Source organism: Homo sapiens, chromosome 4 (genome assembly GCF_000001405.40).
Source record: "Homo sapiens chromosome 4, GRCh38.p14 Primary Assembly".
NCBI classification, from domain to species: Eukaryota; Metazoa; Chordata; class Mammalia; order Primates; family Hominidae; genus Homo; species Homo sapiens.
In genome coordinates this window covers 105,498,595-105,972,325 of record NC_000004.12, presented here as the reverse complement: position 1 = coordinate 105,972,325, position 473,731 = coordinate 105,498,595, and the positions used below count along the sequence as shown (strand labels likewise).

The following is a 473,731-nucleotide window of genomic DNA, read 5'->3' as shown; positions in this document are numbered from 1 at the left end:
AATCTGCCTTTCCATAATAGAATTGAAAGCAGCTGGGCACAGTAGCGCACACCTGTAATCCCAAGCACTTTGGGAAGGTGAGGTGGGAGGATAGCTTGAAGCTAGGAGTTGAAGACCAGCCTGAGCAACATAACAAGACCCTGTCTCTACAAAAAAAAAATTTAAATATAAAAAATTAGCCAGGTCTAGTAGTGGCATGTGCCTGTAGTCCCAGCTACTTGGGAGGCTGAGACCAGAGGATTGCTTGAGCCCAGGAGTTTGAGGCTGCAGTGAGCTATGATTGCACCACTGCACTGCAACATGCGAGACAGAGAGAGACCTTGTCTCAAAAAAAAGAACAACAAAAAAAAAAGAATTTAAAGCAAATGTTTACAATGAAATGATAATAAAACATAACTAAAGCAATTTACTAAGGCATGGCATGGGTTATAGTGATCTTCTGATCTCTTTCCCTGTTCATGCTGATAAAAAAAATAAAGTGTCTCATGTTTTATAACCTAGAAAGTATAATACTGCAGGCAACATCTTTGTTCCCACCATCCAAACAGTAAAAGGGATTCTACTATGACTTTTGTGAAACATCATTTAACTACCTCAATGCTTTTTTCCAAGTCAAAAAAAAACAAAACTCAAAAAACAAGAATAGACAACTGGTATTACTAACAGTGTTTTTATTTACAAATAATTGTTTTTATTAGGCCATTTGGAAAACCACTAACATTTTTTATTTTAGAAAACATTAAATAATAAACAAGATGTTATACAGTACTTTGGATAACTTCTTCCATCAGTTTAGTGCAATGTATCATTGGCATCGAAAAGTAAAATTTTCATTTATTTTCCCCTTTCATCTTCAGCTGTGCAGTTATATGACCATAAAGGAAATGAACCATTAAAAATGGATCTACAGCCATATATTCTGCCGTTACTCAAAGGCTTAATGATTTATTTTCCCCCTCCAGCCCTGCCTTTACCAGGTTAAATGACAGAAGACCTTCTATTGTACCTATTGTTCAAAAAATATTACTGTTCTGTGGAACCTGGGAGAGTCCAATTGATAAGAGAAACTGAATCATACTGATGAGGTGAAGGAAAGGTCTGCCGGTGTGGGGCAGGGCACTCTTTCTCAGCAGCCAAGATAACTTGTCACACACGAAGCAGAGAGAATGCACCCGATGAAAATCTCTCTGAACTGTGTTCCTTGAAGGATCTCTTAAAAAAAAAAAAATCTGAAACATCATCCATTGAACAAATGAAAGGCTTATACCTTTAACATGAAGAAACATTGAAAACCACCGCCACACTAGGACATTACTGAGATACTAAAATATCTGTCCATCATACTCTCATTTGGAATAAATAGTTTCCTTTTTTCTTTAATACTGCTAGGATTGCCATAAGGGAGAGATATTTCAGTGAGCTCAGCATTTGGTGGGCTCTTCCCCTTTCAATCCCTCTCCATTAGGAGGTCAAGAGGGAAATGCCTAAATTAAGCCTTGTCCAAATTATTTAGTTCTAAAGATTTTCACTGCATACTACTAGTAGGATCAAAACATCTTTTGGGAAATTCTATAATTTGTTACTTTTCCTTGGGTAAGAACATCTTTAACCATCTTAAATAGACAAATTTTTATCTAATTTTTTAGAAAGAGAGAGAGATACTGAGATTTTCACACTTCTTTTTTTATGAAGTATTCTAACAATGGCCCCTGCCAAGAAATGCTCCCTTATACTCTAGTCTAAGCCAGTTTCCTCTTGTTCTATTCTTAGTGCATATGGAGAACAGCTGGTCGCCACCCTCTCTGTGCCAACCCTTCATATACTTGAAAACCATCAATGGTTTGCCCCTCAGTCTTCTCTTCTCCAGGCTCAATAATCCCAGTTCCTTTAATTTTCCATCATAGATCTTTTTTTCCAACCCTTTAATCATCTTTGTGATTCCTGGCAAAAATAGCAGAAAATATTCTGATTACTTAATCAGAAATTAAGACAAACCTCAGGAATGATGCCTTTTAAAAGTTACATTGTTTTTTAATATATTGGTAAAATATGCAGGGAGGAAATACAGTTGGGGGTTCATGGATCTTAGAATTCCAACTTGCCCTGCTCCTCCAGTGTGTGTAAATCCCGTTCCAACACATCCCATGCCTCTAAGCATGGGACTTGCTTCCTATCCCATCCTGACACAGCACAACATGAGCAACATAAGTTATGAACTACAACTGCCTAAACTTATATCAATTTAAAACGTTGTGTGAAAATCTGTTCCAATGGAGTTTCCCCCTATGCTTCCTCTCACTCTGCAACAGGATCCTTTTTCTGAATCAACCAAAACTTTTATAAAGCTTCCTACATATTACCAGAGCCATGTTATGATGGTAAAAGCTGTGGTTTTAAAGTGTAACTTGAAACAGTGACAGTTCTAAATTAACTGCAGTTTCTTGTCTTCCTAAAGGTTTCCTATCCTTTGCAGAGATCAAACTCAAGGCCATTAAAAAAAAATTCATCACTCCGTTACCACAACCCAACACTTCTGCCAATTTCCTACTGCTGCCAATATAAGGTCATGGAACTGGATGACATTTCACCATGTATTTTTTTGAGATCACAAGCTGCCCTTTACCTTGCAACTAGAGTCTGTAAATATTTGGAACATGTAAATACTTAATATCAATAGCACATTTACACAAAACACAATACTACTAAGGAGGGATTACGTGCCCACTCTACATAATTGTCTTTAACAGGAAAAAAAAAACAGATAAAAATAAATGTATCTTGATATGTTACACACCCTTATTTTATAAAGTGAATGGCAGTAAAAGTCAGAGTTCAGGTCAGGCCAGAACTAACTTAAGTGAAGAGGGTAAGTCAATTTCACAAGCACATTGTACATCATATCTCAAGGGAAGTCAATACTACTCATGGTACAACACCGAACACATAACATCATAGCCATCTGCAAAGATTTCTTTTAAAAACTGCTCCCGTAACTCACTCTCATAATTTGCTACAAGGAGCACCTTGTAATCAGGATGGAGGATGGTATGGCTCACGCATGCTGAATGCCTTCCTGAAAGAGACACAGGATGGAAGGCAACACCCACAGATGGCTTTGATGTGTCTGCGATGCCCCTGTATTTCAAGGAGGGTATCACTGTTCATTGGGATTGCACAAAAGCAGGCCAGAAAAACCTGGGTCACCAAATAGACTTCCTTCTGACCCACTGACCCACTCTTCTCCTAGGCCTGATAAAAGGGAGAAGAGGAGAGAAGATGAGAATTGGAAAAAGAGGATAGAGCAACATAGGAGTTCATTGTTAGTTCTGGAGTTGTTAGCGTTCTTCAGAGCAGTGGCCTTTTTTCAAGCTCACATCATCTAATCCAATCTCCCCAGTGTGACCACGCCTTTTTTCACCTTTGAAGACGACCTAGGGAGAGAATGCACACACCAGTCAAGCCTCCTCTGCCCCTTTCTAATGCCTCCTTATTAAGCAAAAATAAAGGCAAACCTTCCCCCAAACCAATTTTAAACTTATTTTGCAGGAGGAAAAAAACAGAATATAGTTGCCAGTATCACTGAAGCTTCTCTTTCAGTAGAAACTGAAGTCATCAAACTGTTCATCAGACCACATTACTCAGAATCAATTATTCTTTAAAAAGCCATTCTAAGCTATAGACCAATTCGATTTAGGATTGTTTATAAAGTGCACACTTTTGTCAAGGATTACCAAAGTTAGAAGAGTGTGATAGAATATAAAGGAACAGATATTAGGAGCCAAAGATCTGAAAGATCATAATCACACAGCCTATCTTAAATGTTTCTTAGTTCCTTTGTGGTTAACATCGCTTTCTTGCTGAAAATGGAATAGAATCAAACACCATAATCCAATCACACTGTTGCTTTACCTATGTAAAAACCAAAAACTTTTATTATTCTTACATTATATTTTCTATAGAGCATCCTTGCTCCTTATAAAACAAGAGAAAACCTAAGTGCTATGATTTAAAATGATTATCTTGTTTTATTTCTCTAAACAATAAAAATACTGAGAAAAGTTTTAAGAAAAAATATGTAAGAATTAAACAAAATCCAAGTACTCTGATAAAAACTGTATTAATGGAATCTATCTTTTCTTTCTAAAATGGTTTCTTATAAACTATACCTACATACAGGCATAGGTATCTCCCAACAGCAAGTTTCATAAGCACCAGCAAAATGATGACATTTTCCCAAATGCATTCATAATTTTGTTGGGATGCCCTAGACCATTTTTTTGCTACCTATGTCTTGATTACTTAAGATCAAATTTATATATTCCATCAAAGCACTTCCCACATCCTGTCCTGAATAGAATAGTGCTTTCCAATTGTAGTTCTGAGTTCCCACCCTACGCTGCTTAACTGTGATCTCTGAAACAAAGAAAAAAATTTGAACTTGAAAGAAACATTTCAAAAAAGAAAAAAGAACCATCTCCTGGGTAATTTATGGTAGTAAAAGTTTGAAATCTAAGGAATTAAAAGGAAAGGGAAAGCAGGAACAATTAAGCTCACCACCCCACCCTTGGAAGTTTCTGTTGATCAACTTTAAAAAAAACCAAAAAAACTTTTCTATTCCTAGATTTTTTTTTCCATTAAAAAAAAATGGATCTTTACCAGGGTTAGGGAGAGGTGGTGATCACAGGTTGCAATGAAGAAGGATGAAGAAGCAGAAAGTGGTTTCAGAAAGAGACACTGAATGGAGTCATCAGGCCCAGAAAAAAACCCAAACCTTTATCTGAGCCTGAATTCACACAGCAAGGCTTCTTCAAATTCAGATCCCAGAGTTCTCCTATGAAAGGAAAACGTCCCAGGTCCTGCCTCCTTTGTGGATCTACTTACGCTCTTGATGTCAGCCCCTCGCAAGGTGATCTGTGTTTGCCTCCAGCCATGGCCACCATTTCTTCCCCACAGGGCTGCTCCGTGGGCACCGTGTTTTCTCACAAACACCTGGAGTGTGCCAGAGTGCAGCCCCGTCACCTTGTGCCTGAATGACAGGCACAGGTCCCCTGAATGCATGAGGCGGCCGAGAGGTAGCACCAAGCGTGCAGCTTTTCCCCCTGGGGCTTTGGCTGCCGACACTGTCAGATATTGTCCACCTGGAATGGGAAAAGCAGGGCTGTGTGTATGTGCCAATATCCCTTTCTAGAACAAGCAGCATGGACAGGAGTTTTAGTTTTTTTTTTTTTTTCTTTTCTTTGTAAAGAATTCCAGATTTTTGAAGAAGAAAAATATGACTTATTTGTATGCCTGTCTTAAGTTCTATGGTATGTGTTTACAGAAAACATTCACTTACTTTGCTCATGGAAAGTACAAGTAATGCCAGAGACACACAATAATTAGTAACCAAACACTATGAATATTTCCAGTGGAATATGATCAGACATATAGGCATACAACAACATATACACATTCACCACCTTGTGACCCTCACCAGTTTATGATAACGTTGTCCAACACCCCTGGCGATCTGGCTTGGTGGTTTGGTAAAACTGACCCTAAATTTCTAGGGAGAATTTTCTGGTGGATAATTAACCTCTGAACAGTAAAGCAGATGGTGATTTAAAGGGCCCTATATCTGCTTATTCTCTCCTCCCCCAACTTAAAAAAAAAAAATCTCTAAACGTAAAGGTTCTTTAAAAAAAAAATCAGAGTTGGCAGAGCTTCTCACACTGGTGTAAATCTAACACCAGGAAGATACAGAGGTATTCAGGAAACCCTCCCCGTCTTCCTGGAGCTTCAATTTTATTTGGAGGTAAGCCATTTAAAACATTTTTATAGTAAAACAAATCTATATCATATCTATTCTATAAATATGTCCTATTATATATACATGAACACAAATATTAATAAAAACTTTCACTTTAGATAGACCACTTTGATGATGTTCTCAGATCCCTAGGGCTACAGAGTTTTCTTCCCTCTGTTGTTAAGGAAACTGCATTAGAAAAAAAATGGTTAAGCAGCAGTGAAGTGGGGGGTGCTGCTTCTCAAGAGAGAGAAAGTTGCAAGTAGTATTTTGAAACTTGATCCATGTACAAATGACATTCCCTCAGGCTATTTTATCTCAGTCAACTGAAAACACACTGTATGTTTCAACACTGGTTTTTCCATAGAAAAATGGTTGGAATGTTGAACATGTGTATCTATTTTGGTAGTAATCCCATTTAGTTTTCAGTTAACAGATATAAACTATCATCTCTTTCTTATGCTTAATTTATACAGGACATGATAAAATTTGGTATTAACTTTTTATTCCAGTGTCTTCTCTAACAAGTCCCGTCGGAGCTCTATAGGTCACAGGTGATTTCTGTGCACTTACTGTGTGCCAGCCTCTGTGCTAAGGGCTCCCCAGCAGGTTGTGAACAACTTAAAAGTCTGAACCAAAGTTTCCCCCAAACCTCTGTGTTACCCTGCTAGCAGGCAGCAGGTGTTTAAGGATGTTTGAATCAACGAATGATGTTCCAAGGATACAGCAAAAAACTGCAGGGAAATAGATCCTTGATTCACGTACTTGAATCACTAAAAATACATAATGTCTTAAGAATCTTTCTCCCACTTCCCTTGTCCCCTTCCTCCACAAACTAATCCAAACAATATTTTGGGCCAAAATATTTACATGTCTCACTATAAGTCAGCTTTTGAATCATCACAGGTACTCTGGTTAAGACTAAGATATAAGGTTATTACAGTTAACCTGCAAGTTTCGAGAAAACAAGGATTAAGTCCCTGTGGAATGTACACTGATACCATTCTGCCAGACGCTACCTGCAAACAAGACAACCTAACACACCAAGGTATTCTTTGCATATGCATTTAAAACTCTAAAATTTACAACATGATAAATGAGGTTATGATTGTTCTTCCTCTGTAGAGCTACTCTGTGCGCACCAGGTTTTGCTTTTGCCGTTTTTTTTTTTTTTTTTGGCCATGAAGAATTCGTTCCCTTTGTAATAAAGGAAATGATACAAGTTGGAACATTAACTAAGGGAAAAATTGATTCAGTGTCAAGCAAGTTACCTATTAAAATTTTCACTTCTGATTTCATAATTCTGGTGATAAATGTACAATTATATTAAACATTCATTCAGTTTACAGTATCACAATATCTCAAGAATTTTGGGGAGGGAGGGTAAATAATAGATGCTGCAAAACTTGACCAGAAAGTTGGGTTATAAAATGTTAGTTTATTTATTTTTAATTCTGTAGTGGTTGGTGCCTTTAAATTTTCAATTCACAAAATCTAGAGGTATTTGTGAAGGTTTTGACTTCTGAACTTTTCTTATGTAATACATTCACATAAATGCACATGAATATGAACTTTTTTTAAAAAAAGGAATACTATATTTGCAGTGTTGTAAGTTGCTTCTTGTATAACCATTTTTCTATGGTAGCAAATACACTTTGCATTGCTGCAAGTATGCCAATAACCATTTAGCCAATTTCTTACTGAAGAACATTTAAGTTTCCAAATTTGCATGTTAAGATAAAAATACCATAAAATAGACAAACAAAAATGTTTTTAAATATTTGCAACAAATTAAAAAAGGATAATTTTTCTTTTTGTATAGAAAACTTCCATAAATCAATAAAAATACTAAAGAAAAATAAAGAACATCAGAGAAAAAATGACAAATATATGAAAATGTGATCAACTTTTCACAATAAAAGAAATGCAAAGTAAAATTAAAAGAGATTCCTTTTAACCTATAAGATTGGCAAAGATTTTGAAAATACTTTTATAATATATTGGGAATGGTTTTCAAATATTGTAGGAAGAAGTGTAAATTGCTACAACCTTTATAAAGGGCAATTTAATAAAATCTATCAAAATTCAAAATACAAATTCTCTTTTGACATAGCAATTCCACATTTAGGAATTTATTCTATGGATATAGTCTAACATATATTAAATAATGAATGTATAGGGTTATTCACTGCACTACTGTCTGAACTACCTAAAGTCTTGAAACAACTTATGTTCCTCTGTGGAGGGCTGGCTAAATACATTGTGGTACATCTGATGAGTAATGGAATAGCAGCCAGCCATAAATAAGAATGAGGGTGTTCTGTATGTACTGACAGGGGACATGCTTCAGCCACAATGGCTAATACTATTTTAGTGGTAACTCTGGGCGAGGCACTGCTTGAAATGCCTTACATATGTTTAGTGGATAGTACTTATTATCCCCATTTAAGTAACTTGCTCAAGGTCAAAGCTAGTATGTGGTGGTGCTGGGTTCCAGACCAGGTATTCTGGCTTCAAAGTCCATGTTCTTCCTGTTAACTCTTAAGGTAGTATCGATAAGTGACAAAGGCAAGGCACAGAAGAGAATGCCATTGTATCCAAAAATATCTCTCTGAGAACATAATCAAGAAACTGGCTGCATCTTGCTGGGTGGTGAATGGGAGTCAGGGATGGTAGAAAGCTTTCACTTATATTGTTGATTTATTTTACATTTATGTGTATTTTAAAATAATGTTTTAATGCTGAAATAGACATACTTGTATGTACATGCTGGCATACTTGATACATATGTAAGCAAATTCCTTGTAGCTATCAGTGGCAGACAGAGTGCTGAGTCAGTTGCCCTTAATCCTTGTTCTCCAGAGATCAAGGTTCCAGGAAAAGGGCCTTAGTTCTAGCTTTGACACACACAGGAGAAGGGTGTGTCCCCAGGGCCACAGCTACATACCTGCAGCGCATCACCATGTCTGTCAGCAGCACAATTTTCCATTTCTTAGAGGCATTGTTAATTTCACATCTCACTGTGACTGAATGTGATAAAACCTAATAGCACCATGAAAGGCAGCTAGCAAATGCACTTATTTTGCAGCTATTTCTTAAGGTTTTGAGTTTTGAGAGTTTTCTTAGAAATATTAGCATATAAGAATATTTACAAATCTGGATCTTGGATTAGAACTGCACATCATTAAAATCATCCATAATTGGATATCCAAACACATATTCTTTTATAAGTGGTATAATCTAGATAGAAATAGGTAAATAATTAGCTTGGTAATTAGAATAATACACAGAAATTATTATTTATTATTTTTTTTTGACGGAGTCTTGCTTTGTCACCTAGGCTGGAGTACAGTGGCGTGATCTCGGCTCACTGCAAGCTCTGCCTCCCAGGCTCAAGCGATTCTCCTGCCTCAGCCTACTGAGTAGCTGGGACTACAGGTGCCTGCCACCACGCCTGGCTAATTTTTGTATTTTTAGTAAAGACGGGGTTTCACTATGTTGGCCAGGCTGGTCTTGAACTCCTGACCTCAGGTGATCCACCCACCTCAGCCTCCCAAAGTGCTGGGATTACAGGGGTGAGCCACTGTGTCTAGCCGATTTTTTATATTCTTCTCTGGCCTTCACATGTGATACACACACACATACACATACATACACACACACACATACACACACACACACACACATACACTCCATCCACCTGAATTTCCTAGAATAAAAAACCATGAAAAGGTAAGCTTTATTAGTATTTTCCCATCAGTGCTGGGTTATAATTCTCTCAACATATTCTAAAAATATATTCTGCAATTCCATCCTCACATATCCTGCCTTCCAACTCTCTGCCATCTTTTGGTCTTCCCATCCTTCTTTCCAAGCTAGAATCCTGCTCACTGAATTTCTTGGGACTATTTCCACATTCCATTCTGAATCAGGCTCTCAGAGCTGGTTTAGAGGTTTTCTAATCCAACTTTCATCTGATGCTCAAAACCTTTTAACAGTATCTTGCCATATGTCACCCAGTCAAATGCTTCCACCAAGATAACTCACTCTTTCCATGTCAGCCTGTTCTCTTTTTAGATGACAGTGAGCCAAAATGAATCTCCCTGTATTTTTTACCCATCAATCCTATTCTCATCCCCTTTCGGTCACAGAGAACAACTCTAACCCTAGTCAATTATTTGAAAAGGAACCCTGATGCATCATTTCTTCTCCAGGCTAAACGTTATGGTTCCTTTGCCTGTTTTTCACAAGCTTGGAGATACCTTTCCATGCAGGTCATCCTCTTCTAAGTGACCAACTCTATTCTTCTCATATTAGAAAAAAAGAATTCTCAAAAGTGGATTCACCACTTAACCAAAGTGGATTTTCATTCTTGAAACATAGCATATTTCTATAGAGATGGTCCATATTTCTGGCAGCAACATCACAAGGTTCGCTTAGATTGATTTCATTACACACTAAAACTCTAAAGTCTTCTACCCTTAGTGATATGTCAGGTCTTCCCCCTCACTCAGATGTGTGACTGGTTTCTCGACTATGAGCCATAACTTCGACTCAACCCCATTACATTTCACCTTCTTAATTGTGACCCATTAATCTAATTTTTCGAATGCTGGTTGTATCAGCACACATAGTCACTTTCCTCTCCAGATTTGAGTCAACCGTAGTTTGGTCAGTTTATCTTCAATATTAAGTTCAATGTCCTATTTATCTAAGTTCTTGGTAAAAACTTGGACCAATTCTAGAAAAGCATCCTCCAGGGACCGTAGCCAATCATCACGAGTTATCCAATCACTCAAGCAGGCATCTCTTCCTTTCAATTTGCTCTGTACTAACACGGTCCAATAACGATTTCAAATTTCTTTGTCTACCATTCTAATTTCTAACCCTCTTCTCATTTTTCCATCAGAGAGAAAGGGAGATTTGGGTCACAACAAATTTAAACATTTACAAATATAATGAATAATAAAAAAATGTTGAAAAGGACTAAATTGGTTCTAAAATACAGTATTTAAATTCTAAAACTCAAGTATTTTACATAGATTGTTTACATAGAAGTGCAGTGAATTCTCCTGAGTTTAGCATGAATTACTCTCCCCAGTGTAACTTACTTGAAGGAATCATTCATTATGACCATAAATATTATTCACCATTCTGTCATACATGACTGCCAAAGATCCCTCCTTCTGTAGCAAACTACTCCAGGTCAGTGGTCAGTCAGTCTAATCTACAGGTCTGTGATCTGCTAATCAGATCATGCACACTACCACATGCACACCTACTGAGGCCAGCCTGTGGTACAGTCAAAAACACAATAATGCTGCAGATGTTCTGAGTATTGGACTGTCTAGGAGCCTGCATGAGTAGTACAGAGTGGTTTGGACTTAATTCCACCACTCTCTAGCTCTGTGGCCTTAGGAAACAGGTAACTTCTCTGGGTGTCAATATTTCCTTTGTGAAATAAAGACAATATTATTTGCTCCTCGAGTGAATGATAAAACATGATCAACTTTTCACAATAGAAGAAATGCAAAGTAAAATTAAAAGAGATTCCTTTTCACCTATAAGATTGGTAGAGATTTAAAAAAATACTTTTATAATATCTGTTGGGGATGGTTTTCAAATACTGTTGGTAGGAGTGTAAATTGCTACAACTCTGTAGCAATGAAATAAATTTATTTTAATTGCTACAATTAAATAAAATTGATGAGATTTTAAATAAGCTAGGACTGTCATAGGTATTTTATATTGTATACACACACACACACACACACACGTAGATATGTTGGTTTCTCTCTTATTCACAGAATCTGTGACATTAATGATAATGCTGTCCTGCTCAGAGTTAACTTTAAATGAGTAAGACAGTAATGCAAGAATGACTGAGAGTACTGTGTGTGAGGCACTAAATGATATTGTCTTTTACAATGAAAAGAAATGTATGAACCAATTTGAATTTATTGAATATTCCTATTTTAAGGAATTTAATTCACATTTTAATTTTTAAGTAAATCTCTATTTCAACCTTAGGGGATGTAATGAATATATTTTTGGACTAATTTTTTAATACCTTGTTACTCAAAATGTGCGTTGAGGACCACCATAGAGATCTTCAGGGAGCCTGCTAGAAATGCATGAAAATCTGTATTTTAATGAGGCCCTCAGCTGCTCTGCAATCACAGTGAAGTTTGAGAAGAGCTGGTTTAAGATATCATGAGCTCTCTCAAGTTAACTTTTCTGTGTTTGGTGCTCTTATCCAGTATGGTATTCAAGAACTAGGCTTTTAAAATAAATGAAATAACAAGCTTTTCCTTCACATTCTGTATCTTCTTAAAATCTAGAATCAGGAGTATAAAAAGGAAAAAAAATGAAACCAAACTCCTCACCCTTCCATTAAGTAGGCCTTATCCATAAAAGATTTAACTTCTGGCTGGGCGCGGTGGCTCACGCCTGTAATCCCAGCACTTTGGGAGGCCAAGGCGGGCAGATCACGAGGTCAGGAGATCGAGACCATCCTGGCTAACAGGGTGAAACCTAGTCTCTACTAAAAATTACAAAAAATTAGCCGGGCATGGTGGCACATGCCTGTAGTCCCAGCTACTTGGGAGGCTGAGGCAGGAGAATTCATTGAACCCAGGAGGCAGAGGTTGCAGTGAGCCGAGATCGCGCCACTGCACTCTAGCCTGGGCAACAGAGCAAGACTCCATCTCAAAAAAAAAAAAAAAAAAGATTTAACTACTGAGGGGAGAAAAGCTATCTTGAATCTAGAAGAAAAGATGTCTTATGAGTACTAAAACTTTAGATTAATAGGAATTGTGCAATTTAAAACTCCTTTGAGTTCCAAGGAACTATGTCTAAATCTACCTTTTGTTATAAAATGAGTGGTGGTGATTCGTAACCATTTCCTTCAGCACCCAAGTTAGAGTGAAATTTTTTCAGAGGATAATCACAACTTTATAGAAATTTCCACTGTGTTCTTCTACTACCACTCAAATCTTAAAAAAAAAAAAAAAAGAAAAGAAAAACAAAGAAAAAACAACTGGGGAATGCCTATTACCATGGCTGATATACCACTATATTACTTCTTTTATTCCTGGGAATGGGTGCTACAAATAACTTAAGAATTATTTGCAAGAATTAATCTAAATATTTTATTTATCAAGCTTTTTGAGAGAAATTAGTTGACCTTTTAATTAACTACTTGTCTCCCATAATATAGTGCTAGTTGATAGCTAACAAATTTAACTCTTTCAAAGAAATGAAATATAAATGCTAGGCATGGTCCTTTTTGACCATCTTTATCAAGTAAACACAGAGATGTGTTACAGTAGACTTGATTAGCAGCAGTGGAGTCTTCAGATAGTATCACATTGAAATGTGTACCAGAAAAAGTTAAATGAAATGGTTTTACCTGCTGGGTCCCTGATTGGTTCCCAGTGCAAGTCATTGTCTTTCTCCCTGATCCATCCACAAAGTCCATGGTCAAAATTACAACTGTGTACCAGAACACCTACAAGGAAATAATCAGAAAGATGAGTGGATCAGAAAATCAACAAAAAACAACAAATGAATCTATGAACTAGGGGTATCTAGACAACAAGTGTTCTCTCCTATCCATATAACCAGAGCTTCTTTCCATAAGACCAAAGGGAAATTACATTAATCTTTTCTCAGCACAATAGTGCATCATCTGTAAAAATAGAACACACAAGTGTTGCCAAATTATAACAATGTTACATCATCACTTATAAAATATGATTTCCTTTTTACAGTTTAAGTACTACTTTAAAATTTTTTTAAAAAAGAAAATGATTCATAATTATTTTTGCTCAACTGATTTAACTACAAAGAAAATCTGAGTTGTTAAAGAAAACAGGTGTAATTTTCCCAAATGGTCCAAACGATCTACATTTAAAAGTTATTTTCATGGAGAGAAACAATAAAATGTCATTATGATGGCACTAAGAGTGTAAGTGTCACCTGGATCATCCTTTGCTTCATCGTCTGCACTGACTCCTCTTTCTATTTCAAATATTTCAAACAAGTCATTTGAAGGTTGCCGTGGAACTGCAAGAGAAAGGTTTTGAGTTTTTGTGTGTGTGTGTGTGTGAAGTATTGATAAAGAGGCATTACCTTTAACAAGGGCAGGAGGAAAAGGCCTAGTCATTTTATTCATCTGGATGAATCCAAAATATTTAATTATATATCACATGAAGATTCACGAATTTTGTTCTGCAGTGATTTATACTGCAACCTTGATCTGGGTACATTTTTTAAAAATGATTTTCAAAAGTTTCTAAAATTCAACAAAAATAACTTAAAAAGTCTTTATCTGGAAAATACATTTTAATAGAGCAACCAATTTCTAGCCAACTATTCATCTCTATGAAATTCTAAAGTTCATCTCTACGAAAGATACATTATTATGATCTTTAAATCAAGGTTGTTTTAACTGAAAATACCTATGATGGAAGCGAATGGTTTGGTTTCTAATCACAGCATGTACTCCCCACCCCCAGTGAACTCCGCACATTGTTGCACTCTAATATACATTTCCTACCATGGCCTCCCTTGCTTAAACAGTTTCCCTGGCTCCTTTAAGATCAAACTCAAACTTCTTGGGCCAGAGTTTACAATCTACCCCACCAAAATACACAATGCTGTCCAAACATGCCATTCATTTTCACGTCTCAGACCCAATGCTCTCTTTCCTGCTAATTAACCTGCCAAAAATCTCTTCTTCCTTCAAGGCCCAGCATAAATATCACGGCCTCTGTGGAGTGATTCTGCCCCAGGCAGAATCAAATTCTTCCCTCTTGTACCTCAAGAGTTCATGCTTATAAGCCCCTATTACACACTTTCATAAAGAATTGCAGCTATTTACACACATGTGTCTGTCCCTCTGCTAGTCTCTGAGGTCCTGGAGGGCATCAATCATGTCTTATTTGGGTGGCATTTCCAGGGCTTGACCTGGTGACAGGCACTCAATAAGTGTTTACTAAGTGAATGCAAAGATCCTGTTAGAACCCCAGGTAGTATTTCACACTTTTCCTCAAAGGACACAAGTGGGACAAAGCATAAGAATCTACTTTAAAAAAATAATTGATTTCTTTAAATCATTGATTTATTTATTCAATCAGTGTATATTTGATGGCCAAGCAGATGCCGACCACTGTGGCGGGCACTAAGGAGACAGGGTGAACGGGGTAGACAAGACTGAGGGTCTGGATCTTACATGGCTTGAATTCTAATGGGAGAAGCAGACTTTAAATATGGAGATAAACGAGTGCTGTAATTTGAGATTTTGGTAAGAGTTAGGAAGGAAGACATCATGGAGAGTAACTGGTGGGGAAATGCGTGGGAATGTTCATGGTGGTGAGGGGAATTCTTGGTCAAAGGCCAAGGAATACTCCCTTCTCTTTGCCAGAACTTCAATTAATTAGCTTTATTTTTATAAGGCAGGGAGTAGGAGATGTAGAACACTATGAAACAGTCATCACTCAAAGGGGTTCTTTTTTCAACGATGTTCCTATTGTTTTTAGCAAAAATTCTTAAAATTAAGTAATAATCCCAGAACGTTTGCACAAGTTGTTTTTAGCTTACTACTTCTGAGTTTTTTCCTTTTTGTTTCAAACGTTAAAACAGTGAAGTCCCTTCCCCTCTTATAATCCATACTTGCAATATACCCAGCTGGGCAGCAATGAAAGAAAAGAAGCTCTAGGGACACAGCTGACTGTGGATACCCAGGGGATGAGGCAACCCCACTCTCTCTTTTATAGCCCAGCTGACTGACAGCAATGACATCCAATTACACTTTCCTTATTTGGTGCTCTGAGACGGGGAGTGCCTCTTTTATTTACTAGAAATATTACAAAATTGTAGACAAGCGTGCTTTCTTGTGACAGAAAGTTATAAAAACTCCATAGAACAATCATGTTTTTGTCCCCTTCTTTTGTTGTAACTTATATAAATCATCTCCAAAATGGAATAGGCTCAACTCTTAAAAGTACCATATTCCAGGGACATTATGACAGTTTTTCAAGCTCCCCTCCGTCTTTTTTTTTCCTCCCAGATGAAGGACTATCAAATGGCAAATCGAGTGTTGATGTAAAGGTTTCCTGGCACCGGGAGCCTGTTTTATAAAAAGGGAGATCAAGAGGTCCTCTCTGAGGAAGCACAGTTTAAACTGAAAGGGGAAGAATGAAACTTTCCAAGCAAAAAGCATAGCATTGGGGTTGGGGAAGAGGGAGGGTTTCAGGCAGCAAGCACAAAGAAAGTGCTTGGAAAATTTAAAGAAAGGAGTTCACAATGGCTGGAGGATGTTGAGAAATGAAGAAAGCGGCATGGGATGAGGTTGAAGAGAAAGGAAGAGATTAGATCATACAGTTAGAAGATGGCAACACAAAGAATTAGTCAAGTAACAACTTGTAAAATGTCAGATGGTTTATTAATATAAATTATTAATATTAAATTAAATGGTTCTTGGTTTCTAAGAACCATTTAATTTAGCAGCAGATGATCATGTATACCTTCATTACAATCCACTGGGAAACATTCCAAGGAATTTAGAGACCAGAAGTGCTCAGAAGCTATTGGTTCTTACAATTTTGTGTGCTCTACTCTATAACCATACCAAATTATTTAACTAATTTTCCTTCCTCACACATACCAGTATGGGATTACTAAGAGCATCCCACTGAAGTTTCAAGAGAAAAAAAACTACCCACCCCCGATACACTTTAGAGTTTATGTGAAAATATTAAGTGAAATAAGTAGCAGAACAAATCATTCAAGCAGTATTATGTTATTATCACAATCATGTACAAGAAAAACAAACCAAAAAAAAAGGACTAAAGAGGGATAAATACACCAATATGCCAATATGCTAATACTGGTAATCTAAGTATTAGAAATGAAATTTTTTTTTTCATTTGTATTGGTTCACTTTTTTTGTAATTCTATGTTTTTAGGATTGTAAAAAGAAAAAATATAAATATGAATAAAAAACTTACCTAAGACATCTAAATAAAAGAGGGTTCTGTTAGATCACATATAAATAGCAATTATATGTCTGTTATTTGTATTTTGGTTACTCAAAGAGAACTTAGAATAGGCTTGATACTTGTTGAACGCAAGGCTATGAAATTGAAATATGTTTGTGAAATTCAAACACTTTTCTTTGATTTCAAGGGAGCTATTTTGATCAATGCAGAAAATGTTAATTAAAATGAATGACTAGCCTTGCCCAAAAATGAACTATAACCAGGATAGACATTGGTACATGATTTTTCTAATTGTTCTTTCCCTGCTTGATACTTTGGCTAATATTCAACTTAAATACACAATATATATATTTCATAAAAACAAATGCATACCTGCTATTCTCTGCAGTTGAACCATTAATTCTTAGAATTAGAATGGTATAAATTTAGAAACTAAAAAAGAATCAGAGAAGTGCTAGCAATACAATTCCTCCACCATCTGTCCATGCATCCTGCCTCCTTCTACTCCATCCACTCATTTATGCAGTCAGTCAAGAAACTGAGCATCAGCTATACAAAGCATGGGCTAAGAGCTTGTTATAAAGCATTGGGCATACTCTTGCCTTCATGGGATCTACATTCTAGAAGTGAAGGCAGATTTTTAACAATTTCCCCAGGTAATGTGTGCTTTAAAGAAGCAGAGGATGCTAGTGAGTACGGGAGTGGGGAGTGAGGGACTGGCTAAGCTAGGCTGGGGAGGATACACGTCATAAAAATCTCTGAGAAGTGATGCTTTCTCTATGACATAAGAAGAAGTACTATGAGCTATGGCTCTGGAGAATGAAAAGAGAGGGGACTGAAACATCAGAATTGCTGTAGACCTTACAGGGGGAGGGAGGCAGCAAGAAGGTGCAGGAGGAAGGGCATCAAATGGAATTGGAGATAGAGGCAGAGTGTGCAGGAGCTTTTAAAGCCTTGTAAATATTTTGGACGTTATCCTGGTGGAAACTGGCGGCCTCTGAAGGATTAACAGAGGATTGCCAAGATCAGGTTTGCATGCTGAAATGACCATTCTGGTAGTAGCTTGGAGAATGAACAGGAAGAAGGTGAGAGTGGGTGTCATAGGGGAATTATGACTAAAATTAACATCAACCATGAATGTTCATATATTTTTAGAAAATGTCCCCAGAATCTTTATACCATTGGTCCATGTTTTACCCACCAAAAGATATGTCTTGCCTGTTGCTTCTTACAGCCTTCTGCATAAACTAAAAGAAAGGGAATGTACAGGTACTGAAGCAAGTGACAGCTGGATAAAGGCATGGTTGGACTGGGCTGAGGAGCACAGTACTTTCTAATGGCTACTGGGCCCTGGAGTCAGGGGTAAAATCAGCCACAAAAAGGAGCAGGAAAGTTCTTGTAAGAAATGCTGGCCAGGCACTTTCTACTAAATATGTATTTTCCCCAGGGATGTGATCATATATAACCTGTGTTCACAAATGAAGTTTCCCAAATAGTCAATTGCATATTTTTACCCAGAAAACATTAACAGTAAGCACAGAGAAGTAAATGTAAATATTATCATATACACCTCCCACTGCTCAACTTCTTGCCAAGAGTAACTATAGCAAAATGTAAGCATTATTTAGTAAAGGTAGGTTTGCAAATTCTCTTCCTGTTTCATAGGAAACAAGGTGGTTCCTATGGCATTACCCAGGCCAGTTCTGGCATTTGTTGTTGGACTAAATGATTAAAAATAACACTGTCTTAAATTACTTCTATGCTTAGGAGTTTAGTTCATTGAAGAGAATGGTACATATGTAATTATTCCAATATTCTGAAGGCTGTTTCTGGTGGCAAAACCTAGAGGCTTTTAGAGACACAGATTGGAGCGTAGGGATGAATGACAAGAGTTTTATGAGATGGTCTCTCCTCCTCTCCCTGTCTCTCTCTCCCCCTATTCTCTCTACAGATGCAGGACATATGCATCACAATTTTAAGTGATCAGAGAGAAAAGCAAATAAAAGGGCTGGAAATTAGTTTCTGAAATTTCTTTAACCATGTTAGAGAAAAGTTTTAGCCATCTATTCATTATAAGCCAAAAGAAAAGGGTTGTTGGACTCACAGAAATAAGACCTTGTTTGTCAAAGCTTTCATCCCATAGGAAGAATCTACAAAGTTCCACAGACACCTTTGGGCTGACAGTAAAGAGCAAAATTGGCAAAAAAGTTAAATCTCTGGTGAAAGGTGGAGCATAGACATTGCTAATCAACAATGAGCCCAATTTTTGTGACATACCTATTTCTCCTTTATGTATTGTAGGAACTTTTAATAAAGTTTTAGAAAGACTCAGAGACACTGCCCGGAGACAGGATAATTTTTTTTCTTTTGAGACAGAGTCTTGCTGTGTCACCCAGGCTGGAGTGCAGAGGCACGATCTTGGCTCACTACAATCTCTGCCTCCCGGGTTCAAGCAATTCTCCTGTCTCAGCCTCTCGAGTAGCTGGGATTCCAGGTGTGCACCACCACCCCTGGCTAATTTTTATATTTTTAGTAGAGACAGGGTTTCACCATGTTGGCCAGGCTGGTCTTGAACTCCTGACCTAGTGATCCACCTGCCTCGGCCTCCCCTTCTCCTCTCTTCTAAGCCAATGGTTCCCATGAAGGTTAGGCTCTGCCAGGAATGAGTCCTTCGCACCAGAATGCAAGTGGTAAGAAGACTCTCTGATAAGGGCTGCTTGGACTGAGTGCAGCATGAACACCGTCTAGGGTGAGCAGAAGCCCACCAGCTGTTGGGGACAGGTGTAAATGCACTCAAGCCAAAAGAATCTATTTAAAGAAAGAATGGAAGTTTTTATCCCATAGGAAGTCTGAATTAAAATAGGGTCTGAACTAAAATAACATAGAATGTTTATTTATGATGTAGATTTCTAAATCCTTTTGGTACATTTACTAAATCAGATTTTCTGGGGAAACTACTTGTCAGATTATTTTGTTTATTTTATTTTATTTTGGAGATAGAGTCTCGCTCTGCTGCCCAGGCTGGATGCACTCATCAGATCAATCATGTAAATTTCCCATCTAGACAGATTCATCTCTGAAAAGACTATTGTCATTATTTTCACAGTAAAGAAGTTGAGATGATGTGGTCTCTATTTTAAAATCACAACTGTCTAATGAGACTATAAACACCTAAATAAAACACAGTATTCTAAATATTTGGTAACAAGCCTAGAATAAAATCGCAAGTTTCTATTTTCATTTTTCTCTGTGCACCTAACAGCTCACACTTGCAAACCAATTTGTTTCAAAAGGATCTAGTTAGTTAAAAATAACATTAAAATTGTAATGAACCATAATAAAAAGCATGAGAAACATATAAACTCAGAACAAGAAAACAGCATAGGCTGTCTTTTTATGAATTAAGTAGGAAATGTTATCATTACTATATAAATGAATTCAACATCAATAGTAGCAGTAATAGCTAATATGTATTAAGTTATTACTACATGCCAAGCACTACAGTAAAAGTTTTATAGGTACCTCTGCACCTAATTCTCACAACAGCCCAATGAGGTAGATACTATTACTATCCCTGACTTACAGATAAGAAAACAAAGGCACAGGAAAATTTAATGATACGCCCCAAATTACAGACTGGCAATGAGGACAATACTTGTAAATTATAACTCTATTGACAAATGTGCATGTAACTTCAAAAAAAAATCTGACTTCTGACTTTGGTCACAATCACCAAGGGCCCATTTATACGTTTTGGAGAGAATGATATTTTCTTTACTAGCTACCATAGGATCTAATTAAAATATAAATCAAAAATCTTGAAAACTTTCAGAATTCACAGCAGCAGATCCTAACCTGTGAGAAGTGACAATTCGCTCCTTCAAAACACTAGCAGAAATTTAATTTTCAAGGAGATATCAGGCATCTTCTCAGGGTCTCTGCAGGTCTTACTGTTTACAAGAAAGCAAACTACTTTGAAGACCTTTTCACCCCTCAGCAGAAACAATCTTTTTACTTATCACTACACAGAATCAGAAAGACCATAATATTTCCATGACTAAGAACAATGTGACTGAACTAGCCACAGACTCTGTAAAATCTGTAGAAGAGAGATGAGGGGAAAAACCTCAGGACAACACGCAGCAATCAGTAAAAGAAAACAATTTTCTTCTTACTGCTTGGTACTTGGAATTGCAGCACAGTCTCATGTTGCGTAATAACAGCAACAATGAGGCTGGTTCTCTGATATGGCCACTCATAAGAGCACCTGATACATATTAATAACATTATGTTCTATAATCTGGCTTCTATTAACGCCTTTTCTTTTTATTTTACATGAGTCAGGTGGACACATGCCTAGGCACAATTGCTATATTTTAAATAGCCTACATTTGGCTAGTTCTGACTCCATCCAGAATATGGTTCTGCTGGGTTGGAGCTGCCATTATGCTTTAGAAAGAGCCCTGCTATCCAAAGTGGGGACTGCAGATCAGAAACATTACCTGTGTTTGTTAGAAATGCAGAGTCTCTGGTCCTACTCCAGACACACTCAGTCAGTCTTCAATTTAACGAGATCCCCTTGTAATTTGTGTACACATTAAAGACTGAGAACAGCCAGGCACAGTGCCTCACGCCTGTAATCGCAGCACTTTCGGTGGCTGAGGCAGGCAGATCGCTTGAGGCCAGAAATTCAAGACCAGCCTGGGCAACATGGTGAAACCCTGTCTCTATTAAAATAACCATGTGTTGCAGGGGAGCAGGAAAGGAGGGGGCTCTTCCTGACAGGTGCAGGTTGTCAGGCATTGGAACCCTACTGGGTCTGTCATGTTCACATCCAGCTCACCGCTGGTTGAATAAAAGGTTGAGTGTTGGGGACTAAGTGTGCCTACTCAGATGTGAATCCCTGTCTCTATTAAAATTACAAAAAAAATTAGCTGGGTGTGGTGGTGCACGCCTGTAATCCCAGCTACTCAGGAGACTGAGGCACAATAATCACTTAGGTTGCAGTGAGCCAAGATTGTGCCACTGCACTCCAGTCTGGGTAAAAGAGTGAGCCTGTGTCTCAAAAAATAAATAAATAAATAATAAATAAATAAAGATAAAGACTGAGAGATACTTTCCCTAGTAAGTCTGATTTAGTAAATGTGTCATAAGGATTAGGAATCTACATCTTAAGATAAGCATAAAATAACTATGTTATTTTAGTTAATAAACATCCTATGTTATTTTAGTTAAAATGGGCTTCTGACAACACTGGGGAAAAAAAATCTGTTTCCTGGTCCAAGTGATGTTATATTCCCTCTCGTAATACAAATTTCCTAGCTAAAATTGGACATAGCTATCACATTCAATTGTAAAGGAAAATCTGAAAGGTTAAAAATAGAAGTTAATAAAACCTTCAATGAATTTTTAAAACTCAGTATGTCCAAAATAAAATAAACATGATTAAGAATCAGAATCCTCACTTTCCTGCTGAGAAGAGTGGGGTTCTGTTACTCTGCCCCCTCTCTGAAGGAATTAATGATATAATGAATTACTGTTATCAACGATAGTACAGTTGAACAGTTTAAAAATTACTGGATAAAGACAACAAAAAGACAATGAAAATCGCCCAAAATATCATAAACAGGATATACTCATGGTTACTATTTTGGTCTTTTTTCTTTCAGACTTTTACACACATCCAGACATATGCAGACATGTATTTTATATCTAATTGGAGTCAAATGGCAGGTACAGCTTTGTACTTTTCAGGTAACATTTTTGTAACATGGGTATTTTCCAAAATTATTAAATATTTTCCATAAAACATGTTTAATAGTTATATAAGATTTCATTATATATTGCTAGAACAGAAAGCATGTCCCCCTAACTTCCTTTACTTTGGGTTCTGCAGAAAGTTTTTCTGAGTTTCTTTGCCCTGGGATTGCTCCTACCCCTGTGACACCAGAGTTTTGTCTTTGAAAAGTGGCTTTTTAACAATCCCCTGCAGCAAACCTATGGTGTCCATACAGGCATACCACCACTTATAGCTGCTTTTCTGGCTAAGTTTGTGCAGCACCTTTCTGCCCTCCCCAACCCTCATTCCTAAATCCAAGATCAACCCATTAGTCTCAAAAACCAGGCAACGAGAGCTAACTAGTGAGGGATACTGGGTTTTGTGGAGTATGGTCTCCATACTTCCTAGTTTAGCCCAGCCTGACCTAAAGTTGATTCCAGTAAACTCTAATCCCAAGATTCAAATAATCCCATGGTTAAAACAACTTGGGAAAAGATACATTACATGCCTCTCTTAGAGATTTGCAATATTGTTAGCACATTGGAGTATTGAGAAGTCCTACAGTTAAGAAACCTATTTAACTTAGCTAAACCTAGGAGTTCTTAAATGTATTTGACCTAAGAACTTTTTAACACATACAACTGTGTAATATTTCAGAGAAATAATGCTCTATAAAACACACTTTGAGAAGCACAAGTCTGTCTCATTAATGAAACAACAAGAATTTTACGCTACATCAGATAACTTTAGTGTTGCTCAAATCATGCCCACCGGATTAGCCCTGTAAATACATCTTATTATATTTCTAGTCATATAACCTAAAAAAACCTAGGGTCCCTCAAGCTAAAATTGTTTTTAGGCTGGGTGCAGTGGTTCATGCCTAGAATCCCAGCACTTGGGGAGGCCAAGGTGGGAGGATTCCTTGAGCTCAGGAGTTGGAGACCAGCCTGGGCAACACAGTAAGAATTTGTATCCACAAAAAATAAAAATAAATAGCCACCCAGCTACTTGGGAGGCTGAGGCAGGAGGATTGCTTGAGCCTGAGAGATTGAAGCTGCAGCAGCCTGGGTGACAGAGTGAGACTCTGTCTCAAAAAAATTATTTTAAAAATAAGTTTAATATTTCACATCACACATAAAAAGTTGCAACCTTAAATCACATAAGTTCTCCCCATCAAGGTTATTTACAGTGATAAACAAAACACATTAATCTTTTACATTTCATAGTAACTCAGAATTCACAAACACTAGATCCCTTATCTCTGATCTTTGAAGCTACTCAGTGAGAAAGGATAGCTGGGAATATTCCCTCAATTTTACAGATGAAAAAATTGAGGTGGAAAGCACAGTAACTCTTCCAAAGTGATGTACCTCATAAATACTCATACTAGTCCAAAGTCATGTACCTCATAAATAGAGGTAGAAATCAAGACTAGGTTTTCTGGTTCAGTATATTCTATCTTTAGTAGTGGTTAAAACCCCTTAATTCCAAATGTTTCAATGCTATTTTCATATTCCTTTTCTATGCTTTTCACTATTTTTCAGTGTCATGCTTAAAATTTAGAAGTATATTAGACTTAGAATTTTCTAGAGAATATTTTCAATGGCTATATTAAGCTGTATCAGGATAAGAAAAAAAACCATAATCTGAATTAACTTTGATTATTTGGGGAAGGAATATCAGAACCAACAAGTAAAATTTAGCTAGTTAAGCATATGAAGGATTACTTAGAATGAAAAAAATTAAATCCAATATAAAATTCCATTTCATTCCATTCAACAAATATTTTTGACTGCCCACTATGTGGCCATTTGAGGAAAAAACATCTGGAGATTAAATAGCTGCCCATAAATCTCTACTTTGCAACAAAGAGAAATGATTTAGATTACAAAACATGTTAAAAGAAACCCCCCCGTGATCAGTATTGGGTCAGATTTGACTATTATATATCTTTGACTCGATCATTTGTGACAGATTTGGAAAATAAAGAATGTTCAAAGGACCAGTCAACAAGATTGCTAAGTGGGTTGAAAAAAAGCATTTCTAAGAAAAGATTAATAAAATATAAATTATTGGGCCCAGCGAAGAGTGAGTCATCTCCTGAAAGTGTCTTTGAGTACATGGAGTATGGGATCTGGAGACAATGAACAACTGTGTCCATTAACCCTGAGTATCTGACAATATTAAAAATGCATAAACTGTAGTTTCATAAATTTAGGTTAAATATAAGGAAAAATGCTCCAGTGGTGGGATGAGTGTTGTGGGAAGTCAGGGACCCCGAATGGAGGGACCAGCTGGAGCTGCAGCAGAGGAACATAAATTGTGAAGATTTCATGGACATTTATCAGTTCCCAAATAATACTCTTATAATTTCTTATACCAGTCTTACTTTAATCTCTTAATCGTATTATCTTCTTAAACTGAGGATGTATGTCACCTCAGGACCACTATAATTGTGTTAACTGTACAAATTGGTTGTAAAACGTGTGTTTGAACAATATGAAATCAGTACACCTTGAAAAAGAACACAATAACAGCGATTTTAGGGAACAAGGGAAGACAACCATAAGGTCTGACTGCCTGCGGGATCAGGCAAAATACAGCCATATTTTTCTTCTTGCAAAGAGCCTATAAACAGATGTGCAAGTAGGATAATATTGCTAAATTCTTTTCCTAGCAAGGAATAATAATAATTAATACCCTGGGAAAGGAATGCATTCCTGGTGGAGGTCTATAAACAGCTGCTCTGGGAGTGTCTGTCTCATGCGGTTGAGATAATGACTGAAATATGCCCTGGTCTCTTGCAGTACCCTCAGGCTTACTAGGATTGGGAAACTCCACCTTGGTAGGTTTGAGGTCAGACCAGTTCTCTGCTCTCGAACCTGTTTTCTGTTGTTTAAGATGTTTATCAAGACAATACGTGCACCACTAAACATAGACCCTTATCAGTAATTCTGCTTTTGCCCTTTGCCTTGTGATCTTTGCTGGACCCTTATCAGGAGTTTGTGATTTTGCCCTTGTCCTGTTTCCTCAGAAGCATGTGATCTTTGTTCTCCTTTTTGCCCTTTGAAGCATGTGATCTTGCGACCCACTCCCTGTTCTTGTACCCCCTACCCTTTTGAAATCCTTAATAAAACTTGCTGGTTTTGCAGGTCAGGTAGGCATCACGGTCCTACTGATATGTGATGTCATCCCCGTAGACCCAGCTGTAAAATTCCTCTCTTCGTACTCTTTCTCTTTATTTCTCAGCCAGCGGACACTTATGGAAAATAGAAAGAACCTATGTTAAAATATTGGGGGCGGGTTCCCCTGATAGATGAGTTATTAGAAGGGACTTCAGTCACCTTTGGAGATGCTGGATATAATTGGGAGGACTTAACAAAGACCTCCTAAGGATATCACACTTAGATAATTAATGTTGGTTTAGATGAAAATTTTTAAGCCCCATATTAAAATACCAAAGCTCATTATAACTACCATATCTAACCAACTGCTTAAAGTTTAAATAACTTTTCTGTTTTGTACCCCTTTCTTTTGGAAGTAGCAAATGGACAAAAACTGCAGTGTCAATGGTACTTTGTTTATACTTACAGGAAACATTGTTTTAAGGCATAGGAAGATATAATAATATGCCCCAGATCACAGACTGGCTATGAGCACAATACTTTTAATTATAACTCTATAGACAAATGTACACGTAACTTTAAAAAAATCTGATTTCTGGTTTTGCTCACATTTGCCAAGAGCTCAATTTATACTTTCTAGAGATAACTACTTTTTTCTTTAATAATCATCATAGGATCCAATTAAAATATAAGTAAAAAATTTGCCTTAAATCTTGCTAACATTAAAAAATTTGTGCAAGCTAGTAAATATATGCTGTGAGACATCATCTCTGAGTTAATATCATTTTCCTTTCCTTAACATTGATATGTTCACAGTAAAAGCACTAGAGGAAAATCAGTATGTTTCACTACTTCAGTGTGTACTATATAGTATGTGTACCTTACTGATTTTCTAAAATCTAAAAAATGCTATATTCCATAAGTTATTTGGATAAAGGATTTTGGGCCTGTATTCCAGGGGAGAGATGGCTTGGGCCAGGGTGGTAGCACTGGAGTTGGTGAGAAAAGGTCACACTTAAATATAATTTGAAGGTACAGCTAACAGGATTTCCTTACATATTGACTGTATGTATGAAGAGTAATTAAGGATGAATCCACATTATTAGACCTTAGCAACAGGTGATAGAGGTCCCATTACCTGGGATAAGAAAGGCTGAGAGTAGAGGATGTTTAAGGGAAGAAAAGGAACAATTCTATACATGTTGAGTTTGAGACGTCTATTTTCATCCAACTGGATAGGTTAAGCAGTCAGCTGACATCCAGGTCTAGAGTTTGGGGGAGAGGTCTGGGCTGAAGATGTGTTCTTGTTATAATATTTTTCTTCCTTGATTTTCTTTTAGAATATCTTTACAGTCTTTTCTCAGGGCAACAACGCACATACATTATAAGGAAAAGCTCTCTTTCACAACCTCTTCCATTAAAAGAAATCTTTCATACCCCATAAATATATTGTTATTATCTGTCAATTAAAAATCAATTTAAAAATATCTTTCAATGTAAAGAAAAACACAAAGTGGAGGGCTATTTGAAGGAGACTGCCAAATAGTGGCCATAATTAACATCACCTAAAAATTTATGAAATGAGGTGAGCTAAATTCTATTCTCAGACCTGTCTCGGAGAATAAGGATGATTTAAGAAGTTATGCCAGAAGTGAAGAAAATATTCAGTAAAGAAATGGTGTTGAACTGAAATAGTGCTAAGGTTCCTTAATGTTTTCACAGTGAATAGACACTGGTTATTTGTCCTGAATTAAAAACTTAGAGCCTTTGCCTTATTTAGAATATATGCTATAACCACAAGACAGCAAGTCAAAAAGCATCTAAAGCATTCTCACACATGCTAGACTTAATAAGCAGCTATCGCTGAAGATGAAATGAGAGTGGAATTTAATTTTTGGCAGGAGTTTCTAAAGGCAGCAATGCTATCTGTGGCATGCAACAGCCTTGGCATTTGATCAAGGCAATGCTTTCCCAGAGCATGTCTTTAAGATCACACTCTCTTATAATGAATGCTCCCAAACATCATTGGAACTCTGTATTTCCCCAATTTTATTGCACTAAATTTTATTGGTGAACTTCAATGTCATTTTTAATTCATATATGTATTGGCATAGAGAGGAATACTGGAAATAAAGAGAAACATTTTAAAAAGAGAAAGGATTTTTTAAAATTCTCAGAAAGATGTATTCTTTCATCATAATGAAAAAAATATTTAGCGTATCATCTTACATTAAATAGCCAAATTTCCCTGTTATCCTAAGGCAGCAAAATAATGTAAATACCATAATTACTTAAGCACTCATAAATTAAAAATCCCATTGTATGATCACAATGATGAGAATTTAAAAAGGAGAGTAATAGGGAGAAAAAGACAGTATCTGAGATGGAGAGAGGGGGTGAGGAGAAAATTACAAAAACATAAATTTCAGAAAATAGTTATGCACATATAAAATGTATATTTTGAGAGCTACCATCTAATTCCCCTAAAAATTATATTGATTATCCAAAACATACATGACTATATCAGAATTAGAGAATTTCCATCTTTCTTTAAATGGACAATTACCCAGAGGAGAAAATTTAATTGAGAGTCACATACAAGCAAAATGCGGCTCTGATATCCCCTTTATTAGTTTATTTATTTATTCATTTTTTTGAGATGGTGTCCCACCCTGTCACCCAGGCTGCAGTGCAGTGGCACAGTCACAGCTTACTGCAGCCTCAACCTCCTAGGCTCAAGCGATCGGTCTGCCTCAGCCTCCCAATTTTCCCCTTTAAAGAATAATAAATGTCAGTATTTTTTTCACCTGATAAAAAGTTATAAAGGTATTCAATATAAAAGGCACAAACTTTAGCTTCATCATAGAGGAATGAGAAAAGGAACAAAACAAACTGGTAATGTATAAAGGAGGAGACAGGAAGAGTGAATGCAAAGGTAATTAAGAATAAGCGAAGTGACACAGGACAAGCAGATAAATATGAGGAACAGATGAAAGTTATAACATGCAAATTTTGGTCTGGTAATAAATTAACAACCTTTTCCTCCTTCAGAACTTGCTTCTCTTCCTGAATCCTCTATCTCCATTGGTGGTGCTACCCTTTACCTAGTCACCTGCTAAGAATCTGGGAGTCTTTGATCTAATCCAGCCCCAGTGTAGGTCTAACTATCAGTTTACAGCAATCCAAGGGGTAGCTGTCCAGCTTCTCTCATCTGTCCCTGACATGACCCTCCAATTTACTGGCAGTCTACTGCCTATTACACTGCTTCCTACTTCTTTGCATTTGTTGGGCTGTCCCTGTTAACTATAATATCTTCCTTTCCTCATCCACTTTGCTCCGTTTCACTCGGGAAGCCCTCCCTGAATATTCCCTACCCAAAGACTGACGAGGTATCCCTTCATTCTCCTCTCATAGTGTCCTACACAGATCTCTTTCACTAACATACTACCACTGGTATCTTCTGAGTAACCATCTTTCCCACCAGACTGTGACCTTTTCTGTTTTATCTTTACATGAACCCAATAACTAATACAAGGCCTTCTTGACACTCTAAAGACATTCAAAAATGTTCACTGACTGAATGAATGAAGGGTTAGATTAAAAGTAACATAGCATGGAATACAGTTAAGTTCCCACCTCTGAGAGTTTTCAAGTAAATCCAACTATGTCAGAATTCCCATACTGGCTAAGAGCTGTCATCTACCATATGACTTTGTGAATATTCCTTCCATTGCTACATACATTCTTTCTTACTTGCCCAATTAGACTGACTCTTTATGTAGCTCTTTATAATATTTGTCAATAGGGACATACGACTTTACATAGCTAGTTCTTCTTACGAGTTTCATTCTTATTCAAGGCATGGCCTGTGGTTGAAAAGTCATTATAAAGAGCCTATTGAAAATGTGCTAACATTTATTAGACTTACTGAACACATCTCCTCTGGGTTTCTGAGGGTCTGTCTGTACCCTGTTGTCAACTGTAATCCCTCCTGGAGGTGTACTGGCAGCTGGTGCTATAGTTGTCAGTCCGGTGGTTGGCCTTTCTGGGGTTGTAGGTGGTAGAGGTGTTCTGAGCTCTGTTGGCAGGGGTGGTGGTGGTGGTGGAGTAGGAATTGGTGTTGGCTTTGGTGTAGGTCTTGTTGTTGGCTTAGAAGTAGGCCTGTTGGTAATGATAGGAGGAATATATGGTGTCTTCGGAGGCCACCAAGTACTTCCAACATCAGGAATCCAATTATTATTTCCTGTGTCACCCTTTAAAATGGTACCATTTCCCTTTGGTACATGAATTGGACCTGAAGGTTCAATCATAACTTTTGGGATATCTGAAAGAGTCAAAGACTTAAATCAGTATGTAACCATTCCTCCCTAAAAAGTGAAGCATTACACTGACAGACATAAAAACATCTAATGACAACTGGTATCATTTTTCACATTTAGAATATTACCTACTGTAAGTCATACTATTTTCCAAATAACAAATATATATGTGTGTATATATATATATATATATATACACACACACAGACACACACATATATATTCATATATTCATCCTTTGGATGTATGTAACAAATATATTGGTGTGTTTAAATAATTTATATGTATTATTTGCAACATAAAAACATTTTAAATATTTGTGCAGTGCAAACAGACAACAACCAATGAGAATTTTTAAAATGCAGAGACATTCTAAGTTTTTTTAATATAAGAAATGCATAGTTAGAATCTACGTTGTATCCCTATGCTACGTGTATATTATAAAATTGTGTTCAGAATTGTCTAAAGACAAATACTTTTCTTATCCACACTTTATATAAATTCAATTTGCATAAATACAGCTTGAGTAAATGTTCTACATATTGTTTTATGGTCGGTTTTTATTTCCCTTTACTGATAGATACAACTGCTTTTAAATAGACATTTTCAGAGGTTGCAAAGATCATCTGTGAAATCTTTTTCCTTGATAATCTTCATCAAAAAGAATCAATATTTAATCTGCCTGAATGATACATTCCAGACTGGGAATGACTACATGACTCTTTAAAAACCCTTTAATCCTCATGATTTTATGCACCATGGTTTTCAGTAAATATTTTACGGAGGAAATTTAAAAAATTATCTTCTGTTACATGAAATGTATGTTAAATTATGACTTTTGGGTTTTTTTCATGTTTATCTATTACATAACCACTACTCCAAATAAAACTTATAAAAATTTTAAAAGCAAAACAGTTCTGAATGTAGAGGAAATAAATATGGGAATGGCTTTTTTTTTCTTTTGAGACAGGTCTCGCTCTCTTGCCCAAGCTGGAGTGCAGTGGCATGGTCAGAGCTCACTGGGCTCATGGCAGTCTTAAGATCCCAGGCTCAAGTGATCCTAGCACCTCATCCTCCTGAGTAGCTGGGACTACAGGTATGCGCACTGCAGCTGGCTAATTTCTAAATTTTTTTTTGTAGAGACAGGGTCTCATTATGTTGCCCAGGCTGCTCTTGAACTCCTACCCTCAAACAATCCTGCTGCTATGGCCTCCGAAAGTGCTAGGATTACAGGCATGAGCCACTGTGCCTGGCCGGGAATGATTTTTTAATAGCAGAGTTAGGAGCAATAAAACAGAGGGAAAAAAATGTAGAATATATCCAGATTATCCCACCATCAAAATCTAACGCTAATGGCAAACATGATTTCTAATTTTAACAAAAGCAAATTCTCAGGGAGGACTCAATAATTTCTTTTTAGCTAAAAAGAAAATATTGAGAGATTTCAGTGAAGAGATTAAAATACTCTTAAGATTATAGTGTATTACTGAGTCCTTAGTTTTTACAAGTACCTGAGCAAGTGATTTTATTGTTTGTGGAAATCAAAGACAAATATAACCAATTATGACAATTATACTTCTTTGATAATCTTATTCCTTATTTTCCCTAGCAATGGCCTTTGTGTAATCCTGTATTTCCTGCTAGAATTTAAAGCTGAGAGACAAGTGCTACTCACACACACAAGTCAGTCCATCACCCTGGTATCCTTCTTTACATTTGCACTTGTAGGACCCACGTATGTTATAACATCGAGCAAAGCTGCTGCACTGATACTGACCAAGTGAGCATTCGTCTATGTCTGCATCAGAAAGTAGGAAAAGAAGAGACTTATTTAGGAGATAAATATGATGACATAAAAAATATATACAGTTTCAAAAATGATTTTTTTTGGCAATGTGATGATCTACATAATATTGGCAGATAAACAGAAGAAATAAACTACATGTAGACTGAGAACTACCAGTGGTTAAACTGGATGTCTGTTGGTTTAACTTAACGCCAGTACTCTCCCCTGCCCCTGACATTCCAGCCATCACCACAATTACGAGACCTTTCAGTGCTCTAGGAAGAAACAACACAAAGCAATGGTTGGGTTTCATTACCATGACATTGATATTTGCCTCCAATATACATGAGATCGAAGCCTTTATGACACTTGCAGATGTAGCTCCCAAAAGTGTTGACACATTGCCTAAATCTAGGGCAGGAGGCTCTTCCTGTAGCACATTCATCAACATCTAGAAACATAAGTCAATAGCATTTTAGGAAGAGCAAGGGTATGTTAAGACAGAGTGGGTTTCAAAATAAATAACTGACTACAAATGGTTGCCTAGCATATAGTGGCTCATCATAAACGGTATCTAGCTGGTTGTCCCTACAGGCAACATAAATTCCACATATCCAAATTTCAACCCAGCCTTCTAAGCCAAGTTATTATTTTCTTGCACTCTATATATTAGCACATACTGCACCTGTATCTACCAAGTTGCTTAAACTAGAAACATGAGTCATTCTTGAATTAGAAACAACCCTCTTTCCTTTAACTCCCATATCATCAAGTCCAGTTAATTCTACCTCTAAAAAAAAGTATTTGAATCTGTCTACTTTTCTCTTAATCCACCACCACTACCCTATTTGAAGCCACCATCTCTTGGGTTAGACTGTTACAAAAGCCTCAAAACAGTTCCTTTTGCTGTTACTTACCCCCTCCAAAGCATATCCAACCCAACTGTCAAAATGATTCCATTAAAACATACAATCAAATCATTACTGTGCTCAAAATCTTTTAACTATTTCTACTTGCACTTTGAATTAAATCCACATTCCTCCCCTGTGTCCTTGAAGGCCCTGCAACAAATCACCCTCACCTACTTCACCCATTATATCTCCAGCCACCACCCCTCATACTCACACCCTGTACTTGAGCTACATGGACCTTCTTCCTTGAAAAACCTCACACAGGCCAACCTCTCTCTCACCGCAGTGCCCTGCAATGTCTTCAGCTGCTTGGCTGTTTCTTCACATGGCTAATGATACAGGTCTTACCTTAAGGCTAATAGACACATTCTGTTTTTCTCTCAGTACCTCATGTTAACACTTGGCATTGTCTGTAATTTTATGGGGTATTTGTTTCTTTTCTGTCTCCCCCATTAGCATGTCAGCTTTGTGGGGATCAAAATCTTGTGTGCTTAGGCCACTGCTATATATCCTAGCACTCAGCACAGTGTCTGGAGTATAGAAATTACTCAGTAAATAACTCTAATCACCAAACACTTCCATTCATTCAAGGCTTATTACATGCTAGGTATTGTGCTAAGCTCTTTGCATCCATGATCTCATTCAATCTTCCTACCAGTTCTATGTGGTATTATTTCCATTTTAAAGATAAGAAGACCCAAGCTCAAAGCAACAAAGTCTCTTGCCTAAGGTTACATATCTAGTACATGGAAGAGCCAGGTTTAAAACCAAAGTCCAGACTCTCAATCCTACACTGCCTTCCTAATTTACCAGAAAAAAATCTGAGGCCTGAAGAACAACACATACAATCTAGCTATTCAGCTTCATCACTCATTGCTCACCCTTGCCGCTTACATTCTAGGAATACTGAGCTCTTCTCGTTTCCCTAAACATTGTGCTCCTCTGAACTGCAGTGTCTTTGCACATAGGGTTCCCTCTGCCTGAGGCCTCCTCCTATTTCTCATTTTTTAAAAAACAACGCTCCCATTATCCATTCACAGAGATGTCCTCTTCTGAGACATCTGATATCTTCTGAACGATAGCTAATTATCTGATGTAAGTAATTGCCTTTTTTTTCCTTATTCCCATCACCTTTCACTTTCTCCCTTTATCCTACAGAGGCTGCTGACAGAGATGCTTGATTTTACAACTCACCTACACAGGTCCTCCCATCAGGAGCCAGCTGCAGGCCAGGGGATGGGCACTGGCACCGTATTTGTCCTTTAACAACATCACAGCCATACTGACAGTTTGCCATGGAGCAGGTCAGGGCACCTGGAAAGAGAGTGACTGGCTGACTCAGACAGGTAGAAAACAAAATCTGTAATGGAAATAGCTATGTTTTTTCACTTGTCCTGAAATCAGTGACACTGAACAACAATGAAGACAAAGAGGCCTTAACTATCAAACATCTAAAGAAAATAAAAGGGGGAAGGAAAGAAAGCATTAAAAGACAAATATAAAACTATCATATATAGATTATCTGGAAATTTTTCCAGTGGCCAAGGAAAGTGAAGAATTGAGGTATTTTTCCAGATTACTCAAGCTAAACGCTATTCTTAACTAATCATCCAAGTAACTGTCTCAAATGCCCATGAAATTTCTCTAGGGGAACAGCAGATTTCCCATTGAGTTGCACAATGTTAAACATGTATTCACCTAATTCCAAAAAGTTCCATGCTATACTTATGCAATGTTAAATAAAATTAGCTAACTTTATTTTATGCAACTCAGTTAAATGATAATTCAGTAAAAATAAAAATCAAGTCATTAATTGTCAGATATCATATGAATACCACAATTCAGGAGTCAGCCTATAGAGAATTTTAGGGCATAGTCCATTTTTTACATCCAAATGATGGTGAAAACATGCATTTCTTCCTTATAAACATGAATCCTACTTTTCTGGTATCATATTCATTTATTTTTTATTTGAAATTGTTTTTTAGAAGTCTTAGACTATTATTAGAGTCTAAAATTCTATAAAAGCCTAAAGGCTTTTATAATGAAATATAAAAATGAAGAAAATATTTATGAATGATTTAAAATTACAAAACAGACCTGATGGATTCTGTCTGAGCAGTCCCTAAATAGTCAGTAGTGTTCTTTTTTTTTTTTTTTTAGCCTGGAATCATTCTTCTATGCCCAGATAGAAGACATGGGTAAACATGTTTAAAAAAAAAATTAGAAAACATACTTAGTTTTGTAATTCTTATTCTAAACACCATTTCCTAATCAATTTAATATTGGCACCCGTGATAGAAGAGTATTATACATCGAAAATGGTGCCTCTTATTTTGATTTTCAATTCCTCAGGCAAAAGTATAAACACACGCACACATCTTGTTTAGGAGAACCCCGGAGGCCATTTTCACAAAAGCAAGCTCTCAGAGCACAACAGAAACAAGCCCAAAGCACTTATAAAACAGTTAAGATTCTTGACATACTTGAGCAGGAACCATCCGGCATGAGCATATATCCGTTGAGACAGTAGCACTTGTAGCTGCCGTAAGTGTTCATGCACCTGTGCTTACAGGGCCGGGGCTTCAGGCCACACTCATTTAGATCTGAAAACAATGTGGGTTGAAGCAGAAAAATTACAAAACCTCAGCACTAATGTAAGCCATCTAAAATTCTTTTCTATATTAAAAAATGAAAGAGAAAAATAGGTCAAGCTACAGTAACTGTCATTTACATAAGAGATAGATCCTGTTCATGCAATATTAATTTGAAGGTACGTTACACTAGGGGCAACCAGGAGTCGCCATGACCTTTATGGATCTCTGTTTATAAAGGCCAGTTAGGAAAATTCTCAACAACAGGTGCCTACCTTATCAACCCTAGAAACAGCAGCATACTAACGTCCTCATGGGCAGAGATGCTCTATCAGCTAACAACTGTTTGCCAATATTCTCAAAATATTTGGGTTCTATTGCTAGATCCAATCCTGACAATGTAACCCTATTCGTTCAATGTCTTCCTTTCTCTGTTTAAAGAACATATTACATGAGAATATTTTACTTTAAATGGATAAGGCATTGGCCTCCTTAAGGCTTGGACTTTGAGAATATTTTACTTTACAGGAAGTATACAGATTTTAAAACATTTGACTGCTTTGACCTTCCCAAAGGAAGGCTACATAGGCTATATTTTCAGAGGATAAGAACGAAATAAATTAAGAGTGATCAATATTGTAGTTTTTCTTGTTCAATCTGGTAGATTTTATATGATTTCAGATTAAAGAAGAAACTTCAGTTTCCTACTTTAGTAATGCATTCAAGTCACAAAATGAACTTTAAAAAACCTACCAACATATTTTCATTTATTCCGCAGTTAAAAAAGGCATATGGAAACACTAATGGACAAAATGTAATAGACTGTCATGTATTTCAGGTTTATTGGTTTAAGTATCAATATGAAATGAATCAACAAATTTTACATTATGAAAAGGTTTTAACCTAAATTAAACACTGCCTCAAGTGAACATAAAACTCATAATGACAAATAAACATTGAAATAGTAATGCCCAAAATATATGCTTCATTAAAAAGAAATGTGACCACATGTTTGTCTGGAACCACCAGCATAAGTACCCATTTAGCATAATTTAATTATCTATTAATCCATGTCATTGAATAAAAAATATAGATAATATGTCTAGTGACAAAATTGTTTTCAAATCTAATCTATTTCAATCTGATCTGCTCATTTATTAGAAATCTGTATATTTCATTTAACTAAATCACCAAGTTCCATTATGTTTTAAAACCACCAAATAATTATTACATCTAAAAAAATTTTCATATCTTACTGATTTTCCAAGTAGGTCTTTTATCTGCCCTGAATGCAACTGTAAGCAGACCCCGAGCTGGGCAAATCCCGGAAAGGTTAAATAAATAAACCAAATACTTTTGTCATCTCCTATGCGTTCTTCAATTTTCTACTTTATTGTCTCTTGACTAGTTAAGGGTTTTTAAAACAAAATCACATTTTAAATATTTCAAAAAAAATTTCCTCACAGAAAGCGCCATGCAGATTACAGTATCAAAAATGTTTTCTCCCTCTGTTAATTGAAGCAAAAATCAAGGAAGAATGACTGAGAAATTTTCTACCCTTCCCATATTCTTCTACTTTGTATTTCAGAATTTACTAAAAATGAGAGGGAAACTTTTCTCATCTTCTAAGAGGAGTTAATGACTGTTCCTAATATGGTCCTGCAGAGTCACACCTGTCTTTGATAAATCTTCTTGATATTATAGCAAATAGCATTTAAAACCAAATATGGTGTTAGAGAAAGGCTTTGTGTTTTAAGTATTTTTCTGCACTAAACAAAAACAGAACAAAACCACAACATAACACAGTAAAATCAAAACCTATATCTCGAGAAAAGGATACTGATGGATTTTTCTTTACATGTCAGTTAAGTATCCCTAGGTTTATTTTCAAAGCATAACAGAAACTTTTGTGAGTTCCTGATGGGAATGGATTCGGTGTTTACAGTTTCAGGCAGCTCATAAACAAGGAGTATTTATGCTGATGGAAATTTCTTCAGACACTATGTCCCTGAACTAAACCTGAAGCCCAGTTGGGGCAGCTCTTCTACAATTTGGCTCCAGTCTGGGCCAATAAAGGGCCCCTTAGGATTGCTATGGTAGTATTCATAATCTGGACTGGAGCTGCTGGTGGTTTTAGAGAATGGCTTCGACCGAAATTTATCCTTCCGTTCCCATGGCAAAAGCACTTTGGGGTTAAGAATCATGAAACTGAAAGGAAAGAAAAGCCAATGTGCTGTCATGAGTCCAAAAAAAAATCTGGACTGTATGAATATGTGAAAGGAAGAAAACATGCAACATTCAATGGGTAAATGTGGAAATGATGTACTGGCTATTTTACCTGTTATTAACGGGCATATAAGTATCCAAAACATGGAAAGCAATTGAGAAAGCTGTACTCTACCAGCTGCTGATGGTCTGGATGATATTCCCTGACAGCTGACTGGTGTTAATATCCCTAGTGACTGCCATCATTGTCCCATCTGCCACAGGCAGGTGTCTCCTAAAAACTTCACAATGACCCTTATGAAAGCCACTTCAGATACTATAAAATAGGATTCCATAGTCATCCATGTTTATCAAAATTTGCCAAATATCAGACTTTTCCTAAAGTACAGAGCTTCAAAAGATTAAATGCATCTGGCATCCTGGTGAGAAGCCTTTTTGTCCTCAGTTTTCTTAAGAGTTTCTTGTCTTCAATTATGTTACCTTCTTTTCTCATTGACCTAGTGCCATATTAAGTAAGTTAATATGTGCTGCTTTCTATAAATGCTGTGTTCATTATCACAATCTATTGGAGATCATTCAATTAAGCAATAAATTCAAAAATAAATTACTTCCAAATTATAGTAAATACTCCTACAATAATAAGCAGAACAAAATGAAGTCATTGATCATACTGTCTCAAATAAATCTTAAAAGTTGATAAAAGAACCTAGAAATAAAACTTTGGTGTTTTTATTTTAAATTTACTTATCTTCCTTTTTCTCTGGAGGTTTATAATATATATAAGGAAAATCTATAAAATAGGAAAATAAAAAATTTAATGAATTATTTCATGTGCTTATCTTATACTAAAGGATAGAACTTTACAATAAACCACTTACATTCAAATGCTTCAGTTATTATGTATACAAGTCTTAAAGTGCATCTACTATTGTCAGGAATACATTTCAGTAGGTTGGTGGATTCAGGAGCTTGGATGGGAGAAGGAGAGGGAGAAGGGAACTGGTCCAGAATGGAAATGCAAGCTGCACAGCATTATTATTAAACTTCAGGAAAAAAATCAGAAATTTTATTAGCATGCAGACACTGAAAAGTAGCTTGAAAAATCGGGAGATAACTAACTTACTGGATTTTTTAAAAATAAACTTTCATTTGTTTTAACACATTTAGACTTTCTCCCCGCTTTGGTGCTTAAATCGGGCAATGTCATAGGCAAACAGATGTCAATATGTCAACTACCAAAATTTTAATTTTTTAATTATTAAGGACCGAAATTAATTCTTTTGCCCTAATTCCTTGTGTAGAAAATATACAAATGCATCAAATTTCTTCTCAGCAGAGACAATGATTAATAATTTCAACTATTTTAATTCAGTTATTCTAAGTTCTTAAACCTATGAATGGGTTAGAGATAAAATGACCTAAAAGAGGAACTGTAAAATTATGCTACCACATTATTTTCCTACAAAGCTTTCCAGCATGACGAAGACATTAATATTTTTGGTGTTTCTATTCTCACGCCAACCCCACAGGCAAATAGGGCAGGAATTACTGTCTCCCTGTTACTGATTGGTTAATGACTTGCTTATAATCAAATAGCAACTAAGTGCTCTCTTGGAACCAGAACTTAGGCTATCTGATGTTACACAATGTATACCAAAAGAAGGTCACTAATGTATGCTTTGATTTTCAGATAACCTAAAACTCTATACCTCAAGAGTGGGGAAGAGGACTTGATTTCTAAAATCTCCTTGGCAAAAGGCATCAAACCCCCAATTTCAGTTGCTTTGGAACTCCTGAATTTGCCTACATATGAAAAAAGTTGTTTTGCTATCTGTTTTTAGAACATATTTCAAAATTCAGAAAAGAGAAAGAAAAGCAATGATACTCGATGCATTAAAAGGACAGTAGGGCTCCATGCTTTTCAGAGCACAGAGAATCAGCACCAGGTGGCAATTCCTGCTGCTTGCTCATGCTCAGGGCTGAAGGCTGGACACTCCTGGGCTAGTCTTCAGAACATTTGCAAGAAGTGACATAACTGCAGGAAGCCATGCAGGTGGGAAGAGCAGACCACCTGGGACAATGCACGCTCACCCCTTGAAGGCAAACTTGTGGCTTGGTGATCCAGGGGTTGGAAAAGAGGCTGTTCACTGCCTTGGTCAAGAGGAGCTGGGATGTGCTCGTCTTCACACCAGGAAGAAGGTAATAAGAGTCAACTTTGAACTGATGTCAATTTTAGCCCTAAAAATCTTTGCAAGTATATATTAAACAATTACATACAGTTGGTAGAGTTTAAAAAGAATGCATTAGATACTTTATAAACAATAGTTTCTGGTTCTTCTGGTTTCTCTTTTCCTTTAATTTTCTTAAAAATGTATCACTGTCATCTTGTTTCCCAAGGACAACACACACATTATAAATGAACAATCCATCGTCATACAATTTTTTAAAAAATTCCAAACAAGAGATCATCATTTTTAAAAGTATTATTTAGTCATACACAGAAGGAAGAAAACAAAAAACAAATTATACAAATATTGATTATAATCCACCTGCTCTATTTAAGGACACTGAAGTTGTAAACGACCAACTTAAGATTTTTTTCCCTACACTATCACGTTGTACAATAGTAGTTTAAAATACTCCAAAATTATGCACAAATGTATGATTTACATAAAGATTTTATTTAAATAACAGCATAATAGATCGTCAATATTATCATTTAAATGTAAGAAATTATGCTTCTGGAACATACATGAGAAGCTTTATGCAAAAAAATGTTAACTGTTGCCATTATTAGCTTACCAAAATATAAGATGGGTGAGACTCAAAGAAGAGAGTTGAGACTTAACAATCACGTTCTGTTTCAACACCATTATGTTATTAATAGCCAGTTAAATGTCCAAATCAAATGAACATTGGTTTTGGGAGTTGAAAGCATACAACTTCCTTTTTTTTTAGATGGAGTCTTGCTCTGTTGCCCAGGCTGGAGTGCAGCCGCTCGATCTTGGCTCACTGCAAGCTCCGCCTCCCACGTTCACACCATTCTCCTGCCACAGCCTCCCGAGTAGCTGGAACTACAGGCACCTGCCACCATGCCTGGCTAATTTTTTTTTTTTTTTTTTTTTTGTATTTTTAGTAGAGATGGGGTTTCACCGTGTTAGCCAGGATGGTCTCGATATCCTGACCTCGTGATCCGCCCGCCTCGGCCTTCCAAAGTGCTGGGATTACAGGGTAGAGCCACGGCGCCCGGCTGGAACCATACATCTTTCAAAACCTACGGCTGTAGGTAACCACCTTAATATTAGAGTTAAAGCCCTTAGATTTTTGTGCTTAGCAAAGCAGTCAACTTTCAGATGTAACTAGTCCACAAAATTAGTATCTGGTTCTGACCTAAAAGACTCCAATTCTTTCCTTATGATAAAGAATTCAACATATGAAACATAAACCATGCTAAAACATTAGGAATTGACATTTATAAATATTTTCTTCTGAAATTATTATAAAGTACACTGTAAATTCCTAAGAATGTCTTTCATTTCTGAGAATATGCAGTGATATATTTACATACTAAAAATCATTCCCCAATGGAAAAGTTATAAAAAGATTATTATCTATAATAATATTTTTTTTCTGGCTGGGGGAAAAAGAGGTTTGTGTTGGTACAGAAACTCAAGGAGGAGGGAAATATGCATAAATAAAAGTAAAAGTAAAGGAAGCAAATGATCAAAGAATCTTGCCAGAATTCAGGTTAGAATTTCATCTGCTTTGAAAGGTAACGTGTGCCTTGTAGAGTACAGTATGTTAATGATCAGCCCAAGCCTGTAATTTCCTAACAGTTCTAGGTGTAACAAATCCAGAAAATGACTTAGTGGGGAAGATCAAGCCACCAAAAGCAGATCACACTAAGCCTGTGGCAAGGCTACTAAATTAAACCAGTTCCAAAATGCAGCTTGCCCTGGTATTCTGGCTGTTTCCCAGGCAGCTCTAAAGGCACTGGTTAAGCACTTGTTTATTCAAGCTGTTTACACCATGATGCAAGTTTCTGGGGGTTATTTCTTAAAGTATATAACTCGCTACAAAATTCTCAGTGAATACTTGTCATATACCAAAAGCTACTTTTAATCAAAAGCTAATTTCCAGTTCTGTAAAGTTATTTCAAATTTAATTCTTTTTGACATTTCTCTCCTCCAGAAAAAAGGAGCCTGTTTGATTTCCCTTATCTGTGAAGCATATTTTCTACTTTATTAAAATGTGTGGGCCTGAATGAAAACAGTTTAAGTTAATCTGCTATGTAGGCACTATCAACAATTTTCTCTAACAACTTTTATGGAAGTCTCTAGGCAGCTCTCACACTCAACCAGGCCACACATGGCAGCTTCCCTGATCCTGACAGGGCCCTCAAGTCTATGGATGCAGAGACTCTCTAAGATGCTGTACCAAGAACTGGTGGAACCCTTTCAAGCTTCCACAGTGTTCAGGACTAAGAACCATTAGATGAAACTGTCATTTATTTAACATATTTAGTGTGCATTTACCATGTGCAAGTCACTTTAATAATAGTTTTCAGGAACTTAGAAATCAGAGAGACAACAAAAAGGATTTCTGCTCTCAAGGAGCATAAACCTTGCCATCAGGAACCTGCCACACTGCTTTTTTGTGAGGAGGGCAAAATAAGAGATGATTAAAACACCTAAGTTTATTTTAAGCTGTAGTTTTATTTTCAAAACTGGACTTGAAATTACATTTTCAGTGTCAGCACTATTTTTGCAGGTGTAAAATCCCATTTTGCTACTAATCAAATCCTCTTCTCTTTAAGGAATATGGTTTTGGGGAGCAAGATCTTAACTTGATACATTCGATTTTTTCTTTAGAGAAATAGGTATGTGTTACAGGAAAAAAAAGTACATGTTAAACTGGTTTTCTGAAAATAGGAGCTACCCAGTGATGAACTTTTGTTTCAATAATACTTTTAGCATGTCTTTAAAGCATGTTAAAGTTGATGCAGCTTCTGCAAAGAAATTTAAATGAATTTCTCTGCAATCTCAAAAGTGACTTATTTTAATCGTCTTCTTTATATTTTATATCCTCACATTTGGACAACAATATTTTACCGTGCTGATATATTAATGAAACCTCTGAGGGCTTATGTTCACCACTTTAAAAAAAGTATACTGAGATTCTAAGATGAACATTGGCATCCAATAACCAGAACACTGCTACCTGCAAACTTATGCTGGGGAAGAAAAATCAAGTGGAGTTTTTTAAGGAGCAAACTGAGATAATAAGAGCATCACTTATTTAAAAAGATTATGCAGGTATGTTTGGTAAATTTCAAGTTAAAAAGAGTATTAGAGAGAAAACAAGCATTGGGAAAATCAGTTCTAAATCAAATAGCAGATAATACAAGAACACACTTTAGAATAGCAGCTTCTACCATTGGGACATGTCATTTTTGCTAGTGTGGATTTCATCTGATGGTTCATGAATAATTTCATCTGATGGTTCATGAACCACCATTTTGAGTATGTTTTCAAAAATCAATGTTCTGGATGATTGTAAAAACGGTGTCTTAACACAGGAACAGAAAACTAAACACTGCATGTTTTCATTCATAAGTGGGAGTTGAACAATGAGAACACACGGACACAGGGAGGGGAACTGTTGGGGGTTAGGGGTAAGGGGAGGGAGAGCATTAGGACAAATACCTAATGCATGCAGGGCTTGAAACCTAGATGATGGTTTGATAGGTGCAGCAAATCACCAAGGCACATGTATACCTTTGTAACAAAGCTTCATGTTTTCCACATGTATCCCAGAACTTAAAGTAAAATTAAAAAAATAAAAATAAATAGTGAAAAAAAACTGTGTCTATAAATCATTAGTTTACATGACATACCTCAAGGAGTATCTTGGAATAAGTATCAGACACTGAAGAACAGTAGTATTTCAGCAATATCATTTCTATATCAGATGAGGTCAAGTAAGTATGTAAGGGATAGTTAGACACCATATGATTATTTCACCTGACATTTAAGATGATAGGGAGTATAATTTAAAAAATAAGTAAAAATTGACTTATCTTTTTTATTTTTGACACTTATCTATTTAGTGAAATCTAACCCTAATCTTTCTTTAGTTTAATTCCTAATAATGATTTTTTTTTCTTTTTTTTTTTTTTTTTGAGACAGAGTTTCGCTCTTGTTGCCTAGGCTGGAGTGCAATGGTGCAATCTTGGCTCACCGCAACATCCGCCTCCTGGGTTCAAGTGATTCTCCTGCCTCAGCTTCTTGAGTAGCTGGGATTACAAGCATGAGCCACCACACGCAGCTAATTTCGTATTTTTAGTAGAGATGGGGTTTCTCCATGTTGGTCAGGCTGGTCTTGAACTCCCAACCTCAGGTGATCCACTCGCCTCAGCTTCCCAAAGTGCTGGGATTACAGGTGTGAGCCACCACGCCAGGCCAATAATGGAAATTTTTAACTGAATTTAATTAACAAGACAAGCCTTGTCTGACTTTGTAGCATGAGTTCGAGGATCACATTTCCAAATATATTTTTTTATCCAAAACTAGTATAGTAGAAAAAATATGGATTATATATGCCATAGCTCTAAGTTGACATGCTAGCTCTTTTACTAACTCTGTGAACCTGAGCAAGACACTTAATATTCCTATGCCTCTGTCTCTCCAAATAAAAAATGGACTAATAATTAATAGATTATACCTTAATTATAATAAATAATGCTCTACTTCCTAATGTTGTTGTAAAGATAAAAATGGATTATATATATAAAATACCTGGGGCACTATGAGTGTTGAATAAATATTTGCTTTAAACAACTGATGCTGATTTTTTTAAAAAGTGCTTGCTAAATTAATCATTTTTATTTATCATGGAAACATTCCAAACTGGTCAGTAGTTGAAGGGAGATTTAATCACGAATCGAAGGGCTCAGAGTTAGGAGGAAACTCCAAATTTCAAATCAAATCCCCTACTTGACTTTGGCATTAAAGGGAAGCAGTACCTGGGGTCTGAGGTGGTTAATTATTTGGCCAAGGATTTCCAACTAGTTAGTGGAAAAACAAGGAGTACCAGAAGGCTTCTAAATTACTGATGCAGGGATTCTTTTCTTCAAAATACATTTTAATTAGTATCAGAGAATAAGAGGATACAATTTGTTTAATTGTCCTTTGATAAAAGAAATTTTACAATATTTATCATTAATATATTTTTATTTATCAGCAAAATGGCAGCTCACATATTTTGGAAAAATAGCCATGGAAAGTAGTTTGAGATAAGAATATTTTTAATTTGGGAGTGATAGAGGTGTCTTCGATTGTGTATTTATGTCAGACTGTTTTCCTACCTTGATTACAGGTTTTTCCAGCATAACCAGGATGACACTTGCACTTGTTTGGCCCGATACATTCACCATGTTTGCATCGTGGTTGGCACACAGCTGTGAAAAGAAGATGGCATGCATTATTTCTAGGTCAACGAAACACCAATCATATAGCATTGATGTCGTGCACTAGTTTAATAATAAAAGAAAAAAAACTAGAACTTACAACAAAGTAGCCAAAGTATACAAAATCAGTTTCCTATAAACACTCTGTAAGCTACACACACACACATGTGTTATGTATGTATATGTGTGTGTATCAGTTGGGGCTGAAAAAAATTTTAAATTCAAGGACAATACTCAAATAGACAAATAAAACTAGGTAAAACTATGCATAAGCATAACTGATATTTATTCATAGTTACAACTTTATAATGTCCTGCACCCAAAATTTCAAACTCATTCCCTCAAATATACTTCAAATAGCAGTTCTTAGTCCAAAAGTACTAAGTATGTATGAAATACAGATAAATTTCTAACTAAACATAAAATATTTATTTTACTAGAAATGGTATTCCTAAGTATGAAAGGATTCAAAATGAAACAAAAACCAAAACAACATTGTTTTGGAACTTCAATTCAAGGATATTTCTGTATCTTGATCTTTCTTAACCCTAAGATTCATTACAACTGCTTTTCAATCTATAATGGCCTTTCTATGCCCTAACATAGCAAATAGGACGTTCTCAGTTTGACATTCACTCTTTTCCATCAACTGAGTTCCACTTTCTCAAGACTTTAAAATTCTGTAAATCATCACTCAAATATTTTCACTGTTTAATTGGAATTTATTCCGTTTATTCTCTATCAGTGATTCTCAACTGGGGGGCACTTTTTACCCCTGTGGAAATTTGGAAATGTCTGGAGACATTTTTGGTTGTCACACTAGGGAGAGGATACTACTGGTATCTAGTGGATAGGCGCCAAGGATGCTGCTAAACATCCTAAAATGTTCAGACAACCCGCCACAACAAATTATCCAGCCCAAAATGTCATCGTGCCAGACTCGGAAACCTTGTTCTGTACCAAATATGTGCATGTCCCTATGCCAGACACTATAATAGATGAAAAATAATTGTATAGCATGGTACTGGTCTCAAGGAGTCTACAATTGAGATAAAAATACAAAACCACGTTTCTTATTCAAAACAATATTTATTTATCAGCAATATGAAATCTGTGAAGAAATCATTACACAAGCAAATCCATATACATACGTGCAGAAAGCCTCATAGAGGAGGCTTATGTTGAATCTTGAAGCATGAGTAGACAGAGAAGGGAGCAGACTACCCAAGAGAAGAATATTTCACAGGCAAGTAAGCCGCTGTTTAGTTGGGAGATACACAGGGGACTCATTAAGCTAAAGAGATGGGTAAATGGTGGAGGAAGAGTGAGAAACAATCAGGTGAGTGGTATCAGATGATTATGTTCCCTACATTTCAGAATGAGAAACATGCACTTTAGCTCTAGGAAATGGGAAGTTTCCATACATTTATCATCATAACTGCCTGATAAAAATCAAAGCTCTGGGAATCTTATCAAAGCTCTGGTGATGGTATGTAGGATGGACTGGAAAGAGTTTAGAGGCAGAGAGAACAGTTGCAAGGCCAGCGAAATAGTTTAGGTCTGACGTGAAGAAGGTATGATTTGTGTTGGTGACAGGAAGAAATGAGCTTCAATAATCATTGAGTGAAGAGCAGACAGTCCTTGAAGACCAAGGGGAATGGACTCAACAATGATCCCGAATTTTGAAGCTCCTGACACCTGTTCCTACCCATTTTAACCCATGCTGTTCTCCATTCTGGGATATGCTCTATGCTCCCAGTTTCCTCTCTGATAATTATCAAACATTGTTTCCTTTAAGACTCTAATACTCCTGCGAAACTGATGTGCATGTTATTTTTTTTTCTACCTTTCCTCCCCCAACTGTCACTAACCCTTCCCTCACCTTCCATTCCACAGGGCCTCTTTGCTAATTTTACTTCCAGGCCTTCCTTGCCTGTTTGTCATCCCAACTGGACCCTGTACCACCACAAATCCTTAGGCAGTGCTCTGTAGGAGGTATTTAATGTAAAAGACTACAGAAAGAAAACACAAGCAGAGTGTAAATGATAGGGAAATGCCCTTGGAAAATTCTTAAAATCTGATTTTAAACATGGCATTAAATTCAAAGGGAAACAATTGTGTTCATATCCATGAAATGAAATAAACTGTCCAGGAGGGCCTTCTAATATTACTCTTTAGCCAACTGTACACTAGGCGGATGGTTTATATGCAGTTTAAAATAAGTTCCAGAAGTAAGCCACTCTACATAATTTCTAGGCCCTATCACCAAGAAATACCAGCTTAAAAAAATTCTTTTTAATCTAAAAAGATGACCTTCCATAAATCTTAACATTTATATATGCATGCAACCTGGATAACCATGTATCACTGAGGCACACAGAATGCCATATTGAAAAAAATGTAAACATCTCAAAATCGTTAAGTGCAAGTCCAGGAAATAACCCCTTAAAATAATTGGAATTTGGAAAACTCTCTCAAAGCATGAAAAAGTAGTTTTAAAAATACCACTTAAAAACATAAAAAATTTATTTAGGACACTTTATAAAACAATTAAACTTGAGGCCCCCAGGCTGTAGCCTTTGGACCCCCTGACCAGCTTGAGAACCATCAATTTATAGTACTTTCAGGTGCTTTATAGGACCAAAGTTTTTATTGTTTCCTCTCCCTTTTTTGTTATTTGTTCTCAAGCAGAGTGCCCTAATCTTGAGCACATCAAATGCACACATTCCAACAGGCCAACACTGTTAATGTTTCTTCCATGTTTAGGGAGTCCTATTTCAAAACAAACTGTTGTTTGCACTCCCATCTGATAGGCTATTCAGTGAAGTAACCAGGAACCCTTAGATTAGCCAATGGCTATTAAATGCGGTAGGATACTCATAAAGTTGATACAATCAATTTCTTTCTTCTTAGAAAAAGAAAACCCTTTGGAAACTGTTGCACAAAAAGATATTCTCCTATATAGCACAAAGTTATCTTGCTGGCATTAGTTCTGGAATGGAATTCAATAAATACGTATCAAACATTTGTTATATATATAATGTATTATAGTAGGCAAGTGTGGCAGGGGATTAGAGAGTCATAGAGGGTATGAAAATTTAGCTGTGGAACTAAAATATATTGGCTAAACCACAACAAGGGCTGTGATAGAGAGATGAAAGAACCAAGGAGGGTGTGTAATAACTACAACTGCAGGTTGGTGTGTTAGAGGCAGTGTGTTAGAGGTAAGAGCAGTGGAATAGGAAACAAAAGACTTTCAGAATATAAGCAAAGTGGTGGGGGGGGGGCGCAGCAAAGGGGACTGCTTCTTAGTGAGTGCAAAGTGTTCTCGTGGGGCTACAGTGTAAAGTGCTTAAAACAGCAGATGAGATCAAAAGAAAGGCTGACACAGATCACAAAAGGCCAGCTGGATTCTTACCAATATCTCTTTCCCTTCTGCTTTAATATAGAATGGCTTTTAAAATTTTTATTTTTTTGAGTGGGGGATGGGTTAGTAATGGAAAACTATGTTCCCTATTCTCCTTAGCAGATATGGGCAGCCAAATGACTAAGTTCTGGCTAAATGGGATGAAAGCAGAAGTGATGGGGTGGGGCTTTGGAATGCTGTGTAAGAAGGGGGCTGAAGAGCACGGCTTGTTCTGTGTTCTCGCCTAGAACGTGCATGTCATGACTCAACCACAGTGGCCTCTTTATGACCATGAGGCGATCTTGAGAATGGAAAGAGGGTAGAGCAAGAAGTCATAATATTAACCCTAAATCACCATCCTAGCAATTTAGGGCACTGTTCTTTGTGTCACGTTACTTGTAGCTAAATACAATTCCTGAATTTCCTTGATCACTAGACTGTGGAATCTGGACTTAGTCTGTGTTTATTATCAAGACAGCAAAGGTTTCCTTTTGATACAAATTTAGGATAGAAGAGTTATGAGTAGATCCTAGTACAGAAATAAAACTCATCAAATTTATTTTATACCTACAATACCATATACTCAGGGGAATGTAAAAAAAAAACTTTATTTCTACATCTAAATAACTAGATTAGAAAGTGCATAACCATTTCAAAACTAGAGAAAAATAATTCCCAACCTCTGTATAAACTGGCTCACCTTCCAATAACACACTCCACTGTAATGTGAGCTCTCAGAGGTCAGCAAAAACCAACCTTTTCAGCAAACTGCATTACTCTGTGAATAGTAGGTCATCCCTTCCTTATCAAAAAAATAAAAAAGTATAAATGATCCATTTTCAGTGGTCTTCAAAAATATTAAAATTCTTGTTTGGAGTAAACAACGTGCCTGCTGGTGCTACTGGCTATCAGAAAAGGCAGCATTGCTTCTCTGACCTTCGTGTGGATCAGAACAAGAAGTTTGGGCCGTATTTGATGGTCTGCTATCACTAGCATCCAAATATGGTTTAGCAACTTAATAAAGCTTAAGTAAAGTCCAGGTAAAAATCACAGATAATCAACGAATGATAGACATTTTACCCCAAAATCAGTTGCCAGAATTAAGTCCAAATGGGCAATCACTCTCAAAATTTGCTCTCTAGCATTCCTGTAGCATAATCTTCAAAGTGCCCTCAAAATAACCTCTAAATCATTGTTTTAACTAGAAAAAGAAACAAGTTTCAACTGGCAAAACAAACATAGCTCTTTAATGTCACATGTCCAAGCCTCTTCTGTTTGATTGCAATCTAAAATTTTAGTCTTAAAAATCCATCCTAGGAGTTTGTGACCAGCCTGGCCAACATGGTAAAACCCTATCTCTACAAAAAAACTAGCCAGGTGTGGTGGTGGGCACCTGTAATCCCAGCTACTTGGGAGGCTGAGGCAGAATCATTTCAACCTGGGAGGCAGAGGTTGCAGTGAGCTGAGACTGCGCCACTGCACTCCAGCTTGGGCGACAGAGTGAGACTTGATCTCAAAAAAAAAAAAAAAATATCCATCTTAAGTGATGTAACTGGGTCTCTGAGAGTTGGACAATAGTTTCTAACTCTAACATAAGCAGTGAATTATCAAATAAGTTATGAGAAAAGTAAACTCCCACATCAGTCCTATAATGTTTCTTATGTAAGGTAATCATGCTGGGAGTAAAGTGCCAACATTTGAAAACTAAGGATATGTTGAGATACCCAAGCAGATGGAGGCTCTGAAAAGTAATAAGGCAAAAGCCAATCCAATCTCAATGGTAGTTAGTAACTTGAGAAGGATTTTCTCAATAGAAATAAGATTATCTTTAGAATTCCAAGAATCATTTGTAATTTTTTCAATCTACATCATGTTATTATGCAGACATGGCACCACTAAAAGCAGAACAAAAAACCTTGTCCTCCAGGTTATGCTCACAGAAGAAAAGGGGACAGAGAAACATGCAAGGGTAGGGCAGAAGAACAAATAGATATGAAACTGGAAGACTTTGAAAAGCTGTTTTTACACCCAACAAGCTTCACAGAATTCAGATATGGACAAATTCATTTGAGCAGAACAAGAAAATATGACAGGGAATGACTTTTTCAAATGGTAATTGGCCTTGGAAAAGGGAAAGTCACTGAAGGCAATATGAAACAACTCACTACTATATTAATAGGACCTGGGTGGAATGGAGGGAGATTGTACAGTGGTCCTCTGAAAAGTGCCCTGAGCCATTGCATATCATGAGCAGAACAAAACCTAGAAGAATCCTACTGTCCAAGATCTCCAGGGGAAAGCATCTTTCCAGCTTTCCTAATACCCTGTACTATAGTGTCAATTATCTGATGGTCAAATCTAAACTCCTGCTGCAGTAAAAACTGAATAATAATGCCTCTGATTGTTATCACTATAAGACACATTAAATGCCCTCATGAATACAGAACTCAAAACCATTTCATATGACTGACTGAATTTATCCTCATGATATCCATATAAGGCAGGAGAGAGGCAGACACTATCTTCATTTTACAAGTAAACAAGTAAAAATGCAAAAGATTAAGTGACTTGACCAATTTCAGGAAAAATGTCTTATCCCAGTTCCATGCTCAATCCACTACTTCTTCTGGTGGTCAGAAAAAGACCAGAAAGTCCAGCATTTTTGAGTGCATTTGGAAGTGGGGAGAGTGAGATTATAACAAAATACTAAGCAGGAAAGGATGAGAGGGGTAGAGAATGTTAATAATGATTAAAAACATAAAAGTATTTAAGTAACATTTAAATAACTTAAATACTTCTTAAAAGGAGCGAAAAGTTGCAGTTAAGACCACAATCTATAACTTAAGAAAACTAAAGTAGCTCTGCCAGAATATTTGAAAAGAAAATAATTTCATTACCCTGTTGCTTGTTTTATGTAGATGCTGGATTCTGAACCATTGATGCAGCATATTATTATTACCTCTGTTGAAGTATTGCTATAATTTTTGTTGTTGTTTGCTTTGGGCTTCACATTTTATTTAACATTATTGCAATTAAGAACTTAACCACAAACCATAGTCAAATACGAATGTCAATTACTCAATGGTAATTTAGAACATAGAGTTAAAATAAATAACGTGTCTAGTCTTTATAATGTTGTCTCCCAAGAGCTGTCAATAACTCATTTTATTTTTGTGTCTGGGAACATCCAATTCAGACACATTTACCAAGTATCTATTTGATCTCTCGCTATTTAAATTTTAATTCCTGAAGTGTCCCCCGCCAAAATAAGTGGCTGCATCTGTATATGTGCATCTCAAGTTAGCTTTTATTTGTCATAATTAAGCACTATCCCTTTTCACTTAAAAAAAAATCCTCTGAGCACTATTGTTGTTTTCAGTTTACTTGAAATTTTAACTTTCTCTTTCTGTTTTCATTGTGCTAGAGGGGAATTTAGATTAATGCCAAATAAAACGTTAAGAACACATTAAAAAGTGTTACTATTTATTTGGAAATGTGAAGTTTTTTTTTTTTTTTTTTTTTTTTAGTAGAGTAACAGTAGCAATGCCCACAGCTAGCACCTGGATCTTTGTTTCTAAATATTTCATTCCCTAATTTGTTTTCTAAAGAAAATAAATAATAAAAGGAATGAGGGCTAGGGGAGGGAGGCTAGAATAAGTTTTCTGTTGCAAAAAGCAATTAAGCACTCAAAGAATGGTAGAGACATGTGAAAAGAATAGAAGCTGGCTTGGAGGAGTTCCACTGACTAGATTTGGGATTGTTTGAGCATCAAGAAGAATAACGGTAGTTATTGATAACAATTGAATAAAAAAAGAATCTATGGTTACGAAGTGATTCTAAATAGGAAGAAGACTGAGCTCCTCTTTAAAGAACAATGCCTACTAACATGTAGAAGGAACGGCGAAATTTGAAAAACAGAACTTTACAATCATCATTGAAATAATTAATTTGAGGAAAGATTATCCATAGATGTTAAAACTTTCACCAAGTGAAAGTTTGTTGGGGAACAGGGTATCAAAACAGTGTGAATGTATTACCCCACAGGTTACTTACTAATTACAAAGAAAAAAAGGTGCCTTTCAGTAGAGAAATCTGATGGATACCACTTCATCAAGTGATCAAACTTAATATCACCAATAGTAGGACAAACCAACATATGTGCACAAGGAATATCATAACAGATGATCATCTATATATAATATTCTTACAAATAAATTTAGTTCTAATCTAATGATGCAGAAACAACAGACAAATTTAAACTGTGGTAGATTCTACCAAGCAATTGATATGGACTCTTCAAAAATATCATTGTCGAGAAGCAAATAAACAAACAAAAGTGGTAGAATTGTTTTAAAGCAATTAAATTAAAGAGGAATGTCAACTAAATGCAGTGTTTGATTCTTAATTGGATCTGGATCAAAAAGAAAAAATCCATAAAAACCATTATTGGGACAATTAGGGAAATCTAAATATGGATTGTTTATTACATAGCATTATTATATCAATACTAAATTTTTTAAGTGTGAAATGATACTGTGGTTTGTAAGTAAATGTCCTTGCTCTCTGGAGATGAATGCTGAAGTGTTTAGGCACGAAGTGTCATTAGGTCTGTAAGTTACTTAAAAATGGTTGAGGGAGAAAGAGAGAAGGGTGAGGCGGGAAGGAAGAGAGAAAAAAAAATGTGTAAAACGTTAACAATAAGGATATATGGGTATTTACTGTTCCTATTGCTTCAACTCTTCTGTGGATTTAAAATTTTTTTAATACAAAACATGGAAGAAATATATAAAAAGGAGTACAATAACATGAATACACAGACAACTATTATTTAACTTGTGAGTAGTTGTTAACTTTTCAATGTAATTTAGAGAAAGGTTTACAAGCATAGATGCTGCAGTTAGACTGCTGGGATCCCAGCTCTACCACTCGGGAAATGTGCAACCTATACAGATTACCTAGCTTCTCTCTGCTCTCATTGCCATTTTTTATTTAAAAACCAGTAAACTCACAAGATTCATTAGAGATCTTACTCATAGGTTTATTGGAGGACTAAATGAGAAAACCCAAATAAAGTACTTAGAACAGTACCCATCTCATTAATAAGAGCTCAATAAAATGCTAATTATGATGAGGATTATAAGTATGACAAGGAGGAAACGCCCCAGTGTCTAAGACACTATATTAAAAATTGGGGATATAAAAATGAATAGGAGAGCAAGTTCTCATCCTCCAGCAGGTAAGTCTAGTAAGGAGAAACAGAAGTAAGCAGAGATGTCCTGATAACAGATGCATGTTAAGGACACAGAACAGGCAGTGATTAATTACACAGGCTTAGGAAAGTCAAAAAGGTTTGGAAAAGATGTAGTGCTAGAAAAAATTCTTTCAAAAAGGAAATATAATAGATATCTGAAACATAAAAGATATCTTTCATAATGTAAGAATTCATAGAATATGATGAAATACATTACAGTATTTCTTTCAGTTGAAAATTATCATTTTTTAAAACATCTGATACTGTAATTTTGAGCAGGTTTGCTAAAGAATCATCACAAAAGGCCAGAAAATTTTAATGTAACCATCATCACCTTTTTTAGCAACCAAAATCTCTATGTTTAAAAGAGTCACTGATACATGAGTTGAAGTATACATTAATTATTTTTAAAATTAAATCAATTTTGTTACTGGGCCTCGACTAATATGATGTCAGAGATTTGTCATTTTGACCTTCAGGTGTTTTTAGTTTGCTTATTTGTTTTCTAAAGAAAATGATAATTATTCCAAATTTATCTGTTGAAGAACCTTAAACAGAAATTTGAAAACAACTTAAATGTCCATCAATAAGAGATTGGTCATGTAAGTGATGGCACAACAGTCTTTCTGTGTCCAACATCATGGACTTCAATCCAGGCCTGAACTATTGTTAGAGGGACCTCCCTAACCCATGATTTCAGCATGCCATTCTGCTCCTTATACTCATTCACTGGCTCCTCATCATGTTCATGTAGATCATTATACTATTTCAAACACTCAGCATGGCATTCAGTACCATATTTCATGATATGACCCTTGCCTATCCCATTGGCCTCATTTCCAATCACATTCACAAATATAGCAGTTAATTGCAGTTCTTAGAAATACACTCTCGAGTACCTCCACACTTTCACATGGAATGCCATTCCCCCTCTTGTCTGCTACACTAATATCTAGACAGGCTTCACCTGTCAGTTTGACCATTATATCACCCCCAAGATTTTCACGCCTCATGCTGAGTTCATACCCTCTTCAGTGCTTTCATAAGCCTCTGTGCATACTTCTATCATAAATTATATGTATATACAGGTTTACTTTTAAATATATATATCTTATACCATATTTTCAGAGTTGTTTTTCTTATCTAGCTCCTTCACTAGACTTTGAGCTCTTTAAATACACAGTACTTGCTCTGTAGTGTACAGTCTCCTGACAAAGATAGACATGACAGGTGTACAAGGTGTTAAAAGAATACAGAAGAAGGCATTTCTCTGCAGGGAGGCAGGAATAGGAAAGATACCAGGAAAAACTTTCAAGAGGAAATGTGAGCTGAATTTTAAAGGATAAGTAGAAATTCACCATGGGAATGGGTGAAGGGCCTTTGACTCAGACTGAGCAGCATAAGAAAAGCCAACAGGCATGAAGCAGCAGAAGTCTGGAAACCCAAGGGCCGTCCACTGCGACTGGGCCTACAACAAGAAACAGTCCTCCACTGATAAGGCAATGTCAGCCTGAAAAGGCTTCTACTCAAATAATCAAGATTCTACCCATAATTGTGAACAGCCAATGGACTGTAAGCAGTAGATGACACAATCAGATTACCTTTATGTGATTTCAAGCACATAAATTGATTTCTGTTTAGAATCTAAAGCAAGAGTGAAGATCTATGATATGTAATAAGGTCATAAGGTAGGGAGACAAATATATTCATTTTCTCATTAAACTGTTTCCTGAAAACCACAATATGTTTATTAAGATTACATCTTGTCCATCTTTTTTTTAAATCCCTTTTATTAATAAATAGAAATGACTAGCTCTTACACCTTCAAAAGTGTACTGAACTGAACTGGACGAGGCATTGCAGAAGCTGTTATACTGGCGTAAAGATGTATAAGACACTGCCTCCACCTTCATGAAACTAATAGTCTAGCAGAACAAATAATATAGATCCATAAATAACCACAATGTAGGGCAATGTGAGATATGCTTCATGCAAGTGTTATATGTAGAGGAAGTACAGAAGACTTCCTGCTGTGAAAATCAGGAAAGCAGACTGGAGAAAGTGGCATTTAGGCTAGGACTTGAGGCAGGGCTCATTTTTAATACATTGTATTAGGACAGAATATAAACTTAAAAAATAAATGTGCTTGGCTGGGTACAGTGGCCCAGGCCTGTAATCTCAGTACTTTGGAAGGCCAAGGTGCGTGGATTGCTTGAGCTCAGGAGTTCAAGACCAGCCTGGGCAATATGGCAAACCCGTCTCTACTGAAAAAAAAAAAAAAAATTATATGGGCATGGTGGTGTATGCCTATAATCCCAGCCACTTGGGTGGCTGAGGCAGGAGAGTCCATTGAACCTGGCAGGCAGAGGCTGCAGTGAGCAGAGCTCGCACCATTGCACTCCAGCCTAGGTGACAGAATGAGACTATGTCTCATAGAAAAAAAAAAAAGTACGAATTCACTACTAACAATGATTCACTTTTAGTCAAATATTTTCTTAGAGTTAGGAGTGGTGGTGATGTAAAACAAAAAAAGGCAACCAAAAGAGGGAAAAAAAGAAAATATGTTTGTAGAGGATGACTTTTTTTCAGCCCTTGATATAAACAAATGTTGAATTATTAGTTGCTTACAATGCTTTGCCAAAACGGTAAACTGGAAAGATTTTTTTTCAAGAACTTACAACTATTAGATAACATTTAGCAGATGTGGAACACAGATTTTTACCTATCCCACATTCTTTTTCTACTGTTTAAAGCTGTTCCTCCGTGGAGATAGTTGTGGCAATAATCAATGTTGACTGAAGTTGACGAAGGAAAAGGAAGGAAGGTTTGAGTAGAATAGTGGAAAGAAATGAAATCATAGCCTGTGTTCTGTTCAGATCTCACCCTGCAATCCAAGCACATATCAAGTTTCTCTACTTCAAAGTCTCACAAGCGCTTCAAACTGAACATATCCAAAATTGAAATCATTATCTGCACCTTCTCCTGTGTTCTCTAGCTCACCAAATGATGTCCTAGAGACTTGGGAGTAATCTTGATTACATCTTCTTCACCTTTCACAACCAGCATTACAAATACTGCAGCCACCATGTTACTGAATGTGAATATAAGCCAGTTGCTGAGTCAAACGCTTTGGGTTTCCTCATTTGATCCTCATAAAAAGTCCTACTAGATAGGACTGTTATCTACATTTTATCAAAAAAGAAGCTGTAGCTCAGACTGTTTAGGTAAGTTTCTCAAAAACACAATTTGTAGTTGCAGCAAGTCTGTCTGCCAAGCCCATGTGCCCCCCCGCCACTGCCCTAACACTGTGTGCCTCTCCATCCTTTCTTTTCAGTATCTTTCAATCCCTCTCCTTCTCTTTGTTCCCACCACCACTACTTAAAATGAAGCCTAATTTCTCACCAGGTTGACTTCCTACAGGTCCCAGGCATTTGCACTAAAGGAAGTGAGCTCCACAGGGAAATGAGGCACATACTTCTTCCAAATGGGCCAGCTACTTAAGAGGCCCCAGCTGATAGACTCCTCGCAGCAATGCAGACCTACCGATTTTTGAACCAACCCTTATATCCGTGTCTCCTGTGAGACACTGACAACTACAAACACTCCAAGCAAAACTAAATTCACCTGAGTGCTAGATCTGATCCATTACCACCAGCTATCCTCTAAAATATTAATTTCTCTGCTTAAAATCTTTACAGTGTTCCTCTACAACTTTGTGATTAAGGCAAATGTATTTAATATGATATCAAAAGCCTTCCAGGAGTCCTTTCCCACTTCTCCCACTGCGTCTCTCATCAGATGCCCTTCAAACATATACCCCACATATGCTGGGTTGAGATTCTTAACAGTTCTCGGAATGTGCTCCTCCCTCTGGCTACTGAGCTTTAAATGCATTTTTCTGTGTGCCCAGGATACTCTTCACTTGACTGATTTATCCCTCGGGATTCAGCTGGGCCATCACCACTCCATCACTGCTGGTCTGGGCTACTGCCCCTTAAGATATGCTCTCACAGAATCCTATACTAAAACATGCCTCTTACCCAGTATTGCCTTCCTCTGTGGGCTTTCAATACTGATAGTGAGTGACGTGAATGCCTAGAGCTTCATTTTACTAGAATGATATCTGCAGTAGTTGGTCCTGGATCATGCAGGTAATAGCTGGCTCTCTCTCTCCATTATCTCTCTCTCTATATATATAATATATTATATATTATATTATGTATATGTAATATTTATATAATATATATATTATAATATATAATATATATTATATTATTTTTATATATTATATATATAGAGAGAGAGAGAGAGAGAGAATGGAGAGAGAGAGCCAGCTATTACCTGCATGATCCAGGACCAACTACTGCAGATATCATCCCAGTAAAATGAAGCTCTAGGCATTCATGTCACTCACTATCAGTATATACTGATACTATATACTAGATATACTGATAATATATATATATATAGTATCAACTGAATACCATTGAGTTCATGAAGTCTTCCTTGATCCTCTTCAGCAGGAAATGATTCTTTCCCTGAACTCCCTCAAATCTTTATCCCTAACTTTTTCCTATTTAAGAATCATAGAAGGAATAAGAGCCAATCATCTTACAAATTGAGTTGCTTGAAAGTAAGGGTCCCTGTTTTATTCACCTTTGTATCTTCCCAGCACCTAACTTAGCTCTTTACCTCTAGTAAGCTCTCAAATAATTATACGGATAAATTACAGGAACTCTAAATGCTCACATTCAACAATTCAATTCCATCTCCCTTCAATTCATTTCCCAAGCACAAACACTGTTAGACAACCAAAACTGTTCCACTCGGAGGTTTATGGATGGATATTATTAGAGAAATGGGAAAAACGGTTCAGAAGCACAGAAAACTATCCCATGAAAGTTTTGATTTTAGAAATGAATAACTGAAGAATTGTTCTACTTCCAATTGATTATTTCCAAAAGATGATTATGGTAAACAAAACCATTTGAAAATGTGCTGTACCATCTGTCCTAGGATGGATCCTAGTAAAACTCGGCTCAGAGTTCTCCATTTGTATTGTATATATTGAGAACACACTAATAATAGCAAACATCTGTCAAGAACTGTGGAAGCCACCTCCTTATAACCAGTAAGAATCTTGCAAAGTTAGATTTAAAGATTACAACATTGCAGCTCAGAAAAGTTAAAATGTCTAGTTTCTTACAGGTGGTAAGTCATAGGAACAGTTCCTGAACCCAGATGTTGGTGGCCAACCACACATTCTATTCTTTCCTTGGCATTGCCTCCCTAATGTAAGCCATAGCTCTACTAGTCAATCCTATAACTGCTAGTAACTTTAAAATACATATGCTTTAAGTCTCCCTGAACAAAGAAATTTCTGAACTTCTATTTCTAGTACTATCAATTTTGTTCCCAAATATTTTTTTTATTAAAATTCTGCCTTAAAAACATTTTTCATGACATGTGATAGTTTCTTCAATCAGTTTAAAGAACATTCTCAGGCCGGGTGCAGTAGCTCACACCTGTAATCCCAGCACTTTGGGAGGCCGAGGCCGGCAGATCACCTGAGGTCAGGAGTTCAAGACCAGCCTGGCCAACATGGCAAAACCCCATCTCTACTAAAAATAAAAAATTAGCCGGGCATTGTGGTGGGCGCCTGTAATCCCAGCTACTCAGGAGCCTGAGGCTGGAGAATCACTTGAACCTAAGAGGCGGAGTTTGCAGTAAGCCAAGATCACACCAGCGCACTCCACCTTGGGCAACAGAGCAAGGCTCTGTTTCAAACAAACAAACAAAAAGAACATTGTCTTCTTAGAATCAATTCCATTAAACATTACAATTCCACATATTTCACCAACGTTTTCCACTAAAGTGTCATAGGGTGATAAGTGACATTATTTACTGCCAAAAATATCTTAAACAAGGAACCCTTTATGTACCTAAAACAAGAGCATAAATGCCCGTAAGTGCTATTATAACTGATAACATATTTCATACAATAAAAATATTTCTTACCTGAATTGTTCCATGGAGAATTAATGAATATGAAATACAACTCCCTCAGGTTAATGATAGGCTGGTGTTAGTAATTTCATTTGGTGGACTTTGTTTTTATATTTGCTTCCTTAAGTATTAAAAACATAAACTGTCCTTTAGCTTAGAATGGAGGTCAATTTATTAGATTCATAAAACAGAAGAAAGGAATAATCAACTGAAACGGAAAAGTTTAATGTAATAATGGAATTAAAATTAACTTACTATAATTATGTATAGAATAAGCACATCTCTAAGAAATATAGTTTTCCTAAAAAGAAGCAATTCAAAAACACAACTAATGTTTTGTTTACAGCTTTGTAAAATTATTTAGAAGGTATGCCTTTCAAGACATAGATTAGCCAAAATTATTTCAAGAAATATGTTCATCTAACCTTTGAGCTGGCACCTTATCCTGGCTATTCTCTGCCTTAAGACGTAGAAAGCTGCAAAACAAATGTCCAAAAAAAGAAATTCCAGATCTTTTCTCTGTAAGGAGGCTGGACTTGGGTATTTATCAACTTGTTACATTCCCGGAGACTTACACATATTCAACTTTCAGTGCTTTTCTGAAACAAAAAAAAATCTAGGACATGTTTAAAATAGTAATATTTTAGTCACCATTTTGTTATAAAAAAACATTTCATAACAAAAATATTAACCAATAATTGAAGTTATGCTATTCTTCTATAGTCCAAATTCTAAATTTAAATATTTCAGACCTTTTGTGATGCTGTATTTTCAAATCCAATTTTTCATTTCCAGAATATTAATTTCTGATTCCTAGAGACAGTATCCTTTTATTTAAATTGGAGTTGGAAAACACATCTGAAAAAATTTAAACTTTTGATCAATTAGTAAGAAAGGCTAATAGTTTTAAAATTGATATATTTTTACTTACCTGTTTCTTACATACTGTATGTTCCCTTCTCTCTCCAACTTTGGGGAGGAAATATAATTTTTTTCTTCCCTTCCACAGCATTTTCTTCTTGCATGGCTGCTTTGGTTGTCAATAGCAACAAGAATTACCATGAAAGCACAGCCATTTCACTTGAACATACATAAATAACCCAGTTTGATGAAAGTAAAGGGAAGAAACTTGAAATGGTACTAATAATGGTCAGTGTTTGATCAACCTAGAGATTTTAGAGGTAAGAAAAGGGATAATTTTATTCTTCTCTGCTAAATTAATGCCTTTAAAGGATTAAATATCCACTGTAATTTACAATTGTATATTTATTTGTATAATTTGTATAATTTAAAATTAGGTGAATGGGGCCTTCCTTTGGGTAATATAAGAAGAAAAAAATTCTAAGTCCAATTTGATTTAATTGAAGCAATAATTTAACTATTGATCCAGAATGATTGCTATGTATTTTTAAAGACACAAATTACATTTGCTTGCTAGACTTTTTTTTTTCATATTGGTCAGGTTTCTACTGTTATTTTGAAAAGAACTCACCATATCTTGATGTTGACACATTCCTTAAATAGAATAATAAAATACATCAGGTACAATCTAAGCAAACAGCTGAAATCAAAGTGTAAATAGCAAATTACATTCTGGATCACACAAGTTATGACTATGGTTATATATGAGACAGAAAAAATATAAAAGGATACCGTTTCTTTAATATTCTTTAATTGCCAATTTTGAGTCATCAAATTTATCAGGAAAAATACTTTAAATTATTGTAAGCAAAGGTAAAACAACTTAATAAAGAATAGCAAACATCATTATGTTCTAACTAGTTGTATTAGTACCAAATAGCCAAACAGTTTTGTATAGTCTATTTTATCCTTGTAATATCTTAAGGTTGGGTCATATTTTTCCTACTTGGCATAAATTAGCCTTGAAATACATAGATCTAGTAAGTTTTATGGTATCAATATATACCCGACTTCAAGATAAAATTTTAGCCAATGTCCTATATTTTTTAATTTGCATTTTAAAACTACACAAAACTGCATTTTATGTCAAAGCAATGTTAAATCTGGAATAGATTACTTCTAGGAAGTTTCTGGGAACTATCCTCTATTGAAGGATAAGGAAATTTTTATATGCAACCATCACAACAATTTTTATGAAAGTTGCCAGAAATAAATGCCTTACATACAATTTTTTTTTTTTGCGGTATAAACCCCATTAAAACATTCACTAAAATAGGATTCATTCATAGCACATAATACAGAAAAATCTGTCTCATTTTCTCTTGATAATCTGTTGCTCTATGGCCATCATAAAATGGCCACAGTAGCAAATACAAGCAACATTTCAGCAAAGCTACTCAGGTAGTTTAGAATTCTAGAACTCTCTCCGGCAACTTGCCTAAGAACCCTTGCTTCAGTTCATCTGAAGGTTCTTTACTATACGTGGTTGGAATTAATAAGCACTCTGATGATTTTATGAAATTGTGACTCATAAACCAGAGAAACTAAACTATCTGGGGATTATGTTTCTTGCTTGCTAAACACAGGTTTATGGGTTTGGAGCCAGTCCTGAACTTTGGACCGTGTTAGGAAAATCAAGGATAAGAAACTTTAAAGAACTGAGCCTTTTTTTTTTTTAATCCAAAGGTATGCCCATCTTCTCATGTATAGTTTCATTTACTGTAAAGAATTATAAAATGTCTAAGTATTAGGCCAAGTGTAAACTTTGAAAAGAAATAATAAAATGCTACAGGCTAAGACTGCTGATGCAGTTACCATGTGACTCAGACTGGAGGCATACAGCCCCTTAAGCAAGCAGCACAGCATGACACACACACTTTGTTAAAGGTGATAAATGCCAGGTGCATGCATAAAAGGGAAAGGTCCTCCCTGACACAATGTACTTCTGCCTCTCAACCTTAATCATCAGCTAGAAAAAGCAATAGCTCTAGAAAGTTCTCCATACCCCAACCTTAATTTTCATGCTATATTTTTCATTGTCAAAAACAGTGATATTAGCCTGCAAACTCTTCACAGAAAACTACCTAACTCTGTACATTTATAACACCAACATCCAGGACAACAGACCCTATGGACAACAAGTTAAGTAGCAACATGGATGATCCTAACTTTCAGTACACTACTTTAGAACTATTAAAGATATAAAAAAATTCATCAGACCTCAACACAAGATTTAAGAACACAACATTTAGCAAACCTACACATTATTTCTTCATAATTTTATACTTTTATCCTAAAAAGTAATTGTTTCAAAAAACATTTTTGCCTTAGTTAGAAAATGAAACTGTACATCAGAATGTCTTAATTCTTGGCCATACATAGACACCAAGACACAATCTTTTAATTCTTCAATGATGTAAAAACTCAACCCAAGAGACAAGGGACCCTGAAACCACCATTATCTATGTCAAACTTCATAAAATACTTCTATAATCATGTGAACTTGAAATAATCTATCCAGTAGAAACTATTACCACAGTTAGTATATGCAATATAAAATCAACTCTAAACACTGAAATACACTAAAAAATACAACTAAACATAAGCTATGATTTTGTTTTTCTATTAATTATCAATGGCTTTGCTATTTGTTGGTATGTAAATATTCTGCTGATAATTACCAAGTACCTACAAAATCTTAACACTAAAATAAAATAGGAGGCACTAAACACTTTGGAACAATATTTTGGTGGGAAGTTTATGTCTGGAAAGTCCATCCATGGAGTTTGTTTCTGAAATTCAGCAACACACACCTTTGACCACTTAGGGGCTTTCCTTAGAAACTGAATTTAGGAACTTTGATTTACGAAAATAAGGTTAGTCCAGGCACGGTGGCTCACACCTGTAATGCCAGTACTTTGGAAGGCTGAGGCGGGCAGATCACGAGGTCAGGAGATCGAGACCATCCTGCCTAACATGGTAAAACCCTGTCTCTGCTAAAAATACAAAAAATTAGTTGGTGTGGTGGGCGGGTGCCTATAGTCCTAGCTACTCGGGAGGCTGAGGCAGGAGAATCGCTTGAACCCAGGAGGCAGAGGTTGCAGTGAGCCGAGATTGCACCACTACACTCCAGCCTGGGTGACAGAGGAAGACTCCGTCTCAAAAAAAAAAAAGGCTAAAGGTTTTTGAAAATCAACATGGTTTTTGGCAAAGTAAGCATAAATCCAAAATTCCTAGTTGTGTTTTCCTTTTGTATATATTACTACAAATTTAAACTGTGATGACATATTTCCTAACATTTCAGAGTAAGTGAATAACATCTACAAAAGGCAACCCTAATCTTGTGATCTGATGATGTTATAGCAAAGTAATGTCAGCTCTGGAGAATTTATATTATTAATCTACAGAATGGTTAAAAAGATATTGATCAAATGAAGTGTTTGGTTTTAAAATTTAGTTAAATCTTGACTCTCAACATGCAAATAACCCATGCCAAATCCTTATTCTCAAATTTGCACTCCCCTGGCATCTAGTATCTACCAAAGCTAATGTATGGCAGAAAATGAAGTCTCCTAATAAAAAATAATTGGAATAAAACGGTTTGTTCTCCAAAGCAACAACTATATTCTAAAGCTAAGAAATCATTTTTATTATTCATATCTGTTTCCTCCCATCAGAGTTAAGAATAACAGGTTGATTTAACAGTATTTCAGCAGGCTGTTTAAACTGAAATTCTCCAGAAAATTTATAAAATAATACAGAATGAAAAAATAGATGTCACTATTTTACCACACATCATAATGCTTTATCATGTCTGGCCTGTAATATACTCCTTCATTCTGGCTTTATTAGAAATTTTATTAGGAATTCTATTATGGCCATAATTCTTTAATTATGTATCAGTAGTAATTAAGTAATAAAATCAGAAAACTTAAAAAGAAGTTTTAGTGAATCAAAATAAAAAGTTTATTTGTATTTGATATTACTTAATGAATTCTTTACCTTATAACATACCAATTTTTAAATAACTGGTGTATTTTGCACCCCAATTTGCCCTGGCATGTTCCCAGGGATGCACCATCAATATGCTACTAGTATTTTTCTATGGTTGTAGCTGGTTATTGACATCACTTTGAATTTTTTTCAAGCCAAATTATCTTGGCTACATTTTACTATCTTTGAGGACTGATCATTTGTTTGTTACCGTGAAGACAGAAAACCTCGGCCCTGGCAATGCTAACTTTCTCAGCTCGCTGCCACGTTGATATACGGTGACAATTCAGACAGGGAGATTCTTGGTTCACGCTAGTCTCTGCAGAAAAGGCGTTTGAAGACCTTCTCTTTGTTCCTCCCAAGGAGATGTGACACTTACTGGATTGCTGCACTCTCAGAATATGCATTGAGTCATAATTTTTAAAATCACTATTTGCTTTTTTTTGAGAGAGAAATTATCCTAGGGTATATGTGCATCAGGATTTCAGGTTCTATTGCCTAGGGCTTCAAGAGTACATGAGAATCAGCCCTTCCGCACACCCCAGTGAAAAGATGACTTAGGTTTGGGTACGGGATGTTGATATGCAGAGTATTTCCTACAGACTCTGCTTTGAGTCTGTTCAGGTCTAAGCAACTTATATAAATCAACCCTTATAAATCCAGGTGAATTAAGAAAACAGTTGAGGTTACTTTGACTCCCCGGAACACCTATAGCAATCAGGAACTTTGGGGAAATAAGCACTGGTCAGGGATTCTGTTGTTCCTGGGCTCACTGGCCCATATCCATGTATCAGCATCAGTAGGGTAAATGATGCCTGGGAACAATGTTCATGCCTTTCCTCCTTATTCCAAGCCATAACTGGCATGGAAATGAATATGTATATAGCAAAATGGTGGTGAATTTATATATTGCTATCCAATGGATACAAAATTGATATTAAAAAATCTCCCACTAATTTCTTTGCAGATCCTCCTTTTACTGGAGCCTAGGCGGGGCCCTATCCCTGCTCTATTCACAATGTCTCTGGATATCAACTCCATTAGTTGATTACTGATCTTCAAAATATATCGACTTAAAAAAGAAAGACAAAATGAACTGGCCTTTAATCTGTTAAATAATACAGCAAACTTCAGAACATTGTTAGTGATTCTAACCTGAAACTATCTTGTCTAATCCAGAGCTGTCCATCCAAAACCCTATACAGTTCATCCATCACAGCTAGATATTCTGGGCTGTATCTAGCTGAACGTCAGAAAGCTATGCACATAATGCTTCTTAAACTATGTATAGAACAGCTTTCCGTGAACTGTACTTTTAGAGTAAGGGCCTCATCTTATGTTGACGGATCTTCTATGAAACAGCTTTTCAAAAACCACCACTGGCTTCATGATAGGAATGTTGCTGTGGCCCCTTCCATCCCATCATTCACTCCCACTCCGTAAAGGGCCACGTGAAAGTCTTCGTTCAGAACTACATGCAGTAAAACCATAATTCCTCCCACATAACTTGTTTGCTTTTTCCCTGACAAACAACACAAATTAAATCAGCAATAACATCTTTTACCTTTGGCTACCAGAAGCTAGTAGCCAAATTGTAGGACATATGTAGGATCCTATGGCTTACATATCTGCATTTGAAAAACCCTCCTCCTAATATTTTTATTTTACCCCCATTTTCCTCCATGTAGCCCCTATTTCCTTATTTTAATTGTGTGAATTCCTGGAAGCCACTTTATATACTTTCCCAAACAAGATAGGGCATAAACAAATAGAAATAAAGAAATCAATTTAATTTATCTTTTAAGGTATCTTCTAAGGAATCAAAAATAGAAGATGACTGAACAGAAGGTTTCTACTCTGTAATATTAGCCATGATTTACTCTCCTTTACATTACAGATTAAACATAAGAAAATTTGTAGCAATAAAATGAAACCTCTTCAATTACTATACTAATACAGAAATCAAATGTCTTTAGATATGTCCTCCATATCTAAAGGTATACAACAGTGATGATGATATATGCAAATATTGATTGCAGCATGTTATGTAAAAACAAAATATTGAAAACCACTCAAAGGTACATAAATAGGGGATTTTTAAATTAATTATAGTACATTCATTCATGTAATGGCATACTGTATAGCCATTTAAAAGAATGAGTCAGGTTTAAATAAACTAATGAGGACTGCTTTCCAAAACGTAGTGTTACATGAAAAAAAAATCAAGATACAGAACCGTTTGTACTTCATGCCATCATTTATGAAAAAGGGAAATTTTGAAAATGTTAAGAAATCTCTACAAGGATCAATAGGAAACAGTGGTAGCCTGTGGGAAGGTGGAACTAGGTGTCAGGAAAACAGGAAAGTTAGAAATACTTACCTTCACTGCTGTCTTGCTCTTAGTATGTGTCTTTTAATTTTTCACCTAATCATGCATTTCTTACTTTTCTAAAAGGAGACAATTTAAGTATATAATTGGAATAAGGATTAGAATAACTATTAGAAAATATATGCCCCTATGGTTTTAAGGACACTACAAAAAGTATTTTGGTACAAAAATGTCTTAATATTTCCTGAAAATCTTTTTATCATAAACGGTGTCCCCAAAATGGTATTCAGATCTCAGAATTCTACATATTCCTCCTTAATAGGTTATAAGTCTAGAAAAAAAAAAAGCCCATACTATACACAAAGGTATAAAAATTATGGCTAATGGCCGGGCGCGGTGTCTCATGCCTGTAATCCCAGCACTTTGGGAGACCAAGGTGGGTGGATTACCTGAAGTCAGGAGTTCAAGACCAGCCAGACCAACACGATGAAACTCTGTCTCTACTAAAAATCAAGATACAGAATCTCTGTATCTTGTCTCTGGATATCAACTCCATCAGTTGATTACAAAAATTAGCTAGGTGTGGTGGTGTACACCTGTAATCCCAACTACTCGAGAGAGAGTGAGGCAGAATTGCTTGAACCCAGGAGGCGGAGGTTGCAGTGAGCCGAGATCCTGCCACAGCACTCCAGCCTGGGCAACAGAGTGAGACCCCGTCTCAAAGAAAAAAAAAATTATGGCTAAACTACAAAGATAATAAAAGATCAATGAATTAAGCAATTCCTAAAGGAATGCGTGGCTCTTTCTTACAAGTAAATGATAGGCAGGAAGCCACTGGGAGACCCTGGCAAATGGACACATCTCACTCCATTCTCCTAGCTTCAGCCCATTGCCTCTGGTCTGATGGGAAACAGATGATGGGAGCAGATGGACATTCACTGAGTTGTCAGAGGGATTTCTTGGGAAAGAAAAGGGATCAAAGAATCCTAAAATCAAGGAAAGATCAGACTCTGGATATGGGATTGTTGGAGCCTTTGGGTCAGCATCGCCATTCAGTCTTTCCCCTTAAACTATCTTCTCTACTGAGTAAGAAGTCATTGGGCAATTGATAAAAATTACAAATGTATCTGCCATTTGACCACATATAAAAATTTATTTTGCAGAAACACTAAGAACATGCAAAACAACATCTTTAACATATGTTCAAAGTTTTTTTAGAATTGCTTGTGTTAGCAAAAAATTAGAATCAACATAAATGTTCATCAGTAAGAGACTTGCTAATAAATTACAGTATAGCCATACAATGGAATGCTGAGTGCATAAAAAAGTAAGGAGGCAGCTGGGCAAGATGGCTCACGCTTATAATCCCAGCACTTTGGGAGGCTGAGGTGGGCAGATCAGTTGAGCTCAGAGCTGGAGACCAGCCTGAGCAACATGGCAAAACCCAGTCACTACAAAAAATACAAAAATTATCCAGGTGTGGTCGCTCACACCTGTGGTCCCAACTACTCAGGAGGCTGAGGTGGGAGGATGGCTTGAGCCCAGGAGGTAAGGGTTCTAGTGAGCCAAGATTATGCCACTGCACTCCAACCTGGGCGACAGAGCAAGACCCTATCTCAAAAAAAAAAAAAAAAAAAGTAAGAAGGTCTATAAATAAAACCTTTCAACATGTACAGTTAAGAAAAAGCAGCAGCATACAAAGCAGTGTATATAGTATGCTTTCATTTGTACAAAACAAGTGGGTGATAGGGGAGAGATCTATTGCAATTTACCCATAAGTAGGTAAAATATTTTTTAAAGTATACCAAAAACTAATCATGCTTGTTGCTCTGAGGAGGGATATTTAAGGAAATGAATACATTTTCTCCTACAAAATAAATTAATATTTTCCAAAGATTGGTGGAAAAATTTAAAATATTGCACAAAATCAATGGGAAAGCGGCAAGAGTGTCTGCATGTGGCAGTGGGGGGCAATAATGAGGGTTAGGCCATCAGAATCCCTCTCCCTTGCCCTTCCATCTCCCCTGTGATGAAGGCCCACCCCTGTGATGAATATCTTCCCTTACCCACTGAAAGACACTGCATAGAATCATTGAGCTTCACTAATTATCATCTGGAAAGCATACAGTGGATTCAACTAACTCAAAATGCAAAGAACATGAATTCTGTAGATAAAAAGCAACAAAAAGAAATGCTGGAAGTTACACACAGGAGGTGAGGGAGAAGACACCTACATTTTTTAAAGCATATCAAAAATTTCCACAAAGCAAACACAGTGTTGTTTCTGGCACCAGAAGTGCCTTCTTGGTCCCAGTGTGTACATGCGTGGGCAACTTCAAGCAGCATATCCCTGTGGCAGGTATTTGAGGACAGATCTAGTTGCTGAACTGGCAGAGAGGAGAGTGCTTCCCTTTAGTTGGCCTGGCCTTCTAGCTTAAGAAGTACTAAAATTTCTAATCCATAAAGGTTAAGACCTGGCCAGATTAAGCTTATGAAGGGATTTCAGGAAATTAGTAGATCTTAATAGTATTACATAAAGATCAGTTCTGATTGGGGAAAAGAATAAAAGAGCAAAGCAATTTCTCTGAAACTTAACTTTGAAGACTACACATACTAACAAATTACCTGTTTGAAAAGGTCAAGATTCTTCAACGCTGATCTTACTTTGGAATCTGCATTCCAAGACCACTTGAAGTTACCCAAAGGTACATGATGTTCTTAAACAACCTTTCAAGGAAAGTGGCAGTTAAATAATCTTAATCAAAAACTTCACTTCCTAAGGATTTGTGGATTCAAGTTTAATGTTGCAAGTAATCAAAATTATTCCTTGCCTTGCTTTTATTCCTACCTAAAAGCAAACAAACAAAAAACAGATTCTGCATTCTCACCTCAAAATTAGAGGAGGAAGCTACTACACTAAGGACAATGAAGTGTACTCCGCTCCACCAAGCTGGCCCCAGAATTCTGCTAGCAATCTTCAATATACATGTAAACAGTACAATCCCCACCCCTTTTGAGAGCCCCTGTTACTTTTTGGGTGCATACAGGTATAAAAATTGCTTTACGTTTAAAATACTAACTCATGTTCAATGGAAGTTGTCATAGTTGTTGACCTCAAATAGAAAGGCATTTACTAGTATAACCTCTCTGTGGAGGGAACACTATGTGTGGCCTTCAAAACAAATTCTAACATTCTAACAGCTCTAATTTTCTCTTGATTATTTTAAAGAGAGTATTCAAAATCCAAATAATCAAAGAAATATATAATCTATATAGTTTTGTGATTATGGACAGGAAGTTAATAACCAGTTTAGGGAGCAAAAATAAATCATGTTCCATTTATAAGACTGAGTATCTGAACCCAGATAGGAGAAAGAAATGAAACATGAAATTTAAATATTTTGTTTACTAAATCAAAATTCTCTGCTCAAACTAATAGCCTTTTCATTTGAAATGCAGAAAGAAATAATTCAATAATTTTTTCATCACTTCCAATATCCACAATCATTAGCCAGTAATATATATTATCCAACTAAAATTATTTGACCACTCCAAAACAGCTTCAGAATGAATTACTATATCTCAGTCCCTATGTTTCACTAACCTGTAAGTTTATCTGAAGCCGATAAGAATCCAAAATTTTCACTTTACGTGGAAGAGGCAGCAGGAGGTTCAGAGCTAACTAAGCAAGGTCAATCTGTAGGTGTAGGTTTCACATCTTTCCAAAATCTCCAGCAGAAACATAAGAAAACATCTCAATTTTCCCTGTTCTTAAGGATAAATGATACAAAACCATCCTAATTCACATAATTTCCTTCAGAAACCACAAGTTGCTCAATGACAGCCAAAGAACTCAGAAACGGAATAGTTTTGTTAAACCTTGGAACTGGTTGTATTTTTAGTTTTTCTTCACACTTCTATAAAATGCTTTTAACAAAAATGCTATTGTCATAAGCCACATATACAGTCAAATCTCCGAGTAAACAGAAGGACAACCATACAAAAATACAATATTTAGATCCTATATAGTTTTTCTACATTAAGGAAGTTTTCAGTTGCAGTTTAGAGCTTCAACATACCTTGGAAATATGCTTGTGTAATAAGAAAACTGTAGCTGAGAAATGTTAGACACCTATTCAGGTACAAAAGTCAGAACTTGAACTCAGTTATCCTAAATTATCTAGTGCTTTTGGTTAACAATTGTTTCCACAGTGTACACAGCTTTTAAAGATGAAATATGCAACCCTGAAAAATCTTTGTTACAGAGGTCTCCACTTGGTAGAAGGAGAGAAATAAAAGCATAATTAAAATATGCCATCAAAATGACAAAAAAATTACAGAGCAAGAAACACACATTTTGTGACAAACCTCTGAGTGGTTTAAGATGCTGTGTGCTGCAAATATGCAATCATCAGTGTGTGAACATATTAAAAAATTTTCACCTGACAATAAACAGCCACATCAATAGTCAATAAAAGTAAAGCCCATGACAGTTAGAAAATCAAATGTTGAATTTTCAATATGCTAGAGATCTGTTTAAGAGTCAAGAACACAAAACAAAGAATCAAAAAAAAAAAAAAAAAAAACAACCAAGGGTATGACCTACAAAAGAACTATGAAAACACAACCTGCCTATTTCTGGAACGGGTCATGCTTTCCCTAGCAGGCAGGAATGTTGGGATAGAATGTTGGGTGGTACAGGCAGGAAGCAGCAGGACAGGTTCTATGCCCATTTGAGTAGCATCTCTGATCCTTCCTTCCTGAGTCCTAGAGGGAAGGATATAAAGTTTCCCAGCTATATCTGGCTCTGCTTAGACATAGTGAGCCAGAAGGAGAGGTCTACCAGCTTTAGCATCCTGCAACATTAGTCGGTTTCTCCAAACAAGACCATGGATAGGAAGATAGCAAGTGAAAATGAAGGGCAGCATGTTTTGTACAGATACGTACATTTGACTCACATGAATATTAAGTCAAACATCTCACAAATGCTCAACCAAACGGAATAAACACTCACCAAAGGGTCACTGCACTAAGGCATAAGGTCTGTTAAATAATATAATGAGGGTACCACCACCTTTCCCTACCTACAAACACACCTTCTATGGGATAAGTTGGGAAGATCTATGCAGTAATGGGAATAGTTTCTTTTTGTTTTGCTATGCTGTTTTGAAGGAAAATTCCAAAGTGAATCATTCAGAAAAGAAGAGAACCAGAGCACCTCTGATGAGGAAGGGAGAATAGCCCTTCCTTATGGGAAAGAACTACATGATTATCTAAAGGTCGAAAAGGCAAAAACATTTCTCACATTAAATTCGCTAGAAGTTCTTTGGAATCTTTATAAGGAATCATATTAGATTGAATTGTTATACAATAGCAAGGCATTTTCTTGAACAAACGTAGTGACAAAACTTTTAATTTCATAAAGACTTTCTTTAAAATAATCAAGAGTTTTCAGAGATATTTCATTCAATCTGATCAGCCTCTTTTTGGTTTGTTCTGCCCCTTCAAGCTTACTTCTCAGCCCCACATTCCTCTACCTGCTTATATCAAAACAAAGACAGGCAGAACTCTGAACTGACAAGAGACATTTGCGCCATCTAAGATGCTGGAAAAATAAAATACACAGAAGGAAACATTCACCTTTGAGCTAATTTTTACAACCTCACCAACTTCAATGTTAATAGTAAAGAACCATTTGTGCCTTTTTAATTGAAAGGGATTTTATTTCACTGTAACATAGAAAACCTTGGAACTACTTTGATTTTGGAAGTATAAACATAAAAGGTGAAGCAAACGAATGTTTGCCTAACTGCTATGTGCGAGCTGCTTGGCTAGACCCTTTGCACGGGGGGTCAATTACATTCTGTTAAAGGGAGATGGTGGTAACTCCAGTTTCCAGTAAACAAAAGAAGTAGGCAAAGCTGCTGTACACTCACTGGTTAGTCTATTCAATATTGTTTTAAGGGAAGATGATCAAAAAAGAAGAATGGTGCCTGGTGGAATTTAGTCTTCTGTAGTATCAGAAGTATTTGCACAGCTGGAGACTGCAGGTATAGAACTACTCATTTTTCACTCAGGAGGGTTATGTGTAGGTGTGTTGGGCCAACAGAAGGGTCCTTTCTTCACATTTTGGTTATTAGAATCTGTTGGTTCTCAAATTCCATACCAGGTAGGCAAACATTCATTTCCTTTACCTTTCTATTCCCAACCAGAGATTGTGGTCTTTATGTGCAATTAGAGTCAATCTGTGACTGTCACTGTCCCTCTTTCACAAAATTAAGGAAGACATTGCAAGCATCCTCAAAAATTAAAATAGCAGAGGGAACTCCTAACTTTCCTGAACTTAAATTTGCCTGACTCCTCACACTAGCAACCCATCTCTAAGGCAGGCTTCTCCATTGCCAGCTCTAGCCTTCGTAACTGCCCTTCTCTCTTCCTCTAAGCCTCCTCCTCATTAGCAATAAAATATATATCCCAATGTAGAACCCAACTTAGTTCCCATCATCTTACCAGAAGTGCCCCCTACCCCCGCCCCAAGCACTCTAAGGGTGCTCTGGAAAGGTACTTGATCATTTGAAGACTATTTTTTTGCAGTAGGAGTGAGATACAATTTTAAGATCGCGATAAAATGCTGGGGACAAATTTCCTAAATTTCTCAAACTCTTTTGATGTAGCTCTAAATTTTACCATTAAAATATCCATTTGTGGTCACAGAAAAGGTGAAAATCAGCTTTCTGATTTGGTACTTATTACATGAGGTTGGTTACTTATAGAACTTACAAATAATGTTGTTTCAGTGGCTTTGTTTCATTATACTGGGTGGTCCATTTAAAACACTGTCAATACAACCCCAGTCCAAAAAAGGATTTACAAATGGGCCACTTTACACAACAGCTATGGTGAGGATTATATAAGTACTCTAAGGTTCAGAGTTTATTTTGTGTAAATACGGTCTAGACTCATTATCTTATCCCCAGTGTAAATACGGTCTAGACTCATTATCTTATCCCCATCTCCCAGCCTGGAGCAAGCGAGTCAGCGAGAGAGAGAGAGAGAGAGAGAGAGAGAGAGAGAGAGAGAGAGAGAGAGAGACAGAGAGAGAGAGAGACAGAGAGAGAGAGAGAGAGAGAAATAAACCTGGTAAGAAAACAGGAAGGAGATGCAGATTTGGGGGGAAAAATGCTAAAAGAAACATTTAAGGTGGCTCTCTGTGAATGACAAAGCTGGGCCGTAATACAGGTGGCTAAAGCTGAAAAGAAGCAGAATAAGGAGTCTGGACTGTACCTGAAAATCCCCAAGTCAGACCTGCAAGGCCAAGCCTTGCTCAGTAATGAACCCTCTGATATGTGGGGTGAAGCCATGAACAAGGTGGAAAGCCACACCTCCCAGGGAACTGAAGTCCCCAGGCTTGATACTCACGCTGACACTGTCCCCAAGACTGGCGAGCCCAGCCCCAGCAGCAGTCAATCCTCCCACCATAACGACATAGGCCAATCGATGACACTATTTGCCTGGGCCACCTACCAAAAAAAAAGATTCAAAATAAATAAGGACACTTTTGAGAAGAAAGGTAATTTCCTCTGTATTATTACTTCAGAAAAAATGTCAACCACACCCAACAATTTTCTACAAACTCTTTTATGCCTGCAGAAATTTAAGGTTAAAACACCTTCACAGAAATAGTTCTGCTATGATCTAATGTCAAATTTCAGACAGTTAAATACCCCATCCCCCAACACACAAGGGTAGGAGAAAAAACGGGAGGGAAAGATGCTTTCTTAAGTAGAAATAGCACCAGCTAACACCAACAATTCTCAAGGCTGCCACTCACAGGATAGTTTCTGAAGCTTGAAATAAAACAGATTCCTCAAAGACCCACACCTGTTACTGGGGTGAAAGCCAGGTTTGACTGATTCACCATAAACTGAAAAGTATTAAGTAAGACATGTCAAAGCAGAAAAAATTTCTGCCTCATATAAAAGGTGGATGGGGGAAGGAGCAGAAAGGTTTCTCAAAAATCAAGTGTAACAGAGCTCTTTTTGAGACATAACTGTGGCAGAAACAAAAAAAACAAAAAAGTACTAGAAAAAAGTCTAAATAAAACCAAGGAGAGTTTAAAGTGTAGCTGATATCTCAAGTATCCTTGTGGTTTGAAACGTGCTTAGATCAACAATTCATAGTATTTTCCTCTCTAATGTAAATAATGCCTAAAGAAAGTAATTTCAGGATACAGATTTATCCACCTGATTACACGTTGACACATTATTTGCTAAATTGTTTCCTTGTTTAGAGTCACACCTAAATGACTTTTTTCCTCTGGGTATCAACATTTTAATTTGCTGTTTTAGACATCTTTTTAAAGTTACAAAAAGCTATATGCATTCACATCATATGCATATCTTGTGATGGGTTTCTTGTTGCAAATATGTGTGCAAGAAATGCATAACATACCCAAATGTGAGCACAGAATTGCTTTTAAAAATAAAATAAAAAGGTCTACACTCTGGCTGCTATCACGTTTTCTTAAAGTCTCCTTATCTTTTTCAATTCCCCTTTTCTTTTACCTGCCTTTCTACCCCCAGGCCCAAAGTACAAAATAACCCCGAACTTTCTATTTCCTCCGACCAGGTAGTGAACAAGCAGCTGTGCTTTTTCTTGGCGCTCCACTGGTTCCCCTCCGTTCGCCTCCGGGTACAAGAAAGCGAATCAATTGTGGAATTGATTCGTTCCAAGATTAAAGGTAAAACAGGTGCGGCATCTTTCTTTAGGACTAGGCAGGGACCTACACGGAGGGGTGGGGGCAGAGGTCGCTGAAGGAAGGCGACCGGGCGACGGTGTGCGCCAGAGTAAAACCTCTTTTCGCAGCAGCCATCTGCACCCGGGACGAGCCTAGTCTGTAATTGCACAGAGGTGAGGGGGACCGAGCACACCCTCCCGACAGACCCAGTGTCTCTCACACACCGGAGCGGCCCCGGAGCGCGGGAGGACCGGCTGAGTGACAGCGGAGACGCGGCCCGAGGTTGTTGGAACCTGTCACAGCACGCCGCCGTCAGGCTCGCCCGAGTCTGAGGAGCGGCGCAGTGTGTGCGCTCTCACACACACATCCACACACTCATGCTCACATTCACGGAGCGCCCACCCTCCGGTCCTCATTTTGAGTCTCCTTCCCTCAAGAAAACCAAATGGAGAGGCCCACAAATCTCCCCCGTAGCCCAGTCGCTGACTCGCACCCACTCTCTGTGTGAGCGGCCCCGAGAGCCCTGAGCAGAGCCCGGGCCTCCCCCCGGGGGCCTGGAAGCTTCCCCAGTGAAGAGCCGTCTAGTTCAGGCGCGGGAGTTTCCCGGGTAAGGGATGTTTCGCGCGTCACCTCGGCGTAGGTGGCTAAACCGCGCCCTCAGAGCCGAGATCCCAGGCTCCAGCGGCTCCTCTCCCTCAGTCCTAATTCCCGAGCCGGGGCGAGTCGCCCTCGGGGGGCCGCGGATGGGGTCCCAGACTCGCAAGGGCGCGCCCTCTCCGCCTCGGGCGGGCACTCGGAGCCGCTGGACCGCTCTCCTCGCGCCACGCTGTGCGGTGGCCCAACTTCTGGATGGAGGAGACGCCTCTCTGACCACGAAACCCCGCGGGGAAAAGTGACCCAAGACAGTGAGTGTGAAATTAGCGCGGGAAGGAGGAGAGGGCGCCCCGGGGCCCAGCTCACCTCCCGTCGAACTCGGCGGCCGCCTGCAGGTAGAGCGAGGATACCAGCACCAGCGCCAGGAGAAAATCCATGTTGGGCAGCGGGTCCTGGGGCGCAGCGCAGTGGCGCGCGAGGAACAGGTTGGGGTGGTGGGCGCCGATGGGAGGCGCCCCTCTGAGAGTCTCGAGGAACCCCCAGCCCTCGCCGCCCGGGCTACTGCTGCCGCTCCCGGAGGACAGCGGCGAGGCGCGCGGCCGGAGCAGGTCTGCTGCGCGGCGCCCGGAGCCCCCTCCCGCTCCCTTCTAGCTAGGGGAGGCGCTGCAGGGGTAGCTGCACCGCCCGCGGGGAGGGGCGCCAGGGGCGGGCAGGGGGTGCGCGTGCGCCCGACTCGCCGCCCTCCCAGCCCCGGGCGAAGGGTGAGCGCGCTCCGCTCCTCCCGGGGGCCCAGCGGGGCAGGCAACTCGGGGGCAGGGGCGCTGCGGGACGGCAGTGGCTCTTGGGGGTTAGCCAAGCAGGGCGAGCCCCAGCCTGGGAGAAAAGTTGCAAACCCTCTCTGGGAGAGGGAAAGCAGGGTGCCCAGCAGGAAAGGGGAGTGGAGGAGGAAAGGAGCCCGAGGCGTAGGTGCACGCTCCGCAGGTTCCGCCCGAACAGGTGGTGACTGCAGGGGCGAGCAGTAGCTTTCACCGGAGGGCGGAGAAGCCCTAGAGCAGAGAGGTTTATGGGGCTGGAGCTGAGCAGTGTCTGCATTTACTAAAACCACAGCACGACTTGGACAAATTAGCGAAGGCAAACTCTGGGAGTTTGCTTTTCCCGCAGAGTTGGCAAAGGCATATTTTTTATTTTGTAACTAACCAAAAGAAATATTTGGCTCTCCAGTCGGGTTTTGAAGAAGAAATGAGCAGACTGTTTCTGTCTCTATCAGCTCAACTCCCGAGCACATTAGGACAGGACTGCCCCTCTAGGGATGAGTGCCTGCCAGAGAGGAAGGGCTGCTACTGCCTAGTAGTGTTGTGGTGCCTGATCTTGAGGGGATCACTTAGAAACCATTTTAAGTAATCATTGTTCAGTTGTTGCAGAGTAAAAAGTATTGTACTAAATGACTGTGTTCAAATGAAAACATGATTATCCTAAGATGTACATGAGCCCAATCAAGTCACCCCTCTTCCCAACCTTACCTCGAATGACAGCCTTGTGCAGTGATCATCTGTCATCTCCCGTACCTCTCAATGTCCTCATTTCTCTTCCTCCAGTCCATGGCCTCCTTGCCTTTCTTGCATGTTCCAGGCATGCCCCTGCCTTGGGGCCAGTAACTGGCTGTTTTCTCTATCTGGACCCAAATATCTACATGGCTCACACCCTCACTTCCTTCAGTCTTTGCTCAAATGTCACCTCTTCCAGGAGGCCAATCATGATCATCCTATTTAAAACTGCAACTTGCCCTCTGCAAATATCTACATGGCACACGCCCTCACTTCCTTCAGTCTTTGCTCAAATGTCACACCTCTTTGAAGAGGCCAGTCATGACCATCCTATTTAAACCTCTAACTTGCCCTCCTTCTGATGATCCTTGGCCTGTCCTACTTTGTCTTTTCTCCATACCACTCATCTTTTATATTACTATATAACTTGCATATTTTTTGTTTGTATGTTTTCTTTCCGCTAGAATGCAAGCTGTACAAAGGCAGGTATCTTTATCACCTAGAACACTGCCTGGCACATAGTAGGTGCTCATAAATGTTTATTCAATTCATTTGCTACATTACAAACGTTTTCCCCCCATCTTCATTTTCTTTTTGAGGTTTCTACAACTTCAAATTTTTAATGGAAAGTTCTGTGGTAGGGTGATTCACTATCCTGATCATTCAGTGTGTGTAAAAACAGGAATTTTCTTCAAGGAAAGGAAAAATAATGGTTTCAACTTAAATGGCTCTTTGATTTCTAAGTTGTTTTCAGTTAGCAAAACAAGTTTCTATTTTAATCTCAAGAAAGATCCATGCCAATTCAGGCTTGGGACATTATTTTAGGCAAACAGCTTGGTGTCATCCATTTCAGGTCCTTCTAATGAAGTCCAAAAATGTAGGAGTCAAAATATTTTTTCTGCAGAAAATCAAATTTTTGTAAGTGTAGGCATGGTTCCAGGTTCCAGTGGCTACTCCTTAGCTGTTTTTGTTTGTTGGTTGGTTAGTTGGTGCCTGGGTTAGATTTACAAATAAACCTCACTGTGTGCAATGGATGATTAGAGAGAAAGGGGGTAATATACGGCTAAAAAACTGGAGATCTAAGGAAAAGACGAAGAGTGGTGGATGAAAACAGGATAAATAACTGGAGGGAAAAGTGTAATGCCCCATCTACATGCGTCTTTCTTTTGTTTTCCATATATTTGCTTTGGCCTAGAAAACACTCCTTCTTCATTTAAATTTAGCCTCCTCTTCATTCCTCTTCCTTCTTCATTTGGACAATCTCCCCTTACCCTTTGAGTTTAAATTTAGCCGACAGTCCCCCAGGAAGCCTTTTCTGACTTTTTGATTGGCTGAGACTAGTGTTTTATATACTTCTATTACACTTAGCATGCTCTAAGGTAGCTCTTAATGTATTGTGTTGTCATTGCCTCCCTACCACTCTGGGTCCCGTGAGACATTAGTCTAACCAATAGAAGGGCCAGGGCAGTGTCTGTCTTGTCACTATATCCCTTATCCCCAGCACAATGCCTGGCACAAAGCTTAAGTTCAGCAAAGATTAAACAGATGGATTGGATTAAATTGAATTCTGCCTGTGAACTTTAGCTTCTCCCTTCAGTAAAATGTAGCTAATTATATCAGTCTTTGTTAAATCATGGAATAAGGAGAATCTAAAGGATTTCCAAGGTCTAACTGGTTATTATGCTGCAACTATGACCACCAATGATCATTCCGAAAAAGAGGCAGAGTTGCCATGGGAGTGACATTTCATTATCTCAGTCTTAAAAACAAATGAGCAAGAATGAGATCAAAACAGCTAGCTTTTAGCAATAACTACTTTTTCAGGAGGACAAACTTTTGATAGGCTTCTTACCAGGTAATGACACCTTGCAGGTAGTAATCTCAATTTTCTCGTGCACAAATAATTTTCTGTGACCATTCATAATGTGATACAGATAAATAGCAAAACAGAATCAAACAAACACAACTTCAGACCTTTCAAATTTAGAAGCTCATAGTCTTTTTTCTTTTCAGTAAATATTTATTAAGGACCTATAATGTATTGGCCATTTCTAGCTAGGTGCTAGGATTTCAGCTAAGGACAAGACAAAGTCCTGCCCTGAAAGGGTTTACATTCCAGTGGGGGAGCAATACAGAAGGACTATGTAGAGAAAAAAGGAGTAAGGAGAGGATAAAGGGAGGTTACGGTTGTAGAAAATGATGGAGGTGTGATTGTAGATGGAGTGCTTTGGTCACCTTTGGGGAAGTAACATTTGAGCAGAGACTGAATGAAGTGAGGGAGAGAGCCACGTGAGGGTGTGGGATGCAGCCCATGTCCACGCAGACAGTAGAGCGGTGTGTTTTCTCTATCAAGCTCTGAAATGACTTCTCATAGTTGGTGTCATACAAACCATTAAACAAGATATTGCTCCCTCTCTTCCCACACCCCATACACAGTAGTGGCACAGGCATAGGATGACTGCTTTTAAAAGCTCCTATTAAGATAAAGATACACATAGCTTCTTGTTCACAGCAATTTTGACTCACAGCTGAGCAAGAATTATGGAGACTCTCTGTTCTGGCAGTGCAGAAAGTGCCTTGGTTAGACATTTGGGATACTCTGCTTCTCTTAGAGGAACTACCTTGTCCATAATTTTCCATAGCCATATCAGAAGTGACTGTTACAGAAAATGCCTTCCTAGGGGGCTGCATATCATTCACAACCCCTTTTCTGCTGATAAAAATTTGAAGGCTTGAGTATTGCTTTAAGGAGCTAACAGATTCATGGTTTCTGTGGCAACTAGATTTCCTTAAAACCGTAATAGGCTTCTGATCTAATTGCTTCCAGTCAGTTGCTTGTGGAAATAACAGCAAAGTCTTTTCTAGTCCTAGTTCTGAAGGCTGCTCTATTTCTTTGCTTCCTTGTATCCATACTTTACTTTCTCATCTTAATGGAGGGCCACCTTGAGGCTAGCTGAAATAATAGTGTTGCTTAGGAGGGCGATACCTTACTCTGATCCTTGCCACAAGGCTTGGATCCCTGCATTTTTATTAATGTTTGGGTCACAAAAACAGCTGTCTTCTTCAGCCCTGAGAGGCCCTTAATTTCTGGACATTCTCACTTCCTTCCATTTCTGCTTGCAAAGCAGCCAGTTCTTGCCTGAGTTCATCTTTCTTATGATACCTTACTTAAATCAACAAAGAACAGTGAAGTACGCTAACATTCTCATTTTTACAACTATATTCCTTTGACTTGGATATGTGATGTGCCTTCCAAGTTATTATAGATAACAATTTTATGAAATAGCATAAGCATCACCAGCTTTCTAGCCTACACAGAGCAGCTATAGTTATGCCTTGTAAAACCACAGTCCAACTGAATAATCCCTCCAATGACTTCCCATCATAAACAGAGCAAAAAAACTCTTTGCTCTGCCCCCCTACCTATATCTTTAATTGCAAATTTGCCTGACCATTAAGAAAATGCAGGGTTTTAAATTAAGAAAGCATCTTTTCTGGTACCAATTTCTATGTCAGTTAAGGTGAAAGGTTAAAATGCTACAACAAAGAGCCCCAAAATATAATGACTTTCAAAAGATAGAAATTATTTCTTCACCATGTAACAGTCTGAAGAGAGTGTATCAGGTTGGTGGACAGCTCTGTTCCATGAGGTCTTTCAGGTCCCAGCCTGACAGTGACTCTCTCACCTTCACAGTCACTCTAATAGTTACCATTCTAGCTAGTGAGATGGAGGAAAAGGAAGTATGGAGGAGGCACAATTGTTCTTGTAAGGACTAGAGCCAGGAAATAGCACCTATTAATGCTGTTCCCTTTCACTGGAAAGAACTAGATCAGATAGTCACATGCAATTGCAAGGGAGACTGGAAAATATAGCCTAGTCATTAACTCAACCTTCTATCACTATGGAAGAAGGAAGAGCAGAATTTAGAGAGCAACTAATAGTCACCACCACAGACTATTATGTGAAGTTATACTTCAGACAAGTGAAGTGTAAGATGTCTTATAGACATTCAAGTGGAGAAGTCAAATAGGCAGTATGCTGCACAACTCTGCAACTCGGAGAGCCTAGGGCTCAAGATGTAAATTGTTAGTCACAACAGTATTTAAGTCCCTGGGACTGGATGAGAGACAGTGAATGTAGATGTAGAATGAAGAGAGTGGAGGGAGAGAGAAGAAGTCTAATTAAGAGAACTAAGGACTAAGAACTAAGGATGTTCCAAAATTTAAGTAGGGAAGAAACCCAGGAAAATGAAAAGGAGGAGATAGGGGTGTAATAGGAAACTCAAGCAAGTATATTGTCTTATAAGCCAAAGATAGAAAGGTTAAATAAGATCAGGACTAAGAAGTGATCATCAGACTTGACAAGGAGATCACTGATGATCTTGATAAGGCTAGTTTTAGTGGGATGGTGAGGATGAGAGTCTGATTCTACTGTCTTGAAAAGAGAAAATGACTTCAAAAGCAAAGTACTTTAGAGGTGAGACAAGATTAGATTCAGTGTTCAAGTCAAAATAAAAAATTATAAATAACAACTGAAATTACAGAATATCTAGAATGTATTGATAAAAATTATATTTAGCTATCTATGCATGGCTACGTCTGTTGCTATATTGCTGGTTAAAATGGCCCCCTGATTGGTAAACCACATTTAAACAGGAAGAGCCAAATACACCTCTTAGCAAACCACTGGGTCTCCTGTGTACAGTGACTCTTATGGGGCATATCCCTTGAAGGGACTCTGGGCACTATGCCTAAGGGGTTGTCACGAGAGATGCTCCAGAGGGGCATGAGTCTATTAAGCCAAGACAGTTTCCCACCTGTGTAAAGTGGGTCACATCTTACACCTGAGCTGTACTGCTGTGTAAAGTGTTCCACCAAAGAGACACAATTGATGCTACACTGGCAAACTGTGGTGGCTGTCCTGTATCCTTCTGTATAAATAGATGCCAAATGTAGCCATGATAGTCTCATGAGCCTGAAAGTTTACTTAAACCTAAGAAGACCTCCTAAGGGTGCTACAGACCCTATGATCAGCACTATATAATCCAGATTAAAACAAAACAAAACAAAAACTCTATTCATAGAGAGAGATGGATCTATTGAGATATATTTCTATTGGAAACAAAAAGCCAGAATACTGTATAATGGTGAAATCTTGGGAGAATTCTTATTCATGTCAGGAACAAGAAGAGGGTGCTGATATCACTATTTTTTATTTGAAATATCCTGGAAATATTATTTGATGCAATTAGACAAGGAAAATATATATAAATACTTGAAAGCAAGAGGCCAAGTTCTCATTATCTGAAGATGATATGATTATATAACTAGACCATATAGTCATTTAAAACCTATTGGAAAAAAAATAAGAATATTCAATAAGCTACATAGTTATAAAAATTGGTAATTTAAATATGGGTGAATACACATCTATATGAAAAATTTAAAAATATGAAAAAATTACCAACTCAGAAGACTGATCTTCAGAATTTTATGCTGGCTTTCTCTTTACAAACTGAAAGCATTTGATATGGTTTGGCTGTGTCCCCACCCAAATCTCATCTTGAATTGTAACTCCCACAATTCCCACATGTCATGGGAGGAACCTGGTGGGAGGTGATTGAATATGGGGCAGGTCTTTCCTGCACTGTTCTCATGATAGTGAATGAGTCTCATGAGATCTGATGGTTTTAAAAACAGGAATTTATCTGCACAAGCTCCCTTTTTGTGTGTGCCATCCATGTAAGACATGACTTGCTCTTCCTTGCCTTCCACCATGATTGTGAGGCTTCCCCAGCCATGTGGAACTGTAAATCCAATTAAACCACTTTGTTTTCAAAATTACCAAGTCTTGGTTATGTCTTTATCAGCAGCGTGAAAATGGACCAATACAGCATTGATCTTTTGGTCTAATGTAGCACATATGAGAAATCAACAGCTTCAGGCACAGCTATTACTGTGGATGTTTCTCACCTATCTTCAAATAATTTTGCCAAAGACAATAGAAGACCTTATTTAATAGACCTTTAATACCATTTTAATATCACAAGAAGAATTGAAATAGGCAGAAATGGCTGACCAACAAATAAGAAAGCAGTTTCAAGTGTTACAAAGTAGTTATATTTTAACCTTTCAGCCTTTTAAAAATTGTGTCAATGATCTGATACTTTTTTTAATTTTCGATTTATGTTTTTATTTGTAAAATTGGAAGATTATTCTATGTTGACAATAAATTTTTAGTATCATAAAACCAGCAGTGGTAAAGCTAGTTATATCCTGTAACACACTACTCCCAACATCTTTGGCTTAACACAATAAAAATTCCTTGCAATAGTGCAAAGTTTAATGCAGGTTGGACAGCTCTCCTAAACAAGTCTCCATAAGTGGCTACTCAAGGATCTGAGCTCCTTCCATCATTCTCTCTTTTAGGAGTTCTTTTGTAGACACATGGACAAGGGAGAGAGAGAACATAGGCAATCAGACCTGGGGATCTGTGGCCTGCCATTTGCCACTGCCTAGTCACAGGGCCCCCAACTTAACTGCAAGGGAAACTGGAATATGTATTTTTCTAGTGTGCCAACGAGGAAAGTGAAAACTTTTAATTGAATGCATAACCTTCTTTTTTCCATGTCCTTCAAGAAGCCAGCGAACTTAGTATATTTAATTACTGTCAGAAAAACTAAACATTATGACATTACTGAAAAAAATATTTTCTTTGAAAATCATTCTTCAAATTCCATTTAGTCAAAGACTCTCATCATACAGCAAGTCAATATATTTACTGGGGAATTCTTAACATGTAACTCACCCAGTTAAACTAGGTAAATTGCATAAAGTACGTAGCCCCATACATGACACATGTAGTAAGTACTCAACAAATATTGTTTGCCTCCTTAACTCAAGTGGAGACTTTCCTGCTGGAAATTCAATGGTTCTCTACTCAGGTTTTTCTATTTCCAAGGCAGACCATTGCAAACACTTACATTAACATTTTCTGTGCCTAAACCACTCTTGCATGTTGTGTTGTGAATCACTAATCACAACTGAATTTTTAATCAAAGTATTTGTGCTAATTTAAAGTTGCCTAAAACACCCTTGCATCCCACTGCTACATTGAGAAAGTACTAGCTAAGCTTTTCACCTTTCATAATAAATTGTCGTTCTACCCTTCTGGACTCCAAAACGTGCATCTGGTCTCAAACAACACAGAAGACCTATTTTTCTGACAAAACTTTAGTGCTTGTAAAAATCCTTGTTAAAATAAATGATATTTATGGAAGTGAGTCTAGATAGGAGATACATTGCCAACTCCTCTGGGTTTCACAGGTATTAACCTTTGATAAAGCTAGTCTCTTATAGCTAAATTTAGAACTTGGAAGACTCTTCTCTTACTGAGTTGGACTTTAGCTTTTATGAGCTTTTTTTTTTTTTTTTTTTTACAAGAAATAGTCAAATAAGATCTGCCTATGTACCTTCTGAAAGACTGTTGTGGATGTTATCTGATGCATCCATCTTGATCCCATAAGGTAATTCATTTCTTACAGAATTTAGGGCTACGAAAAATTCTGTCTCTTTGAGAAAATGTTACGTCTTCTCTTTTCTCGTTAAACGTACTATATCAAACTTTCCTTTTAAAAGTGGATTCCAGAAAACTATGGCAACAGTAAAACCATCAGTGGTTTCCAGGGTTGGAGAGAGGGATGACTAGGCAGAAAACAGAGAATTTTTAGGGTAATGGAACTATTCCGTATGATACTATAATGGTAGATACATGTCATTCTATATTTGCCAAAACCCAATATATATTTGTAGAATATACAACACCAAGAGTAAACCTAATGTAAACTATGCACTTCAGGTGGTAATCATGTGGCAATGTAGGTTCATCATTTATAACAAATGTACCATGTTGATAATGGGAGAGGTTGTGTATGAGAGCACACAAAGAATATGGGAAGATTCTGTCCTTTCTGCTCAATTTTCTTGTGAACCTAAAATCATTCCAAAAAAGTCTTTTTTTTTTTAAGTGACTGCCAGGAATCTCAGAGTTAAATTCTGTCACAAGAATTATTTTAACACTTAGGGTAGGTTAGCATGTGTGTTCTTTCCCTGCTTGCCCTGGTCTTGATTTTCTCTCTGTTTTATTAGCCTTATTTTATATGTTGATTTCTTGAGGATTTTCTCCAAGTCTATTTTAGAAAGAAGCAGGACTAAAATAAACTCAATAAGCAGAAGATAAAAACATAGTCCCTCAACTGTTAACATTTGAGTTTGATTTCAAGGCTCCAGCTTAGTTGTTTATTTGTTATTTTGGTATTTCCTATCAGTTTTTCTTTTTTTCCTGTTTCTTTTTTTTATTATTATTATACTTTAAGTTCTAGGGTATGTGTGCACAACGTGCAGGTTTGTTACATATGTATACATGTGCCATGTTGGTGTGCTGCACCCATTAACTCATCATTTACATTAGGTATATCTCCTAATGCTATCCTTCTCCCCTCCCCAAATCCCATGACAGGCCGTGGTGTGTGATGTTCCCCATCCTGTGTCCAAGTGTCCTCATTGTTCAGTTCCCACCTATGAGTGAGAACATGTGGTGTTTGATCTTCTCTCCTTGCGATAGTTTGCTGAGAATGATGGTTTCCAGCTTCATCCATGTCCCCACAAAGGACATGAACTCATCCTTTTTTATGGCAGAATAGTATTCCATGGTGTATATGTGCCACATTTCCTTAATCCAGTCTATCATTGATGGATATTTGGGTTAGTTCCAAGTCTTTCCTATTGTGTATAGTCCCGCAATAAACATATGTGTGCATGTGTCTTTATAGCAGCATGATTTATAATCCTTTGGGTATATACCCAGTAATGCGATGGCTGGGTCAAATGATATTTCTAGTTCTAGATCCTTGAGGAATCGCCACACTGACTTCCACAATGGTTGAACTACTTTACAGTCCCACCAACAGAGTAGAAGTGTTCCTATTTCTCCACATCCTCTCCAGCACCTGTTGTTTCCTGACTTTTTAATGATCGCCATTCTAACTGGTGTGAGATGGTATCTCATTGTGGTTTTGATTTGCATTTCTCTGATGGCCAGTGACAATAAGCATTTTTTCATGTGTCTGTTGGCTGCATAAATGTTTTCTTTTGAGAAGTGTCTGGTCATATCCTTTGCCCACTTTTTGATGGAGTTGTTTGATTTTTTATTACTATTATACTTTAAGTTCTTGTAAATTTGTTTAAGTTCTTTGTAGATTCTGGATATTAGCCCTTTGTCAGATGGGTAGATTGTTTTAGTCATGAAGTCCTTGCCCATGCCTATGTCCTGAATGGTATTGCCTGGGTTTTCTTCTAGGGTTTTTATGGTTTTAGGTCTAACATTTAAGTCTTTAATCCACCTTGAATTAATTTTGGTATAAGGTGTAAGGAAGAGATACAGTTTCCGCTTTCTACATATGGCTTGCCAGTTTTCCCAGCACCATTTATTAAATAGGGAATCCTTTCCGCATTTATTGTTTTTGTCAGGTTTGTCAGAGATCAGATGGTTGTAGATGTGTGATGTTGTTTCTGAGGGCTCTGTTCTGTTCCATTGGTCTATATCTCTATTTTGGTACCAGTACCATGCTGTTTTGCTTACTGTAGCCTTGTGTTATAGTTTGAAGTCAGGTAGCATGATGCCTCCAGCTTTGTTCTTTTGGCTTAGGATTGACTTGGCAATGTGGGCTCTTTTTTGGTTCCATATGAACTTTAAAGTAGTTTTTTCCAGTTCTGTGAAGAAAGTCATTGGTAGCTTGATGGGGATGGCATTGAATCTATAAATTACCTTTGGCAGTATGGCCATTTTCACGATATTGATTCTTCCTACCGACGAGCATGGAATGTTCTTCCGTTTGTTTGTGTCCTCTTTTATTTCATTGAGCAGGAGTTTGTAGTTCTCCTTGAAGAGGTCCTTCACATCCCTTGTAAGTTGGATTCCTAGGTATTTTATTCTCTTTGAAGCAATTGTGAATGGGAGTTCACTCATGATTTGGCTCTCTGTTTTTGGTGTATAAGAATGCTTGTGATTTTTGCATATTGATTTTGTATCCTGAGACTTTGCTGAAGCTGCTTATCAGCTTAAGGAGATTTTGGGCTGAGACGATGGGGTTTTCTAAATATACAGTCATGTCATCTGCAAACAGGGACAATTTGACTTCCTCTTTTCCTAATTGAATACCCTTTATTTCTTTCCCCTGCCTGATTGCCCTGGCCAGAACTTCCAACACTATGTTGAATAGGAGTGGTGAGAGAGGGCATCCCTGTCTTGTGCCAGTTTTCCAAGGGAATGCTTCCAGTTTTTGTCCATTCAGTATGATATTGGCCGTAGGTTTGTCATAAATAGCTCTTACTATTTTGAGAAACATCCCATCAATACCTAGTTTACTGAGAGTTTTTAGCATGAAGTGCTGTTGAATTTTGTCAAAGGTCTTTTCTGCATCTATTGAGATAATCAAGTGGTTTTTGCCTTTGGTTCTGTTTATATGATGGATTACATTTATTGATTTGTGTATGTTGAACCAGCCTTGCATCCCAGGGATGAAGCCCACTTGATCATGGTGGATAAGCTTTTTGATGTGCTGCTGGATTCAGTTTGCCAGTATTTTATTGAGGATTTTTGCATCGATGTTCATCAGGGATGTTGGTCTAAAATTCGCTTTTTTTGCTGTGTCTCTGCCAGGCTTTGGTATCAGGATGATGCTGGCCTCATAAAATGAGTTAGGGAGGATTCCCTCTTTTTCTATTGATTGGAATAGTTTCAGAAGGAATGGTACCAGCTCCTCTTTGTACCTCTGGTAGAATTCGGCTGTGCGTCTGTCTGGTCCTGGACTTTTTTTGGTTGGTAAGCTATTAATTATTACCTCAATTTCAGAGCCTGTTATTGGTCTATTCAGGGGTTCAACTTCTTCCTGGTTTAGTCTTGGGAGGGTGTATATGTCCAGGAATTTATCCATTTCTTCTAGATTTTCTAGTTTATTTGCGTAGAGGTGTTTATAGTATTCTCTGATAGTAGTTTGTATTTCTGTGAGATCGGTGGTGATATCCCCTTTATCATTTTTTATTGGGTCCATTTGATTCTTCTCTCTTTTCTTTTTTATTAGTCTTGCTAGTGGTCTATCAATTTTGTTGATCTTTTCAAAAAACCAGCTCCTGGATTCATTGATTTTTTGAAGGGTTTTTTATGTCTCTATTTCCCTCAGTTCTGCTCTGATTTTAGTTATTTCTTGCCTTCTGCTAGCTTTTGAATGTGTTTGCTCTTGCTTCTCTAATTCTTTTAATTGAGTTGTTAGGGTGTCAATTTTAGATCTTTCCTGCTTTCTCTTGTGGGCATTTAGTGCTATAAATGTCCCTCTACACACTGCTTTAAATGTGTCCCAGAGATTCTGTTATGTTGTGTCTTTGTTCTCATTGGTTTCAAAGAACATCTTTATTCTGCCTTCATTTTGTTATGTACCCAGTAGTCATTCAGGAGCAGGTTGTTCAGTTTCCATGTAGTTGAGCGGTTTTGAGTGAGTTTCTTAATGCTGAGTTCTAGTTTGATTGCACTCTGGTCTGAGAGACAGTTTGTTATAATTTCTGTTCTTTTACATTTCCTGAGGAGTACTTTACTTCCAACTATGTGGTCAATTTTGGAATAAGTGCAATGTGGTGCTGAGAAGAATGTATATTCTGTTGATTTGGGGTGGAGAATTCTGTAGATGTCTATTAGGTTTGCTTGGTGCAGAGCTGAGTTCAATTCCTGGATATGCTTGTTAACTTTCTGTCTCGTTGATCTGTCTAATGTTGACAGTGGGATGTAAAAGTTTCCCATTATTATTGTGTGGGAGTCTAAGTTTCTTTGTAGGTCTCTAAGGACTTGCTTTATGAATCTAGGTGCTCCTGTATTTGGTGCATATATATTTAGGATAGTTAGCTCTTCTTGTTGAATTGATCCCTTTACCATTATGTAATGGCCTTCTTTGTCTCTTTTGATCTTTGTTTGTTTAAAGTCTGTTTTATCAGAGACTAGGATTGCAACCCCTGCTTTTTTATTGTTTTCCATTTGCTTGGTAGATCTTCCTCCATCCCTTTATTTTGAGCTGATGTGTGTCTCTGCACATGAGATGGGTTTCCTGAATACAGCACACTGATGGGTCTTGACTATCCAATTTGCCTGTCTGTGTCTTTTAATTGGAGCATTTAGCCCATTTACATTTAAGGTTGATATGGTTATGTGTGAATTTGATCCTGTCATTATGATGTTAGCTGGTTATTTTGCTCGTTAGTTGATGCAGTTTCTTCCCAGCATCGATGATGTTTACAATTTGGCATGTTTTTGTAGTGGCTGGTACCGGTTATTCCTTTCCATGTTTAGTGCTTCCTTCAGGAGCTCTTGTAGGGCAGGCCTGGTGGTTACAAAATCTCTCAGCATTTGCTTGTCTGTAAAGGATTTTATTTCTGCTCCACTTATGTAGCTTAGTTTGGCTGTATATGAAATTCTGTGTTGAAAATTCTTTAAGAATGTTGAATATTGGCCCCCACTCTTTTCTGGCTTGTATAGTTTCTGCCAAGAGTTCAGCTGTTAGTCTGATGGGCTTCCCTTTGTGAGTAACCCAACCTTTCTCTCTGGCTGCCCTTAACATTTTTTCCTTCATTTCAACTTTGGTGAATCTGACAATTATGTGTCTTGGAGTTGCTCTTCTCGAGAAGTATCTTTATGGTGTTCTCTGTATTTCCTGAATTTGAATGTTGGCCTGCCTTGCTAGGTTGGGGAAGTTCTCCTGGATAATATCCTGAGGAGTGTTTTCCAACTTGGTTCCATTCTCCCCATCACTTTCAGGTACACCAATCAGATGTGGAGTTGTTCTTTTCACATAGTCCCATATTTCTTAGAGGCTTTGTTTGTTTCTTTTTATTCTTTTTTCTATAAACTTCTCTTCTCGCTTCATTTTGTTCATTTGATCTTCAATCACCGATACCCTTTCTTCCACTTGATTGAATCAGCTACTGAAGCTTGTGCATGCATCACCTAATTCTCGTGCCATAGTTTTCAGCTCCATCAGGTCATTTATGGTCTTCTCTTTGCTGTTTATTCTAGTTAGCCATTCGTCTAATCTTTTTTCAAGGTTTTTAGCTTCTTTGCGATGGGTTCAAACATCCTCCTTTAGCTCGGAGAAGTTTGTTATTACCAATCGTCTGAAGCCTTCTTCTTTCAACTCGTCAAAGTCATTCTCCATCCAGCTTTGGTCTGTTGCTGGTGAGGAGCTGCATTCCTTTGGAGGAGAAGAGGCGCTCTGATTTTTAGAATTTTCAGCTTTCTGTTCTGGTTTCTCCCCATCTTTGTGGTTTTATCTACCTTTGGTCTTTGATGATGGTGACATACAGATGGGGTTTTGGTGTGGATGTCCTTTCTGTTTGTTAGTTTTCCTTCTAACAGTCAGGATCCTCAGCTGCAGGTCTGTTGGAGTTTGCTGGAGGTCCACTCCAGACCCTGTTTGCCTGGGTATCACCAGAGGAGGCTGAAGAACAGCAAATATTGCAGAATGGCAGATGTTGCTGCCTGATCCTTCCTCTGGAAGCTTTGTCTCAGAGGGGCACCCAGCTGTATGAGGTGTCAGTCAGCCCCTACTGGGAGGTGTCTCCCAGTTAGGCTACTCAGGGGTCAGGGACCTACTTGAGGGGGCAGTCTGTCCGTTCTCAGATCTCAAACTCTGTGCTGGGAGAACCACTACTCTCTTCAAAGCTGTCAGACAGGGATGTTTACGTCTGCAGAAATTTCTGCTGCCTTTTGTTCAGCTATGCCCTACCCCCAGAGGTGGAGTCTACAGAGGCAGGCAGGCCTCCTTGAGCTGTGGTGGGCTCCACCCAGTTCAAGCTTCCTGGCAGCTTTGTTTACCTACTGAAGCCTCAGCAATGGCAGACGCCCCTTCCGCAGCCTTGCTGCCACCTTGCAGTTGGATCTCAGGCTGCTGTGCTAACAGTGAGCGAGGCTCCATGGGCATGAGATCCTCTGAGCCATGCGCAGGATATAATCTCCTGGTGTGCCATTTGCTAAGACCGTTGTAAAAGTGCAGTATTAGGGTGGAAGTGTCCCGATTTTCCAGGTACCATCTGTCATGGCTTCCCTTGGCTAAGAAAGGGAATTCCCCGACCCCTTTAGCTTCCCGGGTGAGGTGATTCCCTGCCCTGCTTTGGCTCACGCTCTGTGGGCTGCACCCACTGTCCGACAAGCCCCAGTGAGATGAACCCGGTACTTCAGCTGGAAATGCAGAAATCTCCAGTCTTCTGCATCGCTCACGCTGGAAGCTGTAGACTGGAGCTGTTCCTATTCGGCCATCTTGGAACCTCCTCCTTTTTTCCCTGTTTCTTAATACAACTTCTGTTCTTAGGAAAAAATTTGAAATGTCTGATTGTACCAGCTTTCCTATATGCAGGTATTGCACATTTATAACAGTTCACCCTTAAGGGCCCCTTGTTTAAAAGGTAAAATCTGTGTCTCACAGAATAGATTGCCTTTCCCTAGACAAAAATAGCAAGTAAAATTCCAAGATTTCACACCTCTTTACTGGAAAGATATTTGTGCATAATCTACATCAGTTAAGACTACTTTTACTTGTTCTGTTGAAGGTGGAAAAAACTAAACACCATTCTATACACAGCTTGAGCTATCTGATCTATTGTATGAGCAAGACCTTAGTCTCCAGTGCAAATAATCTGAAGTGTAAAATTCATTGAAATTGAGAAGTTGGAGGATATTGGTAAATTAATGTTTTTCATTATAGTATCTTTAACTGTGGTAATGTGCCTATTAACTGCAATTATTTGCAAAATAATTTCATCAAAGAAATCACATCATCTTAGAAGTATTATCTCATCTTCCAAAATGTATGTCTAGGGGTACAGTGTGATTCTGAACAATTTTCCTTAATAAAAAATTAATGCAGGACAGTACTTTAGGGTCTGTCAAATTGCAGATTTAACCACACTCATAAATACCAGCTGAACTCTGACTAATCATTTACCCTCTCTGAAACTCAGTTTCATCTTCTATTATATAGAAAAACTAATATGTGTCTTGCAGAGTTATTGTAAAAATTTAGTGAGTATATAATGCCATCACTACAGCGTCTGTTACATAGATGACATTCCATTAACAGTAGCTGTAAAGTTTAACATAGGAAGTATAACTCCAGCATTTATTATCCAGATCACAGTGTATGCTGTGGCATATGTGAATATAAAGCAATGGAGCATCTGTACTTCTATTTCTTTCCACAGCATCTAGATAGGAAGGAATGCTGGACTGTTTGTGCATTCTCATGAGTCTCTCTCTCTCTCTCAGCATAGGGTTTTTGTTTTTGTTTTTGCTTTGTCTCTTACTATGATATTAATAGAAGCTGGAAGCAGAGGTTCCTGTCTTTCAACAACAGGTATGAATACTGCTTGCAGAATAGCCAGTGTAAGCCTTAGGAAGCTTCTGGAGAAGGAGGGAGTCACCTGAACTAGAGACATAAAGAGTTTATTATTTTTAATGAAATAGGGATGAAAGTGGCACATACCAATTCATAAGAGAGAAAAGAAAAGCCTGGCTGGACTTGCTATCCAGGTTTAGCTTCTAGGAGCAGAGCCAAACGCTGCTTGCCAGGCAGGAGATTTCTCTCAACTCATGTCAATCCCTGGTGCAATCAGCTCAAATGTCTTTATAGTCTTGAAGAGAGATTTATTTTTTCAATAGATATCTATTGCATAGCACGTGTGTGTTGTACTGAAACAGGACAATTCCACCAGGACAAAGTTGAAAACATCCTAATTTGTGACTGTTAAAACAGCATGCACCTTGGCTGTGAAAAATCATAGTTCTAGAGATGCCAAGAAAAAGCAAATGATCACAGAAATTTTAGGCTATTCCATTTGGCTATAAGGATATTCTTCAGAACCTGTGCAGTCATGTGTATTTTCTCCATGAGGTGAATTCCCAATTTATCTATTTGCCACAATTATTTTTAACACATTTTTTTCTATTTTTTTTTGAAAGAAACTTGTTTGTATCCTCCCAAATTCATTTACTCTTACCTTAGATTAAAAGATAAATGATTCCTTATCCCTCAAATTGAAAGGTAAATGAATTAATAGTCCTTTGCTGGGTACCAAATTAGTGGAGGCTTGACAAAAACACTAGAGCTTATTTAGCAATGCTTGGAAGAAGTAGTTCAGCATGAAAAGAATAGGCCTACTGCTCGGAAAAGAGAGTAAATGTTAACAGATGCTATGAAGAAGGCATAGTTACTCAACTCCTACCATTCTTCTTCATCAAGTAAAAGGAAGCATCTTCACTTTGAAAAGAGTAGGGCGAATGTAAAGTGACTCATAAATTTTACAACTCACTCTCTATAAAGGAATTGAATTACAAAATATGATGGTCTGACTTTCTCTAAGGCCATATATATCTAATCCAATACTGTAATTAACATTAAGTTTAAATGTCGGTAGCTTAAAAGAATGAACAGAAATCTTGGATGGAAGTATTTCAAAGAAGATGCCATTATCAAATACTCCCTTGCTGTGGATAGAGTTAGACATGTAGAATTTTTAAGAGAATATGGCTTCACTCTGCCTTAGAGCTCATTTGGTTGCAAGAAACAAACTCATTCTGGCCACTTAAAATACAGGAGGATTTATTATACAGATGCTCCTCATGGAATTCAGGAGACGAAGGATCGTTGAGTGCCATGGGGCATCAGATTTTCAAGAGAAAAATAATCAGACTGACTTGGCTCATGGATCAGATGTTCACCACCCCCCCCTTTTTTTTTTTAAATCAGAGAGTGTTGGGTTTATTTGGTATAAATGTAGGAAGAAGGGCTCACTGCTAATGTTATAGTTGAGGGAGAAAGAGAGGATGCTCTTGAAGAAAACTGGGAAGAAATCTCACAATGTCTCTCTAATCACTACGATCAGGACTTAGTGTTTCAGTATCCTGGAATCCTCACAAAATCTTAAGTATTAAGGACAAGTTCAAATACTGGAACAGGTTTTGGCAAAAGCTTCTTAAGGGAAAAGTGGATATTTTAAATATATGTAAACTATTCCCCACCAAATGAGGCTTAAACTCATACGTTTCTACCAATGAAATGACATTCTAAAACTGAAATAAAACTTTTAGTGACACATTTGAACATTAACCAAAGATTTTTAGGAAAAACACCAATGAAGTTGTATATTTAAATCTAATAGAATGTGACACATTAGGAAAAGAACATTAAATTCATGTACATGCAATGAACAATTATCAATAAATGATTTTCTGATTTTTGTTTTTGTTTTAGAGACAGGGTCTCTCTATGTTGCCTAGGCTGGCCTTGAACTCCTAGGCTCAAGTGATCTTCCACCTCAGACTCCTGAGTAGCTGGGACTTCAAGAACGCTACTGTGTCCTGTCTCAACATATGATTTTAAAGCAAAATGGCTGTTATGATGTAGCTTAACTGAGACAATGTGAAATCTTCCAGAGGAGTCAGCAGAGACTACTGACACCTTCACCTATGTGGGTTAGAGTAAGCTTCTAATCAGAACAGGCCCTGGATCAAAAAGTTCCTAGAGAAGCAGCTTCTGCTGCTGCCATCTGCCTGAAACAGATTCAAAGCTCAGAGCTAAATCCCAGCCTGCCCAGATTTGATGGCCAGACAGAGGGGGCATCAAAGGGTGTGGTCAACTAGCTTGACTTCAACTGTCCTGGGCTATCATTTCAGGATCAGAACTTACCTCTGTCAGCAAAATAGTGTAATAGCAAAATAATGTTATCAAATTTTAATAAAATTTGAAACACTTTAAAAGATATGTAGTCTCTTAAATTTTAAATTGTTTACTTCAGTTTATTAAATTAATGGTTCCTTCTATTCAAGCAAAAAAACTGTTTGAGTACATAGTTGAAAATATTTTTTGAAACTTTTGAAACTTAGAATGTTTTCTCTAAGTTTTTCAGTTATAATTAAAAAGAAAATTTTAATTTTCACCTATTATTTTGATTTTGTATTCTGTGTTCGAAGCATATGTTATTGATTGTTTTTCTTTTGAAATCCAGTTTCAATGTCAGTGTGTCATTGGATTAGTGTTTTATGTTTGAATCCTTTAATATCAAACTTTTGTGTATAATTTAGTAGCTGTCATATTCAATCAAAAACTAAAGAAAATTAGGTATTTTTTATATTGCTCTAATACTTGAGGATATCTTATTTTAAATCCAACTATAGTTTTTAATGAATGACAACATTTTTCCAAAGTGGGAAGAAAATGTGTCTATAATGTCTGATTGGACATTCATATTTGGCATACACTTATTTTTTGACCTTTATTTGTAGAGAGAATGAAAGGAAGCCGGATAACTAAGCTAAATTTTTAAGTTCCTTTTCTAGGAAAAACAAACAATTTCTAGGTTAGTGTTGTCCTTGGTTTTCCAATGAAGAACCAGAGACCAAGAGAGGTTAAGTAACTCACCCAAGGTCACACAGCTAGTAAACGGCAAAGTCTGGTTTCTAATTCAGGTCTGTCTAATTCCAAAGCCTGGGCTCAGTCTACCACACCCTGTGGCCTGATGGTTTCACAGACTGTAGATTCACAGCACATATTGCTAGGGTGGAAGAAAATGTAGGCTTGAATTAGTTATAGCACAATTCCATTTAAAAGCTCCATTTTGAGTGTATGTGTATGTATGAGCATGCTGGGGTGACAGGGAAGTGATTTTCTCACTCTATCATTACAAAATAACACTTTCTATAACTGGACAACCCACTTTCTCCTATAAAAGAGGAGAAAATAGATATTGGCAACAGAGCTTTGTGTAGTGAACTCACATTCAGTTTGAATTATCATAGCTAAAGTAAACTCACAGACATTGTAGTATGATTATACAAAAATAACAACATACAAACAATTCTATTTCTGAGTATTCTAGGGTTGACAGTATTGAAAACAGGGTAAAAAGGAACATAGTTTTACATTTTGGGATTCTGGAGACTTTCTTACTGGGGAAAGGCCTTAAGGTCATTTATACACAGCCAACTAGGTAAAAAGTGAGAGCTAAAAATAGGTATGCTACAGCATCATGGGTACATTAAGGTGGAGAGTCAGGGGTGGAACTATTTAAAACCAACACATTCATATGGCCTCTCAACCAAAATGTAACACATATATAATAACTAAAGTAGTGTATCAAGACCTAGTCCTTTCTCAAAGGACTACACACAGAAGCATTTGAGCTAGATGCTCACATTCTTCCCCCTGTTATTTTCTCAGAGCCCAACTCCAGGTCCTAGCAGTTTTCTTCTTCTTAAGTGAATTGCCCTAGAGAAAGAGCAGGCACATGTCTGCTTTTTTGTGTTTTTTTGAGACAGGATCCTGCTCTGTCATTCAGGCTGGAGTGCAGTGGCACAATCTCGGGTCACTGCAAACTCCACCTCATGCCTCAGCCTCCCGAGTAGCTGGGACTACAGGCAGGTGCCACCATTCCTAGCTAATTTTTGTATTTTTTGTAGAGACGGGGTTTCACCATGTTGGCCAGGCTGGTCTCAAACTCAGGCCTCGAGTGAAATGAAAATTTTCTAAGCAGGAAGGATGCTCACGCACGTCTGTATTCTATGACGTGGGAAATCCTTTCCAGAAGCTGTAAGCAGACTTCTCCTTATCTCTCATCCCCAGGCAAGAACCTAGACTCACCATTGGTAAAAGAGAACAAGATTGCCATGACTGGTTTAGGTCAATCATAACTCATCCTCTGTTCCGTTGGCAAAAAAGAAGGAGAATGGCTATTGGGTGGGCAAACACCAGTGATTGCTACAATATTAACTGTGTCTTAACATCTGCCCAGAAATGTTCTCTGTATACTTAAGTAAATAAGTTATAAATAGTATATAATGTAATACATGTCATTATGTAACTATTGACATAGTATTATACTTTTATAATGTTAATATAATTTATGCTCATATATGTATGTGTATATATATATACACACAAATATTCACAAATAATAATTGCCTAAGTATCTTGCATTTTTTTGTATAAATGGGGTACTCTGTGCATAATGCTCAGCATATAACTAACATGTAGTGTTTTATCAATGCAAATTACTATTAATGCTATTAATACTTATAGTCTTTAAGACAATTTAAAAAAGAATGATTATTTTCTTGCAGATACTAAATTTTACTTTATTGGTACTTTAAAAACTATGTGAACACATTTATTTGGAGCTATTGAATATTTTTGAAAATAGTAGCCACAGAGCTCCTTTTAAAAGATAGAAGAATTACTGTAGTCAGCAGCAAATTCCATTTGAACAGAGTAAAATAATTTTGTGAATATCAGCTAGGCGACTAAATGTTTACTTTCTGATGAATATCTAGGCACAAATATTTTCTAATCATGTTAATATACAGGCAGAAGTAAGAGGGTTAGGTATTAAACATTTTTGGCATATTTTCACAAAATATTATGTTTGCAAGTGAATTTTAAATTACTGTCAGATTTCTGGAGGAAAAAATAACTTCACTACTATTTGCCTAATTTATGCTGCATGGAGATAAGAGTTGTTTGAGAAATTTTTATGGAAGAGAAGGTCGATATAGATACTTCTTTTCAAGTATTGGGCATAATTGGATGAATGCCTGTAGAAAAGAAAGGCCATGAAGGAAGAAACTCTCCTTAGTTACCTTGTGACAGGATCCTGATCAAGGGTCTAAGGGTGGGCATGATCTGTGGTGAGCCCACCCTTAGAATGTCCTACAGCCTACACAGAGCTGAACTCTCATAGTCCTTCAGGCCAAGCTTAGTTTTTAGATTAGTTTTTGCCTTTTTTGGTGAAAACTTTTTCTTTTAGTTCCATTTCTCATTTCTTGTCATTTGTCCCCAAATGTATTGCTAAGTATGAAAATATTACGATTATATATGACAAGTTATTTAATCTCTCAGACTTAAAGTTGGTCAATTTCTAAACACATTAGTAGAACTAGATTATGGCTAAAAGCTCCTCCAGATCTAACATTGTAAGTAAAAGATTAGCGTTTGTGGAAGTAACTGGTCATCAGAATCATCTGAAGGAATTTCTAAAAATATAAATTCCTAGACTCTACCTTTAGACATTCTGATTCATTCAGATTTCTGGAAGAAAAAATAACTTCATTACTATTTGCCTAACATACACTGTGTAGAGAAGATGAGAGTTGTTTGACAAATTCTCAGATTTGAATATTGTGATCACCACAATATTAACCATGTTTTAATATCAGCCCAGAACTATATATTTAAGTAAATATAAATACTATTAAATTTATTATATATGTCATATATAATTATTGATGTGTTATATTATTATAATTAAATAATACATTCATTCTGTGTAGAATCTTACTTTCAATTATGAATCTCATTTTGCTACTTTAATTTGTTTTACTATGTATAAACAATGCTTTAAAAATGATTATTGAAGGTCTTGGGTTAAATGCTGGGTACACAATGTAGGGTCTTGGGTTAAATGCTGGGTACATAATAATGAATGAATGCATTAGTCTGTTCTTGCACTGCTATAAAGAAATACCTGAAACTGGGTAATATATAAAGAAAAGAGGTTTAATTGTCTCATGGTTCTGCAGGTTGTACAGGCTGCTGCTTCTGGGGAGGCTTCAGGAAACTTATAATTATGGTAGAAGGGAAAGGGGAAGCAGACTCGTCTTACATGGCTGGAGCAGGAGGAAGAGAGAGATGGGGGAGGTGCTACACACTTTTAAAACAACCAGATCTCATGATAACTCACTATACAGTACCAAGTGGGGGATAGTGCTAAACCATGAGAAGTCCACCCTCATCAGTCCATCACCTCCCACCGGGCACCACCTTCAACACTGGGGATTATAAGTTGACATGAGCTTTGGGCAAAGACACACATACCCAAACCATATCAATGAACCAGACTTAGTCCTATTTGCTCCATCCTTTACAGAAGGACTGAGATTGAACCCAGTCATCTGTGTTTAAAAAATATTTTCCAGGCAATTCTGATAATTAGAGATTTACAAAGATAAAATCAAAGCAGTTTATGTCTATATATTTTTAGTTTCTCTGCAGGAATCAGGGTTCCAGCAGGTAATAAGTAACATCAGGTGGCTTGTCTTAGTCTGTTCACTGCTGTAACAAGATATGAAGACTGGGAAATCTATAAAGAACAAAAATTTATTTTATCACCGTTCTGGAGGCAGGGGAGTCCAAAATCAAGGCACTGGTAGATCTGGTGTCTAGTGAGGGGTGCTGTCTTCTTCCAAGATAGCACCTCTTGCTGCATTCCTACATAACAAAAGGTGGAAAAGCAAAGGGAGCAAATGCTATGCAAAGCTTTTTAAAATAAGGCTTTAAACCCATACACGAGGGTGGAGCCCTCATGACTTAATCACCCCCTAAAGTCCCCACCTCTTAATACTATTGCATTGGCAATTGTTTCAACATATAATTTTGGGGGGCACATTCAGACCATAGCATGGTTCAAATGCAAACACTTTAATGCAGGGACAATGGACAGATGTGTAGGCTGAGTGAAGGGAATAAGAGGTGGTGAGATGCAAAGACACTAGCAAAAATGGGAAGCATATAAACAGCTTTGGGTGTAAAGGGACAATGGTGGAAACCGCAGCCCCTGACAACTGCAACCCTAGAGGAAGGCCCCTAAGATAGTTCTTAAGACATACAGAGTGCCATAGACTTCTTCATGGACACAGAGAGCAGGGAGTGGTACCCTTATATCTCTATTTCTTCTGTCTTCTGATTTTCTACTGATGCCTCCCAGTGTCAGCTTCTTGGGGACACTAGCCGGGCAGAAAATGGATAAGAGATGTGTGGATAATTTAAGGAACACCCACTGACTCTCTAATCCAGCAAACTCTCTAAAAAAAAACAATTTAGAGTGGATGTTTAAAAATATACTCCATTCTTTATACATAGACTGCTTTGTGGATCCATGGCTGTCTTTAAATCTAAACCAAGTTTTTTTTGGTTGCAAACAAGTTTTTATGTTTTTACTAAATCCCAGCTGCAAGAATTATATGCTTTTTTATGTTGCCACCTCTCAAGTGTCATATTACTTGTAGTAAATTGCAAGCAAAGAGCCAAGTCTAATACAAAAAGATATTTTGGATTACCTATAAATTGCTTCCTTAATTTAGCATGGATAATCGAAAATTTGACTTTAATGATTAAACTAATAGGATTAATAAATTTTTCAATTTATGTGTACATTCCCTCTTATTATGGGGAGTTGGCTGTGTAGTTACAGCACTTCTATCATTAGCATGGGTGTGAGCCTGAGTCAACATTCACCCAAAGCTTGTCTTTTTGAATACATGGCTAATTGACAGTGCCAAAATACATTTTATAAAGTCAGCAAGAAAAAGAAGGAATCATTGCTAATGCTGCTGAAAACCTGGATGAATAATTGGCTTTGAGATGCTGCAAGATGAAGATCGCAGCAGCTCAAATGTCATCGCCTAAAGGAGGACAACCAGTATTAGGCTAGCTGCCATTCAGTGATTTCATAAAAGGTTACCCAGGATTGGTCCCCACTTCAAGCAGCACAAATGTCATTGCAAGGACCCTATGTTCTTCAAGAGCAGTGATATAAAAAGACCAAAGGCAATTTGATCCAGAATGATAGATTGAGCATCATATAAATGATTTGTACAGTCAGAAAGCAGTATGCCTTTCCCAAGAAAACAGTTGAAAAAACACTTGTGCTGTGAACACTAGTACCACAAAGCAATATACTAGTTACTAGTTATCAAAGAGTGAGGTAAAAAATTAGTAATTTTATAGTAGGAAAGCTAAATTTTTCTATTTTCATTTATTTTTCTCATGTGGAAAAGTCACCAAAGGTGTAAGGCATGAGGCAGAAAGTAAGAAAACCCATTCAATTGCATTTCATTTGCAAGTTACGATTTAAGGTAAATGTTGACCATTTGTGTCTTTGCAATTATTTTCAAGTAACCTAAGTAAACTTTATTTCTTAATAATTTCAGCTTTCACCATATGTGTAATGTTTAGGTAACCTGAAGATTAAGAAGAGATTGTTGATTAGAATTGAGTAGAAAATATGCCGTCTCCATTAGGTTACTCCTTTGCTTTTATAATCCCTGATGCCTAATAAAATCCCCAACAGGTCAAAGTTTTGCTAGTCATTACTCACATTTTTTTACCTGTTTTAATTTGCATCAGCCAATTTATTTCAGCCACAGGTAGCAAGATATCCAGAAGCACTAGTTCCTGCCCCTCCTGAGATAGTCCACATCTATTTTGTTGTGAGATGGTCAAGTCTTGATTTCAAATACATTGGATTTTCCCATTTCTTAAACTCATCCATTACTCCCCTCCTCAAAGGAATGAATGGCTTCTTATTGAAAATAAGACTGTCACAGGATAATGTATTTAGAAATTCAAATTTAGCAACTTAAAGATGACCTTTTTTTTTTTTCTATCTTTTCCAAAAGTCTGAGCTTGGCGATAAGACAAAGCTATGTATAAAGGACAAGGAGGAGAGGTAAAGGGTGACTTTGAGGAAAACACAGATGAGAGGAAGATTTTCTCCAGACTACAAAAATCAGTGAATTCATTGTGAAGGCCATACAGATACACTGTAAAAGAGCAGCTGCTGCTATAGCTCCTTCATTCTGGAATCCCTAGGATGGGACCAAAAAAAAAAAAAAAAAAAAGACCCTGAAATGCTTCTCCTCTCCCATGACATTTGATAATAATCTTTTAATTTGCATCTGATGGCAACTGGCAATCTTCTTTCAATTGCTTTGGCACATCATCAGAGACATCCATAAGTGCTTCTTACTAGTGACATAAATTTATAGTACATTTTAATATATGACTGGGAGATAGGAAAACACACGATTGAGTATAAATTACTCTGGATTTGCATTCCACCATATCTTCTTAAGGACCATGTGCCTCTTCAAGAAAACTGTTCAAGGTTTCATTCTATTGTACATTTTCTATTACTGTTTCTAAAATTTGGTCTTGAAAAACACTTTTGATGATATTCATAGTAAAAGCCTCCAAGAACTATAGCAAAGTGAGTATAAATTCTATACAGTAAATGTCTGTACCTTTAAAAATCATTGAAGAAAAAACATTGCAAGCACCTTGCTGATAGCTGCCAGCAACTCTTCATGAAGAATAAACACTGTCAGACTCGCCTGATCTATTAGGATAAATGTCCCAGGTAGATCAGAAGAAAGAAGAGATAGTTCTAATTTTTCTTGGCTCTAGGAAGGTTAGGTGATTCACTTGTACAAGGCAATAAATTTAGAAAATATGGTCTAGACAGCGTAACTATTAGGTGAGAACACAAATTGCTAGAGGGTCAAAAAATAATACAAGGTGTTTTTCAAAGTCAGTTAGAAGCCTAGATTTTCGTTTTAAGTTTTCATCACCAGCCTAGATAAAGAAATAAAGTCAACCCAGACAATGTCTTAGAAAAATACATCTTAGAAAAGTGATTCAAGAAGAAATGGAAAACCTGAATATACCAATTACAATTAAGGAAATTTAATAAATAGCTTAAAATTTAACTTGTTTTCTCCCGTCCCCAAATATACTAGATGGTTTTATAGGCCAGTGAACCAAGCATTTGAGAAAAATTATCCCTGTTTTATAAAAGCAGTTCCAGGGAATAGAAAAAATATTCTTCAGATCAGTTAATGGTGCTAGAATAATCTTGATCCAAAACAGATCAGGATAATATCAGAAAGTCCAATCACACTTAGGAACAAAGATAATAAAATTAAAATTAAAAATAAAATGTTAGTAACTGGAAAAAACCTTTTCTTGAGCAAGTTAAGTTTTTCCTCAGGAATATAAGAACAATTTAACATTATAAAATATATTAATGGAGCCTGTAATCCCAGCACTTTGGGAGGTCAAGGCGGGCGGATCACGAGGTCAGGAGATCGAGACCATCCTGGCTAACATGGTGAAACCCCGTCTCTACTAAAAATACAAAAAATTAGCCGGACATGGTGGCAGGCGCCTGTAGTCCCAGCTACTCGGGAGGCTGAGGCAGGAGAATGGCGTGTACCCGGGAGGTGGAGCTTGCAGTGAGCCGAGATTGCGCCACTGCACTCCAGCCTGGACTACAGAGCGAGACTCCGCCTCAAAAAAAAAAATGTGTATATATATGTATATATATGGAATTACCCTCACTAAGATACCAAAAGGAGAAAACCTAGATGATCACCTCAGTAGATACTAAAATTGGCAACCGTTCATGATAAAGTAGGAATTGAAGGGAACTATCTTGTTCATATATACCATGTTGAGGAATAAGAAGACTTTAGAAGATGTCAGTTCTTCCCTATTAATCTCTAAATTGAGTGCAGCTCCAATAAAAATCCCTAAAGCCTTTTTCATGGTACATGGAGAGCAGATCTTAATTTCGGATGGAAGAGCAAAAGGACAAGAATAGCCAAGACTATTATAAGGAAGAACAAGGCAGGGCTTCTCTGTCAGACAACAAGAATTACAGAGTTTTAGGTAATTAAGAGGATGAATAATTGACCTTAATTATTCTGTTCGAATCACTTACTAGTTCTGTAAGATTTATAGCCAAGAAGAAATTGAAAATTGGGCTAGACTTGCTAGATAGCCTTAGAAATATTCAAAGATGTAGGAAATAAGACTCAAAAAGTAAAATTAGGACTGCTCAGTCTGATAATTCCAACACTACTATATAAACAATAATAAAGGAAACACAGGTTAAAAATAGTAGTTTTGAAGTACATTCTAATTTAAAGCAAGGGAAGTTAGTTGATAGTTGTTGTCCCTTTCTATTGACATAAGTACCTGAGAGATGCATTTTGTTTTTCTCAATATTATCTATCAGTCTATCTGTCTATCATCTATTTATGCAGGTTCTCACTCTGTCACTCAGGCTGGAGTTCGGTGGCATGATTATAGTGCACTGCAGCCTCGAATTCCTGGGCTTAAGCAATCCTCTAACCTCAGCCTCCCAAGTAGTTGGCTCTACAGGTGTGTGCCACCATAGCTGGCTAATTTATTTTTTGTAGAGATAAGGTCTTGCTATGTTGCCCAGGTTGGTCTTGAACTCCTGGGCTCAAGCAATCCTCCTGCCTTAGCCTCCCCAAATGTTGGAATTACAGGTGTGAGCCACTGCACCTAGTTTCTGAGATGCATTTTAAATGTATTAATAGCATGAAGAGTTTGTCTAAAATAGAATTTCCTTGAGGTGAGCTATGGAAAATATGCTAAAGATTTACTGAGAGGATAAAATTTTTTGCTCTGGATATCTTTAAAAATCAGATTGACTTTATTCTGTCAGAAAATTTGGAAGTTTAATGATGATGCTGAAATTCATGATTTGGTTACATGAAATATTTCCAGTTGTGCAATTCTAGAAATAATCCAAAGATGCTCTCTTATGGTAAGACTGGGGGAAAAATCAAGCTTTAGTAATTCACGTGCATTGTTTCCTCTCTCCCCACCACCCCCTTTCATTTCCCAAAATACATACACACTTTCCCAAAGCAGCTGGCTGCTCTTAATTCAGTAACAAACATGCCTCCATGTAGTCAGCTAAAAGCCTACTCAGAGTATCAGTGACATCACTCTGCATTGTGGCAGTACTAAACTCAAAATATAGTAAGAAAAGAGCAGTCACTCTATACTTAGGAATGTATTTATGTTTTTTTAGTCTCATTCAACTTTAAAGTAAGTTCTGGGATGATTTGTGAGGGATCTAATATGAAAAAGTTTTAAATCAAATAACTGACATGATCATTTATAAATTTGCAGTGACAAAATATATGTATAAAATTCACTTATTATTATATATAGTCAACTCCCAGTTGTTTATGTATATAAACCATGGTTTTAATTGTCCATGGTAAATTTTAATCCTACGCTGGGTTTCCTTGCCCACCCAAGAAGTTCTAGCTTACTTTTTCTAATTACTGAGAATGTTTTAAGGGATAAAGTTGTTGTTCTCAACAAAATATGTGCTACATTCCAAAACTGTACTGAGTTATCGATTATTCTCAGATAATTGAGCTAGCTGTTCTATGTAAAGTAGAAAACATCCAGCAGGAAAATTAGTCTATAGGCTCTGCATATGTTTTCCCTCTGACTGAAACACAAGCAGACGGTGAGAAAAAATCTGTGACTGAACCTAGTTATCAGACATGTGGAAGAGCAAGCTTCCCTTTTCTTTCTTATTTATTTATTTATTTATTTATTATACTTTAAGTTTTAGGGTATATGTGCACAATGTGCAGGTTTGTTACATATGTATACATGTGCCATGTTGGTGTGCTGCACCCATTAACTCGTCATTTACATTAGGTATATCTTCTAATGCTATCCCTCCTCCAGACCCCCACCCCACATCAGGCCCCAGTGTGTGATGTTCCCCTTCCCGCATCCATGTGTTCTCATTGTTCAATTCCCAACTATGAGTGAGAACATGCGGTGTTTGGTTTTTTGGCCTTGTGATAGTTTGCTGAGAATGATGGTTTCCAGCTTCATCCATGTCCCTACAAAGGACATGAACTCATCCTTTTTAATGGCTGCATAATATTCCATGGTGTATATGTGCCACATTTTCTTAATCCAGTCTATCATTGTTGGACATTTGGGTTGGTTCCAAGTCTTTGCTATTGTGAATAGTGCCGCAATAAACATATGTGTGCATGTGTCTTTATAGCAGCATGATTTATAATCCTTTGGGTATATACCCAGTAATGGGATGGCTGGGTCCAATGGTATTTCTAGTTCTAGATCCCTGAGGAATTGCCACACTGACTTCCACAATGATTGAACTAGTTTACAGTCCCACCAACAGTGTAAAAGTGTTCCTATTTCTCCACATCCTCTCCAGCACCTGTTGTTTCCTTTTTAATGATCGCCATTCTAACTGGTGTGAGATGGTATCTCACTGTGGTTTTAATTTGCATTTCTCTGATGGCCAGTGATGATGAGCATTTTTTCATGTGTCTTTTGGCTGCATAAATGTCTTCTTTTGAGAAGTGTCTGTTCATATCCTTCGCCCACTTTTTTGATGGGGTTGTTTGTTTTCTTTTGTAAATTTGTCTGAGTTCTTTGTAGATTCTGGATATTAGCCCTTTGTCAGATGAGTAGATGGCAAAAATTTTCTCCCATTCTGTAGGTTGCCTGTTCACTCTGATGGTAGTTTCTTTTGCTGTGCAGAAGCTCTTTAGTTTAATTAGATCCCATTTGTCAATTTTGGCTTTTGTTGCCATTGCTTTTGGTGTTTTAGAAATGAAGTCCTTGCCCATGCCTGTCCTGAATGGTATTGCCTAGGTTTTCTTCTAGGGTTTTTATGGTTTTAGGTCTAACATTTAAATCTTTAATCCATCTTGCATTAATTTTTGTATAAGGTGTAAGGAAGGGATCCAGTTTCAGCTTTCTACATATGGCTAGCCAGTTTTCCCAGCACCATTTATTAAATAGGCAATCCTTTCCCCATTTCTTGTTTTTGTCAGGTTTGTCAAAGATCCGATAGTTGTAGATGTGTGGCATTATTTCTGAGGGCTCTGTTCTGTTCCATTGGTCTATATCTCTGTTTTGGTACCAGTACCATGCTGTTTTGGTTACTGTAGCCTTGTAGTATAGTTTGAAGTCAGGTAGTGTGATGCCTCCAGCTTTGTTCTTTTGGCTTAGGATTGTCTTGGCAATGCAGGCTCTTTTTTGGTTCCATGTGAACTTTAAAGTAGTTTTTTCCAGTTCTGTGAAGAAAGTCATTGGTAGCTTGATGGGGATGGCATTGAATCTACAAATTACCTTTGGCAGTATGGCCATTTTCACGATATTGATTCTTCCTACCCATGAGCATGGAATGTTCTTCCATTTGTTTGTATCCTCTTTTATTTAGTTGAGCAGTGGTTTGTAGTTCTCCTTGAAGAGGTCCTTCACATCCCTTGTAAGTTGGATTCCTAGGTATTTTATTCTCTTTGAAGCAATTGTGAATGGGAGTTCACTCATGATTTGGCTCTCTGTCTGTTTTTGGTGTATAAGAATGCTTGTGATTTTTGCATATTGATTTTGTATCCTGAGACTTTGCTGAAGTTGCTTATCAGCTTAAGGAGATTTTGGGCTGAGACGATGGGGTTTTCTAGATATACAATCATGTCATCTGCAAACAGGGACAATTTGACTTCCTCTTTGCCTAATCGAATACCCTTTATTTCCTTCTCCTGCCTGATTGCCCTGGCTGGAACTTCCAACACTATGTTGAATAGGAGTGGTGAGAGAGGACATCCCTGTCTTGTGCCAGTTTTCAAAGGGAATGCTTCCAGTTTTTGCCCAGTCAGTATGATATTGGCTGTGGGTTTGTCACAAATAGCTCTTATTATTTTGAGATACATCCTATCAATACCTAGTTTATTGAGAGCTTTTAGCATGAAGCGCTGTTGAATTTTGTCAAAGGTCTTTTCTGCATCTATTGAGATAACCATGTGGTTTTTGTCATTGATACTGTTTATATGCTGGATTACGTTTATTGATTTGTGTATGTTGAACCAGCCTTGCATCCCAGGGATGAAGCCCACTTGATCATGGTGGACAAGCTTTTTGATGTGTTGCTGGATTCAGTTTGCCAGTATTTTATTGAGGATTTTTGCATCAATGTTCATCAGGGATATTGGTCTAAAATTCTTTTTTTGTTGTGTCTCTGCCAGGCTTTGGTATCAGGATGATGCTGGCCTCATAAAATGAATTAGGGAGAATTCCCTCTTTTTCTATTGATTGGAATAGTTTCAGAAGGAATGGTACCAGCTCCTCCTTGTACCTCTGGTAGAATTCGGCTGTGAATCCATCTGGTCCTGGACTTCTTTTGGTTGGTAAGCTATTAATTATTGCCTCAATTTCAGAGCCTGTTATTGGTCTATTCAGAGATTCAACTTCTTCCTGATTTAGTCTTGGGAGGGTGTATGTGTCCAGGAATTTATCCATTTCTTCTAGATTTTCTAGTTTATTTGCGTAGAGGTGTTTATAGTATTCTCTGATGGTAGTTTGTATTTCTGTGGGATTGGTGGTGATATCCCCTTTATCATTCTTTATTGCATGTAGTTGATTCTTCTGTCTTTTCTTTTTTATTAGTCTTGCTAGCGGTCTATCAATTTTGTTGATCTTTTCAAAAAACCAGCTCCTGGGTTTATTGATTTTTTGAAGGGTTTTTTGTGTCTCTTCTTCAGTTCTGCTCTGATCTTAGCTATTTCTTGTCTTCTGCTAGCTTTTGAATGTGTTTGCTCTTGCTTCTCTAATTCTTTTAGTTGTGATGTTAGGATGTCAATTTTAGATCTTTCCTGCTTTCTTTCATGGGCATTTAGTGCTATAAATTTCCCTCTACACACTGCTTGAAATGTGTCCCAGAGATTCTGTTATGTTGTGTCTTTGTTTTCATTGGTTTCAAAGAACATCTTTATTTCTGCCTTCATTTCGTTATGTACCCAGTAATGATTCAGGAGCAGGTTGTTCAGTTTCCATGTAATTGAGTGGTTTTGAGTGAGTTTCTTAATGCTGAGTTCTAGTTTGATTGCACTGTGGTCTGAGACAGTTTGTTATAATTTCTGTTCTTTTACATTTCCTGAGGAGTATTTTACTTCCAACTATATGGTCAATTTTGGAGTAAGTGCAATGTGGTGCTGAGAAGAATGTATATTCTGTTGATTTGGGGTGGAGAGTTCTGTAGATGTCTATTAGGTCTGCTTGGTGCAGAGCTGAGTTCAATTCCTGGATATGCTTGTTAACTTTCTGTCTCATTGATCTGTCTAAAGTTGACAGTGGGGTGTTAAAGTCTCCCATTATTATTGTGTGGGAGTCTAAGTTTCTTTGTAGGTCTCTAAGGACTTGCTTTATGAATCTGGGTGCTCCTGTATTTGGTGCATATATATTTAGGATAGTTAGCTCTTCTTGTTGAATTGATCCCTTTACCATTATATAATGGCCTTCTTTGTCTCTTTTGATCTTTGTTGGTTTAAAGTCTGTTTTATCAGAGACTAGGATTGCAACCCCTGCTTTTTTTTGTCTTCCATTTGCTTGGTAGATCTTCCTCCATCCCTTTATTTTTAGCCTATGTGTGTCTCTGCATGTGAGATGGTTTCCTGAATACAGCACACTGATGGGTCTTGACTCTTTATCCAATTTGCCAGTCTGTGTCTTTTAATTGGAGCATTTAGCCCATTTACATTTCAGGTTAATATTGTTATGTGTGAATTTGATCCTGTCATTATGATGTTAGCTGGTTATTTTGCTCATTGATTGATGCAGTTTCTTCCTAGCCTCGATGGTCTTTACAATTTGGCATGTTTTTGCAGTGGCTGGTACCAGTTGTTCCTTTCCATGTTTAGTGCTTCCTTCAGGAGCTCTTGTAGGGCAGGCCTGGTGGTGACAAAATCTCTCAGCATTTGCTTGTCTGTAAAGTATTTTATTTCTCTTTCACTTATGAAGCTTAGTTTGGCTGGATATGAAATTCTGGGTTGAAAATTCTTTTCTTTAAGAATGTTGAATATTGGCCCCCACTCTCTTCTGGCTGGTAGAATTTCTGCCAAGAGATCAGCTGTTAGTCTGATGGGCTTCCCTTTGAGGGTAACCCGACCTTTCTCTCTGGCTGCCCTTAACATTTTTTCCTTCATTTCAACTTTGGTGAATCTGACAATTATGTGTCTTTGAGTTGCTCTTCTCGACGAGTATCTTTGTGGCATTCTCTGTATTTCCTGAGTTTGAATTTTGGCCTACCTTGCTAGATTGGGGAAGTTCTCCTGGATAATATCCTGCAGAGTGTTTTCCAACTTGGTTCCATTCTCCCCATCACTTTCAGGTACACCAATCAGACGTAGATTTGGTCTTTTCACATAGTCCGATATTTCTTGGAGGCTTTGTTCTTTTCTTTTTATTCTTTTTTTCTCTAAACTTCTCTTCTCACCGCATTTCGTTCATTTGATCTTCTATCACTGATACCCTTTCTTCCAGTTGATCGAATCAGCTACTGAAGCTTGTGCATTCGTCATGTAGTTCTCGTACTATGGTTTTCAGCTCCATCAGGTCCTTTGAGGACTTCTCTGCATTGGTTATTCTAGTTAGCCATTTGTCTAATCTTTTTTCAAGGTTTTTAACTTCTTTGCCATGGGTTCAAATTTCCTCCTTTAGCTCGGAGAAGTTTGATCGTCTGATGCCTTGTTCTCTCAACTCGTCAAAGTCATTTTCCTTCAAGTTTTGTTCCGTTGCTGGTGAGGGGCTGCGTTCCTTTGGAGGAGGAGAGGCGCTCGGATTTTTAGAATTTTCAGTTTTTCTGCTCTGTTTTTTCCCCATCTTTGTGGTTTTATCTCCCTTTGGTCTTTGATGATGGTGACGTACAGATGGGGCTTTGGTGTGGATTTTCTTTCTGTTTGTTAGTTTTCCTTCTAACAGTCAGGACCCTCAGCTGCAGGTCTGTTGGAGTTTGCCGGAGGTCCACTCCAGACCCTGTTTGCCTGGGTATCAGCAGTGGAGGCTGCAGAACAGTGAATATTGGTGAACAGCAAATGTTGCTGCCCGATCGTTCCTCTGGAAGTTTTGTCTCAGAGGGGTACCCGGCCGTGTGAGGTGTCTGCCCCTACTGGGGGGTGCCTCCCAGTTAGGGTACTCGGGGGTCAGGGACCCACTTGAGGAGGCAGTCTGCCCGTTCTCAGATCTCAAGCTGTGTGCTGGGAGAACCACTACTCTCTTCAAAGCTGTCAGACAGGGACATTTAAGTCTGCAGAGGTTTCTGCTGCCTTTTGTTTGGCTATGCCCTGCCCTCAGAGGTGGAGTCTACAGAGGCAGGCAGGCCTCCTTGAGCTGCGGTAGTCTCCACCCAGTTCAAGCTTCCAGGACTCTTTGTTTACCTACTCCAGCCTCAGCAATGGTGGGCACCCCTCCCTCAGCCTCGCTGCCACCTTGCAGTTTGACCTCAGACTGCTGTGCTGGCAATGAGCGAGGCTCCGTGGGCACAGGACAATCTGAGCCAGGCGTGGGATATAATCTCCTGCTGTGCCGTTTGCTAAGACTGTCAGAAAAGTGCAGTATTAGGGTGGGAGTGGCTCTATTTTCCATGTGCTGTCTGTCACCCCTTTCCTTGTCTAGGAAAGGGAATTCCCTGACCCCTTGCGCTTCCCGGATGTGGCGATGCCTCGCCCTGCTTCGGCTCATGCTTGGTGTGCCGCACCCACTTTCCTGTACCCACTGTCTGACAATCACCGGTGAGATGAACCTGGTACCTCAGTTGGAAATGCAGAAATAATTTGTCTTCTGCATCACTCACGCTGGGAGCTGTAGATTGGAGCTGTTCCTATTCGGCCATCTTGGAATCACCTTAACCTCCTTTTCTTATTAAAGATGTACTAGTGACAGAGAAGTAGCATGCCCTACAGATTGCACATTTCACTGTCTTATTCCCTTGATGGTCATTCAGTATCACTCATTCAACAGATATTTATTAAGCACCTAGTTTGAGCCATGCTCTATGCTGGGCCAGATTTATGATGGTAAATATCAAACTAACATTTTTTGAGAAACTTCTCTCTTCACTTTGGCATAAACTCACTCAAAAAAGCCCTTTTGCTTTTTCCTTCATGGACAGGGAATATAATTGACCAGCATCCTCTTTATAAAAACTATTCAGATGACATAAGGCAGTAACTGTTACTCCTTTATGTTCTTTAGCATTTGATTTGCTCATTTGTTAAGGACATTAAACAAAATAAAACAATACAAACCAAAGCAACACAATTCCCCACATGAAAGAGATTAAAATATATTACTGATTCTGTATTTATTGAATTCCTACTATGTACCTGACACTGAATTAAGTACTGAGAGTATAATGGTGGATAAAATGGACTGCTTGGAGCTTACATTCTAGTGAGGAAGACAAAATAAACATATATACAAATGTATTGTGGGGAAATAGAGAGTAACTGGGAGAGAACACTTTTGTTGGACAGAAAGGCTTCTTCTTGTATGCAATAGCAACTAACACAATATCTGACTCACTGGAAATTTTCGAGACTTTTTAGATGAGTCATCCACTAAATATACTCTTCTGTTTGCTGCTGAGTTTTGTTTTATTGTTTGATTTTATACTGTTGTTATTGAGATAGGATAAGCTATGTCTAAAAGCAAGCAAATAAACAAAAAACCAAAAGCAAATGAACAAAACCTCACTTTCCTATAGTGCTATGAAAAAGGAGTTTTACAAAAGCAAATGACTTTTTGTGTAAATATTGGAAGAAAATATTTTAATATTTGGCTAAGTTCTTAGTGCAGAACATTGAATTATATTATAATGTTTTCGCTTCCTTTAGGTTAGTGATATTTAATGTTTTGGGTCATGGATCCTTTTAAGAATCTAATTAAAATTATGGTCCATCTCTTAAGGAAAATCCATATACCTGTATTTTTGAAAAACTGGGTACAATTTCAGGAGAGCTTATACCTTCTATGTATCTCAGGTCAAAAACCCTTAAGATAATTACCAAACAGAAAACAGCCCGCTGGATGTAAAAATTTAATAGAAAGCTGCAATAATTGAGTGAGTGTGGTTCTGGTATAAGAGCAGACTGTGGGAAACACCAGCAAGATGGCTGAATACATACAGCTCCAGTCTGCAGCTTACAGCGAGATCAGTGCAGAAGGCAGGTGATTTCTGCATTTCCAACTGAGGTACCCATTCATCTCACTGGGACTTGTTAGACGGTAGGTGCAGCCCATGGAGGGCGAGCAAAAGCCGGGTGGGGTGTCGCCTCACCCAGGAAGCACAAGGGGTTGGGGAACTCCCCTTGCTAAGGGAAGCCCTGAGGGACTGTGCCGTGAGGACGGTGCATTCCAGCCCAGATATGATGATTTTCCCATGGCTTTTGCAACCCACAGACCAGGAGATTCCCTCAGGTGCCTATACCACCAGTGCCCTGGGTTTCAAGCACAAAACTGGGCGGCCATTTGGGCAGACACCGAGCTAGCTGCAGGAGTTTTTTTTTTTCATACCCTAGTGGCGCCTAGAACCCCAGCAAGACAGAACCATTCACTCCCCTGGAAAGGGGACAGAAGCCAGGGAGCCGAGTGGTCTTGCTGAGCGGGCCCCACCCCCACGGAGCCAAGCAAGCTAAGATCCATTGGCTGGAAATTCTCACTGCCAGCACAGCAGTCTGAAGTCGACCTGGGACACTCAAGCTTGCATGGGGGAGGGGCGTCCATCACTACTGAGGCCTGAGTAGGTGGTCTTCCCCTCACAATGTAAACAAAGCCGCAGGGAAGGTTAGACTGAGCAGAGCCCACCACAGTGCAGCAAAGCCACTGTAGCCAGACTGCTTCTCTAGATTCCTCCTCTCTGGGGAGGGCATCTCTGAAAGAAAGAGAGAAGCCCTATTCAGGGGCTTACAGATAAAACTCCTGTCTCCCTGGGACAGAGCACCTGGGGGAAGGGGCAGCTGTGGGCATAGCTTCATCAGACTTAAATGTTCCTGCCTGCTGGCTCTGAAGAGAGGAGCAGATCTCCCAGCACAGTGCTTGAGCTCTGCTAAGGGACAGACTGACTCCTCAAGTGGGTCCCTGACCCTTGTGCCTCCTCACTAGGAGATACTTCCCAGCAGGGGTCAACAGACACCTTATACAGGAGAGCTTCAGCTGGCATCTGGCAGGTGCCCCTCTGGGATGAAGCTTCCAGAGAAGGAGCAGGGAGCAATCTTTGCTGTTCTGTAGCCTCTGTTGGTGATACCCAGGCAAACAGGGTCTGGAGAGGACCTCCAGCAAACTCCAGCAGATGGTCCTGACAGTTAGAAGGAAAACTAACAAACAGAAAGCAGTAACATCAACATCAACAAAAAGGACACCCACACAAAAACCCCATCCAAAGGTCCTCAGCATCAAAGACCAAAGGTAGATAAATCCATGAAGATGAGGAAAAACCAGCATGCCTCTTCTCCTCCAAAGGATCACAACTCCTTGCTAGCAAGGGAACAAAACTGGACAGAGGATGAGTTTGACGAATTAACAGAAGTAGGCTTCAGAAGGTGGGTAATAACAAACTCCTCTGAGCTAAAGAAGCATGTTCTAGTCAGATGCAAGGAAGCTAAGAACCTTGAAAAAACATTAGAGGAATTGCTAACTAGAATTACCAGTTTAGAGAAGAACATAAATGACCTGATGGAGCTGAAAAACACAACACAAGAACTTCGTGAAGCATACACAAGTATCAATAGCTGAATCGATTAAGAAGAAGAAAGGATATCAGAAATTTAAGATCAACTTAATGAAATAAAATGTGAAGACAAGATTAGAGAAAAAAGAATGAAAGGAATGAACAAATCCTCTAAGACATATGGGACTATGTGAAAAGACCAAACCTACACTTGATTGGTGTACTGAAAGTAAGGGGGAGAATGGAACCAAGTTGGAAAACACACTTCAGGATATTATCCCAGAGAACTTCCTCAACTTAGCAAGACAGGCCAATCTTCAAACTCAACAAATACAGAGAACACCGGTAAGATACTCCTCGAGAAGAGCAACCCCAAGATACATAATCATCAGATTCATGAAGGTTGAAACGAAGGGAAAAATGTTAAGGGCAGCCAGAGATAAAGGTTGGGTTACCTACAAAGGGAAGCTCATCAGACTAACAGCTGATCTCTCTGCAGAAACCCTACAAGCCAGAAGAGAGTGGGGGTCAACATTCGACATTCTTAAATAAAAGAATTTTCAATCCAGAATTTCCTATCCAGCCAAACTAAGCTTCATAAGGAGAAATAAAATCCTTTACAGACAAGCAATTGCTGAGGAATTTTATCACCACCAGGCCTACCTTCCAAGAGCGCCTGAAGGAAGTACTAAATATGGAAAGGAAAACTGGTACTAGCCACTCCAAAAACATACCAAAATATAAAGACCAATGACAATGAAGAAACTGCATCAATTAATGTGCAAAATAACCAGCTAGCATCACGATGACAGGATCAAATTCTCACATAACAATATTAACCTTTGACCAGGAGCGGTGGCTCATGCCTGTAATCCCAGCCCTTTGGGAGGCCAAGGCAGGTGGATCATGAGGTCAAGAAATTGAGATCATCCTGGCCAATGTGGTGAAACCCCGTCTCTACTAAAAATACAAAAAAATTAGCTGGGCATGGTGGTGCGTGCCTGTAGTCCCAGCTACTCGGGAGGCTGAGGCAGGAGAACTGCTTGAACCTGGGAGGCAGAGGGAGTTGAGATTGCACCACTGCACTCCAGCCTGATGACAGAGTGAGAATCTGTCTCAAAAAACAAAACAAAACAAACAAACAAAAAAACCAATATTAACCTTAAATGTAAATGGGCTAAATGCCCCAATTAAAAGACACAGACTGGCAAATTGGATAAAGAGTCAAGAACCATTGGTATGCTGTATTCAGGAGACCCATCTCATGTGCAAAGACACACATAGGCTCAAAATAAAGGGATGGAGGTATATTTACCAAGGAAATGGAAAGCAAAAAAAAAAGCCTGGGTTGCAATCCTCGTCTCTGATAAACAGACTTTAAACCAATAAAAATTAAAAAAGACAAAGAAGGGTATTACATAATGGTAAAGGAATCAATGCAAAAAGAAGAGCTAACTATCCTAAACATATATGCACCCAATACAGGCGCACCCCGGATTCATAAAGCAAGTTCTTAGAGACCTACAAAGAGACTGAGACTCCCATAATAATAGTGGGAGACACACTATATTAGACTCCCACAATAATAGTTGGAGACTTTAACACTCTGCTATCAATATTAGCCAGATCAATGAGACAGAAAATTAACAAGGATATTCAGGATTTGAACTCAGCTCTGGACCAAGTGGAACTAATAGACATCTACAGAACCCTCCACCCCAAATCAACAGAATATACATTCTTCTCAACAACACATAGCACTTATTCTAAAATCGACCGTATAATTGGAATGAAAACACTTCTCCGCAAATGTAAAGGAATAGAAATCATAACGAACAGACTCTCAGACCACAGTGCAATCAAATTAGAACTCAGGATTAAGAAACTCACTCAAAATCGCACAACTACATGGAAACTGAACAACCTGCTCCTGAATGACTACTGGGTACATAACAAAATTAAGGCTGAAATAGGTAAGTTCTTTGAAACCACTGAGAACAAAGACACAATGTACTAGAATCTCTGGGACACAGCTAAAGCAGTGTGTAGAGGGAAATTTATAGCACTAAATGCCCACAAGAGAAAGTGGGAAACATCTAAAATCGACACCTTAACATCACAATTAAAAGAATTAGAGATGCAAGAGCAAACACATTCAAAAGCTAGCAGAAGACAAGAAATAACTAAGATCAGAGCAGAACTGAAGGAGATAGAGACACAAAAAATCCTTCAAAAAATCAATGAATCCAGGAGCTGGTTTTTTTGAAAAGATTAACAAAATAGATAGACTGCTAGCCAGACTAATAAAGAAGAAAAGAGAGAAGAATCAAATAGACACAATAAAAAATGATAAACAGGATATCACCACTGATCCCACAGAAATACAAACTACTATCAGAGAATACTATAAACACCTCTATGCAAATAAACTACAAAATCTACAAGAAATGGATAAATTCCTGAACACATACACCCTCCCCAGACTAAACCAGGAAGAAGTTGAATCCCTGAATAGACCAGTAACAAGTTCTGAAATTGAGGCAGTAATTAATAGCCTACCAACCAAAAAAAGCCCAGGTCCAGGCAGATTCACAGCTGAATTCTACCAGAGGTACAAAGAGGAGCTGGTACCATTCCTTCTGAAACTATTCCAACAATAGAAAAAGAGGGACTCCTCCCTAACTTATTTTATGAGGCCAGCATCATCCTGATACGAAAGCCTGGCAGAGACACAACAAAAAAAGAATATTTCAGGCCAATATCCTCGATGAACATTGATGTGAAAATCCTCAATAAAATACTGGCACACTGAATCCAGCAGCACATTAAAAAGCTTACCCACCACAATTAAGTCGGCTCCATCCCTGGGATGCACGGCTGGTTCAACATACACAAATCAATAAATGTAATCCATCACATAAAGAGAACCAATGACAAAAACCACATGATTATCTCAATAGATGCAGAAAAGCCCTTCAATAAAACAACACCCCTTCAGGCTAAGGACACTTAATAAACTAGGTATTGATGGAACATATATCAAAACAGTAAGAGCTATTTATGACAAATCCACAGCCAATATAATACTGAGTAGGCAAAAGCTGGAAGCATTCCCTTCAAAAACTGGAACAAGACAAGGATGTCCTCTCTCACCACTCCTATTCAACATAATATTGGAAGTTCTGGCCGGGGCAATCAGGCAAGAGAAAGAAATGTATTCAAATAGGAAGAGAGGAAGTCAAATTGTCTCTATTTGCAGATGATATCATTGTATATTTAGAAAATCCCATCGTCTCAGCCCCAAAACTCCTTAAGCAGATAAGCAACTTCAGCAAAGTAGTAGGATACAAAATCAATGTGCAAAATTCACAAGCATTCCTATACACCAATAATGGACAGAGAACCAAATCATGAGTGAACACCCACTCACAATTGCTACTAAGAGAATAAAATACCTAGGAATACAACTTACAAGGGATGTGAAGGACCTCTTCAAGGAGAACTACAAACCACTGCTCAAGGAAATAAGAGAAGACACAAACAAATGGAAAAACATTCCATGCTCGTGGATACGAAGAATCAATATTGTGAAAATGGCCATACTGCCCAAAGTAATTTATAGATTCATTGCTATCAACGTCAAGTTACCATTGACTTTCTTCACAGAATTAGAAAAAACCACTTTAAATTTCATATGGAATCAAAAAAGAGCCTATATAGCCAAGGCAATCCTAAGCAAAAAGTACAAAGCTGGAGGCATCACGCTACCTGACTTCAAAGCATACTACAAGCCTACAGTAACCAAAACAGCACGGTACTGGTATCAAAACAGATATATAGACCAATGGAACAGAACAGAGGCCTCAGACATAACATCACACATCTACAACCATCTTATATTTGACAAACCTAACAAAAGCAAGCAATGGGAAAATAATTCCCTATTTAATAAATGTTGGGAAAACTGGCTAGCCATACACAGAAAACTGAAACTGGACCCCTTCCTTACACCTTATACAAAAATTAAGTCAAGATGGATTAAAGATTTAAATGTAAGACCTAAAACCATAAAAACCCTAGAAGAAAACCTAGGCAACACCATTTACGACATAGGCATGGGCAAAGACTTCATGACTAAAACACCAACACCAATGGCAACAAAAGCCAAAATTGACAAATGGGATCTAAATAAACTAAAGAGCTTCTGTACAGCAAAAGATACTATCGTCAGAGTGAACAGGCAACCTATAGAATGGGAGAAAATTTTTGCAATCTATCCATCTGACAAACGGCTAATAGCCACAATCTACAAGGAACTTAAACAAACTTACAAGAAAAAAATAAACAACCTCATCAAAAAGTGGGCAAACAATATGAACAGACACTTCTCAAAAGAAGACATTTATGTGGCCAACACACATATGGAAAAAAAGCTCATCATCACTGGTCATTAGATAAATGCAAATCAAAACCACAATGAGATACCATCTCTTGCCAGTTAGAATGGTGATCATTAAAATGTCAGGAAACAACAGACGCTGGAGAGGATATGGAGAAATAGGAACACTTTTACACTGTTGTTGGGACTGTAAATTAGTTCAACCATTGTGTACCACAAATTCCTCAAGGATCTAGAACCAGAAATACAATTTGACCCAGCAATCCCATTACTGGGTATATACCCAAAGGATTATAAATCATTCTGCCATAAAGACACATGCACATATATGTTTATTGCAGCACTATTCACAATAGCAAAGACTTGGAACCAACCCAAAAGTCCATCAATGATAGACTGGATAAAGAAATTGGACATATATACACCATGGAATACTATGCAGCCATAAAAAAGAATGAGTTCATGTCCTTCACAGGGACATGGATGAAGCTGGAGACCATCATTCTCAGCAAACTAACACAGGAACAGAAAACCAAACACTGCATATTCTCACTCATAAGTGGAAGCTGAACAATGAGAACACATGGACATGGGAGGGCAACATCATACACCAGGGCCTGTTCAGCGGTTGGGGGCGAGGGGAGGGATAGCATTAGGAAAAATACCTAATGCAGATGACAGGTTGATACGTGCAGCAAACCATCATGGCATATGTATACCTATGTAACCTGCACGTTCTGCACAAGTATCCTAGAACTTAAAGTATTAAAATAATAATAATAATAAAAGAACAGAATGCAAGTGAAGAAAGTCCCTGGTGTACTTAATACATAATAAAGGCACTTCAAATCAATCTGATACAAATCTGGCTTTTTTACAATGGTATTTTGAAAAGTAACTAACATCAAAAGGAATATTAGATTTCCACCTCAAACTACCAACCAGAAGAAATTATTGGTAGTTTAAAGATTTAAATGTAACAACTAAAACTATTAAAGAATTAGAATTTCAAAAATATAGATATTTTTTAATTGGGGGGGATTTTTTTCTGAGAAACCACAAGAAAGTGACATATATTTTAAACTTTACAATAGCAAACTAAAACAAAACAACACCTTCTTCCATAAAGGCCAACTCAGAAAAAGATAATGTAATAAAAAGTCTTTAATCAACACGTAAACTTTTACTAATTTATGTGAAAGATGAAAGTACCAGGTAAAAAATGAGTAAGAAACACAAATGCAATGCCTAGGCTCAAAGTTCAATAAATGTGTTGATTAAATAAATTAATAATTGCCTAGAGAACTCAGATTATAAATTGTGCAAAAACATATGTAAAAGTATGCAATCATATACTTTTATACAAGATAGCATTCTTTGCCCACTAAATTGGCCAATATTTAAAGAGATATCTGATAATGCCTGTATCGATGAAGGGTTTAGGGAAATAAACACTCATATATTCCTCGCAGGAGTGTAAACTTGTACCTTCTTAATGGAATATTTGGTACTAAAGGTCAAATACTTTAATATATGAGTCAGAAATGGACTTTGCAAATTTGAAACACCATTTAATGTTTCTCCAACCTTCTAAAGGTAAGTGTGAAAGTTCACAAAACAATATAGTTAATTCCCTCTCAATCATGGTTTCGCTTTCCACCATTTCAGTTACCTGTGGTTTGAAAATATTAATTGGAAAATTCCAGAAATAAATAATTTATAAGTTTTAAATTTCATGCTTCTGAGTGATGAAATCTTGTGCTGTCCCATTCCATCCAGCCCAGGACTTGAATCACCCCTTTGTCCAGTGTATCCACACTATATAAGCTAACCATGCCAACTTAGTAGCCATCTTGGTTGTCAGACTGAAACACAGTATATATAGGGTTCAGTACCATTCCAGGATTCAGGCATCTGTTAGAGATCTTGGAACATATCTTCTGCTGATAAGGTGGGGAAAACCATAGCCGGAAATGCCTATAGCACATGCCTTCCTTCTCTTTGATGGATTAGAGAGAATGCCCTACACCAAGTCAATGGCATGTAAGAACTCTATTTCCAAACTGGAATATATGATGGTCTTTTACTTTTGTCTTTTCCCCTCATCCTCTCCTTCCCTTTCTTTCTTCAACTACATTGTGGGTGGCATGTTATATTATTATATAAAGCTATATATCCCCACCCTATTAATATCAGGAGGCACTATATAACTCACTTTAGCCAACAAAATAAGGGAAGTAATGTGTATCACATCTGAGCTCAATCTTCAATAACTAGCTGGTAGTTTGCCATGCCAATTTTTCCCTTGCCAGGAGACCAGCTATGTTCCCAGTAGAGGCTAACCAGTCAGGCTAAGTCATGGTATGATGATAATGTGAAGTAGTCATAGCAATTTGGACAGATATGTGGTATGAATGAAAAATACATCCTTCTTGGGTAAAGACACAGAGATTTTGTTATCATAGTTTATCCCAGCCAATCCTGATAGGATGGCTAAAGAGCCTTAATTTGAATATTAGTTCTACCAATTACTGGCTGAGTTCAAATCCAGGTCTGCATTTATTGTGTAAACTTAGCCTCAGTTCCTGTAAAATAGGATTACTAATGGTCTCTAGCTCATAGGGTCACTACGAGGAAAAAAGACTTAAAAGACTAAATGAGTTATTTGTAAAGGGTTTAGAATAGTGCCTAGCAAATATTAAGTACTGTATGAATGTTTGTTAAATAAATCTGGGTGGGCCAGGTGAGGTAGCTAATGCCTGTAATCCTAGCACTTTGGGAGGCCAAGGTGGGAGGATTGCCTGAGCCCAGGAGTTCAAGACCAATGTGGGCAACATGGTGAGACCCCTATCTCTATAAAATGAAAAATGAATAAAAACAAATGTGTGCGTCTATAAAAAAAATAAGTCTAGGAGGCATACAACAAAGTATTAACACCGTGAATTTAAGAATTTTCTTCTTTTTGTTTAGCCACATCTTCCTTTCTACAACAAATATGTATTTCTTTGTAATTAAAAATGTGTATTTGGCCAGTTACGGTGACTCACACCTGTAATCCCAGCACATTGAGAGGCTGAGGTGGGCGGATTGGTTGAGCCCAGGTATTTGAAACCAGCCTGGGCAACATGATGAAACATCATCTCTACAAAAAAATACAAAAATTAGCTGGATGTGGTGGCATGTGCCTGTAGTCCCTGCTACTCTGGAGGCTGAGGTAGGAGGATCACTTGAGCTCAGAGAGGTGGAGGCTGCAGTGAGCCGTGTTCACCTGGGTAACAGAGTGAGACCCTGTCTCAAAAAGAAAAAAAAGTATTAAAAAACTCCAAACTACTTTTGTATTCTTTTAACAAATTATAATTTAAAAATGTATCACTTTATTATAATTTCATTATATCACTTTACAGAAACATCTCTAATTTCATTATGAAAGTCAGTAGAAAAACAGGTTTCAGTATGTGAAAGCTCTATTAATAGCAATTTTCTTGAACCATGGAATGGGCAACTCCTGTAGCCAAAATCTATAGAATGAAACTAAATGTTTAATTGGTGTTATTTACATATTATCTTGCATGTGTGCCCTGAAAATATTTTGATATCTAATATGACTGAAATTTGTCTCCCAAGATAAGATAAAGTAGTTTAGCCATTAATAATTATACTCCTGTTTCTGAGTCAGGCTCAAAAGTCAATGAAAGATGAGCTGTGGTTTCTAATATTATTACAACCTTCGGAGAGATAGATCAGTGAGCAGTAGCCTTGCATTTGATGGACAAAGGTGAGGGTAAGATCAGGTCACTTGTTGGGCTTTTATCATTGCAACAATCTTCCTGCTCCCTGCATCCAACTCTTTTCATTTGCCCTGGCTGGGAAGAAGCATTGGCAAGGATTTACATAGAAAAATAATGCCCGAAGAGCAATCACAATACCCATATCTCTTACTAGCCGCAGACATCACAGCTGGAGAATGCCATGCCAAGATCAAGCATGGGAGAGCAATGGGGTCCCCTTTCTATTTTTCTTTTTTTGAGACAGGGTCTCACTGTGTCACCCAGACTGGAGTGCAGTGGCACGATCTCAGCTCACCACAACCTCTGCCTCCCAGGCTCAAGCGATTCTTCTGCCTTAGCCTCCCTAGTAGCTGGGATCACAGGCATATGCAACCACCACCAGGCTTATTTTTGTATTTTTAGTAGAGACAGGGTTTCACCACGTTGGTCAGGCTAGTCTCAAACTCCTGACCTCAAGTGATCCACCTGCCTCGGCATCCCAAAGTGCTGAGATTACAGGCGTGAGCTACCACGCCCGGCTCCCCATTCTATTTTTGTTCTCCATACTCATCAGATAGGCTTTTTGTTTTTGGTGGTGGTGGTGGGGGGGTGTACCTTGAGTCACCTCGGGAGGACTGAGAAGACTACTCTGGATGGTAGACATTTTATAACAGATACCTAATTCCAGGGAGGTCAAGTCTCAGAGCAGAAGGATGAATGACATTAAGCTAGTGGGAGGGGTAAAAGGAGGTTATTCTAAATACAGGGAACATCATGTAAAAAGCTCAGGGTAATAACATCAAAAAAATAAAATCATAATAAATAAAACAAATCTTCTACACAGAAAATTACAAAATGTTTCTGAGTAATTAAAGGAGACCTAAACACATGCAAAGATATCTTCATAGATTATAAGATTCAATCTTGTTAAGACATTCATTTTCCTCAAATTGATCTAAAGAGAACAGGCAATATCAAAAATCCCAGCAAGCTTTTTTGGTAAAATTTTAAAAAGAAATTGATAAGTCAATTCTACGATTTATCTGGGGATACAATGGATCCAGACAGCCAAAATAATCTAGAGAATGAAAAATAAAATTGGGAGACAAACTACCTGATTTCCAGATTTACTATAAAGCTACAGCAATCAAAACAAACAGATTAATGGAAAAGACTAGAGAATTCAGAAATAGAACCATACATATAGATGAACTGATTTTCAACTGAGGTGCCAAGGCAGTTCAATGAAGAGAGGAAGGGATTTTTATTTAATGATGCTGAAACAACTATATATTCCTCAAAACCTACCTGCCTTTATATGTGAGTTTGATTTGAGATCGATCATAGACCTAAATGTAATAAGCTAGGATCATAAAGTTTCTACAAAAAAAATCTTAGGAGAAATCTTATAACCTCAGAGTTCGTAAAATTTATTAGAAAGAACACAGAAAATATTAATCATTAAAGTAAAAGGGTAAGTTAAATCTTCATCACAAGTAAAACATTCATTATGAAAATAAGTAGGTAAGCCACAGACTGGAAAAAATATTCTCAATGTGTTTACCTGACAATATTTAAGGGGAATATTCTATATCTGATTCCAGTGATGGTTACATGTATATATACAGTTGTCAAAACATCTCAAATGAATACTTAAAAATCTGTTATTGTATTGTATATAAATTAAACCTCACTTAAAAGAAGAAAGTCCACAATAAAAGAGCATGTTGTTTTCTATAGGCACAAATGACTAAAATACTCAGGGCTAATGATTAATTCTTTTTAAAAATTTTATCCCAGAAAACACGATTCCAATATGTCTCCCACCCCCACCCATACTGCCCTGTAAAATATTCCTATATTTTAATCCATAGTGATGATCAATGATAGTGCTTTCTCCTCATGATACATGTTACACAGGGGTTGAAAACATTAAAATAAATCTCAAATGGAATAAATTGGGACATGTAAAATTTAAAGAATTAGCAGCATTGAGAAAGGATGCATCATTTGTCTTTTAAAATGTTGGCTGGCAGAAAAAGAATTTAGGTAAGCTTCCATATTCTGCACTCCTCACACCACTAATAAGTTTTACCCAGAAATATATAAATAAAAATGATTGACATCTGAATAACAAATCCTGTGACAACACATTGTAGTATTCCATAAAGAACATGGCCAGGTGAGGTGGCTCACGCCTGTAATTTCAGCACTTTGGGAGGCTGAGGCGGGTAGATCACCTGAGGTCAGGAGTTCGAAACCAGCCTGGCCAACATGGAGAAACCCCATCTCTACTAAAATTACAAACAAAATTAGCCGGGCATGGTGGCAGGTGCCTATAATCCTAGCTACTCGGGAGGCTGAGGCAGGAGAATGCAGAGGTTGTGGTGAGCCAAGATCGAGCCACTGAATTCCAGCCTGGGCAACAAGAGTGAAACTCTGTCTCAAAAAAAAAAAAAAAAAAAAGCTTAACTAATTCTTTAATCTTTTTCTTCTAGATGATCTACTTCCATAGGCAAAACATTATGTCTTTTGCAACTCATCTTTGAATTGAAAAGAAACTAGGCCAAGGTCTTGAAAATACTGGATCCTCAATAATTACTTATAAACTTAAATGTATTAATCAATGTACTTATTGTTAAAATGTATGTCCAAATTCCACATTCCCGTAATAGGAAATTTATGGCAATTATTTAATAATTTGAACCAGTGACAATCTCATTTGGTAATTTATGGGAAATTTATTTATTTATTTATTTGTTTATTAATTCATTCATTGATTTATTTTGAGTCTGGGTCTCATTTTCCCAGGCAGGAGTGCAGTGGCGCTATCAAGGCTCACTGCAGCCTTGACTTCCTGGGCTCAAGTGATCCTCCCACCTCATTTTTTGGATTTTTTTGTAGTGCAGGCTGGTCTCGATATCCTGGGCTCAAATGATCCTCCCACCTTGGCCTCTCAAAGTGCTGGGATTATAGGCATGAGCCACCATGCCTGGCAGAAATATATTTAAAAGGAGTATATTAAATGCTATACAAGTTCAACTAACCCCAGCTTAAAAATAACTGTACTATAATTACCTGACTAGATTTTTTTAAAGTGATAGAAAAAGTACAATTGTTAAAAATATAAAAAACAAAAAACTCCACTGAGTCTACTTTCAGTTCCCATGTGAATATCTAAATAAGTATAAAATAAAGGCTGTAAGTGCGCTGTTTTGAATTAAACATCACATTGGCAAGATCAGAGGAGCTTGTGAAGTGAGAAGGAAATTGTTATTCCTGTGATGGAACCTCCACTAGTATTATTCTTTTGGCAGCTGAGACTTCAGGGGATTCTCACTATAAAAACCAGCAGTCCTTTAATCACACATTGTAAAGCATTTGTGATGCTTTGCAGGGAGCCTTTACTTCCAAGATTTCCCTGTTGCTTTCCTTCCTGAGCACAATAGGTTCAAGATGGCTAATGCTGTTTCCTAGTTATGCCAAGAACCTCCTGAATGCCACTGGGCATCCAACGTGAAGACGGATGGCAAAATATCAAATGTGAATATCTCATTTTAAATGGGGACTCCCACAATCATGTTATTTTTGGGAGAGCAGCTCTCTGGCTCCATGGATATCACTTGAACGGAGTATCCACATTCTTCTGCAGCTCTTGCTCGATCCAGATCCACCAAGCACATGCACTGTTTTCCTGAAACACAGTCAAATGGTATCATGAGACACCCTTTCACTAGCAGGACAGTTTCAGTTTGTTTAAGGGAATCTATATAGTGACAAAATCTGCAAGTACTATGGAGCATGCTTTGTACCCCTAAGTCTTGTTTAGTTTCTTTCAATTTACTTCTTGATCAATGTGGAAAGATGATGGTGACAAAAACATGGCACTTCATATATTTGCCTCTGCTAATAATTTAAAGAATGTTAACCTTTTCAGATGTATTTATAAGCAAATCTCAAATTAGAGCCTCAGACTGTATTTCCTACTTTGGTTAAAAATACATTTAAAGACCTTTTCTCTGCTTTCCCTATAAAACTAGATTATCTGTAATGTGGAAAAAAAATTTGTCTTTAAGAATATTTAAAATAACATGCTGATTAAGTGGTGTCTGAAAGACATTAGCTTTTCCAGCTGAAGTTTTTTAGGGCTATGAAGAAGTGAGAAATGAAAAATATTTAAGAAAATTCTCAATTACATGCCTTTTATTTCAGGTGGAAATGTAATGTTGAGTGTAGTATACTCTTAATTTTCTGAGCTCCTGTCCCTCTACAAAATAGTGGTATTGTATTTCATTTACAATCTTTGGAAGACAAAAAAGGAAACCTGACTGGCAAGAAAAGCAGTTAATTTGTTTTCCTTTGGCAAACACAAACTTCAAAAGTAGCTTGGGAAAAATGATTTGGGGCTGAATATATTCAAAGCCATGATTTACTTTTATACTTTCAATTGCTTTAAATTCAATATATAAGCTTCTTCAACCCCCTGGAAAAAGATTACTGACTATGCAGAACTTCATTATATTTTTCCTAAACAATTATAATAATGGCTAAACATTGAATGACAGTGGAAACTGATAAACTAAAACAACTTCAGAAATGAAGACAGATCACCAAAATAGAAAAGTTCTATGAACAACAGAATCCTCACAGAAAAAAACAGTGGAAGGTGAAATCAGTAGGTAAGAATTAGCAATGAGAGACTCACATTTAAAATGTTTATTTTGTACATTTTCCTTAAAAGAGCCCATCCCACAAAGAATAAACTGGGTTAGAAATGATATAAAAAGAGATGTCCAGAATTCCATTTAGGCAAAATCATCCCTTCTTCATTAACAGCCTTATGGCCGACATTCTTTTTTTTCCCTTAAAATATTGTCTTTCCTTTAAGACATCTGTAAATGTTTCTCCCATCTACTTTTTAGCTTAAAATGAAACATTCTGTGTCAGAATGGGATGCTCTACATTCCTTAAGTACCCACCCAGGGTTTACATTGAGCTCATCTACCCTTGGCTTTGATCCCAGTCCAGTTAATTTTTCCTTTTCCATTATGTAGAAGAATTTCATGTTTTCACATGTTGAAGTGTCTCTACAACTGAAATTTAGCTGCTGATAGTCTACCTTTGTGGGCCTGGGGAGGAATGGCCTGTGTAAAGCAGAGATGTAGACGTGACAGCTTTCTCTCAATGTGATTCCCCCCGTTCTTCCCATTGCCAAATGCCCACCCCCACCCCCACCACTCTAGCAACTTCCCTGCCAGATACTCCCCTTTAGTTTGATACCTAAAACACACATCTACCATGTACCCATCCATCCACCATACTAATTATGTCTTCATTGGATTGCTATCATTTGAATGTGTCCTCCAGAAAGCATGTGTTGGAAACTGAATCTGCAATGCAACAGTGTTAGGAAGTGGGGCCTAATGTGAGGTCATTAGGCCAAGAGGGTGGAGTGAATGAATTAATACCATTATCATGGTAGTGGGTTCATTATCTAGAGTGTGGGTTCCTTATAAAAGGACAAGTTCAGCCTTCTCTTGCTCTCTCTCTTGCCATGTGATGCCTTTCATCATGTTATGATGCAGGAAGAAGACCCTCACCAGATGCCAGCCCCTTGATCTTGGACTTCCTAGCCTTCAGAAATGTGAGCCAAATAAAAATTTGTTCATTATGAATTACCCAGTCTATGGTATTGTGTTATAGCAGTGCAAAACAGACTAAGACATGGGTCTAGTGAGTGGAGTCTCATCAAATGTGTATTTGATTAATTCAAAGTGTTGGAGATGGGAAAAGGAGGAGCAAGAAGGAAAGGCATTGAAAGACAAAGAGGTTGCAGGCAAGAGAGAATGAGTTCTTTCCAAATGTTTATGCTGCAGAGAGTGAGAAAGAGAAGGAATCACTTACTCCTTGAGTCTCAGGTCTCAGGTCTCCAAGTGTGAGCATCTTGCTATGCTGCCTTTGATTTTAGAGTTTAAAGATAAGGATTTCTCATACGACTTGGTCTCTGAATGTAAGCTAACAGCTTCATCTGGTGCTCAGCCAAAGAAACAACAATCTGTTTTCTAGTATATCATGGAGGAAAAGGGGCTACATTGTAAATTTAGAGAAAAAATATAATGGTGTCCAATGTTGGGTTTCTCTGAATAATTTTAAGATTAGTTTTGACTGAACCCACTTATCTTAAACCCTGATATGACACCAGTATGCTGGGAAGCAGTAACTAAGGTGGACAAGAACTTCATGTCCAGAATCAAATAAGTTGGGTTCATAGTATAGCTCCATCATCTACCAGATGAGGGACCCCAGGAAAGCTTTTGTCTCAGTTTTCTTATCATTAAAATGTAAATAATAGTACCTACCCCATATGTATATTTGTAAGAATTTACCAAGATAACAGTCAAGAGCATTTAGCTCAGTGCTTAAATGTATAACTATTAACTGCTATTATTCTTTTAAATGTGATTGTTTTTTCTAAAGTGATGTCTTCAATAAATCAATTACTTATTAAACTTGAAATGTTTCTGTGGTCTTCCAATTTAGGTAATATTTAATATTGTCAAACAAATTCATCTATGATAAATAATACACAAGTATCCTTTTTCCTGAGAAAGAAAACATTATCATCCCTGTGTATACATTTTATAATGCATCAATTTTGGTATATATAGTTGACTTTTTAATCTTTATTATTTTCTTTTATGGCTTTTGATAGATCTTGCAGTTTGTTCATAACAGTAAGAGATTTAATGTAAGAATTCTACTCAATGTACAAACATTCAAAATACATTTAAAAGTATTAAAGTTAACCAAAATAGGATAAAATGTTATAGTTACAATACCCTTTTCAATATGAATTAAGTTTTTTTGGGAAGAACATATTTAGTTTCTCATTGAAAAATAGACTTCATGTTGCTAAATTTTTCCCATATAGACTTGGTCCAATCATTCCCAGTCATATTGTGCATAATACACTCAACAGCTGCTCTGTGAAAACACATACCTATGAGCCTTCGTTGGGGTGGGAGCTGGACAGCTGTCTGGTCTGCAAATCTGCACAGAATCATGTGTTCCTAAAAGAAAAAGCAATAGAATGTGGGTTTATTTTTATCTTCTGCTTCAAAGTTATAAAAACAACCACCAAAAAAACTACCTCATTTTTCTGGAGTTCAACATTGTTTAACTGAATAAAGTACTGCACAAATAGTATTTTTGAAAAAAGTAAACTTTCAGAAGATGGTACTTAATAATTTCTTCCCTTCAAGTACACTGTATTTTTTTGTTTTGTTTTGAGACAGTCTCGCCGTCGCCCAGGCTGGAGTGCAGTGGCGCAATCTTGGCTCACTGCAACCTTCGTCTCCCAGACTCCCAGTGATTCTCATGCCTCAGCCTCCGTGTAGTTGGGACTACAGGCACATGCCACCACATCTGGCTAATTTTTTGTATTTTTTGTATTTTTTTTTCAATAGAAACGGGGTTTCACCATGTTGGCCAGGCTGGTCTCGGACTCCTGGCCTTAGGTGATCTGCCCACCTCAGCCTTCCAAAGTCCTGTGATTAACAGGTATGAGCCACCATGCCCAGCTGGCCCAGATGTAGCTCTTAAGAATAGATGCACAGAAAATCCTCGGGGTCATTTTGCCCAGTTGCTTTTAGCTGAAATATAAAAATATGGTTACATTTTGCTATTATGTGTTAAATTAAAAGACCAAAAATTCACTTATATTTTTCTTTTATAAAATGTATTTGAAACTCTGGAATGTGGTTCTAGGCAGTCTTGCTAAGTGGGTTTTCTTTTCTTTCTTTTTTTTTTTTGAGACGGAGTTTTGCTCTGTTGTCCAGGCTCCAGTGCAGTGGCACAATCTCGGCTCACTGCAACCTCCGCCTCCTGGGTTCAAGCAATACTCCTGCCCTAGCCTCCTGAGTAGCTGGCACTACAGGCGCACGCCACCATGCTGGCTAATTTTTGTATTTATTTATTTTTTTTAGTAGAGACAGGGTTTCACCATGTTGGCCAGGCTGGTTTCGAACTCCTGACCTTGTGATCTGCCCGCCTCTGCCTCCCAAAGTGCTGGGATTACAGGCATGAGGTACCGTGCCTGGCCTGCTAAGTGGCTTTTCATTCTATCAGAGGAAAAGGAAGCAATGCAGATCACTGTGTGGCTTCTGTAGTTTTCTGGGATATCCAGCAGGGTGGTAGCTAGTTCTTGGCTTTTCCTGACTCTTCCCTTCACTTAGTCCTTTTAGAGGAAAGAAGCTTGATTTCTTTCTCTCACTCCAAAAGGCTGCAGGAAGTGTATCCCTTTCTGCCTTAAGACAAACTGTAAAGACGGCCTGAGGTAAGGACCTGATTATTACTTCTGCTTAACAGTCTTAGAAAAGAGTGCATTAATGAAAAAGAAAAGAAGGCTTTAAAAGCAGAGTTGATGATTTTGCACAGTACTCTTAAATCTGCATGTAGCCAAAAGTGAGTGATTAGGCAGAGTTGAAATGAAGCAATGATCCCACGACAACTGTTCATTCAGAACAGCTGTTGTTTCTAAGTGTGTACATAATCTCACCTGTCAGCTTAGCAAACAGGTTAAATTCAGATTCATCATTTGTTCCTTTAGTATTCTGTACATTAAATTTGAAGCCTCCATTTTTAATAAGTGAAATGATTGTGGCAATGTTGGTTTTTTAAAAGGGATATCTTTGTCTAAACTTGTATGCTTAAAAAAAACATTTTAATGCTCACTATAAAATTTCATGACAATGGGTGAGAAACTAATAAAATGGTTTCAATGAATAACTTTAACTCCCCACAAACTAACAGGCATCAACGAAAGGAGAGAAGGAAAATTTAGAATTACATGATTTGAAGAAACAGTGTGCACTTTGTCCTCATGGTGTTTGTAAATTAAGATTCATTTTATATAATGGTAATGTCAAGGCAATCGCAATCTCAGGTAAGATTCAGTTCTCTTGTACTGATAAGTCTCACCATATTTTATTGGAATTATTTGTGTGTATGTTCTCTTTGGTCAAAATCAAGTTCTGAAAGGGCAAGGCACATGGTAGGTACTCAGTAAAGGTTGCTGTCTAAATTGAACTGCAGAGAAAAACACTTCCAAAGTGAGTCTCAAGATACTTTGGCACAAAGTTCTGAGGCCTTCAAAAGGCCAAGCAGCTTTTGGGGGTGTTGGAGAAAGAGTAGATAAAGGTTATGACTGGTGTACTGGGGAGTTTCTGCTTTCTGAAAGACTCTGTGTGCCCTGTCCCTACTGTAGAAATTTTACATTCTTTTCTAGCCAGGAGACCATGGGCAGCCTATCTCTTCACCACCCTTGATTTTTTCCATACATCCTTTCATTGTTTGGTTTAACTAGCATCACTCAAAGGAGGGATTAGAAACAGGGGTCTAGTTTTTGTTTTCCCAAGTTCTTTTTTCTTTTCTTTCCTTTTCCTTTCTTTTCTTCTCCTCTCTTTCTTCTCTCCTCTCTCTCTCTCTCTTTTCTTGAGACAGAGTATCACTCTCTCACCCGGGCTGAAATGGGAATGCAATGGCACAATCTCAGCTCACTGCAACCTCTGCCTCCTGATCTCAATCAATTCTCGTGCTTCAGCCTCCTGAGTAATTGAGATTACAGGTGTGTGTCACCACACCCAGCTAATTTTTGTATTTTTAGTAGAAACAGGGTTTCACCATGTTGGTCAGGCTGGTCTTGAACTCTGTTCTCAAGTGATCTGCCTGCCTTGGCCTCCCAAAGTGCTGGGTTTACAGGCGTGAGCCACTGCACCTGGGCTGTTTTCTCAATTTATTTTCTACTTTATTGACATAGCCTTGTGAAAGAAAGGTGAGATGTTTTGAATGTTATGCAAATAAAGTTTCTTGGGTCCTAATGTTTCTTCCAAAATCATACAGTTTCCTAAAATATGTAAACTTTTAATCTAGTAGGTGAAGGCCAGCAATGTTGTGGTTTTGGCTGAAAGCATGAACACTAAAAGTTCTCCCCTTTCCATATCTGTGCATATTTGTACAGGGTGCGGGGTTGGTAGGAAGAGGGGAAGGTGTGAGTAGCACATAAGGTGGTAAGAGACAGAGCTGGAAGTGGGCATTTGAGTTATAAAGCAGGAATGAAGGAGATACAGCTGCTGATGTGGTAACAATGAACATTTTTAGGTCACTATACCTCACTATATTTCAACTGTTTGATGGAAGAGAAAGTAAAAGTCCTAAAATATAGGGGCTGGTATATAAAAGGAGACTATGTTTTTAGTGAGTCTGTGCAAAAAGTGGCATTAACTAAGAATCCAAATGAATTTGTCAACTTCTAATGGAATTATTTATATATTTTTCTCAAATATTATCATTTCTTAAATTGTATTATATCATGCTATTGACCAGTTAATTGGATAGTGGTGATGTTTAGGAAGCTAGAAACTGTTTTGATCAGATTGGTGACTAAAAACTATGTATGTTCTGACTACTTTTGGAAGACAATTCTCTGTGGGTCTCTTGTGTTTCTTCATGTTTTACAAGCAGAGACACTGACTGTCTTTGTTCCAGACCAATGGTCAGCAAGGTTTGGCCCACAGGCCAAGTCTAGCCTATGACCAGTTTTTGTGTGGCTTGTGAATTAAGAAAGTTTTTATATATTTAAAGAGTTGTAAACCAACAACAAAAACAATAAGAATGTCAAGGACAATGAGAGGAATACTTGGAGATTTGTTATGGCCAGCATAGCCTAAAATATTTACTATCTGACCTTTTACAAAAGAATTTTCCTCTGTTATAGATTATCTTTTCAAGCACGTTTACAGAGTAAACAGCCTTGGAAAATATATAGTTTCTCCCTCTGGAACAAAAGGGCAGGTGTTACCTGGCCCATTTGCTTCTGCCCTGTGGGAATTGGGCCATAGAGAGTCAGTGTGAAAACAATGGTATTGTGGCTACCACTATTGCCATGAGCAACAAACTGTCTTTTGTCTCTGACTTAGGGGTCTCATATCTTCTGCCAGCATCCACTGGGCAGGCTAACTTGTTAGACTGCAAGTAGAGTTAAAATCTCAGACCCTTCACAAATCTTGTTACCTACTTGAAGAGTTAATCTGGATTTGCAAAAGAAAGAGAAAAAGAAACCCATATTAGACATTCATGAGTTATTCAATTATAACTATAGATTATTTACTCCACTAGAAATATGAGAGGGAAAAATATAAAGGATAAAAAGTGTATTAGGATGATATCTAGATCTTTTTAAGGTTACCTTGTATGATAAAGTTTTCTTGAATTGTTCACTGAAATAGAAAAAAAAGGAATTAGTCATCATTCTAAATATTAAGAGTAAGATAATCTTGAAGAAACTAAATTATATAAAAATATGCTTTGTATGTAGAAAGCATAAAATGCTATGGTGAAGTAAAAACTATGCCAGTTTGAAATGCTTTTATAAAAAGACAGAAAAGCATATCATCAATATGTTATTAATTTTAAGAAATCTATTCCACAGATTGTTTACACTGTTAGAGAAGCACCTTTTTTGTCTCTATCCCTCATGGGAACACTAAGATCCAGGTGTTTTAACATGTGGGTTTTACTGTTATTCAGATGTGCACAGCCAACAGATCAGGAGAGGACTGCCATTGAAAAGATACTTTATTACTCACAGTTCCCCAAGAAGAGGGGGCATGCCATGTGATGAAGGGCCACATGGGGAAACACCAGTATAGGTCAGGAGGCGGTTTCCATGGGAAGAAAAAGGTGAGGTAAGCAGGCTTGGGAGTGGCTAGTTTGAATAATTTCAGTGAACTCAGGCATAGGGCCGTTCCTACTTGTTTGATATCTGGCCCTAGGGTAGTAGGGCAGGGGGATAGTGGCCTGGAAGTAATAAGAGCTTGATAAAGGAGGTAGTTGTGGGATAAGGGCTCTGGGTTGGTGAGTTTACTTATGCAAGGTATGTTTGTTGATAAGACCTTTACTATCTCTAGGAATTGGCTAGCCCTGGGAGGAACAGTCTCTCCAGGATTAGCAAATAGTAAAACATCAGAAAATTTAAAAAGGCATGATTAATACATCAGGAAATCACTGTTGTCACAGCTAATAAAGATAAACATACATTCAATTCCATAAACATTGTCTTTTATTAATGCTATAACCTTCACTCTTAAGTCATTCAAAAACATTGACTTATACATTTGATACTAAATTTATTAGTGCCAATTAGTTTGTTTGAAAAGAGTACTTCTTTCCACGTACTATAGAAACAGTATGCTATTTATAAATTCCCAACTGTATTTTTGGTGATTGAGATAGGTCTTATTCACAAAGAAACTTTCTAAAGATATCAGTTCAAAGGACAAGGGAGGACAAATGTCAGTAAATCTACATAGGTGTGAAAAAGACAGGAAGTGGTAGTAACATACTGTAAAGGCCACCAAAAGTTGAGGCTGAGCCCAGGCACTGTGGTGACCTGGCCAGCTGTGTGTGCACTCAAGGTGGTGCTGACATGCCAGCCCCCACCCCCGCCTCAGCCCCCTCTGGACTTTGGGCACTGACGAGCATGAGATGGACACCAAGGGGGTACTGAGGGCAGCTTGACATGGGCCTGCAGGCACCCCTTGGCACAAACAGCCTGGGTGCCATGGGCACCATGGATGGCAGGTTGATGGCAACAGGAGGCAGACAGGCTCCTAGGTAGAAAGGGGCAGGTCCCTGGTGAAGCCCCACCATCAACCCAGAAATGGCCCGAAGCTTGGGGTCCAGGCTGCCAGCTCCGTGGACCAAAGTGAGAACTTAGAGTGCTTTTTCCAGGCCCACCCATGGCCACCCATGGACCAATCGCATGCACTTCCTTCCCTCTGGAGTCCATAAAAACCCCGGACTCTGCCAGACTTAGGCAGACAATGGATGACCTGCCTGCGGAGAGAAGCTACCCACTCTGTATCTCTTCTTTGCTGAGGGTTGCAGAGATGAGATGAGATGAGATGACCTGCCTGAAGACAGCAGCTACCCACTGCAGGTCTCCTTCCACCTGAGAGCTGAGTAGATATTGGGATGACCTGCCTGCGGAAAGAAGCTACCCACTCTGGATCTCTTCTCTGCTGAGGGTTGCAGAGATGAGATGAGATGAGATGACCTGCCTGAAGACAGCAGCTACCCACTGCGGGTCTCCTTCCACCTGAGAGCTGAGTAGACATTGGGATGACCTGCCTATGGAGAGAAGCTACCCTCTGTGGGTCTCCTCTCGGCTGAGAGCTGAGCAGACATTGGGATGACTGTCTGTGGAGAGGAGCTACCCACTTTATCTCCTGAGAGCTGTACTGTTGCTCAATAAAGCACCTCTTTGCCTTGCTCATCCTCCAATTGTCTGTGTACCTCATTCTTCCTCGATTTGGGACAAGAACTCAGGACCTGCCAAATGGCAGGACTAAGAGTTATAACACAAACAGGGCTCACATGCCCCCCTGCCCCCAAATACACCCACTCGCCATGTTGCAAGCATGAGAAGGAGAGAAGAGAGAAGGAGAGAAGAGATGCGGCCCTTCAGGGAGCCCAGTCATAGGAGCTCCCTGAGCCAGGGCTGTGATACCCTCTGAGGGGTTCTGTGGCTCCTGGCGTTTCCAAGCTTCTGGTTGCCACTGTGTTCCCTAGTGCTCACAGTGGAAGCTGCTTGCAGTACACCTGGTCCAGCTGCAGCCTCGCAGGGAGCCAGCACCCAAGCTGGTGCCTGGAGATGCCTGCCCCACAGCAGCCAGCATGCCTGGCTGTGTGAAGTGGCCGGACCCTGTGCTTGCTCATTCATGTACCCCTCACCACTCTGTACCTGGCTCACCCTTGGCAGGTGTGGGATCTGTGCTGGTAGTGCAAGCCAAAAGCAGCCTGCCAGGCTGAGTGAGTGGAGTGAGCCCAATGGGCCCAAGCAAAACTCAGGCAAACGCTCCACCAACCACAGAGGATCCAGCTGGCAAAGCGACGCCCCAAGGATCCTGTGACATTGCTACCATTATTAGCAACAGTTCACATTTATTGAATACTTATTCTTGCCACTTCTAAAGGCTTTACACATATCATTAAATTTTCACAAAAACCTTGAGGTAGTTATTATCATAACCCTCATTTTGTAGACAAGAAAACTAAGGCAAAAAGATTTTAAGTAATTTGCCTTATAAAATGATAAGGAGCTAGTATTTTCCCCCAGGCACTATACTTCCAGGTCCTAAACACTTTACTATACTTGACTGCCTCTCATAGACATTATGTACGGTTACAGTTTTAAATTTATTCGGAAATACAGAGAGAAGTGCTAAAGCCAATAGACTTCTAGTTGCCTGTCTCCTGGATAGCCTTGCTTCTAAATTTCAGTAAAAACTGGATCCAGGGGAAAAATCAGGGACAAACATAAAGGAGTTCTTCTCTTCCTTATACAATTTACAAACAATATTTGGCATTGTGGAAAGAAGAAATGAGCCAAAAATTAAGTCATTGCAACTTTATATCAAACAAGTTTTGTGTCCTGGCTTATACCCATGTTGGTGTCTTATGTAGAACACTGAATTTCTCACCTTTTTGGAAAATTGAACTTTGAGGTGTTCTGAATGAAACCATAACAGCAAGGGCATGTGACGAAGGAAGCCCGTGTTTTGATACAGTGCTCAATCACCATGTCTGTTGCCACTCCACAAGCATGCAATGCTACCTACAAAATAAAACCAGGCCTTAGCACTAAGTTCCCTCTTAACTCACAGTGCAATTTTTATGCCTTTTAAATAGTTCTCATTTGGCCATACCAAAGGACCACTTAGCTACACATATCAATTAATTATGAAAACTAAGCAAGTTTGAAAGGTTGCAAATGGAATATTGCAAATAAAGCATAAGATTCATTCAACGGAAAATTTGATGCAATTTTAGTGTGGAAAAATTAACACAAGTGTTTATCTAAACTATAGCATCGTTCCAGGAACACTAGATTCGAAACAAGAATTTCGAGTCTATTACTCTGGTTGCCTATATAACCCTGAGCCACTTAAAATTTAGCTTCTTTGGGCCTTAATCTCTTCAACTATAAATGATGGTTAACAATATGACATGTCACAATGCTGTTGCAAAAATTAAATAAAAATGTATTTGAAAACACTTCCTCAAATGCCATATTAACATAATCTAATCAGGGCTGTATTAAAACTAACTGAATCATATCATGTAGTACCCTTTTAAGATGTTTTCACATAATAACAATCCTTAACATTGAATGATGAGTTACAGGAACTATTTTCAATGAGTTTATTTTAAAAGGATTGAATGAAATTATGAATTAGAATACTGAGTGGGGCTTCAATAACTCATAAAAATAACTCAAAACGATTTTTAAGTGTTTTTAAAACACATATCCTTAAGTATATCTATACTTACTATAATCTTACTACAAATGAGATAATTATGAAAATTCTTAGGCCAAATAAAGCCTAAATAGGACTCTCAGTGAAAATCAGATGTGGGGATTCTAAAAGATGAATAACCTGTACTGGATTTTGACAAAAAACACCAAAAAAACCCCTCACATCTCCATTTCATTCTGAACAAACATAAATTGTAATGAATTATAATCTTCCCTCACCAACTTCAGGGTAGGGAGGGGCTCTCAGGGTAAAGAGGAGATTTTCTGTAAATTTTAGAAACTTTTTTTTTTTTTTGAGACAGAGTTTTGCTCTTGTTGCCCAGGCTGGAGTGCAATGGCACAACCTCGGCTCACTGCAACCTCCGCCTCCCGGGTTCAAGCAATTCTTCTGCCTCAGCCTCCCGAGTAGCTGGGATTACAGCATGTGCCACCACGCCTGCATACTTTTGTATTTTTAGTAGAGATGGGGTTTCACCATGTTGGTCAGGCTGGTCTCCAACTCCCGACCGCAGGTGATCCGCCCACCTCGGCCTCCCAAAGTGCTGGGATTACAGGCATGAGCCACCGCGCCCAGCGAAAGTAAAATATTATAAACCAGATGCCCCCTTTGAACTGGAAAGCTAAAAACAATACAAACAATACTCTATCAGGAAGAGGAAAGCAAGATCTCTGTTCTTAATCCTCCTCCTGAATTCCTCCTCCTCCTTCTAGACTTACATGAGCCACATAGAAGTCAACAATCTCCATGTTGCTGTCATCCCACCTTTCTTGTTTCACTCTGAAAACAGCCTAGGAAGGCTGGTATCCAGTAAAGGCAGCAACAACTACAGGGAATGGGAAAGTAAATAACCTTGATTTCTCATCTGCTTCTTTTAGTCAGCTTTTCAGAGTAAAAAACAGGCTAATCCTTATTTTCATGACTAGTTGGAGAAAATTTCATAGTAAAAATTATAGACACATCTTCCCCTGGAGGGAAAGCAAACTGACATTTACTGAGTGTTTATGTGCTGGCACTATGCTGTGCTGGGTGATGGCACTCAGAACTATGCTCACAACATCCCTGAAAGACTTTATTATCTCCAATTTAGATGCGAGGAAATGAAGTCTTGGGAAATTAAGAACTTGCCCACAACAAAACAGCTACTGAGGGGCAGGATGCTGACCTCAAAGCCTGACCCCATGTATCAGGCGGCTTCTCTACAAAACCCTCTTCAGGCTCTGAGCAAAAAAGAGTTTAGAAAATTTACTTTTATAAGTCTCTCTTTACTTAGGTTCACATTCCTTACACTACATGCAAAAAAGTGAGTTTATTTCCTTCATTTAAATGAAATAAGTAACTTGAATAACTATACAATAGTTTATAGATAATGTAATAATTGTCTACTAATAATAGGTTTTTGGTCGAAAAGGTTTTACTGCATCACATGCTCCTAGTTTTCACTGTTATCAAATGAAACTCAGAAATAACAGGCAAATAATGAGAGATATAGACCAAAAAAAAACCATTGGATATGGAAATTTATCATACAATAAAGGTGGTATTTCAAACCAGGGAGAAAAGATGGACTTTTTAATAAGTAATGTTTGGTTAACCAGACAGCCATATAAAAAAATAAAAATTAGATCTTTTCCTCTCATCACACATAGGAAATAAATTTTGAATGCATTAGAGATTTAAAATGCAATAAATATGAGTAAATTCCTGCACAACCAAGGGGAATGGGAAGTAATTCCTAACTAAGCTAAAAATCTACGTGCAATAAGGGGTAAGGTTAATAAATCTGACAAAATAAAATTTATTTTTATTTATTTATTTATTTTTGAGATGCAGTTTCGCTCTTGTCACCCAGGGTGGAGTGCAACGGTGTGATCTCGACTCCCTGCAACCTCTGCCTCCAGGGTTCAAGCAATTCTCCTGCCTCAGCCTCCCAAGTAGCTGGGATTACAGCTGCCCACCACCACACCCAGCTAATTTTTGTATTTTCAGTAGAGACTGGCAGAAAACCAAACCATAAGTAAAAAGACAAATGACAAAGTAGGGAAAGGATTGACAACTTACAGCACAAACAAAAGGCTTATATTCTTAATATATAACAAACTTCTAAAAAGAAAGAAAAAGCCCAATAAAGTGAGAGTAAAATGAGCAAGAGATGTGAACACACAAACAAAAACAAGCAAAGAGTTCTTAAACAAAAATTGGTCAATATTGCTCCAAGTAAGAGAAATAATTGTTAATATTTTTTTTAACAAAGAGCCAAGATTTAATCTCAATGTGTCTGACTCCAAACCAAACTTCTTTTTTTAGTTCTCTATGCTCTATTTACTCTTTTCTTTAGATATGGAAGTAAACAGAGAGTCACTGACTGGACTTCTAGACCCAGCCCCCACATTAACTTGCTAGGTCACTCTTCCTTTCTTGTAGCCTCAAATTCTCTACCTGTAAAAGGAGAAGGTTGAACTGAATGATCTCTAAACTTGCCCCAGCCCAATCATTCTCTCCGGTGTTGCTTTTCGAAGAAGGATTCTTAACTCTAGATACCTTAGACAGAGAAGCAGGCTAGTCCCACCTGTGTACTCTTGTTTCCCCTCTTTTAAAACTTTCATACAACAATATTATAGGTAATCAGCTTTAAAATTCAAATAATGCTAAAAGGTATGCAATTATATTAAAAGTCCCTGTTTTGTACACACTGCCACACCACTGAAAGAAAATCTGTGTACCAAAGTCAATGCTGTTCAACTCATTGGTTTACTTCCTGAAAATCTGTTTTTCTATATGATGAACGTATATTGATATCTCTTGATTTGTAAATATTAGACATTATTTATTATCTTTCTACTAGGAGAGAAGAGCTTTTGGCCTTTTTTTTGCACATTTATACACTATCTTCCCTTTTTCCATCTTTTCTCATGGTTTTGTATATACTGTTCACTGCCGAGGGAAGTGTGCTGGATATCAGGGTTTCTGCTTGTTTTTTTAACATCCAAGTTGTTCCCTACCCAAAAGCTCTGTAAAATGCTCTACAATATAAATTTCCACTGTTTGAAAACTTTCAAATAATTGGTCAGCTCCATTTTTTCTTTCCTAGAGACATCTTTCCTGGGCTTTCTGACGTTTTACTAAAATATGGACTCAATGCTTTCTAGGCCTGTTGCCCAGCTCTTGCCCTAAGACTTCCCTCTCCCATGATACTAAAAATTTTTCTCTTGTATTGGATACCACTTAATCCTTTTTCTTATTTACTTTATATTTTAATGAAGCACATTATCTAGTAGCTTGCTGAAAAGGGGTATGTACAATGTACATTTTATTGAGACCTTGACTGTCGAATTTTTCTTTATTTTACTTTTTTTTACTAGACTGATGGATTAGCTAGGTATAGAATTTTAGATTAGAAGTTTTCTGTTAGAATTTTCGAGATATTGTTTCACTGTCACTGAGCCTTCCACACTACTATTAAGAAGTGTGATAGCATTTTGATTCTAAATTATGGTATATCACTATTTTTTTTTCCCTCTGTGGAAACAGTTGGGAAAATCTGTTCACCCTTGGTGTTCTGAAATTTCACAAGGTGCCTTGGCTTAGGCCATTTTGTAAGTTAACTTTATCAAAAGAAATGCATTCTTAATTATTAACACATTTTCCTGTATTTTCTTTGATGTTTTCCTCCCCACGATTTACCAGTTTTCTTTTTCTGGTCCTGCTATTACTGAGGTATTTGATTCCTGGACTAAATCTCTAATTTAAAAAATTTGCTTCTTTCCAGTTTCATTTTTCTTTTTCTTTTTTTTAAGTTCTATTTTTTTCAAGTGGTATCCTATACTTCTTTAAAAAAATACTTTATCTCTTAATTTTTAATTTGTTTTCAATTTTGGCTAACATTTTTATTTTTCAAGACGTCCTTTCTTGTTCTCTGATCGTTCCCTCTTTTTCTATTATATCCTTGTTTCACTAATGTATTATCTTCTTTAGTCTCTCCCTAAGACCCTTGATTATGTTTGTTGCTTTGGTCTTGATATGGTTTGACTATGTCCCTACCCAAATCTCATCTTGAATTGTAGCTCCCATATTTCCCACATGTCATGGAAGGGACCCAGTGGGAGGTAACTGTATGATGGGGGTGGGTCTTTCCCATGCTGTTCTCATGATAGTGAATAAGTCCCATGAAATCTGATCGTTTTATAAAGGGGAGTTTCCCTGCACACACTCTTGCCTGCCACCATGTAAGATGTGACTTTGCTCCTCATTCGCCTTCCTCCATGATTGTGAGGCCTCCCTAGCCATGTGGAACTGTGAATCAATTAAACCTCTTTTCTTTATAAATTACCCAGTCTTGGGTATGTCTTTATTAGCAGTGTGAGAACAGACTAATACAGGTCTCTATCTTCCATTTTGGAAGTTTTCCATGTTTGGTATTCCTTTAGCTGTTCATATTAAAGAGTAAACCACTAAAAAGTTGATTGGAAATTCTGAATGAAAGAGTAAGGCTTTGAAAACTGGTGGGCTTCACCAGTGATTGGGTGATCAAAAAGCCTGGATAGGTGCCTTTCTTTTTTTTTTTTTTTTTTTTAATTATAGCTGTAGTATCTGTAGTTCTTTTCTCTGGGGACAGTTCTGCTTCTACAGAGAAGAATCTTTTAATTCTCATGATTGTGGAAATGATCCTGGTTTCTGTGGTTCTGGAATTAGAAGGCAGATGGGTAGGGAAGAGATCTATCCTTCAGTATGCAGATTCTCATTTAGTTCTTATTCTTGGTATGGCACATCACCATTGCCCTTCTCTATGCCTGATATCTCTATACTTGGTGCCTCTCTGGTTCAGTTTCTTCTACAGAATAAACTTCCTGTCTCTCTTAGGAGTTGGGGAGAGGTAGTTTCTTGTTTACACAAGACGAGAGCAGGAATCTTGTCTCTAAATAATATTTTTAATTAAACACGATTTCAGTCCCTCCCTATTCATTTCCTCTGAGGTTTCTGATGCTCTGAATTCCCAAACTTTTCTGGGATTCTGTGGGAGCAAAGTGGTTTGTGTCCTGATAGCCTTCTTGCCACTCTGCCTGGCATGCATTTAAATTTTATCTTCCTTCTCCTCTACTCAATAACTTATCATTTTTCTTCAATCTGCTTTTCACCTTCACACTTCATATTGTGATTCAAGTTACAGAATGTTGAATATAGCTTCATCATAGAGTTTGATTTTTCTGATTCTTGTTCTTGTTATTTGGGGATCTGAACTTTTTTGGGGAGAAGCGGGGTTGAAATACCTCTATCTGCTATTTTCATCTCAGAAGTCCCCTATTTTGCCTTAATGATTTTTAAAAAGCGTGCCTGCAGAATATATAATTTCTCAAGGTCCTTATCTTTTAAAACAAGGATTATATAATTACTCATCAAAAATGTTACTGAATTACAGTCTATAATTACACATGCTTCTTTTAATTGTACACTAACATACATACATAAATAGAAATGAGCTTATAATTAACTAGTCAGCACTTATGAGTGATAAACAATAATTAAAAATTATGTTGTGGGCAAAATAGCAAAAAGCAAATACCAATAACTAGAAAATAAAACTGTTTTGAGATTTTCATATACATGTTGATGAACAGAAAGGATTCGCCAATACTGTTAGAAATCAGTACCTTATCATCTGGTTGAAATGACTGTTTGTTATTGTTGAAATTTTCCAACTAAACATGTTGGTGGCAGGCTGTTTAGCCTTGATACGGTTTTTGTTTTTAATGCAAAATGAGCATTTTTCCATAGTCATGACCCTTTATGTAATACTATTTGCAAATAAATATTTGTAATATTGTTTGAGAGCATGGGTATTAATACACATATTATAAAATTTAATAATTTAAAAAGACTTAGTTGTTTCTAAGTCTTTTAAAATTCTTTCATTAAAATCTTGTTTATACTATTAATTTTTATATCTAAAGAAAAATAGTAAATGAAAAAAATAAAGCATTTACTAAGCAAAGATAAATGCTAACTAAGCCCTTATTGAAATGTCACAAAACCATGAATTTATGCAGTTTTAATGCATTTCCAATATCTGGTTATTCTGCTTTCCTCTCTAGCCACAATATTTTTTAAATTTTTTTGTGTGTATACTGGAACACATTTAACACAGGAGTTAGAACCTCTGATGCATTTAGTCTAATTTACCTAGTGACAATATCTCAATTACTCTCCTAGGCAAATTATTCTCTTCAGAGTGAATCTACTTTTAATTTAACCTTCTAAGCAATTTTAATCCATTTTCTATACACCTTGACAAGGGTAATTATGAAAGGAAAAAAAGTCATTATAGATGTATTACAAAATGTAGAGAAAAATTTCACTTCCAAAGAGATATATACATTTTTAGTTGGCATTAGTAAATTATACACTTGGAAGTTACAAGAATATGCTAGAGTGATTTAGCATCTATAAGTCATGAAGGGCCAAGAGACGGATGGAACAGACATAGGCTGGAAATTCCATGCTTTGTGAGGTAAATAAATGGGTAGCAGTCCACATTTACTTGCTACCATTCTGTCTGGTGTACTGGTAATATCTGGACTGGTTTAATGGCTTGTTTCATGGGAGAAGCGCTAAACTTTACCTCAACATTTATGTAAAGTTAAAGCTGCACAGGTATTTTTTAATTTGAATTTTCTAGATTACATGTCTACATTTTCCTGAATTTCCTTATTAACAGCCAGGCTTATAAAAAGAGAAGTAAACTGTAGATCGTGTCTGCAAAGGAAACGAATAGCATATTTTTTAGGTTGGAAAAAAATTACAATAAACCCCCAAATTTGCAGTAGTCAATATTTAAGAAATAAATTTCACTGGGTAAAAATCAGAAATACTATAAAAGGTCTGAATTAGTTAAGTTGATAAAAGTTCTACCTAGACAACCACATGTTTATATGAACATATGTAATTAGAAAGGATGTCAGTAAGAACCTTCCTGGAAAGTGGTTTGGCAAATGCATCAAAATTCTTAAAGGATGCATAAAATATCCATCATAGTAATAATTGCATTATAACAATGAGAAAAAAAAGTATGATTAAAAAGTAGGTAAAAGATTTTTAACAGTATTCAGTCAATGCAGGATCTATGTAGTATGGTCTTAACAATGTTCACATATGTGTAAAATATGCATTTATATGCGTGCATAAATATAAAAAACTAAAGATTTTTGATAGTATTTATCACTTGATAGTAGGCATATAGGTTATTTCTTCTTTATATTACTATGTATTTTTCTGTATTACTATCAAAATGTATATTCCTATCAAAATCAGAAAAAAAATTATTTAAAGCAAATATAAGAAATAGCAGCAACACTAACATGTTCATAAAACTCAAAGTCTACAAAAAATAATAAAACCCTGGGGTTTAATGATCAGGCAGAATTACATATCTTAGGGATTTTTCATAATATCAAATAATAACAATTTGATCCAAAGGTTTAGAAACATGATCAATATACTTTCTCTCTTGGAACCTGAAAATACATGTAAATATAAAATCTTAGCTAAAAAAAATCACAAGGCAATGCTTGTATTTAGAGATTACTAACAAGTTATTTTCTTTTCTTCTTTTTTCTTTTCCTTCATTGTCTTCTAAAAATGCAGAATAAACCAAGGCAAGTCATGTTCATCAGAATCAATTATTCAATTATTAACCAGTTTTCAGCACTTGCTACTGGGGATTCTGTAGTGAAGAAAATAAAGTTCTGGTCTGATAGAGGAGCCAATGTTATCTCTGTTATGTAATGATGAAGTGCTATGAATATAATAATATTCATTAATATGCTATATTTCATAGATAATATAAGTATACAAAATTATAAATTTGTTTGGCAAAGAACACAAAATTATCTTTTTTATTTACTCTAAGGCATGTAATTTTTCTTATTTAGCTAATTAAAGAAATTGAAATTACTTGATTACTTACTCCAATATTAAACATCCCAGTAAAATATTCCATATTTGCTTGAATGAACCAAATGTTGCTTAAACCCAGTTCATCACTTCTCTTCTTAGCACGAATTAATGATAATTCCTTGTTTTCTATTAATGTAACCTAGATTTTACCCAGAAAACAATAGTATATTTAGTAACATAATTCAGACATTAGGCAAAGCATTATCACTATATTTCATAGCTTTAATAATGTAGAACGTATTATATTGAGCCTCTATTCTGTGGCAGGAAGTATGTCACATAATCTGGTACAGAAAGGAAAAATGAAAGGTCTTTGAACTATAGTGATATAGCTTTGAAGCATAGTGATATAAGTGAAACAAGCAATAATAATACAGCGTGGGCCGGGCGTGGTGGCTCACGCCTGTAATCCCAACACTTTGGGAGGCCGAGGCAAGCGGATCACTTGAGGTCAGGAACTCGAGATTAGCCTGGCCAATATGGTGAAACCCCGTCTCTACTAAAAATACAAAAATTAGCCGGGCATAGTAGTGTGCATCTGTAGTCCCAGTTATTCGGGAGGCAGAGGCAGGAGAATCCCTTGAACCCAGGAAGCAGAGGTTATAGTGAGCTGAGATCGCACCACTGTACTCCAGCCTGGGCATCGCAGGGAGAATCTGTCTCAAACAAACAAACAAACCAACCAACCAACCAACCAACCAACCAACCAATCAACCAACCAAGCAAACAAAAAAACCAAAAACAAAACATCAAAAATAATAATAATACAGTGTGATAAGCGTTAAATGAAAGACAAACAATGTTAATGGGAGCATTCAAACTTGATGACTATTTTCATGGGGAAGTAACATATTAACTGAGGCCTAAAAAATGAATACAAATCGGTTTGGGGGGAATGGAAGGGTATTTTAGGGAGAGAAACACATGAAGGCCCAAGATGAGAAAGAATATGGCATGTTTGAAGAACTGAGAAAATTGGTACGCAATTTCCAGGGCACAATGTGTGTCATGGTGATAGTAGTGATGGGGGGACAGGGTGTAAAGGGTGAAAATGAGGCTGGAGAGGTAAACTGAAACCAGATCATGCAATTATGATAAAAGAAGTTTTAGTAGTCTGTAATGTATGGTATGGATTGGTGGCAACAAGGCCAGAGGGCAGAGAAACCAGTTAGGAGACTCCAGTGATAATCTAGGCAGAGAAGATGGTTTGAATGGAAAAAAATGAAAAGAATTAAGTCACTTTCATCACTATCATTCCTAGTTCTTATTTTGTTCTTATGCTTGTCTGTAAGAAAAAATCCGTTTGAAAAACCTGTTAGACTATACTTGGTGTGAAAGGCTTTCCTGACTTTATTCTAGACAAGATTACTCATTTTTGGTTTCAACCTTTCTAAACTTCCAGAAATATTAATAAGGGAAGAAAAAATATTACATCCCTGACTCTGCTTCTCAGAATTTTACTCTGTGAGCTCTCTTCCTCCTACTCAATCACAAAATTATTGCTTTACTTAATAATAAAACAAACAACTGCCTCTTCTCCCAGGATTCCTTATTTATTTTCCTGTTTATTCTCTAAGAAAAGAAAAATAAAAGAATGCTATTCCCTGTCCCCTCGTCATCATTCTGTTACATGTTATTCTGGCCAGTCTATTAGTTCTTCCACATTTTTTTTTCTTCCGCAAGTATTCACTATAACTAGTTCACACCTTCCAGAGAGCTCACAAGCAAAGACTCTGTTGCAGTTGAGTTTGTATTAAAAACAAAACAAAAACAAACAGAATTTTATGCTAAGAAGTGGTCACAGTGAGGAACTGATTTAACATGGCAGAAGACTAAAATCAGCACAAAATTCTAACAAATTGTGGCAATGATTGAATACATTCTGATATATTTACTTGAAAATATATTTGGTAGTCTCCGAAATATGATGATACGTAAAACTATTAGCAATAGGGAAAAACATTTATGATACAATATTGAGTGAAAGCAAGGGATACATTGTGTTTGCATTTTTAAAATTTGCAACAATTAGCATCCCTATGGACAGTGACTTAATGAGAACAAGAAAAGCAAAGCATTTGATGGATCAGTATGGTAGGTTTTGGGTTTTTTTTTTTTTTGCTTTAAAAAATTTTGCTATTGTTATAATTTTGATGCAATGGATCAAAATCAAGATACCAAAAGAATATGCTCAGCAAGTTTCAGAGGTCAATATTTCCATTTAAAATTATATTGAAAATTAAACTAGTTGAATCATAATTATTTTATTTAGCAATAAAATAGCTACTTCTTTGAAAAATTACTTAAACCTATAAACCTCTTTTAAAAATTGATAAATGTTTTATGATCTTACTTTACTTTTTTTTCCTTAAGATTCTGAGTCTTGAAAGTTTATTTCAAAGAAAAGACAATGCCTGTGCCACATATTTGACTTGGGTGAGTGACTAGAAACTCCAAGAGCGGGATAAACCAAATTTGGCTAGCTGAACTGTATAATTTTAAAATATTTCCTTTTATCTCTTATTCTGGCTTTACCTGACATGATGGCAGCATGTGAGCAAGGACAATTCCAACATGGCCCTGAAAAAGTCAGTAAGACAAACAAGTTAGCTTTGGTCCCCACAGCTTTTCCTCATTCTGAAACCACAATCTTGCCAAATAAAAACATGACCTTGAATGTAATATAGAAAAGTCTCATAATCTTAGAAAGACTAAAAAGGATGAAAGGAGAGATAAAATACCCCACCGCTGCAGAAATCCACAATTCTGTCACCAGGTTTGGCCTGATTTGTTACCACATAGACAAGGTTGTTCAACTGTTGCTGCTTCCTCAAAGCTCGATCACTGGACATTTTACCTGAGAAAGACAAGAAATGAAGAACACAAAACATTATATATTTTGAGGGAACAAGAAGACACGCTTAAAATAGACTACCAGCATAGAGGAGGAGGAGGGGGAGGAGCATACACACATACATACATACATATAAAATAATAAATGATAAATTCCATGTAACAGACTATGAGGACTAGGAGGACTAGAACCCGAGATGAACTTTATTTTTGCTTGTTTTACTTTTATGTCTATTCAACATTTCCTTCAATAGCCATTGAAAGGAAATCTATGGGGAACAATATGTCTTTTAAAGCATGGAAACAATAACTGAAACACTAAGTTTAGGGTCATAAACCAACTGTCCAATTAATGTTGGCAGAATGGAAAAAATAACAGTAATTGTCTTCTCCCTTTATCTTTTTTCAGAGACATATTGTAAAGAGTACCTAATTTCAACACATTGCTTAATCTCCTTATAGAGAGATCCATAATAAGTAAAAATATTTTTATTGTTTAATTGGCACATCCTTGAACTCTTGATTCTTCTGTGTAGGACACTGGGAAACTTTGAAACACAGGTGTTACATTGTCTGAAATATATCAATGGTTACTGTATTTAGGGAGAAATTGGATTTTCTGTTTTCTGCTTTGAAGCTTCCTTTCCTCATGAGTCAGACAGAAATATAATGCAATTAGAGATTCAGGATAGGGCATTTCCAAGTATGAAATGCCTGGGGCCCCACAACATAAAAACATCTTAACTTTCCTTTCAAAACTGCTAGTCAAATCCATAAAAATATCTTCAGAAGAATGAATGAAATTATTTGTTTGTACATATTTCAAGTGCATTCTTTACAAGAGCAAAATTAAGAAAATGTAAGACACCAGATTTCCATGATATAGATAAAAGGGAAAATCCTGATAATCTTTTTGGTTTGATAAAAAATTAAACATACTAAGGTTTCCTTGCTCCTTTTTCCCAGAAAAATGGCATGACATTTTTCTTTTCTTCTCTTTTCTGTTTTCCTTCTCTCTTATGTTACTAAGTTAAAAAGCACAGGAAAATATTATTTTAGGAAAGATTTTTAAATGTAAATAAAAAACTATATAAAAAAATTTATAGCATCATAATTCAGCGATAACATTTTATGTACATGTATGGTTACTTTCAATTATATTCATAAATTTTATGTGTTCTAGCTAGGTATAAAATATAAAATGTTATATTACAAAATATGAAATATTGTAAATATCTTTCCATGTCAATGCGTTGCTTCCTATCTATATATTTTAATGGCTGCATAGTATTCCATTGACTATATATACACTATAATTGAAGTACCCAATTTCCTATTGTAATGATGTGAGCATCATACACAGCTGATTCTTTTGTCACATCCTTAATTATTTAGCATGGATGAATGTAAATTTCAAATATGAAGAATATTTAAGTCAATACTCTGATGACTTCATTTGTGATGACAGATTCATGTAGCTTTTAAAAGAACTATCTTCATTTTTCTCTAATAATATATGTGTACAATATTTAAACACAGAAGAAGTAAAAGCTGTAATCCCACCCTTCATGGGTAACCACTCCTAAGAGATTTTTGTCATGACAACTTTCAAGCATCTAGCAAAACTGAAAGAATCTTAGAGTGAATGCCTTTATACCCTCCACCTAGATTCTACCATTAACAACTTACTATACTTGATTTATCATACTTCTATCCATCCTTCTATTCATCTAAATATGCCTTATATTTTTATGGCAATGCAGTTTTAATTTGCAGTAGAAAGAATAAGAACAAGAAGAGGGGAGGAAAGGAGGTGTCAGAAGGCAAAAAGAAGAGTACTTTGAGGCTCTTTGGAGACCTAGAGTAAAAAATACTGCCATTAAATGGAGCCACCATGAAGTAAGGAATGAGCACGAGCATTTCTGTCTTTGCTCTGTTTGTAGATTTCTTAACAGTTCCTTAGTCAAAGAATTTTCATAAAAGAAAGTTAAAAGGAATGTTTTTGTTAAGAATAAGGAGATAGGAAAAAAATTATTAAATGGAATATCTAATATCAAGTTCTATACCACATTTTTATTAGAAATTTAGAATTACCTAACTTCCTTAGGTCTGTTTCAAAAGCAAATGCTGATAGAGATCTATTTTTCTTGCTAATACTGCATCTTTGCATATAAAAAAATACATGTAGAAATGAAGGCTGAAAGCAAAGAGGTACTTTTCAGGGTTGTGTTTAAGTTGAGAGACCATACGCTGCACATAATATTCACAGAGATTGAGCTAAAAATACAGCAGCATGGTGCTCAGATGCTTTATGGAAAAGCTGCCTCTAATAAAGCATTCTCTTTCCCCGTTCTAGTTTTATAAATATTACGAAGCTCCAGGAAATATGAGCAGGATCTCAAATATATTCAACAAGGTAAAGAAGTGGTATTTTGGGATACAGTATTAATTTAAAAATCAAATCCTACTTTCTATTTTTATTCAGTATCCTTGTGCCTGAGACAATATTTACAAGCATAAAATTACAATCTATTTTTAGCTTGACTAAAAATGATGGATCTCTAGTGTCACGGAAAAAGAAATCTAAGTGTAGAATATTTTAATACAAATGATGTCATTTGTTCTGCAATGCAATTCTTCTGCAAATGAGTTTTTTCTTTGTCTAATTCCAGTTAGGAGGTACTTGATTAGACACTTCAGTGTGGTTTGCATTGCCAGAAAAGAAAGTACAGAGGTAAAGGAGCCAATTTTTAAGCAAGGGGGAAGCCATGTTAAAACACCAGCATTTTTGGTTCATCCAAAGCATCAAATAATGAAAAAAAAAAATCACTGGAAAATGTGTACATGTACCACCAGCACACATGTTCAGTGTAGTAATTTATGTCCCAAATCAGGCAGCTCTTAATTTTTTGTTTCTTAGCTTAAAATAACAAGTATCTTACAAGTTATAACTTACTTATAAAAGAGTGCATGGATACTCATTAGATGTCTTTACTAAATATTCTTTTGCTGTTTTGTTTTCAAAACATTTGTTTGAGATATAGCACACCAACAGTATTCTGTGTGTTTTTTTTTTAATATGGAGACAAAGAAGGCTAAAACTATGTTTAGAGCTTAAAAACACACCGAAAAGGTAAAAAAATCAAGAGCAAAAGCAAATTTTTTCAACAGAGATCAATGTTGTATACACCACTCTTTTAAAGAAGGTATAAGACAATTGAATAGACAAGGTGGCACTAATAGAACCTTGAACAGGTGAGAGGGAAGACGACAACCACAAATGTTAATGTTTTCAAAAGAGGTCTGATTAACAGCATTAAGAAAGACAAGCTGATGAATGGTCATTTATCATGCTTTATAGGGCAATCAACAGCAAAGCCGAGGTTCTATCCCCACAGTTGCTATGGTTTTCATGCTTGGAACAATAAGTAAGATACCTACTTATATGCCCAATACTCATCTATATGCAGAGGACGCATCTCAACAGAAATGAATAAGAAGACATAGTTTCTGTTCTTAAGAAGTTAACGGTATTTAAGAAGAAGGTGTGTGTTAATTATGTGCAAAAGTATGTGCATTGAAGATAAAATAGAAATGTCTTGAGACATTAGAATGGCCTTTAGAGAGACTTGGGCATTTAAGGAGGATCAGAAACTTACCAGATAGAATGGGGATGGGGAAGGCATACCAAGAACAATATGACATATTTAGGAGAAAACTACAATTAACTCACTTGCACCTAAAAATGAGAGATCAATGGGGGAAGTAGTAGAACATCAGATTGACGTGAAAATACAGGCAGACAGTGCCAGATAGGAAATGACATTGCTTGTTGTTTGCCTCTCTGTGTCTTACCGAAAACATGGCCTTGCTTTCATATTTAATGTACTTAGAGCTGCTTAGGGACAAGTTCAATCTGAATAGACAGCACTGTTAATTTTACATTATTACCAACTAAGGTGTTCTTTTATAATGTTAGTCTGCATCATTTTTATTCTGGATATAGTATATCTTCAAATTAGATAGGATTATCCATAAAATTATCTGGAGCATTGAACCCCAATTGATGCTCTCTGCCATTAAGTGATTTAATTAAAAAATAAAATGGAATCAATTGAACTCATTAAACCATTTTGAACCCTGGTGTTCTAGATCAAGAAATCTTTTGAACCCCTATTAAATTCTCCTCACTCTCCTTCTCAGGCTCCTCTTCCCTTGTTATACCCCTGATGCACTATGCTCACCACATTCTGTCTCGTTGTTCCATAGCTAATCACTGAGCATGCTTTTCCTCAGTATATTACTAAAGTCCCTTCCAAATGTACCCATTAAAGTATCTCTCCTTTGCTCAAATACCTTTATAGGCTCCTCTCTGCCTTAAGAAAAAAATATTGATGTCTTGGCAAGAAAGCAAGGCCTTTAAATGATCTGGGCTCTGATTAATTTGCTAACCTCATCTGCTACTTTCGATATTTGCCCATTGTTCCAGCCTCTCTACACAAGTGACATTTCTTTGAATTTCTCACACCTTATGAATTAGTTCCTTTATATAATTTGTTCCCTTTGCTTAAAACCTATCTCCTTGCTTTAAAACTTTAGGAATCCCATCACCTTTCCTTATTCCAGAATGAATTTAAAACATCTCCTACTTTTGTCAATAACAATTTTTTTCAAGACAAAAGAGAAAAAAGTTACTTTTTCAAGCTCTTTGTTACTACCCAAAATAACAAATCTTTTATACTATAAAGTCTATTATTGTTAACCAGTGAAATGATTTATTATAAAATGAAACCTAAGTATAATTCATTAAAATAACTCCCCAAAAAACCGTTAGCTGAAATTGCTTCTGTCTCCCTGAAATAGATATGAATATTTTTTCCTGGAACTGCATAAACTTGGGTCCAATTAAATGAAAAGATTACCAGGAGACTGATAAGCACATAAAAGGTTCTCAATAAAAGTTTAATGAATGAGTTTTCTCTGCAAATATGACAAACTGCATTTCAAGGCATTATGCTAATTTTTGCAGGTACTAAGTGTGAAAATGCGTTAGATATCGATGCTATGCATGCATTTGTCAAAACAGTAAAAGAAGTCAACTATAAAACAGTATTTTAAGTAGGGATAGAAAAGTTTCTGAAAACTTTTGTGAGAGAATAACAAAACAGCCATTTAAAGCTGTGTAAGTAGACTTCAAAAGCTAGAATGGAAGAACAGAATTCCTAAAGAAACTCCTGAGAAAATACATGAAATTAGTCAGCAACATAAAGTTTACACTGTAGGTTAGGGCAACTTTGTTTAAATTTTGGTGATACCTTGTTGAAAACACTAAAAATCTAGAATAGTTATTTTAATTTTACATTTTTAAAGCCAATTGGAGGCTACTATCACTAATCCTCTTAGCTGCACTGACCTCAATGTGACAATTTTCTTGTAACAGTGGATACAAATAATCTGATACTCTCCCCCATTCACAAACCCCACAGTTCAGTCTATGAAATCATCAACAGCTTAACAGTGTGATGGCATTTTTACTCTTATAATTTTGTTATATATACTATTAGAGTATTCAATAATTAAATAATTAACTAAAAAGACAGCAGAATTCATTGGAATTCATAATGTTAAAAAAGGCTAATTTATACTTCCAAATTGAGGAATAATGATCTCATAAGTATCTTTCTCAATCATTCATTCAACACATCAAACAACTAACTTGGCCTATATAGAACTGTTCTCTAAACTGTTAGAGATGTAAAGATATATAACTCTTAGTTTCTATCCTTAATGAGCATATAGTTTGTTTAATTAGTACAAAACATTATATTTGTGCTTAGAAAATGTATTTTATTAATCACATTGTACAATGTTCTTAAAAGAAATTTTAACAGCCACAACTTACAAAAATCCATATATGTTTCATTGAAGTTCCTAAAATGATGGATACTTTCTGCTTATATGATGCTTTACAATATATTAAGCACTTGCATATTTGATACACCATCTAACCTCAAAACTCTGTCAGGTTGTTAGGGTAGATGACATTTTTCTTATTTTACAAATGAGGACACTGATCACTAAATAGGTTGCTCAAACTTTGCACTTGTTCAAAGACATGCAACTGGTAAGTGGTGAAGCTGGGACTCTAAAGTAGGATTTCTAATGTCAGGTTCAGTCTTCTTTTCAATATGATCTGTTATGTCTGTCTTAAACAGATGCTTTTAATTAATTGTGATGTCAGAATTTCAATGCTGGTGTCTTTTTCATATGCGTGCGTTCAAGGAAATGAGGTGCTTTCTAGCAGGGAAATGAGTGATTCCCTAGTAATTATATCTTAGGGAAAAATTTAATTATTCAGAGTCAATCATAAAATGTATTTTACTTCAGTTTTTCCTCTAAATAAAATTTTCAAGAGCAGACTTATCAATGAAAAGGATCAATTTAAGTTTCGAATGTCAGGATTTTAGAATATATTGCTAAGGCATTAGAGGTCTCCTAAGTCACTCTGTTTAATGAACTGACCTTTGGGTCTCACCCTTTCCAGAAAGAGACCATTTCCCCACCTTGGGACTGTAGCAACCTTTTTGATTTTATTGAAAAGTGACATGGAGAGGTTGAGCAATCAATTTGTTGCAAAATCGGATTATCCAGAAGGAAAGAAATGAAAATAGATTGGGAAGATCTTTCATGTTATAGTACTGCAGATGCTGACTAAAAATATCATGCACCTTTCACCCTTCCATATCTAATTCTAAAGCTTCTTTTAAAAAGTCAATAACTAAAAACTGTTTAGGCAAGATGTTGGGTTGAGGGACAAAAGTTGAAGAAAGTATAATCACATCTCTTACCAGGTCAAAGCTTCTGCTTTGTTTATAGAAGAGCTTACATACAGTGAATAATGGAAATTGTAAAACCTTCTTATTCCTGCTATTTTTTTCTCTAAGATGAAAAAAAAAATTTAATTTCCGAATACCAGAATCCACAGTTAATTGAACACATATATTTTCATTTCATCCAAATACCATTTACACCACACAAAGTAAACATTACTCTGCTCTGGCATTTTGGGTTTTTGTTGTTGTTATTTTAAGTCCATAATATTGTCTAAGTTGCCCACAAGACCAAACTGAAATGTTTTTAAAACAAAAAGGCTAACTGTAGAAAATAGTTAGGTATTTACTTCTTTTCCCTCTTTTTCAGAGGCTTAAGTTAACAACAGTAAGGTGTCTTAATAGTTTTGTTAACTTTTTGAGGCCATTCAAGTAATCCTCAGTTGGCTTCCAATTGATGTTTCACAGTAATTAGGTTAAATGCCACTGTAGTAGTCTGAAATGATGCCAACTTTCCCAGAGTCAAGTGATTTTTTAAAAAAATACTTCTTTTGTGCACATGGTGTTCTAATGTCCGCTATGATCTGACCTTATAGGTTTTCTTCTTTGATTTTTTTGTCATATATTTTATTTTGTTTAAAAAATGAAATGCTGAATATCTAAAGTGACACGGCCCTAAATTCTTGGCAATATTAATACTATATTAAAATATGGTATTCCCATCTAGAGGTGGCATCTATGTCTGTTATTAAATCTCAGCTTCATGACTGTTTGATCTATCTAATACAGAAACAACATGGTGCTCTTTTCTGGCAGCTTCCAATTTTTGTCTTTTGAGATGGTTGCTCTTGGAACACAGAAATATGCTTTAAGATGTCAAGCCTCCTCTGCTGATGCTGTATGGAGAACAGACAAGCTTTCCCATCAAGCCCTAACCAAACTGCAGAACTGTGAATAAAATCAATAATTGTTATGAAAAGGCACTAAGCTTTGCAGAGGTTATTTATGTGGCAATGGAGCATAAGACAGATACCATAATATTGGCTTTGTAAGAATTAGCATCATTGAATAGCATCTATTAGGGCACCTACCTATACATGAGATAGTGCTCAATACTATGACAATAACCAAAATAGAGAATGGTTATTAAACTTAAAAGTTAACACTCAAAGGCAGGGCTATTCATACAAGTTACACAGGGTCTGTATAAACCGCAAAGGCAGTTTTGCATTCCAGTTCTACCATTCCTTTTCCCTTTCTAAGGATCCTAACTTTACAGGCCTAACTGTAAAGAATGTTAGGATCTCAGCAGCAAGGGATGGTGGAAAGAAAAAGACTCTGGGAATGAACCCAGCTACAGGCATGGATGGGGTGGGAACAGTGATCCAAATTAGTATTCAAAAAGGACTCAGTCTGGGAAAGTATTGATATCCGCATAGGTCTAATTTGATGGGTGGTACCTAGCAGTGGTAGTATTTATTTTTTTAATTTATTTTTATTTTTATTTATTTATTTTTTTTGAGACAGAGTCTCTGTCAACCAGGCTGGAGTGTAATGGCACTATCTCAGCTCACTGCAACCTCTGCCTCCAGGGTTCAAGCAATTCTCCTGCCTCAGCCTCCGAGTAGCTGGGATTACAGGTGCACACCATCACGCCCAGGTTATTTTTGTATTTTTAGTAGAGACGAGGTTTTGCCATGTTGGCCAGGCTGGTCTCGAACTCCTGACCTCAGGTGATCCAACAGCCTCGGCCTCCCAAAGTGCTGGGATTACAGGTGTGAGCCACCACGCCTGGCCAGCAGTAGTGTTTAGCAGTGCTCCAGCCAGCAGGGTTTAGGAAAAGGGAAAGATACAAAGGGCTAGGCAGAGAAAGCTTGCACTACAGGAGACATGTGGGTGACCATATCTTATCCTAAGTAACAATGGATGTCAGATCTAAAATAGCAAGACTATACTCAAACTATACCAGTTGGGAGGTCTGAGTCTACTGAAATAGGTATACTGGTTTAGGGCCTAGGTAGGGCAGGGGAAGGCATTTTTTCCGAAACTGAAATTTTGAATCTCCCTCTTTTTCTCTGGTTCTTTCATGACAACCTCAACAGACTAGTTCATTAATTTAGCAAATTTTTTTAAAGCACTTATTATATGCCTGGCCCTGATCAAGGTGCTGGAAACAATGGAGAACAAGAGTGATGTTTACATTCCAGTGATGGGAGTTTTATAATAAAAAATTAAGTGATGATTTGGAGAAAATTAAAATAGAATAATATGGTTGAAATTGACTAGGTGAATATTTTATATTAGGTAATCTTGAAGCCATCATTGAGCAGGTAACTGAATTGAAATTTGAATAAAAAGAAGAAGCCAGCCATGGGAAACAAGAGAAAAAGCACTCCATATAAACGGAACTGCTGATGCAATAGTCTTTAGGTAGAAAAGAGCTAGGGATGTTTGAGGGAGATCATTACAATTGTGCATACTTAGACTCATCATGAATGTTGGTTGAGTGTCTGAAATGCTTGGGACCAGAAGTATTTTGGGTTTCAGAAATTTTTTTTCTGGATTTTGGAAAATTTGCAAGTACATAAGGAGATATCTTGGGGATGGGTCTCAAGTGTAAACACATAATTTATTTATGTTTCACATATACCTTATACAAATAGCCTGAAGGTAATTTTATGCAACATTTTAAATAATTTTGTGCTCAAAACAAAGTTTGTAATAAGTACTTATGCATGGAATTTTCCACTTGTTGCATCATGTCTGCACTCAAAAAGTTCCAGGTTTTGGAGCATTTTAGATTTTGGATTTTTGGATTAGTGATGCTCAACCTGTATATATGAAGTCCACTGAATGGATATTCTTATTTGCTGGTATTAGCACTACTGAATGATTACGATGTGCTAAGCATATTTTATTTATTATATCAATCCTTTTTTGTAACAGCTCAATGAGGTTGGGTACTGTTATTGCATTATCAGATGAAAAATGTAAACAAAAATAATGAAGTAGCTTGCTTTGGTCACATAGTTACTCCATGATGGAGCCAGGATTTGAATCCTGCTGGTCTCAGTTCAAGGTGTGTGCTCTCACCTACCACCCCAGAAAACATAAATCCTTTATTAGTAAAATATTTTGAATAGGACCCAAATATACATAGTACTAACAATTTCTCTGTTAAATAGTAGTAAAGCTTACTGTCTTTTTAAGAAAAATAAATAAATATAACTTTTTTCTACTTTAGAATGCACTATGCTGCCTCCCCTCTGTATTTATTTCATCTGTTTTTCTGACACCAGAGAAATTTTCATCATTATTAAACATTATCCTTTTGATAATATATTTATTTCAATCTAAAATCAGCATGAGAGACATGCTAAAGTATATTTTTCAAGGAAATGTCATGTGGTGGGAGTGCTGGAGTTAAAACATATATATATAAATGGCTTGGATTTAGTAAAAAAAATATATATATTCAAGACTTACCTTAATGGTTATTGTATACCCAGAGTAGGTGCTTCTTTTGGCCACAACCTAATTCAGTAAATACAAATTCTCCTATGTCTTCACTGTTTAGACTTTTAAATGCAAAAGTAATGGACAATAGCTGATTTAAAACATAGTATACAGCCAGGTATGGTGGCTCACATCAGTAATGCTGGCACTTTGGAGGCAGAGGCGGAAAGACTGCTTGAGGCCAGGAGTTTGAGACCAGCCTGGTCAACACAGTGAGACCCTGTCTCTACATGAAAATAAAAATAAAAATAAAAATAAAAAACTATAGTGTGTAAGCATGCACAAGCACACATACGCAAAACCAACCGACCAAATAACCAAAGTAATCACAGCAATCCTGATGTTTACTTGCTAAAGGTATACTTTCTAGATTTTGATAACATTTAAAGAAATTTTCAGAAACTCAGAACCAAAGATTCTGGATTTGAAGTAAATTTACCACAGAAAAACTCAGGTGGGATGCGTAACATTTATCAGAAAGATGTCTATTATCTCTCTCTTGTCCTCTTATGGTTTGAAACATCATACTGATACCCAAAACTATACATAGTTCAGTTCACACTGCTCTCTAGAACTGTAGATCAGATTTTCCAATTGCATTCTTAATATATGCCTGTGCCATCCAGAGACTTCAAGCCAAACATGTCCAAAAACTGAACTCTTTTACCATGAAACTTGTTTTCTTCCTGATATTCTATTTGTTAATAATATCATCATCCACTCATCATCCTCCAACCAAAGCCACATCTTCAGTTCACAATTATTTATCACTTGTAATAGTCTTCTAATTAAACACTCAGATCTAAAGTCTCACCTTTTCATGCCCATTCCTTCTAAAATGCAAATGTGTTCATGCTATTTCCCTTCTTAAAAGTCTTCATTGGTTCCCCCACTGCTGATAGGACAGATTTTTTTTTTCTTTCTTTTATTATTATAGTTTAAGTTTTAGGGTACATGTGCACATTGTGCAGGTTAGTTACATATGTATACATGTGCCACGCTGGTGTGCTGCACCCACTAACTCGTCATCTAGCATTAGGTATATCTCCTAATGCTATCCCTCCCCCCTCCCCCCACCCCACAACAGTCCCCAGAGTGTGATGTTCCCCTTCCTAGATTTTTAACATTGAGACTTCATCATCTGGTTGAGCTCACTTCCTGCCACTCCTTTACTCCCATAATCTCATCATTCTCTGGTCAGATGAAACTACCAGTTATTCTTCAAACACGCCATGATGTATCATCTTTCTGAGGTTTTAAACATGCAGTTTACTTTGTCATGAATACTAATATTTCAGAAATTTCACACTTGTGGAACAGTAGTCTCTCAAGATACTAAGAGGAAAGAGATATAAAAAGATATTTAGAGAGAAAAATAGTGAGTTCTACCATCAGGTAGCTTTAGAAAATTAATACCTTTTCTATTTTTTTGGAGAATCGCAATGCCCACTAGCATAGTAAAAGTGCTAAGGAGTCTTGCAGTACAGAAAGTGTTTAATCCAGAATAACATAGTATTTCCCCAGATTACTTGACAACTGAATGTTTTTACTATCTAATTATCTTTAGGGACTATTTTAGGAATCTACTTCAGGAAATATTGCTTTATTTACCTCTTTGCCTAAAAATGCCTACTTGCTCTTTAAAATCCAGTTCCAATGAATGCAGTGAGTCAACAAAGACACAGATCAGATTCTTTAGATTATAGACCCTTCCACCTCAGGACAACTGTATTTCCCAGGGACCTCCAGAAATTACTTAAAATGCAAAACTCAGTTATATGCTACTTGGGCTCCTGTCACTGAGAAGGTAATATTAACATAAAGGAATAAAAGGCACCAAAATAATTTTTATTCCTTGAAATTGAGAGCTACAAAAATGATGTTTAAAAGTTCAAATATATTAGTTATTATAATATGTCTTCTTGAAAATTAACATAGGAAAACAACATGACATATACAATGTAAACTTTAAAAATATCCTGAGAACATAAAGTCATAAGTAGTGTTCACCGTTAAAATCAATCATTTAATTTTATAATGAAATAGCTAATTGTGTATGAGAACTCTTGAAGATAATGCTTAAAATTTAACATTTCTGGATACCCAGTAAAAAAACAGAATATAAACACCTCATTATCTTCTCTGAAATCCATCCCCTGATGTTAGAGACACAGACATGGTAGCATGAGGGCATTTATAAGTAACATTTGTGTATCTGCATACCCACAAAACAAGCATGATAATTTCCTCACTCGTTCAAACAAACCAAGAACTGCTAAAATCAGACTTGAGGTCTTATATATTTCTTCCTATTATTTAAATCCCACATATATATGATACACAGAGAAACCAAATAAATAGAAGAAAAAAAATACCAGGGCGATGTTGGTGAGTTAAAATTTTGCATTAGTTTAATCTTATAAACATGTGGCTAGTTTTACTTTTAATTCAATACAGAGAAGTTAGAACTTTCTCCCTTCATTAGCCAATATAAGACAGGTAGACTTCCTAGAGAATTATGTAGGGCAGTAAAATAAATACTTTGTATTGATGGCCTTTAAAATTCATAAATGAATGATTTAATAAAAGACTTTGTGCTATTATTTATAATAAAAAAAACTAGGTTAGCATCTAAGAAATTTGTTACCTTTTAAGGAATCATATCCAAATACTGAGAAAAACATACTGGGATTAGTAGTAGCAGCAGCAACACTATAAATAACCCATTAATTTATACAACCTAGAAAAACACAATTTCTCACTGCAGTATACTTTGAGACAATGTAAACAATGTCTTAGGAGGAAAAAAGACCAGGTATAAAATTAAGACTTACATTGAAAGTGGAAAAAAAAAAACCAACCTGTCTTTACTTGTCGTCATTAATAGAATACTAAGAATTTCAACAGTTAATTTAACAAATATTTATTAGGTGCTTAAGATGTGCTAGGCACTGTTTTAAGGGTTGGGTATATTGCAGTCCTTGCTGCCATGGAGTACACATTCCAGTGGGGGTAGATAGGTGATACACACAAAACAAATAAATATACTATATTAGGGGTTAAAAAGAAAAATTAGAAAGGGGAGAAAGAGCAAGGAAGAGTAAACGTATTACAGATAGGCTGACCTGAAAGGGCCTCTCTAATAAGGTGACATTGAGATCTGAATAAAGTGAGAGAGTAAGGTGTATGGATTATCTAGGGGAAGAGTTTTCCAAACAAAGAGAATAACAAGTATACAGTAGTCTCCCCTTATCCTTGGGGATGCATTCTAAGACCTTCAGTGAATGACTGAAACCTCAGATAGTATTGAACCCGACTGCCATCAATCAGACCACATTTCTGCTCATGTCTTCTACCCATGAATTTAAGGACTTTTCCATCTTAACCAAACACTTAAAAGACACTGAAATGGCCATAATTTTTGCAGCTTGAGGTATGGCAGCAAACCTAGAATGGATTCTTTTCCCTTCTTCATAATTTCATGGATAGATGTGTTCTTACCACAGATCTTAGCAATCTCAGCATATGAGTTTTTTCTGTCCTTATTAAGTCAATAACTTTTACTTTTTCACTTAATGCTTGCACTTTATAGCTTCTCTTCGGCATATCCAAACTGTCAGCATCATTACTTTTGTGCTTTGGAGCCATTATTAAGTAAAATTTGGACTCAAGCACTGCAATATTGCAGCTGTCGATCTGATCATCAAGATAGCTACTAAGTGACCATCAGGCTAGTAGTGTACACAGTGTGGATTTGCTGGGCAAAGGAATGATTCATGTCCCAGGCAGAACGCAGTGGGATTGTGCCAGATTTCATCATGCTACTTAGAATGATGTGCTATTTAAAAGTTATAAATTGTTTATTTCTGGAATTTTTCATTTAATATTTTTGGGCCACAGTTGACTGCGGGTAACTAAACCACAGAAAGCGAAACTGCAAATAAGGGAGGACTGCTGCAGTTAGTGAATTCCAGACCGCAGAAGAGAAGATCAAAGAAGTAGCCAGGGGCTACAGTATGCAAAGCTTTTTAATCTATGTGGAAACTTTGGATTTTATTTTGAATTAGATGGATTTGGGGACATTATTTGACTTAAATAGGAAGTCTAACTAGGTCACTACTGAAATAGTCAAGGCTAGACATGATAGTTGCTTAGATTAAGATACAGCAGTGGAGGTAGTGAGAAGTGATTTGACTTGAAACATATTTTAAAAACAGAGCTGACAGAATTTGCTGATGGACTGATGTAGAGAGTAAAATAAAGAGACAGGGATAACTCTAGAGTTCTGAGCCTGAGCAATTAGAAAGAATCAAACTGCCATATATTGTTTTGCAGTGGAGGTATAAGGACTAAGCCCTGAGTTTTTCAATGTTTAGAGATTTGGAAGCTGATAAGGAGACTGATAAGGGGTTATTCTACTGGTTTCTCAGAAGCAAACCAAGGGGTATTTCAAGAGAAAAATGATCAACTTTGTCAAATGCAGCTGATACACCAAATAAGATAAGGACTGAGACTAGTCTATTATATTTAGTAAACAGAAGTCATTAGTAACCTTGACAACAGCAGTTTTGTTAGAATGATGGGACAGAGGTCTGATTATCATAGGATCAAGAGAGAAGAAGGAAAACTGATACATGTACAAGGCATAATAGAAATACAAAAATCACCATTTAATAATGACCGTTGTAATAACTGATTTGCATAGAAATCATCAACGGATGCTAAAACCATTGAGGAAAACTTACTGGAGAACACGATGGTTTCAAAGTAGCTCCTCAGAGACTATTATTACAAAGGGAAACCGGTATTCTTACAATGAAGAAATCTGACAGACACCATATCAACCAAGTGATCAAACCTAATATCACAAACAATGTGTCAAACTGATACCATGTGCTCCCTGCTGTGGTATACTCAAGGCATACACCATTAGCTCTATAGTATGCTGGCCAAAATATTTGAGTCATTCTGTTGCAGTCTTGCCAATAGTTTAATTTTCATCTAATAGAGGAAATAGATAAATCCAAATTGAGAACATTCTGTAAAATACCTAGAATAGATTCTTTTTCAAAATGTTAAAGTTAAGAAAGACAAAACAAATTTTATAGGACAGGATCCTATATTAAAGGATACTTAAGATATATGACAACTAAAAACAATGCCTATCTTTGATTGGTTATTGCATATTCAAAGAGAGTGAGAGCGCTATTGAACAATTGGGAGAATTTCAATACAGGCAGTGTATTCCATAACATTATTATATTGATGTCAAATTTCCTGTAGGTGATAATTGGCTTGTGATTATATAAGAGAATGCCCTTTTTCTTAGGAGACACACGTTGAAGTATTTTGCGGTGAAATGTTATGATGTCTGCAAGGAACTCTCAAATGGTTGAAGAAAAATGTGTATGTCAGATAAAGAGGGAAGGTAAGGCAAAATAGTAAAAACTGGTGATTCTATATGAAGGCTACATGGGTATTCATTATACTACTTTTACAACTTTAAAAAATGGGTAATTTTAAACAAAAGATTGGAAGAAGAAAGTAGAGGAAGAGAAGATGAAGTCATGAATATCTAAGGAGTTTTGTTAAAGGGGAGCACGTAAATGGCGTGGTCGGTGTAGGGCTAAGTGAGGTAAGGGAGGATTTTAAAAAGTGAAAGTCACCTTAGAATTTTTGCTATCTGATTGGCATAACTGATAAGAAAAACTGCTGAGGACACAAGGGGATGAAATGCAGTGCACAGTGAGACATGGGCTTAAATGGGAATAGGATCGGAGGGCCTATAGCGTATGGACATAGAAACAGATATGTTGGTGTGTTTACTGATAAAATATGTAGAGCTCTTTCTGATTTTTCTATTTTCTCTTTGAATTAAGAGAGAAAGGGAGGAAGTACTGAACATTTGAAGAGAGGAAGAGATGATATGAAATACTTATATACACTAAGTTGACTTGGAAAATCTGTATACGGATGGTACCCACTTCCTTAAACAAAGTTCTACATAATTATAAAGATGAAAGAAACCCTAAAACTCACCAAGTCTAATCCAGTTATTTTATAGGCAAAAACATAGAGACTTGGATATTCTTTTTAATTGATAGGTTCAGAGTAGGGAAACAGATAATGTGGAGAAAATAAGCATGGTTTAATGGCCAAATATAAAAACAGTACCAATAATATAAACCATTTATTGGAATCCTCCTACATGGCAGTACTATGCTAAGAACCTTGTATACCTTATCTCCTGTACTGAAAACTAACTATAGAAAACTATATAAAGGTCTGCATTTGTCCTCCATTTTCCATATGAATAAAAGAAGCTCAAAAAGTTTAGATACTCTCTCCACAGTCAGATACCTATTTTCATTTGTACTGGAGATATCTAAGTTAGTCTTATTTTGAGGGATTTTCAATAAGACTGCAAACTCTTATATTTATTCAACTCTATACCAACTGTTACAAGTCTTTGTACCTAGATTTTCAGATATGTTTATTGAATCAAACACTTCAGTAAACTTGACACCTATTAAGGACACAGTGTTGATCATCAGACACTAAGGAAAAAGGAGATGAATGAAAAAGGGACACAGGCAGAAACTGAAGTAGTAAATATAATGCAAAATCAGCCTAAGTTTTTTCACTGATTAAATATACAGATGATGCAAACTGGATTCAATGCTGATTGACATTCTAAATTTCTAACAGATGTAATGGGAAAATTTCTTAAAAAAACAGTGTTTCATACATGTAATAACAATAATGGCTTACATAGGGGGAGGGAAAGAAGAAGAGGCAGAAGAATGGAGGCTAAATTACTGGTAATTTATAAATTCTCATATAACAAGGGGAGCTTGAAAAGTAAAACTTTCATTGCCTCACTTTAGTGCAATGCCAGTTTTTTAATCCCTTCCTGACCCATTTTTATTCAGCACTGAAAAGGGTACATTGTTTGATTTGGGTATTAGCTTTTAAGGAGATTAGTTTCCAGGAAAAGTAAAGCATTTTGCATAAAAGAGCGATCCTGATACAAGGCATCAGAGTATACTCTGTTCCCAAACCACCTGTTAAAAAACAATAAAAACCAAACAGAATCTTACATTCTATTCCCTCCCAAAATGACAGATGAAATTAAAAATAATTGTGTATTAAAAAATTCTCAATGAAAAATATATTAGAAAACCTTTCAAAATAGATGTGCCTTCTCGAGTTTTAATAAAAGGGAAGCTGAATCCTTTTATTCATAAACAAGAAATGAAAAGTAATAGATTTTTTCTTATTCATGGATGTCAATCTGCATTAGATTATTAATTATGGGTTATAATGCAATTAAAATAAAAACACAGTGGAGAAATACATAAAGCTTCTAAATCTTCATGTAATTTTTCTTAGAGATTTCTGGCTTGATCTTAACCCTTCAGAAAAATTAGTCCACATATTCCATATGGGTTTCAGATTAGTTTTTTCTTAGCCCTATCAGTTTTAACACCCTTTTACAATAAATATTTTATAATATCCCTTTTCAATTATTGAATTTAGCTTATTGACCTATGTAATCTAAATAAAAATAAATATAATAGCTGTAATATGAAGGAGAAATAAAATCAGTATTTTACTATGCAGCCATAAAAAAGGAACGAGACCATGTCCTTTGCAGGGACATGGATGGAACTGCAAGCCATCATTATCAGAAACTAACACAGGAACAGAAAACCAAACACTGCATGTTCTCACTTATAAACGGGAGCTGAACGATGACAACACATGGACACATGGCAGGGGAGCAACACACACAGGGGGCCTGTTGGAAGGGAGGGTGGAGAGCATCAGGAAAAATAGCTAATTGATGCTCGGCTTAATTCCTAGGTGATGGGATGATCTGTGCCACAAACCAACATGGCACACGTTCACTTATGTAGCAAACCTGCGTATACTGCACATGTACCCTTGAACTTAAAATAAAGGTTGAAGAAAAAAAGAATCAGTATTTTAGAATAGAATAAGTATTGCAATGTGTAGATGCTCAGTCATGATTACTAGAGGGTAAAAAAATGTCCTCCATGAATTTCTACAACACCCTCAGGTATTTAACAGAAATTTCTACAATGCCCTCAGGTAATTAACATTAAATAATCATGACATATAAATCCTCTGAATTAGGTGACGCTTTCTCTAAAATTTAACACAATGTTTTGTTACTGAAATTTACTCTTCACTAACCCAAAGCACCAGAATTTTTAGAAGACATACTATAATTTAGGGGATTATTCTATTTTGAATAATTCCTTTTCATAAAAACTATCTAATAAATACTGTTATCCAAACTCTATTTAATAGAAAAGTTTCTTTATTTAAATAAATGAATATTATTTTAAAAGCAAGCTTCCTGATATAGCCATCTGTTTATGTTTTACATTGTAATAATAACAATAATGAATCACCAATCTGACATTTTTGGAAAATTTCTGATAACTAAATACTACCAGATAACTAAAATATACTCTTAAGAACCAGTTTTTTTGGTTCATAAATAGAAATACATTTTAAACTACATGAGTTATAAATAATAATGGTGATGATAAAAACTACTGAAGTATCCATTATCCAGCTTTACAAAAACAAAAAATTAGTAGTATTTTTGAAGTCCTATGTACATATCCCTAACCAACTGTATCTCCCTCACCTTTCCCAGCCCTGAAATAACCACTATACTGAATTTTGTGTTTACCATTCTGTTGGTTTTCTTTTGAGTTTTACCACATAGATATGTATTTCTAATAATATATCATTCAGATTTGAAGTTTCCTAAACTTCATATAAATGGAATTATATGTATAATTCTTGCATTTTTCATACAACATTATGTTTTCAAGTTGCATCCATGTTGACACATGGAGTTGCATTTTTTTTTTCACTACTCTTAGTATTCCATTTTAGAGCTATGATATAATTTGTCCATTCTCCTGTGGATAGTCATTTGGGATATTTCAATTTTTTCTGCTATTACAAATAACCCAAAACATTTTTTACAACTTTGAAATTTCTTGTCAGTTACATGTTTCCTAGCCTTCTTTAAAAAACTTGAACATAATTTCATCTTTTCTTAATGACTGTGTCATATTTATGAGTATCAATTATAAATAATATAGCATTATAATAATGCCCTCAGGTTATAGAGATACATATTCTAATTTTTATGAGAATCAGTAAATTTAGTCTGCTTTTTATACTTTTTCTATCTCCTCTCTGACTCTTAAGCTATTGGCAAGAACTTCTTGATGCTATCAATGTTTATTTTAACATTTTCTACATTCAATATTTCCCCTGTAGAACTGGAGGCCAGCCATTTGAGAATAGTACCAACAAGAAGGAAAAATAAATTATGACTGAAAAACCAAATGGGAGCTTTTCTCAGGGAAATGCATGTTGCCATATGAGATGAAAAATATTGTGAAAGGAACAAATGTTTTGGTATTTCATATTTGGCCCATTCATTAGCTGTCTGACCTTGTCAAATACTTCTGAGTATTTGCCTTTCATCTGTAAAATGTAAATAACAATAGTATTTGTAGGACTATTGTGAGAAATAAATAGTACTGCAGCAGAGTCCCAGCAAACCAGTGGCCTTCAGTAAATGTAAGTTGCTTATCCTTCACATCTACTCACCTCACACTAGAGTGTAGGGTGTTTGCCCAACTACTTCAAGAGATCAGAGACTTCTTGGCTTACTCCTGATTCCAGATACATCCTACGTGATCCCAGATATATGACAATCTTTATAGCAATGTGGTGTTATTATAGCTTTACAAACATAGCAAACGCCACATTATAAATGTTAAGAAGCAGATTACTATTGCAGAAAAACTGGATTATGGCTTAAGAGAACCTCCTGAATGCAAAGAAGAGGACAGAGAGAAAAAAGAAGTTAAAGGGAAGAGAAATATGAGGAGTATGGTGAATAGATGATGAAATGTAAACTTATGGATAACCAGTGTTCCTGAAGACAAGACCAGAATATATGGAAGGAAAATTTTATTCAAAATGTAAATTGTTTTGAAGGAAGGAAATATTACTAGACAGAAAATAGTTATAAATTATATTTCAAAGAACTCACCTGGTATGGTAAAAATAACAAACAAAAAGATTCTACTGCCTTTAGGTATCCTAAGAAAAAAATGAATAAACAGGCAAAGGTTTTGATCAGACAGAACACTTTAAGTATTAAGGCATGAAGGCAGGATAACAGGTTATGCACAAGTATAGAAAAGAGGCTGGCCTCAGATCACTCTACAGTATTATATGCCACATAATGGAGCAACATTTGAAGAGAGAATTGTGGCTTAAGAATACTTTACACAGCTGCATTTACATATGAAGGCAGTAGAAACATATTCAAGTATTTAGAGAGATACCTTCTCTGACAAAACAAGCAAACCAAACAAACAATATCATGATGTGCCAAGCTTTAGTCTAAGTAGTTTTTATATACTGTACTATCCCATTTCATCCTCATAAACATTATCCTCATTTTACAATAAGAATAAATTATATCCTTCATTATATTCATTTTACAATTAGGGATATCCTTCATTATCTATATTTGACAATGAAGTTAAGAGTGTGCTTACAAATGTTAATAAATTTGCCCAAGTCACACAGCTAGTAAATAGAAAAGTAGAAGTCTAACCAGGTCTGTCAGGACTCATAGGTTTGACTTCATAAGCACCCACTGAATGGCTCTTGGAAAAGAAAATTTTTAAAAGAGAAGTTATAAAATGATGCTAATTATCACAAGAAAATAACAGTGGATTTTATGTAATCTTGGTGCAGATAATTTTTCTAAATCTGTCATCAAAATTTGGTTTTAATTTTATTTACTTTAAATTTTTGTTCCCAACATAATTACCCATTTTTCTTTTCATTAAAAAAATCAGAGAATACTGCATGCTCATTACAGCAGAAGAATGAATCAAACAATATATTGATGAACTTTATACAGAAGTCATGTTACCCATAATAGATACTTATTTACTTCTTAATTTGATTTCATCAAATTAAATCATAATTTTAACATGTCATTTTAAGTCATTTCATTACTTTAAAAAACTTGTAAGAAGAAAACTACCCTTTATTCTTTAACACTATCACCCTAATAAAATTCATTTAACAACGTTTGCACTCATTCCGTCTTGATATCTCCAAGGCCTAGAGTAGAATGGATGAGATACAGTCAATTCTCATTATTTGCAGATTCTATATTTGTGCATTTGCCTACTTGCTAGAATTTATTTGTAACTCAAAAATCCATTCTTGAGTTGCATTTGTAGTAATTTGTGAATATGTACAGAGCAGTGAAATATTTGAGTCACCTGATTACATGTTCCTAGCTGAGGTTGCACTTGATCTTAGCCAAAAGGTCGAGAAGCAGTCCTAGCTGAGGTGGAACAAGATGACTATCTTTCTTGTTTCAGCTCTCATATTATAAACAAGTATCCTTCTCATGGTCCATTTAGTTCTACATTTTTCAAATTTTTGTGCCTTTTTTGGGTGATTTTGCTATTAAAATGGCTGCCAGTGCTGAAATGCTGTCTAGTTTTCCTAAGTACAAGAAGGCTGTGATGTGCCTTATAGAGAAAATTTATGTTAGATAAGGTTTGTTCAGGCATGCATTATGGTGCTGTTGGCTGTGAACTCAGTGTAAATGAATCAACTATATATATTAAATAAGATGTCTTTAAATAGAAGCACATATAAAATAAGGCTATCAGTTGATAAAAATGGGACCAGAGGCTTGCAAGAACCTAACCCTATATTTCCCCAGGAGCAGTGGTTCAGTATTTGCCAACTCAGTGTTTGTAGTGACTTCATAAAACATAACTACTACGAATAATGAGAATTGACCATATTATTGGGCAACTATTATGCATCAATAGCAATTGACATCAATTTTGAATATTCTCTTCCTTGCTTTGCCTATGTGTGGAATAATTTCAAATATTTTTGCATTTTGTGTCATACACATTTATAAAATCCATCATTTTGCTTTATAGGCTTAAACATATTTTTCACTTTTTCTTCATGTTCAGACTTGGGAAAAATTTCAAACCCAAGATTCTTAAAGGTTAGAAAGCTCCCCCAAAATCAGTGACATCAGGCAAAACTGCCTAAATGGTATTGATATGGTTTGGCTGTGTCCCCACCCAAATCTCATCTTGAATTATAACTCCCACAATTCCCACGTGTCCTGGGAGGAACCTGGTGGGAGGTGATTGAATTATGGGGGTGGGTCTTTCCTGTGCTGTTCTTGTGATAGTAAATCTCATGGGATCTGGTTGTTTTAAAAATGAGAGTTTCCTTGCACAAGCTCTCTTCTTGCCTGCCGCCATCCACATAAGATGTGACTTGCTCTCCTTGCCTTCCACCATAATTGTGAGGCCTCCCCAGCCATGTATAACTGCAAGTCCATTAAACCTCTTTCCTTTGTAAATTGCCCAGTCTCGGGTATGTCTTTATCAGCAGTGTGAAATGGACTAATACAGGTATTTGTAAATTTCTATGTAAGTACAATAAAAGGATTTAATAATCTTCCGTGAAAGCCATGTCAATGAAGAATTTTCACCCTCCTTTTACCCTACACCCTTAAGTAGGCCCTGGTGTCTACTGTTCCCTTCTTTGTGTCTATGTGTACTCAATGTTTAGCTCCCACTTATAAGTAAGAACAAGCAGATATACCTCTTTCTTATTGTGCTTTAGAAATACTGTGTTTTTTACAAAATGAAGATTTTTTTTTTTTTTTTGCAACGCTGTGTTAAGTCTATCAGTGCTGTTTTCCCAACAGCATGTGTTCACTTTATGTTTCTGTGTCACATTTTGGTAATTCTCATAATACACCAAACTTTTTCATTATTATATCTGTTATGGAGATCTGTGATAAGTGATCTTTGTTGTTACTATTGAAATTATTTTGGGGAGCCACGAACCATGCCCACTTAAGACAACAAACTTAATCAATAAATGTTGTGTGTGTTCTCACTGCTCCAACAACCAGCTGTTCTCCTGTCTCTCTCCCTCTCCTTGGGCATCCCTATTTCCTAAGACACAAAAATACTGGAATTAGGCCAATTAATAGCCCTACAATGACCCTAAGTGTTCAATGAAAACAGTCACATGTCTCTCACTTTAAATCAAAGGCTAGAACTATTAAGGTTAGTGAGGAAGGCATGTTGAAAGCTGAGACAGACCTCTTGCACGAGCTAGCCAAGATATGAATGCAAAGATGTTCTTGAAGGAAATTAAAAACGCTCCTTTAGTGAATACATGAATGATAAGAAAGCAAAATGCCTCATTACTGATATTGGGAAGTGTTTGTGGTCTGAATAGATCAAACCAGACAAAACATTCCCTTATACAAACGCCTAATCCAGAGCAAAGCCCTAACTCTCTTCAATTCTATAAATGCTGACAGAGGTGAGGAAGCTACACAAGAAAAATTGGAGCCTAGCAGAGATTGGTTTATCAGGTTTAATAAAGGAGATATCTCCATGACATAAAAGTGCAAGATGAAACAGCAAGTGCTGAAGTAGAAGATGCAGCAAGTTATCCAGAAGATCTAGATAAGTGATGAGGTGGCTCCACTAAAGAACAGATTTTTCAATGTAGATAAACTAGCCCTCTATCAGAAGAAGATGCCATCTAGGACTTTCATATCCAGAAAAGGAAGTCAATGCCTAGCTTCTAAGGACAGGCTGACCACTCTTGTTAGGGACTCATACAGCTGGAGACTTTATGTTGAAGCCAATGCTCATTTACCATTTTGAAAATCCTAGGGCCCTTATAAATGATGACAAATTTATTCTGCCTGTATTCTAGAAATGGAATACCTGCTCAGAGCATGTTTTAATAAATATTTCAAGACCATTATTGAGACTTACTACTCAGAAAAAAGATTCCCTTTAAAATATCATGACTCATTGACAATGCATTTGGTCACTCAAGAGCTCTGATGGAGATCTACAAGGAAATTAATGTTGTTTTTATGTCTGCTAACACAACATCCATTCTGCAGCTCATGGTTCAAGGAGTAATTTTGACTTTCAGGTCTTATTACTTAACAACTTCATTTCATAACACTATAGCTGCTATTGGTAGTAACATCTCTGAAAGATCTTGGCAAAGTAATTTGAAAACCTTCTGGAAAGGATTTGCCAATCTAGATGCCGTTCAGAACATTCATAATTCACAGGAGGAGGTCACAATATCAATATGAACAGGAGTGTTGAAGAAGTTAATTCTAACCATCATGGATGACATTTTGAGGGGTTTAAGACTTCAGAAGAGGAAGCAACTGTGGATATAATGGAAATAGCAAGAGAACTAGGATTAGAAGTAGATCCTGAAGATGGGACTGAATTGGTGCAATCTCATGATAAACCTGTACAGATGAGGAGTGGCTTCCTATGGATGAGCAAAAAAAGTGGTTTCTTGAGATGGAATCTACTCCTGATGAAGATGCTGTGAAAATATTGTTGAAATGACAACAAAGGACTTAGAACACTATATAAACATTGTTGATAAAGTAGCAGCAGGGTTTGAGAGGACTGACTCCAATTTTAGAAGTTCTATTGTGACCTGCCTGGCCAACATGGTGAAACCCTGTCTCTACTAAAATACAAAAAGTCAGCCAGGTATGGTGGTGCACACCTGTAATTCCAGTTACTTGGGAGACAGGAGAATCGCTTGAGCCCAGCAGGCGGAGGTTGCAGTGAGCCAAGATCGCACCATTGCATTCCAGCCTGGGTGATAGGGCAAGACTCTGTCTCAAAAAAAAAAAAAAAAAAAAAAAAAAAAAAAAGTTCTATTGTGTGTAAAATGCTATCAAACAGCATCAAATACTACAGAGAAATAGTCTGTGAAAGGAAGAGTCAATCCATGCAGTAAACTTCATTGTTGTCTTATTTTAACAATTTGCCACAAACCTCAACCTTGAGCAACCACCACCCTGGTCAGTCAGCAGCCATCAACATCAAGGCAAGACCCTCCACCAGCAAAAATATTATGACTTGCTGAAGGTTCCAATGATGCTTAGCATTTTTTTTTTAGCAATAAAGTACTTTTAAACAAAATTATGTATGCTTTTTAAAGACATAATGCTATTGCACAATGGACTACAGTATAGTGTAAACACAACTTTCATGTGCACTGGCAAACCAAAAAATGCATGTGATTCACTTTATTGCAATATTCACTTCATTGTGGTAGTATGGAACTGAACCTGCAATATCGCCAAGGTATGCTGGTATATGAACACAACTATCCTTGTGTGATATTTACTCCAATTATTTATTTACAAGTTCCAACAGGGAAAAAAATAGGACAGGAGAAAAAAAAATAACAAGAAAAAAGTTGAGGTAGTGGGAAAGAAATTAACTAACTACCTAACATGATAGGTATGACTATTAAATCCTGGTGTCTGTGAGCCTATACTGACAAACTTGGCCTCCTCTGCTGAACCCAGACGCACACACACACACATACACACACACACACACACACACACACACACACATGTATCTCTGTCTCTTATCATTTCCTCTTCAACCTTTCTCCATACCCAAGTCAATCTTTTTGAGGCACTGGAGCTTTTCTTGCCTCAGAAGAAATGGAGTTAGCCTGGTGACTGCAGGAACTTCTTGGAAGCCGATCCTCTATACATAGAAGTGACTGTATGTCATATAAATATAGCTCCCAATCCAAACTAAATGCACATCCAATTCAATTTCCTCTTACCCATTTCCAAAAATTACTGATGTATAAATCTGTAGCTTTTTGAAAGTTGGCAAATAATTTAAAAAGATGTTTTAGGAGTATATGGCCTAATCAATACATATCTGTGGTTTTCTGGCCCAAGGACCATCAGTTTGTGACCTTTATACCAGAAGCCAAAAGTAAGGGGGTTGGAGAGCAAAGAAATATGATCAATTTGGCAAAATTCAGGAAAACAGAAACTAAAGACAGTAAGAAAACATGAAGAATAAAGGAAAAAGATACATTGCCTAAATAAAACCAGACCTGGCAAATGTTGTATTTGGCTACCAAAAGATATGAATGCTCAGATTTAATAATAATAAAAACATAAAAATCAGCTAAAATAAAAATGATATGACAAAAAATGGAAATAAGAGTGAATATCAACATTCCAGGTCAATATGGTTTGGCTGTGTCCCCACCCAAATCTCATCTTGAATTGTAACTTCCACAATTCCCACATGTCATGGGAGGAACCCAGTGGGAGGTAACTGAATCATGGGGTCAATTCTTTCCTGTGCTGTTCTCACAATGGTGAATAAATCTCACGAGATCTGATGGTTTTAAAAACAGGAGTTTCCCTGCACAAGCTCGCTCTCTCTCTCTTTGCCTGCTGCTATCCATGTAAGACACGACTTGCTCTCCCTTGTCTTTCGTCATTATTGTGAGGCCTCCCCAGCCATGTGGAACTATAAATCCATTAAACCTCTTTCCTGTATAAATTATCCAGTCTCGGGTATGTCTTTACCAGCAGTATGAAAACAGACTAATACACAGGTAAAGTTAACAAAAGGAAACAAAAGTTGCAATATTAATATCAGATGAAAGAACTCAAGGCTAAAATATTAAATAGCTAGTGAAAGCTCGATTCTACAGGGATGCAGCAGTTGTGAATTTTTATGGACAGAACAGCAAAGTATCAAAATATGTAAAACAAATAGTGTTAGAAAAAAAGACTCTGAAAAGCCATCATCGACAAGGGAAGCTAAAATACACATTTTGCAATTAAATCACAATCTATAGGTCAGAGGACTGAATGTTTAAATAATTAACAAGGTGATCTATAAATGTTTACATGTATGTGTACAACTGGCTGGAGCTGAGAAGGGATCAACCTCCCTAAATGTATGTGAAGGCAGGTTTCCTACTTGGATCTAGCCAATTGTTGCCAGGTGGATTACAGGCCTAATGATTTTAGATGCTTCAGCAGAATCTAAAGATGTTTTATTTATGAATAGATACACACATGCACACAGGTATGAACTTTGTGTCCAGCTTAGGCAGAATATACATTCTTAAATGCCCATGAACACTTATGAAATTGATCATACACTGGATTAGAGATTCTGCTCACAATGCAACAAAAACTGTCCTTAAACTCATCCCAACAATAAACACCTAAAAATAAAAAATACTTCATAAATACTCTAAAATATTAATCAGAACAAAAGCACTACTATTAAGAAATGAAGAACAAGGAGAACATGATATATCAATACTTATGAGATACAACCAAAGCAGGTCTCAGAAAAATGTCTACAGCTTTTATAAGATACATTCATTGGAAAACAAGAAGCATGGAAAAATAAACAACAAGTATTTGATCCAATATATCAAGTAAAACCCACAATATACAAGGAAGGGTGGCTCATGCCTGTAATCCCAGCTCTTTGGGAGGTCAACGTGGGTGGATCACCTGAGGTCAGGAGTTTGAGACCAGCCTGGCCAACATGGTGAAACCCTGACTCTACCAAAAATACAAAAAATTAGCTGGGTGTGGTGGCGGGTGCCTGTAATCCCAGCTACTCAGGAGGCTGAGGCAGGAAAATCACTTGAACCCGGGAGGCGGAGGTTGCAGTGAGCTGAGCCCGCCACTGCACTCCAGCCTGGGCGACAGAGTGAGACTCTGTCTCATAGATAGATAGATAGATAGATAGATAGATAGATAGATAGATAGATAGATAGATAAATAGATAGATAGATAAAAGCAGAAATAATAAAAAGTAAAAACAAACGTGGTAGAAATAAAAAGAAAAATCCAGCTCAAATTTTGGAAATGCAAAAGACTCCAGTAAGTTTATTTCATATATGAATATACTTTCTTGGTGAGGATATGTTGAATAGAAGACATTTTATAGGCCACAGAGTTGTTAAACCCTTGGGCAGTTCAGAAAAAAAAAACACCAAAAATATTAAAACATGTGAGTGTGTTATAGACTTTATTTTTTAGAGCAGTTTTAGGTTCATAATAAAATTAAGCAGAAGCTGTAGAAATTTGCTATATATCCACCTAACTCTTGCTCCCCTCCCCTTGACAGCCTTTCTCATTGTCAGCATCATGAACCACAGTGGTACCTTTGTTAATAGTGATGAACCTACATTGACACATCATAACTCAAAGTCCAGAGTTTATATTAGGGTTCATTCTTAGTGGTATACATTCTATGGGTTTGGACAAATATATAATGACATATATCTACCATTGTAGTATCGTACGGGGATGTTCATTGCCCTAAATATCCTCTGTGCTCCACCTGTTCATCTCTACCTCCTCCCAGTAGTCCGGCAACCACTGATCTTTTCACTGTCTCCATAGTTTTGCCTTTTTCAGACTTATACAGTTAAGATGTGCTTTTACTGTTATATTTCAAGTACATGAATAAGAAAACATTATTATGTAAGATTAATAAGGATCAAAATGCTTCATGAGATGCTCATTTTCTGTATATGTCTTATAATCTCCGGAGTATTAAAAACAAATAGTTTTTGGACACAGAGAGAAAAGCAGCTCATCTCTTTTCATACCAAATCAACCCACAGTTTCACAGGAATATAACATATGTTCTCAAATTATTTCATAGTAGGGATAATCCTATTAAAAACTAAAATGCCAGCAGTATGTGTTCCAGAATTCAAGCTTTACAACATTATAATTTAATGGGCATGCCCTGCTTAGTGAGCCCTTAATCTAACTTGAAAAGATCACAGCATAGCTCTGTCAGGGTGGGCTTCATGCTATACTAAAAGTAACCATAAATTCATTAATTTTTTTTACTGGCTTGTGGAAAAGGGACTTAGATCTTGGCTGCGGTGGGTGGGGGCAGGGAGTGAGAAGCAAGATTATGCAGTATGCGGAGATTTGAGGTAGAAACTGCACACTATAAAGAGCATTCCCTTAATAATGCATGTAAAAATATAGGTAGGGTGGTAGGGTAAATATGAAATAAAACTTGTAAGGCATATTTTTTTCAATTCAATTCAATTCAGTTAACACCAAAATAGGCATTTTTAAGAATGAACTCTGTTTTAATCTTAAAGAAAATTCCAGACAATCATATTATTTCACCTTGAAATATGTCAGTATGTATCTCTTATAAAGATTTTTTTTAAAAAAAAAAACATAATCATGATATCACACCCCAAAAAATTAGCAATAATTTCTTATTTGTAAGCTTGAAAACAGATTGATCAGAGATAGGGCTTAGGAAATAAGGTAACAGAATACAAGAAAACCTTACAAAGGTCTTGACAAAATTGCTGAAGTCTGGTGTCAGTATATATTAAATATACTAGTGCACATCTTGCTATAGGTTGTTATAGGTCAGAGATGTTTCAACTCCATTTAATTGCTAGCGGCTGATTAGAGAGTTAAGATTTAGATAACACTTATAAAGGCTAGCATATGGTCAAATGTAATGCAATTCAGTTAGTATTACTCTCATACTTTTATATGAGACTTTTATAAGCTTGACTATTTTTACAAATTCTAATTTAGATTTATATAAATATTAAGATTACAGATTTTATTACACAATTGAAATCAACACTAAAAAGCTTTAAGTCATAGAAACTGTAGGCTTTCCTTGTTCATTAAAAATAAGCTGTTTGAATTTCAGAATGATTGTTTCATATTTGCACATAAAAGCAATTGCTAGACTAAGCTTCATTATAACTAGAATGATGTAGCGGGAATTTAAGCAGAAAATGTCTAAGTTTCCTTCTGGCAGTAAAGATTCACAATTCTAAAAAATACTGCTCTTTTATGTAGATCATTTTACAAGAGATTTACCAGGGATCTTATAGGTCATCTAGCTCAATCTCATTTTCAATGCAGGGAAACCCTACTCAACATGATATTAATACTTTATAATTAACACTAAGTTTTGATACCAAAATCAACTCATGCTAGCCTTGTCTGTTCTAATTTAAAGGTTCTTGATTTGTTTAGCAGTCTAATTCGGCTCTAGTATTTTTTAATATGCCCGGATTCTGATTTCTTAAGTATTGACTACGACTGATTTCTCCAGGTCAATGTTTCTGACCCTGATCTGCTAATAGTGCCCTAATCCTAGGTTGCTTCTTGTAGCTCATGGCTTGTTTTTCTTCCTCCCAGCTTACAAAGAAGAATCTGAGCCTCTTCCCTGAACATTCAGGCTTTCAATGTACCATATAAAAAAATGAAGTAAACTTAACCCATTTAAATTATGGTTCTCAGGGTACTGTGGGATAGTTTAAATTTTCAAAGAAAATACAGCTTTGTTGAATATCTGTTGGATACCACACAGACTACTAGATGAGACAGTTCACAGTTTCAACAGTAGATCACACTACATTAATTTTATTGACATCATATTTTTTGCAAAGTTGGATTTTTAGTAGTTGCTGTAATAGAAAGCCATTCTTAGAATCACTGTGGAACAGAACATGAAGAGCAGTGTCCAATCTGATCCTATTGTTTGAGAAGTTATGAAGTCCACAACAGAAGCATATATTACATTTGTAAGTAACTGGTTAAGAATGACATAAAACATTATTTTCCTTAAATTTCTGTATATTTTTCCCTAAGGGCTCCTAAGTTTTTTAGATATAAATGCTTATTAAGTTGTTTGGACATAATTATCTAATAAATGAAAAAGTTATATATTTCCTTTGGTCTAGTAGTGCTACGAAAAAATTACCAACATGCTAAAAGTGAAAGTTTGTAAAGCTCTGACATATAGATTCTTCTATGCATTTGGAATACTGTATTTAATCATTCAACAAAAGTTTTAAGTACCTAGTGTGTTTTAGGAACTGTTTTAGGTTCTGGGAATCCAGTAGTGAATGAGATGGAAAAAGTGTCTGTTCTCATGGTGTATATGTTCTCAAGGAGAGAAAATAGACAATTTTTAAAATGTATAATTGCTATGAAATATTACACAGAATAACCTGATAATGACAGGAATGTGGAAGGACAAAGTTTAGTTACGATGCTGGAGGCACATTTCTCTGAAAAGGTAACTTTTGCACTGAGACACATCAATGACATTCAAAGCAATTTAAAAACAAACAAACAAACGTGTTTTACTCATCAACAACCAAATAGTTCTACATCTTATCATTCCTTGTTCCTTTTTTCTTTTTTTTTTTTTTTTTGAGACGGAGTCTCGCTCTGTTGCCCAGGCTGGAGTGCAGTGGCGCGATCTCGGCTCACTGCAAGCTCCGCCTCCCAGGTTCACGCCATTCTCCTGCCTCAGCCTCCCGAGTAGCTGGGACTACAGGCGCCCACCACCACGCCCGGCTAATTTTTTGTATTTTTAGTAGAGACGGGGTTTCACTGTGTTAGCCAGAATGGTCTCGATCTTCTGACCTCGTGATCCGCCCACCTCGGCCTCCCAAAGTGCTGGGATTACAGGCATGAACCACCGTGCCCGGCCAGCCCCTCTTTTTTCTTAATAGACTTCTCTATTATATCAGAGGAATGGCTGTCTTCTATTTCTGTTCTGGATTGTTTTTTTGGCCATGAGAAAAATCAGTTCACTTTTCCTAAATGAGAAAGTGGTTCTTAAGTAGAGGCGTTTAACAACTCATTGTTTGCTAGATATATATTAGCTGTCCATGCTTTAGTACAGTGATAAAACAATAAGGATGAGTGGATGTTGGTTATCACTTCCTTTTTAGCTAACAACTGCTCTGAAAACATAAAATTTTTAAAAAAAAGGCACTGAGGGCAATTTCTGTTACTTATATCCTTAATATCTTTCCTCAAATCACAAATTGGGTGTGTTCCCTTTTCTACCTTACCTCCATTGCTCTGTAAGGTTTATTCCCCAACATTTGATGGCAATAAGCACTCCTAGATCCAAGCACAGTGCTACTGCTGCCGTTTGCTTTTTCTTTTTTGTGGGAAGACAGGGTCTCCCTCTGTTGTCCAGACTGGAGTGCAATAGTGCAATCATAGCTCACTGGAGCCTCAAACTCCCAGGCTAAAGTGATCCTCCTGCCTCAGCCTCCTGAGTAGCTGGGGCTACAGGCATTACCACTACACCTGGCTAATTGTTTTAAAATTTTTTTACAGACAAAAATCTTACTATGTTGCCTAGGGTGGTCTTGAACTCCTGGCCTCAAGCGATCCTCCCTGGGAATACAGGCATAAGCCACCATGCCCAGCCTTGCCTTTCACATTTTTAAATCATATTAATGCTCTTAACTTGGCTTTAACCTATTTTATTTGAATCATAATGTAAATTATGTAAGGATTTGTAAAGCATACTAATGTCCATATCTATCATTTTCTTAAAAATATGAGTTTATTGTAGAAGCATCCAACTAACAAATCCAGATCAAGGTGTGTAGTTTGAAGTTTTAACTGGGAGGTCTCTAAGTTAGTTTGCTGTCAACATTCCTAGTTCTCCTTTACAACTTTGCTTCTATACTTGGCACGGATTTCCACTGAGTAGAAAAGCAAAACTAGTAATAATATCAAACTATTCTTTTTTTCTCTGCATCTTTCCCCTACTGCAATATTAAGAGTAATCTGGTGAGTTGCAGTGAATTAAAAGTAATTTATCCTCTCAAAAAGTAAGGGTTATTATGTCATTAACTTTTTTTTTTTAATGACTAGAGAAAATTCAAAAGAACAATGGGCTGACTGAGAATTGAGAGATCAGGAAGCTGGCCCTGCTTTGCCACTAACAAAATGTATGTATGACTGGGCATTTCACTTATTCGGGTCTCTGTGGTAGGCAGCATCTAAGGTACTTCCCAATGGTCCTCCCTCCTGTATTCACACCTTTGTGTAATCCTCTCCCCTTCATTATAGGCTGAACCTAGTGACTCACTTCAAATGAGCAGAATATAGTAAAGGGGATGGGATGTCACTTCCAAGTCTGTTTAAGTTATAAACAGACTGTGAATTCCCTCTTTGGCTTGCTTTCTCCATGGCACACTCTGAGGGAAGCCAACTGCGATGCTCTCAGCTGCCCTACAGAGAGGCCCGTAGCAACTAATGCTCCCAGTGAACAGCCAGTGAGGATCTGAGACCCTCATTCCAACAGTACTTGAACAGGATCCTGCTAACAGACATGTAAATGGACTTGGAAGTGGGTCCTCTCCAAGTTGAGCCTTGTGATGAGACCACAGCCCAGCCTACACACTGACTGTGTAGCCTTGTGAGAGGCTCTGAGCCAGAGGGCCCACCTAAGCCATCCCAGGATTGCTGGACCACAGAAACTGTGAGATAATAAATACTCGCTGTATAAACCACTAAGTTTTACAGTAATTTATTATGCAGCAATAGATAATCAGTACAGCCTGTGTTTCCTTTTCTGTTATATAAAGAGTTTGGTTTAAACGAGCTTTTGAGTCCCTTTCTAACTCCAACATTCAATGTGTACACTTACATTGGTTGCAAAGGCAAAAAAGAGAAAACACATATAGACACACAAACTACACTTTCATGTCTTAATAATAAAATTCACAGTTCAAAAATCTATGGTAGTTTTAAATAAGGTTCAAGATTTGGTCACTTCCCCTTGAAGACACGTCATCTCTATTAGCAGCACTGCAATTAAAAAGAAAACCTAGGAAAACAGTCTTCTTATAAATGTCTTGTTAATGGGGAGATCCGAAATTCACATTTGTCCACTATAAGAACTTGACATATTTGGGTTAAGGAATACAACATGCTTGGCAGTCTTTGCATTAAAAAAAAGTAGGGATAATATAAGAAATTTATTTAGTTATCATAAATGTCAATAATATACAAAATATCTTAATTTATACTACACAAACAAGATATATTTTGTTAAAACTATGTGTCAGTTAGGTACCTGCATTTACTTTATTCTAAAGCTCTTTCTGAAAACTTTATTCTAAAGCTCTTTAGACTGTGATAAAGATGTGTATCTTAAACCCTAAGGAAACTACTACTTTTTTTTAAGTGAGATATACTCAATAAGTCAATTGTGGAGATAAGACAGAATCATAAAAAATACTCAAACTGCCTCAAAGCAGGCAGAAAAAGAGGAAAAAAGAACAAAGAATAAATGGGTTAAGTAGGAAACAAAGTGGCACAAATCTAATGTTCTTTCCAGTAAATTTTAAATTATTAGAGAAAACAGAACAACATAGTGGAATAAACAGTACAAGAGTGAGAAAACGGGCTTTAGCTCTAACTTTGCCATTTTTTAACTTTGTGACTTTGGGAAAACTGGTTTAACTATTTGTAAAATGGACAAGTAGAAATCATCTTTGGTAACTTCCAATTATAAAACTCTATGAATCTAATGGAAAATGTAGGAAATATAACTTCTAAATATTTAAAAATGTAAAACAAATGGCGGTACACTATAATTCAATGGGCCATCCTTATAAAGTATTTATGAAACCACAGGGAAAATATTTATGACACAATTCAGGAGGAAAAAAGGAAACAAAACATCATATACACTATCATCACTAATACAAAGAAATCATGAAACTAAATAACAACAACACAACTCTGTACTAAAAGCAAAAACAAAAACCTGTAAAGAAATTCAGAAATTTTACAATGATTGTAAGACCAAAGGTGATTATTTTTCTTTCTTTTACTTTATCAATTTTGTAGTCAGTAAATGTATGTGAAGGTTATGATGTTCTAATGGAATAAAAGTTTTAAATGTTTAGTTTTAAAATAGTAATAATGATACCAAAAAATCGTGCTTTACATAATTTCTATATTCTTGAAAATTTGTTTGCAAACAAAAGTATAAATCTAGCTCCCAAGGGGGGAAAAAAGCTTTCAAACATTTCTATTTTATTGAATGCTTCTCATTAGCTCATGTCTTTTTTTTCCATCAGTATCCTTTAAGAGAGAATCCAAGGAGAATTTTCCTGACTCTGAATTTATTCTCAGACTCTGAGAATATTTGAAGAACGGTTTCCCAGTTTTCAAAAGGGACAATGCTGCTTCTCCCTGACTGACACCCACCATTTCATAACTCCACTCTCTAAGCTCCTAAGCAGCATTACTCAAAAAGTGATGATCCTTAGGCCCGCTGAGTCAGAATCACCTGTGGTCACTGTTAACGCAAATTCTGAAGCCAATTCTTGGCCTATTGATATATAATTTCTAGAGGTGGGGCCTTAAAATATGTATTTTAACAGGCATCCTCAGTAAGCTTTAGCATAACAGGGACAACAATCTAAGTACCCAAAGCATGTCCCCTGGACCAATGCACTGGCATCATCTGGAGACTGCTTAGAAAAGCAAACTTTTAGGCTCTACCTTAGATCTACTGAACTAGACACTCTGGGGTTAGGGCCTGGAAATCTTTAACAAACACCTTGTTGAACCTCATGCATGGAAAGTATGGGAACTATTGCTCTAAGACAGTGGTCTCCAAACTTTATTGAACACTTATCAGTAAAAAAAATATTTTGAGTATGTTCCCCATTCTCAGCATATGTAAATTACATAAATATATTACTGTTGATGGATACATCACATATAGCACATACATGACCATTCATTGCACAAGTTTTTGTTTGGGTGTATGTTTTCAATTCTCGTGGGTGTAAACATAGAGTAGACTTGCTGAGTCATATTATCATGTTTAAGCTTTAAGGGACTGTCAAAATGTTCTCCAAAGTGGCTGCAACATTTTACATTCCTAACGGCAGTATATGAGGATGCTAATTTATCCACATTCTGGCCAACATTTGTTATTATCTGGCTATTTTATTTGTAGCAATACTATCAGATGTGGAGTGGTATCTCATTACGGTTTTGATTTGCATTTCCCTAACAGCTAATGATGTTGAGCATATATTCATGTGCTTAGTATTTACCCATATCTCTTATTTGAAGAAATGTCTACTCAGATACTTTGCCCATTTTAAAATTGGGTTATTTGTCTTTTGTTATGGAAATAATATTGCTTTATATTTTTCAGATATAAGTTTCTTATCAGGCATATAATTTGCCATAATAGTCTCACATTATGTGGATTGTGGTCTTTTTTTTTTTTTTTTGGATGGTGTTTTTCTTTTGAGACCAAGTCTTGCTCTGTTGCCCAGGGCAGAGTGCAGTGGCGCGCAGTCTGCGGTTCACTGCAACCTTCGCCTCTGGCGTCCAAGCGATTCTCCTGACTCAGTCTCCTTAGTAGCTGGGACTACAAGTGCGAGCCACCACACTTGGCTAATTTTTTGTACTTTTAGTAGAGACAGGGTTTCTCCATGTTGACCAAGGTTGTCTCGAACTCCTGTCCTCAAGTGATCTGCCTGCCTCAGCCTCCGAAAGTGCTAGGATTTACAGGCATGAGCCACCATGCCCGGCCTTAAAAGTTTTAAAATGTTGATCATGTCCAATTTACATTTTTTATTTTATTGCTTGTATTTTTAGTGTCATTCTTAGAAGGCTTTGTATAATCCAGTATCACAAATAATTATGTCTATGTTTTCTTCCAAGAGTTTTATAGTTTTACATTTTACTTTATATCTTTGATCCATTTAGAGTTAAATTATGAGTATGATGTAATGTAAGGGTTATTGTAATCTTTATGATAGGGTTGTAAATGGGATTATTTTCTTCCTTTCACTTTCAGATTGTTCATTGCAGGTGCAAGTTCAACTAACTTGTATATTGCTTTTATATTCTGCAATATTGGTAAACTTGTTTAGTAATTGTAACAGTTTTTCAGTGGATGTCTTAGGATTTTCTGTATAGAAGATCATGTTATCTGCAAATAGAGATAGTTTTCTCCCTTCTCTTTTTCCAATGTAGAGGCCTTTTTTTTTCCTTTTTATTCCTAGTTGTCCTGGTAAGAGAAGACATTCTCATCATTACTGATTTTAGGGAGAATACATTTAGCCTTTACAATTAAGTATGATGTTAATTGTGGTTTTTGGTAGATGTCTTTTAACTGGTTGAGGATGTTCCCTTCTTTTCCTAGTTTGTTAAGTGTTTTAAGCATGAAAGTGTGCATTTTATCAAATGCCTTTTTTATGTAGGCATTAGGGAAATTGAGTGTCAAAATATTTCACAACTCATTGAACAAAATAAAAATCCATGAATCGATATTGATACAAATAAATGTGGTTGTTGCCCTGTATACTATTGATATGATGTATTATTTTAATTGACTTTTGGATGCTATATCAACCTTGCCTTTCTAGGGTAAATTGATTTGGTTATGGTGTATGATTTTTTTTTTAATCTGTTGCTGGATTTGGTTAACTAATACTTTGCTGAGAGTTTTCACATCTATATTCATAAGAGATGCTACTCTGTTTTCTTTTCCTGTGATGACTTTATATTAGTTTGTTTTAAAAATGTTATAAGTCAACAATTTTGAAAATACTTTCTGTGTATTCTACAAATGAGCAAATTTCTCAGGTTTCTTACTGTTCAACATGAGAAGACTAAAACAAACTCTCTGCTTCTGGATTAGAATTAGAAGTATCTGAGTATCTGTTTGATCTGATTACACACAAACATATACACAAACTGACACACATATGTCCTAGTTGTGTCCACTGAGAAGGCCTAAAAGCAGTAGCATACCAGTAGCTATTATTACACTGTACATCCAGATCTTGGAATAAAGGCTACTTTCAGCGCTAGGTCAGACAAAGGACAATATAATCTTGGAACATTTTGTGATGTCAGAAATCAAGGAAGTGCTCCAGGAGTGATGAGAACATGTCAAAACGATGCAGGAGTTAGTTTGAAGGGGCTTTTACTGGCCAAATGTGGGAAAATTTGAGTATCAAAATAAATAATGATAATAATAGAATGTAATCCATTGAAAAAATAAGAATCCACGAATTTATCCTGATACAGATAAAGAAAACAAATGATAAGTGGGGAAGAGAAAGGAAAGCTTTTCCTTAGTTTGCCAATTAATGAATGTAGAATAAATTATGGGTGCTAGAAAGTCACAATTTTGCAAACATTATAGTAATTAATGATAATTAATTCAGGCAACAATCATCAATGGATGCTATTTTGGGTTGTATGTGTTCCCCAAAAGTTCATGTGTTGTAAGTTTAATCCAATGCAACTTTGTTGGAAGGTAAGGCTTAATAACAGGTGATCAGGTTGTGAGGGCTCTGCCCTCATGAATGGGTTAATGTTATTATTTAGGGAATGGGTTAGTTATTGGGAGGGTGAATTGTTATAAAGCTAGTCTGGTCCCTGGTGTCTCTCTCTGTCTCATGTGCTCTCTTCTGCCTTCCACATTCTGCCATGGGATGACCCTCACCAGATGCTAGTGCCATGCTCTTCGACTTCTCCACCTCAAAAACCATGAGCCAAATAAATTTCTATTTTTATAATTTACCTAGTCTATGATATTCTGTTACAGCAACAAAAAACAAACTACGACAGATGCTAAATGAAAAGCAGGTGAGGAATAAGATATGTACATAGTCTCAGACTACCACAAATTACTTAATTGCAAAGTAAAAAACAGTAACATTACAGTACAGAAACCTGGCAGGTGCCATATTAACTAGGTACTTAACATCACCATTAACAATAACAGGATAAACTAACATCCCATGCCTTTTCTGTGGTGCATCACTTCTGTAGTATTCCTGCCCCAAATCCATAATATGAATCTAATCAGACAAACTCAAATTGATGGACATTCTTCAAACTAATTTGCTTGTACTCTCCAAAAATATGAAGATCATAAATGACAAAAGAGAAGCTAATTCTGTATTAAAGGAAACTAAGGAAACTTGAAAACTACATACAATATAATCTTGAACTGAATAAGATATAAGATAAATATAAAAGATATTGGGACAATTGATGACATTTGAATATAGGCTATGGAGATAGTAACATTGTATCCATATTAAAATTCCTGACTTTGATCATTCTATTCTGGTTATATAAAAGAATGTAAGGGTTAAACGGGTGCAGTGCCTACAACTCACTTTTAACTGGTTCAAGAAAAATATATACATACACATACACACATATACAGAGGGAGAGAGAAAGAAAAAGAACTGGAGCATGAATGATAAAAAAAAATTGGGCAAAATAAAAATGTAAACAGTGAATCTGGATTTTTTTGTACTATTTTTGTAATTTTCTGTAAATTTAGATTACATTAATATAAAAAAGTTTTAAGGCATATAGGTCAACACCAACTGCACACCACCCTGAATTTTACCAAGAATGTATCAGGAAGTTTAGTTTCAGAAAGTATAATATACCAACCTGCTAAAGCAACAGAAAGCTACTTTTTTGTAAAATGAAAAGATCCTATGTAGCAGAATGGAAACAAAAAAAGAAGCTAACACTGTCTCTAACATATTCATTTCAGAAAGCTGTTTGTTCTAAAGGGTAAACAGAAAAAGTTCAATTTCCTGAAGATGTAATCTAGTACTATCCACACCAGGTGCAATATCCAATCTTATCCAAATAAATCAGCCCAAATTTATGCCTCTAGGAGGAAGAAAGGTCAAATTCGAACAAATTGTCCATCTCAGACAGAGGGAAAGAATGTGAGATGTGCTTTGTAGAAATAAAATGAACTTGTGTTCCAGCATAGTTATTATCAATGAGATGACTTTGACATTACAGAAAAAAATTACTTGAGTTTAGCCCAAATTGGTAGTTATTTTTAAAAATACATTATATGTACACAAACACAATAATTCTTTTCATAAAACTTAAAGTGAAAGTCCTGAAATAAACTATCTACATATGAATTAAGACAAAAAATCAGAAGCGATTATTAAGAATTCTCAAGTAAGCCCGAGCAACATGGTGAAACCCCGTCTCTATTATAAATACAAAAATTAGCTGGGCATGATGGTGCATGCCTGTAATCCCAGCTACTAGGGGACCTGAGGCATGAGAATCGTTTGAACCCAGGAGGAGGTAGCAGTGAGCCAAGATCACAGCATTGTACTCCAGCCTGAGTGACAGAGCAAGACTCTGTCTCAAAAAAAAAAGGATTCTCAAGTAATCATAATTCCTATATATTATGAAGCCATGAATGATGTTTTTATCTTTCTCCTGTTTTTTGGTGGTTGTTTTGTTTTGTTTTGTTTTTTGAGATAGGGTCTCACTCTGTTGCCCAGGCTGGACTGCAGTGGCATGAACATGGCTCACTGCAGCCACAACCTCTTGGGCTCAACAGATCCTTCTGCCTCAGCCTGTCACATAGCTGGGAGGTGCGCACACCATGCTTGGCTAATTTTTAAATTTTTTGTAGAAATGAGATCTTGCTATGTTGCCCAGGCTGGTCTTGAACTCCTGAGCTCAAGTGATCCTCCCACCTTGGCCTTCCAAAGTGCTGGGATTACAGGCATGAGCCACCACACCTGGCCGTCTTTCTCCTTTTTCCTTTTCTTTCTCTTCCCCTGTTCCTCATATTCTCTTCATTTATTTTTCTCCCAACTACCCTGCTTGTGAAGGTTAACCAGAACATTGCTTAGTTTTGCCAGTGGCATTCAGAGTTTACAGAGGTTGCAGACCTTGTACAAGGTATGCGCAAGAAGTGGCACATTTATTCTGACAGGGCATTTAAATGAAGCAAAATATCTTTCAAAGCATCTCACAGAAAAACTATTCCTGCTAGGAAAAGAGTCTCTGGGCTTCAAAATACGAACTACCCCACACAGACATGCTATGCACCTTAGAAAATAGCACTATGGCAATTCCTGACCACTGTGGGAAAAGTTCATTTTGACTTAGAAGTGCTTCATCCAAACCCGCATTATCTTTGTTAAAAAAAAAAAAAGAAAAAAAAGATAAGTAGTTAAATAAACTAAGATACAGAATTATAAGTGCAAAAATATTCCAAAAATTTAGATTTTATTTTTAAAAATCTTATCAAAAATATATTTGTGTTTTAATTCTTCCTTCCCTTAGCAATAGATGTATTTTCACTTTTTCTTGCTTGTTCTACTTCTGTTCTGCGTAGAATACTTCTTAAGAATGCTAATAGAGTCATGAGTCCAATTTTGTTTCTAAAGAAAGGAAAATTAGGCTGAGAAAGATGACTCACGCCTGTAATTGGGCACTTTGCGAGGCTAAGGCTACAGGATTGCTTGAGGCCAGGAGTTCGAGACCAGCCTGGGCAATAAAGCAAAAGGCTCCATCTCTACAAAAACTTTAAAAAAAAAAAAAAAGCTGAGCATGATGGCACACGCCTGTATTCCTAAGTACTTGGGGGGCTGAGGGGGAGGATCCCTTTAGCTCAGGAGTTTGAGGCTACAGTGAGCTATAATTGTGCCACTGCATTCCAGCCTGGAAACAGAGCAAGACCCTGTCTCAAAAATTAAAAAGAAAAGGAAAATTAAATTTAGTAAGTTCAAAGAGAAACAAAATATCATGATGAAATAAAATACTAAATAATGTTAACATTTATATTCCACTGTTTATGCCTCAACAAAAATATCAAAGTACTGGGTGAGAGGAGAAAGTAAAGCCAGGCACTGTGCAAGTTATTTTATACATTATTTTACTTAAGAATGTGAGGTAAATATTATGATTCTCCAAGCTAAGAAATTTAAGGCTTGGAAATGTTAGCTAATTTGCTTGAGATTAAGTAGCTAGGATACACCTTTAAATTCAGGCCTGCTTGAAAACTTGAGTTTTGCTTATATGTCTCTCTACTGCCTCCCTGGAATTTTTCTACTAATGTTATAGCAACATAATAATATCTTGACTTTTCAAATAAAGCAGGAGGAAAATAATTCCAGAAGTAAATGAAAATTTCTGAAATAAATTATAGGGATATAGTATATACTATACTTTCAGACTCTGCTAAATTAATCAATACTTGACTATTCAAGCAATTTCATAAATCAAATATAAATTATAAATTAATACTTCTATTATAAAAGAATCATTTGACATGAGTTAAATGTGGGAATCACTAACAAACTAATCTCTAAAAGTTAATTTAAAAAAGTTGGGAGGTGATAACAGCACAACATTTTCCCCTTTAGTGTCTATAATATCTTCTGCAGTGAAAGATATCCTCATAATGACATGCTCAAATATTTCATCCATTCATTCTGTTCAGTCAGTTCTTATATGGCTCAGACTTCTTGCTATCAGCTGGGGAACAGGATATAGTAAAATTTCCTGTAAGCTTTATTCTATCAATCTGGTTGCTAGCCAGATACAGTAACACATACATAAACTTAGCCAGGAAACATTTTCCAGAGCATTATAAAAAGAGGCCTTAGGGCAAACCAGTGAGCCAATGAACAAGGCAGGCGAATATTGTGAGACAGCGCTTCCCTAGCCTGAAATCTCAGTTCAAATTCCCTATAGTGCCCATCAATTTCACACTTCATCATCTAGAGCAGGTTGCTGGTAATAAGTCATAGGCAACTGATGTGGTGAGGATACCATCTTTGACATACTCCTGGGTCTGTCCATCATGAGAAATGGCAGAAACACATTTTGTGTTCCTCTTGTTAAGTGAGGTTGATTATTCATTATTATTAACATGTATTTGTTGGCAAGGAGCAATATGAAACATGTAATTAGATTCAACATATGCACTGCAGGATTTGTAATCAGGCAGTAGTTTTTTCTCTCTTGAGGGGAAAATAAGAAAGAAAGAATGATCAGGCATAAAATCTGAGTATCATATATCTTTCTATATAAAAGAGCACTGTTGATTTAAAATTAATTCTGACTTAAAAGAAAATTCCTTCTCTCAAATGTCTGAAAAAGCTAACCAATACTAAGTGAGCATTAATAGGCAATGCCTGAATCTTTTCCCTATTAGTGGCCTCAGATTTGGGTGGCAAAATTTGGCAAAATAAATCTGTCAAACCAATTACTTAGTTCAACCTCTTTATTTGTACCTGTCAAAAACATTCTTGCACAATGCTCTATTTCATATCAAACCCATGTTAGTATTTAATACCATAGATAACTAAATTTCTTACTAAAGAGTGTCTTTCTATATTTATCTTCATTTAACAATAAATACACTTGACAAATTGCAAAAATTTGACAGAGAACCTTGCAGAGAAAGTGTTATTCCATACTTAATATTTTACTGATTGGCTAAAAAATGAAAAATGTTAAATATAAATAAAATTGAGAAATATAAGTTTTCAAACATTCTAAAAAATTATAAAAGTGTTTCTTTCCAAATTTCCAAAATTTATGTTTTACTATTTTTGTTGTCCTCCTGACATGATGCACTGAGAAGAAAATATCACTTCTATGCTATTCCTGCTCCAAGTGCACCACCTGATTCTAATCATCAGAAAACACCAGACAAATACAAGTTGAGGGGCATTCTGCAAAATAACTGGTCTGTGTTCTTCAAGAAGGTTAAGGCCAAGAAAGACAAAGAAAGACTGAGGAAGTGTTCCAGATTAAAAGAGAACCAGAGAGATGTGACAACTACATGTAAAACATAAATATGGGATTTTTCTGTTGTTATAAAGGATGTTATTGGGACAAATGGCAAAATCTAAATAAGGTCTGTGGAATAGATAATAATATTGCATGATCTTAATTTGATAATTGTTTTTTGGTTATTTAAGAAAATATCCTATTTTTTGTTATTTTTAAGAATCTCACTCTGGCGTATTCAGGAGTAAATGATGGGTGTCATGTCTGCAACTATTTCACATAGTTCAGACAGAGAATGAGTATGTGTGGGTGAGAGAGAAAAGGAGAGAAATAAAGTAAAGATGTCAAAATGTTAACATTGAGGAATCTGGATAAAAGGTATATTAGAATTATTGTACTATTCTTGTAACTTTCATATGTCTGGAAAGTATATTAAAACAAAAAATTTAAAAAGAGTATGACAGAAAAAATCTTAGTTACATTATTATGGAACATATTATAATTCAAGACATGTTTAATTAAAATAAAATGACCTTGAACTTCATATAATATATATCCCTTGATTGTTTTCACATATCAAGCAATTGCAGCTGTTGTAAGCTGTCACTTATATAGATTTCTCTCAAATTTAGCTATACCAGTGGGGAAAAAAATGGCATGATAATCCTTAACAGCTGACAACTTAAAGCCATTTGCAAAGTATTGTCTCACTAATTCAAATAAACAGGAAGAATAATATATAGCTGAAATAAACAATATTTTAAAATAAATGTTTTCTTTGTACTTTTAAATGGATATTGCAAACAAAAATATTAAGGAAATGTTGCCATACAGAGATCCTTCAAGTTAGTGTGAAAGATGACGTGTGCATGTGTGTGTATATACACATATATACTATAAGTGAGTTTTTGTTATTTATTTAACATGTAGTCTATATATGGGGTGTTAAAACACAGGCTAATATTTACCATATTCTTACTATGCCAATGCTTTAGATGCATTTATTAACAAACCGACCCATTGAGTAGGTTCTATTATTAATGTAAAGCTTAGCTGACACTTCTCCCTGAAATTGCATGTCATTGGCTTCCAATGTTTTTTTGTTGTTCATTTCTGTCAAATCATAACTCAGACGTGAAAGTTCAAATGCCAACTCCAATCAAGTCTTCCTTAATCCAACAATCAGAACTAATCATTCCCTCTTCTGAATTCCTATAAGCCTTTATTCAACAACATTTGTTAAAGTTCTCCTAAATATATGTATTAAACACTTGCTACATCCAAAACACTGAGTGATTTGTAAGAGTTCACAGGGTAGAAGGGATTGTTAATATATAATTAAAATTATATAATAATTAAAAATGCCTTGAATTTATTGGAAACTTACCAATGAACCAAGCATGGTACTAAGTGTGTTACAAACGTTGTCTTCTTTAACTCTTACTGCTACCCTATACAGAAGTCATTACTAACATCCCCATTTTGCAGATGAGAAAACCAAGACTTAGAGAAAGCAAGTAACTTGCCTAGGTAGGCAAAACTGGTAAAGACAGAGTCTGGTCTATCTGACTCAAAAGCTTATGCTTTTAAGCTACTTCCTGCCTGCAAAAGGTAGCAGTCTCATGGAGGAGAAAATGTGAACCTAAGTAACTTATAGTTCAAGGTTAAAAAGTAATGTTCCATAGAAAAAGAAGGAAGATGTTGAGAAAGGAAGGAAGACTTGCTATCTAATATCTAAGCTGCATATTGAAAGATAAATAGAAATGTGATAAAGGGAGGAAAGTCATTCCAGATTGGCAATAACAAAGAGGTTTCGGGAATTCTGAGGACGTACATGAGAAATAGAAACTAGTTATGCCTGGAGGATCCATGTTCTACGTAAGAAAATTAATATCAGAAAGATAAGCATATATATATATACACACACATACATCGGCTAAGATTAAATACAAAATTATAGAATTTTAATTTCCCTACTAGTGTGATATGCATAAATTCTGAATCAATTCACTATCCTTAGGTGCCAGAATGTACCAGACATAAAAATGTATCAATATATTTTTGTTTACTAAGTAGAATTTATTTGGTCAGCTTTTAATAAATGGTAACTCACAAAACTCCCATTGCATGAAGAAAGTTATTAACATTTTATTCTTTTCCATTCCAGAACAGATGCTCAATGTGATTAGGGTTCTATATTATGAAGATTAATCCAACAACCATCATAGATTGAGTTGGACAGATACAGAATGGAGAATGGCAGGTAGTTATAAAGTAATAGGACTCCCCCAAAGCATACTGCAGCATAGTAGAGATGGATGGCCCCACAAAGCTCATTCAACACAATTTCCTTATCCTGGAGATGAGGAAATCAAGAAAAGATAAAGTTAGAATCTTTAAGAATGTACGGAGTATCAGGCTGGCAAGCTGGCCGAATAGGAACAGCTCCAGTCTGCAGCTCCCAGCAAGATCAATGCAGAAGGTGGATGATTTCTGCATTTCCAACTGAGCTACCTGGCTCATCTCATTGGGACTGGTTAGACAGTGGGTACAGCCCACAGAGGTGAGTTGAAGCAGGGTGGGGCATTGCCTCACCGATGAAGTGCAAGGTGTCAGGGAACTCCCTCCCCTAGCCAAGGGAAGCCCTGAGGAACTGTGCCGTGAGGAAAGGTGCACTTCAGCACAGATACTATGCTTTTCCCATGGTCTTCTCAAACCAAAGTCCAGGATATTCCCTTGGGTGCCTACACCACCAGGGCCCTGGGTTTCAAGCACAAAACTGGGCGGCTGTTTGGGTAGACACAGAGCTAGCTGCAGGAGTTTTTTTTCATACCCCAGTGGCACCTGGAATGCCAGCGAGACAAAACCATTCACTACCCTGGAATGGGGGTTGAAGCCAGGGGGCCAAGTGGTCTAGCTCAGCAGATTCCACCCCCACAGAGCCCAGCAAGCTAAGATCCACTGACTTGAAATTCTCGCTGCCAGCACAGCAGTCTGAAGGCAACTTTGGAGCTTGGTGTGGGGAGTGGTGTCTGCCATTACCGAGGCTTGAGTAGGTGGTTTTCCCCTCGCAGTATAAACAAAGCCACCAGGAAGTTAGAACTGGGCGTAGCCCACCGAAGTCCAGCAAAGCTGCTGTAGCCAGACTGTCTCTCTAGATTCCTCCTCTCTGGACAGGGCATCTCTGAAAGAAAGGCAGCTGCCCCAGTCGGGCTTATGGATAAAACTCCCATCTCCCTGGGACAGAGCACCTGGGGGATGGGGCAGCTGTGTGCGCACTTTCAGCAGACTTCAATGTTCCTGCCTGTTGGCTCTGAAGAGAGCATATCTCCCAGCACAGCACTCAAGCTCTGCTGAGGGACAGACTGCCTTCTCAAGTGGGTCCCTGACCACCGTGCCTCCTGACTGGGAGACACCTCCCAGCAGGGGTCAACAGACACCTCATACAAAAGAGCTCTGGCTGACATCTGGCAGGTGCCCCTGCGGAACAAAGCTTCCAGAGGAAGGAACAGGCAGCAATCTTTGCTGTTCTGCAGCCTCCACTGGTGATACCCAGGCAAACAGGGTGTGGAGCAGACCTCCAGCAAACTCCAGCAGACCTGCAGCAGACGGGACTGAGTGTTAGAAAGAAAACTGATAAACAGAAAGGAATAGCATCAACATCAACAAAAAGGACGTCCACACAGAAACCCCATCCAAAGATCACCAACATGAAGACCAAAGGTAGATAAATCCACGAAGATGATGAAAAACCAGTGCCAAAAGCCTATAAATTCCAAAATCCAGAATGCCTTTTCTCCCCCAAAGGATCACAACTCGCCAGCAAGGGAACAAAACTGGATGGAAAATGAGTTTGGCGAATTGACAGAAGTAGGATTCAGAAGGCAATAGCAAACGCCTTCAAGCTAAAAGAACATGTTCTAACCCAATGCAAAGAAGCTAAGAACCTTGAAAAAAGGTTAGAGGAATTGCTAATAGAATAACCAGTTTAGAGAAGAACATAAATGACCTGCTGGAACTGAAAAACACAGCACAAGAACTTTGTGACGCATAAAAAAGTATCAATAGCCTAATCAATCAAGAAGAAAGGATATCAGAGACTGACGATCAATGTAATGAAATAAAGCATGAAGACAAGATTAGAGAAAAAAGAATGAAAAGGAATGAACAAAGCCTCCAAGAAATATGGGACTATGTAAAAAGACGAAACCTAAGTTTGATTGGTGTACCTGAAAGTGACAGGGAGACTGGAACCTAGTTGAAAAACACTCCTTGGGATATTATCCAGGAGAACTACCCCAACCAGTCTAGAAAGATAGGCCCAATTTCAAATTCAGGAAATACAGAGAACACCACAAAGGTACTCCTCAAGAAGAGTAGCCCCAAGACACATAATCATCAGATTCACCAAGGTTGAAATGAAGGAAAAAATGTTAAGGGCGGCCAGAGAGAAAGGTCAGGTTACCCACAAAGGGAAGCCCGTCAGACTAACAGCGGATCTCTCTGAAGAAAACCTACAAGCCAGAAGAGAGTGGGGACCAATATTCAACATTCTTAAAGAAAAGAATTTTCAACCCAGAGTTTCATATCCAGCCAAACTAAGCTTCATAAGCAAAGGAGAAATAAAATCCTTTATAGACAAGCAAATGCTGAGGGATTTTGTCACCACCAGGCCTGCCTTACAAGAGCTCCTGAAGGAAGCACTAAATATGGAAAGGAAAAACCAGTACCAGCAACTGCAAAAACATACGAAATTGTGAAGATTATCGACACTATGAAGAAATTGAATCAACTAATGGGCAAAATAACCGGCTTGCATCATAATGACAGTTTCAAATTCACACATAACAATATTAAACTTAATGTAAATGGGCTAAATGCCCCAATTAAAAGACACAGACTGGCAAATTGAATACAGTCAAGACCCATCAGTGTGCTCTATTCAAGAGAGCCATCTCATGTGCAAAGACATACATAGGCTCAAAATAAAGGGATGGAGGAATATTTACCAAGCAAATGGAAAGCAAAAAAGCAGGGGTTGCAATCCTAGTCTCTGATAAAACTGACTTTAACTAACAAAGATCAAAAGAGACAAAGAAGGGCATTACATAATGGTAAGGGGATCAATGCAATAAGAAGAGCTAACTATCCTAAATATATATGCACCCAATACAGGAGCACCCCAGATTCATAAAGCAAGTTCTTAGAGACCTACAAAGAGACTGAGACTCCCACACAATAATAGTGGGAGACTTTAACACCCCACTGTCAATATTAGCCAGACCAATGAGACAGAAAATTAACAAGGATATTCAAAATTTGAACTCAGCTCTGGACCAAGCGAACCTAATAAACATCTACAGAACTCTCCACCCCAAATCAACAGAATATACATTCTTCTCAGCACCACATCACACTTATTCTAAAACTGACCACATAATTGGAAGTAAAACACTCCACAGCAAATGCAAAAGAACAGAAATCATAACAGTCTCGCAGACCACAGTGCAATCAAATTAGAACTCAGGATTAAGAAACTCACTCAAAACTGCACAACTACATGGAAACTGAACAACCTGCTCCTGAGTGACTACAGGGTAAATAACGAAATTAAGGCTGAAATAAATAAGTTCTTTGAAAACAATGAGAAAAAAGGCACAATGTACCAGAATCTCTGGGACACAGCTAAAGCAGTGTTAACAGGGAAATTTATAGCACTAAATGTCCACAGGAGAAAGCAGGAAAGATCTAAAATCAACACCCTAACATCACAATTAAAAGAACTAGAGAAGCAAGAGCAAACAAATTCAGAAGCTGGTAGAAGACAAGAAATAACTAAGATCAAAGCAGAACTGAGGGAGACAGAGACATGAAAAACCCTTCAAAAAAAATCAATGAATCCAGGAGCTGGATTTTTGAAAAGATTAACAAAATAGATAGACAGCTAGCCAGACTAATAAAGAAGAAAAGTGAGAAGAATCAAACAGACATGATAAAAAATGATAAAGGGGATATCACCACTATCCCACAGAAATACAAACTACCATAAAAGAATACTATGAACACCTCTATACAAATAAACTAGAAAATCTACAAGAAATGGATAAATTCCTGGACACATACACCTTCCCAGGACTAAACCAGGAAGAAGTCCAATCCCTGAATAGACCAATAACAAGTTCTGAAATTGAGGCAGTAATTAATAGCCTACCAACCAAAAAAAGTCCAGGACCAGACAGATTCACAGCCGAATTCTACCAGAGGTACAAAGAGAAGCTGGTACTATTCCTTCTGAAACTATTGCAAACAACAGAAAAAGAGGGACTCCTCCCTAACTCATTTTATGAGGCCAACATCATCCTGATACTAAAACCTGGCAGAGACACAACAAAAAAAGAAAACTTCAGGCTAATATCCATGATGAACTTTGAAGCAAAAATCCTCAATAAAATACTGGCAAACCAAATCCAGTAGCACATCAAAAAGCTTATCCACCATGATCAAATTGGCTTCATCCCTGGGATGCAAAGCTGGTTCAACATATGCAAATCAATAAATGTAATCCATCATATAAACAGAACCAATGACAAAAACCACATGATTATCTCAATAGATGCAGAAAAGGCCCTCGATAAAATTCCACACCACTTCATGCTAAAAACACTCAATAAATTAGGTACTGATGGAACACATATCAAAACAATAAGAGCTATTTATGACAAACCCACAGCCAATATAGTACTGAATAGGCAAAAGCTGGAAGCATTCCCTTTGAAAACTGGCACAAGGATCTCCTCTCTCACCACTCATATTCAACATAATATTGGAAGTTCTGGTCAGGGCAATCAGGCAAGAGAAAGAAATAAAGGGTTATTCAAATAGGAAGAGAGGAAGTCAAATTATCTCTGTTTGCAGATGACATGACTGTTTATTTAGAAAACCCCATTGTCTTAGCCCCAAAACTCCTTAAGCTGATAAGCACCTTCAGCAAAGTTGTATACAAAGTAGTGTGCAAAAATCACAAGCATTGCTATGCACCAATAATGGACAAACAGCCAAATCATGAGTGAACTCCCATTCACAATTGCTACTAAGAGAATAAAATACCTAGGAATACAACTTACAATGGATGTGAAGCACCTTTTCAAGAACTACAAACCACTGCTCAAGGATATCAGAGAGGACACAAACAAATGGAAAAACATTCCATGCTCATGGATAGGAAGAATCAATATCGTGAAAATGGCCATACTGCCCAAAGTAATTTATAGATTCAGTGCTATCAACATCAAGCTACCATTGACTTTCTTCACAGAATTAGAAAAAAACTACTTTAAAGTTCATATGGAACCAAAAAAGAGCCTGTATAGCCAAGACAATCCTAAGCAAAACGAACAAATCTGGAGGCATCATGCTACCTGACTTCAGACTATACTACAAGGCTACAGTAACCAAAACAGTATGGTACTGGTACCAAAACAGATATATAGACGAATGGAACAGAACAGAGGCCTCAGAAGTAACATCACACATCTACAACCGTCTGATCTTTGACAAACCTGACAAAAACAAGCAATGGGAAAAGGATTCCCTATTTAATAAATGGTGTTGGGAAAACTGACTAGCCATATGCTGAAAACTGAAACTGGACCCCTTCCTTACACCTTATACAATAATTAACTTAAGATGGATTAAAGACTTAAATGTTAGACCTAAAACCATAAAAACTCTAGAAGAAAACCTAGGCAATACCATTCAGGACATAGGAATGGGCAAAGACTTCATGACTAAAACACCAAAACCAATGGCAACCAAAGCCAAAACTGACAAATGGGATTTAATTAAACTAAAGAGCTTTTGCACAGCAAAAGAAACTATCATCAGAGTGAATAGGCAACCTACAGAATGGGAGAAAATTTTTGCAATTTATCCATCTGTTAAAGGGCTAATATCCAGAATCTACAAGAAACTTAAACAAATTTGCAAGAAAAAAAAAACCTCATCAAAAAGTTGGCGAAGTATATGCACGGACAGTTCTCAAAAGAAGACATTTATGTGGCCAACAAACATATGGAAAAAAAACTCATCATCACTGTTCGTTAGAGAAATTCAAATCAAAACCACAATGAGATACCATCTCATGGCAGTTAGAATGGCGATCATTAAAAAGTCAGGAAACAACAGGTGCTGGAGAGGATATGGAGAAATAGGAATGCTTTTACACTATTGATGGGAGTATAAATTAGTTCAACCATTGTGGAAGACAGTGTGGCGATTCCTCAAGGATACAGAACCAGAAATACCATTTGACCCAGCAATCCCATTATTGGGTATATACCCTTAGGATTATAAATCATTCTGCTGTAAAGACACATACACACATAGTTTATTGCAGCACTGTTCACAATACCACAGACTTGGAACCAACCCAAATGGCCATCAATGATAGACTGGATAAAGAAAATGTGGCACATATACACCATGGAATACTATGCAGCCATAAAAAAGGATGAGTTCATGTCCTTTGCAGGGACATGGATGAAGCTGGAAACCATCATTCTCAGCAAACTAACACAGGGACAGAAAACCAAACACTGCATATTCTCACTCATAAGTGGGAGTTGAATAATGAGAACACATGGACACAGGGAGGGGAATATCATACTCCAGGGCCTGTTAGAGTTTGGGGGAATAGAGGAGGGATAGCATTAGGAGAAATACCTAATGTAGGTGACGGATTGATGGGTGCAGCAAACCACCATGGCACATGTATACTTATTTAACAAACCTGCATGTTCTGCACATGTATCCCAGAACTTAAAGTATAATAATAAAAAAAAAAGGAAAAAAAAAAAGTATAAGGAACAGACAGTTAATTTTTGTTAAGCAAGTAATTCTCAGAAAGGTGCTACGCGGGGAAATGCTAAAATAGAAGACGCTCAGTCTAAACGCTAAGTAAAAGAAAAACATAAGAAATAAAACAGAATGAGCAGCTATAAACGTGCTGAACTTTTAAGATCTGAGTTTCATATTTAATTCAGTTTGCCGCTATGTGGTTAAGTCAAAACGGACTTTCAAAGCAAGCTTTTTCTTCTGCCAATCTGTCAAATCATGTTAGGATATAGATGATGTGTATAAGCAAACAAATAAAATCTGGGCCGGGTGTGGTGGTTCACACCTGTAATCCTAGCATTTTGGGAGGCTGAGGTGGGAGGATTGCTTAAACTCAGGAATTGGGAGACCAGCCTGCAAAACGTAACAATATTGTATCTCTATTCAAAATTTTTTTAAAAATTAGGCAGGCATGGTGGTGGGCCTGTAGTCCCACCTACTCAGGAGGCTGAGGTGAGAGGATCACTTCAGCCCAGGAGATTGAGGCTGCAGTGAGCTATAAATGTGCCATTGCATTCCAGCCTGGGTGACAGAGTGAGGCCTTGTCTCAAAAATAAATAAAATAAAATCTGTATTCTGATTGTAAAGGTAACATATACACAAAAAATCAGGGGTAAAAAATGTGGAATACCAAAAAACAAATAAACAAATTAAATAATCTATTATAAACTATACCAGCCAGGAAAGCTATTATTACAAATTTTGCTTGCAAAATTGATACAAATTCTGGAGATTCTAGGAAGAGAAAACAGCAATTGCAAAGGTGCAGAGGAAGGAAATCATGAGACATTCAATAATCTAAAAATAGAAACTTGGAATAAAAACCTGGGGAGGACAGGGAAATAGTAAAAGATGAAGCTTCAGTTGATCATAAACCACATCTTCCAGCTGTAGATCCATAAAATGTGGTTACCATGGGTAGGTTAATTTTATCCATGGTTTACTAGCTGCTTCCTTTATCAGCAAACTGTCACTGGTTCATGAAGACTGCCCCTCTGCAGACCTAGCCTTATGATGGCTTTATCCTCTTGGCAGGAAAGGAAAAGTGGTGTGTGTGTGTGTGTGTGTGTGTGTGTGTGTGTGTGTGTGCGCGCGTGTATAGTATATTTTTAAAAATAACTTCTTATTTTCTCTAATTAAATAGAAATGATTGAAAATAAAATATTATTTAATGAAATTTGTAAGTGGATTATTAGTCAGTATAAATTTTTGTATGTTTTTACTAAATGTAAAATAATTTTCTCATTTAAATTAAAACATTTTAGAAAATAAATGTAGTTTCATACTTTGATTCTTTGTTCTATACTTGTTTTATTGAATGGTTTATATGAGAATAATATATTCTATATTCTATAAAATAGTGAATAGCTTATGTCACTTGTTGAATAGCTTATATCTCTTATTCTTATATTATTTTCACATAATCTATCCTATAAAAATCATACTTTTATTTTTTGTTCCATACTTGTTTTATAGAATAGATTATATGAGAATAATATAAATCCTGAATAATTTTCCCAAGGGAAGAATAAATCATAAATAACACCTTATGACAGCTAGAAGTAGGAAATAAATCTTAAATTAACCACGTTAACATTTAAGTAAAAATCAGCATATTTTACCCAACTATATTATATATATTGAATGCTAATTAAATAATTATTGTGAGTTTAACTTAAAGTATGCAGTCTAATGATTTCAAAGGAAGGAAATTAAAGCATTTAAAGGAGCTAAATTAAGCTTTTTATTGTTGCAAACCTCAAATATATAAAAGATGTTTTATTTTTCTTACAAAACTAAGATAGTCTCCTGTGTTAGTGAATATGTAAGAAAATAAAACAATAGGCCTGATTATCTCTAAGGTCCTTTCAAATTCTAAAGGAAAATTTTTAAACCTATAGACTGCTAAGAACTAATTTTCAAAACAACAAAGCAGTAATTCATACTATGTATAAAAACACATAGGCACAGATTTAAGAATATAAAAATTATTGGCCGGGCGCGATGACTTACGCCTGTAAGCCTAGCACTTTGGGAGGCTGAGGCGGGCGGATCACGAGGTCAGGAGATCGAGACCATCCTGGCCAACATGGTGAAACCCCGTCTCTACTAAAAAATACAAAAAAAATTAGCCGGGCGTGGTGGTGGGCGCCTGTAGTCCCAGCTACTCTGAGCAGGAGAATGGCGGGAACCCGGCAGGTGGAGCTTGCAGTGAGCCGAGATCGCGCCACTGCACTCCACCCTGGGAGACAGGGAGAGACTCCGTCTCAAAAAAAAAAAAAAATTTTTTTTTTACACTATTTCTTCTCAAAATATTTTTATTTGTGGAACAAAATGTTTTTAAGTTAAAAGAAAAAGGCAAAAAACTAGAATTCTTTCATGAAAAAAAACACATCATTTTCTCAAGATGACACTTCGAGAAATTAAGTGCTTGTTTTTTGAAAGACTGACCCTCCCTAACCCCAAACCCCAGTTCTAAGGGCACAGAGAAGAAAAAGACAAAAGAAGCTATTATTGTGAATTGTAAGGGAACCAGTCAGGCTGGTTTAGGAAATGGACTTCAGGGATCTTTCAATATAGTTCATTCTAGTCCACCACCCAGGCTACAGGGCTGAAGGAGAGACACAGGCTTATAGTTTTTGTTTTTTTCAATATGAGAGTCCATGTTAAACGGTTTTCTGTCTTCTTAGATCCACAGTCTTAGCAAACTTGTTAGAAGAATATGCAAAAATGTAAATAAGCTATTTACAAAAGAAAATGTGCCACTTGTCAATAAATTTGTGAAAAATATACTCAATATCCTAATAAAACCTAATAAAACCTAATAAAACCATTGAAAACCAGTTACCATAACTCACCAACTAAATGAAGCAACAAGATTTTTTTAATGAAACGATTCTAATGTAGATAAAAGTCAGTAAAATTGGTTGTTTAAATTAAGTTTAACCTTAAGTTTACTCCTTACATATTTTATGTTTGACCTAAAGGTTTCTCCATACATAGTGAACTGTAACCTAACTGGATGTATAAATAGACTGTAACTTACTCTTATAACAAGTAGCCAAGTCTCAGCCAATCATTGCATCCGAGTTTCAGCCAATCACATGCGGTCAACTGTTCAAACCCTATTCAAATAAAGCAAACACCCAGCTGTAACCAATCTAGCTGTTTCTGTTCCTCACTTCCATTTTCTGCACATCACCTTCTTTTTTCTGTCCATCCATAAGCTTAACTGACCATGTGACAGCCAGGAATCACTCTCAACATATTCTGTTCTGGGGGCGACTCAATTCATGAATCATTCTTTGCTCAGTTAAACTCTGGCAATTCAATTGTCCAAAGCTTTTCTTCTAACTTATCATACTTATATACTGGAACACTGGAAAAATGCTATAGAAAAGCAATCTGGTAAAAAAAAAAAAAAAAAAAAAAAAAGAGTCAAAAACCTATTCATGCTTTTGGGACACTAATCCATCTTCTGAGTATAACTTTTAAAATAATAAAACAGTATAGGAGAAACTATCTTTCCATGAATATAGTCAACGTCAGAGTAATTTATAACAGCAAAATGTCAAATGCAACCTCAATGTTCCATTAGAAGGAAACAGATAAATTAAGGCACATATATTCAATGAAAACATGAGAGAGAAAGGCATATTCTAAAAGCCTAAAACTCATATCCTATGATCTATGAACATGAGTGTAATTTACAAGGGTGAATTTTTACGTGGGTATTATGACAAAAATAGAATTAATTAAATAAGAAAAAAAACCAGATGACTCTAAGTATCTATGCCAATCATTTGCTTAGATTAGTTGGTCTTAGATCCAATCCCTGCCTCTCCCTGGTTCTATTCTATATAGCGGGGAACTACATTTTTCTGTTTCCCCTGGTCTCTGGGCTTCCAGTAGTTTTGACCAATGAAGGCTATTAGTAAAAGGATGGAAGGTAGGAGCAAGGGAGAAGTCACATTCTTTCTTCTCTCTTCTCTTTGTTTCCCATAGTGTCTCCAGCAGCAGCTCCATCTCATTTGTGACTAAAGCTTATCTAGACAGTCCTCTCTGTGGTTCCAGCTTTTGCCACATGACCTCAGCTCCTGGGTTTCAGTAACACTGCCTCCAGCCAGCAGCTTCCTGCTGTTACCATTCTCTGGGATGAGTCACCATTCCTGGTTTGGCTTCTAGAGCTTTCATCACCTATATCATTTAATATCCCGTATTAAATTATCCCTGTTTGAAGTATTTAGAATGGTTCCTATTTTCTGAAAGGACCCTGAATGCTAGAGTATCTCCAATTAATGTAAAAGGGACTGTATTAATCTGTTCTCACGCTGCTACAAAGAACTGTCCAAGGCTGGGTAATTTATAAAGTAAAGAGGTTTAATTGACTCACAGTTCCGCATGGCTGGGGAGGCCTCAGGAAACTTACAATCCTGGCGGAAGGGGAAGCAAACACGTCTTTCTTCACATGGTGGCAGGAGAGACAAGTGCAGAGTGAAGCAGGGAAAGCCCCTTATAAAACCATCAGATCTCATGAGAACTCATTCACTATCATGAGAACAGCATGGGGGAACCAGCCCCATGATCTAATCACCTCCCACAAGGTCCCTCCCGCAACATGTGGGGATTACAGTTTGGATTACAATTCAAGATGAGATTTGGGTGGGGACACAGAGCCAGGCCATATCAGGGACAAAGATCATTGATGACAAATACATTCAGATACTTGTTGAATAGCTTATATCACTGTGCATATGCACCTGATTTTCATGGGAAATTGGCTTTCAAGGAGCCCAACCTCAACAATGTAGCAATCTCCTAGATCTCTTAGTTGCGCTGTTTCAAGATTTGAAAGAAACTGGTGCACCTCTAAATGAAGGGTTACACTTTCTAGAGAGTTTTCTTCCAGTCATTGAGTGCTTGAGAGTGGTCAACAACAAACAGCAAAACTCTGTGCTAAAAATATGTTTAAATGTTAAATTCTAGGGGAGTTATTAGGAATGCACATACAGCAACATTGCTACCTTGAGACAATACTGATCAAATGAGTTTTACCTAGCAAGCAGTTTTTCAAATTTTTGGTGTTAACTCATGAGTCAATTTAGTGGGTCATGACTATTATTAATTAAATTAATGGGATTAAATTTATTAAATTTAAAAATAAATGAGAACAGAATATGAGAAAAATACCAAGGTGCAATGCTTTTAAGAGGGTAAGATTCATAATATAAACTCTTTTTTCTGTTATACAGTACATGTGCATGTGTGATTGTGGGTGCATGTGAATTGAGTTGTAATGAAAAATCTATATCTATATGCAGATCAAGGTAAAAAAAATTTTGAAAGCCATCATACTAGTACTTTGCCTAAACTTAAAGATATAAAGTGAATACAAAACACCTCGAAGTTTTCTCTAAGTGAGGTAAGTTAAAGAAAAATGTCTTTATTTGTTGCACAATGCTAGTTTGTTGAACATAAAAAATAAAAGAATATGATCAGCAGAACCTGGCAGATTACCCACAATCACTGATGCTAATTGTTAGGAACTGAATGTGTCCCCCAAAAATTATGTTAAAAGCCTAACCTCCAACATGACTATATTTGAAGACAGGACCTTTACGGAGGTAATTAGGGTTACATGAGGTCATAAGTGTGGGGCCTTAATTTGACAGGACTGGTGTCCTTATAAGAGAAAGAGACATAAGGAGTGTGTGCACACAGAGGAAAAGCTGTGTGAGGACACAGCAATATGGTGGCCATCTGCAAGCCAAGAGAAGCCTCGCCAGAAAGCATCCCTGCTGGCACCCTGATCATGGACTTCTAGCTTCCAGAAATGTGAAAAACTTAATTTCTATTGTTAAAACCACCCAGTCTGTGGTCTTTTGTTATGGCAGCCTGAGAGGAGTAATTATCCCACATCTTTCTCTAAATCTGTTGCAGCCACTCATAAACGAACAAATTCTTACAGAGTTTAAAATAAGTATGGGCAACTGGAGAGATGTAGTATAAATTAGCATTTATATAAGACTACTCTTAGTATATCTGAGTTGGATATATAACAACATAAAATACATCACAAATCATTTAATTTCTGATAAATATTTTTTCTATAAAACTTGTTCACTTTTTTGCTAATATAAAGCATATATATAACTAAATACATTATTAGGTGATCAGTTGATATTATACGTGTAATTTAGAGGTACACTGTTAAACTTTTGATGTGACTTTCTGTCCTATTTTTTTAATTATAGCCACCCCTCTTTAATTTTTATCACTGCTAAAGAAAAAGATTAACTACTGAAATGTTAGGAAATATGTATAAGAAAGAATACAAACAAATCCAAACAATGATTCTGAAACTAAACTTTTTTTTTTGTGACCAATAATAATTCTAAGGTGACTTTAGAAGTGACCCTTCAAATTGATGGGTTACAACTACCTCTGGGGAAAAATCAAATTATTACTAAACATGTATTTTTTGATTCAATGTAAAAGCAATATAAAAACCTTGGAATGGTTTGATGAGAGAAACGTGTTCAGAAAACTCAAAAGAGTACAAATTTGATTCCAAACTTTAATGTAACATAACTCTGTATACCTCAGACATAATAGTTTAGATTTCTAAAAATACCAGAATAACTGTGTTATGTTTATAATTACTCCTTTGGTACTAAAATAAGATACATGATATAGTAAAACATTAAAAAATGGTATGTAAACTGTTGCTTGTGGACACATAAGGGCAGCATAGTGTAAATGGTGGTTAAGACAGTCTGGATCCAGAGGCTATGCTTTTAAATCAACTCTGCGTTTTACTAGTTGTGGGACCTTGTGCAAATAACCTAATTTCTCTATACTTCAGTTCTTTACCTGTGCAATGGGATGACAGCAGTTCATATATCATTGGGTTGTTAATGTGTGCTCTAGGAGTCAATATTAAGATAATGTTTTCCACACACTAAACACTTTGTAAATGTTAAAGACAGACATATATAAAGGCTGAGAAGAAAAATGCTTAACTCATATCCTTAAGTATAGTTATTTCCTTTGCCTTTTTACTTATTTCTGCTTTGCTTCATCCTTATAGAGATATCTTTCATGGTGGAAATATGAAATAATAAAGGGGTTCATAACAGACAAATTTCTAGGAGGATACTAATATCCTCTGCACTCTTAAATTCTGATCTACTTATGTGAAATTTCCAAGTTGATGAGCCATTTACAATAAAAAGAGAAACTGTGACAGCTTTCATATGGTACAAAAACATTTTGATGTTGGTTCCTAATGTGTGTCTTGTTTATTAGGTAAATGAGGGAGATATCATGCTAGGTATTCAATAGGTACAGTTATTCTTAAGCTACTTATCTCTAAAATATATTTTTTAAGTGAGATACATTGTGCTTGTCTGGGGAGAATTAAGTCTCTTCAAATTGAAAGCAGCTGGACTAACTGACCTTTCAAAATCTAAATTTATTTTATTCAGAAACATGTAGGAAAGAGTGAAATGAACACCATCCCCCAAAAGATATTATACTCAAGAATAAAACTATTCAGGGAAATTCAAACTACCTTATCTGAAAGAAAAGCATGAATCAATTTAAAACTGAGAATCAACTTTTAAAAGCTTATGTGGGTCTGTAAATAAAAGAAGCAAAAAGTTCATCAATAGAAACCAGTCACTGTAAATAGCAACCTGGAGCTCTGAAATGTCAATTTCACACTGCACTAAGCATATCCCACCAAACATGACCAATCTGCCGTTTGGAAAAATATCAACACCTGCTACTACATTCCTTGAAGTAGTAATAGGTCAGACACATGAACCAGGTCAGGTACAAAACTGCATCCACTTAGACCTATCTACCCAGGAATCATTTTCCATTTATTTTAAGTGTTTATCACTTTTAAATCAGATGTGTTAATTAACCCAGAACAAATAACTGACTCCAAATAAACTATAGTTTTGTTTGATATAATTAAATGCTAAGAATATCCTTACAAAGCTTTGGGGAGAAACTAAATGAGTTAGAATATATTCATTTAGGATTTCAGGCTGATGACCAAAATATATAACCTATTATTATAATCTGCCACTCATATGCCTCCTTCAGTTAGGGTGCCCACCATACGGCTGACAGCCCCAATCTGAATCATTTATTAGGTATAAAAATTATGCAAAGGAAGACTGACTATTTTCCATATGAGAAGTTCCTTTGGGAAAACACTTGAAATCTGGCCTGAGGGACTGAGGATTCACACACTTCCAATTTGACAACAAAGCCAAAGAATGTGTTGCTGTGTCACTCAAAACACCTAGGGAATTTTCTCCCTTCGGGAGAGTTGAGGTGGGGAGACCCACCAATATCCAGTCCCTCCCTGAGAAGAGTAAATGAGGGATGTCAGTAATGAGCAAATAAAAAGCAGCTCTAGAAATAGAATTTTCAAATTCAAGCAGATTTTATTGAGGATGACAAGCTACACAGACACAAAAATGTGGCTTCGATTTAAGGCACAGAAAGGTTAATGAGCCCTTGACAACTACAGATAATTTTCTCTGTTTTTTGTTAAGTTTCTTTCCATAGTATATCCCTATATTACTACATCCCAGAAGTAAATAGCAATACAAGCCAGTAAGTCAACTTCACGGAAATGCCAGGTTTTTATTATATTATGAAAAAAATGATGGTCAAGGAGGAGTCAGTAAAAAATGCTGTAGTCCTTATGTGAAAGAAAACAGGCAGAGTCAAATAAAGGTGTGCAGAATCAAGGAGCCAAACATTGCTTTATATTTAATAAATATAGTAAATTTAGTAAACTGAGTCACAGCCTTCTCAAGAATTATCAAGTAAGATAATTCTACTATTTTAATAGACAAACCACTGGTCTCTGACACTCATACTCTAGAATGTTACTTACTAATGTCCATAGGGCCAGATAACTAATAGACTGTAACAGTATTGATGCCTCTGTTCTCTCCAAAAGCTGTTTTTAGAAAATTACATTTAAAAGCATATTGAGTCCGAGTGGTGGCTGAAGCCTATAATCCTGGCACTTTGGGAGGCTGAGGCGGCTGGATCACTTGAGGTCAGGAGTTCGAGACCAGCCTGGCCAATATGGTGAAACTTCATATTTACTAAAAATACAAAAATTAGCCAGATATGGTGGCGGGCTCCTATAATCCCAGCTACTTGGGAGGCTGAAGCAGCAGAATTACTTGAACCCGGGAGGCTGGGGTTCCAGTGAGCCGAGACTACACCACTGCATTCCAGCCTGAGTGACAGAGCAAGACTCCATCTCAAAAAAAAAAAAAAAAAAAAAAAAATTAAAAAAGGATAATGAGATATACAAAATTATTAGAGGTTCTTTGTCCAGGAGTTCTGAGATCATGGAAAATGGTTTTGATATCAAAAGAAAACAATGCCCCATAACACCTCCCACTTAAACACTGTAAAATTTGGCTTTAATTATTTAAAAAAATAGATTTTAACATTAAAGCTTCTCAGTGAGCTGTTCTCAACTATACCAATCCATCAATAGCTGGCATTACTTCATAAACTATTTTTCTGACATTCACTTGAAATTCCCTTTCCACATTAATTCTCTCTAGTCCATTTTCATTTATGCTGCTCCCTCTCACTAAGATACTTTACATTCTTCTTCCTTTTTAATCTAAGGTTTACTTTGATTCAAGGCCAAATTCAAGACCTGGTTGACCTGCTTGGACCATTTCCCAACCAAGGATCAATCCCCCTCCTTTCTGGCCTTTCACAGCATCTACTGCCTCAGTCTTTCCAACTTAGTAATCCCTTAACAAACAGATAAATTATATTTTTAAAATGCAATGCAGTTGGTAAAATCTAGCTGGTAAGATCAAAGTCTCAGAAAAGAGAGGATTAAGAGAAAAAAAATTATGCTTTTAAGCATGTTTTCTTAAAAAGAAAAGTTATAAAAGGCATCTATTCCAAAACAATATAGATTATTGAAGTTACCTGCTCCCACAGGCTTCCAAATAGAAAAACCCTGCGGCTGAAGCAGATTCTCCCACAGTTTAATATTAGAGGGCTTTCTCTCTTGTCCTTGAGGCAGCCCTTACTAACTTGGAATTCACTGTATTTTATACTTGAATTCTCTCTTTTTTTTTTTTTTTTTTTGCCTATTTTTTTTTTCTCAAATCTTAGCCAAATGTTCATGTCATTAACTGACCAAATTACTAAGCTGCATAAGACACAGTTTTTTGGACTGGTCTTCTAAACATTGCGAAGGTAGAGAACACATAGGTTTCCTGTCTTTGCACTGTTTCTCAGATCCAGTGAGCCAGCCTACTAAAGAGGACTGCGAAATAACTACCAATGTTTTATTGCTTTAGGTCACAATTATATAAGACTGAATTATCTTGAAACATTGGCTTTGAGGAACTAAGGTACTGTATTGTATTTCACTAGCTATTCCATTAAAAAATGAGTATCATTGTATTATATTAATCAAAAAAGTCAATTTTTTGTTTAAGTCCACATGGATATTTACAGATATTCTAATTTTGGTAAAAATTTGTAAAAATCAGATCTTAGGGATAATTAAAAATTTTAAATTATTTTCCTCCTTTGATGACTCATGGTGGTCACATTCAATATTATAGTTTATAACTCCAGTTACCTCCCATACTATTTTTCCCTACAATTCATTCATTATTTCATTTCAGTATTCATTAAATCTCTGCCTTCTTTTTGCTGGTGACTCAGCTAGGCATAAAAGTTACAAACATGAACAGTTGATGCCCTCAAGTAGCTCAGTCTGTTTAAGGAGGATCCAGTTGGTAAGGGCATCTCCTTTGTTGAAACTAAACACAACTAACATTTAACCCTCCAGGAGTAAGAGACAAATGGACCAACAGCCTCCTCTTAGTCCCTTGAGCTTCATCTCTCAAACTGGGTTCACTTGAACTATCATCACCACCTTCATGCTGCCTCCTAGATGTAGGTTATTCTTTTAATAATAATAATAATAATAAATATTCTTGGGAATTCCGTTAGCACAATGTAGAGAGGCTGACATTTTAAAAAGACTTTTCTAAACAAATTCTGAGATTTCTGATTGTACCATTACTAGCTGACTCATAGAGCTCAGGCTCTATGTTGTTTAACCTGAGACTGTCATACTCTTAAGAACTAACAGAAACTGCCTACTTCTGCTACAGTTGTATACAAAGTGGAACTAAAACACAAAACCTGTGAAATGTCTCAGCTTTAAGAACATGTTGGTAACTGAAATTAAAAAAGCAAATTATATTCTGCAGAAATACCTTCAGCAAATAAAGATTAATATATTCATTTTGTTAAAGAATTCATTCAAATTGACAAAAAATGATGTCAGATATTAAACCAAATACCTGCAAATATCTAACCTTGTGATGATAAAATAATACAAAATAAAACAATGAGTTTTCCCTATCAGCCTGTAAAACTTATAAAAAATTGAACGAATTAATGTCACTGAAGGTGGAATGAAGCAGAGGTTCTTTAACATTGCTGATGGTAAAATAAACTAGTTAAGCCCTACTGGAAATCAGTTTAGCAATATGTAATATTAGTAGCAAAAATTTCACATCCTTTAACCCTATTATCGCCCTTCCAGAGTGTATGAGGCCATTCTTGCACTACTATAAAGAAATACCTGAGAATGGGTAATTTATAAGAAAAGAGATTTAATTGGCTTGCAGTTCTGCAGGCTGTACAGGAAGCACAGCAGCATCTGCCTCTGGGGAAGCCTCAGGAAGCTTCCATTTATGGCAGAAGGCAAAGGGGAAGCAGGCATATTACATGACAAGAATGGGAGCAAGAGAGAGCGAGTGACGGGAGAGGTGCTACACACTTTTAAACCACCATATCTCGTGAGAACTCACTAGTGTGAAGACAGCACCAAGACATGAGGGATCTGCCCCTATGACCCAAACGCCTCCCACCAGGCCCCACCTCCAGCACTGGGGATTACAATTCAACATGAGATTTGGGTGGGGATAAATATTCAAAAAGCTGTATCACGGGGAATAACCAAAAGTATAGAAAAAGCTATGTGTAGGATGTTTTCACTGTAGTGTTATCTGCGATAATGATAAGTTGAGGGCAACTTTATATTCAACTGCAGTTAGTTCAGCAAAATATATTAAATCTGTTTGGTGAGGTATTATGGAACCATTAAAAATCAGCGGTTATATTAGGGGTACTTGTATTATGTTTCAAATTCTTAAAATTAATTGTTTTAAAAGCAAACACTATAACCATGTGAAGTAGCTGAATTCTTTGATGGTTTGACATTAAATGGCAAGTTCTATCTCACTGTATAATAAAAAGATAGTATAGTAGGAACATGTCTAAAGGCCTAGTAAAAGCATTTGTAAAGCTACAACATATTTTGGCTAATTAGTTTACTGCTTTTTAAAAAGGAGGAAATGGTTCATTTATATTGAAATAGTCTTTTTTTGACTATAACCTTCATATTCTATAGGCATTCAAACCTAACAATGGCTTCTTTTTAATATAGAATCAAGGGAATATATCTCCTTGTGAAATAGGTTGGGTACAATGCAGCATTTACAATTAAATATAATAATCACAATTGTAGCAGAAAAGCTCAGCTGACATTGATGATTTCTACTTTTTGATACAGAGATATAAAATATCTTAGCAAGAACCTATATAACACAAGCTATATGAGAAAGGATGAAGAGACCCCAGAATGCAAAAATAACATTTGTGTGAGAAATATACAAAATTTGCTGTTCACAAGTAAAATCTTTGATTTCAGAGTGAGTGTTTTGACCAATGATTTCCAGAATGTGAACAGAGTTTGAAGAGATGCTTCATAGTCTCCACCCACAGGAACATTCAACAAGTGTAAAATTACTTGATATAATTGGCCAGATGGTATTAACAGATTAGTGAAAACAATAAGGTAGGAAAATGTTAAAAGGAAACATATTCCAACAACAATAGGTAGAATTCATTTTGAGAATGGGAAATTCTTAATATATTAAAGTTTTATATGCTCCTTTTAATCAAATGAATTAATCAAATTTTAAGCCTCATAAGCAATGACTCCAATAAAGGGTTATTATAATTCTTCCCCCTGTCTAAGATAATCACCTTAAACAGCAATTTTCTATAACAGGTATGGTCACTGAAAGTAATTTTCAGAGAATTATAGTACGAACTGAAATAAGTTATGTGGGACAAACTACTCTTCCAAAACATTTCCTCTAATATGGCCAAACTCCAGTCCCTTAGGTTAATAAATTTCAAATTTTATTAATTTTGTAGGCAATAGCAATGCTGATCAGTGTAACTTCACACACAACAAGCGATTTGCATAGATGCTGTAAGTGGTGACTGTGACATAATTATGAACTATAATGCATGTAGATCTAGAGTTCTCAACTCTGCTGATTGACGGACAGTGTGTCTTAACTGTAAATTACACAATGCATGTAACTTACTCTCACGAGGTACCTCAAATTTTCTGATTTTAGGTGATCTCTAATGTCTCTCCTGGCTCTGAATTTCCACAATTACTCTGTCAGATATCTGCAGAGTATTTGCCCCTTCAATTTAACCTGCTCTCTGCTTTGAAGGTTGATCTGCGTTGGCTACTCAACTGGCTTCCTTGCCATCTGGCATATGGATGGTTTTGGTCAGTGAAAATCGGTGAAATAATAAGACATATTATATATATATATATATATATACACACACACACACACATATATATACATATATGTATGCGTATATATGTATATACGTGTGTGTGTGTGTGTGTGTGTGTGTGTGTGTATGTGCATAGGTCTCTGCTACCAGTGCCTGACACAAATTTCCTAAATTCCTTGGGATTTTCAAGGTGATAGGAGTGTCTTGCGTTCTAATGAGGCAACTCTTGGGTGGACTTCTGAACAAGGGGTAGTCACCAGAAAGACCAAGACATGATTATAATCTGAGAACTTCAGACTCAGCTCCCATTCTCTGGAGAGGGGAGAGGGGATGGAAATTGAATTAATAATCAATCATGTTTATGTGGTTAAACCCTCCATAAAAATCCCTGAAGCAGGGGGTTCTGAGAACTTCTGCACTGGTGAACACAGCCATGTGCCAGAAGGGTGGCACACCTCAACTCCACAGGGACAGAAACTCCTGTGCTCAGGACCTTTTCAGACCTTGCCCTGTGTATTTCTTCATCTGTTGTTCATCTGTATCCTTTATTACATCTTTTATTAATAAACCAGTAAATGTAATTCAAGTGTTTCCCTGAATTCTGTGAGCTATTTTTGAAAATTAGTTGAACCTTAGGAGGGTGTCATGGGAACCATGGCCAGTGGTGGGAACCATGTACCCATATCACATGGTGATACACCATGAGAGATGACTGTAGTTTATACATAAACTATACATACCTGCTGTGAAAGCCCTGAAGTTGATTTCTGTTTATAGTTAATGCAAAACTAGCTCTTTATTAATTCCATTTTGTACATCTGCAAAAAGGCATTTTCTTGAATAATTTATCTCTTGGATTACCTTTCCAGACTTCTTTTAAATATCTCACAGTAAGTAATATTGTTTTTAAGCTTAAAAACTCTCCATGTGATACACCATGTGACATGGGTACATGTCACAACCTAGCCTGGTGATTGGCATCTGAAGTGGGGGGCAGTTTTGTGGAACTGAACCCTTAACATGTGAGATCTAACACTATCTCCAGGCAGATGATGTCAGAATTGAATTGGAGGAATTTCTTATGTGTGGGGAAATCCCTTCATGCATTCAGTATCAGAAGTAATGTGTTGAGTTAGAGTATGAAAAACACTTTGGTTTTTCCTCTATCTCAAAGAAGCCACAGCAGGAGATCAGATAGTAAAGGGGATATAGGTCAGGGAATTTATTCCTCTGGCTCTTAAGCCTGAGAGTCACCTAGAGCTCCCTCCCTTCCCTCCTTACCTCCCTACCTCTCTCCCTCCCTTCCTTCTTTCCTTCCTAGACAGGGTCTCACTCTGTTGCCCTCTCTCCTTCCTTCCTACCTTTCTACCTTCCTACCTTGACAGGGTCTCACTGTTACCCAGGCTGTGTGCAGTGGTGTGATCATGGCCCACTGCAGCTTCAACCTCCCAGGCTCAAGCAATCCTTCTGCTCAGCCTCCCTAGTAGCAGGAACTACAGGTGCGCAATACCACACCAGCTAATTTTTTTTTTTTTTTTTTTTTTTTTTTTTTTTTTTTTTTTTTTGGAGAAATGAGGTCTCACTATGTTGCTCAGGCTGGTCTTGAACTCCTGGACACAAGTGATCCTCCTGTCTCAGCCTCCCAAAGTGCTGGGATTACAGGAATGAATCACTGCACCCAGTCAGAAAGCAACTTTCTAAGTCATTTTCTGTAATATTGCCTTTTACAGCTAAGTTTTCTCTCCTTTTCTTGTTTTGCTGAAAAATATCAAAATGTGAATTATTTCCCTAGGACATGGAAGTATTTAGTCAATGAAGTTGTTAAAAAGGGGTAGGCCGTGACCCTATTTCCAGCCCCTCCAAACATTTTAATGTCTTGTTTATTAGATGTGCACACTGCCACAAAAATACTTTTATTTTCTCATTTCAACAGACAAGTGAGAGTAAAAGTGTCATATAAAATAATTTGTTTTTAAGATAAGGAGTTGTCCTGGGAATTAAGACTTTGCCCTAGTTTTAGAAAATATTTGCTGTGTAATCATATGCAAAATTTCTATTTTTTCCTAGGAAGCATGTTTGCATTTTTGTGTACAGAATACAGTCAACTTTCAAATGTGACTACAAATTTCAACATAAAAATAAATTTAACAATTTTCCACAAATAAGCATACAAAATTCACATCTATAAACATTATACTATTGATAACTAATATTGTATATTTATGCCATTTAAATAATGATGGTTGTCTATTTATGACTACATTTTTACCCTATGGTTAAGGATAACTTTTTTTCCCCTTCTTCTGATGATTCAATCTTAGACAACTGTATTGTTTAAGTGCCTGTGAGCTATTGTTATTGCATAGCTATTAAGGAAATTTCCTTGCTTCAGGTATCTCTCCAATGTAAGTTGGCCTAATTAGATAAAAATAATGAATGGGCTTGGGTGCTAAGAGGAGCTGGTTCAAAGCATGGAATAAAATAGTTCCTTGTATAGTTGAGCTGATTTTTATCATAACTGTCTGGAATAGCACAGAGAATGCCAATTTCAATCGTAATGAATAGTACTAATTAATTCCCATTAGCAGAAAAACAGGGATCTACATCATTAGTTTTCCCTCCAACTCCTATAAGCATTTAAGATTAAAAAAAAAAAATCTTGAAAGTTTAGCAACGTCGAGGATTTTTAAGCTTAAAAACAATATTACTTACCGTGAGATATTTAAAAGAAGTCTGGAAAGGTAATCCAAGAGATAAATTATTCAAGAAAATGCCTTTTTGCAGATGTACAAAATGGAATTAATAAAGAGCTAGTTTTGCATTAACTATAAACAGAAATCAACTTCAGGGCTTTCACAGCAGGTATGTATAGTTTATGTATAAACTACAGTCATCCCTTAGTATCAGTGAAGGATTGATTCTATGACCTCCCACAGATACTAAAATCTACGAATGCTCAAGTCCCTGATACAAATGGCATAATATTTGTACATAATCTATGCACATCCTCCCATATACTGTCATCTCTAGATTATTTGTAATACCTAATACAATGTAAATGCTATGTAAATAGCTGTTCTACTGTGTTGTTTAGGGCATCATGACAAGAAAAAAGTCTGTACATGTACAGTACAGATGCAAATTTTTTTCAAATATTTTTAATCCTAGGGTGGTTCATGAATACATCCAACTGTATATATAATTTATATATAACTACAAATAACTCTGTGAATGTTTTCCATTGTTCATTCTTTTATCTTTATTAGAAATCATGCTGAAAGCTGGAACTAAATGCTTTATTGCAACTATCTTTGTTTCAGAGAAAACATTATTTTTTCCTGTCCCTCATTGCTTCTGGATGACTCTCAACAGTAAGTTTTGTTCTACTTAAAGTGGTTTCTTGCTAAAAATTTACCCATTAATAATTTATGTCAAATATTTACAAATTTTCATGTAAAGCTGCCTCATTCTAAAACATCACAGCCTTTTATTATGGTATCCAGGATTTGTGATCAATGGAAAAACTCATAAAGAAAAAAATATAAAGTGCTTAGGAAAAGTCTTATCTTGAAATGGGTACATATTTCTACCCTAAGATAATGCAGATGCTGCTAGAAATATAGTGGAACTGGGAAGTGCTCCAGAAAAATTCACCAGGAAGTCTTGCTAAATTAAAATGGCCCCACACAACTACATTTCAATACTAATTGACGAGAGAATTGAACCCTTGGCTGGTAAAGGTTTTCAGAAACCAGTATTTCATTATTCACATAAATCCTGTTTTAGCCTTTGAAGCAAAATGATCTCTGAAACATATTAATACTTAAAAATAGTATTATTAATACTTAAGTATACCTTTGAATGGATAATTTGAAGTTTCTTACTAGTAAACTCATAATATTTCTAAAATAAACCATGGTAATTTTCAAACTTGCCTAGTGCTATGACAAACAACTTAGTGAAGTCAAAACCAAACCCAAATCTCCTTGATTATTCAATAAACATTCAATTCATTCATTTCCTATAGACACAAAAAAACCCAGACAATTTTTATACCCTACATATGACCTAAATAAAATAAACCTCAGATAAATTTGTATGATCACATAGATGTTTCCTCGCATCAAATAATTGCATTTTGTTTTAAAAAGCAATACTTCTAGAAGATTGTATATAATACACCCTTGATATTGGCCATTAAAACCTTTATTGATAATCAGTCATTATGGTCTCTGTTTGTAAAGTACTTAAAAACATGGTCTATAAATAGGGTTCTTGAAGTCTAACCCTACAGAGGAGAACAAAGCATAACATAATAATGAGAAGAATTACAGCAAATCTAATTCCAAGAAGAAAAAAGACTTTTAACCTTTCTCTTTTAATCACATGCTACAGTTAGTACAGTTTTAAAAAAGGCATTGTATTTTCCTAAGAAGACAATCTGGTTTCACGGCTCACAAACAGAAAAAGAGAGAGAGAAACCCAGTAAGCCATACATTATGTGGCAATGAGGCACTAAAGCTGTGAGCCCATTTTACCAAAGCTGTCCTAGCTAAAGAACTGCTGTCTCTATGTTAGATACAGGGCATGTGCTTATTTTTGTTGAGGACTCTAAAGTATAAAACTTGAATTTAATCTTGCTACTCTTTCAGGCCTTGCTTACAGCAAAGTAGTCCCACGGGATTTAGGTAATAGTATGTTATACAACTGTGCCTTTCACATATCTAAGCTAAATTTAAAGTTCAAAATGATCTCATTCACTCAGTCATTTTTTACACTCAAAATAAGATACTTAGTTTCAGTTTTCAGTTATTTTGAATGGAGATGTATAATTGAAATTGGATACTATTAAGCTTTCAGTATGAAAGAATTTCCCCTACTTCTCCTTCTCCATGAACATAACATCTATAACACCATAACATCCTCAAGATGTCTTGAAGTTTTCAGGGAGCCTAGGATAAACTATCAGCCAGGCTTAATTATTGAGCTACTCCTAGACTATATTAATCACTGTTTTGAAGCAATGTTGATAAAGAAACTCAAATTATGCTACATCAATTTGACTTTCTCCATTTCTCTGTGAGCTTAGGAATAGCAACCTGTGAAGTCTGACTGTCTGTCAAAGGTGAAAGTCAATGTTTATCTGTGTATACTAGTACTGCATTACTATTAATTACAAAGAAAATATATTCAGATGTCTTTGCAGCTCTTGCCTTGTATTAAACTATCATTTGATTTACAATCCATCTCCCCAATTCTTCTGTTTGAAAAAAGGTGAGCTGAGAAGTATTTCAATATTCTTAATTTCCCTGATTTTTCCAAATATTTCTGCTTAAATTATTTTTAATTTTTTTATTTTGAAACAATTTTAGACTCACAGGAAGTTGCAATAATAGTATGAGACTCCCATGAACCCCTCACCCAGCTTCCCCAATGGTGACATCTTAAATAATTTTAGTACAATAGCAAAACTAGGAAATCATTATTAGTGCAATACTGTTAACTACACACCTGAGTTCTCACCAGTTTTTACATGCATGCACTTGTCAGTATATGTATCCTTTTATGCAACTTGATTCCATGTATAAAGTTGTGTAACAAACCCCTCTCCACAAGGGACACTTTGCTACTGCCATTCTTGATCCCTGTCAAATATTAATCTATTCCCAATCTTTCTAGCTTTATCATTTTGATAATGTTATATAAAGGCAAACATACAGTATAGGTAACCTTTTCAGACTATTTTTTTCATTAAGCACAATGCCCTTGAGATCTATTCAACTTGTTGCAAGTATTAATAGTCCATTCTTTGTTACTGCTGAATAGTATTCCATTGCACATATATACCAGAATTACTCACCTATTGAAGGATATTTGGGTTATTTCCAGTTAGGGGGCCACTAAGAATAACATTGCTATAAACATTCTTGTGCAGATTTTCATGTTAATATAAGTTGTTATTTTTCTGGAATGAATCCCCAAAAGTGCAATTACTGAGTCTTATGCTAGTTGCATGTTCAGTTTTGTAAGAAACTGACAAAATATTTTCTAGAGTGGCTGTACCATTTTAAATTCCTACCAGCAATGTATGTGTGATCCAGTTTCTCTGCATCCTTGTCAGCATTCAGTGTTGTTACTTTTCTTTTTTTTTTTTTTTTTTTGAGACGGAGTTTCGCTCTGGTTGCCCAGACTGGAGTGCAATGGCGCAATCTCGGCTCACAGCAACCTCCGCCTCCCAGATTCAAGCAATTCTCCTGCCTCAGCCTCCCGAGTAGCTAGGATTACAGGCATGCACCACCATGCCCGGCTAATTTTGTATTTTTAGTAGAGACAGGGTTTCTCCATGTTGAGGCTGGTATCGAACTCCTGACCTCAGGTCATCCGCCCGCCTCGGCCTCTCAAAGTGCTGGGATTACAGGCGTGAGCCACCACGCCCGGCCTCAGTGTTGTTACTTTTCAATTCGAGACATTCCGATAGGTGTGTAGTAATATCTCATTATAGTTTAAATTTACATTTCCCTGATATTAATTGATAAAATAGAAGAAATTTTCATATATGCATGTGCCATCTTATATGCTCTGTGGTGAAATGTCTGTTCATGTCTTTTGCCCATTTTCTAATTGGACTTCTATTTATTTGTTTAACTGTTGAGATTTGAGAACTCTTTATATATCTTGATCCAAGTTCTTTGTCAAATTTGTGAATATTTGTGGTTTGCAAATATTTTATTTCAGTCTATAGCTTGTTTGGTCATCCTTTTAATAGTCTTTGGCAGGGCAAAGGTTTTTAATTTTGATGAAGTCCCATTTACCAATTTTTACAAAATGGATCATTCTCTTGGTGTCACATATAAGAACACATTGCCTACTCTTTGCTTAGGTCCCAAAGCATTTTGTGTATATTTTCTTCTAAAGTTTTATAGTTTAAAATTTTATATTTAATTCCATGATCTATTTTGGGTTAACTTTAATATAAGTGTGCAATTTAGGTAGAGATTTTTTTTTTTTTTTTGCCTATGGATGTTCAATTGATAGAGCAATGGTTGCTGAAAAGACTATCCTTCTTCCATTGAGTTGCTTTTATGCATTTTATGCTTCTCTATTCTGTTTTATTGTTTTATTATTCTGTTTTATTGTTCTGTATGTCTATCTCTCCAATTACTATAGCTATATAGTAAGTCTTAACACTCACTAGAGTGATTCTGTTGCTCTTTTTCAAATTTTTTTTTCCATATAAAATTTAGAATAAGCTTGTCTACAGCTACAAAAAGTCTTCAGATTTTGATAAAAACTATGTTGTACTTACAGATACATTTCAGGAGGATTTGATTAAATTATTTTATGTGTTACTTCACGTGAAATTTTTAAAAACCTTTTAAAATTTAAATAATAAGTGTATTATTATCATACAATTATAATAAAATTGTGCATTTTACGTTTCTTTTTTTCTAATTAAACCTTTTAATATTTCATAAGAAGATGGTAACACTGAAAAATAAAGATACCTTTCTACTAGTTCTCTACCTCCTTGTTACATTCCTCACCAATAAAGATTATATGGTACATTACTTTTTTATTTTTAAAAACTCACCAGATTAGTTATGGTTTTCATTAAAACCTATTATAAAATATTCCTATCAACAGTAACACCTCTTGATTGCCAAGCATAATTAATTAGTATTCTATTTTAAAAAAACATGTTAATATAAGGAATGTTTAATGTCATAATGGACAATTTTGCCCAGTAAAATTTTATCCATCTCTTTGCCAGTTTAAATTATTTTTCCTATTACTCTGGCTGACTTCTCTAACTTTCTCCCAGAAAAAGAAATAAATTTAACACATGTTTTGCTCTATATATCACTCATATATACAATATATAATACATATCGTATGTAATATATATCTATTTCAATTTCTATACTGATATACACTAATATTTTGGCACTAAATCCAAAGAGTATTATTAAGCAAATAGCAAACATGTTCTTGGCAATCTTGTTATATTTTAAACCATTTAATATAAATTGTGCCCATATTTATATATAGAATTGTTTAGAGGCATTTAATTTCAGATTAAAAATAAGTTTAAATAAACACTTTAAATAACATTTTGACAAAGCAACAAAATGCGTATTGAGAATTTCACTCTTAATAGAAGAGAAAATACTCAAAAATTGGTAGCGTTCTGAGTCAAATATGGGCAGGTTTTGAATTTCAAAGCTAAATATAACTTAGAGAAATGAAAAACATTTAAGTTAGAAAAATTTTTCCCAGAAAGTGAAAAAACAAAACAAAACAGAACAAAACCCACCTCTTTGATCTCATGCTATTGATACACTTTTAGTATTTTTTTTTCTTTTTCTTGAGATGGAGTCTCACTCTGTCGCCCAGGCTAGAATACAGTGGCATGATCTTGACTCACCCCAACCTCCGCCTCCCAGGTTCAAGCAATTCTTTCACCTCAGCCTCTCAAGTAGCTGGGACTACAGGCACGTACCACCACGCACAGCTAATTTTTGTATTTTAGGTTGAGACGGGGTTTTACCTTATTGGACAGGCTGGTCTTGAACTCCTGACCTCAAGTGATCCACCCGCCTCAGCTTCCCAAAGTGCTGGGATTACATGAGTGAGCCACCATGCCTGGCCACTTTTAGTATTTTAAATGCCAAAAAGTTCAAAATGTAATAGCCTTAAAATCTAAAGTTATTTAATATAAACAACAACAACAAACTGTTTACACTGTCAACCTGAAGAATTTTTTAAAAGTTAAGAAAACAAACGTGCTAGTTTTGAGTCTCATCTAGTGTGGTAAAGTAGAAATAATAAGAACCCAAGATGAGTATTTTACAAAAAATAAAATTTTCTTAAAGGAGACCATTATTTTTATTTACATTATCAGGATACTTTCACTTCCACTTATATTTGTCAGTATAACTGGTCTAAAATAGACATTCTTATAGTTAGCAAATGGCACAGAGATATGCACAAGCTCTTATATATGACTTACTCTTTGCTAAAAACAGAAAAAGAATTAAGTTTTAAAGAAATATTTGGACAGGTTTGATACTGTTCATGTTATCTGGGTGGCAAAGAGTGAAATCAAGTAGCCAGTGCATGCATTATATTGGTTCCCTAGGGTAATACTTCACATGGTGTGGTTTCCAAAGCAGCAGAAGCAGTATCACAGAGATATTTCTTAGAAATGCAATTCTAGGGCTCTACCCCAGACCTGTAAGAGAAACTGTGGGGTAGGGCCCTGCAATCTGATTTAACAAGCCTTCCAAATGATTCTGATAGATATCCTAGTTTGAAAAGTAATGATTTAGGACAAAGCAGCATCTGCATGTCCTGCCTACCGGCCTTAGAAAAAGCTTTTGTGTTTTGGATTCCCTGCAAAGGAGAGCATTACTGACATTGTGGATCAGACCATTCTTTGTTTGGTGAACTTTTAGCATCCCTTGCCTTCTGGCAAGAATAGCAATAAATAATGTGCCTACATATTTACCATACACTCAAGAGTTGGTAAGAACCTAGTTAAGAATCAATAATAGGGGAAAAGGCTGCCTTTAGCCCTTTCATTCTTCACCTTGTATCTGCCTCTTTCCAAAGACCTTGACCACACTCTTCCCTTGCTTCCCCAAATCACTTCTGCTGGGAGAAGAAAGAAGGGGTGCTGCTGTTGGTTTATAGAAACATACAACAAAGAAGTAGGGACTAGAGCACACAGACTTTTTATTGAAGCCAATTTTTATTAGTTATACATCACTACCTTGTTTTATATTTTTTCCTAATGTTAAGGGTCAGTTCATTCTTTTCAACTCCAAATATTTTACAGAAAATAAATGGGAAAAAAACCAGAGTATTTATATAAATGATCCTCATAAGGATAAGCCTTTACATTTAAAACTTTAGTCAACAATAATAACTACACATAAAGGTTGATAAGAATATCTTGCTACTAAGAGGATAATCTGCCACTAGAATTAAAAAAATTCATACTTCCTAGAAACATCAATTCAATCAGTGATCTACACAAAGAGTTAGAATATACCAGTTCATAATTCTTGTTCTAAGATTTCATAAATTATTATCCCAAGCAATGTCATCTGCTAGCTTTAAAGCCTTCTAGAAAGAAGACACTATAATATCTCCTTCTGATAAAACTCTTGCATTAAATTTTTTCCTTTTATCGCAGCTGAGAAGTATATACACTTGACCCACAGGTTTGAAATGCTCTGCCACCCCCAAGACTGCAAGACCAACCCCTCCACTTCCTCCTCATCCTTAACTTACCTAAAATGAAGATGATGAGAATGTACACCTTGATGATGAGCCATTTCCACCTAATAAATAGTAAATATATTTTCTCTTCCTTATGATTTTTATCACCTTTTCTCAAGCTTACTTTATTATAATACATATAACATATAAAATATGTGTCAATCAACTGTTTAGGTTATTGGTGAGACTTCCAGTCAACAGTAGGCTATTAAGTTTTTGGGGAGTCAAAAGTTATATGCAGATTTTCAACTGCATGGGGAGTCAGCGACCCTAACCCCCATGTTATTCAAGGGTCAATTGTACTCTAAAGTAGGTGGCAAGGGATGAGGGTGAATGGGTGGTAATGTTTAAGGTTTTTATGCACTCTCCCCATATCACTCTCCCTAGAAGATGGTACTTTCATGTAGCTTAAAAGCAAAACTAAATTCTCAGGTACATTTAATGGGGCCATATTTCTAAGACATCAAATATGTGAACAAAAGAGATTATAACTGGAACAACACCTAAGCACCTATCTTTTTGTCTTCTTTATCTTATGTAAGGTCATGCTTCTGACTATCTTCCCTCCTACATGATTTATATAGTTATTATGTGCTAGTAGCAACCTCTACTATAGGAACCACCTACCTAAGAACTACTGGAGAACAGAGAGGGCCACAGTGAAATAATGCATGGATTAAGTGGCTTAGGCCAGCTTTGTTCTAGGTCTTAAGGCAAAAGAACATAACCCTCTTTTATACTCAGAGGACAAAAATTCACAAGGCAAAAACAGAGGGTGACTCTGGACTTAACAAAAGGAGTCCTCAGGCTCAAACACTAGTTAACCTTGTTCATCACACAGAGAAGGAAATCACATGGGTATTTGAGGCCAAATAGTAAAAGAGTATGCAATTGCCTGGATGTTCTCAGTGAAGTAGAAGACTATCCTACTACTGAGTATTGATGGTCATAGCCAAATCTTTTTGTTACGTAACATGATTAATACTAACTAAAACCTTTCATTCTTCATAGAATTCATTTTGTACAGAATAGCACAAGTATCTGCATGAGAACTTTGACTATACATCCTCACTTCAAAGATGAAAATAAAGGTAAACCATCTGGAATTCAACTCAGTAGGTATATTTTTCACACAAATGTGGGTATAGTAATTCTGAAAGTACTATCCATATATTGAGAGACTGACAAAATGAGCAAATGCAATAATGATGTTAAAGGCTATTATTTTTACTGTTGGAAAAGGCAGAAACAGATACTGAATTTGGAAAAAGCAGGAAGAATCCTGTATTGTTAGATTTGAATTAGATGTATCTGTATAAACTCATGATTTTTAGTATACATATATATAGATAGATGGATAAAAGATATAGATGTATCAGTAGATATTGATGTGTATAGTTGTATATGTGTTTGTATGTGTACATGAATGCATGCATACATCTATTTCCTAATAGATCTATACATACAGGTCCCTACTGAGATGACCTAGAAGCTGTAACAGTTCATTAACAATGAGCATACTTACTGCTCTAATCTTAATTTCTAAATGCTCTTCTCTAGTAAAGGGAGTCAGGACTCCTTAGAGAAACAGCTGACTCTAGGGCTGGGGCAGGTAAATGATAAGATAAGCCTGTAATATGTTGTTATGCCAGAAATGAAGGAAGTTGCCATAGAATGGTTGGGGGCATTTCCAAGGGGTCAAAAGTCAGGTTGCCACTCACAACCTGGGATAACTTGAGCATTAAAACTAACAATAATAGTGTTGAATTATAAGTCACTTAATAAAATAAAAATTTATGAGTTGATACTGATGGTAAATAAAGAAATAAAAAGAGAAGAAAAAACTTTCTTACAGAAGAGTGGCAACTAATAAATATAGAAGGATGACAGACTTGAAAATCACCATTTTGTAACTATCATAGGCAAGAAGCATCCAATGAATATAAACTAGTGAGTGCAAGGTTGAAAAGAAACAAGGTATTACACAGTCTGAAAGTATCTCTCTACAAATTACTTATTAATTCAATAAAGCTTAACCAAATAGCACTGTGTGCAATCTGACATAATGTGCCTCCTGATAGGCTGCACTGAAAAGGATAAAACATCGCATCTGTGATATTCCTGCCCAAAATGCATAACTGGAATCTACTCATGAGGGAACATCAGACAAATCCAAATTGAGAGACATTCTATAAAAATATGGCCTGAACTATTCCAAAAATGACCATGTTATGAAAGACAAAGGCTGTAAACTGTTTCACCTTAATGCAACTAAATGTGCCAAAATCTGCCAGACTATAGGTTACATAATAATGTGTACTAAATTAAATATCCTGTTTGATAACTATACTATAACGATGTAAAAGAATGTCCTGTTTTGGCGAGGCATGGTGGCTCACGCCTGTAATCCCAACACTTTGGGAGGCCAAGGCGGGCGATCACGAGGTCAGGAGATTGAGACCATCCTGGCTAGCACGGTGAAACCCCATCTCTACTAAAAATACAAAAAAAATTAGCCGGGCGTGGTGGCGGGCGCCTGTAGTCCCAGCTACTCGAGAGGCTGAGGCAGGAGAACAGCGTGAATCTGGGAGGGGGAGCTTGCAGTAAGCCAAGATCGTGCCACCGCACTCCAGCCTGGACGACAGAGCCAGACTCCATAAAAAAAAAAAAAAAAAAAAAAAAAAGAATGTCCTGTTTTTAGGAAATATTTAAGTATTTAGGAGTGAAAGTGAACAATGTCTGCAACTTACTCCCAAACAGTCCATTAAAAATATAATAATAATGTACATTAAATCCTCAGTTCTCTTTTCTTCAAACTAAAAAATCTCAATTATTTCAGCCTTTGAAATCTACATGAGATAAAAGAATTTAAAGAGTTGCCTAGATAAAGCAGAAATTTGGGAAGTTTAAATAAAGGATCTGTAGTTTCAAGTCATTCAGTTTAATAAAAAATAATTGAGTATCTAGCTCTAGGAGTCCTACATTCGAAGAGTTCACAGTCTATTGAAGAAAAAAAACATGTACATAAATAATTATAGCGTATCAGAAGCATAATACAAGTACAAAATACAAAGTATAAGAAATTACAGGCTGGGTGCGGTGGGTCATGCCTGTAATCCCAGTACTTTGGGAGGCCAAGGGGGGCAGATCATGAGGTCAGGAGATCGAGACCATCCTGGCTAACATGGTGAAACCCCGTCTCTACTAAAAATACAAAAAAATTAGCCAGGCGTGGTGGCGGGCGCCTGTAGTCCCAGCTACTCGGGAGGCTGAGGCAGGAGAATGGCGTCAAACCGGGAGGCGGCGCTTGCAGTGAGCTGAGATCGCGGCACTGCACTCTAGCCTGGGCAACAGAGCAAGACTCTGTCTCAAAAAAAAAAAAAAAGAGAGAGAAATTACAAAAGGTCCAGCCTAGGCAACACAGTGTGACCTCCGTCTCTACACAAAACTAAAAAATTAGCCAGGTATGATGGCATGCACCTGTAGTCCTAGCTAATTGGGAAGATAAGGTGGGAGGATTGCTTGCACTCAATAGTTAGAGGCTGCAATGAGCTATGATTGAGCCACTGCACTTCAGCCTGGGTGACAGAGTGAGACCATGTCTCTAAGAAATAAAAAAAAAAAAAAAAAGTAAAAACAACAACAAAAAAAGAGAAAGTACTAATAGGATATCAAGAGGCAGTAATTAATTCTCACTTCCATATGAGCAAATATTTAACATTTGCAGTTTCCTAGGCACTGTGCTAATTGCTTTCCATATTAATGCACCGACTGTACCAACAATTCCATAAGGTATACACTATGATCTCCATTCCGCAGATGATGCAACCAAGGCACGGAGAAGTTGAGTATCTGGCCATGGGTTATCTAGCTAGGTAGCTAACTAAATTTCAGGCAGGTTGACTCCATAGAGAAGACTTAATGAAGGAAGCAGCGTTTGAATTGATCCTTAAAAGACAAGTATAATTTCAACTAGCAAGGGGAGTGGGAAGAAGAATATTCAAGGCTGGAAGAAAAAAGGAAAGACATGTAAATAGTAAATATAGGTTGTATAAAAGAAAAACAGTAAAAAGTTCAAGGAATGGTAGATAAGATGTGGGGAGAGAAATGGGTAAGAGCAGAGGATGGCAGATTGGATAGGCCTAAAAAATAGCTTATATCATGAGGATTAATACAGCCTTTATTAGTAAAAAGAATGGTTATTATAATATGCACCAAAATCTTGATGTAATTAAATGAATTCAGCATAAAGAGTCAGTCGTTGAGACATCCAAATGAACCAAGTACCAATAAAATCTTAATACAGATTGTATTAGAGATTTCTCCTGACAGTACAGAAACATGAATCTTGAGAATGTTTTCACAGTGATCCTCCATACCCCTACATAATTTTATTTCACAAAGATCTTATTATCATGCAATGTTTGAAATTACCAGAACTGAAAACAACAAACTTAAAATGCCACAATTCTGCCTTACTTTAACAGACTATAAACCTTTTAAGAAACAGTGAATGTAATGTGAGTATACCCTGTAGCCCTGCTGTTAGAGTTGCTTCTTTGTCATAATATTATGAAAACAAGATGATCCAATTATAGGGATGTAATGAGTAATATATTCCATGAACTCTGTTAGATATGAACTTCTAACCAGAAAAACGACCAGCCATGAATGTTTAATGTGAGATCTCCTTCAGTTGGTAGCTGATGTAATTGATTGCTCATACTAATAAGTGAAAATATTATTTTGTCTCCAAGTCGATGAATTATGGATAAAGCAAAACATGTGGCATTTAGAAAACTCTGTTTTCATTTCTTGATAAACATAAATATTAATGAAAATTGGATTTTTAAATTTAGTAAATTCTAAGTTTAGCTTCTTCAAAATCTATATTACAACTTAAGTGTATACAGCCAAAATTCAATTGTAAGTACCATAAAAACATTTAAATTTTTGAAGTGTCAGAAAATATGTAAAATTAAAACACTAACAAATTCTTTACTATCTTTGTATACAATTAATAAAACACCAAAAATTCAATTTTATTTTTATAAAATATCTTTGGGGCAGAAATCTTAATTCTCCAACATGATCTTCTTCCATACTGAGAGAATTCTAAATTATTTCCTTGATTAACAGAATAGAAATGACCCGTGAGATACAGGCAATATTAGGTAGCATCACAGAAAAAAAGAATATGAAAAGGGAAGGCAACTACTTCAAAGAGGATTAAAAATTAAGAATTATATATGGCTAAATATAAAACTTAAGAATAAGTGAATAAGTGAAGAAATTGAGCTATTATAAAGAATTCTCTATCTAAAAAACACCTAAAATGGTATTTAAAATTAAACAAGCATCCTTTACATGTCTAGGCGGGTTTCTCAGAATAAGGAAAATTTATAGGGCCTTAAGAATGTGAGGGGGTAAAAAGTTGGGGGGATTGCTGAAAATTTGTGTAATAGTCTTGAACTGACACTATGGCTGCCCTGAGGGTATTTGCTAATAATAGGGACCCAGACTTTAACAGTAGGACAAAAAGAGGCCAGTCCTTCATCCCAGCATGTTGGAGAGTTGGAACAAAAATCACTACCTGAAAGCAGAAACCTTCAAAAGCTATATTCCCTCTGAAAAGACGCATGAAAAAAGTTCTACCCAACAACAAAGGAAGATGATAAAAGGTAACTTGTCTGTTTAAGTCTCAGTTTTAGATGAAAAAACGTTTAAAGAATCTGTGCTTAAGAAGCCCCTAGCACTCCATATGCCCAAGCATCCCACGCCCCCACCACAAAAACAGCCTAAACAACTAATAAATAACTACATCATAATGAAAATGACTAAAGGAGAGCGCTGGAGTACATCAAAGAAGTAACAGAAACTCAGGTGAACACAGGAATTCAGGATAGCCGTACAGAGAACTGAAGGAAACACCTGGTCTCCACCCGCCCATTCCCCAGCAGGGATCAGATGGGAATTAGGAGGAACTCTCCCCGTGGGGAAAGGCTAGCAAAAGGCAAGCAAAACTATAGTCCTCACTCCAGTAGTGAGTCCTACTGGAGTGAGGACTATAGTTGTTCAAAGTGTTGATCGGTGTACTTAAGCCCAGCTGAGGGAGCTGCCTGTAGTCCGCATAGCTGTCATCCCACAGAGAAGGAGCTGACACTATGTCTTGCACCCTGGGGCCTACGTGGCTACTGCACAATGCCATCTGCAAACTGGAACTAATGTTGGAGTGTTGCTTGGAGGTGAGTACCCACAATATCCCTTCATTTCTGAGGCTAAGCTGCTGCCAAACCACCCCTGTCCAATGCCCTGACATCCCCAAGCCTACCTGTGACCACCTCTTGTACCATTTCCTGTGGGCTCAAGCAGTAGTGGAGCTGTTTCATGCACTCCTCCTAGCCCCCACTCACAGCTAGAGCTGAAGCTACACACTCATTCCTGGAGAAACGGTGTTCTGGCAGAACCGTTCCATCCCTCAGTCATGGTTGCACCTGCTCCTAGGGGACTGAGCCGAAGCTGCACACTGCCTCTAAGGAAAATGATGCCCTGAAAAAGCTGTTATAAAAACCTCTCCCAGTCTTTGCTACACCATGCCTCTCTGGACCAGAACTGAAGCAACACAAGACATCCCAGGTAAATGGGGCTTTGACCAACAAAAGCAGTCATACCCCTCTGTGTCTGAGCTGAAAAGGTACACAGTCTCTTCGAAAAACAGTACATTGGCCACCAACTGCAGTCATGTCTTCCCAGTGCCTATTGAAGCAGTGTCCTACCTCCTAGAAATAGACCAATTATGAGTAACAAGATGGAATTAGTAATAAAAAGTCTCCCATCAAAGAAAAGCTTAGGACCTGATGGCTTCACAGCTGAATTATACCAAACATTCAAAGAAGATCTAATACCAGTTCTTCTCAAACTCTTCCAGAAAATTGAAGAGGAGGGAATTCTTCAAAACTCATCTATGAGGCTAGCACTACCATGATACAAAAACTAGACAAGAATACAGCAACAACAAAAAAACTTATACAACAGAAAAAGAAAACTATAGGCCAATATCCCTGATAAAGAGTGATGCAAAAATCCTCAACAAAATACTAGCAAACAGAAAATCCAACAGCACATTACAACACTCATTACCATGATCAAGTGGAATTTATCCCAGGAATATAAGGATAATTCAACATATGCAAATCAATAAATCAGATACATTATATCAACAGAATGAGGGACAAAACTTATGTGATTATCTCAATAGATACACAAAATGCAGTTGATAAAATTCAACATCCTTTGTGATAAAAATTCTCAACAAACTGGGTATAAAAGGAACATACCTCAACATAATAAAGGTCTTATGTCAAACCCATAGCTAACATCATACTGAATGGGGAAAACTGAAAGCTTTTCCTCTAAGAATTGGAACAAGACAAGGATGCCCATTCTCACCACTCCTATTCACCTTACTGAATCCTACTAAGTCCTAGCCAGAGCAATTAGGCAAGAGAAATAAAGGGCATCCAAATTGGCAAGGAAGAAGTCAAATTGTCCCTATTTGCAGATGACACAATCTTACATATAGAAAAACCTACCAAAGAGCTCTATCAAGAAACTCTTAGAACTGATAAACAATTTCAGCCAAACTGCAGGATACAAAATCAACATGCAAAATTCTGTAGCATCAATATACAGGAACAACAAACAAGACAAACAAGAAAAAAAAATGAATTTAACTAAAGAAGTGAAAGACTTTTAGAGAAAAACTATAAAACACTGATAAAAGAAATTGAAGAGGACACACAAAAAAATAAATATATCCATGTTCATGCTTTAGAAGAATATGTTAAAAACAATCATAGTACCAAAAGTGATCTATAGATTCAGTGTAATCTCTACAAAAATACTAATGACAATCCTCACAAAAATAGAAAAAAAATCCTAAAATTCATGTATAACCACAGAAGAGTCTGAACAGCCAAAGCAATCCTGAGCAAAAGGAACAAAGCTGAAGGCCTCATACAACCTATTTTCAAATATACTGCAAAGTTATAATAACCAAAATAGTGTGGCACTGGTATTAAAAACAGACACATAGACCAAGGAACAGAAAAGAGAACCCAGAAATGAATCCACTTGTCTTTGACCATTTGTATATTGCTATAAAGGAATATCTGGGGCTGGGTAATTTATAAAGAAAAGAGGTTTATTTGGTTCACAATTCTGCAGGCTGTACAAGAAGCATAAGGTCAGCATCTGCTTCTGGTAAGGGTCTTAGGAAGCTTCCACTCATGGCAGAAGGCAAAAGGGAGCAGGCATCACATAGCAAGGGGGAGCAAGAGAGAGAGAGTAGAGGAGGTACCAGGCTTTTTTCAACAACTGGTTCTCATGGGAACTAAGAGTGAGAACTCACACATTACCATGAGGATGTCACAAAGCCAATCATAAGGAATCTGCCTCCATGAACCAAACACCTGCCTTGAGATCCCACTTTCAACATTTGGGTTCAAATTTCAACTTGAGATTTACAGAGGACAAATATCCAAAGCGTATCTCCACTCATTTATAGCCAACTCATGTTTTTACAGAAGTGTCAAGGACATTCACTGGGGAAAGGACAGTCTCTTCAATAAATGGTACTAGAAAAACTGGATATCCATATGTAGACCTTATCTTTCATCATACACCAAAATCCACTCAAAATGGACTAAAGACTTAAATGTAAGACCCAAAACTATAAAACTACTAGAAGAAAATATAAGGAGAATGCTTCTAGACATTGGACTGGGCAAGTTTTTATGAATAAGACCGTAAAAAGCATAGACAACAAAAGCAAAAACAGACAAATAGAATTATATTGAACTAAAAACCTATACAGCAAAGGAAACAATCAACAAAGTGAAGACACAACCAGCAGAAAGAGAAAAAATATTTGCAAACTATTCATCCAACAAAAGATTAATATCCTGAATACACAGGGAATTCAAACAACTAAACAGCAAAAATAAATAAGTAGTCATCAGGAAAATGCAAATCAAATGCACAATATCTTCTCATCCCAGTTAGAACGTCTATTATTAAAAAGTCAAAAAATAACATGGTGAGGATGCAAAGAAAGGGAAACTTATATACTGTTGGTAGGAATGTAAACTAGTACAGCCATTATGAAACACAGTATGGAGTTTTCTCAAAAATGAAATTAGAACTACTATAGGATCTAGCAATTCCCTTGCTGGATATATATCCAAAAGAAAAGAAATCAGTATAGTGAAGAGATATCTGCCCTTACATGTTTATTGCAGCACTATTCACAATAGGCAAGATATGGAATCAACCTAAGTGTCCATCAACAGAAGAAGAGATAAAGAAAATGTGGTACATATATATGATGGAGTACTATCCAACTATCCAGCCATAAAAATGAAATAAATCTTGTCATTCACAGCAACATGGATGAGCTTGGAGGAAATTATGTTAAATAAAATAAACCAGGCACAGAAAGACAAATATCACATGTTCTCACTTCCAAATGGAAGGTAAAAAAAGTTGGTCTCATAGAATTAGAGAGTAGAATAGTAGTTACTAGGGACTGGAAAGGGTGTATAGCCAGAAGTTGGTTAATGGATATAAAATTACAGCTAGATAAGAAAAATATGTTCCTGGGTTCTACAGCACTGTTTGGTGATTATAATTAATAACAGTTCAAACAGCTGGAAGAGCAGATTTTGACTGTTCCTAACACAAAGGAATGATAAATGTTTGAGATGATGAATATGCTAATTACACTAACTTGATCATTATGCATTGCATACATGTATCAAAATATCATACTGTTCCCCAAAAATATGCACAATTACTATGTGTCAATGAAAAAATAACAAATATAATTAAATTTAAACATTTTTTAAAGAAATCTGAAGCTGAAAAACCAATGCTAAGTGGTCTTAAGTCCTAGTAGGTATAAGCAAATATAATCCCTTTCTGTAGGAATTTACCCTTAATCCAAGCCCCACAAGATTACCACAGATTGAGGTAACCCCAAATGAATTCACAGTCTAAAATTACAAAACTCACAGGAAAATAAGGTACCAGAAATAAAGTCAACAGACAAAACAAACAGCAGGATTATACCTCTATGAACATTAAGTATTAGAAATAACAAGTACAAAATATAAAATAACTATTAACTATTAGAAACACAAAATATAAAATATAAAATAACTATGTTTAAAAAATTATAAAGAAACAAAAACAAACCAATAATTATTTCCAGCAAAGAAAAATATAATCATTTAGCTTAAAACCAAACAATAAAACAATATTTCTCAAACAACATTTTAAACAATCGGAGAAAATGGATTATAAATTGGGCATTAGAAGATCATTAAAGTTTGTTAATTTTTATTAGGTATGATAATGGCATTGTGATTATTTAAGATATCGATATTTTTAAAATATGAGTCCTAAAGTATGACATGTTACCTGGAATTTTTTTTTTCAAAATATGTCAGGGGCAGTTCCAAGATGGCCGAATAGGAACAGCTTCAGTCTACAGCTCCCAGCATGAGTGACGCAGAAGAAATCACACGGAGTGATTTCTGCATTTCCAACTGATGTACCGGGTTCATCTCACTGGGGCTTGTCGGACAGTGGGGGCAGGACAGTGGGTGCTGCCCATTGAGTGTGAGCCAAAGCAGGGTGAGGCATCGCCTCACCCAGGAAGTGCAAGGGGTCAGGGAATTCCCTTTCCTAGCCAAGGGAAGCGGTGACACACAGCACCCGGAAAATTGGGTCACTCCCACCCTAATACAGTGCTTTTCCAATGGTCTTAGCAAACGGCACACCAGGAGATTATATCCCGTGCCTGGCTCAGATGGTCCCACGCCAACGGAGCCTTGCTCATTGCTAGCACAGCAGTCTGAGATAGAACTGCAAGGCAGCAGCGAGGCTGGGGAAGGGGTGCCCGCCATTGCTGAGGCTTGAGTAGGTAAACAAAGCGGCCTGGAAGCTTGAACTGGGTGGAGCCCACTGCAGCTCAAGGAGGCCTGCCTGCCTCTGTAGTCTCCAACTCTGGGGGCAGGGCACAGCGGAACCCTCTGCAGAAACCTCTGCAGACTTAAATGTCCCTGTACAGCTTTGAAGAGAGTAGTGGTTCTCCCAGCAGAGAGTTTGAGATCTGAGAACTGACAGATTGCCTCCTCAAGTGGGTCCCTGACCCCCCGAGTAGCCTAACTGGGAGGCACTCCCCAGTAGGGGCAGAATGACACCTAACACGGCCGGGTACCCCTCTGAGACGAAGCTTCCAGAGGAATGATCAGGCAGCAACATTTGCTGTTCAACAATATTCGCTGTTCTGCAGCCTACACTGCTGATACCCAGGCAAACAGGATCTGGAGTGGACCTCCAGCAAACTCCAACAGATCTGCAGCTGAGGGTCCTGACTGTTAGAAGGAAAACTAACAAACAGACAGGACATCCACACCAAAACCCCATCTGTACGTCACCATCATCAAAGACCAAAGGGAGATAAAACCACAAAGGTGGGGAAAAAACAGAGCAGAAAAGCTGAAAATTCTAAAAATCAGAGCACCTCTCCCCCTCCAAAGGAATGCAGCTCCTACCCAGCAATAGAACAAAGATGGACAGAGAATGACTTTGACGAGTTGAAAGAAGAAGGCTTCAGACAATCAAACTTCTCTGAGCTAAAGGAGGAACCCATTGCAAAGAAGCTAAAAACGTTGCAAAAAGATTAGACGAATGGCTAACTAGAATAACCAGAGTAGAGAAGTCCTTAAATGACCTGATGGAGCTGAAAACCATGGCAAGAGAACTACATGATGAATGCACAAGCTTCAGTAGCTGATTCGATAAAATGGAAGAAAGGGAATCAGTGACTGAAGATCAAATGAATGAAATGAAGCAAGAAGAGAAGTTTAGAGAAAAAAGAGTAAAAAGAAATGAACAAAGCCTCCAAGAAATATGGGACTATGTGAAAAGACCAAATCCATGGCTGATTGGTTTACCTGAAAGTGACGGGGAGAATGGAACCAAGTTGGAAAACACGCTGCAGGATATTATCCAGGAGAACTTCCCCAACCTAGCAAGGCAGGCCAACATTCAAATTCAGGAAATACGGAGAATGCCACAAAGATGTTCCTCGAGAAGAGCAACTCCAAGACACATAATTGTCAGATTCACCAAAGTTGAAATGAAGGAAAAAATGTTAAGGGCAGCCAGAGAGAAAGGTCGGGGTACCCACAAAAGGAAGCCCATCAGACTAACAGCTGATCTCTCAGCAGAAATCCTACAAGCCAGAAGAGAGTGGGGGCCAATATTCAACATTCTTAAAGAAAAGAATTTTCAACCCAGAATTTCATATCCAGCCAAACTAAGCTTCATAAGTGAAGGAGAAATAAAATCCGTTACAGACAAGCAAATGCTGAGAGATTTTGTCACCACCAGGCCTGCCCTAAAAGAGCTCCTGAAGGAAGCACTAAACATGGAAAGGAAAAACCGCTACCAGCCACTGCAAAAACATGCCAAATTGTAAAGAACATCCAGGCTAGGAAGAAACTGCATCAACTAACGAGCAAAATAACCAGCTAACATCATAATGACAGGATCAAATTCACACATAACAATATTAACCTTAACGTAAATGGGCTAAATACTCCAATTAAAAGACACAGACTGGCAAATTGGATAAAGAGTCAACACCCATCAGTGTGCTCTATTCAGGAGAGCCATCTGACGTGCAGAGACACACATAGGCTCAAAATAAAGGGATGGAGGAAGATCTACCAAGCAAACAGAAAACAATAGAAGGCAGGGTTTGCAATCCTAGTCTCTGTTAAAACAGACTTTAAACCAACAAAGATCAAAAGAACTAAGAAGGCCATTACATAATGGTAAATGGATCAATTCAACAAGAAGAGCTAACTATCCTAAATATATATGCACCCAATACAGGAACACCCAGATTCATAAAGCAAGTCCTTAGAGACCTACAAAGAGACTTAGACTCCCACACAATAATAATGGGAGATTTTAACACCCCACTGTCAACATTAGACAGATCAACGAGAGAGAAAGTTCACAAGGATAGCCAGGAATTGAACTCAGCTCCACACCAAGCAAACCAAATACACATCTACAGAACTCTCCATCCCAAATCAACAGAATATACATTTTTCTCAGCACCACACCACACTTATTCCAAAATTGACCACATAGTTGGAAGTAAAGCACTCCTCAGCAAATGTAAAAGAACAGAAATTATAACAAACTGTCTCAGACCACAGTGCAATCAAACTAGAACTCAGCATTAAGAAACTCATTCAAAACCGCTCAACTACATGGAAACTGAACAACCTGCTCCTGAATGACTACTGGGTACATAACGAAATGAAGGCAGAATAAAGATGTTCTTTGAAACCAATAAGAACAAAGACACAACATAACAGAATCTCTGGGACACATTTAAAGCAGTGTGTAGAGGGAAATTTATACCACTAAATGCCCACAGGAGAAAGCAGGAAAGATCTAAAATTGACATCCTAACATCACAATTAAAAGAACTAGAGAAGCAAGAGCAAACACATTCAAAAGCTAGCAGAAGGCAAGAAATAACTGAGATCAGAGCAGAACTGAAGGAGATAGAGACACAAAAAACCCTTCAAAAAATCAATGAATCCAGGAGCTGGTTTTTTGAAAAGATCAACAAAATTGATAGACTGCTGGCAAGACTAATAAAGAAGACAAGAGAGAAGAATCAACTAGATGCAATAAAAAATGATAAAGGTGATATCACCACCGATCCCAAGAAATACAAATTACCATCAGAGAATACTATAAACACCTCTATGCAAATAAACTAGAAAATCTAGAAGAAATGGACAAATTACTGGACACATACACCCTCCAAAGATTAAACCAGGAAGATGTTGAATCCCTGAATAGACCAATAACAGGCTCTGAAATTGAGGCAATAATTAATAGCCTACCAACCAAAAAAAGTCCAGGACCAGACGGATTCACAGCCGAATTCTACCAGAGGTACAAGGAGGAGCTGGTACCATTCCTTCTGAAACTATTCCAATCAATAGCAAAAGAGGGAATCCTCCCTAACTCATTTTATGAGGCCAGCATCATCCTGATACCAAAGCCTGGCAGAAACACAACAAAAAAAGAATTTTAGACCAATATCCCTGATGAACATTGATGCAAAAATCCTCAATAAAATACTGGCAACCCGAATCCAGCAGCACATCAAAGAGCTTATCCACCATGATCAAGTAGGCTTAATCCCTGGGATGCAAGGCTGGTTCAACATATGCAAATCAATAAACGTAATCCAGCATATAAACAGAACCAAAGACAAAAACCACATGATTATCTCAATAGATGCAGAAAAGGCCTTTGGCAAAATTCAACAGCCCTTCATGCTAAAAACTCTCAATAAATTAGGTATTGATGGGATGTTTCTCAAAATAATAAGAGCTATTTATGACAAACCCACAGCCAATATCATACTGAATGGGCAAAAACTGGAAGCATTCCCTTTGAAAACTGGCACAAGACAGGGATGCCCTCTCTCATCACTCCTATTCAACATAGTGTTGGAAGTTCTGGCCAGGGCAATCAGGCAGGAGAAAGAAATTGTCCCTGTTTGCAGATGACATGATTGTGTATTTAGAAAACCCCATTGTCTCTGGCCAAAATCTCTTTAAGCTGATAAGCAACTTCAGCAAAGTCACAGGATACAAAATCAATGTGCAAAAATCACAAGCATTCTTATACACCAATAACAGACAGAGAGCCAAATTATGAGTGAACTCCCATTCACAATTGTTTCAAAGAGAATAAAATACCTAGGAATCCAACTTACAAGGGATGTGAAGGACCTCTTCAAGGAGAACTACAAACTCCTGCTCAATGAAATAAAAGAGGACACAAACAAATGGAAGAACATTCCATGCTCATGGATAGGAAGAATCAATATTGTGAAAATGGCCATACTGCCCAAGGTAATTTATAGATTCAATGTCATCCTCATCAAGCTACCAATGACTTTCTTCACAAAATTGGAAAAAACTACTTTAAAGTTCATATGGAACCAAAAAAGAGCCCGCATTGCCAAGACAATCCTAAGCCAAAAGAACAAAGCTGGAGACATCACACTACCTGACTTCAAACTATACTACAAGGCTACAGTAACCAAAACAGCATGGTACTGGTACCAAAACAGAGATATAGACCAATGGAACAGAACAGAGCCCTCAGAAATAATACCACACATCTACAACCATCTGATCTTTGACAAACCTGACAAAAACAAGAAATTCCCCATTTAATAAATGATGCTGGGAAAACTGGCAAGCCATATGTAGAAAGCTGAAACTCGATCCCTTCCTTACACCCCATACAAAAATTATTCAAGATGGATTGAAGACTTAAATCTTAGACCTAAAACCATAAAAACCCTAGAAGAAAACCTAGGCAATACCATTCAGGACATAGGCATGGGCAAGGACTTCATGTCTAACACACCAAAAGCAATGGGAACAAAAGCCAAAATTGACAAAAGGGATCTAATTAAACTAAAGATCTTCTGCACAGCAAAAGAAACTACCATCAGAGTGAACAGGCAACCTACAGAATGGGAGAAATTTTTTGCCATCTACTCATCTGACAAAGGGCTAATATCCAGAATCTACAATGAACTCAAACAAATTTACAAGAAAAAAACAAACAAGCCCATCAAAAAGTGGGCGAAGGATATGAACAGACACTTCTCAAAAGAAGACATTTATGCAGCCAAAGACACATGAAAAAATGTTCATCATCACTGGCCATCAGAGAAATGCAAATCAAAACCACAATGAGATACCATCTCACACCAGTTAGAATGGTGATCATTAAAAAGTCAAGAAACAACAGGTGCTGGATACAATGTGGAGAAATAGGAACACTTTTACACTGTTGGTGGGACTGTAAACTAGTTTAACCATTGTGGAAGACAGTGTGGTGATTCCTCAAGGAGCTAGAACTAGAAATACCATTTGACCCAGCCATCCCATTACTGGGTATATACCCAAAGGATTATAAATCATGCTGCTATAAAGACACAAGCACATGTATGTTCATTGCGGCACTATTCACAATAGCAAAGACTTGGAACCAACCCAAATGTCCATCAATGTTAGACTGGATTAAGAATATGTGGCACATATACACCATGGAATACTATGCAGCCATAAAAAAGGATGAGTTCATGTCCTTTGTAGGGACATGGGTGAAGCTGGAAACCATCATCCTCAGTAAAGTATCGCAAGGAGAAAAAGCAAACACCGCATGTTCTCACTCATAGGTGAGAAGTGAACAATGAGAACACTTGGACACAGGAAGGGGAACATCACACACCGGGGCCTGTTGTGGGGTAGGGGGAGTGGGGAGGGATAGCATTAGGAGATATACCTAATGTAAATGATGAGTTAATGGGTGCAGCACACCAACATGGCACATGTATACATATGTAACAAACCTGCACGTTGTGCTCATGTACCTTAGAACTTAAAGTAAAATTAAAACAAAACAAAAATCAAAATATGTCAGCAAAGAAAAAACAGTAACAAATAAAACAAATGTAGAAAAATGTGAGAAATATTAAATCTAAGTGGTGTGTGTATATATAATTTTCATAAGAAAAATAAAATGAAAACTCAACTGATAGTATAATCAGAATATTAGATAAAGCCAAAGGGAGATTTAGAGAATTAGAAGACATATCTGAAGACAGTATCCAAAGTATGAATAAAACTTAAAGAAAAAAGAAAACTCACCTTCCTTTGGGCTGACTGCTGCAGGGAGAACATTCCAATCAAGAGTCCAAGTAGGGCAAGGGTGGGGAGAAAACATCACTTCAATGCCCTTTTCCTAGAAAAGGAAATAGCCTCTTTCTAAATTAAGGAATTAATATAGTCTTATTATATTATTGAAGGCTAAAAAATTATATTTGTATATTGGTAAGGAGGAGGATAAATAGTAATAATCATCAGCTATTCCCCAAAATACATATTTTAATTAAATAAAAATACCATGTGTTGAGTATTTTGACATCACAATTACTTTCCTATTTTTTAATATTGTGATAATAAAAAGTAATGCTATTTTAAAATTATTACTAGAAAATCCATAGAAGCAATAAGCTACCTAGAAATATATTGGATATCAAAGAGAAAGTTCAGCTGAGGATGAAAATGTTATCAAAAACAATCCACATAGAAATAATAAAAAAAGAACTCTGCATATGTCCATCAAAGTCTCCCTTTACATATATGAAAATCGCCACAGCCTAAAAGCTACCACTTTAACACATACCCCAAAATACCACTCATACTAGTCTTTTATAAGTGCCTTTAATGTCACTAGAGAAAAATTCCTCTGGTGTAACCAAATGGTTCCCAATATTTTCAAGAATTAGGACCACTTTTCAATATATTAAAACATTTTCAGGATCCTTCTCCATCTTAGAAGCTGTACATTTGTTTATTTGATCTACGTACAGTGGCATGGCATACACATGGATTCACAGACCCCTTCCAATCACATTCCAGGTACACAGTCTATATCTATATCTATATCTATATCTATATCTATATATCTATATCTAGATATCTCCATGGCTCTGTTATTTTTATCTTTAGGAATAACCTATTCAAATAAAAATCTGTGAGACTCTAGCATCGAATGCTTTGTATCAGTTTATGAGATTACTTTCCATTATAAAAACTAGCTGAATTTGTGTCCCGAAGGAAATAGTACAAATAATCTTTCATTAGGGCTAGAGATATGGCTATTGATCTACAAGCCCAGAGCACTGATTTGCCTCCAGAAAGACAAACACATCTCTCTGACATCATCTACCTCTCTTCTATCTTCTTCAGTCTAGCCACACTGACCTTCTTGCTATTTCTCATTTCACTAAACTCATTCTTACTTTAGGGTCTTTTTAAAAAACACAACTATATTGAGATAAAATATATATATTAATACCATATAATTTATCCTTTTAAAGTATCCAATTCAGTGGTTTTTATAATATTCACAATTGTTCAATCATTGCCACTATCTATTTTAAGATATTTTCATCATTTCCAAAAGTAGTTGCATATTCACTCGAGAGGTGAACCAGAGGTCCCTTGGCAGTGTAGTAATATAATCAAGACACATCAAAATCTAGACATGCCTCAATAACTTCTAAAATCAACTATATAATCATGTTTCATTGCTTAATCAATAGGCCACAGAGCTTAGCTGAAGAGTTAAGGGATTGGTATCCTTACCAAAGTCTTCCTGTCCATTTCTAAATCAGTAAACTCTGTTAGCTACCGAACTCAAATACTTCCTAACCCAAATAGGGAAATATAATGAATATTTTTCCAGTGTAACTCGATGGATAACTTACTTCATGAATTCTCTATTCAAATAAATCCTCACATCACCTATTAAAAGCAAAATATTTTTGCAGATCATTTCAAATGTTAGGGAAAGGAAAGCCCATTGTTGAAAACTTTGCAATTAGTACTACTGAAAACAAACTATGCCCCAAGGAGAAAAAAAATAAAGCATATGCATTCTTTTTTTTTTTTGAAACAGGGTTTCACTCTGTCACCCAGGCTTTTATGTAACAAAAACATTAAAATCAAAGATTAAAGTAAAAATAAAATTCAAAGAATTCCAAAATTACAAATTTAAACAAAACCTTGGAATGTAAATTGAGATATTAATCTTTATATTTCTTTTTTTTTTTTTTCCGAGACAGAGTCTCACTTTGTTGCCCAAGCTGGAGTACAGCGGTACAATCTCGGCCCACTGAAACCTCCGCCCTCCGAAGTTCAAGCTATTCTGGTGCCTTAGCCTCCTGAATAGCTGGGACCACAGGCACGTGCCACCACACCCAGCTAATTTTTGTAATTTTAGTAGAGATGGGGTTTTGCCATGTTGCCCAGACTGGTCTCGAACTCCTGACCTCAAGTGATCCACCTGCCTCAGTCTCTCAAAGTGCTGGGATCACAGGTGTAAGCTACTACACCCAGCCTTATCTTTATATTTAACTTGCAATCATTATCCAAACTAAAAAAGGCTGAGACCAAAACTTTACAACAGAAAAAGATTATGTTAAAATAGTATACTTGACCAGGTATGATGCTACCTTGGTCAATATCCTGAATATACAAAAAAAAAAAAAAAAGTTTTGAGAAAAGGGCTTTTTAAAAGTATATATTGTGACTTACTTGGCTCCAAAAATACATAATACTAAAAGTTTTCAATTTAGTATACTTCACATAAATGAAAAGAGTAGCAGAAATATTAACTGGTAAAGAGTGAAGAAAGCTACAAATAAAATTTATAACAAAAATAATGTCAACAAATGATTACAAGTTGGAGTAGAATGCTCAGCAATATTATCACATAGAATTTTTCAAAGAAAATGTTAATAATTAAGTACCATTAACTTGGCCATGGTTGGTCTTGGTCCTCCTATAAATAAAGGATCGCTTTGCTCTTCTACACCTGGGACTTCACATAAGTTTGGATGCTGTTCAGTTGAGGTTGTCAACAACTTTGGTAAATGGAGAAATTGGATCCCACACTTAGAAGCTGCTGTTTTTACTCCTGGCACTTCCTGAATCCTCTGGTACCAAGAGGCTAGCAATGGAAATTCTACCAGCTTCTCAGAAAATTTCCTGCTGATAATTACCTAGGTAGGAAAATAATAAAACACATTATTATATATATTTTGTTTATAATAGCTGTGTTGAGGTAACTTTACAAACCACAACATTCACACATTTAAGTGTATAGTTCAAACAATGAGTTGTAGTAAATGTATCCAGTTATCAACCATCTAGTTTTAGAACACTTACGTCACCCCCGAAATTTCCCTTGTAACCATTTACACTCAATCTCTGCTACCACAGTCAGTTGCAGACAACCACTGATCGGCTTTCTGTGTTTACAATTTTGCCTTTTCTAGAATTTCATACAAATGGAATCATAAAATGTGGTTTTCTTCTATCACTTAGTATTATGCTTTTGAAGTTAATCCATATAGTTACATTGACCAATCGTTTGTTTCTTTTTATTATGACTAGTAGTCATTGTGTGGATATACTATATTTTGCTTACTCATTCACTGGTTGATAGATATTTGCATGTTTCCAGTTGTTGGTTATTATAAATAATGTTGCTATACATTATAATGTAGCAGTGTTTATGTGGCACTGTGTTTCATTTCTTTGAAAATCCAAGAGTCAAATTGCTAGGTTTTATGGTAACTGTATATTTAACTTTTAAAGAAATTAAAATCTTCTCCATGGTTGCCCTTCCATTTTACAATTCCCACTAGCAATCCATGGAGGTTCCAGTATCTCCTCACAACTTGTCAAACCTTGGTATTATCAGTCTGTTTGATTTTAGTCATTCTTGTGGGTATATAGTAGTGTCTCATTGTAATTTTAATTTGCATTTCCCTATGATTAATGATGTTGAGCAACTTTTCATGTGATTATTTGCCATTTGTGTATCTTCTTTAGTGATGTGTCTTATACGTTTTTATGATTCATTTCATAGCATAAAAATTGGAGCAACTCAGCAACGAGAAAATGAACAACACAATTAAAATGAGCAAAAGATCTGAGTAGACAACCAAAAAAGATACACAGATGGCAACTAAGTATATAAAAAAAATGCTCAGCATCATATATCATTAGAGAATTACAAGTTAAAACAAGGAAATGCCACCTATCAGAATGGCAAAAACCCAAAACACTGACAACTCCAAATGATGGTGCGCATGTGGAACAACAGGAACTCTCATTTACTGCTGGTGGGAATGAAAAATAGTACAGCCACTTTGAAAGACAGTTTGGTAGTTCCTTACAAAGGTAAATATACTCTTACCATACAATCCAGTAATTGTGCTTCAAATGAGTTGAACATTTATGTCCACACAAAAACCTGAACACAGATAGATGTTAATAGCATCTTTATTCATAATTGCCAAAACTTGGAATTAACCAAGATGCCCTTCAGTAGATGAATGGATAAACTGTGGTACAGCTATACAATGGAAAACAACCATCAATAGAAAAAGAAGAATACAATAATTCCAAAAAGAATCAATATAAATAACAATGGCATTTGCAAATGTCTATAAACAGTACAACTGAAAATCATTTTGGAAAACTTTACATCTTATATTCAATTGTCTACATCTTTCATTGGTAGTATGTTTTTACCCCTCTCTAAGAACTCCTCTATAATCAACTGCATTCCAATCTGGAAACCCTTTCATCTATAATTCATGGCCATGAACACATTCCTCTGTTCCTGACCCTCTATATACTTGATAAGTTCTTAACACACTGCATATAGAGAGTTAATTGGACAACATTATATCAAAAACCTAAAATCCTTAATATATACTTATGCAAATTAGTTTAACTGTTTAATGGGGAAAGAATTAAAATAAGTATTAAATTCCTCAACACAAATAATGTAACACGTTTAAATTATCACAATTTAATATCTGTAGTCTGCAATCATTGATGTATTTTGAGGGGTCTCATAGAAATTTTGTAGCTCACTGCAGAAGTGTAAAAATGGAGAGCTTGTACTATTAATAATGATCTAAAGTTCCATTTTTTTGTGTTTGTGAAACTACCTTCTCTGTATGTGTGAACTATTAGGCATAATCTAAATGATATTCCTTACCAATAATGTAAGAAGCATCTTTCAGAACCATATTTTTAAAAATTACACAATGAGGTAAGGAGAACATTTTACTAAAGAAAATAGTAAAAAGATAAAAGAGAAAATTGTAAATATTTAAAACTAAAAAAGATAACTAGCACTATAGAATTTTTTTTTTATAAAGCAGCACTTAAAGTAAGACTTTTATTTTTTCAAATTAGAAAAATTTTAAATTGTTCTTCCTGATACAAACTCATATATTTTTGTTTTCTCTTGGTCAGATGCTTTCTCCCTAGCACTACCACCAAATTCTATTTTCTTGAAAATTTAGAGTGTTCTTGCTTCTTTGAGAGGCAACAAATGTTTCCGTAGAAACCATTATGATGTCTCAAACACATTATGACTTATGATTATGAACAGATTATGAACAGATTATGACCTTTAAATAAAAAGGTCAAGTCACAGGAAATCTCTACAGATATATTTCACAATAATATCAGAGCATGAGACAGAAAGGACAGAAAATAAAAAATTCATACATATATATTATACTGTATTTTAAGTGGACTTTAAGATTAAATGAGCACAAGTAATTGATTATAAGAACAAGGACTGTAACTCTCTTTGAATACTGAAGCACTTAAAACACTGCCTTGCAAATAATACCCTGTTGAGTGAATGAACAAATGATAAAGAATCCATTTGTTACCTTCAGAGAGTAATCCCCTCAGTCAGTATTTTTCAAGTTGCTATTTATCACTCATTTAGGGGTTGTGAAATCAACATAGTAGGTTTTTAAAAAATGAAATAGAAAATATCAGAGTACACATCCTATAAGTTATTTTGTAATTATTTATATATTTTTTTACATATTATTTAAAGATATACATTTATTTCTATAATTATCCAACTTGTAAAATGTATTACAGTTGTCCCTCAGTATCCATGGAGGATTGGTTCCAAGACCTGTATCAGAAACCCAAATCCACAGATACTCATACTCATGTCCTTGATATAAAATGGTATAGTATTTGCATATAACCTATACACATCCTCTCCTATACTTTAAATCCTAGATTACTTCTAATACCTAATACAATATAAACACTGTGCAAATAATTGTTATTCTGTATTGTTTAGGGGATCACGACAAGAAAAAAGTCAGTACATGTTCAGTACAGATGCAATTTTTTTTCCAAATATTTTAAATCTGCGGTTGGTTGAATACATGAATACAGAACCAATGGATATGGAAGGCCATCTGTATTTACTGAGTTAAAGTAAAAAAAAAGTTTGAAAAATACTCTCTAAGGTACCCTGAGAGCCAAAAAGTTTATTAATTCTCTCAAGAATTGTGAATTGCTTGGAAATAGATTAGGTGCTAAGGGAATGGATCTTTAGACATGATAATCACACAAGAAATTTTCTCTTTTCCTCATCTTTCCTGTACTCTTCGTTCTAGTGACTTATTTTTATTTGTTAGATGTACGTGGCATCTTTCCTTTCTTTTGAAATGAAGTTGCAATTAAATAACAATAATTCATGTTTACAAGAAATTGAGGAGGTTTACTCTGACAGGTCACTCCATTTATCAACATGCCAGGCCACTCTACTAATATCCAGATAGCTCAGAAGGTACTGAACCACATTCATTACACTCATGAAGATATATTTAAGGAAGTTGCTAATGAAAACTCTGTGAAATGAAAATTAAATTTCTTCATAAGGAATGATTACCAAATAGTTACCTGGCTCATAAGATCAAAACCATTATAAATATCACAGAGTTCTTTAAGGACAAGAAAAAAAAAAGATGATCTATTTTTAAAACAAAGGTTTAAAAAAAAAGCATAGCTATCAAAGCAAAAATAAAATTTTAGTAACTCTGTAGTTAATTGTCAATAAAGGGCAGAAAAATTTGTCAGAATAAAAAGAGAAGCAAGATGTTGCATCTATTCAAAATATCTCCTCCTTTGCATTCCTTTACAATCACTTACTATATAAAATATTTGTTCTTATTTTATATCATTTCCTTAGTCATACTTCCTTTTTTGAAAATATACTCACAGATGTTTAGGTGAGCAGTGTAAGCAGAGAAAAAACAGTAAACAACCTATCTAAATGAAAATATAATCCCAGCTCTCTGTTTTTTACTTATAAATTAGAACTAGTGAGTTAAAGCTAAAAGCTCTTGAGGACCTAATGAATAGGAATAGACACAGAAAATACAAATTTACCACTAAATAAGTGGCATCAACCATTTTTGCAATATGCCAGCAAAAAGTGAGGTTCCCAACTTTATGCCGATGGGAACACAGGAAGAGGTATTTAGTTTTGCTAAAAAATCAATTTCTAAAAGAGGAATGATTTTACCTAAGCTAATAAAGATGTCTGTGTGTGTGTGTGTATGTGTGTATTTAAACTCAATTCAAAGCATTAGAAGTTAAAATGTAGAAAATTAAATCATAAGTGGTCAAATTACAAGATTTTATAAAATGATAAAATGCAACTTTCTGTCTTATAGGCGTACAATAATGTTTTAAATATTTCTGTCAAAGTGTACTTGCTTACTAGTAGCAACTGAAAAATAATATACAATCTTCTAGTATTGGAACAGTAGGATTTTGCCCTAGTATAGCTATTCATTGCTATTTCTCCCATAATGTTGATACGCTATCTACTAGAAAATTCTAGCAAATAAATTGAATGGGGGGAAACATGAGTGTACATATTAATTTATTCCTTTTAAATCTATTTCTAAGACTTTTCAGAGGAGAGGGTATCGTCAGGCCCCTTTCCTTATGAGGTGCTGAGCCATCAGGGGTTAACTTTGTAAAGTAATAAAGTATTTTCTGAAAAGGAAGAGCTTGCAGCAGGTTTATATATAATACCTTAGCATTTCCATGTTTGTCTCTGACAAATTAAAAAAAAACAAAAAAAACACCTCATCGATTCTACTTGTTATTGTTTTCCATCTTTGGTTTTATTCTGTTTAGCAGAACTGGGTATTTTCCCTAGTTCTTCTAATTTTGACCCTTAGTAATTCAAACCTTGATTTAGCAAAATTGACTCTTACTTTTATGTCCTTGACTTTATTCCTGCGACTAAATATTCTGTCCCTAGATTCAGTTTTATGTTTCTGGTAACTTGACCTTGATTACGGATGTTGAACTTGATCCTGATTCTGATCATTTGGATGGCCACTCCATTCACCTCAATGTATGTTAATGCAAGCAAAAAGGCTTGCCAACATAACCACTATATGAATTAAAATGACTACTTTATTACCCAAGATGATTTAAAGAGAAAAATATAACAAATATCAAGGGTTTATCAAAGAAGGATGAATTCTGGAAAACATGAGGTGGGCGGATCACAAGGTCAGGAGTTCGAAAGCAGCCTGGCCAACATGGTGAAACCCCATCTCTACTTAAAAAATACAAAAATTAGCCAGGCATGGTGGCGTGCACCTATAATCCCAGCTACTTGGGAGGCTGAGGCAGGAGAATTGCTTCAACCCAGGAAGCGGAGGTTGCAGTGAGCTGCGATTACACCACTGCACACAGCCTAGGTGACAGAGCGAGACTCCATCTCAAAAAAAAAAGAAAAAAAAATCCAGTAAAAATACAAAGGAACGAAGGAAAATATTTTGAGAATTAGTTTATGTATTCAAATAATTTTAATAAATTTCTTCAATAAAGGAATGGATATGCCACTTTCATTCAATTCTGGTGAAACTGGAAACACAGTTATCCAAAGAAGTCAAGAAGACAGAAGACCAAGTACTTCATAATGTATCAAATGACTGCTCTAATGACGGAACTTGGTAATAGAAGAGAGGGATCATGGAGAAGAGAACCTAGGAATCATCTGACTAGGAAAAAATTTAAAAATCAATGTCTTCTTCCCACTCAACTCCATGGACTCTGTGAAGACATATGACATCTGGCATTTAAAATAGCAATCAACATCTAAACAATTCCTGGATCTCTCTCTTTTTATATTGTTTTGGTTGCCAAATTTGGTTCAATTTTGAGGAAAAGAGAAATGTTCTTTAAGAAAATGACAATTGATGAATACTGCCGAGTTTACTTGTGAAGCAAAGCCTTCAAATACATAGATTTTCGATAGCAGTCTCTTCTGTCCATAGAGATACCTGAATTGTTGGTGATATATAATGAGAATGAAATCTAATATCTGATTCCTTAGTAGGGAAAAGGGGGAAATGCTTCCAAGAAAAAAACCCAAACAAAAGCAAAAAGCAATGCAGCTCTTGAAAACCAATTGGAAGGCTGCAGAGAGCTAAGCTTCCTATGTTCACTCTGGTATTATTTTCACCCTGTTCTTTTTTCCTCCACAGAGGGAATGTGTGTGTGCACACGTGTGTGCGTGTGTGAGTGTGTGTATGTAAGACAGACAGAGAGAGAGAGAGAGAGATCTTCCTACTCAGAAAACGTTCTATCTATTCTCCCCCAGCACATAATAACAGAGCCAGCTACTTTACTCTCAGAGAGAACAGAGAAAAGCACACAGGTCAGAATAAAATATTTTCAGTTTGATAATACCTAACATAAGATTAATTTAAGTGACTAACAATTCATTATAAAATTTAGCTGACAAGATTTTTAGTTTTTTTTTTTTTAACTGCACCCTCTAATAGTAGACGTCCAACGGAGTATCCATTGCACCACAGAGCCGACTTGGACCTTCTACTATTAGAAAGTAATCACAACAGAAACTTGAAATTAATAATAACAATTGTTAACATTTTAGCAACTTCACATTAAAAGTCATAGTAATTACTAACTTTGATTGAGAGCTTACTATGTGCCAAGCACTGTTCTCCATACTTCACACAAACTTTAATTTGTTCCTTACATTTTTCCTTTTAGATAGGTACTATTATTATCACCATTTTACAGATAAGAAAATGGAGAAAGATATTAATAACTTTCCTAGCAGCATATTGACAATAAAAAGTAAAACAGAAATTCAAACCTAGGCAATTTCATAGACTGAAACTCATAGTAATGTGTACAGTCCAGATGAAACCTTACCAAGAAATGATGGATACAGGGCAAGAGCACAATATCTGCCAGAGTGAAGTAAAGCCCTTCTGCAAACACATGCTCCAGAGGTGGAAGGTCGGAGGCTTTTGCTTTTCTGATGTGAGAAGGCTCTCTGTTGGTAGTAGCTGGTTCTTCCTGTACTGTGAGCTTTGAGAATGCCACTTTCAGTTCCAGACTCTTGGATGAAGAATCCAACCCTTCAGATGTTTCCTGTGTGTGGACCTTGCTCTTTGCCTTTCCCTTAGTAAGGGGAGGCCCAACTCCATCAGCCTTCTGTTGCTTGAGCTTCTGCCTGCGGAGTTTATCATCATTATGCACTCTAACAGGCTCACTAAGCTTTTTCTCTAGCTGTAGTATTTCTACAGGTATAGTTGGGGGCTGGTCAGAAGATTCTCTGAGAAAATTCTCAATAGCCAAAGGGATGGTGAGTTCACATAGCCTGGTCCACTGACTAACCTACAAAACAAAAACAAAACAAGAAATGAAAAGATTTTTTAATTTCAATATAACTTTAGAAAAAATAACTGTCTTATTGGGAAATAAGTTTTGAGCTCAATCATCCCTGGGCTAGGCTTTTATGTTGTATCAGGAGACACATCACAGTGCTTCAGAAGTAAAAACATTAAGCAAAAGAAGTTTAGCATTCCTGTATTCCCCTTACTAAATAAATCATTACTTCCCAAAGCCTTTACAATATACCTCCCCTGTCCTACCCTCCTCCTAGCCCCCACAATAAGCAGGGCTTCCAAAGCATTGCTATTTGAGCTCCTATTTATATGTAAACATTCCATTTAAAAATCAACATAACTAAAATAAAGAAAAAAGAGTTATTTTCTAAAAATGTCTCCAAACTTTATAAATTAAGACTTAAATTCTTATTTTTCAATACTGCACTGAAATATTGACACACGTAAAGGGTATATTAGCCCATTTGCATTGCTGTAAAGGAATAGGTGAGGCTGAGTAATTTATAAAGGAAAGAGGTTTATTTGGCTCATGGTTCTGCAGGCTATATAAGAAGCATCTGCTTCTGATCAGGACCTCAGGAAGCTTTTAGTCATGGTAGAAGGCAAAGGGAGTGCAGGCATGTCACATGGGGAGAGAGGGTGCAAGAGAGAGCAAGGAAGAGGTACCAGGCGCTTTTCAACAGCTAGATCTCTCATGAACTAATAGAGCAAGAACTCACTCATTACCCCAGTGAGAGCACCAAGCCATTTACGAGGCATCTGCCCCCACGACCCAAACACCTCCTACCAGGTCCCACCTCCAACAACATTGGGGATCACATTTCAACATGAAATTTGGAGGGGATAAATATTCAAACTATATCAAAGGGCTACTTTATTTCATTGGTTACTGGGGTTTTTTAAAATAAATAAACTTTTATTCCTAATAGGAAGTTAAAATATTAAATGGTCAGGTAATTATGTTATCACTGTGTAGCTTCAAATAACAGAAAAAAGACATTATACTTACTTCAGCACAGGCTTTCAAGCAAGTCTTTTTAAAGCCCAGAAGTTCCAAAAGTTCCTTCTTTAAGGGGTCTGCTTCATAGGATTTCTGGATTATGTGTCTCAATACAACAGCAAGTCCTGCTCTACAAAAATTGTCTGATCGTTCTACTACTGCAGGCAAACAGCAATTTTGGACTATTGGTGGGAGCTCCTGCCTTGAAATAATCTGTATTTCAACATCCTGGATCAGGTCATCTCTTAGTAGTGAACTATCTCTACTCACCTCTTTGGTGACAACTAAGCAAATTTTAAAGATTTTACAGTCACAGTAAGATAACAGAAATAAAGTTACAGATGTATGAAGAGGAAAGATGCATCCTTCTGTTTGGTGAGAAAAGTCCAGGTACAGGTATTCTTCTTCTGTAAGACTTTTCTTTATGGCTTTCATTTTCTTCTTTCATTGGGTCACCTAAAGTATAAATTGAAGTGATTATGGTCTTAGAATATAATCATTTAGAAGCTAAAATAAAAGATGAATGTTTCAAAAGCCTGTTCTAGAAATCAGTAAAAATTTGCAGTAGATAATAATGCTATAAGGTTTGTTTCTGAAGACTGACTAAATGACTTCCAAAAGAAAAAAATTCCACCCTGTGCAATTAACTAGCATTAGAGGAAATATTACACCCAGCTCCTTTAAAATGAGCAAACCCCAGTGCTTTGCAATAGAGCCCTCCCAATCAAGTATTTTGGGGTCTCACTATATGTGAGAACAGGAGATAAATAGAAGGGGAAATAAATTAACCAAAAATACTGAGAGCTGTCTGGGGATAATATCCTTGAGAAGTTTTGACAGTGCTGGTCCTTCCATACTGCTTCTTTTTTACGACCCTACAAAATAATAGGGAGGGGATATTCGTTCTTTCAGGAGAAGTGGATTCTCCTCAAGTAAGTGATAGCTGCTGAGTGCTGAATCATAATATAAAAATATTTAAATTTCCCCATAACATGGATACTGATAGCTATCTTAAAGTTAACCTGTCCAAAATCCAGTTCCTTATTCTCTCCCACCCCTCAAACCTGCTCCTTATGTGTCTTCCCATCTCAGGTTACACCATTCTTTTCCTTCACACCCCCATAACCAAACCCTCCAAGGTCTTCCCACCCTCCTTAGAGAAAAGCCAAAGTTTCTGCAACAGCCTACAAAAATCTCCTTGATCTAATCCTCCTTTATGTCTCAGAGTTTGTCTCATTAACTTTCTTCATTGCTCACTGCTCCAGCCAAAGTAGATTGTTATTCCTCTAAAACAGCCATCTCCAACATTCTTGGCACCACGGACCAGTTTCATGAAAGACAGTTTTTCCATGGGAGGTTGGTGGGGGGATGGGGATGGTTTCCAGATGAAACTGTTTCACCTCAGATCATCAGGCATTAGATTCTCATAAGGAGAGTGCAACCTAGATCCCTCCTGCGTGCAGTTAAGAGGGTTGGAGCTCCTATGAGAATCTGATGCCGCTGCTGATCTGACAGGAGGCGCCATTCAGGCAGTAATGCTGGCTCACCTGCCACTCACCTCCCACTTTGAGGTGGGGTTCCTAACAGGCCACAGATGGATACTAGTCCTGGGCCCAGGGGTTGGGGACCCTTGCTAAAACACTAGGTACATTCTCACATCAGGGCCTTTGCATTTGGTGTTTCCAGTACCTAGAACACTTCCTCACTTCCTTCAGGTATTTATTTATTCAATGGCAACTTCTTACTGAGATCCTCCCTGACTACTCAATTTAAATCACAAACCCCAATCCCCACGCTCCCTGAAAAAAACCTTTCTATTTCCATCTATGTTTTTTCTTCCTAGCGCTTATTGCTATGGTGATATACTATATGTTATTATTTGTCTCCTCTAACTAGAATGTTCCATGAGTAAAAATTTTTTGTTCACTGCTTTATAGGTTTATTATATATATAAGCAAGCAGTATTTGACAAATGAAAGCAGAGATAAATATACATACTGGTTAAAGGTGCAAACACACACAGTCTTGAGGTCAGATTCTTCATGGCTATTTTCAAGTCATATTCCTTAAGGTTTTTATCAATTGTCCTGTCTTTTTATGTTTATACATTTCCCGGGTCAAAAATTCCTAATGTTCTAATACATAAATTACAATTCCAAAACTGACACTAGATGGCACTCTTTAAAAGTATTCACCATGGAAATACGTACCAGAAACATGACATATTAGAAGGAAAATTACTTTAAAAGCTGTTAAAAAGTACACATGCACCTCTTGTCTTTTAAGTGTATTCAAAATGTTAGTGTACACTTAATTTTAGAAAACCTTCATCATACTAAATTTTCTTTAATATTTTAAATCCCTTTTTTAAAAAAATCTGAAACAAGACCTAAACACTTTAAGCTTCTTAGTTCTTCATTTTTTAAAACTAAGGAACTTGTAATCCATTATAAAAAATAAATATAGTCAGTAAAGTATTATCTAAGTTTCTTAATAATACAAATAATCACTACTGCTTTATTTTATATTTCTTCTATTAAAATATAACAGATATATACCATGATTTGTTACTTCTTAAAAGATTATCTGGGGGAAAATTATTTTATATACTGTAAAAGCAACAACTTTTTAACTTACAGATGCCATTTTCTCCCTGAGCTTATTTTTTAAAAATTTTTGTCACTGAGAGATAATTTTAAAACAAAAAGGTATTTATTAAAGATCAAAGTTCAAAGAGTTTTTTTATAAAGCTGAATAGAGCTCTGGAAATATTTTCATTATTAATATAACACCTTTATGCTATAAGTCCTTAAAAACAGTCAAACAAAGTGAGATCTGTAACAACACTAGGGCAAAAAGGACCAACCACACTTTCCAGGAATTAACAGTCTTTTTGAGGAGTTTGCTCTGGACTCACTCTCCTGACAGTAGGAGAGTAAAAAGAAGACTCACCCCTAAGTGTTTCAAGAAAGCAGTTTTGAAAGAAAACATGACTGATTTCATCATTTGCCCAACAGTCTAAAAAATAGTAATTACGAGGCTCATCCTAACACTTTTTAAAAAACTGGAAACAAAGCCATGCTATTTAATAGCTTTTAAGATATGTAGAAATATTCTTTTAAAAAGTATGCCTATATTTGCCACGTTGTAAGGCACATAAGAATATGAAAATAGGATTTTAGACATATTCTATAAACTCTTCTCACTGTTAGCACTTAATAAAATGCTAAATGTCAGCAAAACAGAATAGCAATAACCTGCCCATGGTGATATCTAAAAATTAATGAGATGCCTGAGAGAAAATGCAACAAAGTACTGTTGATTCTTAACGTATTTTTTTTAATATAGATGTTGGTTTTCCCCCTGGGAGATTAAAAATGTTACTTAATGATCTTAGAATAAAAAAAAAAATTACTCTCCTTGAATAATGTCTCCCTATTATGTACTAATATAATTTTTAAAATAAATATTAAATATTTGTAAACCTGTACAAATGTGATGTTTTTGGCTTGCACTGTGCCTTTTTAGAGAGTAGAACCAGTATTTGCTCCAAGTATGCAAATATCACAGGCAAAAAAAAAAAAATCCTTCCTCTTTTTTCTTTTCTAGCTTCAGAATGCCTTAGTTCGCTAATTTTCTGTCACGAGCTTTAAGAAGGTAGGTACTATAGAATCAACTTCTGTCTCCAGGGCTTCTGCGGCACAGCTCTTGTTACTCCATATTACATTCCTGCCAAGCACAGAAATAGAGTAATTTACTCTTTCTCAGCTTTGACAGGTGCCACTCTGCAGAGAGGGAGTGAGAAAGTAGCAGACAAAACCACAAACTTCAGGATATTAAATAGAGTGTGCATCTCTTTCCTGGACGTGCCAATTTGCTTGGGAATCTTGCCGAATGAATAAATGGGTAAAAAGAAAAGATTATGTCTTTGATTTCATTACTCAGGAATGTTCTAATATATTTTTAAATGGTGGAATTAGTCATAGGTTTAATATTTAGGCATTCAGATCTGGTTTTTTTTTTTCACTTTCATTCTAATGAATATATCTTAGCCTTGATAAAACACAGAGAATGAGAGATAAACAGTAAACATATTAAAAACAAGCATACTTCTCCACAGTCCAGAAAAAATAAAGCTTGAAAATTTTGTGATCAAAATTCAAGTCAAGATCTATGGCATTATGTATACATAACATTATATATTAGATAAATTATATATTATATAATGAAGACCAAAAAGTGCATAACTGCTGCAAATGATTAACCTGTGTTTTGTTTTTTGTTTTTTCAAATAAGTTATCTTTGTGACTACAATTTGATAGGAGCTCAACAAATGTTAGGTAAATAAAGTTTTAAATATTACATACATTTTATTGTCCACCTACTATGTGCTAAGCACACAGAACATGTGCATTACTTCTAATGCTCACAATCCTTAAAAGTATTTTATTTCCATTATAGAGATGAGAATTGTACATCAGTCCAAAAGTATTAATTAAATTCATAAAAGATCTTATTTAGAGACATTTAAGAATAGGTATTGTTCTAATATAACAGTACTATTTATAAATAAAATTTCATAAATTGAAGCAATTTTACCAAAGTGAAAATTGTCAGATATTATGTTATTCTAAGCAAGTATGCTGGTTTCAGTAATCCTTGATATAAACTTCCATTCCAAAGGCTGGGTTATTTGACAAGTTTCTGCACTGGATTAAATTCTTTGGCAATTCTTTCCTGATTCCTTTCATTGGCTACTCTGCAGATGTCTCAGTGACCCACAGCTCAGTGTTTTGCTCTCTGCTCAATCCACACTCCATCCTTCGAATACTGGCTTTCAAACTTTTGAGCATGCCACACAATTAGGTATATATTTTATAATGTAACACACAATACACTGAATAAAATAGAAACAAAAATGTCATGAAGCAATACTTATCCTACAATATGGGATAAATCTGATATTTTTTACTCTGTGCTTGTTTTTTTAAATGCTGGTTGTTACTCATTACATTGATTTCCTGACTCATTAATGGGGCACAACTCACAATATGACAGCACTGTTCTGGGTGATCTCCAGTGCCATAGCTTTAAATATGATCTGACTCTTACATGTATATCCCAGCCGTATCTTCTCCTCTAACTCCAGACTACTATATTCTACTTGACATCTCCATGTGGATGTTTTTCTAAACCTGCTCCCCTTCCCTTCGTGTTCTACTTCCTGGTAAAATGGCAACACCAATTACCCAGATGCTTAGGCCAAAAACTCAAAAGTCCCACTCAACTTCTTTTTTTCTCTCTCTCATACCCTGCCATCTCTACCTTTGAAGTATATGCTAAATCCAACTCCTCAGCACCTCTACCACTACCACCTTAATCTAAGTCATCGCCAGTGCTTACAAGGACTACTGCAAAAGCCTATTAACTATTTTCCTCCACTTTCCATAAAACAGTCCATTCTCCAACAACAGGGTGATCCTTAAAAACATAAATCAGATGTCTCGTGCTCAAAACCATCCAATGGCTCTTCAGCACACTCAAAATAAAATCCAAATTTCCTATTATGGCCTATAGGCCTACTGTGACCCTAGCTATCCCTTTCTGACCTCATCTCTTATCCTTCTTCACTCCCTTCCAGCCATAGCTGTCCTTGCTGTTTTTGGAAGGTGCCACTTGAGAATATTTGTACTTGCTATTGCTTTGCCTAGAATGCTTTTCTCCAAGAGATTCACAGGGCTTGCTCCCTCATTTCATTGATTTTTCTGCATAAATATTAACTCAGAACAGCCTCTCCTGACTGCCTGAATTGAAAAAGCACACCCTAGCCTCTTACCTAGCTTCCCTTTTTCTTCATAGCTCTTATCACCTAACACTATAACATCTCCAGTGCTTAATGAACTGAAACTTTAGTTCAAGGAATGAATGTACATATATGAATGTCAGAAATCACTGTCTGAGAGTATTATTAATAACTTTAGTCTTGGTACAATGTGTATCTCATTCTTCATGACACCATTCTTTCTTTTCCAAATTAATAACTCTATTTTAAGGACCAACTAAGTATAAATTAAAATGAAGAAATAAGATCACCTTTGTGAGGTGAATCGGGAAAAGTATAAATGGAATCTAACCAAACTCATAAATAAAGCAAGCACAGAAGTTTTTATGTATACTTATATCCAGGGCAAAGGAACTAAGAATCTTAACTAGATTCCATACATGTGCCTAGCAAGAATATTTATAAAACAAGAATTATAAAGTAATAGATTAGAGCCGAGACTGTTGAGCCAGACCACCTGGGTGCAAATATACTGGTTCTGATTCTTAGTAGCTATAAAAAACTTTTCTGCATATCTGTTTCCTCACTTATATAATAAAATGGAGACAATAATAACTGTACCTACCATGTAGTGTGCCATACAGAAAAAAGCTTGTCACATATTAAGTCCTTAAATAAATACTAGCTACTATTATTTCTTTATAATTTATAACCAAATTCCTTATCAACTGGCACTATTAAAATATGCAAACCTTGATGGGCAAAACCCAAATTATGGTTTATATTTTCAAGCTTCTTTCCATGAAAGGTAAAGGATTTATATTGATTGAAAAGTTTTTCCCAACCAAATACTGAAAAAAAACATATTTGTTACTGAGGCTGAAAGCCAGGGAATCATGAAATGGTAAAATATAAACGTGAAACCCTTAATCCATGTGCATATCAACCTATTGTACAAAATAAGAAGTTCAACACAGTTTATAAGTATGAAAAATCACAAACACTTACTTTTCTTAAAGATTAAAATTTAAACCTGCCTAAATTCTCTCCTACATCATATGTTCAACATTTTGAATTTTATAACTTATCTTGTGTTTTATGCTTTTCATAAAACAACAGTATTTGGCTGAAAATTGTACCCTATTTTATTACAATAATATAGATTTAACCAAAACAAAACAAAACAAAAAAACATGCCCCTCAACAGATAGATAGCAGCCAATTACCTTAAATATTTAGGGTCAAAAACGATAAGAAAAACACTGAGATTTTTTCAAGCTCATTAAATACGTAATATGGGATGCAGTTAAGTCCTAGAGAACAAAAGCCAGTGATTAAAATTAGCTGTTTTCTTATCTGGTAAAGAAGTAGGAAAAGTTTTTAAGTGAAAAGCTTACAGTAACCTTAGCCACAAACGAAGTGTGTAATCTCTCTGGAGAATCAGGGAATCATCTGTTGCCATGGAGTCATAATGCCTTCAGCTAAACCCGACCTCATAATTAACAGTGATCGACAGCGCAAATGGCTAACATGTTACCAAGTATGAAATAAAATTACTGAATTTTCACAGCAAACAATACCTGTGCTTGTTTTAATCTAAATGGTTTCAATATCTGCATTCCAAGTATTTATTCTTTGTTAGAAAAGCTAATTGGATACTCAGTATTTATTTTTATTTAAAAATCACAGATGATGAAACAAAAGCTACAAGTAAAACAAGTTTAAAAAAACAAAAACAGGCCGGGCGCGGTGGCTCACGCCTGTAATCCCACCACTTTGGGAAGCCGAGGCGGGCGGATCATTTGAGGTCAGGAGTTTGAGACCAGCCTGGCCAACATGGTGAAACCCCTCCTCGACTGAAAAAAAAAAAAAAAAAAAAGGAGCCGAGTGTGATTGTGGGCGCCTGTAATCCCAACTACTCGGGAGGCTGAGGCAGGAGAATTGCTTGAGCCCGGGAGGCGGATGTTGCCATTGCAATCCATCCCCAGGCGACAGAGCAGGACTCCAGCTCAAAAAAAAAAAAAAAAAAAAAAATTGATGGGCCCACTACTACAGAAGCTCAAGTTTGAGCTGTGTTTAAATTAAAGCAAAAACACGTAGAAGTGCAAAGTATATAAAATAAAAAGAAATGATGATTCTCAAATCTCATTGACCTTTTCAGTCTTATTTTTGAAGTGAGACCTCACAAAACGATACTTTCAGGTGTAATACAAACACAATTTTTAGTAATGAGTGTGCTTAAAGCAATCCTCTCAGTGGTGTATGCTCCCCATCAGGCAGTTAAAAAAAAAGAAAAAAAAACCCGCATAGCTTAATGTTTATTAAATATGACAGCGAATCACTTAGTTGTGTTATAACAGTTTATTATCATGGATTTAAATGACTATGTTTACATGTTTAAAATTATCACATCACTAGTTCTTGCTAGCTTTTGCATTTTCTCCTGTAAACATTGTTTTTACAGATAAGCTTAGGTAAAATAGAAATACACCACCTTCTTTATCAATAATGTAGCACACAATATATTACTAAAGCTGGCATTTTCTTGATATTCAAGAATTTATGACAAGGAATGGGATCCTGGCATTAAGAATAAAGGGGAAAAAAACAAGTCATCTCATCCCAAAACCAGGTAGAAAGTTGGGATGGGAAGTACGTGTATTAGCAAACGTTTTTGAAACCAAAGCAACTTTCATGCAAATTAAACTTTCTATAGAAGTTAAAAACCCAAGAGATACTGCTGTGATGACAAAACATAAGCAAATGGCCCCAAATGAAGCAAGTCCTTTGGAGTAAATGTTAAGTAGTATTCACATAGAACTGCTTTCTGCAATCAGGAAGGGCTGGAATGGAAAACTCAATGCCAAAGAGAGAAGAGAAGTTAGTGTGACCCAAGAGGTCTTGAAGTAACACTTAACAGCAAATATCAAACCACCCCAACCAACGCCTCCAACTGGAAGCTGCCCCATTTCTCCATCAGCAGAGGAAGACATGAGGGACTGGCTAGGGGGAAACTGGGAAACGCGTACTACCGAGAAGCCCAGAGCCCTCAACCCGCACCTTCAGCAGGAGTGGCCAAAAAGGAGTTTGAGGCGGCCCCAGGGCGGGAGAAAAATCAGGACGATGATACCACGCCCTTGTCCTTCCCACCCTTCCCCCGCATCCTCAGCCCTGCAGACCCCCGAAGAAAAGACCAGTTCTTAGGGGGTCGCGGAGGCTGAGAAGCCGGCGGCCCGAGCGCCCTCTTTACCTGGTCGCAGAGGCGCGGCCAGGCAGGGAGGGTGCGTGAGCGTGTCGGCGACCTGGGCCGCCTGCGCCTTCCCGCCCAGTCCGAGCTGGAATTCCAAGGCTGCCTCTGGGAGCTGCTGCCCGCAGACCACTCGCCTCCACAGACGCCAGGAGAAAAACGACAGCCACCTTATGTGGAAAATACTCGCGCCGGCCGTCATTCATAATCCGGCGGACCGGAAAAAGGGAAGTAACGTCACTTCCTACTGTCGCACTGCCAAACGTTTCCCCCGCCCCTACTGTGGGAACCTTTGTTTTCCTGCTTTCGGAGCCGGCCAGTGCGGGAACCGTTTCCGAAGGGACCACCGGGAACAGACGGATCGGCAGGGCGGGGCGGAACGGTGAGTTATGCTGAGCGACTCTGCTCCTGGCCTCCTGGAGGCTCGAGACCCCCGCGCCAGGAGCGAGGTGGGAGAGTAGCTACGTGGGGTATTAGTTTCCTCGCTCCTCAAGGGGAATCATAATTTACGGGCGGTTGCGTGCCCTAGACTGACTGCTCTCCCCTTTCAGTGAGGACTGTGCTTCCTCCGAGGGAGTTGCGGGCCGGGACATGCGGACCGAGCATATTTCTAGGTCTAGGGACAAGGGACTTGGAATCCTGCCTCGGACTTTGTCGGAGGGTTTTAGTGACTTCTCTACGTAGCTCCCTCATTGTCTCTCATCTTTTGGCTCCCCTGTCAAGGACCATCCCCCATTCTAGGACTTCGATGTGTGATGCTTTGATCAAAGGATTGACATTCCTTTTCTAAGTGTTTGCTGTCAGCTTTCAGCCACTTGATTGGTTTGGAATCGGAGCCTTTTCTCCTGCGATTCCAGGTGTCCCTAAGGTATCAGTGTTATCCAGAACCAAGAACTCAGTGGAGGAATGAAAAAGGCAGCATCTTTAAAATAATGTTTATTGGAAGGGGTTGCAAGAGCTTGCGAAGTCATGAAGAACAAAGTTTTTTAGAGCCATTATGAAATGGCAACGATAATACTGCACTCTATGTGAACAGTTTCTGTTTCCTTCATCTGGGGCACGTGCATATGATCAACTTTGGACTTCTTTTGAGATTGCCAGGTAGGGTGAAAAATGGATCTAGGAGAAAGCACATACTTATATTTATATATGAATGCCCAATTTAGACTGGAGAGATCACAGAAGCCTTATAAGGTGACATTTACGCAAAAAACCTAGTTCGTTCATTCGATAAATATTTTTGAGCCCTTATTAAGTTTCAAGCACTAGGGAAATAACAGTGAACAAAACAAGTTCCTGCTGTCATCAAGTTTACAGACCAGTGGGATTAATGAATTAAGCAAGACAGGCGAAAGATTGTGAGAATTTTACAGATAGGAACATTGTACTACAAGTCCCCAGTCGTGAAAGAGGTGATTGCTTTGCTTTTGCTTTTTTGATGTTTGGAGTTTTTTTTGTGGGGGCAGGGGTGAGTTACTTTTGTGATTTTTGCTGAAGGGACCTTGGAAATGGCTACAATTGTGTAGAAGGAGAGATAAGACCACTATACTTTGATCACTTAATTCCAGTAATTCTATAGCCATTATTTTGTTGTACTTTGCAAAGTGGCAAAGAGATAGGCAAAAAGATAAATATAGACTCTGCCCTTAAAGTACTCAGAGTTTTGTAGGGGACATAACACTTGTGCCAAAAAAAAAAAAAAATGCTTCAAGGGAGAAAGTTGCAATACCATGAAAAAGCACTATGAGATATCCTTGAATGGAGAGACTATTAATAGGGTTTGGAATGGAGAGGGGCACAGCAGCTGTCAGTCAAATCTTCATGAGAAGTATTTGAATAGGGTCTTGATAGGATGTAGATATATAAAAATAGGTAAAGAGCTTCCTGGACAAAAAAAATAAGAGTGGCAGGGTCAGCTAGCTATAAGGCAGATCTGGGGATGATGAATGATAATTTTTGTGCCAGTTACTGAATCTTCTTAAATGCTAGGCCAAGAAATTTGGTCTTTATTTCGAAGGTGGTAGAAAGCCCTAACTTCTCAGCAAGAATTTTTTTTTTTATTTTAATGAAAAAGAAGAAAACTGGGTTTCAGGAAAATTCATATGGCAACAATGTTGAAGTCAAGGAAAATAACGAGGTTATTGCCATAGTTCAAGTAAGCTAATAAAACCTGAATTTCAGTAGTAGCAGTGGAAGTGAAAAGTAGGACAAGTGTGAAAAATATTGCCGTCAGAATCCACAGGAATTCTGATTATTTGAATATAAGGAGTAGGGAAAGACTCAGTGAAGGAAAGACTTTGGTCTCAAACCTGACTAAAAGAAAGTTGTGTCATTTATTGAAAGTAAGAGCAGGACAAGGAACTTTTCGGGAAGATAATCAGAATCTCAATTTTAGTTGTAACTGAATTTGAGATGCCATTAAGGAATCACATAGACACATACACTAAGCATTTGGAAACATGGGATTCAAATTTAAGAGATTTGGCTCGCACTTGTAATCCCAGCACTTTGGGAAGCCACAACAGGAGGATTGTTTGAGACCAGATAAGAGCAACATAGCAAGACCCTGGCTCTACTTAAAAAACAACAAAATTACCTGGGCATGGTTACGGTGGTGCATGCCTGTAGTCCTAGCTGCTTGGGAGGCTGAGGCAGGAGGATCACTTGAGCCCAGGAGTTCGAGGCTGCAGTGAGCCATGATCTCAGTGCACTCCAACCTGGGTGACAGAGCAAGACCATGTCTCAAAAAAAAAAAAAAAAAAAAAGAGATTGAAGTTGGGGTAAAACATATTAAATCATCTACCCAGAGATGATAGTTGAAAACCTGATGTGTATAAGATTACCAAGAAGAAACTGCTAGCAGAACTAAGAAGATAGCCAAGGACAAATACTTGGACAATACCAAAAGCAACAAAGAAGATAAGCCAAAGAAAGAGTAGTCAGAGATAGAAGAGGAAAAACAGAAAAGTTGAGTATAACAGAACTCAAGGGAAGAGAAAGTTTTATGAAATTGGAAGTAGATAACAAGTATTTACTTGGCCAACATTTACAGTTATTTGCTGTTTTCCAGGAACTCTGCCAGACAGGGGTTACAACAGTAGGCAAGACCAATCCACTGCCTGCCTTCATGGAACTTACATTCTAATGAGAAAGAAAGATTATTTACATAATTAACAGTGTGATTAATATTACAAATAAGTACAGAATGTTTTTGGGCTATGTAACAGTGAAACTTCTAGTTTTGTTGAGGGAATGTGCAGGAAAAACTGAAACTTGAGAGGTGACTTAAGATGGAGGTGGGGGTGGCACACTTTCTACTGAAGTGCTAAGGTAAGAAAGAGTATATTGGAGGACTTGAAATAAGTCAGATAGCTATAACAGAGAGAGTGAGAATGGCCTAAGATACTAGGTAACATTTAATGAGTGTCAACTATGTGTCAGGTACTGTTGTAACTGCTTTATATGTATTATTAATCATGTAGAGCAATGGTCCACAACCTTTTTGGCACCAGGGACCAGTTTCATTGAAGACATGGTTTCAGGATGATTCAAGTGCATTACATTTATTGTGCACTTTATTTCTCTTATTACTACATGGTAATATATAATAAAATAATTGGACAACTCACCATAATGTAGAATCAGTGGGAACCTTGAGCTTGCTTTCCTGCAGCTAGACGGTTTCATCTGGGGATGATGGGGTATACTGTGACAGATCATCAGGCATTAGATTCTCATGAGGAGCACACAACGTAGATCACACACATGCACAGTTCACATAGGATTCGCATTCCTATGAGAATCTAATTCCACCAGTGATGTGACAGGAGGCAGAGCTCAGGTAGTAATGCAAGTGATGGGAGTGGCTGTAAATACAAATGAAGCTTCCCTCGCTTGCCTACTGCTCACCTCCTGCTGCATGGCCTGAAGGTTAGGGACCCCTGATGTAGAGAATTGGAGACCTTGTTAAGAATCTTATTCTTGAACCTTTGGATTGTGAGAAGTGATAAAAGGATTTTAAGCAAGTGAGTGATATGAAAAGGTTTAAAGGGATGACAAGAGTGATTGTGGGAGACTGATTAAGCTTTTGCAGTGGGCCAGATAATAGATGATGCTAGGTTGGTCTAGGGTGGTAGTAGTAAGGATTGAAAAGGGTGGATAGATTTGAGGTATGTTTAAGAGGTTTGGTTATTGAATTGGGGGTGGGAATTAAGGAAGTGGGAAGAGTTAAAGCTGCTTCTGGGTTACTGGCTTGGGCAATAGGGTAAATATCATTTGAAAAAGGGATTACTAGAGGAAGAACTGGTTAGGAGAAAAGGGAATAGTGTATGAGTGGCTCTGTTGGAGACACGTTGCATAGGAGGCACCAATGATATATCCATGTCAAGCTGGCAGTTGGATCTTGGGAGAGACACATGGACTGCAGAGATGTATTAGTAATCACTGGCAAAAGACTATATAGATCAAATTGTCTAGGGCAATAATTCCCAAACTTTAGAGTAGATAGAATTGCCTGGAAGGCTTAACACAGATTTCTAGACCCTACTCCCAGAGTTTTTTCTTCAGTAGGCCTAGGAATGGAGACCAAGAGTTTGTATTTCTAAGTTCTGACGTGATACCTATGCTGCTGACTCAGAGAACACATTTTTGGAAGAAGATGTAGAACAAGTCAAGAAGAGACCCAGAACCTAGCACTGAGGAACTCATTTTTAATTGGATAGGAGGAACCTACAAAGATGACTGACAAAGAAGTAGGAGGGACAATCGTATGTATTAGGTTTACCTGACTGAGGCGGCGAATGACTCATGAGAGCATTTTCATGGAATAGTGGGACAAAGGCTGAATTGCAAGAATTGCTGTGTAAATAGAAGGAATGAAGAAAAAGAGTACAAAAGCATATGATTTCTGAGAACGTTTTGCTATAAAAGAGAAAAGATAGAAGATGTTTGAATATATTTAATGTCAATGAAAAGATGCCAGTAGAAAGGCTGAAAAAAAAAAAAAGAAGATATGGGAAATAATCCATAGGCCAAGGTTCAAGAGGGGACAAGAAGAGATAGGATCCAGATCCAGGTGACACTACATAGAGAGCTACCTTCTCCTTTTTTATCAGATGGGAAAGAGGAAAGGATGAGTGCAGGTAAGTTTGTAGATGTGCTGGAAGGAAGTCGACTTAATTCCTCTCTGACAGCCTCTCTTTGTGAAGTAGGTGAGGCCATCTACTGAAACACAGAAGCAATTTTAAAAGAAAATGGAGGAAGTATAACTGATCTTTGCAGAAAGTGGGGAAGTGAGTTGACCAGAGAAGGATGAGAGAATTGCCAAGTTGTACTGAACGCCAAGCTGAGAATGGTGATTCTGAAGATAGAATGTATGTATATTCCTCCCAGTTGCACTTAGAGTTTGGGTGCAGGCAGAGAGAGAATGGCTAGCAGGGTGGATGTCTATAAAGTAGGGAAACTACAGGGCTTTCGGGTGCCTAGAGTACTGAAAGAGGTATTGAAAGGGTGGACCACAGAATGTGAGCTGGATAGGAAGTAAACGGCATACTGCAATAAATCAAGGATAATAAGAGATACAGAAAAAAGATCATTGTTCAGTAATGGCGATTTTTGTGCTATATGCATTTGACACAGCTAATTCCCAGCATCACCTAAGAATTCACTCCTATCAATACTACTACTACCACTTCCCTAGGTCAGCGAAAGCTTTAAAGTGGTAAATATTAATTTTCTCACATTCTCCTTTTTGAAAGCAACATCTACTTTTTAAATGAAACCTACATTTAATATATTAAATATCTTTCATATATACATTTTTCTTTCATACACACACACAGGACTTTGTTTTCTAGAACTCTAATCCATAGTAAGAATGATATGGCTCTTTTGCAGTCTGTTTTGGCCATGGGTTTAGGAATGAATATACAGGAAAGGAATTGTATAGAAGTAACATGATTTGGTGTAACTCCAGGAAAATATTTTTGTATGTGTAGATCAACACAGTTACACCAAGTTGCTGACCTCTTTATGACTGCTGTAGAAAGTAAACTTCTTTCACTATATGGATATTTGCCGGTAAGGAAGGAAAAGTAACAGAGATTAGAGAAGGCAACAGAAAAGGGGGAGTAAAGGTAAGATAGAAAACTAAAATATAAAATATAAACCACATAACCATAAGTGTTTTATTTTAGGTTCAACTACTGTTTTCTGTTTGGTGAGGAAACAAAAGTCAGGGCAAGAGGGTGCCAATAAGGAGAAAGCAGAAGGGACAAGAAATTGGAGGCTTCTGTAACAAAGAACAAGTAGAATGGGAATAGAGAAATGAATAAATACAGAAGAAAGATTGACTTGGCACTTTGAAGAGGTCCCTGGATTAAGGCAGTGGAAGAGATAGAGTAATGGAAGATTGTAGTCAGAAAGGAGAATTGATTGTAATAAAAGAGGACAATAGTTGTGGCAAGTTTCAGATTTCACTGGCTGAAGATAAAGCTCCTTGAGGTTAAAGATCAATTATATAACACACTATTATCACTCTGTATATGAATAGATTTTTAAAAAATAAATAGAAATAGAAATAAATTGGCTGGGCGCGGTGGCTCACGCCTGTAATCCCAGCACTTTGGGAGGCCGAGGCGGGTGGATCACAAGGTCAGGAGATCGAGACCATCCTGGCTAACATGATGAAACCCCGTCTGTACTAAAAAATACAAAAAATTAGCCGGGTGTGGTGGCGGGCGCCTGTAGTCCCAGCTACTCGGGAGGCTGAGGCAGGAGAATGGCATGAACCCGTGAGGCGGAGCTTGCCATGAGCCGAGATCATGCCACTGCACTCCAGCCTGGGCGACAGAGCGAGACTCTGTCTCAAAAAAAAAAAAAAAAAAAAAAAGAAATAGAAATAAATTAAAAAGTTAATATTTTTTTCTCTGTATTCCACCATGGGGACCACTGGGTCAAAGGGCCATGTTAGTAATTTAGGGGAGGGGTACAAAGCCTGTTAAGTTTTATAATGGCAAGATTGCATAAAAAGAACTGACTCCAAGGTTCCAACTGGAATGTTGGTGTTGATGACTTCCGCAGTCTTGTAATCTAGGTGCTGACTCTTGTCACCTAATCTGTAATGTAAACCTCTTACCTGTGATTGTAGAAATACATAGCAATAAATACTTGGCTTTCATTTTTCAGCATAGAAATTTCAAGAAATGGTTTTTCTAATATATTACAAGGGTTCTTTTAGGTGTCAACCCTTTGGTCAGCACCCAATAAAATAAATTGTTTTATAACAATCTGGATAAGTAAACTGCTATTTCCTTTACCTATATGAAATAAAATCAGTAGAAAGATTAGTAAACTGTCACAGGAGTGGAATTTAAAGAAAAAAAAGAGATTAGGCTGTTACCCTTGTATATGCTGGGGGAATGGCAGGTTTACCCTTTTAATCTTGGAAATTTTATTAAGGAGCTATTTTTTCCTCAGAACGTACATGGTGACCAGCCCCATGAGTAAATTTTAAAATAATTTTTCTGTACCTATCATTATGTAGAGGTGATGTATATAATAATATAATTTTAAGAAGTGACAGAGGCTGCTTTTCAATTTTGTTAAATTCTTAGAAATACAACAGTTTGAGATAAGGTTACTTTTTCATTATAGTACTGGCCTTTGGATTCCTTTCCATGGGTGATTCAGATGATATTTTAGTACAGTACAGAATTCGACAGTAATTTTGTAGTTATCAGGTAGATAACTAATACCTTCCTGGGAACTTAAAAAAAAAAAAAAAAAAGCCTAGGGATGTGTATGTGTGTTTCTTGTCAGATGTGGAGAAGGATGAGGAGTGAAGCTGGAGGGGAGGGGACAACAAAATCCATTTTCAGATGTGCTTTCATATGCTAGGATTCAACCTACAGCAAGTTTTAATGGTGTTATAAACCCCTGAAAATGGGAGATAACTGTGGAATTGCTGACAGTTCCCTAACTATAGCAATGCAAGTGTGCTGCATTAATACAATATTAACCTCAAGGATAGAAGATTTCAAGCCATAGTATATTGATCAAAGGATTGAACACAAAGAATACATTTTTATTTTGATAATTTCTTGCCTGGAGAGGTCTTTGAAAAAGTGACAACCAGAAGCAGAACCACATGATAGCATTGGTATTAACTAAAAACAAAACTTTTTAGTATTGTGGAATTTCATAAGCCTTTGATGTATATCTTTATCCATCTTGGCTATTTTTTAAGCTCTTTAGGACACAAAGCATCATAGGCTCTGTGTGTGTGTGTGTGTGTGTGTGTGTGTGTGTGTGTGTTTTAAGTAGATATGATATTATCCCTCAGAGACCTTACTTTTAAAAATAGGTTAATGCATGAGATACCACAATCTAAATGTGATCAAATAAGGTTATCATTAATATGTTTTCTGAGACATTTAGGGTTGGGGCAGAGAACTGAAGAGGTGAGTTTAGAAAAAAAAAAAAAAAGAGTTGAGGTAAAAGTGGCAGCAGTGACCATGATAGCTAATCACTTAATATACCTTTTCACCATTGCCCTCTTACGATAGCCCTTACACACACAAACACCTGCACACTAAGTCTTCCCTTGTGTTATGGAAATAAGGTTTGAGAGAAGAAATTTTGATACAGAGTAAACTTGACGTAAACCCATCAAGTTCTATGTACTGAAACTGCGAAGTGTATCTTTTAAAACACAGTTAGGAAGGAGTTCTGTGGCAGGGAGAGGCCTACCTGGATTTAAAACGTTACCATCGATATGGATACACAGAAAACTGATACTGCTAGTTGTTTCAGGGGGAAGGAACTAGATAATGCCTGTCAGGAATAAGAAGGAAATTTACTTTTATTTGTAATAACTTTTTGGTGATTTTAAATTTTATATCATGTGTACAGTATTATCTATTACAAATTAAAAAACAGAAAAGTAAAACTTTAACATAGATAATTGTGCATTGTCTTCTAGATTACTTTCTCTTTTTTTCCTTCAGGCGTTTGCAATGGCTGCTACTGTGAACTTGGAACTTGATCCCATTTTTTTGAAAGCACTAGGTTTCTTGCATTCAAAGAGTAAAGATTCTGCTGAAAAGCTAAAAGCACTGCTTGATGAATCTTTGGCTCGGGGCATTGATTCCAGTTACCGTCCATCTCAAAAGGTACTTGAATGAATAAAAAGCTTGGAGAGAGTTTTGTAAGGCCTGTAGTACTACATTGATAACATATAGACCATCTCAAAACAATCTCTGCCGAAATAATCTTTCCTTGTAGCATGAAGAAATTATATTCTTTATTTTCTTTTTTCCCTTCAAGTTTTCAGAGAACTGTTACACCACATAGAAAAATCAGCTGGGGGTGCAGGATATTCTGTTCTACTACTTTATGTGTATATGAATTCACTTGTTTACGACTTACTTTAATTTCCGATTCTTTGTGATCAGAATTTTTTTTAAGCTGCTGAATGTAACCACAACTTACTTCTAATTATTGCCTAATATTTTAAGGATTAAAAAAAATCAAGTAAAAGGACAGATCTTTCAACAAAATAAATTGAATATGGGTAGGATAATTTAAGAGAAAAGGAGGTATGGATGAACTCTGAGAACTGTGTAGCTCCTGTCTTGATAATAACAAAGCAGCCAATGGCAGCTTTATGTGAAAAGAATATATGTTTTGATACCAAACACACCTGTTTTAAATCCCACTTAAATCTTATAATTGTGTGATGATAATAGACAACGTATCTTGATGTCCCAGGCACTTTTCTGAGTAGTTTATGTGAATAATTAATTTTAATTATGATAATGATCCTTTAAGATAGATAACTGTTTTCTTCATTTTACATAAGGAAACTGAGGTACATAGAAACTTCATTTCACTTAGTCTGTTTATTGGTAAAATGGGGATAATAAGAACTACTTTGCAGAGTTGTAAAAATTGAAGGAGATCCAGTAAATGAGTTACCTAGTGTAGTACCTGCCTGGTACATAATAGGCTGTCACTGAATGACAACTCTTATTATATTCCCTAATACCTACTAAGACATTCTATCAAATCCTTCTAAGCTCTGACCCTCAAACTCCAAATCACTCAGGTCTGTGGACTTAGATCCCAAACTGAGAAGGAGAAAATAGAACATGACTAGCTCAAGTCTAACCAGAATCTGAAGCTCAAGAGAGGATCTAGTCCCAGGCTCAGAGCCCAAGTAAACACTGGCATTTTGTCCCCAGCCTTCTTTCAATACTAGGTCTAGTACTCCGAAGCCTTTTTATTGTATTTTGAATAGCAGAACCATTGTGACTTCATTTCTTCTATCCATTCTCATTGCAGTAGGTTCAGTGAGTTCAGATCGACCAAATCAATATGGCTCTACAAAACATACTACCAAATTCATTCCACTGTGGGTGTTGGTATTGTCCAGATAGGGAAACCTATTATTACTAAAGAAAAAAAATTGTTTTAATGGGGTTCTAAAATGGAAGTTTATCTCTTAAAGAACATGAAAAATTTGTTGTGATTAAAAAGCACGCTGCCCTTAGGTTTCTAGCTAGAGTTCATTTCTCTTGATCAGTTTTCAGAAACTACTTTGTTATAGGTTTTTAAAGCCCAGGTCCATTTAATTTTAGCCTTCAGCTGAATATTTTCATCACTAGATTTGTGTAAGAAGAGTGATTTATGCCAGTGTTTCTCAAACTTTAGCATGGATAAGAATCACCTGGAGGTAATGCTTACTAACATTACCAGGTCTCCAAGTGTATTCTAACATGAATATTGGTTGATATTCATTTACATTAATGAGGAAGGCAAATGTGAAATAATGGAGTTAAAACTTAACTCATCCGTCAACAACTAGAACAACTTTTTTGCTGAATTAGGTAATAGTTTAATACTGCATGACTTTGTCTTCAATTTTTTAGTTACACACAATACACGTTTTTGTTTTTCTGTTGTTTTTTGTTGAGACAGGGTCTCACTGTGTTACCCAGGCTGGAGTGCAGTGGCACAATCTTGGCTCACTGCGCTCTCTCCCTCCCAGGTTCAAGCAATCCTCCCACTTCAGCCTCTTGAGTAGCTAAGACTACAGGTGCATGCCACCATGCTTGGCTAATTTTTTTATATTTTGTGGAGACAGCATTTTGCCATGTTGCCCAGGTTGGTCTCAAACTCCTGGACTCAAGTGATCTGCCCACCTTGGCTTCCCAAAGTGCTGGGATTACAGGCATGTGTCACCACACCTGCCCACCACACATTTTTAAGTTTAATCTGCATTATTAACATTTTCTTCAACACTTTACTAAGTCTACACCAGTGATCAACAGACTTTATAAAGAGCCAAATAGTAAGAATTCTAGATTTTGTGTGCCAGATGGTCTCCATTGCAACTATTTAATTCTGCCATGGTAATGTGAACGCAGCCATACATTATAAAATGAATGGGTGTGGCTGTGTTCTAATATAACTGTTTATAAAAAACTATTTATAGGCCTCAGTTTGCTAACCCGTTGTCTAAACAATCAGCATAATAATATATCAAGCCCTGCCACCACTAGATCTGAGGACCCATTCCTCCTTCCTTTTTCTTCTCTTCCCCCCTCAGAGGTAACCACTATTCTGAAATTGTTGTGTATTATTCCCATTTATACTTTTGTACTTTTACATATTATCACAGTAAAATAGACTGCACTCAGCTGCCTTAGTTTTGTTTAGAATGATGGGAAAGTGCCCTCCTTTTGGGGGAGGGGGAATTCCAAGAGCTGCCAAAGTTTATGCATACTATTAATGACAACAAATAACAAGTTATCTATATCAGCAAAGCTATAATACATGAATAAGGAATTGAATTTAAACAGAATGAAAAGACAAGCCACAGACTGAGAGAAAATATTTGCAAATCATATATCTGATAAAGGCCTTGTGCCCAAAATCTATGAAGAACTCTTTTAACTTAGTAATAAAACAAACAGATTCATTTCTTTTAAATGGGCAAAATATTTTATCAAATAGTTTACCAAAGAAGATATATGTATGCCATATGAACACTTGAAAAGCTGCTCAACATCATTAGTTACTGGGGAAATTTAAATTAAATCTAAATGAGATATCACTACATACCTATTAGAACATCTACAATTTAAAAAGAGTAGCCATACAAAGCATTGGTGAGGATGGGAAGGAACTGGAACTCTCTCATATATGCTTGGTGGAAATATAAAATGGTACTGCCACAGTTTGGCAGTTTCTCAAGTAATTAAGCATATATTAATACTTACCATATAACCCACTCCTATTTTTTCTAGAGAAATAAAAACATAGATATATATATAAATACTTGTACATGAATATTCATAACAGCTTTATTTGTAATAGTCCCAAACTGCAGACAACCCAAATATCCATCAATAGGTAAATTGATAAATAAATTGTAGTCTATTCATTCAATGGAATATTATTCAGCAATAAAAAGGAATTAACTATTGATACACTAAACAACATGGATGAATCTCAAAATAAATATGCTGAGTAGAAGAAGCCAGACCAAAAAAGAATATGATTCCATTTATATAAATTTCTAGGAAATGCAAACTAATGTATTGTTACAGAAAACAGATAAGTGATGATGATGATGGGAGACATATTTTTCTATATGCCTGATGATGGGAGACATATTTTTCTTGCTTGATGATGGGAGACATATTTTTCTATAGGGTGTATACCTGTAAGAGAGTAATTACAAAGGGCCACAAGGAAATTTGGAGAGATGATGGATATGTTCATTATGTTGATTGTAGTGATGGTGTCACAGACGTATACATATGTCAAAACTTATCAAATGTTACACTTTAAGTAGGTGTAGTTTGGGCCAGGTGTGGTGGTACACGTCTTTAATCCCAGCACTTTGGGAGGCCGAGGTGGGCGGATCATTTGAGGCCGGAGTTTGAGACCAGTGTGGCCAACATGGTGAAACGCCATCTGTACTGAAACTACAAAAATCAGCCGGGTGTGGTGGTGCACCTGTAGTCCCAGATACACGGGAGGCTGAGGCAGGAGAATCACTTGAACCCAGGAGGCAGAGGTTGCAGTGAGCCAAGACTGTGCCACAGCACTCCACTCCAGCCTGGGCAACAGAGTGAGACTCTGTCCCAAAAAATAAAAATAAAAAAGGTACAGTTTGTATATCAATTATTTCTCAATAAAGCTATTTAACTATTTAAGAAAGGAATATTACATTGGTTATAATGAAATGTCTTAATTTTTAACTGAAAATTGTTTATATTAATGATCTTTTTTTATGATGATCAGTCTAAATATTTAATTACTGGTACCTTTTTTCATCTTTTAGGATGTGGAGCCACCCAAAATTTCAAGCACAAAAAACATTTCCATTAAGCAAGAGCCCAAAATATCATCCAGTCTTCCTTCTGGTAATAATAATGGCAAGGTCCTCACAACTGAAAAGGTAAAGAAGGAAGCTGAAAAGAGACCTGCTGATAAAGTAAGATTTTATTTTAATCTTGTTAAAAGAAAGTAAATTAGTTGTTCCATAAGCAGAAAGAAACAATGTTTTATGCCTATTTCTTTTATATAATAATGGGTATAGGTATATAATAATCAACACTCAGTGAATATATATTGATAGCTATAGATTTTGACTTTTCAAAAAATGAGTAAAATTTACAAATTTTAAAGTTAAGTGGTTAAAAGTTATTGTCAATAAATATTTGAGTCCTAGGGAGTATAGTAACTTTGAGTGTAAACTTTAATCTATGCCTCAGAGATCCTAGATGGAACAGTTGTTAAGAAGAAAAGATAGATACACTTTGGGAGGCCGAGGCAGGTAGACTGCTTGAGCTCAGGAGTTCAAGATCAGCCTGGGCAACATGATGAAACCCCATCTCTACAAAAAATACAAAAATCATCTGGGTGTGGTGGCATGCACCTGTAGTCCCAGCTGTTTGTGGGCGGGTGGGGGGTGGGAGGATTGCTTGAGCCCAGGAGGCAGAGATTGCAGTGAGCGGTGATCGTGCCACTGCACTCCAGCCTGGGTGACAGAGTGAGGCGCTGTCTCAAAAAAAAAGGAAAGCAAGAAAGAAAAGATGGGAAAGAGTATAGATGTAAATGACTAAACATAAACTTTATAGAGTGGTATGCACCTGAACAGTGCCAAAGATGATTCTTGGATTGTCTATTTTTAGATGATTTCTACATATAGTAATTAAGATTTTAGTAGTTAGAAAAAAATACATTTGAAAGATATCTTCAGTAACCCTTGCCCTCAAGATGGAGTATATTATCCCGTATGTTTTCATACTTTTGCTAAATAGTGGCTATTCATAAACTACATTAGATTATTTCTCTGTTTTTAGATCTACATAAGTGAAGCTGGGTGTGGTGGCTCATGCCTGTAATCCCAGCACTTTGGGAGGTCAAGGCAGGAGGATCACTTGAGGTCAGCAGGTCGGGAGTTGGCCACCCTGGCCAACATGGCAAAACCCCCTCTCTACTAAAAATACAAAAATTAGCCAGGTGTGGTGGCGCACACCTGTAGTTCCAGCACCTCAGGAGGCTGAGACGTGAGAATCACTCTAACCCAGCAGGCGGAGGTTACAGTGAGCAGAGATTGTGCCACTGCACTCCAGCCTGGGCAACACTGCAAGACTCTGTCTTAAAAAAAAAATTATGTAAATGTTATCATACTGTGTGTGTGTATATCCTTTGGTAACTTTTTCTCCACTCAACTATGTGCTTTTGAAATGTATCTTTGTTAATGCATGTAGATCTAGATTTCTTTTAGCTACTACATAATACCAGTTTATCATTCCCCTACTGATTTATCATAGGGGAATGATTAACCAGTTTATCATTCCCCTACTGATGCACAATTAGATATTTCTCCTTTGTTTCTATTACAATGGAGTTTGAGTGAGCTACTTTATACATATGTCATGTTAATAGTTTCTATAGGATGTATACCTATAAGTGAATATAATAGGATATGACATCTTCAACATTACTAGGCATTGCCAAATTTCTATCAAAAGTAGATGTACTAAATTTACACTGTCATCAACAAAGTATAAGAATTCCAAATTCCATGTCTTATCAGACTTTTTGATTTTTGCCAAATCTAATGGGTATATTGATAATATTTATATCTTAAAGAAGGGAATCCGAATTTGCTTTGAAGCAAATATGTGTTAAGTCTGTATGGTAGATACTAGTCTAAGTAAATCCATCGATCTTCCATAATTCTTTAGTAGATAGAAGAGTACAAAGAGAAATACAAATATTTGTTAAACTGTTCTGATTTATTTATTTCTATCTTGCTGGTTTCATTTAATATACTAATAAATTCATTGCAATTCTTCTACAGATCTTTAATGTGCACATCTGTCCCTAACTATGTGAATATATCTGTAAAATGGACTTGTTCATTGCCAATTGTCCTTCTCACTCGTCTTTCAGTGACTTAAAGTTTATTCTACCACATTACTTTATCATTTTCTGATGCCTGCTTTTTATAGATGAAATCAGACATCACTGAAGGAGTTGATATTCCAAAGAAACCTAGATTGGAGAAACCAGAAACACAGTCATCTCCCATTACTGTCCAAAGTAGCAAGGATTTACCTATGGCTGACCTTTCCAGTTTTGAGGAGACCAGTGCTGATGATTTTGCCATGGAGATGGGATTGGCCTGCGTTGTTTGTAGGTAAGTTGTACCTTGCCACAGATTCTTTTGTTACTTTATAAAGAACACATGACCCTTTCCACTCCTCAACCCCCAAAATCAGAAAAATTGTTGTGCATTTTCTATTTTGTTTTTACTATTTGGAACTGGGGTGGAGATAAGTAGGTAACTGCCCATATAACAATTTAGCATATTGAAAATTGTCAACTATTTTGTCTTTCCCAACTATGGCTTTTAAATCTGTTATGTTGTAACATTTTCTGCATTTTTGGGTTCCAGAGGGAAAGTGATTATTATATTATGATATATATGCCTTTGATAATCTAAGGCTATGGTGATTGCTTTTTGTGCTGTTGAAATTTATACTTTTTTATACACACATGGCTTCATTCTATTAATCTGATCAGACATTTATTGAGCACCCTATGTGTGCACAGTAATGTGCTAAGGACTGTGGATAATTAGGTCCAGTACTCACCTTTAGGTGACTCATATTAATGAAGAACAACAACAACATACAGCTAACTAATATAAGGGAATTTAATGGAGATACAAAATGTTATGAGGCTGTTGGAAGACTAATCAGAGTCTACTACCTTCTGAGAGAAAGGCAAAAATTATGACGAGAAATGACGAGAAAATAGCCAAATTTAATTAAGGCATTCTATATATTTATTAATGGTTGACCATAAGCTTTAAAAGCTTATGCTTTTGTGCATGCCAAGTGTTGGGGTTTGTTATTTGCTCTTTGGGTTTCTGGGATTTTTTTTCTTTTTAATATACCAAACTTTACCAGAACAACCTGGAAATAACTTTTTTTTTTTTTTTTTTTTTTTGAGACAGAGTCTTACTCTGTCACCAAGGCTGGAGTGCAGTGGCATGATCTTGGCTCACTGCAGCGTCCATCTCCTGGGTTCAAGCGATTCTCCTGCCTCAGCCTCCTGAGTAGTGGGGATTATAGGTGTGTACCACCATGCCCAGCTGATTTTTGTATTTTTAGTAGAGACAGGGTTTCACCGTGTCAGCCAGGCTGGTCTTGAACTCCTGACTTCAAATGATCCGCCTGCCTTGGCCTCCCAAAGTGCTGGGATTACAGGCATGAGCCAGCACACCTGGCCCCTGAAATAACTTTAAATTATGGCATTTAAAAAAGTAGTGTAATGTTTAATGGTATGTTTTCTTAGGCAAATGATGGTGGCATCTGGCAATCAATTAGTAGAATGTCAGGAGTGCCATAATCTCTACCACCGAGATTGTCATAAACCCCAGGTGACAGACAAGGAAGCGAATGACCCTCGCCTGGTGTGGTATTGTGCCCGATGTACCAGACAAATGAAAAGAATGGTAGGAATCATATTTTTCTTTATTTTAAACAGTCTGTCAATGTTTTTGTTGGTATGTGCTTTCAAAACAAAGATTTGAATATTTAAGATATTGAAAAAATAAATAATATAAGCTGATTATTTATTTATATGTATAGTATGTACATGTGATTAATATTTCTATTGCTAAAGACCAGACCATGTTATGTGCATTTTTCTCTTTTTAGTTTTATCTAATTCTAATATAGATAAAACAAGATTGGTGACACACAAATTATGAATATTCCTTACTAGTCTGTCAATGTATTGACAAACATTTTAAAATACCATGCAGCACTGAGAAGTGGTGAGATACAAAGCCCCACTCTTTGTTGAGATCTGGTAAGGAAATATAGAAAATTTCTGAGTGAGCTTAAACCACCGCATGGATAAGATGTGTACAGAGGCGATATTTATATGTGCATATCTGTCTTTCCAGCTGCATTTCTCTGTTGCTTAGTCTTTCCTTCTCATTGTCCTCAAGTGACCATTACCTCATTCTTCCTATGTACTTTCTCTTTTTACTGTTGACTAACATACCTGCCTTTAATATCATAGTGAAATATCTTTTCATTTGTTATATTGGATAGTTTTCTAACTTTTATTCACTTATAAAATAGATAAATGATAAATGAATTTCATAATTTTTCTTTTAAAGAAAACAAGAAATTGCCATAATGTCTTATTCTCCACCTCTCCCTCCCACTTCCATCTCTCTTCCCCTGCCTTAAATTAGTGATTCTCAATTGCAGAGTTCTCATGTCTGTTAATCAAATGAATTTCTATATAAATTTGTCTAACCAATATATCTTTTAAAGGTCAGAAGTACTTAGTTAAAAGTAAAAACTCGGGATACCCATTTTACTTTTTAATCAGTTAAATCAGAAATAGGAAGTGTTTTTATTTATTCCTATGAAATAAAAAGTAGTAAATGAAAAGTGTGTATATCAATAGTGTGTATATTTCTTACTTGTAACAGGAAATTTCTATGACAAGTTACAATCTGTTCTGCTCAGTTTGGTTTTTATTTAATTTATTATTTAAACTAGCCCTCCAGGATCTCAAGTGAAATTATTACAGATGAGCAATGCATTCCAGAGCATTGATAAGAAACCACTAAGAATTGGAAATTGTCAAAAGAAACAAATTGTGACAATAATCTATCTTTCTTTAGTATGTACTCAACTGTTTCATTATTATTATCACTTTAGCTCCTTTAATATCTAAAGTAAGCACTGTTCTTCCCCCAAGTTTTTTCTCCTCCATTTTTTCTGATTTATGTCAAATCTATGTTTATGGTTCTAACCCTCTTCCTGGGTGAGCTTCTATAGCTAACTAGATAGTCTATAGATACTTTAAGGTCAATATATTTAAAAGTGAAAGTTGTTCTATTATCCAGTTTTTTTTTTCTGCAATTGCCTGAATTAGAAAACATCTTTGATGCCTCTTTTAATTCCATATCCCATTGTTTACCAGATTTGCTAATTCTACCTCTTATATGTCTCTGAAATCTATTCATTTCTCTTTTATTACCCTGTTCCACAAATCCATTACTTGTCTATTGCAATAGCCACTTAATAAATCTCCTTGCCTCCTATCAATCCACTTTGCTTACTATCATTAGAATTCTTCTAAAATATTTACCTACTTATATATGCCCAGTGGCTCTCAATTACTTATATAATGAGATTATACTCATTAGGATGCATATATGGACCTTCTCTTTTTGACCCGACTCTACCTTACAGCCCTCTCTCTCACTGCTTCAGCATACACATTCATACACTCTGGCCACTCTGACACAGACTAAGTGTGTCATTCCCTGAATATGTGGAGAACTTTCATGTTCCCATATTTTCTGCTTCTCAGCTTCTTCTCTTCATCTGGGATACTGTTTATTCTTTTATCTGCTTTGCAAATAATATCTAATTTATCAGTAAGAGCATGTATTCATTGGCATAGCACTTAAGCAGAGCTCAAGACTGGACACATTCTACATTCTGTTGTTCTTAAGTTAAATAAAATGAAGCAAATGTAATTTTTTTCTTTTTCTGAGACAGGGTCTCACTCTGTTTTCTAGGCTGGAGTGCAGTAGCATGACCATGGCTCACTGCAGCCTTGACCTCCCAGGCTCAAGCAATCCTCCCACCTCAGCCTCCCAAGTAGCTGGGACTACAGGCATGTGCCACCAGGCCTAGCTAATTTTTTTTTTATTTTTTGTAGAGATGGAGTCTTGCTACATTGCCAGGGCTGGTCTCGAACTCCTGACCTCAAGTGATCCTCCTGCCTCGGCCTCCCAAAGTGCTGGGATTATAGGCATGAGCCACCATGCCAGGCTAAATGCAGATTAGTACCAGAAATCAACAGTGAATCTGGTCTGTGTGTCCAGAAGTCAAAGTACTAAATGGGGAGTCATGGCTAATATTATAACATGACTAGAATACACCAAGAGCAAATGTGGGGAAATACCAAAAGACATGATCTGAAGTGAGCCTAAAGATCAGAATCCAGGAAATGTAAGGTTTAATGAGATAATTTTGGAACAGTGGGGATTCTAAATACAGTCATTCTAACTATAATTGCTTTGAGTGAGATTCTCATATGTGCATTGGTTATTGTTCCAAGGTATCTCAAAGATATTATAAATAGGACCTGATATCCCCTTTCTCCTCAAACAGATTCCTCAAACTGGGGCAAGTTCTGCGGTACACATCATTGTAGGAAGACCTAGTTAAGAATGTTGTGATCGTGTATGGCAGGGTCCAAGGTTATTCTTCAGTTCTATAGTTTTCTCTCTACGCAGTAGTGGAGTTTTTCCCCAGCTTCAGGTGAGAGACTCATATCACTTATTGCAGTGGTTCTCAATCTAAGGTAGTAACACACTCCTATTTTGCAGCATTTAGAAATAGGTGGGGTTTTTAGTACTGCCATTCTGGCAGTTAGTGCCTTAGTGGAGAATTTTATACATTTTGCAATGTTTGAAGCAGTCATCCAATGAAAATTTTAGTACCTTTGTTGAACAAAACTGAATCAGTAATTATATCCTAGTTCCCTAAACTAGTATTACCAGTAAAGGACAAAGGGTTGTGGGTATTTCTTACTCAGTTTCTAAGATGGCTGGATAAAACAGGGAAGGCAGAAGATTGAAACATGATCTCACAGGCAGAAGTACTTCCTGGGGCTTCATCATAATTAGTCTTTATCTGTTAAAACATACAAGTTAGGTGGGTCCTCAGAGTCTAACCTCAGGAGTGCTAGATGTGGGTGGAAGGCAGTGTTAAGATTGAAAGCCATGGTTTTGGAGCCATATGTTTCTGTTTTACTGTGAGGGATGCATTCTCGTAACATGGTTTTGCAATGAAGGATAAGATGGCTCTGCTTTCCTGCTAGTACCAGTAATCAAGTAATCAACAGTGAATTACTTCGAACATTCTTAATATTCTTGATCTAATTGTTGCTTTATAAGTGATGTTGAAGGTAGGTGTACTTTGATGTGGAAGGTATGTAGTATAAAAAGTGATACGAATTGAGATTTAAGGACCCAAACTATATAGTATGGCAAACAGTAGCCCAAGATTACACAAGAAGGCCCAAACAAGAGCAAAATAGGCCAAATTCTGGCTTCCAGAAATGGTGACAAATTGTTAATAAATTCCCTGGTATAGTACTGTATGGGCTTATGAAGATTATCAAAGACTATGGAATGGCTGGCGGGAAGCATCTTTCCCCGTTCAGTATGCATGGATTTTTCTGGATTCAGTTTGATTATCCTTTGTAAATAATAATGATGAATAAACAGTAACTTTTTGTTAGCACTCAACATTTTCCAGACACTATGCTAAACTCTTACATAATCATAATTCATCCTCATAACCCACCTTTGAAACAAATGCTATTACCATTTTACAGATGAAGAGAATGAGGCTTTTAGAGATTCACATATTTTGCCTGAGGTAATGTATCTAGAAAAATAGTTGCTGTTTTTTTTTCTGTTGTTGTTTTTTTGAGATGGAGTTTTGCTCTTGTTGCCCAGGCTGGAGGGCAGTGGTGCGATCTCGGCTCACTGCAACCTCCACCTAATGGGTTCAAGCAATTCTCCTGCCTCAACCTCCTGAGTAGCTGGAATTACAGGCACCCGCCACCATGCCCAGCTAATTTCTGTATTTTTAGTAGAGACGGGGTTTCACCATGTGGGCCAGGCTGTTCTGGCTGTTCGCAAACTCCTGACCTCAAGTGAACCACCCGCCTCAGCCTCCCAAAGTGCTGGGATTACAGGCGTGAGCCACTGCACCCAGCCAGTTGCTGGGTTTTAATCCTAACTGTGTTTGACTCTGAAAATTACTCTTAAACATGGCACATAACCATTTATAAACAGTTATAATTATCTACCTAGAAAACACTAAAAAATAAACTCAAAAATGATTAGAGTTTATAGGAAAATTTAGTCAAGTACCTAGTTATAAAATAAAGGAAAAAATCAGTTATTGGTCAAAATAAAACTGAAGATGCTTATAAAATAATAGTGGGTGAAAATTCTTTCATAACATAGAAATTTGTATTTATTAACTTTCTCTAAAGATTTAGTGTGCCTAGTTTTGCAATGTGGAAAAACCTCAAAAAGTTTAATCATTTATCAATAGTTTTTTTCTCCCTGTTCTATATTTAAAACCATATAAATGATCTGAGCTGTGTTTTAATTTGCCCTCAGCAACTGAGGAGTCGACTTATGCCTAGACCCCAAGAAGAAAACTCTTGTGTATTTGACAAACCCCAATGAGAAATAAATGTACTTCATCATGAGTAAAGCTAACGGTTACATATAGTTTGTGATTTTGCTCTTTAAAAAACAATTTTATCTTGTTAAAATGGTATTTAACTAACCCTCTTCTGTATTATTTCTAAAGCTTAATATTATCTTTACTGTTTAGAAACTAATACAATCTGTAAGACCATTAATATGATAATAATTTGTCAAAGAGCATATATATTCATTATCATCACACTATTTTTTAAAATGTTCAACTGTATTTCATTTCAGTGATGAGTCCTGTGAGGGATTATTATCTTTCTGTATATTCAGTTAAGATTTTGTATCTGATTTAATCCACTGATTTTTGCAGGCTCAAAAAACTCAGAAACCACCGCAGAAACCAGCCCCTGCAGTTGTTTCTGTAACTCCAGCTGTCAAAGATCCATTGGTTAAGAAACCAGAAACTAAACTGAAACAAGAGACAACTTTTCTAGCGTTTAAGAGAACAGAAGTCAAGGTATAGTAGATTCTATTTTTATCTAAGATTATATCTTAAAGTTTAGTTGACTAAAAAATAGTTGCTTGATAAAAAATTTAATGAGAAACTTTATATACTAAATGGCTATATTTTAGAAATTAAGACTTTACTACTATTATATTAGGTAGAAAGGGAACATTTATATCATTAATTAATCTCTAACTCTGTTGTTTTTCTTTTTATCACAAATACGAACAGTCTATGATCATTCCAAAATGACATTCTTTACCATTCTCATCTGGTTAGATATTTGTCTTCAATCAGAAATCTGGTTTAAATTCAGGCGAGGTGCCATGACTCACACCTATAGTCCCAGCACTTTGGGAGGCCAAGGCGGGTGGATTACCTGAGGTCAGGAGTTTGAGACCAGCCTGGCCAACATGATGAAACCCCATCTCTACTAAAAATACAAAAATTAGCCAGGGGTGGTGATGGGCACCTGTAATTCCCAGGCATAGTGGCGGTGCCTGTGATCAGCTACTTGGGAGGCTGAGGCAGGAGAATCGCTTGAACCCCAGAGGCGAAGTTTGCAGTGAGCTGAGATAGCACCATTGCACTCCAGCCTGGGTGACAAGAGCGAAACTGCAACTCAAAAAAAGAAAAAGAAATCTGGTTTAAATTCAAAATACCTCTGCCCTCAGTAGCAACAATTTTGCTCCCCACACTACTTGAGCAGATTGGCCTTGTAATTTTTTTTTCTCCCTTCTTATTGGCTGTTGAAGGAGTTTTCTTGCTTTGTCTTGTTTTGTTTCTTTATAATAAACTTTCAATGTTATCTACCTCTTATACCAAGGGACCACATTGTCTAGTGAGGGTATCACCTTTCTCATTCCTAAGTTTGCATCCTTGAAATCATACTACATTATTTCTTAATATCTTGGCCTTTTTATATCATGGAAAAAAATAATTTTCTAATCTAATTTCATAACAAAAAGAATACTTTTACTGAGGTACACATTCCAATATTAAGCATAGCACTAAATATGGAAGAAAAAATATTAAAAAAAAAATAGCCTCAAATTCTCAAAGATTGACCTGAGAAAACTCTAAAGTTATTGCCTTATCTAAGTGACTGTAAGTAGTAAGCTTCATACCCTTGATGTGATGAAAAAGAATATGAATACGAAATACTTTTAAAAACTTATTGATAATTATATTTGGAGATTATTTTTCATTTTAATTTGCCAGGGAAGATTTGCTATCCAAGGCATATCCATTATTGATTTGTCATATAGGAACTTGGTGAATTGGAATAGAAGTAAGAATAACCAGTTTATTGAAAGTAATTAGAGTTGCTATATTCTGCATATAATCACTTTTTAGTAGATTTTTAGATTAATCTGTTACTACTAAAGTTTATTTTTAGAAAATTCAACATGAAATCATTTTATGGCAAACAAATTAAAGACTGCTGTCATATTTGTTTTGATTAAGAGGTTTTGTGTTTCTTTAATAAAAAATTCACTTTTTATAAAAGTGAATAAATTTATACTATAAAAAAATTGTTCCCATTCACATATAAAAAGCAAATGTCTTTTCTAACTTGCCCATCTAGCAAATAGGCAAGAAAATATTTATAGTTAAAAACTTGAGAAATTTGTTTTCTACACTGAAATAGTAAGAAATCACTTGGTCTCCATTGTTTGTGTTATATTACTTCTATGTGTCCTGATAGTATTATAAACCATCTGTCATCCTGTTGAAAAGCAATACTAAGCAACAGCAAGCCATTAAAATGAAATGCCAGACACATAGAACATGCTTTCTTGCTTGTACTTCCTAAGTGTTGGTCTTTTAATTACTAAAGGTGGGTTTTCTTTTGTGAAGTTTTTTGAAAGATCATTTAACCATATGGCAGACAGTTTTATGTTTAATAGCAAGAAAAGGAAAAAAAATTAGGTCTTTCATAACTGAAAATTAAAGGTTTACTTCTTGACTAACTTTTTCTCTCATTGCTGGTATATATTCCTCTAGGAATAAATGGTTTATGTAGTTTTTCTTCTCTGGATAACTTCATAAGATAGTTAATATGTTACTGTAAGAAAACTTCCTATCAATTTTCAGAGTATGTGGACAAATATCTGGATTCCTTCTCTTATAAATCGAATATCTCAGAACTCTATTTTTGTTACTTTTCACATTGATTAAAAATGTATGCATGCAGACAATATTGAAGGCTACCTTGATTTCAAGAGCTAAAAATGTTTTATCAACTATTTCAGAGTAAAGTTCTAAATTATAACTGGATATATTTTAGGTATAATAACTACCATTTTTTAAGTAGGATGTTATTTTGTAAAATTTTATCTTTTACCTATATGTGAATGTAATGCTTTTGTGAATCTTCTTAAGAGTATAAAGGTAGAAAAGGTGTCAATAAGAAGTTCAATTCAAAATTAATTTGAATACGTACATTTGTGCCTAATATGAAAGTGAAAAAATATATTCTTGTGTGAACAAGAGCAATATGTATTTATATAGTGGCATTGGTACCATTGTGAGCTTCTGATTAGCCAGGAAAGTTAATCAGAGAAGTTGAAGTGTTATACCCTTATGAAATATATCAGAGAATGAGATCAGTCCTACCCAAAATGTCACTGTGCAGCCTAATGAGGCAATTGATAAAATCCTTATTAAAGGAGCAGGAGACTCTTACATGATAGTTTAACCGGAATCATGGGCAAATTGTGAAACTAAAATCATGAGAACTTTTTAACACATCATAAAAATTGTACACTTCCAAGTAATTAACTTTGCATATATTTTGTACTCCTGTAACTGTTGCTCAAAATTTAGGAGGACATTTTTTTTTAATGGGTTTAGAATCTATACAGCTGTCTTCTTTCTCTCACACAGTCACTCAGTAAATAAATATTGACTGAATCTCTTCATCTTGGATATGTTCTCCTGAATATTCTGGGTATGGGCATTTTTGCTATTAAGAGTGAATTAAATTTTTGAAATGATCCCTAGTTATTTGGAGAAAAGTCTAAAAGAATTAGATGTTTAACTAAGGTCGATAATACTTTGTTGGGTAAAAACTATGTTAAAGCACTAAATCTGGTTTTCAGATATAGCTTAGAATTGAATCTAAAAGCAATTCCCAAAAAGGAATTTCATATATTTTCTTTTGGAATCATTAGAACAAGAATATGGTATCAAAAATTTTCTGCTTTGCAAATGATAATACCCACTAGATACAGATAAGTTTTGTTCTGTGTGGTTTTTCAGATCAGCTTCATAAGAACCTAATTTGGTGGTGTGATTTAAATTTCCCAATTCATAACTTGGGATGTTTATACAGGTACTGATTAAACTTGGCTCTAATGTAATTATTTACTTTATTTTTTTAGACATCCACAGTTATTTCAGGAAATTCTTCTAGTGCCAGCGTTTCCTCGTCAGTAACTAGTGGCTTAACTGGATGGGCAGCTTTTGCAGCCAAAACTTCCTCTGCTGGTCCTTCAACAGCAAAATTGAGTTCAACAACACAAAACAATACTGGGAAACCTGCTACTTCGTCAGCTAACCAGAAACCTGTGGGTTTGACTGGTCTGGCAACATCATCCAAAGGTGGAATAGGTTCCAAAATAGGTTCCAATAACAGCACTACGCCCACTGTACCTTTAAAACCACCTCCACCTCTAACCTTGGGTAAAACTGGCCTTAGTCGCTCAGTTAGTTGTGACAATGTCAGCAAAGTAGGTCTTCCTAGTCCAAGTAGTTTAGTTCCAGGAAGCAGCAGCCAACTAAGTGGGAATGGAAATAGTGGAACATCAGGACCTAGTGGAAGTACTACCAGCAAAACTACTTCAGAATCCAGCAGCTCTCCCTCAGCATCCCTTAAAGGCCCAACTTCACAAGAATCACAGCTCAATGCTATGAAGCGATTACAGATGGTCAAGAAGAAAGCTGCCCAAAAGAAACTCAAGAAGTAATGTGGCCAAGTAGGTTTTTGTATCATATTAGCCTAAAGATGAAAGGCTTATTATTATGATATAATCTGTAATACACTGTAATTTAATAAAAGTCTTCATAATCAAATTTCTATTGTTTCTTACCTTAAAATGCTAAATATTATATAACAAAACTTGGAAACTTTCATTTTAAATCAATCTTCAACATTTTTATTCTAATGATTTCCATAGTGTGTGAAAACAATGATTAGAATGACTGGTTCTCAATGAGATCTTCAGAAGATTGAAAGCATCTGTGAATTTAAGGAAAAAGAAATAGTTCATCTTCTAGCAAAGCCCCAAGAGTTGATCCTGATGAATGAGGTGCCTTATGTGGCGGCAGGGACGACCCAACATAGTTTTCTATTTTCCTCCCCGTATTCTGGGTGTTCATTTTCTGTGCTAGCCCCATTTCAACTGACTCTCCCTCTCCCTCCCAATTATTTCATCTTTTTCAAAATTATTTTTTCATTATTGATTTCTCATATCAATGGATTTTCCTAATTGATTTATCATACTTCATATTATATCTTTACCTTTTTTATCACCTCATTTCAATTATTTAAGGGTATATCTTTTTCCAATAAATTGTGAACTCTCCTGGTGCTTAATACAATATTTTTTCTCACATTGCTCACTTTTCCTACATTGCCAATGTAATACATGCACATAGTACGTAATAAATGTTGAATTTTGATTCATCTTGGTTATGCACATTCCTGATAAGTTTTGAAGAAAAATACCATTTCACAAAGGTCTTTGCAGATGGAAATATATGACTTGTTCACACACTGATGGCTTCTTCCTATACCATGAAAGAAAAGGCTATCTTACTTAGTGCTCAAAATGTTATAGCACTTTACCTAATTTTAGCTAACTTTGTATACAATAAGCTCCTATATAATGATTAATTCTTGAGATTGTTTTGTACATTGTTAACCCATTTATGCCAGAGGTTGCAAATTTTTTTGGTGAAAAATCAGACCTGATGATGACCTTGAACAGTAGGATATAAATAACTCTATAAGCCGAGCATTGCAATAATGGAACACTAGGCATAAGTGGGTTAAGTCAGAAAATGTGGAAGGTCTGCGTTGTTGTCTTACTTGCAAGCTAACAAATTAACCAGCAATTGTTGTACATGTATATTCTGAGAGAAGATAGGAAGCCCTCTGCATCAGAGAAACAGTTTATTATTCACAGCAAAAAAACTGGATATCCAACAAATTCACACATTCACAAGACTATGAACAGCCTGTTCCATCAAACTTGATTTGTGCTACTAAATCTTCACTCTACAAATCTCTAATCTCAAACTGTCTTCCTTAATCCCTAGGTTTTTCTAACATCATTATTCTAAAGTATATTGATAGGTGATCTCTGTAAACACAAAGCTTTTAAAATTAAGCTTGGTCTTTTTTTTTTTAAGGAAAGATTATTATTTTAAACTGCTCTGTTAAATAATGGTGCTAAATTATTTGTAGTAAATTAGAATCCAGGATTGAGATAATCCATTATCTCAATTATGATCTCAATAGGCAGTAAATGTCTGTTTACCCTATATGTAAATAATGAATTATCTCAATCCTACAGAGACTTTTGCTTTGAGAAACAGATTTATTTTGATAAAACATCAATTTGACATAAACCCCAATTTCCCTTTGGGGTCAAAGAAACCAAAAAATACATATCCATAATTGTTTATAGTTCAAAACCAGTTTGGACTAAACAAAATTACCTGACATAAAAACTCAGCTCCGCAACTATAACAGTTAATGTAACCTCCATACCTACAAAAAATGAAAGCAGTAATGTTTATTACAGTTCACACATTGGCACTTGAAATGAAAACATTTATCCCATCATGGAAAATACGTGCTACATAGAGTTGAGAAGAGAAGCAATTATTTTAATTTCTGTTGTACCTCAGAGGGGACTTTAGTTTAGGAGGTAATTTATCTTTCACTGAGTATGGCTCTTTGTATAGATAATGTGTGCACACGTATATTTAGGTTATGTACATATGTATAAGTACACATATACCGTATTTAGCTCAGTTTGGTATTTTATAGAGGTATATTTGGTATTAGAGTTTAAATTGTCTCAAGGAGCTTTTAGACCTTGATTTTTTTCATGTCATAAAATGAGCTACAAGACCCTTTAACTGAGCAGTAATGAAAGTAGCCAGTTTTATATAAATAGCATTTATTATTTTATGATCATTTTATTTAGTTTGTTATGTGCAGATGTTTTCCCCACTAGAATTTAAGTGGTATGAATGGAGGGATCTTGTTTGTCTTGCACAGCATTGTATTCCCACTAACTCTCAATAAATACTTACTGGTTCAATGAATGAATGGACAGATAAGCAAGTGTGCTAACAAGTAAGCTTTTAGGATTGTACATTTTAATCCCATTAGTAGATATGTGGTGACTATCATTTTTCTATTTTGCATATGCTTTATGTAAGATTATATAACTACAGATTTTAGTGACTTAAGGAAAAGAAAAGGGAAAACACTAAAAGAAAGGCCTTAAAGTCAGAAGACCTGGTTTTAAATTCCAGTCCCTCCATGTGAGGTCCTCAATTTCCTCCTTTATAAAACACAGATGAAAATGAGATGTCCTTCAAGTCTACAGTGGATCTGAAGGGAGGGCTATTATTTTCTGTGAGACGAAGAAGAATGTAACTGACATGGCCATGAATCCGCACAAAACAGAATGCACTGTGTTTACATGGGGACATTGCACAGTCACAAAGAGAAATTACACTAAAAGGCTTCAGAGAGGTAATTATAAAGTTTTGGTGGCAACCAATGTGGCTCCTCGTGGTTTGGACATTCCTGTAGTTGACCTGGTGATTCAAAGTTCTCCTCCTCAGGATATTGAGTCCTATATCCATCTCTCTGGATGCGTGGGTAAAGCTGGACAGACAGGGGTTTGTATATGTTTTTATCAACCAAGAGAAAGGTCAACTAAGACATGTGGAACAAAAAACACAAATTACTTTTAAATGTGTAGGTGTTCCTTCTACAATGGATTTAGTTAAATTTAAAAGCATGGATGCCATAAGGTCTCTGGCTTCCATTTCTTATGCTGCTGTTGATTTTTTTCCAACCATCAGCTCAGATACTGATAGAAGAGAAAGGGGCGATAGATGCATTGGCTGCAGCTTTAGCCCACATTTCTGGTGTATCAAGCTTTGAACCATGATCTTTAATCAACTCTGATAAGGGGTTTGTGACCATGACTCTGGAAAGCCTAGAGGAAATACAGGATGTCAGCTGTGCTTGGAAAGAACTTAGAAAGCTGAATAGTAATGCAGTGTCTCAGATTACCAGAGTGTGCCTCCTGAAAGGAAATATGGGTGTTTGCTTTGATATTCCTCCAATTGAGTCAAAGGTTACAGGCAAAGTGGCATGATTCCGGCTGGATACTCTCAGTGCCAGCTAAATTACCTGAAATTAAAGAATATTATGATGGAAACATCTTTTAATTCCAGACAGAGGAGTGGCTGGTCAGGCCAGTCAGGTTGTCGATCTGGCAATTGGTCAGGTAGAGAGAGTCGACAAAGCAGTTGCTCAGGAAAGTCGGCAAGATGGTAGAAGACGAAGTGGAACAGAAATAGATCAAGAAGTGGGGGCCACAAATGGAGTTTTGACTGAGTATTTGATAGTTAATTTAGCAGTGTGAGCTTGCCTATTTCTACCTAATCTTACATTATGGATCAAAAATTAGGTCATCATTGTTGAGGTATGTGTCTACTATTTGCAAAGAAGTTGATCGTATTTTTTTAAAAAAGTATTTCACAAGAATGATTGTAAACAAATCTACTTATCCAGTTATACCTTTGAATAAAAAAACCTCCTTTTATTGTCTCTTTAAAAAAAAAAAAAAACAACAAGAAAAGAAAGAAAAAAGCCCTGGCTGAAGGGGAAGTCTATTTAGATGGTTGGAAGCCTTAGAATTTTATTTTTGGTTTACACTACCTAGGTTTAAGTCCAGGCCCACCACTTAATAGCAATGTGATTTGGATTAAATTACTTCACCTTTTTGGGCCATGGTTTCTTCATAATGTTTTGAATATTAAACAAGTTACTACATATAAAGCACTTAGAACAATGTCTGGCATATAGTGTGCATTCAGTAATGTTACATGTTAATATCAAGTTATTCAGTTTTAGTTCAAAACATATAAACGAAACATTAACAAAATATATTATCAAAGACTTCTAGTTGGTGGTATATTCTTCTTATGTATATTTGGTGTATACTCTGATTTATACATATAGGTGTATAATTCATATTATCCACATACGTGTATAAAGCTACATAATATATATGGTTTATATGTATGTATATAAACATGTATGCATTTGCAAGAGAGCAATATGAAAAACAAAAACATTTAAGGCAAAATACATCATACAGTAAAAAAAAAAGTAAATTGAAAAACCTTTGGATCCAACCTTTCTTGATGATAAAAGAATATAATTACTCCTTCAAAAGATCTTCACTTTTAAATAGTTGATAGTTGAAGCTTGGGTCATTTGCTTTGCTATTTCTGTTGGCTTAGTATTTCTTTCAACATGTATCCTTTATAATACATTCATGCAATAATCCTGTTAGGAAGTACAGTATTCCTGAAAACCCAGTACAGTATCAGTTTCTGTAGTTCAGAGGTTTCTTGCTTTCTGGTCCAAAGTTTTGTAATGTCAGTTTTATGAGGTAGTCAATCAACAACTTGCTGGAAAATAAAAGTTGAAGGCTTATTTTCTTAAGCATAAGTCATCTTTCCAAGGTAGTTAGCTGGCACGTATCCTTTCTGCCCTTGAGCTTCAGCTAACCACCACTCTTTATTGCCACTTAGGTCACAAAACCTGAGTATATGAACTCTCTGGTATTCCTGAAGGCTGAGTTCATGGTCACTCCGTGCTTGAAAAGCATGAACTGCATAGAAAATCTAGACAAAGAAACAAAAGACATTATTGGAATTGGAACCTGAATATTAAGAGAAACATCATAAAAGTTTCCAAGCTTTTAGAAGCAATGCTAAAGTTTTTTTGTTTTGCCAAAGTCACATTGTCCAACTCCTTCTATTGGATGTATTTTGCTAAAATATAACCCAGGTGAGAATGGAGTGAAATAGGTATTCCTATTATTCTGTTAGGAGGAATATAAATTGTCCATGCTTGAAGGCAACTTGGCAGTTTCTATTAAAAGATTTTTAATAATGTTAAAATGTTAATTCCTTGTGAATCAAAATAGCTTGAAGAATCTCTTCTACAGAAACATCGGCAGAAATTTTTGCATAACAATGTTACTGGATTACCCATAAGAATGGCGAAAAGTGGGAGAGTAGTAGGAATAACACTATAAGTTTAGCAAGAGAAAAATAGTTAAATTCCAGACCCTCATACTAAGGAGATTTGTAGTCATTAAAAACGGTGCAGGCCGGGCGCGGTGGCTCACGCCTGTAATCCCAGCACTTTGGGAGGCCGAGGTGGGTGGATCACGAGGTCAGTAGTACAAGACCAGCATGACCAACGTGGTGAAACCCCGTCTCTACTAAAAAATACAAAAATTAGCTGGGCGTGGTGGCGTGTGCCTGTAATCCCAGCTACTCAGGAGGCTGAGGCAGGAGAATAGCTTGAACCCGGGAGGCGGTGGTTGCAGTGAGCCGAGATCGCGCCACTGCACTCCAGCCTGGGCGACGGAGTGAGACTCTGTCTCCAAAAAAAAAAAGAAAAAACACAAAACAACAACAAAAACGATGCTTTCTGAGACTAATAACATGGGAAACACTTATGATAAAATAGTAAACCTTAAAAAGAACATAAAATTAGATGTACGATATAAGTCTAATATTATTGTTTCTTTGAATGGTACAATTATAGCTGATTTTCATTTTTACTTCCTTGTTCCCTTCTTTATTTCCCAAACCTTTATAATGACAATGTATTAAATTTATAATTTAAAAATTATTTTATGGCCTAGAATAATACAATATTTCAGTCAAAAGAATTTTTCTCTGACCTCAAAAGAACAATTTATAATTATTAAGTGCGTAAGAAGCCCCAAAATAAGTCTTTATTCTTCCAACAAAATCATAAGATTGATAATAAAAATGTTTAGTTATGGCATAAAATTAAGCAACTGGCTTAGTTTATTCCCATTCATTTATTTAAGCAATATTTATTCCCATTCATTTATTTAATGAAAATTTTTCAAGTACCTACTAAGTGCTGGTTATTATTTTATTGGACAACTTACAACTCAGCTAGGAAAAGAAAATGCCAGTGAACAAAACAAAACACACCAAAACAGCAACAACTCTACACACAGATGATACATCAGCTAATGGTGAGCTGAATTTTGAAATAAGTTATCTTTCATAAATGACAAAGCTGACAAAAGGCATGAATATGTCATATTTGAAGGTACGGAGATGAATACATGAAAACAACATATAGGAAAAGACAAGCAGATTAACTCTCAAACTTGAGATTCAATAGGTAAGGGAAACTATGAGAAATAAGATGACTTCATTACTTCATTAAGCAGAGAAAGAGAATGCGTAGTGTGGAAAGGAGACTATAGCTGTAGCTGAAGTTGTTATTTAAATATTAAACTGTTATTTAACTTTTGGTGAAACTTTGATTCAATTGATTGGGATATTGATTTATCAACTAATATGAGCTGCTCCCCAAGGAAAGAACCACATTGCTATGGACTGAATGTTTGTTTCCCCTCAAAGTTTATGTGTTGAAAGCCTAATCCACAAGGTAATGCTATTAAGAGGTAAGGCCTTGGGGAGGTGATTAGCCTTCAACTTCCTGAATGGGATTGGTTTCTCTTTAAAAGAAGCCCAAAAGAGACTCTTCACCCCTTCCACCATGTGAGGGCCCAATGAGAAGGTGCCATCTATGAACCAGAAAGTTGCCCCTCAGCAAACACCACATAAACTGGTGCCTTGATCTTGGACTTCCAGCCTCCACAACTGTGAGAAATAAATTTCTGTTGTTTATAAGCCAACCAGTTTATGGTGTTTTGTTACAGCAGCCCAAATGCACTAAGACACACATTTAAACTTTTCTCCATTGACCACATTATGGTACAAAGTAGGAATTCAAATATTTATTGATTTGACCTGAAAATTAGTAGGAATATTCAAATATTTATTGAAAGGCATGGATATCATACAAGACATCATCTTGTATCATAAAAGATACATACAAGAGATTGATGAACATGGTCAAATTATTACATAATTTTTTTAAGTAAAGAAGAAAATTAAAAGTACTATAAATTCTTTAGCAATGGAGTGGTAGCAATAATAAACACCTTTTACAGAGCGCATGGCAGTTATATGTTAAATGTGCTTTGTCCTCAACAACCTTATGAGTTATGTCTTACAGAAGAAACATATTTTTAATTATAGAGCTAATTGGTGCTGCTATGACCAATATCTTCTAACTTCAAATCCTGTGCTTGGTCCATTTCTCATAATGCTTTAGAGACCAAACTCTTGTTCTAGCAAGTATGTACAGAGTGTATTCTTGCGGAGAGGGACTGGAGTTTCTAGTATATTGTAGATGGTGTTGTTTTGCTGTGTAGAAAGTGAAAACATTGAATAAATCCACAGGAACAGAATGGAAGATTTGGTTTGCAAAAGTATTCGGGAATGTAACGTACTATAATACATCTGAAACATCTGTAAGAGCCTGCATTAGTGGTTGGTAATCATCTTTTATAATTTTTATAAATAATAGGTAATGCTTTACCTATGCAACTATAGATTTTTTTAGCAGGTTAGATTGCCTACTAATAGAACATTTCTAAATAGTGGTAGTTTTTTACTTTAGCACAATTCTCTCAAGCGAAATATAAACTCTTCCATCTAGATCTGTTTGGTATGAAATTATAGTTTATATTCTAAATATTAAAATATATTCTCATGAAATTGTAAATTTAAAGTACAAAATTATATACTTTCAATGCTTTAGATAATCATGACCCAAAATTTGTTTAGGATGAGCACTTTTTAGTTTTTATATAATTTATGTTAAATGGGGGCATATATTATATACTCAAAATGGAAGTAAGCTGCTTTTAAAGAGACAGCAGTCTATTTTCAGTCTCTTTTTTAAGTCTCCTTTTTAGTATTTTTAGTCTCCTTAATGTTAGACTACAAGTTATAAATTTTTAACCTGTCATGCATTTAAGAACTGAAAGATTTCTCATTATCTTCAACATTTTAATTGTTTCAGTCTGTAACTTTCTAATCTTAAATGCTAATATGTTTTGGTCCAGGCACATTAATTACAATGTTGTTAATTTGAGCCATAATCACCTAATCTTCTTCTGTTTTTCCTTGGCACTTTTTAAAATGTATTTTATTGATTGCTTCTTTCTACTCTATAAAGCTCTGACTCATTTTAGGTGCAGTATTCTGTGAATACAACTCAGTTTTCTACCACACTTACTTTTTTTATAACACTGTATTATTGACTCATACCTAATTTATTACCCACTGCTTATAACCACTAGATCTTTCCCTGTGGTAACATTCCCAGTTTGGCATTCCCTTATTCTATATTTGTGCATTTGATTTTTCCTTCCTCCGTGAGCCACATTACCTGACTTCACTGAATATCATTTTATTTTTATCCCAATTCTCCAATTAACAGCAACAAAAGTCATAATATATGTTAATCTTCTGTTCTAAAACTAAAAGGTACAGAATCAGCATTTATGGTACATTATATGTATCTCTGGAAACCAAGGTAGTTGTATTGCATGAAAAATGCTCATTATTCTCTCTTACCCTTCAGGAGCAAGCTTTCATGTTCTTCACTTAACAATTATATGTTTTAATTACACGAGCAATTTCGATGAAGAAAAAAATTTTAAGTAAAGTTAAGCAAAACAAAACAAAACAAAACAAAACCCACCCAACTGCTATTAGTATCTTCTTTTCCTTCCTCCCATCTTCCTCTCTTCCTTTCTTCCTTCTTTCCTTCCTTCCATTTTTGTTTTCTACCTACCTACCTGAAGTGGTAATAAAAATGGACTTATAGTATACATAACTTTGCAAGCTGTTTTTTACCTCATACTATTTTTGAAAATCTCTTCATGTTAATAAGCTGACTTTTTTAAGCACTTTCTAAACAATGACACAGTAGGTATATAGCATCATCATCATAGGTAGCTGGAAAATGTAAAGATGAAGGGCCAGACTATGAACGTGGGATTGGTAGCAAAACGACTACTTTTTTTAGAAGTCAAAAATTATATTTTCAATATTACTTATGTGGAAAAAGAAAACAACACTGATTCTCAGACACTGAACTGCCCCCCAAAACTGGGTTTTAGCCGTTATTAAACCTAGTCCTTTTTGAGAAGTGCCAAGGACAAGATTCTGCTTGCCAAACAAGGCATCTTAGACACTCTGGAAGGCAGAATTCTAGGATGGACCCCAAGAATCCCACCCCCTATTGTACATGTTCTATATAATCTCCTCCCCTTGACTGTGACTGGAACTTCTTAATAGATGTGCTATTACTCCTGTGATTAGGCTACACTCTATAGCAAAGGTAAAGAGATTCTGCAGAGGTGCTTATTAAAGTCCCTAGGAAATTGACTCGGAGTTAGTCAAAAGAGGGATTATCCTGGATGGGCCTGACCTACTCATATGAGACTTTTGAAGTGCATTCAGGCCTCCTCTGAAGGGAGAGATTTGAAGCCAGAGAGATGCTCACCTACTGACTTTGAAGAAGCAAACAGCCATGTTGTAAACTGCCTATAGAGACAGCCACATGGCAAGGATTTGAGAGCAGCCTCAGGTTGTTGAAAGTGGTCTCTGGCTAATTGCCAACAAGAAAAAGGAGTCCTTAGTCCGACCAGAACAAGAAATTTAATTCTGCCAATGACCATGAGCTGGGAAGAGAACCCTCAGTTTCAGAAGCAATACAACCAGCAAACAGCTAGATTGCAGCTACATGAGATCTTAAGCAGGGCATCCAGCTAAACCGTGCTTGGACTCCTGACAACAGCCCCTGAGAAATATGTTTGTATTGTTTTAAGCCACCAAATTTGTGGTAATTTGTTATGCAGCATGGAACACTAATGCAGAGCATGCCATTACTATTTGATGGACAAAAGGAGAGAATACATTAGAATGGGAAGGCATATTTACGTGAATGCTTTTGTTATATTCTTCGATATAGCAAAAAACAAAATGAAGAACTTAAAAATTAAGGACCTTGGTATAAATCAGTACTGCCAGGTTGTGAATATCCACTAGCTCATCCCCATTATTCAACAAAGGCTCCAGAATATAATTTGGGGGAACTTTTTTGTAGCAGTCTCTCTTCTTACTTGAGGTAGAGAATGGATAAGCAAGTTAAATCTCTACAGCAGTGATTTCTAACATTTTAGATAAAATTTTCTTTTAAAAGTCTGTTTAAAAAGGTAGACTTCTTTTACCATAGATGTGTACATATGCAAATAAGCACAATATTTCCAATGTATTTGAGGAGACTCATTAAATCCTCCCAAAACTCATTCATAGACCACTTCAGGTCTTCGCGTCCAGGTTAAAAATTCAGCTCTAGTATAAAAATCACAGAGCCACTAGAATCTAAGTTTGAAATTGCCTATATGTGAATGATCTTTAGAGACCCAAAGATACCCCCTGAGTATGAGGTAGAGGCCACCTGTCCTTTTTGTCAGGGCCCACTAGACCCATCAATAAATCCAGACTACATCCTACAACACCCCTTGGAAACATGCTATAGCAATTCTGGAAGAAATAAAAAAAGTGCTACCACAGTAGGAAGGGAGAGGGAAATAAATGATAACAAAAAGTGGCATCCAATTAAGCCAGTACAAGTTTCAGCTGATGTTCCTGATAATAAAATAAAATCAAGAACGAAAGTCTAAATAGCCACACAGAAAATTGCTTTGTAGGATACCGCAAATGTGAAATATTACAATATGTACTGTATTCTCACTGTTGGTAAAGAAGATATAATTTTCTTCCACTTTTGATCACATTACAGGGACCTCTATAATGTATTGACTTATACTATCACATCACAAATACAGAGGTTAATCACTTTCTTCTCCCCACAATTTCTCAAAGCCAACAGAATAGAAACATCGGCCCTGGGGCAAGGATTAGGCACATAATATACTCCTTTCTCTCTGTTTTCAATATTATGCATTATGCATTACAGGGGGAGTCTGGAAACCACTGGCCCATGTGCATCTATTGGCTAGAGTTAAGACATTAAGGGAGATATTTCCATGCGGCCTTCTCTTCTCCCTTGTAGTGAAGTTTCCAACAGGTGCATCCTCTTCCTCATCTTGCAGTAAGTTTATTGGGACAGACTTTTTCCCTGCACAGGGTTCACCTTCAGTTTGAGTTAGATGATTTCTACTCTGAGGGAAAGTATCAGGGATCCCATGTGCTACCGATCCAAGATGCATCTTCAATCCAGTTTTATTAGTAATAATGCTTATATGTGCTTATATTTATATTCCTGATGCTATGCCTACTTTGAATTGGTGCCAAATGCAGAGGAAAAAGAAAGCAAATAACAATTTATGAAGATATGCCATTAATATATTTTTTGTTTTGAAATACTATCTCATTTTTTTCCTCTCTTGGTAATGGAAATCTCTAATGGATGTAATTCACATTATATATATTGATAGGATTGCTTGGAGAAAATTGCTTTGAAGTACCAGCTAGTAGGAACTAAATGCAGTCTCATACTACAAACACCAGGCAGAAAGTCTGTGTGAGGTGCTCAGTCCAAAGTCCCTGTAGAGCCAAGTAAGAACAAGAACTCAACATCAAGCCAGCTTTAGAGTGTGCTGATAAATTTGGCCCTCAGATTTCTGTCCATCTAGGTTATTGGGACAAGGCAAAGTCTGACAGGACATTTAATCAGGTACATAGATTTCACTGATAAAAATTCATTAGTTAGCATTATAATATGTTTTTTAGAAACTGAATAAACAACAGAGTGAACAAGTAATAGAGAAATAGTGTTTTGAAACATCAAGACAGAAGGGTAATAAGAACAAATAGTAATGTCCAGACAAGTTAAGAGTCAGTTATAACCAGGGGAAAATATTTGCAAATTATATATCTGATTAAAAAAAAACTTGCACTCAGGTTTATAAAGAACTCTTACAATGGGAAAATAAGAAGGAAAATGACCCAGTTTTTTTTAAATAGGCAAATATTTGAATAGACATTCACCAAAGGAAATAAAAGAATGGCAAATGAGCCCATGAAAAAATGTTCAATAGCATTAATCATTAGGGAAATGCAAATTAAAACCCCAGAGAGATACCACCTCATACCCACAAGATGGCTATAATTAAAAAGACAAATAATAACTAGTGTTGACAAGGATGTGAAGAAACTGCAACCCATAAACCTCACACTTTGCTGGTAGGAATCTAAAATGGTGCGCCCACTTTGGATTACAGTTTGGCAGTTTCTTAAAAATTTAAACATACACTTATAAAACCAATAAGAAATTACACTTCTGGGTATCTACTCAAGAGAAATAAAATCCACAACAAAGACTTGCACACGAATATTCATAGCAGCATAATTCACAATAGCCCCAAACTAGAAGTTACCCAAATGACCATCAACTGGTGAGTGGATTAACAAAATATACCCACAGAATGGAATATTAGTAGGCGATAAAAAGCAACAAAGTACATATACATACTACAACATGAAAGACTCTCAATAAATTTTGCTAAGTGAAAAAAAGCAGCTGTAAAACACCACATATTGTACAATTTTGTTTATACAAAAGATACAGAAAAGGCAAATGTATGGAGACAGAAAGTAGGTTAGTGGTTCCCTGGGGTTAGGGGTGGGAAAGAGGAGGGACTACAAATGGGTGCAAAGGGTTTTTTGGAGTGAAAGAAATGTTTTAAAATTGGATTAAAGTGATGGTTGCACAACTTTGTAAATATACTAAACTTGTACAACTTTGTAATATATACTAAAAGTCATGATTGTACACTTAAAAATGGATTAATTATATGACATGAATATAAGATATTGATAAGCTGCTTTTGAAAAAAAACACCAAACCAAAAAAAAAAGAAGTCATGAATTGGACAGCAATCAATAACTGTTAATGAAAGAAACTGAATAGAACCATACTTTTGAAGGTCAGTATGGCAATGTCTATAAAGACGTTAAATGTACATACCTTTGGCCCTCTAATATTTTAGGAATTTGTTTTACACTTATATACTCATACAAATGCACAAAAATAGATGGACAAGCCCCTTCCTTGAAATATTGTTTGAAATTTTTTAAAAGCCCAAAACGTTCTATGTATCTATTATTAGGCTGATAGTTACATAAATTATATACATAAAATTAAATACTGTGTAGAGCTTTTTAAGGAATAAGATAGCTATTTAGGTTTAATTGTGTCTAAGATATATTGTTACATGGAAAAAAACCCTATATACCATACATGCTATGTTTCCCACTGGTATAAATGTGTTTGTATATGCACAGAATATACAAAGGATATACCCAAGCATTGTCTCTGAAGCACAGGACAAGGGGAGAAGGGACTAAAAACCATTACTTTTATTATTATTATTATTATTTCTAAAGACAGGATCTCCCTCTGTTGCCCAGGCTGGAGTGCAGTGGCATGATCACGGCTCACTGCAGCCTCAACCGCCCCGGCTTGTGCAATTCTCCCACCCCAGCCTCTCCAGTAGCTGGGACTACAGATGTGGGCAACCACTCTTGGCTAATTTTTTTGATTTTTAGTAGAGATGAGGTCTTGCTATGTTACCCAGGCTGTCCTCAAACTCAGCCCAAGCAATCCTCCCACCTCAGCCTCACAAAATGCTGGGATTACAGGCATGAGCCACCAAGCCCAGCTTACTTTTAAGTTACGTATGCTTTTCTACTATTTTAACTTCTCTATCTATCTATCTATCATCTATCTATCTATCTATCTATCTATCTATCTATCTATCTATCTACACATATACATATACATAACCTCTATAAAAATAAATTTAAATAAATTATTAATAGAACACTAAAGAAAAAGCAAGGTAAATAAATAAAGGAATTAGATGGTCACCACTGGGGAATGAACCATTAAGTATACTGAACCTTTCTGATATAGCAAAAACAAGTCCTGCACTATAATTAACTTACCATTTTGCAAAAAGATTGTACCAGTAGCTTTTGCATTAGTGCAGTGAGGGAAATATAGCTCTTACAAGTTTCAGTATAGACCAGTCTGACCAATATGGTGAAACCCTACTAAACTCTACTAAAAATACAAAAATTAGCCAGGCGTGGTGACGTGTACCTGTAGTCCCAGCTACTTGGGAGGCTGAGACAGGAGAATTGCTTGAACCTGGGAGGCGGAGGTTGCAGTGAGCCGAGATTGCGCCACTGCACTCCAGCCTGGGCGACAGAGTGAGACTCCATCTCAAAAAAAAAAGAAAAAAAGAAAAAGTTTCCATATATAGTGTGTGGTATTATACATGAGATTAAAACTGGCCAATTACTAGATAGCTCAATGAAGATTATGCTCTTAGAGGAATCATGGGCAATTTCCCATGTGCTATTGATGGCAGCAATCTGTTCAGTATTGAACTACTTTTCTTTGATGGAGGGGGTATAAAAAGATACTTTGCTGTAAGTATGTAACAGCAGGGTAGTAATAGTAATAGCTCCCATTTATTGTGTGTCTACTTTGTGCTGGCTACTTTACATACACACTTTATCTCTAATTCTTTGCTTCATTTAAGGAAACAGGCTCAGGGAATTAAACTCCTTACAAAAAGATCCACTGTGCTAATAGAGCCAGGTCTCCTTGATGTCAAAGCTGGCACTTTTCCACCAAGTGTTACAGTATTATAGAGTACAGTAGAGAGATACTCTTTCATGATTTGAACAACCACATATTTTTACATCAAATTTTTACCTGTTCGTCTACTTCTTGAAAACTGTCAACATCAGTACCATTTGTTTCAAACTTTCCACATGTGCCACTAAGAGATGAGCTGCTATCACCAATGCTGCTTTCTGAGGTGCCTGTGACACTGTCACTAGCTGGCCGTGAAGACACGAAGAGGCTGATGTTCTCAAAATCATCGTCACAGAACCTGTTCTCAGCATCCACTTTCTGCATTTTTGCTGGATTGTAGGGTTTTAGGAAGGAGGAATAAACATATCCTTTCACATCTGGATAGGAAATAAAAAGAAAGAAGAACCAAGTTCATGGGTATACTCTTCCCAAACATGTGCCCTCAGAAAAATCTCAGTTTAAAGAAGAGTGGTAGTTCTGGGGAAAAACTTACTTCCTGTGTCCACAAGCCACCTGCTTGTACTCCCCAGTGGATCTTTCTGTTCTATCACAGCCACCAAGTCTCCTTCCAGAAGATTGATGTCATATTCTTGTGTAGCATTGCACTTGCGCTTAGCTTGATAGAGTTCCTCTGCACTATATGTGGATAGAAGTTTGGAGCGATGAATGTCAGTTTGATGTGGCATTTCTGGCTGGGAGAAATAAGGAGAAGTTTTGGTTTAGACAGATACATAATAAAATCCTCATGGAGTTGGTAAATATTTTTTCCCTGGAGATTTTTAAAACGTAGGAGTCATATATTTTTAGAGGATTATTTCAAGGTGCAGGCATAGAGCAGGCTATTATCGTAAAGTACCCAGCTGAGTTATTCAGGGAAAAATGTTTCTAGTAAGCACAGGAGGGCAGTGTTGTAGAGAAGAAAAAACAAGAATAAGAAGGCAGAGGTTCTAATCCCTCTTGGATGTTGCACAACCATTTTAAACTCTTTGCCATTCTGCAGACAACCCGTTGCATATTAAGTATTCAGCTAAGTAAATTGTACATGTACATGTCTTTATCTGGGAAATATCATCAGCAAATTAGACAAGAATCAAGACGCTTATACTCCCCCCCTCAGCTCGGGCCCTAAGAGACTTTGAGAAACCCACTTATCTCTGGGGCCTGGTATGCCTTATGTAGAAAAGGAAATGTCTGGACTATATGATTTATCTTTATAAAATCTTATTCAACAAATATTTATTGAGTGCCTCCTACCTTGTGACAAGCACCATTTTAGTCATTTTAGGCACTTTGGGGATACGCCATGTACAAAGTAGAAAAAAAATCCATGATCTTATGGAGCTTATGGTATATAGGATAGAAATGTACAAGAAATTCTACACATATGTAAATTATAGGATATTAGAATGAGATAAGTGATCTGGAAAATAATATGATACTACAACTTGGATAAGGCAAAGAGGTGAAAGTTATCATTGTCATGAATGCTGCCAAACTCACCAGAATCTGCACAGGTTTCTTCTTTTCAAAACTGAGTTTCCTCTCAATAAAGGTGGCACTGTTTTCTTTCACACAATTCAAATTTTGGATCTCTTCTAGTACTTGATTCTGAATCTCAGAAATGCTTGAAACCAACAGTGGCATCTATAGGTAGAAATAATATGGCATTGTTTCCAGACACCTAGATAATCATATCAGGTGTTAAATGTATTGAGTTGTGATGAACAGTTGAGGAGGTATATGGTAGCTCCATTGTGAAAAGTTAGGGCAACTTTAGAACTTCTAGATAAATATGGTCTAATTTATTGTCTCTAGAAACCCCACAAACATGATAGGAATTTTTTTTTAAGTTTCAAGCCAAATGAAAGAACAGAAGAGAAAAAATAGCAATGAAGTCTTGGAAAAAAAGCTCAGGAGCTCATGGCAGTAGGTACCTCCCTTGTGGTGGGGTAGGATGGTGGCAAGGGAAAGCAGCTAAAAGAAGGAGCACTGATTAAGAGCCTGTGCTGGTTTTCAAACAAATTCTTCAACATTGCTTCCTACAAAGAAATGGAGTTTACATCCCTACCCCTCAAAAACTGGGTAAGTCTGGCATAGTGGCTCATGCCTGTAATCACAGCCAATAGGGAGGCTGAGGTAAGAAGACTGCTTGTGCCCAAGAATTTGAGACCAGCCTGGGCAATGTAGCAAGACCTTGTCTCTTAAAAATTTTTAAATCTTAGCCAGGCATGGTAGTACATGCCTGTAGTTCAGCTAATCAGGAAGCTGAGGCCAGAAGATCACTCGAGCCCTGGAGTTCAAGACCAGCCTGGGCAACTAGTCACTACTAAAAAAAAAATTTTTTTTTTCAGGCTGGAGTGCAGAGGCACGATTTTGGCTCACTGCAACCTCCGACTCCCTGGTTCAAGTGATTCTCCTGCCTCAGCCTCCCGAGTAGCTGGGATTATAGCCACGCATCACCACGCCCAGCTAATTATTTTTTGTATTTTTAGTAGAGACGGGGTTTCACCATGTTGGCCAGGATGGTGTCCATCTCCTGATCTCATGATCCGCCCGCCTCGGCCTCCCAAAGTGCTGGGATCACAGGCATAAGTGACCGCACCTGGCCTGCTACTAAAAATTACAAAATAATAATAATAATAATTAATAAATAAAATTAGCCCAGTGAGGTGGTGTGTGCCTGTAATCCCAGCTACTCTGGAGGCTGAGGCAGGAGGACTGCTTGGACCTGGGAAGTTGAGGCTGCAGTGAGCTCTGTGATCACACCATGACACTCCAGCCTGGGTGACAGAGTGAGATCCTGTCTCAACAACAACAACAGCAACAACAAAACAGCTTTCTTGCTCTCTGGCTTCCAAATGGATTCAATCAATCCATCATTAAGGAGCACCTGTAGGAAATTAGAATGGGGGAAGAAAATGAGATAAGGATATTTATTTCCTAATTTTGCTTTCAGTAGTATTGACAGAAATACACAGCTCCTATCAAGTCACCCTCTCCACACACCTCTCTCTCTACACATTGCTATGACTGCTCCCTCCCCATATTTCTTTGAACCTAGATGTTGTTGTACCCCAAACCCCTATGCCTGCCCAGGGCAAGGCACTATTTCTAAAGGTTTTCCTGTGCCATACTCACATTTTTGTAAATAGTTATTAAAGTTTTCTCCAAATGCCTAACTTGAATGCATTATGTTTTTCCTACTGGAATCATGACTAATACACAAATCACATACTTTACACGCTTAATGTGAACTCAACCAAATCTATGCTATAACTGTATTGAAGGGGGTATAGAAAGAGTGTGTCTGACTATAGCAAATGTAGGGGTATAGAGAGAAGAGAGAGCTAAATCCTCATTTTTCGTAGTGGAATGTATTATACCTAAAGTGTATTAATAATGAAATGACAACACAAGAGTCTTATTTTTAAATATGAAGGTAAATACCAAGAGAATCATCTAAAAGAGTTGGAAAGTAGTTACCACTGAGGCGGGAGAAATGGAATAAAGGGAGCGAAGGACAAATGTTTTTCGTCATCAAACCTGAATAACTACTTGAATCTTTATGTGTATGTATAACTCTAATAAAAATGAAAATTAAAAATAGAGCTTTGAATTCTTCAAAAAGATAGAGTTACCATATGATTCAGCAATCCCACTTGTGGGTATATATCCAAAATAATTGAGAGCAGGATCTTGAAGAGATATTTGCACACCTATGGTCATTGCAGCATTATTCACAATAGCCAAGAGATAGACACAACCCAAATGATCATTGACATATGAGTAAATAAACAAAATGTGCTTTAGGGTTTTTTTTTGTTTTGTTTTGTTTGTTTTTTTTTTTTTTGAGACGGAGTTTCACTCTTGTTACCCAGGCTGGAGTGCAATAGTGCAATCTCAGCTCACTGCAACCTCCGCCTCCCAGATTCAGGTGATCCTCCAGCCTCAGCCTCCCGAGTAGCTGGGATTACAGGCATGTGCCACCACACCTGGCAAGTTTTTGTATTTTTAGTAGAGACAAGGTTTCGCCATGTTGGCTAGGCTGGTCTTGAACTCTCGGCCTCAAGTGATCCGCCTGCCTCAGCCTCCCAAAGTGCTGGGATTACAGGCGTGAGCCACCACATCCAGCCCAAAATGTGTTTTTTATATATAATGAAATATTCACAGTTAAAAATGAAAGAAATCCTATCACATGCTACAACACGAATGAATCTTGAGGACATTATATTAAGCAAAATAAGGCAGTCACAGAGACAAACACTGTATGATTCCATTTACATGAGGTATTTAAAGTAGTCAAATTTGTAGAAACAGAAAATAGAATGATGGTTGCAGGGACTTGGGGGAGGGGAGTATGGGGACTTGTTTAATGAGTATAGTTTCAGTTTTGCAAGATGAAAATGTTTTGGAGAGCTATTACACAACAATATAAGTATACTTAACACTACTGAAATGTACACTTAAAAATTCTTATAATGGTAAATTGTGGTTTTTTATACAATTAAAAATTTAAAAATTATTTACATTATTATTCTCATTTTAATTCATATGAGAAAATTTAAACAGAAGGATACATTAATTTACACAATGTAGTATAGCAGTGAGCAGGTATTAAAACAAGGTACTCTAGTGTTCTCTAATCACTATTCAATTCTGCCTTTCAGAAATACATGTAGTTATGCAAGATGTGTTACCATTGGGTAAGCTGTGTGAGGGTTGTACAGGATCTCCGTAATACTTCTTACCACTGCATATGAATCTCTAAGTATCACAAAATAAAAAGTTTAAATATACAGAACATATAAAATAAAGAATAAAATCATTTTAATGAGGATAACTTCTCCAAAATGCCTTTTACTTTAAGACACTAGAAATTTCTCAAAAACAAAGCATCTCTATGCTCTTGTTTGGCTATGGACTGCAATGTGAAAGATACTCAGATAATTTAAAATAGAAACTGAAAATGCCTTTAAAAATCACATGATTCAAAGTGGGGATCAAAGATACCTAAAATAACATGTCTTTTCTGACTAGTAAATTCCTGCCAAAGCTCAACTTTGTTCTGAACTTATGAACCCACCTTCTACCATGACCTCAGAATGAAATTATCGAAATAATTTGCAAATTAAATGTGTTTCATTGAGAAAGCAGTAACAAGAGATTATTTTTAAATAAATAGTGTTGGAGCAACTGGAAAGTCATTTGGAAAAAGATAAAATTAAATCCATATTTTACAACATGAACCAGGATAAAATCTACATGGATTGATTATTTAAATAAAAAAATATGAAACCCTAAATATACTAGAAGAAACACTGCTGAATTTATTTGGAGCCTTAAAATATGGAAGTCCTTTATAAGATTCAAAATCTAGAAGTCATAAAATGAAATTAATAAATCTGACTGCATTTTTTAAAAACACAAACATTAGCATGAAAAAAAATCACAAGTGAAGTCAAAGACAAAGGTTAACTTGGAAAAAGTAGTCTCAATTTTTATCTCAACAAAAGGCTCATCTCCCTAGCATATACATTGCTGCTAGAAATTAAGGAGAAAAATACCAAGAACCCAAAGAAAAAGGAGTAAAACACATGAACAACTAACTCACAGGAAGATAAATAGCCCTCATATGTGAAGACTCTCAATCTCACTAATACTTAAAGAAATGCAAATTAAAATTACACTTGAAACCTATTAGATTGGCAAAAATCCAGAGAAACCAGCTTTCTTACATGTTACAAGTGGGAATCCAAAATGGTACATAGTTAAGCAGGGAATCTGGCAATATCCAGCAAAATTACATACGTCTTTACCCTTTGACACAGAGATCCCACTTCTATCATTTCTATAAATCTGTCCTACAGATACATCTGTCCACGTATCATGACCCCGGCATTATTTGTAATAAAAAAACGTTGGAAATAGATCAAATACTCATCAATAGGGACAGGTTAATACACAAAAGAATACATATTGTATGATTCCATTTATATGAAGTACAAAACAGGTCAAACAATGTATGGTAATACAGGTTAGAAAAATGGTTACCTTTAGGTGCCTGGGAATGGTCATGAGTGATCTTTATGGGGAACTGGAAAGGGATTATATCTTGATCTGGGTGGTAGTTACACAGATGTGTATATGCAAATATTGATTGAGATGTGCAGTTCAGACTGGTGCAGTTTAATGTATAGAAGTTATTACTTCAATTTAATGAGTTTTAAAACAGTGCTGATCAGGGAAATACAAATAAAAACCACAATGAGATACCACTGCACACCCATTAGGATAGCTATAACAATAATAATAATAATAATAATAATAATAATAATAATAATAATAAAGAGGTGTGGAGAAATTGAAACTCTCAGTCGATACTGCTGAGAAGATAAAATAGTGCAGCCACTTTGGAAAACAGTCTGGTTGTTTTTCAAAAGGTTAAACATAGAGTTAACATATGATCCAGAAATTCCACTCCTAGGTATATAATCAACAGAAATGGGAACATATATCCACTAAAAACTTGAATGTTTACAGAAGCATTACTAATAACAGCCAAAAAATGGAAATAACCCAAATGCCCGTCAACTGACGAATGAATAAGTAAAGTGTGGTATATTCATACAATGGAATGTTATTTGGCGATAAAATGAATGAAATAATGAAACATGCTAGGCATGAAGAAACCCTGAAATGTTATGCTAAATAGAAGAAGCCAGTCACAAATAACCATGTACTGTATGATTTCATTTATACAAAATGCCCAGAATAGGAAAATCTGTACAGGCAGAAAGTAAATTGATAGTTGCCTAGAGCTGGGGAGGTTAGGAAAAAATGTGGATGGGTACAGGGTTCCTTTAGGGGGCCACGACAATGTTCTAAAATTGGTTGTGGCAATGGCTGCACAACTCTTGTGAATATACTAAAAATAATCAAATTGTATACTTTAAATAGGTGGAATGTATGGTATACAAATTATATCACAATAAAGTTATTTTAAAAAAAGGGAATGGTTATACATTATTATACAGCCATGCAGTAAGTTACTATAAAGCTGTAAAAAGAATTAGGAAGCTCAGGCTGGGCGCAGTGGCTCATGCCTATAATCCCAGCACTTTGGAAGGCCGAGGCGAGTGGATCACCTGAGGTCAGAAGTTCGAGACCAGCCTGACCAAAATGGAGAAACCCCGTCTCTACTAAAAACACAAAAATTAGCTGGGCTTGATGGCACATGCCTGTAATCCCAGCTACTTAGGAGGCTGAGGCAGGAAAATCGCTTGAACCCGGAAGGTGGAGGTTGCAGTGAGCCGAGATTGGGCCTTTGCACTCCAACCTGGGCAACAAAAGTGAAACTCCATCCCCCCCCACCAAAAAAAAAAAAAAGAATGAGGAAGCTCTTTATGTACTATTATAGATGCATTCTCAGAATATATTGTTAAAGAGCAAGTGCAGAATGGTATATATAATATGCTGTTTTTTACTTTTAAGAAATAAAAATATATACTTGCATTTATTGTTACTGGCATGAGAAAGCACTAAATGCATAAAAATAAACTAACAAAAATGGGGATGAGAGTGGCGAATGGGATGCTAGAGGAACAGGTATGAGTGTGAGACTGATTATACATTTACACAGTTTTGGCTTTTGAACCCTGTAAACATAGCCCTCGTTTATTCAATTTAATTTAATTCAAAGTATAAGTTAAAAGTTAATTAATGCACAATAGAAAATAAAGTAGGGACAATTATTTCTGCTCCAGGTGTTACCCATTGAATAGCTGTCCATCTCATTCAGATGAGAACTAGTGTAGTTGAAACGTAGGGCCAAGAAACCAAGCTAATTTTTCAAAAGTTGATATAAGTTGTAAATATCTTTCTTCCTCATCAGGAAAATAATTATAAAATTATATCCTAATGGGAGGCGAAGCTACACACACACACACACACACACACACACACACACACACAAAACCAGGCTTCTCTTTCTTGGGGAAAAATGAAATCAAAACAAAGCATGGTTTGAATGTTATCCTGCATCTTTCATTATGCTGAGATGGCCTTCTTTTTAGAGCCACATCTTAAATAGTCACAGTTAACATCTAAGAACTATTGATCAGAAAAAAATACAAAATATAAATTGTTGATAAGCTTCAATGTTGCATCAGGCAGGTGGAGCAAGGCTGAAAGGTGTTTGGTATTTGAAAAGGCATCTCCAAAAAAGAATTACAAATGTGTAAGTCACAGTAAACCTGAACTAGGAAACCCTCTTTGAGTTTCCCATGGATAAGACAGATAAGGAACAGGAGACTATCTGACTGGATTTAGTTAAAATAAATACACACACACCACACGGCATACATGTGCACACTCTGAACAGGGCTTTCGTATGGGTGTGGTTTCTAGCAGATCCAGTAGGCCAAGGTAGCTAGCTAGGTGTTGGTGCTGTGCTTACCGGCACAAGTGTGGAGTAAGCCTGCTGTGCCACGAGCATCAGGTCCCTAAGGAGGGTAATGAAGCTGCATAGACAGTTCAACAGAATCTTCCGAGCAGCCTGGTTGAATGCCTGGAGCTCCTCCACAAGCTGGGCGTTGAGGGCCTCATACTCCTTTTTGGCCAAGTCTGACTCCTCTCCCGTTGATCGCTGCAGGTAGCTGTTGCAATCCAGCAGTTTGTCATAGCGTTTCTGGATGAGCTTGTGAGGCCCTGGGAATAAGGACAGCAGGGCTGACAAGGGGGTCAGGATGAGTCTCTGTAAGTGAGATGCCTGCCAAAAGAAAAAATGAGCCCATTTCAGAGAGAGGATCAGCCCATACCTTGTCCAGTTCTGCTATCCATAGGTTTACCTTTTCCCCCACGAGAAGCACAAAAGAAAACAGGAAAGCACCTACCCAGATTAAAAGAGGATCTGATCATTTTGTGTCTGGCTAAACCTATTCAAAGACTTAAAACAGGAGCTCTAGGTTGTAACATTGAACCTAAAAAGTGAGCAGGAAGAGGAATACAAAAGTTAAAGCCTGCTCACCCAAAATATAACTCCACTTTTTTCTCTACAGTCTTTGGTTTTGTCATTGTCATCTCCTTCAACACTTTCTCATTCCCCTCCTTTCTCATCCCAGAGCCAGCACTTGAGGGTAGGGGGGAATCTCTAGCCTTTGACTACCAAGACTGTGTAAAAGATTCACCATATCGCTCCCACCTTCTGCTGGCAGCAAAAGGAATATAGTTCATCCCATAGGAGACTGTACCCTATTCTTCCCATATCAGCCCCAAATCCCTGGCTACCCTGGAGGCTTATGTTTGATAGTGGAATTATATCCCCTATACAGATAGTAACCCCTTAATAAAGGTATTTTAATCTTGAAACAGAAATGACCACAGAGTTGTAACTTGTTTTATTTTTAATTAATTAATTAATTTTGAGACAGGGTCTCACTCTGTCGCCCAGGCTGGAGTGCAGTGGCACTTTCTCAGCTCACTGCAGCCTCTGCTCAAGCCATCCTCCCACCTCAGCCTCCCGAATAGCTAGGACTACAGGAATGTATCACCACGCTTGGCTAATTTTTAAAATTTTTGGTAGAGATACGGTCTCACTCTATTGCCCAAGATGGTCTTGAGCACTTAGGCTCAAGCAATCCTCTCACCTTGGCCTACACATTCTGTTTTAAATACATTAAAGGATTAAGCTGATGCTGTTTCTGTGTCTTAAATTGTTTACACTTTTTGGCCTGAGTCATTGAAAATGAACTTCATAGAACTGCCCAACTTCATGACATAACCTGATCATCCTAGATTTAATTTCTTCTATTTCTCTTCTGTTTTACATTTGCTGACTGCCCTACTTTACCCTTTATCATATATGCTTATATGATATTTTATGATAATTTGGAAGTAGGTTTCTCTTTTGTAACCCGAAAGCTATCCTAGGGAATCAGTATCTGAGCAGCAGCTTGTATTAATTAACTTAAATGGCCCCTGGTAAGTTGGTCTGAACTCATGGGAAATCTAGGGGAGAGGGAAACCAATCTCTTATTGGCACCAGCAATAGCCAACACAAATTAAATTTGATGTCTAGCTTATGAGATAGTCAATATACACCTAGAGACTGTTTAATGAGTCCCTTGATAAACAAAGAATCTATTTACTGTATCTGGGATAAATTACTATGTTTGTGACTTGACTGGATTCTACAGGTAATCTAATTACAGTATTATATATATATATATATCCAGTGACTCACAGACACAAAATGATTCACCTTTACTTAGGAATTGTTGTTAGAACAAATAAGAATTAGACTTTATTATTTTGTCCTAAAAAAGTGTAGATATGTATTACTCATGGTTAGATAAGAATAACTGCTCTGCCTTTAGACAGATTTTGAGTTCTTAATATTTGATTTTTAAAAAGAGTTCTATATATGTTATCCATAAAAGTTACTTTTATATTGAGCCTTCTCACAATTTTTTTAACTTAGCCTAATTAATCATCTTGTGGTTTTATGCAAGGTATGCAGGACACTTCTGGCTTCTTTCCATCAAAGTCTGGAGCATGCTTGCTGAGGGAGAAGCTACATATCACACTTTCAGGTGGTACTCAATAAATATATATTAACTTAATGTATTGGAACTAAGCTAAAGAGCAAACCTTTAAAGACTTCTAGAATGTGTGCTCTCTATAATTAAATGCAGAAAATACATAAAGAACTAGCCACACCTTTTCCATTAAACATATACTGTAAAAACTATCTATCTATCTATCTATCTATCATCTATCTATCTATCTATCTATCATCTATCTATCTCATCATCACCATCATCTATCTGCCTGTACCTATCCATCCATCCATTCATCTGTCGTTGACCTGTTTCTCTATCATATTAGCTCAGATGTAAGCCTGACTTTCCATTCCCCAGTGCCAGAAAAGCAAAATGCTCCTGCCTGGTTTTTCTACTAGATCGGGGGCTGTATGACTTCCTAGGGTTTGGAATTATGTGAGGCTCTTCACTGGTTGTCACAACGTCTTGATGTGAGGGGATGTTACTGAGATTTTGAGCCTGGTGGGCCAAAAATGCTGAACATCCTCCACCAAAAGGCCACTCCATGAAGATTTGTCTTACCCAAAATGCCTATAATGCCAACACGAAAATGCCACTTTCAAGATGATCAGTCTATCTTCTCTATAATTCTTGAAATACTACTATGAAATAATAATACCTATAGAAACACAAGGCACTAAATTAAAATTAATATTACCCAGAGTAACTTACTACTAAAATGTGTTATTGGCTCAAGCATGTTTTTATGATTCCCAAGATATATTTTATAGAACTCTTACAAAATAAATGTTTTACCGTGGAACAAAATAAATAACATATGACTCTTAAATAAAAGTCTTTCTCAATAGGAAGTCTTTGCCTTCCAGTATATAGCATGTTAATAAGTGTCATATCCTCAGTGAGTACCTTTGCTCTTTCTGTAAGGACTCAAGGCATTTCCAGAGACTTGTTTAAGAAAAGCATAGCTCACTTGACCCCAGGAGTTTGAGACCAGCCTGGGCAACATGGTGAAACCCCGCCTCTACAAAAAATGCAAAAAATCTTCTAGGTGTGGTGGTGTGCCCCTTTAGTTCCAGCTACTCGAGAGGCTGAGGAGCGAGGATTGCTTAAGCCCAAGAGGCAGAGGTTTCAGTGAGCTGAGATTGTTCCACTGCACTCCAGCCTGGGCAACAGAGCCAGATCCTGTCCCAGAAAAAAGAAAAAAGAAAAAGAAAAGCAAAGCTTTCTAACTTAATAATTTCTTAATATTTCACATGCAGACTTAAACTAAATATTAATTTTAAAAGCTGCACTGACACTGGCTACCCCTAGAAACACAATCTGTGGTCCTCTTAAATTTCCATCATAGTAAAATCCTCACTAATCCACTTTAAAAATATTAAATGATTTAAAAAAATCCCATTTAAATCTACTAATTTTGACATTAATATTTGCTTTAGTGCATGTTTTATTTCTGACTCCAGAAAAACAAACAAAAAGCAGCTTTCCTTTCAACCTCACTATTTAATTTGCATTTATCTGTGAATATAAATAACTTACAAAGTCATGACACGAATTTAAGGCATTACTTAGGGTCTCAGAATAGTCCATCTCATCGTCTTTGTTGTATGAAATCTCCTGAAGGTCCATCACACTCTGCAGAGCCAGGGGCATGGCATCCTGAAACCCAAGAACAAAGTTACAAAAAAGGCAAGTTTTGAGGTCAGTATAATTAACATATCCCAAATGTGGACTTCATCAGCATAACCCTTAATTATCACTGAGAGGTTATTTAAAAAGGAACAACAAACATTTTATAAATGCTCTGTACAATCAGGTTGCTTGTAAGAATATATTTCCTTACATTTTCCTTATGTCTCTTTCTCATAGTACTCTGTATACGACCCTCTTTGATTAAACAGTCCATCTTAAATTCCCTCATTAGCTATTCTTTAGCTTGCAATTCTTACAAATTTCTTATTTTAAAAATCACTCCTCTTTGATTTAAATTCATCAGTTTTCCTTAGAAAATTTAATGCTCTCTTTAAGAGAAAATGCTTACATTTTTTGTTGAATCTATTAGTGGAAATAGAAGACTTTCCTGTAGATGTTCCCAAGAGACATTTACTCCTTGAAAGATACATAAAGGATGGGGTTCCCACTACTCTCTGGCTGTTATAACTGTTTTTGGTTTTCTTTTCACAGAAGGCAGCATTTTAGGAAGAAAATAGCAAACCGGATTGTAAAGTAGGCTTTGTATCAGATAATAAATAAGAACAGAATGGTACATGTACATGGAAACTTGTCTCCAAATCATTCTGATATTTTATCTAAGAGTGCAAACATCTGCTTCCAGAAACGGATATCTAAGATATCCAGGAGAAAAACTTCTGGAATATAGAAGGGGACAATTTAGTAACTGATTTACATGTAACACTACTAACTTTCTATGTGTCATGGTCATAGCCATTGTCAAGGTGGCATGAAGGACACTGTTTCCTCTTTATGAGATCGATTAGAAAAAACCTCTGACTGGTTTTTCTACCGAGCATAATCATACTGTACTCCAATTAGTTGGTTGAAATCAGTGATTCTCAAAGGGTCAGGACAACTTCTTATGGGATTGGAAATTTCTGGGAGTATTTCTGTTTTCTAACATAATCTCATGGGAGCATTTCCATATTGTAGTTAATAGGATTTTGTAGTTCAATTTATTTTCCTTTATATTGATTTTTATACTTATTTTAGGTACTAGAAAGAGATGTGTTAGTACAAACAAACAAATTTTCTGTCTCTTGCAATTTTGTGTTAATGAACTCATCTCTGTTGCAAAGAAAGCATGCTGATAGTCCATGAAGCAATCATCTGAGCAAAAAAGTCCCACAATATGACTATTTGGACTGGGGAGAGAGTGGAGCAGGTAAGAGGTCAAACAGCAAAACACCTCTATATATTGGCTTCCTTTACCAGCAGTTTGCAGCCTTCCAATTTTGATCCGGTGTCATAACATAAAGGAAGGAACAGTCACATTTACTCTTCAAAACAACCATGGAAATCAATGGTTTGTATCAGATGTTCCTGTAGAACACTGAAAACAGTTGTGTCTCACCTACCTGTATGTGTTGAAGACAGAGTGAAATGTTCTTCACACAAAGCCTCACAGTCTTTTCTAAAGCTCTAAACAGCTTTTCTTCTCTGTTAAAGGTATTGTCTTTAACCTAAAATATATATGAAATTATTTTCATAACTCAAATGAAACAGATATTTTTTAAAATAGCACAGACCATATTGGTCCAGCACATTACAAAAGAAAATTCTTTGATGATATGAAAACATTTGATGACATGCTGTCTGTCTTAACACATACTTTCTCTGTTGGTACATAACACAACTGATGCTCAGTTAGTGTAGTAAAGCCAAGTCCTATAACTCAAATTGCTGTTGTTAATTTCCACATAACTTCACCCATGTCACAGTAGATGTGGTATTGTAAAACTTTCTCTGTAGTTTTTAATGGCATATATTATGTATGTACGCAAACCATATTACATTTTTGGGTTTATAAAATAGCCACATTTGATCTATTGACTAGAACTTCTTGTTTTGTTCGTATGATTCATTCCAATTTATTTAACAGTGCTTATTTAGAAAATATTCTTAGATTCATGGTTAAATAAATGTGGCCTGTAATCCCAGCACTTTGGGAGGCCAAGGCGGGCGGATCACGAGGTCAGGAGTTCGAGTCCAGCCTGGCCAATATGGTGAAACCCCGTATCTACTAAACATACATAAAGTAGCCAGGCCTGGTGGTGTGCACCTGTAGTCCCAGATACTCAGGAGGCTGAGGCAGGAGAGTCGCTTGAACCCGGAAGACGGAGGGTGCAGTGAGCCAAGATCATGCCATTGCACTACAACCTGGGCAACAGAGCGAGACTCTGTCTCAAAAAAAAAAAAAAAAGAAATGTGAAAATTCTTTATCAACTCAAACTTGAAGGATAATATATAATCTTAGCAAAAATAGTCCTTCTGTTAAGATAACTCAGCAGACTTAAGATAGTGTCACATGTATTCAGTTTTTTTTGTCATCTTACATGTACATCCATTAGAATTCAGAAAGATATGCTTTTTATGCTGTGACAATTTCTAGGAGCACACATTTATTGCTGCTATTAATAGCAAGCAGTATTTCTTGGCTATCAAAATGGCTACAAAACAAGATCGGAACCAGCCTCATCCTGGCAAAATCTGTGTGAACGTGCAAATGCTTCATGGAATAGGGTATGTATTATTAAGCTTGGCACTGGGTGATAACCATAGCAGTGCTTGGTTCATCTGTTTTTAAATTTAAGAGGGTTGATATTAGAACTCAATGTATCAAAAATGGTGACATTTTATTTTATTTTTAAACTTCTTAATATTGTTTATCTACAAAGCTTTTGATTAAATAGGCAGCAGAGTTCTTTGGAATCCCCACAAAATCCAACATTCTGTGCCTTAGGGTTGCTATGCTCCAACTCAGTCTAGTGTGTATAACAATATGCTGGGGCAGATTTTTTTTTAAATGCAGTTTCCAAGGAGGCGTCACCAGATATTTTATTTTGTATATCATCTGGCTAGGACCCAGATGATTCCAAAGTAGAAGGTTCAAGAATCACACTGTGAGAAATATTGCCCAATTCTACTTTCCTATAAGCAAGACTTTTCCATGCTGTTTTCTTTTGCTGGAATATACTGCTGTTCGTTTCCTGCCTTGCAAAATCCTGTTTATTTTTAAGGACTAGTTCAAATGTCACCCATTCTATAAATCCTCCCTTTTCTCCTATTCTTCCCACTGTAGAAAATTAATTGCTCTCTCCTATGTGCTCTCATAACCCTGGTTAATGATTTAAGTGATTCTCTCCACTGATGGATTTCGGTTGTTTCAGATTAACTATTGTTGTTTTAATGAAAATAATAGCGAACATTTGTTAAACACTGACTGTGTTCCAGACACTGCCAAAACCTTTCTTCCATTTTCTCATTGTAATCCTTACACATATATAATGGAATTATGATTACTCCCATTTTAGAGATAAAGAAACAGAAGCTTCAGGAGGTATGGCAGAGATTGTTAACATTCCTCCTACTGTCCCTTTATTGATAGAATCCACACCTCTATTTCAAGTTGGACACTTGGCTGCCCTGCTAGAGACTACATTTCCCAAACTCCCTTGCAGCTGGCTCTGCCCTGGTAACCAGGTTTGTGCAAATAGGATGTGGATGAAGCCTTGTTTTCATGTCTGAGTCTTGGCCTTATAACATTTCTTTGGGACTTGAAAGAAGACATGGCAGGAATACAGCTTCAACCAGGCAAATGAAAACAATATGTTTAGAAAAATCACTAAGGGAACTGGGTTCCTGAAGGATCTTATGAAGCAGAGCTCATCTGGATTCACATCTCAGGACTCTTAAAACAGAGAGAGCGGCCAGGAGCAGTGGCACACGCTTGTAGTCTGCGCTACTTGAGAGGCTGAGGTGAAAGGATTGCTAGAGCCCAGGAGTTTGAGGCTGCAGCGAGCTATGATAATGGCACTACACTCTAGCCCAGCTTGGGCAACACAGCAAGACTCTGTCTCTAAAAAATTTAAAAAAAGAGAGAGAGAAATAAACAACTACCTGACTTAGCCTACTATGCCTTTGGAATCTCTTTGTGACAGATATGTTGTCTTTACCCTAGTTAATATGGGGAGTTAAAGAAACTTACCCACGGTATAGTAGGATCAGGATTCAACCCCAAGCAGTCTGAATTCAGAACCTATACCTGTTCATCTTTGTAGTCCCAATCTCTAACATGGTGCTGGGTACAAGAGAGTTCAATATATGTATGATGAATTGAATAGAATCTTCCTCTTCGGTAATAGCTTTATACCCTAACTCTACCAATATTTCACCTGAGCTGCTGACAAGTGCAAAATTGATTGATTTGAGATTTATCTCTTTTCCCGTCCAGCCTATGCAGCTGATTTTCTGATTAACAGTAAAATGCTTCATTGCTGACAGGACATCCTCTCAAAAGATTAAGGGGAAAAATCTAATTAATATCCCTTCAGGCTACTTTAACTACAATTCACTTTTAGTTCACAATTGAGAAATATAAGAAGTTGATGATAAATGTCTTAAAGAATATAACAGCTTATTCAAAAGCCAGCCCAGAATTAGAGGCTGCCTACTATTCCTCAATAGAATTGTCTTGAGTCAGAAGCAAAATCCCAAAGACTTGGGGGGGGAATTGTTTGCCCTACATTTACACATGCCTATCTCTATTATGGCTACAATCTCTTCTTAAATAAATTTCCAATTTGATTTTAATATGGTTGTCTTTAGTTGAAATGTCTTCATTGTCCTTTCTCAGATATGTGAGTATATCCCATAAATGTCCCCAACTTCTTACATTATAGTTCCACGTTGAGAAGAGGAACCTCTTACATGCAATGGACCCAGTTAGCCCCTAGAAGGATATTAAGGAGTAAATACAAAAATAATTCAAGCCTTGTGTTCTAAGAATGTACATGTTGGTAAATTTGGTACAGTCACAAGAAGAAACAAGAACATGACTTGGAAGGAAGAAGTTTATTATACTCACAGGTCCCAGAGAGAGGAGTCACCACATGCCACACAGGGCTAGAGGCAAAGCACCAGGTTTTGGTGCAGTGGCAGAAGATAGGAGTAAAGAGAAAGTCTAGACCAGAACCTCTGTTGGGATTTCCTTGCAAAAGGTGAGGCAGGGGCAGAGTAAAGAGTTTAGGACTGGCTATTTTAAATAACTCCAATGGGCTTTGGGATATAGGGGTAATCTCTAGTTGCTGGTACTGGGCCCTGAAATGATTTAGGGCAGGGGAGATATTGGCTTGGTGTGTAAGAATTAGATAAGGATGTGGTTAGAGCTATATACTCAAGATTGATTGGTTTGCATATGAAAGTTGTGTTCCAGCCATTTGCTATCCCTAAGAATTGGCTAGCCCTAGAAGGGCAGTCTGCTCAGCCAGAAAGGTATTTTAAAATGTCAAAACATTACAAAATACAGAAAGTAAAAAATACGATTAATACACCATGTATGAAGGACTTAACATCACATAGGAAGAAAAGTCTGCACATTCAAAGGTAAATAACCATACAAGGTGATGATATAAAATAATAATGATTAAATTTATGATAATAATGACAGCTAAAGTATATTGAGTGCTTACACACTATGTTAGGTGTTTTCTTGATGTATGCATCATCTCATTTAATCCTCACAACCATCCCATTTGTTAAGTACTAGGAGAATCCGAATTTACAGATGATTACATTGAATTTGTTATGTGCCCCCAAACAAACATTTACTAAGTGGCAGAGGTAGGGTTCAAACCCAGGTTTGGATAACTTCAAAGATGTTGTTCTTAATTTCTTCCCTGTGCTGACTCCTGCAAATATGAATAGTGTCAAGATTGAAATATAGAGTCAATATATTAACCCTTTCCAGAGGAAGAAGGGGCTGCTTTTACCTAAGTGGTTGGAAAGCTGCAAAGACTTAACGGAAGGAGAAAAGACCACAGCAGCTGCCAAAGCCATCTGAAACCAACATGAACCACCATACAGCTGCCTCTTGTTCAAACTAAAAATCTTAGAGATATTAATACATGAGTGATAAAAACAGGCAAATGAGAAGGAAAAAATAAGGACTAGATAGTATACTAAGAACTATCTTCCCTAATTTTGGTTAGAAGCCCACTATATTACCATCTCAGGACCATGAACTTTCTATCTTGTGATTCTCAAAGAATTGCAAGTGTGTTCTGTTGATAACTTACTTTAAAATCATTGGCTTCAAAATACCTAGAGTGTTTGCAAAAATACAGACTTCTAGATTGTACCCTTGAGGCAAGTGGAACCCTAGAATCTGTCTTTCAGCAAGCTTTTTAGGTAATTCTTAATGCACATTAAAGTTTAAGAGTCTTTGCTAATCCATCTATTATTTATTAGGGATTGGGATGACAGTGGCTCAAGCTAGGCTAAACAGCTGACACAGGACTGTTACTCACTAATATAATGTGCATCTGGGGAGTGAGGGAAGAGGAAGGGGATAAGGAGTAGAAAAAATAATTGCACTAAGTTATGCCTCTAAACACTTTGTTTATAAAGATGAAATAAAGAGAAAATGAATATCAAGGGAACCCTAAAGAAAAGTACAACTTTTAAGAGCAGAAGTAAAACAGGATGGAAGAAGGGCATTGCCTTGAGGGAGAATATGTGCTAGTTGATGATGAGCATCAGGACTCCTGGGGCAACCTTATGTCCCATGTCCGTGTCTCTCTTTTGTCTGTTTCTTGAGTAGAAGCACCACAGCTAAGACAGTGTCAATCCTATTCCCACTCCCACCCCTGTTTTCCAGAGAGAGAGAGAGAGAGAGAGAAAGAGAGAGAGAGAGAGAGAGAGAGAGAGGGAGACAAGAGAACAGCATAGGGCAATTACCTTGATTCTCAGTATTCTAGAAATAGTCCTCACAAAACAAAACCTCACAAAAATATCTGCATTCATGTTCCCTGGGAAAAGGTGGGTGGTCCAAGAAGAAAAATTACCTGTGATTCTCCTCTGGTCAGAATCTTCAGATGATTTGTCACTCTTTTTGATTTCTTGCTAATTGAATGAATATTTAGTTTAGACAATTTGTCTTTAAGTGATTCATCCTCGTCATTCTTCTTGTATTTTAGAACTGAAAAGGAAGAATGTAATAACGTAGCTGAACACATGCAGCATAGAAAGTGTGCACTTCACCCAAAGTTTTCAAGACGAGTATTTATATTCAAGATAAATATGTATATGATTTTTGAGCCTCTGCTGCAGAGGCCATATGCTCCAGCCCCACTGTCCACCCATGTCCCAGTCAGGCACCCACCCCACTGACCTCCAGAAACAAGGACAAAAGCCCCTCAAGGATTAAGTTTGATTTATCTACAATATTAAAGAAATCCCTGATACTAGAAAAAAGTTCTCCCTCTCGTCTCAGATAATACATTTATTATCTGAGGCCTCTGGAATGGGGAATCAAGATCTAACTAATGAAAAGACAACTCAGCCGGGCACGGTGGCTCACACCTGTAATCCCAGCACTTTCGGAGGCCGAGGTGGGCGGATCATGAGGTCACGAGTTTGAGATCAGCCTGGCCAACATGGTGAAACCTCGTCTCTACTAAAAATACAAAAATTAGCCTGGCATGGTGGTGCGTGCCTGTAGTCCCAGGTACTTGGGAGGCTGAGGCAGGACAATCTCTTGAACCCAGGAGGCAGAGGTTGCAGTGAGCCGAGATCATGCCACTGCATTCCAGCATGGATGACAGAGCAAGACTCTGTCTCAAAAAAAAAAAAAAAAAAATAGAAAAGAAAAGACAAGACAACTGTGCCCAATGTAAGGAGACCTCAGATCCTAGAGCACCTCTTCACTGGCTGAGAGATTTGGGGCAAGCTGAATAACCTCTCTGAGCTTCACTTATTTATCTTTGCAATCATTTTCACCTTTCATAATGTTGAAAACATTAAATGTCTCTAACATTCAGTGTTGGTAAAAGTGTAGGGAGATGGACAATCTTACAGACTGCTGATGAGAATTAAACCAACACATTTTTGTAGAAAACAATTTGGCAGAAACTAACAAAAAGGAAAATATTCATAGTCTATTACCAGGAAGTTCATGCAGAGAATCTGCTTTCCATAATCAAGTATACAAAGTTTTATTTGTTAGAGTATTTTTTTTCTAACAGCAAGGTATTAGGAACATCTATATATTTATCCTTAGAGAAATAGTTTAATAAATAATGATATACTCATAAATAAAATGCTATGGAAACATTAAAAAGAAGGCAATATTAATTGAAAGAATGTTCATGATATACGATTAAGTTTTTAAAAAAACAAACTATAGTACCATATATGTTGCAAGAAGTATGGAAAGAAGGAAAAGGGAGAGAGGGAGAGGAAGAGAGAGAGAAAGACAGAAGAAAAGAGAAAAGAAGACAGAGTACGTCTGAAGAAAACAATAAAATGTTAGCTATGCAAACTGGAATCATGGTGGGAAGGGAAGAATTTTACTCTTCAAAACTTTGAAATAGTTTAAGCAAACAGAAAAATATAAAGAATAATGTAACAGCCATTATCTAAAACCTTGTCCAGTCTTAACATTTTGCTTTGTTTCCAGTCTTCTTATTTTTAAAACAACTCACCTAACAGTTGAGGCACCCTGATCTCCATGTATGATCCCTAAAGGGAACTGTTATCCTAAATATTGGGGCTTATAATATCTGTATCTATTTTTATGCTTTTACTGTGGATGTTTGGAATTATAAAATACATTTTGAATGTTTTAAAACTTTATAAAATAGTATCATATTGCACATATTCTTCTACCACTTGCAAATTTACTTTAAAAAAAAAACCCTCTGGATTGTGTTTTTGAGATTAACCCATTGATACACCTACTTTTTTATTTAGTTAATTTTTATCTTCTTGTGGTATTGTAGTGTATAATATGCAGTTTATCCACTATCTGGATTAATGTGTCTTTTTTATTTGCATTTATGAACAATGCTAGTTACCAGTACACCTCTCTTTGAGCACATGGGCAAGAGTCTCTCTTGGGCAAATACTTAGAAATTCATTTTCTGAGTCTCCGGTCTGTGCATCTTCAACTTTGCTAGGTATTGTCAAGTTGTTCTCTAAACTAGTGATTCCAAGTACATTCTCACCTGTAGATTGAGATTCAACATTTAGCGTATTCATTACTTTTTCCCTCCAGTCTCTTGGACTGGAAATGGTATGTTAGTGTGATTTCAATGATTACATTTCCCTGAGTATAAATGAAGATTAGAATTTTAAAACTGTGAATTGCTTCTTTTTATTTTTAACCTTTTTGTATTACAATGTTTTTTTATTGATTTAATGTCAGTGATTATATAGTCTGGACAGTGATCCTTTGTATACTATCTCTTCATTTTGTTCACGGAGTTTTCTTACTCCATAACATTTACTTTTTATTCTACACCTTTCTTTTTAATTTACTAATACAAATATATGACTTTTGAAATAAACATCAGAAAATAAAACAAAAATAAATAAAGTGATTAGACCATTTAGCTCTAAAGTCCTGCTGTGGCTTTAATGTCAAACTGAGATTTAATAATAGCAGTACAACACCAACTAAGAACTTATGTGAACACAAATCACACTGAGGGAGGACCCACAGCCTAGCTCAATGCATTACTACCTCTGGGATGTATAGGAACCATGTAATTATCCCTTCTGTTTTGAAATTTTACATTAAACACTAATTTTATATTTTAGCTTACAAATAGTTAACAATAATTTGCTAATTCTAGAAAGAAGTATACTTGCTCACATCAGTAGAGAAATTATTGCCACAAAAGCTCCATTCTCTGTGTGCCAGAACCAGATGAATCCAAAAGACTAGATGGCCTCTGTCACCTAGATCTTCCCCTTTCCTGGGTGCTTTCTGCATTTGCTTCCCACTGCTATTGCAACGTGGCCATTTCTCTTTCTTACCACACATATCTCCAGTGACAGGAGGACTATATGCAATGGGTTTCTTCAGCCCACAATATGTCACCAGGATTGCAGTGGTCCAATGAAGTTGAGCATATGGCTGCTTGATTTATTTTTTAATTTCATTTCTTGTGCCTCTTAATCTTCTCCTTAACCCAGCTGACAAGGCAAAACCACACTCTTCTCTCCAGCTTCTAATTGTAGATTTCAAATGATCAGTTCACTGCAGCTGCTATAACTACTTAAACATTCTGATTCTCAGAAACATAAAGCAAACACTCCAATAATGGAAAACAACCAATTCATCATGTCTCTTCCTACCTAAATCTTTCCTTCTTTTAAGTTCATTGATGTTAACATTAATGTCCTTCACAGCAGCAAAGGCATCGTCCAGTGCTCTGTAATCTGGGTGAGAGGGAGGGGTGGAATTCCGAAGTTCGCACAGTAATAGGGGGTATTTCATCACACGTTGAATTGGTTTGATCATCAAAGAGCCCATGTCCAATAAGTTTGGTTTGCCTCTACAATACAGATAAATAATATCAGTTTCACAAACATATGTTTTATTAACACATTTTCATTTTTGTGTGTTTTTATGATTACTTCTAAAACATTTTCTCTTTTTTTCATTTGTATATCTAAAATTTCTAAATAAAAGCAAGAGCAAAAGACGACAGAAAGAAGCAAATCTGAAAGACCCTACTATGAAACAAAAACCTAAAAGAAACAAGTATAACTTTCCATCAAATTGTCTCAAAGCATGATTTTCATCCATATGCCATGTACAGTTTACAAGGTTTTTTATAATTGGCTTTATAATATAATGGGAAACAATTTCAGAACGTATTTTACCATGACAACAAAGAAAAATGCATTTTCCTGATGGCATTTTGGTGATTATTATTGAGGAGAATAACCATTTAAAAATCTTAACAGAGGCTTGCAAAGGTATAGTTAAAAGGAAGTCTTGGCCTCTCTCTTCCACCAAATTGAGAAGTTGCATTTACAATGTTTTGTAGGTTCTACCACAGTCCCCAAAAGGGACTTCTGATAAATGTGATAATTCTTTAGTTATTATTATTACTATCCCTATCACTAATCATTGCTATCACACAGTGACATTCCATGTGGAATTCTTAGTCAACAAATCTTCAAATGACTACACAAAAGTGAGACTCATGCCTGACTTTTCCTTTAGCAGCTTCTGAGACGAAGTTGGAGCCGTTCCAACTGGTTAGGCAGTTCACAGGAGGGGAAGAAGCTACAAGCTTGGTCATGCCATTGTCTAGCCCACTCTCATTGATCATTCAGACAGAAGGCAGTGATTTCTAAAAGCCTCTTTATGCAGAGACCAATAAAGATACACTGTAGATAGGAAATACAGACACTGTTTTCAAATCCCAATAGGTGGATGTTTTATACTTCAATAATTTTTTAAAGTATTGCTATGGATAAATGACTGACCATATTATTAGAATAGTAAAACAGCTATAAAAATGTTGAACAAAATTAGAAAAGTTGCATCATTAGAAAGGGTCGGGGGCCAGGCACAGTGGTTTGGGCCTGTAATCCCAGCACTTTGGGAGGCCAAGGCAGGCAGATTACTTGAGCCCAGGAGTTCAAGACCAGCCTGGGCAACATAGCAAAACCCCGTCTCTAGAAAAAAATACAAAAGTTAGCCAGGCATGGTGGCAGGCACCTGTAGTCTCAGATACTTGGGAGGCTGAGGTGGGCAGATTGCTTAAGCTGGGGAGGTCGAGGCTGCAGTGAGCCGCTGCACTCCAGCCTGGGCAACAGAGTGAGAGCCTGTCGCAAAAAAAAAAAAAAAAAAAAAAAGTAGGAAGGCATCTTAGAGACCATCTAATTCAATTCATTTGATAAATGAGAAACAAAAGAATGTATTATCACATGTACATGCACACAATGTGGAGAAATACACATGCACATACATTCACAAACATACACTAGTCACTATCACATCTCTCCACTTATCACTATCTGGAATCATCTTGTTTCCCTATTTGCCAGTTTATGATCAGTTTCCCTGTCTCCACTCTACCTCCTGCATGGCATACAGTATTCTCTCAATGCATATTTGTGGACTGAGAAATGATAGAGTTCTCAGATTTTCTGTAATGTACTTTTATCTTATACCGAACGTTTTTTCCAAAAACGTGAATAAATGGCTGAGGAATTTTGTTCACATGCAGAGAAAATGATGATAGCATAAGAGAGACAAAGACTAAAGCAAACCCAAAGGCAACATTTTTTTAAAAAGAAAACCAGAATAAGTATTAAAGGTCTGCAAGGGAGTAAAGAGTTGCTTTAATAGGCTGTATCTTCTACTTCATACCTATTTGCACCAAATCTATTAAGGAAGAAAAAGAGGAAGGTAAGGAGAGAAAGTGACAGAGGGGGAAGGAGGCAGAAAGAGGGAAAAAGAGAGACTCGGAAAGAGGGAGGGAAGGAGAGATGGATTATTGGTTTCCAAGACGACTGAGTGAAGTAGATTTTAAAAATAAATCTATTATAAATACTGAAAACTGTTTTCAGTATTTATACTGAAAAAAAAAAACTAACAAAAAACCCAAAAGATATTTTCTAACTGATGGTGTATCAGTAGCAAAACCTTTAAATATGAAGGACATTTTCTTATATATTGTAAGCAGAGGTTCTTCAATAATACAACAGTTTAGTCACTTAAGTAGAAAGTAGAAATAATTCCCTTAAATAAGAAACAAGTCAAGGATATGAAAGGTATTAACTTGATTAGAGGAAATCATATTATCTACATGAATATAATCAGAATTTCTTTTGAATTTTTATTATCAAATGCTAACTTATTTAATCTTTGAAAATCACTAAAAGACTATCAAAATATAATCAAACATTTAAATCAATATAAATTCAACTTTAATAAAATAGTTTATTAGTGTGGTCTTTTGTTATATATATGCTCTTATTTTTAATTATAAAAAACAAAAACCCAGATGTGCAGCCGTCTTGTAGGAATTCCCCTCCCATCATCCTGGAGATTCTCTTTGCCTCTTTCCTGTGTTGGTTCTTCCTCATTTTGATAGAGTACATCCTTCAGTAGTTTCTTCTATTCCTCACAGAATGAATGGGAAGTAAAATGTTAAGAACTTTAACTTTAAATGTTAAGAACTGCTCTCATTTCTTTCTTATCCAGATCTATCAAAAAACCAACTTAGGCTCTGTTGTGTCTAGATTGTATCATTACTTTTTATTCATCACTCTTTGGGATTAAAGTTCTATCTCTCCCTTTTATATTTCAAATGACAATAATAGTATTTATACATGATTGTTGTTTCTCCTAAAAAAGTCATAAATACAAATCCTAAAAAAGGCGTTCTCAAAAATGAGAAATCTCCCAGACACTTTTGTGTCTGGAGATATACTTGAGAGAGTTGCCCAAGTGATGAGCAATGATATTCAGAAAACTGCATCGCACAGACAAGCAATATCGTAGAAAAGATAGAGGGAGTGTTATAAGATAATAATACTCCATGCTTTCAGTGCCACAAAATTCACCCCATCTAATCTCCCACAGTAAGATTCAGTTCTGGTAACCATGCGAGGCAGATGAGTCCTATGTGTGATATAACCCATCTCAGCCAGGAAGTCAATTATCCCATGACTCCCCACAGTAAGTAAACAAACGTGTAACAATTGCTCATATATATTGGGCCAAAAACTAAACTACTTATTAATTTGTAATTCTATTTCATCTTCCTCTGTCTTATCATAAATACTTTGGCAAGTATTTAGTGCCAAAAGTAGCTACACTAATCTCATTACAAATTATTTTTGGGTCTTTACAAAGTCAAGTAAACACAGCTGGCTTTGTTTTAGCAGCATCCAGTTTTGCTGCAGAGTTTCATATCAAATACAAGAAAAAAGTACAATGAAAATTAAAATGATTTTTAAATAATATAAACATTATGCTGGAAAACAAAAAAAAATTAGATATTCAACATGCAGCGCATCTATATTTCTTAATGGGAAGGAAAAAATACATAAAAAAAAGAATAATTATGTAACTATTAACTATATTACTTTGAATTTCCTTTATTTCATGATCACAAGCATCCTAAATTTAATATTTATTTTACAGTAGCCACAAGCATTTATGCTGTTACTTTTTTCAATTTACTCTCCTTTTAAAATACCTAAGTCAATTTTAAAGGAAACTGTATATTGTTACACAAATAAACAGCATTTGTCATAAATAAAAGATAATAGTGAAAATAAATACATCATAATAATTATTAAATTAGAATACATAAGGGAGATAAATGAATAGTAACCGATGTAACAGACCAGATAGAACCAGTGAAATGGTGAGGCAATGTTTAATCATTTTGCAAATGTTAATCAATTACAGTCACTGGTTACCCATGGAAATAGGGAATGAGGGGCTGGATACCAAAATAAGGAGGGTCCATTGAAAATCTGTTTAAGAAAGTGTCTAATTCTTACAAGTGTTGGAGATAATGTCTTGAAACTTTCCAAAGAGAAGAACAAACACACAAAAGAATAGAAAATAGAAAAAAAAATGAGAAAATTAGATGACTGGTCTAGGAACTTCATCATCTACTAATAAGAATCACAGAAAGGTAAAACAAAGCAAATATGAGGAGTAAATAGTGAGCGAAATAATTCAAGAAAAAGACAGGAATTTGCAGGTTAAAAGAACTCACTAAGTGTCCAGCACAATGGAAGAAATGGAGTCACACCTTGGAATTCATGAACTTCAGAGTGCTAAGGACAAAAAGAAGACTCTATAATCCTTCAGAAAAAGAAATAAGCACATAGGTATAAATGCATAATTAGGAATCAGAATGTTTCAGATTTCTAATAGCAACTCTGAAAGCTAGAAAATGATAAAGAATTACCTCTAAATTCTGAAGGTGAATGGTTTCCAATTTAGAATTCGATAGCAAATCAAACTATAAACCAAGCGTGAGAGTAAAAGAAAAGTATTTCAGATACAAAGTTCTTAACATTTTACTTCCCATGCATTCTGTGAGGAATAGAAGAAACTACTGAAGGATGTACTCCACCAAAATGAGTTAGAACCAACACAGGAAAGAAGCAAAGAGAATCTCCAGGATGATGGGAGGGGAATTCCTACAAGATGGCTGCACCTGGTGTCACCAGTCCAACTGGACTGGAGACTCTGGAAGGGGCTCTTTTGGGGAGATGAAATTGATAGCATACATAATGCATCTGGTTGTCTTGAAAGATGACTTAGTTAACTGGCTGTGAGTTTGGCATTAATTGTTAATACAAAGAAAACTAAGTAAATGAAGAACAAGAAGCAGCAGAGAAAGTAGATGAAGTGGAGGAGGAGGGCACAATGAAAACGATAATCAACAATTGTTAATTCATAGAAAAATAAGTAATCACTTTAAGGTTTAGCTCTGAAAAGAAGTTTACTTAGATATAATAATCAGACATTGATTATTGCTCTAACAAAATTACAGCGTAACAACTTAGGGGGAATGGAGAAATGGAAAAGGCGTTTGTGTGTGTGTTTGTTGTGTGTAGAGGAGATAGGGATAGGAAAGAGAAATAAATTCTTGTCTTCTACAGGAGAAAGTTAAAGATAGTATCTAAAAAGGAAACAACCAAGCATGTTTTTAGAGTAATAAAGATAAATACCAAAATAGACAGCTAAAGATGTGAAAGTAATGTATTCTAATGAGAATTTAGGGGCTGGCAGGAGAAGAGGGGATTACTATTTTTCTTGACAAATCTTGCAGAACGATTTGGCTATTGAAACAGGGCTATATATCATTTTTAATAAAAAGTTCTTTATAAAAAGGGAATATGCAAGAATACTCAAAAAATTGTAAAAGAAAAGTACTGAGCTGAGACTAATGATACTCAATATTAAAATATATTATAAAGCTACAAAAATAAAAGCAGTTTGGTATTGATACATTTATGGACAAATGAGTAGCACAAAATAGAAAATCAAGAAATAGATACAAATATGTATAGAAATAGAGTACATGGTAAATTTGACAATCCTATTCAGTGGGAAAAAGTGAATTATTCAATATCAGATGTTATGAGAATTAACTAGCCATAAATAAAACAATAAAAATGGATTTTGGCCTCATTCTTTACACTAAAATAATTTCGAGATAGGTCAAATATTAAATCTAAAAATTAAACCATATAAGAATTTGAAGAAATCATAGGATCATCCTTTATAAACTAATGTTGGAATTTCTAAGGCAGACACAAAATCTGAAAGGCACAGTAGAAAAAAATGATGTCTATTTAAAAATTTAGCTCCGTAAAATTTTATAGATTAAAAACAGCCTGAAACAGCCATAAACTGTGTTAAAAGTCAGATGATAAACTGGAAAAATTATATATAATACATAAGACAAAGGTTAATATGCACTAATTAAAGAGACATTACAAACGTATTAGAAAAAATGAACATCTCAGTAAAAGTGAATAATCATTTAAAAACATCATTCGTTAGAAATGAAATACAAATAGTTAAATACATAGGAAAAATGCAAATTAAAATAACAGGATACTATTTGGGCCTATACATTACAAGTTATAAAGATATCAATATTATTTGTATCTAGTGTTGGCAAGTAGTGGATAAATGAACAATTGACATAAGAGTAGTGAGAATATAAATTAGCTCAGCTTTTTTTGAAATGTTCTGACAATAAGTATCAAAAGCCCTTTGATCTAGCAATTTCACTTTCAGAAATTGATCCAAAAAATCAAATTATTGTACCAAGATCATATATAAAAATAAACTTATGACATCAATAAGACAGACAAAATTCAACTGTCAGTAAGGGTTTGGCAAACTAAATTATGGCATATATATCAGACAGAATATTATGCAAGTATAAAACAATGTGGATTTATATTTACTGACATGGAAAGATATTCACAACATATTGATGATGAATGAGGTAGCAAGTCGACATACAAGAAACGTATAGTGTTCCTATTTTAGTCAATGTATGTGTGTGAAGAAAAAAGTATGGTGAAGTGAGGGACTCACTGCAATGCTACAATAGTTAGCTTTGGAATGTGACTGCTGATTGTCTTTACTGTCCTCATTTTTATTTTCCTTTTTTTGCAATGTTTCTTCAATAATTTTTAAAATACAAAGAAAAGAGAAAATAATTTATAATATTTTGTGATTAATAGGAACCTTGAAATCCAAGGTGAGAATAGCTAATCTGACAGGGAACACATAAAAAAAAGAGTGAAAGCATAAAGATAACAAAACACTGCATTTCTGAAGATAGCTGTGTTTAGAATAGGCATTTTTTTCTTGCTTTTAGTGGGAAGTTCTATGATTGCTGTCACTTTAATACTGTCTGATGTTTGCGTGAGGTTATAATTCAAAGTAAACATTTTAGAAATTACAAATATCTTTCACTTTGTATTTTTAAGAAGGTAGGTTGTAAAAAAAACCTAAAAAACGGATAATTTTTGATTGCCATAAGTGAGGGATTATTGAATGCCATGTAAAAACCCACATCTTGTACTCTTAAATGCCCTTTTGGCTGCAACATTGCTGGCCTTTGCCACTAAAGAACCCAACAATTACACAGCACTTGACATTGCCTTTTGCCCTTTCCTGTAGCAGTATGTGTGCTTCATGACCTGAATGAAAGGAACAGGAAGGAAAATAATTCATGGCAGACTTGGCTTTGATGTGCATCCAGCCACATGCTGGGATTGCTCTTCTTTTTTAGTTCTTGATGTATAGAATAGTCTAGAGGGAGCAGACACAACCTGGCTAACTCCTACACAGCAGGATTGCAGCAAGTGCTAGGGCCATTTTTAAGCGTGTTTCAATACAATGAACTGTTTAAGTATTCTGTATGTAGAAGTCCGTGCATGCAAATTGTACTAAGAAGAATATCTCCCTTTTTCTCCTCTGAATCTCTCTCTCCTCTCTTCTTGTTTCTTGGTTCCAAAGACCTAATGCAAGCTTTAGAAAAGGAAACCTAAGCAGAATTTGTAGCACATGAAGTTCCTCTCTAACCACTCAGTTATGCAAAGCTCCAGTCCTTGGCACAATGCCAGGGACACAGGCTGTATAATGAGGCAGAGCCATTTCCCAGCCCCCATCAACTATCTTTGAAGAGAAGCCAGGAGGCCGATGCACCTCTTTGAATTCAAATGAGCCTAGAATTGGAAACTCATAAGACAAATCTACTCATATCTGTTTATACTGTCGGATAGTTTTTCCTTTTGAAAAAAGAAAGGAAAAGAAAAGAAAAGACTGATAAAGTGAGAGAACTGGTTGCCTGTCTGGTGTCTCAAAAATCAGCTTCTCAACTTGACTGAGATATACAGCCCTGGTCTACAGATCTGTATGATGCCTGACTCCTTCACTTCAGTTCCAGAATTCCGTTCTCACTGTTGCTCTGCACCAAAATATGAATGACAGATATTTGCTGCTTACATTAATATAATTTATATTTTGTAAGCTCTTTATTTCTTCATATAAACTCTTAGGAATTTAAAGTACATACACACACACAAGCAAACACACACTAGAAGCTTGGGACCTTAAAGAGTTGCTCATCATAAGCCAAACATGTGCCTGGTAAATAAATTGGAGTTTGTATTGAAGTCAATTTCATCCTTTCAGCATTAATCAGCCTGGATACATTTTCTTCTAGAATAATGGACCTCTTTCAGAGTGTTTGTATACGCTGTTTTTCTAAAATAATTTCTATATTGTCCTAGTAACCAACTATTTCACCTTAATATTTCATTTTCATGCTATAATGTGTATGATTTTTTTCTCCATAAATCATACAAGACTTGAAATTAGAAGAAATCTAATATTTTCATAAAATAATCTTTTCTTATGCATTAATCTATAGAAACTTCAAATGCATTATGATATTAATCTGAGATTTTTTAAAGACTAATATGTTTCATAGAAAGAAGTGTTTTTGGACACATTAAGATTCCCAAACATATGTATGATGAGCAGTTCCCAAAGACTTTCTGGCATCAGCAAACTTAGTAAATTATATGTTGGGATTCTTCTAAAAGGTTTGGTAAAGTATATGTGATAATAATTTAATAAGTAAAATATGCACCAGTAATGGGGTAAATGCCTTTGCAATCCTGGATTATTAAAAGCAATACTCATGATTAGAAAAATCAGAATTTCTGATTTGGACAGGAACAGTCAGCTGCATTTTCTCGTGATTTTTATATTTGATTTATATTATTTTAAAAAGTACTTACTCTTGCATGTATATTTTCCTGTAAGAGAAGAAAAAGAAAGTAAATTCATGTAAATCTGTATATTTAAGGTAATATACAAACATTATAAATCCTTTTAAATTTTCTTATGTAAAATAAAATAAGTAATTTTCATGAATGCCTTATAGAAGTAGTCTCATTATTTTATAATCATGTCCCTAACAAATAAAGAAGATGAAAGTTTTTATCTAAAAGCCTCAAGTGGCTATGGATAAATAAAATAATATCCTGTGTTTATTATCTGATCACTGTGGGCTTTGGTTTCCAACCATTTGGAGTACAATAAATGTTTTCAATATAAAAAAATTTTAAGATCCATTCCATAATAATAGATGGTCTTTTTACATTCAGTGATTGAGGAAAAATTTAATAAGTGCCTAAGCTGCATTTTGTAAAATTTAATGGATTTAATAAGTTTTTTTCCATTAATCTCAGTACTTTGTATATGTGGAAAATGGTGGGGGACATGTGTGAAGCAATTGTTTCCTCAATCTCCAGACATGCTATATGAGTGAATTGCTAGACATCCTAACATAACTAGGTTTTGCTTAGTCTAAGACCTATTAGATGGGAATCAAGCACAGAATTATAATTTTTTTAAAATCAGCAGCTGCTATAATTTTAGGCAATTATTCACGACTGTTTAAAGAACTCTCCTATTGCAATGAAAGAAATACCACCACCACCTCCTGCCCAATATTTCCTTCCAATCATTTCCTTTAAGCTCACATGCTTCCTTCTTTCCTCTTCTAAAGGGAAATTTTATTTGCCAGATATGCTTTGTGCGTCATAGGTCAGAAAATCTGGGGAAGAAAATGAATAAAAATAAAAATGCAATTTTTCATGCAAACCAATAAGTGAATAATGTGATCATTTAGGAATCAAAACACATACATTGAAGTTGAAAGAGAAGGTTATTCTTTTAACTCCTACAGAAAACATGGGGTTTTTTTTTCTATTTCATTTATTTTAGCCAAGTAAAACCTAAATATCATAACATAAATTAAACATTGTGTTTATGTAGTATAACGCTTTATGAAAGGGAATCTGAGAGATTTTCCAGTAGGATAAAACAACAATCTGTGGAGTAGTGGCACTATATTATAACATCTTTTTATTTGTTCATCATTTTTAAAAAAATCTCTTTTAGGCTGAAACTTTGCAGAAGCTAATCCCAACCAAGGGCAATTCAGGAAGGAAGAATTTAAAATGTGTCCATTTACCCTTTTATGGGATAAAGTAATTTAATATATTTATCACTATACCTCCTACCCTCATGAACACATTATACTTTGACTCACAATTAACAAGTTTTTATGTGACTATTCCTTAAGGATTATAGTCTTTGTTCAAACATGATGCCATATAACAAGGAACTGAAGGGCTTTCCAAAAGTGATTTTAATTTTTACTTGGAACACTCCATTAGAATAATGAGTATAAAATGTGGTGAACAAATTGAAATGTATTCCTTTGGATTTTGCATTGCATGAGCTTTTAGCTTCCTCCCTGAATGGAGAAGCTCCAGGAGTAATGTGAGCAGCCAAAGTGCCCAGATGACTAGAAGTTAGAAGTTTTCCTCCTGGGGATGATGGCCTTGATTAGCAAGAAGAAAAATACAGATACATTTATAACAACTAGACATGAAGCTAGAAATGTGTCTTCCATCCATCAAAAACTTAGAAAATCCCCTTCATTCTCTTTCTATTACAAAATAAACAGATCTCTGGGGCCTCTGAAATGCAGCAGGGACTTTAGTGGTATTTATAAATGGAAAAGCAGAAAAAGGAGGCAACAGACAGGCTATTCTAATTATAGCTACATTTGCATTTATAGCCACGCTATCTTTCACATTCCTCATACAGATCAGAAACCTTAAATAACCCCAAGAAGGCTAAGTAATAAGATCTTTAGCAAATAACTTCCATAACTTTGGAGACTATTTTAATACAGTATTTCACACAATCTTAGGGGTCACTAATTTGACTGTCAAAACTTTTTGTTGAATAAATAAAAACTTGCTAATTTCCAATTTGTAGGCTATAGATGCAGATGTGTATTTGCTTTTGGAGAGCCTTAGAATCTTTTCTTTTTGAAGGTCTCCAAACTCTGTAGTTACTGCTTAGATTGTATCTATATTGATGAAAAAACCCACCTGCTTCAGGGAAAGCAGCAAGTATGATTTCTCCCACTAATTTAGTTCTTAACTTGAGTGTGTATGGAAAATCACCTGAGGTGGCTTGTTAAAAGAGCAGACCCTGAACTGGACCACCAGAAATAGTATTTTTTTTTGGTCTGAGGCAGAGCATAGGAATCTGTACTTTTAATACACCATCCTGGTGGATCTGGCGCAAGGGAACTCCACACAGAAAAACACTGCCCTCACGTTATGAAAGGATTCAACATTATTCTCTCTTTTGAAAGATAATTGGCTTCAAAGAATAATTGAAAGTTAGAAACTTGGGTCTTTTACAGAACCAGGTAATATCTCTACTACTCTTTTGGGAATTAGTCTTGAACTGCAGCCACTGTGAAAGCTTCTGGTGTTATTTAAATTAATTCTTGTATTGTTATTAAACTTTCCACATGGTTTTGTTTATCTCCTCAACTAGGGTTTGTGTTCCTGAGAGGCAAGAACTATGCTTATATATTTTTAAAAAATATTTTCAACATTATTTAGCACTCTTATTAAATATTTATTAGGCCCTCAATAAACATACTGTAATTTTGGTTAAAAAGCAGCCTAAATTGCTTTAAAATCCACCTTAACTTCTGAGGCATGAAGCCACCTCTCTCGTGGATATTGCTTCGAACAAAGATTTCCAATATCCCCTTGCACAGGATAAAATGGAGGCCACACCTAGTATTCATTAGAAATTGGCAACTGCACTTGGGCTGTGTTATCTAGCCACAAGGAAAAGGCAGAGTGACAGTAATAGCTTTGACTGATTACTTGGCCAGGAAAACCAAGCCCTTAGGGTGTTCCAGACTCTCTTTGGCCTATAAACCTGTTTGAAAACCTGTTTCTCAGAATTTAAAGGTTAGCTCGATTGAGGTCAGTATTATAGTAATGTCAATAATTCTACTGCCCTCAGCCTTCAGGCAGACCAGTACAATCCATCATTAACTTTATTTTCATGGAAAGGCAACTTTTGGGAAAATAGCTCTAACTTCAGCTATTTTATTTGATTTTCTTTCCCTTAAGAAATAGTTGTGCCAATACTGCTTCTTTTGGCTTTTTTGCTTTCTAAACCTTAACACCTTCCAGTGCCTGCAACTGTTACCTAAAATCAGAATAGCTCTAAACTCAAAATTTGGGGCATGGCCAGGGGAATTACCTGAAACTTGCAGAAAAAGACCAAATAAGCCATTGGGTCTGAAAATAATTTTCAGTAACTGAGACTTCATGAGGTTCTAAAATCACCTCTGCCTTTAGCTGCTTTGTGGGGATATGATACTGGGCTATACTGCCTAGTGGAATCTTCTGGCAGGGTCTGTTTCTTTCTCTTAAAAGTTAAAAGTTTAATGAATAGTAAACTGATGTTCTTTCCTCTCTGAACAGACTGCTCCACTTCTGGTGAACAGTTAGAAGCGCATGCCTAAAGTAGAGGCACCACATTCTTTTCAGGCAAGGACCTCCATCCCCAGGGCTGGCATTGGGTGGGGTTTGATCAAAGGTGCTAAATGTTCACTTTCTGTGACATTTCTCACGCTTAGTTCTAGAACCCGAAGAAGGAAAATGGCTCCAGCTTTTATTGGATCAGATCTTGCCACTTGTTTAAGGTAGGAAAGGTGTTCATTCAAACCCAGGATAACACCATTTCCTTTTTTTTCCCAAAGAATAAAACAGCTGAACATTTAGAGGACTGTGCTTCTAATATATGAATTTATTAAAATGAACACAACTTCAAATTTGAATGTTTCTCTGAATTGATATACTAACACTGAACCTAAACTGAAAATAGAAATAATTAACTAGAGCTACTTGCTCATTACATCTTATATTTAAGACTTAACTGATCATATTGAGTTCCTTAGGGCAGAATCTAAGTCTTATTTACTTTTGTATACTTAGCCCCCAGAACTACGCTTGACACAGCACAAACACTAAATAAATGCTTAAGATTTGGTGACTTGAATTCTTTTCCATAGCATGAAGAATGGTTTAAAACTGCAGTAATTTAATGACCAGTAGACGGCAATAAAGTTGAAATTTTATTTATTTAAAAAAAAAATTCACTGGGCTCATTTTAAACTCACTTTCAGACCCAATTCTAGCCGGGAAACGCCTCCTCCAGAGTAGTATCATGATTTCAATTTAGTGCAGCTAAAAACCTCTTGTACCACGTTAGGATCCCCATCCCCATCCCCGTTGGGGATCCCTCTTTCCCCTATCACACAGAGTAAACGGGGGAGGTGTGCTACAGGATCAGACGGGTGTACATTGACTTATACACCACAGCTCTCTGTGGTTGTTTAATTCCTGGTCTAATCAAAATTATTTGACAGTGGATACTACTTACAAGTGAGAGTCTGTAAGAGAGCCACTGGGTAAGATGTGGAGTATGGTAGTGATTTTGGCTTTAAGCTTCATGTGATAGGAAACTGCATATTCAGAAAGATACCAATTCCATTTAAAAGAATCAATCCAAACACATACCCACATTTATACATATAAATAATATCAGAAGAAAATGATTATTAAGAAGAAAGGGGCTAATAGTGAAATAGCAAGGGGTTTTTATCTTACACATACTTTGTTATATTTTTCAGATTTTCACAGTGAATAGATACTTCCTCTAGAAAAGAAAAAGTACATTGTGTAGCTCCCCCACCAATGTTTTAGGGATGAGAAAGGAAGGCATGAGTAATTGTTCTGAAACTAACTTTAACAAGGCCTGACTTGTCTTCACCCATCTCCCCACAGTGAGTTTGGGGAAAGAAGACGGCCATGCAGAGTTGTAGGCCATTCCCCTAACTCCATTAACCCATGTGCTCCAGTGGTCATGGGGCCACGTGTTATCTCACATAATCCTTGAACTACGTGGGGCCAGGCAAGTTACAATAGCTTTAAGAAGAGGCTTTTCTTCCACATTTTATATTTTGATATTGCATTTTTCAATCGCTGCAGAGCTCTAAATCTTCTTCCATGTTATTTTTAGTCATTCTCGCAGGGGGAAAAAAAGTCAATCAGGGCTTCTGGCATGTCAGCTTTTTATAAAGGGAATGCAAAGCAGAGCTCCCAGCAAGTCTCATAAAACATAGGATTTATGTGAGACCTTTCATCTACATCCATTTAAAATGTTCCCTGCTAGGCAACTGAGAGGAGATGGGAATCATCATTTGAAAAGGCCTTACTTTAAGGACTGGATACAGTGGCTCAAATGTTCCTTCAGCTCTTCTTCCTTTTCATAGGACTCCAGTATACTATGTGCTTCATCATGGTGATAGCAGTAGATTTTATAAATATCTTCCAGTGGCCCTTTAATCTGCAAGAATACTTCTCCTGATAAATGCAAAACAAAGGCAAAATGACATCATCAGACAAAGCTGGCACTTCACATGATTATTTTCAACAATGTCGACTCGTGTCAAAAACTTGGATGGGATCTACTTTATCCCCAGGTTATTCAGGGAGGGTGGAAAACATTGAGTGATTTTTTTTTCCTTTTCTTTCCTTTTTCCTTCTCTCCCTGCTTTCCTTCTTTGCTCCTTCTCTTTTTCTGTCTTTTCTTTTTTTTCTTTTATAAAACAAAGGATGAACAAGTTATCAGAGATGGGCAGCAAAAGAAAGCTGGTTTTCTCAAAGGCAACTTTACACACAAGGTTGATGTGCAGAATTGCGGTTAAGAGTTGCAGTGTGGCCAGGTGCAGTGGCTCACGCCTATAATCCCAGCACTTTGGGAGGCTGAGGTGGGTGGATCACGAGGTCAGGAGTTTGAGACCAGCCTGGCCAATATGGTGAAACCCCGTCTCTACTAAAAATACAAAAATCAGCTTGGTGTCAGGCGACCTGTAGCCCCAGCTACTCGGGAGGCTGAGGCAGGAGAATCGCTTGAACCCGGGAGGCAGAGGTTGCAGCGAGCTGAGATTGCACCACTGCACTCCAGCCTGGGTGACAGAGCAAGACTCTATCTCAAAAAAAAAAAAAAAAGAGTTGCAGTTTAGAGTTGGTGTGCACGGATTTGAGTCAGGCTGTGCTACAGACTGGCACTTTGACTTGAGCAAGTTATTTTTACTCTTTAAACCTGATGACACCAATAGATTCAATTTTAGAGAGTCATTGTAAAAAGTAAAAGAGGTGGTATTTGTAAAGTTCATAGTATAGTAAATACATATGAAATACTCAAAATGAAGCAATTTTTTGTTAATTTATAAGAGACACAGAAGGTGAAATTTCAAGTGCTGGGTAAGTATTTTTCAATATTTACTCCACTAATATTTCCTGAGGCTCTCTGAAAGGCAAGCAATGGAGTTTAGAGAAATAAAATATTTCCTTCTATGTGATAATAAAATAGATCATTATTTTAAAAATCAGTTTAATACCATGAACAAAGGTTATGACTGTATCTTCGTAAAGCAACTTAGACTAATTGTATCCAGGCATTTAATGAATCCTTTTTGGTATTATGATGAAATAGGGTCTATAACTGGTGACTAAATTAGATATTGGACGATAGTTTGATTTGATCCACACTTCATTACTTAAAGATAAGTATTATGCATCCACTACTCAACCCAACACTATAGAAATTATTTGGCAGATATCCAAGCAATATGTGACAGGGTCAGCTCTCAAAACATTGCAGATTTGAGACTAATAATGATTTGGTGGCTGAATTAATTGGGATGGCTGAATAGATTGACAGTGATCTGGACCTATTAATCTGGACCTATTATAGTTAACAGGAGTAAGTCATTCTTTCCACAGAAATAAAAGTGCCCTTAGTATTTTCAACATGTTTTTCACACATTAACTTCCTACTTGCATGAAGAGATAAAAGGTTATTTATCCATATTAATTCAGGATGAATAAATCTGAATTTGAAACAAATAAATGATTTTCCCGAAGTCCTGTCTAGAGGTGGAAAGGCAGAATTAGAGGCTGTATTCTTATTTTTTCCCTGGATTTTAGCACATACCCCTCCCCAGCCACCCAATTCAGAGCTTTGCTGAGCACTGTATGAGGTGATGCACTTGGAAAGAACACTAAACTTGAAATCAGAAACAATTTAGGGTTTGTGTGGGGAATTTGAGAATGACTTTTTAAAATTTTAGTAGCTTTTAGGGTACTAGTCGTTTTTGGTTACATGGATGAATTATACAATCGGAGAATGATTTTTTTTAAAATAAATTATTTGAGTCTTAGTGCCTTCATTTTATTTGCAAAATAAAAATAATAGTAGCCATTGAGATTCATTTGAGAATGAAATGGGGTGATAGATATAAAAAGTGCCCGCCACTGACTAGTTGCTCAAGAATTGTCATTTGTCTCTTAAGGTTGCTTTGCTACCTCTAGAATTAAAACACTAACACTTTTAAAGTATCACATTCTTTTCTAATTTATTTACAGCCAATAAAATATTTTTCCTTTTCATGATGTGGGATTTTCCTGTGATTATATGCTTATAGTTAGACTCTGAGGTAATGTGAGATAATGTGCACACATGTGAGTGTGTGTGTGTTTGTGTGCATGTGTGTGTGTGTTTTAAGATTTTTGTTTGTTTGTTTTAGTAGTGCTTTCTGGGGGCCTATAAGAAAACTCAATAACTGTGAGCATCTTTGGAGCTGAAGGACACAGGATTCTTGTTTTGTTTCTGATATCCTATAGAGTTCATCCTTCAACTAGTGTAGGTCATATGGATTTGTTCTTCAACACTGATAACAACACAAACAGTAAGAGCTATCAAGTAGAGGAAAGAAAACAAAATAGAACCGTGACTGAATTTAGGGAAGGGAGCCTCCCAGTAGCAGAACCAGGTAGCAAATGGGAACTAGTGGCTTTGGCTGGGAGGGCCCAGAAGTGGGACTGGTGACAGGCTTAGATCACAGACTTAGCTGGACGCTCAGCAGCAAGTCAACAACAGTGGACCTGCATACACACAGCCCAACACAAGATGAAGCTGTAAATAAGTGTGCTTACTACAAAGAAGCTAAAAGCAGAGACCAAAAAAGGAAAGAGGTAAGGACAATCTCACAAATCCACAAGGTGATCAAATTAGAAAGTCAAAAAACAAAGAAGAGCTAAAACACTTATCTTTATACACAATGAACCCATTAATTGTAAATTCTCTTGCATTTTCTTTAACAGGAGTGGTGTAGTTTGAAAGAATTTATAGCTCTTACTTTAACAGAAGAATCTTTTTTTTTTTTACTCTTTTCCAAGTAAAATTCTGTTGAGGCTCTAATAATAATTATTAAAGTTAAAAGATATTTAAGTACTCTAATTGAAAGTCATTTATTCCCCCAAAGGCCAAGTACAACACTGGCAGGCAGAATATTTTATTCCCCTCCCAGCCCTACCAATGTATTCTGCTTCATAATAGTGCAGATGAAGCAGTGTGTCTTGCAGCAAAAAGTGATTCTGTTTCCACGGTAACATAACTCTCGGCTGCATTTCTTTAGTGGTGAAGGACAACCGCTCTGTCTAATGTATGTGGGTTTGAGGGGATGATTAGGAGCAGAGGAGGGACTAAGCCAAGACCATTGAAGGTAATTTCACTTGTGGTTGCCTGTCACAAAGGCACCAGAATCCTGTAAAATAAATAAAACTAGTGTGCTCTTCTTTTTAAAAATTCTACAACCCAAGAATTTCTGCATTGGCATCCCCAAAAAGCAATCGCCATGCAAAGGAGAAAAAAAATGCACCCTTTTAAGTCCCCTTAGTTATCTTCATTAAAAATAACTTCCCAAAATATTGATATTATGTCTGGATACCATGACTCCTATGTTTCAATTTGTTCCCTTTACTGATGTGAATAAACATATGCTACTCTTTCTATTTCCATACTCTCACGTGCAGCCCCAACATGTGCCACACCAAACCAGGTGGCCTTTATAGTATTGTGATCCTGCTCCAAGATGAATTTCTCCTGCAGGTAAGTAAACAAGGGTAAAGTCAGTGATTTTCAAGGGATCTCCTTGTCCCGGGTTTTGTTTAGGAAAATGCCATAAAAGGGAAGAAGCAGTTGTGTTCCTTAGTTCATCCCTTTTTGAAAATTACTCGATGATCATCATGCACCAAACACTTTGGTAGGTACTGTAGATACAAAGAACCAACTCTTCCTTCAAGGAAATTATACAGGACACCAAGGGAGAGAGAGAAGACTGAACTTCCGTTTACCATACTATGTGAAAAGTAAATAAAGTACAGAGGGTTACCTATTCAGCCCTTGGGGAGCTTTGAGCAACACTCATAACAGTGTACTTTTGACATAGGACCTCTGAGTGAGTGCAAAAAGCAAGGAGATAGGTGTGGAGAGTAAGATCTGTTCAGAAACTTGGAATGATCTAGTGTGGCTGGATGGGACCATGTCTGTGAGGAAGTTCCAGAAGGGACTGTAGAGGTGTGCTGGGGCCAGATCATGAAGGGCCTTGTGCAACATTAAGGAGGTGAAACTTTCACCTGAAAGTGATGGTGAAGCACCGATGGATTTTTAGGTAACTGACCAGATTGTGTTTTAGAAAAGCTATTCTGGTAGTTATTCGTATGAAAGATGGAATTTCGGGGAGGAGTTGGTGAGATTGAAGAAGATAAACAAACTGAAAGTCTTCTATAATAATAAGGTAAATAAACAATGAGGGGCTAAAACAGAAAGTTATTGCAGTTAAGAGAGAGTGCACTGGAGTCGACTTCCTGGGTTCAAATTCTGGTTTTACCATTTACTCGATGTGTGACAGTTGGGAAAGTTACTTATCTGTTCCTTAATTTCCTCATCTGTAAAATGCAGATAATAATAGTAGGGTTGTTTGCAGATTAAATGAGTTAAAATATGTAATATATTTGCATCAGGGGCTGGCACATGCAAATGCTCAATAGATGTTAGCTATAACTAAAGCAAAGCAAAAGCAAGGAGGATGCAGAGGAAAGGAAAAAAATGGACATTGAACATGTGTGAGAGATGATTCCAGGCATATCCCAGAATTGTGGTTTAAGTGACCATGTGGGTGTAGACACTGATGGCATAACAGAGTTTAATGAGAAAGATGACGAGTTTAATTTCAGATGTATTGAGTTTGAGTTGCTTATTGTATATTCAAGCAGTGAAGCCCTTTAGGAAATTGGATATATTAATCTAGGATTTAAGAAAATAATATCTTGGACAAAGATGTAGGTTTGTAAAAATTGGGTAGTATAAGACATGAATTTATGTGGCCATGCGAGAGTGTTCACAGAGTGAGAAGAAAAGAGTGCCTGAGGACCAGATGGTGGCAAACACTAACATTGAGGATGGTATAGAAGAAAAAGAGACTGCAGAGAAGCCTGAGAAGGCATAGCCACAAAGAAGGATCAGCATGAGGAAGGACAAGAACAAAATAATGAGAAATACTGCCAAGATTGACTAAGTTGGTGGGGTGGGTGACAGAGCTTGCTAGCTGTCTCCCCATGGTCATAATCTGCTTCTAAAGAAATGGAAGTTTTGGCTGCCCCAAATCAAAATGACATTTCCCACCCTCCCATCCAATTGGTATGGCCATGTAATTAAAGCCCACAGTGGGATATAAATGAAAGTGTCCCATGACAATGTCCAGGAATTTTCCTGAAGAGGCAGCTGGCTCAGCCTTTACACTGTCTTCATCCTTGTCTCCATCTGCTACCTAGGATTTGGATACTATTAATACCTTTACCTTGTCCATGAAGATAACAGCCACCTCTTGGTGAGTGGAGCTGTGAGCTGGAAGGAGGTTGCATCCCAGAGCACCTTGTGGAGCAGAGCTGCCGTACAGCTCTAGAACACATCCCCTTCAGACTTTTACACATAGAGAAATCAACATCTGTCTTATTATGCTAGTAATGTTTTGTTTTTGTTTCTGTTTCTCCCAGCTGAACTTAATTCTAATCTACTCACTGTGTTTTGTTCTGTTTTCTCTTTGACAGGAAAATATTTTGGGAGAAATCCTGATGAGTTAAGGCCCCCTCTATACTACCCATTTTTACATTTCATTTAAAAATTATATGAAAATATGACATGAACTGTTAGTTATGGAGGATATAAAGTTGGATGTTGCTTGTATTAACAAGAAAAACTATGCAGTAAGTTCAATTCTAAAAACCAACTAAGATAATGTTTACAAAAATAATTTTAGTTAAAATCTCATGTATAAATTATGGCCTGAGATATATCCCAAAAGGAAGTTATCTGTGGTTCTAAATAAAACTTGTGGTCAAGGCAGAGTATTTAGAATACAGAGAAGGGGGTGTGATGAACAGAGGGTAGAGATGGCCCACTCTCTGGAAAGAAGGTCTGAGATCTGGGTGCAACAATACAGGCCTCTGACTGTCATTTCCCTGAGTGACACACACAGCTGAGCGAAAGCTCCATGGTATGCCATCTCCAGTGAAAGAGCTTTCCTGGCAGCTTTCACCCCAAGTTCAAGGGTTGCTCCCCGCGGTCTTCTTATCCTCCTTGGATGGGAGCCCAGCTGCCATGACTAAACAAGGCAGTAGATTCGCCAGCCCAAATGCCAGATCATCTGAATACTTTCTCCCTTTCTTTCCTAGCCTCATTCTGTTCTCCAAGGGAGCATAAAACAAGGAGAGGAAGTGAGAAGAAAGAAACTGAAAGAGTATATGCTGCTTAAAGAAGCCACACTCCCTTGCCTTCAGTCTCATTTAGCTTCCACCTAGCCTAGGGGATAAAACTGCTGCTGTGGATACCCAAGAGACCCTGGCTAGGGTTATAATATTCAAACCAAATACAGGCAGCAGGTGGGACATGCAGCCATGGGATTAAAACAAGTGTATCCCTTGAGTATCCATTTTATTAAGAAATTTGAAGAAAAAAACTCTGGTTTCCTAGAAGAGTAGACTGGAAAACTGACATGAATTCTTACGACAAAATAAGACTTCCAAATTATTTCACGCCTGTGGCTCTAGCTTCAGATCATAACTCCACACTTCCTGAGGCTTATGATATTTCTCTCTTGATATTGGGAATATTCTGGTAAAAATTTTTTTTCAGAAGCACTAGCGTAAGATAAGTTCAGAAAAAATATGTGTCCATTGGATTTGACAATTCTGAGGTCCCTGGTGATGCAGTAATAGCATTTTTAGAGGGTTGGGTTTAGGAGGGAATGAGAGATGAAGAAGAGGGACCAATGAAGGGAGCTGGACCCTAAAGAGAGAAACAGAGAAAGGAAAAGAGCAGAGTGGAGGATGGGAACCTGTCGTGATCATCTCTGTGTCCAGTGCCAGGGAAGACAATGTCATAATTGTGGTGGGGCTCTCAAAGAAGGGGCTGTTCTGAAGCTAAGGTGGCATCCACTCAGTACATCTGGCCATGGGAGGTGGCTAGCAGCTGAGCAGGACAAACTGGGGGGTGCTAGTGGGCTGTGGAGAGGGTCAATGTTTGGAGAGGAAAAAGCTCTGGCCTATATTTGGAAGAGCTAGAGTCCCTTCTGAGAGTGTCCAGAGTTACTAATATAAATTGGGCAAATCAGCTCTTACTGTTTTTGTCTCAGTAATGGAATAGATGCTCTTGAAATATTAGTCCAGTTCTAACATTTAAAAATACAGCTGCATATTTTGATGATAGCTCACGATGTCTTCCTGAACCTTGTTGACTTCTAGATACTTTAACTCCAGGTCAGGATTCTTTAACAACTGACATCTTAAGGCAACATTGGTTCTCTGAGAAAGTGAAAGTTTTGCTGGCTGGATCAGGAAAAGGTACATAACTTTTTTTTAATGTAAGGTTGACAACACTGAGGAAAACCCTGTCTTAGACCAATCCATGATTTTCCATTTAACTCACGTTAGTAAATACCTCTCTTGAGAAAGCTTGCCTCTGCTGTAGCTAGTTGCTCTATATTACTTAGCAATCTCTGGCAATGACATTGACTTTTGAAAGTGACATTTGACAATGACACTGACCACAGACAGACTCAGTGACGACAGTAACAACAATCACCTCCTGGACCCTCTGTGTGCCAGCCAATGCACTGCACGCTTACTATTATCTCTAATTTCATCCATTCAGCAAATAGTTATTAAAGACACTGTTCTGGGTGCTGGTGACACAACAGTCATAAAACAGACAAGAATTCCTTCCCTCATGGAGCGTACATTCTGGAGGGGTTATGCCCAGTGTTTGATATTTTCCTGCCATGGGAGTCTTGTTGTCCCCATTGAAAAGATGAACAAATGCATGTGGAATCCATTGCTATTTACTTATCTGTTCTTCCTTCTTCCAAAGGCATAGAATTTGGACTGGTAACACACCCAGTTAAAAATATTGACCTTTCCCCAAATCTCTGGTATTTAGATGGCCAAGTGTGTGTGCAAAGGTGTGTTTGTGTGTGTATGTATGTGAAATGAAATAACATGTGTGCAAAATAGAATGAGATATATGTAGAAGTCACTGGGAAAATGGTTATATTCCCCCAAAATGACAAAAGCCTTCTGAAGAGGTGATTTTGCTTCATTGTCTTTAGGAAGTGATGCCTGGAAATGGAGTAGCCATCTAAGGGATGATATCAAAAGCCACATGCTGAGCATTGTGAAGGGAAGAGGTTGAAGGAGCAGCAAGCAGTTGCACTAGTCCTGGACTTGTGAGTTACGGATTTCTTGTGACGTGAGAAAAATAAACCCCTTTTTGGTCAAACCCTGTTGGCCAGCTTTTTATTACAGGAAGGCAAACTGAATCCTCACTGGCTCAAGTGACTTGCTCACAGCCATCAAACTAGTGATGACAGCCAGGATTAAGACTTGGATCTGTTTCACTTCAAAGGCCATGCTCTTTCCAGGCTATTGGGCAACTTCAAGGTTTGTTACTCTTTCTATGTACTTCTCATTTTAGCTTCCTGGAGGCTGGGAAAGTGTTCAGGAACTCACAGACTCTTACATTCCTTCCTGGGATTTAGAAATGTATTTCTATGTGTATCCTGCGCAATATGTGACTTTTCGCAGGTCCATTCAAATCTGACCTCAACTCTCCAATACTCCTCCTGGCACAGCTAAGCCACTGACTTCCACTGGCAGGCTCCATCAGCATAGCATCCTAGAACTTACCATCCTCCTCAGAAATCAGAACTGTAAGACTTTTTACTAAGCCACCTTTATTTTATTTTTATTGTAAGAAATAAGTCCTAGCAGCACTGGGACCCATATTCACCCCGCTCAGGAGACTGGAAGTCCAACCCCCATGTTACAGCCTGGTACCTGCTTCCTGCTGATTTTTTCTTTCTTGTGAGGATTGGTGTATCCTTGATCCTGAAAATACCATTTCCCCATTGTCATTTTCTCCAAAGCGGACAGCTTTCCTATTACTTCTAACATTTGCATTCTGATCTTCCAACTGTTGCATCTGGGTGTCCCCCAAACCTCCGCACTGACCTCATACATTCAAGTATGCAGGTCTAGGACCCTCCCAACCAGTCCCAGTTGGCCAAAATTAACCAGGTCAAGCCTATTTGTGTCCTGAGTAAAACATGCACACACTTACACACAATAATAATCCTGAAAAATTCATTTAAGTGAGCTCCAATGTAGTATCTCCCACACAGCATTATGATATGAATTGTCAGCAACTAGTACTCTTCTCACAAACTCACTGCTAAAGGCACAGATTTCTACTTCAGGGACCTACAAGAAACATTGCTTTAGGAAAACAAAGCACTGCTATAGAACAACAGTGCATCACCTACTACACCTTCAAAGAACAGAAAGCTCTAAATTATTTCTCTCCAAGGAGAGAGTCACCCTCAGGAAAATGCATACAAGAAATTACAATTCCTTTATCAAAAGCTTCTTTCAGTCTGATTCTCAGCGCACTATGCATGAGGTAAGCCAGTAAAGTAGACTCAAGCATGTTCATGACAGTCTTGTTTTAATACTTTGAAACATTATAATATGCAAACACATATAAGAGGACTATTGCTATTGGGTTATTTATTGCTATGTAACAAACCATCCCAAAGCTTAGTATCTTGAAACAACAGCCATTTTTATTTTCTGTCACAATTTTGTAGATTGACTGGGCTCAACTCTGTGGTTCTTTTGCTACACTTGACATCCACTCAGGCTGAGTCATCCAAGGACTTATCTGGGTTTTAATGTCCGAGATGACTAATTTCACAAATCTAGTGCCTTGGCAGGAACAGCTGGGAGGCTGGCCTCTGCTGGGATTCTGGGATAGCTGTGCCACTTTCTCACTCTACATAGTCTCATCTGCTGTCTCTCTCCATGATACTTCCAGTAAGGTATCTCAACTTTTTAAATGGCAGGCTTCCAAAATTATGAAAGTAGAAATTGTCAGGCTTTTCTAAGGCTTGGGCCCAATTACTGATACAGTGTCATTTTCACCACATTGTAATAGTGAATCAGAGGGCCAGTCCAGAGTCAATATGACACTAGACTCATATAACAATGTGAACTAGGAGGCATGGTCCATTGAGGGCCATCTTTGGAGACTAATTACTGCCATTGCTGTTCACTCTACCAAATGTGAAAATGACACTTGATATGTTAAATCTCCCTTCACAGAAAAAAATATGTCACCATATTAGATCCATGAATCATTAAGATGCATAGATATTGGAAGCATCTAGAAATCACACACATCCAGCAAATCTGACTTGTTTGAAAAACATGATCAGGACCTCTAAGAAAAAGTCACATTTTATTCACTTGTTACATACAGAAAAAATCAGGCATTTTAAATAGATGAGTAAATCTAATATTCTTGGGATAATAATTTATAACATCATCTATTGGATATTAATTAGGGATAGGCACTGGGCTATCATTCTGTACACATAATTTTGTCAAATCTTCATAAAAACCATATGGGATAGGTACTATTGCCTCCAGTTTCCAGATAAGAAACTGAAGTTCAATTAGGTTTTGTAACTTGCCTAAGATCGCACATCTAGCAACAGGACAAAACGAGATGTAACCCAAGTCAACCTGATATTAAAACCCATGTGTTCTTAAACTCTACACTGCCATCTAAGTGGAAACAAGAGCCACATTTCATACTCCCATCTATAAAGATTGAAAACCCATTTCCTATCTAGACACTGTGCTTAAGTCAAGATTTTAAAATCCACTTTGTATCTTGGCATGACAGTACAGACAACTTCCTCAGAGCTCTCAGATCTGCAAGCATATGCCCCTGTGTTTAAACTTAAACCTTATCCAAACTCCAGTGTTATTATTGAGTAAAATTTTCTTCATAGTTTATCTAGGTATCAGGAAAATTCTCCCTTTGGCACTACAGCTGTGAATCACAAACTCTTATTTGTGCCATCTAAGGACAAAGAAATGGGACACCTGTGCTTTTCATTTGTGATAACATAATTTTGGAAACATCTCACCAACAATCAGTTTATCTTATGGAATGAAAGTGCTTTGGTAAAAGGTTTAGTAATGGAAATTGCCAGTGAACTCATTTTGGTCTGTCTACAACGTTTGGCTCAGAGAGGCCTTCTCGGCACTATGCTCCAGTCACATAGGGCTGCTGCTATCCTTTTTCAGAATTTCCTGTACTCTTGCTTTGAGGCCTTTACCCTATTTCTCATTTAGAAAGCCTTTTGCACCCAATCTCCACTTTTCTAAATCTTTCAAGTGCAAGCTCAAAAACCACTTCCAAATCAAGTTTTCCCTCACCATTTGAGTTGAAATAAGTTAGTCTCTCACCTGTTAATCTGTATTAGTTAGCAATTACCACAGGAAAAAAAAGAATCACTCCAAAACTTAAAAGCTTAAGACAATAACTGTTCGTTTGCTCACAATTGTATGGGTCAACAATTGGGCAGCATTTAACTGGCATTGATGGGGTTTACTTCTATGTTTCCCGTCAGTTGGTGGACTGGCTGGGGGCCAGCTGGCCAGCTGACAAGGACCTTACTCTCAAGCCTGAGGCCTTGGCTGTGTTGCTTTGAATGGCTGGGCAGTTTGGGCCTCTCCCCTCACAAGCAGAAGGCAGAAGTGATAATGCTGTTGTAGAACATCATTTTGCCTCATTTCATTGATCAAAGCAAGTCGCAAGGCCAGCCCAGATACAAAGGATAAGGATATTAAAATGAGACTCCAACTGATTCTTTTTCAAATATGGCCCCATTGTCTTAATTTTTTAAATAAAATTTTCTGTAATTTTCCTCAAAGTTGGAATTCTATGATTAGTGAATCTGAAAGTATGAACATCTTCAATTGAGTTTTCTCTGTAAATCATAGTTTTCAATTTTTCATTTTGAACTAATTTTTGATTTACAGAAAAGTTGAAAAAATAGTGCAAATAGTTTTCAAATACTCTTTACCCAGCTTCACCAATATTAACATCTTACATATCAAAATACGATTGTCAGAGAAGGAAAATTAACTCTAGATCTCTAGATAAAGGTGGCTGGCCTCTGCTAGGTTTCTCAATGTAAAGTTACCACCTTTCCCTTTGAGGTTAATAATTACTTGGGGAGAAAGTTTTGAGACTATGAAAAGTATATTTCTCCTCTAACTTTCACCCACTAAACATAGCATCAACCAGTAGATTTTGTCTGCAATAGTTGACTGTGGTGTTTATGTAATGTGAATTTGATTTTCTATTTTCTTCTTTTTTCTTTTTTTTGAGATGGAGTCTCGCTCTGTCACCCAGGCTGGAGTGCAGTGGCACGATCTCAGCTCACTGGAACTTCTACCTCCTGGGTTCAAGCGATTCTCCTGCCTCAGCCTCCTGAGTAGCTGGGACTACAGGTGCGTGCCACCACGCCCGGCTAATTTTTGCATTTTTAGTAGAGTAGGGTTTCACCATGTTGGTCAGGCTGGTCTCGTGATCCGCCCACATCAGCCTCCCAAAGTGCTGGGATTACAGGTGTGAGCCACCATGCCCAGCCGTTCTTCTTTCTCTATTTATTAATTAAAATCTGTAATGGACAGCTGTCCTTTCTCCACATTTATTTATATCAGCAAGAACTCATTGATATTTCTGTGGGTTATAATTCAATATCAGCATATTTATTTTACTACTGAAATTTGTAAACCATAATATTTAAAACTGAGAAAATACTTTATAAGCAAGGAAATATCTATTGAGCTCAGAGGAAATTATGGTAAATAGAAGCTTTACTCTCATTACTATACATATTAAAACAAGTAAATATTTGAGCTGAAATATTTTTATAGGCATTATCTTTTTGCTTCCATTTGAATTGTTTTCTTTCATTCTCTCTCTCTTTTTTTCAAAATAAAACTCACCAAGTAAGTTGTTTCTATTTGTAATTTTGGAATATTTTCCCAAATGTAGATTGTGAAATCTGGTACAGAATATTACTTTATCCTACTAAAGAGGAGCTCCATCAAAGGCTTCTCTTCATAAGTCAGATTTTCCAAAGCATGATTATGGACTTTCAAAATTAAATATTTTATACATGAGCTCTCATTGCTTATTTTTTTTAAACTTACTCCTTGTTTTCATAGGGATACATTTCAATGTCTTCCTATTTGCAATTTTGTTTTTAATAATTGTTATTTGTAAAGATTAAAAATTGAAGTTATTTTCTCCATTTGATGAATACCTTAACTAAAGACTTCCAACTGATTTTTAACAAAATGCAATTCAATTTCAGAGGCCTTGTTTACAAAAATAGTCCAATGCCATGTTAGGACACTCTGGTTGATTTGTAAAGTGGTGCTTCAAAGAATCAAACATTTCCAAAGACTGATTAATGACCAGCAGGAAAGAGAGTGTATAGTTTCATACATAAGATTATTTTTAATTCAATATCAAATTTATTCTTCAGGTAGTGTTATTCACTCTAATTTTGTGTATATAAAAATAAATGCAAATTTTCACTACAGTTTTTACTTCAATTAATAAATTCCACAACTTCATCATATATACACCAATCATTTTCAACTACACGTCTGCTCTATAGATTTTTATTTTAATAAAATCATTGTTTTACTATGATGCTGTGCTCCACTAATATTTGTATTTATGTTATCATTTGCAGTCACAATGTTTAATTTTTAAGTTAAAGTGACAGCATTTATAATAAGGTCAGACAATTCACCATTGACATGATAAACTTCTAAAAGCTTTTCTTTGGTTCTGTGAATTGAATTTTTAAAATTTTAACTGCTATTGAAACTATTATTCGATTCATCTGCTCACATTGATATAAAACTGTCATCATTTAACTGTTTGCAGTACTCTTTTGCTAACGGTGTCAACTCATTAGTAACCATTGTTTTATATTTCTCATAGGCCTAAGGAAACTCAGAATTAAAAAATGAATGTAATTAATCTAGGAAAACTGTTGTCTGACCTAAATGAGAAGCCATGCTGCATGCAGTGAAATGTAAACACACCTTAAGCAGCTGCATGCATTTAATCACTTGCTTAGAGCACAGTCTTTTAAAAATAATGACTAAACTTTGACATAGATGTTGCCGCTGCTTCAGCATATTTCCATCTTCTGATTGTCTATGGTCAATGATAGCATTGAGGACCCTTTGATGGATGGTATTTTGTGTGTTATAGGCTCAGCAACTTTCTTGAGATAAAGAAAATCAAAATTTTTCTAAAACATTGATATGGTTTGGCTCTGTGTCCCCCCTGCCAAGTCTCATCTTGAATTGTAATCCCCAGGTGATGGGGGAGGGGCCTGGTGGGAGGTGATTGAATCATGGGGGTGGACTTTCCCCTTGCTGTTCTTGTGATAGTGAGTGAGTTCTCATGAGATCTGGTTGTTTGAAAGTGCATCGCACTTCCCCCTTGGCGTGCTCTCTCTCTCCTGCCACAGTGTGGAGAAGGTCTTTGCTTCCCCTTTGTCTTCTGCCATGATTGTAAGTTTCCTGAGGCCTCCCAGGCTTGCTTCCTGTTAAGCCTGAAGAACTGTGAGTCAATTAAACCTCTTTTCTTCATAAATTACCCAGTCTCAGGTAGTTCTTTATAGCAGTGTGAAAACTGACTAATACAAACATGAATATATTAAATTCTTGCTTCTGAAAAGGTTTATTTCAGAATGAAACATAACCAAAAAATTTGTAAAAGAGTTGTCAATCTATAACATGCAATAGGTAACCAAATTACCATAGCAAGAGCCTCTAGACACTCTGTAGCATGATTTCTCAGGCCCTATTTTCCATACATATTTTATTTACATCTATTCTGTAAAAACGTGTCCCATTAACCCCACTGACTGGCATCCCGATGGCTTCATGCCTCTCATAGGTCATGACATGGGCCACCCAGCATGGGTCATGACACAACTAGCTGCTACACCCAGTAGATGGCGGGGTCTGCAGCATCCAACACATCCACAACCACCAGGACAGAAAGGAGTTAGCAGTTTCTAGCTGTTCATATCCAAACAGCATCATTTAATCAGCCACTTCCCTGCATGTGGCAATTCAAAGAAAGATAGAACTTTCCTTGAGACTAGAAAAGGTTGGCATACGAGAGATGGACTATGTTTCAGAGTTTACCATGTGTTACAGTGAGAACCGTTAACTGCACATTACACTCTACTAAAAGAGATTGTGTCAGAAGTTGAAGTATGATGTAAAGGTCTTATAAAACCTCTTCTGATGCAACTAATAATAATAATAATTTTTAAAAAGGAAAAGTCCATGACAAATGCTAAAGTGGACTGAATGCTTACGTAATACACTAAAATCAGTATGCTCTAGACAAACCACAATACATGGTCACCTTAAATCTGGAATTGTTTTTGACTTCAGCACATGAATCAACAACTTGTTTATGCTTTCTTCTACATTTCTCTTGAAATGACCCCATTTTTAAAAATTTTCACTGTATCTCCCTTAGTCTCAATGCTTATTACCACATGCCTATATTACTTATAACAACCTATTTACTAGTCTAGGACTCAGTTCCTCCTCTGCATGCTGTTCAGACCTACCATATCTTTCTCTCTCCAGAAACTTTTGTGTCTCATCACACCCTTGCCAGAAATCTTTTAATGGCTCTTTATTACTTGTACAGTAAATTCCAAACTTCATTTCCAAATGCTGCCAGTCCCTACTCTGCACTTTCAGGTTCATTTCTCATTTCTTGCTTACATCTGTCCTTCACTCCAGCTTGATCACTCTTCATTTCCTAAACACACTTGGCATTTGGCATTTGTTTCACACTTGTTTTTCATGCTGTCATTTCCATTTGGAATCTTCTCCTCAACATGGACCCTATTGTTGAAATAGAATCTATACTTTAAGCCCAAATAACATCTTCAAGAATCCTTGGAGTTTCCATCTAGAAATGTTTTCTTTATCCTCCAAGGTTTGCAGTAGTGTAGAAACTGCTTTGATGGTGTATTATACCCACACCTTCAATTCAAGAAGCTGTTTGATTGAATGTTTTTGAAAGAGAGAAATGAGCCCTTTCACCTTTTGATACCAAGCAATGTGGTACAGTACCAAATCTTGTGAATATGCTGCTACTTCATAACTATTCATTGATTGAATTAATAAATGAATAGCCAATGAATTCACACTAATGAGTTAGTGTGGTAATGAGTAGAGTTCTTCTTTTAGGAAATATTTTTACAATTTGTTGGGGACATTTCATCACAAAGAACAATTGAATTTAAACCTATCTGTGGAAGAAATCTTTCTGAGTGGGCTGGCCTTATTACCCAGTCATTTCTTTCACTATATTTCATGTCTTTGATCAGCTTTCCTCATTAAACTTTGGTTCTCTATAAATATTAAACAAGACCAGTTCCATGACATTTTTATAACTCTAACAAATAAAAGGTAACAAAGACATAATCAGTAAAGACATAAAGTGTTTGTGTGTAGTCTTTGTGTGTGTATCTCAAAGTAAAGATCTACATCAAACAAGCGGTTACTTGTGGGGAAGGCAGTGGCATTGGAGGGATATATGAAAGGAAATTTTACCGTTACTCTACGTGCTCCTGAATTGTTTTAGTACTTTTGTAATGAGGAGTTATTGTATATTAAGTGTGAAATAGAGAAACGATAATTTTAAAAAACTCTTAGCCTACATGACACTGTATGATGTCTCGAAGTGCAAACTGCCTTTAAGGAATTCATAGCACATATTCCCTTGGAAATTCCCAAGAAATGGAGAGCATAAAAATTTGGCTCAATACTTTTCAAATTATATTTTCTGTTGTTATTTTTGAGAATCCTACCATAGTAAGAAAATAAATATATCTGATTGACAGTAAAAACATATTTGGAAGGTAAATAATACAGAAAAAAAGAGAGCATGAAAAAAAGTAGAACTTGTGTAAATTTTTAATAACTTACATTCCTTTAATAGTTTTACATTCCTCAGGTAAGAAGTTTATAATCTAAAAAAATTGATTGATGGGCATAAGATCTAAAAAACATTGTAATGAGAAATCAGTAAAGCTATTAGAATATTTAAATAATTAATTCTTTAAGGATCAAGTAAGTGTTAGCCATTAAAAAAAATTACAGAACATCTGGAAAGCAAAGAGATTGAAAGATTGGAAATTAAAAAGCAAATGGTATGTTTTGTGCTACTGAGGGACTTCAGCAAATGGATATAAACCCATTTGAAAATAAACACAGAGTCTGCATAATCACAATGAGCCCAAAGATGGGTTTAGCATTTATATATCTCCTGGGAAGCATGGTGAGTCAGGAACAAAAAACCAAAGCAAAGGGAGGTTATTAAAAAATTATTTCCTGTTGTATTGTAGAACTCGAGAAGAGAATAAACATACCAATTACTTGCATGGCCGGTTCCACGTCTGTTGTGGCCTCTTCCAACAATGACAGCAGCTTGGCTGATATCTGATGCACGGACTCAATGTTGCTAAACAAGCTATCCACATCCAGCCTATCAGTCTGAAGAAACAAAAAACATTGAGCTGATGGAGAAGCACTGTATTTAGGATGTTTTCTCCTCCTAAACAGTAAGCATTTTAAATGCCAGCGCATGCTGTCTCCATTAACCATTTCTGTTAACATTCTTATTTAGGAATTCTAGAGTGCAGTTTTTTTTTCCAAGAAATTGGGATGATGCATCTGTTACTTCTGTCTTTTTAAAAAAATTTTGAATATGTTTTGTATCAAACATACATCTATATATTCCTATAAGAACCAGAATGGGAAGATTTGGGCCTAATTGGTATTAACTGCCCTCTATGAGGATATGTACTAGTGTGTAAGGATTTAGAATAGTTTACTGCTTATACAGCAGAAGTCAGACCTTACCCGAGGCAAGTAACGATTTTCAAAGCTGTTTTTTAAACCACAGATGTTTGAAAAGTGATGATAAGTAGATGTGCTGGGTTGCTTTTTCCTTTTTTTTTCTTGATATAAATGTAAATGGAAATCATTAAATATATTCTACTAATTAAGGATTCATTATATTTTGTTATTTCATGCACACCCTTAACAACCAGTGTAATTATTCTTAGATCTTATAGCAAGTGTTTATAATAATTTATTTATTCATTTATCCATCCTTTCATCAAATAATTTCTGAGAAGCTTCTATGTACCAAGAATTACGAAAGAATCCAGACTGTGTTATAGGTAGTGATTGGTTAGTAGAGGGATGGACAACTATCCTCAGCTGTCTGAATATGGTGAGATATGTGCTCTGATTTTGATGAATCTTGTTCAAAATAATTCCCTTTAGTTTAAGTTGGATCTCCTTTCATAATCATATAGTGACTGGTCAGGCCACAGCCGTATTGGTGCAGGCTCTACTGGGCTACATCAGGGAACAGGAGTAGGTGCCTTTTACTCATGACTTACTGTGAATGAGGTCATAGGTGGATAATTAATTCATCAATAATCAATTCATGGAGGAGTAGCACAAGTGAAAATCAGAGTTGCTGGCTTAAAACCAGCTCAGCAAAGTTAGGGAAATGAAAGAGACAGAGAATCCAATTAAAGAAAATGTGCCGAGAAATTAGGGGAATTGGGAACAAGGGATATAAAAGGGAGACATGGAGGAATTCTGCAGACAAAGGCCAACAACTACAGCTTTTTTCCATTATTTCAGACTCAGTTTCTTCAGGTGTGTGTGGGGTCTATTCAAGGGGTAAGGAAGAAAGCAACCTGCTCATCTTTTGATCCCATTCCTTTTTGACATTGTCCCATCCACTGTTCTCCATATTGGATACCAATATTATTTTGGTAAGGATATTCTGTCATTGAATGTGGAAGCATGACTTCACATGGCACCTTTTCAAAATGTGGTGACTATGTCAGTTATTTTTTATGCAATATGGTCTTGCTGTATACAAGTCTTTCAACCATCTTGGGAAATTTTTCACTTTCCCATCATTCATCCTGTCCTCAAGATAACCCACAGCCTCATTTGTAATCAAATTCATATGATTATATGCAGTGGTTTATTTCAATATAGGATTAGACAACTTTTAAAAAACTAGTTTTATGTATTCTGAAATTGTCTATAATTCCATACTAATTATTACATTGTAACCACTATTAGTTCTTAAGGTCTTTAATCCAGTGTCACAAAATATTCCTTAACTGATCATTCACTTTAATAGGAGATGGCACATGTGGTTTTTTGCTTGTAATCTAGAGAGGTTCAAGATTTTCAATTTCTATATTAGAAAGTATATTTAATATCACAGAAAATATTTAAAAGGCATATAACAGTTACATGGATTTTTGTTATTATTTAATAATTTATTATTAAGTAGTTAACATGAAGTTGTCATTTAATAATACTTCATTATTATCAATGGCTCAAATGTAATATATCTCTGAGTACCACTGATTTAGCACATTACTTATCCTAAAGAATTGCCTTATGTGTTGGGTATTAATTAAATCCACAAAGGTATAATAACTCTGAATAATGCAAGATGTTTTCCAAAAGTTGTGTATGAATCAAAGTTTTATAAATTGGTTTAGTTCAAATTTACTGATTGTATATTTCTTAAAATCATTTTTGAAATAAATCCTTCTAATATATAAAATTTCAGCCCCTAATTTACTTGCTTTATAAGATAAACTATCAGCAGTAAATCATACAGTGTATCCCTGTTATTATTTCATTTTGCTCTGGAAACTTTATTCTGAGAAACTTGAAGTGTTTCATGTTTATTATTTCATACATGACTCCAACTTCTTTGTAAAGGATGAACCATCTTGAAGATACAGAAAATAATGCAGGGTGAAGAAAGGAGCCATGCTCAAACTTATGCAAGAAGTTCAGGGGAGAACTGGATTCAGAAATTGGCCTTTTTGTTCTATGCCTTCGTTCTTTACCAGGAAATATTAATAATAGAGTACTTTACTATCTCTGTTTAGATTTTTTGGTTTGTTCCTGAGTTTTTCACCAATTTGTCACTCCTACAATTTATTTCCCGAGGTCAGTTTCCTGTATATCTGTTTAATTTAGATTATGAATCCATTTGGCAAGGATCTAATTCTACATTTTATCTGTAATCTTAGCTTAGTGCCACAAATACTAAATAACAAAAACATAGATTTTAATTCCACTTCTTCCTGAAGGACAGAAAGGATTAAAACATCAATTGGCCTGATTTCAAACGCCCATATCACTATGAGCCCATGGGGATTCTGTGAATCATAAAATGAATTCATATCCAATCATTGCTATGCCAAGGAACAAACAAATGTCTGGTACACGTAGACTTTTAAAACTGATAGATGATTTTATGATTACTGATATAAATTCAAGGAAGCATGTATTTATATTTATTAATCATTCACTGGAAACAGGTAATGTTCTAAAAGCTTAAGTTGAATTACATTTTAAATGGATTAAAATTCATTTTTTTAAAAAAAGACAGTCTGAGTACACACTATTCTAAGTCAAGTCAATATATAATAATTCAGACTTACAAAACATAAAAATTAAAGGCTAATGTTTCTTTTTTAAAATTTTCTTCTGAAAAAAATGGGATACATGTGCATAACATGCAGGTTTGTCACATAGGTATACATGTGCCATGGTGGTTTGCTGCACCTATTAACCCATCCTCTAAGTTCCCTCCTCTCCCAACCCACCCCCTAATCAGCCCTAGTGTGTGTTGTTCCCCTCTCTGTGTCCATGAGTTCTCATTGTTCAGCTCCCACTTACGAGTGAGAACATGCCGTATTTGGTTTTCTGTTTCTTTGTTAGTTTGCAGAGGATGATAGCTTCCAGCTTTATCTATGTCTCTGCAAAGGACATGATCCAATTCCTTTTTATGGCTGCATAGTATTCCGTGGTGTATATGTACCACATTTTCTTTATCCGGTCTATCATGGATGGGCATTTGGGTTGATTCTATGTCTTTGCTATTGTAAACAGTGCTGCAGTAAACATACGTGTGCATGTGTCTTTATAGTAGAATGATTAATATTCCTTTGGGTATACACCCAGTAATTGGATTGCTGGGTCAAATGGTATTTCTGGTTCTAGATTAAAGGCCAGTGTTTCAACTGGCAATTTAATTTATTGCTTTACAAAAGTACTTATCGCAAGATATACTTCAAATAGCCAGTTCCCATTACATTTAAATAATTACTAGGTTTTAAAATCAGGTAATGTGATGCCTCCAGCGTTGTTCATTTTGCTCAAGGTTGCTTTGGCGCTTCAGGGTCTTGTGTGGTTGCATATAAATTTTAAGGTTGTCTTTCTATTTCTATGAAACACGTCATTGAAATTTTAATAGGAATTGCATTTAGTCTATAGATTGCTTTAGGTAGAATGGATATTTTAACAGTATTAATTCTTCCAATCCATTAACACCAGATATCTTTCCATTTATCCATGTCTTCTTCAAATTCTTTTATCAATGTTAAGTAGTTTTCAGTGACTTCAAAATCTACTACAAAGCTATAGCAATCAAAACAGCATGGTACCAGCATAATAACAGATACATACACCAATGCAACAGAATAGAGAGCCCAGAAATAAATCCACACTTTTACAGTTGATTGATTTTCAGCAAAGATGTCAAGAACACACAATGGGAAAGGACAGTCTTTTCAATGCATGGTTCTAGAAAAACTGGCTATCCACATGCAGAAAAATGAAACTAGACCCTTACCTCACACTAAATCAACTCAAAATGAAGACTTAAACGTAAGACCTGAAATTGTAAAGTTACCAGAAGAAAACACAGGCGAAAAGCTCCATGACATTGGTCTGTGCAATTATGTTTTGGATATGACCCCAAATCACAGGAAACAAAACCAAAAATAGACAAATGGTATTCCATCAAACTTAAAAGCTTCTGCACAGCAAAGAAAACAATAATCAGAGTTGAGAGACAACTTGTGAAACAAGAGAATACATTTGCAAACCACACATCTGATAAGGGGTGTTAATATGCAAAATATATAAGGAGCTCTACTCAGTAAGAAAACAAATAATCCCATTAAAACATGGGCAAAACTAATGGATACTAGGCTTAATACCTGAGAGATGAAATAATGTGTACAACAAACCCCCATGACACACGTTTACCTACATAACAAACCTGCACATCCTGCACATGTACCCATGAACTTAAAATAAAAGTTAAAAAAAAAGAAAGAAGATACAGGGTGACTATAGTTAACAATAATTTATTGTTATGTTTCAAAATAGCTAGAAGAAAAGATTTGGAATGTCCCAACACAAACAAAATTATAAATGTTCTGAAACCATCCTTGAAAATAAATTTTAAAAAGAAATGATAAATGTTTGAGGGGATGAATATCCCAATTACTAAGATTTGATCATTGCACATTGTATATTTGTATCAAAATATTACATGTACCCTGCATATATGTACAAGTTTTATATATTTATAAAAATTAAAAATAAGTAAATAAAAATAAATTAAATTACAAAAATGGGCAAAGGATCTAAATAGACATTTCTCAAAAGAAGACATAAAAGTGGTCAATAGGTATTTAATGCTCAATATCACTATCATCAGACAAATGCAAATTAAAATCAAATGAGATATGACCACATACTTGTTAGAATGACTACTGTTAAAAAGATGAAGGAAAACAAGTATTGGTGAGGATGTGGAGAATAGTGAACTCTTGCACACTGTTGGTAGGAATGTAAATTAGTACAGCCATTATGGAAAATAGTATGGAGGTTACTCAACAAATTAAAAAGGTTACAGCTAAAAGATGGCTGTCTAGAAAGCGGGCCCTCATCAGACACTGAATCTGCTGGCATCTTGATCTGGGACTTCCCAGCTTCCAGAACTGTGAGAAATAAGTTTCTGTTGCCTACGTTACCCAGTTTATGGCATTTTTTTTTAAATAGAAGCCTAACTGGACAAAAATAGTATGTAAGTTTCTATCTTTGGCAGTCATCTTTGTGGAGAACTTGTCTGTGAAAAAGTCACAAAGAGGAAAGCTAAGCCTGGTGGCAAAGTCTTGTTAACTCTTGGATCCAGCCTTGCCTAAACAAGAAATCCTTATTCCATAAGCCGACAAACTGTCTTTTTTATTTAAGCTAGTTTGAACTTGATTTCTGTTATCTATGACCCAAAGAAGATTAATACACTTTTAATTGTAGCCAAAATGTTACTTTCTCTAGGAAACATTTCCTGTTCCTTAGTTAGAATTAACCTCTCTTTCTCCCTCACTTCCATGACTCTTGCTTTGTATTACTCCCTGCTTATATGGAAGCCCATTCTATTCTATTTATCAGAAATATTTACTAATTTATCTGTCTCTATGACAAAACTGTGAATTCCTCTAAGAATTGCCTTTATGAGTACTCTACTGTGTCTAACACGGTTCTGGGGATGTGCAGAGTTACTCAGTAAAAGTTTAAAAATTTGAACTGAATTGAATCTGTACAATGCACATGATCTATTTACTCTTGTAGGAGTCAAAAATGAATATTCTTTGTAATCAATTCACTAGGCTCTGAATAATAAGCATGCAAAGATCAAAAGTGGTTTAAAGGGAAAAAATTACCAATCTAGTTGTTCAAAACAATTACATGGATATTTTATAATTTTATCCTTAATTTTATCTGCAAAGGCACACTGGGGTGCTTAGTTTGGCCATTGGTATAACTGGCTAATTTGCTGACAGAAGCCAATCTTCCTCTAGTTTACACCTGCGACATGCCTGTTTATAGGCTTCTGTTTAATGAGCACTGGATGAATCGGCCTGAACCCCATCACAGGGAGGAAAAACCAAACTTTCTTAGGTGTCCTGCAGACCCCCAACCACTAACATCTCTAAAAGTAACACTGTAAAGAAGTCTAGGAACAAACATTGTTTGAAAAAATAAATTAGGCTATTATTATAAAAGTAGTTCATGTCACTGTAGAAAATTAAGGATGAGTAGACAAAAGAAAGTAAAAGAAAGAAAATACAGTCACCTGTAATTCTACCACACAGAAATAGCCACTAATAATGTTTTCAGATATGTTTTTCTAGATTATTTTTCTCTGTGTGTCTGTGTGTACATCCATACAAAAAATTATATACTTCAAATAGTTTAAATTTTTTTTGCCTTAACAACATAACATGAACATCTGTTCATGTCAGTAATTTTCCTCAATTGCACCATTTTTAACATTTTGTGGAAATACTGTAATGTACTTAACCATTCATAAATTTTTGAAATCTAGATAGATCACGCTTTTCATTATTATAATCAGCTCTTAGCTAAAGTCTTATTCACACTCATGATTATCACTGAGCTAAAGTTATTAATTTTTTAAAGGATTTTAAAAAGTATTAACAAATAAACATTGCTTTTTTCTTCTGACAACCAATGGATTTAAAATTGTCAATTGGATATTGCTGTTCTGACCTCAATTTGGAACTATATTTTTGGGCTCTTAATTTGATGGTCAAAATCACACAACTTAAAAATTCCATATATATGTGCATGACATATATATTTAATACAACAATTGTAGAAGAAGGGAGAAAATAAACAGCACTGCTTTCAAGGGTCACGGTGATTGCCACCAACCAAATCATCCTCTGGAAATTGTTTCTAGAAAAGTCTTCAGTGTTTGGATTTGGTGTAGTTTTGCAGTAAATCCAGGTTCAAATAGGGCCCCAATTCTGGGCTCTGAACTTATGTAGTAATTACATTAGAATTAATATAGGGCAAATTCTCCTTGGCCATCATCTGATTTGGTCTAATAGAACCTTGGTGCCCTCTACTCCTTCTGTAGGACAGTTCCACACACAACATTTTGGTGAGGCCTGGATGCATCCTCTAAATTAGATTGATCCATTATTAATGCTGAAGCCATCAAAACCCAATGATATTGAGACTGCAGTAAGGTGGAAGTGGAAGAAAGCTGCCATGGGTTACCAAACATTTGAGAAGTGGAGACTCACTGGGGACATTCTGAGAGGATAAAGTAGGTTTTGTTTTATTTTTTAGTAAGGAAGTTGAGAAGAGGACTGCTTGTGAGATAGAAATTGCAGCAAGTGGAAAAAAAGGATGTTGGCAGAAAGCCCCAGCAACCACTGGGCTAGGATAATTAACTCATTACTATGGCATTTACTGAGACAGTTGGCTTCTAGATTACAAAGCGTTTCAGGGTAAACTAGCCATTATTTCATCAGGCTTCTCAAAAGTGCTGATTTGTATGTGTGAAATTTCCTGCTGTGAAACTGGATTTGAAACTGGCTAATTGAGTCAAACTATGAGTTGAATCAATATCACAGCTATACAGCAAGTCTTTTAACTAATCTTGCAGATAAATGCTTAAGTTACCTGATAACTGCCAGAAAACATTCCAGGCCAGAAGATACTAATGTGGACAGACCTACATTAGCCACAGAGATGTTAGTCCCTTTGCAGAAAGGGGAGTGGGAGTTCTGGAACAGAAATCTCAGCATGTGTGTGAGGAAGGACAGAGGCAACAGTCAAAGCCAGAGAAAGAGGCTGGGTTCAAACTCGAGAAGTCCCTGAGTTAAGAAGTCCAACAGCCCTGGAACTTAAAATCAAAATTAAAATTAAAAAAAAGTCCAACAGAAAATTTGTTTTGACTAGTAATAGAAAAGCAAAGTTATTATATTGGTATCCTTGAGTAAAAGGTAAATAGTTGACTAAAGGTCTCTGCCTTTGTTTCTCTTCTCTGCCTTGACACAGGGACAGGCAGAAAAGAAGTTACTCAGCAGAGGTTTGGGGTGGTCTTGCCTTCCTTTTCCTACTTTGAATTTTATATGAAATGTTCCAAAGACAAACAGTCCTGCTAAAAAATAGGTCTTTTGAGCTGGAGGGCTAGTATATTTTGTAATCTTTTCAGAAATTGTTTAGAAAGCATAGACTAAACACTATGATTTATATTGTTGAAATATAGAGAAAGTAATTTGGAAACTTTTTGGAACAATCAGTGAGATTATAGGAAAAATTTATAATTTTTTAATGTATCCATGTCAGCCAAAAAATTATATTTAAAGGCTTGTGGCTGGGCATGATGAATGGGGTAAACATTTTTTGCTTTGATCACTTGAGTACTCACTGTGTGAGGGTGTGTGTGAATGTGTGTACATGTGTGTTTATTTCTTCTTCCTGTACATACTCAAACTGAGAGCTTATAGCAATACTCATAACTTTTTCAACAAGCATCCATATCCTTTAGGCCCAATATCTGAAAGAAATTACTGATATCAGGGATGACTTAGCATTAACACCCATTTTTTTCCAGACTTAATGACACAATTACAAAGTTCTAATCTTCAATAATACAATAAAAACTAGAACTCACTGAAAATAATTTGAAAAATGAGGAAATGCTTTTGCAAAAGAAAGGAAAAGAAAAATTTCCTAGAGATGATAAATGAAAGGAAAAAAGAAGGCTGAAACAGAAGGCTCAAAAAGATGTGGTGGGCAGATGTGTGACAGTAGACTTGAGTAGTAACACAGGAATTACGGACGAAACTGGTACAACATAGAACAAATATCCATGAAGTCCATCTGTGTTGTAAATTCTGGTGTTTCCAGGATTTAATCACTTGACCACTGTAATTCCCACATTTTTTCCCTTGGGGAATGTCACTTGATCATGACATCTAAGTTAAGCATTACTGTTTAAATTTCCAATGGTTTCCCTTCCCCACACACATGAAGTCAGTTCTTCTGGCATGGGGCTCTTCGTGGCCTTGCCTTTGCACCTCTTTTCTGCTTTGCCTCCTGCCGCATGGCACTCCAGGAGCTGTTTGATTTCATGGCCCATACTATGCTAGTCCATATCATGTTTTCTTCCCCAGGATGTCTCCATGGAATCCCATGAAGATAGTAAACATACCAAAAAGGTTAAAAAACAAACACCTCCTGCCTGAATTTCAGTTGAGGCATCAATTTCTTAGCTATCAGATACCAAAGTGAGCGGGAGATGGTTTGCCATATGCAGAACTTGCAAAGGAAAGTTCAGTGAACTGTTTCAAAGTCACCTCTGTTGAGCTCATACCTGAGAAACCTAAAGGAGCTGTGGCAGTAGGAAAGTGATGGCTATGTTGGGATGAATCTGTACTCCCACAGTTCTTGGGGGTCAGGGATGCTTGAATGCTTCCTATGGACCAGCTGCAGACACTGTGAGGTGTGGAAGCTAGTATAAACATATCTATGACTCTGCCTGCAAGGCTGAATGGCAGAATATGAAGGTACACTCTGGATGCCTCGGGGCTCAGGAAAGAGTTGCAAATCACCAACTGGGACAGATGCAATTGGATCTAGTGGCTTTCAAGAGAGAATCTCCCCAACACCACCATCATGGGAATAGCCTGAAAAAGGCCAGGAAAGTACCTGTAAGAGTGCCACATTATTATATCTAGAAAATCCAAAGAATGTAAAGCTAGTCTATGATGGTACCAGTTCAAGTACACCTTCCCCCTCCCTTACCTCTCCTCACCCATCCTCCCGAGGGTCAGGAGCTGGCTGGTGAGCAGGTGTCAAGGAGGAGCCACATTCCAGCTGTGTGACTTTGGATAAGTTACTTAACCTCTTTGTTCCTTGGTTTCCTCATTAGTCAACTAGGAACACTTAAACCTGCTTCATAAGTTGCTGGGAGGATTATATTAACTAATATAAACAAGTTGTTTAGAATAATGCTTGGCTCCTAATAAGTACTCAATATATTGTAGCTATTATTGTTGTTTTTAGGAAAACTGTGGAATGAATTTTGACCAAACTGCTAGCTGCTAAAGGCAGTTCCCAAACTAGACAAGTGCTTCAGATGTTCATTGATCTGTAAAATGATGGGACTGCCAGAGTCCTTATCTGGAGACAGGGCGGGATCTTTGCACTACTAGGTAGACTGATGCTCCCCACAGCATTAAGCTGCAGTATGAATCCCAAGAACCACAGACAATAAGGATAAGGAAGGGAGCAGGAGTGAGTGCTGATTTTAGGAAGCAGAGCCAGTTCTGGGAACATTTTTAAATTGCTAAAAATTTCTCACTTGTCTCTTTTTTTTGAACAACTACCTTTGTCAAAAATCCAAGGTGCCCAAATCAATGTTAGGTCACCTGAGTTCCAGAAGATTCTCAAAACTCAGCCGAGTTTGGATTTTGCTGGGTATGCCCAGGATGATGGAAACAAGCGTGAGCCCTGGAGTGGGGACTGGTCTTTGGGTGCATCATCTATTAGCTGTACCACTAAATTCCAGACTCTAGACCTTAGGGTCAATGCAGGCTCTCCCCTCTGTCATCCCTAACCCTGATCTTGATAGCTTAACCACACTATCTCCAACATTCAATTAGCCTTTTCTTAGTCACTTTGTAAAACTCTATCAGGCCCCAGTTTCTGCCTCTGAAAAAGCTTCTACACTCATTTTTATTTCCTATTTCCCCAAATCAGCTTACTAATAACTTCAGATTAGTCTTCCTAAAACGTGTTTAATTGGGTTTAAAACACAGTTTAAATTCCTCTGTTTTAAAACATTTGTTTCTTCCCAGTTGCCTACAGAAAAGATCTCAAATTCCTCAGTCTGACAGTTTGCCTGGACAAGACCTATCTCGTCTTACTCCAGTTATTTTTATTTTTATAAGGACCATCTGCTACTATCAAAAGGAATTAACTCATTTTTAAACTTACCCTATGTTAGCTCACCTACTCTTGCTCCTGTGGTTCTCCACTGCTGGGCTGCTCTCCTGACCCTGCCTCCACCTAACCAATGTTTACTCAGTGCAAATCCCATCCCTTCTCTAAGACTTCCTGGATCACTTACCCATCCTGAAGTTGTTCATCCACTCATTTCTTTTTCAATCCATAAGTATTTATTGCTGCTCATGTATAAAGCACTGTATTAGGTGCTGGGGATATAGCAGTGAACAAATGAGACAAAATTCATGATTCATAAAGGAAAAAAGTAAACAAGATAAGTAAGGAAAATATATTGTATTAAATATAGGGTTAAATGTTATAGGGATAAAACAAAAACAGCAAAAGGAAGATACGGAATTTTGGGGAGGCTGCAGCACTGGCAATGCCTTACTTATATCTCCTTGATTCTGAATATTCTTGGACATGTGAAGGGCCTTCTGGTGTAAGCATCTCTGATTTTCTACCTAAAGGCTTTCTCTGACCGCTGATGCCTGCTCTGCCTACACACAGGCAAGGTTAGAAGTGCCAGGAATTAACACCCCCAGGAGCATCCCTTAGCCAATGTCTAACAGGAATTGAGGAGGGTAAATACTCCTCCCATAGGACAATGTGTTCTGTACAGCCTCCCCAAGCTCCCAGTGGGAAATGAGCCCTATTTGGCCACAGAGTTAACCCACTCATTAATGTACCCTATATTGTCTTCTTTCTCTGTCTCATTTCCCTGTTCCCTTACTGCTATTTCAGGGTATCATCTCCCAAATCAATACCATCTAAAATCCTTTTATCAGGCTCTGCTTCTGAGGAATCCAGTCTAAGATAGATTGAGGTGGTGAAGGAAGGATTTACTGAGTAAAGTCTTGACGGACATGAAGTAGCAAGCTATGAAGTTATTTTGGGGAAGAGCATTCAAGGCAAAGAAAACAGCAAGAACAAAGAGCTTGAAACAGCAGTGCTCCTGGTTTGTTCAAGAAAGAGTGAAGAGGTCAGAAGGTAAAAATAGATGACATCAGTGAGAATGAGGGCCAGCCCCTGTAGGACCTTGTAGGTCATCATGAGTATATTAGGTTTTAATCAGAGTGAGAGGGGAAGTCATTGGAGGGTTTTGAGTAGAAGAGTGACATAATTTGACTGATATTTTAAAAGGATCACTCTGGCTGCTTGGTTGAAACAGGGTAGAGGAAGAAAGATGGGTCACAAGACAGTTGTAAAAATCCAGGAGGTTATTGATAGGTTCTTGAACCAGAGTGGAAGTAAGAAAGGAGATGAGACATGGTCTAATTCTGGATAAATTTTGAAGGCAGAACTAAAGAATTTGCTGATCGATCTGATATGGGAATTAAGAGAAAGAAAAAGTTAAGGATGACTCCAGGGATTTTTGCCTGAGCAACTGGAAGGTAGAGCTGCCATTTTCTGAGATGAGATAGAATACAAGGGAGAAAGTTTTAAAGAGGAAATTAGGAACTCAGTTTTGAACATGTTAAATTGGAGATGGCTTGTAGACAATTAAGTAGAGATTTGAGTGGGGAATTGGAGAAACAAAGGAGGACTTCAGGGAAAATGTCTAGGCTGGAGATAAAAATTTGCCAATCACCAGCATGTAGATGGGATTTAAAGCCATGAACTACATCAGATTTGCAACAGAGCTAATGTGGACAAAAGAGAGAAGAGGACCACAGGCGGAGCCCTCAATTACTTTAGTGTTTATAGATGAGGATTAACCAGCATAGGAGACTGAAAAGCAGCAGCCAGAGTGGTAGGGGGAGAACAAAGAGTGTGTAGAGTCCTGGAAGACAGAAGGCACTGTTTTTGTCAAATGCTGCCAACAGGTCAGGGAAGTGAGTGCCTCCTTTTGCTAATGTCTAAAGCAATTAATTGTTTGCATAACTAATGAGCACAACTAATCATGACTGCCTTCTGTCATGATCACTTCTAGCGTTGCCTTGAAATAGATCTTTGATTGTTATTTGTGTTTTATATGTTTATGAGTCATTTTCTTGGCCACATTATAGACTTTACTAGGGCAAGACTGTGACATAAATTTTCTTGATACCCACGCAGAGCTCAGGAGCAGGCACTGCATGCAATAGGCACTTGACAAACATTTAATCTTTTAATTTGCATATTCAACTAAAATATCACATTCTTCATGAAATATAGCTCAGTTAATCTGTCTGGAAGTGATCTGTCCCTTCTCTGAACTCCAATTGCACTTATTGTCTACACTTATCAATTATCACTTTGCATTACAAGTTATCTTCTCATAGCTATAAGAGGCCTCTCACAAGGGATTCTTAGTTTTTTGATGACACAAAAATGTGTTTCATATGTCCTTACATACTCTAAATGACCTAAAATTAATTAGTTAATTAACTCATGTAATCATCTACCTTGCCTGTGTCTAAAGTGCCTTACATAAGTGCATATTAATAAAATAATTGTTTCCTTAATATCTGCTTCCTTTCTGGCCCAGTGTTATTGTTTGGAGTCCAGGATTTATCGCCCTGTACTGATATGCATGGCTATTTTGACCTATGCCTGAATAAAGCTGTCTCAACATTGCTGGCATTTCATTAGAGAGGTTTATGGCAATATTATAATAATCACAGCCGCTGAAATTTTGTCGCTTATTCTACACATGCACAAAAAAAAGCAAATTAAAATTGTGGTTTATGCATCATCTCCATTCTGGGAAGTAAAGTAATGAGCACAAGATCATCTTGCCCAGGCTGAGGGATGACTTTTCTGGATATTAAAACAGATCCGCTTAACACATCTATGTTTTTCAATTCTGGGCATCCCAAATCCTGCACTGAATTGGGAAATGCATTCATTTTTATCCTCACTTGGTCCAGCAGATTCTGATCGATCTGGACTATAGATTATAAAAATTAGAGAGCACTGAAGCTGTCCTAAAAAGGAGCTTAGGAGGTGCTTATAAATGTAACAACAAGGAGGACAGTTTCTATCATAAAACTACAGTACAAGGATAAAAATGAATGCCTCATTTTTTTGAGTTGAGACTTTCTGAACAAGCAAAGATAAGAGATTTCCTTCCCATAAAAAGAAAATTCACATACTAGAATATTGATGTATCACTTTCATACCCAACTAAATCTGAATCCAATATGACAGCAAACTATGTGTTTTCCAGGTTGACAAAACAGAAACGTCCCTCCAGGGGAAAATGGGAAAGTAAGTGAAGTGTGATGACTCAGTGTCAGTACTTGAGAAAGAGGCCAGTTAGATATTATGTATTAACACAGTCACATTGTGGCTGGCAACACTGTGACTTTTATTTTTAAATTTAACATTTCACATTTTTAACCTCCAACACATAGGAACTGCCCTTATTAACACACTTACATAAAATCAAGAAAAATTTTATTGAGTTTTTTTTTTCTGACTTTATGAGACCTCAGGTATCTGGCCTTATTATGGAGAAACAATGGCCCAGACTATATAATAAATGCTAGGATTCCACAGAAAGTGTGAAAATCAAGTCTTTGATTAAAAAAAAAATGGAGTTCTAACCTGGTCATACAGATTACAGGATTTTTTGTTGTAATGTATCTTATTCTTCATGAAAATCGGTATTTGTAAAGGATTGAAGAATATTTGTATTGATAGTTAAAGCAGACTTCCAGCAAGAGTATAACATTTTCAAGTCAGCACCTTAGTTCAGAAAGGCCAATACAAAGTAGAATGAGAAAGGCAGGTATATTTCTTTTGAGTCATTTCTCCCAGCATCTTAATTATACTTGGCAGGAATTGCTCTGGTTTTCTCAGATTTTTATTTAATGTAGTGAACAAAATCCCTGTTTTTCTCTGGCTTTTAGGGCATCTTTTACTTTGGAATTATCAGCCTGGTTTGGATATCTGTACTCACTAAAGTCTGTGAGGTCTTGTGACTGAGGAGTTTGACCTCAGGAACTGCCTTACTCTACAGTGGGTGGGGCTGGATCGAATAGGAGATGGAAGTGGAGAAAGGGACTTGGCTTTTTCATCAGTTTGTTTTACAGTTTACATGGATTTCTGGTGTTTCAAGCATAGCGTGAGAAACAGCCAAGATACATAGGAGGTTGTTTTATACATCATAAAATTTCTTCCAAACAACCGAATGTGTACCCTTATTCTTAAACGTAGTCTCTACCCCTCTGAAAACACAATATATTAAAAAAAAAATTGGAAAGTTTGGGAGAGTAAACAAGGTAAAGGATCAGAGGAAAAATTTTATCCTTACATGTAAAATTTTACATGTGTATTTAAAAGGATAATTTAAAGAGAGAAAGGGAGGAAGATAGAGAAAATAAGGGCATTATGTTTTTAATTAAAGTTCTTATTTTGAATTAACTGTAGATTCACATGCAGTTGTAAAAAAAATTGAAACAGAGAGATCCATGTACCCTTTACCAAGTTTCCCCCAAGGCTAACATCCTGCAAAACAATAGAATGTGTGCATTGGATTTTGATGTTGTGGGGTAGAACATATTATAAATGGCATAAGGCAATTGTTTGCATAAATAAGACATGTCTGTGAGAAATCAATACCTTAACTCCACTGAGTTCAGGGCAATTTCATGGAAGAGACAGAGTTTTAGAGAGTAGCCAACTTTAAGAAAGTTGTGGTCAGTGAGCCAAGATGAAATGTGTTTTCAGGCCCAGACTACAATCAGAAAATTCTGGAAGTGAACAGAGATGGGAAGGGTAGCTGGGTGATTTAAAAAGAAAGAGAGAGAGAATTCCATGGTTGCCTATTAAGCAAAAATGAAAGACCATTCTTCCTGGAAACAGTAAATGTCTTTTAGTGAAGGTGACAGCTGGAGAAAACAATTTTGACAAGAGTCCTCTGTGACCATCGAAAATTCATTCCCAAAGATATTTGCTTACATCTGGTTTCTTCTATTTGTTATGTGGGCAAAATTTTAGCAAATAACTTTGAGAAGCTTCATTTATCTATCTATCCACCTATCTATCTAGGAAAACTGGCTATATTTTGATAATTACTAGATAAAATATTTTTGCCTTGGTCCTTTTATCTTGTATTTCAGTGAGCTACTGTAACAGTAATTCTGTCCTCTGCTCAATGAAAGTAGCAAAATTTCATTACATTTCATTGTCTGAATTCCTGTTATGGACAAGTTGGGGGTCTGAGGAGCTGGGCTGGGAGAGAAGGGTGGTGAGAGTATTCAGATAGAACTGAGGGTCATCTCAGAGAGTGCATCTAGGCAGTGACACTAAAATTTAGAGCCGAGTAAGCAGTGCATCAGGGCTGCTGCAGAGCCGCTATGCACTGTATAATTTCTGGGAGTGCTGTTCCACAGCAAGGCAGCCAGGGGCTGGATATAGAGGTAGAACCTAGCTTTGAGGTGTCATGACGGTCACCAGGGATGCCCAACCAGCTAAAAACATCGGAAGAGAGGGCAGGATATGGAACTCAGGAAGATTCCCATGACGTGCTGAAGCTGCAGTTCCTGTTGTATAGGACGGCAATGGGCTCACTCTGGTGAAGGAAGAGCCATGAAAAACACAGCAAAGGGATATACAAGTTTCACTGAATACTTTAGCAGTAAATATAGCTTAAAATGCATAGGAAGTCAATGGGACTTTGGCTATCTCTTTATTATATATAAATTTTCATTGTATTATGGTCTTTGAACAGTATTTTTATTATTATAGTACATCTATATTCCCCTCCTCCCTGTCTCCTTTCAGGGATACTTGGATCTATACTGTGTTCTCAGGGAGTTGGTGAGCCCTCCTCACACGCAGCCTTCTCTGACAGGGTTGGTATGATGGCTGACGCTACAGCAACTTGGTTTGGGGTGGGGGGCACAAGCAGGAAGCTGAATGCCTGAGCCCTGGAGTGCCTTCCCTCCCTTGCTCCTTTGAAAAAGCGGCCAGCTAAGAATTTTCCCTCCCTAACTCCCTCTCTTTTGTGTTTCCCTATCCCAGGGCTTTCCTCACCCACTTTGGACCCTGAGGGAGAGATTTTGTAGGATGTCACACAGAACCATTGCTCAATATACTCCCCACCATCCTGACATTGAAACAGCCCACTGCTAACCTAGGTATGACTGATAACACTGGTAATAGGCACCATTTTACATTCAAGGACTCTGAATTGAGAGAGAGCATGAACATCAAATTTATGGTCCCTTATTTTAATAAGTTTTTTTAAATTTTCAATTTCATATTTGTTATTTGTGGCTGAAAATAAAATGTGTAAATATATAGTTGTCATCAGGGGAAAATATTCCATAATGGCATACAGTCAACCCTCTGAATCCTTGAGTTCCATGTCTATGGAATCAGTCCTCTGTGGATCAAGAATATTTTTTAAAATGCATCTGTATTGAACAGACTCTCTTTCTTATCATTATTCCCTAAACAATATAGTATAACAACAATTTAGATGGCATTTACATTGTATTAGGTACCATAAATAATCTAGAGATGATTTAAAGTATACAGTAGGATGTGTGTAGGTTATGTGTAAATGTAACCATTGCATTTTACGTCAGACACTTAAGCTTCCATGTATTTTGGTATTCTTGGTGGATCCTGGAGCCAGTGCCCCGTAGATACTGAGGGACAACTGTGTATGGTATAATTCCTATTCCAGAAAATATTTCAGTATGTTTGTATAAACAATAAGCCAAAATAATTATTGTGCTTATTTCTAAGTGGCAAGACTACAGGTGATTATTTTCCTCTATATATTTTTTCTAGTGAAAATTATTTATATAATGTTGCCATATAGTATATCAAAATTTTAACAGAAAATTCCAACTGAATTCCTGTCAATACAAAATTATATATATTTTAAACCATTTTTTAGAAAACACAAATTTTTGAGCATAAGGCACATGATTAAACCAAATATGAGTAAATTCAAAATAAATACACATAACTTTCTTGTTATAGAAATAAAATCTACCAAGTGTGCATTCAAACACATACACTTGAAATATCATTGGATGGGTAAAAAGATGCTGGTAATGGAGTTTGCCTCTAGGGGAGGAAACCGAGTAGCTGAGGAATTCTATAGCCCCCTTGAGATCTTTGGTAGATTTGCACTATGTGAATTTTAGCAACTGAAAATAATTAAAAAACAAAGAAAAATAAAAATAAGTACAGTACTCAAATTCCTCCAGCTATTCCTTTCAATCACTTTTTGCCCTTTCCATTGTTAGATTAGTCTACTCTAGTTTGATTTACTTTGACTTATAGCCAAAAACATAGAGTATCTCTCACTGCCCTGTTTGGATAATAAATAACTAGAACCTGTTTTCCCACTAAATGTTTCAACACTAACTGATGTGGATAACGTTTGCCTTCTTTGCAAAACCTCTCACAGTGCTGCTATTAAAGAAGATGTGTAACTGCTGAGTTTGATGTATTATCAGTTCGGTAAAGGTCTGACATAGAAAAGCCTTGAAGTTAAGATTAAAGTTTACAGCACGATTGTCACAGAACAGTTGTCAGTCAAGGGCTAGATCTAATCACTCATTTGTACACTGATTCACTCATACAAGGTGACTCAGTTAAGCCAGGAACTTCTGGTACTTTCCTCAGTTTTCAACTTCCTTCATCCAATTTTCACTTAAATAAAATGACTTGTTTTGTTTTGTTTTTACTGGGAGTGGTCTGAGTTTGATTTTGTATAGAGAAAAGATGATGAATCCGATGATACCCAAATTCTCTCCTAGCTTAACCTGTAGTTGTAAAATATTTATGTTGCCCCAGGTTTAGCTAAGCTTGGTTTACAGATTATTGCTATAGTTATCTGAAAACTGTATGTGTTAATCTACACATTTTGACAGTGATGACAGGTGGTTTGTGCTCAAAGACACTGGTAGTTAAATGTCCAGAAGGGAAGTGAGAACAGGAAAGAACTAACGAACATTGAAAAGGTAGTGAACTGAATGAACTGGTGGTGTCAACTAACTACCTCAGCACTCATATAAACGCTGATAAGAGTCATATGAGTACCCGAACATTTATTTACTTAATCAAAGGTTAAAAGTTTTGAGAAGTGGGAAAAAGGCAGATCTGACATGAGAATTCTGAGAACCTTAAGAGAATTGCTATTACCTTAGTGGAGAGAACTAATAGAATGAAATTAAAGTCCACAATGAGGAAGGCAGAGAGCAGACAGCATTGAAAGATAGCTAAATAACAAGGTCAAAGTGTGAAAAATCAACAACCTATAAACAATTCAAATAAAACAACCTAGAAAATGTGAGTTAGAATTTTGAGAATTGTAATTCACAGTATTGAGAGCAAAAGCCAAATGTGCCAAATAAACGACCATAAATGTTACCATAATGGAAAAGTTTTACCTGGCATGGTCTAAGACACCAATTCTGAGAACTGCTTATAAGAGTTTCATAGGAAGCCAAAAACAAGTAAAGAAAAATAACAAAAAGTAAAAGCACAAAAAAGAATTGGAGAAAATATATAAGAATACAGCTATCAATGACATTCATTTTAGCGGGGCTAGTTTGACTCACCAATGTAGCAGATTATTTAAATTGGCAACATTTTCATATAAGGTAAACTTAGTCCATTTGATACAAATGTGGACTAAGAATTCAAAGAAAGACTTTTCTTGTATATTTGATGTTTTTGTCTGTCTGTTTATTTGTTTCTTCTGGAGACAGGGTCTTGCTCTGTCTCTCAGGCTGCAGTACAGTGGCGTGATCATGGCTCACTGCAGCCTCAACCTCCTGGGCTCAAGTGATCCTCCCACCTCAGCCTCCTGAGTAGCCTGGACTACAGAAGCAAGCCACTACACTTGGCTGTTTTTTTTTAAATAGGGATGAGGTCTCCCTATGCTGCCCAGGCTGGTCTCGAACTCCTGGCCTCAAGCAATCCTCCTGGTTGTGCTGATCTTTCCAAAGTGCTGGGATTACAGGTGTGAGCCACTGCAACTGGGCGTGTTTTTTACTGTTTTTTATATTGATCATTAGCCAATCGCAGGGACAGATTTTTGATAAATTGTGCTTATTTTGAAACATGTTTTAGTCACAAATGTTCTTATACCTAGTAAATATTTTATATTTAATTTTAAAATAGACAATGAATATAGATGATTCCTTTAGGATCGAGGAAAACAATTTTTTTGGTTTGTTTGTGTTTGATTTTGGTTTTTAAGATAGTAGATAATAGTGCTATGAATGATTCCATAAGGAGGGTAAACTAATTATTCAGGAGAGAGAAAGGACACAGACTGGAGTAAAACCTTTCAGTCTGAGGGGATAGAATCCACTGCACTAGCAGAGAGAGGTCATCCTTCATTAGAAGCGGGAACCATTGCTTCCGGTAATAGGAGGAAGCCAACTTATATAGGTAGAGATGCAGTAAGTTGGTAGATTTGGTGTTGGGAGTGTGCACATCTTATTGTTTCTAGTTTCTTTATGAAATGATGGAAAAGGGCATAAGCTGAGAGAAGAAAAAGGGGTGTTTGACATGTGAGGAAAAGAATGTGAGAGAATCTCCTCAGAAACATTACTGGGGGCCCCAGTAGAAAGTGGTCATGAATTTTATAAGAGATTAATTCTGCTGCACAGGTAAAGGTGTGAAGTAGACGAAAAATTGAACTTCACTCGAGTAAGTTGTTGCAGGGAAGTAAATGGAAAGAAAGAGAGAAAAAGGAATTGAGGTCGTGTGCAAGGAGCGATTATAATGAAGGACCCATAGAAATTAAAGCATCTTTGGGCCCGATGAAGAGAGAAATGGTAGTAATGTCCATAGTTTGGAGGTCTCGGTGCCATCAGAAGGTTGTCAGAAATCGTACCAGTGGGAGTAGGCTTGGGCATCAGAGAATAGTAAGCTTGAAATTCTGATTTTGAGGGGATGAAGTTGTTGGTAATGGCAAGTTCTAGGTTATGACCCTGGCGTGAGTGGCTGAATGGGATTGAGGAAAGATTGTTGGATATGAAAAAGTGAAAGAACTGAGAGGCCCGAATGTTGCATGGGTTATTTGCATGAATATTGAAATTACCTAAAAAAGATGTCAGAATTAAGGAGGAGAGCGAGAGAGTGAGAATACATAGACACAGTGGGCTAGGTTCCAAATTTTTCAAAGAATAAGAGTTGACAGGGAGGACTGTACCATAAGGAAAGGTAGTGACAGAGTCTGATGCTATGTGCATTTAAAATCAACATTTGAATAAGTATGTAAATGAACATGTTAGTAACCATTGATATCTGCCAGAATAGCAGTTATATCAAATACATCTGGTTTATATGTTAATAAAATAAAGAAAACACAGCAGAAAACATTTATATACGTAGCAATGACACTAAAGAGCAAATTTTTATCACGACCATCAATATTACTTCTACTCTTACATCATGAATAAGAAATTTCCAGGTTTTCAGAAAGTGTCTGGTAATTCTGGCGTGGGAACTGTGGGGGATTAAATGAGAATGCTAATGAAGTGCCTGGAGCAAGATCTGACATATAGTAAGCATTAAATAAAAGTCATGAGGCAAACTGAAGATGACTTCCTGTGTAAGAAAAGGCTTCCATGCCTTCTTTGCTACTCCTCTTTATACATTGTCTTAGACCAAAAAACAATTTTTGTGTCAGAAGTGCCTTGACCTATACTGGTTTTCCCTAATATGTAGGCCAGATGGTTTTTTAAAAAATATTTCTGAGGCCGGGCATGGTGGCTCACGCCTGTAATCCCAGCACTTTGGGAGGCCAAGTCGGGTGGATCACAAGGTCAGGAGATGGAGACCACCCTGGCTAACACTGTGAAACCCCGTCTCTACTAAATATACAGAAAAATTAGCCGGGTGTGGTGGCAGTCACCTGTAGTCCCAGCTACTCGGGAGGCTGAGGCAGGAGAATGGCATGAACCCGGGAGGCGGAGCTTGCAGTGAGCAGAGACAGCGCCACTGCACTCCAGCCTGGGTGACAGAGCGAGACTCTGTCACAAAACAAAACAAAACAAAAAAATCTGAGAAGAGTACTGTGTTAAGAAATATAAAATCTGCTCCTGAATGTTGTAAATAGTTGGGGGCATGACAGGCTAGCAATGCTTTTATAATCATGGGTAATATTAAAATATGTCTCAGAATCAATAAAGTTGGATATATTTGACTAAACATGGCAAAAACAAAATAAACATACATCTTAAACAAGGTTAGAAACCAAAAGACTTACCAGAAAAATTATTTGCAACATGTGGGATGGAAAAAGAATAACTCTAATACACAGAAAGTTCTTATAAAATAATAAGAAAAATATTAAACCATCATTTTTTAAAACAGCAAAAAACATGGATATGAATAACAGAAAAGGCCAATGAATATATGAGAAGATATTTATCAGAAGGAATCAAAAGAACATTTATGAAATCAACAAGTCTCAGCATTAAAGAGGATGCAGAGAAAATGCTCTCTGAATCATTATTAATAGGAATGAATATTAAAATCATATTGACTTTCTGTTTGGCAGTTGTCCATTTTATTCAAAATCTTAAATATGCATACCCTTTGACCTAACAATTAATTTCTAGGAATTTATTCTAAGGATATAAGGAAACAAACATCCAAAACATCTCAACCACTGTAATAGTAGACAGATATTGAAAAATATTAGTACTCATAAAAAGATACATGTAACAGATTTATGGATGAAACAAGTATGTTACAAGATATTATTTGTAGTTTTGATCACATTTATGTAAAAATATATGTGCTTGTATATGTATATGTAAGTGTTCAAATAGATGTCTGAGGGGATATGTCTGATTGTGTTAATGGTAATTTTCTTTGACCGTGGAATTTCTGATCATTTTCACTTTCTAGCTTCTGTTTTTCTATATTGTTTGATTTGTGTATTTACAACCCTAATGATGAGTTATCACTCCTTGGAGTCTTTGCCCTTGTATTCCACTTTGCCTGGACCATTCTGTTACCTCCTTCAGTTCTCTGCTCAATGTCCTCCACTGGAAAAGTCTTCATTTGCCACTCTATTTGAAATAGAATGACCACTCGTTTGTCCCCATCTCTCTCTCTCTCTCTTTCTTTCTTTCTTTTTTTTCTTTCTTTCCTTCCTTCCTTCCTTCCTTCCTTCCTTCCTTCCTTCCTTCCTTCCTTCCTTCTTTCTTTCTTTTTCTTTCTTTCTCTCTTTTTTTTTTTGAGACAGAGTCTCACTCTGTTGCCCAGGCTGCAGTGCAATGGCGCGATTTGGCTCATTGCAACCTCTGTCTCCCGGGTTCAAGCAATTCTCTTGCCTCAGCTTCCCAAGTAGCTGGGATTACAGGCGTGTGCCACCATGCCCAGCTAATTTTTTGTATTTTGTAATTTTGTAGAGATGAGGTTTCACCATGTTGGCCAGGCTGGTCTTGAAATCCGAACCTCAGGTGATCCTCCCACCTCAGCCTCCCAAAGTGCTGGGTTACAGGCATGAGCCACAGCACCCGGCCTTGTCCCCTTATTTCATTCCTTTTCCCTGCTTTAGTTTCCTCAGCCATACTTCACACCATATAACATATCTTAATTTTGTTTGCTTATTTATTTATTGTGTATTGTCTGACTCCTCCTTTTCTGCACTAGAAAGTGAACTCCACAAGGGCAGGACTTTGTTTTGTACTAAACTGTAACCCCAGAGCTGAGAACAGTGCTGTTTTGGGGAGAAAGGCACATCATCCCATTGATACACCTGAGTGCTTCAATTTCATGGTGCTAGTGATCCTATTTATGATATGGGAGAGAAAAAAAAATCTCAAATATATATTTACCTTTTTATTTCTCAGGGGCTGAACCACTTCCCTAACACACAGCTCTAGATCATTGAGATAATCCTTTTCTGTCTGTATCAGCTCCTTAATGATCTTTTCCCGCTTTGCCATCATCCTCTTCATATGATGCTCTTCCTCTGGGGTTAAGGTCTCAGCTACAGAACACTCACCCTGTGGAGTCATCTTTTCTGTTAAATGAAAACATATACAGGTGAGGCATTCTGCTGAGGTTTCTTTTTCCTTCATTACAAACAACGCCTTCGAAGGACTTTGTTAACAAGGAAAAAGGCTGAAGGTATCCTCATGATGTTTTCTTAGGAAGTGATATATGGACATTCCCCTACAAAACTATAAGCAAGAAGAAAAGTGGGAGCGAACTTCCTCTAACAAGTGAGTTAAATGATACTCAATTATCGTGGCTTCTTTAAAATATCCCATTGTTGTAGCTTAGCCTATAAAGCCGGTATTCAGCCTGGAGATCAAATGTATAAAAAAAACAGTTCACAACTTCCGTTCACATTTGCTTTTAAATCAAGGGAAGAATTTTAATTAGTAAATGAAATGCCTTTAATTAGTAAATGAAAATGAATTTTGTCACTGCTATTAAAAACAATTACCTCTCATTCTCAGTGGGTAATATCCAAATCTCAATGAAATGGAAAACAATTGCATGATTGGAGTTTTTCTTTTCAATTCACTATCAGAATCCATGAGGAGTGAAGAAGTGGTGGATTAAATAAATTTCAACTGAAATTTTTCATGGTTCATCTTTTATACCAAGCATATCTTGTTATTTCAAAATTCTTGAACTGTCGAACAGAAAGTTTTAATTTAAAAAGTCACAGTACTGGGGAGATAATGAGATAAATGGGAAGCCTCACACATAGCAAAAGTTTATATGAAGTATTCAAGTAAGAAAGCTAAGTATCTTCAAGGACGAGCTCCCCAGAGCAATGTAAAATTTTGGAAGCCACAAACCAGACCACAGACCATGAAATCAAAGTGGCGATAAACATCAGGGCAGTGTGTGAGTCTGTGTATGTAAGAGTGTGTGTAAATGGATTTGCTTCAAGCTTGAAGCTTAATTTTCATCTTAGTCTCTGCAGTTGCAGAAGTAATTATATTTCATTTAAAGTTAACATGATTCTAGTAACTGGTATATGAGACATCTTCAATGTTGACACATTCCCTGAGAATGTGGGACTTTACAAAAGGGCCTATAAAGAGTCTGTACAGTAAAAAATAAATGTACAGGTCACAATGTATGAAAGTGAAAATAAACAGTGTTTTCTTGGCTGACTCCGGGAACAAAGCTAAGACAACTGGAGAAACAATATAGCAGAAGAGTTAATGGTGTGATGTCAAGAGACTGCCCCAGGAATGTGAACAGACACTTTAAAAAGTAATGAGCTCTCTCTCTGGTCCACTAACTTCAGCATTTAAGGCAGAGACTCAATATTCAAACATCTGTGGAGAGTAATTCCAGCATCAGTTTGGAAGCTATACTAGGTTGATCTTTGGACAATCCAGACCCACAGGTGAGTATGTTTGGAACCATTTATCGCCTACCAATCCCTCCTTCATCAGGAAAGCAGGAAGTTTTGACAAATAGCATCCAAAACCACATGGTTTTATGAGATTTGGGCTATTTAGTGCTAAGGAAATAATCCACATGAGGCCGGGAGCAGTGGCTCACACCTGTAATCCTAGCACTTTGGGAGGCCGAGGCAGGCAGATCACAAGGTCAGGAGATCGAGATCATCCTGGCTAACACGGTGAAACCCCATCTCTACTAAAAATACAACAAAAGAGCCGGGCGTGGTGGCGGACTCCTGTAGTCCCAGCTACTTTGAAGGCTGAGGCAGGAGAATGTCATGAACCCGGGAGGTGGAGCTTGCAGTGAGCCGAGATCGTGCCACTGCACTCCAGCCTGGGCGAGAGAATGAGACTCTGTCTCAAAATAATAATCATAATCATAAATCATAATCCACATGAGCTATATAAGAACAGATAATCTATTCAAGGAGAGAGAATGAATGCATGAGATATCCTGTAGCCCTCCAATCCTGATCTATATTATGAGAATTTGGGGGTGCTTGCTAATTTGTTTTTTTGTTTTTTGTTTTCAGAAACAGGTTCTCACTTTGTCAACCAGGCTGGAATGCAGTGGTGCAATTGCAGCTCACTGCAGCCTCAAACTCCTGGGCTCAAGCAATCCTCCCACCTGAGCTTCCCGAAGCACTGGGATTACAAGTGTGAGCCACTGCACCAGCCTAATTTGTAATATTTGCATTGGAAAGTAGAAGCAGCCTGCCTCTCAGTGCCCCAGATTTGAAAAAGCAAGTTACAATCACGTGTCATTACAATGAATTATTTTGGATATGAAAGAGGAAGACAGGACACCTTATGAGAGGAGCTGCAGTGAGGAGGCTGCATTGTGGCCCTTTCTTTTTAAAAATGTGTATATTCAAGATGTACAACATAATATTTTGATGTATTATACATAGTGAAATGATTGGGTGGGGGTGGGGGAGACTGAGGGCAGAGAGGTGTGAGGGACGTCCTTTACTCCTGGAGTATGTGAAATAGAGCACAGGAGGAAATCTCATGCGTAAGAGAGCTGACAAACCAGTATGGACACTGCCCAATTATCACTTAATGTTTCCTTGAAAATAAAAATGATGCTGATGAAAAACTGCTCTGACATTGCTTTTCCAGGTTCTAAACCTTCTATGCCTTATAAAATTAATCTATGAATTATTTGGGATCCTAGCAAGGAGAAGGAAGTTTTTCCTGATCGTCGACAAAGGAATATCCCTAAAACATGCATTTGGGTTCCTTTTAGTTCTAAATTCCAGGACTCAATCACAATGTTAACTTAACCTGCTTCACAGACGTTTCAGTTGCTGCACTTTAAAATGTACTACATCAGATTTTGTCAATTAAAAAATGCTTAGGTTTTCCAATACTGCTCAACAACTTGTTGAGAACAAATTTGTGGGGGCAAGGTGGGTGAAATAAAGTGTCAGTGAAAATACTCAACTTCTCCCTCAGGTGTAAAAATCTCTCAGAGAATTTACAGTTGAGCAACCTTATGAGATATCTTTGTTTGCTCTTTTGACTCAAGTTTATTGTAGGAACAAAAACTTCACTTGCATCATTTTATGGTCAGGTTTCTAAACACTTTCTATGTTTGCATTTCTTAAACCAACAAACTCTGCAATGCATTGTGGACACATTTTGTTTTTGTAAGATCTTTCTCTGCATTTAAACATTTTATCTTTTAGTTATACTTAGCTTTTATATATAAAAGTATTTGGAACTCAACAATATTGCCAACACATATCGCCCAAATCAGCAGTCAGCTATAGCCCGTCTTTTATTTCTGGATGAAGCAACCGAGGGGGCCTGGCGCAGTGGCTCATGCCTGTAATCCCAACACTTTGGGAGGCCGAGGTGGGTGGATCACCTGAGGTTAGGAGTTTCATACCGGCCTGACCAACATGGAGAAACGCCATCTCTACTAAAAATACAACATTAGCCGGGTGTGGTGGCACATGCCTGTAATCCCAGCTACTTGGGAGGCTAAGGCAGGAGAATCACTTGAACCCACCAGGCGGAGATTGCAGTGAGCCGAGATAGTGCCATTGCACTTCAGCCTGGGTGACAGAAGGAGACTCCATCTCAAAAAAAAAAAAAAAAAAAAAAAGCAACGGAGGGGCTATTTAGGAAAGAAGGAAAAATTGTTTTAAGAATAAATGTTTCCCAATAGTTTGCATATAATAAAATACAATGTCAAAGCCAAAGTGAAACTAAGGTTAAAAGGATATTCAGATTGCTATAACAGAAATATGCAGCTGTATATTAAAGCAGTACCATGTAATTGACTTCACTCTGTATTTCTTTCACACTCAAGCTTTATTTTTCCAGTGGTGATGTGAATTTTTACTATTCTAGCCACAAAATTCATTAATAATATATGTGGAGATTCCTGGCCAAGGAAGTTTATATAAAAAGAGGTTGTTGCAGTTTGGGAAAAGGATAATCTGACTTGAGATCAGCTCTGCCACTCAGCTGTGAGAACACAGTAGACTAATAACTAATAGTTATCCTCACAGAGCCTTGGTTTCCTTACCTGTAAACTATGCATGAAAACCATCACAGTGTGATCATGAAGACTGAATTAAATGAGCAGCTCCATGTGGAAGCTCCTTGAGATCTTTAAAACAATACAAATGTTAACTATTTCTGTGGGAATGGGAAAAATAGGGTTACTTTCTCTACAGTCTCAAACTCTTCCACCATCTAGAGCAAACAATTATCCCATTATTTTGTGGTTACCAACTTGTCAAGAAAAATGCATGACTCTAAAGTGGGTGGACAGCTAGTTCAGTTGGAAGAGGAAGAGGAAAAAAAATAGGGATGCTGCTTTCGGAGGAAAGTCAGAACAAAGCTGGGGTTTAGAATCCTGAGCAGTTTATCTGGCTTGGGTATATGCGTGGGGAGAACCTCGATCTCTTAGAGAAGTGCAACAGCACCCAAAGGCAAAGGGGTGTTGGGGGAGGACTGAAGACAATCTTCACTGATAGCCACGTTTTGCTTAGAATTTATCCTATCCTGTTTTTCCTTTCTTCTTGCTTTTGCTACTACTACTGCCATTTTGGGGTGGATTTAAGGAGAGGTAATTTCTTTCTTTCTTTCTTTGTAAATTATAAAATAATATGTAATTGTAATATCTATCTAAGTTATATATAGATAGACATAGAAATAGCTATAGCTATAGATAGATAGACATAGATACAGATAGAGAGAGAGATGTAGATATAGTAGAGGTTTAAGTGCATAGCCTTGGGAGCCAGACTGCCTGGGTTCAAACTCCACCACTACCATTTATTAGATCTATTACCTCAGACAAGTTACTTAGCTCTTCCTGTATCAATTTTCTCATCTGTAAGTTAAGGATAACGTTAGTAAAGCCTTATAAAGTGATTTCGAAGATTAAATTAGTTAATGTCTGTAAAACACTTGTAACAGTGCCTGGCATTATACTGGATATCTTGAAAATGTTTTATTATTATTAGATGCAATCCCTATTTATTAATTGTAATATTATTTTTACTGTATTATTGGTTGTATTCTAGTGTAGTGTATAGGCTTCTCAAAATATCTCCATGCACATACAAATACACATATTTACAGAAGTTCAGTTTTTTGTTTTATTTTTTAACAGTAACAAGCTCATATACATATTCTTCTGCAACTTGCTTTTGCAACTATAACAGTATATAGTGGGGATCTTTTTTGTAACAACAGCATAATTGTGTCAGACACTGCTGTTGTCTGCACAGTATCTATTCTCCTATTTGTTTTTCATGAACTGAACCATAAATAGATAAAAATATTTATTTATTGGGCAATTTTTAAATCAAGAGTGGGAAAAGGGAACATACTCAGGAAACATATCCAGATAAAGGATCAGAAAAGGAAACACACTAAGTAAAAATAATGCTCCAAAGAAAGAGACATCAATAAAATGATTTGTCTCAGCCTTGGTGGTGATCAATAGAAAAAAAAATAGCATCCCTTAACAATTCAAGGACACTAACTGGCTCTCATATGGATTTGAGATCTGAAATTATTGAATGCTTAACAAATAAATAGTAAGGGCTTACTATGAGCCCAAAATCATCTTAGGCTCTGGGGATACAGCAATAAAAAAAAAATTCCTTTCCTTATGGAACTTTACTTCTAGTTGGGGAAGAAGAACATAAATAATTTAAACAAGTTATTTAGTATACTAAAAGGTGATAAGTGATATAGAGAAAAATAATGCTATGAAAGCTGCTAGGAAGAGCTTAAAACGTGTGCAATTTTAAATAAGATGGCAGGAAAGGCCTGAAATAGAGTTGAAAGGTGAGAGAGTCATGCAGATATCTGGGAGAGGTGGTTTTTAGCAGATGAACTGGTCAGTGGAAAACCTTAAGGTGAGCGTGTGCATGGCCTATTTAAGGAACAGGAAGCAGAGCAATGTGTGGCCAGGTAGGAGGACGCTGGGGAGAGGATAAGAGATTTGGTGGACAGGACAGCTTGGGAGAGATTGTGGAGACTTCTAAGTATTTTAAACATTTAAACATTTTTGTGATATTGCAGAAAAGCTAAAGACATTAATGAACTTTAGATGTTTTTAAATTAAGGATATATGTTAAAATTTCAAGGCCAACCATTAAAATAAAATAGCATGTAAAATTTCAAAACCAGTAGAGGAGAGAAAGCAGTTCAAATGAAGAAAGGAGAAAACCGAAAGAGAAAAACAAATATAAGGCAGTCGATTCAAATCTATGTGTAATCATAACTCAAGTGACCATATTATCAAACTGTATTCAAAAAACAACAACTATATGCCATTTATAGTAGAGAACATAAGCACACAAGAAGATGAAAGTACAAAAATATATACTGAGCAAATACTAATTAAAGGAAGGGTGAGATATAGCTATTTTACACAGATAAAATAGACTTTAAGGCAAAAATAAAAGTGGGCACTATATAGTGATAAAGTGTCCCATTCATTAGGAAGATATGAAAATTCTAATTCTGTATGTACTAAATAACATGATTTCAAAACATGTGAAGCAAAAAGTGAAAGAGTTGAAGGTAGAATTTGACAAATCAGTCTTAATAGTGATATTTTAAACATAACTGTCAGTAACTGATAGACTGTTAGGACAGAAAATATTTACTCCAATAATTAGAGATTACATAGTATTTTTAAGGACACTTGAAGAAATACATTATAAATTAAGTTATAACATTTCAAAGAATTAGTAAATTGAGAACCACAACTACCATGAAATTAATGTAGAAATAAATAACAAAAATAAAATGTTAGGACTCATTTGTTTTGGAATTAATAGAGAACCAAAACCTACAAAATAACTGATGGGTCACAGAAGAAATGACTAAAGTGAATAGAAGATATCTGTTATAAGGATAAGAAAAATATTACAAATTAAAACATGTGGAATGTAGGTAAAGCACTGCTTACAGAAAATTTATAGGCTTAAATTCATATACAAGAAAAGAAGCAAGAGTGAAAATGATTTGACTCTTAACTAAATAAGTAAAAAAAAAAAAATACAATAAGCCAAAAGAAAATAGAATAAAGGAAATTAAGAACAAAGCTTAATGAAATTGAATAGAAACTCAAGTCAGGCTTCAACTGTTCCTTGCAGCTACATTGCAAGGAATACGAGATTTTTTTTTTTTTTTTTGAGACGGAGTCTAGCTCTGTCGCCCAGGCTGGAGTGCAGTGGCATGATTTTGGCTCACTGTAACCTCCACCTCCTTGGTTCAAGTGATTCTCCTGCCTCAGCCTCCTGAGTAGCTGGGATTACAGGCGCCCGCCACCACACCCAGCCAATTTTTTGTATTTTTAGTAGAGACGGGGTTTCACTGGGTTGGCCAGGCTGGTCTCGAGCTCCTGACCTCGTGATCCACCCACCTCGGCCTCCCAAAGTGCTGGGATTACAAGCGTGAGCCACCACACCCGGCCATAGGAATACGAGATTTTAAGAAATCCTAAAACACACACGGAAACACGATACCATGAGTCAGATGCAGAAAATAAAATTGATAGCATAATTATATCCACAAAGTCTTAAGTTACTGAAATTATTAGAGATATAAAAAGGGTACTTAATAGGTTTAAAAAACAAGTAATGGTTTGAAATTATAAGCAAGAAACAAGAGAATATAAAAATGATCAAGTGGATTTTAAAAGATAATACAGAATCTTAAAATAAAAGCTCATAATAATTAAAATTTAATTATTTTGTTTAATCAATAAATGGCTAAGTTGAATAAATAGTTGAGTTGTATAATGAACTAAATAGTAAATTATACAAAGTTAAAGAGATTAATGAACAAGCCAAGAAAATTTTATAGAATGCAATAGACATGTAAAATATGTGAGAGAGGTTAGGAGATGTTGAGGATTGAATAAGAAGGTTCAACTAATGTTTACTAGGAGGTCTAGAGGGTATAATAGAGAATGTAAGGAAGAACATTATTTGAAGTGCTCAAAGCTGGGAGCTTTTCAGAATTTTTGAAAGATGCTATTCCTGAGTTCATTCCAAGATGGCCAACTACATGCAAGCAGGAGAAACATCTCCCACCAAGTGACCAAAACACTGGGAAGACTGGTGCACTCCTAGTAAATCTTCAAAGAAAAGGCATTGAGAGGGGACAGAAGGAAGCCACAGATGCTGGGCTCAAGGCAGAGAAAGCTGGGAATCCTGTATGGGGCTACGGGGCACCGGGACTTGTTCTTGGCCTCCAACTACTCCTGCAGGTGGGGTGAGTTAAACAGACAAGGAGTACTTCAAATAATGCTTCTTCCTTACAGTCTCTATTATGCCCTCTAGACCTCTACAGAACTCTCCACCAAAAAACAAACAGAATAGTCCCGGCTTGGTGGCTCATGCCTGTAATCCCAGCAGTTTGGGATGCCGAGGTTGGTGGATCATTTGAGGTCAGGAGTTTGAGACCAGCCTGGCCAACATGGTGAAACCCCGCCTCTACTAAAAATACAAAAACTAGCCGGGCTTAGTGGTGGAGAATTGCTTGAACCAGGAAGGTGGAGGTTGTAGTGAACTGAAATAGTGTCACTGCACTCCAGCCTAGGCAACAGAGCAAGACTCTGTCTCAAAAAAACAAACAAACAAAGACACAAACAAAAAAACCAGAATATACATTCTTCTCATTGCCACACGGCACATACTCTGAAATCAACCACAAAATCAGACATATAATTATGCTCAGTACATGTACAAAAATCCTTGAAATTTTGCCAACCACTCTCTCAGACCATAGTACAATAAAATTAGAATTAATGACCAAGAAAATTGCCCAGAACCACACAATTACATGGAAATGAAACAACTTGTTCATGAATGACTTTTGGGTAAATAATGAAATTAAGGGAGAAATCAAGAAGTTTGTTGAAACCTATGAAAACAAAGACGCAACATACCAGAATCTCTGGGACACAGCTAAGGCAGTGTTAAGAGGGAAATATATAGCACTAAATGCCCACATCGAAAAGTTAGAAAGATCTCAATTTTACAACTTAACATCACAAATAAAAGAGCTAAAGAAGGAAGAGCAAACCAACCTCCAAGCTAGCAGAAGACACAAACTAATCAAAATCAGAGCTGAATAGAAGATCGAGACATGAAAACCATTCAAAAGATCAATGAATCCAAGATCTAGTTTTTTTGAAAAAATTAATAAGATAGACTGCTAGCTAGACTAATAAAGAAGAAAAAAGATCCAAATGAACACAATTGGCAATGGCAAAAGAGGTAATACCACTGACCTCACAGAAATACAATCATCAGAGACTATTCTGAACACACAATGCACACAAACTAGAAAATCTAGATGAAATGGATAAATTCCTGGACATATACACCCTCCCAAAACTGAACCAGGAAGAAATTCAATTTCTGAACAGACCAATAATGAGCTCCAAAACTGAGTAAGTAGTAAATAGCCTACCAACCAAAAGAAGCTCAGTACCAGAGGGATTCACAGCCAAATTCAAACACATGTACGAATAAAAGCTGATATTATTCCTACCGAAGCTATTCCAAAAAATTGAGGAGGAGGCACTCCTCCCCAACTCCTGCTATGAGGCCAGAATCATCCTGATACCAAAGACTGGCAGAGACACAACAAATAAAGAAAACTTCAGGCCAATATCCTTGGTGAACATCAATGCAAAAATCCTCAGCAAAATACTGGCAAATCAAATCCAGCAGCACATCAAAAAGCTAATTCACCACAATCAAGTAGGCTTCATCCCTGGGATGCAAGGATGGTTCAACATATGCAAATCAGTAAATGTGATTCATCTCATAAGCAGAACTAAAGACAAAAACCACATGATCATCTGAACAGATGCAGAAAAGGCTTTTGATACGGTTCAATATCCCTTCATGTTAAAAACTGTCAATGAACTAGGTATTGAAGGAACATATCTTAAAATAATAAGAGCCATCTATGACAAACCCACAGCCAACAACATACTAAATGGGCAAAAGCTGAAAGCATTCCCCTTAAAAACTGGCACAAGACAAGAATGCCCGCTCTCACCACTCTAACTCATCATAGTATTGGAAATCCTGGCCAGAACAATCAGGCAACAGAAAGAAATAAATGGGATCCAAATAGTGAAAGTATTCCTGTTTGCAGATGACATAATTCCATATCTAGGAAACCCCATAGTCCTGGTACTCCTTCAGTTGATGAACAAATTCAGCAAAGTTTCAGGATACAAAATCAACATACCAAAAAAACCCCACTAGCATTCCTATACACCAAGAACAGCCAGGCTTGATATGCACCAAAATAGAACTTCTTGACAGCATAAAATCCACAGGGCTTATAAAACAGTAACATAATGAGAAAAACTGAAAGTATCTAGGTAACAATGACATGATAAATGAAACTATACCTCACATCTCAATGTTACATGTAAGTGGCTAAATGCTCCACTTAAAATATACAGATTGGCATAATGGATTAAAAAAATCACAAACCAAATATCAACTGTCTTCCAGAGACTTACCTAAAATGTAAAGATTCATATAAATTCATGGTAAAAAAGTGGAAAAAGATATTCTATGCAAATGGAAACCAAAGCGAACAGGAATGGTTATTCTTAGATCACACAGACCTTAAAGCAACAACAGTAAAAGACAAAAAGGTCATTTTATAATGATAAAAGGATAATTTCGACAGGAAGATATCATAATCCTAAATTCATATGTACCTTACACGGGAGCTCCCATCTTCATAAAACAATTACTACTAGACCTAAGACAGCAACACAATAATAGTGGGAAAATTCAATACTCCACTGACAGTACTACACAGATCATCAAGACAGAAAGTCAACAAAGAAACAACAGACTTAACTTATATTCTATAACAAATGGACCTAACAGATATTATAGAACATTCTACTCAAGAACTGCAGAATATACATTCTTCTCATCAGCACATGGAACATCCTCCAAGACAGACCATACAATAGGCCACAAAACAAGTCTCAATAAATTTTGAGAAGTCAAAATAATATCAACTATCTTTCAGACCACAGTGGAATAAAACTAGAAATTAACTCCACAAGGAACCCCCATAGCTATACAAACACATGGAAATTAAACGATCTGCTCCTGAATGATTTTGAGGTTACTGATGAAATCAAGATAGAAATTTAAGTATTCTTTGAAATTAATGATCATAATGACACAAGTTATCAAAGCCCTGGGATACAGCAAAAGGAACACTAAAAGGAAAGTTTATAGTGCTAAACGACCACATTAAAAAGTCTAAAAGATCACAAATTGACAATCTAATGTTACACCTTAAGGAACTAGAGAAAAAAGAACAAACTCAATCCAAAGCTAGCAGAAGAAGAGGAATAACAAAGATCAGAGCAGAACCAAAAGAAATTAAAACAAAAAAATACAAAAGATCAATGAAACAAAAAGCTGGTTCTTTGAAAAGATAAACAAAATTGATAGGCCATTAGCAAGATTAACCAAGAAAAGAGAGAAGATTCAAATATGCTCAATTAGAAATGAAACTTGAGACATTACAACTGACACCACAGAAATAAAAAATGATCATTTGAGAGTACTGTGAACATTTCTAGGCACACAAACTAGAAAACCTATAGGAAATGGATACATTCCTGGAAACATACAACCCTCTTAGATTAAGTCAGGAAGAAATAGGAACCCTGATTAGACCGATAAGCAGCGAGATGGGAGAAGTTAACTAGAAATTTGCCAACAACAACAACAACAACAACAAAAACCCAGGACCAGATGGATTCACAGCTGAATTCTATCAGACATTCAAAGAAAAATTGGCATCAATCCTACTGAAACCATTACAAAAGATAGAGGAAGAGGGAATCCTACCTAAATTATTCTATGAAGCCAGCATCACTCTGATACAAAAATCAGGAAAGGATATAATAAAAAAAGACTATCGCAAGAACAAAAAACCAAACACCGCGTATTCTCACTCATAGGTGGGAATTGAACAATGAGAACACATGGACACAGGAAGGGGAACATCACCCTCTGGGGACTGTTGTGGGGTGGGGGGAGGGGGGAGGGATAGCATTAGGAGATATACCTAATGCTAAATGATGAGTTAATGGGTGCAGCACACCAGCACGGCACATGTATACATATGTAACTAACCTGCACATTGTGCACATGTACCCTAAAACTTAAAGTATAATAATAATAAAAAAAATTAAAGAAAGAAAGTAAAAAAAAAGAAAGCTACAAACCAATATTTCTTTTGAACATAGATGCAAAATTCTCAATAAAATACTAGCTAGCTGAATCTAACAGCAAATCAAAAAGGTAATACACCATGGTCAAGTGTGTTTCATACCCAGGTTGCCGAGATGGTTAAACATATACGAGTCAATATGTGCGATACATCACATAAGCAGAATTAAAAACACAAATCATAGGATCTTCTCAATAGATGCAGAAAAAAGCACTCAATAAAATTCAGCATCCCTTTATGATAAAAACCTTCAACAAACCCCAACATCACACTGAGGAAGAAAAGTTGAAAGAATTCCTCCTGTGAACTGGAAAAAGACAAGGATGCCCACTTTTACCATTCCTATTCAACATAGTACTGGAAGTCCTAGCCAGAGCAAACAGGTAAGAGAAGAAAATAAGGGGATCCACTTTGGAAAAGAGAAAGTCAAACTTCACTGCTCACTGGTGACATGACTCTATACTTAGGAAACCCTAAATTTTCCTTCAAAAGACTCTTAGATTTGATAAACAAATTCAGTAAAGTCTCAGGTTACAAAATCAATGTACACAAATCAGCAGTGCTGCTTGCTATATACCAACAATGAGCAAGCTGAGAATCAAATAAAGAACTCAATCCCTTTTACAATGGCTGCAAAAAAAAAAAAAAAAGAAGAAAAGAAAATTGAATAACTAAGAATATACTTAACCAAGGAGGTGAAAATTCTCTACAAAGAGAACTACAAAACACTGCTGAAATAAAGCATAGATGACACAAACAAACAGAAACACATTCCATGCTAATGGATTGGAATAATCAATACTGTGAAAATGATCATACTGCCCAAAGCAATGTACAGATTCAATGCAATTCCCATCAAAATACCAAAATCATTTTTCACAGAATTAGCAAAAACAATCCTAAAATTCATATGGAACCAAAAAAGCCCCCAAATAACTAAAGCGATCCTAAACAAAAAGAACAAATCTGGAGACATCACATTACTGGACTTTAAGTTATACTACAAGGCTGTAGTTACCAAAACAACATGGTACTTTCAAAAGGAGGCAGATAGACTAAGGGAACAGAATAGAGAACCCAGAAATAAAGTCAAATGCTTATAAACAGTTGATCTTCAACAAAGCATACAAAAACATAAATTGGGAAAAGGAAACTCTATTTAATAAATGGTGCTGGGAAAACTAGATATCCACATGTAGAAGAATGAAACTGGATCCCTATCTCTCACCTTATACAAAAATAAACTCAAGATGGATCAAAGACTTAAGTCTAGGGCTGAAAGCATAAAAATTCTAGAAGATAACTTTGAAAAAACTCTTCTGGACGTTGGCCTAGGCAAAGTATTTATGACTAAAACCCTAAAAGCAAATGGAAAAAAAGCAAAAATAAATAAATGAGACCTGATTAAACTAAAAAGCTTCTGCACAGCCAAAGAAATAATCATCAGAATAAACAGACAATCAAGAGTGGAGAAAATACTTTTAAACTATGTCTCTGAAAAAGGACTAATATCCAGAATCTACAAGGAACTCAAACAAATTAAGGAAAAAACAAATAACCTCATCAAGAAGTGGGCAAAGGACATAAATAGACGTTTCTCAAAAGAAGATATACAAATGACCCACAAACATGAAAAAATGCTCAACATCAGTAATTGTTAGGGAAATGCAAATTAAAGCCACAATGGGATACCATCTTACTCCAGTAAGAATGGCCATTATCAAAAAGTCAAAAAATGATAGATGTTGATGTAGATGTAATGAAAGGAGAATGCTTCTACTCTGCTGGTGGGAATGTAAATGAGTACAACCTCTATGAAAAATAGTATGGAGATTCCTTAAAGAACTAGATCTACCATTCGATCCAGCCATCCCACTAATGGATATCTACCCAAAGGAAAGAAGTCATTATATGAAAAAGACACATGTACTTGTATGTTTATTGCAGCACAATTCACAATTGCAAAGATATGAAGCCAACCTAAGTGCCCACTGACCAGTGAGTGGATACAGAAAATATGGTGTGTGTGTGTGTGTGTGTGTGTATATATGTGTGTGTATGTGTGTACATATATATATATGCTATATATATGTGTGTGCATATATATATGTGCTATGGAATATAGCCATAAAAAAGAATGAAATAATGTCTTTTGCAGCAACCTGGATGGAGCTGGACACCATTATTCTATATGGGATACAAAACTACATGTTGGATACAACATACGTTATTCAGGTGATAGGTGCACTAAAATGTCAGAATTCACTACTATATAATCAATCTATGTAACCAAAAAAGACTTGTACCCCAAAAGCTATAGAAATAAAAAATTTTTTTAATCCAACAAACAAGGGATAGAAAGAAACCGCCTTAACATAATAAAAGCCATATATAAAAAATTAACAGCAAACATCATACTTAATGGTGAAAGACTGAAGGCTTCTCTTCTAAGATCAGAAACAAGACAAGGATGCCTGCTCTTGCCACTTCTTTTTTTTTTTTTTTTTTGAGATGGAGTCTTGCCCTGTCACCCAGGCGGGAGTGCAATGGCACCATCTCGGCTCACTACAACCTCTGCCACCTGGGGTCAAGCGATTTTCCTGCCTCAGCCTCCAAGTAGCTGGGATTACAGGTGCCTACAACCATGCCTGGCTAAATTTTTTTTTGTATCTTTAGTAGAAATGGGGTTTCACTATGTTGGTCAGGCTGGTCTTGAACTCCTGACCCCGGGATCCACCCACCTTGGCCTCCCAAAGTGCTGGGATTACAGGTGTGAGCCACCGCACCCGGTCTTTGCCACTTCTTTTCAACATAGTACTGAAAATTCTAGCTGGAGCAATTAGGCAAGAAAAAGAGATAAAGGCATCCAAAGTGGAAAAAAAAGAAGTAAAATTCTCTCTGTTCTAAAATTATATGATCTCATGTGTGGAAAACTAAATGTTCACCCCAAAAACTGTTGGAACTAATAAATTCAGTAAAGTAGCAGAATATAAAGTCAACACACAAAAATCAGTTGCATTTCTTCTATACAGTAGCAATGAACAATCTGAAAAAATATTAAGAAAGTGTTTCCATTCACAGTAGCATCAAAAACAATGAAATACTTATGACTTAACCTAACCAAAGAGGAGAAAGATTTGTACAATGAAAACTACAAAATATTATTAAAGAAATTAAAGATATAAATACATGAGAAGATATGTTCATGGACGGAAAGACTTGATATTGTTAAGCCGTCAATACTACCCAAAGTGATTTACAGATTCTATGCAATCTTTATCAAAATTCCAATTTTTTTTTGTAGAAATAAAAAAAAAAACCCATCCTAAAACTTACATGGCATCTCAAGGGACAACAATAGGCCAAAATAATCTTGAAAAAGAAGAATAAAGCTGGAGGAACTCATGCTTCGTGATTTCAAAACTTACTACAAAGTTACAGGAAATCAACATATTGTGGTACTGGCATAAATACAGACTAATGAAACAGAATAAAGAACCAGAAATAAATCCTTGCATATATGGTCAAATGATATTTTACAAGGGTGCCAAGACTATTTTATGGGGAAAAGACAATCTTTACAACAAATGGTGCCGGGAAAATTGGATATTTGCATGCAAAAGAATGAAGTTAGACCCTTATCTAACACCACATACAAAATTTAACTCAGAATGGATCAGAAATCTAAAAATATAAAACTTGTAAAGGAAAACATAGGGCAAAAATTTCATGATATTGAATTTGGCAGTAATTTCTTGGATATGACAAAGGCTCAGGCTTTTTTCTTCTTTTCTGAAGAAACAGAAAAGTTGGACTTATGAAAATTTTAAAGTTTGTGCATCAGAAGACACTATCAACAAAATAAAAAAGCAGTTTACAGCATAGGAGAAAATATTTGTATATCTGATAAAAGATTAACACCCAGAATGTAGAAAGAGCTCCAAAACTCAACAATAACAACAACAAAATAAACAACCTGAATAAAAAATGAGCAAAGGCACTTGAATAGATTTTTCTCCAAAGAAAATATACAAAGGTCCCATCAGCATATGAAAAGATGCTCAGCATCACTAATCATGAGGGAAAAGCAAATCATAACTACAGTGAGATACCACTTTGCACCCATAAGGATGGCTAATATATTTTAAAATATAAGCCAGAGGTGTTGGCAAGGATGTGGAGAAATTGGAATTGGAATTCTTGAGTATTGTTGGTAGGATTGCATTATTCTCAATAGCTAAAGCATGGAAGCAACCCAAGTATCCATTAATGGATAAATAGATGAACAAAATGTGTAATATTCAGAAAATGGAATATTATTCAAGCTTTAAAAAGAAAGGGAATTATGACATATGTTATAACCTGGATGAACCTTGAGGACATTATGGCAAGTAAAATAAGCCAGGCACAAAGGGCAAATACATATGATCCCACTTGTATGAGGTACTTAGAATAGTCGAAATCATAGAAACGGAAAGTGGAGATGGTTGCCAAGGGCTGAGGATTGGGGGGAAGAGAGAGTTATTGTTTAATAGTTACAGAGTTTCATTTTTACAAGATGAAAAGAGAGCTGGAGGTGGTGGTGATGTTTACAGAACATTATGAATGTATTTAATGCCACGGAACTGTACACTTTAAAGTGGCTAAGATGGTAAATGTTGTTATGTGCATTTTACCACAAATGAAAAATTAGGGGGAAAATGAACCTAATGAGACTATGAAACAAATGCAAATAGAATAGACATAGCAAGGCTTCCTGGGCATACTAAAATATTTTTCCAAAATTTTAACAGTTATATAGTCATTGGAAAAAAAAGAAGAGTTTCAATGTCAGAAGAAGTCATGTTTTAAAATTCATAATAGTTTTTATTTGGAGTGCAAGGCAATTTAAACAAAACAGATCTTCTCTTCTTAAAAAAAAGTCTTCTGTGAGTTTTAAAAATCACATAGAAAGGTAGGTTTATAAAGATGCAGAGTTGAAGTATAAATAGAGTAAACAGCATAACTGAATATATCTTTGTTCCAAACATTATACTGATGATGGAATGACCTTCATAGTTAATGATATCCTTCTATCTCACAGGCTGTTTGACTATATATCATGTACAACACACAGGACTAATGTACTTTCGCCTGGCTTCTTTCTATCAGGCACCATATGTATGCTGCATCAAATTTCCTGGCAAAAATGTTATTCCAAGGTAATGTGTACAATAAAAATGTTCTCTTGGTGTCACAACAATATTATTTCTCCTCTGACAGTATTGTTAGAATCTACATTGATGAATACTCATCTGCCAATTCGAAAAGGAACATATGTGTGGGTAAGAACAGTCATGCACTCCTTCTCACTACTGTGAAATATAAAGACTGAAATGACTTCTTAGAGGAATTCAACGCAAAATATCAAAAATCTTCCTGAAGAGGCATGAGCAGGCAGGGCGCGGTGGCTCACGCCTGTAATCCCAGCACTTTAGGAGGCTGAGGCGGGCGGATCACCTGAGGTCAGGAGTTTGAGACCAGCCTGGCCAACACAGTGAAACCCGTCTTTACTAAAAATACAAAAAATTAGCTGGGCATGGTGGTGGGCGCCTGTAATCCCAGCTACTCCGGAGGCTGAGGCAGGAGAATGGCGAGAACCTGGGAGGTGGAGCTTGCAGTGAGCCAAGATTGCGCCATTGCACTCCAGCCTGGGTGACAGAGTGAGACTCCGTCTCAAAAAAAAAAAAAAAAAAAGAAAAAGAAAAAAAAAGGATGAGGTATGAGTTAATTTTAGGACTGCAATTCTTATTTCAATAATTTTAATAACAAATTTTTCCTCCCGTAGATGGATATATTCTTTTTTCTCCAACTTTTTCATTGTAGTAAAATATACATGACATAAAATGTATAATGGTAACTATTTTTAAGTGTGCAGTTCAGCGGCATTAAATGCATTCACATTGTTGGACAACCATTACCACCAAACGTCTCCAGAATGTTTTCATCTTTCTAAGCAAATTTTATACCTATTAAACAATACTTATGCATTTCTTCCTCCCTCCAGCCCCTGGCAACCATCATTCTGCTTTTTGTCTCTATGAATATGACTAGTATGTACTTCATATAAGTAGCGTCATACAGTATTTGTCCTTTTGTGTCTGGCTTATTTCAGTTAGCGGAATGTAATCAAGGTTCATCTGTGTTGTATCATGTTTCCTCAAGGTTCATTGATGTTATATCATGTTATCAGAATTTCCTTTCCTTTTAAGGCTGATGATGCTCCATTGTGTATATATACCATGATATGGATTGGCTGTGTCCCCACCCAAATCTCATCTTGAATTGTAGATCCCATAATCCCTACGTGTCATGGGAGGGACCTGGTGGGAGGTAATTGAATCATAAGGATGGTTACAAGGATGGTTACCCCTAGGCTGCTGTTTTTGGACAGTGAATTCTCACAAGATTTGACAGTTTTACAAGGGCCTTTTCCCCACTCTTCACTCATAGTTCCCCTTCTCATGTTGCCATGAGAAGGATGTGTTTGCTTCCTCTTCTGCCATGATTGTGAGTTTCCTGAGGCCTCCCCAGCCCTGTGGAACTCTGAGTCAATTAAATCTCTTTCCTTTATAAATTACCCAGTCTCAGGTATGTCTTTATCAGCAGCATGAGAACAGACTAATACATACTGCATTTTGTTTATAAACGTGTATGTTCCCCCAAATTATTTTTGATATTAAAGCATTATACACTATTACTGCAATTATATTTGATTATAATGTATTGTGATAAGCCTATAATAAGAGCAACCACTTTCAAGAACTTTTTATTTACCAGTTTTTAAAATATGCATTATTTATTATCTTTCTCACAACTCTAAAAATGGGATATTATGCTAATTTTAGAGATGAAACTGAATACAGTGAATGTATGTAAATATATTCAGTGATTCATAGAATATGCAGAAGAGCTGGATTCAAACTTTATGTGCTTAGCTCCGAAGCCTGGGCTCTCTCCCTTCACTCCCTGACTGGAACTGTCGTGATCATGGTACATCATGTTCTATGTAGTGGAATTTTGCTGGACAGGGAGGCATAGAGTTCAGTTCTGGCAATGACACCCACTTCCTCTGTGACCTGGACAAAGTCATTTGGATTCACTAAATTGATTCACTGTAGAAAGAGAAAAAGAATAATAGTAATATTAAATGATAATAAAAGCTAACATTTTTTAGTGCAAATACTGAGTTTGTTTTGCATTTTCTCTTCAATCTTCACAAAAACACAATAAGATGTATATATATTCCCTTCCTTTTACGCATGCAGAAGCTGACACACACAGAGGTTAAGCAGTTTGCCCAAGGTCACACCACTGAAAGTGGAGGGCCAGGATTCAAACCTAAGCCAGTCTGGCTCCTGAACCTGCATGTTAACCACTGCTCACTGCTAGGAGGTTGTGAGAATTGAGATAAAGCATGAAAATTGCTTAATTCAATGTCTGACATACCAGAAACCTCTCAAAAAATGTCAGTCATTGTTTTTACGACCATGATTTACTTGCCATTATTCTGTATCTGGTTGTGAATGGCTACACCTGCTTTCCCTCTTTTTCTTTTCCTTGGAAATGTTCCAAGGGCAAGAGGGGAGATTGACCATCTATCAGGAAATTGCCCTCCTTGGCTGGAAAAAGCAAAAACAGCAAAGACTGCTACAAAGTCGGTTCAACACCAGGCCTAATGTGCACTGCTATTATTCAGGCTAAATTCAAATGAGCTAGGGATATAGCCCTGGCATGTTGTTTAGCATAATATAATAACATCTGAATTTTAAAAATCTGAATCATTTACCCCAAAGCTAAATCACCAATGCAAATAAGTTTCTGAGCAGTCACTGAGAATGTGCTTCTCAAACAAGTTTAATGGGCAAGGAGATGATTAAACAGCTGTGTCCTGCTAAAGTACACAGCTTATTATTACTTGTAAAATTCTAAGTCATTGTTTATTTAGATTAAGGTTCCCCTCTGATATTGTTTTTCAATAGCTACCAATAAATAATCCTGAATTTAGATTTTCTTAATTGTATTGAAATCTTACTGATCTCTTAGTAAAGAATAGTTGTAGTGAATAATTTCATATACCAAGCTTAAGGTTTTGTTTAATGCCTTACTTAACAGCACTTGCCCTCACCCTAAAAATAATTTTCAGGAATATGCACTTTTATAAACAAAATGCAGTATGTATTCGTTTGTTCTCATGCTGCTAACAAAGACATACTTCAAGAATGTTGGAACATTCTCATACTCCCAACAACCAACCAGGCAGGCACACATACACCATTTGATACTTACTTATTGAGCAACTTTCACAGTCATTTGACTGTGGAGAACACAAAGATAATACAACACAAGAATCTGGCCATTAACTAATATATAATTTCATCACAACACAAATATGTTTATAATTACATACAAATCAAAGAATATTAGAATTTGAAGGTAAGTTAACAATTTTACAAATTCCATAGTCTTTGGAGTTAAAAAACTTTATATCTTTATAGCAGCATGATTTATAGACCTTTGGGTATATACCCAGTAATGGGATGGCTGGGTCAAATGGTATTTCTAGTTCTAGATCCCTGAGGAATCGCCACACTGACTTCCACAATGGTTGAACTAGTTTACAGTCCCACCAACAGTGTAAAAGTGTTCCTATTTCTCCACATCCTCTCCAGCACCTGTTGTTTCCTGACTTTTTAATGATTGCCATTCTAACTGGTGTGAGATGGTATCTCATTGTGGTTTTGATTTGCATTTCTCTGATGGCCAGTGATGATGAGCATTTTTTCATATGTTTTTTGGCTGCATAAATGTCTTCTTTTGAGAAGTGTCTGTTCATGTGATGGACTGGATTAAGAAAATGTGGCACATATACACCATGGAATACTATGCAGCCATAAAAAATGATGAGTTCGTGTCCTTTGTAGGGACATGGATGAAATTGGAAATCATCATTCTCAGTAAACTATCGCAAGAACAAAAAACCAAACACCGCATATTCTCACTCATAGGTGAGAATTGAACAATGAGATCACATGGACACAGGAAGGGGAACATCACACTCTGGGGACTGTTGTGGGGTGGGGGGAGGGGGGGAGGGATAGCACTGGGAAATATACCTAATGCTAGATGACGAGTTAGTGGGTGCAGCGCACCAGCGTGGCACATGTATACGTATGTAACTAACTTGCACAATGTGCACATGTACCCTAAAACTTAAAGTATAATAATAAAAGAAAAAAAAACCTTATATCTAATTTAATATTAATTTTTTAAATTACATATTGGATATTGAGTTGATATTGTGCTTTGTGTTGTGTATATTAAATGAATAAACAACAGCTCTTACCATCAAGATATGTATAATCTAGAAGTAAAGACAGGGTATTGAAGTCATGAGATAAATCAACATTTTCCATTATCTCCCTTAAATACACAAACTGATGTCTATGTACTTCTCCACTTAACAATCAAGGGGCATATTTTTCAAGACTTAATTGTGTTCAACAGCTGACTTCATTATGTCAGTTGTACTTCTTTGTAATTATATTACTTTAACGAAACTTACATAATTAATGAAATATGAGGGTAAAATACCATGTGTATGTTTCTGTGAAAACTGCTTTAATGTTTTGACATAATTTTATAAAGTCAAGTTGCCAAAGCACTGCTGTTATATTAGGAGTTGAATGAGACAAATTTAAAAGATTAAGAATTATTCCAGAAAGATTCTGCAAACAAATCACTTTGCATTTTAAAATATTGGTCAGTATTTAAAAACTGGTGTAAATGGAGTACTTACTATTCAGCCATAAAAAGAATAATATCCCATCATTTGCAACAACATGGATGGAACTGGAGGCCATTATGTTAAGTGAAAAAAGTCAGGCACAGAAAGACAAACTTTGCATGTTCTCACTTATCTGTGGGTGCTAAAAATTAAAACAACTGAACTCATGAAGATAGATAGTAAAAGGATGGCAGGCGAGGTGTGTAATCTCAGCACTTTCAGAGGCCAAGGCAGGAGGATCACCTAAGATCAGGAGTTCAAGACCAGCCTGACCAACATGGAGAAATCTTGTCTCTACTAAAAATACAAAATTAGCTGGGCGTGGTGGTGCATGCCTGTAATCCCAGCTACTCGGGAGGCTGAGGCAGGAGAATCGCTTGAACCTGGGAGGTGGAGGTTGCGGTGAGCCAAGATCGTGCCATTGCACTCCAGCCTGGGCAACAAGAGCAAAACTCCGTCTCTTAAAAAAAAAAAAAAAAGATGGCTGCCAGAGGCTGGGAAGGGTAGTCTGGAGGATGTAGTGGAGGAAAGGGGGATGATTAACGGGTACAAAAACATAGTTAGAAATAATAAGTAAGTCCCAGTATTTGCTAACACAATAGGGTGACTATAATAAAAAAATAATTTAATTGTACATTTCAAAATATCTAAGAGAGTATAACTGGGTTATTTGTAACACAAAGGATAAATGCTTGAGGTGATTGATACTCTATTTTTCCTGATGGAATTACTATGCATTGCATGCCTGTATCAGAATATCTCATGTAACCCATAAATATATGCACCTATTATGTACCCACAAAAATTAAAAATAAAAAAATTAAAACTGTAGTTAGTATAAATAGAATTATGATAACCTGTGACCCATGCAAGCATAGCACAGCCTGGACATCAGTCCTATGGAGAAGTGACACAGTTGAAATCTGAAACAGGTAGCACAAGGTGAAGAGAAATGCAAAAGTGTCATGAGCAAAAGAAATAGTATATTTAAAGGCTTGGTGGCAAAAAAAGATGCGAAAACAACTTAGTGCAGCTGAAGTACAAGTGATAGAGGTTGTGAAAAGGGGACAAGTCTAGAGAAATTCTCAGGAGACAGATCTCGACAATGAGGAATTTTTTAATAAATGAGGGACATGATTAGATTCTCTTAGCAAGATCACTTTGGCCTCCACTGAACTAGATTTGAGAGGGGAGGGTGAGGAGGAAGCCTGTGGGTAGTGAAGTGGCTCTTCGCATGGACAGTCCAGTCACTAGGGGAAAGAAGGAGGGAGTTAAGCTTAGTCTAATTGCCAAGAAGATAGAAAGAACAGAGCAGATCAAGGGAAATTCAAGAGGTGAAATTAGCATGAACTGGTGAGTAATCAATGCAGAGGGTAAAGGAGAAGTCAAAGCTGACTCTCAGATTTCTGACTTGTTAACTGGGTCATGGTGCCATTTAAAGAAATAGGGAACAACAGGAAAAGAGCAGGTAGAGGAGATAAGGTGATAAGTTCTGCTCAGCTCTATCTCATTATATAAAAAAAGGAAGCTAATTTCTAGAGAGAGTAAGTCTTCTACCTTAAGTAACAAAGCCAGAAATTGAGTTCAGAACTTCTGACCAACACTCCCTCCCTGCCTCTATCAGTCCGATTCCCTTTCTACCCGTATAGTGCAAACACCCACCCATAATTCAATATACAGTTTTATTCCAGACAGATCATTACGAAACCCCCAGATATGATTATAAATGTTCTTTCATCCCTCTCCATGCTGCCAATTTCATATCTGCCCCAATAAACCCAAAAAAATCTTGGCTTAGCATTGCGTCGAGCCCTACCAACATACGTTTCACACAGTAAAATCTTTTATCGTTTAAAATCAGTTTCAATGGAAATCTGACCCACAGAAAGATGAATGGAGCAGACTTCTGTGAAATAGGTTGAAAATAATTGCATGTCAGACAGGGTTTGGAGGGGAGCCAGTGAGGTATTAAGTGAAAATGTGGAGGAACAGACCCTCTGAGACTCTGAATTTGAAAGCTCAAATACTGGGGCTGGGAATATTTTATCTTCATTGGAAGGGCATGTGATTTATTTCCTCTGACTGCTAATTGGCATAGAAAGTAGATTAGTGGATTTCAAAAAGGAATTAAACAAAGCTTACCTGTCTTGAAAAATACTGAAGTGGTATTGGTTTGAATTTACAGGCTCCGACAGTGATCAGCATAGCACAGACAGAGCAATGAGGAGTTAAATAAATGGGTACTTCAGAAAATGTTTTTATTTAAAGTCTTTAGCAGAAGATGAGTGTCCCACCTTTCCTGACCCAAGCTTAAAATGTATAAAACCAAGTTGCTGGCTGACCACCTTGGGCAGATGTTCTCGGGATCTCCAGAGGGCTGTGTCACAGGCCATTGGCCACTCATATTTGGCTCAGAATAAATATCTTCAAATATTTCACAGAGTTTGACTCTTTTCATTGACAAAAGTAACACTGTCCTCCAGGCCAGAGATGAGATAGAGTCAAATTGGGAAAAGCCTTACATTCCATTTTAATATTGTAAACCAAGGGCCGCCAAACTTTTTTATCATTTTTTATTGTGGTAAAATATTCAGGACATAAAATTTACAATGTTAACTATTTTTAAGTAAACAGTTCAGTATCATTAAATACATTCACATTATTATGCAATCATTACAACTTTTTCATCTTCCCAAATTGAAACTCTACCCATTAAACAATAATTCCCCATTTCCTCCTTCCCCCAGCCCCTGGAAACCACCATTCTACTTTTTGTCCCTATGAATTTGACTACTCTCATATAAGTAGAATCATATAGCGTTTGTCCTTTTGTGACTAGCTTATTTTAGTTAGCACAATATCTTTGATGATCATCCATGTAGTAGCGTGTCAGAATTTTACTGCAAATGTTTTTATTGTGTCAGTTAAACTGTTCTGTGTATACACCTCTAATATACGTATCATATTAATGTATCATACATATTATGAAGCATGCACAACAATAAATATTTTCAAAGAGCAATACTGAAAAACAAACCTATTTTTTTCTTTGCACAATAGATTGTCTGTAAAATCTCCTGGGGTTTATATATTCCCCTCTTTGGGTACTGCTGCTAGCTATAGAAAAATGAAAAGCAATGAGGAGTGTTAAGCAAAGGAGCCATGTAGTTTGACATTCTGACCCAGTTTTTCACTGAGTACCCTAATCCAGGTAAGTACTCTGTAGTTAGTGATGACAAGGAGTTTTCAAAGACTAGATAATTCAGATAATCAGTTTTGTATTTTTAGAGCAGAATATTCTAGTGTTTCTGTGAAGTATGGACCTTATTCAATGCAAGTACATATCTTTCTAATTTCCAAGCACATAGAACATTTTGTTGAGAGGCATAAAATAACACAGCTACTGAAAAATACTTGTTGGTCACTGTTCACTTCAAGATTGCCGATGAATGTATTGGCAGAACTTACAGTTCTCTTGATGCTTGTGAGTATTGTTCAAAAGTTTATTAAAATCAGTTGATTTCTTAAGAGCAAACCATAAAACAGGTACTACTACTAAAAACTAAGGTTAGAACAGGAAAACTGCATGATGGTTGAAAAAGCCCTGACTTTGGAGCCAAGCAAACCTCAGGAAAACTCTGACTTCACCAGTTGCTATTAATAGCTATGTGACCACTGGGAGAATGCTTATACCTCTCTTAACCTCTGTTTTATCATCTATAAATATATGGCAATAACTTATTTGCAAAGTTGCTAAGAGCATGAAATGACGTACTGCACCTAAGTGCCTACTACAGATGTTCAGTTGGTGTTTGTACCTGCTCTTCCATTTAGAAATCCCCAAATACAAAAATTAGTATTATTACCTTGTTCCATGTATGAGGACCAGCATAATCCCTCTGCCTGGAATGGCTTCTGCCCCTAAAAGTCCTAATTGGATTTCAAGATTCAGATTTCAGTGTATTTTCTTTTGGCATTTCAGAGGTGCAATTAAGCTCTTTCTTATCATAGCTCCTATATTGCTTTATTTGTGTCTCTAATAATAATAACCACTTAATATGTGGTGGATGCCATGTTAGCACCCGTTCCCCTTAAAGGAAGGGATAAATTATTATTTCAGCTGCCGGGAGTGCAACCAGCAGATATGCCCTCTTTAGGAATTATCTCAGATGAAAGCACCTCTCAGGCCATGCCTTTTCCCAAGATAGCCACATCCCCAAACGTAAAGTGTGATACAAGGGCCCAGGTCCTTCACAACACTGGAGACAACTCCAAAAAATCATCTGTCTTCAGAACTTCCCTCAGAGTTGGCTAAAGCTTCCAATGAGACCACATCACAGCTCGGCCTCTCCCTGTGCCCAGGCTTATGTCCTTCCCTTTTCTTCCCCAGGTGGTGGTCACAGAATGTTGCCTAATAATTCCCCTCCACCCGAATCTCTATTTCAGAATTTGCAAGTCGGAAACCCAATTTGCAGTATACTTCAGGCCCTTGTTACATTACTGCAATAATTTGTTCACAACCTGTCTCACTCAGTGGGCTGGGTGTGCTTCTGATATTTTAAAAAACATTCTTAGGACCTAGTCATACCTGGCACATACGAATACCTAGCAAATATTTGTTGAATAAATTCATTTAAAAAGAGATCCTATTTTTCTTGGCCAGGAAACTCTTTCTAGTCTCTTCTTTAATTAAATTTATTTATTTATAATCTTTCTTTACAGAAAAAGAATGTAAAGAAATTAACTGAAAGTTAACTACCATTACATAGTGGGTAAGTGAAAATGACAGAATTGTAAAAGCAAGTATGTCATAAGGATCAATATAGTTGTAATTATTCACTGGATATTTTAAAGTCATTCAATAAATAGTCATTGAGCAGAATAACTGTATACCAGGCATTGCTTAAATGCTAAGTCTTTTTCCCCAAGGAGAATTATATTCAAATGACAGCAAAAGCCAAAAATAGAATGAAGTAGTATAATTTCATAGAGTAATAGATGGTATGAAAGCCACTGAGGGGGATCAGAACACACCATCCCTAAATATGCCACTTTGGGATACTGATTATTTTGAGCTGGAGATGCTCAATAGCAGATGCAGGAAGGGCTCTCTGCCTTTTCCTTTTTTACTTAAAAGCAGAGTGTAAATTTACCATGAGAAAAGTGCCCTCCCTGTATCACCAAGAAGGGAATATTCTCATCATCAGAGACAGGGAGTTGACACAGAGATGAATCTACACAAACAAATCTTACAAAAATAACCCTTATCTTCCATTAGCTTCTCCCATGTATTTCCTAGTCACTTTTCCACAATTTCTTTCCCCAACCCTAAACTCTTTTACTTTGGCTTTGTCATATCTCCACAATTTATGACCTTTGTTAAAATGTTATGTAAACCCCTAGGTCTAACTGCTTCTTTGAGGTTTTTACTTCTTTCTTCCTACAAAGCCTCCTACGACACATAAAAATGTTAACCTCAAGTAAAATGTGTATGCTTTTTCTTTTGTTAGTATGTCTTTTGTCTATACAATTCACAGGTCCTAGTCACAGAATTTAAGAGGGTAGAGGAAAGGTATTCCCTTACCTACATCACTTTAGGTCGGATGGTCAGGGAGGGACTCCCAAAAAAGACGAACAGAGACTTCAGTGATAAAAATCTGCTCTTGCAGAGATCTGGGGAAAGAAACTTTTCTATTCTATTCTATTCTATTCTATTCTATTCTATTCTATTCTATTCTATTCTATTCTATTCTATTCTATTCTATTCTATTCTATTCTATTCCATTCTATTCTATTCTATTCTATTCCATTCTATTCTATTCTATTCTATTATTCTACTCTATTTTTGAGACTCCAGGCTGGAGTGCAGTGGCATGATCTCAGCTTACTGTAACTTCTGCCTCCCAGGTTTGAGTGATTCTTGTGCCTCAGCCTCCCAAGTAGCTGGGATTACAGGCATGCACCACCAACCAGCTAATTTTTTGTTTTGTTTTGTTTTGTTTTCTTAGTAGAGACAGGGTCTCACCATGTTGCACAGACTGGTCTCAAACTCCTGGGCTCAAGCGATAGACCCACCTTGGCCACCCAAAGTGCTGGGATTACAGGCATGAGCCACCACACCCTGCCTCTATGGGAAAGAAACTTTTAGACAGACAAAATAGTTAATATAAAGGCCAGGGAACAAAAACAAATTTGACCCTAAGCTCCTAGCAGCTAAATATAGTAAATTGCTTGTTTTTATCTGGGAGGGGATGTGTTTTTATTCTTAAGGAGAGTCAGCTTTCCATTGAATAAAATCTGAGAGAGGTAAACAATGTCTTCATCAACCATTTCACAACAAACACAGAAGGAGAAATCTGTGATGGCTTTTTGTAGTGACACTGGAGACCTAACATTAAGAAGCATTCAGGAAAAACAGTTTCTGTGAAGTGCTATAATGACTCACAATACTTAGAGTAGTAGCTAGATGACATGACCTTTAAGTTTTCTTCTTTAAGTAAGAATTGTATGTCAGTCTAAGATTGCATCCTCTATCGAGGGCTTCAGTGCAGGTATCTTAGACTATTCATTTATTCTCTGATTCATTAATCAAGAAAAACATTGTTCAGAAAACCTTGGACAAAGTCTTAAATCATAGCACTCTGTGTTCCTGCTGCATTTAAGTTATGACTCACAATTTAAGCTGACTTCATACAATTCTACTGAAATATCACCTATCCAGATAAAAAGTTGCTTGTTTCCCACACATAATTCCATTCTTTTCATTTGCAAATGTATTCCCTCCTCTCATTGCTGTAGAATAGGACTCTCAGTTATTCTGATATATATTAAGTTTTATTGAGATGCAAATAAATGACAACAGGCATAAAATTAAAGAAAGATGAGTTTCAGTGTCAAGATACGCAATGAAGCAGGAAATGGAGATCATTAAGCTATTACTATAAGACAGTTTTGCTTAACCTACCTTTGTAATTTTGTTCCCCGACAACTAAACAAAAAAAGTATTTATTAAACAGTGACAGTCTGGCAGGGACATGCCACTATAAGTCAAAAGAAAGAAAATATATTCCAAAGTGAAAAACAGCAAGTTAAGCTTTATTATGGTAGCAGAGAAATGTCATCACATTACAAAACATGTGCTGCAACCATCAAATGGCTTTGACTTCTTAGTAAATCATATGTATAAAATACCTACTGAGTCAACTAGTTAAATTCATTCCATTTTGCAAATATTTCAAGCATGTGACATCTCAAACCCAAGGCCTACCACCTATTTTTCTCAATGATAAAATCAGAACTGAACAGAAGAGAAGTTGGGATTCAGTAACAGTGTGTGTGACAGCATCTGGCTAGCATAGCTCCTAGCAGATAACATAACACTAATACTCAATCTCTTCCTTCCCTCCCCTTCCCTCTTACTTTCACAACCTAGTATAGAAGAAGGGTTATATCCTGAAATAGATTACAGTCAAAAACCACACATAGCTGCCTCCTTTGTGGGACCTGGAGCAAGGATACAGATGGAGGCCAGCATACCAGATCTACATATTTAAAAGTTATAAATGAAGCTGGCAAACTATTAAATAAAATGTGATATTTCCTTCTGTCTTGATAAATATATTTTATAACAATCTGAAAGGCCAACTTCTAATTTAGATTTCTCATATCCCTCAGAGTTTTATGCCAAAATTTGGCAGGGGACCATGGGACACACGCACTCCTACCTAATCTTGAGGCTTGAATCCCTACTCTTCTCTCTACCAGCTTTCCCACCCAGAGGAACCTGGTAGACATGATCTGAACACTCCAGCATGATCAAGCTCCAGAAACACCCCCATCATCAATTGTGCCTTAGGCCTAAGAGCATGCACACCAGCAACCACAGTCTGCCCTTGAGAGCATGGGATAAGAAGCGGTCCAAGCAAATGTTGGAGCCAGTACTGAGGCCTGTTGAACAGAAAATTCCACAGTCTCAGAAACAGTCTAGAAGTGAAGGTAGGACTCCCAAATAAGCCATAACTTTGAGTCTTGACTGGTTCTAAGAACGATACTGCTTATAAATTTAGCAACTCTTGCAATAATTCTACTTTTATCAGGAAATCAATATTCATAAAGGTACTGATGCTAATATGATTATGGCATCAAGAAAAAGTAATTCTGTAAACAGAGGTTTTTTTTTTTCTTTTCCTGTGTCAACAGAAACAAAGATGAATGTGGCTTGGGTGCTTTTCTCTCTCCCATCATTTCTCCAACTTTATTACTATTTTAAGGTATATTTCTATTCATTCTTGCTGCTTGCTTGGTTTCTGTCTGTCTCTCCCCTCCCCTTCTCTCTCTCCTTCCTTTCTTTCATTCCTTCTTCCTCTTGATGTCTCATTTTGATAAACCCATAATTTTTATAAACAAAAAAAAAAAGCACAACTAGAAATTGTGTTTGCTACTTTTAAGAAAGTTATACCTAAAGTCATATCGGTCAAACATAGGAATAAATTTGCCCATCACAATATGGTAGTAGTAGAATAGCTCAAACAGTCTCAATTTCTGTGACTCACACATTATTTGACACAAATGGTCCTTCTAAAAACTGCAAGATGTCTCTACTGAAAAAAATAGGAAAGTAAAATACCGTGTTTTACACTGGTTTCTATATATGCAGTAAGACAAAAGTTACTGAGTTTTTAAAGCGTCTTGCCTTTTAGAAAGATTTGCCCTTCAAACTATGACACACACCTGTTTGTACTGGTGTCACATTACTGATTCAAATACTTCCCATTTCACTGTAGAGTGTATGAAGGCAGATAAAGGGGAAGGAGCTACTCACTAATCAAAGAACAGACACGAACAAAAAGGGTTTGTAGCACTGGGATAGAAACATGCACAGGAAGCTGGACAATTTGTTTTACTCCATTCTTCATTTGGCCTTGAACAAAACTCACCAAGTCTTCCAGTGTTAATTTCTGCTCCCTGACAGACTGTCTATATTCTTAAAAAACATTTTAAATTAAATGCCCTCATAGTCTTACCAAGTCTAATTTATTATTTGAGCCACTTGTCCCCACATGGCACAATCTGTTATTTTGTATAAAGTTCATACAGTAGGGTGGTTCATCTTTCGCACCATATTAAGACAACTTTGGGTCTCATAAAGATAACCTTTCTTAATTAGAATGATACAATAGCCTTTGCAAAAATAGAAGGTACCACAGACACACTAAGAAATGGAGACGTAATTTTTGCCTTGTGTTACCGGCAGTGGTAATGGGTAATAGCATTTTACCCATGTATTCTCACCTTTTCACCTGGTGTTGGATAAACAAAAATATGCACTGGCCAGAAAATTAACCAGAAGTTTAGTGTGGCCATAGAGGATAAAGGTAATCGACCCGTCTTGGTTGGTTTGGGCTGCTATAACAAATATATTAGAGATTAGGTGGCTTAAGTTTACCAAAAATTTATTTTTCACAGTTCTGCAGGCTAGAAAATCCAGAATCAAGTTGATCTTATTCCTAATGCGGAAGATCTTATTCCTGCTGAGAGCCCACTCCCTGGTTTGCACATGGCCACCTTCTTGTATCCTGACATGGCTGAGAGCAGAGAGAAGCAAGCTCTCTCTTGCCTTTTTTTTTTTTTTTTAAGGGTCACTAATCCCATTCACCAAAGCTTCACCCTCAATACCTAATTACCTCCCAAAGACCCCACCTCCTAATACTGTCACATTGGGGATTAGGTTTCACATAGGAATTTTAGAGGAATACAAACATTCAGTCCATAGTACCCATACTGAGAGGAAACCTATAATGTCAGTGATATAATTCATATATGGTTTTCAGAAAAGACTCCTGAATGTTAGTAAACTTTTGTTCTTTTTGTTCTTCAAATTTTATAGTAACTTTCAATAAAAAGTCTAATCATTGCAAAAAAGTGTCTCAAGTACACACACGAACACATACAAGTACATACATGTATATCTATATCTACATACTGGAGATATATATATATACACACATATATATACACATATATATCTGCATATGCACAGACACAGTTCTGTATAACTATTTAAATTAGGCATATTTCAAATGTAGAGATCATGTATATAAGTATTTATGAAACCCTTTCTGAGTTTTTACAACTCAACCACTAAATTTCTTGTATTTAGGTAATTTCTATGGCTCCCAGTAGAATGGAAATGAGGAATTGAGCTAGTGGAAGTTAAGATGGCTCTTGTCACTAATAGAAGAGGAATTTTTGAAATATGGTTGTTGTGTGCTCTGAAAGGTCGAGTTGGGAATGAAACAGGCTTCCACTAAGAATTACTTATTATATAAATTCTGTACATTTTAATCTCTGATGTTCATTTAACTGAAGAATCATCTTTCTGATAGAAACATGTGTCCTCACATATTTAGATAAATACAATGGCTCTTATTTCAGGCCATGGTGTCTTTCTTCACACCAGTTTCCTGCTTGGGCCTGATCATTCAAGTCATTCACTCTATTTAACAGTTACTGAGTGTTTACTGTATTCTGGGCTGCTGAGATGCAACAGTTAACAAGACAGATAGGGTTTCTTTCATGGTGTATGAGCGGGGAGGGAGAGAAAAGGGAGGGGAACAACAGTCAATAACAGGTGATAAACAAGGAAACAAAAACCATTTCAGACAGAGCTAAATACAGTGAAGAGGTTAAAATGCCATTCTCTTACCTGTACCTTCCCTCATCCCTACCCTTACCATTTCTTAGAGACACCATTTTCTGACAACCTCCTTCATGCAGTCCTGAATAGACCGTTTCCTCCTTTTGTGGACCCACTGATCCTACCTCCACTTCTATCATGCCACTTTATTGTATTTATTTGTTTACCTGTCTTATCTTTCCCAACCAGACTTTGAGCCTCTTTGGAGTAAAGGTCAGACATGTTTTCTTGATGATTTTGTAGTTGTAATTCCTGGCACATATTCTGTTTTTGCTGTTCATTGTAACCCTCAAGACACAGCATCTAAAACATTCAATAAATGTCAATTTACCAAATGTGTATGATTTTACAATTTGTATTCTTTCCAATGTATCAAGGGCCTTGAGAAAAATTAATTTCAAAGAACAAGGTATAACATATTCAATAAATGCTAGTCAACTGAATTAATCTGTTCAAGGAGTAAGGGAGCCTAAGGGTGGCCTTTCTATTATTATACAACTCCAGGCTTAGTAGGAATGACTATGTTGATGTGATCACAATCTTCTGCAAAGGTTTTAGGATGTCCTGGTTAGAGCCATGTTCTATCGTTTTAATTCAGCCAGTGTACCATTTTTAAAATTGTTATTACAACTTAAGTTTCATGCTACTAAAGTGATGTGAGAAATTGAATTGAACAGATAGACTAGGTATCATGAGTTAAAAGACAAGCTCAAGAGCACCAAAGAAAAATCTTACATTTTACGGAACCCAGAGAACTTGCTTCCCCAGAGAGTTAGAGCAGTGAATTTTACTCAGGTAATATAGCATTGAAGGACAACCAATTAAATAACTAATTAAATAACCAGCTAAATAATTTGAGGAATGTGGTGTTGCCAGAAATTCCAGTATTTGAAAGCACTCTTTGACCTCACAAGAGCTTTAGGCCATCTATCTGAGGGCTCTAACCAGTCCAGGTGTTTATTCAGTGCCTCCCAGGGACCACCAGTTCCAAGAAAGGGAGAGGAAAATCTCTCGGCATTTGAATAATAAAGAGCTTCTTAAGGTGATTTAGGACTCATCTGCATAATAATGGGTATCGTACAGGCCAGAGAACAAACGCACAGAACTGATTGCTTTGAACATTAATGAGAAAATGCCTTCCCTTGTCGCCTTCCCTGTTCTAGTCGAACCATGCTAAAAGCTCTATTAGGCGTTCGATAATCAGACTTGGATTCTTTTAAGGGTTACGTTTTTAAGATGTTACTTCTCAGGAGGCCAGCCTATCTTTATGGCTTATGTGCTCCTCTATACTTCTTGGTGATTTTTCTCAAGCACAGACTAGAAGCATGTATTAACTGCTGAGTTTTGCCTTCCACCTTCAAAGAATCCAACAGAGCACAGGAAAGCCACAAATCAAATGAAGTGCGTAAGAAGTCTGAGGTCTTCTGCAAAGTAACCAACCCATGTCTGCTCTCTTGTGTGGTCATAGACTTATTTTTTTAGGAAAATTTAGTAAGCAAAAATTTGTGAATAGCAAAAATTATTTTCTGTTTTTATTTTGCTAATGGAGACTCTGATAGATGCTGAATTAGTGAAACTCAGACAGAAAAAACATGTCATTAGGGATAAAGCAATGGGCTTTTCCTGAATTTCTAGATGTGGTCTCTTTATCAAAGGACAAAAAAGAATTGAAAAAGAGAAATAAGGTATACAAACTTCGATTAATATTGGGCAAGTTCTGTTTTATCATTATGGTACCCATTATTCCTAAAATTTATCAGCCAGTATACTAGATGTTTTGTAATTATCTAATTTCAATCTCCCAACAACACTATGTGGCAAGTATCATTAGTCCCACTTTCACAGACAGGAAAATTGAGGCTCAGATATTTCAAGTAATTTGCTCAAGTTCTAATTGGTAGTAAGTTGAAGAACCAGGTTTAGAAACTAAATGTGTATGATTTTAAATTCTCATGGTACATATTCATCATGGAATACTACACAGCCAGAAGAAAGAACAAAATCATGTCCTTTACAGCAACATGGATACAACCGGAGGCCATTATCCTAAGCAAATTAATGCTGGAACAGCAAACCAAATACTGCATGTTCTCACTTATGAGTGAGAGCTAAACATTAGACATACATGGACATAAAGGTGGCAACAATAGATACTGGAGACTACTGGAGTGGCGAGAAACGGACAGAGGCAAGGGCTGAAAAACCACCTACTGGGTACTATGCTCAGTACCCAGGTGATGAGATCATTTGTACCCCAAATCGCAGCATCACACAAAATACGCAAGTAACAAACACACATATATACCCCCTGAATCTAAAATAAAAGTTGAAATTTTAAGACATCCATTCTTTCCAATGTATCTATTGCTTGGAGAAAAATTAATTTCAAAGATTAAACAATGCTCTCCCTCATTTTAAAAAAAAAGTATTTGAGGATAAGATTGATGCTGTGCTTTAGTGCTGAACTACTGGTAATTTTTTTTTTATTTTTACACATTAACTTATAGTAATAATTTTTAGATTTAATTTAAATGCATTTAATTTAACTTATTTAACTTAATTAATTTGCATAACTAAATCTAAGCTCATATTTGTGGAAAGAGATTTGTTAAATATAAGCATGTCCTATCGGTCTTTCTGACCTCATCACAGTTTTTAAATCCAAAACGACAGCTCACAGTGGGATGATGAGAGTTCAGACACACCTTGTGCTAAAAGCAGGAGAGGCAAGTTCTGGAGGACCACATAACAAGTACCGAAGAAAAGACTTAAAATGCTGCCCAATATCAACATCAAAATGAAATTTTACTAGAACAAATGACCTTCAGGAAACAGGAGAGAAAGAAAGGATAGATAGGACAGGATATAGATTAAGGCCCTGAAACAAATGATGTGCTATCATAACTGTGCCAAATTATCTTTGTACCATCACAAAATAAACTGAAGTTATTTCCTCAAATGTCATTCAAAATAAGCATGCTAAACATTTCTTACCATATTTGAGTATTATTCAATTTACTCAAAGGAAATAATCACCTAAGTGAATTTCAGCAAATCTTTTTATACCGTCTCTCTGACTATAACATTCCTTCTTTGTCACAGACACGATTATAGTTTCATGCCCCTATTTAAGATAACCACAATCATAGTTCAGTACCATTACCTAGATATATCTCATGGTGTAATATCACATATCTACCCATTGAGATAAACAATCTTTTGTAGGTTTCTAACTCATTTGCTTTCCAGTGTTTCCCACTTCTTAAGTTGGGTAGAGAAGGGAGAAGAAAAGAGGAAGTTAGAAGAAAAATGATTACCCTCACCAGGAAAAAAAAAAGAAAAACACAGCAATATTAAGAGTAATTCGGAATTGACTCTTTAACATTGAATCACGTAATAAATTTTTTTCCCTATAATTTATAGGTCACATTTACTTTCATCTTCTTATTTTGTGGGAAGGAGAGGTGGTATTCAATTTTCCCCTCTGCCTTGTGTGTTTTCTTTGCAATTGGAAACGTAGCAGAAATGGAGCTGGGAGTGCAGTAACTGGGACAATTGATTTCTTTTTGGTTACCTTGTAATTTCTGGTTGTATTCGGTCCTGTCAGATTGGCTCCTCCTCAAGGTGCCAGAGTGGTCCCCAGAAACACTGCTCTCAACCACAGTGTCAGTCTTCCTTCTCTCCAGCATATAGAGTCTAGACCTCAAGAAGGCCAGATTCTTTTTCTTGGTGACCATGTTTTCTTTCCCAGTGGCTTCTTTGGGCTCCATATTAGGCAAAGACAAGCTTTGGAGGCTTGCAGGCAATGGCTGATTGCTAAGGTGCCTCAGGGTGAGGGTTAAAGCTACTAGAGTGACGAGTTTATCTGCTCCCTTCTAACTAAACCGCTTCACTCCAGGGTTACCTGGCTGTGACTGCCACCACCTCTACGAAGTCCCAGAGCTCCACCCACATGAGGTCATTCTTTTTTAAACCTAGAATCCAACAGGGGAAGCTGCCACCTGTTACCTGAGAGACTTGCAGCACAGAGCTAGGCAAAGCAGGGACTGTGCTGTCACATGCTACTGAAGCAAACAAAAATCCTATTGTATGGGGTGAGGGGTGGGGAAAAAGGAAAATGAACAAGGTGAGGCAGTGAGGAAGGAAGTACACGTTAGCATAACCCGCCGTTTATGGGTTTAATGTGTGCCCATGGGTGTGTGCAGGTGCACTCAGGGCACTGTGTTGTGGTCTGCTGCCTGGAGGCAGACCAGGGCTTGTGCGTGGCTTTTGGCTAGAGTTACTCACAGGTGACCCACGGAGTCAGTGCAGGGGCTATGAGAATTTGCATTTGCATCAAAACGGTGAGTACAGAATCATTTTCAGTGATTACTGTGCACACTCAAAGTTATGCTTCTGCCTTTAAGCGTTGAACATTCAGCAATTATTTACTGAAAACATACTTGCCAAACCCTGATCCGCATTCCTGAGGAAATAAGGATTCACATGTGAGAGTCATCTGGCAGCAGGCAGAAGAAGTGGAGGGGAATGCCCATAGAAGCCTAGAGCCTTTTCAGATTTCTCACTCTCCACAGGCTGCCCTTGCCTGAAATTAATCCTTCCATGGTCCCACCCTGTCCTTTTATGTTTTGGTCCTTAGGAAAATAAGCCCCGTGTCAGGGTTCAGTTTCTATAAGATCTTTTCCCTGTCCCTTTCATAGACGGAGTGCCAGAAAAGGGCATCCCACCTTGGGAATTTAAGGAGAGGAAAAATGTTTGAAACTGAAGGGGCACTACACTTCTAGAAAGTAGAAAGGATAGGGCAGGGATTAAAAGAGAGAAAGGCAGACAGTGATAGGCCTTTCATTAATTTTTTTGAAGTTGTTTTTCCTCATATTTCCTGAGATCTCTCAAGGGAAAAATTCTAAGAAGCTCTGGGAATGTGCTGAGTGCTCTGTATGCCTTCGTTAAAGAAAAGAAAGACCCTAAGGAGGAAAATGGATTCTCTCCTATTGTAAAGGGACCACCAAAATCCAGCTCTGTGCTGACCAGTCTGAATCTTGCATAACTTCTGTTGGAAAAGATTTATAAATGAGGAGAAAGATGTAAAAGTCATTTCCCAGCTCAGGATGTGTGTGCTCAATATAGTTTGCATAATTATCTTAAAAGATAAATGACACATCTTCACCCACTATGGAGACATCTATATATAGCTTGGCGTATTGAATGGCTTTTATTTAATATAATTGATAGTCTTTTTTGAATAAATCCTCCCAAGTACATTTAATAAATACTTTTAAAGGCTTATTTACCTCTAAAATATAAAAGGAATTTTTTGGATTTATGTCAAAATGCCTCAATTGTGTTCGAATATTATATATGTATGAATGTATGTATGCATATACACACTTATTTATATTCACCTGGTAACCACCAGGGATTTATTTAGATACGGTATCACTGAAAAAAAAAGTTCAATTAAAACTACAGGACTTAATGGGTAACATGAGGTTTAGGACAGAGCACTCAGAAACTTTGTCAATGGACCATAAAAATCAGATCAAGACCTAATAAAAATGGTAGCAAGAATTTACACATGATAAATGCTTAAGAAATGCATAAATACTACAGCAAATATAACCCTTTATCTTGAAAAAGACACGGCATTTGCTTGTGGAAATGGGCCTCAGAAAGGTCACAGCTTAAGGGTTGTGAAATGGCAGAAGAAGCATTATTTGAAATCGGGGGAAATTTATTACACCAGATGTGGATGGGTGTGGCTCATAACTCAGGCAGTGAACTGAGGTCACTGGTAAGGTTTGAGGATTGTACCTGTGTGAGTTTTGTGTATTCTTATGTGGCTCAGGTCATCTGGGTAGTTTTCTGCATTCGACTAGTGTTTCAAGTAGACAAAATCACACACAAACAAATGCGAAATTGTGTTATGTTCAAACAATTCCCTAATATGTCAATCTTGTTGGAACAAATTTGTATTTTCAAAACAAGTGTTATAGCAGAACTTATTGTAATAGCTTCATTATACAACCCTGTATTGTTTAACAACAAGGATACATTCTAAGAAAAGCATCATTAGACAATTTTGTCATTGTGTGAACATTATGGAATATATTTTCTTTAAACGTAGCTTCATTATACCATCCTGTATTGTTTAACAACAAGGATACATTCTGAGGAAAGCATTATTAGGCAATTTTGTCATTGTGTGAACATCATGAAATGCATTTACGCACACCTAAATGGTATAGCCTACTACATGTCTAGGCTATATGGTACCGCCTATTGCTCCTGGGCTATAAACCTGTTACTGTACTGAGTACCATAGGCTATTGTAATGCAATGGTAAGTATTTGTATCTCTAAACGTATTTAAACATAGAAAAGTACAGTAAAAGTATGGTATTATAATATTATGAGACCACTATTGTATATGTAGTCCATCTTTGACTGAAACATCATTATACAGCACCTGACTATGTTTTTTATTTTCACCAGTTATTAAGATACATAACAGCTACTATGAGTTCAGTGGTAAATACATATTTTATTTATTCACATTATTTTGAATGTAAAATTTAAGAATGATAGATAAATTCTCTCAGAACAATCTTCTATTCAATCAGGGAATCAGGCAGACACTGTTGGTTGCTTACTTGGTCTTCATTTTTACCGCCTCCTACCCCCATGCTATTCTTTGCCAACAGAACCCTTCTCTTGTTCAAGGCAGCATTAGTCTTAGCCAATCAACGATAATCTTTTTTCCTATTTTTTTTCTATCTCCCTTTCTCTTAGGGTTGGCCATGTAACCCCGGTCCTGGCAAATAGGACCTTTATAATAGTCTGAAAGAATAAGGGGTGGATTATTGATCCTGGGAAAGCTTTTGGTTCTCCAATAAAAGGGGCAGTCTCATCTGGCTTCAACCTTCCCCCTTCTTCTAGACTGATCACAGGGGTAATGCACGGAGCAGTCACAGCCCTCCTGTGTCCATGAGAAAAGACCAAGAGATCCATGGGCTCTGATACCATTGACCTATGGAACCAACATCAGTAGTCATTCACCTTTAGACTTGTTATGAGGGTCAAATAAATCTCCCCTCCCTAAGCTATTGTTAATTGGAGTTCTTGTTGCGAATACAGTTCTAGTGGATTTAACAGATGGTGCTTAATTTACATACAGATTCACAGTTCTCTTGCTTATCTCCTTGACATTTCTTAAGCCAGTGTGTTTAGAATCCCTAGCATAAAACATGACTTAATGACTTAGTTTTGCTAGAAATGAGAACAGCCAGGTCAAAGAGATTTTGAGTGCTTTAACACTGGGGCATCTTTCTAGAGCATCAATGAGACTGGAGAAGCAAGGCCTCTAAGCAAAGGTATAAAAATGCTTTAATACAGAAGGTTGATATTACTTAAATAAATAAAATATTGATATTAAGACATTTAAATGTATTTTGCTTGAATAAGGAACAAACAATTCCCGGTTCATTATTAGGAAAAGCACTGGACAGTGAGTTCAAGACTCAGTTTTAGTCTTGACTGTGATGTAAATCAGCTTCTTGATCTTACGGTTCACATAGTCTCCCTAGGTCCCAATTTCTTCATTTGTAAAATATAAGGGAGAATTCATCATTAGTGCTATTCACTGAATATTTTCAGTTCTCTCTTTAGGCACATGGAGGTATTTCACTTCCCTACACCTTTTTGATTTAGACTTGGCCAAGCAACTTGCCTTGGCCAAAGAAATTGATTGAATGTGAAGGATGTCACTTTTAGCGAATGTTTTAATAACACAGTGGGTGTTTTTGCTATAGCTGTTTTTCTGTCATTCTTGGTACTGGCAAGATTCCAGGCAGTGGCTGCTCCATCAGGATGAGTCCTGGAATGTAGATGACTCAGAACAAAACCCCCAGACACCCCATGATGATTGTATAGTTTGATCATGAAAGAATCCTTTGTTGCTTTAGTCTACTGAGATTTGGGGCTTTTTTTATTACCTAGACTTAGCATAACCTAAACTATTCTTATTAATGTTGGATGTGGATTACTTGATACATAAATCTCTTCACGTCTAGCATTATGTGATCTCAGGATTCTGAAATAATCCAAGGTGATTCTAGATTATAACACTCATAATTCCAAAACAGAAGTCACATCTCTTGAATGATGTCATGAATAAACTAAATTGGAGGAAGGAAAGAGAAAAAGTTAGGAGCTTATTGTAGCAGTCCAGGCAAGAAATGCTTGGACTACAATAGTAGGAATAGGAATGAAGAAAAGTTGATGAATTCGAAATACCTTTTAAGAGTTGAACTGACACAACCTGTAGATGATTTGATTTAAGTGGATGAGTAAAAAATTGAATGAAAGATGAATTCTAGGTTTTAGATTGAATAACTGGGAAGATATTTTGTGCTGTGCACTATTATAGGAGGGAAAAAGCACAGAGGAAGAGTAAGTTTGGTGAGATTATCAAGAATTCAATTTAGGATACATTAGTGTTAAGATGCTTATAAGAGATAAAAGAGAAATGTCAAGTAGCCTTCAGATTTATGAATTTAGAGTCACTATTTAGATTTTAGATAAAAACTGGAGTCATCAAAATATACATGTTATGTTAAGTCATAGATTGATGAGGTCATTTAAGAAGAAAATATGTGAAGAGGAAAAGGATCAAAATCAAACCCTGAAGGACTCTGAGTTTAGAATGGTTTTGGAGGAAAATGCATCAAAGAAAGTAGGAGAGCAACCATTGAGGTAGGAGAAAAACAGTGGAATGTGGCATCATAGAAGTCTAGAAGCAAGTTTTTCCAAAATGAAAGGATAGCCTGCCAGGAAACCAAATGAAATGAAAATAATTCCTTTTAATTTGACACAATGTTGATTATTTATAAGTTTTTCCAAAGGAGTTTTGGTAATATGTAGAGGAAAAAGCAGGAATAGAAGGAATTTTGCTAAAGGAGATAAGAACATTGAAACGTGGGAATAACACTGCTGAGAACATTTGCAATCATTTATTATTATTATTTCTCTTATTTTAGTTTCAGGAGGTACATGAGCAGGTTTGTTTTATAGGTAAATTGCATGTTATGTGGGTTTGATGTACAGATTATTTCATCACCCAGGTTATAAGCATAGTACCCTAGAGGTAGTTTTTCAATCCTCACCCTCCTCCCATCCAAAACACTCAACTAGGCCCCAGTGCCTGCTGTTCCCTTCTTTGCATCCATGTGTACTCAGTGTTTAACTCTCACTTATAAGTAAGAACATGCAGTATTTGGTTTTCTGTTTCTGTGTTAGTTCACTTAGGAATATGGCCTCCAGCCGCATCCATATTGCTGCAAAGGACATAATCTCATTCTTTTCTTTGTGGCTGCATAGTATTCCATGGTGCATATGTACCTCATTTACTTTCTCCAATCTACCACTGATGGGCATCTAGGTTGATTCCATGTCTTTGCTATTGTGAATAGTGCTGCAATGAACATATGTGTGCATGTGTTTTTATGCAGTCATTTATTATTATTGGGCAATTACTATATGTAAGGATTATACCTAAGTAAAATAGTGAGAAAGGTAGGATAATATTTATATTTTTAAAATATGGGAACAGTTTCAGGGAAGTTAAATAATTTTCCCAAGATCAAATAGCTAGTAAATGATGGAGTAACTCAAATTCAGGCCCCTCTTACAGGAAAGTCTGTGATCTTAGCCACTCTGCTGTATACCAAGTGCCTAGCAAACTGCCCGACATACAGCAAGCATACAACAAATGTACTTTTCTCCACTAAAGGTATCTAGAAACAATTCCTCATTACCTTTCCTTTATTTTTTGGGATGAGTTCAAGGGATGTGAAATTTTATGACACCTCAAGTGATTTTTATGCACAGTTCAACTTTGAGAATTCCTGCAAGCATTCTCCTTGTCTCCAGTGTCTCTCTACTCCTGTTCATCTTGCCTAATGTCTCTTGAGTGTCCTTTTAAACTATAAATTGGATCGTGTCATTCTTCAGATTAAAAAAGCTTATTGGATTGTTTCCCATTCATGTAGGAGAAAATCCAAATATTATGTAGGCCTCAATTAGACTGTCTAATTTCATTTCCAGTTGCTTACTGTTCTAGTTTTAATTGCTGAATAACAAATCACTTCCAGCACTTAGTTGCTTAAAACAATGCTTATCATTGTATTAGCTCTCACAGTTTCTGTGGGCCAGGAATTTGGGAAAGGCTCAGCTAAGTAGTTCTAACTCAGATCTTTCATGTGGTTGTTGGCAGATATTGGCTGAAGCTAAAATGGCAAGTAGCTAGGACAGCTATGGGTTGATCAGGCATCCTCCTCTCTTGATAGTTTCAGGGCCTTTCCTTTTGATCTCTCCATGGGACCTAGTTTGGGTTTCTTTCCCTGCATAGCAGCTTGAGGGAAGTCAGACATTGATATGGTAGCTCAAGTTTCCAAAGGGTTTTCCTATGAGAGCCAGGCAGAAAATCTATCATCTTTATGACCTATTCTATGAAGTCACATAGCATTACTTCCACTGTTGTTGCAAAGCCTACTTTCTCAATGAGCACAGAATCTCTCTTCTCAATGAGAGGAGTATCAAAGTCACATTATAAGAAGAGCATATGGAATGGGAGAAATTGCTGTGGCTATTTGGAAAAATGCATTCTGACTCACTGTGATGGTTAATACTGAATGTCAACTTGATTGGATTGAGGATACAAAGGTATTGATCCTGGGTGTGTCTGTGAGGGTGTGGCTAAAGGAGATTAATGTTTTAGTCTAGGGGCTGGGAAAGGTAGACCCACACTTAGTCTGGGTGGGCACCACCTGATCAGCTGCTAGCGCAGCTAGAATATAAAGCAGGCAGAAAAACGTGAAAAGGCAAGACTGGCCTAGCCTCCCAGCCTACATCTTTCTGCCATGCTGGGTACTTCCTGCCCTTGAACGTCGAACTCATATATATATGAGCTATGTATATATATATATCTCCTATTAGTTCTGTCCCTCTAGAGAACCCTGATTAATACACTCACATAGTCATTACATACCATGTATTCTATTTTCTTTGGGGATTGATTTTGTTTAAGCTGTTTATTATACATGAAATTGCCTTCTCTATCCTCATGAAATATGACACACCTTTCATGATACAACTTAATGTCCCCTCCTCTGTGACATTTCCCTCCTGCTCCTTGAGCACAATCACTCCCTCCCTCTTCTGAAATCACAAATCAGCATACCTCCATCATAGTAGAGGGAGCTCTGTACATTATGTGACTCTAGTTACATTATGAGTTCTTCAAGGAATTTGCCTTTGAAACTCTTATCATGACTAGCAATATGAGATCAATAAATGTTTGCTGTTGTTGGAAGTCAGGCATAGCAGCTTAAGATCATGTGCAGCCTACCAATGTATGGGGAGAGGCTTAGATGCAAGCTGCTAATTTTTTTTCCCCTCTCTATGATCAGTACCCTCTCTCCTGGAAAGAAAAAATATAGATTTGGAAGCAAAGAGAAATTCAGGGAATATTATTTCCTCAAAGATGAGATCATTAATGTATTTGTGAGACGACCATAAAGCCAGCTTTGAGAGCTCTCTATTCAACTATAAATTGTTCATACTGGCCCTGCTATCTTGTAGCTCTGTTTTTATATTCACTGCTGTGCTTCCTGAAAGCAACAATTTCTGCTAATGCACTGACCAAGCAGCAGCATAATAATCCTGTCAGCCAACAATGGATGGGAGCTGAGGATTGAAAGGAGGTAAACCTTCTAATGTTTTCATCCTCTTGACTGAAGTAATTTTAGCAATGACATATGATAGTACTTGGGCCTTTGTCTCAGCTGTAATGAATCATCCATTACAAGATTTTCAAGGTTGTTGGGGGGAAATTTATATAGGGAAGGGGAAGAATCTTTGCAAGTGCATGAGGTGGCCTGGCTATGATCAAAACCAGCTACATAAGCAAGAAAAGATACCACTGGAATCTTTGAAAACTGCTTATATAATGTTGCCAGGGTCTAAGTCAGATCACTGGCTTCAATTTCCAATAGTTTATGATCTTAGAGAATCCATTTAAGAGTTACTCAGCAGAACAGCAACTTGTATTAAAGCAACCAATACAGGAGATGAACTATTCTTATTTTCCAGGGAGAATTCAGAATTAATTCTTTTGCTCCTTCTGTATAATTTCTCTCATCTTTATGTCCTAAAATTTGCACCTACTTGATTTTAGATCACTTTTGAGACAGAACTACAGGTAAATTTTATTTTAATTATAAGCAGCCAGCTTCCTGTTTCTTTTATTCTAAGTATTTGAATTCAGAAATATTTATTTAAAAGAAAATCTTAATATTATGGTTGAATGTTTAAATGTACATGTTATAGTAATATCATGTTTTATATGCAGGATTATATGTTGCAGACTCATAAAATATGGCCATCAAATGATCCTAGAAGCTCAAGTTAAAACAAATGATCCTTTGTTCTTCCACTTCCCAGGCATTTTCATTTTTATTTCACTTGGTTTTCATTTGTGCAGAAACCTGTTCATCATGACAGCTTGGTATATTGACTCCAAATATATATTTGTGCTTTTTTAACTTCAAGTTGAAAAACAGTAGTTATAGATGACTAGGAGAAAAAGTGTATTTTTAATAAGTGCAGCAAAGTCTCATGTAAATCAATTAAGCTAAGAAGCATTTTTTATGGCTTGAGTGACTTTGAAAAGTACATTGGCTACTGAACTAATCATAGAACTTAGCTTTATAAAATTTGAGATTTTTCTGTGAATCTTCCAATTTCTCTCTTGATATAGGATAAACCACTTACCCTCCCTGACTCAGTTTCTTCACCTTTTAAGGCTGAGCTTCAGATTGATCTCAGTGTTTCATAGAGCTGTATTGCTACTCCTTTTCAGAATATGATTAAATTCAAAATTATAGTATCCATGGTAACCATAACTAGGTCAGTTTGCACTTGGAGTAACAAATAACTGTGGAGAATCTGTATCCTTTTCCAACCATCCTCTGTGTTTGCAAAACCTCCTTAGGCTGCTGCAAGTAAGTAGCTCTGCAGAAAAAGATCTAGTAGCATCCAGGAGAGAGTTACATTCTTATTCATTTGTGATCTACACACCCATCAAACTTCATGCAAATTAGGCAATGTATATGTGATTTTATTTCACCCAACCAACATGAATATTTAAGTAATGATTTTACCAGTAAAGCTTTAATTATTTATTTTAAAATATTGTGATTAATGTCTAATAAAATTAACACCTAGAGAATTTCTGTAAAAAGAATTGCAGTGGCATGCAGATGCCTTCTTTCCACTTTGGTCACAGCTAATTTTTTTCCTTCAGACCTAATATTTTCTTATTGAACCAAGAAAATATTTATTGTTCCTTTCCACTTACCACCCAAATATTTTTATCTAACAGCATATGTAACATGAACTGTTTTTGATAAAATCAATTATATTTATGTACTTTTATTTCACATATAGAAAAAATTTGAACAGATGTGTACATGGACACTGGAACTGGAAGGAAAGTGAGGGGAATTTTCCCTTTCCCTTTAAACACTCTGTGTTTGACATTTTAAAATAATCTAGCAGACACTAAATTTTTTATAGCACTGGATCCTCCTTCAAGTCACCAAGTCAAAATACTGTCCCTTCTTTAAATCAATAAGTAGAACAACAGCTTTAAGAATAACTACCATTTATTTGAGCACCTTACTGTGTCGTGCTATTTATATATTCTTAGGATTGTTCAGGCAATCCTCAGAAAAATTCTGTGAAGCAAATATTATTATTACTGTCTTACAGATGCAGAATCAAGACTGAAAGAAGTTAAGTAACTTCACTCTAGATCATCTGGTAGAGGGTATAAAGGAGATCTAGCCCTGGGAAGTTAGGCTCTAAAACCTGTGCCGTTCCTATGAAAGCACATTTCCTTCATAAAAGGGTAACTTACATCTTGTCTTTTCTGTAGTCTCTAAGTGGTTGATTCCATAAGAAAGTACTCAAAGCCAGTGACTGTTGAACTCAGTTTTAGCATTTTTGGAAACTGAGATCCAAAAAGTGTAAATGATTGTGAAACGGGCTTCAGTGGCTTCGTTGCAAATCTAGAACTAAACATCTTTTTCTTTTGCTACAAAATGTTGTAAATACTGAAAACAATTTCTCATCTAATTCACTATTGCAAGCTGTCGCATAATTTGGCTATAATCTTGAAGCCAAATGGCTCATTTTGCAGGCATTATTTGCACAGCCATTTCCTTTCTTTTTTTGTGGCAGTATATGTGTGGATTAGGAGTAACTCACAGCAACCAAAAGTAAACTAAAAACAAATATGTCATTTGATTTTAAATGTGCTAAATTTTGTCCTGATGTTAGTATAAATAGTGTATAAACAAGATGTGCACACTACTTGGGGTGGGATATAAGGTCATGAATCCTTAATTGTAAAGAAACCAAAAAGTTTTTAGAAAAAGAGTAGGTGGAGAAAACAGAAGATTATTGAACAGGCAATAATAAGAGAGATTTAGTGAGAGACTATAAAAGGCAAAAAAAAAAGAGAAACAGCTCAGAGACTCTGAACTGAGACTATGTCCACCCCAAAAGAAGACTTTATGCAGGGGAATTCTGGAAGCAGACTTTTAAATAGGCTAATATGTAATCAAGTCCTGGGCAGACTATAGGGTAGCAAGTTTAACCTATTGCTGGGAAAAGGAGCTGGATATAAAAAAAAGGAATCTTGACCCCTCTGTGACCAAAGTTTAAGAAAGAAACATTTAGCGTATTATTAGGGTGAGATATATGACTGTGTGTGTCTTGAGTGCAGAGAAAGGAGGCAGGGATACTCAAGGGTTGACAGAAAAATGGGTGTAGCAACACGTGTGATGGGATAGAAAAAGTCACAGGAAAGCCATATGCGATTGCAACTTTGAGATAAGGTGAGTAAACCCACATGTGTCTGTACTCATGTCTTACCGCTTTTACTGATACTCATTTTCATTTCAGTTTCAAGAAATCATTTAAGTCCTTTTTTCTCTGAAGGTAAATCAAAGTGAAAGAAGTCATTAAGTCAGGTAACAAATACTTATCAAGTGCCTGTTGTTTGCTGGACATAGCAGGAGTGCTCCCAGGCAAGGAATAGACACCTATTTTTCAGACTTCTGATCTCTTTGGGGATTGCCAAAATGACCTCAAGTAGTGAAGATATAGTGGAATAATCTGTATTTCTGCTGACCTTGATGACATTTGGTGAGTGTTGTGACCTTGGTGGCACTGATCACATTTTTTTCAAAGATGTATAATCTGTCAAAAGCAAATTGGATCAGGATCATAACAAGGCTTTGCTGTTCATCATTTTCCGTAAATTAAGCCTTGTATGGGGGCAAAAAGTATGCATGGGAAACATTCAATTTACTAGTATTATTGCCTTACCTAGTCTCTTATCTCATTGTTTCCTACTGTTCTTCATGCATCAGGAAACAAAGATGACTGAAGTGCCTCTTGGATGCTGATTAATTCAGTGTTTCCTCCATCGATAAGCACCAATTTCCCATAAAAATATAACAGAGTGCTAATACAGAAGAGAAGGGCAATCTCCCTCAAATTATAATACGTAAGGCCTACTGTACAGTTTCCCCCAGACTTATTTAGGTATAGTCCAAGGTGATTTGAAATACTGATGCTAAACTGTCTCTGTCTGGGTCCCTGTGGCCTACCTCCATGATAGGTCTGAAGGTTTCCTGAAATGCCATTCTCTCTGTAATATTTTCTATATGGGGTTTTATTAATAGCATTTTACATTTTTCTAGTGTTTTTTGCTAAAGTTTATGTCTTGATTTGAATTTTAGTGTTTCTCAATTAAACCACCCATTTATTTAGTATTGCTTAGGGTGAATTTACTTATATAGCTATCAGATTTCATCCATTGTATGTTGAATTTCCCCAGTTTTTAAACAATAACTAATCTGTCTGTTTTAAGTGGACTTTGTACATTCTTCACAGACTAACCATAGCCTTAGAAATACAAGGTATAATTTAAGCAGAGAAGTTACATGTTTTAAAAATCACTACTACAAGTGGTCTTCAAAAGGTTTATGGAAAATGCATATTATAAAAAAACTATGCGTGAATTTCAAAAATGTTTTTGCACCAAAATACACTTGTGCTAACTTTTTGTAACATGTCTGAACAGGATCTCATTTGAGGTACTAAGAAGAATAAGCAATTGGTTTGAAAAAAGCCCTTTTAAGAGCAAAATGAATTCTGCTAAAGTTGAAGCAGGAACAAATATCAAATTTATGGTGAAGCTCAGGTGGAAGAATGATGAAATCACTGATGCTTTACAAGAAGTTTATGGGGACAATGCCTTAAAGAAATCAGCAGTTTACAAATGGATAACTTGTTTTAGGAAAGGATGAGATGCTGAAGATAAATCCTGCAGTGGCAAATTCATCCACATCAATTTGTAAGGAAAAAATTTATCTTCTTCATGCCCTAACTAACCAACATTTAATAGCTTGGACAATAGCCAACACCACAGACATCTCAATTAGTTCAGCTTACACAATCCTGACTAAAAAATCAAAGTTGAGCACCTTCCACTCAATTGGTGCCAAAACCATGGCACCCAGATCAACTGCAGACAAGAGTGGAGCTTTCCATGAATATTTTAAACAACTGGGATCAAGATCCTGTAGCATTTCTCAAAGAATAGTAACAAGAGATGAAACATAGCTTTACCAGTATGATCCTGAAGACAAAGCACAATCAAAGCAATGGCTACCAAGAGGTGGAGTGGTCCAGTCAAAGCAAAAGCAGACCAGTCAAAAGCAAGGGTCATGGCAACAGTGTTTTGGGATGCCCAAGGCACTTTGTTTGCTGACTTGCTGGAAGGCCAAAAAACGATCACATCTGCTTATTATGAGAGTGTTCTGAGAAAGTTAGCCAGAGCTTTAGTAGAAAAATGCCTGGGAAAGCTCCACCAAAGAGTCCTTCTCTACCATGACAATGCTCCTGCTCATTCATCTCATCAAACAAGAGGAAATTTGTGACAGTTTCAATGGGAAATCAATAGGCATCCACCTTATAGTCCTGATTTGGCTCCTTTTAACCTGTTTTTGTTTCTTAGTCTTTTTTTAAAAAAATCTTTAAAGGGCAATCATTTTTCTTCGGTAAATAATGTAGAGTGCATTGACATGGTTAAAAAGACTGCATTGACATGGTTAAATTACCAGAACTCTCAGTACATTAGGTATGGATTAAATGGCTGATATATCACTTTCTCATCAATTTCAAGACATTTTTGTTTTCTCATATGATGCATCATGAAGCAAAGATGACTGAAGTGCCTCTTTGTACCTGATAGTTTCCCAATGTGTTTTTATAATTTTAGGTTCTAAGCTTATTTTTAATATGTATGTGTTTCTCCTGTAGAAAATCTTGGTTGATAATTTGTCCTTTTGCTACTTCTAGGCTTCCCAGGATATCCCAATTTCAGAGCACTTTTTATGTTAATTTCTCACTTAGAGGTTGGCAAACCTCACATATATTACCTATTTCAATTATAAGCCCCCAAATTTATGTGAGGGGAGGCATGGTTACAAACTCATAGGGAAGACATTTTCCTCTTTACTTAGAGCCCAAACCAAGACATTCATTTATGCAATAAAAGCTTACTAAGTTACTGTGCTAAAGACTAGGGATGTCATAAGAAACAGGCAAAATCTCTGCTCTCATGAAAGTTATATTTTGGAAGAATATCCTTGTGCTGATGGGGAAATTTTCTAGTCCTCCAGCAGGAATCTCAGTTTTCACTCCCTGACTCCATTAGGCTCATGGCCTCATTTCATATTCTTTTATGGTTATTATAACCCATTTCCATGATTACCAAGGCTGGCAATATTCTTTCCTCCACCATCTTCAAATTGACCTTACCATTTTATTTTGCCTTCTTCATTTTTGGCAAGTAGGAGCTTGGCTTACTTTATTGTAAGCTCAGCTATACATTTAAAAGTAAATATACAATTTCTTTTCATCATTTCTATGGGTTTGGTGGCACAGGGAGTTACAATATCTGGTCTACCACATTGCAGGAACTAGATTTCCCCAGATGACTAACTCTTCAGTCAAAAGTCTTCTTTTTTCCCCGCCTCAAACACTTTAGATTTACTTATGCCACTGTGGAAAATTATTTCCACTGTCCTTGAAGTCCCCTTTCCCAGGTTTTCCCTCTGCTGTTTTTTTCTAATCTTTCACGGTGTGCTCAAATGTTACCTCTTCAAAGAGGCTTTCCTGGAAAACCTCACCTTGAGCACTCTATCTCACTCACTAATTTCTTTGTTTTTTTTCTTATTTATAACTTTATCAGTATTTTGAATTATTATACTTATTTATTTACTTACTTGTTGATCATGCCTCTATTCCACTGTAATGCAACTTCCATGACAGCATGATCTTTTTTGTCTTGTTTATCATTATTTCTCTAGGGTCAGTCTACCACTACTTTTATTGTCTTGGCAGAATTAGGTGTCTCCTGAGGTGATGCAAAAAGAAAAGACATTATCAGTGATGGCTTCTAACCAAGGATTCAAGGCTTCTGATTTAAATTCTATATTATAGCCATCACAGGGGTGAAGGCACAAAGTAAATGACACCAGAAAGAGGATTTAACACAAAATCCGAAACTTGGGATATTTCACAGGATAAATTGCTGAGCCTCTTCAGCAAATAAGTGTCTAGCAAATCCTGTATTAGTATCTTTAGTGATCATACCTGAATTTGCTCTCCAAAGGCACCATATCTATACATTCTTAGTATCCTATCTGTTTTAAGCAGATAATAAAGTCAGCTAAACCTTCCCTTACTGTTACACACTGAGTAAGTGCAATTTGGATGGTTTGAAGATATTAAATCTTTCAGCCCAGATTTAAGAATACCTGTTTGAGAGAAATTACAAGAGCTTTTAATGCTTGCTACAGAAAGGTAATGTCTTATCTTTTCTGTTTAGTATTTTGCATTCCAAAAAATGAGAAAAGTTATTCCATAAGTTGATAATTGAATAAAAGAATCAAAACATGCATGGAGGTTTTTAAATGTTTCATTTTAAATTTGATGGCAAAGATGCTATGAAAATGTATTAATAGCTAACATTTATTGAACAGAAGGCACTCCAAGTGGTGCTCATAGATTATGGCACTTAATCCTCACAAGAACTTTATGAGATATGTATTGTATCAGTCTGTTCTTGCATTGCTATAAAGGAATACCTGAGACTGGGTAATTAATAAAGAGATTTAATTGTCTCATGGTTCTGCAGGTTGTCCAGGAAACATGGTGCTGGCATCTGCTCAGCTTCTGGGGAGGCCTCAGGAAACTTACAATCATGGTGGAAGGCAAAGGGAGAGCTGGCACTTCACATGGCCAGAGCAGGAGGAAGAGAGTGGTGAGAAGGTGCTACACACTTTTAAACAACCACATCTCATGAGAACGAACTCACGTCATGAGAACAGCACTGAGTGGAATGGTGTTAAACCATTCACGAGAAACCACCTCCATGATCCAATCACCACCCACCAGGCTCCACCTCCAACACTGGGGTTTACAATTCAACATGAGATTTGGATAGGGACACAGATCCAAACAATATCAGGTACAATGCTTCTTTTGTTTTATAGATGGGGATGACTAAGTCAGGGAGTTTGAATAATTTGTCCAACATCATAAATACTAGGTGATGATGTCACAATTAGTACACAGGTATAAAAGTTCCTAATTATTATGCCACATATATCATTGATAAAACACTTACCTTTTTAAAGAAACTACTTTCTAATTGTTTTGGACTAATTATGTTTTCATTATTAGGACACCTCTCTCAGGACCAGTGTGAGACTGACACATAGTAAGCAATGAGTAAATATAGTTATTATTCCTATGATTTTCAACAGATAAATAAGTCACATCCTCACTGACCTCATATTTCTCACTGTGAAAAAAGAGAATAACTTTCTAAATTGCTAGAACTTTATTTTATAAGTCAGAACAGGCACTGGCACTAACAATGACACATTTTAATAGCCTATCTCTAAGCAATATTATTGACAGAACAAAACTCAGCTTTATTGATAAATGCTAATCTGTATCTGGCTGCTAAGCTATAGTAGAAAAAAATTGTCCTTAGACCAATAATAACTCAGTCTCAATTATCCAACAGATAAATCTCCTAAAGTTCATCCAAAGATGAATATAACTCAAAATATGTGTTATTTTTCTAAAGTTGTTTACTCAAAGTCGAGGGCAGAAAAATATTTGAAGTTTTTAGTGCAAGCACAAGTATTCCAATCGGTATTACAGGTCTCACTTTTGTTTTTCAAACATGTATCTAATTGATTAAAATACAAAGACATGGTTCTCCTTTAAGAAACAAGTAGGGAGCATTTCTTATATTTACATTTGACCTATAGTTTACAAACCAAAGACTAAAGTTAAAATACTGTAAGTCCATTAAACTCCTAATGGATATGTTTATTCCCCAACCCCTGCCACTAAAATTTATTGCGATTTGTCTTATGATTATAAAGTGAGAAGCGTTCATTATAGACAGTATTGAAAACATGTAGGAAGTAATTCCAAAACCTAGAAGGAATACTATTTTTTCATATATAGGACATCCTTTCAGTGTTTTCTCTATATGTCTCTCTATGTACATTTCTATGCAAATATAAAATTATACCTTGTATATTTTGTAACTATTTTTAATGGAGAATATGTAGTGATCATATCCTTATGTCATATATTAGTAGGCGTAATTTATGTAACTACTTGTCTCGAGTTAGAATTAGGTATTCTCATTTTTTTCTTTATTACAGATAATAAGTCATTGAACATCCTCGCACATAAATCTTTGTGTACAAGATCTTCTCTCACCTTTCCACAGACAAGACAGATGTCTTCTAGAAAACTAAAATATGATTCCAGAAACATTAATTTGTTAGTTCAGTGATATTTTATAAATTACTTGTTCATATTTACAGTTATAGAACATTTTTCCTCTGAACATTCTGAGCAGTTTTATATTAAAACTTACTTGTTATTGTTTAATGGAACCATTTATTTTAGTGATAGGAATAAAGAATGTGGCAGGAAAGGATCTGGAGTCAGAGGACAGAGAAAGAAAAATGGAAAACTCTTTTGTGCCTCATTCTTTTGCTCTTGCTATTCCTTTATTTCAGAATACTTGTCCCTGCCTTGTCTACCTAAATAACTTTTATTCGGTCTCCTAAATTTACATTCAGCTATAATGTCATTTCTCCATGTGTATGTAGTGGTTCTAAATGGGTGTTTTCTTAGTTTTTTGTTTTTTTTTTTTTTTTTTTTAGAAAAAGAACTTTCTTTTATATATAGTAGAATACATATGAATCATCCTGGCAAATTTATGAAGGTTTTAAACATAGGTAAAAAGTTGTTTACCTGGGTCCTTTGGACAAATTTCTCTTCTTCTTTTATCCTTTTGCAAAGAGAACAAAGATCAGCAAATACTAGCAGCCTAAAGCTACACTATGTGTGGCTTTGCATGCCTACCAATCTTTAGTGTTCCCTTGACTCCTGAAAACAATGGATTCTATCATATCATGGATATTAAGAGGCACATTAACGCTTTCTTGTGGAAACAGATGTTTGGTGGGCTTGTGTTTGTAGATGAGACATATTAAATACATCTATGTTCATACAGCCTTCCCTTATAATGTCTTATTATTTTGCTATTTGTTTTTTGTTCGTTTGTTTGTTTTTTAAGATGGAATCTCGCTCTGTCACCCAGGCTGGAGTGCAGTGGTGCAATTTCGGCTCACTGCAAGCTCCGGCTCCCAGGTTCACACAACTTTCCTGCCTCAGCCTCCCGAGTAGCTGGGACTACAGGTGCCCACCACCATGCCCGGCTAATTTTTTGTATTTTTTTAGTAGAGACGGGGTTTCACCGTGTTAGCCAGGGTGGTCTTGATCTCCTGACCTCATGATCCGCCTGCCTCGGCCTCCCAAAGTGCTGGGATTACAGGGGTGAGCCACCGCTCCCACCCCTGCTATTTGTTTTTATAGATGACCTAACAAATCATGTCTAAAACTAACAGTTTGTTCAAATTGTTTCTTCAGTTGCTAAAATATTTAGCCCTACTCACCATGGAAGTTCCAGAAAAATGACTTATGATCAGTAAGATTTCCTCTCAGAACATTGAGTAGAAGGAATACTAGGGATTCAACTGAGGCAACAATCCCCCTTCCTCTTCTTTAAATCTAAAACACCATGCCATCCTAGAGAAATGGAAATCTCCAGTGAAAACACACGGACATATACAGAATTTAAACAATACTACACAAAACTAAGAAGGCATAAAAAAGCAGGATAGTTTAAATACACAACGATTTTTATACTGTGTTATCCTACCCTTTGCTTTTGCTTTTTACTTTATCAATGTCTGTATTGTTTGTTATAAGCAATGCATATTACATTCATCATGAAGACATACAAAGAAAAAAGGCCCAAAGATATAAAAATAAAACCATAAGTCAAATATTAAACTGGGAGAAAAATTCATCACACATATGAAAAAGAATTATTATCTTTAATAATACTTTGATGGAAAGAGTTAAGGGAAACTGATAAGAAAGATACCAACACCTCAATAATAAAATATGGGCAAAGGTCAAAAAGAGACAGATTTCACAGGAAGGGAAATGGCAAATGGTCATTCTGCTACCACTGTGCTTTTTTCTTTTTTTTCTAAAACAGAATCATATTTATTCTTCTGTTGAAAACATTTGTGTTTCTTTCTCCATTTTCTATGAGGTTAAGAAGGAAGTTGGTATTACATGCTGAAAGAATGTTAGAAAACTGTAGAATAACTGAGTCAAATTAGTATTATATGTAAGTATTAATAATACTCTTTGATATTTTTATTACTACCTTTTAATAAAAGTATCAAAGAGTATTATTAATACTCTTTGACTTAGTTATCCTACTTCTAAAAAACTATCCTAAAGAAAAAGTCTGATAGTTCCAAGTTAGAGTTGTTTAACATGTGGTTTAACAAAAGTTAAAAATTACTATCCCAAGGTATACATCTGGAAAATGATTAGATAAATTACAGCATATAGTATGCCATTCCAAAAATTTTTGTAAAATAATTGATGATATTATCCTCAGTAAACTAGCGCATGAACAAAAAACCAAACACTGCATGTTTTCACTTATAAGTGGGAGCTGAACAATGAGAACTCATGGACACAGGGAGGGGAACAACACACACTGGGGCCTGTCAAGGGGCGGGGTGGGGGGAGGAAGAGCATTAGGAAAAATAGTTAATGTATGTTGAGCTTAATATCTAGGTGATAGGTTGATAGGTGCAGCAAATCACCACAGCACATGTGTACCTATGTAACAAACTTGCACATCCTGCACATGTACCCTGAAACTTAAAATAAGAGTATTAACAGTTTAATTGCTTATTGCATATCGTAAAGCTACTACCCAGAGAGTTCAAATCATTTTTTTTACTTCAAGTTTATTAATTATCTCATCTTCTTTTATTCCCCTCAATATCTTCCTACTTTCAGAACCCCTCTCTGGTTCTTCACGCTCTGTGTATTCTTTTTCCAACTAAAAGGTCAGTCACCAGTTTCTTTGTCCCAATCAATATACATCATGAGGGAGCTGATATCATGCCTTTGTTTCTTCTATTTCTTCTAATGTAGGAAATAATTACGTACTTTTTAAAAAATCACACCTTAATTTAGACCTTTTTTTTCATGGCATGAGAACGTTTCAAACTGCCATCTATATATTCATAGATCTCCACCTTAAAAGTGTAACATTTCAAGCTTTAGTCAGGATACAATTACTCCTTTTTTACATTCACCATTTTTATGCTGCTACCAGGAGCTTTTTCAGCATTTGCTTTGACTTCAGTCATCAGTGTATTTCTTACTACTTTTGCACAGATCTGGGAGTTTTTGACATAGCTGAGCCCAGCCTGTTACCAATACATCCACATGATGTCATGACAGCAGATTAAGATTTGTTATTGGTTCAAATCTTGAAGCTACATTGAATGGTGGGCTGGGTGCAGTGGCTCATACCTGTAATCTTAGCACTTTGGGAGGCTGAGGCAGGAGGATCACTTGAGGCCAAGAGTTAAAGACCAGCATGGGAAACATAGGGAGACTCCTCTCTACAAAAATATTAAAAATTAAAAAAAAAAATTGAATGGCAGTTCAGGTATCGCTGCAGCTAACCTGTTGGAAGGTCACAGGCTGGTCAAAACAACAGCAACAACAACAATTCTTCTTTTGTTGAAGATAATAGAATGATAAATTATAAATGCTTCAGCAAAATGTGATAAAATGACTGATCTGTATTTGTGTCTTTAGTATGTAAAAATTTGATAGTAAGAAAACATTAAAAATTTACACATTGCACATCAATGTCTGCTAACATCACAAAAGGAATGATGAACAGGAACTATGTCTTCCTGATGGAAAAAACCAATTTGCCACACAAAAAAATTTAACATAAATCTGGTTTAATTTATAGGAAATACAGGTGACAGAGAAACATGTTAAATTATATCAGCAATCGGGAAAATAAGAAACTGATTTATAAGAATTATAAAAAAACACAAGTTGGAGGAAAAATCTAATGACTTAAAGAAATATAGAAGATACATTAACTAATGCAATGTTATAAACTTATTTGGATCTTGATTCAAAAGGACTGTTAAAATAATGATATATATGAGATCACTGAAAACTTTAACATTGATTAAGAAATTCATGATGGTTTGTATTTGTTTTTGTTTTTCTGTGATAGTATTACGGTTGTGCTAAGTAAATAGTCCTAAGTTTGTCCCAAAATTTTTAAAATAATTTTTAGTGATACATACTAACATATTTATTGATAAATTACATGATGTTAGGACTCTGAGTTAGATTTTTTGAAGTTTCTTTTGAGAAATTGAAGTCTCAGTTTGCCTTGGGATTAAAATTTACTCCCAAACTGAGAAATTAACATGAAAAGTAGACTTGAGTGACAAAACACTTGAATCACCAACAGGAGCAAATATAAAACCACTTTGCAATTTCTATTTTTTTTTTTTTTTTGAGATGAGTTTTGCTCTTGTCGCCCAGGCTGGAGTGCAATGGCACGATCTCTGCTCACTGCCACCTCTGCCTCCCAGGTTCAATTGATTCTCCTGCCTCAGCCTCCCGAGTAGCTGGGATTACAGGCGTGTGCCGCCACATGTGGCTAATTTTGTATTTTTAGTAGAGATGGGGTTTCACCATGTTGGCCAGGCTGGTCTCAAATTCCTGACCTGAGTGATCCCCTTGCCTCATCCTCCCAAATTGCTGGGATTACAAGTGTGAGCCACCATGCCTGGCCAGGAATTTCTTAAGAGCAGTTCTCTCCACATGGATTGCCAGAGAATTACCTATTTAAAATCAACTGTATCTTTTCACTTATCTTTCCAGTTTAACTCTCTCTAGAGCCCGAACACAACAATCCTTCAACTCCACTAGAATCTCTAATTTATTGATCCTATCACCTTTTCATGATCCTGTACTTTCTAGATATTCGTACTCCTCTCCTTACCCTGCTTAAATTCCATGATCTGGTTTTACAATTAGTATACACTGTCAACTCCATTGCATCTCTGCCTTTATGGTATTCACTTGGTAGAACTGCAACCTTGGTTAAATCCACCTGTGCTCACTGCCCTGGCATGCTGCAGCTGAATATGGCTGGGAAAAACACTAAAACACTGACTGGTCCCACTTTAAATTCATGACCTTAAACCTCAAATGGCCCCTTAGTGCGCCAAGGAATTTAACTACACATCCTGAATCCATTTCCTTTTCTCCTCTCCTACATCAGTGTTCTGTGCGTTCTCTGCTGTCGAATCCTGGGCACCTTCCCTCCCATCCTGTCAGATGACGAGTTTGCTTCCTACTTCTCTGAGAGAGTAGTAGAAGTTAGAAAAAACAAATTTCTACAAAACTTGCATTCTATGAACTTGCATTACCATATATGCTCACACTAGTCAGCTTGCCAGCCTTCATTCTCTGACTATAGATGAACGATTAGCACTTTGACCTCATACTAGCCTTTCAAATTGTGTACAGGACACCATCCCCTCCTGATTACTTGATGACTTCAGCAATTCTCTTTTCCCTCTCCTACACCATCAACTTATCCTCTCTTCTGGGACACTTTGAGTAGTAAATGTGCTGCTATAATTCCATCTTAAAATATGTGTGCATGCATGCACACCCAAACACACACATACCCAGGAGAAAAATGTCTCTTGATTCCACTTCCCCTCCAGATCCTCCCTCATTTTTCTGAACTCTATTGTAATTAAACTCTTAGAAAAAGTTGTCTATATTCATTGACTACAATTTCCCTCTTGCCATCAGGCTTTTGGTCCAGCCACTTCATCCTAACTGATCTCCCTATACAAATCCAAGGGTCAGTTTTCAGTCCTCATGTTACTTTACCTAACAACATCATTTGACACAACTAGTCATTCCCACCTCCTGGAAACACTATCCACTTGACTTCAGAATTCCAGTCTCTCTTGTTTCTTCTCTTGGTATCTCTGGATACTTCTCTTAGCCTCTATTGCTAATTCATCGTCTTTACAGTGAATCTCTCTCTCTTTTTTTTTTTTTTTTTGAGACGGAGTCTTGCTCTGTCGTCCAGGCTGGAGTGCAGTGGCTCGATCTCGGCTCACTGCAAGCTCCGCCTCCCGGGTTCACGCCATTCTCCTGCCTCAGCCTCCCGAGTAGCTGGGACTACGGGCGCCCACAACCATGCCCAGCTAATTTTTTTTATTTTTAGTAGAGATGGGGTTTCACTGTGTTGGCCAGGATGGTCTCAATCTCCCCACCTCGTGATCCGCCCACCTCAGCCTCCCAAATTGCTGGGATTACAGGTGTGAGCCACCGCGCCCGGCCGAATCTCTTAACATTAGAGTGCCCCAGGGCTCAGTCTCTGGACTTCTCTTCTCTTATTTATACATACACCTATGGTGATGACATCCAATCCATGACTTAATATCAGTTATATGTCATGATTGCCAATTTTAATTCTCGAGTTTGGACCTCTCCTGTGAATTCCATATTTATGTAGCAAGTTGCCTATTTGAAATCTCCAGTTGGGTGTATAATAGATATCTCAAATTTAAGATGTCCAATACTGAACGCCTTTATTTTCCCACCCTCAAATCATGCTCTATGTAGTTACTAAATGGAAATTACATTTTTTTAAGATGCTAGGCCCCAAACTTAAAGGCATTGTTGACATATTTTTTTTTCTTCTGTCACTGCCACCCACCTCCCCCGCCCCCCACCCTCCGGGCATATCCAGCACTTTAGGGAATCTTATTGGATCTACCTTCAATATAACATTGGTTTGATCAATTATTATCATTTCTACTGTTTCACCTTGGTTGAAGCCACCATCATCCCTCACCTAGATAACTATAGTAGTTTCCTAAGTGTTCTCCATGCTTCTACCCTTGACTCCTTTAATCTATATTCAAATAATATTCAAATTCAATTGCTACTTATTATGACTTACAAGACCCTATGCAATCTGCCTACCCACTATGTGCACTACACTCTCCTGCTACTTTCCCCAAATTCTATTTTCTACCGCCATACTGGCCTACTTGCTGTTCCTTGAAGATGCCAGTCACTCTCCCTCATTAGGAATTGAAAAGATCTTCTCCTGGAGAGCTCACTTTCTCACCTCTTTCAAGTCTTTGCTCATATAGTATTTTTCCAATGAAGCCAAACATGGCTATTTCATTTATTCTGCAATCACTCCCACTGCCACTGTAAAACTGCCATACACTTGACCTGTTCTGTATTTTTTCCATATGACCTATCATCTTATAATATATAATAAAATGTGCTTATTTTTTATGCTACTTGTGTATCTCCTATCACTACAATGTGGAATCCATTGTGAAGAGAGAATTTAATCTGTTTGCCACTTATGCATTCTCAGCACTGAGAAAAGGATCTGGCACTTACAAGAACTCAATTATTAATATTTGTCAATAGAATAAACAAATCTAAAATTACAAAACATTTGCGGATTTTTTTGTTATACAATAATTGGGTAAAGACTAAAAATATGCATGCTTAAACTGATTAAAGACAAAATAAGGAAAAACAAATGCGAAGAATAAGAAAAGTGACATAGGCTTATCAACATCAAAATGCCAAAAATAGCATTTTAACATGTAAAATATAAATAGAGGGAAAATGCTACACAAAAATAAAAGAAATAATCCAATAAGAAAATGATACTACATGAACTATATACACCGACAGGATAGTTTTGAGCTATTAAAAGCAAAAATGTACAGAATTATAGAAAGAAATTAACAGATGATCACAGAAAGATTTTAATAAATTTCTACCAAAAGAAGATTGGCGAAGGAGAGGAGAAAGATTAGTTAAGATATAGAAGAGTCAAACAATAAAATTATCAGATTTTATCTAATTTTTATGTATTCTATATGTATTATATAATATTTATATTCTATAGTACTCTCATTTATTTATGCTATTTAAATATTAAGTATATCAATATATTTGCCCCATAAAGAAAACCAGATGGTTCATTTTTCTATTTTTTATTTTTATTTATTTGTTTATTTTTGCCAGCCCGAGTTTTCATCGTTTTTTAAAATAACCACATAAAAGGCCATAAAAATTTCTTGAAAAATTAATGAGATGCATGCCATATTCTCTAATTTTGATTCAATTAAATATTTTTAAAGAAACAAACCCTGCTTAAATTTTGGAAACTGATATTTTAAAAACTTAATAATGTGCACAAATGTTTTGTATGGGTTAAAGGCATAAAAACAATTAAAACTACAAAATAGAATGAATAATTATCTGTGAAGTCTTACGGAGTATAGCTAAACTGTAACTAAGGATGAAATTCATAGCCTTAAGTACATTTCTTTAAAAAATGAGAAACACGATGCGTTCGGGCTCGGGTGGGTGTTGGTGGTGTCAGGGTGTAGTGGGCAGAGAAGACTCTTGGCCAGGCAGATGGCTTCCTGGTGGCAGGGAATGGGGGCCTCTGTGCGCCGGAAATCTCTACAGCACCAGGAGCAGCTGGAGGGCAGCAAGGAGCTGCAGCCTTTGGCCAGCCATCAGGAGACCTCTGCCGGGGCCCTGAGTTCCCTAAGCAGACAGCTCCAAAGGAGGCTGCCCCTGAGAGCTGTCAACCTCAGCCTCCAGGCAGGCCCCTCCTGGAAACGCCTGGAAACACCAGAGCCAGAGCCACAGGGCCTCCAGGCTGCAGCTCCCTCAGCTAAGAGTGCCTTGGGTGCCAAGTCCCAGAGAATCCAGGAGTCCTACCAAAGCGGCACCAAATGGCTGGTGGAGACCCAGGTGAAGGCCAGGAGGAGGAAGAGAGGGGCACAGAGGGCAGTGGATCACCAACTCACAGCCTGAGCCATGAGAGCACCCGGCTGTCTGGAGCCGCCCCTGCCCACTCAGCCGCAGACCCCTGGGAGAAGGAGCATCACCGCCTCTCTGCCCCATAGGCTCACCTGCCCACCCAGTAAGGTTGTCGAGGCGGGAGGCTGCCTTCCGGAGCCCCTACTCCTCAACAGAGCCCCTCTGCTCTCCCAGTGAGTCTGACAGTGACCGAGGGACGTCGGGGGCGGGAACTCAGCATCTCCAGAAGCTCTCCCAAGAGCTGGACGAAGCTATTATGGCGGAAGAGAGTGATGACATGACCGTCTCTCTCATTCACCACGGAGGAAGTGCCCTGCAGTTCTGTTCTGCAGGAAACAAGACCTGTCTGACCACCGAGGCTTCATACCCAAGGATGTCTGTGCTTCCAATGAGCTTCCTGGAGGAACCCCCCAGGAGTCATCAGTACCCCTGGGCCATGCTAACAAGGACCTGATTAACAAGGAGCCCTGTGCCCCCCTGCTCCAGCCACATCTGGACCCATCAGTGACTGCCTGCCACAGACTGGGAGTGTCTTGTGGAGATCTTGCAGAGGTGGGGACAATTGTTCCTTCTAGTTTTCCAGGGACTCTTGGGCTTAGAAACTCATCGCACACTTGACCTTGAGTCTTGTATTTGCTTCATCTGTAATGTGAAGTGCCAGCATCAGATGTTTGAGAGCTCTGAGCTGTGTACCTGGGTGCCTGGGTTTTGGGGAGTCATCTGCAGAATAACTCAACCCACTGTGTTTCCGGTGCCAAGGCTCTTGGTAGGGTCCCACTCTCATCCCTGCTTTTCCTACCAGGGACTCAAAGGAAGGCATAGGAGATATTTCCAGGCTTAAGACCATGGGCTCATGGGTACCTATTTATATGCCCAAAGCAGAGTACTGTGGGTGTGCTGGGAGGGGTAGCCCTGTTCAAGAGCAATTTCTGCCCTTTGTAAATTATTTAAGAAACCTCCTTTGTCATTTTATTAGAAAGAAACCTAGATAACATTGCGTTCTCATAATAAAGACTGTTTGCATTTGGAAAAAAAAGAGAAACACTTAAAATAAATTAGTTAAGCATTCAAATCAAGAAGCTGCACAAATAGTGAGAAAACTTGGAAAGAAATTATTTTTCAAGAGATATGAACAGAAATTAATGACTAGTAGACCAACTTAAAAACAGGTGATTCATAAAATCAATCTATTTATTAAAAGATAAATAAAAATACATTATCAAATAAAACTAATCAAAAGAATAAAGAAGCCACAAATAAATAATTTTAAGAAAAATGAAAAGAATGAATGTTTGAAAAGTCACAAGACAGCACCTTGAACAACTTTGTGTCAATAAATTTGAAAATGTTTAAATTTCATTTTTTCTAGAAAATATAAATTATCCAAATTGATTCAAGAAAAAATATGATATAAAAAAGCCAATAACCATTAAAAATTACATCAGCAGTCAAAAATTTCTCCCTTAAAATTGAAACCATACAAAATTAGTTTTATAAGTGATTTTTCAACCAAGTCTATGAGAAAAAAGATATTCTAGATCTTATTTTTAAAACTTTCCAAAAAGAGTAGACAAAGAAAGAAAATTATCTGCTTACAAAATCTAAGGACAGAACCAGAAAAGTACTGAGCAGTTTCACTTATGAACATAAATGAAAAATTCTCAAATAAAATATTAGAAAATAAATGTCACCAGTATATAACATAACACGTCATGACCAAGTAGTGTTTTCTGAGGAATAAAGTGATATTTCAACATCAAGAAATTATCAATATAGTCCACCTCATTAACATACGAAAAGGAGAAAAAGCAAAAAAAAGTTAATCAATGCAGAAAACGTATTTATTGCACTACTCATTTATGCTAAATTATTATTATTATTTATTTATTTATATATATATTTTTGAGACGGAGTCTCGCTCTATTGCCCAGGCTGGAGTGCAGTGGTGCTATCTCCGCTCACTGCAAGCTCCACCTCCCAGGTTCACGCCATTCTCCTGCCTCAGCCTCCCAAGTAGCTGGGACTACAGGCGCCTGCCACCATGCCCGGCTAATTTTTTGTGCTAAATTATTTTTTAGAAACCAGAATTAGAAGAAAACTTCTTTAACTTACTTGAAAAGGTATTTACCAAAAACTCCACAAACACCTTAATTAATGGTAAAATTTTATAAGCATTTTCTTTAATATAAAGAACATCAGAAAAATTATCCAAAACTTAGAATTGGGCAAAAAAGAATACCAGGTGTTCTTTCGGCACAGTTCTGGGTTTGCACCTTTAGTTAATTTTTCTATTGACCGTGCTGTTTTACAGTCTGTAAATACAGAGATTAACTTGCAGATATTTGTCTAGTACAGATGAAAATAATTTCTCTTTAGTGAAAGATACAACCTCAAAGTAAGGTTTATTGCTCTGTAGGGTATTAACCAGTTTTGTATTTAACCCAGCAATCTTATCCTAAAGTTCCTTTATTAAATTGCCTATATTTACTGCCTTAGCTCTAAAGGATTTTGTGTGTGTGTGTGTGTGTGTGTGTGTGTGTGTGTGTGTGTGTTTGAGACAGGGTCTGGCTGTGTCGCCCAGGCTGGAGTGCAGTGGCACCCTCACGACTCACTGCAGCCTCAACCTGCCAGGCTCAGGCTGATCCTCCCACCTCAGCTTTCCTAGTAGCTGGGACTACAGGCGCACACTACCACACCCAGCTAATTTTTGTATTTTTTGTAGAGATGAGTTTTTACCATGTTGCCCAGGCTGGTCTCAAATTCCCGGACTCAATTCAGGATCCGCCTGCCTTGGCTTCTTAAAGTGTTGAGATAATAGACATGAGCCACTGCGACGGGCCTGAAGTATTTTTTGAACTCATTTTAACATGTTCTTGGTTCTCCCATTAATTAATCAATTGAACAAAATCCTTGACACATACCCATTTTATATTTGCATGAGTCATGATTTTACCTTTTGTCAAGTACACTTAAACAAGAACAAGTGAAAGATATCTGTTAACACTGCTTCAATTCATCATATAATAAAAGACCTAAATAAAGTAAAATAAATAAGATGTGTGTGTAAGGATTAGAATAGAAGAGAAATAAAGTTGTGACCGTCAGATGATATGGTTGTCTACATAGAAAATCTAAGAATTTAAAAGACAACCATTAAAGCAATTAAGATAATTCAGCTAACTTGCTGAATACAAGGCCAATATAAAAGAATTGATAGCTTGCCTAAGAACTTAGCAACGATGGTCATAAAAAGTAACTTGAAAAGATACAATTTACAAAACCAACAACAACCAAAAATGTACCTAGGAATAAATCTAATAGAAGGTGTTCACAATCTTTTTGGAAAAAAGTACAAAATTTTATTGAAAGATATGACAGAAGACCTAACTAAATTACAAGACATATTATACCCATAAATAGAAATATTCAATACCAGAAAAGTGTCTATTTTCTGAACTAATCTGTAAATTAAATGAAATTTCATTAAAATCCCAGCAATATATTTTTATGGAAATTGATTGTTTTAAAAAAGTTATATAGGAGAGTAAAGTATTGTGAATAGTTAAGACCATTTTAAAGACTTGTCTTACCATATATCAACAGGATACCATAATATTTACAGGACAATGTGATATTGGTTCATAGACAAATAGATAAGTGGAATAGAATAGGAAGCCCAGAAACAGAGGGAAGTGTACAAGAAATGTGGTGTATCGTAGAGAAAGCTTTACAAATTAACAGAGGAAAGGGTGGGCGCGGTGGCTGCTGTACTATAGCCTGGGCGACAGAGCAAGACCCTTTCTCAAAAACAAATAAACAAACAAAAAAACAAATTAACGGAGAAAAGTGTTGATGTGATTGATTTATTATATGAAAAAGATTTCCCTGATTTACACCTTAAGCAAAATAAATTTCATATGGATTAAAGATTTAAATGTGAAAAATGAAACTTAAAATTTTTAGATTAAAAAATGAGAATACTTTTACTATATTGGGGTAGGGAAGGATGTTTTAACTAAACCCCCCAAAAAGAAAAGACTATTTTGTAGTGAACTTCTAATAGTAAAAGTTTAAGTCATCATAAACATAACTGTAAGATAATTGTCAGACAGGGAAAAGTAATTCACAACATAAAAAAGAGATTTATATCAAATATATGATGAATTATTACAGACAAATTAGAAAAATGATTTAGAAGTCAACCACACCCCCTCTACCCCAAATAGGCAATGGATATGAGCAGGCAAATCACAAAAATAGAAAGCGTAATGATGAGTAAGTACCTAACAGGATAATAATGTCACTAGTAATCTGGGCAAAAAAAAAATGAAAATGAAGAATCATTTCATACCTATCAGATTAGTGAGATGTAAAAATTAATAATACCAAGTATTAAGCAGTGATGTGGACCAGTGATTACTTTTTTAGATTGTGGTGGAAGTATAAATTGGTGCAACCACTTTGGAAAGCAATTTTGTAATACACAAAAATTTCAAAATTTGCAGCCGTTTTTTGAAACAAGAGAGTTTGGCAATATCCAGTATATTTGATAATGTGCATATCCTATGACCATCAATTTCTTGCTTAGTCCTATTATTGTAGAAAAGCTCTCATCAGATACATAAAGATGTCCATTTGATGCATTGTTTGTAATAGTGAAAACTAGAACCAATGCAAATCTCCACTAACAGGTAACTGAAAACGTTAGACATGGTATCTTCCTATGATGCAAAACAACACAGCATTTAAAATGAATAAGCAAAAGCCATGTGAATTTACATTGATAAATGTCAGGAACACATAGGTTGACTGTATAAAATAAGTTTCCAAGTATTAAGTAGAGTATAATTCCATTTGCACATATTTTGGAAACCAGACAAAACAATATTATTTTAAAAATCTAGCCAGCCTATATGGCAGATAACGATAATATTTGGTTTTGGATTCAAAGAGAGGGAACTAGGATTGGGGTGTCCAACTTGATATGCAGTGTAAACATTTATTCATTGTTGGTGTTTCATGCATGCCTCTATGTGCTTTTCTGTATTTATAGTTTTAAAAGAAAACAAATGAATTAAGGAAAATAGTGCATAATAAACGGAAGTTAAGAAATCAAATACACAGCCATAAAAAAAAGAACAAAATCATGTCCTTTGCAGCAACATGAATGCAGCTGGAGGCCATTATTCTAAGTAAATTTATTCAGAAATAGAAAATTAAATACTGCATGTTCTCACTTATAAGTGAAAGCTAAACACTGGGTATACATGGACACGAATATGGAAACAATAGATACTGGGTACTCCAAAAGTAAGGAGGGAGCCAGGTAAGTGTTGAAAAACCTTGGATACTATGTTCCATACTTGTGTGATGGGATCATTACAAGCCCAGACCTCAAAGCATTGTGCAATATACCCATGTAACAAACCTGCACATGTACCTCCTAAATCTGCAAAAACAAAAACAAAAAAACAGTAACAATTCTATCATATAGTAACATTACAAAAAAGAAATCAAATAGCATAATGCTCCTTGATGGCATAGTTTCTTCTCAGACTTTTGGCAAATAGCTAAGGTATCTAGATTCCATTGGACATTGTATTGGGTGTATGGATTGTCTACGAGATAGATACAATTCTGGCTGAAACTCTGAAGAGAACACAGACAAGTTAAATGATAATCACAATAGCATAAAAAGAAAAAGTCAACATGAAGAAGTATACAGCATTAATGCAGTTATATAAGAGAACCACTGTATTGAGTAGAATGCCTCTGGATGTAACAGAAACTAGCTTAAACAATTATAGGAATTTATTGGTTTGAATAACTGGCAAGTTTAAAGATAGATCAGGATAGGTTTGATTCAACAGCTAAAAATCATCATCCACTAGCAAATTTCTTTCCCCTTCTAAATTCTCCAATCCATGGGGGTCAGCTCAGTAAGGATCTACTGTTGGCTCCCTCTTGTGGTGTCGGGTGATTACCAAATTATCACAGTTACATGTTTTTCCTGTGCATGACCAGGGAGAGAGACAAGAGAGGCTGTTTTGGAAGAAATAAGTACAATTCTTTCTTTAGCAGCCTCCAGCAGATTTTTTTCCCAAAGCCTTGATACTGCTGTATTCCCAACACTGGGCAAAGTGAAGACTCTTAATTAAGATCTGCTCAATTGACCTGCATCTCCACCTATGATCAGCTCATAAAACACTCAGCGGAATATCAAAAAGCCCAATGTTTGTAAGGAACAAAATGCTTTTGTCTTTATAAATATTACCAAATATTTATTAATATTTAGTTCACCTGTTTTCGAAATTTGCAGCATTTTTCTTCTGAAAGTATTGTCTTGAGTTCTCAGATGTCGTTTTTTAATACAGTCAGCCCTTTGTATCTGCGTGTTCCATGTCCACGAATTCAACTAACCATGAATAAAAACTATTGGAAAAAAATACAACAAAAAATTTAAAAATATTTTCAAAACCAATTTAGAATAACAACTATTTACAGAATATTTACATTGTACTAGGTATTATAAGTAATCTAGAGATGATTTAATGTATACAGATGGATATGTTCAGATTACTTGCAAATACTATGTCATTTTATACCAGGGACTTGAGCATAATTAGATTTTGGCATCTACGCTGTTTCTGGAAGGAATCCTCTGTGGATCTTGAGGGACAACTGTTTTTCTCTATTCTGAAAGTTATAATCACAAATTATAGAATACGTAACTATGTTACTTAGTATGTATAATGTTGTGCTGGGCGTGGTGGCTCACGCCTGTAATCCCAGCACTTTGGGAAGCCAAGGCGGGCGGCTCCTGAGGTCAGGAGTTTGAGACCAGCCTGACCAATATGGAGAAACCCCATCTCCACTAAAAATACAAAAATTAGCTGGGCATGGTGGCACGTGCCTGTAATCTCAGCTACTTGGGAGGCTGAGGCAGCAGAATCGCTTGAACCCGGGAGGAGGAGCTTGCAGTGAGCCGAGATCACGCCACTGCACTCCAGCCTGGGCCACAGAGCGAGACTCCGTCTCAAACAAACAAACAAACAAACAAAAAACATCATTAGCCGGGTGTGGTGGCGCATGCCTGTAATCCCAGCTACTCGGGAGGCTGAGGCAGGGGAATCGCTTGAACCCGGGAGACGGAGGTTGCGGTGAGCGAGATCGCTGCACTCCAGTCTGGGCAACAAGAGCCAAACTCCGTCTTAAAAGAAAAAAAGAAAAAGAAATGTATAATGATGTAACAGGAAATAAGTGTGTAAGAATGATTATTTTTATCTTGAATATAAAATCATAACTAAGGAACAATAAAAGAGTAAAAAGTAGGGGTAAATATGGATAAATAATTCGTAAATTGATAAAATTCTACATAGCCTTGATATAAAAACCAGAAACTATAAAAAAAGATAAATTCAGCTATCTCCGAAATTAAAATAGAGTACATAAAACTATACTCTAAAGAAGGTGGATATAGAAACAATGAACTAGGAATTAATATTCATAATACACGTGATTTATGGGTTAATTGCTGTAAATTATAAGAAATATTACAATATAAAATAACTACAGGAAATAAAAATGGCAAGAGTCATAAAACATAATCCACAGAAAAATGCAAATAACTAACAAATATGTGAAAAGATGCTACATCTGACTACTAATGAAAAAATATAAATTCAAGCAGTGAGATATTTTTCTTAGAAAATATTAAAACGATGAGCCTAGTGATGAAAACATTCCATTCTAGTGTAAACATTACATTCTACAATGCAAGTTAGCATAACTTTATGGAAAGCAGTTTGGAAATATCTATTTAAAATAAAATTACATTCAAAATTAAAATATTGATGATTTTCAAGTCAAAAATTCTATTTCTAAGAATTTTTCCTGAGAAAAAGTTGCACAAATGCAGAAAGATTTATCTACGTAAGTAGTCATTGCAACTCTGTTTTCATAGCAAAAATTAGAAACCACTCAATTGTTCATCAATTGTGAGCCAATTAAAAAACATACCTATCTATGGAAATTACACAATTATTAAAATAATAAGTTATATCTATACCTGCTGACAAAGAAAGATAACTACCGAAATGATAAAAGTTGCCAAACTATATACTACCTGATCACATTTTTTTAAAATACATCATCTAGGTATTTGAATGTGTATTTTAAAAACTCAGAAGAATGTACATCATAGGAAAATCTGTAATTATCTCTTGGGGGTGGGATTATGAAAAAGTAACACTTTTTATGTAAACATTCTACGTTGTTTAAATATTTTACAATGGGCATGTAACACTTTTGTTACCAGAAGGATATCTAATTTTACATATTTGAATGTATAATTTTTATATTATAATGTTTTCTATTATATTATAAATATAATTTTTACAACTTCTAAATGAAGGGGTAAAAGCAATAGAAATGGAATATTGAAGTATGATGATTATTTTGAGATGGTGAATGGCAGGAGACCATGACATTCTAGGGAGCTTATAACATCAGCACTTGGTACAGCACATTTTGCTTTGTAGGTACAAAAATGCTTACTGATGATTCTCAAAATGTATAAAAGATCATCGCCAATCAGCTTCTGAGGTTTTCTCTGATTATTAACAGTGATCCATTTTGCTTTTATAAAGTAAAATGTTCTATCTAATGATAGTTATAGCAGACAGCCAAAACTACCTGGCTATGAAAAAAAAACTTCCCTTCTCTTTGTCCTATTTTATCATTTATTTACTAAGTAAGGCTAAGGATCTAAAGATAAGTAATAGTGAATATGCCTTTAAGGAACTTGAATTCCAATGAGAAGCCAACCCAATAATAAAGAAACAGAAGATAGGTATTAATACATTGAAATAAAGTGATAGTTAAGTCAGAGTTGAAATAGGATTCTGTGCTTAGAAATTAAGCTGGTCTCCCTGTATTTAATGGTAGATATTACATTTTACTTTTAGGTAGATTTTTACTCTGTGATAAAATACGTAAGATACTCTGTGATAAAATATATAAGTTAGGGTGAATATAGTTTGGGAAATTGGCATTTGGGATGCTTCATGGAGAGCTCAGAAAGACAATATTGTACAGCAAGAGTCCCCAAGCTTTTTACAGTCCCCAGCCTTTTTGGTACCAAGGACTGGTTTCACGGAAGACAGTTTTTCCATGGACTAGGACAGAGAGATGGTTTTGAGTTATTCAAGTGCACTTGGTTATTCAAGTGCATTATATTTATAGTACACTTTATTTCTATTATTACTACATTGTAATATATAATGAAATAATTATACAACTCACCATCTTGTGGAATCGGTGGGATCCCTGAGCTTGTTTTCTTGCAACTAGATGGTCCCATCTAGGGGTGGTGGGAGATAGTGACAGATCATCAGGCATTAGATTATCATAAAGAACATGCAACCTGGATCCTTTGCATGCACAGTTCATAATAGGGTCTGTGCTCCTATGAGAGGCTAATGCCACCACTGATCTTACAGGTGGTGGAGTTCAGGCCCTAATGTGAGCAATGAGGAGTGGTTGCAAATACAGATGAAGTTACTCACCCACCACTCACCTCCTGCTGTGTGGCCTGGTTCTAATTAGGCTACAGAACCGTACAAGGGGATGGGGCCAGTACCATTGCCTGGGGGTTGGGGACCCCTGTTGTACAGAGTACAACAATTAGGAGGCCCAATTATAGGATTAGCAGAGGGAATCACCCTGAGTGGCAAATATCCAAATCACCATGAGGTGGCCCAGTACATAACATGGCCACAGAGTGTAGTTGATGCTGTAAAGTTCCATGGATCCAGCTATTCTGACACAGCAGTATTTTTAAGGAAAAAATATCTGAGCCTAGATATAAGCTAAAAAGTGGTAAGCTGGGTGCGCAACATTGACCCTATGAGGCCTTGCCATCAGTGTATGTCAAATTGACAGAACAAGTCTTCAAATGATGGCATCATGAGCTAATAAGAAGAAACAGCATGAGTGCATGAGATGTAGATTAAATAAATCTCTAGAGTATCTGGACAATGAGGGATAAGAGAGGATAATAGACATATTCTCAAATAGGTGAGGTGGCTCATGTCTGTAATCTTAGTACTTTGGGAGGCTGAGGTGTGAAGATCACTTAAAGCCAGGAGTTTGAAACCAGCCTGGGCAACATAGCAAGACCCTGTATCTACCAAAAAAGTTTTTAAAAAATTAGCTGGGCGCCCAGTCATGGTGGCTTATGCCTGTAATCCCAGCACTTTGGGTGGCCGAGGTAGGTGGATCACTTGAGGTCAGGAGTTCAAGACCAGCCTGGCCAACATGGTGAAACCTCATCTCTACTAAAAATACAAAAATTAGCCAGGTGTGGTGGTGCTCACCTGTAATCCCAGCTAGTCAGGAGGCTGAGACACAAGAGTCGCTTGAACCTGAGAGGTGGAGTTTGCAGTGAGCTGAGATTGTGCCACTGCACTCCAGCCTGAGCAACAGAGCAAGACTCCATCTCACACACACACACACACACACACACACACACACACACGCAAATTAGCTGGACATGGTGGCATGTACCTGTAGTCCCAGCTACTCAGGAGGGTGAGGCAGGAGGATTGCTTAAGCCCAGTCATTCAAGGCTGCAGTGGGCTATGACCACACCACTTCATTCCAGCCTGGGTGACAGAGCAAGACCCTGCCTCTAAAAAAATTAAAAGAAAATAAAAATAAAAATAAAAGGCAGCAAATGGATACCTGGGGAATAAGAAGATAGCAGTGGAGTGAAATAGTTTTGGATTAGAGTTGGGAAATTTAAGACTCTAAATATTGCTTTCTTCATTATCATTATGCCAATTTTAAAAGACAAGGGAATAAAGCAGAAGAAAGAACTTCAGAGCTTGAAGACAAGGTTTTCAAATTAACCCAATCCAACAAAGACCAAGAAAAAAGAGTAAGAAAAAAGTGAACAAAGCCTCCAAGAAGTTTGGGATAATGTTAAATGACCAAACCTAAGAATAATCAGAGTTTCTGAGAAGGAAGAGAAATCTACAAGTTTGGAAAACATATTTGGGGGAATAATCGAGGAAAACTTCCCCAGCCTTGTTAGAGATTAGACATCCAAATACAAGAAGCTCAAGGAACACCTGGGAAATTTATTGCAAAAAGATCATCACCTAGGCACATTGTCATCAGGTTATCTAAAGTCAAAATGAAGAAAAGAATCTTAAGAGCTGTAAGGCAAAAGCATCAGGCAACCTATAAAGGAAAACCTATCAGATTAACAACAGATTTCTCAGCAGAAACCCACCAAGCTAGAAGAGATTGGGGCCCTATCTTCAGCCGCCTTAAACAAAACAATTATCAGCCAAGAATTTTATATCCAGTGAAACTAAGCTTCATAAATGAAGGAAAGATACAGTCTTCTTCAGACAAAAAAATGCTGAGAGAATTCGCCACTACCAAGCCACCACTACAAGAACTGCTAAAAGGAGCTCTAAATCTTGAAACAAGTCATGGAAACACATCGAAAGCATAAGTCTCACAGGACCTATAAAACAAAAATACACTTAAAAAAAAAGCAAGTTATACAGGCAACAAATAGCATGATGAATGGAATGGTACCTCACATCTCAATACTAATGTTGAAATGTAAATGGCCTAAATGCTCCACTTAAAAGATACAGATCGCAGAATGGGTAAGAATTTGCCAACCCAACTATCTGCTGCCTTCAAGAGACTCACCTAATACAAAGGACTCACATAAAGTGTGGAAAAAAGACATTCCATACAAATGGACACCAAAAGTGAGCAGAAGTAGCTATTCTTATATCAGACAAAACAAACTTTAAAGCAACAACAATTAAAAAAGACAAATAGGGACATTATACAATGACAAAAGACTTGTCCAACAGAAAAATGTCAGAATCCTAAATATATATGCACCTAACACTGGAGCGCCCAAGTTTATAAAACAATTACTACTGGACCTAAGTAATGGACCTAAGAATTACTTATAAGTAATTCCCTATAATTCCTTATAAGAATTACTTATAAGCAATTCCCTATAAGAATTCACTTATAAGTAACAATTACTATTGGACCTAAGACAATAACATAATAATAGTGGGGGACTACAATACTCCACTGACAGCACTAGACAGGTCACCAAGAAAGAAAGTCAACAAAGAAACAATGGATTTAAACTATACCCTGGAATAAATGGACTTAACAGATATTTAACAGAACATTCTACCCAACAAACACAGAATATACATTCTATTCTCGAATGCATGGAACTTTCTACAAGATAGACCATATGATAGGCCACAAAACAAGTCTCAATAAATTTAAGAAGATTGAAATTATACCAAGTACTCTCTCAGACAACAGTGGACTAAAACTGGAAATCAACTCCAAAAGGAACCCTCAAAACCATGCAAAGACATGGAAATTAAATAACCTGCTCCTGAATGATCATTGGGTAAAAAATGAAATTCAGATGGAAATTAAAAAATTATTTGAAGTGAACAATAATAGTGACATAACCTATCAAAACTTCTGGGATACAGCAAAGATTGTGCTAAGAGGAAAGTTCATAGCCTTAAATGCCTACATCAAAAAGTCTGAAAGAGCACAAATACACAATCTAAGGTCCCACCTGAGGAAACTAGAGAAACAAGAACAAACCCAAACCCAGCAGAAAAAGGAAATAACAAAAATCAAAGTAGAACGAAATGAAATTGACACACACAAAAAAATACAAAAGATAAATAAACAAAAAGCTGGTTCTTTGAAAAGATAAAAAAAATGATAGGCCATTAGCAAGAATAACCAAGAAAAGAAGAGAGAAAATCTAAATAAGCTCAATTAGAAATAAAATGGGAGATATTACAACCAACACCACTGAAATACAAAAGATCATTAAAGGCTACTATGAACATCTTTACACACATAAACTAGAAAACCTAGAGGAGGTGGATAAATTGCTGGAAAGATACAACCCTCCTAGCTTAAATCAGGAAGAATTAGATACCCTGAACAGACCAATAACAAGCAGAAAGATTGAAATGGTAATAAAAAAATTACCAACAAAAAATTTCAGGACCAGACAGATTCACAGCTGAATTCTACGAGACATTCAAAGAATTGGTACTGATCCTATTGACACTATTCCACAAGATGGGGAAAGAGGGAATCCTCCCTAAATCATTCTATGAAGCCAGTATCACCCTAATACCAAAACCAGGAAAGGACATAACCAAAAAAGAAAAATACAGACCAATATCCCTGATGAACATAGATGCAAAAATCCTTAACAAAATACTAGCTAACTGAATCCAACAACATATCAAAAAGATAATCCACCATGATCAAGTGGGTTTCATACCAGGGATGCAGGGATTGTTTAACATACACAAGTCAATAAATGTGGGGATTGTTTAACATACGCAAGTTAATAAATGTGATACACCACATAAACAGAATTAAAAGCAAAAATCACATGATCATCTCAATAGATGCAGAAAAAGCATTTGACAAAATCCAGCATCCCTTTTTGATTAAAACCCTCAAAAAAATTGGCATGCAAGGGACATATCTTAATGTAATAAAAGCCATCTATGACAAACCGACAGCCAACATAATATTTAAAGGGAAAAAGTTGAAAGCATTCCCTCTGAGAACAGGAACAAGACAAGGATGCCCACTTTCACCACTTCTCTTCAACATAGTACTGGAAGTCCTAGCCAGAGCAATCAGACAAGAAAAACAAATAAAGGGCATACAAATAGGTAAAAAGGAAGTCAAATTGTTGCTGTTTGCTGAGAACTCTAAAGACTCCTCCAAAAAGCTACTAGAACTGAAAAATGAATGCAGCAAACTTTCAGGATACAAAATTAATGTACACAAATCAGTAGCTCTGCTATACACCAACAGTGACTAAGCTGAGAATCAAATCAAGAACTCAACCACTTTTACAATAACTGCAAAAAAAAAAAAATACTTAGGAACACACCTAACCAAGGAGGTGAAAGACTTCAACAAGGAAAATTACAAAACACTGCTGAAAGAAATCATAGATGACACAAACAAATGGAAGCATATCCCATACTCGTGGAAGGGTAGAATCAATATTGTGAAAACAACCATACTGCCAAAAGCAATCTACAAATTCAGTGCAATTCCTATCAAAATACCACCATCATTCACAGAACTAGAAAAAACAATCCTAAAATTCATACAGAACTAAAAAAGAGCCCCCATAGCCAAGGCAAGACTAAGCAAAAAGAACAAAACTGGAGCCATCACATTATCTGATTTCAACCTATGCTATAAGGCCATAGTCACCCAAACAGCATGGCACTGGTATAAAAATAGGCACATAGGCCAATGGAACAGAATAGAGAACCCCGAAATAAACTCAAATACTTACTGTCAACTGATCCTTGACAAAGCAAACAAAAACATAAAGTGAGGAAAGGACCCTATTCAACAAATGGTGCTGGAATAATTGGCTAGCCACATGTAGGAGAATGCAGCTGGATCCCCATTTCTCACCTTATATAAAAATCAACTCAAGATGGATCAAGGACTTAAATCTAAGACCTGAAACTATGAAAATTCTAGAAGATAACCTCAGAAAAACCCTCCTAGACATTGGCTTAGGCAAGGATTTTATGACCAAGAACCCAAAAGCAAATGCAATAAAAATAAAGATAATTATCTGGGACTTAATTAAACTAAAGAGATTTTGCATGGCAAAAGGTACAGCCAGCAGAGTAAACAGACACTTGACACAGTGGGAGAAAATCTTTACAACCTATCCATCTGACAAAGGACTAATATCCAGAACTGATAACCAACTCAACTAAAAAAACAAGAAAAAAACAAACAACCCCATCAAAAAGTGGGCTAAGGATGTGAATAGACAATTCTCAAAAGAAGATATACAAATGGCCAACAAACATATGAAAAAATGCTCAACATTGCTAATGATCAGGGAAATGCAAATCAAAACCACAATGCAATACCACCTTACTCCTGCAAAAATGGCCATATTAAAAAACTCAAAAATTAATAGATGTTGGCGTGGATGCAGTGAAAAGGGAACACTTCTACACTATGGAAAACAATATGGAGATTCCTTAAAGAACTAAAAGTAGAACTACCATTTGATCCAGCAATCCCACTACTGGGTATCTACCCAGAGGAAAAGAAGTCATTATATGATAAAGATACTTGCACATGCATGTTTATAGCAGCACAATTCACAATTGCAAAAATGTAGAACCAACCTAAATGCCCATAAATCAACAAGTGGATAAAGAAACTGTGATATATATATATATATATATATATATATATATATATATATATATATATATACACACACACACACAATGGAATACTATTCAGCCATAAAAGGAATGAATTAATAGCATCGGCATCAACCTGGATGGGATTGGAGACTATTATTCTAAGTGAAGTAATTCAGGAATGGAAAGCCAAACATCATATGTTCTCACTCATAAGTAGGAGCTAAGCTATGAGGATTCAAAGGCATAAGAATGACACAACGGACTTTGGGGACTCAGGGGGCAAGGGTGGGAAGCGGGTGAGGGATAAAAGACTACAAATTAGGTTCAGTGTATACTGCTCAGGTGATGCTCAAAATCTCACAAATCATCACTAAAGAACTTACTCATGTATCCAAATACCACCTGTTCCCCAAAAAGCAATGAAACTAAAAAATTTAAATAAATGAATGAATAAATAAAAGATAAGGGAATAGGAGCTCAGGGAGTTAACAAAGTCAACCAAAGAAACCCACCTTCTAAGCAGCAGGAATGGGAATGAAACCCAGAGTGCTGAGTAACACAGCTGATGTCTCATCATGTTTACCCGACTACCTTCTTGGTGTATCCCTTTGAAGTCTAATAGGTACCTCAAACTGGACTGGACAAAATAGGACTCTTGATTTTTCTCTCTGCTCTCCAAATTCACTTCCCCACAGGTTTTCCCAATTTCAGTTATGACCTTATCCATCCAGCTGCTGAGGCTCCCAACTTGAGAGCCTCCTTAATTTCTTTTTGCCATACAACTCCCTCCGGTTAATCAGTAGATTCTACAGGCTCTATCTCTAAAATATACTGCCATTAATACTGCTCATCTAGCTCTTTTTGCTCTGATGATGGCAATAGCCTCTAAGATGGCCATCTAGTAGAATAAGCCTTAAAATAGTTACATCATATGCTGCTGAGAAGTCATGTCTTCTTAATAATTTATCCTCCACACAGAAGCCAAAGTGAGCTTCCCCTTTAGACATTTGTTGGAATTGAGTGAGGTGTCAGCCTCCATGGCCTTTGGCTGTAGCTTATGGGGGAGCACCCTGTTCTGTTCCCCAAGCAGAGGAGAGGAGAAACGTCCTAACACTCTATCAACTGTGGAAATAAATGAAGGGCACCCAAATGAGAAGTGAGGTTATTTACTTAGAGTTTTGCTATAGCAGATGTGTCAGCCACCATCATTTACATTTGGCAGAGACTCAAGGCAGACAGGCAGGAGAGTGGGAAACCTTTCAAGTATGCTGATTGAAACTGTTGGCCCAAGGAAACCAGAGGAAGGCAAACTAGAAGTGCAGCATTTTATGTGATTGGTTTGAGGAGTATATTTGGCTTTCTCTGGCTGGTCCTGAGTTGAAATAGGGCAAGAAGTAGAGAAGTGGCTGGGCGCCATGGCTCACACCTGTAATCCCAACACTGTGGGAGGCCGAGGTGGGCAGATCACTTCAGTGCAGGAGTTCTGGACCAGCCTGGGCAACATGGCAGAACCCCATCTCTACTAAAAAATAAATAAATAAATTAATTAATTAACCAGGCTCGAAGGGGCTAAAAATTAACCTCCATATACTCAGGAGTCTGGGGTAGGAGGATCACTTGAGCCTGGGAGATTGAGGCTACAGTGAGCCAAGATCATGCCACTACCCTCACAGCCTGGGCAACAGAGTGAGACCCTGTCTCAACAACAACAACAACAAATAGAGAAGCTGGCAGTCATTGATCAAGTCTTGACTGTTCTGACCAATTGCTACAGAGGTTGTGGTTTGGCTTTTCTGGCTGATTGTTGCAGACGTGAGTTAGAGTTCTTTTGACATATACAATCTGGCCATTATTTGTTTTCATATTCAGCCTTTATGATTTTTCCTGTAAAAAAGTCCTTTTTTGTCTTTATGAATCTTTAAGTCTCCCCTCATCAAGGTAGGCTGGGGACAAATCACCTGATTAATTTTTAGGCTGCCTCTTTTGAGTCACTCTTTAGTTATGGAGAGTATGATAAGTCTTTTTATAATTTGTGGATAATAAAACATTTTGTTCTCAAGTTTAGAGCCTCACTCAGAAACTGATAAAATAGTAGAAGCCCTATCATAACATCCTATTACATAAGTGTCAGTAAAGAGGACTCATTTGAGAAGTTTGGCAGCAAAAAGAGGAAGAGAAATTAAATAGTTATTAAATGAGCAATCAGGCAAACCAGAGGACCTCCCCAACCTTCCCCTCCTCTCTCCTGCCTTTCCCTCCTCTCCCCTCTCCTCCGCTCCCTTTCCCTGTCTTCCTCTCCTTTTCCTTCTCCTCCCTTTCCTTCCCCTCCCTTTTCTTCCCCTCCCTCTCCTCCCCCTCCCTTTCCTTCCCCTCCCTTCCCCTTCCCTCCCCTTCTTTTCTCCTTTTTATCCCCTAAGGCATAAGCCTTCACAATAAAATCCACACTCCTTAGCATGGCTAGATCCCTCAGGACTAGGTCCAACTTGTTCCTGCTCATCTCATTTGCTATGACTCCCAGACACAATTATATATTTCCACTACTAGTAGCTGCTGTGAAAAGCAGTGTAATATAGATGACAGAGAGACCAACATGCACCCAGATTAAAAGACTGCCTCAAAAATCTAGGATTGGTGGCCAGGCATGGTGCCTCACACCTATAATTCTAGTACTTTGGGAGGCCAAGGTGGGCCACTTGGGGTCAGGAGTTCAAAAGCAGCCTGGCCAACATGGTGAAACCCCATTTCTACTAAAAATACAAAAATTAACCAGGTGTGATGGTGGGTGCCTGTAATCCCAGCTACTTGGGAGGCTGAGGCAGGAGACTGCTTGAACCTGGGAGGTGGGGGCTGCAGTGAGCTGAGATCATGCCACTGCACTCCAGCCTGGGCGATAGAGCAAGACTCTGTATCAAAAAAAAAAAAAAAAAAAAAAAAAAAAGTCTAAGGTGGGCTGTTAAGAATATGAGCTAGCTTTATTCACAACAGCAGCAATTGCAACAATTTCCATTTTTTTCTATACAATAAAATAATAAAATTGTCCGTTTCTTTTTCAGCCTAACCTCTTACGAGAATGAAGTGAGAGAAAAAAATAACATCTTTAGTAAATTGTTGTAAATACTATACAGAAACAGAGCACTTCACTTGGAATTTCAAATAATAATTTCACTAATTGTCAGTGTTAGTGTTCTGAGTTCTGACTTTGAAATGAAAGGGGAGGCTGGATAAGAGGACATATGATGGCTGAGGAAAAAGGCAAGGCTATAATGAGACAATTTGGTAGGGCAAGGATGTATGCGTGTATCACATGGGCCAAGTGTGGACCACTTTGGCTGTCTTGCAAGGAACCGCTCAAGAAGACTTTCTGGAAATGTGAGATGACACAAACAGAGGGTCTCCTAAGAACTCACAAAACTATCCAATGAGAAAAAGTATCAGTTTTTTTTTTGTTTTGTTTTGTTTTTGTGGGCCAAATGGCAAAACTATACAAGTTAAATGGCAATGTTTCTACTTTCCATTTCTGTTCACTTCTACCATACCATCACTGTAAAAGTCACAAGTAGCATAGTGAGTAGGAGAGAAATGAACTAAATTTTCTTTTCCCCTCAAATTCAGATTTTTTTTATTTCTTTGTGTCAACCTTTATTTTTTGCCAAGACTTCTGAAATAATTGCTAAGAAAATTACCCTGCCTCTCCTCTGCCATAGATGATGACACTCTTGGTTAAATTATGAGTAAAGAAACCATCTATAAAATATTAAATGATTAATATTATAGATAAACAAGTACTAGCCCTTCCATTGAGTTGTAGTTCTAATGAAGCACTTCTCTTAAACTGTTATTCCACTTTCAGAAAACCACAAATTAACTTGAAATTTTGAACAAAGGCCTGTGATTGCTCACTGGACCATGGCTATCCCAGCAATTGGCCTCTACTGATACTAGAAAGGAAAAGAAACAAAACAAACAAACACAAAGGAACACTCTTCCAGAGTTCCATATGGAACCTTGGATCAGGTAGCCCGCCAGTCTTCTCATCTCTCTTACCTTCCACCATTTCCTGAACAGCAGGGCTCTCTGCTGCACCTCCTTCTGAATTCATTACCCATGCTTGTCTTTGTGAACTACTCTTCCCATTCTGTCCCTGGAACTTCTATCTCCATGTAAACACATCCTCTTACAACTTCAGATGTTCTAAAAAAAAAAAAATCTATCTGCTTTCCTTAACTGATCCTGGACATTTCTCATAGTTTCCATCTTCCTTCTGGTTTTTTCATATTGAAAACTCTTCATTCCCTCACTTGCCACATGCCCCAGAACTTGCTGGAATATTAGAACTTTTTCTTCCTCTCTTGCAATTTTTCACCATTATAGCTATTCTGTGTGCTGACCAATACAGTAGCCATTTGATACATGTGACTATTAAGCACTAGGAGTGTGACTAATCCGAATTGAGATCTGTTCTATGTGTAAAACCACCCCAAAGTTTGAAGACCTAGTGTGAAAAATAGAATGTAAAATATATCACAAACACTTTTATATTGATTATATGTTGATAATGATTTGGACATATTGAGTTAAATCAAATAGGAAATCAATTTCTTGTTTCTTTTTACTTTTTTAAAATGTCAGAATTAGAACAGTTTAGATTATATATGTAGCTCACATTATATTTCTATTATAAAGTAATAGGGATTACATAATTTTACAAAAAGAATAAAAACTTATGTGATTAGTTTTTTCATGTACTTTGTGCCTATTGTGTACCAGGCATTAATGTTGAGTCAATGAATAACATTCTTATGGTTTATGGAGCTTACATTATAATGAGGGAAGAGATCATATATAAACTACCACTACATGCAAAGTAAGTAGGATGTTGATACATGCTACGGAAAGTAGGGTAAAGAGAATAGGAAATGGAGATGAGGACATGGGCTTCTGTAATTAGGGATGGTCTCACTGGAAAGGTGGTAATTGAACAGAGAACTTCAAGAATTCAAAGAATAAGCTATGTGGGTGTTGGGGAAGAAATGCTTAGGTCAGAGAAAGTGCAAAGGACTTGAGAAGGACATAGGTGTGATGAGTGTAGCAACAGCAATGGGACAAACATCACTGGAATGGAGTAAGTGAGACAGGAATTATGAAGTAAGAGAGGTGGTATGTGAAACAGTGGGGACATGGAGGATCATATTATATTAGGCAGGGCCTGGTAGGGTATCGGAAGGCCTCTAGCTTTTATTCCTGATGAGATGAGAAACCAGTGGAGGATGTTGAGCAGAGGTGTGACATGCTCTCACTTAGATTTTAAAAGAATGGCTCTTGCTGTCATGTCGATAAGAGAGTAGTAGTAGGTAAGGGCTGATGAGAAAGCAACTATTGCAATAACACCGCAAGAACTGGAAGGTGGTTGGCTAGGATAGGTAGTAATGGAGTTGAATTCAGGATATATGTTGAAGATATAGGAACCTGGATTTGCTGGATATGGGAAGTGGGAAGAAAAAAAAGCCAAGGATGACTTCAAAGTGGTAGCTTGGGAGACTGACAGGATGAAGGGGCCATTTATTGAGAAGGAGCATGTTGTGGGAAGTACAGGAGGGAATCTGTATTTGGCCATCAATTTGAGGGGTAGAAACAAAGTGCTAACATTCAAAAGAAGGAAGGGGAAAACCTATCTCAGGGTGTCAGGAAGTGTTCTTAGAGTACATGACACTTTGAGCTATGCCTTAAAATACAGGTGAGGTTTTTCAAGGCAAGAAAGTAAGAAAGCAGTGTCCTGCCCCTTGAGCTAAGAAGAACACAGGCAAAGGAAATGGGAAAGCCCAGGCTGTTTGGAATGGTGATTCTTATGACTTGGTTGCAGCATATGATACATATAGGAAACTGCAGAGAAATCAGTTTGGAAAAGCATACTGTAACAAGATGGTGATAGCCTTATGTACTCAGTTAAAGGGTTTGGACTTGATTTGTTAGATAAGTAGTATACCCCGAAGAATTTTTAGCAAAGAAGGAAAATGATAATGTTGGTTTCTACTTCAAGAAGATAATAGTAAAATGTGGGTGGATATTTGGGGGGTATGTGGAGGGGGACGGAGAGCTTGAAAGCAGGAAGGCAATTAAGCAATTGTGCTGAACATTTTCTATTTGTTTCTCTAGATTCGCTTTCTATCCTTCTCTACCGTGCCTGGTGCTTCTAATGGCTAACTTTTATGGGCTATTTAAAGAGGCTAATTTTACCCTGTAATTTATTATTGATTTTGACCATAGGAAACACAGCAGGAGAAATGAGAGCAGGTAGAGAACCAGGCCAGAGTGATTATTATCCTGAGTCCTTCCCTGCCAGGAGTGTTACCTTGAAGGCCATAAGAAACTCCTATCAGGAACCTGGGGTCTGCTCTCTCTCTCTCTCTTTTGGCCCAGGGGCAAACAGGCTTCTTTGCTGTAACTAAAGCAGGATGCTTCACTGTCCCTTGTTAATTTGCCTTAACCCTGCTCATACCCCTGCAGAGTCCCTTCATAAAACTGTCCTCAGTGACCCTGTTTGAGCCTGACATCCATTTGCTACTATAACTCCATAGTTTACTTTTATTTCAAGTAAAAGAAATCAGAGAAGTCAGCAGTGGGACTAGCCAGTATGATAGATTCATGGCCATCTGGTGTCTAGAATTCTTTCGTCACACTAGTGCTGGCTTCCAAGATGGCTATTGGCACACTGACCATTACTACCACTCTATATGCAGCAGGAAGGAGGATGGAGGAGGGCAAAATGGGCTCAATTCCCAGTAGATTTCAAGAAGTCTTTCAGAAAGTCTTCTGTAACGTTTTTGTTTCCATCTTCACTGGAGTTCATGAGAGTTAAGTTCATTGGCAAAAACTTCATCACATGTGTATGCCTAGCTACAAGAGAGGCTAGGGAATGATTTTACTAGCTGGGTACCTTGCCATTCAAGATAAATTTGGGGTTCTATTATTAAGGAAGAACTGGAAAATAGTAGGTAGTTACAAGCCTCTGCCATAGGAGGCTAGTTAAATTATCCAGAAAAAATAGTACAGGTAACAAGGGCCTGAGAATGGGGAAAGGAGGAAAAGTGGATGATAGATATTATGAGATATGGACAAACTAGATCTTAATGATGAAAGGGGCCTTCTTAGCATTTGACAATATTTCACTTAAGCCTCTTCTAATCTAATAAAATATTTGTTTTACTGAATATATAACTTCCTGAAAGCTACCTGTTGAGGCAAAAGAAGTGTATTTAAGCAAGTCTGAAGAGAAGTGGCCAGGAAACAAAAAGATACTGGAAATTGTAATTTCAACAACTTTGGTGATGTTGAGTAAGTCTGGAGCCGAAGCAAAGGACAAAACTTGAGAGTTTTTCATTGACCTAAATAAGCTCACCAAAATGGAATGGTCACCATTCTTACAGGTATTGAATTGATTTTATGGATCCCTTTCAGCAAAACTCATCAGCTCCAAAAAAGGCAAAGTTCGGTGATACTAATAAGAATTAACAATTCCTGATGTGTCAAAGGTCTGAACCTAAGAGAAACAAGTTTCCTTGGCGAGCTGAGTATTAGGAAAAATAAAACGTTAATTTAGTCTCTTAAATTTTAATTGATACATAGCATTTTTCAAGATTTTTATGTTTGTTGATTGTACAAAATATGGAAATACTGTGTCTTCTCCCTGTGAGATTTTATATTCTTTGAGATACAAAACTGTATCTCTGAAAGCTAAGTTGGGTATACAATATGTACAATATGCTTGTACATATTTGAAACATATTTTCTTTTCAACGTCTTTTCAAAGTGATTGAGTTAATAACTAACAGAACACTGCTCTAGAGGTCATTATATAGGAAAAAAGAATCGAACTTTTAAATAATTGTGATCTATGTTTGTTCCTGGTTTCTAAAATAAGAAACAAATTTAGAAGTATATGAAAAAATGTAGCCACCTCACTTTTTCATTGCAATATATATTTTAACACAGTCATGGTGACTGGCTTTTTTTATGTAGTGGTAAACGTATATTCTAATCTAGTTTACCAAGTACTAGATTTGGCATTAGGATTCTTTTCTTTCCAAAGAAAACTACTGTCTCTAGATTTTTTGTTACATTTGACTTGTAATTTGCCAGATATAAGTTAGTCAAATTGTGCTTTATTCTTTTTTAAAAGAGAACATTCTAGGTTAGCTTCTCTTTGCTATCCATCACGCTTCTGTGTTGCTATTAGAAAATACATATATTTCCAGTGCTAGGGTAAAGATTACTACAAAAGAAAAAAGAAAACAAATACACACTTGTAGGAACTGTCATGGCTTATATACCCAGAACTCTGTAATTCATTTCCTTTGCCACAGTTTATCTCGTAACATTCATTTAACATTTGTAATATTCATTTAACAAATGTGTATCAAATTCTTACTAACTTGTGCTAGGAGCTAGGTGTTTAGCTTTGAGCTGAATGTATTGGCTAGCTCTACATATTTGTAGTTGATTATATATGTCTCTTTTTGTGTAAGGGTTTTTTGATATATGGAGAGGAACAATCAAAAGTATTTGTACTTTGTTTAATTTTTAGCTTATTAAATTCGTATATTAGTTTACTTACTAAACTCACATATTTACATCAGTGCTAAATTTGGTTAACTAAATTTACTTTAAAAAGATAAATAGTAATTCCACATTTAGTATGACTAAACATCTTAAATAGCAGAGAAAATATACACAAATACAAGGACTATAAAACTTATTATTCTGCATACCTTTAAATTTATTCTAAAATAATAACATGAGTTTGATTAATAGCCTCAATATTTCTTTTGTTGTTGTATAACGTTTTTACTATACTTGATTTTGTATCTTTCTAAAGTTTTACTAATACTGTGCTTAATTAATATTTCTAGAAGTGGTAATCTTTCTTGCTAAACACCAAAAAAACAGAAACAAAAACAAACAAACAGAAATGACTTTTTTCAAACCAAGGTCATAGGATCTGGGTTAGCAATCAATTGGTTATGGGATGGAGACTAGAACTTAATTGTTTCTCCCAAGTAGATTAAAAATCAAAATAATGACGATTTTTTGTGGTTAAATTTTGCAACCAGTTGTCTCTCCTAAAATGATGCACTTCTGAAGTATTCATTGGTTAGTAATGTCATCCATGTCTTCTCATCATAACATATTGACCTGGTCCGTTAGCATTATTACAACTTAAAAAAATTTTTTTATTAGTATTGTAATTTGTAAAGCCTCGTCACAGTTTGATTTCCTGAAGTGCAAGAATGAGACTACACATTTTTCTTTAAGACATTTGGCTAACTCAAAAATTTTTTTATTTTATTTTTTTAGACAGAGTCTGCTCTGTCACCCAGGCTGGAGTGCCATGGCTCAATCTTGGCTCACTGCAACCTCCGCCTCCTGGATTCAAGCAATTCTCCTGCCTCAGCCTCCTGAGTAGCTGGGATTACAGGCACGTGCCACCATGCCCGGCTAATTTTTGTATGTTTAGTAGAGACGGGGTTTCACCATGTTGGTCAGGCTGGTCTCAAACTCCTGACCTCGTGATCCACCCGCCTTGGCCTCCCAAAGTGCTGGGATTACAGGCGTGAGCCACTGCACCTGGCCACTCAAATATTTTTGAGCACGCCTTCTTCTTGGTTATTGTGTGCTCATCTTCTGTTATAGCTACTTTCCACTTGGTATTACATGTGACTACAGGACTAATTAGTTCTCTTTGTTATTAATACAATTTGTACCTTTTATAGACTATATAAAAATTTGACAAACTCTTTATCACAGTGATTATACCATTTTTCATTTCTTCCAGCAATGTATGATAATTTTAATTACTTGTATCTTTTCAATAATTAACATTGTTAGATTTAAAAATTTTAGCCACTTTACTGGCTATGTAGTGATACCTCACTGTGGTTATAATTTGTATTTTCCTGATGACTAATAATATTAAACAACTTTTCATGTGCTCATAGGCTATTTGTATCTTCTTTGGTAAAGTATCTATTTGTATTGGTTTGTTCATATTATTAAATTATGAAAGTTATTTTATAAATTATAAAAGTAACTTATTTATAATTATATAATTTATAAAATTATAAATTTAATTATAAAATTATACAATATAATAATAAAATAATAATATAACAATTATATGTAATTAAATATTAATATAATTATAAAATTATAAAATTATAAATTTAATTATAAAAGTATAAATAATTATAAAATAAATTATAAAATTATAAATTATAAAAGCTATCTATTTCAAATTCAGATCTTCTGTCAAATATATGTAATGTGAATACGTTCTCCATTCTGTGGCTTGCCTGTTTATTTTCCTCACAATGTCTGTTAAAGAGTCAATTTTTCCTTCCTTCCTTCCTTCCTTCCTTCCTTCCTTCCTTCCTTCCTTCCTTCCTTCCTTCCTTCCTTTCTTTCGTTCTTTCTTTCTTTCAACGGTCTCCCTCTGTTGCCAAGGCTGGACTGTACTGCCGTGATCTCGGCTTGCTGCAACCTCCCTGCCTCGGGCTCCCGTCATTCTCCTGCCTCAGCCTGCCCAGTGCCTGGGATTGCAGGCACGCGCCGCCACGCCTGACTGGTTTTTGTATTTTTGGTGGAGACGGGGTTTTGCCGTGTTGGGCGGGCTGGTCTCCAGCTCCTGACCTCGAGTGATGTGCCCGCCTCGGCCTCCCCAGGTGCTGGGATTGCAGACAGAGTCTCGCTCACTCAATGCTCAATGTTACCCAGGCTGGAGTGCAGTGGCGTGATCTTGGCTGGCTACAACCTTCACCTCCCAGCCGCCTGCCTTGGCCTCCCAAAGTGCTAAGATTACAGCCTCTGCCCGGCCGCCACCCCATCTAGGAAGTGAGGAGCGTCTCTGCCTGGCCGCCCATCATCTGGGATGTGAGGAGTGCCTCTGCCCCGCCGCCCCTTCTGGGAAGTGAGGAGCGCCTCTGCCCGGCAGCCCCATCTTGGAAGTGAGGAGTGCCTCTGCCTGGCTGCCACCCCATCTGGGAGGTGAGGAGCGCCTCTGCCTGGCCACTGTGCAATCCTCCAAGTGTGAAGTGACAGCCTTTGTGCAGGTGTACCCAACAGCTCCGAAGAGACAGCGACCATCGAGAATGGGCCACGATGACGATGGCGGTTTTGTTGAAAAGAAAAGGGGGAAATGTGGGGAAAAGAAAGAGAGATCAGATTGTTACTGTGTCTGTGTAGAAAGTAGACATAGGAGACTCCATTTTGTTCTGTACTAAGAAAAATTCTTCTGCCTTGGGATGCTGTTAATCTATAACCTTACCCCAACCCCGTGCTCTCTGAGACATGTGCTGTGTCAACTCAGGGTTAAATGGATTAAGGGCGGTGCAAGATGTGCTTTGTTAAACAGATGCTTGAAGGCAGCATACTCCTTAAGAGTTATCACCACTCCCTATAGCAGCATGATTTATAGTCATTTGGGTATATACCCAGTAATGGGATGGCTGGGTCAAATGGTATTTCTAGTTCTAGATCCCTGAGGAATCGCCACACTGACTTCCACAATGGTTGAACTAGTTTACAGTCCCACCAACAGTGTAAAAGTGTTCCTATTTCTCCACATCCTCTCCAGCACCTGTTGTTTCTTGACTTTTTAATGATTGCCATTCTAACTGGTGTGAGATGGTATCTCATTGTGGTTTTGATTTGCATTTCTCTGATGGCCAGTGATGATGAGCATTTTTTCATGTGTTTCTTGGCTGTATAAATGTCTTCTTTTGAGAAGTGTCTGTTCATGTCCTTCGCCCACTTTTTGATGGGGTTGTTTGTTTTTTTCTTGTAAATTTGTTTGAGTTCATTGTAGATTCTGGATATTAGCCCTTTGTCAGATGAGTAGGTTGCGAAAATTTTCTCCCATTTTGTGGGTTGCCTGTTCACTCTGATGGTAGTTTCTTTTGCAGTGCAGAAGCTCTTTAGTTTAATTAGATCCCATTTGTCAATTTTGGCTTTTGTTGCCATTGCTTTTGGTGTTTTGGACATGAAGTCCTTGCCCATGCCTATGTCCTGAATGGTAATGCCTAGGTTTTCTTCTAGGGTTTTTATGGTTTTAGGTCCAAATGACTATAAATCATGCTGCTATAAAGACACATGCACACGTATGTTTATTGCGGCATTATTCACAATAGCAAAGACTTGGAACCAACCCAAATATCCAACAATGATAGACTGGATTAAGAAAATGTGGCACATATACACCATGGAATACTATGCAGCCATAAAAAATGATGAGTTCATGTCCTTTGTAGGGACATGGATGAAATTGGAAATCATCATTCTCAGTAAACTATCACAAGAACAAAAAACCAAACACGGCATATTCTCACTCATAGGTGGGAATTGAACAATGAGATCACATGGACACAGGAAGGGGAATATCACACTCTGGGGACTGTGGTGGGGTGGGGGGAAGGGGGAGGGATAGCATTGGGAGATATACCTAATGCTAGATGACGAGTTAGTGGGTGCAGCGCACCAGCATGGCACATGTATACATATGTAACTAACCTGCACAATGTGCACATGTACCCTAAAACTTAAAGTATAATAAAATAAAATAAAATAAAAAAATAAAACAAGAGGACCAAGAAAAAAAAAAAAAAAGAGTTATCACCACTCCCCAATCTCAAGTACCCAGGGACACAAACACTGCGGAAGTCCGCAGGGACCTCTGCCTAGGAAAACCAGAGACCTTTGTTCACGTGTTTATCTGCTGACCTTCTCTCCACTATTATCCTATCACCCTGCCACATCCCCCTCTCTGAGGAACACCCAAGAATGATCAATAAATACAAAAAAAAAAAAAAAAAGAAAAAAAGAGTCAATTTTTTTAATTTTAATAAACACTGATTTATTATTTCTTTTTATGGCTCCTGCTTTTTGTTTCTCTTGTCCATCCTGAATTCAAAAACATTTATTTCTATGTTTTCTTAAAACATTTTTAGAGTTTTATTTCTTTCATTTATATCCATGATTGATTTCTAATTAATTTTGGTATGTGGTATGAAGTAAAAGTCCAGGTTAACTTTTTTTC

The 473,731-nt window shown here is 36.6% G+C and overlaps 4 protein-coding genes, 7 long non-coding RNA genes and 2 pseudogenes across 53 annotated transcripts, besides 10 other annotated features; 6 read left to right on the top strand and 7 right to left on the bottom strand.

The window, feature by feature from the left end:
* Window positions 1-654: 654 nt before the first annotated feature.
* NPNT (nephronectin) lies at window positions 655-76,855 on the bottom strand. Of its 18 annotated transcripts, none has more exons than XM_011531820.3 (14): window positions 76,603-76,855; window positions 74,325-74,428; window positions 60,088-60,138; window positions 44,898-44,990; window positions 39,623-39,712; window positions 35,198-35,317; window positions 33,906-34,025; window positions 32,117-32,251; window positions 31,690-31,812; window positions 29,624-30,019; window positions 13,769-13,855; window positions 13,200-13,298; window positions 4,882-5,138; window positions 655-3,431 (listed from the first exon to the last, which is right to left on the bottom strand). In XM_011531820.3, exons 1-14 carry the CDS (start codon window positions 76,671-76,673, stop codon window positions 3,336-3,338), a joined length of 1,842 nt encoding a protein of 613 aa, XP_011530122.1. In that variant the 5' UTR covers window positions 76,674-76,855; the 3' UTR covers window positions 655-3,335. The 18 variants fall into 18 exon arrangements, with proteins under 18 accessions (XP_011530122.1, XP_005262945.1, XP_016863473.1 ...); XM_005262888.5 differs by having other exon boundaries at window positions 74,325-74,425; XM_017007984.2 differs by lacking the exon at window positions 4,882-5,138.
* Window positions 75,700-75,994: a silencer, noted in NCBI's record as "tiled region #231; K562 Repressive non-DNase unmatched - State 20:ReprD". NCBI's record gives its function as "represses a minimal TATA promoter and a strong SV40 promoter by Sharpr-MPRA in K562 cells {active_cell/tissue: K562}" and the evidence as "EXISTENCE:reporter gene assay evidence [ECO:0000049][PMID:27701403]".
* Window positions 76,233-76,442: a silencer, noted in NCBI's record as "silent region_15611". NCBI's record gives its function as "represses an Ori minimal core promoter by ATAC-STARR-seq in GM12878 lymphoblastoid cells {active_cell/tissue: GM12878}" and the evidence as "EXISTENCE:reporter gene assay evidence [ECO:0000049][PMID:35858748]".
* Window positions 76,603-77,172: a silencer, noted in NCBI's record as "silent region_15610". NCBI's record gives its function as "represses an Ori minimal core promoter by ATAC-STARR-seq in GM12878 lymphoblastoid cells {active_cell/tissue: GM12878}" and the evidence as "EXISTENCE:reporter gene assay evidence [ECO:0000049][PMID:35858748]".
* Window positions 78,097-78,146: a silencer, noted in NCBI's record as "silent region_15609". NCBI's record gives its function as "represses an Ori minimal core promoter by ATAC-STARR-seq in GM12878 lymphoblastoid cells {active_cell/tissue: GM12878}" and the evidence as "EXISTENCE:reporter gene assay evidence [ECO:0000049][PMID:35858748]".
* Window positions 124,601-263,542, bottom strand: GSTCD (glutathione S-transferase C-terminal domain containing). 8 transcript variants are annotated; one of them, XM_011532252.4, is made up of 12 exons: window positions 263,120-263,542; window positions 254,287-254,733; window positions 252,799-253,266; window positions 245,496-245,747; window positions 242,827-242,920; window positions 149,257-149,372; window positions 149,051-149,095; window positions 146,526-146,654; window positions 137,732-137,865; window positions 134,437-134,467; window positions 130,192-130,261; window positions 124,601-126,885 (listed from the first exon to the last, which is right to left on the bottom strand). In XM_011532252.4, exons 2-12 carry the CDS (start codon window positions 254,710-254,712, stop codon window positions 126,749-126,751), a joined length of 1,902 nt encoding a protein of 633 aa, XP_011530554.1. In that variant the 5' UTR covers window positions 254,713-254,733; window positions 263,120-263,542; the 3' UTR covers window positions 124,601-126,748. The 8 variants fall into 8 exon arrangements, 7 of the variants coding, with proteins under 7 accessions (XP_011530554.1, XP_047272135.1, NP_001357110.1 ...); XM_047416179.1 differs by having other exon boundaries at window positions 254,548-254,733; NM_001370181.1 differs by having other exon boundaries at window positions 263,310-263,542.
* On the top strand, window positions 130,706-136,532 carry LOC124900749 (uncharacterized). Its single transcript, XR_007058216.1, has 2 exons — window positions 130,706-134,930; window positions 136,137-136,532. It is a non-coding gene; the product is annotated as an uncharacterized LOC124900749 (long non-coding RNA).
* Window positions 145,154-157,181, top strand: GSTCD-AS1 (GSTCD antisense RNA 1). Its single transcript, NR_125927.1, has 4 exons — window positions 145,154-145,213; window positions 148,889-148,951; window positions 151,725-151,784; window positions 157,015-157,181. It is a non-coding gene; the product is annotated as a GSTCD antisense RNA 1 (long non-coding RNA).
* On the top strand, window positions 180,117-183,042 carry LOC107986190 (uncharacterized). Its single transcript, XR_001741415.2, has 2 exons — window positions 180,117-180,297; window positions 182,402-183,042. It is a non-coding gene; the product is annotated as an uncharacterized LOC107986190 (long non-coding RNA).
* Window positions 189,990-190,195: a silencer, noted in NCBI's record as "fragment chr4:106703288-106703493 (GRCh37/hg19 assembly coordinates)". NCBI's record gives its function as "represses an EF-1alpha promoter that drives an FKBP-Casp9 reporter gene in an ReSE screen in phorbol 12-myristate 13-acetate-treated (for megakaryocytic differentiation) K562 erythroleukemia cells {active_cell/tissue: K562(+PMA)}" and the evidence as "EXISTENCE:reporter gene assay evidence [ECO:0000049][PMID:32094911]".
* Window positions 263,313-263,562: an enhancer, noted in NCBI's record as "active region_21784". NCBI's record gives its function as "activates an Ori minimal core promoter by ATAC-STARR-seq in GM12878 lymphoblastoid cells {active_cell/tissue: GM12878}" and the evidence as "EXISTENCE:reporter gene assay evidence [ECO:0000049][PMID:35858748]".
* INTS12 (integrator complex subunit 12) lies at window positions 263,637-289,699 on the top strand. 7 transcript variants are annotated; one of them, XM_011532145.3, is made up of 9 exons: window positions 263,637-263,688; window positions 268,517-268,678; window positions 269,303-269,440; window positions 272,312-272,476; window positions 276,658-276,810; window positions 278,840-279,027; window positions 280,191-280,350; window positions 285,488-285,634; window positions 289,009-289,699. In XM_011532145.3, the coding sequence occupies exons 4-9, from the start codon at window positions 272,321-272,323 to the stop codon at window positions 289,591-289,593; spliced, it is 1,389 nt and encodes a 462-aa protein (XP_011530447.1). In that variant the 5' UTR covers window positions 263,637-263,688; window positions 268,517-268,678; window positions 269,303-269,440; window positions 272,312-272,320; the 3' UTR covers window positions 289,594-289,699. The 7 variants fall into 7 exon arrangements, 6 of the variants coding, with proteins under 6 accessions (XP_011530447.1, XP_047271947.1, NP_065128.2 ...); XM_047415991.1 differs by having other exon boundaries at window positions 263,637-264,407; XR_007057947.1 differs by lacking the exons at window positions 269,303-269,440; window positions 289,009-289,699 and adding an exon at window positions 283,046-283,195 and having other exon boundaries at window positions 285,488-285,571.
* Window positions 264,230-265,944, bottom strand: LOC124900747 (uncharacterized). Its single transcript, XR_007058214.1, has 2 exons — window positions 265,903-265,944; window positions 264,230-264,425 (listed from the first exon to the last, which is right to left on the bottom strand). It is a non-coding gene; the product is annotated as an uncharacterized LOC124900747 (long non-coding RNA).
* Window positions 266,352-272,379, bottom strand: LOC124900748 (uncharacterized). Its single transcript, XR_007058215.1, has 3 exons — window positions 272,055-272,379; window positions 266,936-267,012; window positions 266,352-266,447 (listed from the first exon to the last, which is right to left on the bottom strand). It is a non-coding gene; the product is annotated as an uncharacterized LOC124900748 (long non-coding RNA).
* A 60-nt stretch (window positions 289,700-289,759) lies between the features above and the next one.
* On the bottom strand, window positions 289,760-419,706 carry ARHGEF38 (Rho guanine nucleotide exchange factor 38). 10 transcript variants are annotated; one of them, XR_007057934.1, is made up of 17 exons: window positions 419,365-419,706; window positions 382,891-383,078; window positions 358,819-358,942; window positions 341,281-341,428; window positions 335,906-335,923; window positions 326,939-327,138; window positions 323,644-323,777; window positions 318,157-318,261; window positions 316,604-316,723; window positions 312,961-313,272; window positions 306,006-306,149; window positions 304,999-305,197; window positions 304,623-304,882; window positions 294,081-294,574; window positions 291,350-291,401; window positions 290,148-290,416; window positions 289,760-289,865 (listed from the first exon to the last, which is right to left on the bottom strand). XR_007057934.1 is itself a non-coding variant. In NM_001242729.2 (14 exons), the coding sequence occupies exons 1-14, from the start codon at window positions 419,558-419,560 to the stop codon at window positions 294,389-294,391; spliced, it is 2,334 nt and encodes a 777-aa protein (NP_001229658.1). In that variant the 5' UTR covers window positions 419,561-419,706; the 3' UTR covers window positions 291,412-294,388. The 10 variants fall into 10 exon arrangements, 5 of the variants coding, with proteins under 5 accessions (NP_001229658.1, XP_011530352.1, XP_006714307.1 ...); XR_938749.4 differs by lacking the exon at window positions 290,148-290,416 and having other exon boundaries at window positions 294,068-294,574; XR_938750.4 differs by lacking the exon at window positions 290,148-290,416.
* Window positions 339,245-339,314: an enhancer, noted in NCBI's record as "active region_21783". NCBI's record gives its function as "activates an Ori minimal core promoter by ATAC-STARR-seq in GM12878 lymphoblastoid cells {active_cell/tissue: GM12878}" and the evidence as "EXISTENCE:reporter gene assay evidence [ECO:0000049][PMID:35858748]".
* Window positions 347,572-347,761: an enhancer, noted in NCBI's record as "active region_21782". NCBI's record gives its function as "activates an Ori minimal core promoter by ATAC-STARR-seq in GM12878 lymphoblastoid cells {active_cell/tissue: GM12878}" and the evidence as "EXISTENCE:reporter gene assay evidence [ECO:0000049][PMID:35858748]".
* ARHGEF38-IT1 (ARHGEF38 intronic transcript 1) lies at window positions 402,088-410,735 on the bottom strand. The gene is made up of 3 exons (NR_046840.1): window positions 410,679-410,735; window positions 408,961-409,024; window positions 402,088-402,422 (listed from the first exon to the last, which is right to left on the bottom strand). It is a non-coding gene; the product is annotated as an ARHGEF38 intronic transcript 1 (long non-coding RNA).
* Window positions 415,448-415,997: an enhancer, noted in NCBI's record as "NANOG-H3K27ac hESC enhancer chr4:106477486-106478035 (GRCh37/hg19 assembly coordinates)". NCBI's record gives its function as "activates a minimal SCP1, AML or CMV promoter by ChIP-STARR-seq in primed H9 embryonic stem cells {active_cell/tissue: H9 hESC(primed)}" and the evidence as "EXISTENCE:reporter gene assay evidence [ECO:0000049][PMID:30033119]".
* Window positions 416,549-417,098: an enhancer, noted in NCBI's record as "OCT4-NANOG-H3K27ac hESC enhancer chr4:106476385-106476934 (GRCh37/hg19 assembly coordinates)". NCBI's record gives its function as "activates a minimal SCP1, AML or CMV promoter by ChIP-STARR-seq in naive H9 embryonic stem cells {active_cell/tissue: H9 hESC(naive)}" and the evidence as "EXISTENCE:reporter gene assay evidence [ECO:0000049][PMID:30033119]".
* Window positions 419,707-420,041: 335 nt separating the features above from the next.
* LOC105377352 (uncharacterized) lies at window positions 420,042-437,539 on the top strand. 4 transcript variants are annotated; one of them, NR_188418.1, is made up of 5 exons: window positions 420,042-420,133; window positions 429,617-429,755; window positions 430,850-431,056; window positions 432,000-432,272; window positions 435,123-437,539. It is a non-coding gene; the product is annotated as an uncharacterized LOC105377352 (long non-coding RNA). The 4 variants fall into 4 exon arrangements; NR_188419.1 differs by lacking the exon at window positions 435,123-437,539 and having other exon boundaries at window positions 429,617-430,746; window positions 432,000-434,883; NR_188421.1 differs by lacking the exons at window positions 420,042-420,133; window positions 429,617-429,755 and adding an exon at window positions 427,464-427,548.
* On the bottom strand, window positions 439,520-439,938 carry ATP5F1EP1 (ATP synthase F1 subunit epsilon pseudogene 1; annotated as a pseudogene).
* On the top strand, window positions 444,867-446,369 carry PIMREGP2 (PIMREG pseudogene 2; annotated as a pseudogene).

Excerpts from the sequence above, each read along its gene's own strand:
- GSTCD (XM_011532252.4), bottom strand. The coding sequence starts at position 254,712 with ATGAAAGCCATAAAGAAAAGTCTTACAGAAGAAGAATACCTGTACCTG. Across the intron at positions 149,373-242,826 it reads AGCAGTCAGCCCAAAGGAAG|GTAAAATGTCCAGTGATCGA; the intron begins GTGAGTTTTCTT and ends TGTCTTTCTCAG. Across the intron at positions 149,096-149,256 it reads TGGATTTCTGCAGCGGTGGG|GGCCATGTTGGAATTGTCCT; the intron begins GTATTTTATCTC and ends TGACTTTTTCAG.
- ARHGEF38 (NM_001242729.2), bottom strand. The coding sequence starts at position 419,560 with ATGGAGCCCAAAGAAGCCACTGGGAAAGAAAACATGGTCACCAAGAAA. Across the intron at positions 383,079-419,364 it reads ATACAACCAGAAATTACAAG|AAAAGATGACTCCACAGGGT; the intron begins GTAACCAAAAAG and ends TTCATTTAACAG. Across the intron at positions 294,575-304,622 it reads TTCAAGAAGTAGACGAACAG|ATTTTCTATGCAGTTCATGC; the intron begins GTAAAAATTTGA and ends TTCTTTGTCTAG.
- NPNT (XM_011531820.3), bottom strand. The coding sequence starts at position 76,673 with ATGGATTTTCTCCTGGCGCTGGTGCTGGTATCCTCGCTCTACCTGCAG. Across the intron at positions 74,429-76,602 it reads GCCGCCGAGTTCGACGGGAG|TAGGTGGCCCAGGCAAATAG; the intron begins GTGAGCTGGGCC and ends CTTTTTTTTTGG. Across the intron at positions 13,299-13,768 it reads TGAAGCAAAGGATGATCCAG|GTGTTCTGGTACACAGTTGT; the intron begins GTGACACTTACA and ends ATTTCCTTGTAG.
- INTS12 (NM_001142471.2), top strand. The coding sequence starts at position 272,321 with ATGGCTGCTACTGTGAACTTGGAACTTGATCCCATTTTTTTGAAAGCA. Across the intron at positions 272,477-276,657 it reads GTTACCGTCCATCTCAAAAG|GATGTGGAGCCACCCAAAAT; the intron begins GTACTTGAATGA and ends TTCATCTTTTAG. Across the intron at positions 279,028-280,190 it reads TTGGCCTGCGTTGTTTGTAG|GCAAATGATGGTGGCATCTG; the intron begins GTAAGTTGTACC and ends ATGTTTTCTTAG.